Source organism: Molothrus aeneus, chromosome 1 (assembly GCF_037042795.1).
Source record: "Molothrus aeneus isolate 106 chromosome 1, BPBGC_Maene_1.0, whole genome shotgun sequence".
Taxonomy (NCBI): Eukaryota; Metazoa; Chordata; class Aves; order Passeriformes; family Icteridae; genus Molothrus; species Molothrus aeneus.
Window position 1 is genome coordinate 28,726,053 of NC_089646.1, and position 488,704 is coordinate 29,214,756.

At 35.6% G+C, this 488,704-nt stretch overlaps 1 protein-coding gene and 1 long non-coding RNA gene across 7 annotated transcripts; both read right to left on the bottom strand.

The window, feature by feature from the left end:
• Nucleotides 1-24,080: 24,080 nt before the first annotated feature.
• DGKB (diacylglycerol kinase beta) lies at nt 24,081-356,296 on the bottom strand. 6 transcript variants are annotated; one of them, XM_066553994.1, is made up of 27 exons: nt 356,174-356,296; nt 323,562-323,822; nt 294,047-294,123; nt 289,776-289,796; nt 276,062-276,215; nt 274,744-274,779; nt 273,267-273,407; nt 269,001-269,050; nt 267,539-267,613; nt 266,877-266,996; nt 257,282-257,399; nt 254,454-254,542; nt 254,257-254,373; nt 250,054-250,152; nt 242,528-242,560; nt 238,739-238,855; nt 234,179-234,252; nt 227,073-227,147; nt 219,475-219,560; nt 217,097-217,186; nt 214,431-214,591; nt 161,312-161,376; nt 105,998-106,088; nt 100,223-100,418; nt 38,419-38,539; nt 36,711-36,771; nt 24,081-26,544 (listed from the first exon to the last, which is right to left on the bottom strand). In XM_066553994.1, exons 2-27 carry the CDS (start codon nt 323,629-323,631, stop codon nt 26,437-26,439), a joined length of 2,445 nt encoding a protein of 814 aa, XP_066410091.1. In that variant the 5' UTR covers nt 323,632-323,822; nt 356,174-356,296; the 3' UTR covers nt 24,081-26,436. The 6 variants fall into 6 exon arrangements, with proteins under 6 accessions (XP_066410091.1, XP_066410098.1, XP_066410083.1 ...); XM_066554001.1 differs by lacking the exon at nt 356,174-356,296 and adding an exon at nt 356,008-356,023; XM_066553986.1 differs by lacking the exon at nt 356,174-356,296 and adding an exon at nt 355,536-355,672.
• An 81,783-nt stretch (nt 356,297-438,079) lies between these two features.
• On the bottom strand, nt 438,080-446,167 carry LOC136566197 (uncharacterized). The gene is made up of 3 exons (XR_010785002.1): nt 446,078-446,167; nt 443,834-443,892; nt 438,080-438,176 (listed from the first exon to the last, which is right to left on the bottom strand). It is a non-coding gene; the product is annotated as an uncharacterized lncRNA (long non-coding RNA).
• Nucleotides 446,168-488,704: the final 42,537 nt, after the last annotated feature.

The following is a 488,704-nucleotide window of genomic DNA, read 5'->3' on the forward strand; positions in this document are numbered from 1 at the left end:
GACACACAGGGATCTTACACCCTCAACCACGCCAGGTCTGTCATATTTTCCTTAACATGAGCAGGCCCACTAGAGCAGGTATCAAAGTCCCCTGCTGTGCTGTCCAAGAGCATGTTCTCACCCTGTCTAAGGAGATCAGTAAAAGACACAATCACATCATCAACTTCTGTTCTTAGAAACACTCATCTGGCTGGCAGAATTCCTGAACTAAAGCAGATCACAAAAGATCTCAGTCCTGTGTGACATACACACAAGGAGTGTGTAAGCTGTGTCTGAGCAGTCCAACAATTTGACTGAAGAGGCCATCTTGATGCACAGAAGAAAATATTAAGTCTGCACACAGTGCAAATGCCCTACTTTATGCTTGTTTCAAAACAAAGAACCAACCAGATCCAACTCATCCCTAGGTAAAAATGTTTATCTTTCCAGTAACTATATGAAACATTTAATTCTGTGTATTCAGCATAATTAGGATTCAACCACATTAAATAAAAAAGGTATCGTTTGGGAGATCTTTCTTCCTTCTGATCTACAAAGTAGGAGCTATAGTCTCAGAATGGTTGTTGTTCTCAGCATGATGACAAATCTCACCCTAAATTTAGAGAATCTGTATTTAAAGTCTGAAACCTAAGGAATCTGAAGTTTTCAGTTAGAAGTTCGTTTCTGCATAGCATTTTGCACTCAAATGTACTTGACTCAAACTAAAATAGATGCCACACAGTCAGACAGGAACCCAAAGTCTTCCTTGGTTATCATTTTCACTAAGAAAGGGAAGTAAAAATTAAACTTGACTCATTATTCCATTGATGTAGAAAGCAGGAAGGAAGCCAGTTGATGCCACTGCAAAGTGATAAAAACAGTAAAGTAGTCTGTCAGTCTCTACCAATTAAATGAATAGGTACATTCAGGGTAAATAAACATGTGTGATAAACCTGCTGAGTTGTAAAAGAGCATTCATACATTGTACAAAGCTACTTTAGAAATTTAAGTATCCAGTGTGTTCTTATAAAAGCTCTAAAATACCAATAATTTTTAATATAGCAAAATCTATTAAAAAAACTCTGAAAAGAGGCATCAGAAATTATCATTAAGATGTGTAACTTTTCTGAATGGTTTAATTCAAAGTTGACATACAACTCTATAAGTTCCATGAGCTTATTTTAACCAACGATATCTGTGCTCAAACTGAAAGCTAATGATGATCATAAGGCTTTTAATTCCTATTTGTAGACAAATCATTTAGTTGGAGACCACAAGGTAACACAGAATTAAGAAAAGTGAGAGGTTTAGTTGGATTGCAAAGCAAATTAACAATGATAAGGGTTCTAAAACAAGTTTAATTGGTATTTCATTCTAATTTCACTTGAAGGTAAAATACTTAAATTCTGTTATCAGTACTGTTATCAACTTATTATCCATCATTAACTCCAGGTTAAAGCTGCTGGATGCCTTCTGTTACAATTTCTGAATCTTTTCTTGTCTAAGACAGTAGGTTGCACTATTAGATACCTTGATGCATATACTAGAGTGCAATAAACTCAAATACACATTTCTCTCTCTTTCTCTAGTAAAATCCACAAATTTTTTAAAAAGTTAAAATAACCCAAAAACCCCAACCCCCCAGACCACCCAGTCTGCCAGCAATACAGTATTTGGATTAAAAAACAGTTTCTTGAATGCAAAAAAATGTCAAGGTGGAAACTGTCTACTAGAATTAGAACACTAGAGAATTTTTAAAGAACCAATAATCAATGATCTTTTCCTGAACTGCTGAATGAATATAAACCAGATGAATTTAGATTAGTTGGCTGTTAGGAAAAAACCCTGAAAATATAAATTCCTTTGCACAGATAAGGTTTTGTAATAGATATGAGTCAGCTACAGTAGTTTGCCTCAGTAACAGCAGCCATTATTTCTATATGTGATGTCCACAATCAAGATATCAAAGGAAAGCCTTAAAAATATCCCAAAAATTAAGTCTTTAAGGATATGCAAAAGAATGAGAATCTCTGTTACTGCTTATGAGCTCCTGCTTTATGGATTATCAGAAGACTTTGCTTTCACAGGTTGGTCTAGTTTGTCATTTTTTCACAAGCCCTAAATGCATATACAGAAGAGGATAGAAAACAAACACTACTACAAATTATGAAGTCAATAAAACAAAAAATACCAGTTACAGGCAGATAAAAAACCAAAAAACCCCAAACAGCAAAAAAAAAAAACAAACCCAAACCCCCTAAACCAATCAACCAAAAAAAACCCCACAAAGACCAAGCAAAAAAACAAAAATCAAGCAACAAAAAATCAAACAACAGAAAACTAAACAGAAAAACCAAACAAAAAAACCAAGCAAAGAAACAAACAAAAACAACTAGAAGGAAAAAAAGAGTACAAAATGTTCTCTGTCTTTTATTTTTAATGTTCTCATTTTTCTACGTCTAGGAAAGGAACAAATCAAGATCAAAAGTACACTGTGTTCTAAATTAAGACAGAGATGAGTGAAAATGTGTTTTTATTGTGTGTTAAATGCATTGAAGGAAAAGTTAGAGAAAGAATGGAGGTCAGATTAGGAAACCGAAAATTCAATAATAGATGTTAGATTAGATTGAGTAACAAAATATCTGAAGCACTGATGTATTAAAAACCCAACCAAGCAACAGAGAAATGTAATGCAAATTTATTTGCTGCTCATAACATAATGTAATTTGAACAGATAAGCCCATTCTGCTGGAATGCCAGAAAATAGGGTACAAACACTACCTGGCTGAGCAAATCTGTGTCTTAGCAGAGCCACACTGCAGCTCCCAGCAGCTCTGGGGCCTGTCCTCTCCCCGAGCCCAGGGTGTGACCAGTCAAACTACTCATTATTCACAGAGGGAAAAGCTGCCTTTATGACTGTTCTCCCTGCAAACCCCCCTCACACATGCCACACACCCCCCTCCCAAACAAAAGAGCATGAGCATACACGTATCTCAAGGAACAAACAGTAAATAGAGAAATGCTTCTCTTGTGCTTGCTGCTGAAGGACTCCTGGTTTTGCTCCTGAGCTGACAGAACCTCAAGGCAAACCACAAGTTATTTGTTTTCACAGGTGCTTTTCCTATCCTTCCTGGATTCTCATTGGCTAATAACAAATGCAAGGAAGGCCAAGACCACTGACTATTTATTCCAGAGAGGGAAATCCTCACTGCCTTTTTAGCTTATCCAGGGAAATAGTGCTCGCCTCCCTCAGCAGCTTTCAGTTTGTTACTCCTGTGACAAAAAGCTGGGAAAGGAACAAATGAAGTAAAGAAAAGGAATGACTCTCATGTCACATCTCCCTGCCTTGAGTAGTGGGGCAAGTACATGAGAGAGAAATCTGCTTGTTCAAAGGAGTGATGTAATATTTCCCTTCCACATTGACTGAGGGAGCAGGGAGAAAAATGATGGGTTGCAGCTTGTCTAATTTGTTATGACTTGAGTTGCTTGTCAAAATGCAACTTGTATCAAGAAAAGAAACTGGAAAAAAACCCAAACAACTAAAACCCACTTATACTGAAGAGAATCAAATTCCATTATCTATTTTATGCCAGAGTTCCAAAAGTTCTCTTGGAGCACTGCGCCTTTTTAGGATGTGTGTTTGTGCAGCATGCAGCGTACAGTAGACAACAGCTTGAGTGAAAAACAAGGCTCAACTCTCACCCAGTGGCCAAAGAAAACTCTCAAAATTCAAGGCAGAAACAATACTGAGTAATATAATAAACAAAAATCAATATATTTCTTGAAAATTTGATTGAGGAGTAATCTGCAGCTGATCCTGGAACAGAATGAATGGAATAAGTAGCAGATAATTCTAAGGATGAACGTTTTTATCAGTAGTGTAATGTTCAATTAAAAAAATAGAGAACATAGAAACCCCTAACTGCTTCCAAAATTATAATACTTTTCTTTTATTGGATTGTTACATTTTAAGAGATACATCTATTGGCTCAAATACTACCCAGAAATCTCCAGGAAGACTTTTTTTCTCATTAAAAATAGATATTTTTTCACTTTCCAATTTTTCTAGATTTATATTCTTAAATCACTGCAACTCCTTTTAAACTGTAAGGCTCCTTATATTAATCAGCAAAATTAAATAATATTTTGAAGAAACACAAAACATAACTTATTTTTCTGGTCCTGTAATCAACTAATACAGCTTTGCATGAAGAAGAGAGGCATCTTTGATGAAAAAAAAATAAAATTAGTTAAATGTTACTACCAATCAGTTGGGGGTGAGAGATGAAATGAACATTTTATATAGGACCAAAATTACTGAGGTGCACTTATTCCAGAAAGATATTCTTAGCCTGAGGAGTGAAGATTCCAGCACCTGGAACTCATTTGCAGTGATTAAATATCTGTATTGTTACACAAAAGTGAAATCCAATTCCATGAACTTATGAAAAATATTCATAAACCCTTATATTTATTTTTTGAAAGACGAGGAAGCAGAGTGCTCAAAGACTTAGAGACTGAAAGTGATGAAAACACGAAAGGTAATCTCTAAGTTTTATTGCCAGATGTTTCTGAATTAAAGGGTTCCAGACAGTATACCAGACAAGCAGCTATAGAAATGAGACCAAGAATAGTTGAGTAGTTTGTTGCTATTCTTACAGATTCTAAGCCTCAATTTTCCCTCTGATTTTTGCCTTATTGCGCTGGTAAATCACTTGTTTAATTTTTTAATGATGTGAGCTTTCAAACGAGTCAGAATTTTCCCCTGAAGTCTCTTGTGCACCTTCTGTGGAGCTTTCCTTCTAGTTTTCTCACCATTTTTTTCTTCAGGTTTCAGAAAACTAAATCACCCCTTTGTTATATACTCCAAAATTTGCCTGAATTTCTGATTGAATCAACATGTATTCCAATTCAAAATCAGAAACAGGCTGGAATAACTCACCACTGTCATAAGAGTTAGTAAATAGAAGATGTAGGTCAAAGACAGCATTGAGGTAAAAATATTAAATTAGTCTAATTATAAAATTACATACAGACTTCTGCAGTTGTTCATCAACCTATAAATATCCAGGGTCCCAGCTTCATTTGACTGATGTTAGATGAACAGAGCCCACCTTTCTATATGTGTCTATGAACCCCACTTGATCTGCTTTAATGAAAAATAGTTCCTTTTCTCAGCTGCATAATGTATGGTCCTATTCATCCTGAGTAGCTATCCCATGCAAATGAAGGGGAGAAGAGTAAAAAAGATGTTTTTTTAAATCTTGGTTGAAATGCAAGGAAATTTCTTTCCAGACAAAGCGCTCAGGTGTCTTTTAAACTAAAAATAAAATTGAGCAGCAACTCACCAATACATAAGCCCTAGACATTGAAAACTGTTTCAAGGATTGTTAAGAAGACACCATTTGATGATGATGAAATTCATGAGACTTGCTGTCTTGAGTGGACCTCTGAACTTCTGCATGGATGATAACTACTGTCTCATACATAGGAGCAAGCAAATAAAAATAGCTAATTAAGCTATTTCCTACAGAGAAGGGGAGAAAGAATTATTGCTATTTTGTCTGTAGTAGCTGAGTACCTTCTGATCACTTACAAAAATTTGGGTCGTGAAATTTTTCTAAAAAAAAATAACCCCATTACAGAAAAAGACCCCAAAGACACATTGTACTCTCACAATGGGGATAAATCCATTGTCTTTAAAGAAATCATTCACATGCATGTCATCTGTTTAAATCATCTACCAAGCTACTGTCTCCTTTGCTAGCAACCAGATTGCACAAATTTTAGCAAGCTGAGGATATAGTTAGCATTTTGTTTGAAGTATTTAGGAGAAAAGACAATTCCCAAAGATCTGAGCTGGCTGAAAAAGAACTAGAATTTTCCACTTCAGTGCAGGCAAGTGACAAGGATACTGTCATATAAGGACTTTCCTTTTATGAGTCCAATAATCCTGAGTTCCAATACACGTAAATACCATATATTATATACACCACATATACAAGTTCTGTATGTTTAGAGGCTCACAAGTAGATCTTGCAGTCATTAAGATTTGTGGTCAGCTTTTGCTCTTAAACCACTACTGGTCTATGCGATGTAATTGAGTAACTTTGCCTTTTTGCTACACAAGATCACTCAGGTATTTTTTAAGACGTTTAGCAACTTCTTGGAGAAATCTTTGAGCAACAGAATAGGTAAGAGGAAAAAAACACATGATTATTAAACCACCATTTTCTGGTTTCTTCAAAGTTCAGTTATTCTGATGTACATGGCTGTATGAAAGTCTTTTTGTTCCTTCAAGACAGAACAAACATTTTCTCTCATTTTGTGAAACGTAACCTAAAGTAATTCTTTTTCTTTCATTGTGGAGATAAAGAATAAATTTCAGTAAATCAAAACGATGTCTTAACAGCTTATGTTTTCATTATGTAAGAGAGGGTATTATGTCTCAAGATACAGTACAGTCATATGGCTACACATACATACATAAAATACAAAAGCTTTACCTGCATATTACAGTTTGTTGACTGGAACCTCAGATAGTGCAAGCTTGATGCCTTGAGAAGGTTGGCCAAGAACAGAGGCTAGACAGAGCTAAGAGAATAAAGTGGGTATTTCTTCAAAGGCCTCAATGGATACACCTTGGGCAGTACAAGAGCCTGGTCAGGGCTGCACCCAAGGTAAACCCAAAATGGTCACAAAAATGAACAAGCAGTCACAAGGTCTTATACTTTTATAAGTTTTGTTTCATTTGCATATTGGAGTTAATTGTCCAATTATAGCTCTAGGTTATGAAATTCCATCCGACTTGTTTTCCTCTCTTTCTTGAGAGATACTATTATTGTTGTTTATATTTTTGGCCTGGAGTTTGTAACAGTTGTCCTTGGACAAGCTGGAAAAGGATTGTTTTGTCTACCTGCTCTCAGAAGAGAGCTTGCTAACACTTAATATGAAGCTCAGAGTTACACACTGAAGCAGCACAAAATCTGAAAAAATATAAAAGCTAAAACTTAGGGCATCAGGCTAAGCTGGAGCAAGTGTCCAACTGCAATGCCACATCTTGGTTTCTGTGTTGTCATTGTCCCCGTGCTCGCTGGGGCACCTAGTGCATCCTCCAAGACAAGACACTATTGTATTATTTCCTGGTCTCGCATTAGTTATGTGTAGGTCCTTTTGGCAGAGAGCTAAAGCTTCACTGGAGAGTTATCAACACTCAGAATATTTAGATTGCATTATACTACAAACTCAGGGCATGCAGACCACAGAAAAACTGTGCTTTAACCTGCATTTCAGACAGCAAAGTTTTGAATATGGGAATGCACAGATGGTTTAAAGCAAGCCCCCAATCTGAGTAAGCTATTTTTTTGAGAAGGTGACAAACATAAACAAACAAACAGCACAAGAATTTGTGCTCTACATTTTAGTGACAAAAAATAAGTTATAGACATGGTCATAATTTCTGACTACATTCACAAGCCCACTTTGACATGATAGAAGCTGACACCATGACTGGAGGGATGCAATGGACAGACAACATACTGTTTGATAGGAAATGGACAAAGCCTTCTTGAAAAACCTGGAAGAAGGCTTGTAGCTGCAAACCCAGTTTGTCAAGGAAAACTTGAATCATAAAGCTTGATATCTGCTGGAGTAGGGAAATTTCAGAACACAAACACACAAAATTTATGGAGTACATCAGGGAAAATTTTTTGTGCAAGCAATGAAGATGCCGGGAGGCTAATTCCTTCTTGGCATAGCTACTACTCAGAAATAAGAACTGGATGGGAATGCAATGGTTAAGGATAACCTTGGCAGAACCGAGAAGGAGACAGAGTTTAAAATCCTGAGAGACATGAGGAAGTCAAATAGTCAAGTAAAACTTCTAGGCAGAATCATATGAGCAACTGACTTGAAGGAGGCCAGGTGAGCTGGTTGACCTTCAGCAACAGAAGAAGAAAAAGAATTGTCCATTCCAATGTGCCAATAGGTCAAGCACAGGAAGACAGCTTGCCTGAATAGGAAACTTCTGTGTGAGCTCAAATGCTAAAAGGAATTGCACAGAAATTGGAAGCAATGTTGAACTACCCAAAAATATTTCTTGGGCATTCAGTTGTAAAATTAGTAAAACCAAAGCTCAGCTGTCAGGAGGTACAACAGAAGCAGTTAAGAACTTATTCTTATCTCAGAACACTACGTGTAGACCCATTGTTGAATGGGCCAGGGAACTTAATGACAGAAGACAAGAAAAGGATGAGGAACATCATGTCTGCTAAGCTTTGCTGTAACTTGTAAAGGCTTCTTTTCAGTCAGCCCCTAATAGTGGGGAACAACACTGGGCCATGTATTATTTGTGTTAATATGAAGCATGGAAGACACAAAGTAAATTCAACATGCAGATCCATAGAATCAGACTGATCCTCAGAGGCAGCTAAGGGAGCCAGCAAGTCTTGCTGAGACACACTTCTTCAGTCACTGAATAGACCGGCACGTGTGGGAGCTCTCTGAGGAGCACTGACAGGCAGATGTCACGCCTGTTTTCAGGAAGGGCAGATCTGGGTCACTGCAGATTGATCAGTTTAACCAGGAGAGAAGAGAACAGGCAATAGACTTCAGGAAGGGAATTTCCAGTTAGAACTAGGAAGAGATCTTCCCCAGGAATGTGGTCAGATACTGTAGCAGACACAAACCAGAATCTCTACCCTTGGACATACTCAAAACTCAACAAGGCCTTTGTCTAACCTCAGAGGCATTAGGCCTGCAAGACTGGTTTAAGCAAGAGGCTAAGACCTGGTGATCTTGAGAGGTATAAATCTAAATTATATTGTGATTCTAACTTGTGTTTCTGTACAAGAATATTTCAAAAGAATTCACAAGGACTAATTACTAGCTAGTAATAAAATTAAATGAAATACAATAAAAATGAAAATGGAAGTTTCCAGGAGAGTTTAGCAATAAGAAATTTCTTTTTGAGAAGATCATAAATCCTAAAAATGCTAAATGGAAAACCTTTTGAATAAAATTGAAAGATTGAAATACAGTGCTACTACCTCTTAAAAAAAATTGTCTTCCCGATGCTGCAGCAGAATTCCCATGGCATTCTACATGTTGGTGAACTAGAAAACTTAGTAAGAGTAACCCTAGCCTTTCAGAAAGTAAGGACACTTCTGTCCTTAATAAGACAGTAACTGGTGGCTTTCAACAATTTTTGTATCTATGAAAAATAAATGTGGACCTCTCATGCAATGGTACAAAGGAATGTGAGATCTGGATGCTAATTAATTTGGATGCCTTTGAAAATGTCGCCAATTTTTCAAGCTTTTTTTTGTTGTTGTTTTTGTGTTGGTTAGTTGGAGTTTTTTTGCCAGTACCAAAGGGCATTTCACAATGGGGAAAAAAGTATCCCTAATTCTGTTGCCAAACTGTTGCAAGTGACTGCTTCATCTGTCATTTGCTCTATCAGTTGGCATTCCTGCAGATAAAAGAAATCTTGGTGCCAATGAGATGAGTAAGAAATTGGGTCCAATATAGTATGCTAGCAGACTGATTTTTCTCTTTTACACGCCTTCATATTGAGTGGGATGTGACTGCCAAATGAGATCCAGAAGAAATAGTGGATTTGAATGTTAGCAGAGATGGGGAGGCTGGAGGGATGGGGGAGGAGAGACAATTAACATTATCATTAAAGCTGCCTGCAGTTGTAACTACATTTCAGTTTCAATATACATCTCAAGGATTTCTGGCATTTTAAACTGTCCCTCTCTCTCATTTGCTTTGCATCCTTAATGCAAATTAAGGCAATATCAATACAATAATGATTAATTTAAATGGAGGAAAATTTGGATTTAAAGACCAAACCAATAGTTCTATTCATTGAAACTGCACCTCTTAATTAGCTGTTACATTTAATTTATAACTACTACACTGATAGCAGTCTCTGGCTCATAAATATGCCTATATATATAGCTATATATTTCTATTTCATAAAAGATTATTCTTTAGCTAAATGGTGTCAGCTGGAACAAGAGTCAATAATCAGCAAGTCTCCTGTGAAATGCTGACAAACAACTCACTAAAAAAGCTGAAGTAACCGTTCCACAAGCAATACTTGCCCACTTCACACACTGCGGTTCCTAAGGCATCATGAAGGACAACGGCATCAAATACATGTAAGAAATCTATGTGTCAACAGCTACATGAAATATACTGCTTAAGAATCTCATCCTATGCACCAGAGGACTTTAACTGAGGCTGAGCACATGCAACCTAAGTGTCCAATGCATCACAGCCAGTTGCCCCTCTCCTGCATATCTCTGCACTCTTCCTTGACAGTTCTGGAGGAAATGGAGGGTTCTGAGAGTTGGAGGCTTGGTACCAAGCACCTTGTTAGCCTGCCACAAAATCCTTCATTTCTTCAGTTGTCAAATTCAAATTCAGTGAAACCCTTCAATTCAGAGAAAAATCCAAGTCCTTGTCCCTAGGCAGTTATTCCCCATGAAACAGTCTATCTACTCATTCCTTCCCCAAAAATACACCCTGGGCTTGCTCCAAAGTATGTTCAAAGTATACCAGGTACCACAGTAGAGAGAGCTCTTAAAAACTGGAGAGTGAGGGCACGAATCCCTTAATGCAGACATATTTTTAGGCTGGTACCTGCAGTGGAAGTGCCCTTAGCTCCATCTTACTTGTTAGAAGAGTAGCACAGACACCCTGTCCCTACAGCTTCATTTACCAAAAACCTTGGCCTCTTTTTCTTTTTTGTTTCCCCCTCCCTTCGTCTGGTTGAATTCTTCCTCCAAATTTGCAAATCGTTTCAGGCTTCAGAAACGAACCTCTTGCCAAATCACATAGATGTACAAAACAGCCACTCAGGCCCATTGAAAAGGCCCACCCCATTGGTATTCACTGGGAATAGCACATGTCCTTTCACTGAGCTGGGACATTGTTGGTCTAGCCTGGTCTTTCAGCTGGTAATAAATCAACTCCACTGATTCCGAGACAACTGCTCCTATTTACCTCAACCATGAACCTGTCCCCAGTGCCGAAACGTCGATCTGATGAGTTAGTATCTATTTCCCTAAAATTCCTTCCTGGCATTGGTTGATTTTCTCTTCACTCTTTAAACTGCTGTGAGAAGTCTTTAGGTAATGTTAAACATTGGAGACTAATTTTAACTGTGAGTGTAGCAATCCTTTATATCAGCTTTGGTGGGCAAAGGAAACATCGATCATTCAGAAGGAAAAGCTGGTGCATAAATAATGACAAATAATAAATATGTCTGATGGGCCAAGTTTTTCATAAGTGCTAGCAGTACTAAGACTATTCTGTTGTAATAAACTGAATACAGTCAAATGCTTAACATCTTCCCTTTCTTTACAACAATTCTGCAGATACTTGAATTTTCTGGTCAATATTGGATACTATAATAAAATTATATAATATTTCAAATATTGGATACAGTTTTCAGATACAGCTCCTTTCTTATTTCATCTTAAAGGAGATGTCCCTTAGAGTGATTTGGTTGGTCTGCAAATGTCAGACAGAACTTATATTTATCCTTTTCCAGAAAATGAGGGATAGGAGCTGATCTCCTTCAGCAAATCTTTTAATGAGGTCAGTTATCTTGCGATGTGATAATGATTATACAGATATGAAGTTCAATTTTTAAAAGAGTAAGCTTTTCTTGTTCTGTTTAAGTTTTTGCTTTTTTGCCCCAGCATTAATGGCTGCTTTTTTCTTTTCCTTATTTTTTTTGTCTTGTCAGTAGCATTTGGGATGTTTAGCTTCAAAAAGAACTAGGCATTATAGAGATTTGTATGTTTTGGATAAAATACTGGAAGTGTTCAACTACTCAATGCTTCTACAAATTCCTTTAACTTGACTTAGACTATATGACAGTAACAAGAATAGAAAGAATTCTTTAAAATTGATGTGCACAACTGCATATCAGTGACAAGCATTTTGATTTCTGTGGAATTTTTTCTCTTCTAGTATTTGTGATTATGATCTAATTTTGTAAGTCACATGCACTACTTCTACCTATTACAGACAAATCACAGTATGTCCAAATAAAATTAAGTCATTCTCTAGGATTAGCTTTCAGAGTCATTCCCACTGTTAAATTCTTTAAAGCAATAAAACAACCGGCACTTTTGAGATAAGTTTTGCATGCTAAAAGCTTAACCCTGGTGTCTTTTGTCAGGTAAAATTCTCTGCATTTGGAGTTAGAATTTTACCATACTAGGGACTACAAGACTGAAGAACTGATACCTCTCCTTAACCTACTCTTATGAGAGTCCTTTGGAGTTTCTGTGCTAATCTAACATCTCTTTTGTTAAACTATAGAGCAGTGAGAGGGGATTTTATGCTTTGCTTTATATTGTGAAAACATTAGCAAATGAAATAAATGTGAATTTGGCTTTTTAGCACTTAGAATTATTCACTTTGAACTGTAAATTATTTATAGTTCTCAAAGAGACACTTTGTAAATAACAGGAAAGCCTCAGAAATGAAATGCAGATTGTGGTATTTAGTCTTGTCTTGCCATCATTAACCATTTCAGTTACACAACATGTTTCAATAAATCAAGCACATCTTTTAGACATCTCTCCTAAAGGAATTAGAAAGCAGCAGAAATAAATGAAGCTGTCTACAAGTGACAGCTACAAAGGGAAACCCAGAGAAGGAGTGGAAAAAAAGGTGCTCCTGTGAGCAGATGATAAAGCAGATGCTGTAAAACAACAGGGGGATTGCACCACTTCTTCTCCAGAACTGATGATGGTTTGATAAACAGCTAGTCATGCTCCTGGAAAACCCTGTCCATCAGTGCATATCAGTACAAATTAATGGTGACATGTCCTGATTAAACTTGCTGTGCTGTGAAATGCAATGCATTATCTGCACGGCAGTAAGTGAACAAATGCTCTCAGGGAGTGAAAGAACAAGCAAAGTCACACATTTCAGGTTAGGTCCCGAGTCATAGCTGCCTGTGGTGAGGTAGGTGTTCAATTGACAAAACCAGTCTTGACTTGTGGGGCTTGCAGGCTATAGTTTTTCTTCTGTTCATTGAAAAGAGTTGTCTTTATAATGCCCTTTCTGCAAACTATAAGTGAGTTTTCAAAACCTTCAGTCAAGCTCTTGAATCTCTTCCTCAAGCAGACCTTAAATACGCTTGCACCCTATGTACATTAACAAGATGTCCCCCTTTGGAATAAATTGAAAACTTCAACTATAGTAGTGGTGAGACCACAATATTGCCCAACATGAACTGATAAGAGCAAAAAAGTTCTCAATGACAATTTGGGAGCTCTCTCAAAAGTTGATTTTCTAGAGTAAAAAGCAAACAATTTTATATTTCTAATGCAAAAAAAAAAAAAAAAGAGGTTTCATTTGGATTTTTCTTGTCTAACAGAGAATGAAAACCTTTTTGTAAGAGCTAGTTATTGATTTATTTATTTTAAAAACGGAAGTCACACTTTTAACACCACTTCACTCTCTTTACTAAAGCACTTCTGACATAACTGATAAATAATTCTCTATGGTATTAAGAAAGTTTTGCCTCTTGAAGACAGGTTTGCTGAATTAAAGATCTCTTCCAAAACAGGTAGCTTGTCCTGGGGATGGGAGCCAGACTTTGCAATTCATACTGCTGTTGAAAGGAAGGACCACTCAGGCAGTCAGAACACCATTGTCAGTACAGCTAGCAGAACCTGGAATTTCTTCCCACATCTGTAAAATACATCGATGGCTGTAGAGTCAAACCACATGAGGCAACCTTAAACACTTCTCTTCAAGAACAATTCCTTATCCTGATACTACTTTAACCAACCTTCCAGGCTGGGTTCTAATCTCATGTAAAATCTAGAACAATTTAGATGATTGTTGTGAATTTGCATTACAATGAATGAGATTCCAGCCCAAATATTGGCATTTCTGCAAAGGAAATGCACAAGGCAGCAATAGAGATAGTTCCTCTGTACTTTCATTCAGGGAACAGACTGCAACAAATAAAAAAAATATATCTTGGGAATCTTGGGAGAACTAAAACATTTAATCCTTTTAGTACTTAGCTTTCTCTGTGCATACTACCTGGTCAGCAAATGGATTGAATGAAAAGCATATCTTCCCTGACACAAAAAAAAATATTGTCAAGAAATACTATACAGTAAATTCTTTGACATTTCAATTCCTATGTTAAGAAGGTCTGAAGATCTAGGAGAATAATTAGCTGTACAGGAAAACACAGAAGCAAGCTGTGCAGCTAGAGACTGTGTTGAAAACACCCTGAAAAGATTTGTCCAAGAAAGCACAAAATATCAGGAGTAACCTTTTAACTACTCTTAAATACTTTCCCTAAGTTTTAATAAAAGGTGTCAGGCCAGTGGGCCACACGAGAGAGGGGATGGGGTCACCAATATGATGTGGATTTAAGAGAGTGCTTGCTTCATAAAGGAGACTGGGAAGGCTGCAGAAGCCCAGGCTACTGAAAAGGCAGCTGATCATGGAGGCTGTAGCCAGTGTGTGCCTCTCACCTGCCCACAGGGCCTGTGGCAAAGCCTGGTACAGGGAGTGCCCTCAGCTCACAGGCAGCCTCTAAAACAGAAAAATGAAAGGCAATGCAACTTTTATTCCCCCCTCCTTTCTCTCACCTGGACTTCAACCTACTTATTTTATTTCTGAAACAGAGGTTTTAATTAAAGCTCCCTTCTATACAATGCACTGAACTTCACCTCTGTTGCAAATAACACATTAATTTCCCCTGACTCTGAGTAATCTTACTTTCTCTCTTTTATCCCTGAAAACATCTTGCCTGGGTGAACACCAAGGGGAAATAACAGGTGGGGGGAATAAAACTGAAGTTGCTTACTGGAAGTTATGACAAACTCTGCATTTTGTTATTTCTCTTCATTTTTAATACGTATGCTTCTCTATTCTTGCAACTTCCCCCACTGAAGTTATGGAATGAGCTTTAGCAATGCAGCTTCTCACTGGAGGAATGGAAATGAAACAAGTCACAGAAGGTAGATAGATAAAATAAATAAAGCCTACTGAGAGAGGAGTATGTGATCCATTCCCTCACTACAGTGCCACCTGCCTAGGGAGGCACTTTAGGCCAGGAATCTCTTTGTGACCTCAGGTAGTCAGACTTAGCCTTCAAGCTCTAACCTTGCATGCCCATATCACAATTAGGGTATTTTATCTGAGAATTCAAGTCAAAAATCCAGACTAAATACTTTTGCATCTTTCTTGCTGATCCTGGGTCAGGTCACTGGCAAATCAATCAAATGTTAAAAAATTTCATAAGGCCAGCTTCCCTGGGATAGGCAGGAGAGAAAGGAAGCATGCAACCTTGGTCTATTCATCATCTTCCTAAAAAGTCTCCAGTGTTGCTGAGTCTGGGATCACATGTGTCCATCACACCTTTTTTTTTTTTTTTTTTTTAGGCAGGGGGGCATTTGGGATTTTAAAGAAGCACACCAACAGGGCACTTATGAGACAAAGATTTTACAGTTTCTTCTATTTTTGAGGAGAATGCAGTGGGAAGAAGTGAAATCTGCACATAACCCAGTTATATGGTGATTGTTGGTTTTGACCAACAGAAGAGAGAATGAATGACAAAAGTTTCCAAACAGTAAGCTAAAACTGCAACAGAGTAAATCTTCTAGCTGGGTTCATGTTTCCTGCAGATCATGTACAGATGGGACATGCAATGTAATCATCAGTGGGCTATAAATCCATCTGCCAACATAAAATTGCATAGATATATCTCTGTTGGCCTAGCATTTAAATGATGCAGTAGTGGAGCAGAACTCCTATTGTGCGGGATGCTCTCACACCACAGAACACGGAGTTCCCTTCCCCCATCCCTAAAAGCAAACTTGTAATTTAAAAACTGTTAAGTACAGATACATCAGAATATGAAAGACAACAGGTTCTCATTTCTGTGGTAATAGTTACAAGGTGGTCTTTTTTGTACATAGTTGGAGGAAGGATTTGAAGGAAGGTAATGGAGTAGGTTTGTAGACATTTCCATAGGAATTTTGATTGTGTATTAAATATGCTAAAATTGCCAAAATATTTGCTTTAAAATCTATAACTACTGGCTGAAGAATATTGCTGTGGTTTGACCAGATGCAGATCATATGAATAAGCATTTGCCTTTCTATCAAAGGAATTTTATGAAATGAGACATCTCAGCATCATTAAAAGTTTTTAGGCATAGACATAAAAATACTTACTCTCAAGGTAGATGTAAGCCAATAAAGGCCTCATAAGTAAAGACAAATAAATAACTTGTGCCTAATGTAACCAGAAAGGAAGGGAAGTGGGGGTAGGGTGTCAGGGAAGAAAACATTCTGAGAATGGTTCCTGACAGAAGATAAGATTGTGAACTGACAGACCAGGAATCCTTTAGAGATGAACTCTGAATGGATCTGAATAGCAAAGAAAATTTACAAGGGCTGTGACTCAGATCAAAATAACAAGTACTTCTAATTAGAAGTGTATGAACAAAGCAAAGGAACTAGCAGATGGAAAACAAAGTGATGGGAAAACAAACAAAAACTTCAAAGATTCAGGAGAATTAAGACAATCAGTTATTATTTTATGACTGAAGATTAAGATAGAACAGTGATGAGCCAGAAGGCAAAGAACTGCTAAGTAGCAGTCCAGCTTAAAGCATGGCAATATCTGAATGCAGCTAAGAAAAAATGGAAATCAAATAAATAAGGACAAGAACCTTGTACCTTCTCTATGTTGAATATTGTCACATGACAATTAAATTATTGCTTCAGATAAGATTCTCAGCCTTTCTTTATCACTAGATTGGAGCAATGAGTTAACTAAAAGTCTTTTTATAGTTCTACATGCAACAATTTCTTAAGGAATAAGACAAGCAGTTTTTAGAAAATTCAATTTTTTTAGTTATGAATAAAAAGTGCCACAAAATGTTTCTATTTGATGTTTTAATATGCTGCTTTATACTGACTGTTGATTAACATTTTAATAATACTGAAAAAATGAGCTATGAGATTGGCTTTATATATAAGACAGAGCAAGCTTGAAGGTGTGCAGTGGGTGCCAAAAAAATTACAAAACATAAGTCAGAGTACACAGACATTAGCTGATACTGCAAACAAAAAGCAGTATGTAAATGTACGGGGTTGAAGATGTACTCTTTGTACACCATTTGCATACTTTAGACCTATGACATCCTAATCAAGGTTTACACACATAACCAGCTTTCAGAAAAAAAAAATTTAAATGTTTTTATATAGCACCTAGCCCTGGCTATTTAAGCACTGGCAAAGGCCTGACTCACTACTGCGTCACTGCTGTTTTAAGCATGAAATACAAGACGCCAAACAGCAGCAGCTACTTTAGGCAGAAATAATTAGGAGTGGGCTGTGTTAGGCTGCACATAGACCTGTTTTTTGCAGCGCTGTGTCAGGCCCTCTTAAGGCAACAGCACAGAATTTGTTACCAAGTCAATATTCTGTTGAAGTCCTAAAAGCTGGGTTCAAAGCAACTATTTATTCATTCATACTCAAGTTCGGTATTACATTACCCCAGCAGGGTGATTCAAACATTAAGGGTAGATTTTTAAGGCTCTGAATAGTGAGAAGAGGCACAGTTACACATAGAATCCATAAAATTTACATGTGAATTGGCAGATACAAAATAAAACAGTGATGTGTGAACTCCACCTAGTTGGAGCTTGAAAATTCTCATGCCTTTGGGATTCAGAGGGTGGAGTTTAAGACAGGTCCTTAACTGAGCAGGACTCTCTTATAACACTGCTTATAGCGCTTACAGTGCTTGTTAGAAAACCGGAGTCTGATTTGTTCCTTAACCTGAGAAATTAAAAATTTCCATTTCTCAGCCTAGTGCCTAACCACCAACCTACAGAACTGTGTGGATGAAAACATATTCTAATACAGCATGTTGAAGCTAATGCTTTTGGAGACAGAAATACAGGATTGCTAAGGACGTAGAAAAGTGAGAAAGGAAAACATGAGCACTATGCTGACAGGAAGAGACCTGGTGACCTCATTTCGATGCTAATAGTGTGGGGAAACTTGGCAGGTGCAACCTTCAGTAGGTCTTACAGATGTGTGAATGCACATAACTTCTCAGTCTCTTACTTGAACTTCTTGCAGACATTTTAACTGGGGCAGGAAAGATGTTCCTAGCACTACCACAAGACAGCAGGGATAAAACACAGGCTCTGTGTTTGCAATGGCAAACCAAGAATTTCAGTGGAGTTGTGACTTCACATCCACCTCCTTAACTTCAGTTTAAATTGTCTCAACTAAGGCTATATTTCAATCATAATCTCCAAAACAATAACTGAATATCTCATTGACATTAGGACTTTAAATGGTGTTAAACTGGTGTAGCAGAAATAGCATGGTACACGTGTAAGGGGAACCAGATCTGCCAAAATATTCTCAATCCTCCTTTACCAAATTGTGTGCATATATATTCTGATAAGGATCATATCATAGGAACTCTCCAAATTCATTCGTGAACAAACTAGAATGAAACAATATATGACATTGTAATTTGGCTAGAAGTTCTCTGTGTTGCAAACTTCTACTGAGAATAGGTAGAATTAGCATTATGTGATTTTTTTTCTGCAAATCCCTTTACTGTCCTGTGATGTTGGACCAGAAGGTATCTTGGGCTCCTTAAAACTTTTTTTTATTGCACTTATTAAAATCTGCTTTTATGCTGTGCTATTGCACTGTGCTTTGTGGAGGAAACACATAGTAGAAACAGTTAAAAATTACCATTTGTGCTATATCTCAGATAAGAAAACAGCAGAAATATTGCGCAGACATGAGCGTTAGCAGTGGCAAGTTACAGACGTATTTAATACCTACTTGTACTCTTGCATTTTTAGACAGAAGTCACCCTAGAAACGAAGAAAGGGAGTTTAACTCTTTTCTGAACGTTTCAAATGGTGTCTGTGTGAGTCTGACTCCAGGAACAGAGCACTGCTCTCTGTTGTCAGCTCAGCTTTTCTAGTTATATCTGAATGCTTTCACTAGCTCTCCTGGTAACACATATTTCTACATACATACCAAAAAGAAACGATTGGCATCTGCTGTAAGATTTTTTTTTTGCCTAAGATTCAGCAGGCAAGCCAAGGAAAAACTATAAATCATTTCACACAGACTAATATCTCAACTCCTTGACAGAGAAAGTTGTTATATCTTAAAAAGTGACAGGACTCCCATCAGAAGGGAACCTTATCTTGTGCCAAAGAAATGTAACATTTTCTTAAAGCCCCATTAACCTCATGCAAGTCCACTAACACTATTTTTATGATCTTGGAACACACTAACCTGGTGTTCCAAGATAATAAAAATACGACTGATGATTGTCACAGCAAGAATTTTAACATAGTATCAATTGGGTTAGACATTGGGTATACAGTACTTAGTGATAAAGGTACAGTGACCAAAAAGAAGATAGCAAAACTTCAGACAGTGTATATGTTTTGGGTAACTTTGATGTAAAAAGAGTTCAGATTGTCCATCACAGAGTAGTAGCTGAGAATTCACCCAAAACATTGAGACACATTAAAGACTGCAGGATTTTGAGAATTACAGGACATACATATGCCTTATCAATGTGATTGAATGGTTATTTTCAATTAAGTTACAGTGTCTTCTTAGAATAGAAACAAGCATTATACCTGCCTTGTCAAACTTGTTTTACAATGCCTACTCTAAAATATTCTTCTGTGATTCACTTATTTTATAATAATTAGGATAACTTAATAATGCAATTTCCCTTCTTTGTTCAGTTACCAGCTAGACTTGTTCTGACAAATTAATCTGAAAAAAGAGAAACAATGAAAAAGCAACTCCTTGAATGTAACACTTAGGAGATATGTACCTATTGGAATACCAAAAGTGCAGGTATTTTAACTAAATAATAGAATTTGATGAACAGACTTTTACTCTGCTGTTAACTGTAAAGACACAAAGGTTGAAAATTTCATTGCAGAATCTTGAACAAATACAATAACTAAATTTTTTTCTTAAAGGAAATAATAACTATATTTGTAGTGAATTAAAAAGAGCATCATTTTATTCACATTTTTCTTTTTAAAGTGAAAAGTCAGTTATACTACAATGCTAATCACTACAGTAATGAACCAGAAAGAATGAATCAAACGAAATTCCACATTTCCTTTAAACATTCAAGGACCAAATATTTTGACATTTAAAAAGTAACTTATTTTGCTCTGAAATAGGAATCGAGTGAACAAGCAGATTGATTAGGGAAGGTAGGTTCCTCCACACAATTGAATGGATTTTGATGAAACAGAGGTTAAGGAATTTTTGACCAGCACTACTGACAAAGTATGAAGGCCTGAATTTGCATCTCAGTCCAAGCTTAGACTTTGTAAATCAGGCAGCTGGACCAAATCTTTCAAAGCTTCTTGTAATCTATATGTATTGAAACATTAAAAGAAAGATTTAGCTAGTTTTCAAGAAAAAAAACAATTCAAATGACACAGCAAAAAAAAACAACAAGAAAACCCCATCAGTATTCAGATTATAGTCAAAGAAAACAGTGATTGATATCAATGAGGTAAAAGCTCCTTAATCTATAGGCATATATTGTCATAACAAGGTCATACTACTGATAAGAAAAACTCAACACACCCATTTCCCCCCTGAAATTCACTAAAGCTACCTAAATTAACAAATCTTTTTTTTTTTCCTTGAATAATAGGACTGAATTGAAACATATGGAAGTAAAGTTCAATTTAGATAAATAGATCTTCCTTCATTTGCTTGCTTACATATGTGCATATGATAAACATATTTTATATCTATCTAAGGATGATAGAGTTCTTAGAGTTCAAAGTTTGAGTTCTTATCATTCTGGGATAAAAAGAGAGTTCTAGAACACATTCATATTTACTCAAAAACCTAACAAAAGAAGAAACCATCACACTAACAAATCCTACACCACATCCTTTGCAAAAGCTAATCTCATGGCTGGGCTGAAGTTACAATGACAATGCTCACGTTGCACTGTCCACCTCACCAAGGGACAGAGCTATCATCAGTCTCTCTCTGCAGGTACAAATAATTTATAGAATAGTTGTTATCCTGTGGTTTGAGTGCCTGAGATTTTTTTTGCATACTTAATCTAAATAGAATGACAGCCCTGAAGATTGACAATCTCTTATTAGCCAGCATAACTTGGCTCATAAAGATGGTTTTCACCAGAAGAGTAAGAAGTGCTCACTTCCCTGTCCAAAAAAGCAGCTCATTAATGCAAATTTCTGTGTTCCTTCACAGCATGCAAGTATTACCCTAGGTAAAAAACAACCAACCAAAAGTTTATTTCAAAGAGATCAATCAGCAGCTAAGTATTTTTGTATCAATACTAGTATAAAAATTGACCCAAAAACTTCAAAATCTTCCTCTCTCACTCAGACCCAGTACATTATTTTCCATGTTTATTAGAGCGCGTACCTCACATGAATGTGTTTCTTTACCATCTTACTATCTTCTCAACCCCCTTATTATAAATAACAAAGCCCAATGATTATCACTTACTCTTTGTATGAGTCACATTTAAAGAGAGCCCTGAGGTGCTTCTAAGGGAATCTCTTTGTATCATGAATCAGAAGGGAAAGAAAGCAGCCTCTGAATACCACCATACCCAGACTCTAGATGCCTAGAAGTATCGTTGCCTATTAATAGTTTCAAGCTGTTAGGCAGTTTCACATAATGGAAGTCAACGGTCATAGAGAAGTTTCTCTTCTTCAGAGGTATTTGTAAAATTAAGAGAACCTGAAAATGGAAAAGCTCCATACACATACAGGCAAAACAGAAAAGGTGAAACCCCCTTATTTCAAGGCCAACTGACAATCCATAATCTGAACAAAAACAAGGAGTAGGAGCCATCAGGCTCCTCATGGCACAAGCCTAGGCTGGGCAGACATCAGCAAACCCTGGTAGACTTGAGGACAGTTTCCACCTCAGTCATTGCTGCACAGCACAACCTCAGAGCCTCACATGCCACATATTTTAAGCTATTACTTTATTTCTCATTAACAGCTTCCAGGTCTCGCCCATGTTTTATTCATTTTCCAGCCAGGGCTACAGTAAGGCTTTTACTCACCTCAGCAGGACCACAAGAAGTTTCCTTCCTTCTGGACAGAGAGAAAACAGAATGCTTTCAGACCTGATGGAGTTGGAGACAAGCAGCAATTAGCTGGCAACAGGCTGACACGTTCTTCACCGCTCTTGCATAAAACATTGAGCTGTGCTCCTCTAGCCCACCTCAGCTTTCTAAATTTATTTATTTATTTTCAGGCTAACCACTTAGTAGCCTGACAAACTGCTGTTTTGCAAAGGCAAATTTTCTTCTTTTTTTTTTTTTTTGGATATGAAAGAAAAAGATAAAGTTCTGGGAAGTCCTTTACCTCCTTTTGACAATCCTTCAGCTCTCCTTTGCTTGCAAGCCCTTCTCCCTTCCCCTGAAGGGCTTGGTAGTATTGTCTACTTCAGCCCAAATTTCTCAGGGTCCTTCTGCATTCAAAGCAAGGAAATACTACTTCACTCCTTCAGCCATAAATGGAAGAGCTCTTTGGATAAAGGTAATGAACCCATTTATCTAGCTCATTGCTGCTCATTAGCCCTGAGTGCCTTCATCTGGCCTCCCAGGTAACCATTTCTGTGGATGCCACTGCGCTGTGCTTCACTTTGAGCACCTGTTTTTTTGTTCCATAGCAGAGCTCTCTCTGATCTTCTTCTACTTCCTTGTCTAGAGATAATTCTTCCTGGTTTTTTTTTTTTGTTTTTTTTTTTTTTTTCATTTTGTAGCCATTCTCCCTAGTCACTCCCACAGAGAGGTGAGGGACACCTCTTGGAAGTGTCTGCTTCCCAGAAAGTCTTGGTCTTGCTATGGTCTGCCTCAAAGTTACAAGCCTCAGAAGCCATTTGGGGTCAAAGGCAGTACAATACCACTAGTACCCTAAATCACTAATAATCACTAAAATGCTGTAATCTTGGCAAACAAAGAGTAACCTAAAGATTTGAAAAAATAAAAAAGGTATTTTTCTGCCTTTCGTACCATAGCTGACTATATTCTTTTTTACAGTGATATTCTGGAACATGCTGAAATCTGTAACTTTATTTACCTTAAATAATATTGGATATTAGCTAGTCATTGTTTTGATGTACATGCAATCCTAGAGAAGATTAAGATAAGATAAGAGTGAGCAAATGTACCTACAAGTACTGGAAACAGTAATTCTCTATTGTCTCTGCAAGAAATTCTTCCACTTGTTTTTAACAGGAACTCAAGTGAAATGAGAGAGACTCCAAACAGTATCAGAAGTTGAAATTTTTTCCTGAGACATCATGTTCTTTTGTCAGCACATTGTCCAGTTACCACACAATGATCAAAAATTTGCAAATCTAGTGTCACATTTAATACCTATATATTTTAATTGTCACTTACATTGCAAATGTCATTAATGAAGCCTTAAGGAATGCCTCATTGTATGAGTAGGTTTGCAGATACCCTCTTCAGTCGTCCTAAGAACAGTGCTTCTATTTCAGCTGTATGGAAATACACGCACATATTCTTTGTTTCACTTCTTACACCAGTGAATAATTTCACATTAGTTCTGTGCATACTGAAGTGAAGAAAAGAATCTTCACTTTTTAAGTTCTCTTTCATTACATCAACTATTTTCTATTCATATTATGTTTCATGTACTCTTAAGTTTTTCTCTTCACCACCAATTCTTTTGACCTGAGAATGGTTTTAAATTATTAGAGGCCATGCTAAAAAAGCCCCAAACAACTAAGATTAATAGAAAGACAGCCTCTGCTGTGAAAACCGTTAATTCAGTATAATGGATGCTCTGTTGTAATTTGTTACAGCAAGAATTTATATACACTGACCAGCAGATCTGATTTACTTTTTATATGTCTATTCAGAATTGTATATAATTGTATAATTCTGATGGCATGGACTCCTCAATCCCTCTTTATTTATATAAAAAAAGCATGTTGTCACCAACTTGCTGTCACAGACTGACGCATTTAAAATTGCATACATTATTTAGTAATAGCTTATGTATAATTTTATTTGTTTTCAGAGTTACAATGTTCATGAGATAATCATAGAGAACACATTATATATTATTGTTAAACACATTTTTGCCACAAAAAGTTGAGAGCATTGGTAGAAAATCCTATGTCAAGTTATGTGAAAATATTTATCACCTGTAACCATAATTTCATAAAACCAATATACACTTTACGTAATATTATATCAGCAAATTCCTTCATTTTGCAAATAACCTTTGCTCTATACTTATGCATGTTTGTAGTTCAGTGCATCAACTGCTTCTGTGTGTGTGTGTGTCTGCAATGCACAGGAAAAATACTAGTTTACTCCTATGGTAACTGTAAATGTCAACACCACTGGACCCAAGAATGGTGAATACAAGATCTTAATTTTAGCGAATAATCACCTTCATATTTTTCTACCTAATGCTGAACAAAACATTAATTGGCATTTACCTCCTAATGTTTACAGAACATAGACTGTATATTTCAAAGACATAATCCTTACCAACTATATACTGACTTTTATTTTAATGTCTATTATATAAATTAGGACTCTGTTGAATTCTTATACTGAGGAACAAATGATAGTAACTTTATTTAAATACATGCACAGTACCGTGCACTACAGCATGACGAAGTATTATTTTTAAAATGGATGAATGAATCAATAGAAAAATAGATTTAATAAATAATTAACATTTTAAAGTCTGGATAAAAATGGGAAATCATGCATTTCAAGCAAAATTTTATTTTTTTCTTGTTTTTTATGAAATCTCTGAGAACTTAAGACATGCAGAGCTGAGAAGCAGCTCACTCTGAACAAAGAACAATGTAAAGACTGCACAAAAAGTTTTGTTTGAGATTGTTTATATGCAAGACTGAAAAAATTTGCCATTCTTCGACTTCCCTTCAACATTAGACAGTGCTGTGCAAACCTCAGACAAATCCCTGTATTATGATTTCTAAGCTGTTAGGAAGTCTCTCAGAGAGCTAAGAAAGTTAAAACCTGAGCAACTGCCTCACCAAAATTTATGACAAGAAATGTCTGGATTTCAGAGAGCAAACTACAAAAGGGTAATAGACAACAGGTCATCATTTCCTTGAGAGATTAACTTAGGGGATGAGTAATTACAGATAGCATAAATTTATAAATTATAATGACAGAAGAAAATATGTTTAATTTTCTAATATTTAGAGTTCGTATCGATGTCTCAATATTTAGCATATGTTACTATGTCAATCAACTCATGAAACAATGAAAAGGGAGTATTTACTTGAAATTAATTTAATGTTTTTCCCTACCCAAACATTTGTCTGGACATTGACAATGCAATCAAAAGAACTGTAAATTTTCAGAAGTGAGTCTACTCCAGTGAGTTTGATTAATTATGCATTAACCCATTTCTCTGAAGCATCCTTCACTAAATCTTTGGTGGGAAATGCACTTTAATTAGGCATGAGCTTTGGTTATTTGTGTGCATATGCACTATGCTATTGGTCTATGTGGAGAATGATTTAAAGTTTGCCATGTTACAGAGATGTATTGCTCATGAAAATAATTCTAGGGTTTCAACAAACACTGATGGCTAGTTTTGCAATTATTATTATCTTCACTCAGCATGATCTTAGTCCCATAGTTTTTGCTCAAACTTTCATCAACTTTTATTCTTAACAAAAGCTTACTCTAACTTACACAAGAACAATCATGATCATTTATACTGTGCATATTGTTAGATGTTTTCAGCAGGTACAGTTACACATGTACATAGGAGTTATCAGAATAACTTACAGGATTTTAATACTTAGTTGAATAAAAATATTCTCAGGGTAGAAAGAAATGATAAACTAAAAATAATGGTTAAGGAGACTTGCAATGATTCTACTCTGAAACAGGTCAGATTGACTATTCAGGTAAAGATGTTTGATTAAAGAGATATTATTGAACTTATGGCATATGGTTATTGTAGTAGAAAAAGCTGAAACAGAAAAGAGAGAAAATCAAATTATCCATGACATTCTCTTCCCATATTCCATGGCAGAATTAGACCACAGATTAGTAAATGGCAATGCATGCAACAAAAAATATGCTGTATCACTGTATGTAAACATCTGCTTTCATCATGCAAAATGCCTACAAAACTGTGACAACATCTTTTTCTAGTAGCACAGTTTTACATCAGCTCAGCTACAGAACAGTTAAACCAAAATCCAAGATTTTGCAAATAGAAGATATTCTAAAATTCTTGAAAGATTTCCAGCATAAATATTCCAAAGCCCAACAAAGCTAATTGTTTTTTTTGTTGTTGTTGTTGGTTTTTTTTATTAACTAAACTACATAGGCTTATTCCTTGCTGTGGTTCCTTGTTCTTTTGATGATAGAAGAGAAAAGACCAGTTTTTGGAGGCGGTCCCATCAACATGGGGGCTTGGTTCTTGTGAGTAATTTTTATCTGAGGAAGAAAGAAGAAAAACAGAGTTATGCCTTGAGCTAGTTCAGTTCCAGCTATCTGAGATGCCTGATTTATCTTTATATATAAACTTCCAGACCTGCATTGTTTAACCAAGCTGAAAGGAAAATACCTGGGTTTTTTATGAATAATGTTCCATACGCAGTAGATCAATCTATGTGTAATAGTTTTTCTGCAAATAATTTAAATTATTTGCAAAAAAATATATTAATAAACACATGCAATAAAATACATGCCAATATACAATCTTACTTTTTGAGTGTGGGATTTATTGCTTGCTGTTGAGGAAGAATTTAAAAGTTGGAAAGAACATACATGCTGACAGACCAAGCTGTTGCCTATTATTAAGATATAAGCTATGTCTTTACATGCTTTATTTATACATCTAATCAAGCTGTACTCTTTTACCACAGGACAGTACTTAATTTCAAAACAGCCATGGTGAACAAAAGTATAAAGTTAATACACATGAAAAGGTCCAAAAAGATGAACTAGCATTCTAATTTGTTAATTAATTGTTAATAGAAAAGACTCAAATATTGAAAAGACTATTTAAAACACTTTGTAATACTGCTCTAAAGCCACCCGTTTTGATTTCTTTGATATAGAACTACGAATCACCTTAAATGAGACAACCTTAAAGTAGATTATGTCTGCAATTTTCTCTAATTCAAGTCTAAATTAGAGAAGACATTTTATGAATGTATGCTATGCTCAAAGCTAATTGAAAGCAATTATCAAAGTGGCATTTTGTCTGTGACTTTAAGATACATTGTAAGATAATAAATGATTCTCATTATGTAATAAAAAGGTCACATCTTGCCTTTGGGCTAGTGACGTTAGGAGTTTTTCAAAAGCAATCCGAGACATTTTCTTTAGTGAACTACGACTAATACAAGAACCATCACTTATTAAATATCAGTTGTCACCTGCATAGTACCCACATCAGAGATAGGTATCTCTTTCAAAAAGAAACACCACCTCATTAAAAACTGGAAAAATATATCTCTTAAAGTGCATACCTGACATTTTCAAGTTAAAATGAATATCCTTCACTTGTCATTCACTAATAGTAAATGAAACAAAAAATGTATGTCACGTGGAGAGGCTCATTAAAACATAGATCAGGACATTTCTTGGGGTGGAAATTTACTTTACAATGTAAGAAGACAGAAACATAAAAATCTCAAAAGACTCTGTGTCTTGGTTTAACTCTATTAGAGCCTTTACTTTACTCTCCAAGTGCTCATTTTCATGCCACCTTAGTTCATTAACTTCAAATTTCATGTGGGACCTCTTTTTGTCAAAACTATTCATTAGTATCGAATATAGCATATGGGGGGTTCTTGGCAATGTAGATTACTTTCACAAGGATAATAACTCTGGCTTTCAAAGACTGGCACCAATATATTTTCTCACAATAAATTCTGCTTCAGGCATCACTTGGAAGCCAAATCTGTAGTTGGGGTAAACTGGCATTATTCCATTGATGTCAGTACCAGCTGATGATCTGGTCCTGGAAAATTGCCTATTTTTGTAACTTCCACATGCTTCCTAAGACGTATTTTGGGGATCAGGAGCAGTGATGATATCAACCTGATCCTGAGGATCATGACATGAAGTAACCTACAGCTGGTGTGAGTGAATTTTTCAAGTCATAAAGGGTAAAATCTTGCTTATTGCAAGATTTGGCCATGATGTAGCAGTAGGAATGCCTTTAAGTTTCCTTTCTGAGGTAAAACATAGTAATTCCATCCTAAAGTGAATAAAAGAGCAAAGCTCAAAAGATGGCTTTAGTAGGAAGGGGTGAGGTAATCCTGAGACCCCGTACAGATTGCATGTCGGGTTGGGGCTGTTCAGTGCTCCTCAGGATGAATGCAATTACATACTGAGTAAATGTTTATCATTTGTAATGCTCTTTCTTGGCGTGAGCCATCTGTTTCAGAGACCACAACCTCTTCAGTATGTTACTTCCTATCAGCTGAGATCAGCTAACATGCCTGAACATGATTAACCACTACCATGCGTGGGGATCAGTCCTATATGACTCTCTCCAAGAAACATTTTCAGCTGTTATGAATAAGCACAATTCCAATGGTGTAAAATATTTCGCGTTCTGAAAATGCCACAATAAAGTGTAAATTTAAAGTATATTTTTTCACTTAGTCATGATAGTGTCTATTAACATCGCATTGGTTAACAATGATAAACATCAATTCCTCACTTTCCTACCCTAAAAAATTAAATAAATGGAAACATCTTATTTTTGGCTGATGAAAAAAGATCAGTATGTTTCTGAACCATTGCAGTACTTTGCCTGAAGAAGGCTAATTTTGTCTTTCTCAATACTCTCAGGCACTACAATTCTGCCCTGGTCTCTCACTTCTGCTTCTGTTCTCATACTGGCAGCACTGCCAGAGCTGGAGCTGTGAGTTTGGGTGACAAGTGACAGTGCTCACTTCAAGATGGGAATAAGCACTGAGGATCTCAGACAGAGAAATAGCGTTGTAGGTCAAAGTAGGGCCTAACATTGAAATTGCTCTGTGGGAGGACAAAAAGAGAGCAAGAGAAAGAAAGAGAGAGATATCTTTACTTAGAAGCAACAGAGACTTTGTTAAGTTAAAAATTCCTACTTACAGCTCTATAGAGATTCTGTGTGTGTGTGTGTACAGGGAAGGGTCTAAAGACTAATATTTACCTTTCAGTTTCTCTTCCATTCAGCAAGCATCTTCATGTCTTTTTTAGTAGAAACAAAATTATTTTAAAAAATAATTTTAGTTTTAAAAAAGACCCTTCTTTAAAATTTTTAATGTTTCCTAGATTTACCTGTGAGTTACATATACAACATGCACATGAGGAAAAGAGATTGCACAGACAAAAATCCAGAAAGCTAAAATCCTAAACTAATGTATTTTTAGGAGTTGATAATATATACTTATAGAAATTACTATGCAATTCTGGAAAACAATTTTTGAGATCACTTACTCAATTTATTGAAAAGATGTAATAACTTGAGGGTAATATAAAGAACATTTTAAACATTAATTGAGTGCCTGAACTGCTGCTGGAAGAAAAACAAAAAAAACCTAGGCAAACACACAACCACCCCAAAAAATCCTAGCCAACCAAAAAAAACCCTCAAAACAACAATTTCCCCCAAACATCAACAAAACCCCCAAAAAACAACAACAACAAAAAACCACAACAAAAAACCAAACCCGACCCAAACAAAAAATACCAACAAACAAACAAAAATCCCCAAACAAACAAGAAATTATTTTACATACTTGGCATAAATTTATATTTAAAAATAGACAAAATCAGAAAATAATAGAATTCCATTTTGGGGGTAAGTCTGTAGACACCTGAATTGCTAGGATACCATGGATTTTTGTTGGAAGCCCGCTCCACAACCTTCTAGGCTAAACTTAAAATGTTGAAGCCAATGACAAACCTCTTATTCACTAACTGAAGCCAAGATTTTATCCCATGAGGGTTGGTATATACAGTAAATATTTATCTAGCAGAAAAATCTTGCATTTGCAGAAATTACCTTTCCAGTATTAGAAAGTATGTCCATTGATTGTATTCGTGGCAATAAACACCAGGTCAAATTGAAAGATCATAATTCTAAAAAGAAGAGATGATAATATCTCCCTATATGTCATAGAAAATTTTGTGATAAGCCTGAATTTTTGATACTAAAAATACTTCAAAATGCATAAACCAGGTCTTTATTTGTTTTAGGAGCAGTCAGAGTTTCAAAATTGCCTTGAAGCCACATAAATATCCACTATATGAAATGCAGTCAGCATAAAAAATTTTAGCATGATAACAGTATCTTTTAGGTCAGTCAGTTTTACTTTCATGTTCCTTTTTCTGCCCTATATGCTGGTTAACTTTATGCTTCAAAGAATGCTTAAACATTTACTATTTACTATTTCAGAAGACATAGTGCTATAAATGCAGGTTTTAAAGTATTGCACTAGCTGACAACAGTAAACTGGAAAGAGCTAATCAGCTCTGCTTATATTTCAATTAAGGTTAAAGAACATATTACTGTATTTTAAAGACAGAGGGAAAAAACTTCCAGAAAAAAACCCCAGCCTTATCCAACTGGATCTTTTAGTTTATGGTCACTATTTTACATGTTCTCAGCAGGGTTTAAATGTTGGTTGTTTTGAGGGTAAGTGGGTTTTCTCATAGTCTAGATACCCAAATGCTGCTCCTCTTACAGGAAATGGAGAGATGCAACTCCTCTATATCACAGGAGTGCCAAATAATTTTATCTTCCTTAGGTGATCAAGAGCGTATGGGGAATCGTGTTATGAATCAGAGTGATAGAATGTAGGCACTGCTGAGAAAAATTAACCTGTGACTTGCATCATGTGGCATTTCGGGCAAAATCTCTCAGATCTAGACTAGTTGTTTTAAAAGCGTTATGCAACACATCTTAAATAAATTTCTAAACAATATTATTGTGCAAGGTGCAATCAAATCTAATCAGTTTGGCATTAATTAAGCTCTAATAATATACTCTAGTCTCTCTCCTAAGTAGTGTGATCCGTTTCCCCTTCACACAGGTAGATTGGAAAACGTTACAGTGTCATCATAATTTTTAAACACACTGAGAAAATGACAGAGCTGCAAAATTAAAATAAATGATTAATGGCATTTTTTTCATGTTTTGTACTAATAGGTATCACTGAGGTTTTAAATTAATAGAGCTGTCAGCTCAGGGTTGTTACAAATCCAGTGCAGAACTAAAATGGAAATTATGTATTCCACAGATACCTAAAGATGACACTCTGGAATATTTTAAATTTTAATTAGTAGGTGCAATTGTTTTTCCCCCTCCTCCCTAAAACCACTGCAAATTAATTGGCAATTAGTCACAACTAATTCTTTTCTTAACAATCTGAACTGGAAAGAAAGGTGCACTACATGCTAGAGTATTTGTCTGGGGTGCAGAAAGCACACATGCAGTAAATTGCTTTGTCAATTACAAAAACTACTGTTGTGAAATTAAGAAAAAAAAAATATGCATACATAAACAAAAATAATTAAAGTGCAGTGTACCTGTGACCACAAAAAATAATGCCCAGCTGCAAAATAAAATGTTAAAAACTCAATAAATCAATCTGGCCTTGGAACAGAATGCACACTGCTACTCAAAAGGGAAAAAAAGTGCAGCATTTTCATATATCATCAAAAATCTTCTCTAGTGATTTCCATTTTTGGGTTAACTATGTAGCAATTGGCTAACATTCTATTGAAATCAGCCACCATATCTAGGACCCAGCTCCTGTTTGCTCTCAAGTGGCAGATGCAGTAGGTCAAATTCTCTCATTATAAAGGACTGATAAGAAAATACTGGTACAACCAGAGACATGGAAAAAAGATGCTTAACAGACAGAGTCTAGAATACAGCTGCAGCTGCTTCATGTGATGTGTGAGGTATTGGAGACAATGGATCTATATAAAAGCAAATCTGTAACTCTCTTTTAGTTTTCTCACCTAGCTCTGGCACACAGTGATTATTATCAAAAGCTTGGTTTGGTTTGGTTTAAGTTCTTGTTTCTATATTTAACTACAGGAGAGTAGGATCCCTGTGCCCTGGCTCATCACCTCTCTGGGGACTAAAGGAAAAACTAGAGAGAAATCACTCATTCAAAACTAATTTTTAAGGTACATTCAAATGAGAGTGTTTTGAAATACTAATTTTGTGTAACATTATTCCATTACTTAGTGAAAGTATCAGTAAACAATCAGGAAACAATGCTGAAAATACTGTGTCTCAGATACCTGTGAAACTGTGTTTCTGGTAATCCATTAGGTGAGCTCTGACTATGGGTTTTTATTTTTGTTTCTTTATTTAAGCAATATTCTTGCATCTTCTATAGACATTTCTTTTTTCTACTTTTAATCTAGTGTTTCTAGAAGCTTGACACTCTTTCAGATATCATGCCAAGCAAGTCAGGAATAGATGAAAGAACATAAATTGCAGTTATTTCTAATTAGGATGGAACATTGTTATAGATTTTTTCAAAACATTGCTAATAATTTATGTAGCTAAATTGAAAGATTACTTTTCTTAAAAAAACCCTGATGGCTAAAGCTAGAAGTTTATTGAATTAACTTGAGAGTCTTTGAAGTTTCATTACTATTAATGACCTGTTTGGAGATCAGGTGAAACCATAGATATCTTTCATGTTGCTATATTTGTCTGGGAGAGCTCTGATAGAATTTCTTCCTCAGCTAATCAGACAAGATGTTTAACATAATATTAACATTATCATCTTTCCTTCTCCCAAAGAGTCTTCTATAAAAAAACAGCGAAAACAATACAATTTGATGCTCAGATGCTTCATCTTGTAATACCAGAGCAGACTGACATTGTTATACGCTGCATTCTGCATGTGTTCAACATACTAAATAATTCTGGATGACAGATTTTTACACCGAGCCACTCACACCTCTAAGAATGCACAGAACCTACATGAGTGTGTACCTGCTCTCCTGTATGGATGATAGGTGCATAAGCAATATATCATAAAATATTTAAAAGAAACACACAACTATTTGTTTACTCCTAAAATTGACCACAGAAAGGAAAAATCACAGATCACAGCTTCTGGAGAACTACTGCATTATCTACCACATTCCACAATATTTTCTCAGAGCTCACAGCATCATTTTGGAGGAGCATGGCCTCCATATGCATGAGAAAGGACAGTGTCAGCAACTCATGATGTTTGTGTGAAAGTTTTTTCCCAGTCAGAAAGGAGAAGCCACAAAGAGAAACATATTGGTTCCTTCAACTGGAAGTAAACTTCCAAGCCTGCATGTGCAGGCTGTATCCTACACATAATAGGGATTTGAGGCTAAACTTGTTTTCCTAAATGGGCATAATAGAAAAGCAGGAGAATTTTGATAAGGTTGAACTTAATTTCTTGAAAAATCATTTGGAAAATACTCTCATTTATATCAAAACCTGAAGCAATGTAGAAAAGTACTTTTGAGCTTAAGAACTTGCAAGCCGAGTAAGAGTTGTTTCAATACATGCTGATTCTATGAACTTCTTTCTCACTTAGTCTCTGTAATATTTATAGGTCAGTCCTTAACACTACTGAAATTCCTAAGATACCAAAATAAAGTGTGTTATTTCAACTTCATAAAAGACAGTTGAAGGGGGAAAGATAGCAGGTTTTGTTTTTTGCTGTTTGGTTTTTTTTTTGTGTTTTTTTTTTTTTTAACAATAGCTTTCTGGCTGGAACACAAAAGAATCAAAACCCGAGGCTCAGCTGCTGTGTCTCACTGATGTGTGCAACCTAACAAGGTGCAGACTTCTCTCTCCTAAAACTAGTGAGATGGTATATCCAAACACAGCTTTTTTCCTTCAAACAACATAGCTAGTAAACTAATAAGTGCCTTGCCTCAGCATCCTAATGAGAAAAGAGGTAGCCTGGGAATGTCTCCCCATGTCTCTGCACAATGCAGGAACGGCAGCATCTTTATATACAGGCCTCAATTTCTTATAATGACTAGAGAAAGAAACTTCCTAAGAGGCAAAAGGAAAGGAAAGCCAAATTATCACAAGTGTCTAGGGAACTTTATAGAGAGTTTTTTATCTGGCCACGATGATTTTTTTTTTCATTTAAAAATGTGTCACTATACATTTTATTTCATTTTGGGAGAAAATGACAGTTTTTTCTCTAAAAAAAGACAAACCTAATGATTTTTATATTGGCCTCCTTATTAGTTTTCTGAAATTTGAGCCCTTGCTGGCTCAAATGACTGATTACATAGCTGACTAAGCCTAAAGAATTATTTTTATTTTCTGGAGGTTTGGTATAGACTCTGGTTTGGATACACATCACAGATATCACCCTGGTATTTCCATGATCGCGTACGCTTTTGGCTTCCAAACAAAGATCACTGTGAAGTACAAACTCAGATATCAAATCTTGATCTTTGGTTGAGAGAAACCTAATATCTACCTATGTCTAAGGACATAGGTGGATATTATCTTCCTATTATCTAAGGAAGAATTCCTAGCTACTTTGCAGAGAACTTAAAGAAAAAACTCTACTGTAGTTAGACTTCGTGGGGAGGAAAGAGGTTGGACCATATATGTTTTTTACTTTGTAGGATGTAGGAAACAGAGTGTGGCACATCATACAAAGATGCAAGGAGCTATTACACTAAATACTGAAGCTCCTCAGCACAAAAAAAAAACCCAAAACACAAAAATGAATAAAATAACAAAAATTAATATTTCTATATCTAATTCATGGAAGTGCATTAATATTTCTATATCTAATTCATGGAATGCAAATAGTTCATGTATTTTTTCCTCAAAGACTAAACAAGTACATTCAACAGCATGGTTTTCTTACACAGCACCAAGTATATTTTTAAAACAATGGTAAAGCAAAAAGAATAGGTTCCTCAGAGGAGTATATGCCATTTCTATCCCATTTAAAACTGGACAGCAGTAATTGTCAATAGTAATTTACTGTTTCCTCAGGGCAGTAATTGAAATGTAAGAATTGTCTTTCTTCCCAGGTTTGTTCTCAATTGCACAGGCAGCTTCTGCTAGCATTATCAATCAGATAACAGGGATTCTGCACAGACCAAGCATCACGACAGAAAAAAAAATAGCACATGTTATTGCCAGCAACCTTCCATAAGTTCTCTTCTGTAATCTGGCAACTGAAAAATTCCATGTCTTTTTCCTGAACAACTGCTGGGTTCAGTACTATTGCTCTGCACTGAGCCATCATTGTAGAAGAGGTAAAGATAATGATATCTCTTAACTCCAAAAGGTTTTCTGCAACAAATCTCATAAAACCCCCACTGTTCTGCCTTCACACAGTATGTGTTTCTATGGTTCTCCTCACATTGCAGAATCTGAGCACTTCCCTAGAGAATGAGACCTCAGCATCCTTCCCTCTGTTCAGCTGTACTCTATGGTGTATCTGGTAAGCATGAACTACCACAACCCTCTTCTGCCATCCTAACCCATATATTGTCAGTTGCACACCTATTAGCACCTTCCTGAACATTGCCACTTTCATTTTTTGTGTATAACTTTTAATTCTACCAGAGACATAAAGCTCATGAAAGGAATTCAGTACCCTTTTCTTGAAAATTGCTCCCATTTGTAGGATGGGATAGTACTGTAACATAGTAGTAGTAGTACTGTAACATAGGATAGAACTGTAACAAGGATTTCTTCCTTGTTACAGTACTATTTTGTCATATTTACAAGCTGCAAGGCTATAGCAATTCATCTACTTAAAAGTACAGGTCCTCTTTAGGTAACCAAAATTAGTAGAACTTAATAAGAAAACATATTAATATGATTACACAGGACAATAAACAACTTTGATTTCATCAGCCTCCTCTCTGAAGGCCTGGTTAGCCTCTATAATTTATTGGAGAGAGATGAAAACAGAGAGTTCTTACAGATACACCTTTTCTTGCATTGTCACTCAAAGAACCTTCTCTGAGAAAGTTCTTATCCTAGCCTAGGCTATCCTAACCTATGCAAATTGATGTTTGTATGCCCTCACTTCCAATGTGTGGGTTCTTGTTTCAATGAAACAAGAAACTAATTAATTTCCTTTATTTACCCCTTAAACTGTAAGGACTTAAAAAAAATATTAGTCCTATTGTATAATTGAAGCAGAACAGTTAAGACTTCAGCTTTATTTAAAACTTTCTTGATATGAACTCTCAAAAACACAATAGAAAAGCTTTCTAAATTTTTAAGACTAACATTAGTTACTCTCTACATTTTAGCATCAAAACAAAGATTGAATTTTCCTCAGCAATAGAGAGCCAAAATCTGATACAACATCATAAATAAATTGCCATATTGGGTAAAGGAATACTGAAACTGCACTCTTCAAGTATTTTCCAAACTTCTGAAATAGATGTCTTTTTATTCCACTCTAACCTGTGTTTGAATTCAGACTGACAAATTGAAAATGCAGGGAGTACTGAAGTATATAAAAACAGTTGGTGAAGGTGTTATTTAAGAAAACTGAGTTAATACTGATGAAAAAAGTTGTCTTCTAAACATAAGAGAAATATTTCTACCATTGAAAAGAAGAGAAAGAAAAATAATCAGTTGCAGTTACCGTGCAAGGAGTTTGCATCCAAGGTTCTCCATCTATCTGCATAGGCAGAGACTTGCTGGTCCTAAAGGTACAAATTTCATAATATAAGAAAAAGAAACTAGAAAAATTGATAAATGTATTTATGAAAAAGGCACATATGTGATGGCATACAGATATAACCCTGATTCACCCTAAACTCCTTTGGAATTTCCATTATGACTCAATATGCTTACAAATGTAACACAGTCAACTTAAAAAGCTTAGTCTGATTTTCAACATACAAAGCAAAAACATGGCAAATATTAATGCATCTTGCTAGTAATACACTACTCTTTCATGGAAGAAGAGTCTGTAATTTGTGAAATAATGAGTGAATGACACAATAACAATAATAGTATATAGTATATATATTATTCTACTATAAAGGAAATGAGAAATAAATTTCAGGTCTGTCATCACCACTTACTACAATCACTATGTCTGAGTTAGACAGAACACTCACAGAGAATGAAGTTTGCACTATATTCAGAGTCTTTAGCATGCCATGTTATAAATTTAAATTGTTAGCAAAGGGACACTGATTTCAACAGAAAGATACAGACAGTATTCCCTCTCCAGTTCTGGGTGTCACGTTAAGAAAAGTGTAGCAAAATGAGAACAGAAAAAAAAAATTACTACATTTATGGTCATTTCCAACCCTGTATTTTTGTATAATAACAGTTTGCACACAAGATTATTAGCAATAGCATGGAGGGGATAAATCTAATAATGGAAAAATTAGTGACTCATGCTGGTCAATGGAAATTCTGGTTTGGATGTTTTTTGAAAACAAACTAACATTTCATGGAATTATCCCTTATCACCTATGGCCATAAATGAAGGAAGAATTTTTAATGAGCTCTCAGTTTATAGTTCAGGAAGGGTTCCTACTTATTTTTTTATTGTTGCTCTTCTGTTTTAGGCTCATAAGTGCAGAGCTTATGGGTTTAATAAATTTTGGAAAATTCTTACTGAGGAATTCTTGACTGAAAAAGAGATGGTCAATTCCTTTTCAGTCCTTATTTAATCCAAAAGATAGAATAATTACTTTTTCCTTGTGTTCTAATTCAAGTTTACTCTATTGTGAATGTTCTTATCTTAGAAATGATAAAACACAATGAAATTAGAGTATTCTACCATCATCGGCTCACACACACCAACAGATTTAATAATAGTGGCTTGTCAGAATTCAGTAAATAACAAATAAATTAAAAACAGACCACTTTGACTCCACAGATCAAAAAGTGCTTTACAATTACTAATTACACACTACTATTCCCTGGTGTGGTATGCATTATAAATGGGTTAAAAATGTGACAAAGTAATGCTAAATTACTTTTGGCTTGAAATTGCATGGAGTATATGTCAACAATAAGCCCCAAGATGCTCATGCCTTATTCCTTCTGCTCCAAATGCTTGACAATACTTCTTCATTGGACAAAATGGTGCTTGAATACAACATGTGAAGATTGAATGGAAACAACCTCTTTTTAGTTTTTTGACACATTTAAAGAAAGGAAGATGTATGGGCATAGAATGTAGATGGAATAGATTAATTCCATATACAAAAATGATACTTTCACAAGAAAGAATAATTATAATTATGACTGTTAAACTACAAAATAAAGTAAATACATAAAACTCTTCAGTTTCACTCCAACACTGCAGTGTAAATTAAAGCTGCTGATACCTAATGACAACAGATGAGCACTGGGCAAGCCGTCTTCCAGCACTTTTCAGACCTGTGTATATCTGTCCCATCTCCATGGCTCCTTCCAGACCCACCACTTCCATAAGCTGGTCACTTAGATCTGCAAAAGTTGAAAAAAATCCAGATTTTGGCTTGTCAGCACTTTGAAAGCAGTCATATTGACCAATGAGAACCGTCAGAAGACAAGCTGACAATAAAAGATGTGGAGAACAGAACAGGCAAAATTATTATTCCTAAGGAGAATTACAGCTTTAAGTTGGACACAACTGGGCCCTGCTGTCTCACAATTCTACAATATCCTAACCAAAATTATTCTGAAATAGAATAATTATATCCATGGTTACATGAAGACGAAAGAAATAATTTCATTATATGAGAAAATAGAAGATATTCCTTCATTTTGATTACTTGACACACAAAGAATGAGATGTTTACAGTGCAGAAATTTATGCTTTTTATTTTTTCAACAGATATTTAAAATCTGTAAAGAAAAAGTCAGTGCTCCAGACCCTATTGGATCCTCTTCTATACAGTACTTCCCAGACAATGTGTACAACTCTAATTCAGTCTTTACATGCATGCATCATTATGATGAGATTTTGCATTGGATCAGCATCTTAATTAGTACAGAGATGCAATGCAAAAAGGCAGAAAAAAACATTAACTATCCACCTAGCCTTCCAAATTTGTCATGCTTGTTTGCACTCAGTTATATGTTGTTTGTTTCACACTTCTTTTTGACTAAACAGTACTCTGGCATTAAACTTCAAAAACTATTTAAATAAAAATTAGTTTACTTGACTTCAAGGAGTAAGAAAAGTTTTGTGTAGAATTTCAGGTACAAACAGATACCTAAGGAGTAATAAGCAGTCTGCCTTGAGAAGCAACCAAGCAAGGTAATGAAATATTATCCAGAGTCAACTAGGGGGTTTTGCATGAAATCATTTGTATTCTCCTGCATAAATACATGGTGCCATGACCAAAAGGACAAGAAAAAGAAACATTTCTTTTCTAGCTGTATAATATGTGTATTTTATAAATTGGCTGTTAACATCAATGTTTCCAAAAGGTACATTGTTCAGTGAAGCAAAGCATTGAGATAAAATGTTAGAGTATATCATCACACTGAAAAAAACAAAGAAAGGAGACCACATTACTCTGTGTATTTTAAACCCCTCAACCCTTAATGAAGGTAAAATTTCATGCTAAAAATCGTATCTATGAGACTATTCCAAAGTTTCAATGGGAGTCTTTTCTGTTCACTTCTTTGGGCTTTCAATGAAGGTAATTAACTGAAAGAAGTACTGTGATGAGGGAAAAAATCTATTAAAAGCAAATAGGGTTTATGATCTGGATTATTCTGTTTCCAGCAGAAAATCTGATACTATCCAAAGCCTTCATTTTTCTTCTTATACTTTCTTAATATTTTCTGCTTTATTCATTTTTTCATCACAGTGAAATCAGTTCCATATAATACTAATGAAGAAAAAAAAAACAATGTTCTTTCCATTAAGGGAAAACAATAAGACAGTCAAAAGTTTAAAATGTACAATATCATTAATTCTAGCTATATATTTTTATAGCTTGCATCCACGTAACACATGTAAGCCTAATTTTGTATGTCTGGCTTTCCATTGCATTTTTTTTTCTTAAAACGTTTCCCATAAGTAACATTTAAACTTAAGTGAGATTTAAATAAATGCTGCTTTTCTTGGTAGACACAGAGACTTAACTGGGAAAGAACTACTCATTTTCAAAAATTTATATATTATAAAGGCACATAGAACTTTTTAGATGTAGTAAATCATCAAAATGTTTAGCCAAAGAAAACATCAAATTCCTATTCACTCGGCCATTAGAAAATTATTATTTTTTAAAATGGAAGAATAATTAAGAACAGATTTTTATTTCTGACAGCTCCGGCAATATGTGCAATATTCAGAATAGTGACATTTTCAGGGATATATATTTGATTCATAATTTTTCAGGACCTGTGAGATTAGTGCCAGTAGCAGCAGGGTAACTAAGGGCCAAATCCTGCCCTGTGATCTATACTGTACTTCTCATTAAATGTGGTATATTAAACATTGGAAGACGGAACTGAACAATACTCTCATCTACCAAAAAAGTGAAGCCGTTCAAAAACTTCACATGTGCAGCGGCACATTCCCAAAGTGGAGTTATTTTAGGCCAAATATGAATATTTTTAGAATCAAGCTTAAATTAGACATTACTTTCCTTAAGAAGCAGTAAAAACTAAAGCAAATATAACATGCAATTATTGACTGCATTCGTTCACACTCCTGCCCTTGCTGATATATTTGACCTGATGCTTTTGCACAGTCATATCCATTTCAGCAAATCCTTGAGATATATTGGCTTTGATAAGAACTCGAGTGAAAAGTGGAAAAGGGAGTGTATCTATTTTAGTCCCACTCTTCAAGGATGTTACATGGCTATTGGTGCACTGGTTGAATATAAAGAGTCAAGACATAAACAACGGGATGATATTTCTTCTTAAAAGGTCTCCACCAAAGACTTAGAAAGAGACTAAGTAAGCTCTGTTAAAGGAGATCTGATCTTCTATTAAATTAGCAGATAGGAAAAGGGAAGTCATTCTTCACTCTGGTGGAAGTTTATCACTGATTTTTCAGAAAGATCAATGCAGGCCTCTGTACTGCGCAACATACACCCCAAAATAATCTGGAAATAGAAGTAGACAGCGAGTAATGAAGAGTCAATGAAGGAAAAACAAAACCCAATTATAAAAAAAGTTTAGGAATTTTACAGTTCTGAGTAATGGGGTTTTACAAAGGCAGAAAGTTCAATACATGTTCAATATATGTGACTTAATGTCCATGAGGAGAAAGAGCACTCACTACAGATATGTAGACTGTTATATACATATATATATAACATTTGGAAATAAATATGGTGTGTATGTCTCCATGTGTATATGCTTATTTTGCTGGACTATAATTGATACTGTCATGCTGGAATGAACATTGTGGAGTTACTGTGGCAAGTTCTATGAAAATATCAGCTCATGCTCAATTTATGATCACCAAATACTGCAACTGGTACATCCATAAGATATGGAATTTGTAGTTCCAGTTCACTCAGCAATTCAGAGGAAGAAAAATAACTGGAAATGACAGAGGAACAAATGTGGTAACAAATATGGAGCAACTTCTGTATGAAAATAAATACTTCAGGAAGTGAGGAGATGAATGGAGGAAAGATGACAAAATACCAAGTGCACTGGAGTAGGTGAAGACAGTAATGTAATTCAGTATTTCACAAATGCAAGAACTGAGTTTTATAGTACTTCTAAAAAAGCAGGAAATCCTTTTTACATAATATCTTGTTATGCCATGAGGCCACACTAAACTGAAATTACTTAAATCAAAAATGATACATATTCGGTAGGATAGCTTGACAAAAAAGAATCACAGTAAGTTTGCTCTCTCATGCTTTATTTCTAATACAGGTTGGTGTTAGAGGTAAGATACTGAACTACACCAACTTGTGGCTTGATCTAGTATCACTATTCTTGCTGACTTCTTATGCATCTTATAAAGCGTAGCAGAGAATAATGAATGCAGCCACTCACTAAACATCACTTGTCACTTAAAACAGTTTATAATGTGTACTTTTCTGTGACATGTATCCCTATTGTGTTGGAGAGCTCACTGTGAAAGTCACTCTTTTTGATCCTCAAATTATATTCTTGTGTCTCCGTGTCTCTAACAACTATAAAGCAAAATATGTTTTTCTTTTAAGGGATGCATGTCTTGTGTTTTTTCTGCATTCTACTGATTTTATTTCAAAGAGAAATTGATTTATTAAAAATATGGATATTGATCTAGTACCGATATCCAACTGTGACGGACAAAGACTCTCTAACAGTTTAAAGTTAGAAAGTCTATGTTTATTGCAATGCTGGGCAGCATGAGGGATAGCTCCCAAATACACACCGTGATTTACAGGGGATTACAGAGTCCTTTTATCCATACAAGTATTGAATGCCCAAAATACAAATACGTATTCATAACTTTGGTACATCCCATTCCCCAGCTTCGTATGGTAATTAGTCCAAAAGCTATTAAGCATCCATAGTTTGTTCCTTGAAATGGGTTGGTGGTCCCTTTCATGGGGAGAGATCCCATCATGAAGAAGTAAATTAGGTCTTCCTCGTTCTGACCTTTCTACCTTCTCAATGCAACTATGACAAATGAACCCTTGGTAGAACTCCCATTCCCCGTCTTCAATTGGTTTCAGAACAGAGGAGGCCTACAATTGTCTTATGTTCCTAAAAGCTATTTATCAGTTTCTATATTCTTCATTATAAAGCCAGCTAACCAAACATTATGTTGACAAGAGATCAATTACTAGTTAATTACTAACTCTTAACTTCATCAAGGCCTACCCATTCATTTTAATTAACTCCAACAAAGCTTATCTCTAACAAAAAATCTTAGCTCCTCTAAAATCTCTGAATTCCTTAAAGTTTATGTCTCAAAATAATTGGTGATTTAAGTGATAAAGTTCTTAAATTCTTCAATATGTTTCACCTATTATAATTAGTCTTAGTTTAGGTCTAGGAAACTAAATGTTAGATTTTCAAGATGAATTTCACAGCTAAGAGTGAACAAAAGCTGGAATGAACATTGTGGAGTTACTGTGGCAAGTTCTATGAAAATATCTATCAGATACTGCACAGTTTTTCCTTCTAACCTTCATTTAGTTGCCTAAGGGAGAGCTGAGGTCTCATAGGTAAGCTCTCCCAGAGAGCATCTCAGTCCATTAGGAAAGTGTTTTCTGACTGGTGCCTTGGGGTTCCCCAGGCCGTTTGTTCTACTTTGAGCCCTGTGAAAGAGCTGAAGACTCTCGCTTGTTTTCTATGTGAATGCGCCATTAGAGTGTGTGGGAATGTTTTCACAGCACCATGTCTCTCCTGTCTCTTCCACAAACCAAAGTACTTCACGTGTCTCCTCCTATTAGCCCTGTCAGTAAACAAAGCCAGCTCTCCCAGGGGAGCAGTGCTGTCAGCAGACGGTGATGAGCATGCAGAGGGGCAGCTGACCCCTTGCACTCATTCCTGATGGGGAGATAAAGTCACCAGGGAGCTGACTGCCCATTTCTTCCCACAAGGCAGCAGGAGAAGAGAAGTTCAAACAGAAACTTGAACAAGTGGCAGACAAAACATTGTATGTGACTGTAAGCCCTTTACAGCCCTTCCCAAGGCCCAGAGAAACACACTTGGAGACTTTAAAGTTTCCTAATGAGTTTACGTTATCCATTATCTTGGCATTAGCTGAATGCTTCAATATTCAGAGTGAACACACAAGAGAAAAACACATTTGGAATTCATCTATGAAGATAAAGCAAGGAAAACAAAATGGGGTAGGGGGTGGGTGGGAAGAAACATGGTGTGATTAGAAAAACTGATTTACATAGAGAAGTTTCCCTCTGTAATGGAACTGGTTCTGATATCCAATCTATCTTTGCAATATATAAATATTGCTGTCCTGGCAAGAGATTGAATGACTCTATTATAACTTGGGGTTACTGCACTCACTCAGGCACATTTGCATAAAAACACTGTTGGTCAGTGGTAAATCTGTCTCTGGCAGCAGTTTGTCTTCGAAGAGAAGGGGCTCCATAGCTTACTAAATGTAATCAAACCCTAGTAATCATCACTCTGGAAATTTTTTGGTTCCAGTTAAAATACTGGATAAGAATTTGAAAGCTGGTATGATGCCAGAGGATCCTTGAAAAACTCCCAAGCTCAGTGCTCTGCACCACATGAATGCTTCAGTATCTTCCTAGAACACAGCATGTATTAAATCTCCAGTTACCCATTATGCAGGAATGTGAGGTTGCTTCCATATGCAGTGATAGGGACTGTTGTAAAAAAATGCTAGAAATGTGTTTACTGTCATAATATTTTCCTGATTTCAAATGAACACCTTTTTCTAAATTCCTGGTTACAAAAAATTAGTAAATCTTGTGCAATCTGTACATCCTGGGTTTTGTTATGTCTTCCTTTAGAGAAGCTACCTGAAGTAACATTTGCCTCAACATTTGTAATTGTTTATATCAGAGTTGTATCCCAAGGCCCAGATGATGTCAATGCTCTGTTTTGTTACTGATTCACAGACATATACAAAAGACAGCTTTCCTCTCCAAGAATTTATAGACAAATAAAACAGACAAAGCATTGGGGAAAAATAATATTATTATGTCCATTTTACAAAGTGAAAATTGTACACAGACATGTTTAGGTCCTGGAAAATATTTGTTTGCATATTCAGCTGAATATATTGTGTGTAGACCCAGAAGAGTCATAATATTATTTCTACCACATAAAGTTAAGCACAAGAGACTTCAGAACTGACCTGGCCAAGATCACATGTGAAGCTTGGAGCAGACACAGGAAATAAATCAGCAAATCCTGAATTTTAACATTCTGTTATCAGAAGTCTGTTCTCTCACTTAATGTTGACTTCAAGGATATATATCAAGTCCTATACCTATGGTAAGTGACCCTGTTTTGAGTATTTCATGTTGCTGAGTTTGCTTCTAAACATTAAAATCTCAGGTGGATCTATACATCCATTTCATGCCAGTATTGATTCTCTAGCTTTTATTCTTGTCTTCATATTTTGTTTTCCTAATATTAAAACAAAACAAAACAAGCTAAACCTTCCTCTTAGTTTGAAGGAAGATATATCACTGATGTAATTCTCACCCTGGAGAGATACTCAGATGTGGTGATAATAAATTAGGCATATATTTTATGTACATAAAAACACACAAAAATGCAAACACATTTTATACCTCTGTGGACACACACAAATGATATATATTACCTACATTTAAACGTATGTGAGAAATTCAGTAGAATTTTGCTCCACCATCAGAATTGATGGTGCACTTAATAGCCCTAACGGGATAATGGGGTAAGATGCAAAAGTGCTAGTTTTGTCACTTAAAATGAATGCAATCAATAAAATCCTCTCTCTGCTGAATTTAGTGGCATAATTCTTACTCAGTAAGTTTCAGTGGAACTCGAATTTCACCCAGTATCTTATCTTGCACCAGTCTAGCACACAGACTCTATCCTCAGATGGAATCATTTAACAGACACAGCTCAGCCTACTACTGTGTAATGGATTTTTTTCTGTGTACACAATCATCTCCCAATTCTCATTAATCACAGAATGATGAGTTTCTCCCCAAAAAAACAGAAGGATAAACAAGGAAGAATCAGTCCTTACAATTAAATATTTTATGAAACTTTTTAACGTGCACAGAAGACCTTTGTAAAATTTTTCCTAAAGTGAACTTTTTTCCCCCAGCTTAGTAAGGGAAAGGAGAGTTCTTCATAAGAACTTTTCTGATTAATGGTAAAAGAAGGAAAAAAAATCCAGCAACCAAAACCAACCCACCCCAGAGCATTCAAATAAAATCACTTCCACTCAGAAACTATTCCCAAATATCAGTGTTCAGATGTTCAAAATTTGAAACAAGGGATCTCATCTTCCAGTTTGGGAGATTTTTATGTATAAGTATTTTATGGTAAAGGTTGGCAGACAAAATGTATTCTTTTTTATTGGATTTATGTTTTTAATAGTTTGAGGTACAATTGCACTGAACATGCTTCCACACCAAAAAGCTCCCCATTATTTTAATCTGTATTCTTTTAAAAGTTATTTGTTCAAAAGGATTTCACTGTGTTACTCTTATACCCCCTTCATCCAAGAGAACAAAAGCCATTCTATGAAAGGAGTCTAAACTTGGACAAACCGTAAAAAAAAAAAGAAAAAAGCAAAGTTCCTCTCTGTTTTTATCAAATTTGATTGCTGCAGCTGTTCCCAGTTTCTGTATTTTAAAAATAGCCTTATTCAGTGCCTTGTTGGCTAAAGGCCAGAGTACCATTAGAACATGCTGTACGGAAAACCTCTATTCAGTTACAGATACAGAAATATACTTAAGATCAGTGGGGGTCATCTGCAGCAAACACTTGTATGGGGGAAAATGGAATTTTAATGTGCTTGGACTGCTCACCACTTTTAACAGATATTTAAGAACTTCAAACCGGATATCTTCCTATTTGTACTGGTGCTATCATATTACTGAGCACCAGGTATGATACAATATGAGCAAGATCATTTCAACTAACAAAAATAGATCTAATTCTCAAATTACTCCTTAGTAGTTCTGGCATTCACTTTAAATGGCTCCTAGTAATACTGGATATTTGATTAGCCCATAAAAATGCCACAGACTAGAAAAGAAAAATACAGTAATATTTATGGAAATGTAGAAATCTGATCAATGAAAACCAGCTTTGAATTGTACATTTCTAGGAGAACTAGTACTAACAGGGGATAAATGTTTCCTTTTTGCAGGGTTACAAACTGTATTAACAGCATTATCCCTATATTTATCGACCAGAGTTTTTTTGTCATCTGCCAGAAAGAAATGTTCACTCCATTTCATGAGTATTAAAACTATTTTTGATTAAGATGGTAGAGTCTTAGGTCCAGGAGTTCAGAAAACCCCAAAGATGATCTTCATTTTTCTTGTTCTTTATGCGAACCAATTCCATTTTCTTCCTCTATTATGATTGTATTCCATGGTGTTTGGAGATGACACTATGCAGAGTGGATACCAGTTTTAGCAAAAGCGTTATTTACTTATTAACCAAGAACCTAACTCAGGAAAGTATTCTGAACATCAATAAGATGTCTCATAGATTACTTCTCATCATTTATGATGGGGTAAAATGCCTGCCTTAAAACATTTAAAGGTATTTATTTCTACTGCACCTGGGGAAGAGCCTTCAACATGGTAAAGATATCCAAGGTGGTTGCTTGGATAGGTACTAACAGGAAAGAAATCAGTGAAGGCATCAATAAAGTCTATTGAGCTTGCTGAGACTCCAACTTTTTCGTGGTGGGTTTGCCTTTTAACTTTCTTTGCCCTCACTCTCAATACCTGGGTTATTTTAATTGAATAAATACCACAATCATACTTTGGATTGCAGTTTCAATTACATTGTTCAGACCCCCTCTTTGTACAGAAGGAGCATTGGACAACTGAAGTCGAATCCAGTGAACCCTGGGGCAGGCATTTGTAACACTTTTGTCAATCAGACAATCTTCCTAAACTTCCTGCAACCTGCAAAGTTAAAGAAGCTTTGATTTAGTTTCCCACCAAACTAAAAGTATTTGGTGCTGTCTGAGGTGGCCTAGGATCTCTAGGACAAGCCTGACAAAGCTTGACAAGCCTGACAAAGGAGCAACAGAAGAAGCAGATGAAAGGATGGTATCTTGAGAGGAACTGTAATGGTGTGAAGAAGTTATATATGGAGAATTGAAGAAAGGCTTAGTTTTCTCCTGACAGGTATTCAGAGAGAGAGTTTAAGAGGTCTGATTTTCTGGAGAAGCATATTTTTCTCTCTTGTCACCAAGAGAATTTTGGGAGACAAGTTAGCACACTTGGACAACTTAGGAGTTCTGCTAAATCTACCACTCAAAATTACCATGTGTTGGCTTCTTTGTAGAGGTTAAGGCCTGAAGAAGTGATGTAACTTCTGCTTACTCATTGTTTGATGGGCAACAAGTTTGCTTGATAGCTCTAGGACTAAGCTCCAAGTATGTGAGCAGATTTTCCCAGGGCTTTTTCTTGCATTTCTTCTGTTCTTATTAATTGTCATTGCAGGATCTGGTCTCTGCTATCTAACCTAGCTACATACAGAGAATTGCTGTTATTTTTCTTCCTATCTGAACTACATACATTGCTAAATATTCAGTATTTTTTATACTGTTACTGGTTTACAAGAAGACATATCTGGGATACACTGAAACCTTTGCTATTGCAGAAAGCAAATGGGAAAGTTACCTCTAATAGTGATGCAAGAAAATGTCTTCGATGTGCTTTACATGGAATGAAAATTCAAAGGACCACAAAGAAAGCAAATATAAATTTCTTATTACACCTTTCAGTATTTTAAATATTAATGGCTGACATATAGCTATTTTTCAATATCTTTTCTCAACAGTTATTTACAACACATGCAGGAAGAAAAAGTGTTTCCATAACCATGATCAAGTACAGAACAGTTCCAAATTTCTTCTCAAGCACAAAAAGACCAAAGTCAGCCACAAGTATCACAGCAATAAGACCCAAGTTATTTTTAGTGATCTAGTCCTGAACAGTGTCTCTCAGAAAAAAACCCAACTTTATTTCATTCTGAACAAAAGAAGACTACTTACAAACAAAATTTGGTCTGGGTAATTTTTTTAAAAAAACTTATTCTGTCACAAACTGAAACCACAATGTTTCACTAAAAAATTATCACAATGTATCACTAAAAAAATAGCACACACTATTCAGTTGTAGCACCATTCATGACGCTTCAGGTATCTGAGAAATACAGAAGCAAAGTTCTTGTCCAGAGCTAACTCCTCCCTCAATCCTGTACTGAAAAGGTCTACTGAAATGTAGAGCCTAACTGAATTTGTCTTTAGAGGGATTAGAAATGGTAAGAAAGATCCATTTTCAAGGACTGTAATGCAAAATAGAAGACCTATAAAATGAACAAAATTATTCTCATCTAATTTTGATTGGGTTTTTTTCGCTCTTGTGTTTTTTTTTTTTTTTCTGAATGATGAAGGATAAGAGAAGTACATGAGAAACAGATGAGATCAGTGCTGTCTCTGAGACACATTTTTAAAGGACCTTAACACTGGTGTCTGCCCAACAAACTATTTGAGCATTAATACTCAGTACCATCCAAAGGACAACATGCATGTTTCAAGCATGACTGTTAGGTGCTCTGTTTATACAGACCTATTGCTATGGTAACTACTTTATGGTACATGCTTTCAGAATACTAATTATAAAGCATTATAAATAAGGTTGTGTACAACAAGCAAGTTTACATTTACATATTTCCAGCATCTGAAAATTCAGCCTTACATGTATAATATGATGAAAAATTTTTTTCAAAAGCAATCACACATTATTATAATTCATGCATTGTGATGTTAGCTTCAGCTTCTTTTCCATAACACTACTTTGCACTAGGATCAGCAGCACAAGGGGAATGCAGTATACTGAGGGAATTAAAGAAAGCTGGAGATGCAGGTGCACTAATAAATGGGTGGCCTTTGGAGCACAGTATTTATGTCAAGCTAAACAGAAACCTAAATGTTACACATAAGAAGTGGTACAACAAGAACATCTGTGTTGGGGAACTGAACTGGCATGGCTAACACCTCCAGTGCCAGGTGCAAAGGACATTTCAGTACAGCTTGAGTGATTTTGACTGTTAGCATCTGTATTTATGAGATTATCTCTTTTTTTCCCCTCCATATTCCACTGGAGTATTTGTATTATACATCTGGCTTTAGATTCTAGCATAGCAAAAGACAGGTTTCAGTTCTTCAATTTCTGGATCTTAGCCACAGATTTATTTTTTTTTTTCAGTCTTGCTTTTCATAGAACGCCAGAGTCACTAGCAATTTCTAAATGTATGGTTGAGGAAAATGAGAATTTTTCCCCAGGAAAGAAGGACACATTAAAGGAAAAAACTGTATATTTGATCTATTCAAAGTTGATGAAAAAATGCCTGTAGAAAAAGCTTTTCCTTTCTGAAGTACTAAAGCTGGATTGCAATTTCTCATTTTAATGTCTATTCTTCTGGGAAATTCTAGATTTTCATGTAAAGTCACTTTTTAAAGCCAATCCTCACAATAGTATGAAAATTTTTATTTCAAGTGACATAGCTGATTCATAGAAATATTGGTAATATTTGGTAGAAGACTTAAAACTAAGAAACAAGACAGCTGATTGAAATGATTGGTAGGAAATGCAAAACTAGTTACTTGTGATGTATTAATTGAAGTCCAAATCTAATAATCTTTGAAATATTTGAGATTCCAACAGAGTCCATTGAGATCATGACCTACTGTATTAAGTGGCTCAGGCTCAATCTTTTATTTCTTAATTAGGCAAAGATTTCAGGAATCAATTGTTTAAACCTGAAAACCTATAAAACCAGCAGTGGTAATGTTAGTTCAGGTGGAAGTTGATGGCCCATTCACCATTACCATGACACCAACAAAATCTGAAACTCTTCCCAAGAACGGACTGTAAATGGCGGGGCGGGGGGGAGGGGAGGGGGAAAGGGGGAAAAAAAAGGAAATATTAGAATAGTGCTTGTGTTCTGAAGAATATACTCATGTTGGTGCACTGTTAGTGAGTCTGAACCACAGCTCTCCATGTTTCACTTGTCCAGCATAACAATCCCTACATTCCCATTCAAGACAGGAGCAAAACATCATCAATAGTAAAAGAGGACATAATGAGCTTTGAAGGAATTTCTTCAAAAAACTGTTTCTTTCTCCTGGCAATTTCAAATCACCTCTTTCCATCCTCAGCCACTTTTAAAACCCCTTAAACATGTCTAATAAATAATATAAAAAGGGAAAGGACAAATTATTTAAGTCTACACTTCCCTGGGAATTGGGAGTTTGTTTCAACACATTGTAAATTATCTTTCCTAACTTTTAATAAAGTGTGACAAAAATGCAATAAATACAAATAAATCCACAGGGAAGAGAAGCAAAAAAAATTACAAAAGCTTGATGGGAAAAAAAAACCCCAAAACCAAAAAGCTATAACGAATTTGCAATCCCTAGTCACTCATCTTTTCTTGTTACTTCAGTTCTAATGCCAAATTCCCTCATTATATTTTTGACCTGATACGAAACACCATCTGGCAAAAGCATGTTGCAATTCTAAATAAATGAAATAATTGGATGGTTGCTTTAAAATATCTTTCATAAATAAGTACTATTATACATTAGCAAAACTCACTTTATTGCCTTTCTGAGCTCTGATGCTGTGCTGTGACTTTGTGTCTGCCTAGAGGACCTGCAGTTCCCGAGCAGTCTCGCATTTAGTGTTAGACTGTCATGAGCCTGATGAGCTTCCACAGTCACAAAGTATCAGATGCATATGTCCATATGTTTGATTTGTATTTCTTGTATACATTATTACCATTATTATTGCTACTACTGTTAGACAAGGGTAACACCACAGACTCATCAGAATCATTGCCCTGAGGATGAGATCACAGCCTGAGGGTCCTGATGGATCTGCAGCAGCAGATTACAAACCATATGGCTGACGTGGTTATCTTATAATAAACCAAATGGCTGTGGGTATTTAGGAGCCATTTCAAAAGTGGATCAGATGTCACTGTCATAAGATATCTCAATCACACTTCAAAATGTCTTCAGAATAATTTTGGTCAGTGAATTACTTTCAATCTACCACCATAAATGTTTTAAGGTCTGAAGAGATCATCCTATTGAGTCCTACAGATGCATTTCTGCATCCACACAGACCCTTTTGCTAGTCTGGGGGATCTTCTGCAGAGTACACACCTTCCTAGGCATACATCATGGGAGGAATCAGGTCAGAAGAGACAGAGAAGTCATTGATTAATTGAATATACGTTACTACATTGCTCCTCGGCAAGTTATGATAAGCGTGGAGTGACAGTGAAAAATAAAATATTTGTTAGTGATGAAAAGTGGTGTACAAAACAGCAGTTGGTCATGAGCAAACATTTTGCAGCTATAAAGACCCAGCTGCTTTGGCTGACTAAAATGAAAAGAATAATGCTTTAGGGGTTGTGAAAGAAGATCTCACAACTGATGGATTATATAGAAAAAAGAGAATTCTGTTTAAAGTGCTTGTACTCATAGTCCTTTTTTTCTTAACAAATCTAATTTCTTTGAGTCAAGAATCCTAGGTAAGTATGGCATGAACTAAATGAAAACATGTTCACAGCTGTTGAAACCAGTTTATTCTGTATGCCTGCTTTGTCTTTCATTAAATATTCATTTATTGATATTAGACTTATGAAAAATTTAGCATAATTTTAATCCTCCCCAAATGAATAGGAGAAAATAAAGGAAAAGTGAGTTCATCCAGGTTTATAGGTATGTGTGATACAAATTGTGAGATTTCCAGAAAATGACAACAAAATCAGGAATCCAGGAGAAAAAAAAATGTCGTATGCATCACCTAAATATTTAACTACAATATCAGCTTATGTTAATCATATTTCAGGGGTTGGGTTAAACATGCTGTAATTGTGCCATCAATCCACATGAATCAAACCTTTATTTAATAAGTGTAAAAGCTGCCATTTGCTACTTTTAAGGTATCTAATTTCTCACGGCCTTTACCCAATAATGGTCACTAGAGTTACAAAATGCTAAAAATAACTATGCTTTTGAAAATCTTGTTTGAGTTTTTACTGCAGAAGCTGAAACATCTGTAACAGTATGGCAGTTATCAGCTTCTTGTAAATTCTGGCAATGTTCATTTGAAAAGGCTTTAAAAGTACAAGTAAAAACATTAGTGTTTTGACTACTTGCAGGAAACTGGTACATATACAATTAATATAAAGGGAACTGCCAAGTCAATCTGAGCTTAAAAATCAGGAACTTGTGTTATTTTTATTTGATTTATTTTTGAATTTGTAAAAATTCCCAAGCTGTCGCAAAACCTAATACCAATTGAACATTCCAGGTACTCTATTTTAATTAATAGAAACATATTGTAAAATTCAACAGATATACAAAATAATAAACAAGCAGAAGCAGAAACATCCTTATCCAGTTTAACATATGAAAAAAACCCATTCCTCATCCTGATTTATGCAAGGAAAAAATCAAACAAAACCAAACTCTAAAAACAAGTGTTCTCTCAATAGCAAGCACAGAGAAAGTTCAACAAAAGTTTGACTCAACCCATATTCAGATATAACGAGAACTGGACCCAGTCCTAAATCTATTGAATAAAGGGAGAAGTATCCTCTCAGAATGAAATGAAATTAATCAATGCTCTTTTGGCTATAGCATGAAAAACAAACAAAAACAACAAGGAAGATAAAAGGAAAGCAGTGAGGGACAACCGAGTTAATGGCTAAGTTTTGAGTTATTTTTTCTCCATCATATGTTTTCTTCCAAAATATCCCAGAAAATTATATTGCCAATGCTAATTCCCAGTGCTTAAACAGTTCTTTATTTCATCAAAGCACATCATACACACTGAAGTTCATGGCACTTATCATGGAAAATAAAATGTACAACACTACATGAAGTCCAGAAAACTATGGCCTTTGCAAGAGGTTTGAATTAAGTTCGACTGTCTGAATATTGACCTTTTCTATATTTTGCATTCTAACTCAAAAACTAACTACCCTTTGTTGCTCTTTTAACTTTTTATGTTAAAAAATGTTTTATGTGTACATAAAACATAAAACCAGAGTAAATTTAGAGAATTTTCCACATGCATGTACAATAAACTTTTAATAGAAGTTTTATGTTTATCTAATCCTGCTACCTTAATTTCTTTTTAATTAAATTTTCAATCTTTCAATTGGAAAAAGCTGTTTAAAAATTTAAGTAAAGCTTTATCAAACTGAGAGTACATTTTGCTGAACCCTCACTACGCTCATTTTGCTGTTGCAGTATTTCATCTGTAAAGGCTAAGATAGATTGCCTATTGCTTTTTGTATGTCACAAACTAGGACCACATTTTGACATTGTATCACAGGAGTCATGACTACTGCTAATATTATGAAGTATAGATCTTTATTTGGGATCTGCTCCAAAGCCTGCCAGTTCTGGGGGAATAAAATAACCACCATGTGTTTGGTATCTTAACTTCCTAAATGGATGCAATATCAGATGAGTTGTGTAAGAAATTACTGCTTAAACACTTTCATTTTATTTTTATCTATATATTAATCACAGAGTGACAAAGACACAGGGAGAAAAGTCAGGGAGTTTGAATTTCATTCAGCTCACCCACGTAACTGCTATGTATGAAAGTCACCGCATCTCATTTACAGCCCTGGTCCAATTGTACCTATCGAATCAAAAGAACTATTTAGAGTTATTATATCTCTGGATTCTTCTGGATGATGGGAATGGGAAAACCTTAATTTATATACATTCTCACAAAACTTTTCATACTCTGGTTTCATATGTGAAATCAACGATCAGTCATGATCACCAACAAAACACTGAGCATACTGTGAGCTCTCCAGGGCATGCACTGTTTTTTTTGTGTGTTTGTTCCCTGTAACTCCACTATCTGATTAGGCTCCTTAGGAGGTACTGGAATATACATAAATAATAAGCAGGAGGAGACAATTAAAAAAAAAAGAAATAATTGCTACTATTAATCTATGAGATTAAGATGTAAACTACCCACTTTGCATTGCACTGCTGACTCCCAGGGGAGGTCTGGCAAAGAGAGTGTGCAATTCGCCCCCATCACTGAGCAGTGCTGCCTCCCCAGTGCAGCAGAAATTCCACCCCAGCACAGACTGATGATTCACTTGGTGTTTTCCTTGGCTAACTTGAGAAGTGTTCCTCTCTTCAGGTCAGTCACTCAGCCCTCTTGCAAATGTCAGCTTACTGCTCACAACTATTTTTCCATTCACGGGGGCTTTAATACGCATGAATGAGGACAGTTATGAAGGAAATTCACAGTGAAACGGAAAGCCCTGAAACGCAGTTACTAATTGGGCATCCAGGCTTCACATCTTTTTCAAGCCGACCAGCTCTTGCTCATTTGAACAATGCCAATGATCTCTTTCTAGGCTGACCATCATAAAGCCACTTGTACACAGTAGCATGGCTTTTCTCTGAGCTTGTGAGTGTGCCTGCAGCTCAATGGGACTATTCACATGAACAGATGTTACTCGATGTGAACACTGGTTGCAGAATTAAGCCTGTCCTTGCTCTTCCTCTTGCTACAAACATCAGCTGCTCAGACATCTAGGCTGTTTTTTTAAAATGGCTTTTTGCCATACAAAATGGCAACTTTTTAAACTAAAAAATCAGAAATAAAGAAAACCTCTATATTCCATTAGCACTCATATTGACTAACGTTTATATATTTCTCCATATAGTTTCTTGTATGGATGATGATAAGAAAAAGTCCATTTAGTTGTTCATCACAATATTTTTTGGCTTTCACAGATAAACAAAAATGTCTGTCTTCCACTTGAAAAGATATACTTGAATAGAGATGAAAGGATGTCAGACCAATATTGAATTTTTATTTTCATACCATGCAACAAAAGCTGATGAGTCTACAGATTGTGTTTGGCTTGATAAAATTTTTTTCATCCCAACACAATTTTTCTCTATACCAAATTGTCTATTTCAACAGCATATAGAACAGTCTTAGCCATGGGGAATAAACCTCTAAGAATTATTAGACAGACACATCACTTAATGTTTACAAAACTTTAACATTAAATATCTGGTAATATTTCTTTATCTAATTATGCTTCTCAGTTATAACTAAATTGTGACTATTACAACCTAAATTCACTTTTGGTGTAAGAAAGATACTCCAACTTAAAACCTGAAATTATGGGTGTTAACATTTGCTTGTGGAAATAAATTACAAATTTGAAAACTGACAATAATAGTAATAATAATGCTTTCCATACTTTTGATTTAAAAATCGAAGGCATTTAGCTTTTTTACTTTTGGGTGATGGCCAAAAGTGATCCTTGATATTAGTACCCTTTCAAACATTTATATTTTTAAATCTCTCCAAATTGATTCTGTGCTGAAAGCACAGCTGAGGCTCACAAATAAGTTAGAAAAGGTATAAAAAGATCCTTTGAAAGTGAGAAAGAAAAATACCTGAAAAGCACAAGCTTCACAAATAGCAACTATACAACCAGGTTTAAAGACCAAATGAGGCTTGTGGGGCTTGTTTTTGTTTGTGTAGTCTTTCCTTTTCTGTGTTAAATAAAAACCTTCCATTATTTTTCTTTGTTGCAAACTGTGAACCCAGTAGCCTAGGAATAAAGATCTGGGAGGAAAACTTCATGGGAAGTTCATTTCAGATACAGCTGGACCAGGTGGTCCAATCTGCCAGTTTACAACTAATTGGCAAACCATTTGCTCTTCTTCAGACCCCTGGTACATCACCTGTTCTAATGCCTTGTCAGAATTATGGCAAGTGGATCCACAATCTATTCTGACAGTTATTTAAGAACCCTTGACTGAACATCATCTGTGCCTGCTGATTTATGTATATATTTAGGGGTCTTAAGGTATTCCCTTATTTCAATATTGCTCATTTTAAATTATACTCATTAAGTGTTAACTCACTTTCTTCTATCTTCTCATACTGAAAAAGAAAACACCCTGAAGACAGAGTGAAGAAGGAGAAAAAATCCCTGCCAACCCCTCAAAACAAATAATGATTAATATTTCCAAAAAACTGCAGGTTCTTTGCTTCTTCTTATTGAGTACCAAAACATGCTAAATGGAGGCAGATACCTAGTTATCCACCTAACAGAGAAAAGTGATATTCCTGTTTAGCAGGTACAGCCACATTTATCAACAAATGAAGGAATTTGGAGCACTTGCTCTCCTGTTCCCTTCTCCCTTCACGCCCACAAATTACTCTCAAGGGAAACAAACCAAAGAGTACCACTATGTTCTGAAGTACCAGACACGCAACTGCAGCCACAAATTCACACAGCAAAAAACAGGCTAAAAAGATTCGGAAAGTAAAATAAATTTCTCCCAATCCAAACACTTAATACCAATGACCACCTCCTATGGTACAGGACACATCATCTCTGTTTTTAAGCCTATTAGTTAGCTTAGATTCCTTATATCATCACCTTTCACTGCTGGAAATTGTATTTTCTGGCCAAGTATCTTCCATTAGCAAAATCCATAGTGTATATTTACTAGTCTTTTCCTTTATTTCTTATTCCTTAATTCCTTCATTCTCTCAGTTTATAGAGAACCACACTGGTACTCCTAGTACCAGAACTACCATCTGTTATGACTTTATTATTGTATCACTCATTCTATGCCATCTTCCATGTCCTGCCACCTCTTACTAACACTGCTTACTAGATACTGGCATGATGATTCTCTTAATGTCACGGTATCTCCTTTTAAAATGCAGCATATTTTAATTTTTTACTGGTTTATTCACTATGGTCACAGGTTGCAATCCACTGAATCTAAGTGCCAGCACCTCTGTTCAGAGGACACTGAAGGAGGAGGGAGCTGAGCATATCCAACCCTTCTATAGACACACCAATTCCCAGTCTCATCAAGAAAGAGACTTACTCCCTTAAGTCTCTCTTCATTGACTATATAAGGAAGAAGCAAGTGTCAAAGACTCCCTTCCACTTGGGACCTGATTCTTTAACCATATTACAAGGTTAACAATATTACAACTGATGGACCAAGGTTGTCTTTTATTAGGAAAGAAATTATCTTTCTGAATAAAAGACAATCTTGGTCCATAGCCACAGCAGCAGTAGTGACTGCTTAGCTCCCAGCAGCAGGATAGACTTAGGGTTTAAGCCTACAGAAGAGTGCCTAACAGTTTTCACAGCACATCAGAGGCCCATCAATGTGTAAGAAGAACAAAAATTTTCATGGGATTATGAGGAAAGCAAGAAAAAGTGTTCCTGAGAACAGGAAACGTATTCAGCATGTGAGAGTGAAGCACCCAGATATCTTTCCTGGATGAGGCCCCTAACTAGCAGTCCATAGTGAAAAGGCAAAGGACCAGGAAGTTATCTGTACTCCTGACTAGCATGGCACCTGGGTGTCTCCCTGTCTGAACTGAGTCACAACAAAGCCTGAGCTAGGAAATACACTTCTGTCACAGACATCTTTTATGAAAAATCCTTTCTTTAGGATTTTTCCTCCTGGGAAGCTGAGAGGCCTCAGGAACAAAATGTAAACAATGGTTATCTGCTGTTGTGGAATGCAACAGGTGAATCTTTGATTGGCCCATGTTGGTTGTTTCTAATTAATGGCCAATCACAGCCCAGCTGGCTCGGACAGAGAGTCCAAGCCACAAGCCTTTGTTATCATTTTTTCTTATTCTATTCTTAGCTAGCCTTCTGATGAAATCCTTTCTTCTATTCTTTTAGTATAGTTTTAATGTAATATATATAATAAAATAAAAAATCAAGCCTTCTGAAACATGGAGTCAAATCCTCATCTCTTGCCTCAACCTGAGACCCCTGTGAACACTGTCACACACTTCCATCTCCCCAGACCAATGCTTGAAGTCACAGCTGTTACCAGTATCCAACCAAGCAGGAAGCTAGTGTCAGACAACTGAGCAGTGCCTAATGCATTTCATTGCCTGCAAGGTTTACACAGCACTAGAATTTAAAAGTACTGGGCCTTTCTCTGTGGTGTAGCTGTATTTCAGGCACTTCAATCACAGGTTAAGCTGTATTTAGATTCATGGGATCCCATCTATTCATTAATACTAACATTTTGATATTAAAATTGATTCCACAGAACTGATTGGACTACTTTCTCCTGCTGATCTTACCAACTGCTATGATGCACAGAGAAGTGTTATGCCTAACTTCTTGAAAACCAAAATTTATCTTGAAAATGAAACCATTATTAAATTAAATGCAATTAAATTATCAAAGTTTACATTTTTACTAAGTGAGCAGTAAGATGTGATTTTAAATATGTCGTTTGTCCTTGAAACTCCTGAATGTCATGTTTTGGCCTAAGGAATTTCTGTAGCTAGATCATGAACTTGTGGTAGAGTGATGAAAACACTGAATTGTTCTGTAACAGTATAATAGTCTACTGATCTAAAGGAACACTGCATCTCAAGCTGGAAACAAGCCCACACCTACAGCAAATACTGAATGAAAACAATAAATTATATTGATTCAAGGGAGACAAAGGATCCTGCTGGAAAATAGTATCTAATGGTAGTAGGAAGCAAACAATTTTTTATGTAATTTCAAACTAGTAACATAGAAATGACAAGTTTTATCCTGCTCCTGTGTGTAATATGTACTGTTTTCTAATACTGTGCTTTGGGCCCGCCCAATAAGAGCTAAAGTTCTATCTCAATACATGCTATGATAGCATCAAATTCTTTTCTCTCCAAATTGACCTGCATCATGTGCTAAAGACAAAAAACCCATGTGTAAATCCATACTTAAAATACCTATCATAAATAAATAAATAAATAAAATCACTAAGACCCACAGCAATACATTCCAAGCTACAGCATACAGACCTCTCCTTTTGGAGAACAGACATTTTACAGGGATAGCAACCTGGTTGAAGGAAGCTTTTGCAATAAATAGTTTCACAGGGGAAAAAACTGGAGAAATTTTCCCCTCAAAGAAAAGTGATGTAAAAGAGGGGAGAGACAAGTAAAAGCATAAATACTTATGCTTTGCTTGCATCAAGAAAACCATTTGAGAAAAAGAAATAAACAAGCTCTGATCTCTTGACTGATCTGGGGAAACAATTCAATTAAAATAATCAACATGCCAGATCTCCCTTCCTGATTTGCTTAAGTAAGCTTGCATTTGCAATTGTAGAATTAGATTGTGCATATATTTGCGAGTGCTTCCCCCCCCTCCCCTCCTCCCCCAGGGAAAAATCAAACTTACAAGGGGTTGTTTAACAAATGTTACAGGGGATTAAAAGACCTTGGGTTCTCAGAATTTCGGCTACACTAGGTGTAGGATTTGTATATATTAAAAGAGGGATCTGGCTCAGATTTAACTTGGTTATTGCTTTGTAAGCTCAACTAACCAAACTTTACCTGGGTCATATGTCGTTTTGGTCTGGAACTGTGCATTTGCTCCACAGCAGCAATAATTTTTATTAGTTTCTATTCTACCCAAAATAAAAAGATGAAACACCCATTTTTATGGTATCACTTTTTGAAATGTCTGCACAAATTAGATGCATTTAACTCAACTAACAAACAAAAAAATCCCCTCCAAACAACAAGAATGACATATGGCATTGTTGTTATCTTTACCACTCTAAAATCTTCAACATTAGTTACATTCCAAAAGAGTGATAAAGTGTTACAGATAAAGATCTGTAACATAAATGAAGATTATACTCGAGGTAAACGACACATTTCCAGTTTGGAAATAGGAAAAGAACCTGTTTCTTAGTGCTGCAACAGACCAAGTAACAGGAAAATCAGTGATGGATTCAGTGAAGCACTCTGAAAACGATGACAGCATCTCTGTTGCTCTCTAAGACTATTCCCACACAGAACACAGCACTTGGCTGAAAAGACCTACAGTCCATGGACTCAGCAGGAATAAGGTACCTGTAATATTTTTATAGTATGCTATGTTAAATTTCACCTACAATAAATTCTTAAGTTAGTGTAACGGTATTTCTCAAGGAATAATATACAGAAGGCTAAAAGAGCTTAGATACTGATAACCACACGAGTGAAAGTAACACTCAAATTTCTGGATTAGGAATTCACAGGATTCACACTGCTTGTATTTATACCTTTGCTACATAAAACATATTTTTGGTAGTTTGTATTTCTGGAAAATGTTATGAAAACTTTTCTTCTTGACATTTATTGAAACTTAATACTTGAAATAATTTCCCTTACTGCTCTAGTTCTCATATTATAACATTATAATTTCTATAAAATTATCAATAAATTATTTTATAATCATTACTTTATAATGATTTTTCATTCCTCCTATGCACCCAAAGAAAGAGATCTTTTCCTGACAACTTATTTATATTAAGGGAACACAATCAAATAAAAAAAAAGAACAGTAGCTAATTAAAAACATTTTCCTAAGTAATTTTTCACACAACACTAACTTTCAGAACTATTTGGCCTTTATATTGAGGATTTCCAACTTCAGTATTTGAATTAAGATTAACTGAATCATTGGTGAATAAAATCACAAACCTTCACATAGTATCAGATTTTAGATTGCTTTCTAACATATGAAACCATGCTGCAGTGAGAACAAGCAAAGATTTCAGCAAAGAATAAACCACTAAAACTCAGTATGAACAATATCAGTCAAAAATAAACTCACTGTTTAAAAATGTATTGCAACAGTCCTTGGCAATAACAGTTGTGGATACTGTTAGATGTTAATGGGAAAAAAAGTGACTGTATTTACACTTCCAGATGTCTGAAAATAATTTTCAAGAAGAGATGAATATTGCCATTTCATCTCCTATCTCTGTAATTATGAATAAATATCTATCTTCTCAATAAAAATCCAGAAAACACCAGAGTTCGTGTGGTAAACTTTGTACAGGCACTGGGGGGATTCATGGCTTCCCACCTGGTGCAGATCTGAGTTTCCTGAGCACTGCTACAGAGCACTGCCAGGAGACAGGAGTGCATTCAGAGGGGCTACGTTAGCACAGATTTCACTGATCTCTGTCAGAGAAGCATGTAATAAATGATCATAAAAGCTGTTCTGTGAGATCGGGTAGAGAAACAATAAGGCATTCTATTCGGATTTCTTGGATTTGGGAATGCTATTGATGTCGTCTTTAAAATACTACCCTAATTATGGATCAAATTTTTAATTTTTGAAGGCAAAATTAAGACTGAATTGATTTTAGAAACAAATTTAATGGAAGAAAATTTATATTTTCTTTATATATTATATGTGCTCATCCCATTGCTCATATGGGATGAGCACATTCCCTCTCATGAAACTATTTTAATGAAGACATATAAGCCATCAATTTACTTCTCCTTCAGTTTGCTGAACTTAACCACACCTTAACAGCTAGGGAATCCTGGCTTACTCTTTGCCTCTTCTACAGGTTCTGGGAACCTCCATAAAAACCTGTTCCTGTATTACCTTTAGTATTATAACCAGGAAGCAGACCTTTTTATGAATATGCTCATAAGTATAATGTTTCAAATTCCAGGTGAGCAGCACAACACTAGAAGGAAAAAACGAAACAACCCCCAAGTCTCAAAAATTCAGTTGAATGTATTAAAAGAAAGGAAGTGTTCCCAGGTTAACATATTTACTAGTGAGGGTATAGAACTTGGCACTTAGAACTATTTGTATCTGACCAGAACAGGTGGATAAGTATATCTGTGTGCATTTACAGTTTATTTCAGTGACTTCATTCTAGAACAGTCCAACACACAAATCCTGTCATGCAACTCTGCTTCAGAAGTTTTCATTTGGAAGTCCAATATCCAAATGTTTCCCCTTTAAACATCAGCTACACCTGCAGATATCTTTTTGAAGTTTCAAAAAATGAAACAAACAAGAAACAATAAAAGAAAACATAAAAATCCACCCAAACAAGCTTTCAAATATGATGTACATTAGTCTGATAGAGCAAAAACATGTAGATATGGGTATGTGTATTTCTGTAATTCTATTTGCATGAAGGGAGAAAGAAGGCAGAGAGGCAAAAGGACTTACCTAGCTCTCACTGCAGAATTTCTAGTTTTAAAAGCTTAGAGTCTGTATTATGTCATAAGTCTCTGGGCTTCACTAATTCCATGACTGCAGGCTTCTTTGTGATTTTGATTTTGCAATTGAAACTGATTGGCTGGCAGACAAAGGGACAGAAACAGCTGCAGCTGGTATTATTGATTATTTCCTCAATTTAAAGGAAGCAAACGAGGAGGCTAACAACATTGAAAGACAAAGGCAAAGTTGTTGCTCTAGAGCTCTGGCAAAGCCAGTCACTGTCCCCTGCCACATGAGCTGAATTAATTCACAAAATGCAACTATTATCATTTTAATACCACAGATTGTTGTAGAAGTGATAAGAACCTGCCTGTTATGATAGTGAATTTTTAAATCTCATTATTTTTTTAGTAAAAACTGAAATCTCTAATATGGAAAGACACTAAATTTAATATAAACATTCTGGAAACTGCTTTTGGGCTATGATCAGTAACACAAATGACTTCCTAGAAATACACTGAGATTATAATAGTTAATGCCTGTTCTGAATGAGAATTGTGACTTCCTAAAGAAAACAGAAAATAACCCTTAAAAACCAGAAGATACATCAGTGATCCACAATAGAAAAAAAAATTATAATTGAATTAGGGCAGGAAATGTGTAAATGTAGAAAACAAATGACACAAATTTTGTTTTGCTCCTCTTCTCTGCCCTTGTCAATGCATTGACTTGACATTAGCCACTCTTCTTATGCAGGGCTTCAGCTTGAGGGAAGTAAAGCAGAATTGAAGAAAAACTATTAAAGAAATCACAGAATCACAGAATAATTGAGGTAGAAGGACCCACAAAGGTCTTTGAGTGCAGCTCCCAGCCCTCAGGAGTACAGGATACCCACAAAAGTCCCACACTGTGTCCAAGAGCATTGTCCAAACACTTCCTGGACTCTGTCAGGCTTGGTGCAGTGATCACTTCCCTGGGGAGCCTGTTCCAGTGCCCAAGCACCATCTGGATGAAGAACCTTTTTCCAATATCCAACCCAAACATCCTCTGACACAACTCCAGGCCATTCCCTTTGGTCCTGTCACTGTCACCACATAGGAGAGATCCGTGTCTGCCCCTCCTCTTCCCCTCAAAGGAAGTTGTAACTGCAATGAGGTCTTCCCTCAGCCTCCTCTTCTCCAGAACAGACCAAGTGACCTCAGCCCCTCCTCATGTGGCTTCCCCTCCAGACACTTCATCATCTTCATTTCCCTCCTTTGGACACTCTCTAACAGTTTAATGCCTTTTTTTATGTTGTGGCACCCAAAACTGCCCCCAGCACTTGAGGTGAGGCCGCCCCAGTGCAGAGCAGGACAATCCCCTCCCTTGCCTGGCTGTGATGCTGTCCCTGATGCCCCTCAGGATACAGGTGGCCCTCCTGGCTGCCAGGGCTCTGCTGACTCATGTTCAACTCACCATTGACAAAGATTTCCAGATCCCTTTCCACAGCGCTGCTTTCCAGCATCTCATTTCCAGTCTGTCTGCACATCCAGGGCTGCCCCAAGACAGGTGCAGAATCCAGCACTTTCCCTTGTTGAACTTTATAAGGTTGGTGACTGCCAAGCCCTATAATTGCTGAGGTCTCTCTGCAGGGCCTCCTTGCCCTCTAGGGTCATCCCAGTTTTGTATTGTCTGTGAATTTGCTTAGCATTCCTTCTAGTCCCACATCCAAGTCATTTAAATAGATGTTGAAAAGCTCAGGGCCTAAAATGGAGCACTGTGGTATAAAGAGCAGCTTGGATATACACTCCAGGTGTAAAATTAGATTTTTCCTCACACAGCTCTGGATGGTGAGGTTACTGAATGGAGGTTTCTCAGCCTACAGAGCCTTACCTTAGGAAGCAGGCTCTGCACTGTTCAGATGCAGTTTTCAAGCAACAACAGCAGGAGCAATTTGATGCTCCCTTGCAATCAACATTTTTATAACAAATCTTAAAAATTACTGCTATAGATGTTTGTAAAGACCCACAGACAAAAAAAAAACCCAAACCAACAAAACAGACTTGCAGGAGCCCCTATGTCACTCATTCTCACAGCTTTACTGTATCAAATCTTCCCTCACCTCCCTGAGCAGCCTATTCTAACTTCTTGCTCTCATTAAGATTACAAAGATTTTCTAGTCTAGCTGAATTTCTTGACAGAATTTAAGCCCCTTACTCGTTGTTCTGTTCTCTGTGTACACATAAAACAGATGATCCCCTTCTGCTTTAAGGAGCTGAAAGCCATCCTCGTGTTCTCAGGCTTTCCAAACCAAGCAAGGATCTTTTAAAGAAATGCCCTCTAGGATCTGAGACCATGCTTAAGTTATCATAAGGACTGGATCTGTGCATTACTGGATCATCTAAGTAGAAATATAATCTGCACGTGTAGATCTCAACCCTTCTGTTGAGAACATACAGTATGATGCCTCCTGCTACACCCATGGATCAACTGCGTTCTCTGCATTTTGTCTTACCCTCCTCTTGCCTCCCTCTCAAAGTATTCTGTCTAATGCTAAACTAAACAAGGTCAGGTTTTGTGGCCCTGGGGCTAACTGGTACAAAATGGCTTCCTCCCATACAGTTATATCTCTCTTCTCAGATAACAGTATAGCTTTGTCAGTACTGCCTATTGGGAACAGTCCCTGGCCTGCACCCAGACATTACCATGGAAAGTTAGTTTCCATCAGGCAGCAGTCTTGGTAATAAGCATGTGCCAGGACTTGATGTTTTTCCCTGTTTAATTTACAGCCATAAGTGTAGCTAAGGATGTTGACTCTATCATGTTAGAGGAGAAGTTTATGGCCAATAACACTTTGGGATATGGTGTTCACTTCCTGAGATTAACTAGTACTTTAGAAAAAGCCTCCAGAAAAAGTCCTTATGCCACTTCCAGGCTCACAGCTTTACTTTGTAAATTCTGTAACACCAAGCTATTTACATCTCCCCACTTCCTAGGTATCATTTTTAAGGTAGTCTAAGTAGAAACCTCTATATGGGCCTATAGCCATGCAAAGTCCCCTTGTTAGACACACCATGAGAGAACGCGCACCCTTTGTTCAAATACTGAGAAGTCTTCATAAACCATGGCCAAAATTACCTGCTGAAATTCATCAGAGCAAAGTACATAGTCCTGCACTTGGGAAGGAACAACCCCAGGCACCAGTACACGTGGGGCCCACCCAGCTGAAAGCAGCTTGTCAGAAAAGCACCTGGGAGTCCTCATGGACTCCAAGTTAAATATGAGCCAGGAATGTGGCCTTGCTGCAAAGATGGCCAGTGCTATCCTGGACTCCCTTAGGCATAACAACACCAGCAGATGCAGAGAGGTGATCCAGCCCCCGTACTCAGCACTGGTGAGGCTGTGCCTGGAGTGCTGGGTCCAGTTCTGGGCTCCTCATTGCAAGAGAGACATGACAGAGGAGAGGATCCAGTGCTGGAGAGGATCCAGTGCAGGGCCATCCAGGTGATTAAGCTATTAGAACATCTCTCCTATGAGGAAAGGCTGAGAGACTCTGGCCTGGGGATGAGATAGCACCAGGGGCTCTTGTTATGCGTACAAATACTTGAAAGGAGGGCGCAAGGAAGATTGAGCCAGGCTCTTTCCAGACACTGGATATGTGTCTTTGTGCAAATTTCTTTTCCAATGTACAGGATGAATCATACTGTCAAATGGTGTGTCCAGGAATTACTAATTACTTAACTACTATGAAGAGACTCATTTGCCATACATTTTTTTTTCCTCATACTAGGGTAATAGTTTAAGAAATATATTAAAAACTTGAGAAGGCAAACCTTTTTTTCTTTCAAATAGAAAAATTCTTTAAGCCAGATCACAAAGCCAAATTCTGAATACAGTATCCCTTGCCTGTCTCCGCACAGTTAAAATTGTGACAGTACTTTCCTTTTCTTTTTCATTCCACAATGTTTCAGAATATTTATGCCACTGTAAAAGAGCTGTATAATTTCCATAATAAGAAAAGTTGTTATAATTACCAGAAAATATTAAGAAAGCATCAGACACCTGGGGAATTTCTGATTCAGATTTTGCACTTTCTTTATAATCACAAAAGATACTTTTTGTGCTTAAGAAAAATAATCAAAGGAAAGCCACTGACTAAAAGAGAACACATACCTGCTGATCAGTAATCAGGAAAGGAAATAAACTACAAAACTCACCCCTGTAGAAAACCAGTGGATGTTGGGTAGCTCAAGTTCTACTGCTCCATTCTAATGCCTCTGAATTGGCAGCATGCTCTAACTGGAATAGGAAGCAGGATGTGTGCTCAAAAACTTCCATACTGTCCCATTAAGAAAGCTGAAGAAAATTACTGAAATTGGCAACTTAGTCATTGTATTGATGGACAGACCCAAGATAATAAAAATCAGCATGCCTAAAAACAGATTTGCTATTAGCCTGCTTAATTTATCCAAGTTCTGTCAATCTCCAGGGTATAAATGTCAAAACCTGCAGACAGCACAAGGCTGAGATTACCTATGCTCTGTTAATCTGAGGGTTTATATGATCACACAGGAATCAAGCACCTGGGCTAAGCTAAGTCAGCTACCAAGCCAAGTTCTACTAATTTTTTTTTTTGTGGAGAAAACAGTGATCCCAAAAGCAATGTGTTCCAAAATCCTTGAGAAAATTTGTGAAGATTCACGAGGGTTGTGCCATGCAAGTAGCAAGGGATATGCAATGATAGCACAGAATGACCAGGCAAATTGAAGGAAAAGGCAGAGAGATTGTTGCAAAGATGCAAACAGATGGAGAACTTCAAAGAGGTACCAAGAGATACCCACCAGCAATTGACAGCCTGGCTATTGCAAAACCCACTCCTCAAATGAGCAAGTTTCACATTCAAAGAGTAGAAAGATTTTTATAAATTCTTTTGTTGAATTAAGCAGCCACAGGAAAAATTGTGTCCTTGCATTTCTGTTTACATAAGTACATACTGTGTTCATGCAAATCTGCAAATGGCCGTAACTGGCCCTCTGAAACACAGGAAACAAGCCAGGTTTATGAAAATGCCTTTTGGTCATCTGCCAAGTAGAAATGGTCTGAGATAATGGTGTTTGAAAATGCCACAAAGCTCTGTATATCTCATGCCATCCTGTGTAGGAATCTGTTACTATGAGCAGTAAATTGAAAGGCACACAAGTAATATTCCTGCCATAAGTTCTCAAAAGTGTGTATAACCTCTTTGAAAGCACATGTAATGGTGAAATAGGAAAGACCACAGAGGATTTTTTCCTAGCTCATACAGAGACTAAAAGAGAGGCCAGAAGACCTAGAGGTTTCCTGTGATCAGCTGACTACATGTGTTTTCCTGCTGCTCTCTCTATGCCATCTGGAAGTACTGGGAGAGCCCAGTCCAGCACTGACCCATATCCTCAGCCTTCACAGACATCTTGCTTTCTTGTATTCTTCTTAAAAGTAAGAAGGTCCATAACAAGATAAAACTGAATGACTGAAGTAATTATCTAGATTGTAGTTCTGGTTTAGCACCTTCTTCATGCAACAGCAAAATCTCCAACGGTTAAACTGGAACAGAATGGGATATGTGCATGTGTGAGTGTACATTCCTTTGTCTAATGCTGCTTTCACCTCTCCTGAAAAGACCTAATCTATTCTTGCATATTTAAAGAGGTATTTATTAATTTTCAGCTTCCTGCAGATAATTTGACTTCCCTATGCAGCCATAAAATTTTATGACAGTAAACATAAGAGATGTGCCTAAATTGCACAGAAATGTTTCTAGACTGCCTGTATTATTTTTCTTTTATAGTGTCAGTCCCATTAAATTTACACTGGTGCTAATTTTACAAAAACTTGGTGTCAAAATTATTAAGGTGTCCAATATGCTGAGTCGATTAATTTTAGTGATGGTCCTGAATGACTGTGCTCTGCACTTTTCAGTCTGAAATGTACATATGTGGAAAACTACAGCAAGTGCTGCTATGCTTTTCCAATTCTAATTATGACAGTAAAGGATCATTAAAATGTGATTTTAATTGTTCAGGTCTCAATGTGCCCATCAAAACACAATTCCTTAAAAAAGAAGAGTTTATTTCTTAACATGGTGAAAAATCTACTCTGAGTAAAAGATAAATACACATTTAATAAATATTATGCTTTATTAAAAAAATAGCTGAATATGATATTGCTGAGGGTAGCTTTATCAATCAGCTTCTAGACCTTCCCGGTGCAAAAGCAGAGTACTCTACTCATGAGATTTACAGAAAGAGCTACAAACTATTCCAGAATTAGCACGGCACAGGTTTCTATAAACTAGAGAGAAGATGAAGTTTATGAAAACCAGATACACAATACAATAGTATATCTCTTGATGAGGGAAAATTTCTGCAGTCATGGTTTGTGCCTACTTAGATGAACTTTCCCTGCCTGGAAGTCCTTAGCTGAAAGAAACAACATAAGGCTTAACAGTTTGAGCACTTCAATCCACATTTTCCTTACACTGAAATGACTTAAAGCAAGCTATTTCTTCTTGCTCCTTGTGTTAGGGGTTAGTGTGACTTTCAATCCCCTCTGCCTGAGACAGTCAAAGAATGGTATGCAGGTACACAGCTTAAGCTCTCCTGAACCCTACAGAACTCAAAGCACTGCAAGTGAGCCCTATCAGTTTGTTTAAATTCAACGTTACAAAACTAACATGGTAGAAATAACACACACCTCAGTTCTTCAATGCCAGAGTGTTATTTTTCTGCATATTTTCTGTGTGTTTTTCCTTTGCCTGCCTTTTCTTTCTGTGTCTTCCCTTTGTTTTCCTTCATGTTTTGGTGATGGTACTAAATTGGAATTAAACGATGTTTTACTTATTAAAACATAAGATAATGGTTTTTACTTTGACTACAGACATGATTCTTGTAAGATACTTTTCTTTGTCTGAAGAGAATATTTTTATTTGTCAGAGTTCACAAAGCAGAACCTTGTTTGGTCTAGTAATAACATAGGACTACATATCTGATGAATGGCTAATTTTGAACCCTGACCAAAAAAGTTCAGTAACTGCATAAGTAGATTCATATGTAGATTTCATAATTTTTTTTCCAAATTTTTGCCCAAAGCAGAAAGGTCCTTCTGAAATTCGGATTATACCACAGTGAAGAGAGATGTGCCATGTCACTGGCACAGTATTTTCTCAGAAAAATTATTAAATATTCCCAAATATTATTTTCCTATCTTTTATCCTGCTTGTCCTTATTCATTTTGCATTCATTTTTGGCTTGCATCTGTTTACATACTAGTCTATTATTCATCTACAGTGTAAATGGTGCAGCAGCCACTGCATACTTTTCATATAGCACTTGTAGCTTCTGTTTCCAACTTGCTGAGTTCTTTTAAACTTATGTAAGCAATCAAGCCAAGAGTATGAGAACACAAAATAAAGTGGAACTGTGGAGCTTGAACCCCAAGCTTTTTAGGTTTAGGCAAGGTTATTGCTAATGCCAGAGAAGAGTAATGCTCAAAACTGTTAGCCAGAAAGTTTTAGGCTCAAAAGTATGATAAATGAGAAATGCCTGGGATCCAAGACATAGAAATCATAACAGATTTCTGATATCAAAGAATATAAAATACCTTACAGGCTATCTGGCTTTTCTCTATAAAGGCAACAAATCAGAGATCCTCCAAACAGGACAACAAATTTTTTGAGCATCACATTATAGATGCTGTCCTTTTTTACCTTTTTACCTGCAATGTTTCATGTAAAAAGATGATTTTAGGGAAGTTTATGTAAATGTCACAAAGTTCAAAAGAGATGCTTCAGCCTCTCTGTTGTAAATCTTTTTCATAAGAACATCAGCATAATTTTGTCCTACTTTCTCTATCATCATCAGTTCTTATCTTAGCTTTTCCTCCAAATACAGGACTTCCTAACTAGGCTGATACACTGTTTTATAATGCAAGAAAATGGGAACATTCAATGATAACTAAAAGAAAACAAAATAATTTTAAAAAGTATCAGCTTCCTTTTGAAATAAATTTATGAAATAAACTTTTGAACCTACAGCAGAAAATGCTACCAGAGGAGTAAGTAAAGGAGGATTCTGAAACAAACTCAAATAAGTAAGATAAACAGATATATTAATGGAGCTATGATTACAGTTTCAGGGCGAATAGAAACTTTGTAACTCAAGGCATATCAGGCACCCATAATTTGCCTGATGTAAGGAAGTAAACCCCTTTCAGGTACTGACACTTATCTTGTGGGAATTCTTGCCATCTCTGTTAGGCAGCCAGCAAAGGTGTTCAGAGGAAGAAGAATTGGATCAAGGAGTAAGTAACATAGTTTGATTACATAGCAGTTATTCTTCTACTTTTCATCTAAAAAAAATCCCTATTGTGCTAAAATGCTCTTAGAAAAAAAATTGAGCTGAGTGTGCATATATTTATTTATTAAATTGGACACCCTATTGCATAAGCCACTTCTCTAGTCTCAGAAAATGTTAAAGGAAAAATAAACTTGCTAATTGTCTGAGAAAACGACCACATGGCAGCACATACACAAAACTCACAAAGGATGAGAAATCATAACCATATATTCGAGAAAGAGTATCAAATGTTCTTCTTCAAGAGCAATATAAAATAAGGAAAGAAAGGAAATAAAAATAAAACGCTGTGTGCCACAATATTGTAGTAACAACAGCTGTAAAATAACTAGACAGAAAAATATAACAAATTGCAGTGGATTATTGAACATTTGTAATTTGTACATTTCCACACACATTTTCCTAGAAGTCTAAGTATGAGGTAAATCTACATTCTTCAATTCAGAGTAGGCAAGAAACTAAATAGATTTTGTTTAATTCAGTCAATGACCTGCCTGCAGGCTGACATAATTTTCCTTCACTATTACTAGTCTCTGGTGGATACAAATTTTGACTTCATCTTCTACAAAATGATATTTCTGCAAATTACCAAGCAATCTAGATTTGGATATTAGGCTAAATAAATCCTCTAAGCCAAAACAATTGCAAGAAATGGTTCTTATGCTGCAGTGGTCTCTAGACTATGTTAGAGAAGAGAGAATTCAGGCTACATGCTTATCCTTCCACAATACAGGTTATTGGCTGCAATGTCTGACTGCATTTGAAGAGTTTGATTCTGTCCTCACAGGACCAACGTTCAAATCTGCAGCATCCAAGATTTCTGTTTAAGCGTGGATTATTTTTTCAAAATAGGCAGAAACCTACCAAGCTTTCATTCTATGCAATATAAGCCAGGCTTTCACCAGAACTCCAGACCCACTGATATCTTAAAATGTGAAATAAACTTCTAAGAAATAACTTATTCATAACTTATTCATAACTTACTAACAGAATGGAGGAAAACTACTCTCCATAAAATGAAGTTGGTGACCTCAGAAGAATGCTAATACCTAAAATATAACTACTCCTATTATGACTTCCCAAATCAATAATAATAATATTTGAATATGAAGTTAGACCATCTAAATTCAATAGAAATGTCATAGACTGTAAATTTTAAGGAGACCTCATACCCAAAGAAATGAAAGCTCTTCAATAAACAGAAGAAAAAGAAAAACTCTTCTGGCTCCATCCCAAGAACACCTAATCTATCTCCAGTGCAGAACACACATCCTCAGTTGTTCAAGAAATCATCTGTCTGCCCCCTCATATGAATGAGAGTTTCTTAAAAACACAAACATACAGCTTGGACGAAGAGTCCTTTTATTCAGGTTTAGGTGCTGATGAAAGAAGTGTTTCCAAGCATTTCTTTGTGCTCAAAAAGGTTAAAAATATTCTTTCATGTTTCAGGGCTTCTTTTTTTGGGTTTTTTTTTTGTTTGTTTTTTTTTTTGTTCCACCCCCCCCCCTTTTTTTTTTTTAATAAAATGAAAGATATTTTTACTGTGTCACATGATTCCATGATTTGGGGACTGAAGAAAAACACCAAATGTCTTGAGAGCTGGCAGCTCTGAGAGTGTTACAAAACAAGCCTCTGAGCCAAGCAGACTGAGAGATGTTGGCCTCACACAGTTGCTATAGTGTAACGATAAATGTTTAAGATAAATGCCTATAGCACTGGGAAGCTCTGCCTCTGCCTTTATGTTTATGTGGAAACTCGATTAGGATAATAGCAGATGCCACTGTATGCAGAGGTCTCAGGAGAAAACACTGCTGGCTCCCCCAGGGCGGCCACGGCGCGGCTTCGGCTCTGCTGGCCCCCAGCAGCATCTCTGGGCAAGCAGAGAGGTGAAGGCAGAAGGCATGTGTTATTCTGACAAATATGCACCAGTGCCAGCAGAGCTCAGAGCTGTCTCAGGAGAGCAGGCTCACACTCAGTGGGGCAGAGGGAGCGGCTCTCTTCCCTTCTGAACGATGAATTGTACGGAGACCATGCAACCGTGCGGCGTGTTACGCTCAGTTTTGTTCCAGTGGTTCCCACATATATGATATGGAATGATTCCTTAACATTCAAATTGCAAATGCCTTTCCCCACTAACTTTGTTTCTCCTCCAGAGGAAAGGGCAGGAGAATGAAATAACAAAGAAAATGGATTAAATAAAAGCTATTTACTTCCTGAGCTTGCTGGCTTTTCTTTGTTACTTACTGAGCAATTGTACTGAAATAAGTAAAACTACTCACGCCCATTAACAGAAGAGAATTTGGGTAATTCCCTCATTTGTTTGATCTAAAAGATTGCTCTGCTGTGCAAATGAGGTCTCAAAGCATGTTAGCAAAGATAAAAACCACAAAAACGTCAGCTAAAAAAATGCAAAGGTGACCTGTGTTGGGTCCAAATCCAAAGTGAGACGAGACTGAAAACCTAGTAGTCAACTTACAGTTCCAATATGTAGGCAAGAATGTTCCCAGTGTTTTTGGAAAAAAAATAAAAACCACTGAAATTTTCTTATAATTCTTACAAAACATGTTCTCAACAAATCAATATATTTTGCTTTAATAACATTGAAACATTTTATTTTGATTCTTGCAAATCTATTGCATTATATAAATAATAAATTCCATCAATTATATGTTTTGGGTTTTTTAAAATTTCATTGTAAGTACCATAAATAGATTTCAACATTATTAAAACACAGTAAGAGAATAAAAATTATTACATTTATTTTTAAAATTGAAAATCTTATTTAAATGGTTTTCATAATACATATTGAAATTTTCATGTTTTATGACAATAATGGATCTCTAACTACAAAGTTTATTCAACATTTAAATTACATTAACTAACTGATGAGGTCGTACACCTGAGAAACTGATGCAAGTAGTTATGAGAATGTTTAGTACCTATGCAAATCCAGTGAACATAAATTGAAAATAATACAGCAGGGGACTGTTCTTAAAGCTATGGACACAGACAACTATTTAACCCAATCAAGATCTATATAGGGTGGAATCTGGTTAAAAATTGAAATTATACTAACACTGGCTTTTATTTTAACAAATGTATCTGGTTGGAAAAAAAATTTGGAAAGTATTTTAAGAACTTAAAAAAGAGCAGCTCAGAGTTATTATCTAAAAATATATACACAATTTCAGGGAACAAAACCTGTAGAAGTAGAAGGGGTGGAGAGGGGGCAGGTGGGCAAGAGCAAGTTCACCTTCATTTTAGTTTTTTTTAGGCATTTAACAGGTATGACAGAGTGACAGGTAACAGTTAACAGGTAACTCCAGGTCCTCTCTCTAACAAAGGGAGAGAAATGGGTAGTCCCAGATGGTGATTCTGTATGAGTCTCAAAGTGCTTAAATACTTATGAGTTCTTACTTCCCAAGTTTCCCCTAAGTGAACCTGAAATCACAACACACACATAGGAAACTCATCACACCCAATGAGAAAATATGCAATCAGTAAAAGGTACTACTCATTACACCTCAAATCAACTTTTATACAAAACAGGTAAGAAATGAGAATCCTGGCATTAATTTAAAGAGGATTTTTGAAGAAAGCACAGCTGAAGGGCACATAGATTTTGAAAGTCGGCCATGAAGTTGCACACATTTCCAGTCCAAAATGAATTTTTACTTATCTATGTTTTCAGCAAAATCCCTCATCCCTTTGCATGCTGTAATTGACAGCAGTGACAGAAACATCTATGGGATAACAAATGCTACACATTAATCTAGTAAAAGAACAGAAAAATATGAGCAATAGAGAGACTGACTTTAGTAAAGACAGGAAATGGCTGGAGACTGAGCCACTGAATGACAGGTACAAAGCTCTAATGGAAATAAGATGTGCAATAAGGATGGTTTTTAAAGCAGTTAAATGACTGCCTGTTAGCACCCATAGTGCTGTGAAAAAACTGGTTAATGTTCCATGGTGTGGTCATCGGTAGGGCCAAACAAGGCTCTACAGGTTGCATTGCAATAAATGTCAATTCCTAGCAAGCAGGGTTTTTTTGGAAAAGAAAAGAAAGACAAGGCTAACATACTATTTGTTCACAGCATCAAGGAACAGTGGGATATCAAATAGAGAAAATGTTTGTTGATTCATGATTCAAAGACAAAATTGAAACTATGCAGATGGAGGTCACTGGGAATTGTTCTAATTAGCAAAGTGCAACAAGATAGATCATCTGTTTCTGCTTCCTCTCCCGAGTGTCCAAATATATCTCATCAAGAACAGCTGCCAGAAAATAAATAAATAAACCATGTGAGATGAAAGTGTCATAAAACTAGCAAGTGCAAGCCACAGCTTCTTTAGGATCTGGAGCTCCACTTTGCGCTGAATTTCTACCAAAAAAAGTCATCAACATACCTCTGTTTCAATACAGATGCTTATTGGAATATTCCTACATTTTTTCTCCAGCTCTTGTTAAATTAATCATCAAATCTACACAGATATATGCTCTCATTTAGCTTGTAGAGATTTATGAAAGCAACATACCTCTCCAAGGAATTGTGATAATTGTGATACACCTACAATAGCAACTCCACCACTGCCTTACTCTTTACCTGACATTGATGCTACTTGAAACCAAAAATAACTGTTAAAAACACTTTAACGTGCTGCACACTATTCTCTACTACCTTTATGATGCAATCATAATTCAAAACATTTCACATTGTATATGTCACCATTATGAATGCACTGATTTTGAAACATCTCATAACATAGAAACATGGTTTATTATGGAAGACAGAGTTAAAAAAAAGAAAACCTAGAGTTTACTTAGGGAAAAAATCCTAAATAAATAATTCATACTTGGATGAACTGAATTCTAGTCTTTTAGAAGGTGCCAACAGATGGTTTACATTTATAGAAAGTGCATTTGCTGACTTTTAAAACAGAAATTAAAATTCATAAACTATATCATTAGTTCCCTTTTGAAGCACCATTATGTTTATGGTGAAGATCTGAATCTTCCCAGGTGAAGAGTCTTTGAATCATAATTTTGCTACAGAAAAAGTGCAACATGTTACTTTTTAGCTACTGCTTTACGTTTGTAGGTTCAAAGTTAAACTAATCTAATGATCAGTGAAAGGGCAAACAAAAACATGGAATCTGAACTAGACTGATGTTTTCAGCTATTACAAATTTCAAAGCAGTTTTTAGAATTTTCCTATTCCTTAGGAACTGTATTGTCAGTCCTCATGTTGGAAGTCCTCATAAAAATCTGAATTCAGTTTATAATACCCTGTTTACAAATAACACCATATCCAACACAAAAAGCAGTGAGTTTGCAGCTGATGTAAGAGGAGGCATGGAGTTCTTGGTTAATTTTAGTAATTCCATAGTGTAAGCACAACCAATATAATAGCCTGGTATTATTGAAGCACTTAATTTTTGTTAGACAAAAAGCTAGCACCTAGCAGGGTTATGATTAAGGCTTACTTTATACCTATAAAGTATACAGTGATTAGCTTTCATTAAGTATTTTCATACATCTTTTTCTTTCTTCCAGAGTTGATTTACAGTTTAATATCTTTTTTTTTTTTTTTTTTTTAATGAAGGAAAGTAACACTAACAGGTATGGAAGAATCCTACTAGATGAGAGGGGTTTCTTCCTTACTGTTACAGGGTCAGACCTAGGACAAAGGAACCTTCTTTTTCAGTAGGAGGCTGTTGAATTTTAAAATAATTGAATAAATCAGTCATTTCAAAAGAAAGATTGCAAAGGAAGAAGTATTAAGACAATATTGTCTGCATATCTAGTCCACAACTCAAAGGCCTTTATACATCTGGTAGCATTATATATCAAATCACGGTGATGCACCAGAACAGCCAACCAGGAGCTGTGGGCAGGTATGAAAAGGCATCCGACATTTACATTTACACCTAAACAAAGTATCTCAATGAGGAGATGAGCATCCCTACAACCACCTTTTCCAAAATGTAATTATCAGGAGGAGGCAATAAACAGTGCACAGCAGACTAACACCAGTACCTAAGTTAGGGCAGTGGACATTCCCCTTGTTCCTAGAAACTATCTCCTAAAATTCCCCTTGTTCCTAGAAACTATCTCCTAAAATACCTACAATCTAATGTTTTGCATAACACTTAGTTACCTCTTAATTCTACCCTCAGGTGAACAAAGTTCAATATTCTTTACACCAAAGTTTTGAAAGAAGATTAACTGTGGTTATTTCTCACCTGAATTATCATGGCCACAAAACACTATTCAACACCTGGCCTGGGGGTGTGCTGGGCACTATATAAATAGGAATAAATGCTTGGTCTGGTCACTTCCTCATGTGGTCAGATTGTGTTTTTCTGTTTCATGCATGTGCACCTTGCTGACAGAGAAAACTCTAATGGGCAGGTGGTGTTTTTCATAGTCCTTCTCACTGGTGATCCTGACCTAGCCAACCTAATGAAAGCATTTCTCAGGCAATGCAAAAACTGAAAATTCTTGAAATTCTTAACTAAAACAGATTCATGTTTTAAGCAATTTTTACATAACAAATCATACCATATCACTTATAAAATTGAGTAGATTCACATTCAAATGCTCACAGGTATGGATCAATCCCCAAATGTTGCTCATTTTCTGCACAAGACAAAGGTGAAGCTAGTGCCAACAAGAACAACAATAAAACCCAAACAAAAACTCTGAGAACAAAATAAAAAAACCCAACCCAAACACTAAGAACCTGAAATTTGTTAGTTTTAGCTTTTTCCATTGGGCACCAGATCTATCAAAAATTCACATCCCTATAGATCTTTACAGCTTTTTTTTTTACACAGTAGCACTGGCAAACTGGGGTAACCAGTAAATTGACCTAAAATCAAACATTGCAAAAATCTAAATATTTTATCTATTCACTTCACTACATATTTGATACTGAAATAAGGACAGTAGAAAAGCCAAAGTGATTGATATTAAGGCAAGTTTCTTCCTGATACCTAACAAAAACACATTACTTTCCTAAAAAAATTCTTTACCAAAATGGAAGACTACTGGAATGCAAAAATTAGGAAATAATCTCTCTAAATGGTTGGTGAATGGACAAAAGAATCAGGTCCTATCTTGGGGAGAAGGGGGCTTGTCTTCCAAATTTCCTGAAATTTATCTTCTACACATTTAGTGCTCCCTCCCCACCTCTTCCCCAGTCCCCCATGTCTATAAAATGTTCCATCATATTAAATCAGATGGAAAATGTAGTCTGAAGATGAAAAGCAAGGGAGATTCCTGAGCAGTACTCCAACAAAAACAAGGAAATGTCACTACCTCTAGATCACTGAATGTTATGTATATAAGAGAAATCCAACAAGACTCTGGGCTACAATTCTGTGAATTATTCAGATTTTTTGGATATACAGAGAATCATTCTAGTTACTGCAGAACTTGAGGCAGTTAAATCAGACTGATATGGAGGTACAATATGAAATACAGACTAAAAAGATAAATAGATCAGCAGTGTCTTATGAATTAATTTGAATTGGAGGGGTGATCCGTGCTTTGTGACAGAAGATTTTCCTCTGAGAGTATGAAACATGACTGATTCTGTCAAAATGTGACCTGAATTTTGATAGTTCTTATAATCATGCTATATTTACCTTCAGTAAGAAGCCCCAGGAGTCCATGGGGCCATGTAAAACCCACGTACTGCACTTGGGTTTGGATGGAGTCCTTCACTCTCCATCCTTCCACACAATACTCAAACAAACACATTTTCCCCAGCTTTCATTTTATTGTGGAGAGGGAATACAGTTTTTATATCCTGAGAATTAGGGGTCTATCATTTAATCAACAATAACAGACCAAAATAATCATTGCTGTTACTTTAAATTGCTATGATGTGAAAGAAAGCTACTTTTTATGACCAGCTTAGAGACTGGTGAAAGTATAGCCTGTAGGAAAAGAGTTTTCTTAAGACTTGTTTTGGTACTTAAAGCCAAAGGCACTATATTCAATTACTGGAAATAGTTATTTCCAGTATATTTCATAGCTACTACTATTGCATATGGTTTATACACTGGAGTCTTTGTAAACTAATAAAAATGAGATGCTATCATGAAAATGGGAATAGACTGTGGCCCTTGATAGAAAATAATGGAGAGGCTTGCAGTTCAAATACTCGGATACAAAAGTTCATTCACAAGGCCTTCAGAAAACCATAGTTTTTAGTTTTAGTCTATAAATATCTTCCAGGATTAATAACATATACAAAACTAACAGTGTATAATGTACTGTTTCAGTAATCTGTTCATTTTAGGTGGTTCTCAAATATATGTTTTGCACAGAAAGAGTACTTTCCACTTGTCCTTCCTCTCAAGACACACTGGTCTGAAAACATCTGGAAAGTTAAGTCAGATATGGAAGGAATTTATATTGGGGTACACCTGAAATGTTAGGCTACCATGTGCAGGCTGTTCTGTACATAAATGACTTAGCTGGCTTGCTTTCATGGTGACATAAGCTGTTTTTCTTCTATTCAGGTCAGAATGTGAATGCTTCCAAAGCTCTGGAGTATTTCACTGGGTTAGATTCAGGTCCATTATTAATATCTAATTTCCTGACTGATATTAGGAGCCTCATTAATAGTCTGAAATTTGACCATTAATATCACATGCTAGTTGTTAAAGAACTGCAAGTTTCTAAACCTTAAGATATTCTTACTCCTTAAAATACAAGATGTGTAGTTATATATCTAGCATCTAAGTTTCCTGGAACTCAAGAAAAAAAATAGGTAAACTAAAGAAAACAGCCTATTCATTGTTTGCTCCAACAGAGGCTTATTCAAAAGAAGAGATAATACTTTGATTATGTTTATTGAAAAACACCTGTAAATCACCGTGTTGGAAACCTGCTTGTTGCTAAAAAGGTTATGAATAGCATAAATAATTTCATGTAGGATCTGCCTTATGTAGCTGCTTATTATGTTTTATACTTTTTCACTTAATAAGAGGACAAAACAATGAATGCTGTAGAATGATTCAATTTGCTAGCACTCAAATGCAAGCTCTTAGTTTCCCCTACTCCAAACATTTTAGGGCTTATGGCCTCTTGAAAAAGTGAGTCTAGACTTCCAGATGCAGACAAATAACCTTCCAAATATTTTATTTTCCTTCTATTAATCATATTGAAAAACGTATCTCTACTGAATAAATAAATAGTCACTTATTTAATTTTATTTCTACTTGAACTCATTTGGAATGTAGAATGCTTCACAAGTATATTGAGTCTTATGTTTTTAAATATTTCACATGCTATTTTGCACAAATTATTTATTAACATTGATGTAGACAAGAGAGGAGGAAACTCATGTTCACTTCCACCTTCACATAATGCTTTTCTCGTTATCACAATTGAGCCTAAAACACATTTCTTTTCCCAAATCATACTAGCATTTCTACATCTATATTTCCATACCTGTAGGAACAAAAATCCCAGTGACTTCGACTAGATATACCTTGGAGATACTTGCCTTTTTCTGTTACACAAAGAAAAATCTTTACAAAGGATCACAGACATTGCCTGCTTTTGGAAACAGAAGACAATCTCTTGATCTTTCTGCAGGAGAAACATATCTTTAAAAACAGAGCCATCAAAACCTCTCAGTCATTACCAAGGGGCTCTGTAGCATATTGATCCCCAGAAGAGTGAAGGTGTGAGCTCATGTTCCACCTTGGAACATGAGCTACTGAAGCTACTGCTGCTTCAGTACCCCCCTGCTCCTTGTGGCCTGTCTTCAGTGTAGGAGGGGGTACAAACAGTTGTGAGGGCAGAAATTTCTGGGACAGCTGCTGGAGAGCTCTGCATCTGTCATGCCCTGATTCAACCAAGTCTCTCACCTGGCTTGCATCATATTGACTCCCACACACAGAAATAACTCAGAACGATTTTAGCATCTGGAGGCTTTATTGGCATTCCTGTCACAGAATGGTCACAGAAATGTAAATGAAATATTGACACATTAAGGAAACCATTAGACAGTAGGAAGAAGGATTACCACAGAAAAGCCCTTCAGGTTTACCTTATGCCCCTTTTAGACTGTCCTGTCACAGCTGCATTGGTGAGTGGGCTATTGGGACATCTTTTTTTCATCAACTACACCTTAGCAAATATTTCTGAAGGCAATATTCCTGTGAATAATTAGCTTCAGTTATTCATGACCATGACTGAGTCTGAATAACAGACATGACTACAATCTGATTCATCTGATCTACTTCAAATACCTACTTCAGAGCACAAAAGGAACCATGCCCTGGTTAGGCAGACAGCTATGGTGCAGCTACTGCTGAAAGGCAAATGTGATGAACAGCAGAACTGATTTCTAGGTCAAGATTTGCAAGACCTAGACAACTGGGCAATTAAGACAGTCTACTTGCCTCCTTTAGTTTCAACTTCTACTTTTTTTGGGAGGGTGTCTTTATCTACCTAGGTCTTACCAAGAATATGAAGAGTAATTAGGAAGAGACCTTTGCTTGTTCTTGAAGGCAGGTGGTAGGAAAGAACTGTGAATCACATACAACAGAAAAGTCTAGGTATTTTCTACTTGCTTTCTAAAAGAACTACATGGCATTCCCTATAAAAATGAATGGAAATAAATGGGTTTGGATTTATTTCTAATAATAAGGCATGCAGTAATAAGGCATACCATCAGTGCAAATTAGGAGGTATTCCTTTTATGAAGGATCTTTAGAAACAGGGATAAATCTATTTACTTTTTATTTCCTCAGTCATTTATTTAATATTTTGATTCATACACATTTAAGTATACATATACAGTGAATGCTCCATCTTTAAACATTAGGATCTATTTCTGTGCAAAGAGGGGATAACTTCTGAGAAATTCACAGTTAAGATATTGAAAAAATTTTGTAAGAGTTAAGCATAAACCTGAAATTGTATCCTAATTTTGGGTCAAATTCTCAAATATATCTTGATTTTGAACTTGATTCAAAGTTCATCGACAAACTAATTTTAAGTGGACTGTGCAGGTTTTTAATCATAAAGTAGTCAGTAATCCAAGAAATTAAGAAGACTACAAAAGGTTGAACAATTCTTTAGACTTATTATGGCTAAATTAAATTTAGAACAGAAGATAATTTGAAAACGTATTTAAAATCTCATGGAAGATTATCCTTATGTTTCTCTGAAGAAGATATGATACACACAGCAGAATTTTGCCTATAGAAACAGCTGTACTGTTGTTCTACATGCTATTGGAAAGAAAAGTCTGTGTTAAGACTGCTTCTAAAACATCTTAGAAACTTTGGGTAGATCTTTCTAACAAAAAAAAAAAAAAGACAGTTTGGGGTTTTTTAAAGCATTTTCTGTAAGCAGTTTGCAGATATTTTATGCTGAGTTTTCTGAGGAAGCTGCGTGCGTTTTCAAACAGTTGTTCAGAGACCTCTCTGCAGTTACCAGCAGGATTGGCTCTTACCACTGTCATTCCCTTAACAATGTCTACTGACATTCCACTTTTGTCTTCAAACCAGATGTCATCCATTACGGAGAACATTCTCTCTACAGGTGCATTAGTGTCTCTGCATGCCAAAACAAATTCAGCAAGGAGCAGGAGATTCTAGAATGTATGGTATTTTTTCTAAATTATTTACAATTTTCACCCATCTTTCAGTGAGCTTTCTGCACCCAAAACCCCGTGACTGAGGGAAGAGGAGAAACCTCCATTTGAAGGCAGACTTTCATTTCAGAATGCATAAAGGCTCCATTATTTAAAAATAAAATAAAAATGAATTTACCCTCCCTGTGGTTTTGGGACTATGTTCTGCATGCTATTAAGAAGATGTAGGAATTTGGTTTAAGAAGAAACTCAGATTTGAATACCAGTGACCTAGTAAACAAAAGTTTTAGAGACATGTCTAGCACTGAAGGGGAAAAATACTCTTTTGATGAATAGGCTTCCATAAATCTGTGTAACTAAGTTAGTCCAAGTAAATTGTGGTACTCAATTTGCAATTCTGAAACCTAGAGGATTTAAGCCTCCATTACATTAACTGAGGCTGCACTGCAAGTCAGAAGTGAGTCCACTGAAATACTCTTTTATCAGTGCCTTAACACTGGACTGTCTTAACGAGCATAGCTACAGTCATAACTGCATGAAAGGCAATGGGACTGGGACCTAAATTTTCATGTCAAATGAGATTTGCTCCTGTATTATACTGTTCATGTTTCTCACCTAACATCTTCCACTTACTCTGGTCTTATCTTGGGGAGGTTAGTGCAGAGTAAGCTGGGATCTAGACTTAAACTGCAATTCCTTTTTAGACATTTGTAGTTCATACTAAAAATGCTATTGTGTGGGATAATGTAGGAGCACTTCCAGTGCTGTTAAATCATACATTCAGCAATTCTTCCTGAGTAGAGGCCTATATATTCGGTGCTAATTACTGCTGACACTGCATGGATGCAGTTGCTGATGGCTGTGATATTAGTGTAAACAGAGTCTGTAATTAAAAGACCATGACTCTTCCTATACAAACATTTCTTCCTGAGTATCTCAAGCAGTGACGCATATTTCAAAACCTACTCAGTATGTCAGGGAAAAATTGAAGGAACACCTCAGGTGAAAGCACACAGTTTTTAGATGTTCCTAACTTTCAAATGACAACAGTATTTCTAACTTGAGTTTATGAAATTTTAGAGTAAATAATGTATTGTCTCTCTTACAAATCCCTAACCTCTTTCCTTTTGCTATTCTTCCTTGTAATGGGTGGCAAAAATTGATAAGGCCACTACTATCAGGCAGTTAGAACCTATGTGTAATATCCCATACCCTTGAGATTTTTTTTCTCCAAAGAAACATAATTCTTTTTTTTTCTCTTTTTTTAATCTGCAAGTTTACATCATGTAATTTTCTGTGACTGAAAGAGCCAAAAAGTAGACCCTCCTTATTGAAACCCAAGCTTTTCAAAAGACCTTGAAAACTTCATGTAGACTACATGTGGGCCAAAATAAATGAGGCTTTCTGTGAAGCAGGGAAGTGGGACAGCAAGTACTTTACTAAATTCCAGATACTACTGAACCATCACATCACTCTTCCTTATGGTAGGAAAGAATTCTCATTTTTTTATTCTTTCTTGCAGGAGACTGAGGTGGCTTGCAATGTTTTATTATTGTAGGGGAAAGTGATACTATTCTTTATAATAAGTACAAATTAATCTCCTCTCATAAGGGGATTTATTCTATGCCATTCAGATGTATAACTTCTATCTCTGGACTAGGAAAAATCATGCAAGAAGTTGCAGGAATGTACATGGTTCTCAGTGAGGGGAAAAGGTGACAGTGCTCTGGGAGCCTTTCCTGCTCACAGCCTGTTAGGTTGGAGGGTTATTATTATTCTCAGAACCAGGGGATGTGGACATCTGTCAGCTTTTTTCCCTCACATGTGCAACAACTGTGTGTGGTCCTCTAAATGAAACTATTAGCTATGCAGTTCTCTATTCATGTACCAATTCTGAGCGTGCTGAATTTGTGCCAATTAGAAAGTATTGTCTCATGGGTGGGTGAAATGGGGATACACAAATATCATATTAAAGTAAACAATTGCTTTAAAATAACTTTTTCTTAACTTTCTCTCCAAATTTTAAATCTATTCAGTTAAAATGATAGTATATACTAAATTAACAGGTTTGTTTTTAAAAAGCAAGCTTGTTTTACAGCAGCATGCTGAACCGGATGATAATCACTGTAAGAACAGCTGCTGGGGGAGACCAGGGAAGTCAAAGAACAGAAAAAGTAACCACTGCCATAAGAAGTTGGGTGATCTCTAGATGCAGTTGGTTTAATTCACAATGTCTACATTACTAAGAAGATTGCATTAATAAAGACTGCTGGGAACCAAGGTTTACATTCAAATTTGTTGCACACATAAGGATGGGCTACTATATTCATTAGTAAGTATCCTGTGATTGCACAGGTGTTTACTAAATACTTGGGAAATGTTCAGCTGATGCACAACAAACACCCATATGCTTCATAACACTGAATTAAGAGATTTACTTTGTTTACTGGGTTAATTAACTTTTCAGATTAGGGCAGCCTTCAAGATTACATTGAAAACAGAGCCACTGTAAACACACATACTTTACAGCATAAATCCTACAGCAGGACTATCCTCATGGAAAGCCATCACAACAACCATGTCTAGGCTGTATGTAATGCCTTTCTGGGGTCAACATACAGTATGAACCATTTTCTATTAAGGGGAAGGAAGACACACTGATCTGACTTCCCTGCCAAAATAACTCAGGTAGGCCACTTCACATCCTCTGCCATTTTTTGTTGCTAGAGATGTAACAGTGTCATCTACCATGCTGTACAAGTAATATATGTTAGTTAAATGGATTTTTCTTTTTCAATTATCTAGCAACATTTTGTCAATTATCTAGCTGCTCACATTGGCAAGACTTGTCATAAACTTCATAGATCTGTCAGATTCCTATAATGATGGAACATATGTTAAGAAGAGCCCCAAATCCCTTAAAAAAAAAAAAAAAGGAAAATCAAACATGTGGCCTAGACCAAAAGATATTTAATGCATGTACAATGAAAGGAATCTAGTGATTTTTGAATTCACTGGTCACAATGTCACTCTCTCTTTCATGTTCTTGCAAGTAGTTCCTCTACTTTTAAAGCTAAAAGGCCATCTTCTCTCCTATTAGCTTTTGTTTTAACACAGTCCTTTCATTTCCCCAGCAGAACACATCTTTTTCCATGATCCAACTGCCAAGAGAAATTTTCTTTAACTACCTGTCTCTCAAGGCCACCCCAAACCTTGATATTATCCTCAAGAGATGTCTGACAATCTGGGGATTTTTTTTAGATTTTGATAAGACATACTATTCGACACAGTTTTCAAGATATTCAAAATAGATTTTATAAAATCTTCTAGTTAACCTGTAAAAAAATAACTTCTGAATGCTAAAGCACTAAATAGACATTACCAATTTGGCAGAGGTAGTCTTAACACAGTTTTGGAGAAAGAGATAATATGCCATTAAGAATACTAGTTTCCTCATAAGTTTTATAAAATAGCTCTTCTTCTATTTGTTCACTAATAAAAAGACTCATACTTAGAAATGTGAGCTACCAGAAGGCAGAAAACCTCATAAATATAGTAATAATTTTATACTGGTGATATCCTTTGACTCTGGCTGAATCAAAGCAATGTGAAAATGAACTTTTATATTACCTTTAATCATTCAAACAACCAATTGCCATCTCACCTAAAAAACCTCTACCATACAAAATGAAATGAAACTAGATAAATATGGTCAAAGCCCTTGTCATCTCTGTCTTTTCTGGTACTGACAACAAATTACCATGAATTTTCTGGCATATGACTACTTCATAATTCAATGTAGAATACAAGACACAACATGTTAAAATAATTTAGCAAAGCAGACAATACTTCATGAACTCATGAGTAAGAAGTGATAAAAAAATTGTAACTGTACCAATGCAGTTAGGTAGATGATGTCAAATGCTCATACTCAGACAGAATACGTCTGAGGTAGCAAGAACACGTCTGAAAAGAGACATTCTGTTCATCACACAGATCTTGGCAACCAGCCTCAGCAGCTCAAAACAGAGGGTCAATAGAAGCTGCTTTAGACTCCTTTCCCAAGGAGATACAGCATGGTCAAAGAGAGATGCTCAGGTGAGAAAGCCCTGTCAGTCATCCACCTGCATTCACTCTTTTCCACAGGATAATTTTAACTATGAGGTAAATAAAATGAAAAGAAATACAACAATTTATCTAGCTGGGATAAAAAATGTGGCCTTTTCATATGTTGTACTGCAATATTTTTTGCTTGTTCGCTTTTATTAAATTGACTTTTTAATATATACCAAAATCATAACTCTGAGACAATCCTATTGTAAGAGAATGAAATGCATTAGTAGGGGTCACCACTCAACACAAAAATTAGCAGATGATCTTAGTTTTGCATACTCTAAATACACATGTTTTAAAATTTTTATCACAACAAGCAATGTTAGAATTTATGTTCAGTGTTATTTCTTTCAAGAAGGAGAAATTATTTCATAGAGGTCTGATCAAAGTGACCTCTTCATTCTTTATATTCAAACAATTCTTTTGGTACAACATAAGTAGGAAATTAATACTTTGGAAAATTGAAAAACATATCTATTGCAGCCACATATCATGATTTCTTCCCTCCAGTAGATGTCTGTAATGAAGAAATTTTTCTTTGCTTTTTATGTTAATACTGGTCTGATACTTACTTTAAAATACAGGTTATGCAAAGTAATTGAAGAGTGCGCTGTCTTACTTTGTTAGCATTTACACCCAGTTAGAGCTTGGTGCTCATCAGACAAAGTTTTACAAACCTGGACACATCTATAAATAAACAGCGACATCATCACAGTGATATTTGAAGTAAGTCTTTGTGTCTCACTATAGAAAAGGCTCCATAGGCTGAAAATATTAAAAGTAAGCATGTATCACCTCATGAACGGATATCTAAATAACTATACCTGTATATTTTGGCAATTCTACAGCTGAAAAGCATTGTCAGTATATATGAGACTAACCATAAAGATTTTTACCTGTAGAAAATGATAGTTTAATAAATTGTTTCAGACAGAGCTAGATTAATCAACTCCATCACCCCAATTAATTATACAGCAATTATTTTCTGATGTTTTAAATGTCTTCTGATTACGTCTTGCTCAGTAATTCTCAAGGTGCCTACATCTTAATATTATTTCCGATGTTATAACAGAAATTGCTGATTGTTTCTTACTAGCATAACTTTTTCAAGCTCTAAAGACTTAATCATCCATTTTATCTGTTCTTAGGTAATGGTTCTAAACATCTCCTAAGCTGGCAAAGAATATTTTTAATGGAATAAATATAAAAACTCGAGTCATGAATAATTTTTTTCCACATAGCCTAGAGAAAATGGCCACCTATGAGAAATGTTTTACTATCATATAAAGGTTATATAAATACAAGGCCACTCTATAAAGCTTTTTGCCATTATTTCTACAGCTCTGTGAGCCATTTGGGATCCAGAAGTCCTAAATTTTCAACTAATTTTTCATATGAAAATAGAGTTGAAATAAAAAAAAATTATGAAGTAGGAAGTCAGTAAGGAGAAACCAAAAACTTTAGAAGGATAATAGAAAAATAACATCCCCAACTATAACTAGAGTCCAGATAAATTGTGGGGGGTGGGGTGGGGGGGGCAGGGCTTTCTAGAAGATACTATTGCCTCTATTTGGTTTTCAACACGAACTTACAATTTAACATGGGCCTCCTTGTTGACCATCAAGGGGTTAAGCAGGTCTGTAAAGAAGAGATGCACATAGTAGGACTCCACCTGAAGCAGCCAAAAAGGATCATTTACAAACTTTCGAGGAAAAGGCAGGGAATGGTGATCAAAAGTAATTCCAGTGTACTCTTTTCCAGTAGGGGCGAGAGTTCCTCTGTGTTTTCACTTGACAGTGCTGATTTTGCCCATGGGTGGCTATTCTGAGGCCCTTTCCAAAAGTAAGTTCCCAGTAGAGAACTCTTATTTCTGAGACTGAACAAGGAGCCTCTAGGATAGGACTACAGGGTCAGCTAAGCCTATGGCTGAGTGAATAAGACAGATGAAAATAAAACTAATTACATACTGACTGCCAGATACATACAGTATAAAATTGTACTTCTTAACCTTGCATTCAGCAACCAAGCCCTTAGATTTTAGCAAATGAACTTTAGATCATAAATTCTTAGATTTTTTTAGAGTGCAAGGTCTAGACAAGCCCCTGAGCAACCTGATCCAATTAGACCTGCTTTGAGCAGAGAGGGTTGGTCTAGATGACCTTTGGAGGTCTCTTCCAACCTAAATTATCTTTGGGCCTCTGATTCTTCAAGCAGGAAATGTCCATTTGATCTGTGTTTATAAAGCACCTAGTGTCCAAGACCTTTGGGTGTTACCACAGAAAAAATAAATAATAATCACTAACTGCCAATTTGCTCATACACTTGATATAAAGTATTACAAGGAATGGTTTGGTCAGCTTCAGATTATTTACTGGATTCTGAAATTACTGGGGTTTTTGTAAGGATATCACTTTTTTTCCTAACTATAATAGACACAAAAGAAAGAAAAACATAGAAGATACAAAAATATCATCTGAAATCCATTGCAAATCCATCGCTGCTCTAGTTCATGTTTTGAAAAAAGGTTTCTTACTGGTTGGCAGCTGAATCCCCTGAAAACCATAAGCCAGCCATTCTGGTAAGATGAAGTTATTTAATTAGTGTCCAGAGTTTTCTTTATATAGTAACACACATAGAAAGTATTTACAAGTTCCACTGAGGATGTGCAAACCAGAATAAGAAAATTCAGCTCAAGCCCATAATTTTACTATTTCTACACTGCTAACAACTATTGAAAGTTATTCTAAGTGTAAAGATGTGTCTGAATACTGACAAGGAGGATGATGGGACAATGCCTGAGCCCCGCACAGTGGATCTTTAAAATTGTTCAATTAGCCTCATGCAGATTTCTACAGCATGGAAAGCAATGCCAAGGGGAAAACAAAGCCAACATGGGGACTTTAAGCTATGCCTTCTCAATATCAGGGAAAGAAGCACAGCCAGAAAATGTATTACCTGCAGGAACCACCCACTGGGGCTATAGATAGGTAGCACAATTTAGTGCTATCAAAAATCACAACATATACAATAAGTGGTGAAATTTGTACCTACTTGGATTTTGCAATTAAGTATATACCTCTGCTTCGCTGCTATTTTTCTGATGTCAGATTTCAAGGACTTTTGATGGTAATAAAAACCCTCCCACTGACACATATGAAAGATAAGCAGTGTGTTTGTAACCCTGTCACCTGGAAATAGTAGGTCCAGAAATAGTTGGCGCTAAACTTTAAATAAAACGATAGAACTCTTTCAACCTTTCTACTCTCACTGTGTAAATGCGAAAGCAGTGTAAATCTTGTTGACAGTTATTGCCATATCTATTGGCACACACTCAGCAGCAGTTTGAGAAGTGTTGTGCAGCATGACTAGTGCCCATTACCTGTCTCCCCATATTTTCTTACAATTTATTTTCACCCCAGCAGGCAGCACCTCACAATGCCATTAATTTGTTGGGCAGCTCATTCTTTCCAACACAAACTATTTTACAATGTGCTCTTATAAACAACCTGGTGGTTCACTGGCAATGCTCAACAGTGTCAGGAGGGAGGTTATGATTTAAAGGCAGCAGGTAAAAAATTGAGCAGGTCACAGAGATGACATTGTTTGACCAAACCTCCTCTCCTCTAATTTTAGTATCGTCAGCACAAGTGCACAGAATCACCATATTCACACTTGGTTTCCACACTATGTGACTGAAAGAATGCCACTATCAAACAGCTCTTTTTGTTGGTCCTTTTCCTGTACAGCATTCTGCTAATAGTATATTTACTAGATGACTACAGTTACAAGAAAACAAATGGAAAAAGAAGGAGAAAGAGGAAATCTTTAAATTGATTTTAACAGCAAGTATGGAAAACCCCACCCAAAGCCCTATCTCCTTGCAGAGTAATTAGGCACTAGTAAAATACTTGCGTGACTCCAATATATATTTATAGGTACTTGTATTTGACTACTTTGATTAATACAAGCCTTTGCAGAGTGAAGGAGAAAACCCCACCACTAAGAGAAAAAATTCAGTCTTTTTAATATAACAAACTGAATCTCACACTTCTGTCATATTACACTCTAAACACTAATTTCCTCTTGTAAATTCTACTTCTACCTCTAGTAAGTAATGCAAGTGTACATACACACAACCTGAGACCTTACCAGGTTCTTAATATCAATATTTTTAAAATATTTTACATATATTTTTATCAGTAATATTAATGTGTGCATTAACTGAAGCTGTCTCTCCTGTTGTTACTCAAAATAAAATTGCTGTCAATCTGACACCTTTTGCAGACACTCAAGGAACTTGAAATTTTCTATTAACAAGTAATAGAAAACTAAAACGGATCAGAGGATATGATTATGTGTTACAGCAGCCAAAAACGATCTGCTAGGCTATTCTATTTTTATTTCTGTATCTTTAATCTAAAAGATTCCGGCACCTGGGGCAGGGTTAAATGAGCAAACAATCTGAGTAATATGCTATCAGTATTCCTAGGGAATGCTTGTCTGCCATTACACAAATTGAGTACTGCAAAATATTGAAGCTTTTCATACAAAGGTCACAATATAAAAACAGATCTTTGGCATCAAAAATTTCCTACTGTTAATCTAAGGCATAAATGCAACTATGCAAGTATCAATCACAAGTAAAGAGAGCCTGAAGGGGTTAAGCCTGTGTCGGTCTTAAATTCATGGAACCTTTCTACTTAATTTTAAACATTTTCCATGTGCTTGCAATGTTTTCTAATAACAGGCCAATTCCTTCACTCACACAGGAATCTAAATTACAATAATCATATGCATTCCTCCCCCCAAGAAAGGAAACACCTGTTGTAGTTGGTTAATTGCTGACTTTTTGTAAGCTTTCAAAAGAAAACTAACATATACAAATAATTTATACCTGAAAAACCTCAGAAGCAGAGAAGCACATGAATTTTAAAACTGATATGAAACTCATGTGTTGAGGTAGTAACAGATGTTTTCACTTTGTTAATTAAAGAAAAACTCTGTATCATAGCATCATAATAGAATATGGTTATTTTATAACTAAGATGGGGCTACTTTCTGTTCCCTTTCACTTCTGCAATAATTGTTATTCATGCCAATATACAGCATGAGAAAATAAAAATTAAGCCCTAATAAGAATGACATTTAAAAAAAGAGTATGTGTACCTAAATCAATATACAATGTAGAAGATATATTTAATGAGGATTTTAAGACATTCATTCACTTGTTTCTATGGAATTCTTGGTGAATTTGAAAAAAAGGCACATATTTACACTACTACAAACCTCAAAGGGTCATTTAAATCTATCTTTTTTAAAAATACCTACACATGCAGCCATATTAGTAGTGCTAGCTTTAATCAGAGACTTGCTAATTATTTCCAGCCTTATTCTAATATACAAAAAAATGTGAAATTCTGCCCTAAGCTATGGTACTTTATTTTCATTCACATAAATCCAGTCATTTCAGTGGAATTACACTCAAAAGGAGCAAAAGGAGTTATGCCTTGTGCTAATGCTTTTATAAAAATATCTAAATTTGAGGCATGACATAGTACTTTTAAATAACAACTACTCATCTGCTATATCTGCTGTTATGCCACTAAGCTGGACAGGTTGGTTGAAACATGGTAGCAAAAGTATAGTCAGAGCAAGATCAACATGGAGGAAAGACTACAAGAAAAAGTTCAGGAAAAACAAACTTATACTTCTCCTGCCACATACAAATGAGATAGTTAGAGCTTCACATCCTGCAAGGTGTATTTTCAAATGACAGCCAAGTCTTTCCAGAGATAAATAGCAGGATAACCACTGCCTTCTGTATTAGAAATGGAAAAACAACTATAAAAAGGAAAAAAACCTGGGTAAGCTGATCAGGTTTTGCTAAAATAAGAAATGGTGTGTATTACTAAGTCTGCAACAGATAAGGGGAAAAAACTCCAACAAAATATCTTGATATTGCGTTCATGTCCCTTATCATTTATGTCTTAACTAATGGCTGTCATACAGGTAAGTGTTCATTTACCCAGGTTAATGAGGTGCAAGGCTTAGGAAGGGCTCCCAGCAAAGCCAAGTTAAGCACTGGGAATACTGTGGAACAGGTCATCTGAACCTTCCACAGACACCTGTGCCACAGCCCCTGCAGAAGGTGCACATTAGGGCACATCCTTCGTTCCAGGTCAGCCGGACCCGGGCCAAATTCACCTTGAATGCTGCAGGGGAGCCTGAGCTGCTCTAAGCAGCTGGCCCAGTATGAGAATGCACATCAGCAAGGTGATGTTTCCCCTCTAGCAGCTGAAGTGAGCCCCAGCAGAATAATGTAGTAATGCTGATAGCAGAGAACTTGGTTTGATTATTTGGATGCCACATTATTGGTGTATCCTGAAACAATAAGTAACTTCCTACTTCTTGTTGCTACTTAACATGCCATCCCTCCCACCCTCACCTTTTTTTTTGTCTGTAGGAACCAATTTACTGTGATTTTTTTTTTACAATAGCTAATTTCACCTACTGCATTTAATGTCATAGGAGTTATACATGTAAAGCCCTGTACTTAGAGATAAGATAGTCCTTTATGCCATTTTAATCAATCTTTGTCATGGGTATGTTACTTAATAGCTCTGTCTTCCTATAGAAAATGAGCAACTTAAGGGAAATGAAACTTTTCAAAGATACATTTTCCTTCTGGCAGACTGTGAAATACACCATAATTATCCTCTTTCGATGAATAACGTTTGAAAGAAAATGAACATTCTGTGCACCAAAAAGTATAATACAATGACAATCTCAACTGTCTTGTAAATAAAAGGAAATTGTTTTTCTACTATGATCTATACTGCACAGAAATATATATACATGCTTGATAAATATAAAAACAAATCAGACTATCAAGCTATTTTTTAAGGTCCTATTAATTTCTAATAACAATAAACTCAGTATTTCACAGCCAAAAGGCATTGTATGTATATTTCTGAAAGATTAAAACTGTGTTATGAATTATGGGCTCCATCCTGCACACTGATGGAACTACTTGTATGAGTAAAGCTTGGACAGAACACAGCCTCTTTCAAACAGAAGAGAGAGAAAGATAATGGCCCCCTAAAGCTTAATTGCTGGAGGTGGGGGTATAGGGGTTAGTGGGGGTGGAAGAGAAAACAGGAAAAGGCCTTTTCAATAGCATAATAAAATCATGACATGCCAGCCCACATTCCATTCAATAGCATAATAAAATCATGACATTCCAGCCCCTATTTTCATATTAGGAAAACTGTACTATCCTTAACAGCTTGGTAAATGTTTGAACAGAGACCTTACAAACTAATCGTGCTATGCACAATTTAACTGAACAGTTAAACAAAATGCCATTTAGCCCTTTTTGATATCTGAATATGTCATTCCAGAGTATGAAGCAAAAATAAGAAGCCAAGGTCACACAATCTTCACATTAGCTAATATGAAGCAAAAAAATTTCAATACTAACATTTCCCTCAGTCAGCCAAAATCCAAGTTTTGAGTTAGGAAAATTACAGCTAAATTTGTTACTTTAGGAAAACTGTGATGTCTATGTCCTACATCCTTTGGTTTTTAATTTTTTTTTCCTTCTCTCTTTCCCTCTCTCCCCCCCCCCCCCCCCCCCAATCTCCTCCCCAAAGCACTGCCTCCAGAGATAAGACGCTACTTCTTAGTGGTAACACATCACAGTTCAAGTATTTGATGAACTGTCACCACAAGCGGAACATACAGAAATTCATCTCACCATCTAGTTGGCAGGAAGGAAGGGGTCCAACCCAACCTATTCCTTAGGTTCCTACTTAACGGGAAAGAGAGTCACCTGCAGTGAGCATTTTATTCTGCCTACCTGAGATACTTACTTGAATGCAGGATAAACACTCTTTGCCTGAGGTGACTCTACCTACTGGCAATAGGGTTGGTATTTTAGACACTGAAGTTAATGCCACACTAACTTTACTAGCCTCCACAATTATTTCATTTACTGTAAACAACACACACTCCCAAAATAGTTACAAAAATTCGACACAGAAATATGTTCCCTTTAGTTAAGTTTCAGAATAGATGTGGAACATGAGTGGACAAGAAAAAGAAATACTGTTTGAATAAATTTATTTTTTTTTTCTAATGCTTAGACTAATGTTTAAAGTTGAATATCTTAACATAGACTAGCTATGAAATAGCTCTAATTAGCTTTTTTTTCTCTGTGGTAAGGTGCTAATGTCTATGTTGTAAAAAGCTGTCTAAACAAGATACCAAGTAAGGGCTATTACCTTATGTAGCCATGACATTGTCAATAACATTTAATAAAAATATTATTATAGAGAGTTCATTATGCATGCCTTACCACGTCAAAAATACCTAAATGTCTACCAATAATGAGTATACACTGTGTATATTTAGTGTGTATATTACACAGACTGTGTATATAGTATACAGTTTCAACTTTTTCAACAAGGAAAGGTCACCTAGCCAGAGTACAGGTTATGGAAGATCTCCATAAATTAAATTAGACAGCTAGCTCATGAAGTTATAAGCTGTTTAGGGAACATGTCAGGAATCCCCTATCTATAGGGAAGAGTCTCTCTCCCTGTAGAGTGGAATTTGACACCTAATAAGAAAGGTATTTTCTATTCTCTTAATATTTATGGATATTTTGAAGTGTTTTAAGGCCTTCACAGTCTCTGCATCTCTTGAACTGCTTTTAACTGCAGTGAAGTGCCTGCATACACATTATTCCATTTCCAAAGCTTCTGCATTTCCATTCAGAAAGTCATAATGCAGTTATTAAAAGAGATTTCCACACAGAGTTATTGAATCATATTGGTAAGCTTGGTTTATGCCTAGGTGCTGTGATATGAATGCACATTGTCTTGAATTCATCTAATAGTCTGTGGAGTGACAGCCCCTTGTAGCTCTTAACAAGGTGCACAGATCAACTTGGTAAGGACTTGGTTAAGTATCAGTGCCTGGTGATGTACAAAATAAATATGAAAAAAGTATTTCACTGAAATATTTATAGTCTAAAGGTTTCATAATATGTATTGTCTTCAAGCATGAGTCCACTGAGCTGAGTGGAACCACTCGTGCAAAAACAAGTTACATATATTTCTGCCATTAAATCTGAAGAGACTTTAAAAGAGATTTCATTTTGGAATAGGGCTCTAACAGAACTTCAACAATGAAATCAAAGCATAACAACTTCCACCCCAAGGGAAACTTGATTTAACAAAAAGTTTACTGGAGAGATTAAAAAAAACCCAAACCCTCCTTTTTGTCACAAAAGGTTTCAAAATTTTATTTAGAATTTCTGTGAGGAAGAAAACAGTTTAACACTTGACATAAGGGGTATGTATTTTTCATGCAAGACATGTTGTCATAATTTAACTTGTTTTAGATGCAATTTGCAACCAAGTAGTGTACTTATTTGCATTTATGTTTCTCAACTCATAGTTTTGTTTCTATGCAATATGTTAATCTTTTCAAACTACTGACTTTTGGCATTTATCAATATCTGTGAATATCCAAAAAGAAGTCCTACCTAAATAATGGGTAGTTCACAGTAATATCTAAAATCTGTAAATGGCCTGTGGATAGATGCATCACAGATATGTACATACTAGAAGATTTTTAATAAAACAACATTTGGAAACATTGCTAGTGTGAGATTCATAATGTCAAAACACTAAGTCATCTACTTTCACAAACTGTCACATATACCTGTAGTTGTATTTTTTCCAAATGCATTAACATTTTACAATAGAAATTGTACTGATAAATTAGAAATTAAAATTAAATTAAATCATAAAACTCACATGAGTTTTACCCTAATAAAATGTGATGAAAGACCCTCTCTACTTCTGCACAGGAGCTGAAATGAAATCTGTAGTACTTTTTCCACTAACAGGGATTATGATAGTACTTAGTATGCTACAGCTAAATATGTTTGTTTTTTTCCAATTAGTAATAAGCTAATCAGACAAATACATTTTCATACATGTTTTATATTAAAATATTACTAGTTAGAAATGCAATACACAGGCACACATATGCTATGACTGCTGACTGTTTTTCTTTAGCATACATGCACAAACCCCTAATAGATAAGCAGGGAATGTTTTTAAGTAGTGCATATTTTAAACCACTCAATTTCAATACATGGTTTTTCAGACAACATGCACATAATCACATTGTTTCCTAAGCAGACACCCATTTGATTACTTAAAGTGCAAATTGTGGTCTGGCTATGGTGTGTGCAGAGGAGGATAATGGGAAGGGCAAGGAAAAGACAAGCCTTTTTACATCAACAGGTGGCAACGCTAAACAGGAAAGAAAAGAAAGAGGGGAGTGGGCTCAGAGAAATATACCTTCCCTGCATTGTGCAGATACCTAAGAAAGAAAAAAGATTTGGCAGAAATTTGACCCTCTTTCTTGCAGTGATGATCATGTTGTATGTACATGGCTTGCACACAAGAGCATGGGAAGATAGCAGCAGGACCTCATGGAGGTTTCTTGGGCAGTTTGAGAAGTTCTCCTTGGGACGGCTCAACATGCTCCAGGGCAACAAACTACCCTGAGTGAGGAGACAGCTTCCAATCATCCATGCAAGTACCCCACCTAAGCCTTCAGAGTCCTAACCTTCAATTCATGTATTTATGGTCAAGTTATCCAACGAGAAAAGCAGAGACAAGAATACAGATTGATACACAGTTGTACTGTAATTGAAAAAGTCTAAAAGTAAATGTGCATACTATTTAGAAGTCCCATAAAAAAAACTTAGATGTAAAAAAACCAAATAAAATTCAACACCAAAATCTGATATATATATATTTATACATACACATATATAGGTATCCATAGAAAAACATGAGGATTGATTGCTCTCTCCTAGGAAGTGCAGTGCTTAGTTGTCAAGTGATTAGATGCTTTACTTGGACATAAAAATAACTACAAGGATGTTTATTCAGAATAAGTTAATAAACAGAAGTTAACAAGCAAGTATGTATTTATCATGGTTCTCAACACAGCAATACCTATCTCTGCACCAGGTATTAATAGCTTACAAAATGTTTTTTTCAAACTAAAGAGTACAATGTGCCAAAAATACACAGAGCCTAAGAAAATAATTAGCTAGTGAAAAAATCATAACATTTTCAAGTGAGAGTCAGTTCTTTCCCCAGTGAGTAGATTCAGATTCATCAAAACCATTTGAGAAGCGTAGACATAAAATTGATTGAATTCCATTATTCAGCAATAATCTTGAATTCTGAGTTGAAGAAGCACATTCAGACTAAAAATCTATCTTAGCTAGTAGAAATTAGTGACTGTTCTTTGCAGTTTAAGATAGGAGTGGGCCCATTAAGCTAATCAGATGGTTCTGACATGTTCACCTTCATTTCTGAGTTTTCACTACCTTCATTTTTGAGTTTTACTTTGGGTTGTTTTAACCTGGTTTCATGGACTAAATATGCACTTGCAGTAGAGCATATAGCTCTATCCATCCCCACACACCTCACACCTTTAAAAGCAATCCACTTTACATGCTCAAGACTGCTCAGTGTTGCAAATTGGAACTAAATAAATATGGACCACTCTGAAAGCCAAGAAGGATTTCACTCCTGCTCAGCACTGGAATGCTAGTGAAGCTGCAAACAATAATACTATCTCATAGTACTCAGTGATGTGAGAGGTGATCTAGTTTTGGATATTGAGAAGTCAACCTCTGCTTTAAAACTGCCTTTGGATAAAACTACTTCCATCCACAGTGCAAACAAAGTGATTAGGAACTAAGAATGAGAACAGTTTTTTTAAAGTAAGGTGCTTAATATCTGCATTATGAACACTTCCACAGATAACATGGGAAATTCTATTCGGTCTTTAATACTTTTATTGTAATTTTATTTTATCCTGTCCAGGAAAATGGAAATTGAGTGTTGCAATGCCCTTTTAATACATCAATTATAGTCAGTAGATTGAAATCACTGTTAAATATATATCAAAGATGCACATAATTTGAATAATTAAAGGAAGTGATAATGTCTGTTTCACTACTATCAAGAGGATAAATGTCCTGTCTCCTTGTGTTCAGGAGCAAAACAAAAGGAAAAAATTTGGTGAGCCCTTTACCCAGCAGCCTCCATCTCTTTCTTGAACATGAGGGCATAACACAGAATTGTAGCACACTAAGCAGAAGCTTAGTGCCTGGTGAGACTTTGGCTGACAAGAGTGTATCACTAAGTCATACTGAGATACTGAGAGCATACGTAAAATTGCTAGAGCTCACAAAAATTGAATGCTAGTACTTACTGCAGTCTCTAAGTCATAAAAAACTACTTTATTCCTAAACTTTTGTCATCCAGATAATTTAGCAGAATTAAAACTAAAACACATAATAATGAACAATGTTATAATAGTGACTTAAATATTACTGCTGATGAAATATAAAAATAGGATATTCAAAACTAGGAAAGGGATCCCAACAGAATAAGACAGTTAAGTCCTGATCTTTATAAAGTCTGAATAATGAGAAGCAAGAAGCTACTCTGAAGCAAAAGATAATCCTTTTTGTAGGATAAAAAGAGAAAAACAAACAAACACAACCCAAACTGTTCATTCCTTTGGTATGAAGAGAATGATGGCTTATAATCAGGCTTGTGATGTGCAGTCAAGTGTTACAATGCATAGTATTCAGATTCTCAGAGAAGAACAGCAATTGTTATTTATTATTGGTTTTGTCAAGAGTTATGTCTAATAGTAAAATTTATTGAGTAAGTGCATCTAATGACCGGGAAAGTATACGAACCCTGAAAAAAATGATCATGCCTTTGCAAGCCAACTACAGCATATGTATTCAAGGATTCATACAGCATTACAACGTAGTAACATAAAATGTATAGATAGCTTGCTCTTTTTACTCTGAAGTGATTTCCCTCACCCCTGCTGAAAGCATGTTAGAATCAGGGCACAACTATCCACAGGTAACTTAATGTCAGTTTCTTAACTGACATTAAGAAATACTGTAAATGCTCGGGAAGCACCTTCCAACTCCAAAATCTCCAACTACTCCTAGACTGAATGTCCCAGTAGCCAGCAGTGCCACATGGTGCGATTAGTCTACTTAACAGGTAGTATCTGAGGCAGGTTTGCAAGTATACAGACTGCAATTGGCAGTACATCTTTGTTTGTGCCCTTCTGGCGGTGTTTCCCACCAGAAAAGCTAAATGCACAGGAAAGGAAATACCTAAGAACTGTCTGTCCTTTTCCTTGACAAGGTCAATTATATAACCAAGTTGACATTATGGAGCCAGATAGCCTATATCAATCTGTAAGCTTACCTTGGCACACAAACTTCAATTCCTTGGCATCTATAACGGTGGTTCTTTTATCTGACCTCTTCTTTTCTGTCCGACGGTGGCTTCGTCTTTTCTTTGTCTCTCCCCAAAGATTCGATCCACCATGCATGCTTGGGATGTTTAGAATGGCAATTCCTTCCAGAGAGATATTGATTAAGTCCAGCTGAATTCCATCACACTGATTAGAAAGGAAGGGAAAAAAAAGGAAAAAAGAAAAAAGAGAGAAAGCAGGAAGAGAGAAAGAAAAATCTGAATGCTCTTTTTCTCAGATATTTTTCTTCAGCAATTTATCATTCTTAACACTGCTAATAGTTTATTCAATGTTTACACCTAAGAGATATACTTGTATCTGAAAAGGAGGTACGAGATAAGAAGTACGAGATAAGAACAGATCATTAATCAGAAGGTAAAGTAAGATTGCTGTTCAGCTTTTGATTGCCTAAGTGTGGGACCATTTGGTACTGTCTTGTTATCTGATACCTATTCACTGACCCAAGTGAAATATATTTCTAGCTTCACTACAGATATTAGCAGAAAAACATTTATACTACCAAAATTTCTTTATCAATAACTGAAATTTTTCTTGCCTTTTCCACCTAAATTTTCTGCCTTATGATTTTGCAGTGATACTTGTAATTCTTGCAACTGAGTCCCTTCCCCAACAGATGGAATACAAAGTCCCTGCAGGCAGAGAATACACAGACTTATGGAAAAGGGTCTAAGAAAGCCCCAGGAGCACAGAACAGCACACAGGTATTCGTTTCAATCCAAAGGCACAACAAGCATATCAGCATAGGGCTATGGCAGACTAGTGGCTCTTAGCAATAACCAAAATTCAGTAGAAATGGGTACAACAATTCCTGATGCAGCTGCAGCAATCCTTACCCCAGAACCTTCACGAACCAGTTCTCTAAAATATGCATCACTACTAAGGGAAAACACCGATGTGGAGCTAAAGAAGAGGCATCAGTGATCTAAAACCTTTCCAAGGCTTACTCGACACACAGAAGTAATCTTAGTCTATGGGATAGTCCCTTCAGCAATGGAATTATACCCACCTTGTGACACTAGTGTGTATTTCTCATGCTTCCTATAGCAAACCTGGACTTTAAGACATTTTATACAAGTATATTTCTATGCTAAATCTGGCTTCCAATTATAAAGGGACCATATTTTTCACTTCTGGAGAATGGCTCAGGGATCTTAACATATCAGCCTGCCCAGCATTAAACTGCAGTATTTTCTCAGGTGGTTGAACCCCAACATTTGCAAATACAGTTCACCTGAGATACATGGATGAGATGAACCTAGCTTGATAGACCTAGCCTTCACTGGCTATAATTTACTCAAGCTTAGTCCTCCTCTCTGCCAACATTAGGAAGTTCTTAACTCATATAAAATGTAGCAAAATACTGAAGAACCTCCACAGGAGAAAATAAACCACAACTTCACATTACTACAGTGGAACCTGCAGGTGGAAAGCAAAGCACCCAGTTCTACTCATTAGTTCATTGAACCAGCCAGAGTTGCCCAGGATTCATGTACTGGCACCCTGGCTAGAGATGGATTAGCTTCATTCCTCACAACACAGATAGAGCATATAGATATCCTGACAAGTCACATGGACCACAGCGTAGAGCAGCATATTTTTAAAACATTTGATCCTACTCCTGCAATGTTCTGCAGGCTTGTAGAGGATCCAGTCATCCATTTCAAATTCATTAAGGGTATTATTTTGCAATTCCAACACACAATAATAAAAAAAATCAGGGAGAAAACGGGAAAAATAATTAAGCATGCCTCAGTAGTAGTCCACTGACATCTTGCAGCTTGCTGCTCTGTGGGTCACTGGCACTTCTTCCTCTCTGCCTAAAACTTTACTGCAGCTTTGAAGAAGAAAAGCCAAGTACAACGCAAGAATAACTGCGAATAATTGTTTATTCTGAAACTTTCTGAGATCATAAAACAGAACTGTATTATAATGCACACACATCTTAATTCTTCTAAGAAGAGCACAAATCCGGAGAGAGAACAATTTCAATACTTAGATTTCCATTTCATATTTGCTCTTCAAGAATCAAATTTTAAACCTGTGGATTACATTTATACAGGGAAAACGTTAAAGTCAAAAGGCATATCTGAAAGTGAATTGGCAGTTGTGGCAACTACTATAATTCAAAGTATAACTTTTTAATAACACTTTTCTTACAAGAATAAAGGCCTAGGCTTTCACTGTTATTTTTGGAAGCAAATTTGTGGTTTTCCCCAGTATTTTATATGTATTAAATACTAAGATGATTTATTTTGCTAAAAATTCTGCTCATGTGTATGCTCACTTACTGCTATACATTCTAGATAAACAGATATTAATTTCATAATTAAAAGTAATCTTGTGTAAATACCCTGCAGGCCTCAATGAATCAAACACATACTGTGTGTCAGGCCTCCCACTGTCTTCAAGTGGAATGTACTGGCTGGATAATTAGATAGTACATATTTTTTAACCTTATTTGCATGCATATTATATCTTTTGCACACTGACAAGCAGCAGTAACAACAAAAGTCAGATTACCACAGGGAATTCCCACAAAGAAGTCTTCATTTCTTATAATTTGCAGCCTAAATTAAAATAATTTGATCTTTGACAAGGATGAAATGTCAAGCAGAAGGGGGTCCTCTACAAGCCACGGCCTGTGGCTTCTGAAATCTGCCTAATTTATGTCAGTCACTTCTTAATACATATTTAAGTATTACACGAGAAAGATGATAAATATGCAATCTGACACCTTTGGTATTTCCCTGCTGTTAATTTATAAAGGTCTGGCGTCCCCCAAACTGACTGGAATTATTTAAATAAAAGAAGAATTGTGAAATAGGATGGTGCGGGGTCTAGCTTCCATTTTCACTCAATATTGAGCACAGCAGGTAGTACACTAAGACAATTATGTGATGAGGCCTCAGAGTCCCCCAGTGATGAGCAACTTTCTGAATTAGGAAAGAAGCATTTCTTTTGTTCATAAACAGAAAAAAAGTTTGCCCTACAGGTAGCTCTGCATAGTTCTAACACATTCATATACTACAAAAACAAAACACACGTGTTCTGCTCCTTTTCTTTTTCCTTTTTGTTTCAAATAATGTAATGATGCTGTTAAAAACAAAAGCCTACTTTTAAAATGTGGAGTATGCCTACCTAGACAAAAAAGAAACACTAGCTCTTCTAACTCTTTTTTGCCTTCTTTTCTGGCCTCATTCACTTCTTAGGTATTATTGTTTATATCTTATTTTTTGTATTGATTATTTTCAGATCATCTATCTTTTGAGAAAATACATATCTATGCCTGAAAAGAACTGATATTAAGGCTTTGCTGTGAAACTAAGAGCATTATCAGGCAAGTGTACAGGAATGTTTTAAACTCCTTTCTATTACCCATTAACACCAGGTGGTATAGAAGGCTTACACTGCTCCCACTATGCTTTTACAGCATTGCAGGTATGGTCCATGCCACTTTTACACCACATCTCTCATTAGGTATCTTTCACATAGCTTTCTTTTTTTTTTTCTGAAGTGGAAATGAACTGCAAGTTCTCTAAATTGTAAAATCTTCAGCCTTGTTGACTGACACATTATTACTGAAAATGAATACTTAATTTTGTCCTAGTTTTTGTTTGTTTGTTTCATTTTGGTTTCTTTCCCTTTAGAACCTCTCCTCAACTTCTTACATCTGATTTTGAAAACAAAAATACATCTTATTCTGGATAACATAAGAATGTGGTGTCCAACTTTGTTCTGCATCTCACACAGAAAAAAACATACAGAACATGAGTAAAGAATGTATGTCAGAAAAACCAAGCTTAATTAGGTTAGAAATCAAATACAAGGCTAAACAAATATTTGCCCAGAGAACATTGGATCACTGTCTAACAACTCAGAGATACAGATCCTTAATCTTCTCAGGCTTTGTTCATTCAAAATTTGGCTGTAGAGCAAGCACATTCTTTGTGCATTTTATGTGGAGTGAAATGTGGTCTCATGCACCAACCTCCCATTTACAATGACATCCCCAAGGGGCATCAGGTTAAAAATCAAACTAAAATGCTGACAATATTCAAACAAGAAACATTAGATACAAGCATATGAGCAAGCATTGTAATTTAGTCATTGTAAATAAATACACAAATAGCCACCTCCTAATAGTTCTTGTAAACCTTGGAAACTATGCTTTTTGTTTCTAATTGTATGACTAATGGTAATGACTAGGGTAGATGAAGTGAGTATTAACAAAAGTGCCTCATATACTGGCAATGTAACACTTTTTTGGTAATAATAGTTATTGACACGAATACGTAATAATTTCACAACTGACAGCAGCACCACCACAAACTTGTATACCTACTTGTTTGCTTTGTGATGTTAACATCTAATCATTCTTTGAATGGTTAAAATAAAAAAGTTCACATGTTAATATGTATCAGGATACATATGACTTTCTCTAGATATCAGTATTTTATTGGGAAAGCCTGCTCTTCAACTTGTATTTAATCAAAAGGTACATTTAACTTGCAGTTTATTCAAATCTAATCAAACCAGGTAAGCATTTCTTCCAGTAACTAAGAAAATATTTTTCATGCTGCATTTCCTTAAACTCACGCATGTGAAGCACTCTCTTGGGAAGCAAGGGTGATTTTTTTGTTCAGTTTTTTTTCTTAAGGCTTTTGGTGGAGTTTTGTTTTATTTTTATTATATTTTAATCCAACACATGAGGAGCAGGTTTTCACTTCAAAGAGAAACGTAACAGCATAACAGGCAAGTGTGGCACTGCTGGTCTTACAGTTTCAGTCTCAGTATTCTCTACTACTGTTCTGCTATCAGGTACATGGTTCCTTCAGATCATTTTAGAATTCACCCTTCAGGAGGCTTTGACTGGACACTCATAGCTCCCACCAGACCTCTCTGAGTGCCTCATGCTACTATACAAATACCCCCCAACACATGCAGTTTCTCATTACTACTGGAAAGGAAAAGCACCATAATCCTCTTGAGAAATTATTTCATTATTTAACCTAAATTCTCAGGTTTTTATCTTCACTCATTTCTCATTTTTCATGTACTTATTCATAAACATCAGATGCCCAAACAGTTTACGTAATTCAGCCACTTATTCTAGCAGCCATCAAAGTGGCAGTGGCACATTATTTTAAATTCCCATTTTGTCTGTAAGTATCCTGTATCTTTTTAGTTAATGTTCAATGTATAATGGAAAGATGACCCCTTGTGCAGAGAGAAAAGCTATTTAATGAAGGGGAATAATTCAAAAAATACATATATTCTTTAACCTTTATTCAGGAAAGTACGTACAATTTTAGGGAATTGAGTTTTAAAGGTTATAAAACCTTGAGACCTAGAAATAATAAGATTATTTTTTTTTTATTTTAATCCTGCAGCAGCTCTCACTCCCTCCAACAGTCTTTCATTTTTCCACCTGACCTAGCCACACTCCCTATTGATTTCTAATGTTATGCTTCACCTCTTGACCTTGTCTACTGTATTAAGACTTCACTAATCATCAAACTGAACTTTGTTCCAGTGTGCAGGGCTGCACTACAAATAGACATGATAAAAATAATATTTTGGAATATAGGGTCGAAAGGATGTGCACTGCTTTGCCTTGTTGGATTCAGGCACTCTGCGCCCTTGCTCCCTGCATTTCAGCCAAACTAGTGACATTTCAAGGATAAAGGCAACAATTAGTTTCTTACTTCTATTTCTACAGATTCATGCAGCTTCTTACAGGTGGCTGAGAAAGTTTCCGAAGTGCCAAATTCAAAATACCAAAATTTGTTCTTCATTCTGAAACAAGAAAAAAAAAAGAAAAGAAAAAAAGAAAGATCTTATTCACTATCAATATGTGACAAAAGTGATCATCCTGTCTTCCACTATAAGTAATGGCAAAGGCTTGGGAACATGTGACATCCCATTTGAAATAGATGAGCTCATAATTTTCAAAGCTTAAATGTTGGTGTCAAGTTGTATGATATCCCCTAAAGGGATAACAGGAATATGTTGAACTGACAGGTTCAAATGTACCTTTGACTTTTCTTTTTCAGTGACTATCAGAATATTTTTTGTCACTTAACCAGTGACATGCCTCAGAAAAATGTATCGATTTTTATCTCATGTCTTACACCTACTATATGAGTTCTGATTCCCAGTTAACATCTTTATCCTGCAGAGTAGTAGAATGTGCAAGCAGGGCAATCCCATCATGAACAAGAGCCAAGAAAAAATGCAGTTTGCCTTAAGCTAGTTAAAAGTAAAGGCAAATGCCTATTGTAGATGATGACAGATGAAATACTAGAAGGAAATAAAAATTCCAGATCTAACAATCTTTAGATATTTTGCAGAAGGAGAGCTGTATTACCAGGTAATTCACTCATAGACACATTTAAAATGGGCAATGAGACCTGCATCTTGAAGTTCATTAAGAGGTTCCAGAGGAAAATAAAACTGGGTTAAATGCCAGTAAATTGCTTAGTTTATCATGACAGCAGGCACAATTTACACTTTTTTCTTTTTAAATACATAAAGACTGAACTTCTGTTTTAGCAGATTTATTGCATACTGTTAAATACAATCAGGACGCCAACAGCACCATTTCAAACAAGCATGTGTACTTTTTGTGAACTCCCATGAGTAATTATTATTCTGTAACAAAAAAAAGAAGCTAAACAGCCACAACAAAAGATACTGAATTAGAATTCATTATTCCTACTTATGAATCAGATATGAACACAGTTTCTCCACTTGTATAAACTGTTCTCTGACACAGGCACAGCACATTGTGCTTCTAACTTGAAAACAAGAGTCTGCATGAGCTAGAAGAATGAAACAAAAATGTAGATGACTGTAAAACATGTAAAAAGTACAAATCCTACTTTTAATTACTTCAAATTACATGTAAGAGACTACTTAATTGCTGTTAAAATCTACTTAATGACTCTTAAAATCATGAAGTAAGCAGAGGTATTGCAGTACTGGCCATTTCCAAAAACCTGTTTGTATAAGAGCCAGCAACTCCTGGGTGCAGCATCAGAAGGATGTAAAGATGTCCAACCTGGCAGCCTACACAGAGTTGGGAAGAGAAGAGAGTAATAAGGAAATGACATGCTTCCGATGGAAAAAATTACAGGAATTTCCAAAGGTTTTTACACAGACAATCTGAAAATATTTGGAAACTATTTTTGAGAACTTTCTCTCAGATAAATGGCATCTTATCAAAGGAGCTCTAACAACCAGAAGGGCTCTGGCCCGATTCAGGTCCAGATTTCTCAAGTCTATGAATGGAAGTGATCCAACTATGTTCCTCCTTTACCTGCATTTAGCTAGCACACTGCCATACCAACCTGGGATCAAGTGATTTATTTATACCAACATATATGAAGAAATTTAGAAACCTTTTGTTTCTTTTTGTTTCTTTTTTGTTTCTTTTGTTTCTTTTGTTTCCAAAGAAATGTGAACTAAGTCTTGAATTTCCATTGGGTGCCTTTGGAAAATATGGATGCCTCTATTTTCCCACTACTTTCTACATAGGGATGATCAATAACAAAAACAAACAAACAAAAAACCTGCAACCAACCAACCAAAAAATAAACAACCCCCTCATACCAAACTAAAAGCCCAAACCAAACAAACAAGCCACCAAAAAAACCCCCACCAAAATCCCCAAACAAAAAACCTCAAAAAACCAAGACCAACAAAACCTTGATGTAAATATTCATAACATTACTTTGTAATGTCTTTTGATCCTATTATTAAGATAAAAAAGCCTATATATCTTCTCTTTATAATCTTTCTTTTTCCTATTCAGTTACTTTTACCCCAAATGAAGAATCTTTTCTTCTTCCTTATTTAAAAGACTGCTTTAAATTGACTCACTTATTAGCACTCTATATAAAAAACTCTTTGACTTACACAAAGTTAAAAGAGACATATATTTTTTGAGTCATTCAGAACATACTGTGCAAATTCAGGTATTTTGAGCTCAGCCACACAAAAACCCAGCACTGTCAATGCACTCAAGGATTACTAGAAAATTTACATCTATAAATCTAAATTTTGTAGAATCTTATAACTGAAGATTAAGTAAATATTTCAGATGAGATTTTGATTTCTGGTAATTTAAATATAACCTATAAGAGTCTATCAAGCCAAAAACTGTTTGGTGAGCCTGTTCTCCATTCTCTAGTCGACTGTCTGTTTTTAAGCATAGAGAGATAACTTACTTGACAGCTTTTCAAATGCAAAGATAGATGTAGATACAAATAATTTTGTGCTTCATTTTCAAATAATGTACCAATTTCCTTTACAAGCCATGAAATAGATTAAATTTTGTGGTTTTATTCAAATGCACTGTATCTTTTATTGAACAGAGGATTGTATTACTTTTCATAGAGATACAAAATGGAGTTAAACAAAGAACTCCAGAGAAATTATACTGAATTTTTTTTAGCAAGACAAGTCTTATTATTCTAGTAAATATTACAATTTTTCTAATAATTAAAAACCCCCAACCTCTAGTTCATATCTTCCACTTGCATTCCTCTTTCAAAGAGGTAAAGCTCATCTGCTTATCAATATAGTAGCAAAAAGAAGATTAATGAACTATTCTCATGGTCACTCTAATTTCTTCCACAATTAAAGTAAATTTTAGATTGCTAAACAAATACATATTTAATGACAATTTTGCCACATTAAAACTGTATGAAACTGAATCACAGGCTGCTGTCATGTATATTTTCTCTCTCCCAGAGGAAATGATTTAGATTTTCCTCAGCTTTTAAAAGGAGATAACCAAAAATAAGTTCGAAGTCTGCTCCTTCTTTCCAACTGGTTTTGCTGGAATAGGAAAGGGAATAGATTATTCTACAAGAAAGAATTTGGTTTTTTGGGGTTTTTTCACATGCTTTGATCTAAACTTTGAAAGACTTTAAATTTAAATAAAACGTCAATCATTATTAAAGCCTGACCTATCTTGCTATTGTATTACAGTATGTCAAAATATACAGCCTACAGGTGTAGGAAGGACAAAACAAAACTGTACTTCAAGAACCTAAACACCTTCTATGCTGCCAGTGTTCCACGTTTTCAAGTATTGGTCAATGTTCTGATAAGTGGAATGATCATTAACAGTGATGAAATAAATTTGCACAACAGCTGTGGGAGACTGAAATGTTAATGGTTAATGATTCATGCAATTGGCCATTTGCAAAAGCAGCAGGTGCTTTGCTGAGGCCAGGTTTGCATCCCCCAACCAAAGGGCAGGAGGAGAGGTTTTGGGTGTGTAGTGGTGAAACCTAAGAACAGCACAGGTGCAGAGGGGGTGAGCACTAGAGGAGGACCACAACAAACCCTTCTGTTTAGCAACAAGCTGGGGTTTGAGCCAAGTAAGGGAAGAGGCTGGTAAGAAGATCTTGCTGTATGGGATAATGCTTTTTATCATGCCCATGTCCTCAGTTACATAACTTGCTCAGACATAAAACTCTGGTCATGGCGAAGTACCAGGACAGTTCTGAAGGTATTTGTTCCTTCTGGAATAACTGGCTAAACCAAGTGGATGTGAGAAGGAGCTGTAATGTCTTAGAAGATATCATAAACCATCAAATATCCCCAAAGTGCCCCCAGACTCCTTTCTTGGGCCTTCCACCAGAGGACTGAACATGATCCACAGTGTTTCCACAGACAGTGTCAAACTCCCACCCCAGGAGAGGTACCTTATGTTCCTACCTGAAACTGAGCATGTATCAACCCACTGAACTATATGTTTCAGGGGCTTCCTCACCCCTGACAGATCAAGACTGTGGACATCACTTCAATAAAGCAACAATCAAATCTCATCACTGGATCCATGGGTGGTAGTATCCATGTATACATAAACAATGGTCATTCCATGTCATTTCACTCTGATCTAACCAAGGGATCTGTTAACAAGAACCTCAGTTATTCTCACCTTCAGGGGTAGGTCCTAATAACATTATAAAAGGGCTAATACTGCCATTCCTTACAGTATTTCTATGCTGTGGATAAATATCAGACTTAGAAACTTAGATATGTTTCTTGGGAAAGTTCAGACTAATATTTGGTAATCAAGGCAAAATAATCAAAATAGTCTGTGATATGGGTTTGCTCCATTATCAGTTAATCAGAAACCCCCCTACTGCTAAAACTATTTTATATAACCTTTCTGATTAAGCAATTACAAGGCATGTCATTGAAAAATTGTCCTGTATCTAAATATGGAAATAGTAAATACTTTATTCAACACCTGAAGAGCATCTATACTTCACTGCAGTATGAACACTGTCAGAACATGTGGAACAATAGATCAGTTATGGGCTGCTAATAAAAGGTCACAATAAAAGGAGTACCTTTAACTTCAGTAACAAATTCTTATTCTGGCATTTACGGTCTTCACTTGGGGCAAGGGCTTATTGCTACATTTGCAAGTTTGTCACGCTTTCTACCACATCCTATTTACACTTCTTATATTTACTGTTTATATTTATTTTATTTATTTGCACTTTATGCAGTGTCAAGCTTCAATGACTTCAGCTAAAATTTCTGCATCAGAAAATTTATTTTATTTTTGTAAAATGTCAGCTGAAATACTTTGACCATTTTTGAAAACAACTGGATTAAAAACATGTATAATTGCTTATATTAGGAGTGTTTGATAACAAAACACTTTGAACTGTTTTAATAGAGCTACACTTTCTGAGCAGAGATTTAAAACTTAGCATGAGAACGGCCTTGCATCAAGAATATCCCTCTAGCCATCTGCATGAAAATAAATACAGAATTTAATCATATTATGACCACCTGGAAATAGACTCTGGGAAGGCTTATTTTGCTATATTCTTTGGCAGAGAAACAACTAATTTTTGTCTCCAGTTCTGTCAACTTTTATCCTTTAATCTATACTAGAGATTTTTTTACCCAGGAAAGTACTAGAATTCTTCAGTCTTCCAAGGTAAATTCCTTGAAAAGTCCACTGCCAGGAAGTAACCTCTAATACAAATCTGTGTAAGAATGTCTGCTCATGGACAAGCAAAACTTTAATTCCTCCAGAAAGTATATTTTTCCTCAAAATATAATCTCTTAGCTCTGCTTTCCAAAAATACCTTTTTAAAGACTATTCCACCTTTGTTGCAAAAGTACTGTTTCTTTGTCAGTGAGTGTCAAGAGTTGATTCTCAATCTCTATCATAAACTCATAGAATTTTCAGCATAAAACTCCCATTCTAACAGCAGCATTCATGAACAACAATGTACAGAATGTAATGAATTTAAAAAAGAAAATTCTATGGCAGAAAAAAAAAAAGTAGCAAAGAAACCATAAAGAGTGGATGCTTATCATCTCATCCACCACAAGTTTCGAAGGTGCTCAGAGACACAGACTCATGTTATGTATTTAAAAGGAACAGGTCTCTTTACCTTCCTTTTCTCCCTTGTTCACTCTTTTGTTCCAAGCAAATGTGGAATAATGTGTAGAACCACCTCTGCAGGGAACCAAAAATACCAGAAAAGTGTGCTGAAATGGAGGTATATTTCCACAGAGGAGAAACTGTGAGCAGTACAAAGGGAAAAAAGGAGAGGAATGAGGAAAAGATAGGAACTTAATTTTGAAATGCAGCACTGAAAAAGGTATGATGATAAAGTACAGAAGAGAAGAAAAAAAATAATCCTAAAGGAGACCTACATAAAAACACATATTTCTTAAGGTTGACAATACAGATAATAAGGTCTAAAAATGAAACTAGGAGTATAAGAAATGTCATGATGGGCAGAAAAGCTGAACATCTCTTCCAATATTTTGTCACTGACATTGGTTATTACTACCAGACACGACAGAGGATAGTATAAATTCCATGTAGTATACAGCTGGGAATAATCTAGCTCTATTATTATTTATAATTCTATCAAATTGAAAACCACTACATTCAGATTAGACACAAAGAAGTATTCTTTTATGATGAGGGTGGTGAGACACTATAACAGGATGCACAGAGAAGCTGTGGATCCCCCATTCCTGGCAGTGTTCAAGGCCTGGTTGGATGGGGCTTTGAGCAACTGGTCTAGTAGAAGGTGTTCCTGCCCATGGCAGTGGGGTCAGAACAAGAAGATCTTTAAAGGTCCCTTCCAACCCAAAACATTCTATGATTTTCATTCAATTTGTGGATACTTACACCAGAAAGAAAAATGAAAGTGATTCCCAATGTATGGGGGGAAAAAAAGTCTCTTTGGGAAAAACAAGCTCACTAAAGTGTGTCTGAAGTTGCTGATGTTGGTTTAATGAGTCCCAGCCTGCAAGACATACATCCAAGAACAAGTGACAGACTCACTCTTCTCTGAGCTGAGCTGGCTGAATGGCAGGGCCCAGACACTGATGGTGAATGGTGCCACATTCAGCCAACATCCCATCATTAGTGATGTTCCCCAGGGATCAGTGTTGGGCCTAGTCCCACCTATTACCTTTATTGATTTGGATGAGAGGCTTGAGAATACCATTAGCAAATCAGCAGACAACACCAAGCTGGGTTGCTGTTCTGATCTGCTGGAGTGCAGGAAGGCTCTACAGAGGGACCTGGACAGACTGGACTGATGGGCCAAGACCAACAGTGTGAGGCTCAACAAGACCAAGAGCCAGGTCCTTCACTTTGGCCATGACAACCCCATGCAGTGCAACAGCCTGGGGGCAGAATTGCCAGAAAATGGCCCAGCAGAAAAGGACCTGGGGCTGCTGGTCAACAGTTGCTGAACAAGTGTGGCTGAATGCAGCCGCTGAATGCAGTGTGCCCAGGTGGCCAAGAAGGCCAAAGGCATCTTGCCCGTATCAGGAGCAACGTGGCCAACAGGAGCAGGGATGAAATTCTTGCCCTGTACTCAGTACTGGTGAGACCACACCTCAGATGCTGTGTCCAGCTCTGGGCCCCTCAAGTCAGGAAGGACATTGAGGAGCAAGTCCAGGGAAAGGCAACAAAGCTATGAAGGGTTTGGAACACAAGTTGTGAGAGGAGTAGCTGAGGGAGCTGGGGTTGTTTAGCGTGGAGCAAAGAAGGCTTAGGGGAGACCTTATTGCTTTCCACACTGCCTGAAAGGAGGGTGTAGCTGGGCGGTGGGGGAAAGGGGGTTCAGTGTCTTTTCCCAGGCAACAAGTAACAGGACAAGAGGACCTCTGTCAAGCTGTTGGACATTAGGGAGAATTTCTTCACAGAATGGGTGATTAAGGAATGACTGGACATGGCATTTAGTACCATGTCCTAGCTTGGTCATAAGTTGGACTTGATAATCTGATTATCTCAGAGATATTTTACAAACTAATTCATTCTGTGAAGTAAAAATTTATGGCATATTATATATCATAGAGATTGCACTTTGTATTTCTGGTGATAGAAATATCTGTATACATTGGATATTATTGAATTACATACTCAATACAATGAGTATGTATAAAATGAATAAAATTTCAGTTGCTAAAAGATATTCAATGTTTTCTAAAATTCAATATAATATTTTTACCAGGTCTCTCACAGTAGTTTTAAACAGACAACATATTTTCCATCTTTTCTCACAGTTCATAAATCTATTATCTAGGTAATTTTATACTTAGGTAAAAATGATTTCATTGCAGCACATAATATATATTAATAAGAATGTATGACTTTTTCTAATGTTCTTTTCTTTCTACTTCTGTCTTAACAATCATATAATTCCTGTTCTTCTTTATAATGAATCATACGCAAAGGTAAGGAAATAGCCAGTGGAGATGCACATCCATAAGAGATTTATGTGTGACTGGCATGATTTTAATAGAGACATCTTTGTCAATTTTTTTCCTTTTTCCATTATCAACTGTACTTCTGGCAAATCTAAGTGTTAATCTCCTATGGCACAGAGCATAAGCAGAGGCCATACAGATAACTGTAGAAAAGCTAAAATCATCATAGACCAGTTCTAGTTTTACACAATAAATAACATTTTCACATATCATAAAATTATACTATCCATGGTTGAAAAGCTACCCCATAAGTACTTATACCACTAAGTAATACTGTGAGATCATTTTCCCTAACATTTGTCAGTTCTACTGCTGCAAAGCTAAATTTGACTCCTTTTTCTGTTATGCTTTATAACAGTTTTGCACTGTATAACAGTTTTGTCCATGCAGCTGGGCTGCAGCCTCCACTGCCCACCTGCCTGTCCCCATTTTTCCAGTTCTTTGCCCAATTTTCTCAAAACTCTCTGCAGCTCCTTCCAGCTGTAATTTTCATCCCTTGCCCTTGTCTATTCAGTTCTGGTCCTGTCTTCAACTCTGCTCTCATATCTGGCCAAGAAACCATTCCTGGACACCTTGCTCTGACCATTTTCAGTAGTAAACTAATTCATGAAAAGTTGCAAAAGGGTCTTGCAATACTTAGTGATTGGGGTATAAAAATGTAATGACATTTAATGTGGATAAATTTCAAGGGATGCATAGAGAAAAATAGCAAAATAATTCTAATTTTATGAACAGGAATTAATTCTCAGTGATAAAGTCTAGGTTTACAAATAGCTGAATTAAACTTTCATCTCCACAGGGGCATTAATGGAGGGGGAGAAAGGAAACCACTTCTTGTCTTGGGCTACAACTATCCATTTGGATTGAAATATTTGTACAGACACTTCTGAATACCAGTCAATTCACACACTTCAGACAGGTACTGATGTTCCCAAATATCATCTGTTTTCTGTATATTTGCAGACAAAATGTGCAATGAATTCACTGGAGGCCTGTGCACTGTTTCCTGATTTTGTTGAGCTTCAGATCAGAATGTAATTTGTTCAGGTTTCTGAGAGAAACAGTAGACCAACCAGAAGTGCTCACTCTGCTAGGGTTACCACAAAAAACCAAAAAAACCAAACCAAAACAAAACAAAAAACCACAAGAGCAACACCAGGTTGATAATCATACACACAAGCCCCAATCTTATGTGCTATGAAACCTGTTGTTGTTTTATTATGATGCCTTTCTTGCATACTCTCCTTACACTTTAGACTCCAGCAGAGAACCTTATATTAACATCCATATGAAGGAATATTTTATCCTAAAATACAAGTAAAAATTTCTATATTGAAATATAAACAACACACCCTAAAAATTTTAAGATCTTTGGAGCGTGTGCTAGGTGCTATAATACAGGAGGAACTTTTGAGTTGTGCCTTAGGTTGCTTTGTGGCAATATGCAACAAGATGTTAATGAGGAAAATAAAAAGTATTCTCTCCAGAGTTACAGAAAAGTGGCTTACTCAACTGAGACTAATTACTGGAAGTTAACCTACAGCAACTGTTATGAAACCTAGATATTATAAAAAATTGTGATACCTGACTGACATAGTTTACAAGATATTTCTTCATGAAAGATGGTACTGTTTCTGGTCTGTGACAGTAATATCTGTTTTAAATATGGATTTCTGATGCTTGTTTTTGAATATATTGTTTTAACAAACTGATTGGTATACCCAAAATATAATCAAGTTTCTCAAAATATTCACCTAAAAAAATGTCTATAATGTCTCCATTATAGCTGTGATTTAATCAGTCATTTTGCTCCCCTAAATAAACATTTCTTTTACATTTCTTAAATCCTTCATGTCCATTCACCATCATGAAGATTTCTGCTCTTAACATTTTACGTATTTTTATGCTTATATTTCTCTTCAGTTTCTTTCCCATATTCTTCAGTCTTGGGAGCAGATGCTGAGGCACCAATGACTCATTAATCTCAAGAGGTTTTTTATCATGAACAAAAATAAAGTCTATGAACACTTCCACATTTACCAGCCTTGGTCATACTAGAGAATCAACAAAGCTCATTGAACAAAAGTAAAAAAAAAGGCAAAAAACCCCACAAAAAAGCCCTCTCTGTATGTATTACACTATCTCAGAGCAAGAACACAGACCTCCACATTTTATCTTTTTATTACATCAGAGGAAAAAAACAATATTCCTTTCCCTCACCCACTCATATGGATATGTAAAAACAGACATGACACTAGGTACACTAAGTAGTGCATGTAAGATATTTCAGAGGTTCAGGGACAGGTTTGAAGGAGGAACTCCTCATTGGGTGCTTCATATGCAAGATGGTAATTTTGTTTTAGAAAACTAGCAAACTAATAATCATACAAACCAGTGCTGTTTCCCTGTAAAGCAGAGGATGGTATGTAATTAAATAATCTTTTTCTCTAGCCAATACTTTAACTCACTGAAAAGCTAAAGTATCTCAATACTTCCTATTTGATTCCTGACAAAAAAAATCCTTCCATTACCATAAAACACTTGAAGCACCATGCTTTATACCATTCCCAAGTAGGACACAATGAGAAGACTAGGTAAAAAGAAAAAGAAGTAAACCATCAAATGTGGTAAGGCAAACAATGAGCATCTCTTCTGTGACCACACAGGAGAAAGACTGTGTAGTTCTTTTTCTCCTTATTATTCCTCCAGAAATATTTAAACCTTACAGGTTTAAACCTTTACAGGTCGAACTCTGCCTCTCTGACTGAGGTTCAGAGGAGTTAAAAATTTATTTTTCTACTAAAGAGCTGGTTTATGAGTTTAGGAAGCCTTACCCATTTCAAGTATCATCTGATTCCACCCCTATGAGAACTTCACCTCTAAGGAGGAGGTGGCTTGCCTGGGATTTAGTTTAACACCACACTTCAGCATGTCAATGCATTTGTCTGCCTGTGAAGTAGGAAGAAACTATTTCCCTCCAAGACAAGACATCTACTCAATGAAACTGAAGTTGTGATTTACCAGGCCTAAGTCAGCAGAATTTCTCTCCAGGCTTCCATGAGAGAAATAACTGCTTCTCCACTGACTATAGTGAGAGCACTGACATCTAGTTCATATGTGGGTAGACACTTCTGAGTCCTAGATTAAGGTCTCTAATCTGAAACTGAAAACCTATCTTGTTTCAAAACACTAAATCTAGATAAAGACAGGCCTCCCAAGCCCTTCAACATAAAGGAAGTCTCATTATTTCTCACTTTACTTGCTGAAAGAGAATTTACCCAACATATCCTCGCAAGTATTTAGATGCATCTAAGTACTCTTATAGCTATGGATTTTCCTAGCTAAGCACAGAGGAATCCAAGATCTGAACCCAACCCACCTGTGTTCCCTGTAGCATATTCAATTAAAAAACTAACACAAGCTGTGCCTTATCTCTAGTCTTACCTTCAAGGAATTTTAAAATAGTCATAGAACCTGTCTTTCTTTTGGGGAAATGCATGGACACTCTGCTACCTGCTTTGCTGGATCTCAGGTGCAAGAGACAACAGGCAGGTGAAACATGTGGAACAAGCTTCATTCTCTTTGTGGAAAAAAAAGTTCATAGTTGTTAAATAACTGTACATTACTTTCTATTTTGTAGAGTAGGATGGGATGAGTTTTGCTTTTAAAAGGCCACTGATATTTTAAAAACCTGAAAATATTATGATTAATGCTATATTTGTGAGTCTATATTTTTAGGCAACTTTTTTCCCCTAAAGATTGAACGCAGTCATCAGCTGTGGTTAAAAATGCTGTTCTGTAAATGTGCAGAGACTTCAGAATGCATTTTTAGTGTGACAGAAGGTCTTTACTTAGTAGAAATCAGGACTTAGCATTGAAAATGCACATGGTAGCTGTATAAATAATAAATTCTACTACTATAATTACTTACCATCTTATCCTTCACAATAAAAATTTAGAAAACTTTCTACATTGAACAGCACCTTAAAGGACAAGGCAGGTTGCCAGGCAGAGAGTAAAGCTGAAAGAGTATAGTGGTTTTGTTCCTCTGTACAAAGCAGTGTAACCAAGGATTGTTCCTCCAAAAACTCTTTTGCATTATCAGCAAATAACATTTCCATACCCAGCATGAAATCATTTCATCCATTATATGTTCATGGTAAGACCACTTATTCTTTACTCCTATGCTCTATTAAAATTCAAAATACATGTAAACAAGCAGAAATCAATTAATTTTTCCAAAGCATATTTAAAATAAATCTGTAAAATATTTCTTTATATGCTTGTCATGGAATGTCCTTGTGATTATATACATTTCACTTTGAAGAAGTCTATACGGACCCTTTTGACAGGAATATACACAAAGCTCACTTTGAAAATCTGCCTTTCTAATTTCTTATAGTCATATGCTACAAGAGTCATAAATTTAGCGCCAAGGTCTACTAGGATTCTTTTCTGCACTAAGAGAATTGGTGAGGAATCAACCTTTATGGGTGATAATTCTAAGCTCTCAAGCCTAGTAATTAGACCTGTGCTTCTGCCTAAATTATATTTGTCTAGTTCAGTGCCTTTGATTTTACTTTTTACACTACAGCTCCATATTGCATTTCTAATCATTACTTCACCCCAGCTTTTAAAAATCTCTCAGAGCTCCATGCTACCAGCTGTTGTTTTCTTTCCTAATGCACTTCACTTGCAAAGAAGAAAAAAAAATCTAAACCCAACAAAAACCTCCCAGATTTAGATATCTTTGAACCTCATCCTTACTCACTGCTTTTCATCTTCTGAAAAAAATGGAAGTAATAATTTTGTGCTTTAAATTCAGTAATACTTTAGGACTTAAACTTGTTAAGGAAATTGAATACAGGGAATGACAATACTGTCATTTGGGGGCATTGATCTGATTTCTTCAAATTTGCATAATTTGGAATCTATCTCAGTATAAAATTTCATAATTTTAGGTGAGATAATACTTTTCTAGCTAACTAGGTAAGCCAGATCAACTGACTCTTAAATGAAAGTTAAAATATATCTAATCTATAATTCATTCTAGTTCAATCATTCTATAGATTTAATTCAAAAAGTTAACAACAAAAACCAACTGCCAATGACAAAATAAACAGAAAAGCTTATATTAAATGGGCATATTTTTTAAATAATTTCATGTTATTCGACATACAGAAAACATCAGCTGCACAGCTTTTTTTGAACCATAAATACTCAATAACTAATTTCATATTATCAGCACACAAAATGCTGTAAAAATCACAGTTTGCTGTAGTTACAGGAGAATTGTAGCTAAAACTTCCACTGACACTTGTATAAAGTCACAGAAGCTAGCTTGGAGGCTTGTCTTTCTTTCAAAAAAATGAATTTTAAGAGTGCATTAAAGCCTAAAAGCCTAGTATCTCAGGTCTGCAAAATGTATTCTGCCATAAACTCTTTAAGGCTGAGGAAAAGTAAAGGGCAAGTGAAATTTTTCACATCTTAACAAACAAAAAAGCCTAAAGAAATCATATATGAAGAAGCCTGTAAAATTTTCTGCTTGGGACTTCACAAAACCATGTACTAAATTCTTACATTAGAGCTTAGTGTGCTGACTACAAAACACATACTAAAATAAAAAATAAGTTCTATCAAACTTTTTCGGTTTTTCAACAGGGAACACACATTAATCCACCATTTTTCATTTTTGTGTATATTGCAGAACTAGGATGAAGTACACACTGAAATTCTTAGCTTTTCCATAGTTCCTGGGCATCAGTTCACAAGCTCAAAGGCAGTAAAAATTATTATCTTGGTGCGAAGTCCTAATGACCTCTACCTCACAATAATGCTATTTTTCTGTTGCTCAGGGATTTTCCCAGAGAATGGGAAGATACTTGAATATTTCTTCTTCCCCTCAGTTTTCAGCTGTGTAGCACGGTGTGAAGGCTGGATCAGATGTCTCAGCATAGAGTTAAGGACTTAGCTGGTAGGAGAGGTGGCATAAAACTCATGTAGGATTTGAAATGTAACTTCCAGATTTAAAAGATGCCTATTTCCACATTTCTGTGACATGCCTAGAGCTGACTGTAATTCTAGTTTTCAAGTAACAGGAACATGTTTCTGTGTTACAATATAAGCAGCCTATTAACCAAGTCTAACTCCCTTCAGAGAAGGGGAAGGAGGAGGAAAAAAGCCAAGCCTATTTAGTTATAACAGTACTATTTCCAATAAACAGAGACTATTCTGTTAAAGCAGAACCAAGCAATGCTTTCTAAGGAAAGGTCTTATCTTTGCAAGTGGACTTCAAAAAGATGTCCCTGCACAATTTTACTAAGTAGTAGCTATAAACCGATTGTTTGGAATTAATATAAAATTGTGGCTTTACCTCTAAACAGGAGTATTATCAACATACCAGCTCTGCTCTTGTAAGTTGCATGAGAACATTTCAAAGAATGTTTTTGGCAAGACATTTTGTACAATTACAGCCCTAATACACTTGACAAACATTTGTATAAACCTATGACTTTTTCCAGACAGGTAAATAGGAAATAAAAATCATATAATTTTCTTTAGATGTGTCTCTATATGTGGCAGTATGCTCAGGAGCATTTTTTAAGCTTTCCTGACTTTGAAAATACTTAATCCCAGCATCCTAGCTTGCTTTTTCTCTGAGTTGTTTCTTAGAGCTAGAGCTCAATTTGCTCTGAGTATGAAGTATCATGGGCAATTGTCACATGATAAATTACTGTTTTCATCCATCAAATATTAAAGCTGCTCACAGTGACCTTGAGCACCACTTACACTGCCAGAGCCATGGCCCTTTTCTAAGTCAGCAGGGTACAGCTGGCACAAATTCAGCCAAGCAATCAGATTCATACCCCTTCACAAAAGTTAAGTCTTTTAAAAATGCTGTGTCTCACACAGCACAACCAGAGGCTTGACCACGCTTGAGAAAGGTGCCCAACACCTGACTGCTCCTATCAAGGAGTATTACCTGCTCACATTGATTTGCAGCAAAGTATTTCTCAGTAAGCATTTCCACTTAACATTTACTCTCATGGAACCTGTGTAGTGGGAGATATTTACGAGTTGCTTTCAGCTTAAAAATAAATCACCTATAATTCCTCTAAGCGAAATCAATCAAAAGTCTTTAAAAAATGGACTGGTTGTTTGGTCGATTCTGGCAGAAAAGTAAACAGCACTTCAGCTTTTCTCCACCATTAAGGTCTAAATGGCCTAGAAAGTAAATCAATATCTCCAGTCAGCCCTCTGGCTATTGTTTAGCCAGTAGATATGGATTTTCTCTAGCTTACTGCACTCCTTTGGGACTAACCTGTAATCCTCAGAGAGTAATAATAAGTTCATTATCTAGTTCAGCTCTCTGTTGTACATTTAAATGGACCACATCCATCAGCAGCACTTGTTAAAGGACAATGACATCCCATTCACCCTATTTCACAATGAAATACTTGCAATACCTGATGGAGAAAATTATTATAAAAAACCTGATTTGTTGTCAGGTTATTAAAAATGAAATATCACAAAGGAGTTAAACAGTAAATAAGGATTTTTCCCTATGTAACACTGTTTCTTTGTTAATGAGTTAAATTGTGGTAAAGTTTATTTGTGTCATACATCATGCAATCTTTCATTATTCATATCAATCTGTTTCAAATATTTCTGGTTAAATACCACTACAAAGCAGGCAGCTGTCAGAACCAATCAGTACTTTTTTATCATTCTTGAGCTACCAGATGTTTGCTGGACTAAAAGGATTTTCCCTCCCTCTACCTAGAAGTGCACAAGAAATCTCTCTCATTCTTAAACACTGAAGTTTTAAAAGGCTCCACTCTCTGATCACAGGACCACACTCTGCTCTCAGCCAGAAAGAGTTACAGCCTCAGATCCTAGCACTCTATTTTACTGTGTATGCACATTTTGTCTGATAAACATATACATTCCATCACAGCATGACAAATATAACATTAATTTTACAGCTTCTACATGGAAAATTAAAAAAAAAAAAGCTAGCAACTATGCTGTAGATTATCTGAGTATTAAAAAACCCACTTACTACCTACTAGCTTCTATGACTAGTTCTGTACTGTAAATTATGCACATGAAGAGTGTTATCTGCTGGGGAATGTGCTGCTTTTTATCTAAAGCCTCATACTCAGGAATATTTGTAAAAATCACAGCCTCAACAGTCACAAGTTCTTTTCTCTAATTCAAGAATTATTAGGAAGAATGCAACAAAAAAAAAGGATGGGGACTACTATTCAGTCAAGGGGTTTGAAGAGCAATAGCTTCTATAACACTTTTTATACCATGCTTTTTTTCTTTCAGAATTGCCTATCTGGATTTCAACCTCATTTAGGTGAGTGACAGTCTTCAAATCAAAAGGAGAGCTGACAGAGTCCTAAATAAAGATTAAGGAATTGATCTTTAAAATGGATCTTCTAAATTTGGAGGTTAAGTTCAAACAGCAGTGCTATACAGAAGGACAAATGAAATTTTATGACTTTGGAAATTCCCAAGATGCAGCTTTAGTTTTCAGTGAGCTGCTGTTGGTACTGGGATCACCACTAGGTGACAGCTGGGGAGCACCCAGAGTTCCCAAGCTCTGGGGACAGCTCTGCTCTGTTCTAAAGCAATTCACTTGGTTTGGTGAAATTTTTAAACCACTCCACACAGCACTATAGTGAAAATCAATAGAACTTAAGTTCGTAAGTACACGTTACTTTGAAAATATCTGTTAATATCGTGTGAAATAATGCTTATACACTGTAAAAATGGAGCTTTAAGGTCTTCTGAATGTCACTAATCTTTGGCAGAGAAAAAGGTCTGGTGGAAAGACAAGTCAGAGATCAAAGCCATAGAATGGAGTAGCCTGCAAAAGCATCCCAGAAGATGTCCTTCCAGAATTCTTCACAAATGTTGGTTCTTGTACTCACTCTTTTAGTATGCAAGTAATAAATCATAAAGAAATATCTCTATTTTTCATAGGACTTGGGGATTATCCTCAAGTGATGCAACTGATATTCTAGGAGCATTTATTTGTTTGCACTTGGTATTGTTAGTGTGGGATTCTGTTCCCCTCGTTCTGTTTGTTCTCATGGAACTGTAATGGCATTGACTTGTGAGACAATGCTTTCACCAGCTCATTATGTTGACTGATAAGCATTTGTGTTCTTCATTCTTAGATCAGATCTACCTACTTGCAGCTTCTGTACCTTTGAATACCTTCATCTACTAAAACAAACAAAACTTAAAATTTTTACAAATGAGTAAGATCTCATGCAGATACTTGCTATTTCATCTTCTTTTTATGATGGATGACTAGTATTCAACTGTTTTGTGTGTTTTCCTTTAACAATTTCTTTCTTTAAGTAATTTTGCAGCTTTTTCAGAAACCTTTACAATTTCAATAGTCTTTTAAAGACTGGGCATTAGGATTGCATAAAACAGCACTATTCTCATGAACACCACATGAATTTTAAAGAATCACCTTCCTACATCTCACTGCCCTGTTCATAAAGCCAAAGCCCTTATCTCATCTTCAAATTACAGAATCACTCTCAAAAGCTCCTGTTCAGCTCATTATCAGGCATGACTGTCTAGTACTTTGCTAAGTCATTGTTCTCTAAAATAAAAGTTCATCATTCTCCATATGACCTACCTCTGTGTTTTCTAGATATTTGACCCTCCATTTAGCTATTTTTAAAACAATTTACCCACACAACTGTTGACATTTCTCCAGTATTACTTAACATTCTCTTTTCATGTTTTCTTACAGCTTTCTCACAAAGACATTATGCTCCACTGTAAGAAATAACTAAAATCTGAATAAACTGGGCATAAAATTATGTAATAGCAATTATTTCTATGAATTAGCTTGTGTAGACTTGTATTGAATAACACATCTATAAGAAAGTATTGGAAACAAAATAAAATTAATTTTGTCTTTCATCTAGCATATTACAGACTCCTTCCAGTCAATATACTTTTAATCTCCTGTTATGTTAAAAACTGAAACATAAATCCTGTTTAAGAAACTAAAACCTTTAAGATATCTCTTAGATATAGTATCTTCTGTGTTCAGTTCTATATCCTTATCTCACACTTATTTAATGCTCTACAAAAAATCTAAATCCTCTACAAAATCTGCATTATTTTGTTCAATTTTAATACTTTCATATCCTAATAACTAGTATGCGAACTTACACCCTAACATCTTGTATCTGGAATGAAATCGGACCTTGCTAATTCAAAAATCAAATTTGCGCGTTTCAATGAGGTCAGGGTCTCAGACTTGATCTTTCATGGCATTAGCATAATGCACTCTTGAATCTGATTTTAGCATTCTTCTTCCCTTTGTATAATGCATATTTGTAAAACCCTTTTTTCCTTTGGATTTAGCCAGAGAGCAAATGAAAAAAAAAATTAATTTGGTTATTTTTAAATGTTAAGAAAATGATCTCTGTATAAACATTCTCTTAGTTCTTCACTTACCTGTTCCAGCAGTCATTCAGGTCTACAGCAGAATGTTTTACCCAAATTCCAAGACTCCGGAATGCAACATCTTTTCAAAACTTCGCTGATGAGGTGTCACAAGACACCCAAAGTTACCCATAGTTAAAAGTTCAAATAAAGGATTGACTGTTCAGAGCTGATCAGCATTTTCAGTTGATCAACATATGAATGGAAATTTTGTGTTACAGATAAAAGAGAAAATCAGGACTCTCACCAATGAACAGAAAGCACCATGGCATCAATAGAACAGGAGCATTACGAGAGCTAAAAGTTTTCAGAAGCAGTGACAACAAATCATCCTGATGGAAATTGTTTAAAAGTAGACATTTTTCCTACTGCAAAGACTCAAGGTAGCCCAACTTCAAGATGCACCTGTTTTTCTTTGCTGCACATAGAGAATTTGAGAGAGTGGCATTTATTCTATGAGACCAGCAGTGTGCTCCTAGGGGGCTGGCTAGAGCTGCACAGCCAATCCTGACAGCCTTAAAGCACTGAGGGACATGTAGCCAAGAGAGGTGATTTTAACATGGGGGAAAATGGGACAAAAGCACCTAAACTGCAACTCTCTTGTGATTCAGCACTTGGAAGCATGCTATTTATCTTGACAGACTTCCTAATTTGCTAACATTGCTCCTCTGAAACAATTTCTCAATTACATGACATGGCCTTGGAATAAGGTGCTTGTGCAGGTCATGTGGCAGGCTTTTGCTTTCAAGTGACTAAAGTTTTCATAGCTGGGAACATGACTTTCTTTTGGCATTAAAGGCTCTGCTGAATGCAATACAGTGTCCTGGCCACATACTCCTCCTGGGATGCTGTGTGTCAAAATTTGAGTAGCCATGGGCTCCCGACACAAGGAGTTCTGCTTTATGTTACCTGAATGAAGGCCAATCAAATAAACATAAAGAGCTGGTAAGGAGCAATGAGAGGAGAGGATCCAAGTAACCTCATTGGTGAAGAAGAGAGCACAGGCAGTCCTGCTATCAAAGAAGAAAAAGTTCAGAGTGTCCAGCAGAAGCCATCAAGCTGGCTGGGGCTGGTGTATTTGTTCTTTGTGAACAGATATAGAAGGTGCTGGGCTTGGTTCAGCCTGGAGAAGAGGCAGGGAAACAAACAACAGCCTGCTGGTGCCCACAGAACTGATCCAGGCTCCTCACAATGGTGTAGGACACAAAGAAAAAGAGGGCATAAATTGAAAGAAGATCTGATAGGACACACGATTTTTTTTTCAATAGACAGGCATAAGAACAGTTTGCCTACAAAGGTTGTACAGCCTCCATCCTCTTAGATTTTCAAGGCCAGACTGCAAAAACCTGAGAAAACTGGTTGCCTTGCAGCTGACTTGTCCTGTGCCCCTAGGATCTGGGCACAGACATGGGAGAGACCTGAAGTCCAGGATATTTAACAGCTCTGTCACTATGAGCAGAATTGGGAATCAAGACAGCAAGGCCCTTTGTATATCTAAAAAACTACACACATGCCTAAGAGAATCCATCAGTGTTAGACAAGAGTAGAATCAGCCACTTGGGGAAAACAGAATTACCAGGAGGTATCAATGACCTTCAACCTCTACAGGTCGTACAACAGGAAAAACTAACAACACGATAACCATCCAATATTACAGAAAACAATCTGCTAATCAACGTGTTATTGATCCCTTGTTTTTGTCAAGGTCATTTAACGTTCTAAAAAATGATCTCACACTAAATCTTTATAGAAAAAGTGGGCTAATTTGATTTACAAAGTAAAGTGCTATTAATTATGGAAGACAGTCAATAAAAAAGCTGATTCCTCTAAACACAAGGCAGATCTTATGGCCTATGATTTATGATGATGATTATAATGGCAAAATATTTGCAGTTCTCACTATCATCTAACTTGGATTAGCTGCAAACAAAAGACTCAGATAAGATATAATCAAGCACCAATACAAAGAGCAGAAGGAAAAGAACAACCCTTAGAGCAGGAAAAGCAAACATCTGGATTAAGAGCAGTATGAATAAAACTATAACGTGACCTACTGTTCCTTTTCCAACATAGGCACACAAACCTCTGCTTTTTTACTATCAGAGCCAGACTTCTGTCTTGCTGCTGCTGTTTCCTTTGAATTACAGTCCCTAAATGTCTATGTTACGTAACCAGACATCTCAAGGGTGCGCAGCATTCATCTAAAAGGACGTACTCATTGCAAATTTTCCCATTCTGGATTATTAGTATGTCAATAAAACCTGGCAGCTTCTCTGACAACTAAGACAGGACTTAGATTTTCCTAAAAATGCCTAATGGGACATAAAAATATTCCAAGGCCTGATTCCTTTTTAACAAAGGCATATTATTTAAACCTTAATTTAAAGATTAGAAACAGAGATTTTAATTTATAATATTTAACACTAAATATGTTATAAAACAGAAATAAAAATATAAAAGGTAAACCTAGAAAGAAGAACAAGAAAAAAAAATGATTTACAGAAGAAAGTCAATTTTAGATTAAAGAGTAGAAAAATGAAGAACTTGGAAAATTCATATGCAGGTATCGCCATGTATGGCAGTTTTCCTTCCTCATGGTTTTTAGTTTGTGAAGTGAAAATGGGATAATTCACACTTCAAATAATTGTTTCAAGCTGCCAATAGACAATGAGATAAATAGTATTGCTTATACCAGGCCACGTTTTCAAACTTTTTCTCATAGCCACAAGATTTAAAGTATATTTCGGTTATTGACATAATCAAAGGGCTTCAAAAGTCAACATCCATAGCTCGCTCTTTTAATATATGTGTCTTAATTCAGCCTGGATTTTACAGCCATTTCTTTAATAAAGCTATTTATCCTGCAGGGTTTAGAGAAAAGAAAAGCACATTTTGAAAGAACTTGTTGAACGCTGGAAAAATAGTCTGAACTAAACCTATGCCTATCGCTAAAAGCTTTCTTCATGTTTGCTTTGTTTTCATGTGAAGAACATGGCACTTAATTTTGACAATCTGTCATTTTTCTAGCACGTTCAGAAAGTGGTTGGACAGAGCAGTACTTTTATGTTTTCCATCAAAAACCTTACAATGCAGAACTGCTTGTGTTCTATTAGAGTCCTTGTCAAGCTCAGTGAGCTGTCTAGGCTGAGGGAGGACTATGTCATATTGTTCCAAGCTCACGTGTCAGCAAAGAGAGATATAGATCTAGCGGTTTCTATCAGCATTAATGCTTGCTTGTGCATTCCTATACAGCAGACATCTCTGTTTGCAAGCTGCAGCTGGATAGTGCTGTAGTGCCAGTATGAACTATCTATAAAAGCCTCCATGTTCAAGGCAAGGAGGGCCTACCTGGCATATTCTCCACCAGCCTGCTCTCCTGGAGCAGCTGTTTGTGCCTGCAAAAGCACAGGGACAAACATGGGGTACAATACTGAAAAGTCTAAACACTGTAAATTGACAGAGAGTTGTGAAATCACTTGTGGAATGTTATTCATCAGCTCTTATTTTTAAGTCAAACAGAAAATAGTATTTTTCCATAAATTCAATTTTCTTTTGGTTCTTCAGTAGTTACAAATGTCAGATAATTTCTGAAGATTTCCCAATACATGTATCTGCAGTTTGTTTGAAACTTTATAAAGTTTTAAAGTTGCAAAGCGTCTCCTTTGGGAAATTACTTTCTAAGTCTCTCTCAAGGTCTGAAAATTACTTAAAAAAAGCAAAATAAACAAACAGAAAAACAAAATACACTTTACTGTTTCATTAAAAAAAAAGTTTAAAAATCACTCATTATAGACAGCACAAGAGGGACCTAGGACATCCAAAGATATTCCTCTATTATTAGCAAGAAACCTGAAAGTAGGTAATGATTTTGCATTATATATCTAAATAAATACAAGAAGTTATTTTCTGGCAAATATGTAACCTCTTTTGGCTTCCTACCAGAAATAACATTAATTTGAAATTCATGCATCATTCTTTCGGGTGTTAAACCTCTGCACAAATGATACTTTAAGCAAACTTAAAAACAGAAAGATGACACAACTTCCCAATTTAAATCTTTGTGAACTAGTGCTCTGAAGTTACCTACCATTCTTTGATGTCTTCTTGAAGTGCAAAATAATCAGTTCAAATTAATTATACAAAATTACAGAAGATATAATGTTAAAGATGAATTGATGTAACTTACATCAATCAAACTGCCATATGTTCCTAAGATCTAAGTGACTTCTAACTGCACAATAGTCTGTTTTTACATCAATAGCATCTCTTACATGCGAGCTCAATCCCAAACTCAAGCCCAGACCTGCCTTGTTTCCAAACTGTTGCACAAAGACTTCTGTGGGAGAGCTCAAGGGAAAACTGTGGCCGTTTCCTGTTTCTGAACTCACAAATAACTCACCCAGATGCCTCCCCAGAAGGGCTGAGATTTGACTAAACTTATAGGAGCACAGAGTAATAGAAGAATGTGTAGAGGAAAAGTACAGCCTAGCTCATGGCAGAGTAGAATGCGTATACAGTATAGTCCAAGATGGCAAACTAGCACTGCTAGTGCACATCAGCTCCCCAGGGCTGCGTGGCAAAGCTGTGCACACATCAGGGTTGCCTGATACATCATTTAGTCTGTTGTTACTTCCTCAAAGCATACCAGAAGTTTGAAGTCCCTCTCAAATCGGAGCAGTACTCAGCCATGCTCTGCAGCCCATAGGCTGGAAACAATTTCATAACTACCTAGGTATACACCTTCCAAACAAATGCAGTGACTTTGAGCATAATTTATGAGCATAATTTTAAGAATGCATTTTCCAAATTCGAAGTGCAACTGACTAGATAGTCACATCAGCAAAAAATTTTTCATTTTTATAGGAACATTCTTGTTGTCATTATTATTATTTCTACAGCAATGCGAAACCCCTGTCATGGAACAAGACACCATTGTGCCAGAAACACAAAACAAAAAGATCATCTATGAATCAGAAATGCCTTACATTTAATGGAAATGTAGGGTTTGGTTATCTTCCACATTATTGATCAGATAAGAGGTTTCTATTCTCTGGAAGGATAAAAGATTTTTTGAGAGAATACCAATTTTATTATTTCTTATTTAATAGTGCATACCAATTTGAAACAGCAGTACTGCCAACTTTAATATTAAAAAAAATCATGCACTGGGGCTCAAAAAGCATGAGATTGGAAAAAAAATGCATTTGGGTGTTTTATATTTGTCCTTCACTACTTTGCCTAAGGGAACATTCAAACCATAACATTAAAAATTCTCTACCACAAAAAGACAAAACCTTCACATTTGAAACTGAAAGTAAACTTTTCTGATAAGGAATTTAGGATTGAGAGCAGAAATTCAAACATACCAACATTTTAAATGAAAAAAGTAATACTATTTGCCAATGCCATAATCAAAAAGCCTGTGTTCAATGAGTCACTTTTAACTCAAGGACAGTCTTGTAAAGTCCTTGGGTAAGATTTCCTATTTGAATAGGGAGCTTTTGCAAGGAGCAGGTCAAGGTTCATACTAAAAAAAAGGGGAAGAACACCAAGGACTAAGGATGAAAACAATATTTTGTGGTACTTGAGAGGATAGCACTCTCCTCCAATCTGCATTTATTTCTCTGTTTATTTTTAAATGGTTGGACATGACTGTCTAATGGAAAATGCTGTTTAGAAAAGAGATTTAGGAAGTCAAGGTGAAGGAAGCAGAGGAAGATTAGAAAAGAAGATACAGCATCTGGACAGATTCAAACCACACCTGCAAGGATAAAATGCCAGTCAGGTACTATTTTGATAAAAACAAAGGAAAGAGGTGGTATTTCTTTTCACAATCAAAGATTAGGTAGAGACATATCCAGTCAAGACAAAAAGCCAATATTAGTTTTCTGTGCCTCATGTCTAGGAACACAGTGCAATGTGTTTCATTATTTGCCTAAATTATCCATGAAAAACAACCTACAGTTTTTTAACATCAATGCCAAACATCCCAGAGAGGGAACACACCTTGGATATCAGCCAAAGAACCCAGAATTTTAGCCAAAAATTATCTATAGTGACCATCATCCATGTTTGAAGCTCCATTCACTGCAGTGGAGGGAGGGAGGAAGGGAAAGAGGGACAGAAGGAAGGCAAGAAGGAAGGCAGGAAGGTGGCAAAGAAGGAAAGATATTCTGAGGCCTTTTGCTATACCTAACCTCAAGATTATTTTTCTTTCTTTTTAACATGAGTTTTACGAGTAAAATTATTGTTTTGTAGATAAGGTTCATTCACTAGCAATGATCTATTGCTAAAAAGGTAGAATAAAGGAGAGAATTTTGACTAGTTGAAACAGCTTCAAAAACCAGTCAGCTTTTGAAATTTCCTGAGATTCTGCCCCATTAGATATTCCTAAAATGTTATGATTTGCCGTACAGTTCCTGTATGTCAAAAAAAGGGAAAAAAGCATCATCAGATTACAGCAGGGACTTACACCAAGGATCTGTGGATAAAAATAAGGAGACACCCAACAGCTCAACAGCAAACAAAATCAGAAGCATGCTATGATGTTATGCTGCATGCACTGCCTGGCATTCATTCAGCTCACTGTAGCCGAAAAATAGCTGTGAGCATCTATGTTCCATTAACACTATGTTAATTATTATCATTGTCTCATCAGTAGTTTGTTTACGACAGCTCTGGGTGACAAGGATACTGAGATGCTCTGTTAAAGCCATCACCTGATGAGATTTTTATTGGCATAAGATCTTTCTTTCCCTTAGTCAGCTACATACAAAAATCACTGTTTCATTAAATGTAAATACTATTGCCTGCCTTTGGCTTTTTATAATAACCCTGATCTGGCACTGCATTAACTCATTTCTTCTCTAAGTGAGGATAAGCTAATCTGTATCTTTTCTGAAGAAATTCATGTTACAATAGTAAACCATCAAATGGACATGTTGAAGCTTGCTTAATAGATCTTTTGATTCTGATTCTCCCATATATGAATGATATAAAATGAAACACTATGATCTAAGTAAAAGCAAATTACATAGGAAGGTTAGTAGTAAAAGAGAAAGGGAGCAAATGCTTAATTATTCTTCAGTTGCATTACTGAATACTTAGGCATTCAGTTTAGATTATTAGTTTTAAGCCTTTGCTTATGAAAATAATCTGGAACTTTTCCTACTTTCCTTCCTTAATTGTCCATTCTAACATCCCATCCAAAACAGAGTATGTTCTAGCAAGGTAAATGATCCAGAGCCAATGTATAAAGGGGACTAATTCTTTTGTTTTCCTGATGTTTCAGTAAGTGCCATGGATTTTACTGAGACCTTTTATACTTAACTAAAATCTGTTTAAACAGATCTTAGACACACTAATTTTAGAAGGGTGAAGGCCACCTCACAAGAGTTACTGGGCACAATATACTTCAGCATTGAGACAAATGTACTATAGTAGATATCATGAATCAATCTATTCTATCTTTAGTTTCAATCTTCCTCTTTGACAGACACAATACATGATGGATTTAAAATAATTGGTCCTTCTTCTCCCAACTATTTTTTGAAGTTGAAAACTTGATACCTTTAGAAAAAAATTAATTCAATTAGTATTTGAGGTTGTGAATAACAACATGAACAAATGCTGCTTTATTAAATTGTATTGTACTAACTGCTGGGCTATTTCCATACTTCATCTTATTATCTTTCACATTTATCTAACAGTTTTTCTTCTGGCAATTTTAATTATCTTTGTTATTAAAGAGTTACATTATGTTATGCCAAACTGGGAACTGGCATAACTGTGGGAAAAACATCATGTAACTCTACTTAAGAAAAAATTCTTTTATGAAATATTCTTCCAACCTGATTTTTATTTCTCATTTTGTAATGTCTGTCTTCATAGAACCATTTAGGTTGAGAAAGAACTTTAAGTTTGTTGAGTCCAGTTGTTAACCCAGCACTGCCAAGCCACCACATGTTTTACCTACTTCCAGTGATGGTGACTGCCCCAGTTCCCTGGGCAGCCTGTTCCAATATTTGACATCCCTTTCCACGAAGAATTTTTTCCTAATCCAATCAAAACCTTCCCTGACACATCTTGAAGCCATTTCCTATTGTCCTTTGCCTTGCAATTTGAGAGAAGAAATTGACCCCAACTGGGTCACAACCTCCTTACATGTAGTTTTAGAGAGCAATGAGGTTCCTTCTGAGCCTCCTTTTCTCCAGACTAAAGAATCCCATATCCCTCAGCCACTCCTCTTTAGTGTTGTGTTCCAGACCCATCACCAACTTTGCCCTTCTCTGGACATGCTCTGGCACCTCATTGTCTTTTGTGAAGTGGCCCAAAACACCAGAGACAGCACCCAAGGTGTGGCCTCACCAGTGCTGAGCACAGGGTGACAATCACTGCCCTGGTCCTGCTGGCCTCACTGCTGCTGATACAGACCAGGATACTATCGGCCTTCTTGGCCACCTGGGCATACTGACAGCTCATATTCAGCTGGCAGTGATCCAAACCCCCCAGTCCTTTTCCCTCTGGGCAGCTTTTCAGCCACTTCTCCCTATTCCTGAGGCATTACATGGGGTTTTTGTGATCCAAGTGCAGGACCCAGCACCTGGCCTTGGTGAACCTCATACAATCAGCCTCAGCCTATCAATCCAGCCTGTCCAGACCCCTCTGCAGAGGCTTCCTACCCTCCAGCAGATCAACACTCCCACTCAACTTGGTGCTGTCTGCAAAGTGACTGAGGGTGCACTTGATCCCCTACTCCAGAGCACTGTCATTCTGCTACATTACTAACATTACTAACTTACTCTGATATGAACTTCATTTTATTAGTGCTTGGCTATTAAGTGAAATCATCCTGGGTCATCATTCAGCCCAACATGTATTTTCCTTCATATCTCTTGGGCTAGCATTTCAAATGTACATAATGTCAAGCCAGTCTATCTGCAGCTGATAGTGTTACTTACCATCATTCAAAAGTTGACCTCAACAAGTCTTTCCATAGCGGAACAGCTTGACAAGCTATGTATGAGATTAAGCAATAATATTTTTGCATCACACAGTTGTTTACCTTTCCAGTGTTTACCATTCTAATGATCATACCTGATTCACATTAGAAGAAATTCTCATATTAATTACTGAAGGAGCCTTATTTTTTGAAAATATACTGTAAATATCAGATCAGTCCTTACCATATAGTCACATAATATAGTCATAAACACAAAGATCATAAAAAAGAAGTCTGAAAGTACCAGAGTTTGTTTAATGCAACAGATTTTAATATGCCTTAATTGCAGCATATCCTTTAAATGGTTGTGGACCATTAGCATGGAAGTTAGTAAGAAACAATGAGTAAATAAACAAAAGATTCAGAGTAAAAATGTTCAAAATAATAAACTTTAAAATGGTGAATAAAGATAAGGACTAATTACATCCAAAGGGGAAAAAAAAAAAAAAAGAGACATTACAGTGGAGCTGAATGTATAATAGAATTACTTGCCTTCTCCACATGCATATTTCCAGATACTGGACTTTGAGACTAACAGTACTCAGGTCAACCATTTTCAAAGGAGGAGACAGATATGCATCTAATTTCATATATTACTGGTTTTGCTCACATTAGTGATGCTTCAAATTTTGTCTTTTCTTTAGCTCTAAGAGATTTGTTTATGATCCAAGTAGTTTGTCAACTAATCTAAAAAAATATATTTCACACCATGGCCTCAAGGATTTTTGTCACAATTTGCTTGGCTAAAATTAATTTAATTATCAAGTAGCTACTTCAGTGAAGGCAAGACCACACCTAAGGAAAACAGTTCATGTAAAAATAGCCAATAATTTCCAAAAAGAATTCACAAGTGCTTGAAATGATTTTTCACCTTTGCATCCAGAATAAAAACAAACAAGGAGAAATATTTTTTTTCATACTGATAGTCCAGGGGATGTGCCTATGTCACCATTTGGTACATAACAAAGCTTATCACCATAAATTTTCTCAACTAGGATACAAGGCTTTGCTGTTACGAATATGTATTTTTATTTAGTTTACTTTTGCAAATAAAAAAGTAGATACCAACACTAGATTTCAATGGAATGCATACAACCATGACTTCTAATGAGACAGAGCTAGGAAGGAGGCAAGGAAATGAAAGAAGCAAGAAAGGTCTGAAGATGCATTGGACCAACAACTTGGCCTAGAACTGATTAAGTTCTGGGACAGATCTTAGGATCTCCAGGGTCCCTCCGCTGATGGAGCCAGAACTTCATGGCTCACTCCCCATGAATTTTCTCTCTTTGGATGGAATTGGAAAAGTATCTACTGAATCTAAACATACACTTCAAAAAGGGGAAATTCTGCTTAGCTTTGAACTATGATTAAAGGGTACAAGTCAATCGGACAACAGAGTAAGATTTTGTGTGTCTTTTGGTATGCTTGTAATAAAAACATACCTTTCTATCATCCTTTAATCCATTTATTACTTACCCAGAGGACTTTCCTAGCCTTTTATGATGTCAAGTTTCAGTAAAGAATGACTTTTTATGACCCTATTATAAACCCGTAAAAATGAAGTTTTACAATGGAAAAACTAACAGATGTTTATTTCTAGCTTTAAAAGAAGAAGTTTTGGACTCCAGAGTGAACATTGTTTTTATTTAAAAATAGTCAGTCTTCCTAGCTCTTTGGCATTTTGTCCTGGAACTCTGTATTCTGTTTCCTACAGTTTCTGCAGCTAGATCTATTACTCTTACAGCAGCATTATTTGTCCAGGTACACTGCAGTCTGCCTTTCCTTTATCAATAAATTCTTTCTCTTAGCTCTTCAAAATATGTTCTACATTTAAACTCGGCATTAAAAATTGGGCTAGGAATAAAATTGATTACAGAATTTAATAATGAAAAATATGTATTTATATTTGAGTTTTAAATGCAAATGCAGGAATGAATGACTTAAAGCTTAAAAATTGATTTTTAAATGGGTTCTGAGAGGCAAAGAATTTTTAAACTGTATTAATTGATTTGTTATTTTGTGAAAAAAATGAAACAGGACAAATCCATTGTTAAAAATAGGTCAGTGTTTTCAATGACAATTGCATAAAATCATCTGAAGGGATACTAACCCCTCATTGCATTACTGTGTTAGTGCCTATAGAAAAAAAGATTGAGTGATCACCTAATTTTGAAATTTAGCAACATCATTAATATCTAAGAAATCCAAAACTAAGCATCAACTTCTACATATTACATCATTATTAATTCTTAACTAAATCTCTGATTTGGCTGAATTTGCAGGAATTTGAAAGACATATTTTCACCACAGTAAACAATAAGGTTGGGCTCTAAACAGTTATGAAGTAAACATACATAGACCTATAAAGCTGGTACTTTGCCTGCCAAATCACGTTCAAAACCCTGCCTTGAATTCTGTATAATGCTGAGATGTCTGGGAATAGATGAGCACCTATAAGACTTAAAACACAGACAAATCCAACAGGGTAGCATATCTGGTGCATACAGTACAAGGAAAATTGATGGTGTACTACAGCACAAGCCCAGCATTACTCATTTGCAGATGTATTTTAAACAGTCATTTCCTATAATCTCTCTGTATTTCCTCCCTTGTTTTGCTGACTTTCTCTATAATGACGAGATTAAAAGGAATGCACTTTGTCAACAGCAAAGAAAATGGGCCTAACTCATTCTCTACAAATGCAAAAACTTCTTACAATTTTGAAAAATCCTTTTTCCATAGGTTTTTTTTTTTTTTTTGGATACACTGTAAAATGCCTCTATAACAGAAGTCTGAAATTATCCATCTGCTTAAAACAGATTGATTAGGTCTAATCACAATTGTGAAAGTTTACACAGAAAACATTTATAGTTTTACTATTATACAACCCTGATGTACAGTGTCTGATCTGTCTATTCTGTTAAATTACTATTATTTATAAGGTTTCTCAGAATTGAATCTACCCAATTTTGGTGATGCTCTCTTGAAAATTTGAAGGGTGATTCGAAACATACCAAGTTGCAGGCAAGGAGGAAAACAGGGGGCACTGCAAAACTACACAGAATTCTTAGTTTGATAAACAGATCCTATCCATACCTATCTACTCAACTGTATTAAAAGAACACTATACATAGGAGTATATAGGAGTATATGAGGAGAACAAAATATTACAGAATAGATTACATGAAGTACAACCCAAACTTTTTTGATAATCACTATCATTTTCATCAGAACTTTCCTGAAAGCCATGAATATTTGAATCTTCCAGTATGAAACAGAATTGCACTCACTCCATTGATGCATGTACTTATAATCTTTTATATATATATATATATATTTATATATATATATACACACATATATACACATATATACGTATATATATGTATAATTGATATGCATTTCTATAGATCACTTAAATATAAAAAGAATATCACTGAAACAGGTATTTTTCAGACCAGTCACACAATTTATTTGGTTTGGTTCTATCAAAGTAGATGATGATCTGGGGCATCAAAGGATATCCTTTGATCAAAGGATAAAAGAATACAAATTCCTTATGATGACAAATGTCAAAGGAAACAAGGAGTAACTTAGGAAATCACTGAAATCTTTCAGTTAGGACATTAAACATATTTAGGAGGAAAAGAGTTATGTTGTAAGATAGTGTCTTATAAAATGGTTAGTAAATTAAATTAGAACTAAACTAAATCAAATTGAGAAAATTCTATTTTATATCATAGGATGTTAGGATTATTTCTTCCTTCTCTTTCATGCAATGTTATTTCCTTTTTAATGTACCCATGGATCTACTTATTTTATAAAAGTTTTAGGTGCCCCCCCATTCAGAAAGGTACTTCAGGTTAAATGCACACTATAGACAGGCTCATGTGCCCATGTGAGAGGTTCCATAGGTATGCCTGGAACAAAAGAAGCCCTCCAGGGAACACCCAGTGCACACACTGATGTACACCTATCTAGACATGAAGGACGATAGGCCCAGGCACAAATGAAAGCTTAACAAGATAAAAAAAATTAAGAAGGAGGAAATGTTGCCATGTTTTTTATTAATCAATTATGACCCACACTAGGTGAATGATTAATTGATGAAGTTTACTCCTTCAAATGATATTAAAATCTAACAAAATTTATAGATTAACTTAAATGGCATAACATCAAATATTTCCTATAGGGGCTTTGGAAATAACCTGCATTGTGCTCTTTCCATCCTAAGGTTATCCGGAGGGCATTTTTATATGACAGTTTCTAGAAAGGAACACAAACAGCTGCATCCTAGGTTGTGCTGAGAGGAAAGGAGAGCCAGCAGAACTTTAATAGGTGAGATAATGGGGAGCACGGCCAAAAAATTTAGAAATACTGAAAATGGTCACTCCTGAGTAGGCATGCACGACAATGGAGCTCAGTGAGAGGGATAAGTTAGGAGTCAGAGACCAGACAACATCAGGATAGATGTCATGCACGTTAAGAGAAAGAGATCTGAAGCATTAACATCCTGATTTTTTTTCTATACAATTATCAGTTGCAATTACACATCAAAAGAAACAAATCTACCCCCAGTTGCGATGGATGAACATCTGCACTTTCCAGACGTTCTTTTCCACAGGATTTCTTTGCAATAGCATAGAACAACCAATCAGTCATTTAATGACAGCATTATAACCCATTATGTTCAAGAGTCAATTACTCTAAAACCTTACAGTTTTATCACATACAATATGTCTAAATTGGATGCAATACTTTGGATCAATCAAACTCAAAATTTTACTTGAATCTGACTGTAAAAGGCTACAAATGATTTATACTGGGGAGTGGGGACAAGGAAGAACAGTCAAAATTACCAAACACCAAATAGTTGATGAGCCCTTAAAGAATTAACCGCTTCTTTCATTGATACATGACCTGTACACAAACAAGATAATTGCAGTTTAAAGAAAGTGTCTGGCACTTTTTCCATTTGTAACAAAGCCCAGAAATCAGCAAATACTGATTGGATAACCGCAAACACAGAGCTCAGAGCAGCATGTGGAACTAAGACCATATGTGAAAATGGGATTGTCACAGCAAGGACACTGAGGGTCACAGGACATACATCTGTAGGAAATCAGTCTTCATTAGTGTGGCTGCTCATGGAACAGTTTGTTAGTATTTTGTTAATGTATGGATGTGCAATCATTAATAATATAGAACTATAAGTTATTTTTCAGAAGTGGAATAAAATATATGTTTAGTCTGCCCAAGGGATGAAGAAATGCACATCAGATGTATTATTTACAAATGTTATATTTTGCAGCATCTTGACATTTGCGTGTTAGTAAAGGCTAGAGCTGATATATCTTGGTGGAAAATAAAAAAAAAATAAATCCTGGGCTACTGGAAAAGAGGCTATGCTCCATCTGACAGTCAAAACAGTTACAAATTCATTACTGGAAAATAAGATCTTCACTTAAGAGAGCATTACTCCATCAAAATCAATAGTGTTGATTGACTGCAACAGGGGAAGTGTCAGAAACATACATCAAAACATCTTTATAATTTTATTTTTTTTTAATTTTTGTTAAGTAATAATCCATATATCAAATCAGTTCCACAAACAGTTCTGTGTGTCTTTAATGGAAAAACCTGAATTTCAGTCAAATTACATGTAAGGAGGCATTTCTTAAAGCATGGGCCAAAAGATGGGCCAAAGTACAAACATTTAGGTTTTCAGCAGCAGTAGGCAGGTTCTGTAAGCAGCACCAGAGGATGGGAAAGGACACTTGGATATTGAAACAGCATGAAAGAAGCTGGGTTTATGAACACGTGATCAAATATGAAAAGCCATCTGTTTCAGACAAGTTAAGAGTACAATATAAAATACATGGCAAAATATTCTACAAATTCAGAAAGCACAGGTGATGTTCTATCATTAGGCTAGCTTGGATTCTAGAAAATTGAAACTGACAATATTTTAAGACATTAAATTAAATTCAGTTATGGTTCTGTTTAATAGCATTTAATAAAATCATGCTGCCTTTCTCGTCATGAAAAGTTTTCCACTGCCTTCAGTTTTGAGCGTGTCATCACTTAACAAAATAAAAAGCTTCAATAAAAGACTCTTTCAAATTTCTTCAAGAAAACTCAACTTCTACCGTAAGACTGAAACATTTGCATAAATTCTAAGTAACAATATAGATGGAACCTTGATTTAACTACTTTAAAAATTAAAAAGATATTTTTGAACATAGTAATCTGAGATATAAGGACATTATTTTTAAGATATGTTTATAACAAACAAAGAGGTTTCTTCTTTTATGAAAATTGTTTTGTCTCCTTGAGACACTTGTAACCCTGCTCAGATGAAGAGTTGCTTCTTCTCTCTCTTTTTTAACTATGGATTGGCCATAAATCAATAAATAGATTAGATATTTGCCAGCACTCCAGATACCACTAAGTTACCTGAAGCACCACTCTTGTTCACATAATCAAGACAGTTACCAATGTGGGAAATTTTATTCTACACCAGCTGGGATTTTCTTACTACCTTAGTCCAGGGTCTGCCTTGTGGGTTCACTTGGAATTGTTTGGATTTTTTATCCTCAGTTTTCTGTTGTGTGTTTTTTTTTAATTCCTCATATTGCAGGTATGATGGGGCTGCTGGTGTCTTTGATCATATCTCTATTCTTTCCCTTACACAATATGATTTTACGTTTATCATTATTTTATCATTAATTTCTGGTAGCAGGTAGACAAGTATACAAGGGTATGGGGATCTGATGATCCATGTTCATTTTGGAGTAATTTTAATGCACCATCATCTTTGACAGCAACTTCAATTTCGTGTCTCAGATGCTTACTTGAGTTCTTATCTTCACAGAGAAGAAAAATACAGGGCAAAACTTCCTTTCTAGATTTTTACCTCTGCTTTCTGTACTAGAAGGTGCCACCAGACTATAATGCTTAATAGTTCTTCATCTCCATCTTAAATCCCTTTGCTTAAATGCTATGTCATTCCGTGGATTGGCAATTCTAAGTCAGGAGGGTTTGAACTACTCCCTCAGGTTATTCTTTCTGTCTATTTTATTAAAAAATGTGTTTTTGTTACTAGAGTAAAAAGAAATTGAAAGCTAATAGAGTTGACTCTTCTATCCACAATAAAGCTCTGGATGGATAGTTAATGAGAATGTGTATATCTGGGATAATCAAACAAAGCAGATCCCTAACCAACATAGGTTAGTGAGACAGGAAATCCTACATTTCTTACTCAGACACAATTTCCATAAAAGCAGAAATTTTTGTTATATTGTAATGTAGTCAATTCACATTCTGTGTCAAAGGTTACAAGATGCACATTCCTTCTGGCTCTGTATGATCAACTCTCTCCTGTCACTTTCAGTATCAAAGCTCACATTGCAGCTTCAGTGTCTTCATTAGGATTCCTACTCTATGTTTACAAGGAATTAGCTTTCTCTAGTCAAATAAGTATTAAATTCTCTTAATAACATTAATAAATTCTGTTAATAATGTTAATGGCTATAGGAAAGATGGGCAATCCAGATGAAAGATTTGTCTGACACCAAAATAGTGCACATGGTAAATTGTCATTTATACTAAATGGGATAAGATGGTCAGTAAGAGTATTTAAAAAACCACACTCAAAAATCAAGTCACAAAGTACCATATTTAAAAAAAAAAAAGAAAAAATAAAAGAAGGAAAAAAATACCCCTCAAAGCCGGTCCTACAACAAAATATTTACTGCATTTACATGGCTTTTCTGGTACAGCTTAAAATTTTTGTTGATAAATACATTACAAATTTAATTCATTATATCTTCATTATATTTTCAAATTCCTTTATGACTCTCTGCAAGGCATAAAGGAACATACTGACCCCATATAAAAAGCAGAGTTGTGGCATCACTACTACACACTGTGCAAATCCAAAGGGATGCTCTTGTCCCTGTGACTGCCTGGGAGTCTTTGCTTGCTTTAGCATCATCTGAAGGTGAACTGCTGTGACATTAATTGCAATAAATATGTACTTTCTCCTGCTCTAAGAAACATTTACTCTGCATTTCAGACTGGGGATTGTGAAGGATAAAGTTGAGCCCGTGCATCTGCTGTTTGCTGAGTGCTCACTCAATACCCCAATCCTGCTGTCCCATATAATTAATTATTCTGTGGTGTGTGAGTGAGGAGAAAGACCTGATATTATGCATTGCTGGTTTTCTTCTCCAGACAAGTAATTCATACCATTTCTGGAATTGTTGTCTGTTTATCTCCTACTTTGCCATGAAAACAAAAGAAACACTTTTACAACAGCATAAAATTGAAACTATCTACAACTTGAATTAAAAATTGCACTAAACAAAACTTGTCAAATTTCTTATTAGGAAATATTTTTTTATTTACCAAATGTGATTGCACATACAAGCTTTATTTAACTAGTTTATTATTTTGATTGCATATCTCCAAAATATGTTTTCAACTAACATAATTGTGTTAATTTGCATTTTGAAAGGGCACCTTTGCAAAACTGAGCATTTTATCAGGGTTATTCCTGCTGAATCAAATGAAATTCACACACAGAGTTGTAATAATTACCTGCAATATTTAGCATTTACTAGGGAAAGAGAAAAACCAAAATGTTCAAATATCCTTACCATAATACAGTTTTTAAAATTGGATATAAAATGGATTTTCATTGAAATAAACATAAGAAGAAATGATTTCTGGTTGTCAGAAAATTCTTAAAAGCAAGATCTGAACAAACATAATGTGATAGAGACAGAACCCTTTCCTTTATTCTACAGATAGCAACAAATCAAGTGTCTAGTTAACAGCTGATGAAGCAGTGGCTGTTCAACAGAAAGTTTAACAGTGCTTTGCAGAGCCCTTGCCTTGATTTTACTCACAGGTGATCTTGTACCCTTTTACTTAAATCAGTGGCCAAGCCTATATTTGTTGCATTTTTTTCCAGGAGGGCTTTTTTTGCAGGTGAGTACATAAAGGCTTCCTTTCTTTCAATGGAAATGCATTTAATGCAATTTTTTTTTTCTTTTTCAAATTAGGAAGGCAAGGCAAACATCAAGGCAAGCTGATTTTTCACCAGTAAAATTCAGATTTTAGATTATATAACTTTCAATTACGAGAAAATAGAATAAACAGTTAAATTGAAGTGGCTTTTGAACATACCCAACTGTCCTAGGGTGACAACAACTCTGAAAGACTTCTTATGAGTGACTGCAGCCAGCTAACCCACTATCCACAATCTTGTTCCCCCTGAGCTTCAGGCACTCATGAAAAGAGCAAACATCACATTGTGTGTATGATCTCTTCTTATGTCTTGTTCATACATATGCCTCTGTGTAAGAGAACCACATCACTTACTCTCCTTTTTGGGTCTCTAGACTACAGAACTGAGGCAGGAGAAGAATGTGGTATAGGGGGTAATACTGGTATATCTCCTCATTTGTTAGCCTCTACAAAAGAGAGAAGAGGCATGCTTAAACTAGAAATAATATTGCAGGCACTCATCCAATAATATGCAGATTATTTAATCTGTTATACACAAAAATGGAATGAAATATCCAGATTAACAGCACCGAAAGATCCCTTTGGATATATTCACAGGTGACTAGTTTAATTATGTGGAATCTCATAAATTAATTACATTATTCCAAACCTGATGAGTTATGTCACAGTAATGCTGATATAGTCAAGATTAAAAAAATGAGGATGTAACAGCCTGCCTTGTTATCACTGTGTGTGTTGTCACAGCTTCGCAGTGAACTGTGACTGAGATGTATTAGCAGGTCAAAAGGGCAAAGCTTTTCAATTTTTAAAAATTCTAGAAAATGGATGACATTCAAAGAAAAGCTTAGTCTTAGTGGGGAACCAAACAAAGTGGTGTTTTTTAAAATGTATTTTTAAAGAGGGGTAAAAGCAAACAAAAAAAATTGCAGATGCTGTTATTAAAAGGCTCTACTCCGTGCCAGGCTTCTTCTATATGTTTATTGTGTACAATTTACCGGTTAAATCCCCTATAAAGCTCACACAATGACTTGGATAAAACCAGAAAGAAACTGTTATGTTTCTTTCTTCCTAGAGTGGCAGAGTTTGGGCCACAAAGGTGAGATTTCAATGAATTACGTTCGTAAGTGCCTATCAATTATTGATAACAGTATAGTTAGATGCATTATTTTATCTCAAATTATAGCCTTGCAATTGGGTATTCACAGGAGCTCTCTCCAGCAGCTTTATGCAAGTGTTGGCAGCTGAATGAGGTTGGACCTGACTACACCTTCTTTAAAGAAACAGATAATTAAGTGTCTCCCAATCACTCATCCTCTCCTTTTTTCCTCCCCTCTCCTTTTCAAAAGTTTAACACTTGAATGTTTTAAAAATCTGAGTAATAAGAAAAAGAGTGTGATGACCTGATAAATTTTCTAACCTTTATAACTCTCACAGACATTTTTAGCATTAAATGTCCCACAATAATTTTGCTAATGTTCAATATTTTTCCATTTAGGAAAGTCCAGTCTGCTTGCCCCCTGCGGCAATATGAAGACTTGGGTTAGTAATGTAATCAATAAACACTGCAATAATTAGTCAGATTTTTTTTAGTCACTCAAATAATCAGTCATTTTCTTGCAAAGGGGAAAAGGGACAAAGCTCACTACATATTTCTGCTTCATAAAATCTTTCTTCGAATTACATCCCATTTTTGCTAATGCAAATGTTTCTAGCATACATAAAAAAGATGACATATCCTTTGACAGTTAATGCCTTGGGCTGAATTCCAGGGGATATCAGTTTGGTCCTAGGCTCCCTGGAAAATCTTTATGTATCTTTACACACCTGTTTCACTATCCTTGAAGGCTTCATCTGAGCTCTTATATATTCATGGACTCTGAGAGAGCAATTATAAACACATATAGAGCTAATGATGTAGATATAATTGAAATTTAAATTCTCTTCCTTAATTTTCCAATTATTTCTAGGGTGTTAAAGTACAAATTATTATTTTAAAGACAAACCCAGGCCTCTTAAGTCAACATTAAAACAAGAGATCAGGCAGGACATCATGGATCTGTAAGCACTTCCTCTTTTAATTTGGAGTTGAAGCTGGGTACTTTATAAGCCATCTACTTTCAACATGGCAATATTTCCTATGTAAGGAAGGCCAGTACACAGAGCTGTAACAAGATTTACTCCCACCTATAGGTCCTTTTTCAAACAGTGAAAATCTTGCCATATATAGAGAAGCTTTCAGCCTGTAAACTGATGAGAGACCATCATAATTCTTCATTAACATTTCAGTTATGGCATTTTACAGGTGGCCTTGTGTTAAGAATCCATTGGAGAGAATTTGACATGATAAACCTGCTGTCTTTAGGCTGTTTGCTTACCTATAAAAGGCAAAAGTCTTAAAAGTTTGCCATTCACCTCACCAGGCTATGGATTCTGGAAACCAAGGATAAAACATATGCTCAGAACATCCCACCTACATCACCTTTTCCTTTACCACCATGTAAAACAAAGGGATTATACCTAATAACTGCTACCTTGAAGACCTGCATAGTTCTATGACTTTTAAAAAAATTAATTTTTTTTGGGATGCCTTATGAGCATGCCTTTTTCTACCAAAAATATCTAGAACTGTTATGTAAAATGTTATTCGAAGTAGTTATTTACCATGATGATTGTTGGGAATTATCTATTTAGAAAGGGAGAAGTAGGGTCAGTTGTTTGTAAATTGTTGGTCTATAGGCCTATAGAGCTGATCTTGATCAACTTCTGGGTAAGAGTACTGGTTAATCTTTGTCATATGATTTACTTTACATGGTAAGAAAATTTTGTTAATATCCAACAATGATAAAAAAATACATAATAATATTAAAAATATATTTTATAAATCCCTTCATTATTGAGTCTACAATATTAATCTACTGCTGTTAAATCAGTCAGTATTGCATCCCTTTTTGTAAATGACTGAATATTTTTCCTTTTTTGTATGTATATTTAGCACTACAAAAAAATATTCTTTCACTTCTTTCATAATGGTAATAAAAAGAACCTGATTACTTTTTACTTGTCCATAAAACATGTCCCCACAACAACCTGAAGTTGATTAGGTCAGTATATCAAATATACATATGGAACTGTGCACACAAAGTAAGGCTTACTGGAATGTATGTACAAATTAGATGGTTGCAATATTTAATAATGTAACACTATTTTCTACATTCAGTTGTTTGAAATGGAAGTGATTTCTAGCCAGAACATGCTGGGTTTTTAGTGTTTAAATCAGCCCTCCTTTATCAACACACTGATCATAACTGCTGTAATGAAACATCTTGGACCTTGAAAGTTTGCACCCACTGATGAAATACTAAGAAAACAGTTTTTATTCTTTAGCATAGGATTAATTTCAAGGCTGTTGCCAACAAAAACAAAACATACACTTTCCCTTCTTCCCTAGAATAAGACTTCATTGAACTACAGGAAAAAAAAATCTTAATCTTACTAAAAGTATAGGAATTGGAACACTTAAAGACACTTAAATGATCTTAGGCTGTGCACTTTTCACCTTGGGCTTAGGCCAGGAAGTTAGTTTTAAGAAGTACTGAATACTACACAAATCCTAAGCAAAGGAAATTGGCTTCAATGTTTTAAAACATAAGGTCAGTGAATATTACACTGATTCAATGTGATAGACACAAGACCTGATTGTTTAGATGTGAACCACTCATTTCACGTTCATTGCTATTTCTCCACTGCCTTTATTGGAGTCTAGAATCACCAAAAAAATCACTCGGAGTGCACCCTACCTCAACAGCAACTGCATTTAGTTTTGCTTAAAATAGAGAATTAATCACTGCCAGTGTATTTTTTTTTCTCTGACAGTGCTTAAAGTTTGCAGTGAAATTAGAAAAGGATTGTTAATTTACACATACAAGATAATTTTATGTGACTTAAGAAAGATTAAATGGAACAATCAGGAGTGACAGTGGAAGAAATTAAATCAGGATATGAATGAGCACTGTTTTATACTGTAGGTGTTCCTGCAAAACCTAATGCTAGTACTTAAACTCACCAGTTAATCACTTCCCATACTCTTTTTCAAATACTAACCTTTTAAAAAGTTGAATTAGCTTAAGAATAACTTGATATATTATTAGGACTCATTTAAAAAGTCCATACCGAAAAAGAATGGCTCTCTTTTTAAACAGTTTTTAATTATTATGAGGCTTATATGAAGAGGAAAATATATTTTAACAAGCATCCACACAAGTGGTCTGATTATGTTATTCTAATCTGCAAACCTAATTATCACCTTCTTATGGAGTACAAGGAACAGCTTTAGAAGAAAATTAATGTATCCTATCAGTGGGACAGTTTGTCACTTTATTAAATAATCATCTTCTTCGCAAATAAAATTGTTAGAAGCTTCATTGTATTAAGGAAAAAAATAAAACCCCTCACACCATTACATATTAAAATTAACTTCCCACCGTTTCTTTAATGGTCTATTAAGCCTTCACTGTGGTGGATTATGAAGTACAAATGAGGGTAGCAACTGTTTCTAAAATGGTAAGAAACAAATATATTCTACGTGCATTTTTTATCAAGGTGAGCTATTATATCTTAGCAAACATTTAAACTATTTTCACTAGTTTCCAACATAGAAAGTGTATATTAAACCCAAAGTAGATAATGTAATTTATTTTTTCTCTTTTTGATCTTGATCATAGGCAGTGGGACAAAACTAATATCTCTCTATGTCTAGCTCTTTTTCTGTAAAACTGAAAATTAATATTCTATATTGCAAGCCAGAAGATAAAACCAAGACAAACAAAATCTGAAGGGCTACCAAAGATGCCCCTGGAATAAATCTTTAGACTGACCTATGCCAAAAAAATAGAAATTTTGACAGAAATACTTAATACCTCATTATTTAAAATATCAATCTACCTAAGACTGAAATTTGACCTCCATATAATCAAAGAATTTCTATGAAGTAGTTGCAGAACGTCACAGCTTGTAAATACATACAGGAAACCATCTTGTAAACCAATACAGGGTCATATTGTTGGCCCTATATGAAGAAATCCTATTGGGCTCCCCAGTAAATAATGACTTTATTTCACTGGCCATTGCAGTAAAAAAATATAGTGCAGGTTGTTACCTTTGGGTTTTTCCTCTCTGAGGATACATATAATGACTTCCATGTAGAGCTAAACTAGATTATTTTTAGCTATTTTTGATTAGGCTGTATTATGCAGTGAAACCAAAAAAAGACCCTACACATAATGAAGCCAATTTTAATGGAATTTTCATCTAGAAAGAGTTGTTAGCTAACAGATGGAATATCAGCTTAAAGCTACATATTAAAGCATACTTAACTACCCTTTATTAATTGTCTCTGGTGAGTCAACGTACATCACCTGTGACTTAGGAGACACAGTCTGTGTATACCATATTTGCATTGAAGGCATAAATTAATAACCAACATCTCAGGTAACTGCTCTTACCTCTGCAATTCTAGCCACAGTTTTCATTGTTACCTGCTGGAGTTGTCACCCTGGTAGCAGGACAGCACAATCATCGTCCAAGTCCCTCGGATGAGCCTATACTGTTCAGGTGCTCTGCTTCCTTTAAATAAACATTCACCATTTAACAAACAGAGAAGCAAAACCCCAAGCTGTCTGGCACAAGGCAACTTGTACTTTACTTAAGCAGCACAGAGGGAGAAGGTGAGTCTTAATCAGGGGTTATGGCTGGGATTGTCCTATTTAAGCAAGCACTGTAGCTCTCAGTGTAGCAGCAACTGCAAGAGAGGCAAAGCTCTCTTTCTGTCATGAAGGAAAGTTCTTATTTTTTTCACATCAGGGAAACTACTTCCTGCTCATCACTGTCTCCCAGGAATATTTACTAGTTCCATGCTTTTTCTTCTTTCCAGAAAGCAGGATACTTTGCTCTCATGGGCAATCTAGAATTTCATAAGATTAAGAATATAAAGATACTGATTTTCCTTAAGTATTATCTGATACAGTTAAAAGTTCACATCCTGTGGCTTGTGGGTAAGATATGTCCAGCCCTAAAAATTGTTCAATATTCTGTGATATTACACATGGGACATTACCATTAGTCTGTAAAATAAGACAATCAGTCTGAAATAGTGGAGGTTACTTAATTTTAATGTACAAGACAGTACCTCATTTAATGAAACAAATCTGAAGTCATTGTTTTTATAGTAAACTCTGTCTCTGCATTTTTTAGCTTACAACTGTGAAGACCAAAAGCATGTCTTTGGACAAAAGATGAAAAATATAAACTCAGATCAGGATTTCAGTGATACAGTCTGACATTGCCAGGCAACAAGTCTCTCCTTATTTCCAAATCTAAATTCTTGGATAACAGAACAAGATAATATTCAGAGTTAGATATGTCAGAGTGCTTTCAAAAAAAACTAAAACCATAAAAGTAAGTAATTCTAGAAAAGCTGGATAGCAGTTAGTCTGCAGTGGCATTGATACTTTGCTTCATGCTTCTGAACAGACTTCCATGAAGAAAATTCCTTCTCTATATGCTTTCAAAAGGGATTGTGCTTCCAGAAGCTCTCACAGACTTCTCACTGTGCATCAAAATCTTGGCACAGAAACTGAATATATCCTTTTCCAAGCTACAGATTTTAGTGTGGTACTAGTTCAGAGCATTAAATGGCCATACTTATGGTTTTATTGCTTAAATTTACATTGTCGAAGAGTTTTCTGGTAGAAGCGTACACCACATGTAACTTTACACCTTACTTCACAAAGAACAAAAGTGTTACAAAGAAGATGGACAACATACTATACAGGTCTCAGAAAAGACTAATACACAAAACAAAGCAGCATTTAAGACTTCAGGTAAGAGGCATGGCTGAAAAGCACTTTCCTCTTGTTCTATCAGCTTCTCCCTTTCCCTTTTTATTAAAATACTAAACCATGAGCATTAAGTAGCTCTTAATTTAGCTTTATAATAAAAATGGAAATCCTTCTTAACCAAGAGTACAGTTTTGCTGTACTTGATTATTTTATAAGGTGAAGGAACAAAGTTAAGTCAAGAAAGGCAAGGAAAAAAAGGAGTCAAATCAGAAAGAGAAACAAGAGAAGTCTTAAGACACCAGAGGAAGGAAAAGATGAGTGTGCCTTATAGCAAGAACAAATTTCTAAGTTAAAACTTAATCTCAAAGATTTTCTTCACTAGAGACAGCTAAAATACATTTTTAAAGGAGTAAGAAGCTGGTATAACAGGGAACCAGGCAACACTAGCTTATGATCCAGTGTACTCAACCAGTGCATACATTTTATCCAATACTTCTCACATCTCCATTTTGTAATGGAGCATCCTTCCAGAATGGCAGAGCTTGTGCCAACTCAGATGGCTCTGGAAGCACAAGCAAAACAGCCATAGTGATATTGCCTTGTTCTTTAGCAGTTTAAATCCACCCTAAACATCAGGAGAACAAGTGGTCTTGTGCTTCATGCAGACCTTGCAGTGCCATCCAGATTAGAAGTTCATTACACAGGTCAACTGTGACTGTCATTTTGAGAAATTGTCAGAATTAGTGAAGGTTCAGAGTAGCCCTGAAAGGCATCTTCTTTCTGTATCTCTAAGCAGTTCTGTCTTTGGTAGTGTTTGCTGTGTCTAATATGTCTCTCTGACAGAGACTGTTCTGCACCATGCCTATATTCCCTCATTCTACAGTTTTAGTGTCATTGCACGTTGTAGGTTGTCAAGCAAACTACCCAGTCTGACCATTCATGAATCTCCCTGGCAGTCACATTCCCAACACCAGATACTGCCACTGCTGGGACCAAAGCCCCTTCAGAGAGGGTAAATCCAGTAGGCTGACAGGTTCCTACTTCTCTCCATACCCCACACACACGTGGTCAGACCAGGTTTCCTCACCAGTTCAGCTCTAGGTTTCCCACAGCAGAAACTCAGATGTCTTATTCTATAATGCAATTTATTTACAGTGCTGTAACAGAGAGACAACTCAGGCTGGTTCCCCCGAGGAGGGACCCCCAACAAAGGACCCCCAGGCTTTTATACCCTCTCAATTCAAGCACATGCAAATCTCTTCTTTCTGAATCTCTGTTTACTACTGTCTACTGCTTTGTCTGTCTCCAAGTGTCCACTCACCTAGCTAGCACCACAGCTCTTCATGGCAGTTCATGGCTTACTGTCTCCTGCTGCTGCTCTCCTATTCTAGATTTAACAAATGCACTTAGGAATCCCTCATTCTGCCATGCAGATGCTGGTATATAACACATAAACCATCACCTTTGCAGCAGAGGTGTCCAGGTTCCAGGATACTTATTTTGCTTATGTGACCAAAGTAGTGGATAAATATTTCCAGTAATTTGAGCAATATAGTAAAAACTCAGAATTTCACCAGACTTTAAATAATACAACACTGCATCTTCACGTGGCAACCTCATGACAGAGTCAAATTCCCAACTGTTTGCTTGTTATCTGTGTTTCTGTTGTAGTTGAGAACTACGGACTTCTAATTTTTGTTGTCGTCCTGCTCCTATTTTGTTGTTTAGTCACTAAAACACTTTCTGAGTGAGTGTATCTGATTATTCCTTGTCAGAAGGGGGATTTGAGTCCCAACTCCCTCTGCTTGGCTGACTGCCTTATGATGCCAGTGGAAAAACAGCCCCATGGCTGCAGTGTCCTGGCTGCTGTGCAGCTCTCCTGCTGCAAGGCTTTTTTGGATAAGCCAGACTTAGGTCAATCCTCTCAGGTTTCATTTGAAAAGCCCAGAAAAACTTAGCAATTAAATTTATGTTCCTGAATCACTTTCAGTGAAGATTTACACTACAATTCTCTAAGAAATGAAAGCAGCTAAACATATTGAAGATTTCATTCAGTGTGAATAGTCAGCTGGCCCATATCAGCAAGAAGAACATATTTCTTTGATTAACACTTTTTTCTTTCTTTGAACATCAACAAAATCTTGATAAAAACCCTAGATTGACAACTTAACACAGCCTTCAGGGCTCTGCTATCAAAATCCAAAACACTTAGGAAACTTCTGCTACTTCTGCTGTTACTATAGTTATTAATATATCACCATAACTATAGTTATTAATATATCACCATAACTATAAGGAAAAATCCAAGAAGAATTTTAGCTCATAAAAAAAAAATCAATTCTGCCCTTGTTTTTTATATATTGTGAGCACAGATATGCTAACCACAGAGAAAGTTCTCCAGCTGGCCATTATACTCCCAAATCACAAAGTTACTGTTCCAAAGAGCATTCGATGCCTTTAGACATCTTCATAATTGGCTCAGAAATAGCATGCTGCAAGAAAGGTTAGCAGACCTTGCTGTCCCTCATATGGACAAACCTTTATTAAAAACAGTGTAACTGAAAGGTTCTCAAGAATCAGGAAACCACATTACTTGCAGCTGCTCCCTAAGTCTAATTTAAACCAAAAAAAAAAAAAAAAGGCAAAACTAACAACTTCTTCCTCTTACTATTAAATTAAAATTCTAGATAGCTTTTACCACATCTACCTATGTCATGTGGATTTAAATGATACTCTGGTCCTGAATTTTAGCTCATCGGGGAAAAAATAACCTAAGTTCAATGTTAGTTTTTAAATTAATATTAATTTCTCAACCTAAGGAACAGTATTAATTTTTGCCATAACTAAGCTGACTTACAGGGATTGAAACTGGATTTAACTCAAAACTTTCCAATCCTAATGAATTCCTAGTATCTACTAGACAACAGCTTTTATGTCCAATGATTTTCTCCTTTTCCTATTGTGGTCCATTTTATGCCATGGCATGCAAACACAGCATCATCACAGAAACATCAAGATCATTCTCACAATTCCTGATCAGTAAAGAATTCAGAATTTTGTAACTCCTGATCTTTAAAACTTTGAGAAACAATACCAAAATGACACTGTTCCCTACATATTTCTTTGCCCATCTTGTATCCTGTCTTGGCAGTTTCCCCATAAAGTACTCCTTTAAAAATAGTCCATCAAGTACTGGAAGGAGGCAGGGGTATAGTGATCCCTTAGCCAACAATCTGCAACATGCCTTGTTGATCTGGACTCTTTCCCCCAAACCAGAACTAAACATAAGAAAGCTCAAGGCAGGTAATATATATACAATGTGGATTTCCTGAAGGGAAAATAGAGGGCTAATTGAACATGAACTATTTCAGTTTTAGCAATCTGGCAAAATTTTTTAAATTCCCACAATTTCTCTGTGTGACAAAGGGAAGAGTTGAGAGTAGGATCCTAGTGTCAATGTCGACAATGAGAGAGAAAATGACCATCCATTAATATTCTGCTTCAGAAGCAGCTGTAGATCAATAATTGCCAATCGTTCAGCAACAGAATTGTAAGAGAAGCCAGACAGGAATTCCTTCAGTGACCTGACAGCACACAGAAATATCCTAATACGAGTAAGACTGTCTTAGGAATGGCAAGAACAGAAGAAATGATATTATTTAATTTCAAAGACATACATGACCAAAATAGTATTCCCAAAACACATCAGAACTTAGGCAGTCTATGAAGTATCATGAGGGAAAGACAGACAATAGAACTTAAAACCACATTTATCTCTTAGATATACTTGGCTTCAATAGCAGTAGTGTCAAAAATCAGAAAAAGCAACAGCCATTCCCTTTAAATCACCAAATAAGCCAATACATTTTCTCAGGTGTTTTTTGGTTTGTACTTTTTTTCTAAAAATGTATTTAAAAATTTGTGTCACAAAGACACACATACATAGACAAAGATATTGAAAAAAATTAATATTTTGGCTATCATTACATAACCAAAAATATAAAAAAAGAAAATGCAAATATGAAAGAATAGAAAATATAAGTTAGGTTATATCAATGCTAAAGACGTCTTCAATATTAAGACAAATACCTCTCAATTTTGATTGTATAATTGTGTCATTATCAGGGGAAATAAAAAGAAGCAGTAGTCGGTATTATTTTACAAGTAAAACCAAACTCCAAAATGATTCTGAAGGCAATGATAGCAACAATGCAGTTATAACAAAGACACTATTGTACAGTTGCATCCATCATTCAATTTTCACAGAAATGCATTACATGAATTGCTCTATGATATATAAACCAAATATTTTCAAAATATTTTCTTTGAAAAAATATATCCTATGTTAATAAAATGAAGATATAAATCAGAAGAGAATAAGAACATTAACTGAGAGAGATCTACTTCACTATCTTATTTTCCAAGATACACAAACTATATTTTACTTCATATTATAAACTGGAAATACCTCTAGCTTTGCACATTTCTTAGAAAGGGCTATGCAACTTATTACAATAAAAATAAGGCACTTGGACTTAGATCAGAAAACAGACAGATTACTTAAATGAAAACACAAAGACATGGGCCAGGAAAACTACATTCAAATGGGATAAAGAGGGTAATGGAAAATGTTATCTCAAGTGATGGAGATGTTGACAGAGGTTCTTTATTTGATACACTAAGTACTTAAAATCACTTCAGTTATACAATCAATGAAGATAAGAACCTTGGTTACTTAATCAGGAACTGACATATTGGTTGAAAGCATTACTTTTAAGGTAATTAAAAATGAATTTTGAACAGTAGTACTAAGATAGGGTTAGGAGGACTGGCTAAATTACTCAAAATTTTCTTTCCTATTACCTAAGTTTATCTAATATGATATAAACCAACTCACAATTGCAGAGTGTAGAGTCGAAACCTGGAGTATATCAGTCACAAGATCCAGGATCTGAAGCAAATCTAGGACCCATTTTCTTGTGAGTTTAAGAACAAGAGAAGTAAAAGCACATGCCGTATATTGTGTCAGTCTGTGGTGAACTAAAGGAGTATTTGGGTTCTCCTCATTATCTACGGGAACTGTAGTAGGGGCTTAATTACCAGAATTAAAGGATTAAAAAAAGCACCATAAAGCACCCACAGTTCAATCTAAATGTTTTCATTTTTCTGATTAAATTTTAATTTCTTTGTACTAAAGAGTAATGTATTTATGTTTAATAAATAGGGAGTGTAAAAATTATCCCTTAACAATTCATTTTGTTGCTTTTAATGGACTGGATATTGTCAATCATATTATATGTAATTGCATTGTGGCCACTTAGCAATCTTAACTGAATTTTGAAAGGAGGTTTTGTTGGGTTTGTGACATATATTAGAAAGGGCTGCTGCTCAACTCTTTATAAAACCCAGCATCTGTTGTAAACATGAATTATAGCCACATCAAACTTATGTAAAGATTAGCGATTTACTTCTGTGATTTGAAAATTAATTCATTCAAAATGAAGCTTGAAGCTGCAAATCCATGTTAGTTTTCATTAGTTCTGATTATAAGCCTCTCAAAAAAAACCCCCCAAAAAAGCAGTATTTGATAAAACCCAATTTTATTACAAAGTAATATTTTTTGTTAAATTATTTAGTGTGTTCATGAAAAAACAAGAACAATAACCTTATTGATTGGTATAGAATTACTTGACCATACTTCATCAACACTTTTACTTGTACTGTGTGAACAAACAGCAAGCAGTAGCTTAGCAGTTTTGTTACAGTTTTTGCATATCTACTATAGACTTCTCTCACATCTGAATTTACAATTTAAGGAAGTTAGAAAAATTTTTCTACCACTGTGTTTTTCACTCTTATTTCAAATGGCATGACTATACTGTGGAAGAGACCAAGAATTAATTCCTACAGAGTTATATTTGCCTTTAAGACATTGTAATAAAAGGCGATCACTTTAATTAATTAAGGAATGTGTAAAACATCCACTGGGCACTTCAATACATAGAAAAGGTTCAATGACCTGCACTCAGTAAGGAAACATCATCTGCAATAAATTTCTTAACTAGACTGATGCAAGTTGAAGAAAATTAGATTTTATTGACCTTGGAGTGTAGTATATGTATAGACATTTTGTGAATCAACAGTTTGTTACTTCCACAATGCATGCTGGGCCAATCCCTCTGTATGATTCTGTTCCATAAACAGTCCTGTCTCCTAAAAATGCTATGATTTTAACCCTTTAACATTAACCCTGATACACTTAACAATTTCTAAAGAAACTGTTTTTTAAAAAGCTGGATATCACTACCTATTTCATAAACATATAACTTTCTTTGAAGAAAAAAAAAGACAACGTTCCCATATCTTGTAAGAGTATATATGCCAGACATTTGTTTTTAAAAGTGCAGAATGGTGATGCCCTCAAATGGAAGTGCCCAACAAAGCCTGAACCCAGTTTAGTCCTGCAGTAGTGAATTTGATAGCTGCAGACCCTGAGAATACAAAAATTAATTCATTGCTCTGCTTATGTTCTGATACAGCACACTGCTTTCAGAGATGTACTTTGAAATCCCAGGGGATGCCTAGGACATACGGATTCCTGCTTAACATACATTTTATACATCTCACTGCCTCTAGTCATTATAAGTCTGAACCTAAGGTTCCCCAACACCACCAGCCTCCCAGACAGCTGCTAGAGAAAAATGTTTAACAGAGTAAGAAGTCTCTCAAGCAGAGGGCCTTAGCCCATTAGAACTTTCTAGAGAAATGATAAAAACATGAAATCTTGTATCAGAGAGAGGTACAGATACTGCAGATGCAAACTTCTGTGATTTTGCTCTAAAGACAGCAGACATAGATAGGCTAAACCAGCTTTATGCTCCAACTGTCTTCCTTTGTCACAACTCAAGCACACATTACATGTTTCTAGTATTATTACTAAAGGTAGGCTACTACATGTTTGAAGTCTGACAAAAGAACAAGCCAGTTGTTTTTTTTATTTCTTTCTCTGTTATAAGCATTATAACCAAGAGCTAGGCAGAGTATGTTGCCTAACTATGGGACATCTTTCGCCTGTGGGAAAATACTTTTTGCTCTCTTGCAAATATTTTCACCTTGCTTTGCTTCTGATGACTACAATTGCAGTAATGCTGCCTGAGTTCAGAGGTACTGTTCCCTGGAGCCTTATCCTTTTTTGAAAAGGAACCCGTGGGTTGAATGGGACAGGTAACAGATGTCTGCAATCTGGTCTCTCCATGGGGCCAAGGACTTCTTTCTAAACACTTTCATATCAGTCACAACCAGGAAGGGGAGAGAGGTTGAAGGAGAGGCTGAAATGTCTGCAATTAAAGTTAGGAATTTTGTGTTGATGCTTAGTATATTCACTGAAAAGATGTGGTTGTTACTCAATCCAAGAGACTCCATCACCCAAAATGAAAAACTGGACGAATAATGAAAATATCAAAACAGTTTTTTTCTATCCAAAATGCAACACTTTGCTCAATTCTAAGCTAAAATAAGTCAACTTAAACCAAAGCGGAGTACAACTGAGCATAGATCATTTAATTTACCCCATCATAATTGATTTTGCTGTTTCTTTAAACTGATTTTTTCACTTTCAGTCACAAAACTTGAACTTGCCTTCAATTCCAGTACTAAAGTGGAATAATCTAAAGTGGAATAATTCTGTTCTTTTTTTTTTTTTTTTTTTTTCTGTCAGGAAGGACTAGACATTCCTTACAATAAAGCCTTTGAATACAGTATCAGTGTAGGCATGACAGAATTTTTTTTCCTTTTTTCTTTGGATGTAACTAAAGATATGATGCTATAACTACTTTGTATAGTGCAGTACCCAAGTCAGGACACCCAAAATAATGCTAAAGATTCAATGATCTGCCATTTCTCCTACCTTTTCTTACTGTGGCCTTTCCTTATTCTCGTGGAGAACACTTGCACAATGTAAATCAGTACTTTCTATTACTTAAAAACTTTCTTAGAGATTAAATGTATAGGTATCAGCACAAATGAAAAGCATAATTAAAAAGTTGAAAGGGAGTCTCAGAAGTATATTGTCAGGAATATGATATAAATGAAGTTATTAGGAGCTTTTTCTGCTTTAGGTTTTCTTCATAAAAGATAGAAATTGATATTTGGAAACTTCAAAGACAATGTACTTAAACTGTAAATATAATTTATAAATCCAACTTTAGTTTACTGAGACTAAGAAATATCTTTAATGCTATGGGATGCCAAATCATCAAATTAGTGCACCTAATTGAACTAAATATGATTTTAGAAACGCTAACATCAACCTGAATTATTTTTTTGTTGAAAGTATTCTTTGTTTCCTTGTGTATATTCCAGTCACATAACTCATACATCTGTTATTCCCAGCATCGAGCCTATGATGTTTACACAGATCTCCCTGTAGGGCATTTTGGCCTAACTGAATCATTATTTCAACAGAATGTCCTAGTTTAACGATACTTTTACTTGAAATACTGCCTTTTGCAAGTTTTATCCCCACTGGCACTAACTCAGGCCTTCCACACTTACATTGGAAAATCTGACCCTACTCCTAAGCAGAAGATGCTGGGAAGCAAACTGATTTCTTCAGCACAAGGTTGTGAGCACGTCAGACTTGTAGAGTGGGTTAACGTGACCGATTTTGGGGTTTAGGAACCTTATAAACACCTTTATGGTTTATAAATCTTAATGCAACATCAGTCCTGGTTTCTGATAAAGTGCATTTAAGATCAAAATATATAACTAAAATGGCATATTAAGATCCATTATTTTGATAGAGCTCAGGATGCTACTACTCATTTCCATTCTTTACTATTTGACCACCACCAGAATTCTTCTCTTCCAGACCTGGGTTTAGGAACAAGTAATGTGTTTTTTAAAATCACTGGTAGACATTTATGCTGAGCCTTATTTGGAAAACTATATGGAGCCATTCCATATCACAGCTTACAAGTATAACGTTTTCAAGATATTAAGGCATGTATAAATTAATTTTTCATTTAAAATTAAGCTTCTGAAAACAGAAGGTCTTTTTCACAAAGGAACTTGATTTAAATTTTTTGAGAAACTCAAATAACCAGGTGCTTCATTACAAAGAAAATCATTGATAATGTGGATTTTTAGTACAGGAATATTTATACGTACTTAAACTTAGATTTTCCAAAGACTTATGTCTTACTATATCTAGACAATTTAGAAATCTAAAAATAAATTTATTACTTTTTATTTTTACTAAGTCAGTAATACTAAGTGCTGGTGTACAAAATCTGTGAACACTGTGGAATTCCAAAATATGACACAGTTCCCAAGAACTAATGATCTAGTTCCAAAGAATGCCACAACATTGGCTAGTAGTCATTAAAAAAAGCCTTTCTAAGTCTTGAAATATTCTTTCATCTTCATTTTGAGAAGATAAACAAGTAGAAGAAGATTTTGCTTCTACACAAGTAGAATGTGTCAGGAGTTTTCCTATTAGTTCACCCTATTTACGCATAAAACTTGGGATCAGAGTGGCAAGGAATATCCTCAGGAATTTGAGGATCATTAACAGGATTAAATGTGAAAGATTCCCTAACTCCAAAGTTTATCTAACTTACTTCACTGAAGCAAATACAACAGCTGTGTATTTCAAAAGACTTCTGCACACAATATAAACTTAAAGTTTCTCTTCAGTAAGGAAAATTTTTAAATTTTTGCATGTTCATTTTTCAGAGTAGAACCTCAGTGGAAGGACCTGCTCTGAATAATAGCTGTGAAAGTTAAAATGCTGGAAAATTAGGCAAGAGGAAACTAACATAAAAGCAAAAAGAATTATTTTTTAAAATCACAAGAGATATGCCCATGTGACTGTAGGATTTTCAAATGAGTAATGTAGGGTTTTCAAAGGAGCAGGTGCTGTTAACTATGGAGTCCACTATGAATCAGACTTGAGTTGGACTTGCTGAGCCTAAATAATTTAGATTGCATAGAAAATTCTACATTCTGATGAATTAAGATTTGAGGCTTAGCAGACAACTAAAAAAGGGGTTTCTTTTCATACCCCCCAGGAAAATTCTGCTGCAACATGTTATCGACTTATTTCAACACGCAAATAAGTGGTAATGAAAAAAGTGTTTGTGAACAAACATCATCTGGAACACTCTATTGAACAAACATAGAAAACCCCTTTTTTTCCTCACTATAAAAAGGAAAACACATTTTAAAGTATCAGTTTCTATTATACTTTGCTCAAGTTTTTGTACTGTTTTTTAGAAAGGTATAACCTTTCTGAATAATTTTTATATATCTAGAGAATCTTCGCTTTTTTCAAGCTCTTTCAATATCTCCGTACCAAAGTATGTAGGGACTGGGACTATATATTTTTGTAACTAATTTCCTTAAGATAATGTTAGAAATATCAGGTTCCTTAAAATATAGATGAATTTCAAGGTGAGTCTGCTAGCAGATGTTATTAATGGCATATGATTTATTGTGACATGAAATCTGATCTGAAACTCATGTTATTAGCTGAGCTTTTTATAAATTATAATTGCCAGCTGCTGAAAATATGCAGAAAGACCACTGATAAACTAGCTTCATCTTCAGGGCCTAGAATATCATCATTTGCTAAAAGTCCAATATCTCTAGTCCTGCTGGGAGGGTACAGTACATTGGGATGCATAGATTAGGCTTGAGTTCAGATCTTATCATAGTGTAATTCTTTCAGAATGAGAAGCACCAGAGCTAGGAAAAGGAGGTCATAGAAAACAAATATGTACTACTATGTGACTTAAAAAGAAACAGACACCTGGGTTCACAGTATGCCATTGTACAGATGCTAAGCAAATTGAGTATTTGCGAAAAAGAAACCCCCATTCTCACTATTAGCTATAAAATAAATACTTTGAACAAAAAAAACAGTAAGCAAGATAATTTGAAAACATATTTAAACTAATTCTATACAGCTCTTAGATGAGAAAACAAACAGTGTATTTTATCATCTACGGTCTAGGAAGATTTGCATCTACAGGATACTTTCCTGGTCACCCTCATGGAAAACTAAACACTCTATGGTTAGGTTCACAGTGACAAAACATTTGTGTTAATAATTATTTCTAGACATTCTCTGTTTATTCCAAATAATATTGTATCTTACTTTTCTCTCCCCATGTGTCCTTAAATGTTAATTAAAGTTTCTGAAATGTTGCTTTTACCCACCAAAACTTATTTGCTAAATTACCTAAATAAGAAGAAATAAACATAAACATTGCATTATGAATGTTATCTACTCAACAAACCAAATATTGAATTTACAGTAAACATAATGCATTTTTAATCTCCAGAAAAGCTCTGCAACAGCACTCAAGATTCAGAGAGCAACACAAGAAACAGATGCAAAGTCTCATTCCTGCCTTTTTTTATAGAAGCAAGTTGTTTAGTGATAAAAGCAGTTCTGTGTAAAATGGCATTCACTTGCCCTTACTAAGAGTATACATGGAAGAGCCCTCTGTCAATGTACCAGTGCGAGTGTGGGAATGAAACATAAGGATCACCATCTGCAGCTGCCTAAGAAGTGTTCTTCAGTGCCTAATGGCAAAGTGTCAGCTCAGGGATCCTCACAAACACGTTTCATCTTGTCCATGCTAGCCTTACAAGACAAACATTTCAGCTGTGAGAAGAGTTTACTTATAATGCTATTCATTTCAGTTGAAATACCAGATATCAAAAAAGTTACATTACAAGTAGTCTGGAAGCATATGCTTAATATAAAATGAACCAATTTCCTCTCTTTTATAAGCATCAGTATTTTAAAAGATGTGCAAGACTTAACCCCTCAAAGAACAAAATATTTTTCTATGCATATATTTTCAGATTCTTACCTACTGTTGAACTTCTCTGGATGTTTTTCTCTCATGATATGGAATCTGTGGGCAATTGAAGCATCCTAACAGGACAAAAAAAAAAGAATCATAAATCCTTTGGAAAATTGCAAAACAGAAGACCCAACCTGTACACAATGCACATCGCTTGTAAGGTGTTTTGTGAACTGTCATTTTCAACAACAGCAATACTCTTATCACTTAGAAAGCTTACAGGTACATTGTTCCCAGAATGGGATGTATCTGAACTTAATAATTTATTATTCTTGTTGCAGTCTCCATTACTTCTTTTTACAGATCAGACATGATAGTTTTGTGTAGGGAAAGTGTCTTCAAATTTTATAGAGCGAAGAATATCCAGATACGGTAAAGGTTTACTGTAAGACCACTGATACAGTTCTGTCTTCCAAAAAGACCAAATAAACTATTTGAAATCTATTTCTTTAGCAAAATTGAGTGACAGATTCACCAAAGTTACTTTACATGCTATACAAGTTGATATTTCATATGGAATTCAATAGCTTTCTCTAAAACTGGGTAGCAAATAGGAATAATTGCTAGAAGACTCTCCATTTGCTGTATGACGGGATGTGAAATCCTGTGGGGAAATACTGCTTAGTATAAAAAAGATATTTTTAAATTAAATATTTTTATCAATATTCTAAAATTAACTAAATTATGCTAATAATATATTCAAATAACATGTATGTCAAATGAAATAGCCAAATTATATATTTATATGTGTATAACATTTAGAAGAGGATCAATCCATTGTGCTGGTGGGAGTTGTTGAAAATAGAATATTTGTAACTGATGCATTAGATTGGTTTTCAAAGCATTTTTTAATCTCCTTTGTACGTATGAAGAGAATTTTTTCATCAATTCAGATCATGTAATTTTTATTTCTCATACTAATTGTTAAAACTTTACAAACTGGGAATTAATCATTTACTTTTCAATGTTTGTATTAAATTAATTGTGAGAGTATGAAATCTACCAATTCTTGAGTCTTGCAGCAGATAGTAAACAGAGAAATCCATTTGGATCATGTCTTTGTAGTTATGTCTTAAAATTCTGGGTGCATATGAATATAAATATAAGAAGAGTTAATCCGGTTAGTAAGAAATTTCAATGGATTCCAGTTTCCATGCAAATAACATTTGAGGAAAACTACAAATAAAACTGTCACTATAACCAACTATCATCCATATATGAACTTCCCCACCTTTTATTTACCAACTTAAAAGATTATGGAACTATAAAGACTAAAAATTTGAGAGAAATACTAAATTCAATATAATCCTACATCTAGCAACATTTTAAATTATTTTCAAACAATGGGAATTAGAACTTGGAGGAAAAGCCCCTCAAATTAAATATTTAAATTATTTTCTAACTATTCTAAACATGACTAAAACTTTTGTTCAAAATAATTTTTTATTTAAACAAATCCGTGTTAATCTAATTCACAAATAAGGAAGGATTTAATGCAGATATAAAGGTACCCACTAATATAAACCATGGCTTCAACATTTTGTGTTTTAATAAGTTTTGTATTTACTAGAATCTTAAGCAGGGCATGCACCAGAGAACTGACTGGTCATCATCTTCAATGTTTGGTTTACTAACTTATGAGTGCTTTGAAAAGATAAATGTTGAACTTTACTACCATTACCTTCAAAGGTAAAATTGTTTAGATAGATTGACAACATATAAATAAACTTTTACAATTATGAATAAAAAGCAATGCATAATTTATAAAATTTTACATACACTATCTACTTAAGGGTGTACCACAGTATAGAATTTTTAGGCAAAACTTGTGATCACTGATCAAATTGCATCAGTTAGAAGCAACATTAAATGTATTGACTCCATCAAAGTACTCAATTTTTTTTATGAACTTGTTATGTGGTTTCTAAAGATGTACATAGTTTGCTGCTGTATGCACATTGCATAATTATTAATGTATTTTTCTATTTAAGAATGGAATTGTCATTCAACATTTCACAGTTCTGCAAGGAAATGACAGGAAAATTCCCAAGTGAATGGTGTTAGTCAACGCCTTATAGTTGTCAATGCCTTATTGTTCTGTCCTGTTATCCAAGCTGTCATCTGAAACTTACAGTGCTGTATTCTCAAACTGCACTAATTTTTAATTTAAATTTATTTTTATGTGCAATTTTATAAGGCAAATATCCACAAGTATCCAGGTGATCCCACAGTTCTTGGAGACGGATGAAATAAAGCTGGCAGTAAACCCTGAGACAGCACACTTCTAAACAATGGCTGCTAGCTGCACTAAAATAATAACTCTGTTAACTTTAGAAAGACCCATCATTCATACACTATCCTGCATTAGATGCACCAGCATTAGAAAAGTATATTTGTATAGAAAAATATATTTGTTAGCTAGTTTCATATGAAAAAGAAATGAAAGGACTATTGTAGTTAACTGTTCGTTTTCTACACACTGAAGCATAAGACAGACCCAAGACAAAATGAATAAAGGAGTAGAAGCATTTTTGAGAGAAACTAGGAAACACTAATCAAGGAGTAACTGTCTAATGAATGAAATGAAAAGGCTAATGTGCTTACTCACGCAGAACAAACGCAAGGCACAAACAAGCTAGGGATCAATGCCCACTGCAGATGGCAAACAGGCAGTTGTTTCCATGCAAGGTTGATTTGATCAAAATTTTCCCTTCCCTGAACATTGTCTGACTACAAAATGAATCAACTGACTTAATGAACAGAGAGGTAAAAAAATAATACACCCAGCTAATTTTGACAGGCAAAGCACAAGACAGGAACACATCAGGTCAATTTCACTAAAAGAAATTGCTGAAGAGCTACTTTTGTTGATGGAAACTGTAAACCAGAAAAGTAACTACACACAGATAAGCTCAAAAGTAGGGGAGCTGCTATAGCTTCCTTCAGCTTATACTGTCCAACTGTTCTTTCGAATCCAAAGTAGAGTCCTTAGATTCCCCAGCACCAAGGACCTCTTCTCAATCATAACTCCCCACTATAAAAACCAGCCCATGCTGGCTCTGCATTAGGACAACAAACCTCTGCTTTAGGGGAAAAAAAGATAAGAGAGGAAAAAAACTAAACCAAAACAAAGAAAAAGCACCACCCAAGAAACTACACTGACTTTTCTGTTTTTCAGGTGTCTGTATTCTTGTACTTGTTAAGACAGTACCACATTGACTGGTGTAAGTAAATTAAAAGCAATGGGAAGAATTGAAAGTAATAGGAACTTGATAGTGAGTAGGAATGTAAGTACTGACTCCTAAGAGCTGCTGGAATTATCAGATACCATCCCTGTATCTTGAGGAACAACCATTAGAAATTTCCTGGCTGAGGAGAGCAAAGAACCCCTAGTTGTGAGATTTTGACTACATTTGTAACACAATTGATTTTAGCAGACTTTGTTCATCCATTTCAAGTAGGGGAACCAGCCCAACTTGTTTATACACACAACTGTTCTTGGACCAATGGAAAAATGATTTATTTTTTGTGTCAAAAGCTATACTAAAATCATCTAATTAACTAGACAGAAACAGAGTAATGGTAACCCAAATATAGTTTGCAAAATATGCCGACCTTTCCTGGTACCTAATATTGCGAATGGCCAGAAATACATGAGAAATTATTTTTGTATTTTACTGTAAAACTGATATGAAAAGAAAACCCAGGATTCAGTAAAGCAAACTCCCATGCTTCATGATATTACCTAGCAAAGAGAATAGGATTTTTAAAGAACAATCATTTGACAGTCAGATATTGGTATATAATTTATATAATCTCTCAGATTTACATTTTAATTTTTATTAGTAAACTGATTTGCATTCTGGCCTGAATTACAATTTTCCAGCATTACTATATCTGAACCAGTTTTACAAGTAACACACCATAAGTAAATGCAAACACACCCAAATATGGCAAAAAAATTATTATTAATAATAATAATCTGAAGAGAAACAATATTGTCAAGCCTTTTGCAAGAAGAAAGGAGGAGTAAGGTTTTATGGCATAACTTGAAAATGAAACAATCTCCTTTCACCCACATTTCACTCACAGAGCTTATTTTATACCTCTAATTATAATATTTTTCACCAAACCATCCAAGAATTAGGATTTTTTTTCCAGGAGCAGTTTTGCATCAGAATCATTCTTGGGCACAAAGTAATGCTGAACACAGGGCATCTACAGCAGAACTAAGCAGCCAATTAGGTAATTTTGTGTTTCTGAGACTATTATATGAATACTCGAGTTGTACAGTACTATTCTAAAATTCTGCATTTCTTTTTTAATATATGCAATATTTTTAGTCATTCAAATGTCACATGACAATAGCCTACATGACAATTTTTCTTAACTAAATTCATAGTACCAATCAAATCTGAATGAAACTGCCACATTGTGTGCACTTTTATATTCCTTTCTTGTTTAGATGGTTTCCTACTACTGTAGCATTTAGAAACGAGATGAAAGAATGGTTATTTGAAGAACAGAAAATGCAGTTTATCTCAGTTTAAATTCTACAAAAGTGAACAGACTCTTAAAAAATGTATCTTTACATCATACAAGTATTCAACCAGGACATTTATGTGGTGAACACGCAGACATATACACATATATATGCACCCTTACATTTGAACCTGTTCAGGCTCTGAAGCAGCTGGGCTATCCTTATACCTCACTCAGGTTTGTTTTAAATCCTGACAGTGAAGATAAGATAGAGAACAGACAGAGCATATCTGAATCTACTCCTAGGAAATGGAAAAAATATTTTAATTGAACTAGGACATTTCTCAAAGTGACCTGCCAAGAAGAAAAGAAGCTTAAGTTGCTACACCTCTTTAATACCTTATGATTGACTTACACACATATATATTCATCTTTTTAATGGGTATTAGCATTACCGGAAAGCAATCTGAAGCAGTCTTTTCAGAGGAGTAACCTTATACATTGTGAATAACCTTATAGAAAGATTAATGCATTTAATATATGTCTGTCTATAAGTTTGCTGTGATTAAAATTTCCATTAAATAATAATTTTTATGCTGCTGAACAAACAAATGACCAGTGTGCATCTTCTTTGGATACAAATGGTCTGATTATTTTTTTTTTCCTAAGATGCTTCTTTAATTAAGGCTTAATGGATCCACAAGGCTAGGAAGCTTAAGGGATAATTCAGCAACCTGTAATCTTTGGATCAGAATGCAAATCTAACCTGAACAACCAGTTAGCTCACATCAGTTATTAATATGGTATAGTACAGATGTACAAAAAATATCACTGAAAATAGATGAACAAAGTTTTCTGTGATGGCTTAAAATTAATTTCTAGATAACTATTTACAAGAAATTATTTTCTAGATAAACAAACATCCTCACAATTCTGCATTCTACTTTCTGTACATATATATAAAATACAAAAAACAGAGGTACACCCTTCATTTTAGTATTTCCTAACCCATAATAAAAATCTTAGATAAACAAATCATATTGAACCATTGAATGACCAAGTCTAGAAAAACGCAGTCAAGAAGCTTAAGGTTTTGCCTTGTTTGAAACAAGCTGTCAGTTCACATTTGACTCCCAGGTTTTAGACTAAATTACATTAATTAACCTGAGAAGGAAAAGGGATTAAAAAAAAATTCATTAATACATTAGTTTTTGGTGAAAAATTAGTTACTATAATTGTATTTCTACTGATATTTTGAGCCTGTATAGATGAGAAAGATGGTAGTTTGAAAACATCAGAGCAAGAAGAGATTACAAGTAGTTCTTAAAACAGCTTTACTAAAGGATACCGGTAAATCACTTTGTTAAGAAAAAAACCTGAGAACAAAAATCTGAGAAATTTGTGTTCCTGGCTTTTCAAAAAGAGCACAGAAACTGTGAAGATAATGCTATTTATTTTGTCTGTGATATACTCTAATGGTCAAGTTTAAATATATTTCAGCAGTACATGTATTGCTAAGGCAAGTGACAGTTCACACTATAAATACTCATTCAAACAGGCAGTATCTCAAAGCCCAAGACATCAGAACCAGAGTATTTATAAATGATAGACAAAAGAACAGAGGATGGTCTATCTGGAAATAGTAATGAAAAATTTGAAACAGGCCTACAAAGATAAGCATATTTCATCTTTTCATTTGAAGTCAGAATTCTGTGAAGTTTCGGATGATTCTACATAGACACAAAATGGAATCCATTTTGCCAAAAAACCCCGTGTTTGTGCAAAAAACCTCAGCCACTCTTATGTTCTGTCTGTGCATAAATCTATAAATTGTGGGCATGTACAGCCATTGACGCCTTTGGTATTTACTATCGATCAGTTTATATGGGGTGACCACACGTTCCAGCCGTGCAGGGACCAGCCCTGTAAGATAACCCTCTGCACCAGTATCTCAAGGAATTTCTTTGAGGAGCTATTTTGAGTTTTAGAAACTGACAATACATTCCTATGTACCTATATTTTTAAGTCATTAATCAAGTGCAAGACTGGGAGGCAAGACAAGCTATTACCTGACCAGATGTATCATGAGCCCCACGACTCAATGCAATGCAGAGGACATGTACCCTGTAAGATGATCTCTGCTGAGGATACACTGTGCTACATCTTCCCTTCTTTATATTTGGTCACCCTAAATTTACTGTAACTAGAGAAGGGTTCTTCTAGGTCCATGCTAAGTGTTTATGTGGTCACGAAAAAGAGAAGGAGAAAAGTGATCACATGGCAATTAGCCAACATAGCCATATAGACAGTGTATTAAGTATCTTGTATATTAAAAAGATCTCTGTGGTAAACCTTTAGTAGCATTTCTGATAACTGCTGATCGAGAACTATGTTGAAATAGTCCCAAATTATCCTGCAAAATGAGTTTGAGCAGAACACAATGAAGGACACAGCTTAGGCTGAAAGTCAATACAGGCAACACTGTGCAATGCAATTGGTCCTTACTTTAGATGTTCTTCAGAGAAACACAGAAATGGCTCACAGGTGTCTTCAATAAAAAGCACAGAAACGAAGTTTACATTAAAAGCCCATCTATATTGAAACAAACACAAACTTTCCTGCCCAGCACTTCTGCAGTTCTTAGGAGAGAGAAGTGAATAATTAGCTCAATTACTAAGCTTTTTTTGGATGAAATACTAATAAGCGTCATCATATTAAAAGTTAGAGAAAAAAGCAAATTTGGGATAAAGATTAACTGCTTGTGTAGTGTCTTGAAAAATTATACTCTAATATGATTTTTCAAACACTCTCATAATTTAAAAAAACCCAAACCACCCCCCCAAAATCTCTCCAAAACCCCCAAACAAAAATAAATCCCTTTGAGTATTTTAATTCTGAACACTGATTATGTTTGCATTAGAGTAGTATCCCCAGGGGCTGAATGTAGGCCCTTAATCTCAGTGCCTAAACTGTCAGGGTGATTTCCCTATCCTCCCAGTATGCTTAAGAGTTAGAAGAAAGCCCTTTGGAAAGACTCTCCAAAAAGGCATGTGGACATGTTTCTGCTCTGAACTGTTATTTCAAGATCTTTTGTTATTGATCACACATGAAACTGAGCGCACCTAGCTTCTCACATTTAAGAAGGTATGCCTGAAATGCAACAGTTTGAGCAGTCCTCTGAAATCCTCGATGGGGTTCAAGCCAAAGCTTGTATCACCACCCATTTTATACACTCATTTGCTTGATAGGGATCAAATAATAAATGTTCACCTGACTTCTCCCTAGCGACTTCCCATAACATGTTAGTCAAAGCCTTGGCAACAGAGTCTTATAATTTTAATACATATTTATGCTATTCATTTGTTTCCATAGCAGATATTTATTTTTATAAGAAATATGCAAACCACTAAAACATCTCTCATTGATTTACACTCTGAAAGAATATTTTTCTCTTAATTGAAAAAGGTCAGTGTTTTCCTCATTCATTATGTTTTCTATTTGAAATTTAAATTTTTGCATTACAATATTATTTATTATCTTTCCTATTGGACAAACAAATATTAATTTATAAAAAACACCTCTAACATACTCATAAATTAGGGCTCGATGTTGGATTATTTATCTACAGACATTCACTTTCTCTCTCTGCTGATTTACGACACACTTTTTAAGATCCTCTCCCTTACATCTTTCATATAGCCTGTTTGTTCTGTCTCAAAGGTCCAGAAGTAACTTTCTTAACTTTTGTTTAATATCTGCATTTGCTCCTGTGTGGCATCAATCAAAATAATTTCTGAATCCTTCTCTTTTATTTTCTTGCTAAGGTGTACACGGTTTCTAAGTCCTCCCTCTGTGGAGGCTCGAGCTTACTCCCTCCTTTCTCCTCTAACAATACAGGTCTTGAACCTGTAAGCACCCGAGATCCAGTTCAGACCCTAAGGATTTGTCAGTGTGATGTAGCTGTGGGAAGGCAACAGTACCGAAATGGCAGAAGAGTTATATATCAAACTGAGACAATATTTAACAGTAAGTCTGAAAATAACTGGCCAACTAAGAAGCTTCCAAGAAAGAGCTAGATTCACATGAGCTACTTATGCCAAGTTTACTCCCACCACAGTGGTTTCTTTGAAAAGGTACTGCAGAAATAAAATTAAATTGAATTAAATTGCTTGTAACAACATTAGACGGAAGAGATTACACCCTAGGAGATCATCTTGATGACATACTGGTTTTACTGCTAATGTTAATCAAATTTTTAACTTAAAAGGTGAATGTGTATTTGTTTCCATACACAGTGTAAGTGGTCAGATTCTTTTTTGAAGTGCAAAACCCAACCACATGCTACATGTAAATGACCAATATTTTCATTAAAAAAGGGGTTAATAATCTCTGAAATATATCAATCCAATGACAATATAAGTAGTTAATATGAACAGTTTTATTTAACTTGCTCCCAAGTTAAATAAAACTTAGGCTTTGGAGAAAGAGCAATCTAAAACATGAAATAAGACTAAAAAATGGAACTATATGCCATTTTACTGAGCATTCAAGGACTCAAAAAGGTATTCTCTATTAATAACAGGAACCTGCCCTAAAAAACAACCTAAACATGCTACAGCTTAGAGAACGAAAAACCTTTTCTGGACTTAATATTTGGATATATGGAAAAGCGTTAAAATATGTCAAAATACAAACATGTGTTGTAGAAGATGAATTCAAATTTCAAAAAAAATTAATTCACATATATTTTCCTTCCAAAACAAATCAAGCTCTTTCTACAGCTGCTTTAAATAAGTAATTTAGATATGCAAAATATTTTACAGTGATGATCTACCCAGAGCACAACATACAAAGGTTATGCAGTAACTATTTTTGTAGACTCTGGGCATTAAAAGGCTTTGAGGTTAAATATATTTATTTACTCCATAGTAAATAAAGAGGTAATAAATAGAGAGGTTCTGTTATGTGCAATACAGGGAATAAGTTACAGACTCTTATCAGAATACTGATACTTAGGGACAACAAAAACCTTGTTCTTTCTTGTAATAAAGAAACTAATAATTGAAAATGGTAAACTTTTTTTTCAACAAAATAAACATGGAGTTGTTGAAAATGGTAGACCAAAAATGGTTTCTACTGAAAAGGGAAAAACAACCCACCAACACCCAACAACCCAGCACCCAAAACTACAAATTATGCATTTCACTCTTGGTTTATGTAAAACTGTTTACTATTAAGCAATCCTACAGCAAAATAAAAAAATACCATTCTTGATATGGTCAGAAACCCAGGAAAGTGCACTAAAGCCCTTTGCCATAATTTATCATGTACAGAATTTTGAACCCAAGAAATAGTAATGTCCAAACTGCTTTCAAAGTACTGAAGTAATCCTTCACAGAGGGTCAAAGAAATGCTTTTTCTGCCTTTTCACATTCCAAGGATTCAAATGTGCAGAAGACTAGTGAAAATGTCTAGAGTAGCGTAGTGAAACTGAGAAATTCCTTAAATTTTTCTATCAAAAAAATTCCCCCAAGAGTACACTTGCATAATGCTTTTTGCCTAACCATCTGGACAGACTCAGTGCGTCATGGTTGTTTAGCAACTTAGGGCTTTCATGGTGGCTTTGAATATATTATACCAGTATCCTATTCTCAGCCTCAAATTGTTTGGGAGGATTCTGTATCTGCATAAAAACTCTTTGCATAAGACCCATTTACTCAGGATTTCCAACATATAGGAGGTTTTCTAGAAGGCTAAGTTATTTACACTAAATACTAGGGTATAATTCCCCAAATTAATGATCTACTGTGCAAAGTTGATCAAACTAAGGGTGCAGACACCTGCAGTGCAGAGGCAGGATGAGCAAGAGTAAGTTCAGGAGACAACTAAAGCATACAAAGTTAGGTCCACAAATTTTCACTGCAAACAACATGAATGGGGCAGTTTCTCTGAACTTTAGGGCAGACAGTTATGCTATGAATAGATTTTACAGATGGAGAACCCCATCGTTTTTTGACAATAAATCAATTTGCTTCATGAGAAAGAAAATGCAAAAAAAAACCAAAAAAACCTTTGGTCTCATGAAAGCATAGTCAATCACCTTTCCATTTTTTTACCTTAAAAAACAACAATGCAGTAGGCTGAAAGCTGCTCCTAGATTTTTATAAATTTGCAAATCAAAGAGCACCTGTTTGTAAAGTGCTGCTTTGCTCAACTACTTAAATAATGTAATCAATACTAAATGACAAGCTAGAATTCCCAAATTTGCAGCACAGTAAGCAGACACTTGTCTTGCTGATATTTGTAACAAGTAATCCTTATAATGTTAGCCAAGACAAATGTTGTTAATATTAACTTTTACTCAAGCATAAATATCACATCCATATGACATCAGCTATTTTCTCAGAGTAAGATTATCTTAATGTTTGCAACTATTTTGTATAATAATAACATTAATAAGGGCAATGTAAACCAGTTAAATCCTACTTTTACTATTGGGTATTTTTTTGCTAATGAACAATCAAAACCTATAATAAACATATGCAATTTAAAGATCAGTGCAAACAATATGTTTCCAAACATTTGCATTTCTTTTAGTTTCAGTTATGTGCATTGTATTCAAAGGCACTTCCTAGCCAGAAGAAATGTACTATTGAGACACTGTTTTAAGGATGACAGATGTAACACACATTTCAGAATCACAATCACAGACTACTCTGAATTTGCAGGGATCTACAAGGATCATCAAGTCCAGCTCTTAAGTGAATGACCTATTCAGGAATAGAACCACAACAACCTTGGCATTATTAGCACCATGCTCTAAGCAACTGAGCTAATCCCAGTTTCCTTCTGATAAAATGAAAACTGCCATTCAAACTGCCATTACTTTCCAAATAAATTAATCTATGTCAATGTTCCTCAAAGAGGCACTTCATAATGGCCTTTATGTATACATTATCTATGACAACAATTCTGTTTCTGGAATAAAAAGCATTTTTTTCCTTAGCTTTCTTTTAGTAAAAATACTTACACTGTTCAAAATTATTGAAGTATCATCTACATCAATTCAGTGTTATTGCACAAATTGTAAATTATGCTTTCAGAATTATGGATAGAATTTTAAAAGGCTTCAATTTTTATAGTCTTTTGAAAGGACAAAGAAATGTATAAAAAACCCAAGATTACAATTTCAGCATTTAAAATCTACACAAAATAATTCAAACAAATGTTATGACATTTAAGATAATGAAACCCTTCATTTATGCCAATGTGTCCTATTTCACATGTAAGGAGTCAGAACAGATGTCCAAATATTGTAACGCCAGAGAAAAGTTAGGGCATATCTTGATTAACACTCTCAGAGCAGTCCGTGGTGTCTCTTTAAAACTGGCATGAGTTACTTGAAAATATCTATTCAAAATCCATTCTAGGAAACACAGCTAGACAAAGTGTTCCCAAGACAAAAGGAAAACAATAAAGCTCTGTATAAGCCTTTTAGCAATGTAAGCTGCATATTATCGACAGACCATTCATTGCAATCAACAAATGATTAATTGCAAATTTGTTGCTAAATTGACCACGAAAAAGACAAGCTTCAGGGTACTGTTAAAGAGGAAAAACTTATGTTAAAAATGATTGGAGACTTTTTGTAGTGAATTAATTCTAATCAATACTCTTGTTGACTGCACAGTGGAATAATGACTTCCTTAAATAGCATATGTACCCATTATTGTAGACATTCAAATTAATATTTAACCTAATGCCTTCCTTTTTTTTCCCTCCTTTTGAAACAGCATTTTCTAATTTCACCTTTAAGAACAAGAGTCTACGATAAACAAATTTTTTGCAAAGTCTAATATCAATCATCTTGGGAGGCATAATAGACAGGCAAAAGAATTTAGAATACAAAAGTAATTATGTTTATTTAGAGTATTTATATGAAAGCCTTTTTAACTACAACTGGCATGGATGAAATAATAGGTGCCTTTAAGCATATCAACTTTACAAACTTCTGAACAACTATGCAATGATTTTGTTCGGTGCAAAAGTATTATTTCAGTGTTTACTGGATGTCCCTTTTTCCTCCTTTTGTGGATGCAATCATATACCTGAAACTTAAACCTTTAACGATAATTTCATTCCTGTGATGGTCAATGTATTATCACAAAATAGGTATGAGGTACTGGGAGGGGTACTTTTGTTATACCAATAGTATTTTGAAAAGTGGTTTTTGTTCTTGCATTTGACCAAAAGTCTGGTTTCAAATTTTTCTTCAAGACAACAAATTTCCATGAATTTACAAGCACTGCAATTGACAAAGTAATACTTTAATTATTTAAATGCATTCACAGCTAATGACCAAATTACAGTTTTGACAATGAATGGATTGAATCATATGTTTAAATGTATCTCATTAATGAAAACCTTTTGGAAATAAAGTTTCTTATAAATGTGGTTTCAATTGAACTGCACAGCTGAACTATTATATTCTTTTATATTCTTGGGGCATTGGTTGTTTTTTTGTTTGTTTGGTCTTTTGGTTGGTTGGTTGGTCATGTTTTTGTATGATGGGAGAAGACCATTTCAGGCACTAGAAATCTTCTAATCTTCAACTACCCCTGTAGTTTATATTAAAAAAAATCCAAACAAAACATGTATATCTATATATTTATAACTATCTATATCAAGGAAGCTAACCTGAAAATATGGAAATTCCTCTGACTCCAAAGGAAATGGATAAGATTATCCAAAAAGCACAAATGGACTATCCAAGGATACAGTTCAGAGCTGAAAGTGAAGCTGTTGACCAACTGAAACAATTTTTTAAATGTCTAGTAGGCCTCATTAAGTTTTCTGCTTTAAATATCTCTGTAATTTTGTCTTCTTTGAGGCACTTAAATGACATAAGGAATCCACAATAACTAGCTTTCATAGTCTTAGACACAGAGTAGAACCCAAATCCCAAATCTCTACCCAAACGTCAATATAGTAAGTTACTTCCAGACTAGCCTCAAAATCCCATGATTCAAGTATATCTGGCCATACCACTATGTCCTCTTCACTGGAGCACTCAGGAAAGTTCCTCCACTGGCTTGGCAGCCGGAGACCTGCAAGGAGGTACTTGCATCTATCCTTAAGAAACCTTAGCAGAGCTTATACAATAACTCCACCTAGTCCAGTTGAGCTTAAAAGTGGATTCTTAATGCAAAATTTAGGAAGGTAAGAGTGAAGTGGTACTCACCTAGTGTACTCTCTCAGGCCCCCCAAATTTCTTTCTGCTAAAAAGCTGGGCTGATAGGAAACTCCTGAATTTCAACAAAAGCAAATGCAAAGATTTGCATCTGAGTGGAATAAGGCTGCCATACAAGGTGGCGCTGAGTATCAAGAAGATCTGCAGAAAAGGACACAGCAAAGAAAGCAAACAGTATCCTCTGCTCCATCAGAAAGACTGTATCCACCATCCATGCCACAGCAGTGGTCCTTCCTCTCTGTTCACCACTTGGGACGCCACATTTGGAACACTCTTTAGGTCTTGGGCTTCCCAATACTGCTAAGACATGGACATGGAGAGACCATATCTGTAAAGATCTGAAGGGAAGGTGTACAGAGGATGGATCTAGGCTCTTCGTCGTGGTGCCAAGCAATAGGACAAGAGGCACTGGGCAGAAAGTGATGCACAGGAAGTTCCACCTGAGTATGAGGAAGAACTTCTTTACTGTGAAGGTAAGCTTCTTTACTGTGACCTTGCACTGCATGTAAGCACCCAAATAATCTTCTTAAATCATGGGGCCCAAAACTGCATACAGTACTCAAGTGAATCTACATCTATCTAAAAGCAGGTCTGTAGTTTCACAGGTCTTCCTTCATTCCCTTCTTGTAAACTACCATTTGCTTGCCTTGTATTTTTGGCTTTTCTTTTCTTTTTTTTTAGCAGAAGATAATTGTGTGCTGTATGTACAAGCCAGTTTTAAGGCTTTTGTATCATTCTGTGCTGAAAAAAAATATCCACAGTCAGCAGTAGAAAGATTCCTCAGTGATATTGTCTCTAGCAGCTAAATACTATTAATTATAACAGGTTTTGAGGTTTTGGGTGTTTTTCACAAACCTGTATTGTCCCAGAGTAGCAGACTTTATTCACTGCTAACAATAAGTGAAGCTAATAATGTGTTCTCAAAACATTAATACAAAAGACAACAAAATGTTGTTTTCTTAACTAAGAAATGAGGAATTATAGGATAGATCTGTGTTTATAGCCAAAAGTGCAAATGTTCTGTCTAGTTTTCATTAATGAGATACACATGAGATACCATAAAACGGCACGAAAAACCCCAACATCTGTATGACAAAATAGCCTCCACTTGGTATAATAATGCTAATAATGCTTTTAAACTTTGACTTACACTGTGTCTTCATAAAGAATATTTTTTGCAGGGTTTTTTTTGTTTTTTTTTTTTTTTTTTTTGGTGTCAACTTGGTGTTTTTGGTCATTTGTAATTCTGATACGTTAACCAAAAAAACTGACATGCTATGCGAATTGAGTAGCCTCTTTGGATTCCAGCTGGCTTGGCTGTATGCCTTTCTAATGGTAATGAAGTCACACAGCTGCTAGGACAATCAGCTGGAGTTCAGATCAGTAGCTAAATGGATATCCAGACTGGCTTCTTATCAGGACTCATTAAAGTGCAGTGTTAACAAACTGTAGGGTTACATAGGTTTACATGGTTACAGCAAAGTGCCTTTTAAAAATGAACTTGTTGGAGCTGAAAAAAAATCTCTCCTTTTTCTGCTTATAAATGTTACTTTGTACTGGTCAACTCAAGAAACGTTCAACCCTACTCCCGGTGAAGTGAAAGGAAAATTCCCATTCATTTGCATGGAAGTAAAACAAATCAGTTCTCAATGTTTCAGGGATTTTTGAAGAATACTGCTATTCAAATTCCTTCAGAATGCCTCAGCTAAAGGGTCATTCGGTATTCAGCTATGTCCAATTTTCAACTTAGAATGCAGTGCACACTAGACCTGTGAGAATTTATCAGCTTTTACTTTGCCCATCAAATTGCTAGCATTTTTATGCCACATGAAAGTGTGAAGTTCCACCATTCTCACAAGAAAACAATGAAAAACCAAGGAGATGTAAAATCTTACTTTTTAGACTAATGGTACTGCTGTAGTATACAGGTATCTCCTGCCAGTTCTGTAGCTTATTCTGGGATCACAGTGCAGCCAGTGCAGGCTGGGGGGATGGTTGTTCCACCACAAAGCTTCAGTGTGAACCAATAGATTTCAGTATTAACATCTTTCCTACAGATAAATGGGAAAGTACCAAATGTGTCAACTCTTACAAAATCATTACTGGTATCTTTTTCACCTCTACAGTTTTTGTCATCCGTTTTTATTGAACAAAATTTGAATTAAAAACCCTTTTTAGAACATGGAACACACAATGCTTGCTTGACATACTAAAATGGGATAAAAGGCTGCATCAATGTACTGTGAATGTGCAGTAACAGATCTTCTAAAACATTCTCTACATTCTTCAAAACTGATACAGTCCTTAGACAACATTTCAGCTGTTATGAGTAATGGAACCAAATGGTTTGAATCATGGCAACAAATATCAATTGCTCTACGAGTGAAAATTTCAGTGAGAAATAACAGCAGTCAAAAAACAACCTCTTTTAAATTAATGAGAAAAGAAATTTTTTTACAGATACTCAGGTGATTAGGATTCTGGTCATCAGCTTTATGCATCACCTCACAACACATGAGCTGCATAATATAAAATTTGTAATGAACTTGAAAGTACCTTGTAAGTTCTTCTAAATAAGGACTTTATCTTATCTTTATAGTGGTTTGTGCAAACAAGAAAATACCCATCCAAATTACAAGCAAACTACATCCTGCACTCCAAACAGTTCTGACTTTTGATCTCTTTGCTTTCCTTTTTGAGGTTTACCCAGCCCCTTCCCATTGGGTTTTCTCCAGGAATCAAAACCTAGTCAGTATTACTTATGTGAAACTAAGATGAAGGGCTTTGGCAACATTTCCAGATTATAATCAGCAAAATATCATATCTCCCACTAACCAATATATGGAAACTCACCCACATAAATGATATCATCCTGATTCAACTAAGCATGCTCAAACTGAGCAGTGACATTCATGCACAGGGAGAAGTCCACAGAAGGAAAAAAAACAATACTCCTACAGTTAATTACACTCAAGACAAACAGGCAAATAATTGCTTTACACTTGCACATACTCTGAATTCTACATTGTATGTCTTGTTAGAAACAAAAATATTATTCTAGTTTTGATTTTAAAATTATTTTAGTGGCTATGAAAACTGGCAGGATGACAGCATTTTTTACATAAAGTCCTATATTTATCCACTGAGCTTAGGTTTTCTTGCCAATATCCTTTGGCTTTTACCTACAGGAGCTGCTTCTGCTGGCAAGCAGTAAGTTCACTTCCATGGTTCACAGTTGAGGCTGTCAACAAATGTGCCAATTGTATAACATGGATATCTATTCAATAGAGAGGACTCAGCAGAATTATTCTATAGGTTATATAAATGTCACTTGATGATAACTTTTAGTTATTTAATCCTGTAATTTGTTAGTCCTCTCAGAAACTTATTCCACAAATCAACCAACTGACTACAAGTAGCCACTGTCAGATGACTTGCCTTGGCCCACTAGCAAGCAAACTTAAATATAATATACAACTCTATACTTATATCAGTGCAAATATTCCTATTAACTTCTGTCAGTTTTTGATTACCTCTTTCCAACTTGTAATGAATGAATATTTTTCAGATGGAAAACAAAGAGAAACATTAAATTCAATTGACATGTACTTTGCTTTCCCTTCTGAGGAAAGTGTTTAGAAAAGGTAGCTTCAGCAGTAAAAATAGTTAGGAGGAGCTTATAATCTTTTTCTGTTTCTAATCACTGCAGTATACAGGTATGTCCACAGGATATAACAAAGTGCTAAAGTGGTGTCCAAAAGAGAGAGACTTGGTAGAAAATAGGAACTACTTGCAGTGTTTTGCAGTGTAACCATCTAGAGCAATTGTTCTTGGCACAGGTCTAACCAATTTGTGAGCAGGCAAAATGCCATCTGAACAGATGGCATGAGGTACACAGCCAAATAGCCATGTATGTGCATCGGCTGTGGGTAGCAATGGCATGATTCCCAGCCATGAAGGTCTAAACAGTTGTCCATCCTGATCTTAAAACCTCATGTTTATAGAGAATTGTCATCAATAATCCAGCTTTGTACTAAATTATCCTTGAAATAAAAAATGTTCCTGGAGATGAAAATGACAGATAGTTGAGTTTCAGGAGAACTCTATTAATTTCTTTATTGCTTCATTTAGCAACTTTTAAAAAAGAAAACAAATGCACAGTGATGAAAACGGGCTCCAGTTTCCCAGACCCTTTTTACTTGTTGCTTGCTGCTGTGGTAATAGTGTGCAGTAAAGTTCTTGATCTGAGAAGCAGAAAATTAGCTTTGGGTGAGAGAATTTGGGTACGGGAATGCCTGTGCTGCGAAACTGCACATGGATTGTATCAGCATCGTACTCCTTTTTCTTGTTCCTAGATTATATAACTGCCCCAAAAAATAAAATAACAAAATATTTTTCTGCTGTGGAGGTTCTCAGGACATACTCAAAGCATCATGAACACCCCTGTGGCTAGGAACACTCACCTGTGCCTGGAGCTTTACAAACCTCATCTTTCCATAATCATGGAACTACAAAACAGCTCTAATTCCACTTTGTCTGGAATTTTTACAAACAGTGTACCTCAGCTATTTCTGAAGAACCAAAGCAAATTTCAGTTCAATTCTTCAGTCCTTTAGTGCAGCTAATAATTATTAACCAGCTATTTTTATCCAACAGAATTATTTAATTTTCTGCTTACAAACTGCCCAAGAAAGATTAGGTTATCTTTGTGATCATTAGTTACTTGAAATGATTTTACATGTCCTTTCAGTGCTTGGCTCTCATCTTTAAATCTCCACAGATTTTCATTATGTATGTTTAGCATAGGGCTCAGTACACAAAGGTTAAAATGTTTCTGTCTCTGTCAGGATGAACTGAAATTCTACAATTCAGATTTTGATACAAACAACTGCATTTTCAAGTTCAAAATGAAAACTCTGTCAAATAAATTCTGCTTTTCTTAAAACTGTTCCCTGCTAGTAAACGTACCTCCATTATATAAACATTATAATATAAACATTACCTTGTTATTTCATTCATCATTTTTATCTTTCTAAATTTTGGGGGGAAAAAACTCACAAGACACAGACTCAGTTCTGTAAGCAGAACTGACCATCTGAAAAAAAATAAAACATGCTTACTTATTTTTTTAAATATGATCCATACTAAACTTTAATCCTATGATACATATTGAATGTTATATTCAAACAACAATATTAGATTCTATATTAGCATCAATCCAATTGTCCAAGATTTTTTTGCTCACTTACCATGCAATAGTATCAATTTTTAGAGAAAATGTTGCCAGATGCAATTTAATTAGTTTTACTAAATGATCCATCCTTACAAATTCACTGGTACAGAGAAGTGGATTCTCTGTGGTAACTTGGGCTGATTCAATAGTCCACCTACCAGTGCTCGATAAAATGCACAAAAGACTATCAGCTATAGTCTTTTAGGACATGTCTTGATGGATGCCTTTTGCATATGCCAAATAATCTGGCAGGTAAGAAGACGAATTTGGTGCTTTGAAACAAAACAAAGAACAACAACAAAAGGCCTACTACAGATTTCAATAGGTTCAGGAAATAGACTATAAACATATTACAGATTCCAGATTATCAAGATTTATATATAAGGAATCACAGAGAATTGTAGGAATATTTGAGGTGGAAAAGCTGTGTTACTTTTAACAGTTTCTTATCGTTAGACTTGCACAAGGAACTGACCAAAAGAGAGCAGTTTGCTTGAAATGGAAAACAAAATTCAGGGGGAAAAAAAGGAGCATGTAATCAGAAACAAAGCTGTGATCGTCAAGGACCTGCTAAAATAGCTCTTTGCTTTTGCAGTATGTCTTGAACATATTGAACATTTCAACCTTACAGAGAGAACCTGTCAAATCTTAGAAGGATCTAGCAGTACAACTATATGTAAAATAGGCTAGCAGAGAAGAAGTTTACATGAGCAAAACATATTTTTGACTCAAGAGCTGAAAGTTTTCAGTAGTTTTCAGTAAATGATAAATATATGGTTTGTTAAACCTCTTCTTCACATTGTATCTTGAAAAAAAGTTTGGCTCAGCAGGTGGCATCAAAACCACAAATATTGCCTGCATTGTTAAACTGATCAGTCACACAAAGGAGAATAAATTCCATATCCATGCAGATGACAGGGATGTTGCGTGTTAAGCAGAGGGATAAATATTTGGTGATGGCATCCATCTGCCCTCTATAATACTTACCATAGCTGGGCAAGTAAAAGCCTTTCACATTTCCTGTTTGTCTAGGGCATCTGTAACAACAGCAGATAAAGTAAATGGTTCAGGAATCCAAAAGAAGGCCCATTTCTCCTAAACTCGCCCTATTTAGACATGGAAGCCATGATGGATTTGACATTATGAGATGACAGTGGAATGTTCTGTATAGGAGGATACTGAAAACCAGATTCATGAATGACATCCATCTTTTCAGGCTAACCAAGCTGCAAACAGCACTGATTAAAATGGGAAGGAAAAAAATTCAGAATGAGGACCCACAAGAAACCTCCAAATGGCAGCTACTTAAAAATGTTGGTCAAAATGCTAGGACTATTCAAAAAGACATAGACATTTTGGAGATCAACTGGTGAAGAAAAGGAACTATGAAGATGTCAAGAAAGAATTTAAACAGCCATTCCTCAAGATGGCAAGAGCTGGAAGGTTGAACACATTAAAATAAAAATCAAAAGCACTAATTATCAGAGATTATTATGCCAGTGAGGTACTCAACAAAACAGATTAAAAATGGTGTGGATGACTGAATATTAATAAAGTGTTTTTCAAGCAGCAGAACTTACGACGACTTTTTTTACTGATATGTCTGTCTCTTATGTTTACAAACCAACCTGTTATATTTACATATCTCTAACAACCAAGACAACTTTGATGGACAAGAAACTGTGCCATCTTCTAGCTTTCAAAACTAAATGCATAATAGTTAATGCACTATTTCTATGAATTAGACTGACAGCTCAATTCTGTCTCTACTTTTCCTTCAAAAGCAGCCTCTCTCCTACAACAGCTACCAATTTTCATAAATTATGGGGAACTTCATGTGTCTTTCACTTCTCTTAGAAATCAGCCTGATGCTGACATAGATCCACAATATGTTCATGGTACATTTTATTTCATTGGGATCATGTCTAAAATTAATGAAGCGACAAAGATGGCTGAGGACAAAAAAAGAAGGAAGAAGTTCAGGAGTTGTTTCTCAGAGTATCTCTTGAGCTTATCCACAGGTAGAGAATGATGTATGGCACTATTCTTTTCCAGTGGTGAAACTCAATGTGGATGAAAATATAAGGAATTGGAAATGAAAACCCAAAAAAGAAATCCAGTCTTCCTGTAATAATAAGGAACCTTTCTAACCTTTGCGTTTCAGTATGGCACTGGGCAAAACCACATTCATACCAAGCCTTAAAACCAAACCAGTAGCTTCTACAAGAAGTGGATGATAAATTTCTATGCTGAAATCCAGATGTGTTTACATTGAAGGGCAGGGTGTTTTATGGTCATTTAGCACATTCTGGGAGTTAGAAAGTACTAGTGTGTCTTTGTGACCTTGCTCAAGTCACTTACAGGGAAACTGTCAACTAAAAAAAGTAATTCATACACTTCTCCCTCAAAATGACTTAGCTCCTGTTATTACGATTTGTCTGGTACTAGTATGCATAAATCTACTACCATTAGGACATAAATGAAAAATAATGTTCTCCATTTTCCATTTTGCTAATATAGTGAACTTCAGAAGTCTTTTCCTGCATCTTAGTATTTACACGTGTAATTTCTGTTCTTAAGCGTGAGTGTGTTAAGACAGCAATGGAGGATAGTAACATGAATAAATACATTAAAAAATGAAAAGCATTTATCTTGAATAATCCTTAAAAATTACAGTAGGAGATTTAAGTAGAGGCATAATGATTGAGACCACATTAACATCAGTATTTCAAATTGCCCAGATTTGGATTTAACTGCACACTCTTTCTCTTCTGAATCTAACTGAATCTAACAAGGGAACAATTACATACCTCAAAGAGGTATAATAGGACAATGTTAAATGATTTAACATCACAGAGGGAAAAGTAAGAAAAATACTATTCTGCTAGAATCCCTACATAAAGACAATAAGGTTTAGGTAGTCTGAAGAGCAGGACATCATCTCATCTTTATTACAAAGTGACTTACTTTATTTATGCCAACTGGGAAATTTTACAACATTTAATGTTTGGTTCACATCAAGAAAGCAGTGTATGAACTTCAGTTCACTGATGGAAAATGTGACAGTACATTGCAACTTCAATTTTCAAGTGATTAAAAAAATAATAATAATTGAAAAAAAGGATATCTTGCAGGACTGTAAATCACACCTTTCTAGGGACTTTGGCACATACTAGGCAAAAAGTGTGCTTGTGAAATAGATCCAAATTGGAATCTAGTATTTGAATCAGCCTAAAATATAGTCAGAGATATCCTCTACACCACAGCCAGGCATAATTTGGTTTTTATAATTTTCTTCACTGACACTGCTCAGACTCACTTTGGAAACACATGTGCAAAGCATGGCAATAAAAGGGTTATTCAAGTACCTTAAGCATCTGCTTTTGTGATTAGTATTTGAAAGGAGATGAGTGCTTCACTTGCAAGGCACAAAATGACATGGATTATAACAGGTACTGTTAATGACAGTATATGAATGTTTAATAATGCAGAGTGATTAAGACTGGGTCTGTACTTTATTATTCTATCTTCTACATATGTCAGAATGGCTTGAATACCTTTTGGCATGATATTTAATTAAAGTAAAAGTTAATTTTTCTCATTCACTTCAGGTATAAGAGTTATTACTTATTATTATGCTGGGTTTCCTACGATGACTTTCTTTCTTTAATTGAATGGTTACAGTGGGAAGTAATACAGCCTTGAGTTCTTTGTTTTGTCTACAAAAATGTAAAATATCATATTAATTGACTGAACATTGTTTAATATATCTATTTTAGAGGAGCGCTTCAACCCCCCCAGTGTTGCAAAGAACTAGATTTGCAAAAGCTCACAAGTGAGGCATGCATTTTCAATGGATGGCATGCATTTTCAATGGATGGCCCTCATAAAATGACTTAAAGACCTTTCATCCTGTAACTCTTTCTTTCAGCTTCTTTAAAAAATCACAGAAGATGCATTTAATCCCTTTAATAAAAAAAAAAAAAAAAAAAAAAAAACAACAAAAAAACCAAAACATAAACCACTCCAAAAAAATCTGGAAGCAAGTATTTTGTCCATGTCATGCCTAACGCAAGTGACAGTAGCAAAGCTGCAAAAGGGACCATCTTAATACACAGTAAATCAATTCTCCTTCTAATCCCATCTTGTCATGTTCACACAACAATAGTGTTGCTAAAAACCCAAATATATAAGCAGAGAGAAAAAAACCAATTTGATTTGAAGTCACTCTTTGAACTGAGGAAGGCTGACACAGATTGGTGCATCTGCCTTCTGTACTTCTAGAAGTCCCTAGCAGAACAGCACTTTCTAGAGACAGTAAAATTAGATACATAACCTTAAATAGAAAGCACTTCTGCAGGAAGCCAACATAACAACTCAAAAAAACAAAGTTTTTGTAGACCATCACCTCATGTTACCTGTTTTTCTTCAAACAAATTCACTATAGAACATGATTTCCTGGAGATTTAGGTACTTTCAAGTACTTGTTCTCAGGCCCTGCGTTCTGTAAAATGGGAGTACAATTTTCTTATATTAAACCTCACTGTAAAATTATATTAATTTGCAACCAGTTCTACTGCAAAGAGAGTGATATAAAAGTCTATAAATAAACAACAGTGTAAATCCCATTTATTCAGTGAATACTTGCCCACACTAGATTGCAACTCTGCTTCAAAAAATATGTTTGGAGGCTTCGAGAATAAAAGTCCATATGTTTATCTCCTGTATAAGAATGTGAAGAGAGGGATAAATTAGTTTAATAAATTCAAAGTGGTCCAAAAGACTGATTTAAATGATGTATAGTCCCCTGGTCTATGTAGTTGAAGGTGATGCAGCATGGGTAGATTCAAGTAAGGAAGAAACAAATCCTTGCCAGGTAATGTATATAATTTTAATCTTAAATGTATCTGTAACTTATCACCTGCTATTTTGGAGGCTTAAGCAAGATGTCTTTCCTAGGTATTGTGACATCCCATATCCGCACTTTTGTTTTTATATTTTTTTAAAGAAACCTTCTTTTGCTTCTGATACTCTCTGCTCCCAACTACTCACTTGCTCCTGCTGTCTCCTCAAGCTCTCCCCCTGAACCCAGGTTTCTCAGAGTGATGATATAAGCAAGGCGGTCAATTCAGCTTTTAGGAACACTGTGCAGAAATAACAGGAGTGAAAAATTATGGAGAAGGACCAACAAAGCAAGAAAACTGAGGGAAGGTTCATTTGCTTTCCACCATTCATGACATTTTTGATTTTGTAGGTCTGTTTCTAGCACTGAGTCAAATTTCACATGGCTGAACAGAGATTATAAACCTTTGCTGAAAGTCACCTTGCCTAGCTGAGTAGTGCTACTGCATTTAAAAGAAATTGCTACTGACTTATATTAATCTGCTGTTCAAATAAACACAGCATCTTCAGGAAGATGCTATTTCTTAGCACTTTTATTTTTCTGTAAAAATAAATTTACAATAATACCAATAGATTTGCACATAGAGTTTCAGCAAGGCTATATTTATACTTTTCAAGCAAAAGGAAAAGAAATGAAGATGAGTTGAAGTTCTTACAGTCCTTGGACCTTTTACATATGTGACTTATTATTTTACAGATCCACTAGCAATTCATCTTCAGTTGAAATTTTAATGCAACACAACATAGTACTATAAAGAAATGGAAACCTCCTACATTCCTGTTTTCATAAAGAAATCAGTTGCTAAAGTTATAATTTTTGTTACAGTTTAATGTTTTTTCATTTGCCCACAAGAGACAAACCAGATTCTGATACTTGACCTCATGCACAGCAATACAAGTAAAACATATCTTGTCAACACTTCTATATTTTAAGTAATTATATGCATCTCTACCTGTAATGATATTTCTATAAAATTCACAATAATGAAGACAGAAATATGAACTTCAAAGAGGAGAAGAAAGATATGTAGCTAAATTTCTTAAAAGCTTCATAATACAAGAAAAGGTTTGTTTTTACCAGAATGTTTCCGTTCTACTTTAAAATCTGAAGCAGATGAAAAAATCCAGATCAAGAAGGTTAGAATAATAATACTTAATAGAAAGCAGTCCCCAGACAGCCCCCAGGGACATAGATCACTTTTCTTTCAACACTGTGTCTCTAGACATGGCTAAACTCTTCTAGTAGACCTATGAAAAATCAAATATTGATATAGACTTTCTATCTGAGCTGGTTCACTACTATTTCTTTCCACCATCTACTCAGTCCCACAAAGGGAAAAAAAAACAAAAAAAACCCAAACAAAAACCCTGCACCAAATACTGCCTGCCACCAATGTGAGAAGTCTCTAGAAGCCAATTTATTTTGAATTTTAATAGTATATCTTTTAATTTAGATGTTATTTCATTTGCTCCCTGTAGGAAATGAAGGCATGAATGAAATAAGGAAGTGGACACAGTCGCATATTTGTTGTCTTGTATTTTTAATCTGTTAACTTTTTAAGCAGCTGATTTACAAAAGTAAAGGTTTAATTCCTATGTCATCTGCTGAAAAGGATGGTGCTTTATAAAGACTTTTTTGATAAACCCAAAAAACCCAACACACACCCCCTACTTTTCCTAAGTGCTAAACCCTTCACAAAATATATAGGACAGATGAATAAACAGGCATTAAACATAAATTTCAACTGAAAAATCATGTCTAATGATAGTAAGTATAATTGTGCCAAAAACCAAAAACTGCAGGCACATGGGCACTACAGTCCTATGAAGTTTATGCTTTTGTAGGCATCCTTCAGACTACAACTACAGAGAATGAAAGTACTTACTTGGCTTTGCTCCTACTGTCTATAACTCACATCCACCCCAGTTCTCAAGGCATCCTTGTCTTGTGGAACCTGAATTATGCAGCTCTAAGCAGATAGTTATGCATTCAACTATTTTACCCAATCGGAACATTCTAATTTCCAAAAGCATTTTATAACCAGATTAAACCATGCTGACATTTATTTACAAATTATAGTGTTTCCATGTATCATAACCCTTATAATCATGAACAGCTTTAGAAGAATTCTCTGTGGAAGACAGCTTTGATAGAAAATCGTTTCTGTACTCCCAGTTAATTACTGATTTTTTTCCACCAATTACAAATTTGAACTCAATCCCACAGATTTATAATTTACAATCAGTAGCCAATGCATACAAATTACTCTTGCTTCTCTTTTAAACATGACTAAAAGTTCAATTTATTAAATGCTAAATCATATGAATTATCCACCGTAAAATGCTGTGTAGTTAAACCTTCTCTGGCTACTGGACATCCCAGAATAGTTATTTATTTTAACTAATCAATCTTAAAAGCTACTAAAGGCTTTTCTACACTCAGCATATGTGTTTGCACTCTAACCTACTAGATTAGTATTGCCAATTTAGCCTCTTAATCAATTTAAATATATATATATTTAAAAGCACTAGGATAAATAATACAAGTAAAACAAAATTTGTAGCTTGAAAAAGAATGATTAACCTGCTAAAAAATCCCCTCAGCCAGCAAGGCAGACAGAAACATTAATTTCAACTTCCTGCTCTAGTAATTCAGTCACTGACTCATAGTAGACTGAGGTTTCAAAATTTACCTCAGTTACAAGGAAACTGCACTTCTCTGCAATTTATTTCACTCCTTTACTCCCTTTCCCACCTGACCCATCAGGTATATGGGAGAAGGCTCCATACTGAATTATTTGAAAATAAGTAAATAGGGACAAAGCATCATTTCTTGCAGCTATGCTCACAGAGACAGAGCACACACAGAAGAATGTGCCCCAAGTTCAACAGTGCCAATGAGTCCAGAATTCATGTATTTTCCCGAAAGCCTCTTCAGCAGAGGTTATGAAAGCTTACATCAGCAGATGTTAGAAACATTATCAATGGAATCTCTTTTCTGATGAATACATCAGTGAATGAAGCTTTAACATAAAGAAATAATGACCAGGGAAAACTAAATTCATAACATCCAGCTTAGGACAACTACATATACAGCATTTTGATAGTTTGCTTTTTTGCCAACTAATGCACAAGAGGATATAATGAATGAAAAAAATTAAAAAACTTTTGATTAGGTTTGGTAGAGTGTTTTCAGGCAATTGCAAAGGGAAGAAGCATGAGACATCATATAGACGAAGCATCTTTACATTTCACCAAAAAAGTACTGCAAGAGATGACAAGAATAAAATTAACTTTAGCTCTGCATACTACAGATTTGCCCTCTAAGCTATCAACAAATAGATGGCTACCTAATCTATACGATAATAACAAGCATCCAGTTCTGTAACTTTAAACTGTGTGACTTAGATTAAAATGGGCTACTGATTAAAGGAGAACTTTAACAAACATAAATTCTTCTTTATCTGCATTCTTTTTATAATGAAGACTGTCCGAAAAATATCTGAGGAACAAATTCAGATTGGCAATCCTTTCAAGAATTATCTTACTGCAATGCTTTCCTTACCCTTTCTGGAGAAGAGCTGTTCACTTTTCAGTTCAGGCTATCATCAGTGGTATGGTAGAAGGTGCTGTTGAGGAGCTGCTGCTGCTACTCAAAACATTCATATCCAATTGGTAACTTGATCAATTTTTCTGATCCTTACAAAGGAATTTCCTCTACTTAGTTTTCTGCTTTCAATTACACTAGATTGTGTTTGCAACAAAAGATACAAACACTTTGCAGTCTAGTTTATCATAAGAACAACTTTAAGGAGACAATTCTTTGACTTCTGAAGTAAAACAATAGATTGTAAAAGCTTTCACAGAGATAACAAAAGTTATCAGAACAAAAGTATACTCTGAACAAAAGCATCCATACATTTTATTAAATATAAAGCAAATGTGAAGCTACTGTAGCGAAAAAAAACTTTATACATGTTAGGTATATGTCTGATATGTATTTCCAGAAGAATTCTTTTACTCCAAAATATAAGCATGCAACCCTTAACAAAAAAAACCCAAACCAAACAAAAAAGAGTAAAACAAACCAAATAAAAACCCCAAAACAAACAAACAAAAAACCCAAACCAAAACAGTAATGTTGTAACATTTGAAAAACCTCTCAAAAGCATTTTCTAATGATTTTGCTGTATCTTTTTGACTACACAATCCCCGTATGCATTAAGTGAACAGCACTTTTATCCCTACAATCATACCAAAAATAAATCTTCATTTTAGTGAAATTCTGGTTTTGACATGAATTAGGTATACAATGCATCGCTTATCATATATTCATACTTTTTTTTCCTTAAACATCCTTGAAATAAATGTTTCTCGACTCATCATTACAAAACAGAGGTTTAATCCTGAGATTGCACTGAATAAACAAACACATTTTGGTCTAGATAGCCTTAAATTAACATGCCTAATGGTAAGAATTCAGGAAAGTAATTTTGTACATACAAACAAATAATCAAGACTGTAAAATATGCATTATTGCTAAAAAGAGATACAGAATCTCCTGAAAAACTGGTAAATTTGTTACTGCTGTTTCCTTTAAATCTTTATACCACTTGGTTTCCCCCCTGCCTCCTCTATCAGGATTTCATTGCCACAGGAAACCACCAGAAATATAAATGAGTCTGTAAGTAGTCAAAATGCTACCTCAGATGTTTGTACTAAATGGTGTTTGTTGTTTCTCTTTGATTTTTTTTATTTTTATTTTTAATAAAACAATAATAATGGTTATGGGAGCACTAATGGATTCCTTGACCAATCCTTTTACCTAAAATCTCAAAGGCTCTGTGTGGACTCTTATTGAAGTCTACAGGAACATTCTCTTTCACTTTAATAGGGCTAAAGTGCATTATAGCATTTAGCAAGTATTAGACTGTCTCACAAGGGGACTCGGTACACTGAACAGTGTCTTAAGTTTTCCTAGTGTTTTTTTAATCATCACTCTGCTACATTTTGCTCAGCTTCATCTCCACTCACCCAATGTGATTATTTCTATTTTAGCCTCCTCCTATCACCAAATCTCCAAAACACTGGAATAAAACTCCTTCATACTAATGTTTGTGAATTTCAGGAGGCAAACTAGGGGCTGGCTTGAGTTTGAAGCCTCCTCTATAACCATGACACAAAACTGGCTTCACCAGTTCAGTCCCAGTCTGCTAAAAATATCCCCAGTAACTGGACAGATGCCTCTGCAGTTTTATTCTCTTACACCTATGATTATTCTCAAGCTATCTGATGTCACCTCACTGAAAAAATGGAATCTGCAAGGTACAAGTATGTCAAAGAGAGGAAGTTACATCCATAGCAAACTTGAAGATCTGTACAGCTGAAGCTGAAGGGATCCACACCTGAGGCAGACAGCGTGGAACAGGGGGCAGGGGAGGGGCCTCCCGCTCACACTGGCAGCACCACCAACAGAAATGTACTTCCTGAGAGCCAAGCACAGCTAACAAGAATCTTGAACAGGAATGTACCTCCTGAGAGCCAAGCACAGCTAACAAGAGTACCTCAGACTCAACTCACAGCCAAGTGGAGACCCTACAGGACAGTATTTTCTTTTTGTTCTCTGGGGGATGGAAATCACAGTTTCACAAATCAAACAAGACAAGATACCTTAACTGGATAAAATTATACAAAAACAACAAAACCAAATCAAGCCCCAAACCTTTCTATCACACAAGTAACACATCTTTCTTCAGTGAAACAGAACTTCTACTTCTTGAGCTGTGGAAAACTGGAACTGGAGAGAGAGCACAGCTAAACCAAGAATAGGCAGAAGAAATGCTTCTTATTGACAGTGTAGAAGAAACTTTAAGGGAAAGATAAGTTTAAAATCAGTTTTGTATTGTTAGTCTGTTATTTTCTTCTTTGCTTTGTAGAAGAAGTCAGCACTAAAATTGCTGATTGTTGCTGATACTTGTGGGTTTAGACTAAAACAACAAATTCTTTCTCCTATCATCACACCAATTTTTAAATTTGATCTTCTAAAACACTGATGTAAAGCTCTTATCATTTCCTCTTGAAACTAGCCAGAGCTCAGTTACCAACAGAGAATTATACAAGTCAAATTCAGTAGTTCAGCATCCCCGATCACAGATCTCAACTACTTCTAATATCCAGATTTCAACATTAAACAGTTCTCTTTAAAACAACTATCTTCAGTTTACTAACCATTATTAGTGTCAGCCTCATACACAGCCATTTTCTCATTGACATCATAATATCTTGCTGCCATGGTTTCCAAACAGCAATGGTTTAGCTGGTAAATGACAGAACTATGAATTTTGCAGGTATATGTTGTTCCAAATGCAAACCCCTGAGTTAAGCAGTTTGACATGGACCCTCTAGAGTCCCCAGGCTCCTGAACCTACCTGCATAGAGATTAATTCTAAAAGATTAGTTTTATTTGGTTTAAAATGTTGGTGCGAACAGAGAAAGCAGTATTACTTGACCTACAAAAATTCTGCCTTTAGCAGCCAAAAATACTGATTGCCTCCCAAAAGTTGTTCCTGTTTCCCTGTGCCAGGCCACAGTTATTTATTATTTGTATTAACACAGCATTTAAGAATTGTTGTCATGAACCCAAGGACAAAGAAGAGCTATACAAATACAGAATAAAAGGTCACTTCTTGTCATGAGTGTCCTGAATTGGAGGCATGAAAAGCTTTATCTAAAACATCACTTCCTTTGGATTTATCAGCTCTGTTAAATCTGACATTTGATATTTATTTACATCATAGTTCACACTAAATTCTACGTCAGCTTAAATATGAAAGAGTATTCTAGAAAAAAGGAGCAAGTTCTTGATTTAAAAATTCAGAAGTCATTCAAGTATGAAACATAACATAAAAAATAACAATAAAACACATTTCAATACTATCTTTAGTAATAAAGATCTCTCCTAACTTCTGTACCATCTTCTCTGACTAAAGAAACTATTCCACCCCTAATCCTCATAAATGAGTAAGCCTTGAGGGGTTTACTTGCTACATTTACCTTCCTTATTCCTTTGTTAGAGTCACACACCCATTTTCCTCTCAGTCTGGCTCATATTACTATTCAATGTAGATGTGTCAAGAAAGGTATATTTCACTTGCATCCTCTGACTATTTCTTCTGGCTTAAATAACATTCCAGCTCACTACAATATTTTCAAGAGTGTTACAAGTCACAGAGCACAGGTCTACCACAGACATATAAATCATGGACTCTAAAAAGTTATCATTGCTAATACATCTTCTCAAATTCACAATATTTAGTTTATCTTCAATAGAGACCAGAGACAGCTTATTAATTACAGAGTTCCAAACTTGGCATTTAGAGTGCTCTCACCCTTCCCTCACAGCACTTGTCAGTTTTGGGCTCTTGCCATCACCACTATACTATAGAAAATCAGTAAAACAGAATTCATTATATGATTCAATCAGTTTTCCAAGTACCTAATTTACCCAAGAAGAATTTCATGGCCTCTGAAATTATTTTCATAATCCTTTTTAGCCCATGTTTCCCTTTCTACTCCTTGTGTAATAAAACACAACCTTTTGAGATGTAAAAAAAAAAAGTAAACCTAGAGATGTAGCTCAGGTACATAAGGTGTTACCCAATCCTGCCAGAGACATATAAAACTTCTAATTTTACACATGAAACCCTTAGGAAAACATATGGGCAATGTATTACATGACATCAGCTGTGATTATTATGTCCTCTCCTTCAGCATGAATTACTAAAAAAATTACCGAGGATATGATTTCAATTTCATAAGATGGATGGATATTTCTTTATATTTCATAACTTTAATTTTTATATTCTTCCCTTTACATCAACAAATGCACTCCATGATCACAGTTAATCACATGCAGATTCACTAAGATGATGATCAGTGCCCTTAATAAATAAACAAATGCTTATTTAACACAAGGGTTGTGTTGCATTTGGTGGCTGTCTTTTTTACTTTTCTTCCTAAAACCAGCAAATACACACCAATTCTACACTGATGTGTACCAGTGAGGCACCAGCTCTGCACTTTGATAATTATCCTTTTCTACTTTTCAATTGCTATGCATGTCCTTACTACTGAAGTTCAAGTTGGTGTCAAACCACTGTACATGGTGCTTAAGGGATACAGCCAAATCAGAAAAACGTGGAGATTTCTTGATCATTTGGCCTCTGAGTTGTTGTATTCCGACATCAGTAGCTACAGAAATCCATTAATGTTAGCCTGAAATGTTAAATATACACACACACACACATATTTCTTATATATATAAAGTCTAGTCCTATGAGCTTTCATGCATATGGCTGAGCCTTTTTTCTTCCCATTATTTGAATCTCCTGAGGTTATGGGAACTAACCTGACAATGTTTAAAAGCAGCTCATGTCAGTCAATCAGTTTATCTCGAGAGACAGCTGTGAAACTTGATTTGGATTCAACAAATATTGTATGCCATGTGGATAGATGCCTAAAAATCAGCTAGAATAGGCTACTTAATTAAAGCCATATGTTCCCATCAGTTACGCACCGCACACGGAAGCAGCTGGTCACAAGTTATACAACTTACATGCAAAGTGCTAGTAAACCCTTTATGTGGGAAATTAATGTCTAGATGGCATTCTGACAGCGCTGGCTAGTACCCTTTCATACTTGGATGTACTTCATTCAGGTTCAGTGTTGTTCTGTACTTAGATGCTTGCCAAAACATTATTTAAAACTTGATCCAGTGCAAGAATAAAAGTCTCAAAATTTTGGTGGGCTTATTTTGAAATGCAATATGGAAAACCCACAAATTAATGTTAAATTAGCCCCAACAGCTAGAATTACCTGCAGAGGTTTACTCAGTAGAGACTGATGACCAGAACAACTGGAATTTAAACATGTGATTCTTCAAGGATTCTATGGGACTGTGTGTTTTTATCAGACCTATGAAATCAGAAAGACCTTGATAATGGGTCTCAAAATTTCACAATTAAATCCCTATATAGAGAGAAAAACCACTGACTGAGGACTATGGTAGTGATTTATACCTTGGTAGTGACTGCTAATTAGTTAATGCCATAATTCTTACTGGCAGGCACTTGCCAATGGTAATGGTGATGAAAAAAAAGTACAGTTTTACTTGCAGTGAGACTCTTTAATCCAGTCAGTATATAAGATGTCTTATGTCACTGCAAATTTAAAAGCACACTTAAAAAGAACCCGGCCAGGTAAAGGGACAAGACTTTAGTTCATTAGAAAGTCTGGATGGAGTAAACATTCCCCTTGCTTTTCTAGGAAATATTGACTTCATCTGGCTGGCTTTGCAAGAGCAAATATAGGTACATAGAAAGCAGAACTGTGCTAATACAGGTTTTGAGTTTGTTTTCCCTTTTAACAAAATATGTACAATCTGGCTCAAACAAAGTATTGTGAAAAACCCTTACAAACCAAAGGAAGTCCTGCATGATTCCCCAAAGGAATGTGTTTGGAAGCAGTAGCTTATAAAGAGTTCAACAGTGCAAATCCACAGGCAAATTTCATGATGAAATTATAAGCTATTTTACCCCTTGTGGCATCAAAACGCCACTTTCCAGAAGGGCTGGAGTTTGACCCATACTTAGAAAACAAACCCTGGTTCTCATTTCTATCATACTTTTGGGCCTCTCACGTCCAGGAATGGTAATAGCTGCACAAAGCAGAACATAAGATTTCAACCACCTGTCTAGAAAAGCAGTCTAGGGAGGAATGTATTGACTCTCTCTGATGGGACCATAAGCTGAAGACATTCCAGTCCTTTAGCCCACGTATGGTATAAATAATACTGCATAATGATGCTATTCTGGGCACATGTGATAATGATGCTATGTACTTATCTAAGAGAAGATAAACTTTCATTCCTGTTCTAAACCATGACAAACTAAGGTACAACTTCATCATCAGCTTTTACACATATGAAGACTGTGCCTTCATAGCCAAATGTTTGTGATATTAAATTTCCTGAATCCCAGAAAGGTTAAGATACGTATTGCTTTGGGCACAGCACTGGGAATAAAGGGGCTATTAACCATTAACCCCATTAACCATTTCACTAAATATGCACTGACATGAGACATCTTTATATAGTGACTGAATTACAAAGAGCCTCATTGCAAGTAAACTTTAGTCTGCTTTTATTTTTTCATTGTAATTACCATGCATTCTGCATCCATTTGAGACACTAGCTACCAGTTTGACCTTGCAGTCTGGTAGCTGTTAAGTACTTCAACTAATAATACCCATTTTTGCTTCTGCTACTGAGAGCTAAATCAAGAATGGAAAGATAAGACTCCTATATCCACTTGGTGTTTGTAACTGGTCAGCTGTTCAATATACATGTTTTATATATCCAAGTTAGCAGAAAACACAGATTTTTGTAGCCATCTAGAGGGGTTTTACATCCCACCCCTCAGGAGTACATGTCTATATATTTTCAAGAAGAATATAAGGCCCAGTATGCAATCTTCTAGCTTGACCTGACCAGCAAAGCTATGTAATACATTCTGGAGCTAGAGATTACTCAGTAGCACTTTCATAACTGTTTGCAGTCTGCATATGAAATTTTATGCAAATTAATGGTAGGCAGGGGCTTCCAGAAAGTCACATCTTGAGGAATTATGTATTAATTTACCAGTTTTCTTCTATCACCCAAATAGAAGAATTTACTGTTATTTTACATGGTTTAGATTTAGAAACCTTATTTTTTTAGTCTAACTTGAAAAAACATCTTTAACTGCAATGCTTAGTTGTTCTTGGCAGCTGACCATAAATTATCAGAACAAGCAACCAATAAATATACATGTTAAGACTCAATGACTGCAGCCATGAAAACACTCATTGGAATATTTATACTCTGTGAAACAAGGGAATTATAGAAGCTGTCACTCTTTTTGACAGAAAAAAGACACCATTCATGCTGTTTAACTTCAAATATAGTTAAAAAGGAATGGTACACAAAATGATAGAGATCCACACAGTTTAAGCAATGAGCCAAGGGTGAGGAAGACCTTATAATTATTCTATGCTGCTTTTCAGCTGTATTTCACATATGTACATGCTCTTTTTCTGCACCATTTTCAATTATTTTTTTCTGTGAACTACAAAATTATTCTTGCCATTAACCCCACTTCTAAATTGTCATATGAATCAATTGGGTCTTTTAAATTCAGTAGCCTTTAAATAGCTTCAGTGAAGCCTCATATGGCACATATCAACTGCAATCACTTTTTGAGATTTTAAACAGAAGAGGGAGTAAAGGCTGAGGAGATTGACTGAAATGATGTGATGAAGGAAGACATTTAAAGAACAGAATGTTTTTTAGTGAAGTATTTGCGTTGACAATACTTTGGGAACATTATGAACCATTCTACGAAGAAATATTTAATATGGTTCAAATCAAGCAGGCCAGCTTGTTAAACATGAAACTGTTATATATTTTAGTTTTGAAAGAAATGGGAAATTTGCCCACTACTTTTCCACACATTTTCCTTTACATAAAATATTCTTCCTCATGATAACAGGCAGATAAGAAGTCCACAGTATTACATATCAAATGAAAGCTTATTTAATAAGTACTGTGGTCATTGAGACACTATAGTCTGATACCCTTAAATTTTATTATTATGCTCTTTGCATTACTTTGCTACTCTGCTGCTTTCAAAAAATCATGCTTATTTTCATTTCAATATTTACTCTGTTGAAATTTCTTTTACTACACGTGTGCAGCACTATACCATTACGTACATTAGAGCAGCAAATGACTGTGGACAGGAAAAGGAAGCAAGAAGTCAAGAGGAGCTCTGGCAAGCTGGAATGGGAAGAACTAACTCCAGCACACCCAGCAACAGCCTCCCTGTGTGCTGCTGCTTCCCTTTCTTCTTTCCTTTGGAACTGGAATTCCTGGTATAATTACAGTTATGTGGGAAATGTCCCACTGACCAAGGATTCCCTGCATATATAGAGTTTATTATGATTCCTGTCTAAATAGGAAATAACATTGAACACTACCATTCCTAAACACTGTCTTCCTGAGCTATAATTTTTTTTTTCCCAGAACTGGTACCATCCTGAGCTGAAAATTCAAGTGATGAAAGCAAGCAGATTATTATGTCCCTGACTAATCTCCTTCAGTTCTAAGTTTCAGTGGCTCATGTCCAACCTTGGTTTGTCTAGTTTCAGCTTATATCTTGAGGAACTTCACTATCTTAATAGATTGCTGACTACCATGTATTTTTTCCCATTAAGGTACATTTAGACTGATCAAGCTGTCTCTTCCCTGTCTTTTGCAATAAAGCTCTTAAACCTTCTGAACCACTCTTGTCACACTTTTCTGAAATTCCTTGAATCTTTCAATAGCCTTTTTGAAATATGGATGTCACAGCTGCACAAATTTACCAAGACTGCATCCAAGGCATGTTATGTTTACTCAGTCTTCCCCTCAGAAGAAATTCAAGGATCATATTTGTCCTTCTAGCAAGAACTTATATTTAAGTGATTACTAAACATTGAAAATTAGTGTTTCTGTGTTGCTGCTCTGTGGTAAGCAATCTTCTGCCTGTAAGTCCTGTGCTTCACAGCTAGCTATCTGAAAGGGTTAAAAAAATCCCCTAGGACTGGTTAACAAGATTAGCTATTATCACCTAGGAATGAGAAGAAAGACTGAGGTTGATCCAGATAACATGCTTGTTAAATAATTTATTCCTGAAATGTGCCCTTGCTATTTCCAATATTTGGTATCTGAGAAGCCCTGCTAACCTTTCTGATAGGCTGAAATGTACACTAATCAATGACAGTGAATTTGATCTCCAAGAATGTATTCTGTACCCTAGCATTAAGTTAATCACAGTGTTGTGCAATGAAACAGAGTTTGTCTGAAACCATTATTTCTGTTCTAAGATTTTGTATTTTGCAGTCTGATAATCTGAAACAATTTTCAGAGGTATTCCAGAATCAGCCTGGTCTGAAAATTAGAGTACTGGATCAAAAAGAAAATGTGTGGGACTCTGTGATCTGGTGATAAAGAATTTGAAAAGAGATACTAAGGGATTACAGATGTGAAATCTGATGATTTGTCTAAATTAATTTAGACAAAATTGATGCACTCATTTGTGTGGTTGCTTTTAAAGTGGTTAAAGAGTGGTCAAAATTGATTTAGTTTAATTGGGTTAAGCTAAAACTGTTTCAGCCACTTTTAAACTGCTTCAATGTCCACACAAAGCAGTTGAACCTACTTAGCTAAATGGAATTAGAAACTGATTTTGTTACACAGGAACAATTCCTATCACACAGATAAGTAACAGAGTTAAAAAGAGAGTGGTGAAGATGAGGTTGTAATAAGTGGGCATTACAGGATAAATGAATCAACCTTAAAGAGGGAAAAAAAGTGTGATGGGGTGAATACAAATGAAGATATGAGTAAACAGATAGATGGAGGAAGTAGAAAAGAAGGCCAAACACATATTGGGGAAAGAAGAGCAGTTTGACTTTAAACTTACTAGAGAACAAACAAGAACAGAAATAGTTAAGATAAAATAAAGATTTTATAAACCATAGTGGTAAGAGCAGCCACCTATATCTTGGTCTGGCAAAGCTGCTATTGATTTTTGCCTGAGTAGAGACTCAGCTTCTTATTTGGCTCTAAAAGTGAAATTTGTTAATTCTTGCCATGTACCCTCTCAATGAACTATTGTAAGAAAACATGGTTATTATGATCTTTTGCTAAGATGCCAGGTGGTAGCACTTAAAACCTCTTGCTATGGGAGTAGAAAGGGGATTTATTTTCATTATTCATGAGAGCCATTTTTAAGGGATAACTAGTAACATGAATATAGTTGCAAATCAAGTGATAACAAGTGTACTTACTTCTGGGGTTGCAAAATAAAATGAGGTGAGGTAGTTACTTAAAATTTTGACAATTTGTTATGAAATGTAGGTATAATGTGGCAACAAAAAGGTACAAGAACCCAATTTCATTAGCCCCATGACTTTCTAACGTTTTGTTTGCATAAACACATGTTGGTGCCATATAAGTAAAGCTGTTATCTAATATTGTGCACACAAAGATTAAGTGCTGCTTTACATTGTAAGCTTCATTTTATATCTGATCTGAAAATTCAGAAATATTGATCCTCATGATTATTTGCTATTCATGTAATTTTCTGGTATGAATTTTCCCTTGAAATTCTGGAAAAAAGAAGAAAAAAAACCCAAAACAAATCAACCAAAAAAAAGAAAATAAAACCAAACCAAAAATACAAACCACAAAAAACCCCAACCAAAAAAACCCCCACAAACAAAAAATAAACACAAACCCTAAGAAAACAAAAAACAATAATGCACAACAACATGAAAAAAAATTGGCATCAGTATAATGAAATTAGAAATTTTCACAATTAAATATTAAAATTAGATAGATAAATCTCACTAGACAGAAATGACCCAAAGCTTTTCAGAATTCTTGAAAATAAAAATTTCCTCTTGAGACAGTGGTAGCCTATCTCAAACAGATAAATCTAGACTAAGTAACAATATGGCTGAAAACAGTATTTTAAAAATACAACCACAACTAATTTACTATCTTTTCATTTCACCTCCAAAACCTTTATAACCTAGAAAATTAGAAATCCCAAGTATAATATTCCTTCTTTACTCATCAAGAAATAATTTAAGGAATTTATTTTCATCAGGTTGTGAAGATACTGTGAGAGTAGAAGGATTACATAGGTGTACATTATGTAACGAAGTAATTTAAGCTTTAGGTCAAAATTTATAATTATAAGGCACTTTCAAATATCTGGACTTGGCATAACGTAAGGAAGAACCATATTAAGCATTATGTCAGTTAATTTATAAACACAGGGAAAAAAAAAGGTGCAACAAAGGAAAAAAGTGCTGCTGTAAGTGAGCATCCCAAGCTACCTCTGACCCGATCTGGTGTGTGCACACAGAACAGCATTACATGAAGAAGGCTGCTCTGATTCTGGGCTCACACTCAGGCAGCACTCACAATCTGTATCCTTACCCATGTAATGGACAATCCACAGAACAGATTTCTTGAAGATGAACAAAAGTACACAAAAGTACAAGAATAGCATTACTATTTTATCTGTGCTTTATAGTGTAAATTTAAAACATACAAAGAAAGTTATGGGATGCCCCATGAACACCCTATCCCTGGAAGTGTTCAAGGTCAATTTGGATGGACCTTGGGAAACTTGATTTTTTTCATAGGCTTTTTCCCTCTGAAGCTATAACAAAATGTAGTAGACTAGGATTTTGGCTAGTAAAACAATTGAAAAAATAAAGGTATGAAACAGGAATTTTAAGGATCTGTCTACTTGTCTGCACATTTCTTTGGCAGCTAACATACAGTTTACATAAATGCTACCTTTTTCACATGAGTATAGAAATCACCATAAACTCAAATGTTAAAGAGATCATATGTTAAGCAAGGGAGAAAATTTCAGTCTTTTCCCATGCATTTTCTCTGGGTGATGAATTAAGTTATATTGCAAGATTAAGCTTCAAACATTAACTCACACAATTAGTCAGAAATAATTAGACAATCAGGTGAGAGTATTAGATGTCATTCACGGAGCTTTTTCATCTTATGACCTGTACAGATTTTCATAAGGTGAAGGCCAAAATGGGCTACAGCATTTTTATTTGACTAGCATTTATGAATTCATGTATCATTATATAAATATTACCTTTGATTGAGATCTCATTAAAGGTCTCTCTGTCTCATATCAAAATGTCAATAACACTCCTAAGAAGGGAAATGTCATTTAACTAAGGCTGTGCTTATTAATAAGTTCAAAAATTATCATGGAAAATTACTTTTTTCTTATTAGACTCCCATTTTAATTTTTTTAATTCATATTTTTTTCAGAGTTATTTTGCTAAGAAAGCAGAAAACAGTCAGTATTTAAACTGATACTTATCTTCCTGAGGAACTATCACAGAACCCTCCCACCACAGTGATTCTTTTTGGCTTAACACAGCATTTTTTTTCTAGACACTGGCACAGCCTTTATTCCTATCAGTTTCACAACATAATCAGTGCAGAACAGAATAAATATCATCACCATACCAAAACTATCATTGAAATCAAGAGAGGAAAGTAGAAACCCAGAGTGAAAAGGCATTTTCATTATTACCCAACTTCTACCTCAGCATCAATGCTTATGACAGTGCTTATATTCCCCTCCTTTAAGATTCTTCAGCCACTGCTGTTTCAAAAGTAAGCACACTTCCTTCCTTGTAATCCTAGCAGAAGGCAATGTGGTTGGATATTTCAGGTAGGTGATAAATCAGTTTTGTGTGTTGGGTTACAGACAATGTTTTCAAACAAGGAGACACATCAGTGAACAGCTGACATCACCCCCTTTGACATGGAGTTTCCTCAAAGGGGAAGAATGGCAAGAGAAATTCTTTTCCTCACCAACTATGGGATTTTACAAATGCAAGGCAGCGGATCTTTTCCCTGCCACTCTCTGTGGGAATCAAAATGCTGCAGTAATTTGGACAAGCCCTCTATGCATCAGAATTGCATTCCCAGACTATGTGCTTTACACAGTTTGGTTTTTTTTTCTCCATTTGGCCAAGATTGGCAGGGCTGCATTCATTTAATCTGTGCATCTTGCTATTCCTAGGTACTAGCTGCATAAAAGTCCAGAAAATCCCAATTTACATCTGCTTCTCCAGATAATATTAAGACTTGTCCCATTTATTTTCTTTAACATTCTGGATTACCAGATCTGAATGCAAAAATAATTCTAAGAAAGAAGCAATGCAATACCATGTAATACAGATTAATTATTTTTTTAAATATGGGATAAACATGGCAAAGATAAGACAACAGCTCTAGACAGAAACTGTGAATGGCTAATACCATGAGCAGCTCTGAAGTGACTGGTGCCAATTTTGATGCTTCTTTCATACCACAGAATCATCTAAGAGGGAAAAGACTTCTAAGATCATAAAGTCCAATCCACTGCCATAATCTCTCCTAAATCACATCCCTAAAAGTGTCACAACCACACTTTTTTTACCACTTCCAGGCACAGTGATTCCACCATTTCCCTGGGCAGCCTGTTTCAATGCCTGCCTATAGCTTACTTAACGGAGTGAAGAAATTTTTCCTAATATCTGATCTAAACCTACCCTGGTGCAACATGAAGTATAAAATATAACATCATGTGTTACAGGGCAGAAAAGTGAGGAGTGCATATGTGAACACCCAAGACAATTCAGCAGCTGAGGAGCCCTTCCTTTGTCGGTGTAGGGACTGCAATGGCTGCATGAACAGTCTTTCCACTGCAGGAGTACTGAATGTAACGCCAAGGACAGCCCTCCACATAGAAACCTCATTACCTGGATGGTACCACAAGCTGCCCTGGACAGGTGCTCTGTCTACTAGACACAGTTATTGGAGAGTGTGCATGTGGCATGGTGGTGCTGAAGTAAGGTGCAGCTGCAAGGGGGTGCACGCTGTACCACAGCACACTGTGGTGTCCATGTGCCTCCAGGGACCTAGGTGGGAATCACTGCCTGGTGAGACTGCTTGGCAGGATGCTCTGGAAAGCTCTTGCTCCTGAGTGCCACATCAGTCCATTCAGCCTTGGTGACATCACCAGTAACTTAAAATGACAGCATAAGAGCAACAATTTTGACCCATTTTTTGGCATTTTATAAGCTTAAGTAGTCTTGGGATCGTCACAGAAATAAAGAATATGCTATGTTAGACCCTCAGAGTTCCAGTTTAAGTGAAGAAACTGTAAAATCACAAATAGTGAATAGAGAGTTCCTTTTGTGCTGTGTCTGTAGAGGCTCTTTAGTACAAATTGTTCCAGTAAGGACATGGAATAACTTATGTTCAGCAATTTGCTTCTAGTTCCACCTGGTTCAGATGGCAACACAAGACTAAGTGTTTCTTGGCTAAATCCACCCACTTTCAGTTTAGTTAAATCATGTTTCTTTTGGGATTTTGCCATCAAAATGTAAAAAACATGCAGATCTGGAGATATAAAGAATATTTTTGTACCACAGTTATATCAATTAAGCTACCAACTCTCTAGATATGTAAATAATGCTAAATGACAAACAGCTCTAGGTCTCTGAGATTTTCATATATTTCCTCCCTGGATAACCTATATCATAAATTCAACAGTGCATATAATTTAAATTTATGATACACTATTGCTATTTTAACATATTTTGGGGCATGAGGTCTGCTCATATACATATGTATATATGCAAGTCTCCCCAAACCATAAACTGCTTCCTAAACAGCATTTGTTGAGTATCTTAAAAAAGAATCTCTATCTGGCCTCAACACTGACTGCAGTTATATACTATACATATGATTGTATGGTGGATGACGAAGTAACAATTCCCTGTGCCTATTTAACATCCAATTCACACATCAAATTCCTCCTTTAAATCTACAGAAGTGCCCACAGTAAATCAAAGATTTCTGTAGTTAATTTGTTCTCTTTATCCCTCTGTCAGTGTCCAAAATGCTTTTCTTACTGATCTTTCTAACTCATAGCATCAAGAACACAGCAGTTATGACTACATAAAACACACCAAATAGCAACATATCCTATTCATTATGCACCCAAAGGATCAGTATCTCTGATGGATTTCTAGTGCTAACAGCAATTTTGCATGTAATCAACAGGTGGACTGTTCTTTTAAACTAAGACAATCAGAATTATGAGACAGAGAGAAAAAACTTCCAATGGCCAATCACACTCCTAATTTCCTAATCAATAAGTAATTCTAAGCAATTATTAAGAATTTTTTTCTTAAATGTATATAATTAAATACCTATAAATTTAACTTGATCTAAAATGCTTATAAATTGGATTTCCCTCTTGGTTACCTGTAATAGATTGGGTTTTATATTGTGTTCTCAGAAATAACAGTACTTCACATCCTCAATGGCCACTTGAGTCAGCCTGATTATGATTTCTTTGGTCCCTCTCAGCTACAGACACACAGTCTGAAAAGACTCTGTAGGGATCTGGCAGACCTGTGAAAGTAAAGTTCTGGGACAGGATCTTTAATGGCATGGCAAAGAGTCAAATGATGTTGTCAGGGAGAAGTTGGTAAAGCAACTAATTTACATAAACTTGTTTACATCTATCAGGATTAACTCTCACATGAAAACAGAATGATTACAATTTAAATCTGAGCTATTTTTCACATGGCTCTACCTGTGTACACAGAGACATATGTCTTGCATCTTGGCCAGGTGAAGATATCAGGGTACACATAGCCCACCTTAAGTTCTGTACAGATTGCATATCTCATAAACCTTTCCCAGATTCAACTTAGTTCCATCAGCTAGCATCAGATGTCTTAAAAATCTTTGCCTTTTTAATTCAAGCCATTTCCTCAGTTCTTCTTCCTACTTTAAGCTCTGAGTTAGCCTTATGACCAACTTTAAAGTTTATTCACCTTACTCCTGACTTCAACATTAAGTCTTGTTGGCTTCTACCTTTCCTTGATACACTCCTGTCATCACTAATAAGCAGAATTACAAAATCTAGACAAGAACTAAAATTTCAATGTTATTTGAATATAGATGCTTCTTAGTGAAAAAAATCCCACATCATATTTTCCTGACATTTTCCTTGACATTTCTTTTAAGAACAAGTAGGAATAACAGCATTAATAAGATGAACATACATCACAATTATATTATGATAATATGAACAAAATACTATAATGAACTCTTAATCATTACTTAGTATATTACAAATTTCATATGGAGAAAATAATAACTTACATATATAATGAATAATATTGTAGTAGCACTAATACAGTTATGAGTTAATTACACACTGTGTAGCTGATTTAGTTACATTTAGCTAAGGAGCTGTTCCAAGCTCACTGCAGATTAATTATGTCTTTAGGTACATACTCTCATTTAAAACTGTCACTTGTAACCATAGCTGTTGATGAGGCTGCTCTGTAGACCCTTCCTTTATGAAAACAAATGCATCACACTCCCAAAACAAAAAAGCAACAAAAAACCCCCAGCAAAATCTGTGAACGAGACTCAAAATCTCCACTAGCTAGGGTACGCAATGACAGAAGACCTGAGGGCTGTAAGTTTCATTTTACTGCATTTCTTCCCGAAAAATATCTCTTGTAGTATCTCCTTAGTAAGGTTATGCCTCATTGCAGTTTACTTAATAACTAGCTTTCACAAATTTGACAGATGAAATTTAACATCTCAATTCTAGAAATTGTTCTATTTTACCAATCCTATATATATTAAAAAGAAGGATATAGGCAACTGCCAAAGACTCTCCCTATGATTTTTCTCAAAGGTTTTACTGACTAAGGAAACAAGTCACTTTCTGGGCCTTTGATTCCATGCCAGAAGAATAATTTTCTGACAGGAATGGGTAGTAAGTATTAGCAAGTGCATGAGATACTCATAAATCTAAAACAAGAGAGCCTTTCTTAGTTCTAAGTTTTCAGCCTAGTTCTCACCACATCATGAAAAGTTAAATGAATCTCAAATACCTAAAATGACAGAAGAAAAAACAATCTACATGGGAAACTAGAAGGGGAGGATGATAAATCAAAGTTAGACACACTGTATACCTGTTTGACTCTTCCAGGTTCACTGGGAAAGTGTAGAGAAGGAATTACATTTATTAGCAAAACATTGCTACTTCCTGTGATTCTCTCTGAAACAAGGACTGGTGCATGTCAGCCAGATATCTTTGAAAGATAACATATTTAGTGTGGCCAGCATGGTCCTTCCATATTATGAGGACACAGCAGCTAAACCAATGACCAGTCATTTAGGTCACTTTAGGACAAGCATGTTTAGGACAGTTCATAGCAGGGGAACAGACTATATCCAGTTTGAATTAAGATTCCCAAACTACATGTTTTGCAGACAGAAGGGACTCAGCATCAATTGCTACACTCCTACTGAGCAAAATTACTTGCTACTTTAAATATAGCTCACAGAACTGTATTTTCACTGAACCTGACAAAATCCACAGTGAATTCAGCACAAACCTAGGTATTCTTACTGCACTGTAATGGAAATCACACACACAAGTCTAAATAAACTTTTTTGATATATGTAAATATTTTCAGAAAGTTATAGCATATGCTGGCATAAAATTACACTTTAGCATTAAAATAAAAATAAAAAAATGACCAACCAAATAGGAAGAACAATTTCAATTCTTGGAATTTCTTTGCACTTATAAAAGAAATGGTATACCTCAGGCAATCATTCTTCTTTTGTAGTAGTAAGACTCATAACACATTAGCGTAAGCTACTAAACTTTAGTTCTCTGCACAGAAGTACCTCCCATATCCAGTGCAGTGCAGTAAAACGCTCAGCTAGGGTGCCCCAATGTACATTATGAATGGTAGAATAATATGATGGCAGGGATTTAGAAGGTAAAATAAATCCACCCTGGCAGAAAGAAACTACCTAACAGGGAACACTACCAGCAAGGTTGCAGTAAGACTTAAGACTAAGATAAACTTAAGACTAAGTGTATCTCAGTTATGGAATTTGCATTCTCCATGTCCAGGGAAATACTGCAGCACATTAGTGAGATGAAACCTGCAAAGAGCCTCCTATAGCTTCTTATTTTTGAATTATTCTACAGATCCAGCTTTCCACGGCATGCAGTATAGGCTTTCTGCCATATGCAAAAACCAAACACCTGCAACAAAAAACCCTGCATCATCATATTTGCCATATATTATATCCAAAAATTTCTGCAGAAGAATTCCAATATTTCAGCAATAAAGCTGAAAAGAGTAAAGAAGATTCAAACATGCAAGTAGCAAAACCTGTAAGAATAAATAATTTGCAATAATTAGCAATGTGAGGAAATTAAGTTAATAGACTGAACTATCAATGATTCCAATATAACAGTATTTCAAATCTGGGATTAAAGTGTTCTGAACATGCTCCTTCTGAATAAGAGCAGGGTTCTCCCCACAGATTCAGCAAGCATTTTTATAGATTTGGCTATGTGACTGAGACTATGAGAAGCCCAGTATCAATTAGGGATCTTGTAATATTACATTTGAATCCACACATGGGTGAATTATTCATTTTCTTAACCCTTTTTGCAGGAAAAAAAGTGTTTTGGATTACAAAGCAGTAATACTGTTTACTACAAAGTGTTCTTTCCCTCCTAGGTACAGAAATAATGCAATATATCACAGCATTCCATTAGCACATTCAAAGTGACGATTAGGATTCACAAAATCACTTAGGCATGTGTTTATGTTCATATTAGTTCAGCAAACCACTAAACATCATTTTCAGTTATGTATATCTAAAAATCCCACTTGAATAATTAATCAGTTTACACCAAATGCCCAGAATTCAATATATGCATTTGTCCAGTCATATTAGCAAAAATGCAAAAAATGCTTAAAAAATTACCCAAGTATTTAACTGCTTCATTAGATCAGGAAAGTTTAAACACATACTTAAATGTCACATTGCATCAGTGTTAAGATGTGCATGCACTTAAATTCTGCACTGAATCAGCAAATGTCCTCAGGATATTTTCCTATGCAGAAAATTAATTCCTATTTACCACCATGAATAGCAAAATGCTAAGAGGCTTTAAAATTTCAAAATATGGGGCCAACATAAAACTTAAAATCATTCACAGCAGTAAATATTATATATGATAATAAACACCTTTTTTTTGTAATAAACTCTAAAATACTTTTTTTGTAAATACTCTAAAATAACATAAATAATAAAATAACATGAAAAAAAAAAGATTATGCGATCCTATATTCAGTTAGAGGTGCCTAAGACTCTGATATTTGAGACTTAAAATTCTGGCAGTCAACGTTTCTGTTGATGCTAATGAATGTCCTTTCTTGAGAAAACAAAAACTACGGCTTCTGTGTAAGATATTTCTTACTTTTTTTCCCCAGTCTTGCAAAAAAAAAAAAAAAAAGAAGGTATAATGGAAGTCTAGGTTGATGACTTAGACTATAGTGATGGGGAAGCAGATTCATAACAAGCTCAAATTTATGATTATGAGAATTAAGAAGTCATATTTTTCCCTACTGGCAGAATTAGAGGCTCTTAGTGACAGGTTAAGGTTGAAAAATATTAAATCATGAGCCCCCAAATATCTATTTGATAGTGCATTTGGATAGTAACATACTAGGTGTCATAAAAGTCCACTTGTCTTTGTCATAGACCTTTACTACTTTATGATAATAATTCTTCAGAGAACACATCTTGATCGGAGTATTACTTACTAGTGTTAGTGAAATTTCCCTTCTATGTGATAATTGCTATTTTTTTATTAATCCAGCGTATAATACTGCCTTGTTTCTCAAAGAACTTACAGAACATTTCCAGGCACATTCAACTATCTTTACTGCCTTAACTTAAAACACTTGCAAAAAATATTTTTGCTGTAGATCATCCAAGTGAGAATATCACCATATTGCAATGAAATCAATTACCACATGTTGTAAAGACTGAATGAAAGACTGAGGTGTTCTACTTCCCTAAGTTCTGTTTTAGCCATAAAAAATTTTACCTATTGATTTTAGAAAAGAGTAATGTAAGTTTCTGAATTTCCATGTACAAGTTAATCAAATGGACAAAAACAACAGATGGAACAGGAATCTGGATATCCCAGTTCTCTTCCAGGTTACTGTCTTAATTGCTGTCCTAGAGCATTTTTTTTCCTCCAATATGTTCTTGTGTATGTGTTTGCACATGTAGTCAAAATTTCAGCTGAAGGGAAGCTGGAAGATCCTTATTTAAATCCTTATTTAAATCAGTCCGTAACTAGACAGATAAGATGTTTTCCATATCCTAAATACCTCGTGCAAATGAAATAATCTGAATAAGATCAGCTGTAGCTTTAAGCTTCCTAAGGAACTTGATTCTGCTGACAACTACTCTTCAGGGTATGTAGATAAAAGAGCACTAACAGCAAAGATCCTAAGTAGGCTTACCCTAAAGCATGTATTCAGGTGATCAGTGTAGATAAGGGAGAAGCAATTCTGGATCTACAAAGAATGTAAGCCTCTAAGGGACTGCTGGTTTCCTAAAGGGCAGCAACCCTTGCAGTCCTCCTAGCCAGAACACTAGGCAATCACTTAAGTGTGAACAGAGACTGTATGTATGTTCTTTACATATGTAACATACCTACAACTTGGTCAAAAACAAAAGTTCAAAAATTTTAATGGAATCTGGCCCAAGAGGAAGAAAGTAGAGATGAATATCACAGAGTTACTTAATCAGTCATTCATACAGAACACTTCAAGTTGAACACAAGGATATATAATTGCTAATATAATCTTCAGAATTGTCTTTTTTAAGTACCAATAAGTACCATATCATTTGGTTTATTCTTACACCTTGAATACTACCCCAAACACCAGTGAGAACTGTTTTCATTTTAGAATGGTATTCACTGCTTTGACATAGGAAAGGCTGCACTGTGCCACACTTTATCTAGTATAATTTTCCTTGAAGTCTAGCTCAGTAATATTTCTTTATATACAAACTTGTACTAAAAGACAATGCAGATGTTTGGAAGTTCAGTTTATGATGCTCCAACAGTCTACCTACAGAACCGCAACAGGCTTAGCTGCATATGCTCTGCAATAGTCTATGCAATTACAAAAATTCAACAGTGATAGTTCAACAGCATTGGTAACATTTTATCTCCTAGTAACATCAGATAAATTTATGATTTATTTAAAAGGTAAAAAGAAGAAAGAAAACAGAAGGAAAACGTTTATGGTTAAAGATCTTCAGTACTGATTCATGCTGACCTAATTATGGCTCCATAAAGTCTAAACTCTCAGCTAATTCAGTGGCAGAACAGTAAATTCAAAATTATGCTTGCTTTTGGAAAACCTACTTTAGGACTCACATCCTAACATCTATTCATAATTTCTTTCAGCATTATTACCCACAAAATGGAAAACAATAAAAAGAGCTATTAGTAACTAACAGGAAAGTCAATGGGAAATAGATGAGTTGTTTAGTTTAAAAATTGTTACCTTTTTTGAGATAAGCCATTGTCTGAATCCAAGAATTGTTTTTTATTTAATATTTTTAAGTAGTTTACATAAAAAGGTAAAAAATCAGGGTCCAGCAATGCTGGTTCTCAGGTGACTACGATTATGCCTTTAGTTTGGCCTACAGCTATTTGCTTCAATCAAGGAGAAGCCTCTGAAAAGCTCATCCATCTTTAAGAATAAGAATTATTAATTGTGAGATATCAAAAAGCAATGAGATGCTTTTTAAAAGAATTTCACCATAGATTTTGCATGATTTCATGTCTCTTGAATACCCACCTGGAAGAGAAAGCATAGAAAGGAGAGATATTGTGCTCTCTCACACACATTCCTACCCCTAAGTATGTAAGATGTCTTCTTCCCCCTTCCATGTGCTCCTTTCAACAAAGCATTTAGTGGAAGCCAAGATTTCTAATGTTTAATCAAAATGGAACATTTAATGATGCATTTCTTCCATTATCAAAACATCTATTTTGTCTCACTTTGAGACAATCATTTGAGAAGCACTAAAAATAAGCAATATAGCTTCCCTACATATTTGACATTCTTCACAAACTTCCCAATAAAAGATAAACAGCCTTGACAGTCACTCCCTTTTCAGTGACTAGTATCAACAATACAGTATTGCTTGACAACTAAGCTACTTATCCCTAAGTTTAAAAGAACTCTTTCTTCACACCTTAGCACTATGTAAAGTTCCTGGCCATGCCATTATGGAGTTTCCTAACAGCGCACATGGAAGTCCTTCTCAAGGTAACAATGTTCTCAAGTTGCTTTCCTGTTTTGGTTTTATGAGAGAGTTTGCCTCATTGTCTGTTGGCCACTCATCTTCCATGGCCGCTGCCCAGGTCTCAATCAGCACATGATTATTTCACCATCTTCCATGTTTATTTTGTTTTGTGTGTACTTCAATTGAGTATATTTATTGTGAAAAGAATATAGGCCCATCCATTTCATAATTAACAATGTGCACTTATGCTTTACTATGACTGCATCACTGAAGAAAATGGCTCAATCTAGGCACAACCTGAGAGTAGACTTCAGAAAAATCGTTTGCAAAGAGAGGGTTTACTTTTTAGGGTATCATTATCCACTTTTTTCTTCTTGTTCTTTGAGTAATGCATAGAGTTATGAGTATATGGTGATTCAGTTTGAGGATTATTTTGTTTGCTTGGGTGTTGTTTTGAGGCTTTTTTGGAGGGGGTAATTTCAAGCATTGAACTGAAGAATTACTACTGATTTTGTGAAAATACTTCCCTGTTCTAAGACAGGATTAGATTAGGGAAGTGTCGGCTTTTTGGTTTTTTGCTTTTTTTTTTTTTACAGGCTTGAGGTACAGATACAAAAAAATAGCTCAGATAAAATAAACGAGGTGTGTTACAAACACAAGCTTGATCTGAAGCACCTGTCCACATATATATGTTGAGCCACCATTAATGGTATGCGGCTGCATGCTTGAAGAAAGCAGCAAAAGTTAAACTGTTTTATCCACAGGAAAAGGTTAACTGTGACAAATAATATGTCCAATGAAATACTCTGTCTACACACACACACACACACACACACACACTCCCTCTGATTATAGTAACAGCAAGTTGGCAAAATGAAGTGACAAGACTGAAATTCCAGTACTGCAGCAACTGCAGAAATGCATTGCAAGCCCAAGAATAGAGTATGTGATAACAAAACAATACTGACATTACTGAACGCTGTCTTTGATGATCACTGGGATATCAACCTAGTGCATGAATGTATGACTATTAAAACTGGTTGGGTAGATTACAGGGGAAATAACTTTTATTTTCTCTAAAGTACATCAGTAAGTGAACTTTCCACTGTTGCACAGTTGGCCTGATGTTTCCCATCTCTGTCATGCCTCCTCATTTGTCCTCTAATACTACCAGCTATGTTTTTCCAGCTCCCCAAAACTGTGACTTTCCAAGGCAAGCTTTCATTTTCAGATTACTCTACTATATTCTTGACCAGATTTTTTTGGTTTGGTTTTCCTTGGGGTGATGGTATCTTTGGTTTTTTTTAAATAAATATGATTTGACTATAATGCACGTTTTTCTTGGATATTTAGCTCATATCAGTGACTCCAGTATTATTAGGAAGCAGATGGAACTTCTCTTCTGGTATCTTGCCATCCTGACAGAATGATGGATGTGAGCAATTGAAAAATCTTTATCTTATTCTACATTGCTCTTAGATGTTTTCTAGCTCCTGCTTTGAAACTGACACATGGCTTGGCGTCCGCTTTTTATGGTCCTTCCGTGCTTTGTGTTTCCATCAGGTTGAACATTACCCACATTCATTCACAGCTGGTTACACATAAATCTCTGTTTCTTACCTTTTTCTCTGTACTTAGACATAGTACAGTACTTATGTACATATCAGAACTTTGAGATTGCCACAGGAAAAAAAGGGCTTGTTTGGCTTGAACATACTAATCAAACCTTTCACATACACATGCTACAGTCTCCAGCATTCCTGTCAAGTTAGTGTATCATTTTCCTTCCAAGGGGTAAATTGCTTTTGGACTGGAACCTATGATAAAACAACTAGATTTGGAGATGAGGAGAGAGCAAGGGATGTTATGCTCAACTTCAACAAAGTTTTGAACACTAGCTACCCCAGCATTCTTGTATCTAGCTTGGGATATTATGGTCTTGATTGCTGGAGAGATTTTAAAAAAAAGACTGACTAGATAAGGTGATTAACAGGTAAGAGGGCAGCTCCAGAGAGGTCTAATAGCAGACTGCAAGTACCTATGAGGAGGTATCAAGAGGACAAAGCCAGACTCTTCACAGTGGCACATATGACAGGAGGATGGGCGACAGATAATTTATGTCAAAATGAGAGATTCAGACAGGATGTAGGGAAAAAAAAAACCAAAAAAACCAAACTATTTTCATCATAAGAACAGTCAAGCACCACAACAAGTTGCCCAAAGAGATTGTGCCATTCTTGGGGGCACTTAAAATCTAAATGGATAATGCCCCAAGCAATATGATCTGCTCCTCAGCTGACCCTGTTTAGAACTAATAACTTCCTGCAATCCCTTCCAACCTGAATTATGGTTCTAAAACATCAAGAGTTCCATGTCAAGCACAATTTTATTCAGTTTTACTTTCCCTTCCTTTCTATGCATACATTTAGATTGTTTGTTATTAACCACAATTTCTGCCATACCATTACAAAGTTCATACAGCAAATTCCATTCATGTTGGATTAGAGACTGTTCTTATTATTTGGCAAGAATCTATGAGGCAATGTGCAATATGTTGTAGGTCACCATTAGTTTTCAAAGTGCCTTGGAAAAACAGTAAAAATTAAGAGAGTGTAATTCAATCAAGTGTAGGTTTCTGCATGTAGGGAGGAAGAATCACCCAGGATAAACCCAAATGAGATATAAAGTAATGACTCTTCAGAATAGTATCAGAAATTAACAACAAATCACAAATCAAAAACAAATAAAGAAATTCTGCTAATATTAACAAGTATCGATACTACATAGAAAACTACAGAGAAACGCAAACCAGAGATGCAGTTCCTCAGACATGAAGAGCTGCTTAAAATCCTTTTCCTTCTAATTCATTCAAACTGTGAATTTGAAGTGAACTTCACTTCCCTACAAGGCAGAACCAAGAAGACACCAAGAAGAGGCTTTCTTTTTTGTATTATTGTTTTATTATTTAAAACCGCCCTGAAGAAATAAAGAATGCAACAGTTCCTTTAAGCAGTTTTGACTATGTAAATTCTAATGGAAAATATTACTTAAGAGGTCTTATTAAGTGATTTGTTTTTCCTTTATATTTTTATAGGACCTTCAAACTGACAATATAAATTTAGTATTATAGCTGCTCATAAACCATTACGAACAACACAAATATCTTCTTTATAAATGGGAAGGTAGAAGGTCCTGAAAAATAATTCAGGTTTGAATGTGAGGAAGTAAATTTATGCAAATTGCTGTCAGTCATCTATGTATTCATTTCACTAGCAAAACAACATTATAAATGATCTCTAGCCAACAGTTCTTCATTTGAAGGCATGTGATGCAAATATTTATTCAAAACAGAAAAAGAAAATCACTTAAGGATAAGCATAAGTCTTACCACGCCAATAGAAAAGTAGTTATTGATGATGTTGTAAGGCACTGGGTCTCCCTTCTCATCTTTATCATTGGGTATTACTTCGAATTTCCACCTGTCCAGTAAAATCTCTGAGCTGTTCTCAATGTCTTTTAAGATCTTCATCAAATTCTCACCTTCATACCCTAGCAAAACATAAAAACAGTTATTTAATCAAGCATAATAAACTTTCATTACTTTTTTTTCTCTTTCTAGATGATTGAACAGGATTCTGCGCAAACTGATCTAATTGAAGATGCCCCTGCTCATTGCAGGGAGGGTTGGACTAATTAACTAACCTTTAAAGATCCCTTCCAACCCACAATAGTCTATGATTCTGAGACTGGAAAAATGAAAGCAATTCATACAAGACCTTAAAAGCAGGATTGTGCATGAAGTATTGACAATTTTCCAGCACTTGTCATTAAAAGAAGCACAAATACAAAGCTAATTAAGCATGTAAATTTAGAGTAATTCTACAGATTTCAGTGGACATCAAATTTGTGACGAAGAAAACAATTAGATCTTCAAAATTTGCGAATCTCTTGAACTTTCCAAATGATCCATAAAGCTAAGGTTGTACTTTGCAAAATGTTCTTGATGAGAAATTAATCTTAATATTGAAATTCCTTTGATTTCAAAATTTTTGGAAAAGAGACATGTTGCTATTTTGCCTGGCAAGACACTGAAAGGTTAAAAGCTATCTACTAATTTTCATTGATTGTTTCAATCCTGTTTAGCATAACAAATCCAGAATTTCAAATCCATATCTGATAGCTTTATAAGCAAAAGTAACATTTTTGATTATCTCAACAACTTCTTCATGAGCCTCATCCTGCTTTGTAGAGAGAACTTACTCTTAGTTGCAAGTAAGCATTCACATGTGATTCACTAAAATGAGTAGAAAATTGGTTTATGCCCTCATGAGTATATACAACACACACATGTGTGCATGAAGAAAAACTGTGTGAGTTTTACTAAGTGACATTATCAAGTCTGAATATTATTCAAAACAAACAACTTAGGAATAGATAGCTAAGATCTGGGGATTCAAAGCTGAAAAAACAAGATTTCCTATTCAAGCAGTATATACTGCTGGTGTTATTAACAGCTTTAGCAGGGCAAGCCACTCAAAGCCTTCTTGCTCAAAACCCATTGCTGATATATTTGTTTATGGCTGCCTAGCACACTTTTGCTAGTTACTGCTAACCACCACATGACAGCAGCATGCACAATTCCGTTTCTCTGCATCTTTGACATCATTCACCAGCAATTTAGTTTCTGGAATCCCTGTCTCCTCTCCCATCTATGGAAATTCCAGAAAATCTGTACTATGGTATTGTTCACCACAAAGCAACTTGGCAAAGAATGATGAATCACAGAATATTTCCCTATTGTTTTTCCTACTTTAGTCCAAATAGAATCACTTAAGTTACAGAACAAAAATAAAAGTGAAGGTAGGGACAGGTCCCAGCTAATGTAATTAAATGTTCTCATGGTTGACCCTACTTAAACAGCAGACTGCACTAGTGACTTCCTATGACCTCTTTCAGTTATTCTATGGATCTATGAACAATTCAGTAATTAAGCAAGGCTGATTTGAATAGGTTTTGTCTCATTTGTTCTCCATTTTTCCCCTAACACTATGAGAATGCAAACAATCAACAGTTGTGACAGATAAAATAAAGGAGGTTTTCAAATGATTTGACAGAACATTATGGTTAACAAAGTGCTATAGCATGAAAACTACTGAGAATTTGCTAAAGACTATCTGGCAACAAGGCAGACATTTGGAAAGGGAACTGATGAGACAGGAGAAGTAAGATATCTGCGAAGGCTGAGAAGCTCCAAATAAAACAACCAAGTTCCAAATGCAAAACATCTTAACTGAAACAACCAAGACCTGAAATAGACCTGGCTATGAGCCCATAAAATGAGGTGTTTTCACCACAGACTGAATCTTTTCTAAGATTTTCTTCCTTGAGTCTCTTTCAAGTTATCCTGTAATATGGATTCTGAATGGAGTTTTTCAGAGGAGCTGAGAGTAAGTCTCCATACATCCAGGAAAGGATGCAAAGGGTATTAAAGGTTAGATTTCTAAATATTCTTCTTTCAGCATTCTTTGCCTTCTCATTTTCTGATAAATCGTACCACAGCACATTGTCTGGAATCCTCTGTAGGAAAACAGAAAGGGAGTGGATCAAAGGAACTAGTCCGAGGCTAAGACATGCTTTTCTTTTAATATTTTTAAAGATTAAAAAAGATTAAACTACTCCTAACCCATTATTAGGTATTTTCAGTAACCCTTTCAGAACAGTCCCAATTAAACCCGTTTAAGACTGCTCCCTTTATAAGGTACTGATCAAAGCAATAACTTGAATCCAGACGGTAAAAAGCCAACCAAACAGCTATACACTATTCTCATTACACCTTGGAACGTTTTTGGTGTCAGCAGAAGCTACAAACAAGGTATGAAGTGTGATTGCAACCTTTAATATCTTACATATGTATACAACAATTACAAACAGATCATTCCAAAAATAGAGAAAGTGATAATGGCTCTTTATGAAAACAAATCCAAATGTAAATGTTGATATAAATTTTTTTTAAATTTTAATTCAATAACAAATTGCATTTTGATTTGTGTTTACCTCCTCCCCATCTCAGACACCTTGCTAAATCATTGCCAGTCCCAAGAGGCAGGATAGCAACAGGAGGATGCTTAATCAAGTTGGCTTTCTCTGTGAATAAAGAAGGAAAAAAACACAACTAAGGAACAAAAATTATCTAATTGCATGGTATTATATAACTGTGTTAGGTTTTGTTTCAGTGAAAGACTTGCTTTGCATATGAAATTATGCTGCCTGCTCCACAATGGGGATTTCACCAAGTCAGTCCACTTTGTAGGCCCTTCTCCACTGGATATTCAACTCTTAATCCTAATTTACTAATTTATTATCATAAAGATTTTGTAATCCTAATTGACTCCTTTGTTATCATTAGGACTTTGTAAATCATAGATATGACAAACATTCATGAACAATGATACTCAAGATCTTTCCAAGAGTGAATATGGTGTTCTTGTTCTAGTTCTCAGCTCTGCCATTCCCAGCTGTGAATACAGAAGAGTGATAGTTAAGGGCATGAATAATGAGGTGAACCTTCTACTTTGTCACCTGGGTGACCAAATTTGTACGAAACTGTATTCACCCGGATTTAGGTCTATACCTGAGCTCCACTACCAAGAAGTCATTGGAACTAACACAAGACTTTAGATGGGTTTGCCCATCAGGAATTAAACCTCCAAAGAGAGCACTGAAGTGTGTGATCAAGTCTTTAGGTAGCAATTTTCTGTTTATTAAACAATGCTTTGAAATGAATGAATTTATAGCATCTTTTCAGTCTTTACTGGTACTTTTGTAGCATTGTAAGCCCAAGGATCTTTTCAAAATCCGATGAGAAAACCCTTGTCAAGAAACACAGCCTCTCTGAAAGCTGGAACATATATTTCAAATATATAATTTGTCAAATTTCCCATTTAATGTGCATGAATAGCATGTCTATTTTAAAAGTTATATTTAATTAATCAATTATTTTGTTTATAGAATTATACACAATTATCAGCAATGATCAGCAGGAGTTTATCTATACAATGGATGTAGCAGGGAAATCAATATTTATCAATATTTTAGAAAGATTTACCATTCACATAACCAGTTTAATGGAAATCTTTCAGAGAATGTAATACTTAATAGAGTGATTAAAGAAAAATTTTTAAAGTTTCAAATTGATGAGAATTATTTTTTTCCTTTTATTTATTTTTTCTTTCTTTTCTTTTTTTTAACATTCTTTTTTCTTGCTGTGTTCTCAGCTAAAGCTCTTTGTATATCAGGAGATCAGGGAAGACCAAATTAGAAAGTGTTGAGAAACAGGTGTACCCTTACACTTTATATGCTAAAGTGCTTTTGCCTCCTAAAAGGCAGCATTGAAAATATATTTTCTGCACCTATGAAAAAAGGTGGTTCCTGGATTCCCGAAGTAATTTCTTAGTTCTATACCACAAAAATGGTGCAGAACATAGTATGTTACTGGAAGAGAAAATAACTGCATGACATTTTATACCTCATGAAAAAGGTGACGACACAATAAACAGCTGCAAAACTTTGTTGCATCCAAGTTTAGGCAATGCACTTGATGTTTCTGTACATTAATTTATGACTCTGAAAGCTATTTGAGAGCTACTTGCAGTAGCTTGCATTTGCAAAAGACTTTTTCCAACCAAGATTGGAAATATTCCTTTGCTATCATTCCTTCATGACATCAAGTTTACTTTTCAATGAACTTTCTGCTCCCCCACAAAGCACACACTTTTAAACACTTTAGTTAAAACTTAAGTTGAGTCTTTTGACCTCTCTTGATCCACTTCCTAATTTCCAGTGTAACACATGCCCACTATTTTTCTCTGTAGCCTAACACCAAATAAATGATCATGTGATGTGGAAGACATTCTCAAAGACATAATCTTTGAGAAGATTAAGTATATTAAGTCTGTAATAACTAGACTTGTGGGCCTTCCTTATGATTTTTAAAGAGGACTTTGCAGACAACTGAATGAAAGAACTCCAAAACTGAATTAGCTTTTAATACATTATCTTCATTTCGGGATAATACAGTAAAAACAAAAATTCGGTAACCAAAAAAAAGCAAGTGACCTAAATTAAATTTTCTTAAAATTAGCAAATTAGGTTTGATTCAGTTGGGGAATAGTCTTTAAACTGAAACTGAAATAGATTAATTCAGATTTCTTGCTTACAGGAAATCCAGAAACGCTGAACTTGTCTAGAGATTTTAAATAACTTTCGTTATTTGAGTACCCTTAAAAATAATCATGTCCCAAACTAACACATTCAAAAAATTTAAATGAACAAGCTGTTGTTTGAAATAGCTGAATCCATGCATTGGTACATAAGGAAGACCATTAAAATGAAATCCATGAGGCAAACAAAACTGTGTGAAGGCTACAGATTACCTATGCAATCCAAAATCCAGCCCACTGTTCCATCTCCACCACATGCTAGTACTCTGAACTCAGCAACATCTCGGAAAAAATTTAACCTAAAAAGAGTAAATGAAGATACCTAATTATGATCAATATAATCGTGCATTATGTAAACATGTTATGGCTTAAGACATTTTGTTTAATAGAAAATAGCAAATGATCACTTTAAATAAAAGTCACTTCTGCTTATGTATTCATTTTTAGACAGACAAAATCCAACATTATTATTAATTATTCTCAGTATTATCTGAAAAACTTCAAAGAAAATTACTGATTCAAGGGTTAATATGGTACACTAACAGTAGAAAAAGTTTGGACCCGATGGTTGGGCCAATCTTTGTCTGACTTCAAATCTTGTTTGAAACTATTGTCAAAAAGCATTCTCTGTTCACTTAGTTGTAAATGTACTAGGTTTCTCAAAACAGAAAAGTCTGAATTCTAAATGTATTAGCCGTAACATTTATTTGTGAAGTTCTTTCTATAAAGCTATATGAAAACTTCATACTTCTGGTAGAACACTGGTACATATTAAGCTGAACATTCAGTGGCTGTTAAAAACAACTTCGCCTCATGGTTTAATACAAAATGAGAAAGCATCAGATTGAAGATCTTCATTCCATCATCCTAAAAACTGTATTTTAAAAGTAAAATATCTTTGGCAATATTTGCCTGGCTATTTCTGCTTCCATATCCATCAAGTGAGTACCACCACCTCCTCACCCATTTCCTTCTATAACAACGTTGCATAATGTTGGAAAGTGAGGATATTTAAAACAACACTAAGGTTCAGTATTTTATATTGAAAGCATCACTTCATGACAGCTTTTGACACATGCTGAAATCAGTCCTTACACATAAACAGTCACTAGACAAAAAAGTTCCAGTAATGTTGTCATATTACTAGGTATGCATGTGTATGTTCATTCACATAAATGATATTCATTAGTGTTATAGATATCTTAATGGATATTCTATATTCCAGTCACCAGAACTGATATCCAGTTTGCAATCTCCTAATAAATGCACAACTAATATATTTTAAACAAATTCCGGAATACAAATAAATATAGACAATAGCTTGCAGGTGTTTAATTCCAACTGTTTCCCATATGAAATTGTAATGCTGCAGGGAGAATTAGTTTCTGTCCTTAGGAAGTTTTATAATTCTTTTAGACCTCTTGATAAAATCAAGAACACATGAAAAATTACAGAGTAAAAAAGCAAGAATGGGAGAAGGAAATGAAAAACACAATGCACAAAGAAGTTATGTAATATGTAGAATAATAGAAAGGACAACTTCTTGTTTTATTAGTTTTTGACCAGAATTTCAATTTTAGCCAAGTTGCATAGAATTAAGCTCATCACATGTCCCACCCCCTGTAATTTTCTTTGCTCAGAAGAGCTCTTAAGCAATTTCAAGTGGAAATATAACACCTGAAGGATGCCTACTTGCCCTGTATTAAAGGCTGCCTTGCCCTTCTCACCCCTTTTATGTTCTTCTTCACACATCTGCAGGATAAGTGCTGTAGGATCTCCTGTGACCCAAAACATCATGTGCCAGATCTGACTGGGCTCACGTGGGGAACACATCTAATAAGAGCATGTGCTGAAAGATCCTCTGCTGGGAGTCCTCTCCCAGCACTGCAAGGGCAGGCATTGAGATGTGCCCTGGCCCACAGGTGTGCATGCCCTTCCCGGCCCATGGCCTGGCACAGAGACAAACACCTCCTGCCACCAGTATTCCCACTGCAAGCCAATGTGCTGGATTGGCAGAGAGTCACCAGGTGTAATTACATTCCTTCCTACACTGAGAGTGTTCCAGCTTAATTTAAAGTCAAATTATAGCCCAGAGGTGATGGCAGGGTACTCATTGCTAAGTATTTAAGCATTTCTACTTCACAGAAAAGAAAGTCTGGAAAGAACCAACCAAACAACTAAAACAGCACCAAAAGCACAGGGTTGATTTTAGCATTGCTCCAGACTGGGAGAATATAGACTTAAACCTCTGTCTCTTTTTATAAACAAGCTTCTTCACCATATGGATATCAAAGATCCTTTTGTTTTGACTGTATAGCTAATCTTCATCCAAAAAGTGTAACTTCTAAAAAAGTGGGGGACTGAAAAATCTGGTGAAACCATATTGTCAAAAACCTTTTCAATAAGCTGCATTTGTATTTCTCTTGGGACTTTTTATATTCACAGACAGTGAATTTTCCAAGAAAAGTGTTGCACTAAATTCACATAACCTTTTCTTTATATAATTTAAAATATAAAAATTATACACACATTATATAAAAATCTATCACACAAAATACATAAAAATAATGCATGTTACAGTGTATATTTGCATGCATAAATGCAGCGTATATAAATATACTATAGCAGATATAAATATTTATAAAATCAAATTAATTTATAAAATTAAATATAGTTATATAATTATATATGTAAATAAATCTTATTCATTGAATTAGAATGTGCAGCCTACATTAGGAGTTGGGAAGGGAACATAGTTTTCTGTTTTATAAGGTATCATTTAGACTCAGCAAGTGATACAATTGTACAAAAATAATTTGACACATTTCTTTAGAGATCTTTAGGGAGAAAGTCAGTAGTGCTTACCAAGAAAATGGTACTCAATTAGTGTTTTAATATCACCTGTTAATTTTTATCTACCGTTTTTCTCATGGTTTGTAAAGAATTTTTAAAAAAACTGCTGGAGAAGAACTTAGTAACTAAGTGATTTAAAGTGAAACTAAAAAAAAATTGAAGTCATTGCAAAGATTTTGTGCAATGTCAGACATGAGTTAAAAAAAGTTAAAAAACCAGAATAGAAAATTTTATCCTATTTTGTCAGAAAAATTTGAAACACTGAGAGTGATCACCACCAGTCTAATTTTATTTTATTTTGCAAGAAACAAGGATTCAAAGGCAATTACTGCGTTTCTGCTGATAAATTAGTAATTTCCACCTGAAAGAGGGCAACTATTTCAGCTACCTAAATTACTCTAATTCACTTTTTCATCATTACCTCATCAAGTCCATAGGAATGCAGGGGATCTACTTATGAATAAAACACCAATGCTAGAGGATGTCACTATTTGATTTTGAATCATGCAGTTAATTGATTTATGCACAGGTGGCAAACACATACACATTCTTATAGAACTGTTCAGAGAAAAATCTAAAGTATTTATTTTTATCTAATTAATTTAGTTTATAAGAGTAAAACTGAAGTTTTACTCACAGTAATGAAAAGATAAATTGCAGTATTTTCCATTTAGTTACCTGTACATGACTACTGCTCTTATACCCAAAATCTGTACTCAGCCACACAAGGTGGCATAACAATGCATGAAATCATTCAGCATTCTTCATTCACAGTGGAAGCAAAATTTAAGATTGCCTACAGCACAAAAAAATAATCCACTAGTGGATCCCAGCACAGGTTTCAGGTGCCAACACCACAGATGTCATAGAAGCAAAAATATTGTTAAACAGCTGCTTAAAATATATCTCGAAATTCAGGATTTAAGTATCATATGTGAATTCTAAGTACTACTGGTTTGTGGTGTACAAAAATAATTTTTATCATTAGATTACAACCAACCCACCATTGCTAGCTTTGCCATTCTTTGGCAAAAATGTAAATCTTCCAAGAAAATATGGACCAGATCCAATATTTGGTTTGAAAGAAAATAACTATGCGGTTATTATCTTCTAAAAAATTCTTGGTGTATACACCTTCCTCTGGGTATTCCAAATATCCAACAAAGAAATGCTCGAGCAATCAATTCAAATAATTAAGGAAAATAGTGTAATTTTCAAAACAGGCCTACTGCCTTGTGAAGGTAAAAAAGCCCAGATGCTGTAGATTCCCAACTGAATTACCGTGTAAGTTGCAGGGATTCTTCTTTGGTGTCTTGGGCATCTTTTAAGTGGGCAGAATTTAAGATTTAGTAAGGCCTGTTGAAGCAAACTTGTAGCTAGAATTCAAAAAATAGATGCTCTCCAAATTAAATGCTTATGGAAGTTAAAAAGAAATACAACTTTTGTGGATATAATTTCTATAATAGAGTATAAAAATAGTATAAATTAGACATTTTAAATAATAGAACTTTAGGGAACAGAGGCCTTTTCAGAGAGACAAAGACTTTGTGAAACACTGACCTCTCTACAGAGTCCTGTGGCTCTGTGGCTCGACTGCTATTCATCCTGCTATTATTTACCTCTCTGTGAGGTGAACAATAACTGAATTTCAGATTCTTCAAGATCATTAAATCCACAATAACAGTTGTTGTCAAAAGTAGAAGACTCCTATAGAGATGTAACAACCAAACAGGGAAACTCCTTTCATGGCAAAAAACACAGGTGCCAGGCACAAATTACACAATGCATCAGCCCAGCAATTTTCTCGTCACTGTGTTAACTGTGGCAGTCTGTAACTGTGGAGTACCTTTTATGCCTGTGTTCAGCTGCAGAGCTTACAAGGTTTTTCCAGCTCACCCATATCCCTCTACTGCCAATTAAAGAATGTCTAAACCATTAATTATTGTACCCATGTTTAAAGTGTGCTTTTGCCCTTTGGCTTAGAGCTTCTTGATTTTCAGGCCTCGCAGCAGGTCTCCATTGCTGGAAAGGAATCAGTGCAAGAGTCGCTGCCATGAGGTTTATTTGCATCATGAACATCTTTTTATACAGACTATGTACATCACGTATTTTGACATAAACTGCTCCAAAAACCCTAGCTCAGACAGGAAAAGAAGCTGCAAGAGATGTCATTGCTGCTGTTCCTGCACTTCCCCATGTACCACCCCATCTATTATGAAAGTAGGCAACACATGTACTTCAGTAATTGTACATTGAGGTTGTGCTACTAAAATTTGTTGTCATTTGCTCAAAATATTTTTCTGTTGTCCTGCTGTATGCCAGCATAGTTATAGAAAAATATAGAATAAATGGTATTAAGAAAGGTGGAGCTTTTTTGTTGTTTTAGGGGGTTGTGTTTTGGTTTGGGGGTGTTTTTGTTGCTATTTTGAACTCCTTTCTTCCAAAACATTTCGCTGCAAGAACATGATTATCCCACTAAAGAGGTAGAACAATAGACATAGCAATTGAGCTGCTGACCATTTAAAAAAACCCAAACCAGTTTCAGCACCCCTAAGATTTGCGATTTTCTTACTCTCCTAGTTCATTTTTCCCTCTCTCTGCCCATTGAAAAGGGAATACATAGATTTTTAGAAATTTATGTACTCCCTTTAAAAATAACTGGAAATAACAATTCATGTCAGCCACAGATGTTTGGAACACAAGTTACAAAACTTGTGAATGTTATCTTCTTGCTTGATGATGGCAACCCATGAGAAAAATACCATCAAAAATTAACAAGATTAACTTATGGATTAAAGCAGACAGGTTGGCTTTAACAAAAAAAAAGGCAAATTCTCAGTTAATACTACAGATATTCTCTAGGTTAAGTAAACATGGCTGAAAATAGTAATCAAAAGAAAAAAAAAACCGCATCTCAAAATAGGCTCAACTAAAATGTACCAAAGTAATCATAAATGCTTTAAAATAAATATACATTATGCTTATCCCTTTCTACTAAATAACTTACTGGGATGAAGAAATACATTTCTGCTTTTCTCTGCACTGTACAGTACCCAAATCTGTTCCATTTTGACCTAAATTTCACATGTATTATGAGAAAATCAAATAAACATAAAATTTGGATTGAAAATCCAGTATAACTGGCATTACAGAGATGGATGAATGAGTGGACAGATGGATGAATGGGCAGGTTTTATTAGGCAACTCAGCCCTCACAGAAAACAAGTAATGGTAAATGAAACATCAGAGTTTATTCAACTTCTCACTTAAGGGCCAAATTATATGCAGCCTACAAAGTATTTCCAGGGGCAAGAAGTGATGGCAGGAGACAAACTGGAAATTTAGGATTATCATTTCAGTGAAATGAATTTAAAATATACCAAAACAAGCAGCGCCTGTTTGAAAATTAATTAGAATTTTCTTCAAAGTGATTCTGAGCTAAAACGACTTCGGTTACTAATAGAAAGTGAAATTGAAAACATTTTCTGAAAAACACTGTCCTGGTTCAAAAGACAAATGTTTAAATTGCTTCACTGCTCGGTTTCAGCTTGAACTTAACACTGCCCTCTTGCGCCTCTGCCTTAAAATGCATTTTCCTTTACAGCAAGATCCATGAAAACTAAGTCACTCATGCACAGAAATGGAGCCAGATTTTTTTTTTTTATTTCAAAGAAATGACAATGAACAAAAATATTTCAGGTTTTTTTTTTTTAATCATCCTCTCAATTTCTAGCATGGCCTTTCTATTACACAGTGTGTAAAGCAATATTAGTTACTAGTTTTGTCTCAGTTAATTCTTCTAGTCTACTTATTCTTTGAACTAAGAGTACTTACATTTTTCATACATGCTAAAAATAGTATAAAACCAAATTTCATTCGAGTACTAAAAACAGCACTAGCATTCAGATACAAGACACATGCATGAAAGAAATCATGCATGTCATTATCTCCATTTTTTGGGCTGGTTTTGCACCATTCAGCACCATTAGCTATACTGCAGTGCACGATATCTTAACTTCTGAAAGCCTTGAGCCCAATATGCTTTTCACTTTTATCAATGTTGCTTTTCACTTTCATCAATGTTACACACATGTAAAGGTCTAAACAAATAAAAAATGCAAAGATTTAAAAGAAAAGTATTCAAACAACAGTGTAAACTTAATGTCAGTGAACATATGCCTCCTTCTGCAACTCTTTTCACTGATGTAAAATTTCATGTATCAGTGACAAAAGTAAATAGCCCCATTACATACAAAAAAACACACAGAGCAGATATTTAGTGTTGCTCTAATTTTCTTATACCAAAGCAACCACTACTTAAAAAGGAGAGAATATCAGGTGGCAGAGGTTGGTGTTTGATACACTGTAATTCTCCCATCGTCACAGGAATGCAAATTAAGAAGAATCACAGAGGAAGCACACTAAGCAAAGGACTGCAATGCCAGCTGGTTCAGAGAGCACTTTGGCCCATGTTACAAGTCACTGCCAGCACAATCCAGCCTGGCCAGTCCTTTTCCAGCCACTACATTTCCAAGATCATGTAACTGGTAAGAAGCATGCAGTCACCAATACACATTAGAGACACCCATGCATGTGCACATGTGTGTTTAGGTATGTAAAAGAAATGGATGTCTTGCTGGTCAGTCTTGGAGGCTGCTGACATCTGCAACACAAGTAACCCCCAAGAACTCAGGTTGCTGAAATAGCAGTTAAAGCTGCAAATAGAATTAGGTTTATCCCACAGTTCTTACAGAATAATACATGGTTTTCAGGAAAACATCTGAGATATAGCTTTACTTGTAGAGGTAAGCAAATAATACCTATACATTTCTGCAGCCATTCAGAGAACTGCAGTGTTGATACATTCCAAACATGCTATATGTACTTCAGTCTGTTCATTTGATTATACAGTATTTTATTAAATGAGTTCCTGGTAATAATATTAACTGTAGACTTACCCTGGCATTGGTCCATTTCCAGAAAGACTATAAACTTGACGAGGATTTAAAAGGTACTGAAATTTTCTATAAATTCTGAAGAGGTAAAAGAGACAAGGAGAAAATATTTACTTACATGTTTGTAATTTTTAAAAAACCTTTCATATGGAAGAATTAAAGAAGTTAGAGCATATTACAACTATTTGAACTGCGGGATCTCATTTATATAAAAAATCAAATACTTGAACACAGCAATTATAATTCATACATAGAGTGTATTGTGGGGTATAAAGTTGAGACAGAAGTACTACAAGCTATTTACATTCCAAATGCTGTGTATAGACAGAAACAAAATATGATAAAAAGCTATAATTACACAACAAAAGGTGAATCAAAAAAGCATTTCGGAAAGCATATTGATTTGTATTAAAGTAACTCCATGGCAAAGGAGAGATTTCTTCCTGAAATTTATTGCAAACACAGAACTACAAATATAATTAATTGCAAAAGCTAATTGGCTTTGCCACCCACCAAAAATGTCCACATAGACTGGAAAACATTCTGATAAAGAAAACCTGTGGTCAACTACATTTCCTCAGGATTACATTTGAATGGGAAGAAAATGAAAAAGACTGAAGCAGTTTTACTAAATTACAGTTATTTTTAAATTATCTGAATAATAGGAAGCAATTTATTGATACAGCATGACAAACATTGCCCTGTCCCACATGGGACCCCATTTGCTGTCCTACCCTGAGCAATTATTTCTTCTGAAGTTTAAATTCAGAAATTTGAGTTTACTTGCCCTGAAAGTATGACAGAGATTTTGTTTCTTCATTATAAGTATTAGAAATGTAATTTCCTAAGTTGACTGGAATGCAGTAGTGATTCTTTTCTCACACAGAACCAAGCAAGCACACAAAAGAGTTGGAGCTCACAATAAATAAATATACATATGGGATGTTTGCATTAGTTTAAATTATAAACCCCTGTTTCTTGGTTTTAATTTTAATGTTTCTGTCCTTAAGCTAATTAATATTTTAATGTTTTTAAGAAAGCATTTATTTTTTCATTGAAATATTGCTTATTTTCTTTATAATCTCTTAAGTAAAACAGAAACATAATAAGAGCTGAATTCTAGGTTAAAATGTCCACATTTTCAAATACAGCACAATAAAACTGTCTAGACACAATCTATGCACACATTCAGGGATTTTTTTTTTTCTTCTTTTTTTTCTTAATAGAAATGCATAATTTATCAGGGTAGCTAGAAAGCAAGTGTGTAAAAAATACTGAATACAAACAAATTCATAATTATCTGTAAAATTGCCCAATTGGAGTATTTTCTTAACTTCACAATTATTTATTGATGTCAGTTTTTATCAAGCATTTTATTCAAGCACACTCACACAATATATTCCTGATGCTATTCCTGACAGAAAAATTCATTATGAAATGACTAGTTTCATTTCACAAGTATGCAAACATCATTGTTGATGGCTGTGATGATGATTAAATTAGACGTTTGACAATGGATTTACACCACAATATACATATTCCCATTTCACAAATGTAAAAAGGAGTTTTTTAGTTAGTATGTGTGATTTGCTTCTCAGAGATGTGTAGAATTTAATCTGGTCAAAGGTGATGCTAATTTCACTTGTGTAGCTGACCATAAGCAGTCAATGGACAGTATTTCTATGAAGTCCCAAAGGTCTAAGAGTTATTTTTCTAGATTTTGGTGCTACAAAACACACTAGCCATTACCTACACTCACAGTGCTGTTCTCAGGTAACAGTGAAATGCTATAAAAGCCTTCTTAATAAAGAGGAGGTCTGGTTTTTCTGCTTAGAACCCTGAAGTCCAACTGCAACAATGAAGAGATGATGCTGAATTGTACTTGACTCAGTGCATACCATTCATGGCTACCAGCTGAACATCAATACCTGCTAATCACTCCATGACTCACTGCAACTGACACATCAAGCTTTAAGTTGTTAAACACATTTATGCATTCTAGTCTGTGTAAAATTCATAAATTGATGGCTCATTTCTATTCTTACATTCTCAAAAAAAAAATTAAAAACTGTTTATAAATGTTTCTCTCACACTGAGCTGTACACAGACCTAACGGGGTGACACAGGGAAGCCAAAGAAAAGGGGCAGTAACTCAACTTTCCAGGTTTACATCTAGAGTACCAAACAGTGACACTGACTTGGCTCTGAATGCCTTGCTTCCACATGTGGGGAAGGAAGTGGATGTGGTTTCCTTGTGACTGAAGATTTGTGCTGAGAAGGCCATGAGGTGGTGTGGTGGGAAATGCCCCAAAAGACATTTTTGTGATGAAATGCAATTTCATGAATGAAGCCAGTTTATGAAATTACCACTTGTCAACAAACAGCTATGTTTCTGTAACTACTTTTGGGGTTATTCTGTGATCCAGAAACTAAAAAAGGTTCAATTTAAAACAGAAATGCACAAAGAAGTTTCTTCATTATAATTTTTCTTTATATTTAAATCATGCCCATGATCTCAAATAAACCTCAAAATACTTGCTATAATAACTGAGGAGGAAGAAAATTATCTCAGGAGTGGCCAAAGGAGCTGGCATCATCTTTAAACAGCTCAGCTGCTGAAGAAAATACTTTTGAGTGCACCTAGAGCTGGGATTAGATTAAGCTGTCTTCTGGAGAAGAGAGAAAATAAATGGCCAGAAACTAGCTGGCAATGCAAAACTGGCAATAAAGTTGACTACACTGTGGAAAAGAAGCTGGCCATGGCAATGCCTTCTGCCACAACTGGGGATGCAAATTCAGTCCTCTAGGGGCTATTAAAGATGTGGTTAATATGGGCTTCATTTAACCCTGATGTCAGACAAGGAAGAACCCTCCAAAAAGACTCCTCTCCAAAATTAAAAAAAAATGCTAGTTATCCTCTTTTCCAGACATACCATATTTGAAAAAGAACATTTGAAACTGCTTTTACATTTTGTCTCAATGCTAAATAAAAGCTCAGAAAGGCAGATTAGTTGGAAAGAAGGAGGGAAGAACTACTATGAACCCAAGTTATTTGAAAACAGCAAAGGTTAAAAATACCATCAACCTGTATTGCACAGACACTGAACGTGGAGTCAGCAGGAAACATGAGCGTACGGAAGCTGATCTCCAGTGCATCCAACAGCACATTTGTCAAGGAAACAATTGTGTAAACTCACCCTCTGGTCAGGCAAATAAACTGGAAAATGGGGAAGTGAAAATCAAAGTAATGAGTAGGCAAAACAACAGCATGATTTAGAAGGACTCTTATGTGAGAAACATTACCCTTAACAATAGCCTTTAAAAGCACTACATGCTTGTATATTCTTTCTGTTGAAATAAACTATTTTGTGAATGGTGTACTATATATATACATTTTATACACAGATTATTGAAAACTGTTGCCTTGACTAGTCCAATCAGAAACGCAGACATCCCAAACCAATACCCCTAGAATGAAATGGATGTTCAGCCTTTTTTTTTTTTTTTTTTGGATGAAATTAACTGCACCTGCCCATTTCCTGCACAACACTGAAAATATGTTATGGTGTGATATGGCCTGAGGAATTCACTTGCCTGGGTTTGATGAACGCCTATTCAGTCTCATGCTCAGTTAGAATCAGTTTCTAGTATAGGAAAGCCTTAAATTAATCAACTTTAATTCTATTTTTCTACTTTCTCCTTAATAAAAATTGACTCATATTTTTATTCTATTATAAACATATGTATTGTCTATTAAAAAAAATAATTCAAGTCCAAATAACTGCAAATACACTGGAGTGTCACATGATGGGCCATTATTAAGCTCCTAATTGAGAAGAAAATATAACAGGGCTATTGTCATAATTCTTTATTTTGCAATTATATCTGAAAGTCATTGCCCTGGTCCTTAAAACAGAAACCTATTCAGAAAGAATACATTTATCACTACACATTCTGAAAAACTGAATTTCTAACATAATGAAAGTTTCAAAATGTATCGATAAGGTATAGTTGCAGAGAACATATTTTTGTGTTCTGAATGCACTTTTTCTACATATCTGTTTGTTTCTCCCCCCCCCACCATTTGAACATTTAAAAACTAAAACTAAACAACCAAACATCTTTCACCTTTAAGTGATCTTCAGTTTTGCATTTGAGAGATTTGAGAAAAATTACAAAATAGAAGAGGAAATGACCATGTACTACTGGGGGTGTGCATATATTCAACTGGTTTTCAGCTGTATGCATAAACTCTCTCCAAGAATAACACAATAAAATGGGCTTGGTTACCATATGGTAAGGCATAAAATCTTGTATGGGGAACCGTGGGAATGCAGGAGTCTCGACAATCTGCAATAATCTTTCCATGTTCAATGAAAATCTATCAGAAATCTTGTCTTCATTCACTGTTACCTCTCAAATACAGAGAATCCTAAGTAAAGACTGAGGCATAGTTTTCAGTAGAAGATTTTATTAATCTGAATGAATCAAGATAATGAAATTCCGTTCTACAAAAATGAAGGTTGTAAGTTTGCTTTGCTTTTTTTTTTTTTTTTCCCCCTCACTGCTGGGGAAAACCTTACTTTTGTTACAGGTATCCTCTAGTCCCACCCTCTAAGCACCTGACCAGATAAAAAAGTTGCAATAATCAAAAATCCTGACTTGAATGCCATTTACTTTAAAGTTGGACTTGATGATCCTTGTGGGTCCCTTCCAACTGTGATGAAATCTGTCAATCACCATAACTGTATTTTGCAAAGTAATTTGTGTCTTGAAATGTCCTGTGATTTTACTTTCCACAAAATATAACTGCCACAAAATTGGAGGTTAGGGAATATATGGGCATTTCTTTATGGTTAGTGACTGTAAAGCAGACAGATAAAACCCAGGAAAACAAAAAAATTCAATAATATTTCTCCTGAGAATGTTTTCATCACTTAGATTGAATATTCAAACTAATAGGCACTCTTAGCATCCTTATTTTATACTTCTGCTCCTGGCATTGATATGAAACATTGACACCTCAAAAATGGACTGCAAACCTCTTCTCAACAAATAGTCCATATGTGGACTTTCTTCAACCTTTTTAATCTGGCTTTAGATCTAACTGTGAGATATTATCTCCTAATGGTGAATGACTTGAGACATGTTTACATGACTAGACAGTTGACCTTTTGATGTGCTTCTCTTAGAAGAGCTATACTGAGTGCAACCTTGACACATTAGTATGTAATTTAACATTTTGTGTACATATGGTATCAAAGCCAATCTAAGAGGTTCTAAAAATTCACTATACTCAGCTGCTGGTGCTTGCCCCCATCCTATACACTTAATTGTGTAATGACACTTGTGGATAATGGTGCTAGTGAATGAAGTGTGTATAGGGCATCCATTTTTAAAATTCAAATAATTCCTGTGATCTGTTTGGCCCCAGTAACAGTTTCATTGACATAAACTGAGAAGTGTTAGACTGTAATACATGAAGGGGAATAGGAGCTTGAGATGGGGATCAGATTTTAAACTTGCTTCTACCCTGGTGAGTAACATTAAATGACATCCCTGCTGCATTAAGCCCATTCAAATAATAACACTTGAGACCAATTACGAGCTGAGAACTGAAAACTGTGAAACAGCATTTCATTAAATTGTTTCTAGGCTATAACTAACTGTGTGAGTGCAGCTCTCTAACCTGCCTCTCACCTACATAATTGCAGACCGGATAGCTGATCTACTCACTTCATATTGGTACTATAAAAAGTCAAGCTGAGTGCTAGTGCAGATTACCTTCCACCAGACCCCTGACTGCACAGCAGACCAGGGCTGCCTCACACTGCTACCATGGCTGAAACATGAAAACTCAGCTCACACTGGTTTGTTCAAATTACAAAGTCATGTTCTTGAAACTGCTTAGAACTAATCTTTTAGATCATTAACTGCCTTTGACACACCTAATATCTAGGTATACCAGTCTAGGGATTACATAATCAGCTCTCCAGTGATAGCCAGTTCTCTCAGAGGCCTTCAAACACAGTTTTGGTTAATGCTCCTTAGCTTTACGAATTACCCTAACAACTACTCTGCAGGATTTTGTCCCCTTTGACAGTTTACTTTTAGGGGCACAGGAAGAGGTGATCTAAGGGTGGAGAAAGTAGGGAAAGCTGACCCATTGGAGTTTACTTGCGTGGTTCCAGGCTTTAGAATCACACAGCATCCCTCCTTTTTTGCTTCCCGTTACCATATCACCAGTATCCGCAGGTGTCACCTCCAGCTGGATCCTCGCCAAAAGACGATAATCTTTTTCAAGATGTGAAGTTACAGCACTGACATGGTGAACTAGGCTATAAGAATTTAGGGATTCATGGGATGGTTAAAAATGGCCACGTTGTTAGCATATGGAATCCTGAAACATGCTCTGAAAAGTCTGTATAGGAGGCAACTAATTTAGCATTCCTGCCTGAGTAGGAGGAGAATGCTCCTTACTACTTTATCAGGCCTCTGATACATTAACACTTAAACTAATAAACTCAGACATTTTAATTTAAATCAGTGTAATTACTGACATATGTAAAATTAATATGTCTCTAATTTGTGTGATTGGACTGTAATAATTCAACTGGATTTTTAGAATGCTTCCTATTTACAGAAATCAAAAGGTTTCTTTGAAGAAAATCTTATGAAGAGGCTTGAGAGCCTGTACTACTAAGTCTATAAAAAGCAAATCATACATCAAAAAAATGGAATACTGCTTCTAATTTAAACTACTGACCTGCCTGTATAATCATTACACAGATTAAAAGAAAACTGTTAGCACTTTAAAGTTTTAATACCAGATATGGCAACTCACATATTCACACAAATCACAACAAACCCATGCACTGAATATAGCTACTTTTTTTTGATTGAAAACAACACTATCATATAGAATTAACTCTTGTTTTTAACTGGAGAATTTATAGGTACAGAGATATAGGATGTTCAACTGTGAGGAATAACAACATAAAAGGTTGAATTTTTTCCACATAGACAAACTTCTAAAATTCATTTTAAAACATTTCACAGACCAGAATCAAGAAAGAGAGAAAAAAAAAGAAAAAGAAAAAAACCCTTACCTTTCTCCTTGTTTCCCACCACTTTTAGGATTGACAAAAACTAAAAGTGGATGAGTGCCTGGAACTGGAGTGATCTAAAAGAAGGGAATAACACAGCCACTCATTAATGCTGTGTGTTGCATTCATTTTTTCCTATAGTAGACAGAAAACAAAAAGCTTAATGCAAACTCTATGTTATGCTATGTAATCCAACTGGAAGCAATACCATAATTTGCAATAATCCTCATTTCATTAATTTGCCAGAAATTGCAAGTGACTTCTCTTTTAATGCTGTCTTTTTAACAGCTGTGTTGCCATTTTAACCAATAATGCCACTGAAATATTAAGGTATATACACACATAACCTATCTTTCTATATATAGATATATACTTGTTAGTGTATATATATATATATATATATATATACACACATACATCCATCAGTAGAGAAGAAAAGTTTAAATGCAAATAATGCATTAATTACTCTGACAGTAAGTTCCTTTAATAAAAGGAAAAGAAAAAAGCTTAACCTGTATTTTGGAGTGAGAAATGACACTATATTATATACTATGAAGGTCAACCATAGCTATAATGGAAAATTGAACTTAACAGATTTTTTTTTAAATTATGACAATGAATATCTACAATGTTTGATATATCATGAAATCACACACTTTTTAAAACATGGCAACCATAACATTAAGGAATTCCTTTAAACACCTGAGAAAGCTGAAAAACTTAAGAAAGTAGAGGAGGAACCATAAGGAAGAAAGGCAAGTCTGAGGAAAAGAATGCTGATGAGAAGGAAGGAAACAATGACTTATAGCATTATTGGTTTTTTTACATTATTTTGTGTACGGAAAATTTTATACATTCATATTAATATTTAGCTTTACAAATTAACATCATCATTCTAAGTAATAGGGTTAGTCTGTATTTTCAGATACTCTGAGATGTGTATGTTCATTGCCTTTACTCCAAAGACTTGAACATAAAAAAATTACATCAGAAGATCTCTAATACAGGTCTTTAAACCATGAAGCTAGACTATTCATATTTAGAAGCATTGCTTTTATACATATATAAATTCCAAAATGTTTGAAAGTATATTTAGAGTTCAAAGTCAACATCTCCAAAGTCATACAACTTCCGAGATGAAGCTTGGACCATCTGCATTTCAAAATGACGCATTGAAAGGCCTTGCTCAAAGTCCTTATTCATAATTCCTGAAATAACAAAATTTGAAAATTTCATAAAGTGTAATTTAAGGCAGAACCTGAGAACCTTCATAGCTAAGGAGTTTTATAGACATACTAGAGATATAGGCATATAATCCTAAAAGCACTTTTCTTTTAGTAGGAAATGTTAGGCAGTAGTGCGTCAACTCTATTCATGATTTCACAAAAAAAAGAATCAAATCTGTTCCAATACATACAAAAAATAATGGAAAAGTCCACAAATTCAGTGATATTAAGCTTATCATGAAACCAACTCAGTACCACCTGGCACAGTAAAGTGCTGTGTATTGAAACATACATCAAATTGCAGAATACAGTGAAGTTTGTCATATATTTAATTTTTACCTACTGTTTTAATCAATTTTAGTTATTTAGCCAATTCCCATGGTGTTTATTCCGGTGAACTAAGTGTAAACCAATGGTGCCCATTGTGACAGAGATGGAATACCTACTGAAATCCCTTAGGACGCAGGTTAATTAATGAGACTCATCCTAAGGTTATACATGATCTATTACTTCCTCTAATTAGAAATAATAATCCTGATCATTATGCTGGTTAGCTAGAAAGAAGCAAGATGAATGTGCTTAACTATGATTAATTGTCTTTAAGTTGTACGGACCTCCACTGCCACTAAGTTATCTGCTCCCTCTGTCTGATGGAAGGAAGGTTTGGGCTTGATCTTTTTCTCAACAAAAGCTAAGTGATGGAATTTTCTATTTTAAACCTTTTCTTTCAAGACTCAATGAGATTATTTCAAGTAGAAGTGTTTGGCTCATGAAAAAAAAAAATCTAATAACTAATAACTAGTCTGTATCCCACTTGGTTCCAAAATAAATTTTAATTAAATTTTTACAGCTTTTCCAAATTACTTTTCCAGACAACATACGGTATTTTTATATAATGAAATGCAACTAAAGACTTAGACTAAATTAGTGAACATTTTCAAGCCCTAATCTAGCATGACTTAAAGGCAATCTTTATGATGTTATAGTACAAGTAACTTAAAGTAAAAAGAAAAAAACAAAAAGAAAAAAGTGGTGGAGCACTTATATATAGTTTCTCCCATATTGAAAACAGAGGTCTAACAGCAGTAGTATCAAGCTCTTTGCTTTTTTACCTTGTATCTTTAATCATAAACAAATGCAATAATAATTAATACTGATTAAGTTTTCTGAAATAAAACCCTTGCTCACTGAAGACTTTGTTAAAATGAGACCATGCCAGCAGAATCAGAGTATTAGACACAGAGTAGCTTGCCAGATATGGGAGAATTAGAGTAGTATACTTTGATCAGATACAGAATGTTTTCTCCAGACCATCTTTGGGCAAAATACTAATATTAATTGCCAGTTATATTTATAGCATCTTACATATTTGTGAGAAGAGCTGGAATATTACACAATCTGTGAGGAAAAAAAGCCCTAACATTCTCATTGATCCCATCATTTCAGTAGGATAGCCCTAAAGGTCCACTCAGGCTTTACAATAATTACATTCACAAGAAGTTATCATTTTTAATGCCAATCAAAAATTAAATATTTTATGCTAAGGTGGATTCCTGCCACTAAAAACCAATTAAATCCATCTGTGAAAACAAAGACCACAGTATAATCAGCAAATTAGGGCCATAACTGCAGAATTATTTCTAATGCTATCACCATGGTATCATGTCATGGACTACCTTACAAATGTGTCATTACAGAACACCGAGCACTTCAAAAAACACCTCAAATGTATTCAGTAATAATGCTATCATCTTTTGTCCCCACTCTCTTTTTCTCAATCTCTAGCAGTCATAAAGAAAAGCAAGGATGAAATGCAGGCTTTTGATTCATCTTGGAAAGACAAGAGAGAACACAAGTTTTGGAACACACTTCGGGGAAAAAAAAACTTCGGGGAAATCTTATGACCTGAAAGCAGAACATAAAATAATTTAAAGTTTTGTGTTGAAGAGCCAATGGTGCTAAAAGCTGCTGTTTTGAGTAGACCAAGTATTATATCTGAGGCACAGTATCACATGAGTGGGAAATAGAGACAAAAACCAGCAGAAAATAAACTATGAACATAAGTAATCTAATGCTCGGAGTAAACAAAAAATTCATGATACACGGTGCTGCAATCAAAAGGAGATGCCAAAGATGCTCCTCTAGAATACTTTGTCTCACTGGAATTGCAGGGATATCACTCAGAAGTTAGAAAATACTGTGTGCACAAACTTATTAATCACACTGTGACTGATTAGACAGAACTTGAGCTTTCTTTCAATTAAGACTCCAGCATTTTTTGCTTCATATTTTGTCACAGATGACCTGGACAGCAATGACTTGTGAAAATGATAAGTACAGGAAGAGATTCTTGAAAGCAATGGATAATGACTGCTCTAGTATCAACTATACCATCAATGGAGCATCCAAGTAACTGGATAGGTTTTAGGTTTTTCAGGTTTTGTTTGGATTTTTTTCCCTTCTTTGGGTTGTCATAACAAGAATGTTTGACTAATCTAAAACACAAAACAATACAATAAACCTCCCTATCCTGACACAAGAAGATGAAATAATTATGAGGCATAAAGTAATTGATAAATGGTAATGGAATATTTTTACTGAAGCCCAACTGCAACATATCAAAAGATAGAGAGAACAGATAACTATGCATATTAAATGATTATCACATTGTTATCATGACGATAATTTAACTCCTGAGGACATAAAGCAGCATATGGACATTGATTTCACTCAAACTATTCATATCTCAAGGGAAACAAGTCAGCAGTTCAGGCATGCCTCTAAGTTACCACCCTTAAATAACACTAGCTCATCACACACATGAGTTTTTCTTTCAAGCAGAAAAACTTCCATTTTTATTATAGATACTGCTAGTAATGAAAACACATTGATTCTCACCACTGTTAATGTTGATATGCCAAATACCCTACTTAGAAAAACCTGGATAAATAACACCCTTGAAGTTTACTCCATCCATTAATTAACAGGTCAAAATGAGAACAGTTAACAATTATCAAAACAGACTTAGATTAATAATGTAAATTTACACAACACTGCATGATGTGTAAACAGATACCAAAAAAAACTATTCACCCCATGACAGAAGGGTTTTAGAGATAGTCTTCTCTCCCCCTTATTGTCTAAGGAAATCCTAACAATCACATGAGAAGCAGATGTGTATCACCGGATTCCTGAACCAATGGAAGACTTTACCTATTGACTTTTTTATCATATAAAAGTGAAATATTAGAAGAGTGAATGTATATTTCACTTTAAACATATTTCACTCTTCATGCCTAAAATTATCTGCTTAATATTAAAATAATGATAATCACACCTGAAGGCCTTGTCCATCTACAGTGACAGAATTTGCTCTTTGCATTTTGTTCCGTTCTCCCAGTTTGTTCATTTGCTGTGGGCAGCTCTTTTCTTTTTTCACTGTTGATTGTCTTTCCTTGAAAAGAGAAAAGGGAACATTTTAACACATTATATAATGCTATACATCTGTAACTGAGACTGTACCTCCACAAAGTTGTTTTTTTGACTAGCAAGTAATGTCAGACTCTGCTTTAATGAAAATGAGATCTCAATCAAGTTAATACACAATGTCTGGCCACTTCACATAACATCTATCTATGTGCCTGGACATTCCATAATGACTAGGCAATAGATGGATGAAAAGTGTGCAGTCACAACACAAATTAATGCAATGATGTGAAAAGATAATCTGACATTACCAGGGTGCCATTCTGAAACTTGAAAGCGATTATACAATATACTTGATTGTTTAACAAGCATATTGATAAGAGATCAGTAATTTTTCAAAATTTTATCCTGACTGCTAGCAAAAGTTGGATGCTTCAGAGCGCTTTGACAAAATACACCCAGTCTAAATAAACCATAATCAATTAGCTGAGTAGCTTTTTATAAAACATATTTTGTATCAGAAGGAAACCAGAATCCACATCAGATTCTAAGCTGTTGGCAACTTTTGATGCTGATACACAGCACAGTGAGATGGTTATTTGAAAGAGAAAAACTCAGTATTATATTGCTGCAATTGGATTTTCAACTGTCATCAGGCCATTTCAGATAACTCTGCATGGAAAAAAGTACTCTCATTTTTTGTATCTCATTTATTCTATTTATGAACTGCACCCAGCATGTCCTTTTAGGTAGTCCAAAAAATGCACCATAAATTAAGATAGCAGATATATATCAAACAGAATCAGTGTCTCCAATCCCAACTGCATCCCAGCCGCTTTCCATACTTCACTAGTACAAGGAGGCTTTAAACTAGCCCTGGGAATGGGCTGGCACAAAGCTGCTGCACTAGAAAAGGAGCATGAAGGACATTGTTGCACCCCCTGCAAGTCCATCCAGTAACAAGTTCATTAAATGTTACCATTTACATTTCATACCAGGCCAAACCCATCTCTGTGCTACCTCCCACAAAGCCTTAGGGATCATAGTAGCAATTAATCCATGAAACTCCTTCAAGAGCAGTTTTTACTGCTAAGAAGCACTGACACAGATTCTGCCAGGAAGGGAATAACTCCCAGCTTAATACAGTGCCTTCTAACATGAATGTGGACCCTGACTGTTTTTATACCATCTTCAGTTTCTTTAAGTGAGACTGACAGTCTCAGTCCAGATATGATGCAAAGAGTGGTCGAGGTCATCCTAAGCTATTTTGGGGAAGCCAAGTGCTTGGGGGAACTGTGACAGTCTTTTATACACATTTTGTATAAAAGAATGGAAAAACCTACACCACTGAGGAAAAATAAAAAAAGCAACACAAAAACAAGCAAAACAAAAACAGGGGAATCTATATTATTTTCTGTATGCAGTGAGATTCCTACGAGGTTAGTTAACAGAGCTCTTGGAGCTTTGAGTAACTTGATTGGTGCAAGATGAGATCCAAGACTCCAGACTGCACTATCACTGCTTTAAGAGTAAACAGCAGAAGCAATTGGAACGATTCACCTCCTCCTTAACCTTAGAAACAAAAACACTGTATGTATCACTGCCTAAGAAATCACCAGCTCTGCACTTACTTATTTGATTATTTTTTCAGAAAGTAGAACCAGGATGAGGCACTCAAAGAAAATAAAATTTTTGAACTAACACAAAACATTCTGCACAATGGATTGGTTAGTCCCAAGCAAGTAAGATACCTCCATACAAAGGAAGCTTCACACTTCATTACAAATTTCTTAAGTTGCTTTGAGGTTTTAAACAACTTTGTGAATAATTATCCTTAAAAGTCACTACTTTTTATAAAAAGAAAGCACATCCTGTTAAATAGGATTTTATATTGTAGCCAAATCTGACTCATGAATACTGCAACATCTTCAAAAACCAAATCAGGAGTCGGCAAAGCAGAGAAAAAGCTAGTAAAATTGTAATTTCTAACAAAAATCAGAGACTGAGAGAAAATTTGAAAAGGTCCAGGAAAATCTCGAGCTAAAGGACACATTTGTGACAATGCAAAGAAAAAATTAACCAAAAGTAACAGACTCAGCACACTGAGTTTGCACATTTAGAGAAATTTAAAAAAATGTTCAAAAGAGGCCTACTTATAAAGTGTGGAACTAAAAATCTTCTTGCATATATCATGCTACTATTTAGAGGAAAAGTATTTATACACTGCTGAGACCCATGCCTAAACCCACTGTTACTAATGACTCAAATAAAAAGAGTAAAGTTTACCCAGAGCAAAGTTTTCAATATTGTGGTGATACAAACAGCAGCATGACACAAATAGCAGTAAATAACCTCAGCTGGCATCAGTCCTATGACTGCTGCATTACCATTCCTTCTCCAGTTTATATTTCGTATCCCATAAGTAAAACCACTGCTTGATTCACAAAGACAATACAAGATCAGGTCACGTATCTCAGGTAACATGCAGGAAAAAAGAATATTCATGATACAGAAGTGTCTAGAGTGTTAATATGATCAAAGATGGATACCTGGTCTCATTAACATTGAAACTCTGCTTTCTTTACCGATAATTTTTGAAGAAAGTACAAATAAAGTATTTCATACCACCCATCTTATATAAGACCACAATACACATCACCAGGTCTATCAATAGTGCTCTGTAAAACCTTTCTGAAGAAGCTGACAAGAGATTCTAGATTTCCTAGAGTTATATATATATAATTTTTAGATATAATTTTTAGATATGTGTCCTACTAGTGAGGATTTGACTTAGTTTGTATGACAAAATTATTAGAATTATTATTATTAGAATTATTATGAATTGCGTAATAATTCTAATGAATAAATCTGTTAATGGAACACAAAAAAATTTACCACTTCTTTCTTTTTTTTTTTAATATCTTGTGCAGACCTTTTCTATTATATATGAAATACCTGTTGTGCCTGACCTAAAGTATCTTTCTTTTGGGAACTAAAACATTACTAAAATATCAGAGAGTGTCAAGAAGCAAACAATTTAAAGTAGATAAAAACAGAAGAAGATAAAAATGAATAACAGCCTAAAATTTCTAATAACGTTAAGAAAAATTTCACATGCCTTGAAAAAATGGTTTTATAAAAGGCAAAAATTTGTCTTTCAATTTAAGAATTATGTCTATAACAGTTGTGCTATTTTTAATATCTTGCTAAATAAAGCATACAAAATGATCAATGCATCTGTGAAATATTTTGTTTAGTGAACATGCATGAGGTTGACAGAGATACTGAATACAGAAGTTGTACATTTTGATGGCTTAAAGAATTAAGCTTTAAGGGAGGCATGTGCCAGAGCACATACCTTCCAAAAGAGAACTTACCACAACAGTTTTTTCCACCCCTTTTTGCACTTCTCATGCCTTACTTTCCCCCTTGAAGTCCCACTTTGAAGTCAAGTTGGAGTATCTACCATTCAGGCCAGCTCCAGAGAGACCATTGCCGGGTGAGAACTACTCAATTGCAACTATTCCATATTCCAAATCAGAGAATAATTGACAAATAAGACAGGACTTTCCAAATAACAACCCAGAATATCATCTCCAGATTATTTTTTCAGCCCCAAAATGCACTTCATAGCAGAAAGAATGTACAATATCATGAACTGTTAGTACTCGAGCATTCTTGGATGCCTCCTGCTACGCACCTCAGGGAGCAAACCTCCTAAAGTGGGAAGCGTCTGTTGGAAAAAGAGAATGTTAGGCTGCAGCACCAAACAGGTGGGATGGCAAAGGGCATGGACAGGGTGTGCACGAGGAATGTTACCTTGCAGAATTACACTTAACAACAACACATCCATGATACTTTGTTACAATTTTGCAGGAGTGGACTTGACCGATGTTCTGGCTGTCGTATTACATAATTTACACTCTAGAAAGTACGCGTGGGATCATTTTGGCACCAGCTAACAATCTCAGAAAACCTGAGGACTTCATTCTTTTGAATAGCAAAAGAGATACCTGATACCTGGAGGGCTATTTTGATTTTATCTTCAAAGTCTTTGAATTCTAATCCAAATCAAAGAATCCTGTTTAAAAAGCCTTTTTCTAATTGTATAGCTACAATTAACAAGCTATACATCATTATTCCTCAAAAGTTGTTTATACTCTTTCTTTATATAGAGGTTGAATCTTTTCCTATACACAAAACACTCACATTTAAAAATATCATACTCTATCATAGCTGTTAGAGTGAAAACAGACGAAAAGTTACTAAAGAGCTGCCTCTTTATAATTTAACTGCTGACATGGAATCCATGGCAAATACACCAACAACTGCCTTTTCTCACCTCACTTTAGTCAATAACTGCAAATATATTTTTTCTGGATTATATCCTACACAAGATTATTTCAATCAATGTATTTCATAACATGAAACAACAATTGACTTATACATTACATAGGATTGCAAATTCAATAACAAATGCTTAATACCATTACATAGTTTGACAGCTTAAAACCTAAGATTACTTCTGTATGATAATTTCTTCTTTTATCATATATATTTTGAAATGAAACATATAACCTATTTGGGCATGGAGTTGTATAACAAAAGAAGTATATTTTTAGGTTATTATGCAGAAAATAAAATAGCTTTAAAAAGTTTAAAAAGTCTTATTCTAGACCTCCAAAACTTCATAGAGGATCAGATGGAATGCATACAATACCACGTAAAGATATCCTCAAATGTTTGCAAGGTGAAATTTAAATATGTGACTTGAATACCAAACTTTGGGGTTTTAGGTGCTTTGGGGTTCTTTTTAAGGAACTTGAAGGAAGGCTGTTACATGATTCCTTAGAGTTGTTTTGTTTAATGACACAGGAATCTTTAAGGACATAATAATATCAGGTACTCCTAGACTATAATTTTGTAAACCTATATGGCATTCAAGACCCTGCTTACAAAACTCCCATTCCAGGAAATTTCTGTCCATAATTATACAATTACCAAAGAAAATTAAGATTCAAAAATCCTGAAAACTAAAAACAAAACCGCATCACCACTATGCCAAAACTCAGCGTGCAATCTATCTGTAGTATCTACTAGATATCACATCCAAGTAACAGTGATTCAGATGACCTAAAACATTTTGATAATTTATTTTATAAATTCTCCACATTTCCAGCTCTGATTGCATGCTAATCAAAAGAGCCTATATTAGAAGACCACATCATGCTGTCTTGAAAGCTCATAGAGCTGTAGCACAATACCCAGCTCTAAATCCCTAGGCAGAAGCTAAAAGTCATCCTGTGGACAAGATTATTAACCAATTCTCAGCAAAAATACCGTCCAGTGAGCTGCACATGCCCATACTATAAAGTAAAGTTAAGGCTTCTAATTAATCTGAGAGCTGTCTTAAGAAACGCATTTGCAGCTCAGGGGAAAAGAAAAAAGGAAAAAATCACATCACGCCATTGAGAAGGAAGCATTTTGTCACCCATAATACTGGTAGTCAAAATACCTGTAGCAAGAAAGGCTCGAATGGAGAAAATGTGTTTAAGAATAACTTCTAAAACTGCTGATTGTTCCTTCTTCTGAACAAGGAATCACTATGTGGTAACTTTATAAATATACTTTGTGCTCCGTTTTTAGTTTGTCTAAATAAAAAGGTAAAGAATTACACACCAAAACACAATAAAGTCTCTCATTTAGCATGTTGGCCTTAGCTTATTCAGTTTTCTGTAGACAACATGTCTTACATCTTGTACCCATTCAATACATACATTAATATATGGCCCAAGACCTTCAACTGGATTTGCAACTCCAGCTTGGGCTATAGCAGCTGATTATATACACTCTCCAAAAAATACTAAAGTATTGGAAAAGAATTTTGAAAATAAAATCATATTAAAGTCCAGTGGGAGAGGATATAAGGAATAAACTTAGAAACAGACAGTAGTGATGAGCTGTGGGCAGGCAACTAGATATAACTTACAATGATTGAATGGCTGCCATTTCAGTTTATCAGCATCTTATTATTTCAACATTGAACTGTGTTTGTCGAACAGCTAATTAGTTAGGAAGATACATTTTCCTCCAGGGCAATTATTAATTTCCTTCTGACTTCAAAGAAATGAAAAAGCTCTTAGCGTAGATAAGGACACCATTATATTTCAAGTCTGATTTAGATTCTCAGAGAACTGAAGCTGCAATATGAAACACAATAGAGAAGCAAAAAAGTTGTTTTGTTTTTTAAATCTCTTTCAGTAGCTATGTCATTACTTAATATTCAACAACCAGATCTAAATTCAAACCCCCCCCAAGCATATATATTCAAATAGTTACTTTTTTAATAGTATCTTTGTTCAGAAACTCACAATAAGGCTAGTACTCAACTTCAAAGGATTGAGGAGCTCATAAAATGCTTACACACTGCACTGACTTTCTGTGCTCCACGTTGAGCTTGGATTCAACTGAGCTAAAACTGATCTCTACTATTATAAAAACAGAAGAATCATTTTAGGATTAATAACTGGAAAGGGGATTAAGAAAACTCATTCTTCAACCAGGCACTGCCCATTCTCTCTCTCTACAACTCTGCTTTCCTACATGAATAATGTCTACATACCTCACAGGAAAATAGTATTAGTAAAACATATTACCAGACATGGAAAAAATATCTATTGAATCATGTTGCAATTATAGCCAATAGCTATTCTATGTGGTCTAAATACTAATAGTGAAAGAAAATTCCTAAATAGTATTTTCAATTTTAATTCTGTGTTACTTTTTGTCAAAATGTCAATACACCTGCCATATTTACACAAAAGTTTGAAACTACTGGCCATAATGCATATTTAGTAAGTTAAATAAGGCACATTTCCTATCTCAAACCTGTAATCTGCTGTGTATATTGTTCTACATGTGTAATAGAACTTAAAAAAAAAGATTTTTGAACATTCATGGTTTTGTATAACATAATACCAAAGGTATCAGATATATCTGTTGTCTTCCCCCAACTGTACAGCCATCTATATCTTAAAATAAGAGGTCAAGTGAATTTGACTTATGAGGGTATTTTATATTGGGTTTATAAAGAGATGCACACTATGATCTATAAAAAGTCTATGTATTTTATATACACCAATTTAGGTCTGCATATATAGTCCATATCTACATAAATTTTACTTACACTTAGATGACTTTGTCCTAAAATGTTATAACATCTTCACTACCCAAAACAAAAGTCAAATTCATTCACAAGACAAAAGAAACAAAAGGGAAACTGTTTCAAACTTTTTATCATGATGATCCATTTTTCACAGAATGCAAAACAATTAATTTGGACACCAAAACACAAAGAAATGAACCCTGTTTTATATTTTTTTTCATTCTTTACATTCAATATTATACCAGAGCCTCCACCTTTGAAATAAACTGACTACTATGGGGACAGTGATACTTGTCATATAATAACGCTCACATTGTAAGCAGAGTACCTTATGTTTTTCAATTTATTCCTTAATTTTATTTTTATTCAACAATTAAATGTTTTAATTAAAAGTTTAAAAAAATAATGCTAGAAATTAATTTTTAAAAATTCATTGAAAAACTCATATATACAACAGGAGAATCAAAATCATCATGCATTATGAAATAAATACACATTTTTATTTATTAAATAGTAATCTTTTATTGGTTGGTTTGTCACCATCCAGGGCTATATCTATTTTGGTGAGAAATTGAAAATCCAATTACTTTTCCACAGTCATAAATAAAAATTAGAACATCCTATATGTTAATCAGTAAATGGGGCGAAGTAAAGGAAGGCATGAAATAAAGACAAATGTATGCAAGCATTCTTCCCTTTCTGCCTTATAAAAGGATAGGGTGAGGGAAACTATCTCATAAGCAGAGACCAATCTTGCTTTCTTCACTACTCACTCATCTCATTCCAATACCCAGTTTTAAACCTGGTTATGATCTAATTCTGTACTCCTGGTAGGCTAGGATTCAATTGAGTTAAAGATTTTTAAACTCACTGCCAGTCAACCTTATCATGAACTTTCATTATGTGCATGTAATTAATTGGGTCCAATGAACAATATCAGTACTGAGTTATAGACTTTTTCCCCCCCACCATATAATTAGAATATAATTACCCACAGGATATCAGAATGATGCAAAACCTTTCCTCTAAATGTGCCCTCATTAGGAAACAAGTCTCAATGTACATTTATTCAATCAGTATGAATTAATTAAAATGTTACTGAAATAAAAGAGAGTAACATTAAAGTGTATCTGACATCTATTAAAAGACTATCACTTGAGATCTGCACACCGTTTATAACAAAACTCATTTAACTTGAATAAAAAACTTCACCATACAACAAGCCTTATATACAGTAAACAGAAAAGTAAAAAGGACGAAAGTTAACAGACTACATTTTACTAAACCATTTAGAATTGATGCAGTGAGATATGAAACATCCTTAAAAGACACTGAATCTAGACAGATGTGATGTTTTCACGATGTACACAGTACCAACTACATGAGTTTCCCCATCTTTTTTTTTCAGCTGACAACGTAGCTTATCATATTTAAGCATAACATTTGGAAAGCTCTATTTTTGTGCAGTTTTTAAGATGGAAGGACATTTATTTAACTTAGACCAGCCATCTAACTTTCACATGACAAGGCATTTTGGTTCTCTCTCCAGCCACTAAGAGGCACTCAGCGGAGATCATTTTGGTAGCACTGGTATACTATACAGTGCTGTGAAATGCAATGCGTGAAAAAGTCCTTTAACTGTGTAGAAATTGTTGAGGCTGGACTTCACAAGAACTGAAGAAATGAGACACGAGAAATGTTGGATGAAAAAGGAAAAAAAATATGAACATCCCTGGCTCTGCAAAAGAGAAAAGATGAGAAGGGATTTAGCCTGTACCCTTGAAGAAAAACTGAGGAGAGGGCATCTTGTTCTGAGATTATTTCTGCAGTTTTCTGAAAGAAATCTTCCAAAGTTAGAGGTGGAAAGGAGGGCCAACATTTTTAGGAGATCAAGATACAAGATTTTTCATCTTGCTATTTTCCTTATATCCTATGGGAGAAGAAAATACATTCTTCTCTGACACCTCAAAATACTCAAGGTTATGCTTGGTACAGCAAGCATTACGGTTATCTTCTTTTATTTACCTTACACACACACACACACACACACATTGCAAGAATATTAATGCTCAGCAGATCATTGAAATTAAATGTGTGACCTGGGTGAAGGACCCTTCCACGGTCAGATTTGTATGTCAGAACACACAATTTTTATTAATATACACACTTGCATGGTCAGATGGCTTTCACAAGAACATATTCACTGTTTTTGCTGTCCTTATTGAGAATGCTGGTCTCACATGCACTGAAGTATTATGTTTCTCAAAAGGAATCCCCATAACAGGAAATGGGAGACACTAATTAAAAAATTACTAACACAAATCATATGTACACTATAACCAATCACTTTCAGAAGAAATTACTATTAGCTAGGTTAGTGAGGTAGTATTTGTAACATAACTAAACTCAGGACTTGAATGCATTTTTGGAAGAAACTACTAGATGAAAAAATATACTAGAAAATTATAAAGTCCCCCTTAAATCACAGCAAAGTATATTTTCCATTCCAAACAATATAAATTGTGCTGAAATACATGTCTTGTGTTGCATTGTTAGTAACACGATTCCAAAACAGGAAAACATATTTAATTCTGCTTATGCCTTAAAAATTTGGAGATAAAACAAACCTATTCAAGGGTGATTTGACTCTAGAGTGGTTCTACATATCCTCTAAACAACTTAACTAACTCCAACTGTGGAATAAAAATCTTAATTCCTCTATTCCTCTTCCTCTCCTGAAAAGAAAATGTAGTTATGCCAATATAACTGAAGATAAAATTTCATGCTGAAGATTTATTCTGTTAATACCAAGGACAAATGATAAATAACATTAATTTGCAAACAATAGTCCAATAACAGAATCATAATTTCCAGATGTAAACTTTTAAAGTATGACCTCAAATCCTGAAAATTAAATACGGTAATACAGAATATAATCATCCAACAAACTTTAAATAATATTTTATAACTGTTTATCAAAACTTGTCCAGATAATACAAAAATGCCATAGAGACAAACTAAAAAGCCACTTTTGTGATTTAAAAAATATTTAAAATATTTAATAAATATTAAAGGCAGGTTTCCATTGGATTGTTCCATTGAGAGCAATGAAATAATCCCACTTTACACAGGAAGAGGGCCAAAGTCTAACATCTTTACCTTAACAGATTTATAAACAAAACAGCCAAAAGGATTAATTAGAAAACAAGTAATTTACAATAGACACAAATATTATTCCTAATGATCAGCAAGTGGTTTAAGATTAGGATGCATATTTTCTTTTTTGCCTCCCTTCGATAAATTACACTTTCTTCAGTTCAAGCAATTTTTACATTTATTATGAAATATATTTGAAGAAGATCACTCATTTGTTCTCTTATGAATATGATGATGCTATGACTTTCATCAGCATAAAAAATAAATATCCAATTTAATATGTGAAAACATAAGTTAATTCTCAAGCTCTTTTTTTAAATGATAAAATGGTCAGCTCTTTTCTATACAACCTACACATAGCATGCATTTTTATTTTCAATGAATTGAGTTATTGTTTTTGTGGATAGAGAAATTTACTGTCCACGACTGCAGAATAAAATATACTATAATGTTGATGCATAGCTTACTGCAAGACCAGTGTCATCATTCTAGGTAACCTCCGGCTTAGATCAGAGACCTCAGCATTGCAGATATACAATATGCATCCCAAGCAAAAACTGCCTATAAGAATAACTTCATTATTCTGGGAAGTTGGATCTATAAAAGATGTAAAATGTAGAAGTGTTCTGCCTATACAGTTTCTGGTAAGTACAGTCTGAATAAGTGATAAAACCTGAGTCAGCTTCAGTTATAATATGCCCTACAGAAGGTTCATTCTCACATGAAGGAAAATGCAATATGTAGAGGGTAAAACACACACCTATAAACCCATCAGCCAGGATTTCACACTGTGTTTAAGGTTCACACAGTCCTGTGAACTTAGATATCTGGCAGCCAGTCCCAGCAGCATTTTAACATTGCATGGAGAGAGGATTACATCTGAAATTAACATACAAACAACTCACCAACACTACTGGGCAGATTGATGTGGGTGGCAAAATATGGTCCTTCAAAGGTCCACAGTCACATTCAGGTTTCAGATGTGAAGCACACTTGTTATGTAACTATATGAAGACAGAAAATGAAGATTCAATTTAGACATTTTTCTATTAGCATAAGAAAATGGGCATTCTAGAGGGGATGAGTTTCATTAACTTAATTATTACTGAAGCTCTGGAAGGAAAACAAAACACACTGCAGTAGAAAGCTCCCTAGGATGGACAAAACTAACATATTTGTATTAAAGTGAAGAATGATGAATTAAAGTATTTTTCAGTTTGGAAATTGTACGTGTGGATCAGCACATAATATAACATCGCACAGCAACGCATTTACAGCAGCATACTGTTACTGGTGACCAAAAGCTTCATTTCAGGAGAGAGCTTCTTGCATTGAGCCAGGAACTTCTGTTCTACTACTAGTGAGTAATTCAAGGCAGCTTTTGGCAGTACTGGTGTAACTCTGCTCCCTTCCTGAAGCTGATAGCCACTAGGGATTCAAATAAAAGAAAAGAACACAGGAATATCCTACATTAAACTTCACTGAGTAAATTTTGGTCTTGATTGGATCAGTTTTCAGGCTTCCATTGACTTCTGAGGAACTAGAACTACTCTACTTTTCATAATTCATGCTTAGAATTCATCCAGTTTTCTCAAAAGCAATGACAATAGTTCTACTCTGAAAACATCAAAAGAATATCCTCAGGTCTGCTGACAGGAAGAGCATTGGCTGACTTCCATTTTTTTACAGAGGCTGAATGGACAAATGTGCGTATAACAGGAACATAAAACGTTAACAAGTAATGACAAATGTTGAAGTATTTTGCACTAGCAATCAAGAGTTCCTGTTCATAATTTAGAATTTAACTCAATTCAAATTACTCTAAATATTCAGCCACACAGTACAAAGGCACAGTTGCGTGCTTGGATCATGCAAAGCATTCACATTTAACTAGTATAGTTCACCATATCATTAGAGATAGAATAAAATAAAATTAATATTGTAAAATTTTGTGAAAGGTTACTTTTTCTGGACTTGATGATCATAAAGGTCTTTTCCAACCTAAATTATTCTGTATTTTTATCTCTTTATAGATTCAATAAAATGCATTAAGGTGCTCAGATAGCATCCGTTTTCCTTAGAGATGGACATTTTTGAAAAAGTGTATATTTACAGTAAAGAAAAATAATCAGGCTAATAAATATCAGGGGTTATGAGGTAAAAAATCTTACTAACAACTGATTTATCTAGTATAACAGGTAGCATACAGTACTAGTTCAACAGGTTGAAAAGCTGTTACAAAACCTGTAGTTCAATGCCTGCATCTGTAAATCACATTTTTTCAATGACTGACTCATTTTCCCTTAAATGGTGTAACTCATAGAACTCTATCAAAATTACAGTAATATTGTACCAACTGCTCATATATATAAACTTTATTGGTAATATGGTCTTCATAAAATTATCTGGTACAGTTAATTTTGACATGACATTTCTGAATTTTGAACTGAACCTAATATTAGCCTTGTCCATATGCATTTATACTGCAAAGTTACCTTTTTAGCCAGTTACTTAGCAACAGAAAATAAAAGTCTAAAGAGTTTTGATTTACTCTGAGTATTAAAGCCTTATTGTGAGGGTATTTTGGTAGCCCTGTAATCTAAATCATTTGTCATGCTAATTCTCTGCCTCAGTGGTAAGGCTACTTGTACCATAATTAATGCACACCAGGCCATGTTACATCAAATAAAAGTATCTTCACACATTCAGTGGTAATTAGCAGCTTTGCTACTCAGTGGCATGCAAACTTATCTAGGAAAAAATAGCTTAATCTTCTTATTAGTCTCTGCTGATCTCTGACAACAGAATTGGCACATAGCAAATAACAAAAGGCAGAAGAAACGTAGCTTTAATGAAAATAACAATTTGACACAAAGAAATAAAATAATATGCATGCATCTCAAAAAAACCCATATTTTAGCAGCTTTTATATACATTTCCCCAAAAATCCCTTATCCTTAACCTATCTCTTGTAGAATATTACCTCACTCACAAACCCTCAAAGCAGGAAAAAGTGTATTTGCTGGAAAGAAGATGACGGGAAAAAAAACTACATTACCATGGTGGAGAACCACAAATTATATGAAAGAGGGATCATGGATTTGGCTGAGAAGTCAGTATAACAAGGCTCCTTAGTGAAAAACATCTCTGAATTTTGGGACTTTAGTCAGTTATTTGACATCAGAAGTGACCTTATTAAGTTGTAAGGATAGATATATTTAAAAAGCATGAAAGAGGCTCAGAATTAGCTCCATAATAAAGAGCATCCCCTTCGATTATAAGCTGTGAATGTGCAGTACAAAAAATTGAAAAACACATGAAGGATGTGATCATAATTATATAACCTCAGAATATCCATTCAAAAATCATAGATCTGTTAGAAATTCAAAATACTTTTTCTATAATAGAGGTATTACTATTAAAAAATGAAGCTATTGCAATAGAATATACCAAGTGAAGAGAATTACAAGTGAATAGGAGTTTGAGGTATAATTTGCAGTATTTAAAAATACTCATTCTGTACTTGTGTCTAATTCACATCTGAATCCATAAAAAAACCAAAATATGAGTAAATTTATTTGAAAAAAAAAATTGCTTTAAGAAAAGGCCTTTAAATTACTGATAGAAATAATCTGAAAAACTGTAACCCTTAGTGCCAACATTTTCAACTTCAGCTGTCAAAAAACATGCACCCATTTTTAATTGGAACCTTGACAGTTATTTAGGCATTTAAATAAGCACACAAGCACCCAAGACATTTTCAAAAGAATTTAGCATTTTTCTTTAGAGTGATTTCAATCATAAATAATTCCTCAGTACTTCTTCAGTGAATAACAGATATTATGAAGATCCTTTGAATCTTGTTGTACAACTCTGAGGAGTGAAAGACCTTTACAAACCTAGTCCAGATCCACATGAACTGATGGGAAAATAATTTCTACTGAAGAAAGATGGAATTTGCAACTTCCTTTGACTTTAGAAGTCAACATATGTTACACAATATATATTTCTTGAATGATTTAGACATATTATACAGGTATAAACACTTGCATAGCTACAGCAGAACACCCTTATTTTTGTTGCTAAACACATATAGCCATTGCCTAAGTTTAATTATCTACATGCAAAGCATTTTGGATTGGGTGTTTTACTCTTTACATAAATTATCCAAATTTTGACAGCAATCTGGAGTACATATTTGCTTTCTTCTAAAATATTGTTTTTAAGTAATCCTAACAGCTTATCACTGAAAGCATCCTGGATCTATTTTCTTTGATGATGTTTCATATTTTGTATTCTTGTGTTAAGAAAATATGTCATAAAACATCCAAACTTTTACGTTTAAAACAAACATTCACTAATGCCTCAGTCTCATATTATTATTTAAAGCACTGAACAAACAACTGCTGTTCCGTAACAATAATAATAATGATATCAGCAAAACCAGCAAATACACGCGAAGAAGGCTGAAATCTCTCCCTATTTAGATTTAAATCCTGCCCTGGCTAGAAACAGAAATACTGGCATTGCTCCTTCTAGCATGAAGATCTCACTTATAAGGGCAGTGTTCCCTGAATGTCATTAGTTCCAGTTACTGGTTCCTGCTGAATAAGGAGTGCACAAAAGTTGTATATATTTGACTTGGTGCACAGATTAGTATATTATCAACTTGTCTCTGCTATTATTCCCAGACACTTGGAATCCCTGTATCCTACCAGACGTCCTCAAATTCATTTGCCTGTCAGTAATTAGACCTAATGCCACAGTGACCTTGATTTTTCCTGGTACTGAAAACTTTCTTAATCTTTCTGTAGTGTAGATGGGGAATCCTGCTCTTTAGTGGCACACATTATTTTCATATGGATATTGTTGTGAAGCAAATTTGCTTCATGATATATTGAAGTAAGCATTTCATGACACGAAATAAACATATTTACTTGCCACAAGAAGTCCTAAGAATACTCTGCATACACCATTCCTTAAACACACACTAGTCACTGCTGATGACTAAACCAAATGATACATTCCAGATTACGAGGCGACAGAAAGACATTCAATGATTTTTATCTCTCGAGCCTGTGTGAAAGGTTTTACTGTAGTATACTCACTGTAATCTGACACCAAACACAGTGAAGTCCAGTCAAGCCTTGGTAACACTTTATAGTTTTGTGACACTTATCACATTTTGTTGGACAGTTTCCTTCTACCCAAAAATGGTGCATTACCTGCAAAAGAAAAATGTGGATATACACAGAGTTACTAAATTAACAGGTACATGGCAGAGCTAATGCTACTCCAAACTTACATCGGTATTCTTTTTAGACTTCACATATGTTTTGATGCAAGATGCAGGAGCTCTGGATACGCAGCGTTCATGGACTGTATACTTGCAAACTGAAAAAAAGAAAGACGTTATTCGATGTTGAGGCAATGGCGTTTCTCACTACATTTCTATGAAACAAATAACATTACCAGCATGTCATCTCTAAGTAATCAATCCAATCAGTCAATGAAAACTCAAACTAGACTGCTTTTTCCATGGCATACAAAAGGCCAATTAGAACAGGAAATATTATGCAAGTGAGAAATCCAAGAACGCACTATCATTGCATAACAGGAAATGCTTAATTAAATCAAATCTTACTAAATTTTTTCACAATAATTCCCAAATGACAAAAATATTAAAGACAAATTGGTGACTGCCAAGTGGTTTGTGTCATTTGCTAGTCGGAAAAAACATATACTTTACCAACTATAGGCATGAGAGCAGCTGGCAAGCACAAAAATAAAAGCCAATGAATTTACGTTGTTCCTACCATTGATTTATAAATCAGAAATGGCTAATTAGTCCATTTTTTAATAGCAATTGTTTTCATGCATTCCATGTTATCACTATAACTTTGACTCCTGTTTTACAAAATACCAACTCCTGAGAAGCTTTTTTTTTCCCTAAGCCCTCCAACACCAGTTTTAGGTAATTGCTATTGCTGACCCAGTCTTTAAAGATCATACTAGCTGCATTTGGAAAACCTACAATGCAGCATACAATGCAAAGCTCTCCTGACTTCAATGATACAACTGTGCCAAGATGAGGAAATAATGCTACAGCTTATGCCTGCATTCAGTAGAGTCAACTATTAAAAACTGAGAATGAATTTCTCCCTGCATGGTATATGTCTCAGGCTTTTGACCTCGAGAGCAATTAAGCACAAAGTACTTCTAAACACCTTGCTTGCACCTATTACACAAACCCAGTGGGAGGTGCAGCCATTAATCAGACAAACTGCAGGGAGTAACATTGTTGATTGGACCATGGAGGGATGGTGAGGACCCCTGTGGTTCCCCCCCTTTTTTTTTTTCCTCCCACACAATCCAAAATGCAAATAATGAAATCTATAGCAATGCTTTGAAAATATACTGCAGAAAAAGCTTAGCTAAATAAGGAAATAGTGGAATAGTTTTGCAAGTAGACTCAGGCCTCTTGCTGCATGAACTAATTGAAAGGAGCATGTTCTTCAGACACTCTGAGACCACTGTTCTCACAAAATAAATGCCTAGTACAATAATAAATACATTCTCAAAAGACACTGCAGCAGAAAAAAATTACAAGCCTTGCAAGGCTGGTCCTTTTGGGACAGTTAAGGTAACTGGTCTACCCATGTCTGGTAACTACTGAAGGTGATCTACATTATTTTCTCAATAGAACTCTCTTTCCAACATATATGAGTCTTAGTTCTTCACAATATCAGTCTGACAAAAAAGAATATTAAAGCATGTAACATTCCAAAATCTAATAGTCAAATCAGTATTTGATATATATATTCCAGTTACTGTTATCAGCATTTAACAATCTCAAGTTGTGCAATTCCTATTTATTTGAATTTTAATAAATGTATCTTTCCCATTTCATAGTAAGGTGAATGAAATTATATGACATGAAAATGCATACAAGGATTTACATCCAAATTATATTTCAGAGAAGTCTGTGGCCCCCAGTTGAGAGAAATGGTCAATTCAAACCCCTCATTCATTCAGACTAATCTCAAATTAAATCAATAGAACTGTATAGGCAGAAAGGTTCTCATCAGCAGTGAGGGGCTATCTTTTATACCAAAAATGGTGAAAGTCGGTTGCAGTAAGAAATTAGATTATTTTACCAGAAAGAAAAATAAAAAGTGACTTGGTACCATCATGAGAAGAATGCAGCTGTGTACTGAAGTTCTCATTAATCTAATGGAGCAGGGCATAACATGAACCAATCACTGGGATTATGCACAACACTTAGTCAAATCAGAAAATAGGTCTTAAAAAAAGATCAATCATTGGAACACAACACAAAAGAAAGATATGGATCTTCTATTTCTGGAAACTTTCAAATGGAGATAAGGTATCTTTCAGCAAGCCTTGGTTTCTCAAGAGACATGTTAAGAGGTGGTGAAACACAGATGATTAGGAAATGCATAGATATAGCTCAAGGAACTGAAATGTAGTAATGGCATCTAATAGCCTAATGAAAGTCAAATTAAATGCAGTAGCTTTTCTGTGCTCCTTTTCTTAAAATATATAATCAGTGAAATACATGGATTGAGATTTATGACTACAAAACAAGTAACTATACAAAACTTTAGAACTGTTACAGAAACTTGATTTCTGGGCAACTGGGATTTTCACCTTCATCATTAACAAAATTCTGTGCAAAATTTGAATCAAAAAACATGGGACTTAGATGTTTGTCAAGTTGATGCTATTGTACAAAAATTAGTAAAAACAAAAGAGGAGTAACAAAAGTATTAAGTTAAAACCTAAGTCTGATACTCTCTAATAAAAAATAAAAATGTAATAGCAATAGCAATGAAGAAAAAAAGAGCAATAGACTCCAAAGGGATCTAACAGTGATAACCCTTTGAAAGCAGAAAATTCCCTCAAACAACACATTTTAAAGCCAAATCTCTTGAAAAATTAAGAAAAGAACTATGGGCACTTAAGCAGAGAAGAGGAGGGGGAGACACTACTGTGGTGGCAATGGCTTTGTAAGGGGAAGCTATTAGTTCTTTGTTATGCAGCAAGAGCAACATTTCTAGGAACGGACATGTAAGCAAATGGACAAACGGACACCGAAATGCTCATACTCACAAGAACAGCAGAGACCTTGCTTGCCTACTCCAATCAGCATGTTCAAACAAAGATTACAGTAGGCAGGCTTGTTGAAGTGTTTCAATCTCCATACATGCTGCCCATCATCTTTCACATTCTGCACAGGACATAAGAGAAACAGGTTTCACTTAATAAAATAAACCGTGAAATATATAAGTGCCAATAAAAATTGGTGATTTACTCAAGAACATAAAAGACAAGCTGTTACTTCATTTAAGACTCGGCACCCGATCATAGCATAATTATTCTAAATACACAGGCAATGATATAATAAAAAAAATTCTTCAGAAGCTCATGGACATCCATGTGTTTCAAAAACAACTCAGAAAAAATCCAAAAGGCTGCTGTCACCACTGCAACACAATGATATCAATGTAACTAGGCTGATATTAAGTTACAACTAGTACTAATTTTTTTTTCCTAGAATAATCCTAAAAATAATGGTGCTGCAGATCAGAAGATAAAACTCCCCAAAACAAATAATAGAAATGGTTTTCTAAAACCACACAAATATTCTTAATGACTGTCAGAATTAGTTACATATATCATATAAGTGATACAGGAAAACCAACCACACCACAATGACTATTCCCAGCTTTAAATTAAGTTAATCTATACTGCCAATTATCTATCAAAACCCATGTATTTAAGGGTAAGATTTACATCTTAGACCACTTCTCCAAAAATGAAATTCTTACATTTAAGGCTAATTTTTTCAGTCAGCTATTGCACTATACTCAAATCTTTCATGAATAAACTGATCAACTCACTGGCACTTACTACTTAGAGGCCCACTGTAATTTACATGAATTTCTAAAATATTATCAAATTATTCATTTTATGAAACTAAGCTTTCTGTTGGATGATTCTCCTCTTCCTTCTTCATGGAATCCTTCTGGGGCCTTTCTGTTTTTTGAAGGTTTAAAAAATTATGTGCAGTTGGTACAGACGCTAAATTAATTTTCTAAATTCCTGGCATCTTGGCAATACTGGCCATGAGGCTTTTTCCTTTCTAAAATCATCAGAGGTTTTGATTCTAAAAAAAAACTAGATTAACCTAATGTAATACCACTAGATTTTTTTAAAGAAACCCTTATTTCTTTTTTACCATATATAACATCCAATGGAACACAGACAGTTAATGTCCATCAGCTGTTTCCTTGCGTATTGATGAAACTGTATAGTCTTCTTGGTCATGTCATTGCCAAAAAGAAATTGTCATACAGCTAAAGCAAGTCACACCAACCTCTGTTTCTCAGAAACCACATCAACAGCTGATTCTTACCCAGTTTCTGATTTCTCACATCAAACTACTATTACTTGTCATCATGTATACACATGATTGCTGACTAGATTTTCAATAATATTATAGTTTTCACTGACGAGAACAGTCAATGTACATTGGTGAGCATAAATTTTAATAAAAATTTAGCTTTGTCCTAAATTAGCATAAACTGTATAAGTTATGTCCTTCAAGAATCAGTATTTCTCCGCTCTAGAATTAGAAGTTGATACAAATCAAATACAATGAAGACTTCATCATCCTTGTGGGCAAACAAGAAAAATCCTGAAGCAAAATCAGCACTCTAAGAGATTAAGAATGTTTGGCTCAAAGCTACGTCTAAGCCAGAACATAACTTTGAAAATTTCCTACAAGTTACCTAGGAACAAAAAAAACTGAAGTCCATTAAAATGTATTTTTTTTTCTCTAGTATATCAGGATCAGACCATAAGTAATAGCTGCCCCAATATTACCAGTAGGAGTTCAAATGCCACCTCTGACAGCTGGGCAATGTCAGGGTCCCCTTTCTGCATAAAAGCACAGCAGATGCCTAATGTGGGATTCTCAGGCTGGCAAAGAGTGTGGAAGTTTTCCAATTTCCCCTGAAGAAGCAGAAATAGATTCTGCAGCTGTGAAGCACTAGAAGCCTGTCAAGCACCTTCATGACTGGCAGCTGAAGAGGATGTATTCCATTAAACAGAGCTCTCTAACTTCTATTTTTCTTCCCATCTTACTATCATATTCCATATATTTTTGAAGTATTGTTAAACTACAATACAGTATGTGAATTTCAAGCCTTCTGAAAGTAGGCAATTATTCATTAGACAACAAAGACCATGTAAATCCTTCTGAGGAAAAAACAGCAGACAATGTACACTTCAATTTTAACATCACTCAGGTCATCAACACATAAATCATAAACCACAAGCACTTAAAATGCAAGCTGACCAGCCTTACTTAGCAAAATGCTTGCTGTTTAGGAAAATTAACAGAAATTCAAACTTATGCATAAACTTCCCTCTCTTCCACATTAATTTTGTAGTACTTTTTCATTTTAATTTCATTTTTAAAGAATGACCATTATATGTGAATATGTCGCTTCTTATTTGAACAGAACATATGGTCTAACTTAGCTGGCATTTTCCTTATCAGAAAAACAAACAAGTCTTGATGTGGGTGTTCTGCCAATTAAAACACTTAGCTGTGTTACAGACTGCAACTGATGCAAATCCATTACATAAACACAATGCACTTTTGGAAAAGAGCAAATTAAATTTTTGCTCTTGTGCACTGCCAAAAATAAGCAATAAAGTCCTGCATATGATTATGCATGCACATAACTTTTTAAAACACTGCCAAGAGAAAAAAAAAGACATAATATGAAACAAAGCCACCTCAATGTAAGTCTTTAAGTATGAATAAAATCCACAATTCTGACACATCAGTGCATTAACTGACATTAACTCATTTTGCTTCCATATCCTGAGAAAGAGTTTAAAAACAGACATTAAGAAGATCACAAAGCAGGGCAGGTACAGTAAAAATCTCTTCCTCACTTCATTATACACATCACTGAAAATCAAGCCTCCATATGTCATACCCAGACTTTTAAACATAATGACAATAATAACATTTATTTTGTTAACAATGGTTCTCTTATCTCATGGTCCTGACCCTGCTACCATGGATTTGATTGCCAAAGCTACCTGACCTTTAAAAGCAAGTCAACCATAAAAGAGCCAACCTTAGAACTAGTGGAAAATTTTATGCTATCACAGACTTTAGCTACACATCCCTAACCTGGTTTAATACTAACTTATGTCAGCTTTTTAGATATTTGTGTATAAGGTAAACAAAGAGATCTTCAGAATTCTAAGACTTAAAAAAAGTAATGTAATACCTGATAAATTTTGATCCCAGTAAACATATCATCTTAAAATAGCTACAGAGTGTCTAAAATACCAGAATATTCAGTTTTTTTCTATGAGAAGAGTTAGGAACAAGCATCCAAGTGAGAAGGATGTTATGGAGTAGCTGTTATTTCTTTCACTGATTTGTTTCCATTTATTTTAAAAATATTTACTTGACTTGTTCAAGACAATTTTATTACTGATTTTTAGGTATTGTTCCATCAGTGAGAAGGTGAGAAGAGCTTCCATTAAACTATGCAGCAAACACAGATGAAAACAAATATTACATTCTATATTCCTTTGCTTGGCTCTTAGCAAAGAACTCATCACATTTTGTTTTGTTCAATTTGCTTTGGGAAGATAGGATTTTAAGTCTGTTTTTGGTCAAGTGGAGAGGGAATAACCTGACTCAAGGGACACACTGTTTGTGAGGTTCACTCCTAATTTCTGAGATACTGTGTATGTGTTTGAGAAATCAAAACAAAATCTTCTACAGCCTTCGTCCACACACTCATCCAGAAACAGAAAAGGGAGCACAGGAGGGAAAATTAAATGGTTTTAAAAAGCTTCATAAATAGCCACAATATAGAGTTTCCCTATCCAAAATCTGTAACCATCTGTCATCTGCAGAGACTTTTGACGCTGCAGAAATCAAATCATAAATAATGGTAAATCTGTATACCTGCGTGAAACACCATTTATTTTACACCTTATACACAGAAGAATTTAGTTACTCCTGACTTTTCCTCGGCTTTTTCCAACCTGGACGGAAAACAAAAGGGAAAGCAGGGCTCTACTAAGGAAAGGCATTTGCGAAGTTGCCGCAGGGCAGCGCGGCCGGGGCCGGGCCGAGCAGTGACTCGGCTCCCGCCAGCGCGGCCTCCTCAGCGGGGACACCGCGCCCTCTGTGAAGACACCGCGCCCTCATCGGCGGGGACACCGCGCCCTCTGCGGGGACATCGTGCCCTCATCAACGGGCACACCGTGCCCTCATCAGCGGGCACACCGTGCCCTCATCGGCGGGGACACCGCGCCCTCTGCGGGGACATCGTGCCCTCATCAACGGGCACACCGTGCCCTCATCGGCGGGCACACCGCGCCCTCATCGGCGGGGACACCGCGCCCTCTGCGGGACACCGCGCCCTCATCGGCGGGGACACCGCGCCCTCATCGGCGGGGACACCGCGCCCTCATCGGCGGGGACACCGCGCCGTCCGTGGGCCCTGCCACCACAACAGAGCGGCACAACAGCTCCTTCATCCCTCACGGAGAGTCTGCTTCCAGCTGGGAACGAGCTGGCACGAAGGGAGCGAGCTACATCTCAGGGGGCTCGAGTGTACCCTCCGCCCGTATGGAAATAGCGCACGGTGCATCGGAACTTCGGCCTTCCAGAAAACTCACGCTTCGGAAAAGACTTACAGAAATGTCACTCAGGACAATGAAAGGCTTGACTGTCTTTCTTCCTCGCTGAACAAAAGAAATAGAAGTCTATGAAACTGCCCAGGTGTTGAGCAGTCATTTCAAGCTCCGGCCTGAAGGAATTACTCACGGTGTAACAAATGTTTGCAGGTCTCTAGTTTGGTTCCATTTTAACACACAACTCAAAAAGCATAGAAACAAAAATGAAATATACACTGTAAGAAGCACTATTCCCAAGTGTGGACTCCCACTGAAGATTCTATCCCACATTAAATCAAAAGAGTTTAAAAGTTCTTTTTTATTATTTGAGTACAATTGCATAGTATTTGCTGTTTGAGGATCCAAAGGAAAATTTTAGGAGTATATCCTTATGATTTAATTGAAATATAGTCTCAATTCAACACAAATGTTTGTCCCACCAAAATTTACCTTGATTTAAAAGGTGAACTGGGTTGGAAGTTACAATTAGTGATTTAAAAGAAAGGTATATTTGCTTTAATTCAAATTATTGCTGACTTTATGCAGAATATGCGGGTTTTAAATGTCTCTCTCACTTTAGGGCAGCTGTGTTCAGCAACTCTACAGTACCAGGTTCAGTGCAACCGTGACATCTAGTGGCCAGTGGAGAGGGAATAAAATACTTCCCTAAAATACAGCATTTCTTTAAACACTAATACTTCTGAACTTGCAGTTTCTTCTTCCTTTTTGTGCTATCACTGACAGCAGTAATCATTTGTTACAGGAAAAGTGAGACCAAATATCTGGCATGCTATTACTCTAAAAGAGAAATCGAGTGCTTCTATCAAATCATGGTGGAATAATATTGTACAACACCTACCAAAGGGCAGAGTATAATGCTTATGGCTGACAAAACCCATCGTTAAGAAGCCTTTTGTGCACAGATTACAAAAGAAATTTTAAGAGATGCTAGGACAGTCAATTAGCTAACTCTTTACTTTCTCTTACAATGTTCATCCATTTAAATTAATGCAGAAGCAAATAAAAATGTCAGAAACTTCAAAGGTTTCTACCATGGAGAAGTAGAAAAAATAGCCTAGTGTTCACTAATGTCCAAAAGACCACTTCCAAATCTGGAGTACTGCAGGGGATATCTCTGTCCAATTTGTGTTTGGGTGAGAGACTAACTATTGCCTTAAGATGTAGAAATAAATTTGGAAGGTTGATGAGAACTGTGAAAACTCCAGACTGAAGTGTGACACTCAGCAAAAAAATACCTCATATATTTGTTACTAAAAATTAAACCACATAAATAACAATTTCCTACATAGATTACATTTTATTTTTCTTCACGAAATTCTCACTTTACATGAGAATTTATACGAATTGAAAAAACTAAACATCAGAGCAAGAATTACTTTGTCTTACCAACAAAGGTTCCAGTAGATGCCATATAGAATGCATTTAGAGAGTGCTAATGGGAAAAGGATAGTCACTGAATTACAAATGTATTCTACATGTATAATATATCCAAGAGCTTTTCTTCTGAAACAAATTGCCAAGTAGTACATGTATCTATCTCAGAACCCCTACAGAAAAAGAACTAATTAAGTACTTATTTAAGTTCCTTATCTTGTACCCAAATTGTTCGTTTAGAATATCAACTGCCTCCAAAGGCACCAAAAAATCAAATATGTCATTTCTGTCCTGGAACATTCTCAGACACAGAATTCTGTATTTCTAAAGTCTACCTTCATAACAACTCCAAAATCAAATCTTAGGAGGAAACAGAACATAAAGCCCAGCAAACTAAAACAAACTGGATATTAAGGTTGATTTCCTAGGGAAATTGGACTTTTTAATGTTCTTTGTCCCATTATCTTCATCACTCTAAACTGCACCAGCAACTTTTAAATTAGTTTAGTAATCTCAAATAAATTTGAAGGGCACTAGAAATTTCATGGAAGTCTATGAAAGAAAATGGGGGGGGCGGGGGGGGGAAGCAGAGAGAGAGAGAGCAAAAGGGAAATCAGGCAGATTTCCTGGTTACTTCTCTGACTTGGTAACAGGTGGCTGGTTAATGCTTGTGGTTACAGCCTGACACTTGTCTCCCTCTGAAGGGGATTAGTGATGAGGTCAGGGGGCAAAGGCCACAAAACTGTGACAGGTTAGGCTATCTCAACCCCACTGCTCATAAACACTGACTTGTTTATTCTTTTATTTTGAAATCATATAGTTCCATACTTCACTTAAATGCTCCTTCTTTTTAAATTATTCTGACTAAATCATCTAATACAGTATGTAATAAAAACTGATTGAAAGGCTGTAAATGTAATATACAACTTTTACACAATATTTGACCTTTCTATATGGCTATTACAGGAAACTAAGGATTAAGTACAAACAATGTAGCTGAATTCTGAAAGTACTATGACAAATCTGCAACTGAACTAAATTATCATAGTTTCACTGATATTAGCATATCAAATGAGACCAGCTGAAAATCATCTTCATACAAGCTCTATAAAACAGTTAAGTACATTACAGTGTTAATGGACCCCAACCCAAAACAAATTAAATAATCCACTCATATCATAATTTATTTAAATAAACTATAATGACAGTTCTTTGTCACTGTCATACTAGACAAGCTCTGAACTTGATCTCTTGGATTTAAAATTTTGTCATTGCGAGTTCAGTACAGAACCAATACTTACAAGAAGGTGACAGAATAGTTTGGTTGTAGGTTCTTTGTGAGTGTGGGTTTAGTTAAGGGTTTTTCGTGGTTTTGCTTTGGGGTTGGGGGGGGAGGGCAGGTTTTTTTGTTGCTTTTTTCCCTCTGATTTGCAACATATGAAGATTACTTGGACATGTCTAAACAGCATAATCCAGTAGGTTATGTCCCTTATTTTCACATACTAATCAGTTTGAGGAAAACCTTAAGATTTTAGCACTTTTTTATTTTATTAGTGAGTCCAAAAGATTCTTATCTTATTTTTCATTACCATAACTTAAAAGGAGGTAGATAGACACTCAGAAAGCAGAGTCCTGGGAAGCTAGGTTTGCAAAATCTAACAATGGCATGCAAAAAGAAATAAGAGCATCCCATTAATGGAATTGATGCAATGGAATGAAGAGCTTGGATAATACATTAGATGCTGCAAAACCATCAAAATCATGCTATCAGTTTACACTAAATAACAGACAGGCATTAGTACTGATTTCACTTTTCAATGTCCTAAAATACAATTTTATTTAACTATGAACAAATGGAAGTAGTGTATTATTGCTGGTTTAATGAAAAATTTAAAAGTTTTGCTTTTCTCTACATATAATGTGATGGTTTAAAAAAATAAGCAGTTTTAAACATAAAAAGAAAAATCGGAGCCCTTTTAAAAGGCAGCATCTTGTCCTAGTGAATCATTAGAAACTTACTAGCAAATCAGCTCATATGTAGGTAATGGAGCTTACATTAAACTATGCTTATTGATAATAAGACATTTTGCATGCTATTATAGTAGTTCTTCCACAACTGTACATTTCTGTCTTTTAAATGCATCAAATACTAGGAATACTCTTGATGACAGAAACACTGACCCATGCTAATAACAGGCTGTAGAATTTTGATCACTATTTATGCATTTTTAGTATTTTCATAGTAAAGCTATGCTCAGCATGATAAATACCTAGAAACTAGTAAAAATAGTCAAAAGGATAAAATGTTTGATCACACAACTTCTTTCTAACAGCTTTTGCTTTAATATGAAAATAAACTCTACAGAATGATCTGCATTAATTTATGCCATAATTTAGGAGTTCCAAATTATGAAATGTAGATACCGAAAAATACTCCCAGAACACCTATAGTACCTCTCATAAAAGAAAAATCTGTACTGAAAATCACTATCAGTTATCTGCTATAATGCTTGCTTGAGAATATTTCCATGCCTTTGTTTACAGTAATTCTGTGGAAATAATGGAATTCAGCCTGATAAAGATCTGCTTTTTGATGACAGTAATTTAACATTTTTCTTACTCCGTCTCACATATAGAATTAAGGAATTAGTACTACAGTGATCCAGACACATTGAAAGTTGTCTTCAATTCAGATATTTTACTTGTAATTTAATTAATTAGATTTTTCAAGACATATATCTTTCATTCAATAAACTCATTTGTTACATATTCCCCTACACAAAGTATCAATCTGAGCATTCTTCATGCAAATAAAATAGCATAGAGCAACTAGAGCAGTCTAGATTGCACTAAATGGGGAAAATAAATATTATTTATTATTTTCAATATGTGAAAATTACTTAAGAAAATAGATTAAAAAGAGATTAAAAGGCTTTCTTTCGAATAGCAGAAATGCAGTTGAAACCCATGCTTCAATAGATGAGTTCAAAATTAGCTCAAGTATAGGACAGCAGGTGGCACTGACAACATGCCAACCTTAAAACAGCTGCAATGAACTGGTAGAAAATTGATCATACTACATCTGTATTACCTTTAATGTGAGGTTGTAAATGTAGACAACATAAGCTCATCTTTCACAATACTCTATCCATTGGTGTAAGTGTCTCCCTTGATATTGCTTCTTACTATACTTTACTAATGTAGTTACAGAGACAGAAGATCTTCATAGGGATGTATTATGACAGAAGAAGAGCCAGCAATAATTGCTGTGGAATAAATTCCATCTGCACACATGAACAAAAACTCTTTCCCTTGAGAACAATTAACACAGGGAAAGTTTGCCCACAGTACTGGTAGAATCCACCTCACTGGAACTATCCAGGCTTGACAGGGCTCTGATCTTAGTAGGTGGTGCTTTAAACTTGCCAGTGGTTCTGTGGTGTTGAAGACACTTTGTTCTTTGCATGTCATTCAGCCATAGTAAAGAGGAGTAAAGCAAAGTCATTCTTTGTACAGGCCACAGAGAAACTAACCTGAAGGCCACAGTCAACATGCAAGCAGAAATTTGATGCTACTATTTAATACCTACATTTTCTAACCCAAGAAGGACCAAGAGCGGGATTGTTGTCATTCCTCCTTGGATCCACTCTTCCAGGGAAACAGTGCCATCGTGATCATAGTCAATTTCTTCCATCATTTCATGAAGAATCTACAATTTAATGAAAAATCTCATAAGTTCTAATTTATTATTACTATATGCTAATACAGGAACCTGCTAGGACACGTGCAGATCTCCAATTCTCTCATACAAAAAATAAGAAAAATATTACTTGCATGGTAGCTGTAGTCAAACGAGCATGGACAGTTCAGAACATAAAGTGCCATACTCACATTTACATTTTATGGACAGTTCAGAACATAAAGTGCCATACTCACCTTTACATTTTATTAACACCCAAATGTCCCAAAGCAACTTGTGTCCTTTGTGCACTCACTCTTAAGAAATTTTCAGAGACAAACCAGTTATGTTACGGAAGTTAATTATTACATTCATTGAACATTTCATAGATCAGATTTAAACAGCAAAATACCGGTAAAAGTGCTAATTCACAATGCTAATTCATAGTGGAACACAGGTTTTTCTTATTTCTACCATACTCACCCATGGAAAGCCACATGGATATGAAATATCACAAAATTATGATAGCTGTTTCTAGCAACATTAAAAAATTGTGATAACTGGATACTTACCGGGCTTAATTCAGTAATATCCCATTCAAGGTATTCTGCAACATGCATCATTTGAGCAATGATATTTTCCAGCTCCTAGAGATGAATGAAAATGCATGATACTTAATGCAAGTTTAAAAGAAAAGTTCTACTGCAAGAAACTAGTTAGCTAACCATATTGCATTCAGTGACACTATTTCATCAACATCCCTGATGAAATGCTCTTTTCACCGGAAGCTGTATTCTCAAGGGAATTTGCTTACTAGCAAAAGATTCTGCACAGACTACAAAGCATTCAGGGAGGCAAAATACAGCCCCCCACAATCAGAGTAATTGAAAGTAGTCAGAGATTCTCCCTTCCTAGTTATCTTTCAAGCACCCATGTTTTCATGATCCAATTTCCACCCTGTGATAAGATCATGTAATGATATTTAAATTCCATCACTCTAATCTGAGTGATGGAAAAACCACTCAAAAACAATTAAAATTATTAAAATTATTTTCTACAGTAATTGTATAAATCACAAATTTCTAATAGAAATAAGGCATAAAGTGGATTCTGTAAACTACTACAGATTTATTTTCTTACCACTGTAGTATTGCAATTTCCCTTGATCATGTATCACTAGGGCTCCTCTATAATTATATATACACTTTTGCTTTGTAAACATGCTCAAATGCTTATCTAGGACCATTCTAAATTCTGATTTGTATCCAGGCATCTAACTCAATGTGGTATTGTCTAATATTATGGTGCCATATTTACTTTACATCTGTATATAATTTTGCTTCCCTATTTCCCTGCAACTTATGGGAATCACCTCCTCTTCCTTACCAATCCATTCTGTGCTGTCTTCCTTCCAGAATATCCAAAAGAACGTGGGAAAAAAACCCAAAGAAAAAAAAGAACACTGCTAATAAAACACCTATTTCTGTTAGGTATCAGAAAAAAATAGTTACATCTTTTAAAATTATTTCCATATCTCTGAATTTTCTTCAAACATTTGATTGGCCTACTCCTCAAAACTTTGCCCTTACTATTGTTCCTCCATTCTTCATAATAACATGGAAGTTGTGAAATCTCTCCACATAAATCCACTGTGTGACTCTCACACTTCACCTTTTTAATGAAATCTTTAAAAATAGTGCTTTCATACACATCTCCCAGCAGCATACCAGAACTTCTGGAATCATATTAATGTGTCCCCTACAGTAGTATCATTAAAACCCAGAAGACTATAGAAGAGAACTCCATGACAGCAGTGTCAGCAACTGAAAATTTATATGGTTGTAGAAGCAGCATTTCTCATTGGAAAAGAAAACTCAAGCATTAATTTTCAAATGAATTAATTTTTATTGACTATTATTTTATACTGCTTCTAATAATTCAGGATAAATATAAACTTGATTAGAATTAATGTAGTTTTGTATAGTTTTGCCATGTTTGACATACTCTTACAATGCAGTACATAAAAAACGTTACCGAACTATCCAGGTATCCATTCCCATCTGTATCATACAAGCGAAACATAACTGAAAAGAAAACAAAGAGAGAAGGAAGCTCAATTAGAAAACACAACAAATACATCTCTTTTTCATAAAAAAACCAACTCCAAACAAAACAAAAAACAACTAAGCCTGAGTTTCAAAGAAAGGACAAGTATTAACATTTTTGTTTAATGACCAGATTAGCTATAGACCCTCCAAACAAGCTGCATTATGTGAAAGGTTCACTTAGGAACTACCCTGCCACAGTGCCTCCAATGAGACCTCTTAGCCAGAGAGTACAACTGCACCTTTCCAAACCATCACCCTGACAGCTAATTTGGTGTGTGAATTTGATTTTGCTTCCCTATAGAGAGAATCTGTCTTCATGAGAACTACCAAAAGGCCCTTCTCTGTAATCTCACCAAACACAGGGTAACACGCAATTGGTCACAAATGTTGATAAGCCTGCCTAAGGTACAATGCTACTCTGCCTTGGCTTCAGCTATCCTTATTCAACAGTGGTTGCTTTAGAAACTATTTTCTGACCACTTAAATGAATCGCAGGATTAATATTTTAAATATCTAATCATCCAAATCCAACAATAAACATTCATCACAAACTGCCGGCATGAATTCTTCCAGGACTACACTTGCTTCATCAGCTTCAAAATGTACTCCCAACATTCTGGGGAACCACAGACACAAAAAAATATATGCTTTCAAGATTGTATCATGACTTGATGCCAGCCAAAAGAAGGGGTACATGTGCCATTACCAAGATATTTGGAACCAGCAAACCATAAAGCTTTCAAAGGAATATTGATGGAAAACTAAAAAGGAAATCCAGAAGCCTACAAATATCCCACTCTTTGTCCCTACTTTCAGGGACAGTTTGTCAGAGCTCTGAAATCCAAATACTCACCATGCTCTTCAAAAGCACAATTTTTTTTACCCCTACACCTATTTTTTAGGGATGAAGAAGTCAGCCCATGTAGTGGTGGTTCCAGAACAATGTAATGCTTTCATCAACAGCGGAACACAAGTTATCTGTTGTCTAATCAGATGTCTCTGGAAATGTAACATACAACCTATTTAACACTGAGGAATCCCACCACACTGGATCCACAGCAGATGCTGCTACAGTCCAAAAAATTGAACAAACAAAGCTTACCATAATCTCCAGGAAAAAAATATAATGACAAGTAAGAAGAAAGTATTAGCAATTAGAGAGCAAAGTTCAGAAAGAATTTGATCATTTTTGGACTTACAGCAATACTGTTATATGTATTGGTTTGTTTCGCTTACATCCTCCATCTTGGGAATGAGTTGATCATCTAACTGTGTGGAAAAAAGGTAAGCTCTATACCTCTCTACCACTTCAGCAATTTTTGCCACTACCTTGCACTGCTCTTCAGAGCTGTAATACAAGATTGATTATATTTACAGCAGTACGCTATTTCACGCCACAAAGGCCCATGATTCATTAGTTACAGGTTAGGAAAACCTATAAAAATATCCTTCTTTCCCTAGAGTTACCACAGCAAAATTGTTTCAGTGTAAAACAAGTTAATGCCAAAAGCCACCAGAGACTGGTACTGCCCCTGCTAGTACACCTTCCACCAAAGCTTCTCAGAGCTTGACAGCTAATAGTGTCTGGCAAAGGTATCATTAGGCATTCACAGTTTCCACAGGGATGAATCACTGAATCACTAAACAATAAAGATAAAATCATTTGGCTCTCCTTCCTCCTCCTCTGTGATTCTTAGAGAGTAGTTGAGAGAATGCTTTACAGCAAGTTTTAGCATCTCTGTGACCTTTACCCACTCCAAAGCAGTAGTGCTTACAACTTTTTTTTCCTTTAAAATGAATCAGGAGCTCTAATCAGTCGTTTAAAACCAGACATTAGTGTAATTATAACTGTTTCACCTTTGTCGAAAAAAAGTCTTTCCAATTACATGGGTATAGGGTAGCAAAAAGGCTCAATCTGTGCTCTTGGCTAGATTCTGAAAACTATGCTACTGGTGGGGCATGAAATATCTTTTCTATTCATACACTGTTAAATATTCATGTTCTTATTTACACACACTAGGAAAAAAAAACAAAAACAAAACCAAACCAACAGCAAAATGATAAAAACAACCAAGCAGAAGTTCTGATGCAAACTACAGAGCCCAAGTCAAATTTTTCTATTTCTTTTCCCATCCCCTTACTTGATTTGACTGACTGTGCACTCAATTTCTACTCCTAGATGGCAATTTAACCTTAAAACATAAGATATGTTCTCTTAATGTATCTCTGTGAGGAATGCTTGGGATTTCCTTTATATTCAGGTCATATATAGATTATGAATAATAGATATGCTGAGCATGCCAAACAGGTGAGGTTCACAGTATGCAAGACCTCTCTACACTTTTAATAGGTTAGAAAATCCATTTATCTTCTGGAATATTTATAAATCTCTGAAAATCTGTAGATCATATAGATCCAAAGATGAAACTCTTAGTGCAGTTTATCCTCCAGCCTACATCAAATTTTAATTGAAAGCACCACTTTCATGTTCTGCATGTCCTGAATTAAATTTTCAAACACTCAGCTATGACTTGTTTTTTCCAAGTTTTGTTATCTGGAAAAAAAAAAGAAAACTGCTTTTTTCCCTTCATTGCTACAAACTTATAATTTACATTGCAGCCATCAGACCTACTGCTTTCATATTCGGAGAAAGAGTTAAATTATACCATTAATTTATAACGAGAATTCAACTGAAATCAACAGAAAAGTCTGCATACAATGGAGCAGTATAACCTGAAATTTAGATACTGAAAAGGAAAAATACATGGTATATTTCAACTCCATATGACAAAGAGGAAAACAAACCCATTAAACAACTATGTCCAGAATTATATGCAGCTAATACAACTGACCTTGAATACACAAAATATTTAAATACCATACACATATTAGGTCATGCTCTCTTGCTCTTAAATCACATATAACATGCAGCTTTTGCCCATGCAGCTCCTATTGCAGGAAGTTCATGGAAAATCTCCATACTGTAATTATCATTGCTCCTCTGTCTCTCCTCCTTTCCACTGTACCAGCTCCTGACACCAGGGGAGGCAAGTGATCTCTATTTCATGCCGTGGTTTGTGCATCGAGCTCCTCAGAGCTCCCGTAAGGTAAGGCTTGCATAACTTGATACCATGCAGCAGTTATTACACTGTAAGTTAAATTCAGTCCTTGGATCTGTTTTTCTGTGTCTGTGTTCTGAATGTGCATTCACACTTACATTCTCATATTTTACTCATATAATACCAAAACACTATTAACAAATCTGGGGGATTTGCTGTGACCTTGCAGTACAAAGTTGCCACTGTACACTAGCTACAGGTTAACAAAACATCAAGATACTTCAGCAACCTGTAACCTTGTAATGAATTTATTATTTTGGCAGAAGCAGATTACTGTTTCTACATCTTAACATATGGAACAATTACTTTGCATATGAGAGCCTAGTTCCACAGATTTTTTATAAACAGACCAGTTATGTATATTGAAGTATATTTCTCCTCAATAAGGACTATATGATTGGTCTGACTATTTAGCCACATGAGAAACTGACTTCTAAAATTCCACAATAAGGAAACAAGATTTCTTCTTTTTCCCTCCAATTTATAGATCAAACTCACAGGGTTGTTTCTTTGATTTTTTAATAGGTAGTGGTGTTGCATTTTAATGACCCAGACCCCTAATTAAAAAACAAACAAACAAGCAAAACAACCAAACTAGAATTTCTGACTTCCTGTGTCAAACACTCCTTCCCAATAGTGATGCAGACTTGAATAATTCTTGGCTTTTCAGCATTCAATAACATTATAGAGCCCACAGGCTATATCAGCAACTATTCTTTGTTTAAATTAGGATGTTTAGTACAGGTTATTCACCCCACCTATACATCTCTAAGTATACTCAGTATAGTTTGTCTGGTTTTCTCAGGTCTGATACTAAACAAGACATGACAGTATAGAGAGCATTATTATAACTACAGAATGCACAATCCTTACTCCCCATTTCAGCAAATGCTAGATAGAACAAATTTCATCTAAAATCTCACCATTATCAACAATAAAAGAACATTTCTGCAATAAGGGTCACCTAGAGCCATATTTCTATAATCCACCTGCTCAAAACTGGTTCTTAAACTCAGAAACAAAATATTTAATGACTTACAGAAATAAATATTTAAAATTAAAAAAGAACATACATTCTAGCTTGTCTTCAGGTCTTCCTCTTTCTAGCAGTGACAAATAGCAAACAATATCTTTCAGCTGGATCATGTCTGGTAAATGTGAGTTGGCAGGAGTAGGAGGTCTGGATGTAGAGGTACCCTTGTTAAGTCTCAGACCTGGAAACAACCCATAGCCTTTGTTAGTCTGAACATACCATACAAGTAAAAAACGAAAATGTAACTTTTGCATGCATTCATCTTTGTTTTATCTGAATCTCAATTTATTTCTTAATTTAAATATAAAGCTTTAAACAATTCATGTTCATAGTTTATCCAGCAAAGGCAGAATTAAAATAAACTATCCAAAAACCCCTCCCACCCAACTATGGGAATGGCATAAAGTTTTTTTTCATTTGTGCTGATCTGATTTCATTTGACTACAAAACAATTAGGTGAATATTTTTGTTATACCATTCTACATGCTAAGTATTAAAAACAATCCCTGCCCAAGTCTGCATCCACTTTCTTGTGCTTGTAAAAGCTTCATCTAATTTATAGATTAACAACAACTACACTAATTGAAGATGTTTTAGTGTCAATGAAAACTCTACCAATACCCAAGTGAATTGTTATCCCAAAAACACAGCCAGATGTGTGTCAGTGCAGCACATATTTAAAACACAGAAGTCTCAATGACAGACTACTGAGAAAATAAATTTAGAATTTAAATAATAGTCATAGTAATTGCTCAGACATTGTGATTAATAGAAGTTCCAGTGTACCACTCGGAATTAAAGTTTCAAAATTGCCAAACTTTTTATTTCAGTACAACATTAGTATCTGCAGGACCAAATTGGGGAAAAATGGAAAGGACAGCAGAACACAGAGAAAGGAGAAAGAAAACTTTCTTTACAAGGTTGTTACATTTCTCACTGACTGAGAGTTGTTCCCTCTCCCCCTAAATTTAGCTTGAAAAACTTCATTGCAATCCAGATACATCTTCAAAAGCCTACATTTTAAAAGGTATGCCTGCATGTTATGAGATACACATGTTAAAACAATAAAATAGGGTAAAAAAGAGCAAATTGGCATGCAACAATGTATTTTGGAATTAATTTCATTTTCATGCTTTCAGCAAATAATAAACACTAAAAGTAAAGATTAAAGGAACAAAAATATTTAATAAGTCAATGTTTTATTTGATGAGCTTTCATATCAGTTAAATGTCATTAAAATTAAGACATTGCAATATTTTATTCAGTTAAATGCTAACTTTAATCACACAACTTACACAAATAGTTTATATTCCAGTCTTATGTAAATCATATTCACAGAATAAAAAGGATTATAAAACCTGAGATAACTCTTCTCAACAATAAACAGTGCTGAAATCCAAATAAAAATAAATACAAATTTTAAGGTACCTTTTAACCTGTCAGCTGCAAGAGACAGGTTAAATTATTACTTCCTAATCAGAGGTGGGAAGGGTTGGCTGCAATGTCCTGCTGCTTACCTGGCATCTGTTTCCATCTCTCTTCAGACACCTTAACTGAAAATACAGTTTAAAAAGAGACATGAGTGGACCAAAAGAGACTAAGAGTAAAACAAGCACACACCTGACAGACTGATGAACCCTGCTACTCTCCTTGTCATTTCTCTAGCTCTCACTTACCCCTCCATTTTACAGAAGAATGTCTAATATTTCAAAGTTACTTTCCAGTACAGTCAAGCTTTTTTCACTATTGGTAACATTTAAAAATTAATAGGTACCCAAAACCAAGTGTTTCCATAGTTTCCATTTGCACATCAAAATGTACCAATGCACAGTTTTTTCCCCTTTAAAACTTACGAATTATCAGGATCTAACATTTCATTTAAACCATGAAATTGAATTACAACATAAACCCAGTATATTTTCAAGCTCAAACAATTCTTGCACAAGGTGAACTGGACTGCCTCTCTGAATATGTTTTGGATGTAACAATTTATCAAACGGTCCTTCTGGCATTATGCTAAAAACATGGAAGCTTCCTAAACTGGTATTACATTATATTATCTCTAAAGTACTTAGTAACAGAAAAAAATAAAAAACTCTTGACAAACTTGGAAAAGCTAGTGTAGGAGAAAAATATTTTAGGAGGCAACATCACAGTAAGAAACAACATACAGTTGAAACAACAAGAGTAACAGCACTATGCTTAATAATGATGTTATAATAACTATCATTATTATAATTTTACCACACATAGGAATCAAATATGTCAAAGAGAACTACAGTGAAAGTGAAGAAAGCTGAGTACAGTCTATACAGGGCAGAATTTTGCTGTGTCCTCTGAAGTCAAAATCACTTTTAGTGATATACTAACACTTACCCAACATTCAACATATTGGCAGCTGCTAAGTATGTAGATTTAATAACAACAGAATCACACCTAGACAGTTAAGAATAACAGCAGCAACTGGCACAGAAGTGACTGAGCACCAGCAGGAGCCTCCTGCATGAAGCTTGAAGATTTTTAAGTGTTTGTACAGGAGAGTAGGCAACAAGAACATGTTACCATAGCAATCTGATTAGCATTAACATGACAAAGAATGTCCACTTGGTGTCTCAGCTGCATCATTATTGTGAGTTAAAAAGATGAAACCATTTAATTTCCATTCCTTTTCACAGTATTTCCTATTATGGTTGAGCTAGTTTTTCTAATTTCACAAATACCAGAAAAAAAATCCCTCAACATGTAGTTAAGAATTCTACATATTTACAGCTATTAGAAGTAAAACAGCAGGGTGAGGGAACCTTTAGCTCTTTAAGTACTGATTTTATTACTTACCCCCAGAAAGGTGCTGTGGTTTGTTTTTAATTAATGGGCTGCAGTGAGAGATTTTGTTCCTAAATGATGTAAAAAGGTGTTCAATGAAATCATCTGGTAACTCTGCCTCCAGAAAAGTCTTCATGAACAGCTTGAACCCCTCTAAATCAATTGTCTGCAGTGAAGGGGAAGTAAAAAAGAAAAAAAATAATTGTAAAAAAAACAAATCACATTAATTCATCAAATAATATTCTGATGATAAAAGCTTTGGACTGTATTTGAATATACTGATTTCTGAAGATACAGACTGGTATACCTATTCTTGAAAGTGATTATTGAATTAAGTATTACTTTGAAAATTCACAGTATTGCTATAATACCTCAGAGCACTGTGCAAAACAGCTCTGAGTAAATTCAGAGCACTTCTATCGCGACCCTGAAATCAAGTTCCATGCTCTCAAATGTCTTGATTAGCATCAAGGCGCCTACAGAGCTCCTAGGGATGTACTTAGCATGTCTTTAGCTTTTCCTATAATTAGGCAGACAAAAAGCAGGGGATTTGTTGATGCCTAATTCAGGGAATTGAAGGCCTCCTGTCTTTTCCTATGTGGCAACATGCTTTGCTGGTGTTTGTCAAAGAGATACTAATCATCCTGTCTCAAATAGGTTCAAATGAGAGAGCTCAGAAACGCAGTATTACTGAGAGGGGAAAAAACAAAAGTTGCCGATCCAGAACATTTGTCATTTACCTTAATTTGGTTTTGCTTTTGCCAGCAAGGTAAGAGCTAATCAATAAAACTCATATGATGATTTTTTCTGTTAAAACAGCATTGTCTGTTTTCAGTAATAAAATGAGTCATAGATTTTCTCAAGTTGGAAGGAATACATAAGGAGCATTGAGTTCAAATCCCTGCTCCTCACAGGACTACATGAAACTAAACCATATGACTAAGAGCATCACCCAGATGCTCCTTGACCTCTGATGGGTTGGGTGCCATGATCAAAACATGCTCTGGAAAGCCTCTTCCACTGACAAACCAGCCTCCCAGTGAAGAGCCTTTTCCTGATGCCTGATCTGAACTTCCTCTGATGCAAATTCCTTCTATTTTTTCATGTCCTGTTGCTGGTCACCAGGGAGATACCAGCACCTCCCCCTCAAGGAAGGTGTAGGATGCAATGGGATCACAGCAAAGCAAAGCATTATGATCCCATTTTATCCTGCTAATAGAGAATGAAGATAAAGGTATCCTGAAACATATTGACACAACTGCATATTTAGCATTACCTTTGTGATTGCAAAACAGCTTATCAATTATTAATCTGATAAAACATAGTGTTACTTTATAGATCAAACAGAACAGCAACTTGTAATTGTTAAATAATTAAGGGATAAATCCACATGATAACACAAAACTGACTTTGAGAAATTTCCCTATTCTTCAGGAATACTCCATATCTCCATAAAAAAAGTCTAGTGCAACTCCTTTAGTTCATCACAGTGAATGTGGAAGGAGGGAAAAGACTACCAAGAATCAGCTTGAAACCATGCCAGAAAAAAGAAAATAGAAACTGAACTTTCAAAGAACTCCCTGAATTTGGAATCTGAGTCACAGTGTAAACTATTTTAGCTATTATTTTAATATAATTTTAAGACTTAGGAGCAGAAACTTCCCCCGATTTCTTTGAGTTTTACTTTTTTAATGTATTTATGAGATATTGAAATTTTATGTGCATGCTAAATAAGGTGTTTCCCATTAAGATAAACACCTAACTACCGAAGGGTAATGCTTTAAATGTGTATCATCATTTTTATGAGGGACCAACAACACAAATTGCAAAATCTGACTCCTCTTGTGCAAGTCATAATTATTAGGAATGGAAGATTGGCAAGAGGGTATCTCTGCTGAGCTTCCAATACAGAACACTTCATTTGAGAAAGAAGTGCAGTGGAACCAATAAAACTCTCACCTTCTGAAGACAAAAATAGCAGAGACTGAAAAAATTTTTTCACAATGCTGATGGGTATAAAACAGAAATAATCACCTTGGACATGGACCCACTATCTTTATCTCATCAGACAGCTTCAGCCACACTCTTTTACCTCGGCAAATCATACACTGTTGCATTCATGCTACAAACTTTACATTTTTTCTCTCTAATAAAGCCACTGACATTTAATTCACTGTTTATAAACTATGAATCACAATAACAAAAGGATTTGTATCAGCATCCAAGTAAATCAGAAATTAGTTACACTAATATACACTATATGAATGTATTTTTTATCTGCAAGCATAACAAATACGTTAATCACTAAATCAACTGACTTTAACAATGTGAAATTGTTTTGTTAAATTGTGCATTAATGAAATGTGTCTTAGCTATCTCACTGAATCATACACACAAAAAAACAGCTAAGTGAAAATGGAAAGTAAACCAAAATTATAATCCCATCTAAATTAAGGTTTATGGATGGCCATGTAAATATCTTTACACTACATTAATTTTTTCTTCATTTACCTTGTCTGTGGATTTTACGTTTATATTGCAAAAAGTCTTCCCTGAGTTTAGAGGCACCTTAGATTTTTTAACTGTTGCCTGAGTGGCATTGGTTCTCCAAGATGCCAGCAGTAAGTAAATCCCTAATGTTATGTTTTTTTGTTTTTTGTTTTTTAACTGAATGGGTTCAGAATTATACCAGTGTAGAGAACTGGTAAAATAAGCAAGTTTGTACTTCCTTCTTTCTGAAGACCCTTTCTCAAAGATGTTCAAACTTTTCAATATTTTGTAAAGATGGTCTGACTATCATTTAAGCCAATATCGTCCAACACATGTTCCAAACTGCTAGAAAAGACAAGAGATACTAATGTAACACAAGACTCGCCCATTTATTACATTTGACATCCCGAGTTCCAGCAACCAGCGTGGCTCTGTAAAGGACAAAAGACAGAGTGTGGTTGTTCTAAAGGTTGTTTTACAGCCAGGTTTCTTCAGCTGACAGTGCTTTATCCTCTGTTCTAACATGCTTTGCAACCTGTATTCCCCCAGGGAAGCAGCACTATTCATACAACCAGAGTTTGGATGCTGCATATCCAAAAGCTTTCAAATGATAATGGAAGTTCGTCAGAAGCTGGCAAATTACTTGAATACACATCAGAAATGTTTAGAACGGCCAAAAATGCAGGTGTAAAATCACATGCTGTATGTAAAGAATGTATAAAACCAATCCTGCCTAAGGGAGATCTTTGTGTAGGGCCCTGTGATTAGGTTCTTGCCTAAAACCTCGAAATCTGGGATTGTAATTATAAATATAATTATATATATTATACTGCATAGCTGAAAAACGTTCTAGAAGACCTAACATAATTGGTGTAGATTATCATATTAGAAATGAGCTCTAAAATGGTATAGTAATTACTGGATATTTATTTTTGCAAATGTATATCAAGTAAATAAGAGAACTAAGCTAGTGTACAGCAGACCTAGGAGTAGTTTGGATCATCCATAAAGCCATTTCTCTATTCTGCAATTGTAGACTATTTTTCTTTTTCCTCATGGAACTTTACCCTTCTGAAATAGGGAAATGCTGCAGCAAGTAAGTACCCTTCCTTTAATTACCAACACTTCCCCCCAGCCCCAGCCACTTTTCAAATGTATTGCACACTGTTTTGGTAAGCAAAAAGACAAAAAAAAGAAGGAAAGCAGAGAACAATAATCTTCCACCTCAACATGTACCATGCTTGATCTTACTTTTAAATTTCACTGTCATTATCAGAATTTCTCAGATGAAAAGTTCAGAGAATTTTGGGATGGTTTGAAAATAATTTATTTATGCTAATGAATTTACAAAAATTAATTAAACAGTTCAGATCAATAACATCAGAGTCATATATAAACCATAATGGTGGATGTGGTTTTCTTAAGCATGCAGGCTAATTGCTTAATTTTCAACAGTTGCTTGCATTCCAGAAGCTCCAGCTGAATTTAAATTAATTTGAGAAAGAAGGATTTAGCATTTTCCATGATGTTTCAAAAGTGAGGGGATGAGAGGATGTACCAAACTTACAACAATTAGCATGGCAACATTAATTAATTAATTAATTAATTCCACTGCACAAGAGACTATCAGGGCATAGTAAGATTATGATCACAAGTTTAGGGATTTCAGGAAAATTTTCAACATAACAGAGATAAAATAGGACATAGTTGAATCAGAAAAACATTAAAGAACTTTCAAATAATTTGGCCTAAATCTTCTGAGAGAGTCTAAAAGAAAAAAAATCTGTGCAGTTTTAGCTTTGATTCTAATAAAATCCTTGCCTGCAGGTCACAGAAAAATAAAGGGGTTTATACTAATCATATAAAATGGAATTTCTATTTTTATATAGCAAACTTATTCTCCAAGTTTCTTGGAGGTCCTTTTCTTTTACAAAAAGAAACTTCACAAAATAGGACTTCTGTATTACTGGGTAATAAAATTTCATTTGGTAATGAAAAATTTTGGTATAACTCCAGAGAAGTGCACATTCAAAACCACCTGATTTTTAGCTAATTTAAACAATACAATTCATATAAAATTAATTTTATTATATTTTTAGAAGTAGTTAGTTCCTACTTATAGATTTTATCAATATTTTCAAACACCTGAATATAAGGAAAAAACCCTAAAAATTAAATATTCACCTCAGAGAACAGAAAAGGAGAAGGAATGTAAGACATGGGCAACACTGCATAAATTTAAGTTTAATAATTATTTTTAGCAATCTGTAAATTTTTTTTTTTAAATCTGTAAACCATTAAACAATTATCATCTTTTCTGAATGCAAACATGGAACTGGACTCACTATGACTCAATGCATAGAGAAATTAAAAATGTGCATCTTTTCCTACACCATAAATTGTTGCTGAAAATCAGTAACATTTCATTAACCAGCCACAAAATTTCAAAATTAATCCTAGTCCTAAACTTCCAAAAAGCATTTAATCCATAAGTATTGCATTTTGTTTGTTTTTTTTTTCCTAAGCTCCTTCCAAATATATAAAGAAGAAACAGACCAAAGTTTATAATGAGGTCTAAGTCACTGACTGGCCACAGGAAAGAAGGTTCTCACTAGATATGTTCACAGAAAAATAAAATCATCCTCAAAAAACCAAAATATGTGCTATGCCCCAAGTACAACTGAGACCATCACTTCCTTCTGAAAGCAGAGAAAAAGTGACAGATTTTTTCCTCTTGTAGGGAAAAAAAATAATCTCCTGGTAAAGACAACTTGCCAGTGGGAATCAGCTTGGCCGATTTCCCATTTGCCTGAGGAAACTCAAAGCCGTGTCTCAAAAGAGCATCCAAATATCAGAAAAGAGCTGAAAAAACACTGAAGGAAAAAATAAGGTTTCTGTACATCTACAAAATTATTAAATATTTATTTGTAAAAATGTGACTGAACAAATTACTGATAAACTCCTATGAATGAGGTGATCCCAACATTTACTCACAGAGATGTATCAAAAAAGAGGCCAAAATGTTTCAGCTGTTAAGGCAGTACTTCTGGACATATGGAAAAATTTAAGATGTTTAGATAGATTTTAGAGAAAATAGATGATACAAGATTTTATTTATTTTCTTTTTTAAATTGCCATACCAGAGTTGGATGCTATCTTTACTCAGAGAGGAAATAATCCATTCAAGAGCTACACCTATGCTAGAAGAAACAGAACAAATATATGTATTGCATATACATAAATAAATATTCATCCATACACACCATCACATACTAATGCTAAATGAAGCAGCAAACAGCAATTATAGATTGCTCAGTGAGGCACCTCAGTGCCTCTGGGACTGTAACATGTAATCTCACATCCTGCTTGTATTTTACTATTAAATTTTTGGATGTATGCATTAGTCCAAAACATCTAACAGTTGTGGGGTTTTTAATGTAAATTCCATGAAAAGATTACCCACAAAAAATTCCATCAGTGCAAAAAACTCACTATTACTTTCTTACGATTAAAAACAGAAGAAGCAGTTTTCATGACAGTGAAACAAAGCCAATTAATCTGTCTTTATTTCCACATCCTGTGAGAACATTCCTGCCATGATGTCTGACTAAGCAAATAAAGAGAGATTTGCCCAGATCTGGAACTTCAACTGAATTTTTCTTGGTAAAGAACCCATACCAAATCAGTGTGTTGTGGTGGAAATTTTTCTGAAGATTAAGGCTTATGGCATCCTTCACTGTAGAAGGAAGTTACGAACAATCAGGATTTGCTCTGCCAACTCCAATTACTTTGGAGAAAATTCTTTCATTCAAATAGCCCTTTGAGACCAGGACGAAACAGAAATTATTAGAAGAATTAGAAATTATTAGAAGAATTATCCTCATAATACTATTCTTAGAATAATATAATACAATGAAAGTTTATCACCAAATTCTGTTATGCCTTAAACATTTTTTTAAATATGAATAAATAAAGTTTAAGCAACACTAGCTATACGGATAAAAAGTGGCAACTGTAAAAGGTAATACCATATAGCACCTATTTTTTCTTAAAATAGAAGTCTGTAAAGAGAGAGACAATGCCATTTATGTACAGACTGAGTATCTGAGGAGTGACATCTGGGCCAAGCAAGCAGAGGTGGAAATTATCGGTCTTTCTCCCAGACTTGTTTACAACTCTATCTCTATTGCATCTTGGCTAATCAAGGAGGCATCACTCGGTAACTGTGTATGAGGTAGGGGAAAGGCTGGAAATGAGGTGCAGACCCAGATTTGGAATCAGAAATTTCAACCACATCTGTAGGCAATCTACTCGGAGCAGCTGCCTGACACTCTTAAGGAAAATGATGATGGAGAAGACAAAAGGAGGTTTTTTTGAGCTATAAAAAAATAATCTGCATTCAGTGGAAGAACTGAGGTAAGATCTAAAAGTACATCCTCAGAACACTGTAGTTCCTTCTACCCCAGCAGATAAAAGTTCCCAGCAAACTATTTAACAGCTCACCAAGCATTCTGATATATTTACCTGTTTGTCTATAAAAATACATTTAAAAGCCAGTTACTTAGAAAATTCTTTAGCTTGGCTTTTTGTTGTCCTTCTGTAACTCAGAAAAACTCTCCTATGAAGACAGGCTGAGAGTTGGGGTTGTTCAGGAGAACAGAAGGCTCTGGGGAGACCTTATAGCCCCTTTCAGTCCCTAAAGGGGGCTGATGAGAAAGCTGTTGAGGGACTTCTGTAAGGGCAGGTAGAGATAGGACAAGGTGTAATGGCTTTAAACTGAACAAGGGTAGTTTTAGGATAGGTATTAGGAAGTTCTTTCTAGTGAGGATGGTGAACTGGAACAGGTTGCCCACAGAAGATGTGGATGCCCCATCCCTGGCAGTTTTCAAGGGAAACTGAGCTCTGAGCAACCTGGTCTAATAGAAGGTGTCTGTGCCCATGGCAGGGGTCTTGAAATTAGATGATCTTCCTGCCCAAACTATTAGCTGATACTGTTTTCCCCTAAATCTGAACACTGGTTTATCCTTCTTAAGATACCCCACAAAATCACATGAAAGAACGTCAAGCACACATAAAAAGACACATTTGAACAAATGGCAATAATTGAACTAGAAAAAAACTAGAAAAAAAGATTACTAAAGAACCTTATTTTTAAAGAAGTGGAAGTCACAAAGAAACTAAAGACCTGGCAACTGATTAAATACAGTTTTCAGGAAAAAATACATATTTCAAGAGAGTTTCCAGGATGACACTGATTACTTTGACTAAAGAATTCACATCTATGAAGAAACAAAACCATTAAAAATAGTTTGAGGTTTTTAGGCACACTGAAAATCTCATTTTATTCATAGATTAAAAATTAGTCTGGAATTTTAGACTTCTATTACTGCACAAAATACTACAAACCTGACATTAAAGCAACCACTATTTTCCATAATATCATGACCATATGTGGATTTCTTTGCAATGTAGCCAATATATCTCATAGATATGTGATAAGATTCTTTTTACCTTACTAACATCATTAAAGATTCTATGTATCTTACTTCTCTGTCTACTCCACACCAATGGCATAAAGCAAAGCTCTTGCTTCCCACACTTCAATTTCTTTTGAATCCCAGATAAGCAGAATATGAGGGACTCCAAGGAAAAACAAATGTGCATCAGTCTATCTTAAAATGCTTTAAAACACCTCCAATTACTATGATAAGAGTTCTGTTTCTTCTCAAGCACTCCCTGATAAGTACATTACACTAATTTAGTGCTACTTCATAGAGGGTGAGTCTCAGTGTCAGGAAGAACAGGAATTGAAGGCCTGGTTTCCAAACAGCAGTTATAATTTTGCTTGGCAAAATAGCAAAAAAAATCAGGTTTCTTCTAGCTTTGTATCACACATATATAGACCAACACCCAGCTAATGCCACAGGTCTTTATCTCCTGATTATGGCTACAACATGCTGTGGAGGTGCCTTAAAATGCCTGATTCTGTCCCAAGCAGCAGAATGCCTCCTAACACACTGAGCAACAGAGAGGAAGAGGCTGAACTCCATCTACAAACACTGTTTGTATTTGATTTTGTCCTTATTCCTAGAGCAGTTAAGCTGCTCAATTTTGTAATTTGCTTTTCTGCTTTACTGATAGTTAACACAGATATGTAAGATTAAGAAAGATCCAAGTATTTATATTGAAGATTTATGCATTTATATGTATGTTCTGTGCCAACACACAGAACTCTACACGGTATAGACATCAAACGTCAGTATATGCCAATATGGAGAACACAGAAAACACGGTTTCTCAGTGAAAAACAAGATATATACAAGGAAAATTTTGCATCCTTTTACATAGAAGTTTTTTAACTTTGCTATGTAGTATTTTAACTCCTACCACATTAACACATTTGAAGTGAACCAATAATTTATTAAGAAAATGGAAGCTTTTGACTCAAGATCTATCCTAAACACTGCAATAGAAGAGGTCTAACTGTCTCCTATATTTTCCTAGCTAGCATAAATACAAAAACCAGTTCTTCTGGATGATATGTTGAAGGAAGGGGGAGAAGCTGTATCACTACTTTCTTTCTTTCTCCTCACAAGACACCAAAAAATTAATAGTCTCTTGACAAAAGAGTTGCCATTGTGGATGGAGCAGGGCAGGGAGGGGTAGAATAATATTCCTTTTATTCCTCCCCACCACACTGGCCACATAAATGGGAACAAGACATGATCTAGTGTTTGAAATTAATCTCCACCCAAAAATTCTTTTAAAATACCACATTCTTTTTGGTCTTCTATTCTTTTAGATTTGTACAAAATATTTCAGCATAAGCCACTATTTTCAGCATCCTGAAAAACAGAATGTAAGAGAGAAAAGAAAAAAAAGAGAAATCATTGATTTCAAGAGACTTCCATGACATATGGTTTTCATTTATTAAAAACAACATTTCACACATAACAGAAAAAGAATCATGTTGAAATGTAGTTTTCAATTGATTACTTTTAAAACTCTGTTGTCTGATTTCCAAATGGTGCCAAAAATATAATCAGCTTTCATCTACTGACAGTAATTGCTCTGGGTTATTTTTTGGGACTGGGCAAGTTCCTTTAACTGATTATTTCTTTTTAAACTACTTATATTGACCCAATATGTGAAAAATGAACTGTTGACTAAGAGGAGATATTACAGGGCCTTGATTCACACATTGTGCTTTGACAACACTGGGAAACACTGATGTGAGTGCATTAGTGACAATGATGTGATTAGCTGTGAATACCAGTGCTAAAGCATTCCCACAAAAGTCAGAGTCTTGAAGATTCATTGATTATCACATGTCAAAACCTGACATTGCCAAAAGATGTGGAAAAAAAGTGGAGAGACTATATACAGAGGATTAACAAGCTAAAACCCATGAGTCACATGAGAATGAATACGTTCTTGGTGTTGAAAATGTATTTTAAATATTCATTCAAATTAAATTTCCAATTTCTCATGAAGACTTGCTTTGGGCATCAGGGTAAAATTCAGTTTAAATTCAAAGCCCTTATCTTTTTCTGATCTAAGCATTCAATTTAATACAGTTTTTACATAATTCATTTTGAAAATTCTGCTAATCAAATAAAACTATTTCTTAGCTATATCAGCATTCAAATTCATATGTACATGTATGAATGCTTGAAAAAAAATATAAAAACCCACATGCTCTCACAGCCTGCTCCTACCAAATACTCCATATGGACAAATAATATTTGGATATTATCAATACACAGACATAATCTACTGCCAAAATTTTTCCCCAGCTCTTCAGAGAAATAAGCTTAACAAAACATCTAAAATGGAAATGGGAAAACTCCATTTTTATGCAATAATTAGATTTTTAAGCTTAACAGTCTCACGTTATTAAAATAAATTGATACTAATTACCAAAATAAGTCTTAAATGTATTCACCAGCTACTGCAGTCTCATCTCAATCTTACATGCAGGTAAAAGAAAATCCAAACACTTTTTTATCAGCAGCTTTTCCTTAATACATAAGGAAATACATATTTGCATAAGTTTGTATATCCTTAAGTACTACATACATAAGTACTTGTATTTAATACCTAACTCTTACTGAATATGCTACATTTACTATACAAAGGTGAGATTTTTTTTTTCAAGAAGAGTGATGAATCACATACTTTTAGAAGGCTCTTGTAGAAGATTATCATTCAAAAACTACCTGAAATTTTTACATATAAACAAAGTTACAAGCAGAAAGTTTGCATCCTATCCTAGAAGAACTGGTCAGGAAAAATGGGGTAGGTAGCATAGTTGAGACAAATAAAATAGCAACATTAGGGAATCCCTGAAAAACGTCAGTTATAACAAAAAAGTTCTGGTTGAAACAAACACTTTATCTGCATGTGCAGATTGTGTAAAAACCTATTCATGAACAACCATGTCTGAATTGGAATTTTCATAAGGTACTTTGGATTAAGAAAAATCATTTTTCTCTGCATGTTCTATGGCGGTGGTATTCTCATATATTTTACCTGTAATGACCCTGTCTGTACATTGCAAGTTTTTGTGGACATTATTTCAGCTGCATTTTTAAAAAATACTTGCTACAACACTTTTAGTAAGAAAAGTAATATGTGACAATGTCATGTTACCTGTCATTGCTCATTCCTCCCTCTTTAAAGTTTTAAAGATACAAATTAATAAACTTTCACTCAATGAATGAACACAAAATCTCTGTTTGCTGAGATTTAACACAATCTGAGCCTAACTGGCACCTTCACTGGGAATAATAACATACACCAACAGAAAAAGGTTTAAAATGTCCTGTTCCATTTGTCAACAAGTTACATCCATTTTATTCAGTAAATGTACAGACTTTAGTAAAAGTGGAACTATACTTATTGACCTAAGTTTGACTTTCTCCTCACCAGTATTTAAAAGTATAGCTTAGAAAGAATTAAAAGGACATGAGGAGTGGCATCTGCTCAATTATACATGTATACATTTGTATCTATCAGTATCTCTACTGCAAAGAAAACTTCAAGACGTTTCCATTTGTCGATGAATTCCTGCAATAAATTATGACTGAAAGCATTTTTGCTATATTTTGTCTTTCTTTGCAGTTTCATAAACATTATCTAGCTGCCACAATGCAGGTCAATAAAGCTCAAGTCATCACAATAAAAAAAACCCAAAACAACATATTGTTCTTCATAATGAAAACAAACAAATAACACCCCCCCCCATCGTAATTAAATAGGCTGTCTAAAGCTGTTTGTCTTTTTTAACATGTGATATGTAAATGAAAGTTATAATAGGCTGATTAAGTTTAAACAAAAGCTACTGTACAACACAATAATTTAAAGGAAATAAAGGATAAAACTAAGTTCTTAAAGCAGAGAAGTGTATCAAAAGGAAAGAATGCCAAAGGAGGAGATTATCACTGGTAGCACAGACTGACTAAAGGAGATAGAGAGAGACCAGTAAAGATAATTTAAATTGTTCAAAACTGAACAGCAGAAATTGACTATCTGAAATATTTTACACCTCAATGCCCTCAACACGCTCCACAGAAAGCAGGCTCCCAGCCAGACTGCCAGCATCTCTGCCTGGCAGGCTTCCCAACTCTCTAGGTATCCAGAAAGCTTTCCCTAGAAATTTTGCCCATGGAGCCAGAAAAACAGAGTATCCAGTGTCTGAAACCTAGAGGTTTCTGCTGGTGATGCACACAAGATGTTACATTCTTTTCTTCTGCAGCTAGAGAAAGATACAACTTCAGCTTCTTACATGTGAGGGACAGGCTTCTCCTACATTATATATGCTATAATTCTGCACATCCTACTAACCTTCTGTAAATTAGTTCCAATTTGAGTCACTTCATCCCATCATTTGGACAAAAGTAGGAAGATCTGACTTCTGCAGTACCTTTTTTATAGAAAATTAAATCTTCCTATTTGTAGTGGAAATACTTCACTTAATACATTATAATATGGCAAGATCTTTACAGGAATTTAATATCTTCTGTCACATCAAAGAACATAGCTGAGGCAAAGAACACAAAATATCCTTCCAAACCATATTACTGTGTGCTTGAAATTTTAACTACTTTTCCACTAATGTCAATGGGCCTAAGACACTACCTCATCTTACAAGTTTTGTCTTCTTTCCAGACTGCCATGGCCACAGCAACACTATTACAACATCCCAGTAACATCCTTCTCCTCTTCATGACTAAACCACAATACTTTGCATTCATCTTGTGATCAGCTACATACATGTCAATTTATCTGACAATGCCAGCTGGACCAGGGTACACCACACTCTACCCTGTACATGTGCATCTCATTCCATTTATTATAGCCCATTACCTCATCAAGCATTTCCAGTGTGATATTAACTCCCAAATTTCATTTAGTTTGTTGATTCTATTATTATTCACCTACTCACTTTACAAAGTAATTAGCTAAATACTGATGAGATTACACTCAACATTGGTCACAGACACGCTGCTTTAATGCTGAAACCTTCTCTTTCAGGACCCTCTGAAGTCACTCAGTTAGCTTATTAAAAAAAAATAAAAAAGTAAAGTCAGTCATCTGAAGAAAGCCCTGTTGCCAATGGAGAGTTCTGCTCTTAACACATCTCCAGAAGTTCAATTGGCCTCTGACCCCTGAAAGTTAGGGGTTCCTACAAAACTACCCCTTTCTCTCTCTTGACTTTCTCATTGCTCTCATGTTCTGGCTGCCTCTTCCGAGAACAGCAGAGGTGAAGCTTTTTAACACCTCTGTGTTACCAAGAAAGGATAACTAGGTCACTTAAAATAAAATAGTCCATTTGATTAGTCCTTCTTCCTTTCCTTCTTTTTTCCATTCTACCTTTATGCCTTTATGTCATTTCAGAATAATACAGACCATTATGAGATTTCACAGTAAAGAGAAATTTCCGTGACAAGTATGGAATAAGTCAATTACTTGCTCTTAACTTATTTCTCATATTAAACTCAATTAATGTTAGTAAAATTATGTACTGTGAATGACAAAAATGAAATTCACTCTGAAAAATTCTGCCAGCAGAAAAGGAATGCATTCTGGTTTCAGATTTAAATATTACTCTATCATCTGCAAAAATAGCCACATGCAGTATTTATTAATAAGTACATCTCAATGGAAGCCTACAAAATAAAATATACTGCAACTATGCATAAAGAAAGGAAAAAATCAAATTAGCATTACTTACTTGATTAAGTATATCTTGTTTCTGTAACACATGCAAGGAAAGAAAGAACATACATACATTAGTGCAGTGTCATAACACCCAAGCTCTGTTTTTATAATAGAAATATTTTTAGTGAAAGGTTAGTGATTTAGATGAGCAGGTTTAAGACATTAGATGGACTATCCCATTTTCTTGTGTTAGCTCGTAAGTCAAGAAAATGCTTCTAAGTCAGCTCTCTAGTCTTTATTAGACAGTGCAAGCAATTTATTTCTAAACATGCAATGACAACCAAGATAGAGAAATAAATATAATGTTAGTATTTCTTCCACGTGTACTTTAATAAAAGCATTAAATTTTTTTAACAAGAAGAGCTGTAAATGAAACTGAATTCAGTTATCAGAACCGAATATTCTAAAATCCAAGCAGAAAAATCATGGAGATGATCCTCAGTGCCACTACATGATGCATACAGGAGCACCAGGGGATCAGGCCAGGCCAGCAGGAGTTTCATGAAGGCAGATCCCGCTTGACTCCTGGGTCCTTGACACCTAAACCCCTTCTATGACAAGGTGACCTGCTTAGTAGATGAGGACATTGTCTACCTGGACTTCTGTAGAATCGTTATCATCAAGGTTGGAAAAGACCTCTGAGGTTTTTAGTATGTCCTTTAACACTGGATTCTCCTGGAGAAACTGTCTGCTCATGGCTTAGACAGGTGCACCTTCGCTGGGTAATAAACTGGCCAGGTGGCTGGGCCTAGGGAGTGGTGCTCAGTGGAGTTATATCCAGCCAGAAGCTGTGTTTCCCAGCACTCACCAAGTCCTGTAATATATCTTTATCAATAATCTGGACAAATACAGACTTGCACCTTAGTCAGTCTGAAGATGATGCCCTGTTGGGCAAGAGCTTTGATTTCCTACTGAGGCTAGGAAGGCTCTGCATAGAGATCAGGACAGGCTGGATCAATGGGCTAAGCCAGGGACATGAGGTTCAACAAGGCCGAGCACCGGTGCTGCACTTGGGTCACAGCGAGCCCGGGCAGCTCCACAGGATGGGGGAAAATTGTCTGGAAAGCTGTCCAGCAGAAAAGCAGCTGGGGATGCTGCTTGACAGCCTGTTGAACATGGGCTAGTGTGTGCCCAGGTGGCCAAGAAAGTCAATGGACTCCTCAAAATCAGGATGCACTCAAAAAGGATGACAACACTAGGTCTACAAGCACACAATGCTGCGTACTTACTGCCCATTTAGACACTGTCTTTAGCTCTGTCTGCTTTCCTAATTCTTGTAAACCTATTCAATGCTCTCCTCAAAGTGAAATGGATGAAATTAATATAAACAGATCTCGAATGATGAAAAGAACATTTATCAATCACAGCTTCCCAAGAGGCTGGTCTTAGACAATGTGTCTTATACCATGTATAAAATCTGTTCTTAATTGTATCTTTGATATTGACTTAGAGAAGAACATGAAAGGGCAGCTGTTCAGTAGTAGAAATTTTAGGCATTTCCCTTACACTGAAAGCAGAGAGTAAAAGTTCCATAAATAAACTCCCTATAGTAGATAAACTTCTGATAATTATACACACCACTTCCCATAAATCCTAAAATCTACTCACTCAATAAGTGATACATCAACAAGATATAAAATAATGTAAAATAAACCAGATTACTTCAGGTATCAAGTTTTGAATACCAATTCTTTTGCTATTTGCATTCCATTAGATCAGCCTGTGACAAAACACTGCACTGTAGGACCAATGCAGTGAAAAAAATTCCTGAACCCTTTAAATATGTAAGTAAATATATAAGTATATATTTAATTAAATATATCCCTCTGATGAATTTGTCATAGGTCTAGGACCCATGTTTATTGGTAAAAAACTGACATCATCTTTTGGTAGAACAAGACTTAAACCATTTGGAGTATTTATAAGATAATTATCTAGTAAAGAGAGACGTAAAAAGAAAATATGATGGTATCCTCTACAAAACAAAACAACAAGGCAGAACTGCTGGAAACAAATAGCTGCACTAAGACTGATGCCAGCTGGATCAGTTAATTTTTGTCATCTCATTTACATATAATAGTTAATTACTTATAACCAATCCACAGAGTCCTCATCCAACCTCATAAAATCAACTTGCAGATCATTCCACACAGCAGGCTGAATGCATGCCAAAAATGTAGACACACCTGTGCAAAGGCAGTTTGCTTGTCAGAATAGAATATTCACCCAGTGCCAGAGGAAATTTCAGCCTCTTTGCTTTCAGTTCAGCTATGGCATGAACCTTGAGCTAACAGACCTTCTTAGATCCAAAGCAGCTTTGTTGCTAGCTATGTTTTCTTTATGTTGCACTCCTTGAAGTCTAAGTGCTAAGCAGCAAAGTACAGAAATTTCCAGGGTTAGCCTGGGTCCAGTACTGACCCAGGAGTTAGTGAATAGCTTGATTCCTGCTGAAGACATTGAAGTCATCACAGGATGCCTGTCTTGAATTCCTTCTTCCCCTACCCTCCTCCTGTCCTGCTCCCTGCCCTGGGTACTCTGCTGCTCTGGATGTTTCAGTACACTGGCAGAATTTTTGCAAATGAAGAGCTGTGAAATGAAGAACAGGGAGACACCATGCAGAGTCACAGACTCATCTCAAGACCAACTGTGCTTATTAATTCCAGCTTTGTACAGATTTTGCCAATTCACCTGGCTTCAGTCAGAGCAGTTTTCCTGGGCACCCATCTTGCCATGACTCAACTTCCATGTAGCCCCAAATGGGAAGAATGGCTTTGTTAAAAGAGACTAATCACACCACTTTAGGTAATCATGTTTATATACAATTGACAATTTGAAAATATGTTACCTGTATGCCAATGTATTATTTAAATACACATAGCATGCATAGTTATATTTTACTTTAACAGGTTATTCTTCACAAAACTGAGCATGTATAATGACTGAAAATATGTGAAGAATTAGAAGAAAAAACATATAATAGATTAAGACCATTTTACCAGGTCACATTTTTCCTAAAACAAAGAAGAACAAAACCAAAAGTATGTCTATATTCTAAGAAAAAGAAGGTAAAGGAGGTCCTACAGCCTGTGGATGATCACAGCTTTCCCATCCATTTATATTCTATTAATGTACTTAAGTGGAATCCTGGAAATCTAAGATGATCACTTACAGGATCAACTCACACTATTTTACTGAATTACTAATTTTTTTTCCCTCAGAAACTGACTAAAATGACTAGCATTATGCCCAGCCAAGCTCAAAGCATCAAATGATTTTTCAATACTTAATAAGCTATAACTCATTAGTTGACAATAACTGTATTACTGCAAATATATTTTCAATAATTTTTTGCATTTTACATCCTGAAATGTAAGATCTAGTAATTTTCATAATGGTTAGCACATATTTCTATCCTGAACTTCATATAATGTGAGCACAGTCAGAAACATTACTAATAGAAACATTACTGAAACAGGTTTTTTATTTAGCTACATTCTGAATCACACTATTAGGATGTGCTAAGCAAATGCATATTTCAATTGAGGATAAGAAAAGAAAACAATCTGCCTTTTTCTTCCAGCCAAATCAGAATACCTTGTCTAGTGGTGAATCTGTAGTGACAATATGCACACATGGCTTTTTTTTCAGCTGAATTCTTTGTTTCATAACATCAGAAAATCCCACAAACAGAAGCAACACAAGGAAACAGAATTTATAAAGCAATCTTAATGGACTTTACTTATATAATTTTTCAAACTATGCTTAACATTTCCCATCTTCAGACACTTGGAAATCCTATTAATCTTATCATAAGGTTGTGGAGGTGTTTTGGGTGTTTGTTTTTTATTTGGAGGGGTGGGGGGGAGAAGGGAAACAGAATCTATGTGCTGATTTTGGCTGGCATAGAGTTAATTTCCTTCACAATAGCTTGCATGGAGCTGTGTTTTGGATTTGTGTTGAGACCAGTGTTGATAACAGAAGGATGTTTTAGTTATTTACACAGCGTCATGGCCTTTTCTCACCAGCCCTCCAGCAAGGCAGCTGAAGGTACATAGGAATTTCGGAAGGGGCACAGCTGGGATAACTGACCCCAACTGACTACAGGGATATTCCAGATCATATGGCATCCTGTTTCTTTGCTTCCCAAACACTTTCAAATACTCCAAACACCTGATTTATAAATAATCTTCTATTTAAAATGCTAAGAATGACGCTATATATAATGCTATATAATTTACAAACTGTCCCCATTATTTCTGATCATTAAGAAACAAGAGAAATTACCCCTTCAGGATTATATTTTGCTAACACGCCACTGCCATGGAATTCTTCTAAGACATCCTTAATTTTCTTGGTGGAATCTGGATAAAAAAAATAAAGAGAGAGAAATTGAAAATAAAGAACACTGATTTACATAATATGAACTGTAATTAAAAAAACAACCATCAAAACTGCTAATAGCTTTTCACAATGCACATTAGTAATTTTCTGTAGCTGTACGAGAGCTGTGGGCACAAAGAAAATGAGAACATATTTTACCTTCTTAACAACTATTGTAAAAACCAGCAAGTAAACATAAAGTGCTCAGGAAAAAACACTGTTTGATCTAATCCTTAACTGTTAAATAGCATATTTCTGAAGGAGTTTTTTCAGGACTATTTCATGTCACTTTTCTTGTCCTCAAGTCAACCACAAAACATCGTAATTTCCACCAGCACTACAAAATCTCCTTTGGCAGAGCTGCCAGTGAGTACAGGAGCTGGACAATATCAAGATAAATGGGAACCTTCCAGAAAAAAACTCTTCAGTGTTCACATCACAGAATACAAATGTTGTTCTCAAAACCTCAATTTTTGCAGAACTCTCAGGTATTCTAAAAACTATAAGCTTCAGTAACTTTTGTTAAACAGAACTGTGTAAAGTTAAACAGAACTGTGTAGTTCGGAATCAGGTAGATGATTTTTTCCAATTTTTTTAACTATGTGCAGAATAACAAAGCAATTACTTCAGTAAGCTGCCATTACACTAAACCCTTGAATTCAGATTCACTTAGAACTCATCATGCACACAACCATTTTTTCCTTATTAAACATCTCAGCAATACAAGAAAAATAACTGTAACTCATTTGTTTCTTTAAAATGCAGTAGTACAATGGCCAAATGTGCATAATGGCCACAAGACCATGAACTAGTAATGAGTACCAAAGCAGTGAATAAGAGAAAAGGTGAACTTTGCATCTGCAATTTTATTTCTACAACAAAACCTGGAAGTAAAGTAGAGAAGCAAAGAGTACACCAAGAACAGAACTCTCTAGAGCAATTATTCAGGCACTTAATACTACAAACATTAGGACCTAATATGGCTTCTCTTAATTAAATCAACAAAATTGTAATAGTTCTTAGACATTAAAGAAATTCAGCATCTTAAACGTGACTCTAAAACTTAAGTTTAGCAAATTATGTGACCTGTAAGGAGAAAATGTAGCAGCCAAGGATTTGAACAATAGTTATGTAATAGTTCTGTAACAGTTCATAGCAGTTATAAACAGGATACAACACTAAAATTCAGTTTTAAGAGGTGTTGGGAGGAGGTGTTTCTCTCCCACTCTCATACACAGTTCACACAGTAATAGGAATGGCTTTTCCCAACGTTTTTCATTTACCAAATTTTCCTAAACAAAAACATCTGAGACTATGTGTGGCCCCAGTAAAATAATTTATTTTCACTAAATGGATGTATTTCAATGTTACTGTCAACTATAGGGAACAGCGTTTAGCAGGTCTCATGAGCAGTCACTTACTTGATAAAATCATCTATAATCTTATTGCTGTGTCATTTGAATTGCAACAAAAAATCACAACTTTATGAAAAAAAACAATAAAATAAAAAAAATAAATATGTTAAGCAACAAATTTTTATTATTAGCTGTAAATTAGAAGTTGGTGGGTTAGACACTTACTGACCAGGACAAGGACACAAACTGATGACTGACAAAAATTTATTTTTATTTGGTTTCTATTATTTAATATGTTTTTCAGTATTCATATACATGGTTGTATATAAAAAAATCATTGCATCTTATGACAATCATGGCAGTAACTACAAAAGTAGCAGTGTGAGATGAGCAGATGTACGACAGAGGTGATTGAGCCTCATCCTAAAAAAGTATTTTTTCTGAACTTTGGAGTAAAGTTTAAACATAAACATCAAATAGAAAAACAGCAAGGTCTCCTCACATATCTTTTATTATCCAAATTAAAAAATGCATAAATAAAATAGAAATTGAGTGCTTTCTAGTGATTTTAAAACAGTGTCTTGAGGTTTTCTTTCAGCAATGATTATACTTTCATTCCCTATTTTGCCAGGTAGTCTATTCATGTTTAAATCGGTATTATACCTATGCAACTGTAATTAAAAGCAAAACCTATGTTATGTTACTTACTTGAATTAAATTAAATTCTTGCGTTCCATTTTTTTCACATTTTCTTAGTCAAGTATCAAGAAAGAAAATATGCTCTACCTCAACAACAAAACCATTCACCTTTTTCTTGCATGAGTTTAAAACAGAAACATCCAAAAAGCATTGCCTTCATGTTTGAAATTACTGTCAAGAAAATAAAGGTCTGCAGATGTAAATTCTGCTTTAGTTGACCAGCAAAACTTTTGAAAAGATTTCCACATTCAGGTCAGGAGCTGTAATTATTTTGAGTACTATAGCCAAGGCAGAATCATTTTTTACAATCTTTTGTTCACAGTCATTCAATCACTTTTCTCAGTTCATGTGACAGTATCCAAGCCAGAATAGAGATCTTTCAAACTGTTCAAAATGAAATATCGATATTTTAAGAAGAATGCCAACACACCATCCTCTGCCTGCATACTCCTCAACAGTGCTGACAACCCTCAGAAAAAACTAATTCTTCTTCCTCAGCCTTGAGTAGGCAAACTAATATTGGGAACATGTTCCAGCTTTAATAAGTTGTCCTAAAGGGATATGAAGAATAGGATCATTTTCTACTCTTTTTCAGGAATCACATTAAAAAAGCAAAAACCAAAAAGCCAACAAAAAGCTGTCCTAGAAAGCTGTATGGAATAGAAACTCCAATAATATGTTATCAACTCCATTTAAAAATAGTTAAGTACATGCTCTTCATCAAAAAATAAGCAAAAAAATTCCAGAAAATATATACAAAAGTATCTAGAAATTTTTCCTAAGACTGTTTTTTTCTAAAAATAGGAAATAAATAGGAAGTAAAAACAATGGTATGGATTTATTTACAGTTTGTCTGATCCAAGTCATCTAAATAATCACTGTAAAATGCTGGTGTGAACACAAACATCAGAACAGAACCTGTATTCTCTCTATTTCCTAAAAGTACAGATGTTCTGCATGCCTTAGAATCTTAGCACTTCAAAGCAATTTCAGTAAATTCATAAGCACCACTCATGTTAAAACACAAATATGGTTTTAAACTCTTAGCTGTTTTTAAGATCAAGGACAATTTCCTTCTTTGTCAAAGTCTCTGCATTCCAAGGTCTCCTCAAGAGAGATGGTTTCCAAATATGTGTATATATAGTATACAGCCTGTCATGGCAGTGCTTAAATCCCATGTTATCTGCAAAGTTATAGCTGGCACAGTACAAATTTAATGTAGCTTGAATTATAATGTTTGTTTTATGAAAAATCTATCATTTCTTCGCTTTCACAATTATGTTATTTTTATTACCCACTAGGTGAGAAATTTGGGTATTCAGTCAAAATACAGAAGACCTTCAATTCTGTCCCCTGCCTGAACTGATTTCAACTCTCACTGTTCAACCCATCTTCTGTTGCAATTTGCATTTAGTCAAGAGGGTAAAGGAGAAAACGGGAAAGTTTGGCCCAGGATTCAGAGTTTGCCTTGGATGAGGTGAGATGCCATTTCCTACCTCACACCCCAGTGAGTTTGGGGCAGAATAAATGGGCAAGGCATGGTGTGAAAGACTGCTAACTGAAAAGCCATTACAAGTACAGGGGAGAAAAGCAGCTGGGTTCTACACTGGATGCTGAAGAAATTCTGGTTTAAATTAAGGCTCCAAAATGATAACGATGTAACTTGGGTTAAAAAGTAAAGGCAAAATAATTAAAATAATGACACCGAAAATATGAAACCTGCATATATAAAAGCAAAAGTATCAAAGTGTCTTGTTTTTTTCTTAACTATCTCTCAGCCCTGACAAAGGTACTTTTTATAACTGAAGACAAATTTACATACCAAGTTCAAAACTGTTTGAGGTTTAGCCCACATTAAAAATTATTATTCACTTTCTAAAGTGACTCAACTTCAGATGAAGAAAATTGAGCACTCAGTTGAGACTGGAATTTTGTGTACCATTTCTCCTATAATCAGAATACACAAAACATAAGGAAAACTTGCCCAGATCACACACTTTTCCTACATTTTCTCATCATCTTCATCCTCTTACTTCAAAATATTTTTTTCCTTCAAAAAACTCATAAGACAAGTTACGTGAAACTCATATGCTATATACACAGAAATGCTTTTCAATTTAAAAGGGAACAAACATTAGAAAAAAATTATTCTGAATTATAATTCTCAACAGAAAGTCATAACAACCTGCATATTTATTGGGTCATAACTAATTTCAACACCTACAATAACACGTAGAGTAATAACCACTTCTATGTCCATTTGCCTTTTGTAAACCTAACACGATATAGAACACATCACAGGCATACAAAATATAAAAGCTTTACAGAGGTTTTCTATACATCTTATTATGACTTAGAAAAGCAAAAGGTCCAGCCACACATATACAATTTCCTGAATGCCAACAAAGCCTTGCACAAACTCAAAAGCTCTTCTTGACAGATAAACCAAAGAGAAGCACTGAGAGAAATCCAGCAATCAGTTTGCATTACAATTTTTATACAGCCTCTTATTCTATGGACTTTCTTTTGTAGATACAACAATACATTAACACATGTGTATCTAAATTTACATGCACAACTTTTTTTTTCTTTTTGCCTAGTTCATTTTATTCAGAGAACTGGACAATGCTTTTACTCAATTTACTCAAGCTATAGCTGTGCTTAATCTAAAGCTTTATTGGTCTAGAAATTCCAGCAATAAAAAGGCCAAGCCCACCAACAAACCTGTATGCAGCACCATCAAGTAAAACTGTAAAACAGTAAAAACTGTTCACCTTTCTACAAATTGGTTGTTTCACTAAGGATGTGGCTCATGAAGCATTACTCAGGGCTGCAGCATGTCTGAGTTGGTAAGAGATACCTGATGGTTGTTACTGAACCGGTGGAAGGCAGTGTCCTCTGCTGCCCATATATACAGCTCACTGCCAATATAGGTCCTCTTTCATAACTTTTAAGTGGTCTTTTGATGCAAATTTCACAAAGGAAACAAACATTTAAAACCTTTAATAGGATAATCACTTGATTTTAGCTTTCTTATATTTGAGAATTTAAAACTTATTGTGGCCTTGCAAAGAGTGGCCAAGAAGAGAAAGTAATCATTGCTCACTGATCTAAAGGAGACCTCCCCAAACCTTCTGCTACCAATGGTTTGGGTAAGACTGTCAGCAGAATTCAACTTCACCCTCCAAATTACAGCCTCATTGAATTCCATGACAATTACGAAAAAAATGCTTCTTAGAAACTCAGTCAGAATTGAATGATGCTGCCTAAATAAACACAGCGATAAGTGATTTCTGCAACAGGGAATGGAGGAGGTACAACAAGAGAGAGATACGAGCAGCAGCTCCTGCTGCAGAGGAAAACCTCCTCCTGACACCCAAAATGGGAGCTACCTCTTCCACCCATCCTCCCTGCTGGGGCTCAGCAACACAAGGAGCAAGACAGATTCATTTTACACATTGCTATGAACTAAATGATACTTGGACCTTCACAAAGGACTTCTTTGTGAAAAAAGCGATACTGACTGCATGTGCCAACACATCTTTAGTCCACATTAATAAAAAATGTCCACCAAATCCCTCTTCCCTTAGCAGATGTTCAAACAACAGGGAGTCGGGGAGGCTTAATTTTAGTCTGCTGGTGGGATGAGCTTTTAAAGGAAGAAATAAGTAAAGGATGAAAACAGACTCCAGATCCTGAGCAGAACTACAGCTAAGTCCTGACTTAAATAACTGTTAAAAATGTTAAATCAGAAAAAGAATGCATCAGATGTTTACATTTTAAAATTACTCCAGCTAACTTTCTCAGTGTCTTTGGACTCCTTTATTTCCTGACATTCTGAAATTTACATCTTCAACAGTCTGAAAGCTCCTCAGAGTGCATCTCTGAGAGGAAGACTCAGGATATCAGGCTGCTGTGAATATTTGGGCTCTGTGAGACCAAGACCCCATGGATCCTCTGGGTCAGCAGGGCAGGTCCTGACCAGCAGGGTCTGTCCCATCACCACAGCTGGCAGTGAGCAGCCCCAGGGCATCTCCTGGGGTCAGGGCAAGTAAGAGCCTGTCAGTCTGTTAAAAAACACCTTGCATTGAGACCAGGAAGGAGGAGAAGGCCTGGGAGCTTCTCCAGTCCTCAGATTCCATCATTACAATTGTGTTTGAAAGCTCATACAAACCTTTTCTCATTTCCCTTTTCTCATTTCCTTTTTACTTTTTGATGGTCATAGCACCTGATAGAGGCTCCCACCTCAACAGTTTTTCAGTTAGAATGATGATGAAACAATTGTCTATTAAATTAAGGAAGGAATGCTGTTGACACATATTTCATGCCAAACACTAAACCTAAGCACTAACTAATAATGAAGAGTCAAATTGGTTTAGTTAGAAATTCAGTAGGTATTATTTCTGATTTTAAGTGGGAACAGGGAAATAGCATTGTAAGTTTGAGAATAATTTCTACAGGGTTTGAAATACACATTTTAAAAAATACACTAATTCACTTGTTTCTGTTTTCCCCAAAATGCCACACCTCAAATCCTGTGTTCACAACAAGAAGGACATTGAGGTGATAGAGTACATCCAGAGAAGGGCAATGGAGCTGGGGAAGGGTCTCTCTCCAATCCTACAAGGAGCATCTGAGGGTACCAGGATTGTTCAGCTTGGAGGAAAGGAGGCTCAGGGGAGACCTTATCACTCTTTACAACTCCTTGAAAAGAGGCTGTAGGCAGATGAAGGTTGGCCTCTTCTCCCAGGCAACCAGCAACAGAACAAGGGGAAATAGTCTCACGTTGCACCAGGGGAGGTTGCCCAGAAGGAAAAATTTATTCACTGAAATCATGGTTAAGCATTGAAACAGGCTCCTCAGAGAAGTGGAGGACTGACCACACCCACACATGTCCAAAAAAGTGACAAGGTACTTCATGATATGTTTTAATGGGCATGGTGGCATTCAAAGGTTGGATTTGATGTTCTTGGAGGTCTTTTCCAACTATACTGATTCTGTGATTCTCTGAATTTTCATATTAGAATACTTTGAACTCATAACCTTTTTATCCTAAAGCTGAAGTTTATTTAACCCAAACTTCAATTATGCCTTCAAATATTATTAAATAGGATGTATTGCAAGACAAAATTTTACAAATCCACCTGGTCCTTCCATTCTTCCATACAGCATGGACAGTTTTTGAAATTTTTTTTCCGCTTCTTGAGCACAAATTTTTTTCCCCATTTTGCTTTATCATGTTTCTTGTTTCCAAAGTATCAAGTTAATTTTACCCTTCCTCTTACAAAGTTTTAAATGTTTATACAGTGACGATTCTTGACATCACAAAAATCTGTTTCTTGCAATCACAATTCTCTATTACAGTTTCTCATGGGAGCAAAGCCTTTAAAGTCAAATGCATACCTAGGCCATAAAAACTGAGAGCATTAGCAACACAAGTACACATGAATCCGGATCTTGAACTACAAATGATGAAGGCTCCTGCACTTGCTGTGAATATGTACCAGTATAAACTGGATTGCCTTTTTTCTGTCCTAAGTACTATTCCTAAGCTTTTGTTCTTAGCGATCTCATGCTTGGTGCAGGGAGGAAGAGCAGCTAAAAAAGAGGTCACTAGAGCCTGTTCCCCGCAGGACTCATAGAAAACAAGCCTTGACAATGCTATCAAAGCTTTTCAACATTTAGTGGCTATCAAAACTACCAGAAAATCTATCAAGCAGAGTAGCACTGCCACAGGTATTTTGGCACGTACAAAATTCTCTATTGCCTGACTACATTTGCATGTGGAGACTTCACACGATGCAGACATATAGACCCTGTAGACACACATAAAATGCTGCCAAGCCCTTGCATTTTAGTTTATATATAAATAAACACATAGACATTATATGCACCATTTGGTGAATTCAGATGAGTTTTTCCAATCACCAAGACATTACCTGATCTAATCTATCAAATCTCTATGAAAATTAGTGGAAGGTGGCCATATACAATCTGGGAAAGGGAAACAGAACACTTCTCCTTTACATTCCACACCTCTTTCAATAGAATAAGCAGATTTGACCTCTTGGGGCAAGTATTTAGTATTTGAAATTGTTCTCCAGTTTACATAATAGGAAGTTGCCTAAAGGTTCATGACTCAATACTCCTGGCTAAAAATAATGTAAAAAAAATCATTATTGCTTTTATAAAATTTCACCAATTTCTATTTCCTTTGTAGAATATTTTTAAGTTTGCATGTATTGAAAGTGTTGACAACAGTTCTCATTTATCACCACTGTGGGTGAGAATCTTGCCATATAAATTTTAGAATCAATCTTTGAGTACTTATAGCATTACGTGTGTTGACCGTGTGGAAACATTAATATCATAAAAATTTTAAAGTTAGTCACTGAAAAAGTAACAGCTTTATTGTCCATAGGAATGGGCAGCTAGCAAACATCTGCTTACGAGTCACAGCTTTCCAACCACTGCTTAATTACAAAGGCATGGTATGATGCAGAGATTGTTTCCACTGCAGTATTTACACATTCAGCTACCTTGTAAGGCTACTGAAAAAGTTTACTGCTAAATAGATAGAATTAAAATATAAAAGTCAAAGTAAAAATGCTACAGACTGATCAGTTAAAATAAAAAATCAGTTCCAGTTCAAGACCTAACTTTTGGGATAATACTGTTCTCCTAACTGCTGTAACTTGAAATTTAATGAAATAAACAAATGGTAAGAAACTACAACTATGCCTTAACTGTATGCCAGGAAGTTTTTGAGTTTTCCTATTTTCATTACTGAAACAAAGCAGCTCAGTATTTATATTATACTTCCACACATTAAATATTAATATATGCTCATTTATCTTAACAATTGTTATTTTAAATCTATCCTGGGAAATGTGTTTTATGTTCATTGCTCTGATAAATGAATGGTTCATGTACTACTTCCGTAAATCTTCTAGATGCAGACTTTCCAATTAAAAAAAAATCTGTTTCCATCTAAGCCAGCTGTTTTCAAGTTTGGTATAGTTAAACAGCATTTTTAGTGATTTTCTATATATTTTTTTTCATCATTAAATAATTTCTTCAGATAATTAACTGCTTTATCTCACTAATTTCTTATGTGCCTTTATGGACAATATGGACCATAACAGATAATACTTGAAATACAGAGTGTGCAGAAGAGTACATGTAAGAGTATCATGCAAGAACATCAAGGAAAGGAAAGCCCTTAAGATCAGTTCACACTCCTGGAGATCTGTTTTCTACTGATCTTTGCTTGATGCATCTCAAATCTTTTCCCTTTCTCTACAAAAACATTAGACCTGAATTTTCTATCTGCTTTAGTGCAAAGAGATTTCATCTTCTGCCTTTCCAATTTAATATCAAAGCTGGAACTGGGTAATTCTTTGTCATTCCAGGATTCTAAGGAAACAGCAAGCAAGAATAAACCTTATAATATAGTACATTGACAAAGGCAGCATTAAACTCTACTACCAGGATTATCTGTAACTTTATCAAATGACATTTTGTGTCAAGAATATTAGGGAGAGACACTCTAAGGAAGACTGCATTTTCACAGAAACTCACTTGGCAAGGTAATAACATTATTCAGATAAATAGCTCCCACAAGGAAGATTATAGAGATCTCTAATCATCCTAAACAATATCTGCTTGACTATTTAATTTAAGCAGTTTAATACACTTGGGTTACTTGTTCTCTACAGGCTTAGAAGCCAGAGCCCATTGCTCTCTTAAGCTTTATTTCTTACTTTCTTATCACTTCCTGCAATTCCCTACTCACCTAATAAAACAAGTGAACAAGAACACAAATTCTCAGCCATCTCTGTTCAAGTATTCAGAAATAGTTTCAATCCTAAAATTATCCTATAATCTGTTTTCTATGGTTTTATCCCATCAATCTGTTCTTCATTTGTATTTTCTCGCACTTACTTCATTTTTCTCTGAGCTTATTCCCCAGGATAGATGGTTGCTCTTTTGTGTGCTACCACCAATTACCAGTTTTTGTGTGACACACACAATAATACACAGCTTTCTACATTTTAGAACTCGTCTGTCCCGTTCTATAGGTTACCCCCTGGCCTTTCTAAGAATCACTGTGCTTGACTCCAAGGAAATACAAAACGGATTGTTTTCAGCAAATCTGAGTCATAGGGAGCCTGAAGACAGGGAATGAAATGAGAAGTACTACCCATCTAGACTGATTTTTACCTTAAAACAATAATGATGAACTGTTGGATAAATATCCTTGACTGAATATCTAAGTAACTCTAGATAGGAGGAGGCAGGAGGGTTGGACTAGACAATCTTCAGAGGTTCCTTCCAACCTGAAGTATTCCATGATTGTGTGAATGAGCTAAGACATAATTATGAAGGCATTGTGTGAAAAGGATGGAAGCCAAGTGACTCCTACTTACTACGAAAGTTTAGTCACTGAGCATACGTGACAGATCTACACAATGATATCATGAAATAAATCTACCACCCCACAAACCAAAGACCTCATCAAATAAACTGTGAAAAATGCAGCTTGTACTATAAAAGCATACAATTTAACAGAAAGATGGTAAAACAGAGTTCTATGAAATGATAACAGTGCTTCTTGCCCACAAAAATGCCAAGAACTGTGACAAGTAAGATAAAGGACTGCTTAAACAATAACAAATCTTCAGAATTAAGTTGCATTAGCTTGGGGTTCATTCCTAATACTGCCAAGACAGTAAGTCACCTTAAATGCATTTCTAACATACACAAGGGTTTTTTAAATCCATCAAATAGTGATCTATGGAATTTATTTGGATATTTAGCTAACAGTTGGGAAGAGGAGAGGAATCAGTACCTGTGTCAAAAATTGACTTCTGAGGTATAAAAGGTAGTTAAATAAAGCCAGTTTTTTAAAGTTGTGTAAGACACACACACTTTTTGACTGCAATGTCAGCATACCCTATGTTATTTTTACATCTGCTTACTTGTATCATCCAACTTAGTATCTTCTTCCTCTATGGAAACTTGTAGCCCTATGAAAGGTCTACTATAAAATTACATGATACATTTAAAAATAGTTTAAAGAGCATAGATTGTACCAATTTATTCAATTTATTCCAGGGCCTCCTCAGAGGCCAGAACCCACTATGGACAGTTGCTGTAAGTACCATACTGATCAAATCACTACATTTCATAAAGTAATTTTGCCATTTACCTGTTATTATGGTCACAATATCTTTTAGCAATTTCTGGCAAGTTTACAACTGATTTCCTCAACAAACTGTTTCCAAATAAAAATGTGTTCCCCATCTTTGAGTGGGTCCTTCCTTAAATCATTCCTGCCACAAATCCTGACAACAATCAATAACTTTTACAGCAAACATCTACCTGGTCAATCCATAATTTTATCCCACATTTTAGGGGGAAAAAATAGAAATAAGATAAACAAATCGATTTAGTAAAGTATCTTTTCTGTCACCTATGCTTCAAACTACAAAGATTCACTCCTAAACTAAACTTAATGTTATTTAAAAGAAGAAGATAAAAGCCTATTTACTGTAAGCTTAACATAAACTTAACACATATGTATTCAAATGTTTTATGAATGTGTAACCCTAAAATACAGGTATTATAACAACATTAAATTCTCTAACCTAGTAGCAAAACTAGTAATGTGACACCAGTATTCATCAACTTACTGTTGCCACTGACAAAAGACAACATAATAGTCATGAGCTAACAGACTAGCTGTGAGGGAGCTCCATTCCAATCCCAACAGAGTTACATTTCAAGAAAATGGAAGAGTAAACCATCTGTGAACTTTCTGACTCACCTGCTTGTGGAGATCAGGCTTAATAGACATAGCTTGTTTTGGTTGAGGAAAAATGAGAAAAAGGAAAGTTGGCTAATACAGTGAAAAACCTCCATATGTGTAAAGGAAAACAAAACTTGACTTCAGAACTTTGTCCAAGGGTGATACAGGATACAATTTAGACTTTTCCTTTGCTTTTGAAGATGGGCTTTCCCTTTGCTCTTTTATTCATGTTCCAGAATTAGACAAAGGAAAGCATTTGAATAACTATGTTGTAAATATACTGTTCTAAAACATTGTAACCCAAGGAATCTGTTCTTGCTAAAAAGACATTTGAAGTCCTGGAACTTGCCAGGCATGCAGCAAGTGAAATAAACAGTATTTCTCTTAAAACTTTTCATAAAATTTTAAGACATTTCACCTCAAGGAAAGATAAACTCTAATGTCCATAGGGAGTATGACTTTTCTTAAGCAATGGTACCACACTTTATTGGAGCCTATTACATGTTTTAAATACCACTGTATAGACAAACATAAAACAACTATAAAATCAGAATTCACTGACTGCTCTTTAGCAGGTAACAGGCTTCCCTAACAAACACAATGAACAATGAAGATAGGAGATGCAATTTTCACTTGGTGCCTAGGGATGACCAAAGCTGGTCTCTCCCTTTCCTTCTGCAGCCCCATATATTCTTCATTCTCTTATAAAGTAAATTTTCTTACAAGTTAATTTTTTAATCTTGGATGTGGTACATAACTAGACATGTAAGAAAACTGTCACTAAATTTATGCTCAAGCTTCTCACAAAGACCTGTTTTTGTTCTAATGCTTTCCAAACAGTGTGTACCATCAGTAAAATAAAGCTTATCTCAGAATGTGCACTAAAAAAAACTTAGAAAATAAATGGCTTACTAAGTTTCAATATGTATGAGATCATGGCTTCAAGATAAGTTATGAAATAAAGACCCAGTCTCCTGAAAGTAGTGACGCACAACCCTCCACATCATTAAGATATATGCCAGACCCTTGTCAAAATATCTCAATCTTAGTGTCACTCACAAAGAGTAAAGAAGAGGTTATACTCAGAGAAGTCATCTAAAATAATCAACAATTTATCCCTCCTTTCTAAATCTGAAAAAAACCCCAACACCCAAGATATGAATACAAATAAAATGGCTATCATAAGAATAACTTGGTTTAGACAACAGAGTAAATATTGTTGAGGCTGCCTTCAGAGATCTGATTGCCCAAACCAAAATTTCAAGACAATACAGAAATCTCTACATATTTATTTTACTTTAAGTAATTTTTACATTTAATATAAAGCTGTGCAAATTATTTGCTTTTTTCCCATCAAAATGATAAATTTTTAGTTGAAATTTCGTCTTTTGAAAAGAAGGAGAAATGTTTGAGTAGATAACATATTCCAATAAACCTGATATTAATAGTCATGGAATCCAAGAATGGCTGTTTTGGAAGGGACCTTAAAGATCCTCTAGTTATCCCCCTGCTGTGGGTAAGGGACACCTTTAACCAGACCAGGTTGCTCAGAGTTCCATTCAACCTGGTCTTGAACACTTTCTGAGATGGGGCCTCCACAACTTCTCTGGGCAACTTGTTCCAGTGCCTCACCACTCCCATAGTAAAGCATTTCATTCTAATATCTAATTCAAACCTTCTCTCTTTCAGTTTGATGCTATTCCCCCTTGTCCTGTCACTACACACTCTTGCAAAGTCTCTCTTCATCTTTCCTGTATGCTCCCTTCAGGTACTGGAACGCTGTGATTAGGTCAACCCAAAACCTTTTCCAGTTCCTGTTCCAGAAACCAAATTCCGTCAGCCTTTCCTCAGAGGAAAGGTGCTCCATGCCTCTAAACAACTTGGTGGCCTTCCTTTAGACTTTTTCCAGCAGGTCAATGTCCTACCTGTGCTGGGGACCCCAGAGCTGGATGCAGCACTGCAGGTGGGGTCCCACAACAACAAAGCAGAGGAGCAAAATCACCTCCCTTGACCTGCTAGCCATGCTTTTCATGCAGCCCAGGACATGTTCTTTAACCACTGCATTTAACCTTCCTTTTTTGTATTCCCCCAAATAAAATACTGAAATATTCAATTCCGTATGCATCCAAATGTTTCAAAAGGAACACCGCAGTGTTTTGTTTCAAAAAAACGTGTTGTTTTGTGTGCCTACAAATGGCACTATTATGTAAAGAGACTGATTAGCTTGAATCAGGCAGTGGAGGAATTCTAGAGCTCCTGAAATAAACTGAAAATAGACTCCAGCTGTGCTGCTGCACCACTTTACTGCTCATTTCTAGCTTGGGAATCTTTACACTACACTGCAAAGCACAGCACAAAGCACGTTGCTTCTCTGGGAAATTCCCAAATGTAACAGGCTTTTATTCTTCTCAGACAGTCCAAGTCAGTGTCCCCAACGCAGGTACACACACAGAGCCCCTCCCAGCTCTGTGGTTCTACACAAAGCCCCTATACAGGTTCTCAGTTCACCTGTGAGCATTCATTCCCTTGCCAAACAAAGGATGGCCTCGAGCAGAAGCTGAGAGCTGCTTGTGTGGCCCTGGACATGGCACTGCTTCAAGAGGATGAAGAGGGAAGGACACAAACCCTGTGAGGGAAGGGGGTGGGAATGGGGACACCCACCCAAGAAGGGCAGGAGGCTGGCTGCTGACTGCTCCTGGGAGGGTGAGGAAGGAGGAAGAGAGCCTGCAGGCCACCAGAGCTTCCCAAAAGTTCAGCAAAGCAACGTGGCTGCCCGTGCTGCACTGACACTGCACACAGAAAATGCACCACTACTCCTGCTACCAGAATTGAAGTCATTCCTTGGAAACTTCAGTCACTAAGACAACAGTGGGGATCATATGGAGTTAATTGTAGCCATATAAAAGCTGGAAAATCAGAATGAAGGCTTCTCATTCAGCCTGCTGTGTGTCCTGTGAAGGCATTGAGCACTTTACAAAGATCAGGAATTGACTTCTGTCCAATTTGAAAGAGAACAGCTAGAATTCAAGTTTTTTAACAGCCTGCATACAATTCAGTAGATAAACTGAATACAGAAAAACAAAAAATATTTTTTATATTTAATTTTAACATCCCAACCTTGCCAAAAAAACAATGGAATTCTTCCACTGAAGAATTACTATATACTTGTTTATCCCCACCTGGCTTTATTCCTGGTTCTGTAGCTTCTGTCCTTATTTCAACCCTTACATTAAACCCTTGATTATTTTATGCATACTACCATGCTTGCCATTAAGATTTCTTTCCTCTTTATTTTTATTTGATTTTATCCAAAATTTCTCTGATGATAATTGCCCCATTTTTCACCACTGCCTCCTAACTGCTTATCCTTTATTTCTGATGGCTATGTACTCACAATAAAAATAATGCATATTTATTATTTATTCAAAATAACTTTAAAAAAAATCTTATCTGCCTCCTTGTTCATTCTCTCCATGTTTATACTTGATCTGCCTAATCTTTTAAGGCAAAGGTTTAATGTAATTTTAAAAATCTACTATGTTCTCATTATGGTTAAAAACAGACAAAGCTTGATGAAATTAAATGTAAAGATCTTTTTATAAGAAATGCTGATAATGGATTAATTTCATAGAAAACAGTGATGCATAAACTGCACAAATTAACATTGTTAAAACAAAATGTAATTTTTGTGGTCGGGAAGATTTAAAATTGATTTTCTCACTTTTTTCATAACTCAAAAAGCAGGCTCCTAAAAATTGCTTACAAGCTTTAAGATGCCATTTGAATTTTGAGACCTGCAAGAGGAAAACATAGCAGAACACTCTACCTTCCCCTAAAATGACTATTAAGAGTTACTAGTTCAACAATATTAATGAATAAAATTTCAAATGCAACTGAATGCCAATCAAAAAAGCAGTTTGAAAAATCTCAGTTCTGATAGCAAGCTCCAAAGCTACCTAGTCATGGTCATTTGGCAAGGGCTGGCCAAATTCTGGCAACCTTTACAAAGCTCATCAGTCACTAAAGCTGTGCAACATAAGCTACTAGACTTTCATCTAAGACTATATATGATAAATGGGGGAGAAAACAAAACACAACTCTAGAATACATATGCAAAGAAAATATTTTTTTCTGAATTATATGGAAGACTACTATTTATATTAAGTCTATCAATGAAAGTGGGAATCTCTCCTGTCAAGTGTTCACAAAAGATTAGGACAAGACTGATTTCCTGCATAATTTTAACACTAAGAATCTATTACAAAAATAAACCCATAGTGGAAACAAACATCTGCTATGATAATGGACTTTATTCTCCTTTTGTAAAAGGGAGGAAACAATTTTCTATTTCTTCCACCTGTTTAGTCAATATAAGCCAATAATTACTGTGAATAAATGAAACAGATGGAAGAAATGGGAAACAATTTCATTCCCTTTCAGAAAAGGAGAAAGAAAATGAGGTGGAATCTCCACTTCATAAAACAGAAAAGGGCATTGAGAGAGTCCTTCGGAGAAAGGACTGCACAGTTTAACATAGACATTTAGTAAAACAATGCAGAAATTAAATCCCCAGAGATGCTTCACAGTCTCTAAAAGAAAGCAGATGATCAATTCTTTCAAACTAAACCTGACAACTGTGGTATATGGGTTTCTTTTCACTATTATCATTCTCTTTTTTGAAAGATAGTTGTATGAGTAGGAGGTCTGTAAGAGGCTTGATATAAAAATATTAGAATGCTATTAGAAATAAGTTCATAGTTATGCATTATTGGCCTGAATAAGAGAAGAACTTACAACACTCATCTGCTGCTATATACAGGATTAATCACAATTAAAAACTCTAACAATTTTTCCCAAGAACACCTCTACTCTTTAGCACTACATGTGTAGCATACAGCAGCAAGAGAACACAACTTTTCTATCACTGGGAGCATGAAGAGCAAATCCATATGAAAAGAGCTCTTGCATATGCCTGGGTATTGTAACTCCCGGATGGAAAAACAGGACATGAAAATCCTTTCAAAAACAGGACATGACAAATTCTTTCTGCACGGGACAGAACAACTTGCTGAACATACAGGTGGGCATTCCCATCCAAGTAAATGATGCCATTTCTTACCCTAAATAACAATTTCCAGCACAAAACCTGAAGTGCAACCAGCAAATTTAACATAACAAAAATGCAGTAACATGACATATTCCTTACTCATTAACCCAAGCTATTCAGAGCAGTTTACACAGCTTTTTTATTCACTAGATACACACTTGATGAGGTCTACCTCAGTTTCAAGCCGAAGACTTACTGTAGTGCAGAGACCATATTTATCACTAGTTTCCCCTAAAATAACTAAATGGAGATGTGATTATAACCCACTCAGCATAATTATACAAGATTTAGATTTACTTTTTATGTCCAGATATACCCTGAATAAAGACTGACACATTTGTGCCTGGAACACTTACAAAATTTTAGAGATGCATGCCTCCCAGGGATAGGATGCTAAACTATAGAGATGCCAAGCTGTAGAGGTAGATTTGCTTGGGTATTTTTTCTTTCTTTTGTTTAAGGGTTTGAGAAGGTGCTGCTAGCTAAACATGCTACACAGGCTGTGCGGATAGATAAAGTAGGGATAAAAAAAAAAAAAAAGAAGGGGAAACAGAAAAAAAAAAAGAAAACCAAGCTCTTCTGAAATGTGTTACTGGTAGAAAAACCCTGAGATTCAATGTAAACTTACTCAGGTTTTTTTTAAAAATGTAAAACTGGATAACTTTAAGCTGCAACATCTACACAGAGCTACAAAGTACTTATCTTAAGAGTACAGTCTGCCTTGAAGAGTTTGTAGTTTGAAGAAGAGTACAGTCTGCCTTGAAGAGTTTGTAGTTTGAAGAGCAGTTCAGTAGTCCTCATACAGTGTCAGTCTTTACATCTCAAGATTGCTATTAGAAGGAACAGCTACTCTGACACTTGTTCTTGAAACTAATCCAGACGAACTGCAGTGCATGCTGTGATTTAAGCACATACACTGGGAAGCACTTCAGAATCTGCTTTTGTACCATTTGGGACAACTTAATTGACACTCCTTCTGTGAATCCCTTAAACTCCCAGAGCTCAAAGTCCAGAGCATTTAAATTTACATCATAATGTCATGTATCTTTAACAGCATGATCTTTTTTGAAGGTATCACATGTTAGACCATAGATAAAACAGCGAGCCTGGACTTGACAAACAAGGTGACAATGTTCAGTGTGTCTGAAACAAAATACAGAAATGTGGTTCCATACTTAAAGCATATGAAATGAGTCATTACTTCTCTAAGTATTAGCCAGTTCCTAAACTAACTTCTTATCTACTAAAACAAATCTGAATCAACAGCCATTTCTGATTTATTCCATAATAAGAGAACCTCCAAAGGGACTGTAATTGGCTTTTTTCAAACTCCAGAGTGAGTACTTGCTTGGATTCAGCCTCACCCAAAATTAGCTAAATAAGTACTCAAGCTATCAAATCAAAAATAATAGTGTCTGTATACATCTTCACAGATTTTAATAATGAAGAATTTATGTTGAAAAACTTATAGAGGGCCTTCTACAGAATAAAAAATAATTATCATAAAGTAATTTAAATCATTTTTACAAGATAAACTCTGGCTAGCCACCAAGGTTTGGTGTGAATTCTTTTCCTTCTCCTGCAGCTATTTTCTGTCAATTTCATGATTATGTTTGTTCAGTAGTATTATTATTTTTCATAATCAAACAGCAAATGTAAATCAAAATTTTCCAAACATTCAGTTTTAGGTACTAAGTTCTATTTGGGCTCCTGTCTGCTGCTCGGTTTCTCTAAAAGCCAACTTTGATTTTGTCCTAACAAGCTATTCCTAACATTTGTTCTCTGTTTTCTTACATTGCTCATAGCACTACCTATGGGCTGTAAAAATGGCACAGATACACAAATTTTGGTCTAACAAAACTTGGTAGACTCCAACTTTATTTGAAGCCATTTGTTTTGCTTTGTTTTCCACGTCTTCTTTTTTACATTTTAAAATAATTTTTACCTTTCAGACTTTTATATTTTTTTATCCCATGAACACTTGTCACTCATTTTCTTCATATCTCTTCAATGTGCTTTCACCATCTCTAGTATAATTTCAGCAATTTATCAAACTCTTAAAGCCTGTCCAGTACTGAAGTGCCACTATTCAACAAAGAATTCAGACATATACTTAGTACATGAACCATCTCTCCATCTTATAAACTTCTATAAAATTTTCACTATTTCCTTCCATTCATTTCAACTAGGACTATCTATAGGCACTTAACAAATACACAGCCTATGCATTCTTTCAAAGCAGTTACAAGGATTGCCAAAGTGTTTATGTTGATACAGGCAAGGATATTGGAGTCTGTTCCATCTCTGTAGTGAATTTCAAACTATGAAGAACATACTAAAAGTAGAAACAGCATTCTACTTAAACAAAAACTAACAAAGAGAAATCAAAACACAAACAACACAACCAGAACTAACAACAAAGAAACAACAGTTAACAAAGCATTTTAAAGCTCTTCAGTATGCCTTCATGAATGAAAACATGTATTTACTAGGCAACTTAATTCTAGGAAATACATTCTTCAAAACAAACTCTTTATCTCTATTATTACTGCTACCATTAATTCGAGTGTCTCGATATCAGAATCACAGAATTGTTAGGGTTGGAAGGATCTCTCCAGACTATCTAGCAGAACCCCTGTTCCAAGGCAGGATCATCTGCAATTACAAAACCTATTTGTAACTTCTATGTTTAAAATAAAATCAAGCATTCCTATTTTCAGAATTAATACAAAAGCAATTCACATTGGAATTTAATCACAAATTCTTTTGTCCATATTCTGTACTGGTTTTAATAAAATTATGACCCACACAAAATCTGGACAGTTCTAAAGACAAATTTAGCAATATGTAATGTCCTCAAAAAGCCATTCAGTTCTGCAATGCAGCCAACAAAACTATGCAGTGACACTGCATAGCATCCACTAAAAATGTTCCAGAGCCACACAAAAAGCAATATATTTTTAGTGCCTAAAAACACAATGAAAACATATGTAATTATGGGCACATTTTAATTTTTTGTTTCTTTTAACTGGTAGAAAACAACAGAGAGGAAGGCAATCCAGGGCCCTTCACCCCAATTAATGGCAGATGGAGGAAAGTCTCCTGACACTATCTGACAGCCCAAAGTCCCCTCTTCTTCAGACACCTCTGACTCTCGATTTGAACCATCAAGACCCACCTATTTTCTGTTTTCAAGAGGAACAAGAAAGGCAGGTCTGGCTCTCCTTTCCTCAGAAAGCCAGGAGAGGCAGAACAGCAGAAGTGGTAAAGCTAATAGCAAAGTACATTTTTTCAGTAGATAAGTTGGACAAGCAGCTTTCCCCTTCTCTCTTCAAGCATATGAGGCTTTGCTTAAGGGACCTACCATGTGTTACTGGTTTATTGAGTGTGAATCTGATGAAGGTGAAGTGGGATCATCCTTTCTCTCAGAGCTCTGTTTTTTCAGTTTGTCTGATGAGTCATGGATTGTCACCATTTGAATTACTTTCCAGCTCTTCTATAGAAACACAGTGACTAAAAATACATACTTTTAATAAGAGCTGAGATTCTGCTACAGTCACATGGCTCTCCAATTAGCCCATTCTTCCTTCATTTTGTTTCTTAAAGGCTTGGTGAACTGTAACTCTCTGTTTGTGACATCAGGCTCATTTCCACAGCAACCAATTGAATTATCCCCCAAATCTTTATAATAACAATTAGCAACAGGAACAGATGAACTCGTAAGAAACAAAAGCTTCTTACTGCTTACATGCAAATGTCCATAGAAACAACCAAACAACAAAGCAAAAGGAATATGGAAGATACATAGAAACACAGGAAATATAACAAAGGCATAATCAATGTTTACATATTTTACAGTGTATAAATAGACATTCAGTAATTTGATGACCAGATGTCAGATCTGTAATAGATGCAATATACGTTCAACACCAGTAACAGCTGATGCTGCAACACCAGGTGTTACTGACTGGCACCATGTACCTAAGCAGCTTCAATTCCAGAAAATGTCATTATTTTTAACCAAGAAAATAAGGAGCAAGCTGAGATGACACTATTTGCCTTTCAGAACTCAAAGACCAGCTACTAGCTACCGCATATCACAAAACCCTTAGCCACAGAAACCTGAAAACACTTCTTACAAGATTAAGGGACCCAGCCCTGTTCAGCCTTATTTATCCATTCTGTGATTCTGTTAACAAGTGTTTCTGTTTTGGACTTTGTTAGAATTCTTTACACTTGCTTCTTGCAACGATACCTTGAAAATGGAAATGCAAAGTCATTAACTTTTACCCTGAAGACTTTCTCATAATTTTCTTCTATTAAAACTGTATTATTTAAGAACCATTAAATAATAATCTGTATGTCTAAGAGTTAACACAGGCCCTGATCCTATTGGCAGTGCTAGAGTTCTGACAAACTTAATCTTCCTCAGGTACTGAAACAGCCACTGTGCCCTCAGCAGAAACACCGGAAACTTAGCAGCATAATCTAGAAAATAATATGATTTTCCTGAAAATAAAGGCCTAACCATGTCCAGTCTCAGCACAATAAATTCAACATCTGTATCGAACTACTGTGTTTCACGACTCAGCAAGACTGAGCAAACCTTGCAGTCTTCTCCAGATGCTGCAATTGCTGTTCCTTCCTCACTCCCAGATGAAGCCAGTGTGCAAGAAGGCTGCAGGTAAATTATCATCTTGTAGTGAGACCACCAAATGCTTTTGATGATGGGACAGTGTCCTATTCATCAGCCAGAAAGCATCTCCAGTGCCTCTCCATGCACAAATGATGTTTGTAATAATGACAGCCTTTTCTAACAGAACTTCCTCTCTGGATTCTGCGATCAATGCAACTTGGTACTATCGAACAGCCTGAATCAACTTTTTTCCTTCTTCAATTCCTTTAACATTTCTTCCATATGAGACCCAAACAGATATACAGCTTTGACACTTCCACTAACTTTCCTAAAATAGACATATCAAGTGTGTTAGTCTTAGCACAACTGAGACCATTTGCTTCCTAATACTTTCATTACCCCTAAATGAAAGTTACAATTTTTGGAGCCATCATAATTTTGATCCTACCAATCAATTATTCAGGAACCAGAGGCAACTCTTTAGGAAGGAAATTAATGCTAAAAACAGCTGGTACTGCATTGAGCTGATCCAACTCTGGACCAATTTGTCATCCTTTTTCAAAATCTTTGAAATACAGGTTTACACTAAGAGCCTACTGCCTTCTCTGCTTTTGTTAAATTAAGTCTCTTCATGTTATGATATATGATCTCTTGTTAGCAGTCTCCAGTCAACAGCACACAGAAGCAACACTAGTTTTGAATTTTGCTGACTATAATCCCTTTAATTGCAACTCTTGAACAAATCAGATACTCCAAGAGCATCTTCTGTTCTGCAGAGGAAGAGAGTCTTTTCCAGCCTTTACAATTCTATGATTCTGGGGGATTTATAAACAGGAGATTTGTCCCAGTTTTGCCAGCTGATAGTAACAATTATAAATTCACTATTTCCTGCTCTTAAAACATGTCTCCCTGCTGCTGACATATGAAGTTTCTTACCGTTAAAAGACAGGAGAGGATCCCTGTAATTAGCTAAGACATGAACATAATACTGTAATAAGATACTCCAAGTCACTCATTGTGATACTTTGTGCTGTTACTATGTATCATTTAAGGTTCTACAAAAGCCAGTATTTCCTAAAAGAATGCTTCAAACTAGAACATATAGCAGCCTGAGAGGGAGAAAAATGCACTTAAGTGCATCTTTGTCACAAAATAAAAGAAACTCCTGAAGAATTTCATAGTCCCTTTAACCAAAGCAAAGCATTCAGAACCCTTCTACATTGTTCCTTTCCCTAAATAGTTCATACCTGAAACAAGTTGGATGCCCTTCTTCAGTGGAAGCAGTGGAACACAAGAAAAAAGCTCTGCATACACGAGTGTCCCACCTGACAGACATAAACAGGCTCCTCCTTACTCACAATCATGAACAGAGTCAGTACAATACTGTTACCACTGACAGGCTAACTGGAGAATTGATCAGCTTCTGTTTGGTTAAAAACACAACTGCTAGTCACCACTAGGCATTTATCATGGCAGAAATACTAAGCATTTTATCTAATTAGAACGCCCACCTCAAAGATCCAGACCATATTGTATTATTGCATGTTTATCAGCTTTTTTTTCTTCAGAAATGCTCAACTCATCATTCCTATCTTACATTCTCTTTAAAAGAGAAATCCTCGTTAGAGAAAGGAAAGAAATCCACTAATATTTCTGCAGATTATATTGGTGCCCAGCTTTCAATCTCCCACAACAATTTTATCTATGGTATCACCTTCAGAGGTTAAGTCTCAATTATGAATGGTTAAATGAAAAAGAAATTCATAACTTTGTACCTTCTGTATTCTGGATTTCAGTCTAACACAAGTCAAAGTTGGATCTAATATCCTCATTAGTGAAGACTGTATGTAACAGCCTTCCTTTGGACAGAGTTCAGGGCTTTTTAAGAGTAAATTTAACTAGAGATTAAATAAATAATATGTAACACTCCTAATCCATTTTCTCTAAATTGGTGCAACACAGGAATGTGTACAAAGGATTTAAATTCACAGATCTGAAAAAAAAAAACAACTTACAGTGTTATATCCATCTGCATAGTTCTCCTCTCAGGAGAAAAAAAACAACAACTTACAGTGTTATATCCATCTGCATAGCTCACCTCTCAGGAGAACTAAAGTAAGTGTCCCACCAAACCACTGAGTAGTTTTCTCCACTCCATTTTCTCCTACTTAGATTTTTAGATCCAAATCAAAGATTTAGGGAAAGGATTCAGACTCTACAAATTATCAACTGGTCCCTTTTTCTGGCCATTCTACCCCCAACAGCCCTTGCATGCCAAGGCTGGATCTCTGACTAGACCCATTATCCTTCTCCATGAAGCTCTCCCAAGCGCATGGGATACTGTACAGGCAGACCTGGCAGACTCCACCTTTCATCCAGTCTAACAGATTCTGTCAAAACTTTTTGAGAACCTCCATCTTTATTAATAGCAGCAGAAACACTATAATCCTAAAATCCAATACTTGGGGTAAAACTATTTTCAGTAATCACCAGTGACATTCTCTCTCCATTTGCCACACAGTCAAAAATAGCTGGTTTTATCAAATTGTATTTGATGAGGTCCTTTCCCTCATTAGAATTAGCCCAATTCCATGTGGCACTAGAAGCCTGGAATCCTCTGTGGGATTGTGTAATGGCCCATAGCTGCTGGTAACCAGCCACCACATATATGAAGTTCCCTGCATGTTATCATTTATACCCATTGTAAAAGATAATCCTTCCCTCTGTGAGGAACACAGAGTCAAACCCACTAAAGAGTCTCTGACAACTTAACTGTGAACCTAAACTTTTGCTGACCTTCCCATTTTTCTTCAGTGATCTTTTTCACAAATTCCTCCTTCCTGTTCCCCTACAAAATTGTTTCACTGTCTAGTTCTTGCAGTAGCTATTGATGCTACATCAAAAGATGCTGCAGCTGCTGATGCTGTTTCTGTTCTCACAGTCATTTCAGTAGCACTCCAACATCTATTTCTATCTTCAGTCTGTGACAGTCTGCTCAAGACTCCACCAGCCTGGGAAAAAATCACTGCCAAAAGTTTTGCAAAAAAGTTTTTTCTTCAGGCTTTTCCTCAGGGCACATTTTGTTGACAAACTCAAAAGCACGACACAAAACCAAGCTATTTCCCCAGAGTGCATTTGCTGCCAGAGCTCAGAGGTCTTTTTCTCCACCTACTGAGGGAAGAACTTCCTTCTTTTTTTCCTTTTTTTTTTTCCTTTTTTAATGCTTAGCTGACTCATGAAATAGTCTTAACTGTTTCAAATCCGTTCAATATTTCTACTTTTGCTTTTGGAGAAGGATCCTCTAAGCTCCTTTTAATATATAATTTGGACTACAACAGCCGTAAAACTTTGTTTAATAAAAAGGAGATACAAAATTCATTTAATAAAAAGGATTAAAAAAAACCTTGTCCAAACTAATCCAATTTACCATACAGATAATAATCACAATGAAGCTATTTATATTGCTTCTCTCTACTGCCCTTACAGTTCAGGTTCCTGTTTGGAGTAGTACAGAATGTCAAATATCAGTGAATCACAGAATCATTTAGGTTGAAAAAGATCTCAAGATCATCAAGTCCCATCTTTGACTCATCACCACCATGTCAACCAGACCATGGCACATCCATTCATTCCTTGAACACTTCCAGTTATAGATGCACATATGACTCAACTCTGGATATACTTGTTATTCCACTACTGCCCGGGGGAGTCTGTTCCAGTGTTTAACAACCCTTCCCTGGAGGAAAACCTGATGTCCAACCTGAACCTTCCCTGGTGCAGCTTGAGACTTGTAAGCTTTTGTCCTATTGACTCTGTTGCTGATTGCCTGGGAGAAAAGGGCAACCCTCACCTGACTACGATCTCCTTTCAAGAAGCTGAAGGGAGTGATAAAGTCACCTCTGGGCCTCCTTTCCTCCAGGCTAAACCACCCCAGCTCCCTCAGCTGCTCCCCATACAACTTACAAACACATATCTGGTACCATATCATTTAGAAGAAACTATTTCTGCCTGAAATATCTTGTACCTACCTTACTCTATGCAATGACAGTGTTTTGCAGAAAAATCCCTATATTTTTTTCACCTTCCCTTCTCACAACCAGCATTGATTATGAAATCTAAAGGAGAAAAAAACTTTCTTCTCTCAAGTGCATTTATTTCCCTAGAATCTTCAGGATTTAGTGTGGGCTACCTTATTGTATATCACTATTATATAACAACCACACCAGTTACCCCTGGTTTTTTTTTTTTTTTATTTTCACCTATTCTTCAGAGGCAATTTAAAACCAGGCAAAGATGTAATGCAAAATATGTTCTACTGTTCTATCTTCAGAACAGGAGGAGAGGAGATTTTTAATTTGACTGGGAAGAAGGACATAGAGGAACTGTCTTTGGAAATAATTATTCTTCCAAAACCACATATATGCATATTAACTGCAAAGTGCCAAGTATTAGGTAATATACTCTTTAGACTTCAGAAATATTTTTTGTTGTTGTTAAGTAATATTTAAACTTCAATGAATTCCAAAAATTCATTGAAGCCCCAAATTACTATGCAGTCAGACTAAGAAGGGTCCTGCATTGAAAGCATAAAATTCCCTTGACTTGAGCTCAAAAATAATTTAGTAAGAAAAAGTTACAGATACTCCTTGGATTAATTCACAGGAAGATATTCACTTACTATGAAGTTCTGAGTGCTGCTTAGATGGAAATATTTTTGATTAGGAACAAATGATGGAGAACTCATTCTCCTTTGCTGTTCAGTTATATTTATGGAAATTGAGAAAAGCTATTACATATTCAAGAAAGAAATTTTGCATTCAGGGTTTGGGTTCACCAAACAGTACAGTTGGATAAAGCACTGAATATAACTACGTGAAGAAGAAAACAGGCAGACAAAACGTGGTAGGAACTTCTCAAAGTGATTACAAGGTCAGTAGCTGCACACAGAGCTAGGAGCAGACCTTGCTTAATAGTACTTGTCAGAGTAGACAGACTATCATCAAGCTCACAGAAGATTAATAAAAAGAAGAACTACACTGAACTAGAGCAAAGTGTCTTTCAGTCAGAAAGTGAAGAGCACTAGAATCCACAGGAGTAGTTTAAAGGGCTTTATACAGTGAAAGATCCACACAGCTACTTTGGTGACTAAAAAGGGAATTTATGCTCTAAGTCCAAGACAGCTGGATCTATAATGTCCAGAGTTACACGAGTAATATATGCACATATGACTCAACTCTGGATGTACTTATTATCTGTGCAGTCTCTATCTAAATATAGTTTGAAATTTTCTTTGCATGACTGAAGTCAACTGATGCCAAAAGAAGCAGCTCATGTAGGTGCCACCTGAGCTCCATTTCTTCTTAAAGATAAGAAGAGTCACCTAATGTCTCTTAAAACCTGTGCAGACCCATTCCTCCGTTCTTCTTGGAAACTGTAACATTTACAGATGTGACTGATTTCAGGAAAGTTTGGCAGGAAGTTTTCTTCATAAAACAGGTAGAGGTAAGACAGGCTTGCTTTCCAGATAGGGGAAAGACCAAGGACATAGTTTCAGACTGAGCTTCCACCTCAAAAGACTCAAACCCAAATCCCTCACTCCTCCAAGTGTGCATTGCTGTGCAGCAGAACAGTGTCACTCTTCCTACACTGGATCCAAACAAAGGCTTGCAGACTTGTGAGGTGGTCTGTGCCTGTGCCCTCAGCAGAGGCTGTCACATAAGTTAAATACTGTCTCACTCTGCAGCCAGCTTAGGCTGAGGAGATTCAGCTCAAACAGGGAATTGTACAACGAGTTTTCTCCTGATCAAAAAGTCAATATGCAAAACACCAGCAAATGCCTTTTAAAGAGAATACTTCCTGCATGAATAGGCAGATGAAGTGCCTAAAATGGATGAGCAGACTTTCTTAACCAAATTTACTTAGGCTCCAAAGAAAAGCAGAAACAGAATTGCCCCTGTACTTAAGAACTTCCTACAGGTTCTAGCACAAGGCAGCTCAGCACACCCCCTGACCCCATTCACCAGCTAACCATATCTGTTCTGAATCAACAAAGAACTGCACCCAGGGGAAAGAACAGTTTGGGGAGCAACTGGCATCCTGCCACAATCAACCCACCACAGCTGTATAAAAGTAATATTGATTTCCAGTGATCTTATTAGGCAGAAGTGACTAGCACCCTCTAAGAGTATGATCCAAGGCAGATGGGTTTTTGGTAGACTATACCCTTTGTTCTAATACTCTAGTACTACAGCTTGATGCAAACAAGAAAACAATATATAAATACTGTATTTTTAAAATTCAAGAAAGTTAAAACTTAAATAGTTAAAGTAATATTGCAATTTAGGTAAGATTAATTAAAATCTCTACACCAATCAAAGGCAGAGCAAATGACAAACCTGCACATCAGAGAGTAAATGCAAATGACCTCTCTATGAATTCCCTACTTCTTCCAAAGTCCTGCAGTGAAACCCACTCCTTAGCACAAGGCACAGCTGGGTGCTCATCACCATCACTTGTTGGCAGACACCTGCCACAAAGTCAAACCTCCTCACAGTGTCACCTTCTGACACCCAGATCAGCCCTCTGTCCTGCAGGAGAGCCACTGGTACTTCCAAAGTTCCATGCTGGAGAAAAATGAGCAATGCATTTTTTTTTTAACTGAGGACTTTTGTTGTTTAGGGTTTTTATTAATACTATTTTTTTTAACTGAATCAAACTCTACCAAGTCACCAAATGAAATTTGGTTATTTTCAGTTCATTGCCTTTCCAAGTTCAATAAAGACAATGAAACAGCAAAGCAATTATATATTCAAGCTTTACAAAATTCCATAAAATTTAATTATTATTTAGTAATAAGTAAAGATATCTGTTGTCACAACCTTTTGTATCTTACCATGTTACATAAAAATATATCAAATTCAAAAATATTGGTACGATTTTATTTTTAATTGCATTTTAAAGTCTTAGATCACGCACTTAAAGATACTGTTATTTAGTCCTTTAGTTAAATTAAACTGGATAGCCCAGAAATTCAAATTAAAGTCCATACCCAGGGTTTATTCCTTTAGCATTATACACGAAAAGTTATATATTATTAACATTTTTTCCTAACTGCCTCAGAAATTGAACTATTTACACAAAAATGTATCATATTTCCCAAAAACTAGCATCTCTTCATTACAGAGGAGCAGAGGAAGCTTAAAAGACAACATATTTTTCTTTAATGTACACAGAAACCTGAACACAAACATATTCAAGCTATTTCCCTGACACCAACAGTTCTACTAAAATAATGGCTCTGAACTATTGTGTGTGCAAGAAGTGCTGGAGAAGCAAAGGGAAGCCAAAAGTAAAGAAATATCTTAAATGCTTTTTTCCACCCACAAGGAAGGCAAACGTTGCACTGAGGCCTAAGTTATAAGAATACATAGAAAAAAAAAACCACAAAACTTTCTATGTCTATTAGAAATCTTCAAATTCAGATACTGGAAAAAATTAAAGAAAAATAACTTCAAAATATTTTCCCAGGAAGCACTAAATGTTTTCAGGAGTTAAAAAAATAACTGCTCTATTATGTTTACTATTTATTTGGTGATGTAATTTCAAACAAACAAGATTATTCATATAAAAATGAGAAATAGAGAGTTTTCTTCACAATGGTCTCTGAAAGTAATGAATCATCAATGTAAAACCTGGGTTTGTTCTTTCTAAGCTGTGAATAGTATCAATAACACAAAAATTTTCTATTCCACATTCAAAATACTCTTAGTTTTTATTTAGCCATAAAATGAAATATTTTTAAAATTACTTACATTCTGCATATTTCTGAAGTTGAGAGAACTCTCCAGGGCTAAGGTTAACCCACTTCTCCTGGCTCGTCATAGTGGCAGGAAGGGTCCTCCTGATGTATCAGAAGAATATTCCTTTTGACCCAGGTGTTATAAACTCCATAAAGATTTTTAACTTCAGCTCACAGTGTCTGGAGAGTGCTGAAATGGGACCAGTCGATGTGGATGAAGTTTTTGATGCTATGAACTGTTCCAAATGTGTTGGTTCAGTGGCAAGTTACAGCACTGTTAAAAGAGCAAATATTAAATACAGCATAAATACCAAATATACCAGAATAAGATATAAAATATTAAATACCAGGATATACCAGCTTTCCTGTGGGAATACTTGTAACTAATAAATATTTTTTCCTATACAGTTTTGCTCAAAATATTTCCATACTGTATTTGTCTGCAAATAGTTTTATATGTATTTCCAAACTATTTTTTTTCAATTCCAAGTGCTTATGTTCAGAATTCATTAAAAATTATCAACTGTTTATGATCAAATGTATCTGGACACACTTTATGGAGATGTTCCTGATTTAGCAACAACCACTGAAACAGCAGATATTATCTTATCAGTAAACTTAGTTCCTTATGATTTTAAAATTGAATTGCTGTAACTGGATTTTTACCCAGTTATGTTGTAATTCAGCACTTCATGGCCTTGTCAGAAATGCTATGAAGCTTCTAACTGTCCATGCCAAAATAAAATAGATTCTGCAGTTTGCTGAGAAGTTCACGTAAGAGCTATATAAATATTAACTATTCCAACAAAATAGTAGGGGCTTGATTTCCAGAACATCACAGCATTGCTGGTCACTAGTGAAAATCAAATATAACTGTTGGCACCATCACAAATCAGTTCAGGGGGGAAAAAAAAATCAAATTGTGGGTGCCTTCTCATCCCAATTTTACGCAGTTTCTACCCCTGTAGGACAGACCCTCTGCCCTCTGACAGCAATGCATTACCAACACCACTCCTGGAACATCAGGTAGGCTGCTTTTCCTCTAATTTTAGCTATCTGAGAGCCAGGTACTTCATCTGCGATTGTCATCTCAGGCGCTCCCTTTAATCATCACAAAGAGACAGGTGGCCCAGGCAGCAATTAATCCTTCCAGTTTCAACATAAGCTTAAAATGTGATGAATTGCCTTCTGTGGTATTTATCTTTTATTGATTACAGAGGTTGCCGAGAAGACCAGTTTAGACTAGAAAGCTAATTTTAGACTGCAAGTGGAATCTCTTCCTATGTCTAGCAATGTATCATTTATAAGGGTTAAATTACAAAAAAAAAAAAAAAAAAAAAAAAAAATTCAGACCGAAAGAGACCAACACAGCAATGGAATGAGTGCTAAGGAGGGAGATGTTGGTAGCTAGGAAAGAATAGAAAAAGGAGTCATGAGACAAGAAAGGAAAAACAAAAAAATTACAAGGAACAGAAGCATGGGTTAAAAAAAACCCACATTAACCTAATCAGACAACAGGTTTTTTTTTTTCCTCCTGTTATATATATACAAGTCTCATCACTGGACAAAGAAATTCATGCAGACACTAAGGACGACACCTCAGTCCCAGAGCTTTCATTGCTCTCAGACCTTTCATTGTGAATAATTTGAATGCATGGACTATACCATGAGCAATGTCTAAGTACAATAATAGCTGTCTTGCCTTTAAAAAATTTGTACCAGAAGAAATTCCTCTGGTCTTCATCTCCTCTGTTAGAAAAAAACTATGATGAGTTGGAAGATCTAGAATCTGATCAAATACATCACATAATTGTATAATATAACTGAAAAAATAATGAAAATTAACAGGAGCATTGAGATTGGGATGAAAAATGAAACATTAATGTGAATAAAACTGGTCAAGTACAAGGCACATCAGCCCTCAAATCTCTGAATCAATGTCAGTGCCTGAAAAAGGTCAGAAAATACAAATGCTAAATGTGCTATTTATATCAATCTGCCTTGTGAACCTCAATACTTTTACTGATCTCAAGAAAAAAACAACAATGGTCAATTGGCTCATTTTAATCAAATTAGAGATGTTTCTGGCAGTTGATTAGATTGTGTTGAAGACAGTTTTGTATCTTCAAGCAGGCATATATTTTTTATAATCTTGGCAACTGATTTGATTTTACTGATTTTTTAAAATTGTATTTGCATAACTGATTTAACATAACCAAAATTTTCTACCACAATTTCATCCAGTTTTACTATTTGCATCATCCTTAACTTCATTAGCTTCATTACCTACAAAAACTAACATTGCTGAACACCGTAAAGTTAGAATTGATCTTGATTATTGAATATGCATATATGTGATAAACAGCTTACCACCAGAATTACTACAGCTAGCAAGGTAATGATGCTGTACACTCTGGTCCTATGAATCCATCCATATGGAATACGTTTAGTTGACCACTGTCTACAAAGTTTGTTGCCTACACAGTTCATCAGCAGGGAAAACAGATATAAATTACCAATTCTGATATACTTTCCCCACAACAGACACCCAGGCTCTACAGCCTAGAACCAGAGTTGTAACAAAACATACATGTCCTGAATGAGATGGCAGCAATGGAAAAAATGTAGTATGGACATGGCAGGCTCACAGGAAAGAAGATGTGGTTTGTGCCTAAGACAGCAGCTATCATGGAACATACAACAGAATTTAAGGTTACATTTTTATTCTGGACAACTCTCAAATGCAAGTTCTGTCCTTAGAAAGGGAAGCCAGTGGGGGGACATAGTGGATCTAATTAACCTAATTAATCCCTGTGTAATTTGGGAACAGGAAAGGAGAGTTAGGCAGTGCTCTAAGGGTGGCTCACTGGTCTTTGGACTGCAGCCAGGTCGTGACTCCACCTCAGTATATGTGATGCAGAAATACATAGACACATACAGGGGAAGATTTCACCAAAAGGAAAAATAACCTTCCAGGTACTTCCTTTCTTCAGTTTCCTGTTCTGCTGCAGAGTCCCAAACAAGGAAAGATCCCTGCATCACTTAGTTTTTCACAGTTGTACTTTTTACAGTGACATTTTCTCATTTTATGTAGATAATATCATGGTTATAAGAAAACAAACAGTATACAGATGTTGATGACAAAGGTCATCAATGTATATTTGTGTTATTTGTTAAGGCATACACTGGAAGATCACCTATATACTATTCAAATATCCAAATTTCTGTAAAAGAAAATATTAGCTGTTTTGTATTATCTTTTTCAGAAGTGTTTAATATAAATTCACTTCCTTACACATTATTTTAGTGCTCTTTAAGTACTTCAGGAAGGCTATGCAGTGAGAAACTTATAGATAAGTATATGAAGAGGAAAGTAGTATCAACAATAATACTATCACATAGGAAAAAAAGAATCTTGAACTACAACAAAAATCAAATGTGATTTTGGTAGGCAAAATATAGATCAGCAGCTCTAAACAGATCACACACAGTGATCTGACCTGTTCATGCAGATAAATTTCTTTGAAGAATACAATACAGGATACAGTTAAAATACATACAACGTCAGGTAGGAACTTTCCAGCAATCCTCTAAGAGGTCAACCTATTCTGGGCAACTCAGATTTGTGCATACATTTTGTTAATATACACTTAGGCAAGATTCACAGCCCTCTCAGCCAGACACAAAGCAGGCCTTACAAATAAGAGAAACTAGAAACATGACATTAACAAACCATTCATTTAATCACAAAAAGAATTAGAAAAAAAATCTTCCTCCTCTAGCCACTGACTATAATAAGTCTTAGAACTTCACTCTCCTTTTTATAACATGTTTTCCTTTATGGATTTGAGAGTTTATTAAGTGTTCTGTCAGGATTCCTACCAGGCCACATATCCAAACTAGGAAGCAAAGCTTTGTTAAAAACTATACAAATCAAATTACTTAGCATTCAGCCAACATTGCTAACCAACTTAGATTTCCAGGAATTCCCCATGCCACCGAAATCCTCAGCTGCTCTTCAGAAGCCTGGCTGACAAAAGAAAAATGAATATATTATGGAGGAAAAAAACCACAGAAGCAAATTCCCCATATGCCAACCTCACGACTCAATCTCATTCCACCTCATCCAGTCCTCCCCGTAAGGAAAGAAGAGTTTTTGGAGAGCATTCAGGGCAAAATAAATTATATCAGTCCCACAAAACTGATCAACAACACCAATTTCAGCTTCGAACTTCGGCCATGGAGACACATCCAGGTTCTCAACCAACCCAACACAACTCCTTGGAAGGCAGGAGAGCTTCCTCTGAGGTCCAACCTCACTGCTGTGTCTGAAAGCACAACACTCGTCTTAATGCATGCCTTAAGGGACTTATTTCTGTTTACCATAACAGGAACACTTAGAACAGCCTAGAAACTGGCTCTTGGACTTGCTCAGCCATCTTCTGCTTTCCACCTGCCCTTCCATAATGTCCACCCCACACACAAGTCCAACAGCTGCCAGTTACTCTGTGAAGGGGCCCAGGGTAAAGCTATAGCAAGTTTCCTTCCACAGAAACTCCAGCATTCCATAACAGAACTGATTAATGAATTTTGCCTGAACCATAGGAATAAATAACATAGAATATTTTATACCTTAATTGCTATGGAGGCTGCAGCAATTATGCCTATCAAGAACTCTTCTGTATAGAATGTGCTTGGTATTTCCTTTAGTGGGGGTCCTACATTTTCACCATGGTTAGTTAGATCCTGTGATTTTCAGTGTGGGAGACATAATGGATTTTCCAGAGGAGAATTTTTACATGTCAGATAACACACATTTACGAGTCTGCCTGAACATTTTTTCTGTTCTTCCAAAAAACCCAAAACATGTTAACAGTAATTAATTTCTTGCCTGGAAATGTAGGTATTATGTACAGGTATACAAGACATATCTAAGTGTTCCTGCAATTGATTTTACACTTTGTAGAGAACAATGGCTCTACTGCCAGAAATACTCCAAATTTGCATGGTTTAAAGTTCAGTATGAAGAGCCTGATGGCAAGATATTCTACCAAAATATCTGCTAATCACCATTCTGGTTTCTTTACTTTCAAATACAGAAGTAATGTAATTACTTATAATTGCTGCCGGATTAATGGCACGAATGAAAAAAATGAAGCCACATAACAAAACACAACAGTTTTTTCCTACTGTACACTGCATATTTTACATAAAAACATCCCTTGTTTTGCACTGAATTTAGTATAGAGTCTTTTTAGTGGTACACTTTTTTTTCTTCAATTTAGTAAGAGATGTTTACTGATGTAAATTAATACAATTCTGAAATATAAACTATAAACATTGACACACTAAAATCAGTGATAGTTTCTGTACCAAGCTGAAAATATCTCCCTTTAAAGAAATGACTAGCACAACTCAAAAGCACATTTGTTCTACTGACTACTTTATTCCCAGGTGTACTAGTCTGGGACATGTAAAGGCATCCATTTAAATTTTAATACAAAAGATATGGACTGTATTCCTCAGAGAAGCAATTACTCAAATTCTCTTTCTTGAATTATTTATATGGAATATATCAGTAAACACTAAGAAAACACGCAGCACAAACCCTATTGTGGCATGCTAAGCAGAATACTTGAATCTTTTTGAAAACATTACACCAATACTGCAGTTTGTGACAGGGAAAAATATTAGCAACAAAAATGGAGCACTGACAAAAACCAATCAGAATGCAAGATGGCAACATCCCTGAGTACAGTTAGGACTCATTTAAGAGCAGTTTAATACTTGAAGCAAAGTTGTTAAGAAAAATAATGTTAAAAAAAGGGAGATACCAAAAGGAGAGTATGGAATAAAACCTAAGAGAAACAAGTGATGCACAATACAGCTGCTCACCTAAGAAGCAATCAGCCTCTCCTGAGCAGCAATCAGCCAATTCCTCCCAGTTTATACCCTCAGCATGACATTCCATGATATGGAATATCCCTCTGGCTAGCTGCCCTGGCTATGCTCCCTCCCTGCTCCTTGTGCAGCTCCTCACTGGCAGAGCATGGGAAACTGAAAAGTCCTTGACTTAGGGTAAGCACTACTTAGCAACAACTACACACTCTGTTATCAGCATAATTCTCATAGTAAATCCAAAACACAGCTCTGTACCAGCTACTAAGTTTAAAACTAACCCTATCCTAGCCAAAACCAGGACACTCTTTTAAGGTACTCCAAGTACTTTAACTTCATCATATGAATTCATTTAAAGCAATTTCTGATTGATCCTAAATTTTGCAAATGTTAGGCTTGCTATTTCTAGGTTGTTACACTAATTACCTACCAAGTCAGAAGAACAATATTCAAATTTCTCAGCATTTTCTTCACTTAAGTAAATATTGAAATAAATGAAACCTGAGGAGAATCTGGGACAAGGAAATACCACAACATACTTTTGCTGATTCATCAGAAGTATATAAAGGCTTTTTTCTTTCTTTAAATAATACAGCTGAACAAACTAAAAAATAAAAAAGCACACCACTGGAATTTATTTTATGCTTATGAAAGAAGTACTACATAATTCAAAAATCTCCTCCAAGTGAGAGTCAAAGAACTGTTCCCAATGTTAAAAACGTCTCAGTAACAATTTTACAAAATCAGATTTAAAAAGTGAAAATTGGAAAAGTTGAGGAGTTACTCATCCTTCTTAATATTTTATATCTATGACTAAACAAGAACATTTTTCCATAGGCTACTAAAATTTGAAACCCTTTTTTATGACTAAATGATCACATTGAATAATATTATGATTTTGTAAGTGACTAATTAAAAACATAATAAAACGAGGAGGGGTAAAAGAAAAAAAGAGAGAAAATAAATTGACCCAGACAGAAGTACAAAATAAATTGTTCAGACAAAAAGATTTCTAGACAGCTGGTAGGATTTTGAAATTGGTGAATTTAAAAAAACATACTATTTCAATATTAAAAGTTTTAAAAGAAGGCTGAATCACTAAAGCTTAGACTGATACTCTTTAATAAATAGAGAAAAGCAATCTGGAACAGAAAGCACTGGATTTTATAGATATATCTATGTAATCTATAATAAATTCTCTGGAACACAGCACATTAGGCTGTCTACTAGATAAATCTCTCGGATGAGAGGATGAATCAGTCTCTCAAACAATTCTTTCCACATCACCTGCCACTACTTCTATAAATCCACTGAAACTCCTCCAAAATCCTGGATTAAACATCCTGAGGACAGCCTCTGCCTTCCAGACTATGCATCTGCCATCTTCCCCAGGAAAGCTAGCTCCAGAAGCGCCTCCCTCGATATGAGATCTACACAGACCTCCCCACAAGCAGCATCACAAGTATTTGAGCACATATAAACAGAGGTTAAGGTCTTTGACTATTATCTGCCACACGTTCTTCCTCTTTCCTCTAATTCCCTCTCATGGCACAATCTCTAAATTCTGCCTAACAATTAACTTTTGTTGTCAGTAAACTACAGGGATGTTTTTTTGTTTAACTGTTGGATTTAATTAATCTCTCCATATTTAGGTGCTCTAGGGGTGATTTCATTACAGAAGAGCAAAGCTGAAAAGCGTAATTTATAACTGGGAAAGAATTCAGATGATCCATAATTTCCTGGGGCAGAAATTCCTATTTCATGCTCGGAAATAAGCCTCTGAAGAGATGTTCTTTAGTCTTGTGACAAAAATGTTCCACAGCACTAGAGGAAAAGATTTGTTAACTGCTATCCTCATTCAAACGCTTTGTGTAATTTTAAAATAAACTGGGAACAGGGCAATGGAATTCCTCATAAAAAACTTGTGAAAATACAAATCTGATTTAATCAATAGGAAAATCTGTATAGAGAATAAAGACAAGTTAGCAGGCAGGTTAAAGAATTTCACAGGAGAAGTTCATGCTAGGTTGTTTTCTATTATGTGGCATGTTTATTTTTTTCCCCTGGGGAGAGGGCTGTATGGAGAAGTTGATTAAATTACTGCAGTCCTGGGATATGAATAGCTGGCACTGCCACTCTCCACTGGGATAGCGTGGAGCCTTCTAGACAACTACAAATGGCTTTGTATGCCTTCATTAGCTTTACTATACAAAATTTCAGTGACAGTGAGATACCAAATGGGTTATCAAAGGACATCTATTAAGAGTTGTCTACAAGGACACGTATCTGCATCTGAAGTAAACGATGTGGTGGCAGCAGTATCTCAAAATACAATTCCCTATTCACCCAGAAAACTCCTGACACATTCAAATTCAGCTCTAAGAGGACAATAACATCTAGGTTTGTGAAGGATCAGTGAGCATTGCCATTTGCATGTTCTAGAATTTGCTCTGATGATGTGTCCATACTGACACTAGACGTGGGGATGCACAAGAGCATGAGTGAAGCATGAGTGAGAGCAGTTTTACTGAAACAAGGCAAGAAGGGAAAATCCAAGTTGGTTTAGCACCACAAGCATCAGAGCAAATTCTGGACCTCTGTCTGACTTCTTGTGCACATGTCCAAGGGATGCAAAAGTCCAGGCTGCCACAGGTCCACAGTTCTCAATACCAGGAACCATTACTTAAAGGCAGCTTGGCCTCACATCCTTCTACAGCATAAACACACCTTGAGTCTCTTTTTATATCCTCAATGGTTTCCCTGCAGTTCATATACTGCCATTCAGTAAAGTGAGACAGAGACTGGCATTTGCAGAACTACACACTAAGATCTGGTCAGAGAGGGAAGTGCATTTTATGACTGAGGGTCCTTCATTTGTTTGTCTGTCTGTCCTTCCCACCCAGACAGACTTAAAAATGTAGAGACTTCAACACATTGCTCCATCTTTCAGATAGGAAAACCCTACATCTTCATGGTTAACTGTTCTGATTTTTTTTCAGAGGTGTATGAGAAAGCAACAGTGATATTTATGTCCTCCACCTACTGACTTCAGTGTACTACTTACCTCAGAATCCTTGGTAGTTAAGGAGTGATAATATTCCCATGGAATTTTTAACAAATAAAAATTGGTATCTGATTTCACTTTTAATTGACAAAGGTACATAATTACAGTTTTATACAATTTAAGTTCGTGTTCTTTTTCCATGATATTCAGTTTTCAATATGAAAGCTTACTTTTGTCAATTTGAGTTTCTCAGTGCTTTTCCCATCTTAAAGGGAAGAAGGAAAAAAGTTGATCCTCTCTCCTTTTTCCCTTGGGAATCCTTAGTCTGAACTAGCTTACATTAGGCTTGCATTTTAAATATATTTTTTCTCTTGAGAGAGTCTCTGCATTTCTGTTATCTTTTTCTAGCATGTTTTTCTCTGGAATTCTACCTAATTATTTTCTCTCTTTAAGTGTTGCAATTAATTCTCCTTAGATTTAGCTTATGTTTTTACACATTTGTCCTTGACACTGAAATTACTGGAACTTCATGTACAATTCTCTACAGATAGGAGAAGAATGGGATGGGCAGTAAGAAGTATTTTCTAATACATGAAGCTTTCAGAAAAAAAAAACTTTGCTCAGGTCTCAGAACAGATGCGGGAAACTTCAAGCTAAGTGAATGTAAAGATCAGTTTAACTTATGGCACATTATTAGAGAGAAAAGGGTAGCTGATATCCTCTTGCAGGTGTGGAACACAGACACATAGCCCTTCAGAATTTGGCTGGAGTTTTGCTTCCTTTGTCTATAGACTGCTAAATACATGCTGGGAGGACACTGGTGGGACTTTGCCCCTCCTGACATCTTGAGGGCAACAGCATAGCCTGTCTTCACCAGCCTGGGAAGACAAATGCCCACTTTTGCCACATTCCACTTCCTTTTTCCTACAGGACTGATAAACTTGGGAACAACCTGCTTAGAAGCAGTAATAAACCACACCTATATAGATCTGAAAAGAGACACAGGATAAACACGTGGGAAGTATCGTTTTACTCCAGTGAGCTACTCCCCTTAACAGGGCAGTTGTTGGATAAAAAAAATCTGAACCTGCTTAGTAAGACTTCAGCTTGAAATCTGAAACTATTTCCCCTGACTTTGCTGAATGTTGATGCTTGTGTTTCCTCATCATCCGCAATTCCCCTGGGGACCCACACAATTTTGCCCCAGGGAGTTTTAATCCTATCCACAAACTGTAGTCAAGAGTCAAACAATTACTAAATATTCTTCATGCTGGAACACTTTTATAGTGCAGGTCTGCCTTTTTTTGCTATTACTATATTTGCCATAAACTAAAAATCATCTATATGTTTACTTCTGAATCATAAACATCATCATGTAAACCATTAATCATTTTTGTGCAATTCATTTTTAACAGAGTTTTAAAAAGCAAAAAATAAACAATGTTTTATACATTTCCTTTTCTTTTCTTTCAAAGTAAATAAATAAATGCATCTACTGAGGAATGAAACATTTAGCCTATTTTGAATATATTTTTAGGCTTTACATCAAAACAGCTTATATATTAGAATATTATAACTAATGAAAAGCCAGATATCAAAAAGGGTAATAAAGTGAGGAAAGTAGAATAAATACACAAACACATATCTGCATCTGAAAAGAAACAAAAAGACACTCAATGATTCATTGCTGTTTCTGTGCTTAAATTGTTGAAAAATTCCTTTTCAATGACAAAGAAAAAAGCATAATAAAATGGATGGCAACTGGATAACACTGCATTTTTGCTTCTATATGAGGAATAATTACATGATTAAATCTCTTGGATTCCACTCCCACACAGAACAGAAGTATCAGGTAAGAGCACTACCATTCCTGGTAATACTAACTAGAGATGCACTACCTCCATGAATTTATATCCTTAACTTGAATAGAAGCAGCACTAATTGTAAACAATTGCAAACCCGTATCTATTGCACTATTTCAATCTATTTCTGCCATCAACCTGCAATCACTTCTGCTGGTTTTGTTGATTTCTCAGCCGAAACACTGGGATGAACACACCACAATTGGTGCCTTGCAAGTCAGGTGTTCAAGTCCTTCTTAGTTGTTTCCCTTGCTTCCAAATTTATGATCCTAAAACTTAACTTTTAGAACATACCTGTGTAACTACCTTAAGTCAACTGAAGGTCTACTCACTAAAACAAAGGTGGCTCAAGCAGAAATGCTTAAAATTTGTTTTGCACTGAACATAAAAGAGTTTAGCAAATGGTCCCGTAGAACTTCAATATGATTCTGAATATAGCAGAATTACCTACAATATTTATGCTCAGCTTTGTATTACTAAAGAGAAACTACAAAGAAAAAACTTGTAAGTTATGAATAGGCACAAGCTTTTTAAGTCACATTTCATCTTGAATTGGTTTTCAACATCTTCACCTTACATTTCCTTTATATAGCTCAGTATGTACTTCGCAACTGTTGTAACAGTTCTTCCATCTACTCCTACAAAGTCATCACTAAAGGTCTGAATGCTTTATGAGAAGGTTGCATATGAAATATTTATATTAAAGAGCTTGAATTCCATTGAAATCTTGCAAGACAGGAATATAAAAATTTTTTTTTTAAAAAGCAGATTTTTTTTAGGGGTAAGAAATATTCTCTTTCCTACCTTTCTGATTCGATCCATGGAAGTTTTCAAACCAAGAAATTTTCCAAAGTTCCTTGTGTTGTCTACTCTTACCAACAGGCATGTAAAACTCACTGCCATCAACTGGAGAATGTGTGAACTTTAAAAACAGCTATGTTCATAGAAATCAGAGTCATAGAATGGTTTGGGTTGGAAGGGGCCTTAAAGATCCAGTTCCAACACCCCTGCCAAGGGCAGGGACACCTTTCACTAGACCAGGTTTCATAGAGCCCCATCCAACCTGCCCTTGAACACCTCCACAGATGGGGTATCCACAACTTTTCTGGGCAGCCTCCAGAGCCACACCAGTTCCACTGCCTCACCAGCCTCACAGTAGAATATTTGTTTATTAAGTGATTTGTTATTTATGAGTCATTCTATTCACATGCCCTGTATTGAAATATACACAATTGAATCCTTCTATATATGAAATAAGCCTAAGAGAGTTTGCTCTACTTATACCCTCTTTTTATCACAAGAATATCACAGCTATGTAATCTGTAAGTCGCTCAATTTACTAATGTCATACCATTTTGGTACAGCTCAAGTCACTTAAAAAAAAAAAGAGAAAAAGATTCTATTTAAATTTGCTATTTAAAAATCAATTCATAAGAAGTTACTTTTCCAAAGGCTGTATTTTAAATGATAAAGTTATATTTCCTCACGAAACAGAAGTTTTATCTTCTGAGAACCTTTACCAAATATCATCTAAAGCCTCATAAACCCTCCATCCTCAAAAATATAGGATAAAGTTGCTTATATGTTCCAATGGATATTCACAGAACTGATTTTGCTGTACCCAAGTAACTTTTATAATGAAGAGGTTTTGCTTATACTTGCCGTAGATTAAGACAACCCCTCTGTTTTCTCATTTGAGGCATACAGGGGGTGTTTTACTCAAGAAAAAATTGCTACCAGCTGCGAGAAGAAAAAGCAAAGAAATGAAAATTACCACCGAGAAAGGCAATCCACTCTCAGGTGATAAGCATCCATACAAATCTGTGATTCAGAATTTGAGGTACTATTGTTTACACTTAGCTGCTTAGACTGCAGACAGAAATCCCAGAGTTAAAATGAACTGGGCAAGTGAAATTATGCAGCCTGGGGAACCTCTTGCTTTTTTGACCCAAACGACAGTGTCTGCACTCTGACATCCAGTGCCCAAACACACTTCATTTTTCTGCTCATTCTTTACAACCTGGATACACCAATGGAACAGTTGAAAAATGTCAAGTAATAACAACAACATAACTAAAACTTCTGTGCTTCATTATCAAAGCAGAAACTGAGATGAGATTTACTCACTGGAGGGGGGGAAATGACATCCAGGGGGACTTTGAAAGGCTTATGTGGGGAGTCCATACAAACCTCATAAAGTTCAACGAGACCAAGTACAAGGTCCCAAACCTAGGTCAGGGCAGTTCCAAGCACAAATACAGGCTGGGCAGAGAATGGATTGAGAGCAGCCATGGGGAGAAAGACTTAGGATATTCAAGGACAAGCAGCACAACATGACCCAACAATGTGCACCTGCAGCCCAGAAAGCCAACTGTATCCTGAGCTGCATCCAAAGTAGCATGGCCAGCATGGCAAGGGAGGGGATTCTGCCCCTCTGCTCTGCTCTGGTGAGACCCCACCTGCTGTGCCACATCCTGATCTGACTCCCCAAAAATGCACATGGACCTACAGAAGTGAGTCCAGAGAAGCGACAATAAGATGATCAGAGGGCTAGAGTCCCTCCCCTGTGAAGACAAAGTTGGGGTTGTTGGTGAAGAAGGCTCCAGGGAAACTATGCAGCAGCATTTCAGTAACTAAAGGGGTCCTACAAGAAAGATTACTTTTTCCAAGTGCAGGTTGTTGTAGTGTGTTTTTATATTTTGTAATACTTTGAAGTAGTTTTGTTTTGTATTCCCATATTTTTCCCAAATGGTTTATCCCAGACTGTACTCCCCTCCCTTTATCTGTGTTATCCCTCTCCCGGGATGAGATCATCCCCAAACCCCCACCCTGGCTCTCTGTCAATTACTCAGCCTCTCCTCCCCTCCATCCAGAAGTTTCTGTCCAAGTCGTCGAGTGATGAGCCAGAGGCCAGGGGTCAGCCCCCCAAGCCTTGCCCCATACGCTGTCCTATATGTCTATCCTCCAGTACCCATCCCTTAGAGTTACTTATTGGTTGGTAAAATGTTATCTACTTTTGGTTTCCACCTCCCTTTAAATGTGACCTTGGCACATCTCCCGGGCCTCTCGGCAGGAGGCCCCTGAGGTGCAGGAGCTCCTTCGGGACTCCTAATAAAACTTTGGATTAACCCCTGGTAAGAGTCAGCCCTTTCTCTTCTACCGATGTCTCTGGTGTCTCTTGTGCTGCACAGGCGCCCAGCCCAGGTGCCCTCAGCACCCTCGGGGGACAGAGAGTGTCTCCCTGCCAGCCCAGGTGCCCTTAGTACCCTCGGGGCACACACAGAGAGTGTCTCCCTGCCAGCCCAGGTGCCCTCAGCACCCTCGGGGCACAGAGAGTGTCTCCCTGCTGCCAGCCCAGGTGCCCTCAGCACCCTCGGGGCACAGAGAGTGTCTCCCCCTAGCCCAGGTGCCCTCAGCACCCTCGGGGCACACACAGAGAGTGTCTCCCTGCCAGCCCAGGTGCCCTCAGCACCCTCGGGGCACACACAGAGAGTGTCTCCCTGCCAGCCCAGGTGCCCTCAGCACCCTCGGGGCACAGAGAGTGTCTCCCTGCTGCCAGCCCAGGTGCCCTCAGCACCCTCGGGGCACAGAGAGTGTCTCCCCCTAGCCCAGGTGCCCTCAGCACCCTCGGGGCACACACAGAGAGTGTCTCCCTGCCAGCCCAGGTGCCCTCAGCACCCTCGGGGCACACACAGAGAGTGTCTCCCTGCCAGCCCAGGTGCCCTCAGCACCCTCGGGGCACACACAGAGAGTGTCTCCCTGCTGTCAGCCCAGGTGCCCTCAGTACCCTCGGGGCACACACAGTGTCTCCCCGCTGTCGGCCGTGTCGGGGCTGCCCTCCCCGGTGTCTGCCGACTCGGGACTGGCCCAGGGTTCCTGAGAGGCTCGCAGAGGGACCGAGACAGCAGGTAGCGATAGGGGAACTTTAAACTGACAGAGGGGGGGTTTAGGTTAGATATTAGAAAGAAATTTCTCACAGTGAGTGGTGAAGCACTGGAACATGTTTCCCAGAGGTGATGGATGCCTCATTCCTAGAAAAATTTAGGGTCAGGTCAGATTGGGTTTGAGCAACTTGGTCGGGTAGAAGGTGTCCTAAACAATGGCTGGGGAGCTGGGGGTTGGAGGTTTGAAACTACATGGCCTATAAGATCCTTTCCACCCAAACCATTGACAATAGCACAAACAGAACAATGGTACAGCCCAACTTTCTTTTAAGAGCAAGGAATAGAAAATAAAAAAAGGAGAGAAATACTCCAATTTGCAGAAATAAAGTTAAGAACTGAAATTTCTAAAATTTTGCTTTTTAACAAATTACGAGATCTCAGCTGGCATTACTTATTGAATTTTAAAGTCACTAGGAACACTGAATGAAGCATTTGTTCTTAAATAATTTGCTTGCTATCACAAAGGAAGCATGTGCAGAAAAGTCAGGAACTGAACTGAGATTTGTAACTGAATATATTTGAATGCATACATCATGCTAGTTTATGCAAGTCAATAGAACAGTTGTACTTCTTAACAGCTTTATTTTTGTCTATCATACCAAGTTGGAACTGGTAAATTTAAGTCTAAATGCATAAAAAATGTATTTAATAACTTAAAATAGAGCTGTATATTATAAAAATGATCATGGATATTTAATTAACCAAGCCTCAGAATTTTAATTAAAATTCCCTGTCTCTCACGTACGGTTAGCTTTAGTTAATACACCATTAATTAACACATGAAGTGTTCAAAGGAAGTAGATACTTTTGATGAAACCTTGTCATTTACAGATTTAACTACATATACACAACAATAGCACCACTCCAAGAAAACTGGGGCTCTTTTTAGATTACTTGAGGTTTATACTGTGGTTTGCTTCAGGGTCCTGGTTTTGCAGTCACCCATGCTGGGGACCTGGTTAGAAAACGTCACAGCTCCCATCCAGGTCCAGCAGCTCCATCCCTTAGAGCAAAATGGTGCTGGGGGAGGTACCCAGGGCTGAGCCTACACCCCAAGGACCAGAAACTCTCCTAATGGATCCACTTGTTCATCCCAGTAAAAGCACCCTAAAAAAAAAGGAAGATGGAGATTCTGAACCATGTGCCAAAACCAAATACAGATCACTTTGTTTTGAATCTCAACTGCTGTTCTGTGTTCCCCGTGAGGGAAGAATAGGTTTGTACCTGAAGAACAGTAAACAGAAATTATGAAAGCTGTTGATGCTTGGAATACAAAACTGCAAAACCCAAATCCTCTGCTTTTGGAAGCAAAGGAGTACTCAGTGTATTCAGCCTTTTTCAGATTTTGGCCTTCTTAGATACACAAAACAAAAGATTATTCAAGAGATTATTACAGATGTCTAATGTTTGCTAGCAGTTTCCAGTTCTCAAGGTTCCCAGGCACAAACTGCATCACTAGATTTAGTTTACATTTCTTAAATTGGCACAACTAAAATAAGAAAGTTATTTCTTTTGGCATCTTAGAAGAATTAAAAACATTGATCTAGTATACCTAAAAATTCACTGTAAAATAGACTGTTGTAAATACATATACATTATATTTTTATGTTTCCTATTTTCACTTTTATTCAAGGTAACTTTATTGAACGTAACTGTTATCCTGTCACTATTAGTGTTTAGAAATCTACCTATGCTACAGGCGAAATTATGAAAATAAATATTTCTATATGGACACATCAGAATATTCTGATGAAAATAAATATAATTTCATGAACTTTTGCATATTTCATCCCTACTTTAATTATTCACAAAATTTATCTAGCCTTTTTAATAACAAGTATCAAAAATAAAAGTAGCAGATCTCCTTTGTAGCAGTTGCTTAATTAATTACTAAATCCAAGCACAGATAGTAGATGAGATAAATCCACTGATTATTTTTGAATCAGAAAGATTATTCTATTGTATTGCTATTTTGTTATCTATGCAGTATTCCTTGGCTTTATAGTCTTAAAATCTATCCATATGAAATAAAATGTTCAAGTAAACTGTATTAACAAAAAATGTATATTCTTTTTCTACTAAAAATTCTAGGGAAGAAAGGTCAAACATGTCTTCTTGACAGTCACAATTTCAAATAATACTGTATTTATTGATGCTTAAAATTTTGGTTGTACTAAATATTCCGGAATAGTCAGAACAGTTACTGTACCAGCATTTTCAAAATACTCCAAAAGCCCCAAAATATTTTACTGAAAATAGCAGGCTTGCTTGCTTGGCAGAGTTATGCATACTTTTCAGATCTATCAAATGTTGGAAAAACACATCTTCTCTTTTACGGGACATCACAATTGCTCCATTTGTGGTAAATTTGCCCTGAGACATAGAATTTTCCAAAGAAAATTGCATTACAATGGTCCACATCATGTCATCTCTTTTAAAAACTCTCCAGTGACTTCTGTGGAGGATAGTCTTAAAAAATAAATGGAACAACATGTCCCAAAGTACTTTTTCTACCTAGCTTAAATACTTTTCATGAAAAATATTCTGAAAAATTTAGAAAGCTGTAACATTACCACTAAGTTATGCCCTTAATTTTCATCTATTCCCAAATGGCTGAGAAGAGTTCATGGACTGACGGTAACATAAGGGAAAGAGCTCCCTGGCTGCAGAGCAGGAAATGATCCCCACGATGCAGGAGCTGCAGTGGGAGCCCCAGCTTTCCCAGGAGATGAGTCCTGCTGGCTCCCTTCCCTTCCACTCACCCCCCCATCAGTAACACCCTGTGATGCTGTGGCAGCAGCAGAGCAGCCAACAGCATCATGCATGCCACAAAAAGTAAGCAGCCATGGAGCCACAGTCCTGGAGAGGCACAAAGGCCATGAGCAAAGAGTTTGGGATCTGACAGTCTAATACTACCCCCACATTTCACCAGTGCCATCTTAGTTCTTAGACAAGAAACAAAGCAAATAGTGCAGATGACACAGCCACACAAAGGCCCATGGACTGGGGGAAGGAGTGGGACAATTATTTTAGCCTGTCTCAATACTGTGAACAAATTTCACCATGCCAAATATCTTAAATGCACTTCACCTGCTCTACAGAACATCAAGAAAGGAAAACATTATCACGTCTTGATATTGTCTACTCTCTTTTAAGACTATTTCTCTGACACAAAGTACAACTATAAATTTTAATGCTGCAAGAAGACTATGACTTTGCTTCTTTGGTTACTTTTGAAAATGAGATCTCTGTAAAACACCAAAGTATGCATAAAGCTTAGATTTCTGATTATATAAACAAATACTTTATATAAAGAAGCATACTATCCTTATTTACACTGTACCAGATCTGTTACTTTGTAATAGATACACAGAGAAACATGCCCAGAAATTCCCTGATGAAGTCATCTGAAACCCCTTTCAAAAGAACAATAACCTTCTGCATCACTACAGCTTCATATTATCTCATGTCTGATTTACAAAAAGAACAAAAGTTCTAATGAACTTCATTAAATGGCTGTTATCTAATAATTCCAATCTTTTCATAGCACAGCCAATGTTCTTAGATTATTAGTAGTTGTTAGGCAAATTTTATAGATATAAATAGTAATTCTAAAATACCCCACATGCATATTGAATCTACCTCCCATCCTCCTAGCCTTGCAACAACACTTCACAGAGGTGATCTGGGTTTGGGACTGGCCTGGTTTGGTTTTGTTTGAATATGAATGATGTAAGGCAGCATTTCTTTTTCATATTTAGAATGGCTTTAGTCATGCAGATGATATGCCTGTCAAAATAGGTCCAAACTGGGATACTAGCAATAAAAAAAAAAAGACGTGCAAAACATAATAAAAAATTTCAAACAACTTGATATGAAATCCCAGTAATTGCAACATCAACATGAAGACACATCTTTCTTTCCCTTGCCAAAGAACCTTTTATGCCCTTGACACCTTCCAGACATGAGAGCCTCTAATTTATCCTTGATCCCACTATGCTTCTTCCTTCTGAGCATCACTTCACATCTCTCTAACTGGATGTTGCTCCCTCACCACAAGAGTTTGTTTGCTCCTCTTGGGCTCTGGAATTTCCTAGGGATTGAGTTTATGCCCTCAAAGATTCCTTGCTCTACCCATTCTAAAGCCACAGCACATCAGCTCAGCGGTCCTGGCTCCTTTCACCCTTCAGGAGGAGTGTGACCTTCTTGAATATTCCTCCTCCTATTCTTTCATTCTTGTGATTCAAAAGGACCCATCAGCAGATGCAGTGCTCCTTCTCTGATGAGCAAAGCGTGATCACTACGTTTCCTCTCAGGTCAACAGGCTTTTGAAAAACCCAACAGCATTTCCAGAGTATCTCCCAAACACACAACAATTTATCACTGTGTTTTAACCCATCAAGAAAGCAGCTCTAAACATCTCTCTCACACATACACACAGAAATGGAGGGAAAAATTACAGAACATATTTGACTGTGCCTGGTTGTTCATGCAAACTTTTACTTCTGCTTTGCTCTGGCAGTCAATCTGTTATCCTCTCTCACAACCACCCTTAGCAGTAGCACTTCAGGTGTCTAAAGAGGCAATCCTCAGAGTGCAATGTACACAAATAATACAGTCCATTCCTTCATTTGAAAAGCAAAAACTCATTCAACTCTAAGCATCTAGGAGCTGCTCACTTTTACACACTGCTAAGTTTTAGCCACAGCACTCAGAAAACAGGAAAGGAGAATGACTCTTCACATATCACTAATTGTTGTAATCATCCCAAGTAGAAAAGTAAATATTTTGTTATGGAAATACAGCCAATCCACACTGAAAGAAAATGTAAATCAAGTGTGACAGTGTCTTATGAGACAATTTGGGCAGTGACTGTCCACTGGTAAAAGGATACCAGCAAGCTCACTATCCCCTAAATCCAGTCTGTACTAACCAAAGTAGATGTAGAAATTTAAAAATGAAACAATTAAGTCAAACAGAGGAAAGCATTCTCCAATTTTACTGGAATTTCATTTCAGAAGAGTGGGGGAGGGGGGAAGCTCCCACCTACTCTGCAAGGCAATAATTATTCAGGAAAAAAATATTGTAATGCTTTCTTTTTTTCCCCTTCATGTCCTAAACATGGCAGCTTCCCCCAGTCTTGGGACACACACACTCTCACAGATAAATAAACTAACTTCATCAAAACCAAAAAACAATGACAGAAACAAAAACAAAAAACCAACACACACATTAAAAAGAAACAAACAAAAAACCCAAAAAAACCTCACAAAACAAAAACCACCAAAAAACCACACAAAAGAGCTGACATGTAGAGTAGAAATTCAGTTTCTCTCAACTGTAGTTGCCTCCTCCATAGTCACCAAATGGTGATAAGGAACTGCTAGTGAAGTGAGCCCAAGCAGGTCCCACTTTCACAGTTCCTAATCCCCCGAGTGCATTATCAACATCCAGTGGAAAAGAAAAGCAGGAACAGCTCAAGGAGATGTAAATGGAAGAGGAGGCAGCAGAGATGTAAAAACCAGAGCTGCAGGGGCAGTCAGAGGATGTAAGATGGACCATAGGACAGACACAGCTACAACTTTCTTCAGCTGCTCTTCTGGTGGTCTGTTTGAGGAAATGTCACAAGTATTTCTTACAAAATATTACAAAAAAGAATGAACAATAAGGGAAGTTGAATAAGCTCAACTCTGAGCTGAGCTCATCTGATGCACATTTCACTGACTATGATTCTATGGTGTAGGAAAGAAAAGGCTTGCACATAGAGACTGAGATTTTTATTTTGAAGACCTAGTTCTAGGTATGACTGAATATGGATTTTAATGCAGCATGAGAACTATATAATTGTTACTAAAGAATTCTCTAGAATATTATATTCTCTAGAATATAGCATCTATATAACAGAAAAATAACTATCATATAATGCACAGCTAATTAGCAATGTAGAACAGTATACAGAAACAACAGTGGTCTAGGACAGAGGGCTGCATCTGAAACTGATAACTGAAATTTTAGTTCTCTAAGAATTAATGCATATATTTCACAAATTTCTAGAAAACAGAATTGTAAGCAGTTTCAATATAGCAAGGTCAGACAAACAGAAGAATAATTTAAAAGTTCTAGCTCCAGAGGCAGGTAATCTAACTCCCTCAAAGTATGAGCTTGATAGAAGCTATCTGCATATGTCTTCAATGCATCTGCTGCAAGGGAAATGACACAAATACAGCTCAGAGAAACACACAGAAAATAAACTCACAACGCCAGAGGTCACACCTCAATAGTAAGAATTATGGTGCACTGATTTTAAACCATACATCATTTTTTCATCAAAACTTCAAAAGTTTTTAATCAAAACTTGATCATATCTCAGTATAATTTAGAATAAGTAAACTTTAAAAGAAGTAGGAACAGGCATCTAACAGCATCAGCCTTCCTCATTTACTATTGCCTTGCTTTATCATAGTTACCTCTTAAATTCAGATTCACAGACTAATACAGTCATCTGAGAGCATTCAGTATTCATTAATTTTACTAGTCCAGAAACTTTTCAATAGTTTTTACTAAAGACATATGTTCCTGAGCTAAAATTGCCTTGATTTCTTTGTAATGTAAATTCTTTTACTGTACACCTAACAAGGGGCACAGGTCTATCTCATTAGTTCAGACTATGAAATACCAGACAATATTTCTCTTAGATTTATATAACATGTCACGGAACAGTAACTTTTACTAAAAGGATTAAACAAATGATGTCATTCCAAGCTACATACTTTATAAGTATTATTATTTACAAGCATTATAAATAATGATGAGTAGTTCATACAGAATAATTTGTGTGAAATATATTGTTTTCAATTAAGTGTGATCATCAAATTCACAGAAGTACAATCCTTGGAAACAGCCTCCCAGTGGGAATAGTCACACTTAAAAATTAAGATGTAATGTTGTTTACACCTTCTTTGGTATTTAAAATATGAGACCTTAAAAAATTATGACAGTAACAGCTTTGCTTAAGTATCTTCACAGATGAGCACAGAAAGCAGACAGACTCAGTATTAGATTTTATCCTAAACTAAAATTATCTGAGAATTTGGTCCTCTCTTCTTGTAACATTATTTTTTTAATGACCTAGTCTTGTATTATAAATCTTAGGTTATGTTTTAGACTCCACAGAGACATTCTGTGGCTTCTGATAAGGGTGTGTAAAACTGAGGCTCAGTGAACCCAATCTGCATGAGGCATCTAATGTCATGTTTCCTCAGGCTGTAAATGACCAGGCACAATGGTCCATGTGACCAATACCAACTCCACGTTCCCATTGCTATATAAAAAGAGGATGACCATGGTGATGTTGATTTTTGTAAAAATAATCACAGAACTATTGCAATATAATGCCAAATATTTAGTAGCAATGCATACACACGTAGCCCCAGTTTTTTCTGGGCATTTCTGTTGGGCATATGAGGGAAATAAAAACATTTTTCTTGTACTGGACTTCATTCAGATCTAATGTGACCCCAGCCAGGGTTAATCACTTGGGTCAGAACTGTTTCTCCAGCTACCACTTCAAAGTGCAATTCCTGTAAGTAACTAAACTGTCAGATGGATTCTGACAGCTACAAATTTAATCATGTTCACAACTGCAATGAATATTTGCTGCCATATTCAGCATGTAGTCAATAGAAATTCATATAGAAGGCATGCATACTTATATAAACACACCCATGTTCCAAATTAACAAAGTCCAAGTATTTATGGACTAGGCAGCAGAATATTTTGTATTATGTTAAGATTAGAAGATTGGAAAACACAGAAAAACAAAAAAAAAGTAAACCTTCAAAAATAATTTAAAAATATTGTTGTTTTTAATAATTCTTTAAATGAGTAAATTTATGGAAGAGGTATTAAACATTATATTGTTGCATAGGGTATCTTCTAAAAAATTTTAAGTTCACCACATATTATTCATAAAGAAACACAGTCCTTTTCCAATGGATTTATTCTAGTTGTTTATTGTATCCATACCAATAAAATATTTAACACAGGCACCAAAATGTTTTTAAGGACAGGTACAGGAAAAGATTTAGAGAGTTGAGACAGAATTTAGGTATGATATAGGTACTAAATCCTCTAATAGCTTGATTGTCCTTTTGCTTGCTAATGCTATCCTTCCCTTCCCACTGGAATAGATTTATATACCTCAGCATTGATAAATCTAAAGTAATATACATTAAAAAAATCGTAGCGACACACTTAAAGTGATGAGCAGTGAGCTCATCACTGATGAGTTACCACTCAGAAACATAATAAAAATTTGAACTATAATCAGAAAAGATCAGCTCAGTGCTTGACAGCATTCAAAAATAAAAGTATTCTGAAAAAAAATCAGAATAAAACAATGTATTTTGTTGTGTAGATCCCTGGTATACTTGCATTCTCAATAACATGCAGAGTTTTTTTGGATTTGCAAATTGATTACAGCAGAAGTGAAAAAAGAGGACAAAAAAGATGGAACCTAAAAAATAAGAGCACACTAGAATTCTTCCATCTTCAAAATGAAACAGGCCTATCTCAGATAGCTGTAAAATAATAAATGTGTAGAGAGTGTTGGAACCTGAAGGAACACTCTGGATATCCTCAGCCTATTCTTCTATTCTTTTCTTGATAATCACTGGGGACATCATACTTGTCCAGACAGCCTTTCATCCAGTAAAGCTATCCTTATGCTTTTAAGAAGGATGAAGAACGATCCCTTTCACCTGCCCCACTAATAGTACCTTGACAAGGATATATATAAACCACAGCGAACTTTCAGTACTGAAAGTGCGCTGAAAAAAAACAACAAAAACCCCAAGCAAATAACCACCCCACCCAAACAAATTAACTAACAAAACCAGACAAACTGATGAAGAGAAATTCTTTTTCTCTGGAAAAAATAACTAAATGCTACAATGTTTACCACACTATGTAATGTGGGCGTTCACTTGCCACATACACAACACATACCTCCCACAAAAACAGAGAAACAGCATACAAAGTATTTTACTGGCAGCATATAGTTTTCAAAAAATATCTAAATAATAACCAATGAAAACATCCCTTTTAGTTGTAATTGTGCTCACCATCATTTATAGAATCCAACTTCAACTATACTGAGGAATGTAATCTGCATTATCAACTCTTCAGAAGTATTCATCTACAAAACACAAGATTCTTCTCCATGATAAGCTTAATGATCATATGTAAGGTCTTCATCATGCTATTTACAACCATTTTAAGGTGTTTAATAGTACTATAAGTCTTTTAAAGTATTAAGTTAGAATGGTTATGCCGTCATGAACTACCCTTCCCTCCTCTTCTTCCATTCTCTTAGGCTATTTTAAAAAAATATTCAGTGGAGCATGTGTTAAATCTGAAGAATCAATGACAACATTGTTGAAGACAAGGTAAGACTTAGCATTATCTTCTTTTCTTCAACACCCACAGGTTGAAAATCATTACCACAGCTGTTCTGCCTTCAGCTGCTTGATTTTTTAACAGTTTAAAATCTCTCCAAACTTTGTGCTTTGCACAAGGAACTTTCCTTTAAACAGCCACACTATTTCCTGTAAATCCCTAAAACATTTAAATGGCTGCAGAAGACACTGGTTTAAGGTGTTTGAGACATTCAGGTTATATAAAGAAAGTAAACACACAGGTTAAATGCATCTCTGTGCACTGTCCACATGTCCCTCAAACAGAGATGGATGAAAATAAATTTTGATATTAACATGCAATAATTATCTACACATGTGATTTATGTTCATTTGTTATTATGAAGCATAGTTATGAACATACATGTTCATACATGATATGAAAAGCACAAGGCTCAGAAACAAGATCTCATACTGGAATATGGGCATCAAGTTCCCTGAAGAGGAACAGCATTTCATTCCTTTATGGGTTAATAATTTGCTTTCAGCTTAAAAGAGATGGCACCTGCTCTGTCAAATACATATTTGCATTTCCAAAGAATGAGAGCAGCAAACAAGACCAGGGGAGGAGTAATGAAACTTTTCCTGAATAAATTTAAAAACTCTATATGGGGAAGGGATGAAGCATTTGAATCTGAATGAAAACTGCAAAACGGGACAACAAATATGTATAAGAACTGGAAAACCTTTCCTGCTTGAGATGCTCTCCAGTGAAAACTGGCCAAGAATGTAAATAATGCAAGACAAACTGGAGCTTGACTGAATAGCAAATCCAAAGAGTTGTAACTTGTCAGGATACACAGATTTTGACCTGATTTTAGTACAAATAAACAAAGCTGGAATGTCTAAATTCTACGACTGCTGTCATTAAGTCCATGTTCCACAGCAGTTTATTTTTGGATTTAGAAAATAATGCTTTTATTTCATTTTACTTTGAGATGGTAGATGAATTGTGGATGAATTACAGAAGCTCCCAAGGTTTCTAGATGATGAAAGCATTCTTCCACCCCCATAGGAGTCATTATCCTTTTAGTCAGGGTCCTGGACTGATCATGTAGAACTCACTGTCTCCATATATTATCACATTAGGGTACTGAAAGGGTCATCTATTCCTTTAGATGGACAGCATTTTGAGTCACAAATGTAAGATCCAAAATGAAAAAGCTTCATGGAGTGACACAGTTATCAGGCATGTGCCCTGAACTGAGATAAGGTCAGAGGGAATAAGGCCTAAACCCTTTAGGAGTGCTCTTCAAAATATACAATCTTTTCTATAGCTCACATATTCTTATTAGCGTCCTTTGCAGTTACCTGCCTGTTAAACTCCACTGAAATATGACTGAATATGTTCCTGTTAGGCAGAAAACTGTAAGATTCTACAAATTCTTCTGTCATTGACAGATGACCTACCCGACTTCATCAGCTCATCAGACCAAAATAAGAACACACAAAAATTTTTAGAAGAGACTTGAACAAGTTCTTGTTCACTAACTAGGCAACTAGATATAAGTACTGGAGCTTCATCAAGACTCTTTCTCAACACCAACAGAGATATGTAAAAATCACCACCCTGGTGTACTGTGCAATACAGGGTAGAAAAATATATTCAACACTCATACAAGCTGGTTTTGTAGTTTCTGGGTGAATATTTATAGGAAAAAGTCTGAGACAGAATATAAAGCTTTCTTACGAGTAACTATTTTGAATTTACAAAAGCAAAACATTTCATAACTGAACATGATATTTTACAATATGAGGAAAAGAAAATAACCACTTGACATTTTAAATTTAAAGAGGAAGTAAAAAAAGAACACTCTTATCAGAGTACTATACTGTTTTTAATAACATCTAATATTCAAAGCTGGGAGTTCTCCCAGGATTCCTCCAGTCATAGCCATTCTACTTCTAATAAATAAGTTGTGCCAACAGCACTAAGCCTAACAAAGGGCAGTGCAAATTTTTATATCTCTAAGAGATCATCTATTGCTTAGAAGGTTGGAATTCTTTGACATAGAAGTTGTCAAGCAGTTTAAACACAAACATCTTCATTGATGCTTTTAAAGTAAAAACAGACAAAATGACCCACTGTACTTCCCGAGCAGAAGAAGCTGCAGTACTACACAATTTTAAATTTACAATAGCATATGAAGACAAACCTTTTCACAGATCCAGCAGTTTTTCAATGTGTATGACATGTAGAACAAAGTAAACCGAAATGCATAAGGCTTCAGATTTTCAAAGTAAATCCAGAATTTCTAGAGAGGTCTGTAATTTTATTTTCACTAAAAAGCATTGCTGGAATATTGTGTATCAACAATGAATTAAGACAGACTTTTTGGTTAAAACATGCCATTTTTATGTTTTTGGGACATGAAAAAAAATAGAAATGCTCCAGACTACTTGTTTATTTAGATATGTTTAAAAATAGGTCCTTTGATATTTAAGTTCTGGTACATGGCCCATTCTAATGAACTACTGTTTTAAGGCTATTTCACTTTTTTGTTTGTATTCAGTAATGTATGGAGAAAACTTGACACTTTTCTTAGGAGTTCAATTCTTCCTTACCTTCCTAGCTGAGAAAATATCCAAGGGTATAATTTATCTCACACAAAGATGGATGTCTCAAAATTGTATTTTAAACTGTGAACAAGTCACACCAGCCAGGCACCCTTTATAATGAATTGAGAGACCTGGATACATTCAGAATGTGCTTCAACTGACCTATAAAGGATGCTCATCTTAAAATTAAAATTTCCCCCAGCAGGTGCTTTTGACTTTCCATTAGTAATAATAGGAGAGACAGAAGGTAGCCAGATGGTATTCAGATATTGAACAGAAGATAGAATAGACACACTAATATATATTTTTAATATTTTAAACACTTTATTTCTAAATTATGACCAAGCTATCAAAATCTAAAGAAATAGGCAAAGTAGAGCTATTGAGTAAAATATTCTAGGGGTGTACAAAAGCAGCATTGTGGTTCTAGAAAGGAGATTAAATCAATTTCACATATCTAAACCTAAACATTTTCAAGGAATTTTAGATTTTAGAAAAAGGTTTTCATTGATGACTAAGTAGAAAAAAAAAATTGAAAAAATAAAAAAAAAAGGTAAGAATTATATTTCCTTTTGCTTGCTTAATTCATTCCTGCTTGTAACCACAAATCTTTCAGTTTTCATCTACTTCAGTATCAATTGTTTTGGCTATAAATGTTATCTCTTTTTTTTTCTTTATTCTCATTTTTCTTTCTTCCCTACTTAAAACTTATTTCTGGCATAACATTGTCTCCCATTCACTTGATTAATTCATAAATTCATCCAGGAAGCAGGAGAAAAGCCACAATTAAAGAGACAAAACCAGCAACAGATCCTTGAGTCTAGGGACACACTGGTTCATACTCTTATGTCTAGGCCATAGCCTCTAGATTTAGAAAAAAACACTTTTTTTCCTTTCAGAAGACAAGACAGCAAAATTTGCCAATTTCACACCACCTAAGATTTTCTCCTAGGCTGATTCAGCTGCCTTACTATTTGCCATTCCTCTAATTCACTTAAATTTAGCTTCTCAATTCTCTAAGACCACCATCATACAAATATGTCACTGCATGGAAAAGCCACATACACTTCAAGAGCATCCAGGATTGATTTCAGGTTATTTCCAAACTCAAACTGTATAAATCAGAAGTGTCCGCCTGGGGAAAATTTAGACCAAAGGGAATGAATTTGACTCATTGCTTTTACTTTACACAACATGCTCTAAGGACAAAAGAGAAAAGAAATTTCTATTAACTGTGTGAGTTTTCCCCATTGCCCAACTAAACCAACACCACATGGGAATGCTTCATAATAACCACAAGGCAACCCAAAAGGCAAGCAAAGCAGCATATCACAGCAGAAAGCTCACAGATTTGGATGCACCAACATAAACTTTTGTGAAAATTTCCATCACATCTCTTTAGATTGCTACTACTGTTAGGAATAGAGAGTGAGCTTCTTATTACAGCTACTGAGCACTAGACATCTCATTGAATGTCTAATGAAAAAAAAATTTCAAATTGTTTTGTTACAAAATTTTTGTAACAATTTCAAACCAAGTAATCAAAATGTGGCTGAAAATCAACCTAAGGTAACTTAGTAATTAATGGCATTTGTACAACTAAATATTTCTCCCACCATTAGAAAAGTCATTCCTAAAATCCTTAAGAAAGAAGAAAGAAGTATCTAGAGTTCATTTTAGTCATGATTTACTACAGTAAACAACAAACATCTAAAAATAAAAAGCTAATCGGTCCCCAGAATTGGAAGTCTAATTAGCAACACTGAACTGACAAACATGTCTACAACTCTGCTTCTTTTTGTTTTATTTACTTTTAAAAAAACTGTTTAGGGCAAAACAATAGTGCCAGAGTTGTACACTTACATTCCAAGCATGTATTAAGGGACAGGACAAGAAATAATTTAACAGCCTCCAAATACTTACATTTGTTAAGCTTTTAAACTTGTGGCAAACTAACTATATCCCTTCAGGGCTATACTGCTGCAAACATTATTCAGAGAAGTCTTATTTTCTTCAGAAACAATTAAAAAAGAAAATGTGTTCTACATTGCATAAAGCTGTTTTACGGGGTGTTTGGGGACAGCTACTCGTCTCAATTTCAACTAAATAAATATTTATTTCCCAACTTCCTGAATTAGCCTAAATACTTTACCTGCATCAGATCATTTTTATCCATAGTAAGAGCATTATTAGTGTACTGAAAACTAGGTCAGGTTGACAAAATCAAGGTATCAGTTTCAAAGCCCAAATCTTTAACTTTTTTTCACTCTTTTAGGCAAGGTATTAAAAATAACTACAAACATCAAACTCTTCTCAGTGGGACCCAGCATGTCACTTCTTCAGCTTTCCAGTACTGTGAATTTGCTGGTTTAGCTATAAAAGAAGTCTCTGAAGAGAAAATTATTAATGAAGTACTGTTATGAAAAACTGAAATTACGGACAAGTAATTGTTTTAAGTCTTCTATTACTGTTACTAATTATTTTGTAAGTGCTACAGGAAACAAAAAACTGACTGAAGAAACTCACAACTGAAGGTCAAGAGGGTCTTTACATGGAATTCTTTTCATAAAATGTTTGTTTCTAACCTTTTATACCAACTTCTATTGATTAACCTGGCTGTGGCATGCTATAATTCCTTCAGAGTAACTAACACCTGGAACCTAATCTACACAAGTGTAAAAGCAATTGGGAATTACATCCAGAGCAATGTGTAGTCCATATTCTTGATATCTTTTTCACTTTAGACAGTAATGCAAAGCTCAGGTGGGAATTCCTGAAGCAGGCTGCAAACTTTACTTGAAAGGAACGAGCTGTAGGGAGCTTTCAGGAGCCAGCATCCTTTTCTTCCACAGCATTTCATGGTATTGATGTCTCTCAGATTTGACTGGGAGGACTTTATCATAACTTAAAAATAAACATAAACATCTTTCACAAGTAGCTTCTCCTTTCCACAGGTAGAATTCTGGCTGAAATCCTCTTGATCCAGCACACCAAACCACAGAACAAAACCAATTGTTTCTGTAACTCACTCCTAATTGTCACCACTCTTCCATAATTCCACATATAGATGAAAATGTTTCATCATCCACATCTCATCGAGGCCTTAAAAAGACTTGTTAAAATTGTATGCAGAAGGCTTATGTTCTAATAAAGGTCCTAACAATTCAAAGAGAATGAAACATCATGTATTATCTATACTCAAGGAGCATCTGCACGATGCTCTTAGTCACACAGTTTAGTTTTAGTTAGTTCTATGAGGAGCAGGGAGGTGGAATCAATGATCTTTATAGATCACTTAAAACTTGAGATATTCCATGATTCTATGCTATATGCTGTTAGTTTTTATTACACTAAATATAATGCATGACTTCAAGCTATTATCATTCATTCTCTATGTGCCACTCACAAGAACTCAGTGCTGCTGACATGCACACACAAAACACAAGAAGCCCACTCCATCTCTCCAGCCAGTGACTGAAGTTTCCAGTATTAACCTATTACTACCTTTACTCCCAAATGTGCTATTTACACTCTGCTTTATCAAAACGCTGGTCTAACAGGTTTCCTACAACTCTCTTATCATTCTCTTCATTCCTGTTCCAGTGATCTCATTCCACAGGCAAAAGGTACCTAGACCCATCCTATAGTGACACCTGAATGACAGTTCCAGAGCAGAAACAGTGCAGAACCTCCTTATAAGTAAAAACCTAATATCTAGTGCTCTTTGAAACAATTAACTTTATTACTTTCGTACTGCATGAAGTCTTAAAAAATATCTGTTCATTCATACATTGCTACTAAATATTGTTCAAGACACCTATAGGTGTTTAGAAAAGATGATTTCAGCTGTCATGTAACCATTCATATATACTTCTTCCTTAAAATGTATAAGAAACGAGGTTTTTCCTAAACCTGCCTAAGAACAGCAAGATCTGATATTCGCAGGCCTGTAAATTAGATTAACAATTGTACCCAAATATTTCAAATTCACAGTGTAAAACATATCGCTCCATAAACATTTCAGACTGCTGGATAATTGTTCCAGTCTTCCCTGCCATGCTAAACAACAAAGTCCTTCTACCTTGACAAACGAACAAGAGACAAGAGAAGCCCCTGGAGGAAAGTGCTGCTTTGTGATGCCCCATGTTTCTTGATGCTTGTTTTCCTTCTGTACTAGATAGACATTTCAGGCTCTGAGTAATACTGGATTACCACTTTGGGGAGATGCAAGGGACTTATTTCCTGTCATGTTATCCATAAAGCATAGCACAAGTCCAGTCATTTGGGAATGCATATTAGGTTCTTGCTATGGATTTTTTTTCCCGGACGCATAATGACTTTCTAAATATGTGCATCATACCATTCAAGTGCAAAGAAAAACTATTACCTTGCTACATTAGGTCATTTAACCTAAATGGGAGTAGGAAACGTTGAGTAGCTTTTATAAAAACTTAAAAGACTGTGTCTCCTGCTACAATTACTGGTTTTCCCCATCCTGTTCCATCGCCTTTTTTATTTTATGATAGGGTTTTATAAGTTTTCCTTTTTTTTTCTCTAACCTTATATCAACCAGACAAAACTGCTTTTGAAAATTAATAAAGTTCTACCCAAATTTGCAGAAAAACAGTCAAACAATGAAGAACTGAAGACCCTACAATCTGCTTGTTTACCAGAAAAACAATACCTATGATATAGTAATCTGATGAGAAAACCTTTAATCCATCTCCAAAACAGGACACTCACAATGAAAAATGTAATTACATTCACCTCTGATAAATAAAACTGTTCTTGGATAAGAATCAGAACAACACTGGGCCACAAAACAAACAAACAAAAAACACCAAAACAAAACAAACCCAAAACACAACAACGAGCTCGTAACATCAACACGTAAAGTTTAAGAAGAGCAGCCTTTAAAGCCTAAGTTTGTATCTGCATCTTTTGTTTCCTGCCCTCGATGTGTTCGCATCTACCCTGGATGCCTCAGCACTTCACAGCTGTGAACCCGGGCTATCAGGGGCAGCATCAGGACACTGACTGAGGTTGAGCAAAGTGATATAGGTCGACGAGGCAAATTGGCTGTAACTAGAAACCAAAGCGACGCGTCGTGACAAATTCAACACACCGCGGTAAGCTACAACTTTCACCTTAGCCCCTCCACTACGCCCAGACACCCAGCCGCGCATCGCGGCCCCCCCAGTTCCGCGGTTCCCACCGCTCCGGCCGCCCAGCGACTCGCGAACTTACTGCAGTGCGATGCGGGCGGAGGGAACGCTCGGCCCCGGGATGCGAGAGAGCCCGGCGCCCTGGGCAGCCGCGGGACCGGCCATCCAGCCGGGCCACCGCCAGCGACGGCGGCGACACCGCCGCCCTCAGCCCCCCGCCCCGCCTCGCCGCCGGCTGCCGCAGCCCAGCGCGCCCGGCCCGGCCCCGCGGGGTCACCGCCGCCCTCGGCCCCGCTTCTCGCCGCTCTCCGCGGCACAGCGCGGAGCCGGCAGCCGCCCTCCTCTCGGGAACGGGCAGGCGCCTCCGGGCGGCGCGGTTTTAAGCGGCGGTGCGCCAGCACATCTCCCACCCCCTTCCCGGCCGGGCGGCAGGGGGAGGGGAGAAGCGACACACACACTCACACACACATACATACACACACACATACAAACACACACACACACACACAGACGCCCCTCCGCAGCCCCTCCCGCCCCCGCGCAGCTGCCCGTACCTGTTGTCCAGCGCCCGCATCCCCCGGGCGCCGCCCGCCGACTCCGCGCCCGCTCCGCGCTGGAGCAGCGGTGCGGCAAGACCCGCGCAGCGCTCCGCAAAGCCCCGCTCCCCTTTCTCCACCCGCTGCCCCGCGCCGAGAGGCGCTGAGCCCGTGCAACACTTACCCAAAGTTTACAGGCTCTCCCCGCCGATGGCGACCGCCCAGGGCTGCCGGTCGCCCTCCCCGCTGCGAGCTGGCGGGGCTGTGGCAGCGGGCACGGAGGGCCGAGCGCGGCCCGCCCCGCTCCTACCTGCCCGGCCGGAGCTGCCGCGGGGCGCCGGGAAAAGGCGGCGGCCGTGGAGCGGCTCCCACGCAGGTGCGCGGGCACTGCGCCGCCGGAGCCCGCGGCTGAAGGAGCTGGGAGAGACTGCGCCCTCCCTGCCACGGCACCGTCCGGTCCTCGGCAGCCGCCGTGCCCCGGCAAGGCCGGCCCAGTGCCCGGCCCGGCGCCCGGCAGCCGCCTCAGCAGCAGCCCCTGTGCCCGGCTCGCCAGGCTCCGTACGGCCGAGGGACCTTCGCTTAGCCCGCTCCGCGGAACGCTGCCCTGGGCCCCTGCTTTCCTCCAGCACCTGTTTCGGAACCTCTCTGAGGGTAGCAACAACCCAGCTAGGGCCTGTAAGAATTTGCAGATTTACTCAGAAAGAAAAAAAAAAAAAGAGGGACCAGAATACCAATAGCATGGAAATTAATGTCTTTGTGCCAGTGCCTACCATTTAGCAAGACAGAACTAGGGAGCTGATCAAACTTTCACTGACAGGTTCCCAGTGTGTTTAATGAGAGATTGCTATGCACTACCAACTTCCATCTTCACCAAGTCTTGAGTGATCAGATAAGCCTCAGAACTTAACCTGGGAACCTGATTCTATGTTTAATTATAATGACATTAATTTCTATTTATATTCACTTTGATGATATATGGCACTAAAAGACTAGCTTTGAAAATTTTTTTAGGCAATGTAGATGAAATTTAGTATATTGCTAATTATTTTATATAATAAATCCACTGAAGTTTGAAAATAAAAAATATTTACCACCTTTTTTTGGTTACTTTTGTACATGGATCCATTCTTCCTTTCCAAAATGTGCATTTAAAGAGTTTAATTTTCATAAGACACAAGTGCTAGAAATTATTGGAATCCTCTTTATTTTAGGAACCATGCAAAACCATGCCAGCCTGATTTTGTTTATAGAGAGGTTTCTTAAAGAATTCCTTAATTCACCTAGTACACTGAACATGGTTTCCTCAGCATAAATGGTACCTGCTCTCTATAAATTAGCTTCTCCACACTACCATTAAAGATATTTAAGTGTTTTGAATTAGCATATTTCCAAAACTCATTAACACTCCAACTTTTTGTTTAACAAAAGAGTTCAAAAATTTAGATGAGCTTCCTATGTATAAGTAAAATGTAACTTTGTTATATAATGCCATAAGTACATATTTATACCATATACTCAGTGATACAAAGGCATAACTAAAATTTCATTTTGATGTAGCTTTGATTGTCTTAAATAAACTCTGATTGTATTCTAAATAATCCATTTAATTCTCTTCATATTCTCACAAAACCAAAAGAAACAACAACTTTTCTGTAACTTTGGAAAAATATGTTCTCAAATGCATAGCATCATACCTATTAGCCTTTAAATTGACATCCAGTGGACAACCTTATAAATATCTTTCCAAATGCCAGCTTCACAATTGCACATGCCAAGTACTTGCCTTTAGTTCCCCCTATCTAATCTATTGCTTTCCCTTTAAAACACTGATTTGGAGAGATTATTTTTCTCCCAGGGGAGGAATTCAGTCCCAGTATATTTGAGCCTCAAGTTACTAAATATGGATCAAAACACTGAAATACAATGAGTAGTTACTTAATTGTAACAAATCATTCCAGTACAACACAAAATTTTTATAGGTCTTGCAATAAAATGTTACATCTCATGGTAGGGGGCAGAGGGCAGCTTTTGAATCATGATATTGCCTTAAAAATTGCTTTGAAGCACTCTCAGTTACACATGGTCATATAAAAAATAAAAATTGCTGCAAAAAATGTGATCCTAATTAAAAATACATTTTCTTATATTGTGCAGAATTTCCATATATTCACTTAACTTAGGCCTTTACTGTTCTCTTCTGCTGTGTATTAAAACAGAGTCCAACTTCAGTTCCTATTGAAATGGCAAAGGTCCCACGAGTTCATTTGCAGTTTGGAATGACAACTCCATTGACCCTTGTAGCTTTAAAACTCCAAAGAAAAATTTGGAGGTCTTATGACACAGGAAGAAAACTTAACTCCTTCATTCAACATTTCATTTGCCCTAGGAAAGCAACAACCTTCACACAGGTGCAAGCCAACTCAGTACAGCTGAGCTGTGAAAGATCAATGAAAGATGTGAAACTGAAGGACTCTAACATTGATTCATTTTTCTACTGGAAAATATTTAGGAGATTGCTATCCACATGCCTACTTTTAGAAGCATTGCTGTATTATGGGCTGTTTTGAGAACAGGTAGAGGATGGGGATAGATGGGTTATGGTTTGTGGCTAAGGGCTTCCTCAGCACAGAGCTCAGTGGCAGCCTTTGTGCATAGCACATTTGCATAGGCATCTTTGTGCTGGTTTCAATACAGAGCTCCATCCTCCTGTTCCAGAAGCAGGATGCTGCCCAAACTGTATATGCTCCTGTCCTCCCCTCCTTTAATCAAGCTCCTACCATAAGCAGATTAAAATATGCAAAGAGTTTGTCTGTTAACAGCTCACTCCCTCACAGCAAAGAAAATAACAGATGTCTAGAAGCCACAGCCAGAATTTTAAATATTAAATTTATTATACTATATACAAAGATCTGTGTTTGGATATTTAAATGAATTTTGTTGCTAAGCGTGACTTTAAGTTGCTCATTTAATAAAATTATTATGAACTTGGAGCCCTACATTTTTATATGATTCATGAAAGAATAAAGCACCTAACTTGAGAATCCTAACAAAAAAATTATTTTCAGCTTCCAATATGTTTTATTTGTTTTTCATATATTGCAAAAGTCATCTGCAGTTAGAGTATGTTAGTAGTTTTGAAATAAATAGGGTTCACGCTTATAAATCTGACTTCAGTAGTGGCATTACTCTACATCACAGGTGCAAACTAATGAAAAGTAGTCTGACTCCATGTCAGCTAAGGTAACAGCAAGCTATATATAAAGAAAGTATTTTTCACAATATATGGTTTTAAGAAACAACTGTAGTTCACCAAATTTGTTAAAGAAAAAATTAACCTTATCAAAATTTGATTCATCTACCTTAGAACATTTTTACACTATATGAAGAGTTTTGTGGAGAAAATGGAATTAAGTGAAAAAAAGAAACAACTTTCTTCACAGTAATTCTATACTTCATGTATTTTCATCAGAAAATGTCAATATGGAGTAGACTACATTACTCCCTCCCAGAAACAGCAAATTTACAAGCAATGAGTAATAGGGATCCAAAGGAATCAGACCATTTCATCAGAAACAAGACCTTTTATAGATTATGCTGATATCACTTTACATTAGTTATTGTAGTGATAATGATATACCATAGAATAGTATATATAGTCCACTTGACCCATATACATGTTTACACAGTAATATACCTATACCTATTGACACAGTTGGGATGGGAAAAATTCTTGTGAAATACTCAAAATACCCAGAGGCATTTGTAGGTCTACTATGACTCATATTACTGATATTCTACATGTGTATATATATTCACATATGTGTATGTGTGTGTGTGTGTGTGTGTGTGTGTGTGTGTGTGTGTGTGTGTGTGTATAAAAGCTAGGGTAGCTGAAAGAAAATAAGCCACAGAACATACATTTGTACTTGAGAAAATCAAGGACTGTTGAGAAACTAGAGGAAATTACATTAATCTGCTGAACTATTTTTCTGGGCTTGTTATCTAGTATACCAGATACTCTAACAGAACCTTTAGCTATTCTTTCATTAATGTAATTATGATTTAAGACTGAAAGCATCTAAATTCAGACCTGGTGAATTAACACTGGCACACAAGATTATTTGCTTGATCCAAGTGCTACAGATCAGTCTTACTTCTGCCCTGGGAGAATCCTAGGCTGACTCCTCTTGGAATACATTCTGAGTCATATGAAGGACAGCAGGATGTGTGGGAGCAATCTACATGAATTTACTAAGGGTATATCTAGCCTGATCAATTTGACTGTCCTCTGTGATGAACTGACTGAATATATGGATGAGAGAAAAAGGGAAGTACCAGTGGATGGTACTTATCTTGGCTTTTGCAAGGTTTTCTATGCTTATTCTCACAACAGTCTCCTGTCCAAGCTGGGACATAACAGACTGGATTGGTGGAAACTAGATACATGTGCAACTGGTCGGATGGCTGGGCTCAGAGGATATTGGTTAATGGGCTGTACTCTATCTAAATGCCAATAGGAAGTGTCATTACCTAGGAATATATCTTTATATCTTTAAGGATAAAGGATATGTCCTTACATCTTTATCAGTGACCTGAAGGACACACAGGACTACTTGTTCTTATAGTCTGCAGGTGAGAAGACTAACCCCTGCCAAAGGAGGACTGCCATCCAGAGGGACTGAGACATGCTGGAGGAAAGGTCTGACAGAAACCTTGTGAAATGCAAAGCCCTGCACTTGGAAAATAAAAACCCTCAGTGATGAGGCCTAGCTGGAGACCAACTCTTTTGAAAAAGCCCCAAGAGTTTTGTCAGACAGCAAGCTGAGCATAAGCGTTGAGTCCTGGCAGAGAAGAAAGCCAGTGCCATCCTGGGCAGTAACTAGGGGTGTTATTAGCCCCCTCCAACGAGTATTTCATAGATCACACCTTGAACAATGTGTCACGGCATAATTCTGGCTGAAAAGACTCTTAGGACATCTCTAGTTAGGATGGAATCAGATCAGGCTAAGGGGTTGAATTCAAAAGATGGAGACATCATAACTTCTGTGGGCAATGTGATTAGTGCTGGAGCATCCTCATGGTGAAATTGGTTTTCCATATATCAAGCCTGAACCTCTCATTTCCACTTATGCCCATAACCCCATGTCTTCCCCCCACGCCTAACTATGAAGAGCACATCCCTTCCTTCCTGTTAGATGCCTCATTCATTTAATTCCATGGGCTACTGTTACTTGTCCCCAAATCCTTTACAGGCTGGACAACCCTAGTGGTTATACAGATTGACATATAGGTGTAACAATGCTCAAGTTACTAATGGGTTTGTCTGAGCTCTGGTTTCATAATATTATCTCTAGTGCATTAAAGGAAGAAATGACAAGTACAAAAGAAGTAAGGACAAAGGCAGTATAGTAGAGTACCTTTCAGTGAATTTAAACCTTTTTTTCCCTCACAACTTACTCTCATCTTTACCTTCCATGTACAGTTGTTTTTTTTTCCCTCTGTTGTTCCTACTTCAAAGAGGGACCTTGGCCAACCTTAGGTCAGTGGGAGTATTTTCAGAGATATAATGGAGCAATGGGTTGACAAGCTTCTAAAATCCACATGAAACATACTGTTTGTTTTAACTGGATGCAGGAATGAGCCCTTAGCCATATTAAATGAGAGATGTTTGCTCAGTCTGACAAGATATTATTTAGTTAAAGATTACTTAAGATGCAGATGTCTAACACCTCACTCATTCTGAAACACTAAAATGTAAAGACTACAGAGCTCTATACAAATATAGTACCTAACCAGGCCAGGAGGTAAGGGGCAAAACGTGCTTACTGTCTGCTTCTGGATGTAGCATTAGAAGAGTAATATGCATATTTTTTCACTACATTTAATTCTATATGTATGCAGGATATAAAAAAGAAGCATATGGCTAGCAGACATCAAAAAAGATATATTTATTTATATATCGCAAATATGCATTTAATTTTAAATTATGGTTTTAAGATTAATTACCATATGTATGTTTACTGAACTGTCTTAACTGTGTGAAAAGATAGAACATATCCTTAAACATTTGTTGAATTTTAACACATGGTAGAATCTCTATTTAACATTCAATGACCAATGTAATTGTTACAGGAAGGCTTTTTGTTATAGTTTAAACTTAGTTCAAGAACAATTGAGGCATAATATAATCCCTGTAATTTTTAAAAGAACTGATGGACAGAATTATTAAACTTAGATGCTTTTAGTTCATTCACAGTAATCATCTAGTGCAGAGGTCATTTCTGTCAGTAAAATACAAAATGAAAGATATTGAGGGACTCCTGAGTGTAGAGTCTTTCTTCCTCTGTTTTATAAATTTCCTCTACATTTTGCTTTGCTCATGTTGGTTATGTTAAATATCATGCCTGCACATGTGCTTCGCACAGGTGGATTAATGAAAGGCCAACAGTGGGATGTCATGTCTTAAAAAATAAATATGCAGGAGAAATTTACAACAATCATCTCCCTGCATTATTTCTGATGAGAAAGACAGAAGTTAGCATAGCTACTGTTACCTAGATGGATTGACAGAGGTAACATAGAATGTATGTCTGCCACAGAGGCAGTATAGAACTTTTGTGGATTATAATTAAATAAGTATCAGTACAGACATAGCTGACTAAAGAACTAATGAATCAATAAGGAAGAGAAAAATAGGTTTAATTCAATCTAGAAAGTTCCATGAAAATGAAAAGCATTTAGTGTAAACCAGAAAAGAAAATGGCAACATTTTCCTGGTTGACGCAGCATAAAGAAAGAGCAGAAAGGAAAAGGAACATATAGCAAAGTAATGGTATTACAATTTTCCTCAGCTTGAAAAAGCAGCCTATAAAAATTCAGCATCAGAAAAAGAAAAAGAATTATAATAAATTATTTTAAAGTAGGGTTGAAATTAAAAAGTACACATATGCCTGTCATTCACAATATTTGAGCATAACTTGTCATAAAACCATCAAGTGAACTAAAAGAATTCAAAATTTGCATTTCTAACTAGTTAGACCTAACTAATTAGCCCTACTTCATCTGCATTTTCATTAAATGTGTTTAGAAGAAAATTTTTTTTGGAAAAACAACAGATAGGAGATATACTATGGAGGTATATTAAGCTAGAGTTACATAACAAACTATATTAGCATGAGTGTACCTAACTGGTGAGAACAACTAACAACAGAATCAGCATCAAGACTTAGGGTTTGGGTAATATTATTCTACATATTCAAGAGGTATTATGGCTGAAAATGAGCAGAACTTGAAAGCTGAAATAAATTAGAAATAGCTAAGAAGAATTATCTCTAAAAGGAAATTGAAAAAAAAATAGTAAGAGATGATAGAACTAATTACATTTAATTACTTTAAAAGAAAGGTTTCCCAGAGGGCTGATGGAATGAATGTGGAAGAGTATCTCCAAAAATGGCTTGTATCAGTGAAATTTAAGTAAGGAAAGCAGGAAAGGTGGGCTGAACAGTGAAAAAAATTAAGAGTACTTTTTCTTCAAGATTTAAAAAATGCAGTCTTAAATCACAGTGCTGATTTTACAAGTATAGATCTTGGATGTCAATATCAAATAATGAGCCAATAGCAGAACCAGAGTAGACAGCAAGTAACAAGGAAGCCACCAGCAGCTTCAAAAATAAACTTTTGTTGGATTCAAGGCAATCAGAAAAAGAAGAGAAAACAATAGTGGCAAGTAGGCTAGTTGGCACCTACTCTACATATAGGCCTTAAATCTCAGGTTCTTGTATAGTTTGTGGTGGAATTTAGGATTTTCCTTTTTCTTCATCTGAGTTTTGTTTTGCTGAAATGTCAGAGATCTATTTAAATCAGTTGAACAACATATTTTATAACAAAGTAATAAAGGATATTTTGCTACATCTAAAATAAAGTAGATCCCTGAAGAATTTTACTTTTATGTACTTGATGCTGCTGCCTTTTCTTACTGATATATTTTAAAGTATATAAATGTACTATACAAATCAGTGTTACAGATACTTCAAGTAACTCGGTTTTATATTTGTTTTGTTAAAAGTTAATAAAATTTCTATTATCATTACTTTTTTCTATCATTAAAATGCTTGTGTCTTTTAGTATTTTGAACATGTATGTAACAAAAAACTCTGAGAACGGATTCACATATGGCTTCCAGTGAAAATTTTAGAAGTTTATCAATGTGTTTTTGCCTTTGTATTTTGCTAAGTTCTCTTCTAGTTGCACTGTCACAAACATCTACATAGATTATTCTAGATTTTCAGCATGTAAATAGGACAAAAACAAGGGAACTGGCTTTTAAGAGCAGCAGGATCCTGTGAGTAAAGCACTCAGTAGCGAGCTTAGGTAATTTTGCTGTCTACTCTGGTTCTGCTATTGGCTCATTATTTGATATTGACATCCAAGATCTACACTTGTAAAATCAGCACTGTGATTTAAGACTGCATTTTTTAAATCTTCCTTTAACGTAACAAACCTCATGTATTCAGTCAGAAAGAAAAAAAAAAAAAAACCATGTAACTAAATTTCTACTTTCAAAGATATCCACAAATTTCTTATTTTTGTTGATACTTCATAGATCAATGCCTAGGCCACCAGTAGGCCATTTTCTTTCATATCCCCTTCAGGAGACTAAATATAATACACATTTCAATCATTCCCACTGTAAATACTCAATCAAAGTCTATACAAACCACAGGGAAATTGATTTTTCACTCAGAAATAATGCCAGAAGTCAAAGAGGTAATGTTTCAAAAACTTAGCAGAATCTCAGAATGGCTGAGGTTGGAAGGGAGCTTTGGAGGTCATCTGGTTGTACCCTCCTGCCTCAATCAGCGTCACCAAGAGCAGATTGTCCAGGGTTGCCCAGTGGTTAGGTACATGACCTGAGTGGCCTAGTTCAGATTTCTCTTTCTGAAACCTCACAAATCTGCAAATCTTCCTTCACAGGAAGATAATTCATCATCCTAGCTACCTGTGAATGCCAACCAATACAGAAAAGGTGACTCAGACAAAGCACAAGAATGGTACTGTACTGATACTCCTACTGAGGGCCAAGAACTTGATTCCACCTTCTGCTTCTTCTGGATTCCAGGATGCTTTTCCACCTAGGTGGTCTATAAAGTCATGTGATGAACTGAATTTTGATACAATAAAATTTCTTTAATTTTTTTTATAATTTTCTTTAATTAACATATTCCACCAAGAACAGACTGTTAAAATTCTGTCAGTGTGGAGGAGAGGACTTTGAACCCCTTCAGAAAATGTTTGAAACAGCTTCCTCTGGTTTTGAGGTTGTTGCTTTCTCATTCTCCTGACAAATTTGAAAAAATAAATGATGGCACTTTTAAGATGATGTGGATACCTGTTGGAGATGCCCTGAAATGTCTATTAGATCAATGACTATGCTTTGAATTTGCTTTTGATGCTGGTTCAGCTTTTCCATAAATTACCATGATGTCTCAACCACGAAGACTAGAGCCATTTTTGGATATATGGATATGTGCTACACCAGTTTCTAAGCTTTAAAGAATAAGTGACATATTGAATTTAGCATTAAACAGCAAGATGCAAGAACCACATATGTGGAACTTGATATTAAGTGTTTGCCTAGATAATCTAATCAGTCATTTATACTATTTTACAGCAAGCCTTTTAACCACTTATATATGTTTTACTTCTCTAGACTGAAATTATCTGGAGCAAGGAGTTTCTTTGATGTGAATATTTCTGCAGTGCCAGAACAATGGAGTAGCAAATTTGGTTTGATCTCTAACATAAAATGAGTCCATGGGACTGTCTATATTCACCTGGCTCATATGAACTACAGCCTTATAGCTGTATGGCATAGGAAATGTTTGCTTCTAATACCTAAATGAAACCAAAATCAGGAAACCAAACAATAAATACAATGCATTCATTTGCTACTTCCTTAGTTAAACTTCTTAGGCTAATTTTTTTGCACTCAGATTTTGAGTATACCAACTAATTTAATGTTTCTTCTGTTTTCTTTAATTGCTTTAAGAGTTTTTATAATATTTTAGTTTCAATAGCTTTGCAATGCTGAGTCTGTTTCAATGTATAACAAACACTTTGATTAGCCCTTATTTTCAAAACTGTCTTGAATGGAATTACTTCTGTCTGTCTGCTAATTTGAATAAACATGTACAGCCCCTTTCAGAACAAAACCCAATCCTGATGCTGAAAATTGTGCTAATTTCTATCACTTATATATTCAGGCTTATTATCTGGAAGCTATCTCCTTGATATTGTGCATTTGCATATGCATGAATAGTCATCCACCTGCATACAGTTATTCTTGGTGCAGTGTTTTAGCACTTGTGAGTTGGAATTTCAGACATTATGCACCACTTCTACTCTTTATTGATTGATCCCTGATTCTTCTGTAGGAGGCTCCACCTGACATAGATACTGAGGGAAGTAGGACTAGTGGAAGGGAAAGGGAGAAATCATCTTGTTCAACAATTCCAAATAGTGCTGCAAACATCAGAATTGCTATGATATATGGAGTTCTGGAGTAAGATATACAGGGACTTCTCCAGCTCCTTACTACCCTCACAAAATAGACACACATCTTGCAATTGTCAAAGTTCAACAATCTCCTGTCTTATTGTATTTGGTTTGTTGGTTTTGGTTTGGTTTTTAATTCTGTGATGGTCATCATAAAGCTAAAACTCAATTTATTTTTTGAGATGACTGTAAATTCAGGTCTTACCCAAATAGTACTCTGCTTTTAAAACAACTTTCAGCTTTTAACAAAGATGATGGAATATTTAATGCAAAGCTGATTTTACTGCTAGAAAACTAAGACATATTTCAGGCTGAGAAAGCTGGGACTGTTCAGCCTGGAGAAGAGAAGATTGCATGGATACCTCCTATCAACTTTCCAGAATCCTTATGGAGCCTACAGGGAAGATACAGAGGGACTTCTAGTCAGGAACTGCACTGATGGAACAAGGAAAAATGGGCAAAAATTGAAAGAGGGGAAATTTAGATTAGATACAAGGAAGAAATTTGTTAATGTGAGGGTGATGAGGCACTGGAATGGGTTGCCCAGAAAGGTATGGGTGTCCCAGCCCTGGCCGTGTTCAAGGCCAGGCTGGATGGTGCTTTGAGCAACCTGGCCTAGTGAGAAGTATCCCTGCCTAAAGCAGAGGGCCTTGGAACTAGAAAATCTTTAAGGTCTCTTCCAATCCCTTACCTTTCTATAATTTTATGATACAACAGCATTTTAAATAATCCTCATTTGATTTTAGTAGAAAAGCTTAAAATATCTGGTGTTGTTACAAATGCATCTATGCTCCTTCATAATACTTCCCTAGGATGGGGAGGAATCTCCAGGATGACAAATTCTTGTAAACTTTATGAAAGCCAGTGGCCAAGCAGATAAGAGACACTTAGTTTAGCAACTTGGCTGGGAAAAAGGTTTCAGCATAAGTGAAGCAGTTACCTATTCTGCTTGGTCTGTCAGCTGACTCACATGCACACAGTGGGAAGCAGGGACAATTTGGGTCACTTCTACAAAAGAATAAGGATTGCAATTTACAAAGAGCCAGTGCAAGGTCTCTTTGAGACTGAAAGCACTAAGAGAGGTAATACTTGGCATGAAGCACTTGAAAAGAGACAGGAGAGAAGAATTTGAGAAGAATACAGCTTATGCTGTACACTCTGTCCCTGTAAGGATCCAGTATAGTATTGTACAGTTACAGTACAGCCCCTTCCAGAGACTCAGGTCTTTACAGGTTTTTCAAGATACCAAAGGACTTGTGACAAAGTTGGCCATGCAATGACACATTTCCATTTTAAATAGAAATGTTTTCAGCAAAACAATTTTAGTATGCAGATACAGCCACTAAATGCTCAAAGTTATTTCTTAAATAACTGAGCTACTTCCTCAGAATGAGGGATCAGTCTATTCCCAGAATGGTCAAATTTGCAAATTATATCAGAAGCAAAAGTACACAAGAGCTGCTTCTCTCCTTTCTAAGGAAAAAAGTGTCCTGAATTCAGGACAAAATGCTGAGCTTTAACTGGACTGACAACCACAGCAAATGAAAGTACCTCAATTACAGTTTTAAAATCCTTCACTTCACATTATTTTAAATTTTTAATTAGATGTCACAACTGTAGTCAATTAGAAGTTATTAAATTACTCCATTCAGGATACACTGGGAGGAATTAGTCCATATTAGTGAATATTCATGAAAAGGTGGTGAGATTTTCTTTTTCCAACATTAGAGGCTACAGATGGGATCCTAGATATATGAAAACTAAGAGATCTTTCTTAGTTACTATTATATAAAAGTACATTATTCTTGCTTTAAGAAAAAAAAAATTAAACCAATGAACTATATGCAAAGAGTAGAAAGATAACCTTAAATAAAGAGGTCAGAGAAAAACTGATGGATGCATACAGGTAAAATAATAGATCACAGAAAGGCTTGGGTTGGAAGGGACCTTAAAGATCAACTGTTTCCAACCCCCTGCCATGGGCAGGGACATCTTCCACAAGACCAGGCTGCTCAAAGCCCCATCCAGCCTGACCTTGGACACTTCCAAATATTAACTCACACTAACTTGCAATATTTTCAAGAAATTAATAATGACAAAGAGAAAAGAGAAAAATGTTCTGGAAACACAACAGAAATAGAAAGTTTGTTTAATGAGCTATAAATTAAATTGAATTTGTACTATGGAAGATAAGAACAAAGAGAAATTCCCCACATTATAATGCTCTAAGTCTCTAATAATTTTTCCTACTAATCCCACCTCAGCTAGGAAAAAATATTAAATGGCTTAGATTCTCTATGTAAGGCCCATAGAGCAGTTTTGCTATTTTTGTAATATTTGGCATTAAATACAGCAAAACAACTAAAAAAGTGATGATACTCAGTTTTCAGAAAGCAGACAGCAAGATTTTAGTGATCCTTAGATAAACAGTGCTGAAAAGTAAACTATAGTAACTTGTCAAAATCATAGATACTACATCTGCATAAAAATTATGCACCTGAATAAGTGTTTAATATTAATTCCTAAGAAAAATGTATTTGAGGAACACCTTCTTACTAAAAGGCATTCAGAATAATTGTCAAGCCTAGTAAAGAGTAAGTGATGCTACAGTTAGAAACCTTCCAATTCTCCCAGCTGAGCTGACTGAATAAATTCAAGAAAGTTGCATAATTCACAAAAAAAAAGAACAAAATCATTAGCACTCACTGCAAAATCTGTTGCAAAGATGCAACACTTTGGTTTGCTGATGCCCTAGGACCGCATTACTTTTTAATGGCACAATGAGCTGTAAATTGAGATTAAGTTCCTTGAAAAGGTCTTTTCATTGAATTAAGCTTCTTAATAAAAGTAATTGCTTTTCTAATTCCCCACTGGGCTACTGGAGCATAATCCAGTACCTACTACATAAAAAGTAGAGTCTCAATCACTTCAATTGATATTTGGACTGGAACCATAGCATCAAAACCAAAGCTATGGCCTTGGCAAAATAATATATAAGCAAGAATGGGACTGAATATGTTGCAAAAACTAGGGAGATATGCTTAATAATTTTAATGTAGAAAAAAATTCAATGCTTAGTTATATTTAGGCTTCCTTTAATTGATGTATTTTCAAATGCAAAGAAAACACAGGAATAGAAAGAGCAACAGCTTTTCCTTGCAATAGATAGATCAGATAGCTAAGGGAAATTGTATTCTACCAACCCAGCTAAGAGGAAAGCATATGAAAGGAAGTTTAATGAATAGTCGTACTGAAATGTTGAGATTTTTGTTCATGTAATCGCCATCCCTTTCTGAAATTTACACTTTGTAAAAGAGATGATGTCTTGGCAAAGACTACTCTGAATTGATCCAGATTTTATGGATCTATCTCCACTTGCAAATTTGGTGATGTGTAATTTAAAAAATGGGGTTTTGTTGTTTTTTGTGGGTTTTTTAATTGGTTTTATGGAACTAGCATGTGGAACTAGTTGGTCTGCACAGCAGAGAAACAAATGATTTCTGTTGAGAAAACATATCCTTGGAAAAGCACAATGTAAAGTGATTCATGCTGCACAGCTATGGAATATTTGTTTCTTTTCCCAAATAGTCCAAGCTGATCAAAGGAATGTAGATACTGAGATCCTGTGCAACAATCAGCTACTGCATTAAAATGAAAAATAGATATATTGCAAAGCAAATGAAACCTTTCAGGGTGCTTCTTTAACTAAACTAGTTATTAGTTTTTATTAAGAATTACAAAGATTTTGTTACCTAAAACCCACCATATTTCAGTGAGAATCAAGAGAGCCTTTGTCTTCCTGGTCCTGATGCTGACTAGCAGGATAACTCCAAGATTCCTCTTTCTTTAACTTGAGGTCTGCTTTTCCACTCATTTCTCTTGTCTAAATGTGAAAAAAACCAGAACTGCTTTTTGTATAGGACCTAGTATAGCTGCAGTACAATTCCCTATAGCCCGTCCCTATGACATTTTAGTGAGACAATGGAGAGATATCTTGGAAATAGCAGTTAAAAAACTAAAAATCAGTCTTTTGGATGTGTATACCTCCACAGAAACCAGAGAGATTGGTCTCTAAGTTTTTTCTGGCTTTCTCTTTACAAATGCAGAAACACTGAAAATAGTGAGTATGAAATTAAACATTAATTAGATTTCCATCTATACCTATTAACTAAATCTGCATTAGATTATAGTGAAATTTCCTTCCACAGAACAATTACAAAGAGTTAATTGAACAAACTGGTCAAAAAACACAGTAAGATTTTTGTCTATTTACAGTTTGTTTGGTTTTTTAAATTTTATTTTTTAGCAGGCTGCCCTAAATATTTCTATTTTGCCCCAATTTTTATAATTAGAAACCATATCTGTTTCAGTATAGTGCAGAAGTAATGAGTGGATTTTCTGCATTAAGCTGATCATCTCTCAGAACCGAGGACAGAGAAAAAGTGAAGCATACTTAAATAGAGTAACAGACCCTTTCTTCCTTGGACCACGTAAAGAATGCTCTCTTTAGTTGTCCTAGCTGTTAGTAAGTTTTTAGTTGTAAACAACACAGAAGAATATTAAGCACAATGCAGAGGTTTAACTAGAGACTTATAATGAAAGATTTTCAGTGGGCTGACTGTAAGGCTGCTCAGAATTCAAGCAAGAAAATTGCTTTGGGGAAGTGAACATAAAGTTCAACCTGTGTTGTATATTAGATGATTACATCACAGGACATTCCATAACCAGCTTCACCTTATTATCCCATGATAGCTGTGTCAAAATAATTTTTATCTTGCACAATTAATCCTCAACCTTGAAAAAATAAAGTCCGCCTTTATTATTAATGAATTAAAAATAAAAAATAGTTTGTAGCTATGGGAAACAATGTCCTTAATTAAAAAGTAATTTCAGACATTGATTTTAAATGTGATTGTTATATATAAATTGTCTGTTATGCCAAACGGTTCATACATCAGAAGGGCTACACATGGTATGAGCAGAAACAGGCAAGCACCTATGAGACACAAAGTTCTCCTACTTAACTATATGTACAGCCTGATCTTAAAGAAACACTTTCTGCATTGCTAGTAGTTAACATTCTTCTGAATACCAGTCATTATAGTTTTTATTATTTTTAACATATTTCTAAACAGGGAGATACTTATTGAAGGATACTTTTAGCAGTCTTTTATGGATTTCATTCCATTTCTGTATATTTTCACTGGAGCTTGACTGACAATAAGTATTTTGCATTTTACATATATACAAATATATCCATTTGGACTGCTGTAATCTGTGAAGTTACATTAATTAGAGACATTAAGACAATTGTGCACTGTTCAAGAACTACCTCCTGTTCAAAAGATACCCATTTACTCCTAAAACTCTGAGCAGATGCTTTTCCTTTTTTAAAGTGTACTGTTCATCCCCTCAAAATTAAATAAAATACGGAACATCACCATCACACACCAAATTAAGGGAAAGCTCACGAACACACAATAGTATTATTCTGTCAAAATAATTTATAACATCTAATTCTAGATGCTCTTGCAAAAAGACTCCTTTTAAAAAAAACAGTAAGAAAAGCCGAACTAAAAAATATAATGAATTTTATAAAAAAATGTTTCTCCAAATAGATATGGTCTTTAAAGATCATTTAAAGTTAAAATACATCATCAGCCAAATGGACCAAAAATTAGTGAAAAAAAACCTCCATCTTTCTTATATTAATTTATCTCAAATTCTTGGATATACATAGTAATTTCTGGATCCGGCACTGAAGCTGAAAAACAAGTTTGCTCACGCCACACAATATCATAGAAAGTTGGTTTAGAAACCCACAACAAGCTTATAATAGAAACCCTAAGGGTTCTTTAAGCAAGTGTTAGCTCACAGTTTAAGATGACTGGTTGGGCATTGCTAGCAGTGAAAATCCAACCAACGCAGTTTATGGAACCTAGAGATGCTCAGCAGCCCCAGTGCGAGTGTCCATGTGGAAGTGAGCTGTCAGGGCTGTTATCTGTCTAGGCTGCACCAAACAGATCCTTATCAGGTGCACAGGCTGAGCATTTTTTTCCACGTAGACACCCATACATGGGCATTTCAACTCCAGTGTCACAGTCTTCTAACTGAATTTTGCTGCTGTCACTGAACACTTCTTTAAAGTAGTGCTTAAGATACTGGAAAATAAGATTTCTATTTTTTTTTTTTTTAAAGGACTGTTTGGCTTGCATTTTTAAAATAATATTCAGAGTTCACTTAATTAAAATGGAGTATGCAGCCTTGACCTCCCCATAATTAACTCTTTTTTTTTGCAAATCAGTAGCAGTTCCTTTTAAATCAATGGGGTTGTTCTGTCTCCGTGGAAACACTGCTAAATTTCCAGCTTAAAAACCTGTACCAGGACAATGGTACTTTTGCCAGACCAGCTCTGACAAACAAGATGTGTTTTTTAGATGCCATGGCTACACAGTTCTCTGCATTTCTCTGACCTGATAGATCTCAGTTGGGATCTGAAGCTTTGGTGTCTCATGGAGTTGGTATTTCATATCCACATTTTTCTTACACCCAAGCAAGTCCAGTCTGACTTCAGAACAGCTATTGAGGCCAATACCTTTGGGACAGGCAACAGGGCCCTTGAAGGATCATTTCTGATCTCCTCTGCTCTTAGGTGAACCCCAAGAGCTGCAGGCATGATGAGTCACAGTCAGATGGGAAAAGCTTGGAGTGCCTATGGCATGGGCTGAAACATGAGACTCTCATAAGGCCATGAGAAATACTCACTGCATTGTTTCACAGATGCTATGAAGAATTTTCCAGAAGATAAATATTTTGAGTTGGCAGAAAACGTACCCTTTATAGCCTTGTCAGGAGCTGGCTCCTACACAGAAGTATAGAGACAACAGCTTGCCTCCTCCTGGAGCAGCATCAGTTATGGAATAAGTTGGTATAAATTTATTATATTAAAAAGAGAAAATAAAAGGAAAGTATATTCCCATAAAATTTACATTAAAAATAGATAGTCTTACGAAGAGAATTATCAATTTCATTGTTTTGTGAAGTACTTGATTTACCATGTGTTCTGATTTAACATGATTTAACATGGCTGTTTGAACAAGAGCACTGAGCAGCAAGGATAGCACCAGGAGCTACTGTTTGTTCCAAAACCTGTGGCTCTGCATATCTTCTATTCATTTATACAAATGTGGATCAGGAGAAGAACAGAACAATTTGATTACCTGACAAGATTTGAGCTGGTAGCAAAAAGTTCCAGAACCTGTCCTTGTTTTGGGTTCAGTTTCCATTGATTGGAAAGTTAAAGGATTTGAAATGCATTTACCCATGGAGTATAACACTGAATAGCAGTAAAGCAATTCTTACCTTATTAAAAAATCCCACTTTTAGTAATATTGTGATTCCATTGAAATCAAGGTGTCTGCATCATTTAATGACTGTGTCTTCATCAACCAAGTCATTTTGCTTCTTAGGTCTGCATTTTTGGGAGCAGTTATAAGAAAGAAAATAAATCAGCCTTGCATTATCATAACCAAGATTGATGGACTTAGTACTCTAGGCTGACTATAAAAAAGACAGAAATGTGTAAAATACAGCAAACTGAACTTCTGTGAATTTACAGTAACCTAAACCAGTTGGTATAGCGTGGAAAAGTGTAGAAGTGAAAACATGCAGTAGAAAAGTCAGAAATGACATTTTCCCTAATGCTATCCCACATATCTCTTGATATTCCTGCTGAACTCCATCTTTGCAAATCAGGCGTACTTGCAAATAAATTTGGTAGGACCATGATTCATGTATGCTTGGTGTCTGAACACATATTGTACCCTGAGGAATGGCACACAATTTATGTTATTCTACCAATAACACTTTTGTAGCATACACAGCTGAAAATGGCTTTGTCTGCATCTTCAATAACGTGTACTACCTTAGATCAGCCGTTTTCCATTCAAGCTTCTATCAAAACAATGCTGAGCTTTCACATGGGGCAGTAGATAAGCCTTTTGCTAGAAGCTGGCTCAGAATCTGCCCATTCATTCAAATGTGACTGGAAAGTTCATTTTAACTAAATGTATACATTTTTGCTGCCCAGTGAGAAAGTTTATTCTCTGAAGGGAGACTTGCTGCAAGAGTGCAAAGCTTTGTTTAAATAGCTAACTGAAGCAGAAAAAAAGCATGGCAATATCAGAAGTTATATTTCTTTTGAGGTAAGTCTAAGTTACTGATGTTACTAAAACTTATTTCCTTATGATTCACATGCAATTTATTTCCTTCTACTTTACACTTCTTTGGTCAAGAGACTTCAAATGCTGAACTAAAGACCAGTTTTTGTTAACATAGAAACTAATAAATGTTACTCTTATAAGGACAATCTGTAGGTCTTCATCATTTTACATGCTATTAGTAAGCATTTAACAGGGTTTTTTTTACAAAATGTTTCAGGCTGTCAGTGGAATGGAAAATTATTTGACTTCCATGCACTACATGAATAAAAAAAATACATACTCTTGGTATCAGCATTGTCATTATAAAACACCATGTAGAGCAGTTTTAAGATTGTATTATTGATAGTATGCAAGAACTATAGCTTGATTATAAAAAAAATAAAAGGGCAAGAGCAAAATATCTTACATTTTTACCAAAAATAGTCATATTCTTTGGAATTGAGAAAATTCAGGCTTGTGCATGGAAAACCCTCTTATTAGCAAACTCTTTTATGATTTTCACAGTCAAAAAAAAAAAAAAGCAAATTATACCCTGTGTGCCAGGCTAAAACTGTCTATCTGCAGTTACAATTTTGACAATGGCTATTGAAACGGTATATAATAAATACTAATTTTTTTTTGCAGAAAAAAGATCTAACCATATTAAATAAAAGGAGTGCAAACTGATGTTCTATGCAGTATGGATTAGCAGTATTTCTCTTTGTCTTGTTTTCCTAGTACTTTGAATAAAGAGGAATATTTGCTTACAGGGCAGAAGAGAAGGTTGTCAACCATTAGAAACTTCAGACAGGAATTACAGCTATGATAAATTATTGTTCTTTCTTTTTTTTTTTTTTAACAGGTTGAGGGTTCTTTATTCAGTTAAAAAAACCCCAAAGAAACAGCTATAATTTAAAGTAGTGAAATAATATCCCTTTCTACCATTATAATTATATTTCTCCCCAGCTGTAAATTTGCAAGATCAATGAGATGAAAGATAACAGCATCTCAAAAAAGGCCATGAATTATATTCTTCCCAGCTACTTAAAATAGAAAAGTTAACATATATTTCAACAAGAAAATCAAACCTTGGATTGCAGAAAGGGCAGTCTGAATCTCAGAACAATAATTATATTAGGACATGGTGTTGAATAAAGTGTCTAAAGCTCTACTACAGCAAATAAATTCCACAATTATTGCTCAAATTATCTGTGCTATGCATGTACAGGTTCTGCATCTTCACTGATTTAGGCACGTGCTCAGCACTGGCACAAATGCTTACAGATACATCTACTGTGACTTAACACTCTTAAACTCCATATGGTGAAGTAGGTGGCAGGATAAATTTCTTGAGCAGAAGTCTGTATGATGAGAAAGTTATTCTTATATGAATCTTTGCATAATGGAGTAAAACACTTTCTGCTGCGTTGTTATTTCAGAAGACTTTTTACTTACACACAGGTACACAGAAGCTATTTCTTAATTTATTCTTAAAATGAAACTAACATGCTTAATAAATTGATGACAGATTAGAAATTGAAATAACAAAAGCATTGAAAAGGGTAAGGGGACATGGAAACACACAACAAAAAATTTAGGATTCTAATTTTGTTCCTTAGAACAAGCTCCAATGAAAATTCACTTTCAACAAGATTCATAGGATCTGATCTTTGGAGAATAAATAAGCCTCAGGGTAATGAAAGTAGCATCAGTTCAAGGTTTACCTTCCACCCTTTCATTTATTCCTTTTTTTCCTCCCGCATTCCCTCTCAACCTTGCCTCAGCTCCCCAGAATTTCAATTGGAAGAACAGGGCTGCCAAAGTTGAGCTGAGGCTGCACAGAATCTGTTTAAATGTCTATACACACATAATGCAATAAACCCACAAATGGAAAAATCTGCAAATGCATGATTGCCAACCACCTAATTTCTGGATGAAGTGTAAATAATGTATTCAAAATCCAATTACTAATATTTCACATGTTAAAAGAAGCTGTCCTGTGTTTAGCTCCTCAGTCTTACAAATCTTGATTCATAGATGTTGTACAAATCTCTCCTTAGTGTAACCCACTTAAGCTCAGCATAACCCATTTAAGGACAGATCTAGATGCTCAAGGCCTTCTGGGACTTCAGTTTGCAGCTCAAAAAGGAATACAAAATTGACAGTATAAAATAAGAAAAGAACACTTAGACAATACACTTGTCTGTAAATAGATTTTTCTATGGTGCTATTTGATTTCTATTTGGAGGACAAACACCACAATACTGGCTACAATACCAGTTCTCCATACATAAATATTGGCTTCAGAAGCTAGGTTTCATTTTTTTTTTTTTATGGCCCAGAACTAAATACAACAGCTGCTATTTAGCAAACATAAAATCATCACATGTCTGATAAAAATAACATACTTATTAATGCTGCATTGCAATAGATTTGTTGATGTCGTTGTTTGTTTCGAATGACTATGCAGTGCTGGAAAATGGAAAAATGATGAAAAGCTGGAATAAAATTTTCCCCAAGAGGAAAACCCAGGGGTTTTCAGTTTCCCACTGTAGACAGGCAAAGCCTCATGCTCCAAGGCTGCACATGCCGAGTTATAAAACCAGAGCTCCTGGGAATCAGAGCAAGCAGTTCCAGAGGCATTGGAAAATGGCCTCTGTATGGCTCACTTTTGGGGTGCAGACAGCAGTGTCAAGGGCTGAGCAAGACATTTGGTGCATTCCCAAGTGAAGGGATAGAAGTATTTTTTGCACTAGTCAAGTCTATCTTGTGAATAGTTTGGATGTACAAATTATCATAAATAAATTCAGAGATGTGCTGAGAATCTTAATTTTAATTTTATACAAACATGGATCCTGTGTTCTTGCATATTTTCCATGAATATAATCAAATAGTAGCCTGGAAACTACTTCTAAAAATGAGAACTGGAAACTAGTTTGCATGAACTTGTTAAACTAGGTTGCACTAAGACTAACTGTAATAAAATTTTAAATTAGGGTCTTGCCACTAAAGATTTGCTTTCCCTTGCTTTTCCAGCTGATGCTACCACACCCAAGAAAGCTTTTGAAATGTTAACATGAAATATATAGCCAAAGAAATATATAAACAACCCATTAAGATCAATCTTCCACCCCAGAGAAAGATAGATAAAAAAAAGGAATGTAAAATAATTCCCTGTAGGTTTGCGAAGAATTTTTGCTACAAGAATAAGGCTGAGAATGACATATTTGCCCTTCCCTAATGGTAGCCTACGTGACATTGTTCTGCACAGCAATTTTGGACATATTTTGAGACTTATTTTTAAAACTTGAATACGTGGAAATTAATAAGAAATTACTATCTTCAGTGAAGGCAGCTTTATCAACAGAACTACAATTTTTTGTAACCTTATTTACTGAAAAACAATTAGATTGTATGCATTACTACTCAGAGTGTATATTCTGCTTAAAAGAATTTTGATGGGTATCATTTCACACCATTTCCATAGCTAAAGCTGAACTTGAAAGCAGTGGAACAGATTTTGGAATTACTATAACGCATTTGTAAATGAGGAGTCTGCCAAAGTAATTGGAGTTTTATTTTCATGGATGACTCATTACTTAGCTGAAAGCAGCTTGGGTAGCAAACATGTTGTCCAAAATTTCATCTGAGAATATCAAAGATGAATTTTTTCAAGCATCTTTAGAATTATTTATTCTGACAACTACTTTTGTGATTGATTTTAACTTGTTAAATCAGATGGTATAATTCTACTCATTTTAACAATTCCTGAACTACTTCAGACTTCCTAAAAGGCTTAGGATGACAGTTATTGTGGGATGCCAAACATCATAAAAACTATGTGTCAGAGCTAGAAAATTTAAGAGACTTCTAATGTTTTTTATAACTGTTTTAGATGCATTTCTGAATACTCTTATAAATTAAAAAGCTAAGATGAAGGTAGAGGATTTTATCTATAATCATTTATTTCATACTTATCTTGTGCCTTCATGATGGTTGCAGCTAGATTTCTTTAATTTGAATCAAAAGTAAAATAAAGCAAAAGAAAGTAGCAGCTGTCCATCTGTGAAAAAACCTTTGCCTCCAGAAAGACCCAAGTATAATAATTTACTCCTCCTGAAGCTAAAGTTAAGATAAAACAGCTTCTAACTGAAGTGCAATTCAATGCTTCTAATCATGCAAGTTCCAAAAACCTATCTTTTTATTTAACCAAAAGCCCTGTTTCATAGATTTTGCCTAAAAAAATCAGGTTCCATTTATGCCAACTTTCAAAATGAGAAGATATCTTTAGATAACCAAGACATCGTACATCATCTCAGGTCCTTCCCTCTTCTTATTAAACTTGATTTGGTAAACTACCGTAAAACTGAAGTATTTCTTACCCTTCCAATAATTAATTACATCACATTCTCTTTCAACATCAACATTTTGTTCTATCAGAAATTGCTGTATCATATGCCAGTGAAATAAAAACTTTTTGAGAATGCTTATCAAGAAATCTCTCTTGAGATTTTCTTGGACTGTTTTGCTCTTAAGCCTGAAGACCAGTGTCTAATGTTTAAGAAAATGCCATTCCAGTGTATTTTTACAAGCTCTAAACTTAGCCTCAAGGAGGTGTTTTTGTTGGTTTATTCCCATTCTTTGATATATTTTGTACAGACAGTAAAGTTTTCAAAATTACTGCAATTGTTTTAATCAAGATCTGTCACTTAATGGCTGAAGATAAGAGCTCTTAATTCAAATTTTATTTCCTGTTCTCTGAATGATGAAAACAAAATATAATTTGTAAATGCATTTCTTAATATATACTTTGGCACTCAAAATTATTTAATTTTGTTCCCACTAAAATTCATGCAGGTTTTGCCATCTTCTAGACCAGGAACAGATTTTGGTAGATTCTTACTGCATATTCTTCCCTTATGTTTTACAGGGTACCATGAAGGCATGCTCCATGGCCCTGCTGAGGCTGTGCCAGGAATGCCTCAAATACTTCACAGCCAGATAACTCTGAACCTGAAGTCTTTTATGTATAACACAACCACTGGTCTTCTCAGAACTTGTGGGCATATCACTAGAATAGAATACTATTTTTATTTTAATAAAAGAGAAGTCTTAAAAGCTTCTTAAAAAATATCATGGAATCATAGAATGCTTTTAGTTGGAAGGGACCTTAAAGATCATTTCATCTCAAATCCTCTGCCATGGGCAGAGACACCTTTCCCTAGACCAGGTTGCCTAAAGCCCCGCCCATCCTGGCCTTGAACACTGCCAGGGATGAGGCATCCACAACTCTGGGCAAAACTCCTGTTCCGGTGCCTCACCACCCTCACAGAAAAGAATTTCCTTCTAATATCTAATCAATACCTAATCTAAACCTACTTTCCTTCATCTCAAGGCCATTCCCCCTGGTTCTGTTGCTATATGCCCTTTTGAAATCCCTCTCCATCAGGAGAGTAATTTTTCATGTACTGTGAGGATGTTCCAAGGTCTTCCTGGAACCTTCTCTTCTCCAGGCTGAAGAACCCAAACTCTCTCAGGCTGAATCATAGGAGAGGTGCTCCAGCCCTCCAGTCATTAAAGATGAAAGAATAACCTGAACAATATGAACAATTTAAAAACACCCTCAAATTAAGAGGTATGGTGGGGTTGGGTACATAAAACACGGTCAAAAATTTAAGGAGTTTTACAAAGAGTGAGATCTAATTCATACAAGTAAAACTGAGAATTGGGGAACATCCCAAATGTGTGGATACACTATTTAAGTGACACTATTCTAAAAAGTCATGGAGAGGTTGCCAGCAGAAGTCCACAGAGATACTATTGACCATTCTCATAAAAGGCTCAGTAGTAAGATGATAATGTGGTTGGTGATAATAAATTAGTCGTGATTGTAAAGAGAAAAACTTATTGCAAGGAATTGCAAAAGTACCCAAAAAATAATGAATGAATTAGCAAAACAAAAAAAATGAAAAAATACACATACAAAAAAATGAGAGATTTTACAGTTAAACATTAGGATGCATGCTGAGAACTTCATTGTAGAAAACATACAGTATAATAAGAATTTGTCAAAACCTGATTAGGAAAAAAGAGAAGCTATCAACTTATTACTGGAAATTTCTGTTTGATTTTTCATTCAAAAAGGATGGCTCAACTGAGTAATTACCAAGTTACAGGCTACTGGAACCAATTCAGGAATGAAGTAAGGTTAGCATTTATCTTTCCTCTGAGAATAGGGAGGACAGCAGGATCAAAAGACGTAAACAGCTGTACTTAAATTTGAAAAAATAGAATAGAAGGATCCAGAGAATACCAATCAATCTAATTCCAGTTCTCACGGAAATTATGCAATAGTTGTCTTTGTGTAAAGAATACAGACAATCTAGAATGGATATCCACTTGGCAAGAGAAAACATCTACCATCTACTTCCTCACAGTGACCAGGCCTTACTGATAGGTGGAAGGAGTAGATATAATACATGTTAATTGCCTTAAAGCATTTGCCAGTTTTATGTACCATATTCAGAAATAAATTAAGAATTAAATAATCTGGATCATACTATTGTAACTGCAGTGCACCATGATTGTGAAGCTATAATTAGAGCAGTTACTGCCTGTCAGGCTGGAAGTAAATACTGAGTGGGATTTCACAAGGCCTGTCCTGGATCCAGTATTATTCAATATTTTCATTAAGGATCTGGATGATGGAATAGAGAGTACATTTATTAAATTTGCTGACAATACTAAGCTGAAAGCATCTGCAAGCACTTTACTGAATAGGATTTGAATTGAAAGTAACCTTGACAAATTGAAAAAGTAATCTAAAATTAAAAAAAAAAAAAAGAGAGAGAGAAAAAGATTCAATTCAATAAAGTACAAAGTATCACACATAGGAATAATCTCCAGCTGGGAAAAATACAAGAGGAGGAACAAATGACTATGCATCAGATTTAAAGAGGGTAATGTACCATAGAGACACTAAGAGTCAAGAACATTTACTATCTATGCAGAGCCATTTGATATAGGAAATGTGGACTAATCTTATTTCACACGAGTGCATCTCAGTCTCAACAATTGCCATGGTCAAAGCAGCCTGTTTAGATAAAGTGCTGCATGAATTTTAGCTACATCAGAAATTTTAATGGGAAAAAACAAAGGACATCATCTTGCCTTTTGGACTGCTGGAAAAATTAGAACTAGTATTTGGCTCACAGAGTGTAGAATTTCAAAGCATGGCATTCTTTGCAATGTTTTGTGACAATTGATTTGAGAGTTGCAGCACTGTTATATCTTCAGGTGGGAGAAGTATACAAACAGAATTGAAGGAGCTGAACAATACCTACAAAATTGTTGACCAAAAATATTACAGTTTTTGATTAAGCACCCTGGGGAATTCTGTACCAAGTAAAGCTATACACAAAAGACATATTTAAATAATGGAAGTTATCTTCCAATTTTTTTAGGAAGGTGGGGGTTTTCCTTTATTTTCCCATATGAGAGTCTGCATCCATAATATGCATTTTTAATGCTATGTGTATTATACAGCTAATTCATACAAACCCCATATACTGTTAATATTTATGGATTCATAATAGCTTTCCTTTTCTATTATCCTTTTTATAATACAGCTTCAGCATATCTACTTCATCTACAGGATGGGGAATAAATAGCTGCATTCAAAGATTTGGAGAGCATAATGAATTTGGAAGAGGAATTAAAAACAGCATACTGTAACATATGTAAGCAGAATCTATGTAGGACACATGCAGTAATTATCCTATGCAATGTTCACCAACATTTTTTACAGTTATCACTGTGCCTATTTTCACAAGTCTATTAAATGCACTCATGAAAGATAGGAAAGTCATGTTTCCAGTCTTTGGGATCTGACTGACCAAAAATTATATTCACTGACAAAAATAATTAGACACAACAAAATTAATAAGTTTTCAGAATATTTCTAGAAGATTTGTTATTTTTATGCATCATCTAAGGAGCTGTTGAAATAATTAGAACAAATAAAAGTTCCTTGCATCCCTATCATTAGGAATTTTAAAATATCCTTTATTTATTTCCACTTAATCCTGCTTGGGGAATAAAATTAGAAAAAATAAATACACACTTAACAATCAGTGATTTTTGATGTACAGCGTCTGGTGTGGAATGTGAGGAAGCCTAGAGTTCAGTCCATCAATTACATGTATTATCATGTGTAGTGAGTAATGGAAGGCAGGTTCCAGTAAGTGGTTATAGGCATTGGCACTGGATGAAGCTGCTATTTTACTCCAGTTGATTTGGGAGCCATTATAGTCATAATTTGAAATTAATTACACCATCCATGTTTGTATGACTATGAAGTCTTTTCCTTCCTTCTTGCTCCTTATGGAGTTATGGATTCAGTCAGAAGGCAATAGAAAAGTGTGGAGCAAATACTCTGTTCTCAAAACCAGCAAACAGCAAAGCATGCATAGTACTGAATAAATAATGTCAGCCACCTTTAGACAAATGTCGTGCTTTTAATGGAATGAGTCTAGGCCGACTCCGTATGGAAATATCTGAATTCAATTTTAATGATAATCATATTAATTGGAAAGGAAGTTGAGGAAGTGACTTTTATTCTAAAAAGCTCCTGTTGATTTTAATTGTGATAGTAAATCAGAAATTTCATGACTTTCTGATGCTACCCCAAAAAAGAAAGAGAAAATAGTTCAGAAACAAGAATTTCTTGTCTAGTAGAAAATGCAGTGAGAGATAGAAATCTTTCCAGAGCACTTAACTGTTGTCATTTATTAATTAGGGAAAATAATTTCATTATTTAAATTACTTTATTTAACCATGCTAGTTAAAATATTATATATTTGGTATATTTGCATTTTTATAAAAGTAAACACATATCACCTGCTACAGAGAGGCATTGCTGCAAATTCTATTATTCATGCTCATTTAATGAAGTAAATTAAAGAAAATTAGTGGAACATGCTTTGAAGTACTGCTTTAAGCTTCTAAATTTGTTTTCAGGATGAGGCATGGTTAAAATTAATAATTATATATTCTAAGAATGACAGTAAAGGTCATCAGGCTCTGCTCACGGCAAAAAAACAGTTTTGTTTCTGCTCTTTTCTTTAGATTCAGACTGAAATTAAAAGAGAAGATATGAGACAATCAGGTCTTTTTGACAATTATTCATACAGGTATGTGAAATTTGTCTTCAGCTTTTATACCATACCAGACTTTAGACACATGTAATTTTTAATTGTTACAAGTAAGATACAAATAAGAGTTACAACAAATTGCCTCAGAAATAGATAAATATAGGGAAGGCATCATAAGCCAGCATATACCAGACATTTAATGTATCATCAGAGTGGAAGAAGTTGCTTTCTAAAGCAGAAGAACTAATACTAATGATTTTTTTAAGGAAGTGCCATTCTCCACTAGCATTTGATATTCTTCCAGAATATTTTATTCAAAGAATGCACAGCAAAGGACACTGGTTAAAAAAAGAACCTCAGAACTTTTACAAGTCCTGTAAAAGAACTCAGATGCAGGATAACAGATATTCCTGTTTCAGTTACTTTCTGAATGACACTGATTATGAAGTCTTCCTACATAGAAGAGAGAGAAAGAGAAACCAAGAGGGATAAAATGTTGACATTTTCTTGGGGCTCTATCTAAAAATAGATAGAAATCTCTCTTTTTGGAATAATCTAACTTTGGCTTTGTTGTTCTTCCATGACCTTTTGCCCTCAAGCCATTCCAGGATGGAGGATTATCTGGAACACAAGATATTTCTAATGTGAGGGATTAGCATACTCTAATAGCTGACCTTTACCTATCAGTTCATTAAATTTCTCTTAATCATCACAGTGCCTACAATAAAAATTAATCTTCTGTATGTAAATGAACTGAAGAAACAGCAGCTCCTGCCTTTCTGCCCAGATGTTAACATGATAAAATCTTTCATTTATTCATGGCAACAGTTATTCTTAGAATAGGCAAATAAGTTTGCAACGATTCCAAGTCACGATCAAATTCTCATATTTCTTTTTTTTAACTTTTTAAAAGTTACAATTGATACAACCCACTCACTGCCATTTACCTTCATTAATGATTCCAGCAACAGTGAATAACTAAAAATTATCTCCAAGCCAAAAGCAGCTGCCAAGGTTCAAAAGCACTAAAAATTATTTCACTGGAACTTTTACGCCTAAACGTGGATTTAGAAGTTTGCCAAGTGTGAGCATCTTGCTGTCTGCCAAACTGTCTGTATCGGTCGAAATGGATTGCTATTTGATATGCTGGAACTAGAAACACACTTCAGAGAATTTATTAATTTATTAACACACATGGGAACTAGAAACACACTTCAGAGAATTTATTAATATCTTTACTGCCTATGCCTTGCCATAAGTATAGGCTTCACAAAGGAACATGCCATTTTCCACATTGTAGAGTATGGTGTGGTCCGATTTAATGTTTCCCCCAAACCCCAGCAACAATATAACCTCTGGAAACTGCCTCTTGGAAATGATGATATAAAAAAATTTACAAGTCCTAACAGGAAAAGAAGAATGAAGCTGAAATAAGTCTGGGTATCATTTCCTTCCAGCAAAATTGTACTTCTCTAAAGCCATTGAAGCTGGCGTCATCAAAAGAAAATGTCACAGACTCTCAAAAGCAAAGGACAGAGAATTCTACAGATTATTGGATCATGTCCTATTTATAGAAATCTAACCTTTTCAGCCCCAAAGAAAAGCAAACAGAAAATCGGAGTCGTGTCATAGATCCAAGTCCCAAATTACAGTAATTTTGTACTGTTATTGTATTTTGTTAATCACAGAGACTCAGCAAAACACTAAGTGAGTCACCATTAGTATGAGCAGCCTTTCATAGCTGGTAAATACAACCACCAGACTTAAATATTCCTAAAAAATAGAAAATGTGAATAAAAAAATTCTGAAAGGTTTTTTGCATTGTATGTACTTTTTTATCTTTGTACATCAACAATATAATTTTTCAAATTAATTGTTTAAATTACAAGTGAGACTTTGGATAATAAGGGGGGAAGGGGAGGGGAAAATTAGTAAATTGTGCAATTTCATAATCAACCAATTATAATAGCAAATTCATGCTCTAATTTCCAACTGATCTAGAAAAAAAAATATCACAGACAAGGCATGAAGTGCAAGATAAATAGCTGTAGGTCCAGGTACATAGTAAATCTGAATTCCATATTAATGAAAATGGAACCAGGTTATGCAGAAGAATAAAAAAAATCCAGGAGGTGTAAACTTTTGCATAACCTAATTGCAACTGGCAGCAAAAACTCTGAAAACCTTTCCATACTTGGACCTAGCATCAGCTGAAAGAGAAGTAAACTGATTTTGGTTCTGAATTCTTTCCAAGGCTTCAAAAGATAAATTATACTAGAAGATCTCTTTTTAATCGCCCAGCCAAAGTATGGAAAGAGATCTTCCGTACCTCAGAACAAGAATCTCCTCAAAAATAAAAAATGACCTTTAATAGTTCTTCTCTATTGTCTTCCTAATCTGCAGCATAGTTCTCTAAATAAGCATTACATCTGTCTTAAAATAAAGAAGTGGGAAGATTTGATGTCTCCCTCCCACCCCAAAACTGAGTGCAGATTGACACATGTCTGCAATTGCAAATAAATCACCACTATTTCAAACACTGAGAACTGGTTTTGAAATTCAGCCACTCCTACATTCCACCATATTATTGAAATTATCATCATATTCCATGGGCTCACAGCTGTAGCCCTTTGATAGCAAAAAGAAGTGTCTTTAAATGAGTGCCTAAGACTCACCCCATATATTGAATTGAACCACTCTAAGGATAGTGCAAATCACCCCTAAATTTTAGGTGGAAAAAGGTTATCTGTATGAAATGATCAAATCACGGCATAAGATTCTTCACAATAGTCTTACTAAGCTAAATCTGTGATGAGTCAAGGAAAACATGCTTCTGTTCTCAGTTCAGAACAGAGAAATTGCTGAAATAGAAAGTTATATATATATATATATATATATATATAACTTTCTATTTGAGCAATTTAGTCTCCATTTCTCATAATTCAGTGGTGTCATCTCCATATAAAGAATACATTTATTGGTTTGCTGAACCAAGATCTTCCCACCTGATAGTAGGACAGTGTTATGATTTCCAACACTGCCTGCTTGGCAGGAAGGATAGCATATGTGAGATAGAGCAGCAGGTGTTGTAGGTGTTATGACACTGGGATTCTAGCCCTGGTCTTGTAAGAAAAGCAACAATATAAAACATATAAAATAATTTTCAAGAAACTTGTAATCTTCAAATATTAAGAGTGGAACAGCTAGGATATAAAATACTGTCCTGGCACGGTCTGATTTCAAAACTATTTTGTGTGGGGTTACTTACATGAGTCAACACTCTATGCAAAAAGAAAAATATATGGATTTTGATCTCCACACTATCTACATTAAGAATATATCAGAAGCTAATTACAGTCTAGAGGAATTTATATTACCATCATCAAATTGCCAAGAATTCATGCATACACTTCACTAAATCAACCTGGTTTCTCACTCAAAGACTGGAGAACAACATTTTTCACGTGGTGGAAAATGTTCGTGTGAGGAATCCCGGTGACACGAGTGAAACAGCTCATGTGAGAAAGTTCTCACCAAAAAATAAGTTTTGCATAAAGTAGACTTAGGCAAATTTGTAACCCTTGAATTTGTTATTACAAACCAATGAAAAAGTGTTTGATACTGGCATGAGAAAACCTCACAATAGGGCCATCACATTTTAAGCATTGTATAAATAGCCAGTTTAAAAAAATACTGTATCAACGTAACTATTAGAAATTGTTTCCATCACTTGTCTGCATGATCTGAAGTTCATTCACTTGTAATTTTCCTCACAGTCCAAACTGCTTATTTAACCTAATTGTTCAGTCCTTTAGATTCATATGCACTGGAATAGCATTTAACGCATTTGAAATAAACGACACTACCACGTGTAAATTTGTATTGGTGATAAGAATCTTCAAAATCTGTCTGCAAACCTTCTTCCACAGTTAATGGTAGGATATAAACAACAGCAGAGGCTCAGTCATCTGGCCTTTCCAGGCTGGAATGAATTGTCTTCATGGGTTGCATTTTTGTCTTAGTTGAGTACAGGGGAGGCTTTGGTAGCATGTTATAAACACCCAAAGTTTTAACATGTGATATAAATCATGGGAATTTGCCTACAGAGGAAGGAGAGGAAGGATCTCGAACAGCCATTAAAACTCCTGCAACTATTCCTTACAAGAATTCATCAAGACATATGACCTTAACTTATAACAACACAATATCCTGCAAATGCTTACAGAAGTCAGGAAATTTAGAGTTTAAGCCTGATGTTGAACTTAACAATACAAGAAAAGTATTAGCATTTGCATATGAAAATAGTTTCAGTTAAAAAAAAAAATCAAAGTGAAAGGAAATTATTCTATTCTGCTCTGGTTTTAAGCAATAAATAAAATTTTACTGCATTTATAAGAAGTTTAGGTTCCAAAACAAGGCATATCATCGAACTTTATGTAGTATTTAGGTCTGTCTGTGCCCTGAAATCTTCAGCAATTATTAATATGACATGAGAAACAAGTGTATCAGGTTATTTTTTCTGAATTCCTACTGTTCTCCCATTCCTACCTGTAATCAAAAATTTTTCTTACAGAAGTGGAAAGTACCTATATGGCAGGATTAATCTGATGAGTCATATACTATGCCATTATTTATAGACAATTGTTTCTGTAATTACAAGGGATATGGTAGTAAATATGCTGAAATCACTTTCTGTAACCCATTATCATTAATTAACTACATAAATAAATTAGAATATGAATATGTCCTTTAGTTTAATTTAAAAATATACTCAGTGTGAGCAAATGCTTATATATATTTGCTCAATGTGAGCAAATATATATAAAGTATATATTCCAGCAACTATCAAATCCACAGTTTTGTTTTTGTTTTGTTTTTTGCAATCACTGCTGTAATGTTGTTTAAGAATAATTTTCAAAATAAATGAAATTATTTTGATTTGACCAATTAATCCAAATTTTCTGATGAGAGACAACTCACTGGAGTCTTCTCCACTGCTCTGTCTTGAAATGTCATTTAAATATTAGATCTATACCATGGAATGATGCAGCTCATTCATACTTCACACAATACTCTCAGTCAAACTCCTGTTAAAAGCCTCTATCATTTTGACAGAAAGGAAGAAGCCATGTAGAAAGAATGTTTCTATAATTGCACCGAACAACCAATCTGACTCTACTGTTTGTCAGACAGGACAAAACTGGCATTCATTTTTCACCTTGTAGAGTTTCTAGCCTTCTCTGATACTTAGCAAATAATGTGCATAGCTGTATAAACATATTTCATAAAATGGATGTGCAGAAGTTTCCAAAATAATTGAAGCCAAAGTCAGTGTAGTATTGACGCATAATTTACTTTCCTTCCTCCTCTAATTTTGTGCTTCTCTACACACACTGTAGTTACAGTGCTGATGGAAAATAGTCTACATAATACTATAAAAAATGCTGGGAAGAATAGCTTGTGCAATAACTTAAAAAAAAAAAACAAAAACAACTTTTTCAAAACCGAGAATAAATAAAAAAATACATCCATAATGTATAATTCTCAAACTATCACCTTTTGAAAGGTGAAGCAATTAAATACCACAATTTAATACCTCAATTAAAGTTTGTCAGGAGTGAAATAATCTTTTTTCTTATGTCTACCAATCCTTGGTGAAGTTTATAAACAGTTAGCTAACATTTAACCCATTTTTTCTACAAGAGCATCAAAACAATTTTTAACTAGAAGGTGCTACCAAATGAGTTTTTGTTAGCTCTTTGGAATACCATTTTGACACAAAAGTAGAAACAGCTTTGGAAGCTTTATCTTGCATCTGAACAAGTTTTTGATGCTATCAATCACCATCAACCTATTTTTTAAAAAGTCTAACATCCTTCAGTGAGATAAGAAGAGAGAAATATTTAGTTGGTGATATGAATGCTACTGGACACTGAATAGCAAACTGCCACATAATTTCACAACTATTAAAGAAATGTGAACTTCATGTAGGCAAAGAAAACATTAGCATTCCATTGATAGTGTTTTCCTCCATTTCAGTGGTTTTGTCTGACAAGGTTGCAGACAGAATGCAATGTCTCTCAAACCTGTCAACCCTGAAAAATAATTCCAGTGACAGGAATCATCAAGAATTGATTTTTCTATTATATGAAGGCCTTATTTTCTCACTTTGACTGAAGTGGTTTTATACCTGTAAAATTTTAAACAGAATTCATTATCCAACTTGCTATTTGTGCTATTCAGAATATACAATTCAGCCTTTTCTTTTACAAGGTATACCTCTTGAATAAAAATACACATTCCTTACTGGGAGAGTATAGACTAAGACAGAGAACCTGACAACACTAAGACCAAGGTGCTGTGATGCTCTTTTTTTGGCCTTTGAGCTGTTCTCCAGTGCTTTGTTCCTCTTTTTGCTGTCTCTCCAGTTTTATAATCTCTTTTGGCCCACACATTTTAACCACTACTATTTCCCACACTGAAGTTAACATCAAGGATGAAACACACAGTATCAGCAGGAAGATTAAAGCTCTTAAAGCATAAAGCAAGAGAGAACTGTTTCTGTATTCTGAGACCCAGAGGCAAGAGCCAGCTGAAGAAAATAGGCTGACTTTAGAAAACATAATGCTACACTTGTTTTGAACATTTCTTCGTCTCCACAAAACCCATAAAATTTACAGCTTTTCCCTGTTTCTTCTTGCAGTAGTGTCCAGGAGTCTCATTTTCCAATGCCAGCAGCATCAACACTGCAGAGAGTATGCTCACTGTGTCCATCACTCCAGTTGGTGCTAAGATCTGGGAAAAGGCAATTTTATCCTCCTGCCTGCTGTCTGAACTACAAGTACTGGCTGATACAATCCTTTTTCTGAAATGGCCCTTGGTATGCAGAGGTCATCTTTTGTGGAGAAACATGATAAACTTACCTGAAAAGCAGCCCTGTTTGGTGAGCAGCAATCCTCTATCCTACATCTGAAGCACTCATGCAGTACAAAAAGTGGGATAAACAGTACATCTTCATTTTTGCTTTTTTGACACAAAACCTTTTAGGAAGTCTCTTTTTTGGACTCTGCTTATACTTAAAAGGACATGTAGCTGTTATAAACAGCCAAATTATTTTGAGCATTGATTTAGTTTCTACAATAAAAAATTTAATGTAAAGATTTTCTCCACTGCAAGACTGATTTAGATTTTTTTTCACTTTTAAGGGATACTTCTTTGGAATGTTTAATACTTTTTTCAGGGAGTTCTTCCTTTGATTCAGAGAATTACACACTATACCAAAATGCACAACTAGAAAAATATCTGGTTTTACCACAATACAATCAGCAACAGACATCTTAAATTCCATAGACTGAGACTCTAAGTCTTCATTTTCCCTGTTAAATAACAGGAAATCTAAAAGAAGGTAATCTAAAAGAAGAGAAACATTTTTTACTTTACAATAGCTATTTAGTGCTGACTACATCCAAGCTCCTCTGTATGTCAGAAGCACTGATGTCATCTTTGTTTATTTGAAGTATGCATGCATCCAAATAAATGTTTAACTTAAAAAAGCCACAGACATGTTCAGGGCAAACCATTAACTGCTGCCTGGGAATAGCATAAAAACGTGTTTGTAGAAGGCAGAAAATTCTGTTCATTTATTATACCATTTTATCCCTCAGATGCTCATGGAGTACAGGACTATAGAGCTGATATTACTGTGGCAAACACACAGTATTTAGATTTAGAGCCCTTTAATTTTCTCTCATCAATATTTGGAGAAAAGTGGATTGCAGTTCTATGCAATGACAAATAGTGAATCTAATTTCAGTTTGTTTTTCACAGCTCGTTGTGTTTAATGAAATAATTCACTTGTTAAAGCTACTGATGCACAAACACTATTGAAAATCTATCTCTTTTGTTTGCTCTGTTTGGGGAAAAAACCCTACAACCTAAGGGAGTATTCAAGAATCTTGTATATTTACCTGGCCTAGGTAGGATTGCGCTATAAAAATATTGAATTTGTTCCAATTCCTAAAAATATCCATTCTGGAAATGAACACACTTTTAAAATAACATTACTGCATCCTGCATTTTTGAGGATAAATTTTCAGTATGTTCCTAGATTTTTTTTAAATTGAAATCCTGAACAAAACTTCTATAGATAATGTTTTTGATTAAATGTTTTAAGGTACCATTACCTCCATGCCTTGAAAAAGAATAAAACATTTAAACTAAGCTCTAAATATTGCAGAGGTTCTATGGTCTTTCTTCTTGTACCCTTCTTTTCTCTTTTCTAATTTCCACAATTTCTCTCTGAAGAAATATCTTGATTTAAATGTCTGAAGTATGTGATTGATTCACCTTTAATGCCACCTTTCATTGCACTATGTGAGATCTGAAATTCTTGCCAGAAAGTTTTTCTTACTCTTTCCTCTATACATGGTTAAATTTTGTCTTCTCTAGGAGCATAGCACAACATAAAACCCAGAAGAGCAGGCTGGCTGAGACAGGGAGGCACCCATGGAGATCATCTAGCCCAACATCCTGCTCAAACGGGATTGCTAAAGCTGTGATAGGTTACTGAAAACTGTGTCCATCTCTGAAGATGGAGATACCCCAAACTCCCTAGTCAAGGCATACCAATGTTTGACAACCCTCAGAGGAAAGAATCTTACACAGAATTTCTGCTATTTCAGTTGTGTCCTTTGCACCTTGACTTTGGAGGGTTATGTCCCTAAGCACTGTAGCTGCCCTTTTTTGAGCTTTTTATCTCCACTGGAATGAGCCTAAAGCTGTTTGGTATTTAAACACTATGCAGTTAAGCCCCTTAGAGATGTACCCAGCATGTTCTGGGCTTGGTGAAGTTACTTTACAACACTCAGCTAAGAAAATACAAAAGGAGGGTTAACTTCAATCTTTCAAAGAAGCTTAGCACTAAGAGAACTATGTTACCTGAGAGAAAAATCTAAAAACCACCTAGGCTCAAGGCAGTCTTCCCACAGTGCCACCCTATTCTGTGCAAAAGACTACTTTTTCCTTGCTTGGAATGGATCACAGTGCCACCAAAAATAAGTATTTTCAGTTCCTTTGCAACCATCAGATGCACTGAGGATCACCACATATATTCACACTTGTCCTTGCTTAAAACTTGGTTGTGTGTTTCTTTTTTTACATTTTGTACTGCTGGACATTTATGATTATATCAAGGTTGCATGCTGGTTGAGCTTCTAGCTATCAGGCCTAGAGCATCAGCAAGGTTTACAAACTGAACACAGTAAAAATTCCAGGCTGTTTACATCAATCCACATATTTTATCATAATGAAATTATTATCAATGCAAAACATATGAGGAAAACATCTGACTGGATCTGACAACGGTGCCTATGGTAAACACTGTTTTCTCCAGATCACTCAAGTTTTGCTTACTTTAATTTTTCTATGCTTCATGGTTTAAGCTGTCAAGATGTTAACTATTCATGTTGGCAGACAGCAACACCTGAAGATATTCCAAAACCAACTGTGAAGGAGGATATTGTATGTTTTTCCTTCTCTGTGAATTGAAGGGGTTTTTATAGGTTTATTTTTACTACTACATTTCATCTCAATGGCTATTTTATCAATATAAACTCCTAAATCAAAATAAAATAAAACAAACATGCGCTCTTCCTTTTATAAATTTTATGAACCAAAGAACACTCAAAACTTTAAGCATGGTTAAAATATAACCTAATGAATATCAATCAGATTTATTTTACTTTTCTTTGTAGATGCCTGACATTTTGACAATGTTGTGGTTTTATCATTGTCTTTAAGATCCTCTGTTTATTTAAGAGCCCATATATAGCCCATATCAAGCTATCATAATTTTTTGCATATGTTTTAAAATCGGAATTCATCATAGTAAAGGCTCTATGTATTTCACAGATTGTATAGCCCGTATTTAAATCATATGCTTCTAATTCCTTAAATTTCAAAGATTCTTCCAACATTCCTTGATCACCATCATTTCTGTAGAAAAATAAAAATTTCTTTAAGTATAATAAAACCACACAGGGTTTTTTTTATATCTGGGTCAATGCCACCTCATCATTCTCATTCTCAAATACCTGAATAAGTGTATTTTTGAGTGATACTTTTACCTTTTTTTCTTTTATGGTCTTCCACCTGATACTACTTCTACCCTTTTATTTTTCTCTTACCAATACATTTTGAAGTTCATCAATTTCTTCCGAGCAAGAGATTGCCAGAAGAAACAGCACAACGAAAAGTTGTATACAATTATCTCAATTTTCTTTAGTCTTCATTTCTGAGCCATTAAAAAGAAACACCATGAAGTGTTTGCATCTCAGAACATCAGGCAAGCCTTAGGTCTTACTTTTATGAAGAAAAAATGAAAGCAACATCAAAGTGATCATGTGTGCCATGTCTTATTCTGTACCTTATCTTTGTGGGTTCTTACAATCAAAGTCAGTTTCTTTCTGTGTGAGCTGTGGTTCAAATCTTCTACTTGTATTTTCACTTTGTTACTGGGACTTTTGTCTAATATTGAACAACTCTCGTAACTATTTTAGAGAAGATATATTGCCCATGTAATGGTAGAGCCAACCTTTATGAGATTTAGTTTTCCATCTTCTAACTGAAAGGATACTTAGTCATGCATATACAAGAATAATTTCTACTTTAAAACTCCCATCAAAATTTTATTGACTACATCATATTTTTGAGGTACTTTAAAGCTTTTCAATTTGAAGTCAAGATTATTTATCTGGTGCTTTTGCAGTGTATTTTTCTTTTTCAAAGGTGAAAGCTACTTTATTACTGACCAGAGGTTCTTTCCTAATTAGTTTACTTAATCCAGCCACATCCCTTCACCCAATTTTTATTTTATTTAATCTCTAAATATTGCCATTCTTCTGTCTACATACAAAGAATGTATTAGATGCCACATTAATACTCATTCAACCCACTATTATTCTCTCTGCTTTTGTAGCAGAAGAGGGAAGCTCAGAACCCTCTAAAAGACACCTGTCAATTCAGATAAGTCATACTCCAATCAAAACTCCCATCTCAAAACAAATTTTCCTACAAAAATTTCTGGATTTCACTGAAATTTCATGAAATAATGTTGTCAAAAGACAGCAAGAAAGAGAGAGCACTGTAATCCCACAACCTTGTCATTTCCAAGACACTTTTGCAGAGGCCTGCTTGGAAGAAGCTCTGTCTGTGCACGAGTTAAGTGCCACAAAGCCACCCCAAAGCAGCCCACACTGGAGCTGCTACAGCCCTTTCTTCAGCCAGGCAGCAGAGGAGGGCAACACAGCTAACATCTGCAAGGACTGGATGCTTCCTTGATAAAGTACAGCTCTCCAAGGAGGCTACTCTGTGTGATACCAGCTCAGAGGATCAGGCAACCTTCAGCAGTAATTCCCGTGGGAAGCAGGAGAGATGCAGAACCAGATCAGAGGTTGCCAGTATTTACCTGTTTCACATAAAGACTTTAATGTGCTTCACTGCATTTTACAGCTTCTTTGCCCACAGATTATATACAGGATAAAATTACACCATTCTGTCATAGGAGTTGCTGTGATGAATGACTTTGTTACAACGAACAGAGACTGGCCCATGACATAATGCAAGTCTTAGGGGAAAATGGCAAAACTTGACTTTTGTCAGTAATTTAATTCACCAACTGTAACTAAACACAGAAAAACCTGGAAACACTGAGCATGTAATTCCTAGACACCTGCATTAAGAATTAAGGTGTTTATTTAACATGACGCTTAAAATATACTAACATTAAATTAACGTACTTAAATGTGTAAGATAACTGAATGCATTGTAACATTGTTTTCACGTGTACATATAAACAGCATAAGTTACAGAAAATATCTATATAGTTAAATAGTTAAGGGACTTAGAACTGTTCCCACCATGTAGCTGTGGTATGGGTGGGGAAGACTGCAGTATTGTTCTCCTGTGAGAGGGAAAGGATGGAGCACAGGCAAGGCATGTGCAACCTGATGGATCACAAACTGGGGCATCCATCCTTGACCACAGTTTGGATACCCCTAGTTCTTGATATAGTTTTTCCAATACAGAAAGCAAAGAAAATGTGTTCACAATGGGTCTCTTGTTAGCAATAAGATAATTTAATAATTTACTTGTAAACTGTTCAGTAATTTCCAGATTTTTGGTGTTAGACAAGCAAGCTGAAATATAGTGCAGTATAAAGGTACCCTAAGTAGTAAAATTTTAGAGAACGGACAAACAAACAACCCAAACAAAAAAAGAAAAAAAAAAGGAAATTCAATTCAAAGAGGCTTTCCTTTGAAAAAAATAATTAAATTATGGCTTATTTCTGCAACAACTCTGTGAATATATTTTCACAGATGAAAAAATTGCATGTAGCTAAAGTGATAAAAAAGCTTCCTTAACAATTCACAGAAATCAATAAAGCTGACTGAACATGGAAAAAGATCTAGCAGCCTACCTGGCTAGCAAGCTCACATTAAAACAGAAATCCCTAAAAGTTTATTCATTAAATCAATGATAAATTCAACTCACATTTACAGCAATTAGACCATCCAAAGGCCTTTATATCTACTTGGGAAAAAAATCCTGAAAGATAGTACACCAAACACAGTCATTCTTATTGTTTATTTATCATCAAATGATGCCACTGATTAAACTGATGAAATGATACTATTTCAATAATCAGAAAAAAAATACTCAAAAACCCCAAACCACAGAAATAAACAACCCATGTAGCTCACAACACAGAATACATAGTAAGTGTTTCCCTACAACTAACAATTCCTAGCAGGAATGCTAAATGTTTTATACCATTTCTGCTTTAGTTCCTTTATAGCAAGACTACAGTCAAAATTGTAATCTTAGAATCAGTGCATCCTGTATGGCTGGTGATAGCTTTGGGAACACATTTCCTAAACTCTTATCTGGAACGTTTCACTACATTGTTAATTTTTGCTCTCCCACTTTTTTGCTTTCCCACTTATCATAAAATTGTTTAGGTCTATTGTTTAGCTACAAGCTAGAAGTGGAAAACAAATTAGTACTTCCACAGTGCTTCAAACATATAAGACACCATATAAATTTAAAGTTATCAGAGATTTTCAAAACACAATCTACTTACAAATACATTTTTCATTGCTATTATTTAAAAATTATATTAATCTCACCATTTTTTAAAGTGGGATATATACTGGATTTAAGTAATGTTAACAAGTACATATCTCTCAAAAGGCAATAATGTCAAGAGGCCAGTGTTGGCAGGACTGAGTTATGGGAAGGCTCTTAATGATCTCTGTCATGTGTGAGTACATCTGGCAGGTTTTGCACTGATTCATCAGTAGCAACATAGCTTACATCAATCATTAGTTTTCAGATTTGGAAGAGACATAAATATTTGGGAAAAATTGCTGCTTATATGCACTGAGACAAGAGGAATCAGAAAACTATTCAAAAAGTAAAAGGTCTTCTTTTTTTTCCTGGTTTTATTTATGGATGCCTTTATATCTACTGTCAGTATTACTGATGTTACCTGGATATTTTCTCTGGGGAAAGGGAGAGTGTGTGATGTGATTTATACCACAAAATAACTGTGCTGCAGAAATAATCATTCAAATCTGACTAGGAAACCTTCTCACTCTCTTCACAAGCAGTCTGGCAAGACAAAACATCAAGGGACCCACATTCTGGATGAGGGCTGTAAACAGGCACACACTACCACACCAAAGGGCTGAGGAGCAGATGCACAGTGAGTGTCCAACATTATCTCAGACCTCAACTACTCCTTGCAATGACATTTCAAGACAGCACAAGCTTCACAGGCTTTGAGACCGAAGTAATAGAAAAAGGGACTGTACAAAGCAGAGAAGCAGTGGTTCATCAATAGAGCTATGGCCCTGATTGTCCCATAATTACTAACCCATCAATACCCAGAATAACTATTCTTCCCTTCTAGGGAAAAATTGCCTAACAATACTACGTATCCACACTCTGATTAAGTGCAAAGTTCACTGGGATCTTTCATCTGATCTCTCCTACGTGTACTTCCCAGCATGCAGCAACTGTCTCAGTATTCCTGCAGCACACAAAGCCTACAACATTTGTGTCACAAAGGCCCTTGTTGGTAACCAGAACAACAGATAATTTATCCCTTATTTCTGATTTTTCAGATTTTCCATTACACATTGCACATGTTTTATAAATGCTCAGTTTCGCTTGCCTCCATCTCATCATGGAGGAGATGTCAGATCAAAAAAAGAATATAGTAACACAAGGAAAAAGACTTTCTCTTTTAGCCACTTAGTTATTTTAGAAGATAAGAACACTAGAAGCAAATCTGCCATCTGTAAAAGAAATGTGGAGACATGCCTTTCTCAAATACTTCTCTTAAAAAGTGCAGATTTGTGTGAAGTATCCACCATGTTAAAAGAAGCTACTCCAGGGCTGAGTAGGAAATTGAAATAGAGGATCATCTTCCCATTTGTTTTTGAAGAGGCAATAATGGAAGAGTATTAAAAGCAATCTAAAAGGGAACTTGCAATTTTCCCTTTGTGGATGATTGTTATGTGAGGATTGATCTGAGCTAAAGCCAAGACGCGATTAATTTAAAATTGAAGTTGCCACTGTAAAAAAATTAAATTCCAAATAAAGCTGTTATTCTAAAAAATCCCTCAGCAGCAAAAAGTATAAAAATACGTAAATACATAATTCATAATCAGCAAGACATATCACATGAATGTTTATATCATCTAAATTCCTTGACAAAAAACAACGAAAAAGAAACAAAAAACTACCAGCATCTAAAAAGAAAAATAAACCCACCAAAAAAGCACAGTGCAAAAAACTCCAGCACATATTAACTATTCATAGAAAGAAAAGTCCCACAGAATAAGTTCCTAGTCATGTAAATAATGTGGCTGGTTGTATAGAAGCATAATTCTAAATGCAAAAAAAATCTGTTCTTATTCCATCTTTATAACTATCAAACCAAGGTTTTTATTTGTGTAATTAATGTATTTTGGTTCCTCCTCTTTGATTGGTGTTTTTATTTCTTGTTTTTGTTGCGGGTATTTTTAATTTTTTTTATTTTTATGCACGATGTTTACCTATAGGTAACTGAGGCTCAGACTGATTTCTTCACAAACTGTGTATCACAGCTTGCAGCACTATCTACAGAATCTGTACGATGTCCTTGCTTAAAACTTTGCTATTTAGTGGTTTGCATATATTTAGGGATTCACTAATTCCCCTGAAGTGTTAAAGAAATAAGAGAATCAGCTTCATTCCCTCAGGTGTGGTCACGTACATGATTAAAAGGAGTAAATCATCTTTTCTGAGAGGAACATAAACTACCATTTAGAGTATACTCAGCAGGTGAAAACGCCTACTAAAAAGGCGCCAGTCTTACAGTGGTGCTGTTCAGAATGCTGTTTTAAAGATTTATACCTCCTAATATGATCTTGAAAATATGCAACTGAGGAAATGGAATATAACTTTATTCAAAACAATGCAAAATCAGCTTATTTTGAAACACTAATGAAGGAATTAGCTTCACATTTGTGTTATATTCTAAAAGCACATTGTTAATATTAATTAATCTGAATATTAATCCTTTCTGAATTGTTTACAAAATACTTTCATTAGAGAATATACAATATAACCATAAAATCATAAAAGCATCAGAGTCAGTGCTGACTACAACTTATTCTTTCTATTTTCCTAAACATATTACTGCTTGCACTACTATAAATTGATAGGTATAGTTACTTAAATCTGGGTTTGAAAATGCTGGCCTGTTCTATATATTTTGGCACATATTTATTATTTTCTAAAGTACTGAAGGTTTCAATATCAAATTCATGAAAATATTATAAGCTCTACCAGAATTCAAAACATAAACAGAATCTGATATTGCACAGTTGTATAATGCGGTCATTCCACTAATGTAATTATTTTTCAAAAATCAAAATTTATATTTGCACATGAAATATATTATTTTCTATTTTATACTGATCTAATAAATTAGAGCTAATAAATTATCTTTTTAGTGGTGAGATAACAAAGCAAGTTTTTAAAAGGATTTAAATTTTAATAAGGCCTCAATCCTACTGCCTGTCAGTAGCAACCAGATATGATTTGTCAAACTTTCTATCACAAAATATCATCAGAGTTAAACTAACCTCTCTCAGAAGTAAAAAAATGCAGTGATAGAACCAGCTCTGGGTTTTTCAACAACATGGCCAAAACTAAATTTTCTTTTCCGAAGGACACAAGGCTTGAACACAGCTGAAATGGAACATGCTTCACCAAGGATGGACCCCAAGGAAATTTGGCTTGGAAACTTCTGAAGCCAGCAGTAGAAGATGGCAACTTGTTCTGTGAGAGGGAGCAGTCTCTCTGCCCTTGCCAATGTACCCCCTCAGCCTCTGCTGGCTGCAGAAGGGTTTTTTACAGAAACATAGAATCATTTATGTTGGAAAAGACCTCTAAGACCATTGAGTCCAACCTACGACCGATCACCATCTTGTCAGCTAGACCGTGGCACAAAGTGCCACATCCGATAGTTTCTTGAACACTTCCAGGGATGGTGACTCCCCCACCTCCCTGAGGAGCCCGTTCCAATATTTAGCAATCCTTTGTATGAAGAAATTTTTCCTGATATTCAACCTGAACCTCCTCTTTGCAGCTTGAGGCTGTGTCCTCGTATCCCGTCCATGATTGCCAAGGAGAAGAAAGCAACCCTCACCTTGCAACAGCTTCCTTTCAGGTGGTTGTAGAGAGTGATTTGGGCCCCCCCGAGCCTCCTTTCCTCCAGGCTAAACACCACCAGCTCCTTCAGCTGTTCCTCACAGGGCTTGTGCTCCAGACCCTTCACTAGCTCCACTGCCCTTCTCTAGATATGATAGCATCTCAATATTTTGCTTGAAGTGAAGGGCCCAGAACTGGATACAGGATTCGAGGTGTGGCATCACCAATACTCATTACAGTGTGTCCTGGCCCTGCTGGCCACGCTATTTTTGATACAAGCCAGGATGCCACTGGCCTTCTTGGCCACCTGGGAACAGGGAGAGCTCATGTTCAGCTGGCTGTCCACCAGTAATCCCATTTTCTACTAATATCTGGAAATCTTTCCAGACACTCTTCTCTGAGCCTGTAGGACTGCCTGGGGTTCTTGTGACCCAGTTGCAGGACCTGCACTTGGCCTTCTTGAACCTCATACAACCAGCCTCAGTCCATCAATCCAGCCTGTCCAGACCCCTCTTCAGAGCCTTCCTGCTCTCCAGCAGATCAACATTCCCAGCCAACACTGTGTCATTCACAATCTTACTGAGGGTGCACTCAATCCCCTCGTCCAGACCATCAGTAAAGGTATTAAACAGGACTGGGCCCAGGCTGAGCCCCTAGGCAAGCCCACTAGAGACCATCTGCTGGCTGGATGTGGCACCTTTCACCATCACTCTGGGCCCTGCCATCCAGCCTGCTTGTAACTCAGGTTCTTCATGGGAAAAGCCAGCTCCTGCAGTCTCCTGCCCTGGTGCCTTCCCACCTCACTTTTGCCTAGAATCCATCCACAGAGCAAATACCCATCCTCTGCTTTTATGGTACTAGGATAAGATCTTTCAGCTAAAGCCGAGCCTTAAGTGCATTTGGGAAGAGGAGAAGTTTTCTTATAACTCACTGCTAGATAGACACAAGGCATTTTAGAGTGATCTGACATGGCGCAGAGTGAAAGAGAGCCAAAGGACCACACCATCTCCCTTGTTTGTTGCTGCTTGATCCCGTTATGCAAAAGGTTTATGTTCATATGACTTAATTGCACTGCACTGTTAAATGAAATTATGGTGTGAAAATTTACAGCTCTTCAACATGCATTTTTCAACAGAAATTTCACCCAATCTGAAAATGCTTTTAAGGTAAGTAATCTAACACATTGCAGTCAAGAACACCTAAATGAACTTATATGACTTGGAAGAGACCAGCTAACTTGCTCAAGACCTTAGGACAATTGTTTTAAAAGCAGATGACCTATTCCCTTCTTTGATGATGTAGAGGAGGAAAGTTTCTATTTGTTTATTTGAGTTTTTTGGTTTGTTTTTTTCAGAAGATAATGTGTATTGGGCTCCCCAGTATTACAGAAACTTTTCAAGCCTGTATTTAGAGGAGACAGAACTCACTCTGATTTTTTTTTATCTCAGTATAATAAGCACTGAGGGTGTAGTGACTACTGCTGTTAACCTGATAGCTTTTCCCTTCATATGGGATTGCTTTTTAACTCCTGAATATATATGCCTGTCTTGAAACTTTATATACAAAATCTTGTCTCAATATTGCATTTTTTTAGTAATGTCCCAGGAATACATGAGGTAAATTATAACTTTTTGCTTTATCCAGTTTTCCAATTAAATTAGTCTCATTTGATGAACAGTTGAAAAGCAGAACAATTATTAATGAAAAAAGGAAACTTATAAAGTTGTCATTGTTCTTATTAATGAATATTGTATTTGATAAATGACTAAAATTTTATTTTGAAGTAATAACCATTTTAAGATAAGTATGTTAGTCTTAAATGGTATCTTATCAATGTTGCTTAGAAATCAACAAGAGCTAATTGTTTTAACTGAAATCAAGATCAAGAGAGCCAGACTTAATAATAAATCATCTCACTTAGGCTTACATAGTTAGATGATATCAAAGCAAACATGAGAACTTCCAATACACTTTTATGATCTGCGCAGGAATTACTAGGAATTCAAATACCTCTGGGAAAAATTTATCAAGGTGTTTTTCTGTGTTGATATCATGTTGGTAACCTCTGTTTTAAAACAGCTAATATAAAATACATATGAAAAAAGCACTATAGTTGATGAACATATTTGCAAAAAAAAGTAACACATAGATTCTTAATATTGTAGTATTTCCAGAGAGTGCAATTTTCTCAAGTTATGCTGACACAAAGTAGTACCTCTGATGTGGGAAAACACAAACATTCAAATCAATGAGAAAGTAGAGATCACACAAATACACAATGAGAAAATAAACTATATCTGAGGGTGATAAAATAGTTTAAAAAAAGGAAAGAAAAAGTGCCACATATCACAGATTCTATGGTTTCATTAAAATAACACAGAACCAGAATTACATAAAGTTGGAGAGATTGTTATAAATTAAAAGAGCAGAAAGAATCACATGTAGAAAAAGAAAACCATCCTTTTTTAAGTTACATTACAAACACTACTTCCAAATGTTTCTTACATTCTTGGCTATAAAATCGTGCCATACTTTTGAGAAATACATCAAAACATCAGTTTTCTGCATACAAGTGTTTCTATTTGAGAGAATTTTTTTTCTTCTTTTTACTAGTTGAAAAGTAAAAGCCTGTTATATTTGAATATGTTGTTCTTACCTGTGTTGAAAAGCCAGCTCATCACTTGTTCAGGAATACCTTGATCCTATGCCTGTAACAATTCATCTAACCTTAAGTGAAACCCTGTGGTAGGGGAGAGGCTCTCATTTCTATTACTTTTTATAAAAAAAAATATAGATGACAGATCCTTTCTACAAGGTAGCCTAGAGTGTCTAGTTCTTGTCACAATGTTGTCATAGTGACAGTGACATCAATATACTTCATGACAATCAGTACAGCAATTTTTCTGGAGACAACACCAGCGTTGATTCCTGAGTGTATTTTGTGTTGACTTGCTTTTCAAGTCTCATCAGATAATTTATTTTTTGCACTATTCTTTAATTCAAATGAGACTGCACTAATTATTTTGGTTGTAAGCAGCCTGGTTTAAAAAAAAGCAAACAAACAAAAAATACTGAAACTAAAATATTACAAAACTGAAAGAATACAAAACAAAGAAGTTTGACCACAAAATTTCTTTCTACAAATTAAAGTCTCTGTTATTTGTTAGTATAACAGAGACCTTCTAGATGTGATTCTGTGACTCTATACTCATAATATTTTTTTCAAATAAGGGTTATTTACAGTGTAAAGTACTATACATACAGCAAAAGGAGAAGAAAATGGTTCCCTTGAAAAAGGTGATATATTCTCAGTCTCAAGTAAATTTTTCGGGGAAAATACTGTATGTCCACTAAAATCCTGGTGTTTCATGATCATTCTTCACATCATTATAGCATCTATTTTCAATGCACAACTTGTCACCCTCCTGAAACTTTTCACATTTTCTGTCAGTAATTGCTACATGACATACAATCATATAGCACTTTATGTCCCAAGACATAAAGTGTATATTCCACTTTTTTTTGCACTAAAAGTAAGAAAAAAAGCTGCAGCTCACCTCTTACCAATCTAATCTGCCAAGGCTACTCCTAATTGTTGTGTTGATAATATAAATAGTTTTCAGACAAAGGATGATAAATTTTGCTGTTAATTTCAAATTCTTCCTTCAAGTTGCATTACGGGAAAAAAAAGTTTTCCGATGTTACCACTCACAAATAGCTTGAATTCTGAACCACACCACCTGTTTTTTCCTTTTTATTCAACCTGTTAAGTGGGAATTAATCCAATACATTTCTCCAGTTTCTAAACAAAAAGGAAATAATATAATACTACTAAATAAATCCAGTATGTTCCCATATCTTGAACATTTAATGGATTTGTAATTGTAAACATTTGAAATAAAAGCCACAATCGAAAAAAGATAAATACAGAAAACTGGGATAACTTTTAGAAAAAAAGCTACATTTTCTATCATTTAATATTAGCCACACTAGGTCTGTAGTTCAGGTTAGTCAGCTGTACTCCACACAGCCTGAAAAGGCAATTCACTCTGCCATATGAACATCTTTGTTAACTGGGATTACTCATCCTCCAAAGGTGCCTCTCTCTACCCATTAGCTATCATCTACATTATTTATTTCTACCATGACCTATATTTATCTCAAACAGACAAATAATTTTGCCTGGGTCTCTTTAAAAGCTCATCCTGTCATAAATGAATATGGATTCATATATTCATATATGGATTCATATACACACCCACTCAAATGTTATGGTAGTGGATTTAGATGAGAAAAGTTACTACAATCTATAATTTGCCAAATACCTCTAATCAAAGACTTCATAAGCAATAAATGCCTTTAAAAGTCAGAATATATGTGTTCACAAAGGAACAGTAGCTATTCTCAAGTGGTCAAACTACAGCCTTTTTCTTAGGATGTCCCTAAATAAAGCCGCACAGAAGTTCAAGTTTCAGTGCTTACATTGCCACATTTAATTTTAAGGGTATACTCAGCAGAAAGGCTACCTTCTATTCTGAAATGCAATTACTGCACTACCTGATAAACAAGACTTAGGCTCTTTGCTATCAGCAGCAGTTAATGGGAGGCCTGACTGCCTCAGGCTTTTTATTACTATCCCTAAATGATTATATTATAGGCTTTGAAAAATTTGACCAGAGCTATATCATAAAGGATGAGTAATAGATCAGAGTCTTGTCCTGTGAGTTGGTACTTGGCACAAAGTCAGGTGTATTTATATCATAGTGTTTATATGTTTAAGTAGAAAACCAGCTGCACTGATTTAACCATGCAAATTGTAAATAAGTAGTCTAAGTAGTTCATTAAGGATTCAAAACAATAAAATGCTTTATTTCCTTATAAAGTAAACTTAAAGGACAAATATTATTTAAATTTTTAATTACTAAATTGCAAGATATTGTTGATAGCATTATAAATATTGGAATATTTTAGTAGTTATTTTTAAAGTTGTTCTTCAAAGCTGATACCTTTCTTTGCCAATTACTCATCCAGAAGGAAAACATAGAAACAGCATCTACCAGCTGCTCCTCTTAATCATCTGACACTGTGTACTTCATTGTTACCATTATGTAACATGCCAATCCTTTACAGAACAATACAAGACAGAGGCTCAGTACTGACCTGAAATTATTCTCTGATTGACTGCTTTAAAAGTCAAATGATCTCATTTAAACACCATGGTGAAATTAGAAACAATTTTTCATCAAAGTAATAAGAACAACTCTGGAAATAATAGGAAACCTAAATATACAGGACAACTGAAGCCATAAGTTCCCTGAGTCTTCACTCACACTTTAATGCTTAAATCTTTAGCATGTCTTCCTTGCTGATACCACTTACTTTCCATGTAACAAGCACATCTAAATGGACTTGTTCAGAACAAATCACATTAGTGAAAACACAAGTCAATTTTATTTCAAGAGTACATAGTATGATCAGACAGCAAGCCTCCTAGCTGACCAATGTAGGAAAAAACCCCAACAGTTTAAAAAGAATTGTTACAACTTTGCCTGGCATTCAAGTTAGTTAAACAAGGTGCTAAGGCAAAAAAATGCAACAGCTCAGAAATAGTTGTGGCATCTTTTATTATATTAAAACCACAAGGGCCTAAGTTTTCTTTCATCACTTTCTGTCCATATGGTTAGTTTGGGTACCACTACTGTAAATGAAGATCATTATCAAGTTTTAATACAAAACCAAGTGTGATGGAACAGACCTTCTGTTCTCAATCACAGAGCAGTCCTTCTACCAGTCCTGTTTTGTGATACTCTTTCTTATCTTTTGGGAAAAAGAAAAGGTATTTGTCACAGGTTCAAGAACTCTAATTATAAACCATTAGCAATATCTGAAAAGAAGTAAAACTAAAACAACAGAACCCTTGAGGATCATTAATGTACTGAAATTTCCCAAGAAACGAATGTGGGATGATCATATACATCTTTTTATAAAACAAAAGAAACTTGAATGTGCTTTTTAATGCAAAGATCTACTTTCTTTTTCCTTTTTTAACTCAAGTAAGCTTTATATGCAGTTTTGCAAGCAGATATTTGTGAATGGGTATATATTTTGGTTATACAAAAAGTGTCTATTTTCAAATAATAAAGTTAGAATATTTCTTAAGCTGTACAAGAACTTTTAAAAAGAGCTTAATAAGAAAATAAGAACTTAAATAATAGATTTTGTAATATGGAATAATGAATCAGAGCAGAGAAGGTACCTGCTCTCCTAGATATTCATAATCTCTATAATTAAAGAACTGACAGAGAACATGAAGCGTTTTCTTCGTGGCCTTTTATTGAGTCATAACCCCTTCATGACCTTATAATTTTTATGTAATCATAATAATAAAATATAATATAAGAACGTCTTACAAAAGACCTGATATTGGTAAAGATTGTAAATCTAAAATAAATTAATCAAAACAAGTCCAGTTAAGAAATCTCATTGTCAGAAATAAATTGCATAGGAAAAACTTAAGAAATTACAGTAAAAGTCAGTTCTATTTCATTGAAAATTCCCCATCGATCTCATATCATTGTATATCACTGATCCCTAAGAAAGCCACTGAATTTACAGTCACCCAATACTGGAAACTGATACTGCACATCAGTTTGAATCCATAGACTTTAAATACTTTTTATTTTTATTATCTTACACAATAGCTCCAAACCCACTGTGCTACACTGGGGTCAGTGTGCTGAAGAAGAGACTCTATCTGCTTGGTGTTTATAATAGCTATCAGAAACCAGATTTTTAGTTTTCAAAAGGTGAAATTGCACTTTTCGTCTTGCTCACTGCAAAACACCTCAATAGAGAAATAAAATGCTTACTCTCCCATGTTTATTTCAACAATCAGGGCATATACAGGATGGTCAGAATTATTTTAGAGAAATTCCTTATTAGTCCATGGCAAAACAGTTCACATATGACAGTGTGCACAGCCGTTGTTGATAAGGGTGCTGAACAGCATCTCCCTGAAATTGCTCAAGATACCATACCATAGCACATACTTACAGGGCCCATGTAGCTTCTTTAAAATTCACAGCTAATGCACTATATTTTTAGTAGTTTAATACTACTAAATTTAATTACATTTAATACTACTATATTTTTATATGTGTGGTATATAACCTGATTTAGACTGTTCCTTGCAGAAAATTGCTATTTACAACATTGTATCATAGATATATGAATGACTTACACTTAGTTTTTAAAACACATTATTTCTTCCTCAAGCTCAGTGAAGATATGCAGGTGTCTTCAAATCCCTGCCTTATGTTCCAGAGGCCTCTGACACCAGCCAGCTAAACTGTACTTGAATGCAACCTCTCTCCTATACATTTGAGTTTGTACACAATAAGAGGGAATTCTCTAGTCAGATGTTGGACTAGAGGTAACTACAGAGAAAATAGATAGTAGATAAAAAAACTTGTAGGGCAAAGATGAATTTATGGGAACATTACATTAAGGTAGATCCAGCTGGTTCTGGTAATGATGGGTTTAAAGCAGACTATTCCAGGTCTCTTAAAATGACTAAGTATTCCTGTGCATCCAGCAGAGTGTTTCCATTACTGATGTTGCTGCTTAGTAACAGGGTTACTAGACTTTTTCCACTCTTTATGTTTAATTTAATACCCATATCTGAAGAGAGGAATTTATTCTAAATGAACATATTTTCAGTTGTGATTAAAGTTAAATGTTAATCCAGACATAACATGATGAAGCTTGTCAGGTTTTTGTTGCTGGGATGCAAGAAAACAACACTGACAAACACTGGTTCCTTGCAATCCTAGTACATTTAGGCTGGTTTTATTTGTGCTATACTGCCTTTAGTTGCCATTTCTAGAGCAAACATAAGACCTGAGTAACTAAGTCCACAAAGACAAACTGCTTTTGAGTCTGGGACCAGTTCTTTAACTGTGATGATGGTTCCTTTCCTTCATGAGTCAATGGATACACTGCCAAGAACACATGCAAGGCAACACCAGAGTTCAGAATAGGTATCTCAGACTGTAAAGATCAGCCTGTCAGCAGCTCATGCTCACAAAACACGCTGTGTGGGGGAAGCTTGAGAAACAGGAAGGAGACGGAGCTGACAAGCAGCATATGACAAGAGAGTAACCTAAAGAAACATCTAAATGGAGGACTGAAAGCAAGATCCTTTTGTTCAGTCTTCTCTGCTAGCATTCAGAAGGACAATCAAGCATGTATTTCTATTAAAAATATGTATGCAGCATACTTGAGAACACCTAAGGTGTTTCCCTACTGTTTCATTAAAGCTTGAAGTATGAACACATGCACACATCAGATAGCTGATGCTTTTCCTGCTGTAACCACTGATTCTAACCCACCACTCAATCCTTTCAATTATACTCTACTGCATCACACACAACATCCAACTCCAGCTTTAACCACGCTCATTGTGATGCACACAATAACAAAGAACGTTAAACGAAATTTAAACTCTGGTGCTTTATTGTTTTGACAGTCATGACCTTCTATGGTTTTGGGTATCTCAGGAGATGTTTTCTTTGCTACATTATGTAGTTTATTTATTTATTTTAGTAAACTCAAACCTAACATGTGGATTTTAAATAGTTTTTGTCCTTTTAAGGCTTCCATTCCTAGTGCTTGTTTTAGTCATGTTCATGTGAAAAGACATTTAGGTTATGATTTCTCCCTTCCAATGCATTTCACAACAGAGCTTTTATACTCTTTTAGCCTACTAGTGGCAGGGACAAAAGTGATATTTCTGACAATATGGAAGTTGGGGAAGTAGAATATAAAGGAACTGGAGAAAGTGGCTCATCTAAAAAGTAACACTACCCACTGCTGCAATCAGAAACAGAATTTTTGGCTGTGTAAAATAACAGTGAGTCATTATATATTAATATTCTCTATTAATATAATTAGAAGAGCTAAGGTGTCCTATTTGTCTCAAGGACACAGGGGTTTTTTGCCCTTCTAATTAATTAGAAGTTTCAGAATGCAGAAACAGATGAGCATTAGGAAATTCATCTAATCACTATACAGTTACACTATAAGCCAACAGAAAAACAAGTAGCCAATTAAAAAACCCAAACAAAATCAAGGAGCTGTAGACACCCTTAGTCTAACTAGGTAATCAGACAGAATGATAGTAAATAGGTCTTGGGACAGTATATTCAGAAACTCAGAGGAGTTGGAAGGGACCTTCCAGGATCACTGAGCCCAGCTCCCAGCCTGGCAACAGAACCATCCCCAGCAGTCGCACCATGAGCCTGAGAGCATTGTCTAAATGTTTCTTCAACTCTCAGGCTTGGTGCTGTGACCACTTCTCTGGGGAGGCTGTGCCAGTGCCCAACCAGCCTCTGGGTGAGGAGCCTCTTCCTAATATCCAGCCTTAAACTCTCCTGACACAATGTCAGGCTATTCCCTCAGTGTCTGTCCCTCTTCTTCCCCTCACATGAAGTTGTAACTGCAGTGAGGTCTCCTCTCAGTCTGCTCCAGGCTGAACAGACCAAGGTGCTCCTCACAAGGCTTTCCCTCAAGGCCCGTCACTATCTTTGTTGCCCTCCTTTGGACTCTAACAGTTCAATGTCTTTTTTATGTTGTGGTACCCAAAACTGCCCCCAAGCACTCAAGATGAGGCTACTCCAGCTCAGAGCACAAGGGGCAATCCCCTCCCCTGCCCAGCTGGCCATGCTGTGCCTGATGCCCGCAGGACAGGATTGGCCCTCCTGGCTGCCAGGGCACTGCTGGCTCGTGTTCAACTCATGACATCAACCAGGACCTCCAGGACCCTTTCCTGGCACTGCTCTCCAGCCTCTCACTCCCCAGTCTGTCTGTACATCCAGGGTTGCCCCATGCCAGGTGCAGAATCTGGAATTTCCCCCTGTTGAACCTAATATGGTTGGTGATTGCCCAGTCCTCTTTGAAGTCAAGCATGCAGGACCAGGGCTAAGTATCTTAAACAACCCTACAACTGTGAGTGATGTAGCTATTTAGACTCAAAACTCAGTAATCAACTGAGAATGTGACAAGCTAGATATTAAGATGTAAAATGAAGAATAGTGAATAAAACTGAGGTTAGTATAATGTTATTCAAAGGTATAATATTCAGTCCACCTGTAAACTAATATCCAAAAAACATATTCCATCTAGACTAAAATTATTTGATAAAAGTAGGAAAATATTTTCACATCAGGAGAGCACTAAGTGTATTCAGATTTTACTATAGAAAGACAAGGCAAAACAGAATAGAAGATACATAAAAAATGTACAAAGATTGAAAGCTGTATTTTACTGTTGTATAAAAGAGAAATATGTGCTTAAAAGAACAAAAAGGAGAAATACTCATTCCCCCTTGCCTAAATTTGGAAGTGGAATGCATTGCTTCAGTATATCAGGGAAGAACTTATGACAGAAAAAAAAAAGAAAGCAAATAGGCTGATATATACAATAAGGAAAAGACTATATAAAAATTTAGAAGGAAACTGAAGTGTCATGTTTCAATTGTTAGTTACTTGAAGCAATTTTCTATTTTGGAGTATCTTGTGGCTGTTTTTAAGTAGCTGGTATGGCCAATGATGAAATGCATTTGTCTTTGGGCTTCTCGAGTATGACAAAGCTTCAGCTACTTTAGCTGCTCAGTTAACAAGCAGGGTTACAAACTGTATTAGGCTGCACTGTAGCAAACCCCATGGAGCTTGCAAGAGCTCCATGGAGGATGGAGACTTGACAATAGGAACTGCTGAGTCAGGATGAGACAGGAAAAGAAGTTCCTGTCTCTCTGACCCTCCGCCCCAAAGCTTATCTCTGTAACCCTATAGGCCATTTTACCAAACCCTTACTATTGGTCAAGTTTGGATCCCCCTAAACCCTATAAAAAGGGCCTGTTTTAGCCCATTTGACAGAAGAAGAGCTGTTGCTGGACCCTTCACAGTCTCTCCCACAATAAATCATCACTGTGGAACACCGGAGCACTCCTTCTCCTCTCTCACCATCTGCTGCAGCCTCAGCCAAGGGGTCTCTACCTAGCAAGCAAAGAGCTGATATCCTGAGAGAGCTGATATCGCTAAAGAGCTGGCGATCACCAAGCTTGCTAAGGGGGTAGCCTGCAGCAATGGCCACGAGCTAGCTGAGCTTTTGGACACTCTGTCTCTCTGAGGGACTGGGCTCCTGGACCATCTTGCACTGCTCGATAATAAGGCCAAGATCAAGGCTTTATTATATTGCACTAACTCAACAAGAGCACAATCCAGACAGAGGAATTTAACTAAGGACTCCATCAGAATGCAGCTTGTAAACTCATGTTATCGGTTTGCTTTCAAGAGCTTATATGTTTGTTTGAAGACTGCCTCATTTTGTATTCCTCCCTATGCTGATAAAACCACCACAGTAGAGATATTAGAGGATAAAGAGCTATAATTAGCTATTTTTCTTTTCCAAACAATGAATATGCAAAGAGAATACTCCTGCTGAGAAGCCAGTATACTCAATTCTGTTTGAAGGAGGATATTTGAGGTTGGTTGAGGAAGCATTTTAAAACTCGGAACAGAGAGATCAACAGGCTTTCATAGCTGAAGAATCTAGTTTAACTCAATGGTCACTTTAGCCAAAGTTAAAGAAGGATGACTAGATGGAAAAGTAAGCAAGCCATATACTGGAATGCACACTACTCCTGAAAACCCCCAAATGGTGAGTGGATTACTACTACTCCTAGAACCTTTACAAGGCAGCATTCCTAAGGATACACAGCCATCTAGTGAGTGCTGAAGAATGCTGGTGGAATGGAGCAGATGGCCAGAAGAGTCTAATGCTGTTCTGCTGGAGGTAGCAACCCTGAGATACTGGAAAGTTTAAAAAAAGTCAACAACTGTAAGCACCTTTGTGTGCTTTCTTATGTATGGAACAACTTCATAATTTGGGACATTTTTAGGTGCAAAACTACTATATGGAAGGACAAGCATTTTGAGGAGAGAAAATGTAATCAAATGTAATTCCTGAAGACTGTTCTTGATATCAAAGTAACACTTCTGATGACAGCACGCACGTTCATGCAGAGATTGTGACACTAGCACACTTGAGAAGAAAAAAATAGAGTTTTCACTATATGCCTGTAAGTCAGACATGTGGTTTGTGAGCAGCTGAAACACCAACACAAACATTTCTGTCATGCAAGCGCCCTTTAAAATGAGTGAACTTGCAAATGTTTTTCAACCATGCTTGTTAAATAGGAGATAAGAGCAAAATTCAACAGGGCTGAACATAACAGTATTCAAAAAAAATTTGTAGTAGCACTGAAGGTTCAGAAACACAATTTCTGACTGCCTACATGTGCTACACTGCCTATAAAACTACTCATTTACAGCAGGAGATGTCAGGCTCATAGCCTATACACATAACAAATTACTACAGCTCAATTAGTGATCTACTTAATAAGCTGTGCTTAATCATTGAGATTCCTGGGAACTTTCCTCTGCTTTGCTCATTGTGTATTTGAATTGGTTAAAATCACTGTTTTGAATAAGTATCTAAGTGTTTAGGAATATATCATGTAGTCTGGATGAATTTAATTTATAATAACTCATTGAGAAACTAATCTTGGTAGTTATCAGATTCATTTTTAATATGAAAAGCTTCATTGAATCAAAGTTCTAACAGATATGTCCTGACTCTCATTCTGCTCCATATTTCTACAGACAATATTCAATAGTGACAACAATTTTGGCATTACTCAATGTTTTGGTCAACAAAGTAGAAAAGTGCCTTTTCTCTGCAGATAGCACCTTACTAGGAGAAGTCTAAGACTTGCTGTAGAATGATTTTAAGACAGAAAAAGAGTCACAAGGAAACCTGAACAAGCTGTCTAAAAGGACATAATCAGCTTAAGACCCCATATGCATATATTTCTGCCCAGGCAGAAGAAATAACTAATGAAGTAATTCTGTGTATTTTCAATGTCTGTGGTACTGACAGAGTAAACAAGGGGCATTGAGCTACAAATGAGGAGCTACATTGAGCTACAGAGCATCAATGTGAAATACTCTAGGCACTAGACCTACAAGCTACAGCTTCAGGTGAGTATGCTTACCTTTGTTTGCATTTAACTTTGATTTTTATAAAGTTTATCTTCTTTTAGCCACACTCAGAAACATTCACTACAATGAATTGATTCACTTTTTCTTTTTTAAATTAATCTCTACCCAGACAATGGAAGAAATGTTGAAACTATCCCTAACAGTATAAAAACTGTCTCATCAAAGTCTTTGGCTCCTCTGAAAAGCAGATGCTTAACTGGAATGTTCCTGTGAAGGTATACTTTCCTCAACTAAGCAGCCAAAAAGTTAATCTAGAGAACAGCTAATTTCATTCAGCAAAAGGCACTGTGACCTTTAATTGCATATTAACACCTCTGATTTGAGCTGATGACCATTTCCTGGATATGCTTCTGAGACACAGTGCTAGCAGTGAGTAATTCCTGACCTTTAGCCATTGAATTAACACCTCTAATTGTAAATGAGAGAGCATTTAAACCAAAACTCTTTCTAATCAAGTAGCTTATAAGACTATTATTTGGCTGGTCTGCTACAGAGTATCAAAACCCTCAGACATTGTCAAGGCAATTTTTTTCCCTGAGGCTTTCCTAATTTATATCCCACAGCAGTTGCTCTTACTGTTTGTGCTTTACAAAGCTGTAGTGGGGAAGGGTATTTCTTACCTGCTGAAAGAGTGGTTATATGTCAGTGCTACTTGAATTTTTTGCTACTTATCACATTTCTTTGTGTACCTCTGGATGCAATGTCTCAGCCTGTAACCAAACCACAGTGGGCTGCGGTCTTATCCACTCTCATAGAAGAGCAAGTCTAGGCTGGAAAATTTGCATATGGCAGAGATGGGAGACATTAGTATTACACAGATATAATTTTTTACTTTTTTTTTTTTTCCTGCTTTTCACTCATGTAGATCTATAAGTTTAATCTTGAAGCTACACAGGAAAGATGTAAACCACAATCTCTATGCCCTAAGACTACTGTTGCCTTATTCAAAGTACAAATGGAATGTCCATGGGCATTGTCCATGAAAGACTTGTGTCTCTATGGTACCATGATATGGTAGTAGAATTGCCCGGGAATGCACAGTTAATGGAACTGGAAATGTCAAAATCTTTACTCCCAAGACCAAGTAGAAAAAGGTGTTGCAACATTTTTCATTTTCAGTTTAACAGAAATTTCTACTATGTTTCCTAGAAATGCCAACTATTTTTGTGATAGTGTCTCTCTTCCTATCTGCCATAGGCCTCTACAGGATGTTCAGTACAGGCTAAATCCTATTAGTCTCCTCTTCCAGAAACTCTTTCTAGGCTTGTTGAACTACTCTTAGCTTTTTCCTCCCTTCCTCATTGAAAGGCAAACCTTGAGGCAAATCCATTTTCCCTGCAGGAATGCTACCAGATTCATTAAATGAGTCCACGTTTTACAAGCTTATATTACAGTAATAAACTCATAATATATTTGAAAGAAACTGCAAATTCATAAATGTTAGGGGATTTCTTATAATAAAACTAGAATGCACTTTTGGAGTTTGAGTAATAGTTGTGTTCTGTTGCAGCCTCTGAGAGAATCCGAACAGAAAAAATAATTTCTTCTAACATATTAATCTACCTATATATTAATTAATATACTTAATATAATTAAAATTATCAAAACCTGTGAGGGTGTTCACAGGGGTTTTCAGGTGAGGGAAGAGACAAGAATGTTGACTCCATGTTCAGAAGGCTTGATTTATTACTTTATGATATACATTACATTGAAACTATACTAAAAAGAATAGAAGAAAAGGTTTCATCTCAGAAGGCTAGCTAAGCTAAGGATAGAAAGGAAAAGAATGATAACTCAGACTCTCTGTCCGAGTCAGCTCTGCTGTGATTGGCCATTAGTTACAAACAAGCAGATGAGACCAATCACAGATGCACCTGTTGCTTTCCACAGCAGCAGATAACCATTGTTGACATTTTCTTCCTGAAGCCTCTCAGCTTCTCAGGAGGAAAAAACGTCAAGGAAAGATTTTTAATGAAAAGATGTCTGCAACAAAAACCCATTGGTTTTGAAAGAGAAAAATATATATGAACTGGTAAAGTCCCAAAAGGAAGTGTTTGTCCCTGCTTTCCCCTTGCAGCCCTTTGCTCCAGGCTATCCACACCTCTGGACTACTGAACCAGTAGGCTGAGCCTACTAGCATAGGAAAAGAAATAGCTGCTATCTAATCTGCCTAACATTATTGTGGGTTTGCTACCTTAACTCCACTACAAGAGCTTGCTGCCTTTAAAATTTTTTTTTAATTTTCTTTCCCAGGACAGGGAAAAGGATAGGGTGAGGTTTTCAGACCTGTTTATTATAAAATTATCATTTTAGGTAATCAGTTTTGCTAACTATTTTTAGCCCAGATATGCTAATGAAATGAGGCACTTCCAGCTGCACTTCTACTATATTATTTTATGCTGGAATCTCCAAGTAAGAAAACAAATGGGCAATGCCAAATTAATATTTTCATTAGGGGAACTGAATCACCTAGAGGCTGAAAGAAGGTATTAGTAAGTTATTTTTGGTCATATACTGGAATATAAAGATGAAATAAATAGTTATTAGGAATTGGCACAATTCTGACATTCTTCAAAAATATAAACCAGTTTTTTTTTCAAAACCAATACCTTCTGTATGTTCTGTTGAACAAATATTCTATTCAAAGCAATTTAATTGTGTTAACAATAGAAGACATCTATTAGAAGTGTAGAAAGCTGAAATATAGAGGAGATGAATGGAAAACAAAGGCTCACAAGACTTGATGCAAGTCATAATATTTTATACATCACTCAAAAATCACAGCAAGAAACAGTGTATAAAACCTAGACACACTAAAGGTTTTCTCAGCTAAGAACTGAAATATTAAGGTCTAGCTGCGTACCAAAGTAGCTAAAGCTCTACATTATAGAATATGAATAATCTCAAAGAAATTCACATGAAGACCAAAAATTACCCACATGAATAAGGCTTCAAACTCAGAGAGTATGAACTTAAATGGCTTCTATTTTGAGCACAAAAAAAAATCTGCAGCTGTTAATGACTAGTGATTTTTGTTTGCTTTATTTGTGCTGTATATATAGAAATGCGTGTGTGTCAGAAATTGCAATTGAAACACTCAATTCAGTGGTCTCTCAGCCTAGATAAAGACACTTGGAGTCAAACCAGGTGTTATGTGTGCAAGCAACCTAAGTTGCTTTGAGGACTTGTTAATGACTTACCCACAGAGAACAGGACACAAAGTCTTTGCTTCTCAAAGACTGGACTGGGTGCTAGCACTAGATCTCCCTGCTTTTTCATTAGCAAGTGAAGCACAGAGGTATTCACACTATGGAAATCATCCTTCTCACATCAAAATATACTGATAATCTACATAGACAAAAGAGATAACAGCATTGTTCAAGACAGTTATAGCATAATTTAATTCTGAAAACTATCATATAACAAACTTCATTTTCAGCCCTTTTATTCAAAAAAGCTGGGATCTTAAAGCTTATTAAAATGACACAGAATAAAACAGGCCTGGTTTATGCTGCCTTCCCATCCTATTTTTCTCAATGTCAGCACAACTCACAAATGTTTTCTGTCAGCTTTTTCTCTTCATGCCTGTTTTCCACTGTCATCATGCACTTTGTTTTCATCAGTCTCTCTGCCCTTCTCTGACTGTGGTAACTAGATTTCTCCAGCTCCAACATTCTATTAACTACGTGTCCAAAATACTTATGATGTTTGTTTGCCTGCACTCGTGAAGCACTGGCAGGGCACTTGTTTAAAGCCTGGATCACCTGCTGAAGATTTTCCAGGCACTTTCTCAGCTTCCTAGCTAAAGAACTTCAATACCCTGTTTCTGGCTATAAAAAAAGGAAGGTAAATAATGTAGTTTTTGAAGCCATTCCTTAGCTGCAGTTACTCAGACTCCAAAGCCTTTAGAAAAATTAGGGCAAAGAGTTTATTTCATCTTTCTGCCTTCAATAAGCTTAGTCCAGGAGCTGCTTGTATGTATATACTCAGCAAGGCTCCATGGTGTTAATCTTGTTGAAGCGTTAAAACCTCATGAGCAGCTACAGAAACAGAGCTGGGGGGATTGAAACCTTCCTTTGTGCTCTATCAGTGGAACCTTGCCTGCATGCTGAATCCTTTTCTTTCCCTCCTCAACACCCCCAATGATGTCAATAGCAGTGAAATATCTTTGCTTTCAGTCAGTTAATTCCAAAAAAGCACTGATAAAATAGGGGGATATTACAGAACTGGAAAAAGCCCTCAGCTGGACTCCTCACCAGGTCTGAGGAGTATGACAGTAACCTCAAAGCAGAACCAGTTTATATCTGAAAAGTGTCAGACAATTTGTCAATAGGGGAAGAATGGCTATAGCTCCCTGCAGACAGAAGAATGTAGCTGAGGATCTTTTATTAAAGCTGTGGCCTCTATTCACTTCATTCATTTTGTCTACAGCTCAGCCCACAGCTTGCTGTTGGCAGCATGTTGCTGCCTGACCTCTCTAGTGCACAAATTTTAGCATCAAAATACCCTGACAAAAACAGTTTTAGGCCAGGTTCCTAGGAAATTGAGTTTGTGCAGTAAGACATAAATATACATAGGTTTTTCTTGAACTCGCAGCTGAATATATAGGTTAGTTTACACCAAAGAATTACAAACTCTAATAATACTGTATGCATAAAAAGTTTGTGAAATTCATGGTTAATTAGAGGAAACATTCCTTAATGTCTCCCACTGAGCTCAACTCCCAAAAGAAAACAGAAAGACAGAAAGAATATGAAAACTCCAACCATGGGGCAGGGGGAGGAACAGACACAGTCACCCTTTAACGATAGTTTTCACTATATTAAGTGTGAGATAATTCAACCAAGAGACAGGTTTTTATGAAACCATGCTTAATTCATTTTGCTGCCAACAGAACTCCTGTTGACGTCTCTGTGCTGTGTCACCCAGCACTGAAAAATGCTTCTGTCACACTGAAGGGCACTTTAGCACATCTCAGGCTTTCTGACAAACATTGTTCTCACAAAGCAAATACTCCATCCTTTCTTATGCAGCTCTTTGAAATCAAATTTCAGGGCAAGAATCACTCAAGAGGAAAGAGAAAGTTGAATGCAAGAACTTTGTGAATGGAAATAGGAAGATAAAAACAAGCAATAAGCAAAGAAAACTTAGCCAATTGCAATTCAAAATTATTTGCTTCACTTTAGGAAACTTAATGTGAAGAAAACCTTTTGAGACTATTAAAATGAAAGTATAATCAATAAAGCCTTCTGTGCTTTATTAAATTAATTATAAAAGCCTCAGTGTTACTATTTCTTGCTGACATATTCTTCTTGCATACTTGTTGGATCTGACCTTATAGCCTAACCAAAAATATGTAAAACAAATTATCTTCCAGGAAAGTTCAGAAATTCAGTTAAGTGCAGGGGATTTAATAAATAAAGTAGCATTCTACTTCTGTAACAGTTTGTACTTGAAGATTTGCATGGGTTCCATTTCCAAAAAGAATAGGGATTAAATTTTAATCTCATTAAATTCACCATGTAAGTGATTCCAATGTATACTGTAAGTTTTACCCTGAAATTCTATTTCTGTGCATGTCTTGTTTTCCTCATGTTTTTGTGGTTGCCTCCTTATTTATCTGACTAAGTCTGAATCACTTTAATATATATATATATTTTTAATACTTGAGAGTTTATGAAGCATTTGCCTGTGCAGATGTCTGAACATATTGCTGTACAAGTGCAAATATCAATATGGTACAGGGTTCTTCAGAATTTTTAAATTAATAGGTTGCTGTTAAGGATATTATGTAACAGATAGAAATTATTTATACTTAGTTATGAAATACAAAAATAAATCTCTGACTATACTATGACTCCAACAATATGTGATTACTATTACTTACATTGAATAGATCTGTAAATTCATACTGGTTAAGGTAATAGGAGGAAAAGCAAGATAAAGAAAGAAGCAAAAAGAGAAGAATGTTAAATAAGCAATAGAAATGAAGGAAAAGGAAAAAATGGAAAAGGGGACAAAAAAGGAAAAGAAACACAGTCAGGGAAATGGAACATTTAATATATATGTCTATATAAACATGCAAAAATTCATTACCTGCCCTTTTTCAACTGCTGTTCCCTACTAGATGGCTATGCATGCTTCCCCTCCTGGAGATCAAAGTAATTTTCCAGCAGTTTTTTTGTTGGTTTGGTTATTCTGTTTTTGTTTGTTTGCCTTTTTGATTGTTTTGCCTTTTTGTTTTTTTTGGGGGGTGGGGGGTTTCCTTTTTTCAGGGGCAGGGGGAATGGGGATTTTTTTTTGTTGTTGTGTGGCAGCAGGAACATGCAACCTATTTCTGACATCTGAACACCTCTCTCCATTCCTCCACAATGAATCTATTTTCTTAATTTCAGTTCACAGTCTACAAGGCTATTCAATCCACTTAATCCTTGCTCAGCTGTAAGAATGACTGCTGTTAAATCTGCAACATTTCCTTTGCCCAGTTGATCAGGGAAGACCATTAGGGGAATCGGACACACCTCACTTTAGCCAAAAGGCACTATCTATCAGTTCCTAAACTATACTTATTTGATCTGTTTTTCTTTCTTTTGAAGTTTGTCCCCTGAACAATCTTAGTTTTAAGTCAGATTGGTAAGCATAGTTGTGTGGATGGCATTTTTGGATTTCTGAAATTAATGGATTACGGATCACAGAATGGGTAAGGCTGGAAGGGACCACAACTGGTCATCTGGTCCAACCTTCCTGCTCAAGCAAAGGCCATGCTAGAGCACATGGCACAGGATTGTATCCAGACAGTTCTTGAATATCTCCAGTGAGGGAGATTCCACAGTCTCTCTGGAAAATGGGTTTATTTATATATTTTACCTCTCAAATTATTACATACTACTTTCTTCCACATTCTAGAGAGATCTTCAAGTAAGGGAGCCAGTTGAACAAAAAATTCCTGGGTCTTCTAGGTTCTATGCCCCCAGTCTCATCCACAATCACCAGCCCACCTGCACCTCTGGGCTCAAAATTGTCCTCCTTAACTGAATTCTGACTGAAGCAAGGCAATTGAACACAGTGAGGTGGTTTGATATGCACATTTGCTCACTTTCATAAAAACAAAACAGAGGTTTTTGTCAGTCATGGCTATTTTAATATACTAATTGCATCAGTAGTCACTCAAGATTAAAAATTTAATAGCTAAAACAATTATTGAAGATAAAGTAACAAAAAAACCTCACAGAATTTGCCAAAGAATAGTTGTCTCTTCTTTCATGCATTTTAATTTGAGGCTTCAGTGCCAAAACATATTAGAAGTACTGAGCCACCTGCTTTATTTTCTCCTTTTCATTAGGCTTACTTTGAATATTCATAGTTCTCAACAGACAGATTAATCCTAATGTTATCTTGCATCAGTGATCTCTCTCTGAAATAAAGGAAAACAGACTATCTAGCACTTCCCAGATTATAGTCTTCTGGCCTGTAAATTTAATATTAAACCTAAAGTTCATTTTGAATACTGTATATTAACCAAATAATTTTTTTTTTGGCTTTCAAAAATGACATTTCTGTGGTAGCTATGAAATAAATCCTGCATAAGTTTAAAGTTTCTTTTAAACAGTAAAACAGCTTCAGTTAGATCAGGCAGTTTTTGGAACAAGCTAGCCCAAATCAAAACTATAATACTGCAGTTCAGGGATCAAAATAAAAGATTCAAAACAAAAATTGACAGTATTTATATTTTTTTAGTGCCCTGAAAATGGCCCCACGTGGGGCTATAACACAATTAGCCACCCATGAATAAAAAGAATAAGTCATAAAGCAACAACACAAAAAGTCAGATTCAGTGAGAAAGATTTACACTGTCCTATCTTGAATTAAGTTATATTGCTTGTATATATTTTGAAAAAGTAGTCAGCATGCAATTGTCTGATGAGTTTCTTAATATTCAGTATTTGCAAAGGAAATTCTGCACACCTTTTTTCAACTATCTAAAAAGTTTTGGGAAGTTGAGAACCTGCTGGTCTGCTTGACTAATATCTTTCTCTGTACTGAATTCTCCAGAAACGTCTAGCACTACAGTTCATAGGTGTCCCAGTAGCTGAAGGAAACCAAAAGCTGAAGGGTCACAGAAAGTCACATAGGCAGTCTGAGAGATCATTGAAGATTTCCATAAAACTGTAAATGTATAGACCTTTATTTCTGTTATAAATTCACATTTTCTGACCTGTTACCATCTTCCTAAGACTCTAGACAAAGGCCTGCCACACTCCCTTTATGGTAGTATTCACCGAGGGAAAAGCTACTTTTTTCATGGGAATGGATGTGAGAAGTAACAACATTTCTTGTTCTTTTTACATTTATTAAAGTACTTTAGCATTTAGGAGTTTGTATTTTTTTTTATACTGCTTGCTAAACTGGAACCCTAAGCTAGGGTGCTTGGGCACCTAGCTTGTAAATAATTGATTCCAAGTGCTATTTAAAGATAGCCAGTAAGAAATACTGAGGAAAATTGCACACAAAAACCTATAACCTCTTTGGATCCTATATGCTCTATTAACTGCAAAGGCATATTGTCTTCCAGGAATAACATAAATGGAGAAGCCAGAGGAAAATAAAACCTTATGTTTGGGAACTGCAAAGAAATCATTATTTAGTCGGGAGATACATCCATGCTGAGAAAGAGGTAGATAGATTCTGAAATTGGTAGATAATTTCAATGAAGAATAAAATATATAGTCAAAACCAACAAAAAAATCTTTAAGCAAACACTTAATTACTTGTTAACACATTAACCCATTAACATTAGGGAACAGATGAGCCAAACCTATTGATCAACTGGAAAGATAAATCAAAATGTGTTAGTGGTTTTAATACATGGATTCCTACTCTTCACTTTAAAAAAAAAAACAACAATACTGACTGATTTGAATTTAAGTTTCCAGGACAGAGAAAGTTCCCTTTCTCTGAAAAGAGCATTACCTGTATACTAACAAGACTAATAAATGGTCCCCTGCAGCATTAGAGTGAGTCCTCTTTTGGAAACAGAATTAGAGAAATATTTAGACAGTACTACCACTGAAACATTTTAATCTAATGACAGTGAAGGTGGACTGGCTGCAGCAGGAGCAACAATTTGTTTTGGTTGGTGGTTTAGAGCCTATTGAGAAAATTTGCAAACTGAATTAAGAGATAAAAGCCTTTGGGAGCAGTTTTGTAACCACTCTAAAAGAAAAGTGAGTTTTATTGCCAAAGAAGAAAGTAATTTTAAATGAAAAAGAATCCCACAGAATTTCATTGTCCCACGAATAAAGACTAAAAATATAACCCTTGTCTCCTTTCTTGTAAGTAAAAAAAAACATTTATCTGTTGTTTTAACAACTTTAATACATTAAAATTATTCTAGTTTGGTTGCATCAGAAACAAATGGTATCAAAGATAGAAAAGTGAAGGAATTTTTCTGGCTGCACTTTGGCTTGGGCTTGATAGATAGATTTCCAGTCAAGTGAAATAGTTTAATTCTTATGACGGAGAATTTTTAATAAGGAGTTACCCTGAGTCTTTGGCAGGTCATGAAACAGTAGGGGAAAAAAAAGTCTTACAATCTACTCTCTTTTTTATGGGAGCCAAGACTCAATTACAGATATATCATAGAGAAACATCCTTGACATTTTATTCTTAATTGCTTTAGTGTATGAGTCACCATTATTTTTAAATTATAAGGAATTTTAAAGAACACATGACTATGTGCACATATGAATAAATTATGCCTTTGAAGTTTATACTTCACAAGAAGTTGTGGCTTAATATAACATTTAAGATATGTTATAGTATCCATCATTGTTGGCTAAGACAAATATCACAGCAGTCAAAAAGCAGAGTTCCTATAACAGTCAGTGGAAGCTGCTTATCAAATTATGTATCCTACATAGACCAAATAATAGTATTCTCCCCACTATATAAGTGGAAATTTTAGTAAATCCAAAGATGAAGCAATTAATTACTACATTTAAGTAGTATTTATTTCCCTCAATAAATACTATTCCTTCTTCACAAAAAAAAGATGCCAGTTCCTTTCATTTTTTTAACAACAGTTACACCAATGATGAAATAAGACATTTAGCCTGTGTTAGCATTGGGAAAAAAAATATCCCAAACATCTTACTTTTTATGTATTCTTTTCCTGTTTCAGATCAGAACTTTCTATAATTATGCTGCATAATAAGCTGGATAACATCACAAGGAGAATTATTTTTAATGGTCATTTCCTTCCATCAAAGGACATGGAAAGAATCAAACCTGAATTAAACAAAAGAACAGGCAGCTGAGGAGTGCAAGAAGTGTCAGCAAAGTTTCTCTTCATTGGGATTCCATAGCAACTACAGCTAGCTTATACAACAAATTACTGTGAATTTTAAAGCTGTTTATTTCTACATCAAAACCCTAAACTTCAGCTCACAAGAAGTGTGCAGGGGATCCATCAGTAGCAATGCAAGATGAAAAATGCTCATGCTCATGGTGCTGGGAAGGCATCTCAAATGGCACACAGCCCAGAAATTCAACCACGTTTCCTTTGGATTGTGCCTTCATACACCTGGCAAGCAGGATCAGTGAAGCATCCAACCACCTCAGGCAGACCAAGCAAGAGAACCTATGCAGCTTTTAAACTCCATGGCTGGGGTTCTTTCCCCCTCCTCAGATTCTGCCATATAAATTCTCATTGAAGGTAAAAGCTTTTTTCATAAAGGCTTAGCCCCATATTTTGACATTACAAAGCAGCTGTGATTAGCCATGGTGCATGCACATGTGGGAAAGTTACAGGCCTTTCTTTGGGTTTGAGCAAAGGCCAAGGTAGCTGCTGCCACATACTGCAATCCAGAATGCCTCATGCCTTTACTGCCCATTATAAGAAGACACAGAAATGCTGATTTTCCACATCATACCCAGAATTTTATTTTGGTCTTCTGTGATCCCATAAGGTTTTCAAAATAACATTAAAAATGACACTAACTTGTCTGTACTTCAAATTAATTCTCCTGGCCGACCATCAAGAAATGGAGCTCTTTTCTGGTGAGCCTAATGGCAATATTTTGTGAAACTAATCAAGGAAGTAATTAGACTAAAGTTAATTTGTTATCTTCACCTGATGCCACAAAGGTTTACAGAGAAGGAAAATTTTATATATTGTTTATATATTTGTACTATTGAATTTAACCCAGTTAGATTTGTCTGATTGATTTGAACTCTGTAACAACTGTACAGTGAACTACCTGGAACCTATGAATTACTGCATTCATAAAGGAGAAATGAGTGTTTTCACTTGGTGATTCATAATTCTTTCATATCTTCTATTCTTTCTAGCATGAAGTAGACTGTTTTCAGCATAAATTACTTCAACATTCTGCTTCAGCACAGTAAGATATTTGCCTTGTATTACAATAGCTTATATGAGCATATTGCTTATATAGCAAAACTTCCTTAAATAACTGTCAGTCTGCAGTTATTTGGCATTCAGAAACACTCTGAGGAAAAGATGCTGGTATTTAGCAACATTTTCTTATTAAAAGAATTTAAAAAACCCTTCTCTTTCATGGATATTTTTCCTTGTTTCCTAATGTAATTTTCTAAAGAATTTCCAGCATCCATAGCAATCAAGAGACCAGTTATACCATGCACTCCATAGGTCAGGGCATTAAGGGAAGTTCAGGTGTAACTCCTACTGATATTTCAGGTAGAGGGAGAAGAAAAATAAAGCACATTTGGATAGCTTACTCTTCTCCTTTTAGGTAATTTAGGGGATAATTAGACATAGTCTCTTTAAAATCTAAAATCTCTGGAATACAAAAACAGTGCCTGCTTCATCTCTTATTAACTGTGATTATGACCTATTTAATAGCATAAAAACTTATCCCGTTTAAACTGATAAAATGGTTACTCTTTTGCCTACAGTCTATTTTAAGATTCATCTTCATGGACCCCCTGGCACTCAAAGTACTTTGAATGTTTCACGCAGTTTTGCAAATCAAGTATTTAAGCAAACTAAATTTAACATAAGTAGTATTTATTTTTCATTCTTCTTTGCACCATGTAATGTCTGCTACATAGAATTCTCCCTTCCACTATGTTTCCTCTCAGAGAAGTCATTGGTCATGTACATTGAAGGATAACAAATTCTTACTTTTTCTATTTTGTGCAATCAGCTGAGCTCACCCAGCAGAAATCAAGCCTCAAGCTAAAATTGTACTACTGGACCAGTAAAAATGAAGTGTTATTTGAACTGCAGTTGCTGGAAAATACCAGTGCTATTTCTTCAGAGAGATTTGTAATCTAATGAATTAAAGTAATTTCATTATCTGCAGCTACACATGCAATTTGTGTGCTCCAGAATGATAGCCTCCAATAGCAACCCCAGTAAAGACAAACTAATAAAAAACCTCTGCTTTATGCTTTCCAGAAAGCAGACACTACATTGACATCAAAACAGCAAGTTTAAAACTAGAGGGCAAAGGGTTTATTGTGTAATCTGCCATCAAGCTAAACACTGTCTGGGCACACCATATGATTTTTCTCCATCAAGACTGTTGTCATTTTGCTGTGCTTTCTACTACTTTCCTCTTTAAAGTGATTAATTTCATTACACTCCAGAAGTAAGGGTTAGGGAGTAGGAGTTTGAGGAGGTGGCATGAAGATAATTTTAAAACCAACAAAAAACATTTCTAGTGAAAGATTTTGGCAGCAAAAATTAAGAAACCAGATTCACTTGTGACAAGTTGACCCCATTTTCCAACTCAAATATGACTTTATGTTAACCTCAAAATAGAGTCATAAGGAAAAAAAACCCCATAATTACTTCTCCATAGCAAAAACCAGAAACATCAAAACCCTTGTAAATTTACTCCTTTTAGAAATAAGAATTACTCACTAAGGGCTGGGAAAGGGCACAAAAGTTGTTAGAATTTCTGCTGCAAGTAATTTGCTGTACTTGGGTGATAACAGAGGTTTGCATTTTTAGGAAATTATGTTTATAGCAGTTTCACCAGACAAAAAATCATAAATTCTAATTGGCAGCCTATTTGCACTCACTTGCAGCTTTTTATAGGGACAAAAAGATCTGGAAAAGAAGATTTTTAGGGTCAAGACAGTGTACCTGAACATCAATTCTCTTAGTAAATAACTTATTCCCGAGGTGCTACTCCTATTTAAAAATACAAAAATAATGTTCAGGTTTCTTTCAAGGCTTTGTTGCCACATCTGTCACTCTTTCCCATCAAGTCCAACACTGACTCTGCTTTTGTTGTTATCATCTGTTTCCTGATAGAGGAGAACTCGGGGGGAAAAAATCCAGAAACACATTACAGAACCCAAAAGCCCAAACTCCCCGTAAAACTCCAACATCCCATTTGTTTAAATATTGATTGAAATGAAAAAAAACTAATAATTATCTTTTTTATTGTGCAAGTATGGTCCATGCAACTTCTTCTTTAGCTTCAGTGAAGCCTGTCTGGTATGATAACTTCATGTTTATTAATAATGCCTGTGGATTGTGCATATTTGGTGAGATGTTAAGAATGACAGCCTATTACAAAACCTGTAGGCAAGACACTATTTTTGTAAAATGTTGCTTTTATATTTCCTTAAGAATTTCTGCTCCCTGCTAAACTTTATTTGCTTTTTTTTTTTTTTGCATTTCTCTATCTTATATACCCAGAAAAACAAGAGAATCTTTTCTGTTATCAGCATTTCTACTGATGTACTTTAAGAAATTCAGTGTTTCTAGTATTTAGTGCATAAAAAAATCCCAAACATTTAATAATTTAGAGTCCTTAAGCAGGGAAAAATACTCAGTGCTTTGCCCTATAGCTCATCATCCTCCACTACTTTTCCTTTCAGCCAGTTTACTGGGGACTTAAGAGAAAAGAAGTTGCCAATAATGGAGGAAGCCATAAACCCCTACCAAACAAGAGCCAAACCTGAACCACACTTCAAATCAAGCATTTCTCTAGGCCTTTACAAAGAATGTGAAGTTTCAGTTACCAGCAAGTGATCAAGTATCCTGTAAAACAAGGAGTAAAATAGATTCAATCTTAAATCTCCTTTGAGTAATCCCTGCAGAAAATAGTGACCTCTAAGTTTAAGACTTTGACTTTTAAAGCTTTTTATATAATTCCAGTAAAATTTAAGTTTACACACTTAGAATGCTAGTGTATTGCTAAGAATCTTGGTGACCCCAACAGAGTCTCAAACTGGTAGATAATAAAATTAACCAACTTCTAGTGTATTTCAATAGCACTCATCTGATTTCATTAGTCTTGCATCAAAATCTGTCTTCCACTCTAACAGTCACAACTTGGGCTGCTAAGCACTACAAAAGACACTGCCTCACTTTAAAAAAAGTCAACAATCAACATTATGTATTTCTAACCACATATATGTGCATATATACATATATGCACAATGCTGAAGATCACTGGTAGCTTAGAAATATGCTGTAGGTCTCACCCTGAGGAACTATCCATAAATTTTCAAGTATTGCTAAGCTGAGGTTATACAGATACATAAAGAAGCCACAGAATACAAGATATTAGCTGTCCTAACAGCACTTAATGTGTTACATTATTTCTGCTGTCTAATATTTTGCAGTGCCAAAGCCTTGAAAATTTCAAGTAAGTTAAATTTAACATCTTCACCCTGCCCAGCAAGCCACTGAATTTTATGAGCATTTTCAGCATGTACTCTCAGCATGAAATTCCTTTTAAAAAGCAGACAGACATATGCACCAGTTTAAAACAACAGAAGGATACACTTCCTTGTTTCATGAGAAAGTTCAGCTGCTGACAAACAAGGTGACAGGGATAAGGTCTTAATTTGAGCAAGACAGTGTCTTTCCCATATCCTTCCCCTCAGGCTGGAAATGTGAGTAACCTGTAACAATCAGTAGCACCTCCACAGAAAGTTTGTGTTGAGTTCCAACTGCACTTTGCAGTTACAGAAAGAAATATGAGACAGGTTATTAATTTATCTAAAGGAGATTAAGACAAGTCTGAGCTTCAGACAGATAATATTCAGTAATATTCCCTCTCTGCTGGACACCATGTTATTGATTCCTGGGGAGCATGAGAGCCATGGTTTCAAGTCAGGAGAAAATGACTAGAATGCTATTTTTGCACTAGAAACACAGACTTGTGTCCTTTGACAGCCCTAAATAGTTTAAATAGGCAAAATACCCAGAGAGAATATTGTTCTTTTTGTGATAATTATATTTGTGACACACAAGCTATACTCCTCACATATGCTCCCTGTATGTAAATTCCTTCATTTTTCATGCTTATCTCATTAAAAACACTTCTATTGAAGCCATATCTGGAAGCTTCTTCAATCCAAAACTACATCATATTTTTCCCCTCTTTTTTTCTTAGTTTTTTTTTTTCCCCCTGTTTGCCATCTGGAGATCACAGACACCTGGGCTAAAATACTTATTATACATATTGAGCCAAACATGCAATATTTCTGTCTTCAACAGGCTGTTGTAACTACCTCAGTAATGACATTGCTTAGCACATGACAGTACATATTCCCTCTGTAGCCTCTCACCAGTGGAGGAGCTATGGCCTACACTACAGACCAAGAATACCATGGAAACCTTGACTAGTAAGTGACTGTGGAGGGATACTTGCAGCACTTCCATGTTATTACAATTGCAAACATGAATATTTATTTGAACTTTTGCAAGTGCACCAACAAAGATTCAACTGACCCATTTCACCTGAGACCTCCACCCACTTGGAGGAGGAGTTCATACCGATTCCTCGATTGGAAGAAACAAAAACCAAAACAAAACCAACCAAACCAAGAAAGCCAAGGAAGAAACCCCAAACCACAGTGGAAAGTCACGACAGCTGTCTGAGCAGTTACACGTGCACCATTTACCAGGAGGTACTAATTAAGCAAAGAAATGCAAATTCTTCTGTGACAAACATACTCAAGAATAACTACATTGAAATCAATCTTCCAGAAAGTTGAGTTTTAGGAAGAAAACAAAACAACTTGTGACAGCTTTTATCTAAAATGTGTTTGACCTCTAGAGTATGATTCAAATCATAGAAAATTTGAAGCATACAACTATAAAGAAACAATTCTGTGACACACAGTTTGCAGCCTCAGGATAAGAGAAACAAACAGACTTGACAAAGAAAAGCTATAAGAAAGGTGCCAAGGATAGAAAAGAGGCAGGTACAAACAGGGCAATAAGCAATTTTCACAGCATATGCCTATTTTTCTGCTAGTACATAACTTAATTACTTCAAAATTATTGTAACAATGGAAAAGAAAAGCTCCATGAAGCTCTCCTCCTAAGCCTTCTTTTAGTCCTCCTGTAGCCATCCTCTCTTCAAAGGGGTTTTTCTCAGGGGTTTAGCTAAACAATGCAAACACTTTGGTGCAGTTTATTTTACCTGATGGAGTTTTTACAGATAACTAGAAATAAGAGTCTAGTAGGATTCTGAAGCACTGCTAAGCCTCTAACTAACAACCTCAAGTGTTCAAGTCCTTTAAATTCTAGCCCAGGAACAGAGACTTAAACTTGAACTGGACTAAATTACCTAGAGTGATATTTAGCATATCAAATGACTGGATGGTCCTTCACCCACAGATTCTACTGCCCTCATTTTCCAAGCTCAAAATTTGTCTCCATTTTTGTTTACCTCTAGTAATTTTACCTCTAAGAAACCTAAAGCAATGTTCCACAGGTTACACAACATATATATATGTATATATATAAAGCCTTTAAACTTCAACTATCTTCAAGACAATTTTGAAACTAACAAGACATCAGTAAAAGATGAGTTATTAAGTGCTTAAGAAATACTACTATGTTGAAGTATTTATTAAAGCAATATAGCCAGGAATTTAGTTTCAACTATTTTTAGTGCAACATTGTAGATTTTTACATACTGAAGTTTAAGTTAAATGGCTTATATTTTTTTCTCTATGTTTTAAAAGAAGAAATAACCACTTAACACCCTGCCCCAAATAAAAACAACAAAAAAAGACAATTTAGACAGCAGTAAGCTGTGAAAAAGCTCTTCCAACTCTGGTATGCAGTCAGAAAAGGACAGTCAGTTCCCACAGCACTTCTGCACTGCTCAGTTAGTGTCAGTAGATCTTTTTTATTTACCATGGTTAAACTATAGCAATGGTACCTGATTTTTGCAAAAGATGCACCATATATCTTCTTGAGATCTGCAGCTGCTGGTCATATCCAAAAGCATCAGATAGGTATAAGTCCATAATTCCAACAGTAAGAGACTCTGTACCCTGGTTTGAAGAATATCTGGGAATATCAGTATCTGAAGGAGACACAGTGGTCCCTAGGCCACCACTGGCATAGTGCTTTGAATAACTCTTCTGTCCCAGAGAGGCAGGAAATTACCACCACTGGCATGGTGCTTTGAATAACTCTTCTGTCCCAGAGAGGCAGGTAATTCTAGGTTATACAGAAATTTAGGATGCCTTAAGTCCTGGCATCCTTGCTACTGCTTGCCTTCAGAAGTAATCTGAACCAGCCCAAATACTTCCTCTCTCTGAAAGAGGACCAAAATCTGAACTAGACACTAGCAACCACTCTTTCCTCCTCCCTATGACCTTCCTAAGTCATCTGCCTGCCCTGCAAAAATACCTTCCATGACTTCTCCACAAATGCTCCTCAGCTGGTACCAGAAGATCTCCTTTTACAGCAGCTGCTTCCTGGGCTCCATCACAGCAGGAGATCATTAAGCTCTTCATTAATCCTGTTATCTTATCCTTCTGAAAGACAGAGTCCAATGGCTTAGGAACACAATATACAGCTTTTTGCTGATCCTGATATATCAAACTTAATTTCTCATTGGTTCATGTGAAAAGCACTTTTTTTAAAGTTAATTTATGCTTTCATCAGAGTGATTTATGTTTCATCTCCTAAATAAACATTTTTTGAGACCACAAAATAATTCTTTCAATTGTTGGAGGATTAGACTTTGTTTCCATTTTCTTAGAGGATGTGCAGCCAGATAACCTATGAAATGCAAACAGATTTTCTGACCTTAACTGCTGTTAAAGGGATTTACATATTTCTATGTAATTAAAGAAAACATTTATGCAATGGAAAAAAAGGCAGAATTTTTAAAGGCATTTAAAATTATTTACAAGTACATGACATGAAAAGATGTGAAACATTTATTATAACTTCACACAAAAAGTATTTCCCTGACATGAATGACAGTGAGTTAAGCAACAAAAGGACTCACAGATATACCTCACATCAAAAGTAGTTTGTCTTCTAGAAATTCAGTTTCACATCCTTGAAACATTTACCTTTAATTTTACAGTTGCTGCCATACATAGAATAAAGTTTTGATGATAGATTTTCCAATTAAAATTTGTAAAGGTACAAACACATTAACAATCAGAGCATTCAGCTGGGGTTTTCTGTAGCTGTAAATTGCTTTACTATGGCCTATTTTTTTTATATTTCTTTTCATATAATCACATCAGAGAACTGAACTGATAGACTGCTAAGTTTTTGTCACTTCTGATATAACATTCTGGAAGTAATCACAAATCTTTGTGCTCCATCTTTCTTCAGCGTTCCTCTTCACATGTTCATGTCTTTTTTCTTCCCCTGAAGCAGTCTAAACAGACATGAAATCATGAAACATACAAAGGCAATTGTTATTCATAAACATTCATTAGCTAATTAATTCCAGATATTTCATGATTGTTCATCAACAAATAATGAACTGAAGTGAAATGAATTATTCACAATTGGTTTATGTCTTCAGCATCTTGCATTAATTATTAAAGTGTTGGTTCCTTTTGAGTCACTTTGGTTAGTCTCTGTCACGGTTAACACAGATGGCAGGCACTGTTACACAAATCACAGAGCTCCAGAGAGCAAGACACAGAAATAACTTTAAATTGCTTATTTTATCCTTAATCACTTATGTATCATTATTTATAAGCTGAAAGTTCACCTGTATGAGAATGGTAGGAACTATTTCCCATACTAAAATTAAAACAAGTAAAAACCATAAAAATATGGTAGGAAATTTTAGGTTTTAGTTCTACCTCTCTTTCTTAAAGAAGAATTAAAATGATGTTTGAGGGTTTTCTTTACAAGCATTTAAGTAAAAAATACACATGCCTAAATATAGCTGTATTTTTCTTTCTGAAAATACAGCTCAGCAGTTGATGTCTTGTATTTACATGGAATATAAAGAAGAAAATGGAATAAAGTATAAATTTTTTCTAATTACATTCAAACTCAGCTATTCTGTTATTTGGTTTGGGGGTTTTGAGGGTTTTTTTTGTTGTTGTTGTTTTTGGGGTTTTTTGTTGTTTTTGTTTTTTTCGTCAGAAAATATGTCCATTATAAGTTACTTCCTATGTACTTACAGAAAAGCAGGTGGATTATACAAGGAAATAGAATCTCATATGCACTATAAAGATCCACCTGAAAAAGTGTGACCAGACTTAAAAGAAAGTCACTTTTTTGTTTTAAATATATAATAAATATCTTTTCTGATAAGAGTTTGGGGACAGTGTTGAAATTTATGTATCTAAAATTGTGAATCTATTTCCTCTGTTTTATATTATTAACAAGGTTCTCTTCAATACAATGATCTGTCCCTTCCACACATAGAGGAAAAAATGACCTTTTGTTGTATCCCTATTTTCATTTATTTACCTTATTCACATATGCCAAACTGGGAATGGCTAAAATCCTCTTTTATGACCCTAAATATCCTCATACTAAAATTTCCTAGAAATATTTTTTTTCCTCACAAAGTATCTTTTTTTTTTTTTCTGACTATATTATATGTTATTTCTTCTTGTAATTTTAAAGGACTTAAACAAAATATTTACTTTTCTCCCTTACAAGCTGCAATTGTCTTTTCTGGGCACTACCTGGAAATATTTTATTTTGCACATTTAAAGCAATTTCTGGCCAGATTCCTTCCTTGGTTAGTGTAGTTTTTTAATTTTATATGACTTAAGGCACTTAAAGGCTTCCAAGGCAGAAGTGGGAAAGGCAGAACATCTCACCATGTAGTAAGTGTCAAGGAATCCCTGTGAGTTGAATCCCTGCTGCCTGAATTGTTGCCTTTTCTTGACAGCTTATTGAAGCAGAGGTGGGTGTGGAGCACTGCTGGGTGCATGCTGCTTTCACTGGGAGGAAAGCCAGAATGGAATGGAAAATACACCAGGGCATGTTCTGTATATTGCAATACCAGGGGATCAGGACTCTGATGTACATCATGGAAGGCATCACTCCACTTGAGAAAGCACTTAAGAGAAACCTCTCCTGTGCTTCTTATAGAAACAACACATAAATTTAAGATTGGAAATATATATTGGATCTTTCCAGAGATTCAACAAAGCACATTTTGACATGGAGTTTTCATGGAGTTGCTGTGTAATAAAGAAATTATAGATATTGTTCTCAGATAAATGACAAATTTTATAATACAAGTATTATAAAAATACTTGTAATTGCTACAACCAGAGAATTACTATTAATAGTCACTAAATGCCAATAGCATTGGAGAGCAGGGGCTTCAGCATGCAACAAACCTTTATTATTGGAAAAGACATGGAAAGAGTTCCTATAGACATGCCCAACTTAAAGCAAAAGTGAGGTAATTTGGCTTGTTATGAATACCTTGCACCAAAGGGAAAACTAAGAAAAATTACTTTGCTGTGGACTATGGTTTCCTGCTTAGTGTTTCATAATCTGGTTTTCTATTAGTCGGGCTTTAAAGATATCCACAAGTTTGCCTCTGTTATAAATTCACAACTCCAATTATTCTTGCTTCTGTTATGAACCCTTAAACTTTTCCTCTGGCACCTTTTATTGTACTGAAATTTTAAAGAAAATATGTGTGAAACTCATGTAAGGGGAAATGTAATTTTCTAACCAGACAAGTGAGCAGTGTTGCTACAGTACTTACAAATAAGCATACATACAGAGGCAAGTGGCACAGATGATGAAAACCCTAAAATCAAGAATTCTATGTGTCACCTAGATAAATTTTTTGACCTTATGAAATCACATGCACACAAAAAATCAATGAAGGATGAGCTAGAAGAGAGCATAGTTTAATCCTAAATACTCAGTTTACACTTATTACATCAATAATTTAATTATCAAAAATAGATATATGTGTAAAAAATAGCCTTGCATTCTGTTGGCTTCATCTACACAGATGCAACTTGGTATTTTTATCATTTTTTGCAATTCTATTCCATAGGTATTTTATTTATAATATCTGCAGTGCTTTAAGAATTCCACATCATGGCTTCTTTAAATAAGAATATTCTAGGGGAAAATAGGAGATTGTTCTAACACCTTTGTGTCACAGTGAAACCTCAATAATCTCAAATTAGGAGAGACAAAATCTTCTAGACTTAAGGCAGAGTCCTGACCTGCTGAGACAGGGAGTAGAATCTACATGTCTTCATGAAAAAACCACCAAAGTGGGCTGCACGTCATTGGAAATACACCCTACCCAGAATGCTGCAAACAGACAAGGCCAGGAGACTGGGCAGAAATCAAAGGAGCATTCCATGTTTTCTGTGCATCCCATGTTTTCTGAAGCAATGCTTGGTGAGAATAATCCTACACTTCTGTGACAATCTTGATTCTGGTAGGCTTACAGATAAAACATTTATGTGCTGAATTGTGCACTTCTGAGATAAGGAAAAATACATAGGTTATAAGGACAGGTTAAACAGAATCAGAAGTTATCTGTAGGCTAAAGAGGATCCCTTGATTTGCTTAAAATCTGACATTTTCAGGTCTTCAAGTGTTTATAGTTTACTGATAGCTTTGTTTTTTACATATGCATGTTCGGTTATGAAATATTTATGATATCATTTTGCTTATAATTCCTAGTAGAAAAGCAGGATCCCCTTAGATATTGTACATAGACATGAAAAAAAACCTCTGCCCCAAAGAATTTACATGCCAACCATAAGAGAAAACAGATGGGCAGAGACAGGTGGAAGAAGGAAATAATGAGACTTTTATGATGGATATAAGAAATGTAATTAGGCTGATCATTTCCCCATGCATTATAAAGTTTGTCATGACACCACAGACAGATTTTTAAGAGAAGTTCTGCATTCCAGACCTTTTCTGTCTCCTGCTGTAACAAGGGCACTTCTGCCACTCAAAGCAGCACAGTTCAGGAGAAGTAACTTGCTCAGTAATTGCTTACTCATGTACACTTTGCTTAAGTGTCTCTTGGAAATTAGCCAGCTTCTAAGCCCTTTCACAGTGGGAAGATAAGGCAGAGATAGTGTTTAAAGCTTTTCCTTTTCTGTTTTGTTAATGAAGCATCATCAGTTTGATAACATTCTGATGACCGTGCTTCCTAATAAGGGATAGAGAGATAATAAAAGCATATTATTTATATATAAATATATTATTATTATTTCATAAGTACTTTTCTTCTCCTTACATTGTTACTTTGGTAGCAGAAGGCTGAAATTAGCTCCTGACTGAAATAAATTTACAGGTCTTCTGTTGTTCACTTATATCTAGTTATGTTTGCAAAATTTTTCTTTACTAGAAACTGAAGATCTAATGATTTTGTGGTGTATTGAAGAAAATACATGAAGAATGGTTAGGTCACCTTTGGTTTGAGCATGAATCAAACTTAATCTCCACAGAAGAAACAATGATTAAGTTAAACATGACAAAATACATTTGTCTTGTTTGTTTCATGCCCAGGACATCTGCTCAGCTAGAAAAAGGACTGTATTTTTTAAGGTTAACAAAAATGCCATAAAGTATCCAAATTAATCTATTGTGTTTTATTGCAAGGAGGAATACATTTTTCTTGTCAAACATAGACATCTGGGCCTGTAGTATGAATATGGTAAATCAAATAAATGGTTAAGTGTACTTTCCCTCTAGAATTCAGATGTATCTTGCACCTTAAAACATATATATAAAACACTCATTGCCTCCCAGAAATGCTGAAACCAACACACACATGCAAATATAAATCAATAAATAATAAAGGTTATTGATCATTCAATTAAAGAGGCACTTTGCAGTAAGCATCTTCATAATCTTGCACTAACATGTGATATTTGAGGAATAATAAAATTTTCTGATCCTTTAATTCTGAACATGGAGCAATTCACATTTAAATGAGAACTTTCTTAATTATGTTAAATTATGATTGAAATGCAAGGTAGGTCTGACAGTAATTGTGTATCTGCCCATGTGCTGTTATGAGAGGCAACGTTAAAGCACAGCAGAGAACAAGTTCACTCTTGATAAAACAGGACAATACACTGGAAAGAAGACAAAGAGTCTTCAGTTATACAATCAGATCATGTACAATCACAACAGTTTTTGATGGTCAGCAACTACCAATTCCCATGGAAAGGAATATAGGAATGGGATAATGACACTCAAACTTCACATAAAACTCCTTTTATGTTTTTTGTTCTAGTATTCACCAAAGTACCTGGAATTCTTCACATAAGTTACATGAACTAGTGAATTTTTCTTTTCATGCACAAACCCCCAGTTTTGCTTCTCTTTACACCAACTAAGAAAAAGGGTCAATTCACATTTGGCTGCACTGAATTAAATGTAAAACTACTGGTGCCTTCAGTGTGAAGGGGTTTCACTTGAAAATGTATTTTCTTCTTTCTTTTTTTTTTTCCCCTCACAGAAGAGCTGTCAAGTGTCTGAGAATAAAAATAATCCATGTATTTCATGTGAAGGAGCTGGAGCTAAGGTGGGGCAAATCAGGTAGCACCTTAAGTGCAATAGCAACTGGAGAAAACATTCCTCTTGAAACATGCATTCAAGCCACATTCAGTTTTTCTTCAGCTTCAGTTATAATTCCAGATTTGAACTACATAGGTACACAAAAGGCTTCTGACAGTTATTGTTAAAACTGATGTTCCTTTAGAATAGCCATAAATTACAGCCCAGCCAGATTTTTAGTCTATTCTTATTATTTTCAGCAATTTCCCATCTCCCTTTTCTTCCCAGATTTTTCTTCTTTTCTTCTCTGATGGTACCCAGATGTGGGCTGATCAAATTCACTTTTGCTGTGATATTCCTCTTGCACTGAAATGCCTGGCTAGTCTGCAAACATGTTTTGGCAAGGGCAGCTTCATCAAGCTAGATAACTAGGAATCTGATGATTTCAACCTCACTGCAGGCTGCTTTATCCAGATTCAAACAGCATTTTTGATTATTCTTTTACCATTTTTGATGCTCTTCACAGTTTTGCTTGTCACCTCTTAACCCATCCTTCTCATTGTCAGAGACAGAATCAAAACACAGTACTGCAGTTATGTCTTCTGGAAACACTTGGTAAGTGAGTGACCTCTGTGTGGGTTGAATTCTGGATAATGAAAAAAATGTAGTTATTTCCACTAGATCAACAAATAACCTTGGGAAAGAAAAAGGTGTAAGAACTTGGTCCTTAATAATATAGCCACTTTGCTGAGTTGCAGCTAACTTTATGTCTTTGTACGTAAGTAACTGTTCTGACAAGAAAGTGGTAAGGCTTTCAAGCATTTCTTTAGGATTTATACAAAATGCTTCCAAATTCTGTTTTCTTGTGAAGAATGGAGGTAAACTCCACAATGTCTCAGCTTTCTCATACACATTTTTGTCATGACATTTTCTGCTTCCCCTGGTGCTGTCAAATGTGTTAAGTGTGTCTGTCTTTTGAATGTCTCACAAGACTGTAAAATGCTTAACACATAGCTTTCTTTTTTTTGTTTCAAGCCTTGACTTTGATACTTAGGAAAATGGCCATAACTCAGAACTGGTTACCATCTGGGCTACCTAACCTCAAAAACCTGTGTTTGGCAGCTTTCTTGTTTAATTAAGAGTTTTGGAAGGCTAAATGGAAGCAAAACAGAGCTTTTGTTTCTATAATGAGAACCTCTGAGACTGAACACTGCAAAACAAAATGGACAATACAGTAACAAATTTTATTACTGCCACACTTCATGGCTTGAAACATGTCCCAATTAAACAGTGTACAATGCAATACAGTCCAATGGAGCACAAAGTGTCCAGAAATTCTGAAATATTCTGCTCTCACAAAATACAAACTATACATTTTCTTGCATTTTTCAAGTATTTAAATCAGTAATATAGAGAAACATTCAAAAATAATCCTAAATTTATTACTGGTGTGATTTCAGGGATAATTTTAACTCTGGTTTCCAGCAAGGAATGGTGGAAATATATTTTTCAATAATACATGGTTTTCAAACATGCTACATGTCCTTGTAGATATTTGAAAGCTTACAAGATTTTAATAATTTGATTTTAAAGAGATCAATTTTATATCAGAATGTATTTAGAAATATTTGGAACCAGTTCTATTTATCTTCTGATTTTATAGGTACTATCCAGCTGTGTTATGTAGGGCTCAAATGGCTTCAAGTGCTTAATAAAAATTGAGCCATTTCAAAGGAAAAATAGACCTTACAAATGTGTCATGTACCTAACCTTAAGCCTCTAAATGTTTCACATTCTGAATTGTTTGCTTCTAAAAACCTAAAAGAGAACATAATGCCATCAAGATTTGCATCTAAAAGACATAAACCATAAAACTAGGCTAGTGGGAAAAAGAAGTAAGCTGTTGTTGATTGTTCTCATTGATATAAGACAGTGAGGATCACAAAGGGTATAAAACTGGCTTTCAGCCATCAAATCAGTAAGATATATTTCAAGAATTCAAAGGGAAATAATGACAAATTTTAGAAAGAAAAATGTACACATGAGTAATCTCCAACAGTCATGAACTGAACTTGTCTGTAGGCCAGAAAAACCAGCACAAGCTTGTACTGCAGTCTCATTATCTGACTGAATTTGGGAAAGTCCCTGAGCTAAAAGGTTTGGTCTCTTTCTAAGAGTGTTAGAAGGAATTCAGAAGAAACTTACTGTAATTGCCATGTGGAAAAAAACCAGATGGGCAGCATGAAATCATTCCCAAGAGCACTATATATGAGGTTCTTTGGACAATATATCAATTTCACTCTGTGTTTTCTGAACATGATCTCTCATCTGTTTCATCAATGTGAGCATGGTGACTGGTGTAACCAACACACCCAAACTCAGTGAAAGTCCAGTGTTTGCATATATCTCCACCTTTGCCACAGACCAAGAAGTCCTGATGAAGAGTTAACCTGTCCTAGGGAAACAGATGGTAGAAAGGACTAGGAAGAAAATTTAAAAGGACAGAAGGATCAAGGATGCCACAGAGAGGTAGTGCTAACAGGTGATAGGAGAGAAGAAATATTGAGATTGGTGCTACTGAAAAAATAAAATAGAAAAAACCAGAACTAGCAGAACCTGATACTTAGGCAGAGGAGTGCACTATTCTTGTTTTCTTTATTTTCCTAGAATTTCATTACTCTGTTGCCATCTCTTGATTTTAACTTCTGTCTCCTTTTCCTCTCATGTTTATGCTTTCTCCTGTGTGTACCTCCCTCTTTTCAGTCTCCATTTACTTAACACCCTTCCAAACATCCATGGTTCCACCACTTCTCGGCTTCTCCTTGTTCAGAGGAGATAAAATATGTTTTCCAAAGGAAATTACAGACATTAAATGTCAATAAAGACATTTAATTAGATTCATAGATTTGTGTTTAATAGTTACCCTTAAGAGCCTTTGAGTTGAAAACTTAGACACTTTTATAAAGAATCAATGTTTTGAATATAGAGAAATCAAAGCAGTGTCTGGCAGTATGTTTGACACAAAAAAAGATTTAAAAGGAAGGGAATGACATACTATGATGGGAATATATTATTTATTTGAAGATTGTAGTCATAATATATTAATGAAAATAAGAATGACTGTTCTTAACAGCCATGATTCCCATCCTCCTGGTTAACAACGTGTTCAGACGCTGTCCAACAGCACCATGGACAGTGACAAACAAGCTCCTGTGCCAAAGTTCAGCTGTGGCCACAGTTCATCACTTCAAGCTCTTGAGAAGAGGCTGGATGACTCAAGACATACTGAGCCTTTCACTTCTGTCATCGCCTATCCTCCAGTATTTAATATATGAAACTTTTGATTTGCACCAGAAGAGTATTTTAAATTTATTCTTGGATCAGGTTTACCTTCTGCTTGTAAAAATGCAGTATTTTTCTGCCTTCTCACAGTAACTCTTGAAGTCCTCTCTTAAATCTGTCTAGTTATCTTCAGCTCACATTAATATCCTATCCCCTGATGAACCTCAGATTTCACTAGGAAAATGTTTCTCAATGAGAATTATTTTGTTTTACAGAAACCGGAGCCTTCCTAACAGTTTTCAATCATGTAAAAGAGGTTTCTTAAAACATCATTCTTTCAGACCTTGACCGGTAAGTCAATTGTGAAACAAGACTTCAGAATATATTTTAAAAGAAATGTTATGAGATGGAAGAAATCTGTTTAAAATTAAATTTCTTTAAAAACCACAGATGGATCCTGTACGGAATGCTCAAAATGACATTGAAATGACATTCCAATCACATATTCAAACTGCCATTCTATCTGTGCTATTGTTTTTGAAGGCAATTGCAAAAGATCCTCTCCAATTCATGACTCTGACACTCAGACTATTAGACAGTTCTAAAGCTGCCAGTTCAGGATCTCACATTATAAAGTGAAGCCACCTGAGTTTCATTCCATCAGTTCAACCTACACCATTAAAAAAATGTGCAAGGTTCTTCTATCTTACCCTTGAAGAATTTTCAGCAAAGGGTATATTACTGTTTATGAACTGACTTAATATAAAGACAAAAACTCATTATAGTGAAAATAAAATCCTTATATTTAGCTCTTTGGGAATAAAAGCAGCACTGACATATACAATATTGCTATGTTCTCCAAAAGACTTGTGAATTTAAAATCACTGTGTCATCCCACAAAATGGGCAAATGTTTTCTGTAACTCTTTTTTAATCTCACATTTTAGAATACAGGATAAGTCACTAAAGTGCTTTCCCCACATTACTTTGCCTGTATACTGCTGTTCATTGAAAGATTAAGAACAAGTGGAATATCAAGAAGAGCAATCAAGAGTTGATTTTGTATGCTTGCAACTAGCATGAAAACAAAAAGCCTTTAAACAATCATCAGTGATTTTCCTGCAGTTTGACTTACACAGCCTGGGAATGCAAATCAATATAGCACATCTTCAATGCTGCATATTTTACTCTAAAATTTGATGCTTGTCATATTTGATTGTCTATAGATTTGTAGACCATTACTCCACAGAATTTATAATTGTTATATCTGTGCTTTGAATTTTTAGTGTTTACTTGTCAAATTAAAGCTTTAGATTTAACTGCAGTTCTATTTGTTAAGGATATGACCATAATCTTGGATATAACCACCTAAATCAGGATTAAAAAACCAGAAGCCAATACACTTTTGCTGGTTAGAAACAGAGTGAATTCAGCATGAATTTATCTTCTCCCAGGGGAAAAGGGCATCCTTAATGTCTATGAGTTTTCAGTAACATTAAGCCATCATTTAAAAAACACTTTTCCATTTCAATTTGAAAAGACTTAGTTTTAAAGCTTAGTTTTAGAGCTTAATTTCATAACATAGACTGAGAACAAGTGGGAGAAAACCCAACCAAAACAGATAATCTGATAGGCTTCTGATGTAATTGACCCAAACAAATTCCTGCCCTGTAAACTATCATTCTTGTTTTAAGTAGTTTTCTGAGCATTATTTGTTTATTTGTTTGACAAAAGGACCAACATCCTTATGTAAAAAAGCACTTCTGTATCAGATCTAGTTTTTTGCTTTTTTTATTGCACCAGATTGGACCCTTACAAATTCTTACTCACAGAATGAAAACACACACATATTATTTCTGAAAACAGGCTTCTGAGGATCTACTCTAAATCCACAGATGCTTAAGTGTTCCTGGACCATGTCTGAAAGCCTTAAACCTGCACTTACATTGTTCCCATGAGCAACTAGATACATGAAATACTATTTTGAAGTATTTCATGGAAACAAACGTTCACATCCATAACCCTTTGCTGCTTTATCCATGGCATCCCTCTCTGGGACACTGTATCCCTATTTCAGATGTACTGGTGACTTTTTCTCAGGGAAATTCTGCAGAAAAAGAAGAGTTTGCACTTTTGAGACTAGAGTGCGTGGGAGACAAACTGGTCACGTGCAACAGCTGCAGCAAAGTTATTTGTGGTCTAAAATAGGCCAGACAGGCTTAGGAAAGAAATGTGCAAAGAAAAAAGTGTTTGCTGAGGTGTTACCACAGCAGTAAAATTGCTATATATAGCTTGCACAGCCTGTGAATGAACACTTGCAAAAAACCCACTCCCTAAAATGGAAAAAAAAAAAAAAATAAATATTCACAGAAAATATCTGAGGATTTCTTTTATGTTTTCTCAGGGGAACAGTGTCTCCTTATTTGCTATTATTGATCTTTTTATGAAACCTTGCATTTTTGGTTTACTGTAATTGAGAAAGTGAGTGAATCATGCTCTGAAACCGTAAAGTTTCATATACTGTGAGTGGAAAATAATTAACTAATTAAAAATGGTTCATATAGTACCTCATGAGTCACAGCTTGTGCGTAATATGATGCCAAGTCATCATGTGCACTATTTAGCTCTTGAACTCCATTTGTCTCCAATTTGTAAAAAAAAAAAGTGAGCTTTATGCCAGATTCCCAAATCATGCAGAAATTTGATAGCACAACCTTATTTCTTTCCCCCAAATCCATTGGGCAACATTGCCCATTTTTGGTGCTATCCTCCACAGTTTGCTAAATTATGTTAAATAACATTCCTGTGGTTAAAGAACACTGGAACTTCTTTAAATCACCCTTTTCCAGCCCGGAGGATAGCAAGTTTCTTAATTATGGTAAGTATCATGTTTTACTCACTGACTCCAAAAAGCTGCAATTCTAAAGTGGAAAGAAACGTGACAAACCCCATATTTATTGGCAGATCCAATTTTAGTACCTGTCTTTCAAAGCTATCATAATTTCAGACAAAAATGTCTCACCTAAATTTTTTTTCATCACGAGATGCTTCATTTCCAAATGAAGATCTGTTCTGTCTTCCCTGAAAGCCAGAAATTGTACAATATACAAGTTTAGTCATAGAGTGAGCTGAACAGGTTACATTTTTGTAAGCTTCATGTTAAAACATTAGCAAGCTATCATTATATATATTATCTGAGGTGTTATTATCTTTTATGACCTTTTCAGTGTATTCCTGTTATATTTTTTAATACAGAACAATTACTGTTAATTAGTGGTTGCTGATGAAACAGACGAGCCATGTTAGATTGCAAGTATCAATGCAAGGAGCCTTGTTACTTTAAGCACAGATCCAGATGAGTCATTAAAAAGTTCTAATGAATAAAAAGGCAATAAGCAGGAATTTTGATATAGAATGGTATAGTACTCAGGAAGCTACACTACTAATACCATGTTATCCTTAAATTCTCTGACTGCATGAATCATTTTACTCAGAAACAGCGAGGGAAAAATTGCACTTCACTCTTGTGAAATGGCTCTATGGCAACTGAGCATAGAAGTATTTGTGTTAATTCTTCTACTGAATTTACTATTGAGAAGCACAAGAGTTATTTCATCATCCTTTCAATGTTCTTAATCTCATTAGAATTGCCTAAGAAGCTGCATCATGGAACAGTTTTAAAGTGAATTTGCTCTCCCTATACAGAACATACGTGACTGAGGTACATTATTTTATTTTGTAAAAGAAAACCAGTAATTTGGAGGTAAAAACAGCAGTATTCTCTCTGCTTAAGCATCTCAGAGCAACAGCAATACAATTCTTACTGTGAATTCTGTATACACTCTGCTATTTTGAGATTCAAAGAGTTGCAGTACATTTTTTTTTGTGACAGCTTAGCTCACAGCATTATATTTTGCCACAGAAATTTAGGACCTGAGCCAAAATGGAGGCAGTGGAAACGTTCCCATTGACGTCAGCGAGCCTTGGATAAGGCCCCAGACGGCTAAGGACTAGGATTGTCAACTTACAATTAATGTAATTAATGCATCTACACTGGCCCTAGAGCAGTCCAGGCATAAAATTCCTCTTTTGCTGTTAGAATTTAGCATCTTTTACTAGGAACTTTGAGAAAACACAAATTAAAATAGGAAGAAGAAAAAGCAGGGGGGTGGAGGGGGGGGCAGAAGAGAAAGGAGGAAAACATCTACAGCTTTTTGAGGATAAACCAGAACCTTATAGTCAAGCCCCGTATAAGCTGTTAATTGTTGATCTCTAATATAACAGAATAATAATATTCACCAATGCAATGCCAGTAGATACAAAGGTAGTTTCCATTCACAGTTCAAGGCTGTTGCCTTTATGGGTCTGAAACCTTTCTCAATTAAACTAAGATGTCTAAAAAGAAAGGAGGAGTCTGAATCTAGAAACTGAGTTACAGTGATAACAGTAAAATAAACATTTCAGTTTGTAGGAGAGCTGCTTCTGATGTTTTAATGCGCTTAATACAAGTATTTTTGAAGGGTTGATAAAGGTAACTAATTCAGTGTGTCTTATAGAGGATCACTAGCTAATATTGAAGGCAACAGCTTCAGTAAAACTAACAAAGTGAACAGACAAAACTTATTATACTATTTCCTTATTGCTTTTATATTCTAAGCCTTTTTCTTCTAACATAATAACATGAATTTGAGCTTCCACTTATTTCTTTTTGTAATGTTTTATGTCACTTATGTTTAATTCTGTAAAAGAATGCACTTATTTTTTAGTTAATTAGATATTATATCTTTGTGGGAAAGACACATTGTTTCAATTGGTTGCAACTCATAAGTACCTAGTACTCATACTGAGATCAATCACAGTTACATGTCACTATAATGTTATGTATGATTAATGCTGAATGATTAGTTCATAGGTTCATTTCAGTGAAATTTTCCAAATATTAATGATAGGGTCTCATATTCTAGTACTTCCTCAGACACTTATGAAATTTAAAAACCACAACTCATTAGTAAATATCAAAGCCATAGTAGGAAGGTTGATGTGACGAAAGCATTTAATCAGATGTTCACGTAAACAAGCTAATGGACATCTGAGCCATTTTTATGATTGTAACATAACATTCAGTTTGAAGGAATAAATGTCTTCTGTACATTAATTACTCATTTCATATAGAAGGTAGTTTTATTTTACTGTATTGTACAGAAAATCATACTGGTAGTAGTACCCATTTCAAAGAAATAGTTGTTTTTGTAAAGTTTTTACTTACCCTGTGGAGAGTAGCAAGACTTTCAGGAAATGTTTTGGGCTCCTGAAGAATCTGAGAAACCTCTGCTTCAATGAAAACATTTTCCTTCTGAAATGCTGAACATTTAGCACTTACTCATAGGCTTTTCATAGCTGTGAGAGTGGATGACAAAAATCAGTCGGAACTTGGGAAAAAAAGTTTGACTTATTGTTCTTGACTACAGAAAATTACAGTGCAAATGTAGGGGGAAAAGCACATGTTTCAAAATGGGATGATGTGAGAATTAGGGTATTTAGGAGTGCATCACTGTATACCCATTTGGGTAGTACAGGATATTATGGATGTCACTAAAATAATCCACAATGTCTTTGACAACGTAATGGAGGAAATAGAGTCACTTTCGTCATTTCATTCCAACCAGTTGGAATTAATAACTTTTCTAAGAAAAGTCATTTCCTGAATTTGGGTACAGTTTCAGCAAATTCAAAGTTAAGAAAAGAAAGACAGAGGGAAAGGAAAAAAATAAGCCAAGTAGGTAGGTGAGTTTAAAATAGTATTTTTTTTCATTTGACATTTTCGAAAGAAAATATTTCAACTTTAATATGTTTTTATTTCTAAACAGTTTTTAACTTCTGAAGTATATTATAAATTATCCAAATAAATGAAATATTTCCACTCTATCTGAAAAAGATGCCCAGCTACAACTGTAATCTTTTCCTTTTTCACCATGCAACATTTCTGGACCAGCCACTGAACCAAAACAGCTGCTATTTGAAAAGATCTTCCCTTCAGTTTCTCAAGGGACTATTAGCTGGCAGTGGTATGATCATGCCCCCACTATCTGAACTAGGCTGAAATACCAAGGTAGGGACTGGTGGGATACAGCCACATATAAAACAAGGAATTGTCTATCTGGTAAGGAAAATATCTGGATGCTTCTCTGAAGTGTTTATAATAGCACAAGTGAAGATAGAGAGTGTGTTCATCCTTGACCATCCTTGAACATCCTTGTGTTTGTTGTGTTCATCCTTCTCATTGTCTCTCAGTTTTGTCTCTCTACAGAGCTGGAATCTGATTTTGCAATGTGAAAGGCATAATACCTTTCAAATATGATGGAAAATATAAAAAAAACACCAAAACAACCAAAAAATCCCCCAAACCCACAGAATTTCTAGAAGCATGTTTATCAAGAATCAAGTGTGCTCTATTACTGTCTGATATCCAGCTGAAAATCCAAAAGCTGCTGAAAAACCTCTATATGTGAGTTTATAAAAGCTTGAATATAGGGACACATTTAGTCTAAAAGCTGGAAGCTTTGAGAAAAGTTGGAATCCATGTAGAAAAGAGCAAATTAGTTTTAAATTTCTAAGGGACACAAACAATAAATTTTCTGTGATGATGAGTGCACTGACACCTTAGAGCAATTTAGAAAATTACTGTCTATTTAATTATATTGAAAGAGCTTTTAAATTTTTTTTGTAATATTGAGTTCATCCTATGAAATATTATTTATGTATATAAAAAATGACTAAATGAATCACAAAAGAAAATGAGTGGTTCACCACTTCCAGGGGGAGATACAATAGAGTAAAGATTGTGTTGAAGAAAATGCATTAAATACATTAACAATGAGATCTTAAGCTCCTTAAAGAAAGGAAAAAGAGAGAGAAAACTGCAGCTGAAAAATGGGAACACCAACAGCTCTCTTCCAACTAATATTACTGAATCAGTCAGAAAAGATAAGGGATCTCCTCTCACATACAAGAATTAGGAAACCTGAAAAACATGTCCCCAAGCAGACACTGAAGCACTGAAGTATTTCTCAGCAATAATAAGTATTCAATAATCTGGGACAGGATTTGTAAAGGTCCTGTTTCCCACCTGAACAATGAATTTGGTGAAGAGAAATATGTTCAATCAAATGTCTTGTTTTGGGCTACTAGCCACTGACTCAGCCCCTGTTCATATGAATGCAGTAGTTAGATATCTCAGAAATATTCTGTGTTCCATAGCCAGAGTGCAAATTCAGTAAAAGAAGAGTAATTAACAAACTTTTACAAACATGGGTCATGTCAATTTATTTAGAATCTTTGTCTTGCTTTCATTACTTTTTTTCAAATAGAATTTTAATTTCCTCCATTAAAAACAAAACAAAAAGAATGGGTCCTCTTAAACTTCTCAAGACCCAGGTTATTAATAGGTATTTTTAACATATAGAATAGGCCTTTTGCTGATTACTTTTAGATCTCCTCAGTATATTTTTTGCTGGAGACATGACTGACTTCAGCATTTATTGTCTGATTGCACTGGTTTTCAGAGTGAAACTGCTGTTTAGCAGCTCTAAATTCCCTTAAAAAAGGGATACAGAAAAGATTTCCATAAAGCTACTTTAATTCCATTCACTCTCATTTCTAGACATTTCCAGTACATCTATCTGACAGTGTCCTTGCATTCTGTTACCATTCTTAACAGGTGAAAGCATCATAAATCCTGGATGTTTAAACTGATCTGAACCCTGTTGTTAAGGTCAGCTGACAACAGAGGAAATCAATAAAAAACAAATTAAGAAGACATGGATTTTGTCTAATTGGCTCATGTTTCTACAGTATGTGATAGCATGTTCTTGAAAATGCAAAACTCAAACACTGTTATAAGTCTGCTCTTGTGAATGATTTATTTTTTCTGGTGTAAAAAAAAATAATTATACTTTGGAATAACTGGCTCCATTGTAACTATAAAAAAACAAGGATAGATCTTAAGGAGATTAGGCAGCAGAAAACATATGTATTTTCTTGAAAAAGAAGTTACTATATTGTATTTGATATTTTCATCCTCAGTTGAAAGAGTGATTGCAGTCACTTCAGAGTTAAATTAACTGAGCCCTGTGAACTGACAGCTACAGATGAGTGAATCTGCCAAATACAAATATATGAAATGGGAGTAGTCATTAAGAGCATAAAGATGTGAGTCCAGCACTCCAGGAGAAGAAACAATAGGAGTACATCACACCTCAGTCAATGACTTAGAACCTGTTTTGTGATATTGTGCTTTAGTTTCTGTAGCAAAGGGCACTAAAGCCCTGAGAGGCAATAAATTCTTATACACTTAATAATTATGTGGGATTTTGCAGATTTTATTATTATTATTTTTCATGCATAAAGTGGGGAAACCCACTTATATTGTCAAACCTTCAACACCTTTAGAGACTTCACTTGGCTCCCTACTAAGCCTTGAATGCTTGAACGGAGTTTGTTGCCTTTTCTCCTTTGCTCTCCTGCACTACATTATGACATCACTGACCAAAAATTTGGACCCATCTGCAAAAGGACATTGAATAAAATTAAAATGAACTAATTGAAGGTGCGAACTGAGCTGCATCATCCAATCATCCACTGCTGTTTATTTCACACAAAGGTTTACTTGACTAAAATAACTCAAGACCATGCTTCTGACAAGGAATGTCCATTCAGATCTAATAGACTGCAGTCTAACTTCACACCTTTGGCTAATTCTTCCTAATTTCCCCAGTGTCTCTGTTTGGAAAAATATCCTGGAGGCACACCAATCCTTGAAGCAGCTACACAATCTTTGTAATACAAAATTGGCTACATGCCTGGAACTTCTGGTCTCTGATTTTCTCTTTCATGCAGCATTTTTTCTTTTAATATTCCAGACAAGTATAGTCCAGATGTTTTCTGCTGTTTAAGAAAGCAAACACAGGACACCCTTAGGCATTCAGTCATTTACTTACAAAAGTCCCATTAAATTTGGTTTATTTCATTTGACAGTCATAGATACTGTTTGTCTTTGAATTGCTTTTCAAATAGTAAATATTGCTTAGTACTTTATGACTTGCATTCCTTTAAGTGGAATAGGACACTGAATTACCATGTTCTCCATCACTGATTTCTATTTCTAGAGCATGCAGGGCTTGAAAGAGTTAAACTTCTTACCGAGCTAGTCAAACTGACTATTTGTTCTACAAATACAGGTAAAGATCTCTATTACAACAAATAATGGGTTCAAGTAATTATTTTTTCTAAAAGTTACTGCTCCCAATAATAATTTATCAATTACATATTTCAAAACAAGAAACTCAGGAAAAAAAAAAAGATAAAAACAGACTTTAATTCTTGTACAGCATTATATTCATTTCTTAATTCTCCTTACCAGCCATCTTTATATATCTCTGGCTGCATCTAAATTTCTTGAGACGTTTCTTGAATAAATAATTTTATCTATCACTCCTAGTTATTTATAACCCAGCCCTATATTTCCCAGTAAAACCAGTAGCTTTTTTGATCCTACAGGGCATATTTATTAAAAAGGAAGAAAGAAATTCCACTACCAAGTATGCCAATGCCACCATTTAATGCATCCTTTTTCTACACAGTTTTTCTCCTTGCCCATCTATGTCTTAGCAAACAACACTTAATGAAACCAGTTTATTGTCAAGATTTTTTAATTTTTCTCTAAAGTAATTTTGTTTCACACCTAATTACATTTGAACTACATCTTAATTTTTTTATACATTATATCACAGTGCAGTAAGGGAGTAATTTGGTGGATTTCTGAATTAGGACAATAATCAGGAAGAAGTATACACTGGTAATATTGCCTGTGATCCAGAGAGCTGGGCAAGACATGGTTCCCAAGACAGTGGGAAGCAATAGGTCCCTCCCTCCATCCCTTCCTCCCTTCTCCTCAAGAAGTCCAGATGGCCTCCCACTGTAAAGCAGACATTTACAGAGGGTGGGAGTGCTACACTATGTCACCAACTCCACCCTGTCCTGCTGCCATGGAGCCCTGAGCAGCAGCCTTACCCTGTTCTAAGCCTGCTGCCCTGAGCAGGGTTCCCTCCCAGCTCCTTCGGGCACAGTTCTGACACAGACAGCACAGTCATCAATAACAACAATAACAACAGCATTGATAACTTTGGTATGGCACTTCCTTGCTCCATTTTAGACTGCTCCAAAATTTCTGTCTCTACTTTTATGCCACCATTCTGGCTTGATATAAGTACAAATGTCTGCACAGGAGAAAAGAAAGGGTCCCTTGTTTCTAGGAAGTAAGAGACTTATAACACATACATTACTACCTTGGTGACATCGCTTCTTATGTACTTATTTCACATATTCTGATAACTTTCTCTCTCAGTAGAATACCAGAAAACAATCATAGTCGTTTTCATTGTTTAATGTCCCTTAATTTTTTGAGTAATTTTCTTAGTGCCTTGTTGCTATAGTGTTTTATAACCACAGGTCATGTTGTAATTGGTTGAAAACTGAAGCAGGAATGAGCAGAGAAAAAAAATTAATTAGAAATATTTTCTTTATAAATTTTTAGACAGCATTTAGCCATCCTATATCTGAAAATATTACTTCACATCACAATTTTTAATTCTTACCGTCAAATAAGTGTGTGTCAGTCAGATCCTTTGTGCTTAAGTATACAAGTTCCACCAACATGATCTCTGAAAATCCTCATGTTCCACAGAGTCCAGCTATCAAAAAGTCACTTGCATTAGCTTTAGATATTTGAATAATATTACAGAAGCCTGAGAACAGTCATGTAAATATGTTCTCAAGAAGATGTAAGGAAAAACCTCAGTATATCTCTTACTATTATATTGACAATACATTGAAATTAAGCAGATAAAAATGGTTCACGAGAAATGCTCAGTTTCCCCTGGATTGCGAAAGGTACTGAATTATTGACAGCAAAAGGGGCTTCAAAGACTAGAAAAATTTACAAAACCTGAAGGCTGAAACTTGAACTTTTCAACAGTTTAACCAAGAGGATAAATAAAATTTTGTTATAGATTGAGCTTTTGAAACATTACCTTACCACTTATGGATCAGGTGAGAATAATAGACTCTTTAAATTATTTCTGTATTTTCTTTCTTTTGATTTTTTACCAACTTTTAATAATAATTGTAACAAGTGCATTTCTAATCACAACCAAATGTTACAGTTTAAACCACAAGATATGCAGTTTCCTCTTTTGTATTAACAACAAGAACAAAACAGAAATTCCTATCTTAGAATCCTCTTGTTCTTTTCTTCTATTCTGGTGTCCCTAATAAAGTACTGTTGCCTTTCCTGTAGCATCACCACAGCAAACTATCTCTTGCAATTGCTTTGGTGATGCATGTGAAAATGTAATGTTCAGGACAGATGATGCTTTGGTGACCTTACTGCTGAAAGGGAGCAGATTCAGCTAAAGCCACGTGGACCTGATTTCGTTTGAAAGAGATAGGGTTGGTATCAGGTCACTTTATGGGGAAGAAATACTTGAGAGGAATCTTTCATCTTTTAGGACTGTCTATGTTATCCTGAGCAAATCAACCATCCAAGGAAATCTGAAGCTAGGCAGGCACTAAAGGAAATAAAAGTAAATATGTCTTTCCCTTTTAACATTTTCCTTCCCTTGTATATTGCCTTCATAAATCCTACTTGATGTTTCAAGACTGAAAACACACCCCATTCTCTAAAAGCACAGGTATGTTTTCTTAGAATGCAATTATTTCTGTTTGAGTAAAATTTTCTGACTTACTGATCTTACCACAGAGGTTTTTCCCCCTTCAGGGTAACCACTGGACCTGCAAGCTTCTATCTGCAACTCTCTAGGGAATGAAGAGTGGCATGAAATAAATGCTAATAAAATCCCCAGTATAAAAAAACCCCAGACTTCTAAGATTTCTAATTTGGTACATTCAAGCATCAGTAAATCAGTGTCAAGTGATTTTATCTATTCCTGCAGCAAAGGAATTGAAAGAGCATAAAAGACCTCAGTAAGACATAGAAACAAAATTGTACAGCAGTCCACTATTCCTCAAGAGTTTATTTTTTCCCCCTTCTTACCATCCAGTTTTTAAAGCCACCATCTGGGGTAGACACTTGTGTGAAACTTCTGTAGAAGATGGAAACTGGGAACGTGTTGATGGAAAGCACTGGGGAGTTCTACTGTCAATAAACAAAATAGAAAAGGAGCTTTCTTTCTTTGGCCTCTAGAGAAACCAAAGGATCATTTGTACAAATTGGTTTAAAGCTGGTATGTTTTCCCCTTTTTCCTCATTGAGTATTGCTGAAGTGATGTATGGTTTCCTCCCAAACATTCTGAAACCTCAGCTGGGGATTTGCAAGGATGGATTCTGCCCATGTGTGTGCAGGCTTGCCTACATCCATTTGGGCTTCAGAGGATAATTGCTCATTTTTACAAATGTTTTAAATTCCAGTCAAAATAATAATGGAAAATAATTTTTGATTCTGTAATAATTTTAAGGTTAGTGTTGTTTTTGCAGCTGAATTTGTTTTATTTATATGTCCCATTAAAAGAAAAAACCTTCTGCCTCTTCTAAGAAAACATCATTAGCTCAGTGACACACCCATATATCACCAGCTAGGGAAGAAAGGATGAAATATGGCATTGCATGAGCAAGTCATGAGTTAGAAAACAGATTTTACTTCTGGTTGGGAATCATGTACAGGCTATTTTTTCAGTGCCTTAGTATCATATGTATTTAGGACAAAGACATTGCAACATAATTTTTTTCACTGAATTTTCTGTGATTTTTCACTGACATATTTGACTTAATTCTATGGATTTTTTTTCTCTTCTGCCAGTTAGTTTCCAATTTTAAGCACTTTTTTCTTAATTTCATCCTGAAAGAATTGTGCAGCAATGTTGACCAAGCCTTACATTACACCTATATAGTACAATGATACTCTGAAAGCATTTTGCAAGTAGGGAAAGCTAGCTAACCTACTTTTGGCATGCAACAGCTATTCTGCACCAAATTGCTACTGTAAATTCCCCATCCTTCAATTTTTTGGTAGGGAAACCATGTCATCTTACTCTATTTTTTCAAAAATGAAGCTGTATATCTACTATATATTCATGTTACTATAGGGGCTACACGTTCCAGCTGAAAAAGACTGGAACCAAACTGTTACAATCTCTTAGACTTTGGCAGGTGGTGTTATATGTTGGATATAGTTATAATTATAATGTTCTTGGAAATATCAAACTGCAAAAAAATTACTTTGTGTCTTTGTCAAAGGCAAAAAATTAGAATTAGCCTTTAAACACCAAGCAAACAAATGTTATCTGCACCATAACAGTTGTGTATATATATATTTAATTCCATGACACTAAAAATTCTCAATTATATCACATTTCATAAGTAACTTCTGATTAAGAAGATTTTCCTCAAACTATACTTGCTGCTTAAAAGGAAAAAAAAGTTATCTTCTCTTAAGTTTACCTTTTTCTCTCTTCTTATGCTAAAGGGTCACATTAATTTTTGAAAAATAAATGGGAAACAAACAACAACAACAACAACAACAAAACCCAATGAAAAGCACCCTAGAAGTCTAGCCAGTCCAACTCCTGTTCCATGACAGAATTAATTATTTGTAAATCCTTCACAGTATGTTTGACCAATTGGTTTAAACAAGCAGTTAAACTTTTGGGTTCTTCCCATTCTTCACAGTCCTTACAGTTATATTTGATGCTTATCTAAACTGCTTGAATCTGCTTTACTTTAGGATTGTGCTGCCTATTGTTTATTCCTCCTCAGAACTAGAATTGAGAAAAAATGTTGTGGTCCTTTCCTATTTGTAGATAACACTATGATGTTGGAAGACTTCTATTACTCCACAGTTTTTTCATCTCCAAATCGATTAAACATTTCTTTCAACTTTTCATCTAAGGTCACATTTTCAAAGCTTCCAACACATTTTGCTGCTCTCATCCATAAAATTTCCAATGGCATTTCTGCAATGTGATACCCAAAAGGGGATAAAATACTCCAGGTGCTACTTATGCTGCAGTACTAGGTAAAATAGACATGTTACACTGAATGTGCTACTTTATCCAGTTCCCAAAATGCTTGGTTTATCAGCTGTCTCAAATTTTGGTTCATGCTCAATTAGAATTCACAGTAAGCAGGATTTTCTTCTCAGGAACTAGTAGTATTTAGGAGTAATTCCCCAACCTGTGTTTTCACATTTGATAATTTCTGCCAAAGACAGAACTTTGCATATTTTAAAAGACAAAAAACCCTAGAAAAAATAGTGATCAATATACTGGGACTATTATGAATAATATACCAACTATTACTATTTCTCCAATTTACTAAGATACTTTTTGAATTTACAAATCTGTCTTCTGAAAAAGTTGTAGCTACACTTCACTTGTAACTGCTGAACAGTTCATTGAACATATGATTGATTCTAATTGTCCTTGTTGAAATACAGAACAGTACCAGAATCAAAGATCAATGAAGACCTCCAATGAACACATCCTTTTAGTGAGACAGATAGCAACTGATCCCTACTCTCGATACAGGTACCCCATCAGCTTTGCACCCACCTTAAAGCATGTTTCCCTGATTTACTTGGAAGGTCCTTAAACAAAAAGAGGTATAAAGGAAGACACTGTCTGAAATAATGTATTCATTGACGTCATCTTGTTTAAATTCACTCTTAGTGCTAATTCTCTCACTGGAACATAAAATTAAGTTTCATTTGAAACAGCATAGCGCATCTGACTAGTTGGCAAATAAGGTGAAAGGCCATAAAACCTTTTTCTAAATTGATACTTAATTTGAAAGGGATAGAAGCCTATGCTACCTAGCAGTCAGATATCATCATCATTATAACAGAGTCCAGAATAGCATAAAGAAAATACACGAGTGAGAGAACATGGTGCAGAAAAAGTATTCCAAGTTAGAGCTATGTCAGCAGGCTGTATAATAGAATTTTCCTGTACTAAAGCTTAGAATATAACTTGAAAGAAATAGTAAAGACTATCAGATATATTTCTAAAAAGTGTAAAGATCAAGTCTAGTTTTCAATGGCTATTTCTTCACACAGAAATAGCACAGCTGACACTAAGGTTTTAAGTAAAGATAGAAGCAGTCAGCTGAAATAAAGGTCAAGAAATAGCTCTGGAAAAAGCACAGATTATTTTTATCCTCTGTTTTGAGATTGAAGACAAGTTCACTGCCTTCCTTAGTGCACCACCATTGGATAATTGAGACTACTCAGACTGAAGCAAAGATTCATGACATAGTATGGACAGGGGCACCCTGTGGGTTCTCTGAAAGCACAGTAGCAATATCAAAACAATCTGCCTATGTCCATTGGCCTTTAAAACTTCACAAGAAGTACTGTGATCCCGTTATATTCAAATAAATTTAATTTTGTCAGAGGGGCTCTTTTGCTAATTTATAAATTTAATTATCTTTTAAGAGGTTCACCTCCTGTAATTAAGAAATTGCATGGAAGAATAATTACATACAGAACAGTATTCACAAGATCTCGAAATATGCAGAGGCATACTTACAAGGAAGCAGAATTTCATACTGGCAATTAGTTTTGACTGAGTTTGAAATGCATTGCTTGTGTCTTTAGACACCATCTTGTGTGTAACAGAGCTGGCGCACCCTGATTGTGCTATGATACTATGTTTCAGGACAGTTCAAAAATGTAATAAATTAGATTTTTAAACATAAAGTAAATTGTAAATTGAGAGATATCTTTCTTCAAGTCCTGCAATGCAGAAAATACATTACCAATAACTCTGCTTTTTAAGCACCCTTTGCTCAGGAAACCAACCATCAAAGCAGCATGGCTTGGAACAGCTAGAAGTGCTTTTCTCTGCTGGAGAGCTGAAAGTGTAATCACGGCCTTGGCACATACAGGCACTGGAAAAGAACTCCCCACAAAGGTTTGAAAAGTCCCTTCTCTCTTCTTCTGCAAGCCAGCCTGCAAAACCTAACCTCTGATGTGAAAACCCTGAACATGTGCACAGAGAGATCTCTGACTGTCATGTCTAACATCACTTTTCTTTTCATTCCATTCCATCAGTCTCTACCCATCTCATGTCTCTCTTTTTCCTACTCTGTGCATCAGTGCAGTCAGGCAGAGACCTTTTTATTCTGTAATTGTATGCTCTGTAGCATCTCAGGCTTGATTATGGCTCCAGGATTATGGAATCTCAGGCTTGATTATGGCTCCAAGGTGCTGCTGTAGCAGAAATAATTATGTAGTAGAAAAGGAGAATGGGATGATCTTCAAGGTTTATCTCTGCCTAGGGCTATGGACCCAAATTGGAAAAAGCAATTCATTATGTCTGCTGACTTATCAATTGCCAAGTCTTCTGCAGAAGGCTGGTAATCCCAACAATTCTTATTTTATGTAGGGAGGCAAAAGGACAGAGAGTAAGACCAGAAAGGTATGTTGTGGAGGATTTTTGCTTTGCTTAGTTTTTTGTGGGTGTGGGTTATAATTGGGGCATATAGTTCTAATTAACTACACATTAGTAAAACAGAATACAATAATTCCTTTGACTGTATTTTTGAACACAGAAGTCTAGCAATGTCAGTGCTATCTCAAGTTCTATTCTTGACACACAGAAAAGATGGTAACCAAGCCTCATTACATATTTACTGAAATCTTAGTGAAGTGCTTTGAGGAACTTTCCTGGCAAGGTATTTTTGCTAGCTAATTTAAAAGCTTTTCTGATAAATTTAAGTAAATCCTACTGTTACATATTTCCTACAGTAAACCCCATTTATTATTAGTGAGATTACAGCTGGCATGTTGTAAGCTCATAATGCAGAATCAAAAAATCAAATAGGACTTGCAATAGACATCTCTTGCAAAATTGTGTCCTAAGTACCTCAGATGAGGTTTTTGGAATGAGTAACATCACTTCTCTGCAGTCATTTCAATCCTCATAGAGCTTTAAAACCTTATGTGCTTTGTAAGAATCCTAGAGATAGCAGAAAAGAAAAATCTCTATAAAACTTGCAGGTAAAATGTTACCTGTAAAGAACTTACTCTACCTATGCTCATTAGCATAGGAAGAAAATGCTCAAAATTTGGAGTGAATCTTCAACTTTTAAACAACAGTTAGTTTTCACATGAAGTACAGGTGAGTCTACAGAAATATCTTGCAATTCACATTAAGTAAAGTATACTTTTTACACTACTATTAATACAGAGCAAAATTTCTATTCAGTGCTTCAAATTATTTACATGCAGTAGATGCAAAAGCAATTAATCCACTTCATGACATAAAACCTGAGTTGGTAACCTAATGAAAACACAAAGTTAAGGAAGATTAGGCTAAATTATAAAAATTCACACATGGGCAAATTAGACTTCCAGGAAATGAGAGAAAGCAGAGGAAAGAGCATGAGTTTCAAGAGCTGTCTTCAGGGAATTAACAACAAAATTTTAAAAATTTACCTACAGTTTTATAGGAGATCTCTGATAAGTAATATTTTCCAGTTGCCCATGTCTGACATTGCATAACTCAAAAAAAGGGAACAAGGTTTCCCACACACACACACTTTACCTGAATAGAAGAGAAATAAATCAATGAACCTAGAAAAGGTATTCAAGTTAAAATTAAAAGGAAAACCTGAAATTTTGGATTTAACAAATACTAATAAAAAAGATATTTCAGAGTAACATGGGATACATAAACTTGTACTATTAATATTGTACTACTTTTGCTGTCCATTGCTAAGAGATTGCTTAAATGGATGAAGAACATAAGATGGACCAAAATTCTTGTATAAATCTCACACTAAATGACTCCAGTTCTTTTGTAAGACTTTCTTATATTATCCTCTTTATGTAGCTATTATTAGGTAATGTTTAATATAATAAAATGTTATCCAAAGGTTTATGTAAGGACTGTAGTATAGATGTTCATGTTTCTCATTTGTTGACTCAGAATTGTAATTTCTGCAATACTGAACTTATGAAATTCATTTATTTATTTGTTAATAAAAAGCCCAGAGCCTGATCCATACTAAAACTGAAATGACCAATATTTGGCACAAAATCTGGAATTCCAGCCAAATGTAAGGAAGAGCTTTTCTGAAATGGAGCTTGATTTCAATCATATGTGAGTGAATGATGTGGTAAGGTGCTTGTTTCAAGGCTGTCCCCAGGTCATAAGAAAAGCATTTGGAGTTTTATGGAGATATCTCATCATTATCTCTTTCAAAGCCTCATCAACTCTGCAGGACAAATCTGTCTCAGCCAAACTGGCGCTAAAAAGAAGATGTTCATCTAGTCTATCTTTTTTTTTCTTCTCAACATAGGGCAGAAGGGCTTTTGTTTCCATAGTTACTAGAGTATTTCCTTTGAACTTCTTCCAGAATACTTTTATCTTTTCCACATGCACTGACAGACAATCCTATGAAGTATGTATGTATTTGTGAAACATTCTGTGCTTCATTACCAATTCTTTGCTGGATATAACACAGGAAATTGAGCCCATTGTTAAAGCCAAATTTCTGACTTGCTGATTTAGGTGTTTTAATATTCAGTAATGTATAAATAGACTTCAGAATATTACAAGTGAAAGATAAAATCAAGAACACTAATTCTGAGAGTTATTCAAAGTTATTATTGTGCAAAGCTGATTTGTTGTTATTAGCTATTCTGAGTCAATATAGTTGCATGCTTTCTAAATTGAAGTGAGCAGGTTTTTTTTAAAATTAAAGTATGTGCTTCTTAAAAAAAGTTGTATCAATATCTGTTTATGAGCAGTAAGAACCTCATGAAAGAGATTGTTGGTTGAGGAATTCTGAGGGGTTTTTTTTGATGGCTTTTTGTTTGTTTTGTTTTAAAGACAGAAAAATCTGAACTTTAATTGAATGTATCTAGTTTTTACCCTTGAAAACATTTGTATCACTTTAAAAAAATATTTCCGTTGTGGTCTTCAGGCTGGAACCATTTCAGAATTTCCTTCAAAACCCTTCCTTTGTCATTCAAAGACCAAGTCTTCAGCAAAAGAGAAACCTCTATTCTGTACCTAGATACTCAATCCATTCTAAACTGATATCAAACGCCCATGAAAAAAAAGGCATACCCAACTTCAAATTTTCTTTTCTTACAAGATTATTTAAAAAATATTTTACACAGAAATACATACAAACAGTTCCATAGAAAGATATAAAACCAGTTCTATGGACTATATCAGTGGTTCTCAAAGTAGAATTCTCTGAAATAATAGATTTTTAAAGCAGTAAGAAGTGAGCTGCCTTTGTAGTACAAACCACCGCTCAAACCTTGCCTTTTTACTCTGAGGGCTTGTGCTTCACATGCAGCTTGCAGTGCAACTCCTTTCACCTCTCCCTGGGTAGCTCACTAAAAAGCCTGGAATCGTTGGCTATATTGGGGCTCTCCAACACCGGACACCAGCAGTGGGATGAAAGCTACGCCAAAGTGGTTCCAGTTGGACTGCCATCTTCTGTCAAAGGGAAGGAGACAATGAGTGGACTGCTTGTTAAGCAGTCAAAGAATTGACACCCCAAATTAAAAAAGGACATCATGCTGGATTGTGCCTCCTTCCTTGCATGAATGTGGTAGATGAAAAGATAAAAATTTCTTGTACTGATCCAATTACACTACTGTACAAATAAATTTCTATGAGAAACTAAAAACTTAACAGAACCAAAAAAATAGGTTCTCGCTAAGACAAAAGTTATTCCAAATTTTGTCTGTTTATTTTTAGGGGGAAACACATAACATAAATGCTAGCCTATTTTGACAAATGATTAAGGCTACACAGTGTCCACAAAATGTCACAGAAGACTGGAGAGAAGCATAGACTACATTACAGATCTCCCCTAACTTTAAGATACAAAAGTCCAACCACCTTAACTATAATTAGCAGCCTCATTTATATTATTTTATATTTATAGTCAGAAAACTCATGAATTCAAGACTCCCTATCACATGTTCTGCTACCATTAAAGATTGTTAGCAATCAATAAACTACTAGGAATGACAGGTATTCTTCTAATGAAACATTTAATAAAAATAATTGGGTTGAAGCTTTCTATTAGCAATTGTCTAAAGACAGTTAAATAATATTGGCTTAATATCACAATGGGTTGATCTTCCACTCAGGGAATGTGAATCTCGTAAACAAAAGTTTCACTGACAGCTCAAGAAATAAATACACATTGCTAGGGCTCTTCCTGATAGGAAAGATGATTTAAGGGAAGTGCTTTACTTCTCTTAGAAAGTAAAGTGGTTTCAATAAAGACTTGTCTAAAATTATACTTGAATGAATTATGTGCCTTGTATCCCTAATTATCTGATAGCCCTTGCTAAACATTGTGGGAGTGGTCATTACAGGGACAGAGGTCTAGATATGTTATTCCTGAATCTACTGACTCAAGAATCGTAGTGACCATTGAGCCTAGTTTCCTCCTGATTCATCTGTTACAGCAGCTATATGAATTTGGATGAAGTCCACATAATTCATCTTGACATAAGTAAGATTTTTTTTTTTTTACAGTGAGAACAATCCATAACTAGAAGAAGCTACTCAGGGTTGTGATTGAGTCCCTGTCACTGGGAGTTTTCAAGGTGCAATTCGACAGGGTGCTACATATCTCATGTAGAGTCTGTTTCCTATGACAGATTGGACAAAGTGATCTTTCAAGGTCCCTTCCAATCTGGGCTGTTCAACGATGCTATGTTTGTGTTAGCAAGGGATCTGGTACAAAATTTGATAGAAGTTTCTTTGCTGCATGTTATTTAACTTTAGTTAACTATCTATACCAATGAAATATGTGGAGAAGGCATAAAACAAATATAGTGACAGTGGGGTCTTCTCCAGATGCTTCATTGCTCTGAAGTGTCATTTCACTCACATGTGCAATGTATCTGCATTGGCCCCAGTGGACTTCAAAACTGGATCAAAAATACTCTTTGCAGCCAAATTATAAGTCCATTAGACCATTAAAAAAGATCCTAGTATATCTCATTTATTAAAAGGGCGGTGATGTTTGTGAAAAATAGCTCCTTATTCCCAGATGGAGTAAGAGCTGCTCTCTGCAGTCACAGAGACATTTGGTAGTTACCACATGATGTTGACACAGCTGCAGGCCCTGGTTGCTGCACCAGTTTCACATGGCTCTGCTCTTTCCTTCCTCCCTCCTAAAATCTACAGAAAAGTATTGGACAGCTTCTCATGTAGTTGTTTTGTGCTTGAGTTGTTACAAGACTCTACCACTGTCTCTCCTGATGTAGGCATGTTTGGCTTTTGTATTTTCAGTAGAGCTATGAAGTCAGATCAATGCCTGTCTTTGAATACAAAATTGGTTGTTGGAACATGACTGGGTCAAGAGTTAAATGGGGACAGACCAACAAAGACAAAACACAGATGAATTAACCCACAGGGGTGGGAGTGAAACACAAAAAATAAATTCATATTGTCTGTGTTTAGTTAGGTGTCTTACTGGATCCTTTGGCTTTCTTAAATGTGAAAAACTTTTGTGTCTAACTTATTATACATCCCAAAAAAACTCAGAAGAGAAGCAGAAAGGAAAAAGCTATTAATATTTTAACATTATGACCCACTGGGATTGTGAAATGTTTCTGCTTTAAATCACTGAATAGTGATCCACTGCTACAATTTTTGCCTGGAAAATACTAGATGAAATGTAGACAACACAGCACAGATTTCTAGACACAAGTCTCTACCTTCCTTTCCCTTTCTTTTGATTGATGAGTAACTGTTTTTTATGACAAGCTCATGCTGTTAAGTTACATAAAGAGCCTCTGATACAGTCAGATTTGTCCCTAATGTGAAGTTTAGTGTTCACACACTCCACTTTTTTAAACTCCTCCAAACATTTAATATTCTTTTGGCAACTGTTTCTCTTGGAAGAGTTTATAGACGCTCCTTCAGAAAACACTTTCTTTGTCATTATATGGGGAAAAGGGCAGAGAAAAGGGAGTTTTATTCTTGCACCTTTTCAAGTTTTAAGCTGGTCCTAAATAGGAGATACTGTGAGAGATACATTATAAATAAAAGTAAGAACATCTTTTTCTTTATTCTGAGAACTGGATGATCAAGTATCCATCTGTGAGCTACTAGGGGAAAAAAACCCATGCTTTCTATGATTTATTTTAGTGTATTTTTTTTTCTGTAGAGAGCCAGGTGTTAGAAATAAATAAAATGGGTTTTAGAACTACTCTCTGTGTGTACCTATTAGTAACTTTTTGCATCAAAGTATATGGACTGCCATTTTTAAATCAGATTATTTGAAATATTTTTTCTTCCATCCCACTAGATTCAACTAATTTTTGCATTCTGTATTGGTACTAAATTATTTGCTTCATATTCTTTGACAAATCCTTGGCCAATTCCATTCAATTTAGCAAGAATGACTACAGATTCTAAAGTTTAACTGGTGACCTGTCAGGTTATTTTTTATATTCCAGTTATATAATATTAATTTTATATATTTTAGACGCTATTACATAAGCTTCTCATTGTATAGTACTCCATTATAAAGCAACTTTTGCCACCAAAAAAAAAAAAAAAATCACCAGTTCTACATTGGCTTTTAAACTATTCTACACAAAAACATTCCACATATACTGCATTACCAAAAGCAAATGGATTACACTTCCTCAGTACTCAGCAACACTGGAAATCCTGGAAGTTGAATATTAAAGGAGGAGAAATGCAAAAGTGCCTTCTGGGATCAAGACAATCGGCCTGTCTGGTACACCCAATGTTTTATATGCAGTCACTGAGAGTTAAATGTCATTGACAACCTTTGAAGCAAAGTCCTGTATGAGTAAATTAGATGTGTCCTTCCTCCACTGACGGGCACAGAACTGAACCTTGCCAGGCAGTTTGCTGTAAATCACTCTGGGGCTCAGGTACGTCAGTGTGGCTCACTGAATGTAACATAACTACTCCCTCAGGCTCCTCCAACAGGCAGCAACATGGGGGTTGGTACCCTCTAAGATGAGGGTAGAACAGATGGAATTGCTCGCTTCAAACATTGACATTAGTTAGATAAAAGAACAGTACTTCCACTTTCCAACAGTGCCCTCTAATCTAGTTTTTGCAATCCCATCAGAATAAAAAAAAATTAGATTAGCAGGAGGAAGATCACCGTCTTCTTTCCAATGACCAACTGAAGCCCTAAAATGTTGACATTTTCTAAGAAATTTAAATGTAATAACAATATCTTTCTGTTCAACTTTGGATCAGAACAGGCTTGCATGTCTCTCTCTCTCTAAACATGCAATAAAAAAAATACCCCAAAACTCAAACAGAAAAAAAAAAAATCCCAAAACAGCTGAAGTTGAATACCTGGGGAATTTGCATCCTCTATAGTGCCTAATGACTTTATATACAAAAGATTAACTATCTGGATTTTTGCCTGGTATTTATGCTCCATACTTGCAATTATTCATAGTGCCCAACTGGGATTTGGATAGGCAGGATCACAAAATACTTGGCTCTTGATTTAAGCAATATATCAACATTCTGAAGTTAATGGAAGTCATTGTACTTCACAGAAACAAAAACAAAACAAAATTTAAATAATGAGTGAGAGAGAATATGCACTCCACGACAATTTTTTGAGCTTTTGGAAGATGGAGAACATACCTGATTTTAATTTAATAGATGGGCTCAAAAAGTCCTAAACAATAATAATAATAATAAAAAGTTGCTTTTTGTAACTAGGTTTATTTTTGGAAGAATTGCTGTGTTTTGTCCCATGAGAACTGTAGCTCTGATGCTTCCTGAATAGTTCTTGACCTTCTCAAGTGCTCTTTGCTAAAGAAGTTACAATACAGATTACACACCCTAAAAATAGTAATTCAAAGGATACTTATGAATTTTAATCCCTTTTTCATTCCTTCTCAAGGCTGTTAGCAGGCAAGAGGCCTCTCCTCTCCTCAGAGTTATGTGAAGCTACCCCTAACAAAGCTTGTAGCAGAATAGAATGATAATCCTACAATTATTTGCTGTATCTAATGAACTGGATATAGCTTTTGTCATGCTTTAAGTCAGAACTGAAGCTTCAGTTAAGACTTGTGTAAACCCTCAATTCCATCTGTCAAAATATCTTGCTGCTTCTTTGGTAGCAGCCTGAATGCTTGGCATAAGACATGAACTACCTTCAGAGATATCAATAATGATCTGTAATATGGATCAAATATGGTCCCTAAAATTGCAAAAAAAATCTGAAATTAGAAATTTCATGCATCATTTTCCAGATTTATATTTTAATCAAAGAACTAATCCCTCAGAACAATAGTTATTACTAAGGTTAGCTAATAGGACAGACTCCTTTATTCAAAAGTCTGAGGAACAAACAATATTCAAATAGATTTAAACTATTCCATTCTCTTTTGTCCATACTTGCTTTTTACACAATACAGAATCTATTCCTCTCTCTGCATCTTCAGACAGGAGCTCAGATGATGAGACATTTTGCTTTGGCTTTGTTTTGTTTGATTTTGAGGACTTAAGGTTTGATTTTATCTTATACCCATACTTTCTGTATTTCTAACATATATAGCAGTCTTCTAGCTGCCCTTTGGTAGCTGTAAGCCTAAGATGACAGATCCAAGACATATGAAGACAACTGCATGTTGAGGAACTGCTGTGTCTGGAGATATACCCTTCACCACAGTGAGACACATATATCTGTGGATCAGAAACACCAGAGCCTGAAAAGGTACTAATTCATAGAGATCATCTGAAGTTTTGTCTGGTGGCTTCCAAATGCTTCTTGAAGCAGGGTTTGATACCTAAATATGAAGTAATTAATCTGTCAAAGCTGGTGATGAAACCACAGTGTCCTGGAAAATGCAGTTCTTGGAAAGGATGCTCCATTTTGGTTACTTCTTGCCTCTTGGGTCTGGTTTTTCCGATGTCTGCAGCAAACATGTCAACAATTCCATCACTACCAATCCACTACCGTGAATGAATTAGAGGAAAAACTGTTCCTGGACCAATCACTGACCATATTTGTTCAGCTGTCCTTAGGGTTCTGCCTTTAGCCGGTGGGTTCCTTCTTTAGACAACATGACAAAGAATAAGAATAGCCCTATGCACTGGGTCCAAACACCACATGGAACTACCTCTCCTGCAGCTTGAATAAAAAATATCAAAGCCATGGCTCTACTTCATAACACAGGGAATCATGCTGACTGGTTTTCTACTGGATGTAATCAGGCAACTATTAAGACTTTAGAACTGACTTCTCTGCTTTACCTATGTGCTAAATACAGTGTCATTCTAGTCTTTTATCAGAACCACATGGTCTGTTTATGACATGTCTTCAAATGTTATTTTTGGATCTTTTCCAGTCTAACTGTCTTGATTTTACAATTACACTGTTGCTTTATATAGATCTCATTTAGCCCTTGATGGACTACAGACATCCTGTTTGCTGGCCTATTATCCAACCTCTTATCAGTTCTACTCTAAACCATTATTTCAGAGAGTATCTGTTGTAGTTCTGCAACTTTCTCAAACTACAGTGTTTTAATCTACCATTTCTAAAAAACTTTTCCTAACTAAAGAAAAAAAAAGCACATGTTAAGACAACCACACAAGAAAAGGCAAATAGATTAAGACATAATGATATTATTACTTTTATCACACAAAACAGAAATAACTTTTGCATAAGTCCAATGCCAGCACAAATTATCACACTTCAAGCAAACAAACCAACAAATTAAGTCTTCCTTTTGAAGATTTCTGAGGCACTGGAATTTATTTTCAGCTTGTCACCAGGGTTTCAAGAGGGATCTGACCGATAACCTTAGACTAGAAAAAAAACCTCCTGAAAATGTGCTCCTTCAAGCAAAAGACAGGTTAGAATTTTTATTTATTTTCTTGAAATGTTTTCTCAGGTTGAAGCAAATGGTCTGTTTGCAGGCATTGTGCTTTCTATGCTGCATGACAGGAGAAAGCAGATATAACATATATACCTCTGGGATTACATTTAATGTTAAAGGGATAACTAAGTATGTTGTTTTTCAGGTTTTTTTTTTTGTTTTTTTTTTTAATATCCCGTTGTTCCAAAATGCCAAGGTTTAGCACCAGCTATTTGGGGAGCTGATCATAAGAATCATCATTAATACATTACATCACATGTAACCTCAGGCCAGACACAATTGGTTGATGTCAACTGCTCACTGAGAAGTATTCCACTTGGGAAAGGAACATTCGTAAATATGCTGCTCCCTCCAACAAAGTTACCCTGTCATCCTCATCAGAATACTTTCATCACCTTAATGACATGTATTTTGCTGACAGAATTACACCAAGGGGTGTGATTCCCATTAAATAAGGAGGATGTGAGGAATGAGGGTTAAAGATGGCCCCATTTGATGACCACTCATTATAGAGCAATAGCTACTTCCAAACCAGCACATAGTAGAATATTTTTTCCTGACAAAATTCTTATTGTGAGGGCCATGGAGAAATTTTGGAGTCCAGGATGGTTGGCACTTTCAGCTTCTAGGTACAATTAGATAAAAAGATTCTTTTTTTGAATATTTATTAAAAGTACCTAAAGGATTTGTATAATAATAAGAATAATAAAAATAAAAATAAGAGTACCACCAATACCTCAATCACTGCATTTCTAAAAGCAGTCAGCAAAAAGATTGTTTTGCAATTTTACCAGAGAAAGTAGAGAAGGAACTGGAGAATTACTCCTTGATGGTGAAAAGTATTTGTAATGAAAATCTTCAAGAACATAATCTTGAATGATGATCTATTTCTCACAGAACCATCACAAGAGAACTAACCCTCCATTTATGTTAACCCCCCAAAAATATAAACAAGGCACTTCATAGCTGTGATTGCTTATTTTGCAAACGTGTGCCAATTTTCCAAGGAGTGAATGAAATACGCAAAACAGTCTCCAAATTTTTGTAACTTCTTTCACACTAAAAATACTGAATTGGGATTTCAGTAGCTGAGAATTAGAATCAGCTTCTACCTCAGAGCTCCCAAGAGCTAGGTAGACCAAAAGCCCAAAATAATCAGTTTTCTGACTAAGCACTTTGTTTTCTAGTTGTTTTAAGAGGTTTGGAAGTATCTCCCAGTGTTTGTCAGAGCTTTTCTGAATGGCTTGAAGGCTGTGACGCACGGCTGTTCTGACAATGCCGTGGCTGATGAGTGTAGTGCCTCAGAGGTCTACAAACAATGCAATCAATCTCTGGATCTCCTCCATGAAAAACAAACAGTATCAAGTTCACAATTTTTCTCCTCTTCATTAAGAAGGTCTTTCTAGAAATTTCTGTATTTCTATCCTTTTTCCAGCACAAAACCAATTGTACATTAACTAACATGAGTGAAATGAGACAAATTAGTAGTACTGCATTATTGTTTTTCAAAGTAAAAATTTAAGCTATCAGCTTCCACAGCACTGCATATGGACTGATCTTTGAGTGCTACAGTAGATGGTTCACTAGTCTATGTTACTGTTGTATTTCTCAAATATAAGCTCCTATCTTCTGCTATTATGAACCCAGATCTTATTTGTACCAATGCAGTTTTGAAATACTTCATTTGGTTATGCTATGCTGTTCCTGCTGTTTTCATTAGCTACAAATAATCTATGAGACTAGTAAGCAAGTCTAGGTTAAATTAAGTGCAAGAAGTGTCCAGAACTCATGGCTTTTATGAATGGTCCATCCCAAGACTGGAAACGGGCATCATGAAAAAATATACAGAGCATTTTCTAAGCAGGAGGTGCTAATATCAAGTGTAAATGTACAAGAAATGAAATCTTAGAACTTATTTTTCTCCTCTTCTTTAGGATTTACGCTTTTTTTTTCTTCCATAGTGACCTAAAAATGTTGTGTTGATAAAAATGTAAGATTCATCATCTGTGTATCATCTAACTTAATAGAATTGTTTCTCTACCTAATAATTGGGGAACAGTGAAAGCAGAGTTGCACTTTTCCACCTCTTTTGATTTGAGACTGAACCTAAAAGAGATACACTTTCACACCCTTGGGGGAAAGAAATAGAAAATTAATCTTCCATTGCTGTTCTGCCTCTGTTAGCAGCAGGGTATGAGGTCACACTGTTGCCTCAATAAAGATTGCTCAACCTCCTACGCCAAGTGATGTGGTTCCTGCAGAGTATGAACAGCTTGTCTATGAAAGAATCTCTGGATGCAGTGGCTCTATAAATACCTAGCCTTTGCTGTTAATAAGGTATATCAGCTGGTGAAATGTCTTGCAGATGACTAAAGGCAATTGAACAGTAGTTTGCCAGCCCTGTAAAATTGCTCTCCCACATCTTCTCCGTAGAGTTCACCCACACACAGGCATAAATCCGGACAGAACTGTAAGTTCCCAAGGTGCAAGGTGCAAGATATAAAACTGGGGATTTAATTCCCGCTTTCTCCCCATGCCATATTCCTCCAAGATGGAGAATACAAAAGAAGGGGTGGGTTGTGTGGTGGTGGTTCCTGAAAAGCAAATACTGCAGCTACTGGCTCCCTAAAAAGGCTGGGAAATGCCTGGATCACATTGTTAGCATCACCCTCAACATTACCTGTGTTTTCCCTTTTCTGTGTTAACTCTATTGAGATGCATTTGCAAAAGAATCGTAGATTAACCTGAGCTGGAAGGGACTCTGAGGGATCATAAAGTCCTACTCCTGGCCTGGCACAGGGTAATCCCATCATGTGTCCAAGAATGTTGTCCAAATGCTTTTTGAACTCTGTCAGGCTTGGTGCTGTGACCACTTCCCTGGGGAGCCTGTTCCAGTGCCCAATCACCCTCTGGGTGAAGAACCTTTTCCTAATATCCATCCTAAACCTCCCCTGATACAACTTCAGGCCATTCCCTCAGATCCCACCACTTGTCACCAGAGAAATCATTGCCTGCCCCTCCTCTTCCCTTCATGAGGAAGTTGTAGCTGCAGTGAGGTCTCACCTCAGTCTCCTCTGCTCCAGGCTGAACAGACCAAGCGACCTCAGCCCCGCCTTGTACAGCTTCCTCTCCAGAGTCTTTGCCATCTGTGTTGCCCTCCTTTGGATGTTCTCTAGTACCTTTATAGCCTTCTTAAATTGTGGTGTCTAGAACTGCACACCAGTCCTTGAGGTAAAAGACTAGTACAGGGAAAGGCAAGGAAAGGCCTACAGGGAAATGTAGGATATCAGCTCCAACTATTTGAAATATATGCAGTTCTAGTTCCTTCTCCCTTTAAAGGGTTTCTACTTACCAACCTCATCACAGAAGAATTTAGAAGATTACAGCTAATGAACCTCATCTAATCCTGGCAATTTCCAACACCAGCACTATAAAATATTCACTTGCATGGCCTTAATGAACATCTTACAGGTCATGTCAAACAAGTAAGTGGAACAGATGAATATATGAAGTCACCAGATCTCTGCTCTCCCCACAGCCAAGAAAACAGGTATGCTGTGGCTTTTTGCAGCTGAGCACAACACAAAAGCAACTACTCCGGCTACAGGGGGAAAAAAGGTCATTGATAAGGGAATAAATATAAGAACGGGGAACTTAGCTTTCCACCAGCCTCCAATCTCTTCCTTTAAAGCCCCTCCCAAGACACACTTTCTTTCTTTCTTTCTTTCTTTTAGACAGAAAGAACAAGCTCATAGAGGAGACATTCATTGTTAGTGCCTAACCTGAGTTTTTAGCACACAGCGTATTCTTTGGCTAGAGGTTCTACAGATCAGCTACATATGTGAAGGACCATCCCTGTAATTTTCTTTTGAACCTGGCTCTGACTGCATAGTGGCTACTTGTTAATTTTTGCTCCTCCTCTCCCCACAATGAAGTAATATGGCAGCAATTTTCTGCTCACAGCCTGTGTGCTATAAATGTGTCATTGTTAAGTCTCCTCTCCAAGTTGTCTTCTTTCCCTCAATCGCTTGATTGCACACTTCAGCTCTCTAGATTTTTACTATTTGTAACAGAAGATAACTCAGATACTTGTAATTCAAAGGTAGAAGTATAGTACTAAAAAAATCCCAAAATAGACAATAAAGCATCCTCAAAAACCCCACCACATCCAGACCAGAATGCATGACATTTTTAGAAATTTTTCATGCTTTTGCACTACTTTTCTAGCTATTAGGAACAATATGATTTATTACACCACCTAGTCAGATTTACAATCAAACCTACAGCGGTCATATTTTACAGTACTTCATTATTGACTTCAAAAATGAAGGCAAGCTTTAAGCCCTAACTTCAGGGGTTATGCATCTCAGGGAATATTTCAGGGGAAAATGAAAAACCCCACACCTTTATATTAATTTACTCATATTCAATCTTTCAGCTTCCCTCTTTCTTGATGTGATAATATAGTTTACTTACATAAACATCCAGGCTTCCCTAACTCCTGCTCACCAAACTGGTGGCCAGTACAGTCCCTCCAGCCTCCAACTCCAAGATCTGTTTTTTTCTTTTATTTGTCCATGATTACACGTCTCTAATCTTCACACAAAAATACTTCATACAGTTCTTTCTCAGTTTGTTCATGCACTCACAAACCAAGCTGATTCTCAGCTCTTCTGCTCTTGAATTTACAGGTGTTGTATTCCCTACTACTTCAATAATAATGGAAGTCCCTTCCAGTACCAAGTTTCAAACCTTTTTTCCAGAGCTGTCAGTCTCTTGCCTAATCCTGATGTGAGCACCTCTAGCATATTATCTCCAGAGATAAATCAAGGAAGTTTTATTCCTCAGAGTCTGATCTTTAAGAAAGAGATGTTACATTTATAGATCATTTTAGAGGATATAATTATATAAGCACAATTTAATAATTATGAGTCATTGTGGATATGGAAAGAGTAAATCATGTTAAAGAAATCTGGTTACTTTTAAAAATGAAAAATGTTATTAGCCTAGATAAACCAAGAGTCCTGACTTAGCAGGGGTCTTAAAAAGGTTCAGAGGAAAGTCAAAATGATGGATCATTGTTATCTTTAAGAAAGCTTTGTTGTGGATGGAGTAAATCTTTATTAAAACTTTTCTCCCAGTATCAAGCACTTGTGACCCAGCATTCACATCTGTGAAAGTCTGTATCCTGAAGTCTGACTCTTTCCCATCCTTGATGGGTTTAGGTTTTTTAGAGCATCTGCTTTTCCTGTAAGACTGTGATAAGTTCAGTTGACTCCAGATCTGCTGCAGTTGCCTGCCTTGAGGTTTGAGCAGTACCAAGGTATCATTTACTACCCAGAAAAACAGGGGATTGGATGGAAAGTGGAAAGGCAGCTGCCGAGAAGTGAAGTCTCACAGGATTGTAGATTAATACCAGCAGATTTTCATATTTTATTCAATGGTCTACATAAATCTGTAATAAGTCAGACCATTAAATTTGCAGATGATACTAAAATAAGCAGAGTATTCAAGACTCAGAGGGATTCAAGAATAATCCTGCCATTAAAAAAATGGGCTCAGAGGTGAAATAGGAAATTAAATAAGTATTCATTTAATGTAATGAAAATTGACACACTTCAGTAAAAAAATGTTCAGGACACATACTGAGACAGTTACAACTTAAATTATACTAAGGTTAATAATACGTAAAGAGAGAGAAAGTTATGAGCTATTCTTGCACTGCCATTCATAGTTTTAAATTCTAAGAAGACATGACCCTGTCCTAAAGAGATAACAGATTGGGACAGACAAAATAACACATTGTCATTTAATACAGTAAGAAAGAGTGTCTGCCAGCACAGTCTAGAAATGAGGAGAGCCCTCTGGACCTGTTAGTCACTAAGATGCCTCTGAAGAGTGACTCTCATGGCCATTGCCACATTTGAGTTTTGCTATTTTCTTCTCTACAAATTTATGTCTGACTAGAAGCTACTTAAAAGCTACACAAAAAATTTTAAGAAAAGAGCCATCAGGTATGAAAACAAAAATGTTATATTACCAATTATCTGAATAACAGTCAAGAAAATTAAATGCCTATTTCTAAGAGGAGGCAAAACCACCCCAGTTGGCAAACAAAAAAAAAATCCCAAAATCCCAACCGTTAAAAGTAGGCCTTTAACTCTCTCTTAAGGTTGCTGAAGGAAAAAGGTCTGAGAATAAATCAAGCAGAAAGCAAGCAAGATGCAGAGGAAAGGGCAAAAATTGGAAAAAACGAAGTCAAGAGCATAAAAAACCAAGCCTGCTGGTGAGCTGAAGACAAAGGTCCTTTGCCCTAGTTCACACCAGAAAAAAGCAACCCCCGAAACATCACAAGAACCACCAAAATACTTTTCAATTATACAGTAAAAAGACTGTAAAAAGCAAAGTTGCTCTTTATTTATACCACTATCACAGCTTGTCATAACACATCCCTCCAGATGGAATACCCCTTTCTCTTCATTATATTAGTGAAAAGTCTGAGGAAGACTAAAAAAACTCCTCCTCACAATTCCCCTATTGAACCATCTATATTAAGGGTGGCAGGGTCCCCTGCTGTACTTGGTTTAGCCTAATTTCCCTGGCTGGTCTATTAACAGCCCAAATTAATTACAAGTATCTACAAACATGTAGAGATTTGGTAAGACCTATTATTTGTTACAGTTTGAAGAGCAAAATTTCAAGGAAAAATCACAGCAGCATTAACAGAGGGAAACTGCCAAGGTCATATGATTCAATTATGTAGGAGCTTAGCAACAAAGGAGAGCTGTGAAATACTGTAATAGCAATAAGTCAATGGATTAACACAGCATCAAGCAATATCTTGAAGGAGATCAAAGTAGTAAACAAAATGAAATGCAGTGATAAGAATGAAATAAGGGTGTTCAATTTTTAGCAGTATGAAAGACTGAATGATTGTAAAGGACCACATCTCACAGCAATATAAATAAGAGGAGGGAAAAAGATGCTAGCTTTACCTCAGTTAAAAAGAACTGCAATAAATTTCTGTTCCTTCCTAAATTAAAAATTTTGTTGGCATCTTTACTAAATAAAAGAAAATAACTCTGATTTTTATAAATAATGTTATCCTACAGCATTTAAACAAAAATAGAACAGTAACAGGGCATAACAAAGTACTATTTAAGATTCCCAGAAAACAAAATAATTCATCTAGGACACACTGCAGTGCAAAAAAACCAAAAACCAGTGACTCATACTGGTAAGCAAGCACTCTGTTTCGCTGATGTAAGTTGAGAGAACATAGTTTGATAAATTGTGAAAGAATTACAGTAAGTGTATCAATATCAATCAAGTCCAAGGGTATATAAAATATACATTCTATTAGGATACATTGCTCAACACAAATGAAGGACATACTCTGTGATGTAAGTGGAATAAAACACCACAAATTCTGATTATTAAAGATAAAACCTCATTTAATTATAAACTTATCAGATATCAGACCCTTTGTGAATGAAGATCATGCTAGGTGTCAGGATGATGGAACCATACTCTGTAAATATGAATGCATCATCTGTCAATCACATCTCCGTGCTGCAAGCACCAAATTACATCTGCAAAATATTTTGTCTTGATCACATCTGCTGGTAAATATCAAGGTCTAAGCTTGTGTCTGAATTTACAAGTGATGACATTAATAAGTCTAATTGAGCAATAATATTTCCTACAGAAATCTCTGTAATGCCTCAAATACAATAACAAATACATGAAAATACTACTTAATAGCAAATGCTAAAATTGTGAGTTCAGTCCCTGCATGGGCCATTCATATTCAAGAGCTGGACTCCATGATGCTTGTGGGTCACTTCTAACTCAGAATATTCTGTAATTCAGTTACTATAGAAGGTGAAAGCTGAACTCTTTATTCCTCACTTCTTTCAGATGTTTTTGTCCCCTCTAGCAGTCTCCCTCACCCCATCAAGTCACTCACCCACATGGTTGGGCCTTCAAGGCCCCTGCACTTAATGACACCCAGTCTCAGCGTGTTTTTACGTAGTTGAGTAATTCTGCTTTTCTGTTTGCAAGAGATGGCAAGAAAGGAAGCATCTCTTTCATTTCTTTCTCTCACTTTATACCATAAGAATGTATGTTTAGGATAGGAAGGGCAAGGAATTCTGGTAATACAGTCTACTACTGATACTCCTACCAGCTGTGTTAGGAAGCAATACCAAAACATCTACTTTCAAATTTTCATTCTAAATTTATTGATGATTACTTTTCCCATTGTATCTTGGCTTCCTTGCCAATGAGTTTACTGGCTTCTGTTTTTCAATGTTTAATCCGTGAGGACTCAAAGGTTATATAGAAATTGACCTTTTATTCTTTCAGGTTCTGGTGTGCACCCCAGTTGTGCTTTGACTACCTGCTGGCACACCCCAAGAACTTTCCATCCTTCCCTCACTATGGCAGGTGATTATGCCTGTCTGAAAGCAGCATTATGTCCTCAATCTGAACAAGAGGAATTCCCTGCTGATTCCAGCTACCATGCAATCTACAGACAGCCTGGGGAAAGCAATATTAATGCCTCTAAGCTTTTGGTTTATTTCTTATAAAGATGACCCCATTTACAGTCTTTAAATAGCCTTTTTCATCTGTTTCTGCACATAAGTGACTGGAACTGTATCTAATATTGTGGAGAGGATCTACATCAGCATCTTGCAAAAACAGCATTAATAAGCCTTTCCCCCTAATAAGGAATTTCTCATTGCACACCACCTCTTTTCTCAATCCTTTAGAGACCCCTGGAACTGACTAGCAAACCCAGCTATTCCTTCTCAATTACACTTAGTCACTTGTCCTTTGAGTTACCAGCAGGTTTTTGTCATTAGCCTTTCAGTGAATGACATTGCTGTTCACATTACTGGAGTTCATTAAATTTCTGTTATTCTATTTATTTAAGATTATACTATATCCAGATATGTCTGTCCCAATGTCTTTCAGCTTTATCAGCTAATTTTCATTTCTTCACTCAAACATTTTTTGCCAAGGTAATTAGAGAAAAGTTAAATAATAATAACCCCAAGACTGAGTCTCTAAGAGTCTAATATTAACTCCCATGGTGTTTTTTATCAGCTTCATCCAAGAAAATTAGAACAGGTGAACTGCATGAGACCAGGATTTCCCTTTCACATAATTGCTTAGGGAAAGTATATAATTTTTGTGTTGAACAGCCCATGAAAGATTTTTTAAATTGTTCCATAAATTCAAGTATTTTGAACTCCAAAAACAATTTTTGCATTAATAATATTCTACAGCTATAAAGTTCACAGTTTAATTATGTGGTAGGTGGACTCCGTCTTCTTTTGAACCTAACGTCCTATAACTTCATTTGATGTTACCAATTTGTTTTTCAATATAAAGAAAGTTAAGGAGCATCCCTTTCTACTTTTGATTTTATAAAACAAAATTATATTCCTTTTCTTGAGAGTGAAAAGACCTATTGTATTGGGTCATCTATTTTTTCTATTTCCTTACATCTTTTATTATTACTGCATTTATCACAATCTCTCTCAAATGTTGCAATAATTGTTAAAGTAATGATAAATAATATAATATACTGTTCTTGTCTAAAAAAATCACATCATGGAGAAATGGCAGCAATTTAATCTGAAATTACCTTGCTTTTGTTAAGCATTTTACTGTTTTTACTGTTTACGTGAGCACTTTAAAATTTTCTTCACTTCTTAAACAATTTTTGAGTTCTAAGGTCAGATTAATGATCATCAAATTACTTTAATTATTTTCTCTTTTTATCTTATAGAAGTGTAGTTTCTGTTTTTCTCCAGGTATGAAAGCATCCTTATTTTTTCATTATTTTGGAACAATAAATAATGGGTGCCCAAAGCTGAACTCATTAAGCTCACCTAGTTTTGTTTCCAAGAGTTATTTCCTTTTTATATATTCAAACTCATGAATCGTCCTGATTTTGCTTTCATGTTCTATGTCTTCCTTCTAATTTAAAACTGAGACAGGACATTCATTTGGATATGTAGATATACTTTTAGAATTTATTTTCCCATTCCTTTTACAGCTTTTGAGCTCAGTGTTCTGGAGCTCTAAATTGATCTTTACTAGTGTAAAGCTTCCTAGGTAAAGTTGTCTTTGCTGTTGAGTTCTATTTTTCAATTCTTTCAGATTTACTTCTAGTATATTTTTAACACAACTGTTCATTTAGTTAGGTTTAGACCTTTCCCTGAGTATTTATGTTCTTTATTTTGTTTATATTAATAATAATTTGTTTTATCTTTGTAAAGGTAAATTGCATCTCTTTAGATGCAATTGAGAGGGATCATTTCTTCAAAGCAGTGCCTTTCTACTAGCTTGCATCACCATGGATCTAGTGAAGTACCTGAGCTAGCATGCTGCCCCTATAGGCTGAACAGTGGGGAAAGTGATGGAGCAGGCATCCAGGTGGCTCTGCACAGAGCTGTGCTCTGTCACAGCTCAGATGAAGGTGGATTTTAATAAGACAGGACAGGCTCAGCCAGGATGTCTCTGTTCTGTGCTCTCAGTGCACAATGTTCCAAGGAGCTTATCAGCACAGCACTGTGCAAATCGGGCTGGAGCCTTTCTGAGCTTAATGGACCCAATTGCATGATAGAAGAGCAGAGGTCTAAATACCTTTTCAGAGTCTGGCTGAGAATAGTCAGGTATATTAGAAGCTCCTGGCCATACCAGAAAACAGATATAGATACACATATAAAATTCCCTCGTGATATCCCTCTGTTTCTTGTGATCTTACCTGCTAAGTACCCAGCAGAGATATTAGTGACTTTTACTAACTTAAACTAAATAATTTCCTCCCTGAATATCTATCTTCAAGCTTAGAAAATTAAACTTTATGCTTCTAGTATTCACTCCTTATATTCATTGGTGTAACTGAAAGCACTGTTCAGCAGAGAGAAGTGACTCTGCAGTGTTTGCTCATCTGAACTATGTCATGAAAACTGTCCATAAAAGAGAAATGGACATGGTACCAAACCAGGATTATTTTTAGGTAGCGATATTTGCACAGAAAAGTCACAATATTGTAACTAAACTACTTAATTACTTCCTATTTTATTCTTTTACAGACAATCTGAAGCTACCAAAGAGTATGATAAAATTCCTCTTGAATAAATGAAAGGTGTGATTAATTTGGATCCATTTTCATTATAAAAAGTGTCTTTACAACATCATTAACATTTCATTTCTCCCGCAGGCTCTGTAAAGGCTGAACAAGAATGGAGAACATACCACTGGCTGTAAAAATTGAACATTTCTCACTCAGCAGCAGGAGGAAGGGATGTGATTCATATGAAAACAATAACTGCACTATAAATTATTTTATGTGGTATATTCTGGGGTTTAGGCATAGAAATCTGCAAAACAAGCAGTTCAGAAAACAGTAATGTAATTTGAGGCTTTGTCAAGTTCTTTTGCACTAAGATTGTTTGAATCAATTACATTTGCTATTCTAAGATCATACTTCACCTTTTCATTTCATAGTAAGTTGCCTGTCTGACTAGTTCCCTGACTGATGTGTGGGTTTATTATCATAATGGAGTGAATAGGATATAGCCATGTTGCTACTGGGGAAGACATAACAGAATAAATAAAAGCAAAACCAAATTTTAAGATACATGAAACAATATCAGGAAGTACAATTCCATTTAAAACTTTGCTTTCTTGAGAAAATAAATTTTCTTTAAAAATCAGAATTAACTGAAATCAAATCATATGCAAAAAACCCAAACCAAAATAAAACTCTATCAAAATCTATAATCTCAGGCAAGGAGGAAACCTCCTGATTCTTTGTCGAAAAGAAGAAGCCAGGAAAAAGCCCCAAAGTCACAACTTCTAGCAAACGAAAATAAAACTTTCATAGGAAGATATTCATCATGACCCAGATGTGGACGAAGAGAGGTGGCTTGAGGAAAATTTGCATTTCTCCAGTGTGCATTGAGGAACTTTGAGAGTTCTCAGGGGAATAAAGAACAAACAGAAAGAAAAGGTCCTGAAGAAGTCCTGAGGACTAGCCACAGCACATTCTCCTTGCACATTTCATATCTCCTAATTTCTCCCAGAGATTTTGCGAGGTAGCATTACTCAATACTGCCTACTCTTGACACCAGGGACTGACTGGAGAGCTGTTTCACAGTGCATACATGTTTAAAAGAATGTAAATACATTGGGTAATTTAGTGCAACATAAATTCACTGGCCACATTTACGAATTGTTTATCGGTCTTACACTTCTGGAAAATCTAGGACCCTTGCTGTAAGCTCTAAACAGACACAAGCCATATTCTCAGTATAATCCATGAAGATAGCTTGCTTATTCAAAGCAGAGCTAATTTCATTCCAAATACTCTGGATGGCTGTGTCCCTTTGACAGCAGAGACATCAGACATCATTGCTCATGAGGAAGGCTTGTCAGGTCTTTGCTGACTGGCTGACTGCTACTGTACCCACTCTGTTAGATTGGGTTCTCTTAATACTTGTCAAAGCCTTGAGAATATCTATAGAGAATTCAATCAAATACTGCATTTGTTTCACTTTGAAGTCACAGCTTTAGTGATGGGTTCATTCTATACAAACTTCAGACAGCTGGGGAAGTTTCTTAGTTCACCCATCATCAAAAAAGAGAAAGGCACATTCTTCTTCCTGAATCTGATTTGAACTGCTGCTACTTTTTTTTTTTAATCAGTATTTTCATTCTTGTGTATGTTTTGATGACAGATATATATATCTGCTTTTCTTTGAACCGAAAATTTTATTGTCCAACAATTTTGCTTTTACTAATGTACATTAAGATTTTTTCCCCAAATATTATTCTTCAAAGCTCCAATAGATGTCACTATCAAAATATAAAAGAGAGCTGGTTGCGTAATGCAGTCAAAGAGAAACAGCAGGGAAGCCTCACTCACTGGACTGCTTCAAATCCCAGCATGAGAGCACAACTCATTAAACTACACATCGAAGTGAGCAGCTGCCAGCCATAGACTGCATGTCTTTTCATTCTTTAAACCCTCACCATTAGATCAAAAATATCTAATAGTTTCACTGAACATGAAAGTAACACTGAACCTACTGGGTGTTTAGGCTAATAAGCAGTTTCCTGTTAGGTTTTTTCCTCTCTGTCCATTCAACTTTAAAAAAATGACCTATCTTTTCTTTAGCCCACTTTGCACATTACTGTACTGTGTTTTACAAATGCTCCTTTTTCCTGTTAGTTGGAATCACATCTGGAGTAAGTCTGCTGTGAAGCTTTACTACTGCTTTTGGAATGACACGTCAAAACATGACAGCACTGCTTGAAATGGATAAGTAAAGCTTATAAGTAAAATTATTTCAGAGCTATTTGCCCATACTACAGAAATCTAAGCTTATTTACTGACCAAGAAAATACTTTGTTCTTTTATCTAACCCTTAAGTCTTTGGAAAAAAAACCACATGCTTTCTGTATGAATATTGGAATCTTTCATTGTTCTGAACAATCTCTTTTTTATACTGCTTGAAAGAGGAGGTAAACTCTATACCTCTACAATATGATGTTGAGAGGAGTCTGCTAGCTCTCCTGCCTTGGAAAACTAGCTACTTTAAAAATAAAAACAAATTATTTCTTTATTTTTAAATAAATAAAAAACATATAGCCCCTAATTCTTGGGAACAGACCCGGGAATAGGAGGCTTTCCATGTTCAAAAAACCTTGTGGCTTTTTCTATAAATCTCTGCAAGCTTGTATGGTGAACGTCATTTTGAACAAGTAGTAAAATATTTTCACTGGTGCAAGTTTGTCAAGTTTGTCCTTGCATCAGGACCCATCCCCAAACTAAATTGTACCACAAGATGTCAGTGCAAACAATTCCCGTATTGGTGGCTCCACATGACTTGCTTGTGAACCTTGTTCCAGTTTGAAATTATTTTGAGCAACGAATATGCCTAAAAGTTTTCTATCTATTTACAAGCAAATTGCTTAAGGATGAAAGAGAAGAATTGAATAATTTGTTGCAGGATGGCCTGTCCAGCCTAGATCCCCACTGTTTATGTAGGAAGTCTTCTTTCTTTGCTAGAATGCCTGACCTGTGCATTAATTCAAAGACACGGACACCTGAACAGTTCTGCTAAAGAGAAGACTGTGGCTACAGTCTAGAGAACTTTTGTGCTAGAATGCAAATATCTTTGTGAAAAAATTATGCCTGAAGCTACAGAATTTACAATATGCTACTGCAGTTACCTTTTAAAACATGTTTTAAAACAATTTGGCTGAGCCGCAGTTTAATGAGCTTAGGATATGAGGGAATTCAATGAAACAAAAAGAAAAAAACAACGAAACACAAAGGTCAGCACAGCTACTCAATTTATGTCAGCCAAAGACTGGGCTCTTTTTAGTGAAACACTGTAGGAATATCAACAAGCTACTGCTTCTCTCTCATCTTCCTATTTTCATATTTTTTTATTTCAAGACCAGCTTTGATTTGGGATATGGGAACCTCCATAAGGTATAAACATTGGGGAACGCTGAAGACCACCACACATGAGCAAACACTACAGGTTGCAAGATTTCTTCCCACCAGAAATGACATGACCTGAGTAGATGTAATTTAAAATTAGCTCTTAGGCAACACAGCAAGTGCCTTTTCCATTTGCTTTTTACCTGCTGTTTCTTGTGAGGAGGAGTTATTCTTTCATCTCTCATTAATCTTCTCTGGTGTGCTACTGACAGCAGGAAATTTATCCGTGATACTCTCTTCATGTTAGACTCAGTTCATTAGAGAAAAGTAGACTCCAGGTACTCACACGTGGTGTCTAAGCAGTTTACTTGAGTGACCACCTCCAGAGATTCTGTAAGATGGGAAGACAGAAAGCAGGCTTAAACTGTACAGCATCTCTCTTGAATATTAAAACAATCTTGCATAGGTATTGCATCCACAGGAGATGTTAACAGGGTCCTCAGCATAGCTGGCTTGCTCCATTGTGCCTTCCCTGTAGGAGGTGTAAGAAAGGCACTGAGACCTTTCAAGGAATGCAGGTGAAGCAAAGCCAAAATCAGCATTCTCCAATAGAAATTGCCATAGCACAGAAGATCATTAACGGGATTTTAATAATCAGATTTTCACAAACACCTGGAATACAGGATTTTACCCAGCCTATAATGGTGAAGGGCCTTGAGGGGAAGCTGGATGAGGAGCAGCTGAAGCCACTTGGTCTGTTCAGCCTTGAGGAGACTGAGGGGAGACCTCATTGCAGTTACAGCTTCTTGTGAGGGGAAGAGGAGGGGCAGACACTGATCTCCTCCCTGGTGACCAATGACAGGACCCAAGAGAATGGCCTGATGCTTTGTCAGGGAGGGTTTAGTTTGAATAAGAGGCTTCTTCACTCAGAGGATGGCTGGGCACTGGAACAGGCTCCCCAGGGAAGTGGTCCCATCACCAGCCTGACAGAGTTCCAGAAGCATTTGGACAGTATCCTTGGGCAAATGGTGTGAGTTTGCAGGGCCAGGAACTGGCTCTGATGATCCCTGTGGATCCCTTCCAATTGAGCATATTCTGTGAGTGTGTGATTCCATATTTGCTATAGAGATAAAGAAAATAATGTCAAGTTCACAGTGATCACGGCCATGAAAGGTCGAAAATTTTAGCAGGATTTTTAATGCATAGTTAAAAAAATTAACATATCTTCTCCAGACAAGCAAATAAGAAATAGAAACCATGAAAGAAAAATATTTTTCAACGCAATTTTAGCTCTCTTCTTCTAAAAAGCTGTTTCCTAGGTGAGGCATATGTAAAAACAAAGCCATGTAGTGTTATTATTTTGCACCTTTTTAACCTTACTGTCTGCTGAATATGTAGTCAGTAAAAACATGGAGGTTATGACTGCAGGTACCCAGAAATTACTGCAGTTACTAGAGATCAGTTACCTTCTGGAAAACACAAATCTTCATCTACATATCCCATTCTGTCAGAATTCAGACATAAATTTCTACATCTTAGAAACCAAATGTATATCTGCTAACCAGACAAGCTCAAGGACTCAGGCAGCATTAATTCTGTTTCCCTGAGATCTCCTCAACAGGAAAATGGACCTTATAGTTGAATATTTTCCACAGAGTATATTTAGACTACATAACTACATTTTCCATAAGTTCCAGAAAATCTTCCAGAAAAAACAAAAACATCCCAGTGCACATTTTTGGCAAATTTGACTGAGCTCAGACTGTGCAACTGAACTAAAAAGCTGAATTGCTTTTACATATATTAATAGTATATTGAACCCTTTTTAACACTTATCAGTCATCACTACTGTTTCCCTCCAAAATCTTACTAGAAGATGTCTGATAATTTCTTCAGCATACTTACAAAAATTAACTTCATAGCTACTACTCTGTGTTACACTGCCTACAACTTTATTGTTTGTGGAAAACTATCTCGAGTAAATATTACCTGAACTTTTGTTTATTTTGAAAATTCAAAAGGAAGAAATTTTTTAAAATAATGGACTTCAGCATCCACTAAGCAAAAGTAGTTTCTGATGGTGATTCACAATCATTGTATACAATCCTGTATATTCATCATTCTAGAAGAAAAAATTATAGTATGAAATGTGCTAAATTACCCTCTTTAGTGAATGTATTTATCACAGCTACAAGGTCTAGTGGTCTATCTTGCTTAATTTCATTATCTTGCATGTAAGTGCAATAGAATCTGATTGGACCACAAAGACTTGTATTGTGAATATATGTCAAGTCTTCAAATGCACCAGCATACCATTTCATCCTCTTTATTCAAATATTGTTAAAAAATCCCTGATATGTAGGAGAAGACCCATTTGCTTTGCACTTATCCAAGACACGGTGTAACAGAGAAATTCCTAAACAGGAATAGCCCAAAGAAAGCATAATAACAACAACCATCACCACAAACAGGCCACAGGAACTCTTTGTGGACCATCTCCTCTGTCCTATCTGTTCTTATTAAATTTATGTCTTGAATGACTGCGACTTTGACCTGTTCACTTCTGTGCCTAATGGGCTTGTAATTGTGATAGGCTTGTAACTGTCCCTGTGCCAGGGCACACTCTCCCCCAGCAGAGACTGCAATAACCTGTGCTCCTTTCTTGCTCTGCAAGTTTTGCTGCTCAAGTCCATCTGTGCTTCCCTGCCTGGAAATGCTGAGGAAAGGAGACTGGTCACCTCACCTTGATTAGGCTGCTGGACACGGTACAATGCCCATCTCTGCCAATGCTCAGATATCTCTCAGCCATACTCAGAGATGAGCTATTTTGCATGTAGCATCATAAGAGCTGGTTGATTCCTTGGGAAAAATACCACAGGTTTCCATAAAGAGGTGCAAGGAGGAAGCCATTAGTAGAATACAGCAAGTTTACATGATCCTATAATACCTAGGACTATGCTAGCCAAATTCTAACTCTACCCCTGGGCTTTCTTGCAAGGAGAAAACCTGGGGAAAACACTACTGAAGAATAATTCTTCTCCTGTAGCACAAATCACTGATAATTGTTCTTCATTAATAAGGTCATTTACACACATACTACAGTCCAATTATCAGGCATAATTAATCATAATAAACTATAGGCATGAGACACTCATAGATTTTCTCATGAATAATAGGAATATTGTTAGCAAAGAAAAAAAGTATTCAAATATATATCTTATTATTGGCCATGAAATCATGGAGACATTACTTTTCTCTTATAGCTATATTTCAGAAAAAAAAAAATTAATATATAAAATAAAACCAAAGGTGATCTGACCTTCAATGACAGACTTTGTTCTCAGATACTCAGAAACTTGCCTTTAATTGCCTTTAATTTCTTCCACCACCCTGACCATCAGGCTTTCCTCTGTTAGACATCACTGTGAAATCTAGTTTATGGTCATGGATAGAAAACTAGGAATATTTGAGGTTTTACAAAAAGAAGTACATCGTTACATACCTACACTGTTGCAGTATGTAACACTTCACCTTCCTTCAAAGTATTTTTTTGCACTGTGATTAAAAGAAGAGCAAAAATAAAATCTTTGCTTTCAGAATGATTAAAGGTAGTGAGTCAGCCATGAGTCATGAGCGGAGAGAAGGTAAAGCGCCATTAGATCTGAAATCACAAATGCTGCTACGTGAGGCAAAAGAGTAATGCCATTATCTTCAAATAACAGCCTCATGACCTCAATGCAGACAGACAGCAGCAAAAGACATGATCGCACTCAGAAAGTTAATAACCTATTCTTTGATCTAAAAAATTGTAGTACAATTGTCTTACCGTATTTTTCTTTCCTGGCAAACATCTATAATTGCAATTTATGTGCTGATATGTACTTGCATTCAAGGTTTGTGGAAAAAACATAAGTAGCAGAAAACACCACAAATTCCATAGTGTTTAAAATGTTCCATTATTTTCTTTATTAATTTAATCTCTTTTTAATCAAACATTGTTATTACTGGGCTGTATCTGCCACATTAAAATTAGCAGGTTAGAAAATGATCCATGAGAACTGAAGTGGTATATCCTGGAGCAAAGAGACAGTGACAGCTAAAGCATGGTGCTGAAGGGACAAAAAGTAACTACAAGGAATTAATAACAAGGAAGCAGGAGAGTGAGTAGAAACTGGGAAAAGGACAGAGCCATGTTACTGGAATTTAAATAGAAAAAGAATCATTAGAGGAAACTAGGCAAATACCAGTGAAATAAATATAACAGTAACAATGTATGAACAGTGTATTGGGTTTTTTTGAATATTAAGATATCAGCCTGTTGACTGATAGGAGCAGTAAAGAAAGTAGGCACCTTTAGGTAAGTATTTGCTCTCATCAAATAGAAAATAATAATTTAAAAAGTAAAATAAAATGAAAACAATAAAGTAAAATATTTGTGGATATAGAATATACCACTATGTACCTCCACACATAACAAACCTAAGGTAAGAAAGGAGAGGATATTTTACAAAGATGAATAAACACTAAAGCAAGAAAGAGAAAAATGGTGAGAAAGAATAAAGGAGGAAGCAGTAAAAATATATCAAGGGGTGGGGTGGAGAGAATTCATTTTGTATCACTTTTCTGTGCCAAACCATAAACACAAGGACACTCAGCAGTTCATTCTTACTCAATGTTTCCACATTTTTCTGCTGTTTTCCATAGGTGGGGCAAAAAAGACAAAGAACAGAGCCAAGCTTTCCATTGGCCTTGATACTAACATGGAAGTGCTTCTCCAGCATGGGAGATATCTTATTTTTGCTTTATGTTGTGGTTTGCACCTCAATTTCAAATGTGGCATTTTAACACTTGTTTTCTCTATAGAAAGAGAAAATCCTGGAAGTCCACAGTACATCTCTTGTTTGCTTTGCCCCATCTGCTGGGGCAGGAAGGCAGCAGGGCATACAGTGGTGAGGTCTGCGTGTGCTGAGAGTTATGGAGGGTCAGGGCCCCTCAGAGAGCTGGCTTGTGGTCTGCTTTGTTTGAATTCCAAACTGAATTGCTGGTCACACACCAGCAGGGAACCAGGAAACGCAGCAGAACTCTGCCTCATAGGCATTGTATATGCCTGTGCTGGAAACAGAGGTTTTATGGAAAAAGGGTAGACCAAGAATAGTTTTTTCCCATTCAGCACTAGCAATCCCATGCTTAAAAACTATGAGTCAAGCCTCATGTAATCACTGGGGTTTTTTAAAAGGGATATGTTTTAAAATATTAGTGATTAAAATCTTGTTTGCCTTTTAGATTTTGAATTTTTATAGGTCTGTTTTCAGCAGGCAAAAATATTTCTTTATTCACAACACTTCAGAGGCTGGAGTTTTAAGAAAAACTTCAAGTAAGGGCAACATAGTTTACATAATAGGCAATGCTTTGAGTATTCTCTGAGAGTTACTATTATTCTTGATGAACTACATTGTTAAGACTTTGCTTTTTTTGCCACAAATTAAAGATCAAATAAGAAAAATCCAAACAACTCTTACCATTAGTGACATGCAGTTTAGCAGTTTCTTATCACACTGCATAAATTCCTGAAAGCTCACAGACATTTGGCTGTAAAAAGCTCTAAAATATCTGATCAACTACCCCCTCTAGGCAATGGTTTGAGCAATGATGTCCTTAATCCTGCAAATCTGAGAGAAAACTGAAGACAACAAAGACAAGAGAAAGTGCCCTGAGTCCTTTGTATCTGGTATAGGTTACAGCTAACTGTCAGCATCTATCCAACAAAGTGCTCTGGTTTTATTACACCAGAAAGGATACGATGTTAGCCAGCTCTCAGGAATAAGCAATTGTGCAACTCTGTTACTTTTAATCAACGCACCTCACCAAAGCTTGAATTGCAGCAAATATTACATCATTCTTGTTTTCATACAGGGAATGCTCTGCCCTGATCCTGAGGTCAGCAGCAAGCTTTTTGGTGACTTGAATGATGCAGGGTCAGGTCTCAAGTGACACAGGATTCAGCTGCTTACTTCTGGGTTTTCAGTAACTTGATATTGCTGTGTACATAGTCCAGGAAAGGCCATGTGTAGGGATGTGACTTTACAACAGCTGGTAGGAGCAGAGAATGGCTTTTTAACAGTCTTGATGAAAAAAAGTTCTGTTTATCCACATTCTTCTCCTAAGGTGCATCACTGGGGAGTTTAATAACAAACAAGAACAAAAGGAAGTCTTATGCAATAGTGCAAATTGCAAACATTATTTATGAAGTTTCATGCTTGGACATGTGAGGCTAGCCTGTTAGTCTAGAACATTTTTCTTTCTAGAGACCTGAAAGAGTGGTTTACCGAAAGAAAGATAGCTACTTACACAATATCTGTTAGTTCTACATCAATATTTTGTCCTCACATAATTTACCTTATTTCACTTGATCCCATATGATTGTTCAAGCCATGCAACATGGTCAAATTATGAAGAAATAAGTTGTGGGATATTAAAAAACTGAAGGGAGAAGGTTGTCTCATCAGAATATCATGGTAGCAGTGAGCATTGTTTGCAGTTTGCATTAAATTAATTGAATTAACTTTAGCATGATATATATTAACTGCACATAATTCAACTCAGTTGCCAACTGGTCTCCAAAGTCTCCTGACTCCCACCCAGACACCTTTGGGATAATTATTTCACTCTTTGCAGTGGATATAAAGACAGCATAAACTAGATCCAGTAGTGGTTTAGGTCCCTAAAATATTATATAATTTATATTTTAAAAAATTTTTGACAAGCAAGTTGACAGGGATATAGTTACTTACCACGTAGCCACTGAAAGAATGGTGCAAAGGTGTTTCTAAGAGCCTGTCCCTGGAACTCTCTTCTCCAAGAATGGCAAATCCTAGCTTTCAGTCTGTAGCCAAAGGATTGCTTATACATACCTGGGTGATGTTATTGTGAAGCACAGGAGTCCTGGACACCCACCATGAGTCTGTTCAAGCCTTCAGTCAAAGGAGCTGTTCTCAGACCCTCCTGATCAGTATGCAATGGAAGGAGGCTGCTCCTCTCCTGCACCTTGCTTTCAAATAACCTATACACAATAGCAAGTCCCTGGAAGCAGGAAATTTGGATCTAAAAGCCCCTGGAAAGTAGAAATTTTTTTGGCCTCTGCTTTAATGACTAGGTTGTCCTCATCAGACACATACTATACTTGCTCTTGAAATCACATTCCTTTCCTCTTGTAAATACATGATATTCATTAGGACAGCTTTAAAATTAATTTAATTTTTCTTCTTCATTGTTGCCCCTCCAAAACTGCCAGTTTTCAAATTCATAAAATGTTAATTTTTTTTCCTGCTTCTGTCTCTTTGAAGGATTTATTTCAATAAAGAAACTGACTTTCAATATGATTCTTTGTTACATTAAACTGACCATATCACTGTGACAAATTTGGAAAATATAGGTGTCCTAACTCACAGGGCCACATAAGAACTTGGTAATTT

Excerpts from the sequence above, each read along its gene's own strand:
- DGKB (XM_066553994.1), bottom strand. The coding sequence starts at position 323,631 with ATGACGAGCCAGGAGAAGTGGGTTAACCTTAGCCCTGGAGAGTTCTCT. Across the intron at positions 267,614-269,000 it reads ATGGATACCTGGATAGTTCG|GAGCTGGAAAATATCATTGC; the intron begins GTAACGTTTTTT and ends ATTCATCTCTAG. Across the intron at positions 38,540-100,222 it reads ATTGAAGTTTGTGTGCCAAG|ATCTAAGTGACCAGCTTATG; the intron begins GTAAGCTTACAG and ends CAACTTTTGCAG.